We start from the raw sequence: 477,587 nt of genomic DNA, 5'->3' as shown, positions 1-477,587 counted from the left end.
AGGTAGAAACGCGTTGTGGTTTAAAACTATTATCACCTTGTGGTGTGCATGTGCCGCCTAGGGTGATTGGTTGTACTGGACTGGCTGGGCCCTGCAGAGGCCAGTGTAGACCAATGATACTAGTGATCTAACAAATATCATTTATACATCACTAAACACTACTATATCTTTTTTTAGTATTTTGATAAATTAAAAGCTAAGTTTTATATATGCACATCCCTGGCACATAGTATCTGCCCTATATATGTGCTTAAAGAGTACCTGTCATCAACAAAAACTTTTAATATGTTGTTCATAATCATTAATGAAGACATATTATAATATATCTTCATTAAAAAATATTAATATTTATACCAGTTTTTTCATTTTATACTTTTGGCCACTAGGGGTCTCTCTTCTATGCCTGGTCTGCAGGCAGCTTCCTATACTTTTCATAGTAAATGTACAGCTTTTAGGACTAATGGTGAAAGGGCTCTGGTCCTTCCACAGTTCAGTACTCTCAGCTCAGGACTCGCTGCCAGCCTGGAGCAGCACTGTGAGCTACAAGCCTGCACATGCCTCTCGTATAACATAGGCCAGTCACCTCCCCCTCCCCCCTGCTCTGTGTTCTCCCTGACCCTCACCACACGTTTAACTTATACATTGTATTATCTCACTGCACTCCCTGCTCTGTGCCCCCCCCCCCTGATATTCATCTTAATTACTGCCTCTGTAATTGCTCCCACCGCCCCTGGTTCTCAGCATTGACTTTTTAGTGCAGAGAGACACAGGAGAGAGAGAGACAGAGGCTGCCTTCCCTCCCCTGTACTTAGTCTGTATGCACACTGCAGAGCAGTGTTTCCCAACCAGGGTGTCTCCAGCTGTTGCAAAACTACAACTCCCAGCATGCCCGGACAGCTATTGGCTGTCTGGGCATGCTTGGAGTTGTAGTTTTGCAACAGCTGGAGGTACCCTGGTTGGGAAACACTGCTGCAGAGGGAGAGCAGCATACAGGAAGACTGGCAGAAGCAGATTCCCGGCCAGGCTTCATGTGACATCATGCCTGCCAGGACACGCCTCCTTCCACCCCTCAGAAAGACAGTGCTCCTGAGCTAATGAAGAGGGATAAAAAAAGGTATTTCCACAGCGTTTGAAACCTCAATAAACACAGGGATAGGCATAGTTAGAGTAAGGGACAGATGGGGTGGGGGATCAGGGAAAATTTAGTTGATGATAGGTACTCTTTAAAAAAAAATTTAACCAAACTTTAACCAAATTAGTATGTTTAAAATCCTTCTATTTTGACGACCTATAACTTTTGCATTTTTCCAGATAAGCGGCAGTATGAGGGCTCATTTGTTGTGCCATGATTTGTACTTTTTATTGATACCACATTTAAGTATATAAAATGTCATTTCTTTATAATTTTTTTTATATAAAATGTGTCAAAAAAGCAGAAATTTAGCTTTTTTTTACGTTCACGCTGTTTACCGTATGTGATCAATAACATCAGATTTTAATATTTTCGACATTTACGCAAGCGACAATACCAAATATGTGTATTAATTATTTATAGCAATCCTTTGATTGCTAATACTGTTTAGTGCTATGCATAGGGCATAGCACTGATCAGTTTTAGCAGTCATCTTCTGCTCTGGTCTGCTTGATCTCAGACCTGAGCAGAAGACCCGTGGAAGGCAGCCGAGGCAGGTGAGGGGACCTCTGTGCGCTGTTATGGATAATCGGATCGCCGCGGCAGTGCTGCGGGTAATCTGATCATCCATATTTCTGACCGCACTCCCGCAGGTGCTGTGATCTGTATTGATCACGGCATCTGAGGGGTTAATGGCAGACATCCGCACTATCGTGGATGTTGGCCATTACCGCAGGGTCCCTGGCTGCGATCAGCAGCTGGGACCAGCAGCACATGATAAGGGCATCGCTCCGATGCTCGCGGTCATGTATGGGACATAAATATATGTCCTGGTGCACTAAGTATTGCAGCACCAGGATGTAAATTTACATCCTTGGTTGTGACAGGGTTAAAGATGGATAAAAGCCCAACATAATTTTGATGGTATGGTAGATGTAGACAGAGGTAAAAGAGGCCTTATGATTGAAAAAAGATTGATATGATATGATAAAAGAGAACCCAGTCTAGACCACAGGGCCCTTGTGGTAGGCTAAGAAATACATTAAATAATATTGTATTTAAATATGGTAATAAAATAGTAATGAAATCACATAAAGTAAAAAACTGTCAGCAGATTGCTGCATGATCTATTGATATCAGAGTGCAAAAGATCTTGACTCAATCAATTCATATGGAAACAATTGAAGACCGGGTAGGAAGACGGGAAAGGCCAGGTGGGTGCACTAGTATCCACGACTGAGGAAATTTCCAAATAGACTATTAAGGCTTTTTTTTTTGTACACCTAAAAAAACGCCAGCAAAAACGCCAGAAAAACTGCCACAGGTTTTTCCTGAATTTTGGCAGTTTTTCTGGCGTTTTCCCTGGTGTGTGGAAACAGCCAAGTTTGTCCACTGTTGCAGTTTTTTCACTGCCTTCTGGGTACCACTCTGTGGGTCGGATGCTGAGCGCCCGGTCCACAGAGTGTAAGGAGATGAGGAGTGATGTATAGCATCACTACTCGCCTCCCTTACCGTATAGTATACAGGGGTGAATAGTGTACCTGTGTAAACTATACAGGTGCCGGGAATCCTGTCACCAGACTGACAAGACTCCCTGCTCCTATAGCCCCTTTGGGCGGTATACAGAATATACAGCTATCTATAGATAGCTGTATATAGTGTATACAGAACAGGAGGTCCACTTACCTCCCTCGTTTCTGTCACCGCCGGTTTGTTTAGCTCCGCCACCTAGTGATGATGTCATTAGGGGTGGAGCTACAGACGTATTCAGGCTAGTCTGAAGCTCTGTTCACATTGTCCGTTTGGATAATGTGAACAAACCCTTCTGCCAGTGTCTACCCAGACATGGAGACTCCAGCTGTTGCTAAACTACAACTCCCAGCATGCCCAGACAGCCAAAGGCTGTCTGGGCATGCTGGGAGTTGTAGTTTTGCACCAATTGGAGGCTCACTGTTTAGGTAGACATTGCATTATGGGCGCTCTCCCCTGCAGAGAGTGCAAAAAATGTCCTAACCTATTTTTTTTTGTGTTTTTTTTTCTTCTCGTTTTCAGATCCGCGTATGCAGAGGATTCCGACAGATTCGATGGATTATGACAGATGAACTTCATTTTTTTTTATTTTAATAAAATGGTTAACGAGGGCTGTGGGGGAGTGTTTTTTAAAATAAAATAATTTTTCCAATGTGTTGTGTCTTTTTTTAATTGAATATTCAGGCTTAGTTATGGAGGCTGTCTAATAGACGGCATCCATTACTAAGCCGGGGCTTAGCGTTATCCCCAAAAACAACTGGTGCTAACCCCCAATTATTACCCTGGTACCCACCGCCACAGGGGTGCCGGGAAGAGCCGGTACCAACAGGCTCAGAGCATCAAAAATGCCGCTCCTGGGCCTAGGTGATAACAGGCTGGCATTATTTAGGCTGGGGAGGGCCAGTACAATGGTCCTCGCCCACCCTGGTAACGTCATGCTGTTGCTGCTTTGTTGGTATCAAGCTAATACTGAATATACAGGGAACCCTATGCGTTTTTTTTCATAAATAAAAAAAAAAACGCATAGGGTTCCCCCTATTTTCAGTATCAGCCTGATACCAACAAAGCAGCAACAGCCTGATGTTACCAGGGTGGGCAAGGATCATTGTTACTGGCCCTCCCCAGCCGAAATAACGCCAGCCTGTTACCGCCAAGGCCCAGGAGCGCCACTTTTGACGCTCCGGGCCTGTTGGTACCGGCTCTTCCCGGCACCCCTGTGGCGGTGGGTACCAGGCTAATAATTGGGGATTAGCACTAGCTGTTTTTGGGGCTAATGCTAAGCCCTGACTTAGTAATGGATTCTGTCTATTAGACAGCCTCCATAACTAAGCCTGAACATTCAATAAAAAAGAAAACACAACACATTGGAAAAATTATTTTATTTAAAAAAAAACACTCCCCCACAGCCCTCGTTAACCCTGTCAAAAGCAGTTCAAACCTGCATTTTACCTCCACAAATTTTGCAACAAGTGGCCCAGATTGTTGAAGTATCACCCTGCAATCACTGCAGCTACTTACCTGTCAAAATCATTGCTCCAGAACTGAGGTCAGGGTCAAGGGAGCAGGGTCAGAGGTACGGCACCATATCTCACCTCCTCCTCCTACACCATGTGGCCTGCCACCACCACCTGTCGCTAGCCTGAGAAAATACTTGTAGGCTCCACGGTAATCCGAGGATCCCCATCAGCACGTTCCCCACCGAACTGTTCTGTCACTCTGGCGGTTCCTAGAGCAGGCAGCACACTTCTCTGAAACAAGCAGCATAGATTTTCTTGGAGAAGATGTGCTGTGACACAGCAGCCATCTCTGCCGTGTGCCTATCTGTATAGGGAACTTCTGCTCTTCTACAGAGCTACAAAATCGAAGAAAAAACGCCATTTTGTAACTTTTGGGGGCTTCCGTTTCTATGCAGTGCATATTTCGGTAAAAGTTACACCTTATAATTATTCTGTAGGTCCATACGGTTAAAATGATACCCTACTTATATAGATTTGATTTTGTCGCACTTCTGGAAAAAATCATAACTACATGCAGGAAAATTTATACGTTTAAAAATGTCATCTTCTGACCCCTATAACTTTTTTATTTTTCCACGTAAAGGGCGATATGAGGACTCATTTTTTGCGCAGTGATCTGAAATTTTTATCGGTATGATTTTTTTTTGATCGGACTTTTTGATCACTTTTTATTCATTTTTTAATGGTATAAAAAGTGACCAAAATACGCTTTTTTGGACTTTGGAATTTTTTTGCGCGTACGCCATTAACCGTGTGGTTTAATTAATTATATATTTTTATAGTTCGGACATTTACGCACGCGGTGATACCACATATGTTTATTTTTTTTTTTTTACACTGTTTTATTATTTTTCTGGGAAAAGGGGGGTGATTCAAACTTTTATTAGGGAAGGGGTTAAATTACCTTTATTAACACTTTAAAAAAAAAAATTTTTTGCAGTGTTATCGGTCCCATAGGGACCGATAACACTGCACACACTGATCTCTCATCCTGATCACAGGCGTGTATTAACACGCCTGTGATCAGTGTTATCGGCGCTTGACTGCTCCTGCCTGGATCTCAGGCACGGAGCAGTCATTCGCCGATCGGACACCGAGGAGGCAGGTAAGGGCCCTCCCGGTGTCCGGTCAGCTGTTCAGGACGCCACGATTTCACCGCGGCGGTCCCGAACAGCCCGACTGAGCAGCCGGGTCACTTTCACTTTCGCTTTAGAAGCTGTGGTCAGCTTTGACCGCCGCTTCTAAAGGGTTAATACCGCACATCGCCGCGATCGGCGATGTGTGGTATTAGCCGCGGGTCCCGGCCGTTGATGAGCGCCGGGACCGACCTGATATGATGAGGGATCGTGGCGCGATCCCGCTTCATATCGCGGGAGCCGGCGCAGGACGTAAATATACGTCCTGCGCTGTTAAGGGGTTAAAGGAGCTGTTTTGCTTTCAAAAATTTTTAACAACCTAGCTAAAAAAGATTTGTCTATTACTAAAATCTTCCGCCATAGGCATCTGCTTACTGTGCAATATTGTTTTTCTTTCACTAGATGGCGCTGTTGCTTTATGGGAAAAAATGGTTTCATTGGGGGGTATTTATCAAAGGATTTGGCGCAATACTTTGGCGCAGTGTCTTTTCAGTGGCGTTTGGTGTATCTTCTCCTCTGTCATTTTTACAACTTTCTCAAAATCACACGGTCCTGTGTGTGATTTTAACTTTAGTCAGTAATTCATCATTTGCGCCAATTGATCTGGCGCAATTTTGGCGCAAATCCCCGCCAAGAAATTTTGCACATGAAAAACACGCTTAGCAATGTCAGAAAATTTAAAGGCGTCAAATTACATTAAAAAAAATGTTTTTGTGAAAGCAGCGACGCCTCCAGGGCTGCTCAATAATATCCTGCAACATAGTTGTCTCTGAGGAACCTTCACCCTCCGTTGAGCCTGCATTGGACATGACCACACAGGTTCAGGAAAGGTAAGCACTAAAGCAGTGGTCTAGAACCTGCGGACCTCCAGATGTTGCAAAACTACAACTCCCAGCATGCTCGGAAAGCCAACGGTTGTCTGGGCATGCTGGGAATTGTAGTTTTGCACCATCTGGAGGTCCGCAGGTTGAAGACCACTGCACTAAAGTAACAAAAAAATAAACACCCAAGTTGAAAATAAAATCCATTTCACATGGTGGCTATAAACCCCACAAAAGAAAATAACTCATGTCGCTTGCTGATATACTGCAGGAGGGTCTCCGAAATGGCTGCTCTACAGGGTAAAATATGCTGTCCATTATGGTGGTAAGTTCTGTGTAAAAGGTGCTGTGAACAGCTGATTTCAACATTTGAGCCAAAATTACTAACAACTTGCACCACATAGTAAATTTGGTGCATGTCCACGAAAACCAAATAGAAAAAAAAAGGGTAAAAAGAAACTGTCAACAAGCAAAATTGATAAATACCCCCCATTGTTACTATTAGAGATGAGCGAACTTTTCAAAAATTCGATTCGGCCGATTCGCCGAATTTTCCGATAAAGTTTGTTTCGATCCGAATTTTTTTGCGGCAAATCTATATTAAAAAAGGCAATTTCTAGCCTACATACAGCCTCTATAGTGGTATAGAACACTTTGCTGTGTTCTAAAACGCATATGGAGTGTGCTAGGTTAGTGAAATAATACTGTCATTCAGAATAACATGCAGATTACCATCATCGCTTTTAGAATCCCTGCCGCACAGCAGCACAATGACAGAGCCTGGTGGTGGTATGAGTGTCAGGAGACCATATAGTGACTGAATGACACAGCATGGAGGTGTTGGCAGCATGAGGAGACCATATAGTGGCTGAATGGCACAGCGTGGAGGTGTTGGCAGCATGACACAGCTTGGATGAGGCTGAAGCATGAGGACACCATTTAGTGGCTGAATGACACAGCGTGGAGGTGTTGGCAGCATGAGGAGACCATATAGTGGCTGAATGGCACAGCCTGGATGTGTTGGCAGCATGAGGAGACCATATAGTGGCTGAATGGCACAGCGTGGATGTGTTGGCAGCATGAGGACACAATATAGTGGCTGAATGACACAGCTTGAATGAAGCTGAAGCATGAGGACACCATATAGTGGCTCAATGACGCAGCGTGGAGGTGTTGGCAGCATGAGGAGACCATATAGTGGCTGAATGGCACAGTGTGGAGGTGTTGGCAGCATGAGGACACCATATAGTGGCTGAATGACACAGCATGGACATGTCGTCAGCATGAGGAGATCATATAGTGGCTGAATGACACAGCATGGAGGTGTTGGCAGCATGAGGAGACCATATAGTGGATGAATGGCACAGCCCGGAGTTGCCAGCAGCATGAGTAGGCACTAGGCCTTCACAATCCCTAAGATTAAAAGATGAATTAAGAAATTTAAACCAAAGATTTTGGATAGCGGGTGCTATCTATGAGAAAATTTGAAATTCCCAGACCCAGGCCCAACAGCGGCATCAGTAACCCATATATTGCCTAAATGACACAGCCTGGAGTTGGCTGATGCACGAGTACACACCAGGGCTTCACAGTTCCCCCCCCCCCCCCCCAAAAAAAAAAAAACACCACAATTTTAGAAATTCTTGGAAAAGATTTTGGATAGCGGGTGCTGCCTATGAATTTCCAGACCCAGGCCCCACAGCGGCATCATTAACCCATATATTGCCTGAATGACACAGCCTGGAGTTGGCTGATGCAAGAGTACACACCAGGGCTTCACAATCCCCCCAAAAAAACACCACAATTTTTGAAATTTTTGAAAAAGATTTTGGATAGCGGGTGCTACCCATGAGAAAATTTGAAATTACAAGACCCAGGCCCCACAGCGGCATCAGTAACCCATAAATTGCCTGAATGACACAGCCTGGAGTTGGCTGATGCACGAGTACACACCAGAACTTCACAATCCCCCCAACAAAACACCACAATTTTAGAAATTTTTGAAAAAGATTTTGGATAGCGGGTGCTACCTATGAGAAAATTTGAAATTACCAGACCCAGGCCCCACAGCGGCATCAGTAACCCATATATTGCCTGAATGACACAGCCTGATGTTCGCTGATGCACGACTACACACCAGGGCTTCACAATCCCCCCCCCAAAAAAACACCACAATTTTTGAAATTTTTGAAAAAGATTTTGGATAGCGGGTGCTACCTATGAGAAAATTTGAAATTACCAGACCAAGGCCCCACAGCTGCACCAGTAACCCATATATTGCCTGAATGACACAGCCTGGAGTTGGCTGATGCACGAGTACACACCAGAACTTCACAATCCCCCCCAAAAAACACCACAATTTTAGAAATTTTTGGAAAAGATTTTCAATAGCGGGTGCTACCTATGAGAAAATTAGAAATGATCAGACCCAGGCCCCACAGCGGCATCAGTAACCCATATATTGCCTGAATGACACAGCCTGGAGTTGGCTGATGCAAGAGTACACACCAGGGCTTCACAATCCCCCCCAAAAAACACCACAATTTTTGAAATTTTTGAAAAAGATTTTGGATAGCGGGTGCTACCTATGAGAAATTTTGAAATTACCAGACCCAGGCCCCACAGCGGCATCAGTAACCCATATATTGCCTGAATGACACAGCCTGGAGTTGGCTGATGCACGAGTACACACCAGAACTTCATAATCCCCCCAACAAAACACCACAATTTTAGAAATTTTTGAAAAAGATTTTGGATAGCGGGTGCTACCTATGAGAAAATTTGAAATTACCAGATCCAGGCCCCACAGTGGCATCAGTAACCCATATATTGCCTGAATGACACAGCCTGAAGTTGGCTGATGCACGACTGCACACCAGGGCTTCACAATCCCCCCCCCCCCCCCAAAAAAAAAAACACCACAATTTTTGAAATTTTTGAAAAAGATTTTGGATAGAGGGTGCTACCTATGAGAAAATTTTAAATTACCAGACCAAGGCCCCACAGCGGCATCAGTAACCCATATATTGCCTGAATTACACAGCCTGTAGTTGGCTGATGCACGAGTACACACCAGAACTTCACAACCCCCCCAAAAAAACACCACAATTTTAGAAATTTTTGGAAAAGATTTTCAATAGCGGGTGCTACCTATGAGAAAATTAGAAATGATCAGACCCAGGCCCCACAGCGGCATCAGTAACCCATATATTGCCTGAATGACACAGCCTGGAGTTGGCTGATGCATGAGTACGCACCAAAGCTACACAATCCCTAATAAAAAAGACAAACATTTTTGACGAAAAATGTTAACAAAAATTTAGGACAGCGAGTGCTCTCTATATATTACCAGAATGACGCAGCCTAGAGTTGGCTGCAGCATGAGGAGACCATTGAAATGTGTGATTTTTTTATTTGAAATTTAAATCAAAATTTGTGTCCCGGACCTCGTCGTGTGGGTACAAAGGACCTAATCTCATAAGCACCCACAGGGCTCATGTGGCCGTAAGATGTAGGCGCAACGTCTCCATAGCCCTGACCGGCCATTTTTGGTTTTTGTACCTTTGTTTAAGAACAAGCGCATATCCAAGTGTCCAGAAGACTCTATAATGCAGGACAGTGGACCACCAAAAGACATTCTTCTATAAAATATTTTTTTATGAAATAAAGAAGCAGAGTTCACCCCTCTGCGGATTTGTTTTTGAAAATTTTACTTAAAAAATCACACGCAACAATCGTTCAATGGTGTAATGGTTATTATTGTGGAAAATTCAAGTTTATTACTGTGACAATTATCAGAAAATTTGAAAAAAACACTACCCAAGAGTTTAATAACCCCATACATTTCACCATAAATGTTGAAATTTAAATTAAGAATGTGTGTATGTATTTCAAAAATCCTAAAATTAAATGCCCAAGCCAAGAAGCATCATGAAATCAAGTAGTTCCTGAAAGACACAGGAGCAGTCAGGAGTAGGCATCAGCAGTACCCAAAAGGCTTTAATAACCCTTTACATTGCACGATCACTCGCAAGATCGAGCAATAACAGGTGTGTCATGCCCTCAGATGTCCGGGGCGGCACGCGCGCTACACTGAACGGACCAGCGTGTGTCTATCTTTCACAGGTGCGGGCAACCCACTGAACCCCGTTCGCGATAGGGACAGGGATTGCAATTATTTGCCAGGAAAGAAGAATCATAACTAAGTGCGGGTCATAAGCTCAGGTTCATTAAGTCCCTGCCCTTTTTACACACCGAATGTCTCTACTACCGATTGGATGGTTTACTGAGGTCCTCGGATCGGCCCCGGCGGGATAGGAGAAGGCCCTAGCAGAGCGCCGAGAATTTAAAGATCATTGTTGAAATTTGCATTAAGCATGTATTAGCTACTGCTAAACTTCCAAAAATTGAAGGCCCAAGGCCTGAGGCATCAGGGAGGCAAGTAGTTCCCGAAAGACACAGAATGAGTCAGGAGCAGTCATTCGCAGTACCCAAGAGGGTTTCATAACCATCCCCTTACATTTAAAGATCAATGTTGAAATTTGCATTAAGCATGTATTTAGCTACTGCTAAACATCCAAAAATTGAAGGCCCAAGGCCTGAGGGCAGGGAGGCAAGTAGTTCCTGAAAGACACAGAATGAGTATGGAGCAGGCATTCACAGTACCCAAGAGGGTTTCATAACCCCTTACATTTAAAGATCAATGTTGACATTTGCATAAAGCATGTATTTAGCTACTGCTAAACATCCAAAAATTGAAGGCCCAAGGCCTGAGGGCAGGGAGGCCAGTAGTTCCTGAAAGACACAGAATGAGTATGGAGCAGGCATTCACAGTACCCAAGAGGGTTTCATAACCCCTTACATTTAAAGATCAATGTTGACATTTGCATAGAGCATATATATAGCTACTGCTAAACATCCAACCTCCTACGTGAACCTAATCCGGATGCCTTATGAAAAACTTCCACACCGCTGAGTAGCTTATTTTCCCACCCGCAGTCCGCACTAATTGACTGCTACTGGCACCGTCTCCAGGAACCCCTGTTCCACTACCTACCGGAAAGGTAGGCTGCCGCGAAGCAGGTGGTCTCCCCCGGGCACGTTTGGCTCCTGAATTTCCACTCCTGCCACCATGCTGACTGCCAACCGTGCTACCGCCTTGCTGCCTCAAGGGCAACCTGCAACTCTCTTCTCCTGATGATGATGAAGCCCCTTCTGCACCCGGCTCCCAATTGCGATCGGCTTCATCATCATCAACAGTTGTGTGCACGTCACTGATGTCCTCCTCAGGTTCCTCAACAGTGTCTGCTTCAGGACGCTGAACATTTGCAACACCGCCTCCCACGTCACTCTCCACATCACTACTTGGCCACCTAGCGGAGCAAGCGGCGCATGTCTCCTCCCCTTCTTGGCTGTCCAGTAGCTGTTGACTGTCCTCTATTAGATAGTCCTCAGTAAATAGTGGAGCTGAACCCACAGCATAAGATACTTCTTTAGGAGAGGGAACAGCATAGGACAAAGGCAATGGGAGGACAGGGACTGCTCCCAGGCCATGCCAACCGAGGGTTGTGTCTGAGGAACCCACCGACTGTTGACTGGGGGTGTCAGATGTCACTTGTGATGATGTGGATGAGCATGTTAACCAATCGACGACGGCAGATGGGTTGCTGGTGGAGACACGACCGCTGGCTGATAACGGGAGCTCAGGCCTCTCGCTGCGACTCCTGCTGCCACTCGCCCCAAGTCTGCTGCCAACTCTGCCTGAAGTATTTAGGCCTCTGCCACTCCTCTGTGCACGTCCTGGCACTTCTCTGCCTGACATACTTAGTGCGTTTATGAGGGTATTACAATACGCTACACTACTCTTTAAACAGTATTTGTCTAGAACAGCAGCAGGTGATTACTTACGGCTGTCCTTTCACAGTGTCTAGGCCCTTGACAGATTAACAGGTACTAGATGGTACAATACTTAGATGTACCTATGCGGTATGCACTGATGAGGGCATTAATATGCGTAACTATACGCAGAAAAAACTCTGTATTTTTGTAAAACACCAGCCGGTGGATACTATTGTTTGGACTTTGACGGTATGGAGCACCTTGACAGCTTTACAGGTACTAAATGGTTCAATACTTGGATGTACGTATGTCGTATGCACTGATGAGGGCAGTAATATGCCTAACTATACGCAGAAAAAACTCTGTATTTTTGTAAAACACCAGCCAGTGGATACTATTGTTTGAACTTTAACGGTATGGAACACCTTGACAGCTTAACAGGTACTAAATGGTACAATACTTGGATGTACCTATGCGGTATGCACTGATGAGGGCAGTAATATGCCTAACTATATGCAGAAAAAACTCTGTATTTTTGTAAAACATCAGCCGGTGGATACTATTGTTTGGACTTTGACGGTATGGAGCACCTTGACAGCTTAACAGGTACTAAATGGTTCAATACTTGGATGTACGTATGTCGTATGCACTGATGAGGGCAGTAATATGCCTAACTATACGCAGAAAAAACTCTGTATTTTTGTAAAACACCAGTCGGTGGATACTATTGTTTGAACTGTAACGGTATGGAGCACCTTGACAGCTTAACAGGTACTAAATGGTAGAGTACTTGGATGTACCTATGCGGTATACACTGATGAGGGCAGTAATATGCCTAACTATTAGCAGAAAAAATCTGTATTTTTGTAAAGCACCAGCCGGTGGATACTATTGTTTGGACTTTGACGGTATGGAGCACCTTGACAACTTAACAGGTACTAAATGGTACAATACTTGGATGTACCTATGCAGTCTGCACTGATGAGGGCAGTAATATGCGTAACTATACGCAGAAAAAACTCTGTATTTTTGTAAAACACCAGCCGGTGAATACTTTTCTTTGGACTTTGACGGTTTGGAGCACCTTGACAGCTTAACAGGTACTAAATGGTACAATACTTGGATGTACCTATGCGGTATGCACTAATGAGGGCAGTAATATGCTTAACTATACGCAGAAAAAAATCTGTATTTTTGTAAAACACCAGCCGGTGGATACTATTGTTTGGACTTTGACGGTTTGGAACACCATGACAGATTAACAGGTACTAAATGGTACAATACTCGGATGTACGTATACGGTATGCATTGATGAGGGCAGTTATATGCCTAACTATTAGCAGAAAAAAATTTGTATTTTTGTAAAACACCAGCCGGTGGATACTATTGTTTGGACTTTAAAGATATGGAGCACCTTGACAGCTTAACAGGTACTAAATGGTACAATACTTGGATGTACCTATGCGGTATGCACCGATGAGGCAGTAATATGCCTAACAATGCACAGAACAAAATCTGTATTTTTGTAAAACACCAGCCGGTGGATACTATTGTTTGGACTTTGACGGTATGGAGCACCTTGACAACTTAACAGGTACTAAATGGTACAATACTTGGATGTACCTATGCTATATGCACTGATGAGGGCATTTATATATGCGTAACTATACGCAGAAAAAACTATAAAAAAAAAAAAAAAACTGCCGGTGAATGATATTGTTTGGACTTGTACAGTATGTAGCCCCTTGACAGATTAACAGGTACAAAATGGTACAAATGCACTACAGTCCACTGAACAATCACGTATTTCTGAACAGCAGCAGGACCCAACAGTGCAGCACCACGAAAAAAAAAAAAAAAAAAAAAATCCAGGGATTAAACCCTAAATTGCACTCTGTCACACAATTCTGAGCAGCAGAAGATTTGTGTAGCAAAAAAAATAAATTCAATTGGGCTTAAAAATGAGGAGATAAGATGCTTCAGAAAGTTCAGGCAGCTTGGAGATCTGTATGAGGAAGCTGACAGCTATCTGCCCCTCTCTGCTGCAATGCTCAATAACGTGAATAGGAGGTTTAGCTATCAATGATCCTTCTCAGTGTGAACAGCAAGGCACTCTGCACTCCTGTCTTTCCCTAATGCTGATGTGACTAGCAGTTGCAGTGCAACACTGTGGTATGAGCTATTCACACACACACAGTCCCGTCCTCTCCATCTGAGTGCATAGATGAAATGAAGTGAGGCAAGATGGCCGCCGATTATATAGGGCCTGTGACATCACAGGGGTCAGTGAACACTGATAGGCTGCATCTCACATGTGGTTCTGGGTCAGCCCGCCTACCTTCATTCCTTGCTGTTTCCTGCCCTCCCATAATCCCCTGCCCCATGTACTCACATGTGGATCCGTCATCTTAGGTCTCCAATAGCCTGGAACGCTGTAAAATGAAGTTTAATGGATAGAATCGCGACGATATTCCTATTCGTTGCGAATCAAATTTTTCATGAAATTCGTAACTAATTCGGGTTCGTCAACTTTAATTCGCTCATCTCTAGTTACTATTTGTTAATTCTCTATAATGTTCACCTGACTCATCACCACACACTAAAAAACACAGCTCTCGGAGTATGCACATCTTCAATTATCCCTGGAAGGCGAGCAAACAAAACAGCACCTCGTCAGCATTCCAAATTCTACTGTCCTAAAGACAAAGAATCTACTTCATCTACAACGGTAAAAACAAATTCCATTTCAACAACAACTAACACTAATAATGAGTGTGCCAAATCTCACACAGAGACTGTTCTCTGTGTAAAGTATGCATTCTAAATCAACTGACGAATACACAACTGCATTTTCACCACTAAATATGTCCCACAATCCAAAAGATTCACCAATTCCATGGAAGCCACTTTGTATTCTCTCTTTCAAGGATTCAGAAAATCGCTACATCAAGACTTCGGGGGAGATTTATCAAGACCTGTCCAGAGGAAAAGTTGCCCAGTTGCCCATAGCAACCAATCAGATCGCTTCTTTCATTTTTAACAAGGCCTCTGCAAAATGAAAGAAATTATCTGATTGGTTGCTATGGGCAACTGGGCAACTTTTCCTTTGCACGGGTTTTGATAAATCTCCCCCTTCATGTCTTTTTTGAGTTCCTCGTCTAAAGAACTTTCTGAACTTGTGACATAATATCATATCTTGAAGAGAAAATAAGTGAATGTACTGGAGCTCATAATGCTTTAGTAGATAACCAAAACAAATTGGATGACGACATGTTTGCTGTCCAAATATACTTTGCAAGACATTAAAAACAGTTCACGTCACAACAATATAAAGTTCCGAGGCATACCAGAATCTATCCAAGCAGCTAAACTCATAGAATTTCTTATTAACTAATTCACAATTCTTATCCCTCATACTGACCACAGGGATATGATCATCGATAGGATGCACAGTATCCCTAAGCCTGCTTATTTATCAAAAGCAGTCCCAAGAGATGTCTTAGAAAGATTTTTTTACTTTAAAGAAGACATCCTTTAAAGCTGAGAAAAACTCATTTTTTTCCTGAATGTTTCACAAGAATAACAATTTAAGCAGACCTTTCTGCAGCTACTTTAAAAAGAAAAGGAATATCTGTATAAGTTATCGGCTATCGGGCGGGGACCGGGCCGGGGTGACTGCTGATATCGATCAGCAGGCACCCCGTGCAAATGCCCAGGGGGGTCATCAGACCCCCCCATGTCGGCGATCGGCGCAAATCGCTAGTGAATTCACACTTGCGATTTGCGCCGATTCCGGGTCATTCGGGTCTATAGTGACCCTGCGACCCGGAATAGAAGGGGGATCGCGGGTGTCTAAGACACCCATGATCCCCCTGTAGCCATATGAGTGAGGTGGCAGAGGTGCCACCCCTCCTATCTCTGCTATTGGTGGTCTAGACGCGACCACCAATAGCAGATTAGGGGCGGGGGGGTTTACTTTCATTTTCCCCGTCCTGCCCTCCCACAATAGGGACGGGGAAATGACGGGGATCGAACGCCGAAGATCCACTTACCCGTCAGTGGAAGCTGCGGGACCGGATCGGCGGCGGTGATCGGCGCAGGCGGTGATGTCGTGTGGCAGAAGAGGACGGCTCCCTGGATCCGACGGAAGCCGGTAAGTTGCCTAGCAACATCTAGAGGGCTACAGTCTGAGACTGTAGCCCTCCAGATGTTGCAAAACTACAACTCCCAGCATGCCCAGACAGCTGCTGGGCATGGTGGGAGATGCAGTTTTGCAAAAGCTGGAGGTCTACAATTTAGAGACCACTGCACAGTGATCTCTATACTGTAACACTCTAGATCTTGCAAAACTACAACTCCCAGCATGCCCACATAGCTGTTTGCTGTCTGTGCATGCTGGAATTTGTAGTTTTGCAACATCTGGAGGTCCACAGTTTGGAGATCACAGTGCAGTGGTCTTTATCTGTAGCCCTCCAGATGTTGCAAAACTGCAAATCCCAGCATGCCGAAACAGCTGTCTCGGCATGCTGGGAGTTGTAGTTGCGATCCCTCCAGCTGTTGCATAATTAGATCTCCCAGCATGCCCTTCGGTGATCAGTACATGCTGGGAGTTGAAGTTTTGCAACAGCTATAGGCACACTGGTTGGAAAATACTGAGTTAGGTAACAGAACCTAACAAAGGTTTTCCAACCAGTGAGCCTCCAGCTGTTGCAAAACTACAACTCCCAGCATGCACGGTCTGTCAGTACATGCTGGGAGTTGTAGTTTTGAAACAGCTGGAGGTTTGCCCCCCCATGTGAACGTACAGGGTACATTCACACGGGCGGGTTTACAGTAAGTTTCCTGCTTCAAGTATGAGCTGCGGCAAACTTTTCGCAGCAGCGCAAATTTCTAGCGGGAAGCTCACTGTAACCCGCCAGTGTGACTGTACCCTAAAAACACTACACTACACTAACACATAATAAAGGGTAAAACACTACACATACACCCCCTTACACTGTCCCCCCAATAAAAATAAAAAACTTATTGTACGGCAGTGTTTCCAAAACGGAGCCTCCAGCTGTTGCAAAACAACAACTCCCAGCATTTCCGGACAGCCACTGACTGTCCAGGCATGTTGGGAGTTTAGCAACAGCTGGAGACACCCTGTTTGGGAATCACTGGCGTAGAATACCTCTATGTCCACCCCTATGCAATCCCTAATTTAGTCCTCAAATGCGCATGGCGCTCTCACTTCAGAGCCCTGTCGTATTTCAAGGAAACAGTTTAGGGCCACATATGGGGTATCTCCGTAATCGGGAGAAATTGCGTTACAAATTTTGGGGGGCTTTTTCTCCTTTAACCCCTTATGAAAAGGAAAAGTTGGGGGCTACACCAGCCTGTCAGTGTAAAAAAAATTAAAATTTTACACTAACATGCTGGTGTTGTCCTTTACTTTTTATTTTCACAAGTGTTAAAAGGAAAAAAAGACCCCCAAAATTTGTAACGCAATTTCTTCTGAGTACAGAAATACCCCATATGTGGGCGTAAAATGCTCTGCGGGCGCATAACAAGGCTCAAGAGTGAGAGCGCACTATGTACATTTGAGGCCTACATTGGTGATGTGCACAGGGGTGGCTGATTTTACAGCGGTTCTGACATAAACGCAAAAAAATAAATACCCACATGTGATCCCATTTTGGAAACCTCACGGAAAGTAACCAGGGGTATAGTGAGCCTTTACACTCCACAGGTGTTTGACGAATTTGGATGGAAAAATAAAAAAAAAATAAAATAAATTCACAAAAATGCTGGTGTTACCCAAAATTTTTCATTTTCACAAGGAAACAGGAAAAAACCTCAAAATTTGTAACCCCATTTTTTCTGAGTAAGAGCATACCCCATATGTGGATGTAAAGTGCTTGGCGGGCGAACTACAATGCTCAGAAGAGAAGGAACACCATTGGGATTTTGAAGATAAATTTGGCCGGAATTGAAGGCTACGTGTGTTTACAAAGCCCCCATAGAGCGAGAACAATGGAACCCCCCACATATGACCCAATTTTGGAAACTACACCCCTCACGTAATGTAATAAGGGGTGCAGTGAGCATTTACGCCCCACAGGTGTCTGACAGATTTTTGGAACAGTGGTCCGTGAAAATGAAAAATTAAATTTTTCATTTGCACAGCCCACTGTTCCAAAGATCTGTCAAACGCCAGTGGGGTGTAAATACTCACTGCGCCCCTTATTAAATTCTGTGGGTGGTGTAGTTTCCAAAATGGGGTCACGTGGGGGGGTCCACTGTTCTGGCACCATGGGGGGGCTTTGTAAACTCACATGGCCCCCGACTTCTATTCCAACCAAATTCTGTCTTCAAAAGCTCAATGGCGCTCCTTCTCTTCTGAGCATTGTAGTGCGCCAGCAGATCACTTGATGTCCACACATGGGGTATTTCCATACTCAGAAGAAATGAGGTTACAAATTTTGGGGGTCATTTTCTCCTATTACCCCTTGTAAAAATGTGGGGGGAACCAGCAATTTAGTGAAAAAAATGTTTTTTTTCATTTACACATCCGACTTTAGCAAAAAGTCGTCAAACACCTGTGAGGTTTTAAGGCTCACTGTACCCCTTAATGTGTTCCTTGCGGGGTGTAGTTTCTAAAATGGTATGCCATGTGTTTTTTTTTTTTTTTTGCTGTTCTGGCACCATAGGGGCTTCCTAAATGCGACATGCCCCACAAAAACCATTTCAGAAAAACTCACTTTCCAAAATCCCATTGTCGCTCCTTCCCTTCTGAGCCCTCTACTGCGCCCGCCGTACACTTGACATAAACATATGAGGTATTTCCTTACTCGAGAGAAATTGGGCTACACATTTTAGGAAGATTTCTCTCCTTTTACCCCTTGTAAAAATTCAAAAACTGGGTCTACAAGAACATGCCAGTGTAAAAAATGAAGATTTTGAATTTTCTCCTTCAATTTGCTGCTATCCTGTGAAACACCTAAAGGGTTAACAAACCTTTTGAATGTCATTTTGAATACTTTGGGGGGTGCAGTTTTATAATGGGGTCATTTTTGGGGTATTTCTAATAAGAAGGCCCTTCAAATCCACTTCAAAACGGAACTGGTCCCTGAAAAATTTTGATTTTGAAAATTTTGTGAAAAATTAGAAAATTGCTGCTGAACTTTGAAGCCCTCTGGTGTCTTCCAAAAGTAAAAACATGTCAACATTATGATGCAAACATAAAGTAGACATGTTATATATGTGAATCAATATATAATTTATTTGGAATATTAATTTTCCTTATAAGCAGAGAGCTTCAAAGATAAAAAAAATGCAAAATGTTCAATTTTTTCATCAAATTTTGGATTTTTTCACCAAGAAACGATGCAAGGATTGACAAAATTTTACCACTAACGTAAAGTAGAATATGTCACGAAAAAACAATCTCGGAATCAGAATGAAAGGTAAAAGCATTCCAGAGTTATTAATGCTTAAAGTGACAGTGGTCAGATGTGCAAAAAATGGCCGGGTCCTACAGTGAAAATTGGCTGGGTCCTTAAAGGGTTAATGCATAAAATGACAGGTGTCAGAATTGCAAAAAAGGGCTCAGTCCTTAACCCCTTAAGGACCTAGGGCGTATGAATACGCCCTGGCTTTCTGGTACTTAAGGACCCAGGACGTATCCATACGCCCGTGGGAATTTCTGTCCCCGCCGCGCGCCGGGCGGGGACTGGACCGGTGTGCCTGCTGATATCGATCAGCAGGCACCCCGTGCAAATGCCCAGGGGGGTCATCAGACCTCCCCATGTCGGTGATCGGCACAAATCGCAAGTGAATTCACACATGCAATTTGCGCCGATTCGGGTCTATGGTGACCCGATGACCCGGAATAGAAGGGAGATCGCAGGTGTCCAAGACACCCACGATCCCCCTGAAGCGATAGGAGTGAGGTGGCAGGGGTGCCACCCCTCCTATCCCTGCTATTGGTCATCAAGACTTGATGACCAATAGCAGATCGGGAGCGGGGGGCTTTACTTTCGGTCTCCCCATCCTGCCCACCCACAATAGGCGGGGCAGAACGGGGAAATGACATAGGACCGGTGCCGAAGTCCACTCACCCATCGGCGACGGCAGCGGGCGACGATCGACGGCGGCAGCGGGCGACGATCGATGGAAGAAGAGGACGGCGACGCAGCTCCGTGGATCCTACGGAAGCCGGTGAGTTGCTTAGCAACATCTGGAGGGCTACAGTCTGAGACCACTATAGAGTGGTCTCTAAACTGTAGCCCTCCAGATGTTGCAAAACTACAACTCCCAGCATGCCCAGAGAGCTATTTAGGCATGCTGGGATTTGTAGTTTTGCAACAGCTGGAGAGCTACAGTTTGAGACCACTGCACAATGATCTCTATACTGTCGCTCTCCAGATCTTGCAAAACTACAACTCCCAGCATGCCCACATAGCAGTTTGCTGTCTGCGCATGCTGGGATTTGTAGTTGTGTACCTCCAGCTGTTGCATAACGACATCTCCCAGCATGCCCTTTGGCGATCACTACATGCTGGGAGTTGTAGTTTTGCAAAAGCTGGAGGCACACTGGTTGGAAAATACTGAGTTAGGTAACTGAAGGTTTTCCAACCAGTGTGCCTCCAAGCTGTTGCAAAAGTACAACTCCCATCATGCACGGTCTGTCAGTACATGCTGGGAGTTGTAGTTTTGAAACAGCTGGAGGTTTGTCCCCCCCCCCCCCCATGTGAATGTACAGGGTACATTCACACAGGCAGGTTTATAGTTAGTTTTCTGCTTCAAGTTTGGGCTGCGGCAAATTTGTCGCCGCAGCACAAACTCCTAGCGGTAAACTCACTGTAAACGCCCGCCAGTGTGAACGTTACCCTAAAAACACTACACTACACTAACATATAATAAAGGGTAAAACACTACATATACACCCCCTTACACTGCCCCCCCCCAATAAAAATGAAAAACTTAATCATACGGCAGTGTTTCCAAAACGGAGCCTCCAGCTGTTGCAAATCACCAACTCCCAGCATTTCTGGACAGCCACTGACTGTCCAGGCATGCTGGGAGTTTAGCAACAGCTGGAGGCACCCTGTTTGGGAATCACTGGCGTAGAATACTCCTATGTCCACCCCTATGCAATCCCTATGAAGTCCTCAAATGCGCATGGCGCTCTCTCACTTCAAAGCCCTGTCGTATTTTAAGGAAACAGTTTAGGGTCACATATGTGGTATTTCCGTACTCGGAAGAAATTGCCATACAAATTTGGAGGGCTTTTTTTTCCTTTTACCCCTTATGAAAAGGAAAAGTTGGGGTCTACACCAGCCTGTTAGTGTAAAATTATTTTTTTTTAAACTAACATGCTGGTGTTGCCCCATACTTTTTATTTTCACAAGCGGTAAAAGCAAAAAAAGACCCCCAAAATTTGTAACGCAATTTCTCCTGAGTACGGAAATACCCCATATGTGGGCGTAAAATGTTCTGTGGACGCACAACAAGGCTCAGGAGTGAGAGCGCACTATGTACATTTGAGGCCTAAATTGGTGATTTGCACAGGGGTGGCTGATTTTACAGCGGTTCAGCCATAAACACAAAAAAAAAAATACCCACATGTGACCCCATTTTGGAAACTACACCTCTCACGGAACGTAACAAGGGGTATAGTGCGCCTTAACACCCCACAGGTGTTTGACAAAATAGTTGGAAGGGAAATTGAGAAAAAAAAAATGTTCGCAAAAATGCTGGTGTTACCCTAAATTTTTCATTTTCACAAGGGATAATAGGAAAAAAGTCCCCCAAAATTTGTAACCCCATTTCTTCTGAGTAAGAACATACCCCATATGTGGATGTAAAGTGTTCTACTGGCGAACTACAATGCTCAGAAGAGAAGGAGCGCCATTGGGATTTTGAAGAGAAAATTTGTCCGGAATTGAAGGACACGTGTGTTTACAAAGCCCCCATAGTGCCAGAACAATGGACCCCCCCACATGTGACCCCATTTTGGAAAATACACCCCTCAGGTAATGTAATAAGGGGTACAGTGAGCATTTACGCCCCACAGGTGTCTGACAGATTTTTGGAACAGTGATCCGTGAAAATTAAAAATTTTATTTTTTATTTGCACAGCCCACTGTTCCAAAGATCTGTCAAACGCCAGTGGGGTGTAAATACTCACTGCACCACTTATTAAATTCTGTGAGGGGTGTAGTTTCCAAAATGGGGTCACATGTGGGGGAGGGGGGTCGACTGTTCTGGCACCACGGGGGGCTTTGTAAACGCACATGGCCCCTGACTTCCATTCCAAACAAATTCTCTTTCAAAAAGCTCAATGGCACTCCTTCACTTCTGAGCACTGTAGTGTGCCAGCAGAGCCCTTGACGTCCACACATGGGGTATTTCCTCAGAAGAAATGGGGTTACAAATTTTGGTGGTCATTTTCTCCTAGTACCCCTTGTAAAAATGTAACATTTGGGGAAAACACAGCATTTTTGTGAAAAAAAATTTTTTTTCATTTACACATCCAACTTTCACAAAAAGTCGTGAAATACCTGTGAGGTGTTAAGGCTCACCGTACCCCTTGTTACGTTCCTTGAGGGGTGTAGTTTCCAAATGCGACATGCCCCCCAAACACCATTTCAGCAAAATTTGCTTTCCAAAAGCTAAATGTGACTCCTTCTCTTCTGAGCATTGTAGTTTGCTCGCAGAGCATTTTACGTCCAAACATGGGGTATTTATATACTCAGAAGAGATGGGGTTACACATTTTGGGGGGCATTTCATCCCATTACCCTTTGTAAAAATGATAGATTTTGGGAAAAAACTGTACTTTAGTGAAAATTTTTTTTTTCATTTACACATTCGACTTTAACGAAAAGTCGTCAAACACCTGTGGGGTGTTAAGGCTCACTGGGCCCCTTGTTACGTGCCCTGAGGGCTGTAGTTTCCAAAATGGTATGCCATGTGGTTTTTTTTTTGCTGTTCTGGCACCATAGGGGCTTCCTAAATGTGACATGCCCCCCAAAAACCATTTCAGCAAAATTCCCTCTCCAAAATCCCAATGTCGCTCCTTCCCTTCTGAGCCCTCTAGTGCACCCGCCGAACACTTGACATACACATGTGAGGTATTTCCTTACTCGAGAGAAATTGGGTTACAAATTTTGGGTGGATTTTTTATCTATTACCCCTTGTAAAAATTCAAAAACTGGCTCTACAAGAGCATGCAAGTGTAAAAAATTAAGATTTAGAATTTTCTCCTTCACTTTGCTGCTATTACTGTGAAACACCTAAAGGGTTAACAAACTTTCTGAATGTCATTTTGAATACTTTTAGGGGTGCAGTTTTTATAATGGGGTCATTTATGTGGTATTTTGATAAGAAAGCCCTTCAAATCCACTTCGAAACTGAAGTGGTCCCTGAAAAATTCTGATGTTGAAAATTTTGTGAAAAATTTGGAAAATTGCTGCTATACTTTGAAGCCCTCTGGTGTCTTCCAAAAGTAAAAACATGTCAACTTTATGATGCAAACATAAAGTAGACATATTGTATATGTGAATCATTATAACATTTATTTGGAATATCCATTTTCCTTATAAGCAAAGAGCTTCAAAGTTAAAAAAATGCAACATTTTCAATTTTTTCATCAAATTTTTAAATTTTTCACCAAGAAATGATGCAAGTATCGACAAAATTTTACCACTAACATAAACTAGAATATGTCACGAAAAAACAATCTCGGAATCAGAATGAAAGGTAAAAGCAGCCTAGAGTTAATAATGCTTAAAGTGACAGTGGTCAGATGTTCAAAAAAATGGCCGGGTCCTTAAGGTATATTTGGGCTGGGTCCTTAAGGGGTTAAAGAGGTATTCCAGGAAAAAAACTTTTTTTATATATATCAACTGGCTCCAGAAAGTTAAAGAGATTTGTAAACTACTTCTATTAAAAAATCTTAATCCTTTCAGTACTTATGAGCTTCTGAAGTTAAGGTTGTTCTTTTCTGTCTAAGTGCTAGCTGATGACACTTGCCTCGGGAAACACCCAGTTTAGAAGAGGTTTGCTGTGGGGATTTGCTTCTAAACTTGGTGTTTCCCGAGACAGGTGTCATCAGAGAGCACTTAGACAGAAAAGAACAACCTTAACTTCAGAAGATAATAAGTACTGAAAGGATTAAGATTTTTTAATAGAAGTAACTTACAAATCTGTTTAACTTTCTGGAGCCAGTTGATATATATATAAAAAAGTTTTTTCCTGGAATACCCCTTTAAGGTTAAAAAGGGCTCAGTCCTTAAGGGGTTAAAGCAAACACAGTTCACTTTTAAAAATCCTAACCTAAGTATTCTTCACTACCTCTGTATAGCTATTATGTCAAACTCATATACACTTCATATTTAAAAAGAGTCAACCTGCGGAGGTGTTGTAAATAAGTAGAACTTTTGTTAAAATGTATTTTGTACATCTTAACCAAACTTGCTTTCTAGCAGCAGCTATGAGTTATATTAAACATAAATTGCTGACAAATCCAAAATCCTTTTGTGACTTGTCTGTTTGATTTACTCACCTTGGTCTGTCATAGTCACATCTTTAAACTGATATCGATACTTGCTGACTTTGTACAAAATATATATATATATAATTTTTTTATGAAATTGTTCAAATACTTTTATTACTTCATAATTATTAACAACTTGTAATAGTTTGTTACATAAAAAAATGATTTCCTTGCAAAGTGTTTGAGTTGCTTAAATTCACCTTAATACAATAAAATAATTGGGAATCAAGCAATAGTGCATGCACCTTGTAGAATGTCTAATCAGGCTAAGTGAACATTTATACAGAATAATGGTTGATTCCATTCATGGAGTACAGAATAAAGCAATGCAATGACTCTCAATTTTATTTCATTCACTTCCCATTATATTTATTTTTATAACATAATTAAACATATAAATACAAGTTCGGAAAACATGAGTTACTTTACTTTCTGGCATGTGGAGAGATTAGATAGATAGGATCTTGTTGTTAATATAAAATATATTTGTTATTTTTTGCAAAGTATAATATATGAAATACATAACTCACCATTTCATTCTCCTCTCCTTCATTTATTAGTGCCTGGTGGTCAGGAGGTACTTTAGACTTCATGGTTTAAAACCAATTCATACACTTTGCAAAGCAAAGAATATTTAGTGTTGATGATGGAGATTGCTATTTATACCATGATGTCCTTCCTACCGATTCAGCATACATATCTTTTTCAGTATTTCAGCACACCTCCTCATTATCTCAAGTGGAGTAATTATTGCTTTGTCATAACTGCAGAAAAATTACTTCCGCAATAAAGGTGTTTATTTTTTAGTTGATGCCAAATCTGCAGCTATTTAAGTCTCACATTATACATGCACATAAATACATATAAGTAAAGTTACTTTTATCACTGTCTTATGTGATAAAATATTCTGTATACTGTACTATTCTAAAATAACATTATATCCTCCTCTTCTACTTGCAAAATATTCCATTTCTACCTAAAGGGGTCCAGTGGGGAAAAAAAAATCCATTACAACTGGCCCCAGAAAGTTAAACAAATTTGTAAAATACTTCTATTAAAAAAAAAACGTAATCCTTCAAGGAGTTGTCAGCAGCTGTATGCTGCAGAGGACATTGAGTTGCTCTTTTCTATCTGACCACAGTGCTCTCTGCTGACACTTCTGTCCATGTCAGGTACTGTCCAGAGTAGGAGCAAATCCCCATAGCAAACCTTTCCTGCTCTGGACAGTTCCTGACATGGACAGAGGCGTCAGCAGAGAGCACTGTCGTCATACCGGAAAGAACTATACAACTTCCACTGTAATATAAATCTCAAACACATATAGGGTTATAATTTAAGAGAGAAAACACAAATATATCAATTCTCTTACTTCAATATTGAGGATATTTATCAGTGCGACCCAAAAATCCATTGGTAATCCTCAGATTTCATGATGCCTTGCACACATTCAAAGCACCCAGTGCCAGAGGCAGCAAAACAACCCCAAAACATCATTGAACCTCCACCATATTTCACTGTAGGTACTGTGTTCTTTTCTTTGTAGACCTCATTCCATTTTCGGTAAACAGTAGAATGATGTGCTTTACCAAAAAGCTCTATCTTGGTCTCATCTGTCCACAAGACATTTTCCCAGAAATATTTTGGCTTACTGAAGTTCATTTTGGCAAAATGTAGTCTTGCTTTTTTATGTCTCTGTGTCAGCAGTGGGGTCCTCCTGGGTTTGCTGCCATAGCGTTTCCTTTCATTTAAATGTCGATGGATAGTTCATGCTGACACTGATGCTCCCTGAGCCTGCAGGACAGCTTGAATATCTTTGGAACTTGTTTGGGGCTGCTTACCCACCATCCTATTCCTTCATCAATTTGTCTCTTCCGTCCATGCCCAGGGAGATTATGTTGCACACTGTGGACAATCTAGATCTCAGGAGATGGAATTTTGATTCTCAAGTCCTCATACAGTTCTCTTCTCCTCTTTTTGTTGTCCATGCTTAGTGTGGCACACACAGACACACAATGCAAAGACTTAGTGAACTTCTCTCCTTTTTTCTGCTTTCAGGTGTGATTTTTATATTGCCCACACCTGTTACTTCCCCAGGTGAGTTTAAAGGAGCATCACATGCTTGAAATAATCTTATTTATTTACAATTTAAAGGGTGCCAATAATTTTATCCAGCCCATTTTTGGAGTTTGGTGTGACATTATGTCCAATTTGTTTTTTTCCTCCCTTTTTTGGTTTAATTCCAATACACACAAAGGGAATAAACATGTGTATAGCAAAACATATGAACCTGCAATCCTTTTCTGTGAGAAATACTTCATTTTATTGAAAAATTTCAGGGGTGCCAATATTTACGGCCATGACTGTATCAGTGACCAAGAGTGATCTATGGGCTCCCTACTAGTCTCCCCCATACAACCCCTGAGTGGAGTTGGCTTCTCTCTCTTGGTGATTAGAGCTGTTGCTTCCTTCTGACGTCCAGTGCAGTCGTGCCTAGTATGTGTGTCCAAAGTGTTGGAGGCCTCAAAGTCAAGTCCTCCAGCCACTATCAATTCAAGTAAGCTAAAATCACAGCTTTATGAGTCAATTAAAGTCAGTCCCTGTCATCTGCCAAGTCAGCGTGGTCTGCATTCAATTGTTCAGTCCTACTAAAAGTCCCAGCAAGCCCTTAATGTCTCTGCGTCACAGATCACCTCCTTGGGCCCTGGATGAACTGTATAGACTTTACCAACTGTCTACCATCAGTAAAGCTACCATTGTCTGTAACATGGCGTTGGAGTCTTTATTTCCCCCGTGCCTAGCCCAGGATCCAGCGGTATACCTTTGGGTAGTTTTAGGCTAAACCACGCCCTGGCATCACAAATACAAGGGGTTGATGCCATCTGCCCATAGGGTAACAACATCTGCCCTCATCACACCCCGCTACCACAACTTAATATGTGAGAATTTATGCAGTGACAGGTTTTACATATGTTATTTCCCCCCCCCCCTCCCCTATAGTGTGATGCATGTAATTTTGATGTATGTAATTTTAACCCCTTAAGGACCAAGGACGTACTGGTACGTCCTTGGTCCTGCTCCCCTGATATAACGCGGGGTTACACGGTAACCCCGCATCATATCACGGCGGGCCCGGCGTCATAGTGAAGCCGGGACCCGCCGCTAATAGCTCGCAGCGCCGACCGCGGCGCTGCGCGCTATTAACCCTTTAGCCGCGCGCTCAGAGCTGAGCCGCGCTGCTAAAACCGAATGTGAAAGCTGACAGTTAACTCAGTGGGCTGTTTGGGATAGCCGCGGCATCCCGAACAGCTTACAGGACAGCGGGAGGGCCCCTACCTGCCTCCTTGCTGTCCGATCGCCGAATGACTGCTCAGTGCCTGAGATCCAGGCATGAGCAGCCATGCGGCAGAATCGTCGATCACTGGTTTCCTATGAGGTCCCTATGGGACCTTTAACACTGCAAAAAAAAAGTGGAAAAAAAAAAGTGAATGAATATCATTTAACCCCTCCCCTATTAAAAGTTTGAATCACCCCCCTTTTCCCATAAAAAAAAACACAGTGTAAATAAAAATAAAAATAAACATATGTGGTATCACCGCGTGCGGAAATGTCCGAATTATAAAAATATATCATTAATTAAACCGCTCGGTCAATGGCGTACGCGCAAAAAAATTCCAAAGTCCAAAATAGTGCATTTTTGGTCACTTTTTATATCATTTAAAAATGAATAAAAAGATCAATAAGTCCTATCAATGCAAAAATGGTACCGTTAAAAACTTCAGATCACGGCGCAAAAAATGAGCCCTCATACCGCCCCATACACAGAAAAATAAAAAAGTTATAGGGGTCAGAAGATGACAATTTTAAACGTATTAATTTTCCTGCACGTAGTTATGATTTTTTCCAGAAGTACGACAAAATCAAACCTATATAAGTAGGGTATCATTTTAATCGTATGGACCTACAGAATAAAGCTAAGGTGTCATTTTTACCGAAAAATTTACTACGTAGAAACGGAAGCCCCCAAAAGTTACAAAACTGCATTTTTTTTTTCAATTTTGTCGCACAATGATTTTTTTTTCCATTTCACCGTAGATTTTTGGGCAAAATGACTGACGTCATTACAAAGTAGAATTGGTGGCGCAAAAAAGAAGCCATCATATGGATTTTAGGTGCAAAATTGAAAGAGTTATGATTTTTTTTAAAGGCAAGGAGCAAATAACGAAAATGCAAAAACGGAAAAACCCCGGTCCTTAAGGGGTTAATTTAATAGATATTAGCTATTATTATTCTATGCACAAAGGTAGGATACAGCAATATATGGTAATTACCATCCTATGTATAATATCATGATCTATACATTTAGAACTTTCCTCTTATTACTCAGGCATGTTATTGGGCGATGAACTCCCTCTTGTGGATCTATTTTCTACTGCAGTCTAGTTTATACATTTTCTACTACTCTCTGTGAAAATGCTCCGTTTGGCCAACGCCGATAGAGATTTCGACCAGCTGTCAGTGGGGCAGAAGCATATTACTGGATATGACGTGTAGAAGCTTATGATGCCTCCCGGAAGCCTGACGTTGTGCGGGAACACAGCATGTGTCGCCATTATGGAGTATCATATTTAAGGTGGCACCTTGCACTAACCCACACCTCCTGATGAAGGATCGAAACATGTGTCGAGGTGTTGGTAGGGAACACTGGTAACCCTCATCATTTCCCACTTAGGTGAGATATGATTATATTATGTGTATAGCACAATAACATGCTTCTTTTGTTACACTTGACAGATCCTTAGGTTGACATGTGGTATAAGGATTTAAGTGTTTGCTGGTGCTCCCCACTGATTTCATTTTGCTTTGTGGTTTGTGTATTTGAAGGGTGGGTTATTTTAATGGGGGGAGGGGGCTGTTTTCTATTCTATTTTTGTATGTATTTCTTCAATAAATGTTATTACTTTGGAAATGTTACTTTTGTGAGTTGTGTATGTGATTTTGGTTGCCTCTTTTTGTAGTAGCTGGTTTGTAGGTTAGATATCATTTATAAATCTGTTTAACTTACTGGCACCAGTTGATTTGAAAAATATAGTTTTTCACTGGAGTACCCCGTTAAGGGGTGCAACAGTTTGGCACCTCTCCCAGTAGGTGACATGCAAGTTTACTGATGATGGAATGGGCTATAGAGTGTGCTCTGCTGTTGCTGAGTCTTAGCTGAGGTAGGTAGTGTTGGACACAAGGCTTGCAAATCTTAAGTGAGACAATAGAAAGTAATATCTGCCTGTGTTGTGCGGCAAGAGATACTACTGGGAAAATACTCTAGAAGATGTTCCTGTTAGCACCAGTGGTCTGCACTGTGAGTGAGTGGAGCATTAGTGGTAAAGATGACTGTAAGAAACATGCCTTTGGGGCTTATGTTCCTTAGTGGCCATTCTACCTCCCCCTTTCATTCTGCTGCAGATGAAGTGTCCAGTAGTCTGGAAGGGGTCATGGTACAAAGCATGGGCTCCCCTTGAGCCTTAGGCAGCTTCCTAAATCACTTTTGAGAAAATATGTATTGTAAAAAAAAATACCTGAGATAGTTTGGCTATGCAGTGCCCTCTTCCAGCTGGTCTGGTTGCCTTACCCTTAGTCACAACGCTTTAACCACATCCCACAATTATTGGTGCATTGCACACCAGTGAGGGACTTTTTAGATAGCTATGAATAAAGTCTTTTTTTTTGTCCAGTAACCCACTGTGATCAACTTAGCAGTTGAAAAATAGGGCTTCTATGTACTGTTCTTTCATTATCAGTGTCCACCACTAAGGAGAGATGATTGCACCTAAAAATGGGCAATGATATGGCCCATGCACACAATGTAAAGAACACAATTAAACCACCATATTTACTGTATATATATATATATATATATATATATATATATATATATATATATACATACATACATACAACAGCTTGTATGTATGGCAGTATATTGCAATTTACCTATGTCATTGGCTTTAAACAATATGACATATCCATATAATTTAAATATGAGAGGAGAAGGCTGAGCAATCATTTAATTATTAGTGAGACCACACCTTCTGCTTATTAAATGTAAATAAAAAAAATAGAATCAATAAATTATCACCTGTGTTCTGTTGGTAGCTTATCATTTTTTCCTGCACACATTGTACTTCTACATTGTGTCCTAACTGCTAAAAGATTAGAATAGCAAACCCTTCAGACACTATGAACCAGGGCCAGGTCTACTCTGGACCCCACTAAGTCCATTGGACTCAGACGACACCTTAAAAAGGGGCAAAAATGTAAATGTTTTTTTTCAATTAGGTTCCACCTAATTGAAATGCTAGTGAGGAATCAAGGACATTTGCCCCAGATGAGCAAGCACTGCTTTCAGCTGTATCTGTACACATGCATACAGTTGAAGCGAGCCATGACCTCTACCCTAACACATGTGCTAGCTGGGGGGCGGGGGGGGGGGGAGGGGGACATAACAACCTACTTAGCTGGGAACGGAGAAGAGAGGATACCTATCTTCTTACCTATCTGCCTAGCTATTGCGGAGAGAGTATACTTGCCTACCTAACTGCCTGGCTGCCCATGTACTTTGTTATCTATCTACTTATCTGCCTGCCTGCCTACCTAGTTACCTAGCTATCTGCCTACCTGCCTGCCTACCTGTTTACCTACCTGCCTAGCTACTTACCGAATTACATAGCTACCTGCCTGGCTACTGTAAAAACCATAATGGTTAAGCTGCACTGAGGTCTTTTGTTATTCTGGTTACTGTGGAAACTCCCTGTTCTCTGGATGGTCAGCTGACCTCGTTGGCTTTTCACATGCTTAGCACTTTATTTAAACCCTCAGTATTCATCCAGGCATCACCTGCGAAACTGCTCATACTCCTAGCTAGTGTATGTATTGTATCTGGTATTTCTGGCATATCTGACCCATTGGCTCCACTCTCTGACTCTTTTCCTCTTTCTGCGATTTGGCATTTCTATATTCTCTTGGTACTTACTCGGCTTGTGGACTGTGACCTATTGTGTATATTTGTTTAGTTATTATTTATGTTAGTGTGTGTGTTTCCATCCAGTGTCCCAACCTCCATCTGTATTATAGTTTATATTGTTGATGTTTGACTCCTTGCATTTATTCAGAGAGGGACTGTCACCGTGGTTGTGGTCCCATCGCCTAGGGAAGGTAGGCAAGTAGGCAAGGCAAGTGGGAGCTGGGGAGTTAAGGGCTTTATTCTTTCCTGCCTATTCGTGACAGCTACCTACCTTCCTGGCTGCCTACCTTGCATTCTACCTACATGGCTATTTACTAAGCTAATAACCTACCTATCTACCTACCTAGCTAAAAATTTACCTAGCTAGCTACCTGCTCAGCTATCTGCCTACCTACCTACCCACCCACCTAACTCCATTATTACCTACCTGCCTGTGTACTTACCTAGTTACCTAACTACCTGCCTACCTACCTGTCTGCCTGCCTGTTTACTTGGCAGTCTACCTTCTTGTTATTTACCTAGCTAATAACCTACATATCTAGCTACCTAACTACCTTGCTACCTACCTAGCTACATGGCTAGCTGGCTACCTACCTAGCTATCCACCTACCTAGCTTAGAACCTATCTAGCTAGCTACCTGGCTATAAATGGATGTATGGCCGCACACCAAAATGAGTGAAAAATCAAGTGCTTTTATTCCAAGGAAAAATGACAACGTTTCAGCGATCTCACACCGCCATTTTCACCGCCATTGGTGTGAGATCGCTGAAACGTTGTCATTTTTCCTTGGAATAAAAGCACTTGATTTTTCACTCATTTTGGTGTGCTGCCTACATCCATTTATATCCAAAGAGGACCGGAGCACCGAGGTTCAAGGGCGTGCACCCAACCACCTGGATATTAGGAGGTGCTGCTTTACATCATAATTTTAGCTACCTGGCTACCTACTTTCTGGCTATCTATCTAGTTGGCTTACACCCTACCTAGCTATCTACCTACATACACTACCTAGCTAACTAGCAATTTACTTGGTATACCTAACAGTCTACCTAATTACCTACCTACATGGCTACCTAGCCATCTATCTGGCTGGCTACCTAGCTGGATACCTTGTTATCTACCTACCTACCTACCTTGCTATCTGCCTAGCTAGCTAAAAATATACCTAGCTAGCTGCTGCCTACCTACCTGGATACCTACCAACTTAGCTAACAACCTATCTAGCTAGCTAACAACCTAACTAGCTACCTAACTGGATACCTGCCTAGTTAGTTATGTACTTGCTTACCTACCTACCTACCTGACTGGCTACCTACTTACTTAGCTAACAACCTATCTAGCTAGCTAACAATCTTTAAAAAAAAAACTCAAATAAAAACAGCACATCTAGAATTGTTGTCTTTCAGCAATGGGTGCAGGCAGGCATAGGAAGGTTGTTACCAGAAGAAAGAAGAGACAGAGGGGATATGATAGAAACTTTTAAATACATAAAGGGAATCAACACGGTAAAGGAGGAGAGCATATTAAAAAGAAGAAAAACTACAACATGAGGACATAGTTTTAAATTAGAGGGGCACATGTTTATGCATTAATATCAGGAAGTATTACTTTACTGCTGAGAGTAGTGGATGCATGGACTAGCCTTCCTGCAGAAGTGGTCACTGAAGGAGTGAAGGAGTTTAAACATGCATGGGATAAGCATAAGGCTATCCTTCATATACGATACGGCCAGGGACTATTGATAGGATTCAGATTATTGGGCAGACTAGATGGGCCAAATGATTCTTATCTGCCGACACATTCTATGTTTCTATGTCCAGAGCAACAGCCAAAGTATATCTGCAGCACACTAAATGTCTCCAATCAGATATGTTAGTTTATTCCATAGTGCAGGAAAAAACAATGTTCTCAAGTGCTAACGTGTGATCAGTGCAGTGTTTTTATACAAATCCCTAGACATTTGTGACATCTCTTAGATTTACATAATTAATCGTGTTTACATACAAATTTATCAAAAGCATAAAAGTCATACAGTGTAAGAATACATAGTGCACATCAATGCATAAAGTAGTGCTAACAAAATCACAAGTGTACAGGAGACATACAGTCATCTTGGATGTCATATTCATGTATGTGTTATTGTAAAAGTGCTCATGTGTAGAGTAATTACATTACTATAACCCAGTACCTCTAGTCAGTCAGAGACAGCTTCAGACTCCATTTACAGCAAAGACATGGAACACTGAGGTCTCCACAATGAGAATCATTTTAGCTAACTACCTAGCAAGCTATCTACCTGCCTACCTGGTTACCTACCTAGCTAACTATTGTCATGATACACCCCATTTACCCCATCAGGCCCTTCACCCGTCTGTTAGCTTCACATTTATACAAAGGAAAGACACACACCTTATTCTACTTCATTGTAGCAGCCCAGCCCAGTACTTCACTGCACTCAGGCCTTCTATTTATGTCCACAGTAGAATATCAACCAATGGGACAATGGTGCAATGACATGATGTGTTTCAAATTACATATAGCTTCATAGGCAGTTTAGACAAAACCATCTATGGGTCTCCCCCATATAAGCCGTAGGTGGATTTAGCTTCTTTTTCTTGGAGATTAGAGCTCTTACTTCCTGCTAAGGTCCAGTGCAGTCGTGCCTAGTGTGTGTGTCCAGAGTGTTGGAGACCTCAAAGTCAAGTCCTGCAGCCACCATCAATTCAAGTAAGCCCCTGTCATCTGTCAAGTCAGCGTGGTCTGCATTCAATTGTCCTGTCCTACTACAAGTCCCAGCAAGCCCTTAAGGTCTCTGCATCACTGGTCACCTCTTTTGTTGGGCCCTTGCTGAACCGTAGGAATGACACCCATAATGTGGTGGTGCACCATCTTGCTGGAAAAACTCAGGGAATGTGCCAGGTCCGAGCATTCCTAGATGAAGAGTTTCCTGGAAAGTGGATTGGTCGTCGTGGGCCAGTTGAATGGCCCCCAAGGTCTCCCGATCTGACCCCCTTAGACTTTTATCTTTGGGGTCATCTGAAGGCAATTGTCTATGCTGTGAAGATACGAGATCTGCAGCACCTGAAACTACGGATACTGGAAACCTGTGCTAGCATTTCTCCTGCGGTGTTGCTATCAGTGTGTGAAGAGTGGGAGAAGAGGGTTGCATTGACAATCCAACACAATGGGCAGCACATTGAATACATTTTATAAGTGGTCAGAAACTTGTAAATAACTCATGAAAGAATAAAGTTATGTTAAAACCAAGCACATCATTGTTTTTCTTGTGAAATTCCCAATAAGTTTGATGTGTCACATGACCCTCTTCCTATTGAAAAAACAAATGTTGGATTCAAAATGGCCGACTTCAAAATGGCCACCATGGTCACCACCCATGTTGAAAAGTTTCCCCCCTCACATATACTAATATGCCACAAACAGGAAGTTAATATCACCAACCATTCCCATTTTATTAAGGTGGATCCATATAAATGGCCCACCCTGTAGACTTTACCAACTTTCTACCCTCAGTAAAGCTACCGTTGTCTATAACTTGTAGTCTTTATTTCCCCTGTGCATAGCCCAGGTGCCAGTGATATACCTTCGGGTGGTTTTAGGCTAAACCACGCACTGGCGTCACGAATACAAGGGGTGAATGCCATCTGCCCCTAGGGTAACAACTTCTGCCCTCATCACAACCCGCTACCACAACTTAATATGTGAGAATTTATGCAGTGACAGGTTTTATATGGATAAAAAAATGTATATACCATATGTCATTTGTCCCCCCCCCCCCCTCCCCCTATAGTGTGATGCATGTAATTCTGATGTATGGTATGCAATTTTAATTTAATGGATACTAGCTATTATTTTTCTATGCAAAAAAGTAGGATACAGCAATATATGGTAGTCACCATCCTATGTATAATATCATGATCTATAAATTTCGAATACTATGATAGGGGTCGATGCAATGCTATAATGTACTTATATTTATGTATTTCTCCTCTTATTACTCAGGCATGTTATTGGGCTATGAATTCCCTCTTGTGGTTCTATTTTCTACTGCAGTCTAATTTACCAACTTTCTACTACTCTATGTGCACATGCTCTGTTTGGCCAGCGCCGGTAGAGATTTTGGCCAACTGTCAGTGGGGCTAAAGCACATCACTGGATATGACGTGCGGAAGCTTATGATGCCTCTCAGAAATCTGACGGCGTGGGGTAAAACAGCATGTGCCGCCATTATGGAGTATCATATTTAAAGGGGTACTCCGGCGCTTAGACATCTTATCCACTATCCAAAGGATAACATGCCTGATCGCGGGGGACCCGCTGCTGGGGACCCCCCTGATCTTGCACGCAGCCCCCCAGTTAAAATCAGTCCCCGAAGCATGTTCGCTCCGGGTCTTATTACCGGCGACCACGGGGCCGGCTGCGTCTGACGTCACGTCTCCACCTCCGTGTGACGTCACGCTCCGCCCCTCAATGCAAGCCTATGGGGCGTGACCGCTAGGGGATAAGATGTCTAAGTGCCGGAGTACCCCTTAAAGGCGGCACCTTGCACTAACCCACACCTCCTGATGAAGGATCAAAACATATGTTGAGGTGTTGGTAGGGAACACTGGTAACCTTCATCATGTCCCAGTTAGGTGAGATATGATTATATTATGTGTATAGCACAATAACATGCTTTTTTTTTTGTTACATGTGATAGATGCTTTTGTTGACATGTGGTGTAAGGGTTTAATGTTTGCTGGTTCTCTCCACTGATTTCATTTTGCTTTGAGGTTTGTGTATTTTAAGGGTGGGTTATTTTAATGGGGGGGTGATTTCTATTTTTGTATGTATTACTTAAATAAAGTTTATTACTATGGAAGTATTACTTTTGCGGCATGTGTATGGGATTTTGGTTGCCTCTTTTTGTAGTAGCTGGTTTGTAGGTTAGATATAATTTATAAATCTGTTTAACTTACTGGCACCAGTTGATTTGAAAAAAAATAGTTTTTCACTTTAAAGGTAGGAGCACACGTTGCAGATTTTCTGAAGCCGAAAATGTGCCAATGACAAAAGTGGATCCAGTGAAAACCACTGTACATTGTGTTCACACAATATAGAGTGGTTTCCACTGCGAATGGAACTCTGGATGTATATACAACTAGTGTCCTATACACACGTGTGGAGAATTTATTTCCATGCATTGCTGTTGCTCAAACTTGCACCCTGGGGGCTTGGAAGTCATGGTACCTGGGATGTGGGATTGGATCCTGTGGGGTGACCAATTGCCTCGGAGCCTGCAACAGTTTGGCACCTCTCCCAGTAGGTGACATGCAAGTTTACTGATGATGGAATGGGCTATAGAGTATGCTCTACTGTTGCTGAGTCTTAGCTGAGGTAGGTAGTGTTGGACACAAGGCTTGCAAATCTTAAGTGAGACAATAGAAAGTAATATCTGCCTGTGTTGTGCGGCAAGAGATACTACTGGGAAAATACTCTAGAAGATGTTCCTGTTAGCACCAGAGGTCTGCACTGTGAGTGAGTGGAGCATTAGTGGTAAAGATGACTGTAAGAAACATGCCTTTGGGTCTTATGTTCTTTAGTGGCCATTCTGCCTCCCCCTTTCATTCTGCTGCAGATGAAGTATCCAATAGTCTGGAAGGGGTCATGGTACAAAGCATGGGCTCCCCGTGAACCTTAGGCAGCTTCCTAAATCACTTTTGAGAAAATGTATATTGTAAAGAAAATACCTGAGATAGTTTGGCTATGCAGTGCCCCCTTCCAGCTGGTCTGGTTGCCTTACCCTTAGTCACAACGACAACCACATCTCACAATTATTGGTGGATTGCACACCAGTGAGGGACTTTTTAGATAGCTATGAATAAAGTGTTTTTTGTCCAGTAACCCACTGTGATCAACTTAGCAGGTGAAAAATGGGGCTTCTTGAATTATCAGTGTCCACCACTAAGGAGAGATGATTGCCCCTAAAAATGGCCAATGAAATGGCCATGCACACATTGTAAAGAACACAACTAAACCACCATATTTACTGTCTATATTTTTTTTTTGTTGTTGCCAAAAATAGCATTTAATTTCAAAAGTGGAACAAAGAGCGGCTACACAGAGAATAATCCCAGAACATCAGTAAGTTATAATAAAATTGCAACAGCTTGTACGTATGTCAGTATATTGCAATTTACCACGTCATTGGCTTTTAACAATATGAAATATCCATATAATTTAAGTATGAGAGGAGAATGCTGAGCAATCATTAAATTATTAGTGAGACCACACCTTCTGCTTATTAAATGTAAACAAAATAATAGAATCAATAAATTATCACTGTTCTGTTGGTAAGTTATCAGTTTTTTCCTGCACACTTTGTACTTCTACATTGTATCCTAACTGCTAAAAGATTAGAATAGCAAATCCTCCAGACACTATGAACCAGGGCCAGGTCTACCATGGACCCCACTAAGTCCATTGGACTCCGACGACACCTTAACAAGGAGCAAAAAAAAAATGTTTTTCAATTATGTTCCACCACCTGCCCCTCTACTAATCAGTAATCCAGGACATTTGCCCCAGATCCCCAGATGAGCAAGCACTGCTTTCAGCTGTATGTGTATACATGCATTCAGTTGAAAGCAAGCCATGACCTCTGTCCTGACACATGTGCTAGCTTTGGGGGGGGAGAAGAGAGGATACCTGTCTGCTTACCTATCTGCCAAGCTATTCGGGAGAGAGTATAACTGCCTACCTGACTGACTATATACTTTGTTATCTATCTACTTACCTGCCTGCCCACCTAGTTACCTAGCTATCTGCCTACCTACCTGTTTACCTACCTGCATAGCTACCTACCTAATTACATAGCTACCTGCCTGGCTACTGTAAGAACTCTAAGGGTTAATCTGCACTGAGGTCTTTTGTTATTCTGGTTACTGTGGAAATGCCCTGTTCTCTGGATGGTCAGCTGACCTCGTTGGCTTTTCACCTGCTTAGCTCCCTTTTTAAACCCTCAGTATTCATCCAGGCATCGCCTGCGGAACAGCTCATACTCCTGGCTAGCGTCTGTATTGTATCTGGTATTTCTGGCATATTTGACCCATTGGCTCCACTCTCTGACTCTTCTCCTGTTTCTGCGATTAGTCATTTCTGAATTCTCTTGGTACTTACTTGGATTGTGGACTGTGACCTATTGTGTATGTTTGTTTAGTTATTCTTTCTGTTAGTGTGTGTGTTTCCATACAGTGTCCCCACCTCCATCTGTATAATAGTTTATTTTGTTGATGTTTGACTCCCTGCACTTATTCACCTAGCAGCATACCTAGCTAGCAGCCTACCTACCTGGCTACCCATCTACTTAGACAGCAACCTACCTAGTTAGCGATCTACCTACCTACCTATTTTCCTTGCTAGTTACCTACTTGTCTATCTACTTAACTACCTAGCAACAGACCTAGTGAGCTGCTTACATATATAGTTACATAACTAACAACATAGCTAGCTAGTTGCCTACATGGCTACCTACCTACTTAGCTATCAATCTACCTAACTGCATGGCTACCTAGCTATCTATTTATCTATCTGTCTGGCTACCTAGCTAGCTACCTTGATATCTACCTATCTACCTACCTGGCTATCTGCCTAGCTAGCTAAAAATAAACCTAGCTAGCTGCCTGCCTACCTTGGTACCTTCTAACTTATGTAACAGCCTATCTAGCTAGCTAACAACCTAACTGCTGCTGTATTTTCCTGTTGCTGTATATTTAGCCCAGCAGCTTGCACCTGCAGGCCAAGTTTTTACAATAGTTTGGATAAATGGTGCTGGCCAATTTATCCTTTGGTTGTATTACACATACGGGGGAGTGGCTACCTCCATGTTGGCTCCTGCACCCCACCCACCTCTATTAGGTGTATATAAGGTGCCTTGGATGTTTCAGACCTTGCAATGCCTGTTGTACTGTTCACACAGAGGCATATACACAGTGTAGGGTCCGTCCCATAATGAGGTCACCTTACCGTGGTGGGACGGTCCACGCTATTTGGTGCCAAATTTGCAAGTTAAGTACCTCATATTTTCATAGTTTCATATCTTCATTTATTGCATTACAGCTGTATAGCTTTTCATGTTCTATCTATATACTCATGTTTTATCTATATACTCATGTTTCATCTATATCTTTGTGCTAGCAGTGTGCTGCTGTATTTTCCTGTTGCTGTATATTTAGCCCAGCAGCTTGCACCTGCAGGCCAGGTTTTTAAAATAGTTTGGATCAATGGTGCTGGCCAATTTATCCTTTGGTTGTAACAACCTAACTAGCTACCTAACTGGATACCTACCGCGGCGGTCCCGAACAGCATGACTGAGCAGCCGGGTTACTTTCACTTCAGACGCGGCGGTCAGCTTTGATCGCCGCGTCTGAAGGGTTAAAACAGGGCATCACCACGATCGATGTCCTGTATTAGCCGCCGTTGATAGCCGCCGGGACCGACCCGATATGACGCGGGGACACCGCCATATCGCGGGAGCCGTAAATATACGTCCTTCGTCGTTAAGGGGTTAAAGTTGGACGTAAAAATAAAAATTTTTATTTTCTTCGCTAAAATACTGGTGTTATCCCAAATTTTTCATTTTCACAAGGGGTCATAGGAAAAAAGCCCCCCAAAATATGTAAACCCATTTTTTCAGAGTATACAAATACCCCATGTGTGGATGTAAAGTGCTCTGCGGGCGAACTACAATGCTCAGAAAAGAAGGAGCGCCATTGGGCTTTTGGAGAGAGAATGTGTCTGGAATTAAAGGCCATGTACATTTACAAAGCCCCCATGGTGCCAGAACAGTGGGAACCCCCCCCCCCCCACGTGACCCCATTTTGGAAACTACACCGCTCAAGTAATGTAATAAGGGTTACAGTGAGCATTTACGCCCTACAGGTGTCTGACAGATTTTTTGAACAGTGGTCCGTGAAAATGAAAAATGTAATTTTTCCTTTGCACAGCCCACTGTTCCAAAGATCTGTCAAACGCCAGTGGGGTGTAAATGCTTAATGCACCCCGTATTACATTCTGTGAGGGGTGTCTTTTCCAAAATGGGGTCACGTGTGGGGGGTTTCTGCTGTTCTGTCATCATGGGAGGTTTGTAAATGTACATGGCCCCCGACTTCAATTCCAGCAAAATTCTATCTAGAAAAATTCAATGGCGCTCCTTCTGTTGTGCGCCAGCAGAGCACTTAACATCCAAATATGGGGTGTTTTCTTAACTGGGAGAAATTGGGCTTCAAAGTTAGGGGTCCATTTTCTCCTATTATCCCTTGTAAAAAAAGAAAAATTTGAGGTAACACCATCATTTTAGTGTTAAAAATCTAATTTTCCATTTTCATGTCCAACATCAACGTAAAATCGTCAAACACCTGTGAGGTGTTAAGGTTCACTATACCCCTTGTTATGTTCCTTGAGGGGTGTAGTTTCCAAAATATTATGCCATGTGGGGAGATTTTTGCTGTTTTGGCACCCTGGGGACTTTCTAAATGCAACATGGCCCCCCAAAAACCATTTCAGCAAAATTCAATTTCAAAAAGCCAAATTTAGCTTTGTCTCTTCCGAGCACTGTAGTGCGCCAGCAGAGCACTTAACGTCCACATATGGGGCATTTTCTTAATCAGGAGAAATTGGGCTTCAAATTTCGGGGTCCATTTTCTCCTATTTTCCCTTGTGAAAAAGAAAAAATTGGGGTAACACTATCATTTTAGTGTTAAAAATCAAATTTTCCATTTTCACGTCCAACTTCAATGCAAAGTCGTCAAACACCTGTGGGGTGTTAAGGCTCAATATACCCCTTGTACATTCCATGAGGGGTGTAGTTTCCAAAATACTATGCCATGTGTTTTTTTTTTTTTTTTTTTTTTGCTGTTCTGGCACCATGGGGGCTTCCTAAATGCAACATGGCCCCCAAAAACCATGACAGCAACATTTTTTTCAAAAATCCTACAGTTGCTCTCTTGAGCCATGTTGTGAGCCCACAGAGCCCTTTATGTCAACATATGAGGTATTTACGTACTCAAGAGAAATTGGGCTACACATTTTTTTTACCACTTTTAAAAATGAAAAAAATGGGGCTACAAGAACATGTTAGTGTAAAAACTGCTGATTTAGATTTGTCTCCTCCACTTTGCTGCAATTCTTGTGAAACACCTAAAGGGTTAACACACTTTTTGAATGTCATTTTGAAAACTTTGAGGGGTGTAGTTTCTATAATGGGGTCATTTATGGGGTATTTCTCACATAAAGGCCCGTCAAATTCAGTTCAAACTTAACTGGTCCCTAAATGAAAATTTTTAAAATTGCTGCTATACTTTTACAAGCAGAGAGTTTCAAATTTAGAAAAATGCTAAATTTTCTAAATTTTCCTGAAACTTTGTGATTTTTTACCAAGAAAGGATGCAAGTAACGACAAAAATTTTCCGCTATGTTAAAGTTGAATATGTCACGAAAAAACATTCTCGGAATCAGAATAATTGATAAAAGCATCTCAGAGTTATTAATGCATAAAGTGACAGTGGTCAGAATTGCAAAAAAGGGCTCAGTCCTTAAGGTGAAAAAGGGCTCAATCCTTAAGGGGTTAAATGTATAGTTATGGTAAACCCAGGTAGAAATACTATATGTTTGATTAAACCCACAAAAAATATGTAACTTAACAGAAAATGGCTATTTCACATTTACTCTGTGTTATCAAATGCATAGTTACGTTAAAGGGAAACTGTTCACCCACAATAAACCCAATACACTGGGTTATAGTGTGGGTGAACAAGGTATAACTTACAGAATTTGGTCCAGTGGTTGAGAAGTTATGGCTCTCTGTTGCTGAATTGCTACAGCTTTTCTGTGTTGTTGTGCCAGTCAGGGGTGTTGCTGGGGGGGGTGCTAAAGGGGCTACAGCCACAGGTATCGGGCCAATACCCCTGGGTCTCAAGCCAGAGCTTTTTTTTTTTATAATTATTACCACCACTGCTTTAAGACAGCGGTGGCTTCTGGGATGGGGCATGACGTGACGTGCCGTGTAGGAGCCTACCTCTGGGCCATTACACCAGCCCCCAAGTTCCATGAGATCGGGCAGCTGCAGAGGCTTTTGGGAGCATACATCTATCATACATGCAAACATTTATTATACATGCAAACATCTATCATACATACATCTATAATATATACACACATCACATATCTATCATGTCATCACGTCTGCTCCGAATCTGCAACTGTCGGACTAAAAATCACACACCGTCGCCAAGTGGGGGGCAAGGAGTAATGGCCGGCATAATCAGCGCTGGCTCTGACTGGGGTTAGGGGTGATGACATGATAGATATGTGATGTGTACATATATTATAGATGTATGTTTGATAGATGTTTGTATGTATAATAAATGTTTGCATGTATGATAGATGTATGATAGATAGATCTGGGGATAGGTCTGGGGGGAGGAGTCTGGACTGACTAAGGGTTCTGGAGTGGGGGGGGGGATGAGTAGCCTGAGGGACGTTATGGTCGGGGGGCTGTGTGACAGAGGAGCCTGGAGGAGGACAGAGTAATCTGGAGGAGGAGGACAGAGGAATCTGTAAAAGGAGGACCCGGGAGAAAGACTAAGGGGTCTGGATGAGGCGGACAGAGGAGTCTGGAGGAGGTGGAGCAGAAGAGTCTGGAGGAGGACGACAGAGAGGTCTGGAGGAGAACTAAGAGGACTTGAGGAGGAAGAGGACAGTGGGGTCTGGAAGAGGAGAAGGGCAAAGGGTTCTGGTGTGCAGGGGGGAAGAGGAATCTGGAGGAGGCAAAGGACAGAGGAGGTCTGGTGGAGGAGGACAGTGCAGGGGTGGGATTCATCCAAACTAAAGAAACAGTGTGTGGCAGTATTATTATTATTATTAATATGGGTACAGTGTGTGGCAGGGGGCACAGTTTCTGGCAGGGTGTTGATCTGCTTTCAATGTGAGGAACCAATGATGTCCAGGTGTCAGACTCTGCAGAGAAGATGTAGCTGAAAGAAAACCTGGTGCCTGGACCAACAGAGAAGACGTCATTCAGGTCACTGATATTATTGTGTGTTTTCCTGACTGTCCCATCAGAGTCATTTGTGAGTTCTGTAGTTATGATGGGTCACAATGTACTCCAGTCTGTGGCTCCCCAGCTGTTAGAAAACTACAACTCCTATAATGCCTGAGGCTCTCCAAGCATGATGGGAGTTGTAGCTTTACAACAGTGGAGAGCCACTTAAACTAAGGTGATTACTTGCGGTATCTGCAATCGGACCCCACCAAAAAATGATATGCTTATTCTAAAATGCCTATTTTAATGTTCCCAGTTCGGTCCTGCCTGATAAGTCCCTTCCTTTCCCTGTGTGGCGCCCACTTAGGAGGGGCGGAACGTGCCACAAACCTAACACAGGGACCCACGGGCATCAACAGAGTGCTCATACTCACCAGTCGCAACAGGCACAATATGGCTGTCATATTATTACGGTTATCACCCACATCATGCTATACAAATAGTAGTATGACTGATACATATAGCGCTGGTAAAGCATGATAGAGATAATAGTAGTAATAGTATGACTGACACATATTGCACTAGTATAGTTTAATGGGGGTAGTCTACTAATGTCAACCCCATTATACTATTGTAGTTGTCAGGATTCGGCAGGCTGGTGGTGGATCCTCTGTGTCAGTGAGGGATTGGCGTGAACCGTACCGGTGGACCGGTTCTAAGTTGCTACTGGTATTCACCAGAGCCTGCCGCAAAGCGGGATGGTCTTGCTGCGGCAGTAGCAACCAGGTCGTGTCCACCGGTAGCGGCTCAACCTCACTGACTGCTGAGACTGGCGTGGTACAGAAGGACAAGGCAAGAGCAAGGTCGGACGTAGCAGAAGGTCAGGGCAGGCAGAAAGGGTTTTAGTCAGGGGCAACAGCAGAAGGTCTGGAACACAGGCTTGGGACATACACAAAACGCTTTCACTGGCACAAGGCAACAAGATCTGGCCAGGACAGGAAGGGGAAGTGGGTTTTTATAGGCATGGAGCAGGGAAGCTAATTACACTGATTGGGCCAGGCACCAATTAGTGGTGCACTGGCCCTTTAAATCATAGAGAGCAGGCGCGTGCACGCCCTAGAGAGCTGAGCCGCGCGCGCCAGGACGTGACAGCCGGGGAATGGGACAGGTGAATAGATTGGGATGCGACCCGCGAGCGGGTGCGTCCCGCTATGCGGATCGCATCCCCGCCGGCAGTGTCAGTGCAGCGCTCCCGGTCAGCGGGTCTGACCGGGGCGCTGCAGAGAGGAGAACGCCGCGAGCGCTCCGGGGAGGAGCAGGGACCCAGAGCGCTCAGCGTAACAGTACCCCCCCCCCCCTTAGGTCTCCCCCTCTTTTTATCTGCTTGTCCCTTCATACTAGACGAGGCCATTGGGAGCGACTCTTGAGTCTCCTTCCAGATAACGGAGAAGTCCTGGGTTACTTCATCTAGGGCAGGAACTCCAGAAGAAGTGGGAATGGGGAGGGGGGGCAGAGGGTGAAGCTTGCCACGGGGCAGAGTGTTACCAGGAAGGGGTCTATGAGGAGGCAAGATCTCTGCTTGCTTTTTGCCAAAAAAAATCTAAAAAATCCTGGTAAGCCTTGGGAGGGACCGGTAAGGGTGGAACCTCAGGAGTTAGACAAATGGGAGCAGATGTGAGGCATCGTTTGTGACAAGAAGGACCCCAATTTTTTATCTCGCCAGTGGTCCAGTCAAGGGTAGGAGAATGACGTTGGAGCCATTGGAGACCGAGGAGGACTTCAGAGGTGCAGTTGGGCAGACCAAAAAATTCTATTTTTTCGTGATGCAGTCCAATGCTCATAAGCAGGGGTTCTGTGCGGTAACGCACAGTGCAGTCCAATTTTTCTCTGTTGACAGAAGAAATGTAGAGCGGCTTGACGAGACGGGTTACTGGGATGCTGGAACTATTCACAAAAGAGGCCAAAATAAAATTTCCTGCAGAACCAGAGTCCAAGAAGGCCACAGCTGAGAAGGAGGAGTTAGCAGAAGGAGAAATCCGCACAGGCACAGTGAGACATGGAGAAGCAGAATTCACACCAAGGGACGCCACTCCCACGTGAACAGGGTGCATGCGTGCGTTTCCCAGACGCGGGGGACGAATAGGGCAGTCCACTAGGAAATGTTCGGTACTAGCGCAGTACAGGCATACATTTTTATCTCTGCGACAAGACCTCTCTTCATGGGTCAGGTGAGACCGATCCACTTGCATAGCCTCCTCGGCGGGAGGCACAGGGGTAGATTGCAAAGGATTCTGGGAGAGAGGTGCCCAGAGATCAAGGTCCTTTTCCTGGCGGAGATCCTGGTGTCTTTCAGAAAAACGCATGTCTATGCGGGTGGCCAAATGGATAAGTTCAGACAGGTTAGCAGGAATTTCTCGTGCAGCCAGTACATCTTTGATGTTGCTGGATAAGCCTTTCTTGAAGGTCGCGCAGAGGGCCTCATTGTTCCAGGCTAGCTCTGAGGCGAGGGTACAAAACTGGATGGTGTATTCGCCTACGGAAGAACTTCCTTGGACTAGGTTCAGCAAAGCAGTCTCGGCAGAGGAGGCCCGGGCTGGCTCCTCGAAGACACTATGGACTTCAGCGAAGAAGGACTGGACAGTGGCTGTGACAGGATCATTGCGGTCCCAGAGCGGTGTGGCCCATGACAAGGCCTTTCCAGACAGAAGACTAACTACGAAAGCCACCTTAGACCGTTCTGTGGGAAATTGGTCCGACAACATCTCCAAGTGTAGGGAACATTGAGACAGGAAACCACGGCAGAGTTTAGAGTCCCCATCAAATTTGTCTGGCAGGGACAAGCGGAGGCTAGGAGCGGCCACTCGCTGCGGAGGAGGTGCAGGAGCTGGCAGAGGAGATGGTTGATGTATCTGTGGCAGAAGTTGCTGTAGCATGGCGGTCAACTGCGACAGCTGCTGTCCTTGTTGGGCGATCTGTTGGGATTGCTGGACGACCACCGTGGATAGGTCAGCGAGACTTGGCAGCGGCACCTCAGCGGGATCCATGGCTGGATCTACTGTCAGGATTCGGCAGGCTGGTGGTGGATCCTCTGTGTCAGTGAGGGATTAGCGTGGACCGTACCGGTGGACCGGTTCTAAGTTGCTACTGGTATTCAGAGCCCGCCGCAAAGCGGGATGGTCTTGCTGTGGTGGTAGCAACCAGGTTGTGTCCACCGGTAGCGGCTCAACCTCACTTACTGCTGAGACTGGCGTGGTACAGAAGGACAAGGCAAGAGCAAGGTCGGACGTAGCAGAAGGTCAGGGCAGGTAGCAAGGGTCGTAGTCAGGGGCAACAGCAGAAGGTCTGGAACACAGGCTTGGGACATACACAAAATGCTTTCACTGGCACAAGGCAACAAGATCCAGCCAGGACAGGAAGGGGAAATGGGTTTTATAGGCATGGAGCAGGGAAGCTAATTACACTGATTGGGCCAGGCACCAATTAGTGGTGCACTGGCCCTTTAAATCTTAGAGAGCTGGAGCGCGCGCCCTAGAGAGCGGAGCCGCACGCCAGGGCATGACAGCCGGGGAACGGGACAGGTGAGTAGATTGGGATGCGACCCGCGAGCGGGCGCGTCCCGCTATGTGGATCGCATCCCCGCCGGCAGTGTTAGTGCAGCGCTCCCGGTCAGCGGGTCTGACCGGGGCACTGCAGAGAGGAGAACGGCGCGAGCGCTCCGGGGAGGAGCAGGGACCCGGAGCACTCGGCGTAACAGTAGTGCTAGCTGGGTGTATGCTAGTTGGCTTGGTGTGTGTATGTGTGTGTATATATATATATATATATATATATATATATATATATATATATACGGTCTGTGGTGGCAATAATGGTGGTTTTTGTCAGTATGTCAGTATAGTAGGACTGCCTAAGCTAAGGTGACAGGCTGATAATGTACGTGTTGGTCACGTACGTGTAGTGTACAGTAGTGGGAGAGTATTAAAGAAGGAGATTGGGTGTGGTTAGGGGCGTGTTTGAGGGTGTGTTTAGGGTGTGTGGCTGAGGGTGTAGTTATGGGCGTGGGTGGGCTGTGGGCTCTAGCCCTGGGTCTTTTGGAGACCTAGCAACACCCCTGGTGCCAGTGCTTACGTTATTGCAGGCTCTCAAATCACTAGGACGTGAAAGTCAAGAAAATGTAATATTCATATGATGCTCAGGCATTGCGCTGCATAGAACAGAGGCAGGGAAGTTTGGCAAGCCAGCTACCTGCCTCCATTGTGCACAAAAGAGCTGTAGCAATACAGCAACAGAGGGCCATAGCTTCTCAACCACCGGACCAATTTCTATAAGTTATACCTTGTTTTACTCTTGTTTGCCCACACCACAAACAGTGTATTGAGTTTAGTGTGGGTGAAAAGCTTGTCAGTTTCTCTTTAAACCCAGGTAGAAATACTATGTTTGATTTAAAGGAGAACTGCGGCGCAACACTTTTAATTTCCCCTGTGCCCAGGCTGCAAAAACTAAAATAACAAACTTTAACTCACCTTCCTACATTCCCCCGTTGTGCCGATATTGGCATCCCGTTCCTCCGGTGATGCTTTGCTTCCTACTTCTTAGGCTCGGAAAGTCACACTGCAGTCAGCATATTGCTGGCCGCAGTGATGTCCCGCCTCGGCCGGTGATAACCTGAGTACACTGTCATGTAAGGAGCCTGGGCAGCAGGGAGAAGGTGGTGGTCAGGCGCTGGTCAGTGGCTGATATGTGGAGACAATAGAAATCCTTCTGCAGCACTCCAGCATTATAATGTGTTTCATTTCCATAAAACAACTGTTTTTACAAGACTGTGCCTGCTGACCACATCTAGGCACTAGCTATGATGGTTAAGCAGTGGTTAAAAAATTAGCACTTGCAAGATGCCAGCAAAAAAATCATTGCAAAACCACCATGAGACAACCGCAAGTCATTAAAGTCGGCAGAACATCAGTAGAACTATGGGGGAGATTTATCAAAACCTGTGCAGAGGAAGAGTGGTGCAGTTGCCCATAGCAACCAATCAGATTGCTTCTTTCATTTTCCACAGGCCTCTAAAGAGGCCTGTGGAAAATGAAAGAAGCAATCTGATTGGTTGCTATGGGCAACTGCACCACTCTTCCTCTGCACAGGTTTTGATAAATCTCCCCCTATATGTTTAAATCCCTGCATATTTGTGAGATGTAACCTGTGCATTTTCATCCTAAGTGCTCAGAAATGCTTTTGACAAGATAAAGGGAACATTCCCAAAAGCTACAAAATATTGGTAGCCTAATAACAAAGGTATCACAAGATTCTACAACATTCTGTGATTTTGCATCAATTTCACTGGATGAATACGGCTACTCCGAACTACTGTGGCATACATATTAAATATGAGAATGTTGCCTAACATAATATATCCATCAGGAAGGTTAGTGATAGCTCTAATAATTCGGAGGACTTTCCTTTAGTTACAAGGGGCAACTTTGTAAATCACAATGGAATGATGCAGAGTAAATACAAGCTGGACTACTTTTAGCCCAGTGCTATAAACAATCTAGTTTTCTGTATTGAACTACTACATATACTGTATAATTGGGCTCTTAAGAGAGTGGAAAAGAGGAAAGGAATGGCTAAGCTGGTACCTTTTTCGTGACTTATTGTTTACACTGTCTGTTGATTTGAAGCAAAGAAAATTTTTATAATTATAGATTATGATAATAATATAACCAAGTCCTCAACTCATAATGCAACACCCTATGTAATGAAATAACAACATGTAAATTGTTCCAACTCCCTTAGTTTGACCATGTGCTTTTATTACCTATGGAAAATTACAGGTATAAATTTGGCAAAAACTCATGCATAGTGTTTGGCCTTATGAAGTAATGAAGAAAGATGAGGCTGGAAACACACAGGGCTTTTTATTAAGAAAAACCGCCCCCAAAACACTTTGGCCAAATATTAGCTGGTAAATATGACATGCCTTTCCCACTTTTTTGTGTGTTTTTTTAACCCTTCAGTGGTGTTTTCAGGCTTAGTGGCAGCTTTTCAACATTGTATCTTTTGCCATACTTAAAAAAAACACACCAAACTAAAGTTAGGGTGGGTTCACACTACGTTTTCTCCCATACGGGAGCGCATACGGCAGGGGGGAGCTTAAACCTCGCGCTCCCGTATGTAACCGTATGCGCTCCCGTATGTCATTCATTTCAATGAGCCGGCCAGAGTGAAAAGTTCGGTCCGGTCGGCTCATTTTTGCGCCGTATGCGCTTCTACAACCGGACCTAAAACCGTGGTTGACCACAGTTTTAGGTCCGGTTGTAAAAGCGCATACGGCGCAAAAATGAGCCGACCGGACCGAACGTTTCACTCCGGCCGGCTCATTGAAATGAATGACATACGGGAGCGCATACGGTGACATACGGGAGCGCGAGGTTTTAGCTCCCCCCTGCCGTATGCGCTCCCGTATGGGAGAAAACGTAGTGTGAACCCAGCCTTATACATGTTCATAGCCGAATGTCTGTGAACCAATTTGTCATTTTATTACCATTTGTCAGATGTTTCATAATAATAATAATGACATTTATTTCATATAGGGCCAACTGATTCAGCAGCATTTTACAATTTTGGGGGAACAAATAGAGACAAGTATCAGACATTAGATTATTGCCCAGATTTATCAAACTATGTGAGGGGAAAAATAGAGTGATTTTCTCACAGAGACCAATCACAGCTCAGCTAACGAGCTCTGGTAAAGTGAAAGCTGAGCAGCGATTGGTTGTTGTGGGAAAATTATTCTATTTTTTTCTCTCACACAATTTGATAAATCTGGGCCTTAATGTTCAAACAGGAGTAGTGAGGGCCCTGCTTGCAAGAGCTTACAGAAGAATGGGGTAATTCATGGAGGAGTGATCTTCTTCACTGAAGCAACACTTTAATGAAATTGATATTGTTTGGTTTTTTCCAAGAAAAACACCATACAAATTAAAATAAAATAGTGTGTATTAGTATAGGCATAGTCATGTGATTGTGATGTGACTCAGCATTGAGGAGGTTAACATAGGGAAGTGGTGGGGAAAAATTATGTGAAGTACGCTAAAGTGTGAAACTATATAATCAGTGCTGAGGTAATCTGGGTCCACACTCTGTAGCAAATTAGTAAATTACATGCAGATTTTCTGTGAATGCACCATGTCTAATGATTTTGCACTACTATGTTGACATTTCATTACAATGTGTGATGTAAATCCATAGTATGCTTATATTTCCACTCAGAAAAAGTCCACATCATCTTTTTGTCTGACACTTTAATCCACAGTCAATTTTGTTTTTTTGCTATAAAAATCACCAGTAAAATCAACAGCATTTCTGCCATGTGCAAATGTGTACCTTGGGGGACATGTATCATTTCCAGTGTATAATAGAAGTTTTTTACCCCTCTGCCTGTTGTCTAAATTTGGCGCAGCTGCGTTAAATTTATCATTCTTGTGCAGCTACTTTCTTGAATTGCGTTTAGATTTAGAATTCTCCTCAGAGCATAAATTTACTCCGCAGCTCTATTTAGTAGGAGCTTTGTCTGCAGCGTATCTGCACCTAAACAGTAAGGTATCTGCACCTAAACAGTAAGTGTGTCCTCGTTATTAGTTTTAGAATTTTTTTTCTTCATTATGTAGAGTTTTAATCTCACAATAATACCACTTTTTGCACCCAATTATAACACATCAATTATACCAATGTCCTTATTCTTCATTTAACATCTGTGACACCCCTGTGCAAATCACCTCAAATGTACATGGTGCACTCTACCTTATGGGCCTTGTTGTGCGCCCGCAGAGCACTTTGCGCCCACATATGTGGTATCTCCGTACTCTGGCTAAATTGTGTCCCAAAATTTTTTTTTTCCCATTTACCTCTTGTGAAAATGTAAAGTATGCGGTAACACCAGCATGTCAGTGTAAATAATTTTTATACACTAACATACTGGTGTAGACTTCAACTGTTCCTTTTCATAATGGGTAAAAGGAGAAAAAGCCCCCCAAAATCTGTAAGGCAATTTCTCCCGAGTACGGTGATACCCCATATGTGACCCTAAAATGTTGCCTTGAAATACGACAGGGCTCCAAAGTGAGAGCGCCATGCGCATTTGAGGCCTAAATTAGGGTTTTGCATAGGGGTGAACATAGGGGTATTCTATGCCAGTGTTTCCCAAACAGGGTGCCTCCAGCTGTTGCAAAACTCCCAACATGCCTGGACAATGGCTGTTCGGCAATACTGGGAGTTGTTGTTTTGCAACAGCTGGAGGCTCCATTTTGGAAACAGTGTCGTACCAGATGTTGTTCATATTTATTGGGGAGGGGAGGGGGGCTGTGTAGCGGTATGTGTATATATAGTGTTTTTTACTTATTTTATTTAAGTGTAGTGTAGTGTTTTTAGGGTACAGTCACACTGGCGGGGGTTCACAGCGAGTTTGCTGCATCTCAATCTTGCAGCACTCCCTGTAAACCTCTGCCCATGTGAGTGTACCCTGTCCATTCACATTGGAGGGAGGGGGGGGGGGGGAACATCCAGCTGTTGCAAAACTACAACTCCGAGCATGCCCTTTGGCTGTCCGTGCATGCTGGGAGTTGTAGTTTTGCAACAGCTGGAGGCACACTGGTTGCGAAACACGGAAACAGACTCAGTGTTTCACAACCAGTGTGCCTTCAGCTGTTGCAAAAACTTCAAATCTCAGCATGCAGTGACAGCAGAAGGACATGCTGGAACTTGTAGTTATGCAACAGCTGGAGGCATACTGCTACAACTCTCAGCATGCCCTTTGGCAGTCCGTGCATGCTGAGGGTTGTAGTTATGCAACAGCTGAAGGCACACTGGTTGCAAAACACTTGAAAGTTTTTTACTTAACTTAGTGTTTCCAAACCAGTGTGCCTCCAGCTGTTGCACAACTTCAATTCCCAGCATGCATGGTCTGTCAGTGCATGCTGGGCGTTATAGTTTGGAGGCACAGCTGGAGGCACACGGGTTGGGAAAAAGAGTTAGGAAACCAACAATGTTTCCCAACTAGTGTGCCTCCAGATGTTGCAAAACTACAACTCCCAGCATGCCCAGATGGTCACATGGTAAGATGGCTGGCCACCATCTTACCGGGCGCTGGGGAAAAGTATAACGGAAAAATTGTAAAAATAAAAGGAGAATGATCTACAGTGTTAAGTGGATTACAAAGCTATTTTAATGTGACGGAGCTTGTTCAATGATAAGTAAGCTATCAAACATTTCCTAAGTAAATTTATTAAATTGTTGGATCATAAAATAACAATATACAAGTGATCTAATGAATAACTGAACTGTAAACAAATATTCTATATGCAAATTATTTTAAAAGTGCTTTGGAATAACCAAGGAGTAAAAAGATAAAGCAAACCAAAGGAGGAATTGAGATAGGAAAGTAAAAACATTCTGGTGGTTCCTTAGTAGAACTTTCCTTCAGAAATAGAAAGGATTGCTACGTGCAGTTAAAGTTGGCTTATATTTACGGGGAAAAAGACGCACTTGCGTCAAAATTTTTGGTGCAAAGGAAAAGAACGCAGGTAATAAATCCATGTGTACTATAGATGTCACTCCAAGGTACCCTGATTCAGCCACATCTGGACGACATGCTCTACCAAAACGTGCGCAAAAAAATGGGGGAAAAAAAGCGCTTGCGCAAAATTTTGCGCAAAAAATACACACAAAACAGGGGTAAAATCTTTGATACATGTCCCCCCTTGTGTCTATTATAAAGTAAATACAAAGAAGAAACAGTATCACGACAGCACCACAGCGGACAGTAATTCACAATGTCTTGGGACTCAGTATATGGGGTGCAGCAAACAGCAGGGTTCAAACAGACATCAGATTGAAAGGAAAGGACCAATGAGTGCGGCTTTCCTTTCTATCTGATGTCTTATTATAAAGTAACAAAGGAGAAAAAGTAGAAATCTTCAGCTCACCTCCCACTGGTCTTGCACGGATCCTCAGCCTAGCCTGGCTTGATACACATAGCAAAAAAAGAGGAAATTCGATCCAGCAATTCCACTAAACCATGGTGATCAAGAGCGCGCATGTTCTCGAAACGTGTCCATATTGTTGTGAATCACTGGCTAGGTGGTGTGCGGTGAATGCTATCCATGTGGGATATTTTATGCTGCTGAATAACCAATAAATCGATGTTTTAGTGGAATTGCTGGATCGACTTTCCTCTTCCTTATTATAAAGTAACCTAACTATGGCAGGAAACTTGTGCTGCTATTGGGACTAAGGGAAAACAAATTAACATTAGTTTAAATTTACTCTTTTCTAGGGTCTAACAGAAGCAAAATGATGCCGGTTTAACAAGTAGTAACAGGGCTGATGCAAGGGTTTTTGACTTCACAGGCGAAGGTGCATTTCAGTGCCTACCCTCTCTCACTGACAATGGCTGGGGATTTGGATTTGTCCTCATCCCACCACCGATGCCAGAAAGGCAGCTGCCTTATGGTAGCACCGGCCCCCATAGCAATAGTTCTCTTCACTATTGCAACTCAAAATCAACAACTTGAGAACTGTCTGCTCTGAGAACCTTCATTTCAAGCTATAATGGTTGGTTAACCTAATGCGAGCTAAAAATTGCTTGACAAATTTGATTCAACAGAATCAAAATGTATCCATTGCAAGAGGTATACACTGTGTACACTGTCCATTACAAGAGTCACACAAGTGTGTGTCTTAATATACTCAGAGTAGAAGTACTCATTGATTATCCCAGAAAAAACATAATTGGTTAATTCTCAACTTCCCAAAGTCTTTACTTAACAAATCTCAAGACCATTGGACAGATCTATAGAATGGAAATGTCATTCCTGTGAGAGGAAGGCTTAGGACAGAACCCTGAAAAGGTATGAACTCATTACAGTTTACCCAAGAATGACCTTCAGAGTAACACAACAAGGCTTGGAGTTCTTTTATACTTTTAGTATATATTACAGCCAGAAAGAACATAGATATTTATGTAGGGCTTTTCTCCAGGATCCTCTAAAGCTAAGTCCCATTTTCTCACAGGTCAGAGGTGTTAGACCATTTCAATAACCTGATAATCAAGGCCTTTGCATCATTTAATGATCCTCAGACAGAAGAACTTGGTCAACAAGGGGACTTAACCCACAAGTTTGGTATACTTAACACCTTGCTATGTAACAGTGTAGATCTTATGACCCTATAAATGAAAACCTTTAAGTTTTCATGCTGATTATCAACAGGTTTCAGCAGAGTTCTGTGCCTTAACCCCTTAAGGACGCAGCCCTTTTTCACCTTAAGGACTGAGCCCATTTTCACAATTCTGACCACCGTCGCTTTACGAATTAATAACACAAAAACGCTTTTACCGAATATTCTGATTCTGAGATTGTTTTTTCGGAACATATTCTACTTTATTTTGGTGATAAATTTCGGCGTTACTTCCATCCTTTTTTGGTGAAAAATCCCAAAATTTCATGAAAATTTTTAAAATTTTGCATTTTTCTAACTTTGAAGCTTTCTACTTGTAAGGAAAATGGATATTCACAATAAATGTTATTTTTATTCACAAATACAATATGTCCACTTTATGTTGGCATCATAAAATGGACATATTATTGCTTTTTGAAAAAATCAGAGGGCTTCAAAGTAGAGCAGCAATTTTCTAAATCTGAAGGGACAGATGTTACAGAACTACAACTCCCAGCATGCCTGGGCAGTCCAGGCATTCTGAGAGTTGTAGTTTGGCAACATCTGGAGGGCAACCGTTTGGGCACCACTGTAACAGTAGTCTCCAAACTGTGACCCTCCAGATGTTGCAAAACTACAACTCCCAGGATGCCCAGACAACCTTTGGCTGTCTGGGCATGCTGGGAGTTGCAGTTTGGCCTTCCTAGTGGTTGCCACAGTAAAGATCACTTTACTTTCACTTTCAATACCTGTCCCCCCCCCCCCCCCCCCCCCCACTGTAGTTTCTCTACCTGACCCAGGATCCAGCAGTCTCCAGCGACGATCGGGGATCTCCAGGCATCTTCTCCTGCAGGTACCAGCCTCCATCTTCTTCCCACGATCCCCTCGACATCCAGTGGTGTCCTGCTCTGCCATTGGTCAGAATCAGTTCTGACCAATGGCAGGGGATAGGAGGAGATCGCAGCTCTGCGACCTCACTCCTAGCCCTCAAGATGATCGGGGCTGTCCCTGACAGCTCTGATCATCGCTATTTTACGGGTGATCCAGTCACCAGAGACCCGATCACCCCGTAATAGCAGAAAATCGTATGTCTGAATTGACATGCCATTTTCTGCGATCACCGACATGGGGGTGTCTAAGGACCCCCCTGGGCGATGTGTCGGGGTTCCTGCTGAATTATTTCAGCAGGCATTCCGGTCCGGTCCCCAACCGGCTATCGGCGGGGACCAGAATTCCCACGGGCGTATGCATACGCCCCACGTCCTTAAGGACTCGGGATGCAGGGCGTATGCATACACCCGGCGTCCTGAACAGGTTAAAGGGGTATTCCAGGATTTTTTTTTTATTTGACTATGCTACAGGGGTTGTAAAGTTAGTGTAGTTCATAATATAGTGTCTTTACCTGTGTGTGACGGTTTTCTCACAATTCTTATGTGATTTTCACCCCAATATTTATTTTTAACAGCATACAAAATGACTGCTTGCAATGCGGTCTAGACCTGACTCACTAGTCAGCTGATGACAGGGAGCCTGTCTGCTTCAATGGATGGAGAGATCAATCTGCAACTAATGCAACAGCTGTAGGCATCCTGATTGAAGACCACAGGTCTGCAGCTCATTTAGCTTCAATGGGTGGGGTAGCTGATGTGTGGGAAGGAGGAAAATGGAATCATGGGATTTGTAGGCAAACAAGAAAATTGAAAACAGGAAATACAAGTTCTCAGAAAGCTAGCCACAGTGTTATGGTAATCTCACAGCATAGCCATTTAGCCCAAGATAAGCGCAGATCCTTCCTAAGCATGTCCATTACTGTCTGCCAGGTATGTACTAAAATCCCCTTATGCTGGATAACCCCTTTAACACACAAAGTTCTGCACTGGGGGGGGGGGATGGGGATCCTTCACTAACAACCTCATCTTAATTAATTGGGAACACCCATGATCTCTTGTAACAGCATGATATGATGGACATTATTGTAATCTGGCATTTGCTTGAAAATCTCTTACTCAGAGATCATTCTATTAGAATTAAAAGACTCAATGGCAGGTAGATGTGTACCAGTGCACAAAACACTGAAAGACTTCCTAATGCAGCAGATGATTTTTGGAGCCAGTGTTACTTTCATCAGAGACATCTGTCAAGTGATCAGGCCTTTCGAAGAGGCAACAAGTTTTGTCAGCAAGGGGCGGAGCCTGATCGTGGAGCATCCTTTCTTGGTGAAAAATCCCAAAATGTCATGAAAATTTTGTAAGGAAAATGGATATTCCAAATAAATTATATATTCATTCACAACACCGATGAGATTTGAGGCCTAAGGTGGTGCCTTGCACTGCAACGATTGTGGTTCTGACATAAAATCTAAAAAAAAATAAAAAAAAACAAGTGACCACAATTTTGAAACTACACCCCTAAAGGAAGGTAACAAGGGGTACAGTGAGTACTTACACCTCACAGGTTTTTTTGAACAGTGGGCTGTAATTTGTAATTTTTTTTTTTTTTACACTGAAATGCTGGGGTTACCCAATTTTTAACATTTTCGCAAGGGGTAATGGGAAAATTGGGTTACAAATTTTGGACGGCTTTTTCTCCTGACTGTGGAAATACATCCACATATGGGGTAACATGCTGGGCAGGCGCATAACAAGGCTTAGAAGTCATAGAGGTCTGTTTGCATTTGAGCCTATGGCATATCAGTAGCTGCCGGTTACATACATTCAGAGGAAAATACAAGAATGAAACACCCACATGTGACACCATTACAGAAAGTACCCACCCTGAGGAATGGGTATAGGGCTAAAGAGGACATTTTGAACGCACGGGTGTTTCATATTTTTTTTTCCAGGAATGGAAATGGAATGGTAGCTTTGGAACATTGTAATTTTCAACCTATGCTCTGCTTCATCATTCTGTGAACAACTAACATGTGACTCCGAATTGTCGCCTGGAAATACGACAGAGCTCATGAGCGAGAACTCTACGCATTTGAGGCCGATGTTTCTTATGGACCTAACAGTTACATACAGAAGAAAATACAAGAAAGGAACACCCACATGTGAGCCTATTACAAACAGAACACCCCCTAGGAAAGGTGTATAGGGGTAAAGTGGAGATTTAGAACAGACGGGTGTTCCCTAAATTTATTTTCCAGGAAGTGTAGTTTGGGGAAGATGAAAATTGCTATTTTAGTACTGACATGCCAACTATATTCCCAGAATGATGACCCAGAGTATAGCAAAAAGTAAAAATGATGCCCGCCTCAAACCCAATGCTCTAAATCATCATTCTGGGAATGTGATGTGTGTAGCTGTCCCTATTCCGCAACTGCAATCACCCAATGCTGTCCCATGACCCATTTTTTTTTAATTTTTTTATTTTTTTTGGGGGGGGGGGAGATATTATCAGGGAAATTTTGAAGATAATGTACTCTGGATTGGTACATTGGAGTCGAATTCTGGGGAATTAAAATCAGGGAAAAGGATAAAAATGTAGTGCTCTATTGAAGTGTGTCATACTCCCTGAAGCAATCCTTAAAGGGGTACTCCGTCCCAGGACATCTTATCCCCTATCCAAAGTATAGGGGATAAGATGTCAGATCGCTGGGGACCCCCATGATCTCGGCTGCAGCACAACGCTTTCATTACTGCACAGAGCAAACTCGCTCTGTGCGTAATGAAGGGCAATACAGGGGCCGGAGCATCATGACGTCACGACTCCGCCCCCTCGTGCAGTCACAGCCCGCCCCCTCAATACAAGTCTATGGGAGGGGGCGTGTTGGCCGTCATGCCCCCTCCCATAGACTTGAATTAAGGTTGCGGACCATGACATCACGAGGAGTGGAGCCATGATGTCACAATGCTCTGGCCCCTGTATCGCCCATCATTACGCACAGAGCGAGTTTGATCTGTGCAGTAATGAAATCTGGGGGCTGCAACCGAGATCCTGGGGGTCCCCGGCAGCGGGACCCCCGCGATCTGACATCTTATCCCCCATCCTTTGGATAGGGAATAAGATGTCCTGGGACGGAGTACCCCTTTAATGCAGAGGCCCGGATGATCAGGGCAAATATCGCATTGAGTGGTGGTGTCCTTCCGAATCCCCTTCTTGCGACACACTCTGCATTTGTTCTGGGATTGTCCCTTGTTTGCAGTGTGGGGGACCTGCCCTGGAAAGTGTTGGCCGGGGATGATCTGGGGAACTGAAGTTCCAGAGGTGCTTCCAAAAACATCCTCTTGGAACTCCAGGAATGTCTCTGTGTTGCCAGTGTGCTGGGACAGTACAAAAGAGTTATACGTGGCAACCTGTACCATGTAGACCACAACTTTTTTATACCATGCCCGTGTGTTGTGCATGGCATCATATGGCTTGAGGACTTGATCAGAAAGATCCACTCCCCCCATATACCGATTGTAGTCCAGAATACAATCGGGCTTAAGGACAGGTCCCACGGTACCTCGCATAGAGACAGGGGTGCTGCCGTTCTCATGAATTCTGGACAGCATAAGGACATCCCTCTTGTCCTTATATCGGACCAGCAACAGGTTTTCGTGGGAAAAGGCACGGGACTCACCTGGGGGATAGGAGTCTGCAGGGGATAGGAAGGAAAGCCTCTTTGATTCTTCCGGACTGTCCCACAAGTGACCATGGATCTGGCAGCGAGGGATGTGAAGAGAGGGATACTAGTGTAAAAGTTATCCACGTAAAGATGGTAACCTTTATCTAGCAATGGGTGCAAAAGGCCCCAAACGATTTTCCCGCTAACACCCAGAGTGGGGGGATATTCAGGGGGTTCAAAATGGGAATATTGTCCCTCATACACCATAAACTTGCAAGTGTACCCTGAGGTACTTTGGCAAAGTGTATGCATCTTCACGCCATACCACGCTCGCTTGGTTGGGGTGTATTGCTGGAAGCTGAGTCTCCCCTAAAGCTCATGAGAGACTCATCATTAGGACTCAGCCCTTTTTCACTTCAAGGACTCAGCCCTTTTTTGCAATCCTGACCACTGTCATTTTATGCATTAATAACTCTGAGATGCTTTTACCTTATATTCTGATTCCGAGATTGTTTTTCTGTGACATATTCTAATTTAATATAGTGGTAAATTTTTGTTGTTACTTGCATCCTTTCTTGGTTAAAAATCCCAACATTTCATGAAAATTTTGAAAAAAGCAAAATGGATATTCCAAATTTATATATCGATTCACAAATACAATATGTCTACTTTATGTTGGCATCATAAAGTTGACATGTTTTTATTTTTTGAAGACATTAGAGGGCTTCAAAGTATAGCAACAATTTTCAAAATTTTCATGAAAATTTCAAAATCGGAATTTTTCAGGGACCAGTTAATTTTGAAGAGGATTTGAGGGGCCTTTCTATGAGAAATTCCCCATAAATGACCCCATTATAGAAACTGCACCCCTCAAAGTATTTAGGTGTTTCACATGAATAGCAGTAAAGTGGAGGAGAAAAATCAATATCTTTTTAAAAGTAGTATAAGGAGAAAATGCTCCCCAAAATTTGAAACCCAATTTCTCCTGATTAAGAAAATGCCCCATATGTGGTCTGCTGGCGCACTACAATGCTCAGAAGAAAAGGAGCAAAATTTGGCTTTTTGAAAGAGAATTTTGCTGAAATGTTTTTTTTGGGGGGCATGTTGCATTTAGCAAGTCCCCAGGGTTCCTGAACATCAAAAAGACCCCCACATGGCACACTATTTGGGAAAGTACACCCCTCAAAGAATGTAACAAGGGGTATAGTGAGCCTTAACACCTCACAGGTGTTTGACGACTTTGCGTTGAAGTTGGACGTGAAAATGGAAAATTTGATTTTTAACACTAAAATTATGGCGTTACCCCAACTTTTTCTTTTTCACAAGCGGTAATAGGAGAAAATGGACCCCAAAATTTGAAGTCCTTAAGAAAATGCCCCATATGTGGACATTAAGTGCTCTGCTGGCGCACTACAGGTCTCAGAACAGAAGGAGCGCCATTGGACTTTTAGAGAGAGAATTTGGCTGGAATTGAAGTTGAGGGCCATGTGCATTTTCAAATCTCCCATGGTGCCAGAACAACAGAAACCCCCCACATGTGACACCATTTTGGAAACTACACCCTTCCAGGAACGTAAAAAGGGTTACAGTGAGTACTTACACCTCACAGGTTTCTTGAACAGTGGGCCGTAAAAGTGAAAAATGAGATTTTTCACACTATATTGATAGTGTTACCCCAAATGTTTCATTTTTACATGGGGCAATAGGGGAAAAGGCCCACAAAATTTGTAGTGCAATTTCATCTGAGAAAGAAAATATCCCATATATGGATGTAATGTGCTCTGTGGGCGCACTGCAATGCTCATAATAGAAGGAGCACCATTGGGCTTTTTGAGTGAAAAGTTTGTTGGAATTGAAGTCGGGGCCATGTGCGTTTACAAAGCCCCCATTGTGCAAGAACAGCAAAAACGCCACACATGACACCATTTTTGAAACTAAACCACTCAAGGAACGTAACAAGGGTAATAGTGCGTACTAACACCTCACATGTTATTTGAACAGTGGGCCGTAAAAGTGAAACATTTGATTTTTAATATTAAATTACTGGTATTAACCAAATTTTAGTTTTACAAGTAGTAAGACAAGAAAATCTCCACAAAATGTGTAGCCCAATTTCTCCAGAATAAGGATGTACCCGATATATGGCAGTAAAGCACTATGCAGGTGCAAAACAGGGCTTAGGAATGAGACAGCACCGATGAGATTTGAGGCCTAAAGTGGTGCTTTTCACTGCAATGGCTGAGGTTCTGACATAAAATCTAAAAAAAAAAAAAAAAACAAGTGACCACAATTTTTAAACTACACCCCTCAAGGAAGGTAACAAGGGGTACAGTGAGTACTTACACCTCACAGGTTTTTTGAACAGTGGACAGTTAATTGAAAAATGTTATTTTTATACACTAAAATGATGGGGTTACCCAATTTTTTACATGTTTCCAAAGGGGTAATAGAAGAAATTGGGTTAAAAATTTTGGAGGGCTTTTTCTCCTGATTATGGAAATACACTTATGGGGTAACGTGCTGGGCAGGCGCACAACAAGGCTCAGAAGTCATAGAGGTCAGTTTGTATTTGAGGCGTATGGCATATCAGTAGCTGACGGTTACATATATTCAGAGGAAAATACAAAAATTTAACACCCACATTTGACACCATTACAGAAAGTACCCCCCCTGAGGAATGGATATAGGGGTAAAGAGGACATTTTGAACGCACGGGTGTTTCCTAAATTTATTTTCCAGGAAATACGCATGGAAATACGACAGAGCTCATGAGCGAGAACTCCGCATTTTAGGCCGATGTTTCTTACGGACCTAACAGTTGCATACACTCAGAGGAAAATACAAGAAAGGAAAACCCACATGTGAGCTTATTACAAACAGTACACCCCCTAGGGAAGGTGTATAGGGGTGAAGTGGAGATTTGGAACAGATGGGTGTTCCCTATATTTACTTTCCAGGAATGGATGAAGTGTACTATGGGGGGGGGGGGGGGAGGAATGAAAATTGCAATTTTAATACTGATATGCCAATTATTTTCCCAGAATGATGACCCAGCCTATAGCCGAAAGTAAAAATGATGCCTGCCCCAAACCCTATGCTCTGAATCATCGTTCTGGGAATGTGATGTGTGTGGCCATCCCTAACCTGTTAACTCAAATGCGCATTACGCTCAGGTGGGGAGAGAGCACTGCACATTTGAGGAAACTGCCAATCCCCAATGCTGTTGACTCTGTGTCCCATTCTTTTTTTAATTTTTTTTTTTTTTTTTTTGGGGGGGGGGGGGGGGATATTATCAGGGTTATTGGGAAATAGTTTTTTTTTTTTTTTTTTGGGGGGGGGGTGTTTGGTTTAAAATTTGGAAGACGATGTACTCTAGACTGGTACATTGGAGCATAATGCTGGAGAATTAAAATTAGGGAAAAGGATTTAAAATGTAGTGCTCCATGGAAGTGTGATACTCCCTGAAGCAGTTTTAAATGCAGAGGCCCAGATGATCGGGGCAAGTGTCATATTGAGTGGTGGTGTCCTTCCGAATCCCCCTCCTGTGACACACACTGCATTTTTTCTGGGATCGTCCCTTCTTTCCAGTGTGGGAGACGATCTGGGGAACTGAAGCTTCAGAGGTGCTCTGACCCGCTCCTTGGCGGTCACCAAAGATGAGGGCCTTTAGAACTTCCTCTTGAAACTGCAGGAATGTCCTTGTGTTGCCAGCGTACTAAGACAGTACAAAAGAGTTATACATGGCAACCTGTACCAAGTAGACCGTAACTTTTTTGTACCATGTCCATATTTTCCTCATGGCATCATATGGCTTGAGGACTTGATCAGAGAGATCAACTCCCCCCATATACTGATTGTAGTCCAGAATACAATCGAGCTTGAGAACCGGTCCCACGGTACCTCACACAGGGACAGGGGTGCTGCAGTTCCCATGAATTGTGGTGAGCATAAGGACATCCCTCTTGTCCTTATACCTGACCATCAACAGGTTTTTGTGGGAAAAGGCACGGGACTCACCTGGGGAATAGGAGTGTGTAGGGGATGGGGAGGAAGACCTTTTTTATTCTTCCGGACTGTCTCAAAAGTGACCATGGATCTGGCAGTGAGGGATGTGAAGAGAGGGATACTAGTGTAAAAGTTATCCAAGTAAAGGTGGTAACCTTTATCTAGCAATGGGTGCAAAAGGCTCCAAACGATTTTCCTGCTAACACCCAGAATGGGGGGACAATGGGGGGGAATCTCGTCCCTCATACACCATAAACTTGCAAGTGTACCCTGAGGTACTCCTGCAAAGTTTATACATCTTCACGCCATACCGCGCTCGCTTGGTTGGAATGTATTGCCGGAAGCTGAGTCTCCCCTTAACCTCCTTAGCGGTTATCCCGAGCATGACTCGGGGTTAACTTTCCCTGCCAGGAGCGGTAACCCCAAGTCATGCTCGGGGTAGAATTGCAGAGTTGCCGGCCGGGCTGCACGATATATTGCAAAAGCAATCGAATCGCAATTTTTGCTTTTTGTGATATAGCGATACGGCCCCCGGGAAAACATGCAATTATCTGCTCGGGTCGGCTCCCGTGGCGGGACCAGCCAGAGCAGGTAAAGACAAATACTAAAAGTCAGTGTTTCTCAACTCAACCAGGGGGCCTCCAGATGTTGCAAAACTACAACTCTCAGCATGCCCGAACAGCCAAAGGTTGTCCGGGCATGCTGGGAGTAGTAGTTTCACAACACCTGGAGGCACCCTGGTAGAAAAACACTGAGCTAAGTGTAAAAGGCCACCTGGAGGAAAATAAAAAAAACTTCTGCTCACCTAGTCCTGGTCCCTGCAGAAGCCGTTCCCCTCCGTGCGCTCCGGTCCCTGCTCTCTTCTTTATTCATCTTGTAGGACCTTTCCCATTTCAGCCAATCACCATCCGGCAGTGGTGTCAAGCCAGTGATTGGCTGAAGGGGAAAGGACTTGTTCTGCAGCAAATACACTAGGTTTGAAATCTGCCCATCAAACCTAGTGTGTGTTGCTGCAGGACAAGGTGACAAGGGGGGATGAATGTGACAAAGGGGGGGATAATGTGACAAAGGGGGGAGGGGAATGTGATAAGGGGGGGAATGTGACATGGAGGGAGGAAGAATGTGACAGAGGGGGGATGTGACAAGGGGGGAGGTGACAGAGGGGGGAATGTGACAAGGGGGAAGAATGTGACACGGGGGGGATGTGACAGAGGGGGGAATGTGACAAGGGGGAAGAATGTGACAAGGGGGATGTGACAGGGGGGAGGGGAATGTGACATGGAGGGGGGATGTGACAATGGGGAGGAGAATGTGATAAGGGGGGGAAATGTGACAAGGGAGGGCGAATGTGACGGGGGAGATGTGAAATGGGCGGGGGGAGATGTGAAATTTCAATGCAAAAAATTGTACTGCTTTTGGTACAAATTTCCACACATAATCATACTGCCAGGGAGGTTAAAGCTGATGAGAGCCTCATCAATAGCGACCTCCCACCAGAGACATAGGCCTCCCAAAAGTGGTCGATGACCGGCCAGATTTTATACAGGCGGTCATACGTGAGATCAGTTCAGGGGAGAGATGCCGCATTATCAACATATTGCAAACGTTTCCAAATGGCTTTGAACCGGGGACATGTCATGGCCATACTGTAGAGCAGGTCTGGTAGAGGATGTCCCCGTTCCAGTACTGCCTGACAATGTTTTTTTTTTTTTAAATAGGCCCATATGCAGCACGAGGCCCCAAAAGGTCCTCATTTCCGCTGCATTGATTGCGTAAACTTGGCTGGGGGGCTTGACTAGTATGAGCGCCAGGGGGACTCATACTAGCATGGGGCACAGGGTCAGGAGACGAGGAGGTTTGTGGCCTCGCATGGCGGCATCTCCACCGCCTTTGTGGCTCATCATCAGAACTAGATGATGAGGAGGACGAGGAAATAAGGAAGGTGGGGTCTTCCTTGTCCTCTGTGGTGCTTTCAGAGTCGGAGGAAAGTATGGCATATGCCTCCTCCACTGAAAACACCCTGCGGACCATTTCCCTACTCTAATGGGGGGTGAAGTATATGTGGAGGGAAAACTTTATTTTTGTGTGTATTGCGTGTGGTGTGGTGCGAGACTTCCTACCCAAACCCGCCCTGAACTACTAACTAACCCGCCCTGAGAACAAAAATATAAAATAAAACTAAACAAAAAAAAAAAGAAAAATAAACTAAAAAAAAAAGACTTCAAGCGCAAAAAACCCTGCGGCAAAAAAAGCGTTTACCTAATCATTGGTGTGCACACTGATTAGCGCAGTGGGGGCAGGGGGGCGAAGAAGTAAGTGGGGGATCTGGCCACTCAGCCCAGCACAATGGCTGGTTGCACGTACACCGACCCCGACACAAAAAAAAACAAAAATGTAATTAGAAAAACGATTTAAACACGATAAAAAGCACCCACCTGAACCCCAAAAAAACACTGATCAGTGATAAATCACTGACAGCGATTGGGCAGGCCGCACACAGAGGTACGTTCCGTCCACACAGCTCAGGCCAGCTACTGGTGGCACGGACCGCCTATAGGTGCAAAAAATAAAATAACAAAGACGCTTTAATCCCCAGAAAGGCGCCTTCACCACAGAAAAATGCTCATCAGTACTACGGGACTGATCAGCAGCAGGGGGGCTTTAGCTAACGGTGGCGGACTGGTGGCCTGGCCACATGTTTAGCAAAAAAGTCTGCGCCCCCCCAAAAAATGCTGGGGGCAGACCGAAGCGACCCTGTAGGGCCAGGGTAATGCAGCTAAAGGTGCTACGGACCCGTGGACACCTACAGATGGTACGCAAAAAAAATATTATTTCTATTTTTTTTACCACTTAAAAACTCTCCTTGCCTAACCTAAAGCTGTCCCTAATTTATAAAAGTGCTGGATTGCACTGAAATAGTGCTGAGAAGCACTTTTTTTCTTCTGAGGGGGGAAGATGGCAGCAAGGGGCTCCTTCCTGGACACCAGCTCACAGATGTGTGGTGGGCAGAACGGTGCAAAATGCTCCTTCACCCACCTCCCCCCTCCCCATACTGCCATGATTGGTGCGATCACTATGGCCACCCAATCACAGCTGTACTGGTGGTGGCAACACTGCCACCTCCCAGTAGAACACAGAGAGTGATTGGTGGTGTATATTACACCACTGGTCACTCTTTTTTTCTGAGTCATTGGGTCACACATGACCCAGATGACCCGGAACCGCCACAGATCACCGGTTTGTATTTACCAGCGAAGTGCGGCGATATGCCGGGATGCCTGCTGAACGATCTGAAGAAGGCACTGCGTTGCTTGAGCCATGCACGGAGGGTGAAATGCATTAAGTGTTACTTTCATTTACAGTGGGGAAAAGCCCAGGCCCTTTAAATGGCCCTCAAGAAGTATCACCTACCTAGGTATCTCTTTACCCTCTTCTCTGGACAAACTCTTTGAACTGAACTATACCCCACTACTGGCCAAGCTCAAAAAAACAGATTGAAGATTACAAATTGCCCTTCTTGTCTTGGCTGGGTAGATGGGTAGCACTAATGACCAGACATCTTTAACTCCTTTTTGGGGGTTACTAGGAAGCCACAATTGCCATATGGCTTGCTTATTCGAAGGTGGGCACAAGGGGGCATAGGGGTACCAGACATAGAACAGCTCTATAAAGCTGTTCACCTACAAAGATGGGCAGAAATAGTAGCTGGCTCAAGCCTTCTGCAGGGTCCTGAAGCCGAGAATCAACAGTTGGAAGCCCCTGGGATTACAAGGGAAAGAGCTCTGTGGCTCCCATCTAAATGGACTATTGCACATATAACTAATCCCCTCTTGCATGGTACTTTCATGGTTAAAAAGGCATTCAATAGGACCTCAGCAGTGAAAATGCATGGCATCCCAAACCTTTCACCAGCACTACCTGGTTCCCTGATGCCATGCCTACTTGATCCCCAAGTGAAATTGATCATGCTATTGGGAATAGTGTCATGCTAAAAGACTTATGCCCCTTGGGTTAACCGCCAGCGCAAGTGACTTTGCAAGCGTTAATTCCCCTTACTAGGGTTAATTTCATTCAGGCTTACTTAGTCAGGTGTTCTTGTGTTTCTCTTCTTAGGGTGTATGGCATTGGTTCCGATCTAAACTGGTTAGAATGGTTTGCGCTGACCTCTCCACAAACAAAACTCAAACTTTCCATGATCCATAAATTGTTAACTAGTTCCGGGGAACACATCCCTTTATATTATCCTGGGAGAAGGAACTTTGTATACAGTTAACGGATGTGGACAGGTTGAAGATAGTTAAAAACTCTCATGGATTTTCCAGGTGCGTGAAATTGCCGGAGGGCCACTACAAATTGCTGTCCAGATGGTACCGCACACCAGAGCTCCTTTATCATTGGGGCCTATCCGATAGATTCCTGCTGGATTTGCCATGGTGCCAGAGGCTCTCTCTTGCATATCTGGTGGACCTGCCCTGAAATTCTTAAGTATTGGGAGGATGCTGGATCTCACATCAACAAAATTTTGGGCCGTAAGGTCACTCTTACTACCACTTTGGTGTTGCTCTGACTTTCAACGACGCGATGCCCTATGCATAAAAGGTTGCTTCTGGCACATCTCTTGTTGGCAGCTAAAGCTCTGAATCCAATGTTATGGTTACAATCGTCTCCTCCCACTGCCCGGCAATGGTTACAAAAGGTGGCTCAGATGTGTCAAAATGGAGGAGGTATTGAGCTGGAGTGATCACTCATACCCCTCCTTCCGATGCCTTTGGTTACCATGGCTCCTCTATAGAGATGCAAACAAAGGTCTCTTAGATGCCAATGCGTCGACAGTTGCTACACGTACTGGTTCACCTTAGTTTCATGTTCATTCATCTCCTGTATTTGAGCATGCTCCTTCCACATTACACATCCTCCCCCCCCCCCCCCCCCAGGCTGACTTCTCCTTGTACCCCATTCTCATCAAGTCTAACCCACACTGATTCAGAAATCCCTTCCTTTTGATACAGGGAATTCTATGTTTTATGTAAATTATGCTCTCATACTATACATTTAGTTGATTGCTATTTGTTTACAGCAGAGAAAACTGCACAGCTTGAATATGTCTGAAAATGGCTCTGTTGAAAGATGTTTGTGATGTTTGTATTGTTTATTTATTAAAATGAAAATAAAGATTTGTCAGCAACCACAAAAGTGGAATTAGTGATGTAGCTGATATTCTTTCTAAAGCAAAGGCTAACGGTGATGAATAAGGAAGGAGAGATAGAGAAGGGTGTACATCTGACTGACAGCAGTATGGATGTTCTTGTTGAGAAGAAGTTGGATGAGGAGAATAAGAAAGTGAAACCAGAGGAGGAGGATTTAGAGATGGAATCTGTTGAAGGTATAGGTGACAAGGAGCCTACACAGGGCGACAGTGGTGATGATTATGATGACCACGAAGAGGGCCATGACTAACCTTGGCAGTATAGGGCAGAGGTGGAACAAACTGGGCCTCAGCAAAGCTGGCAAGAATGGCTAGCTATATGCTTTCTTGCTTGCTCAGTGACATATTGCGTGATTATTAATTACCTAGAATAAAAAAATCACACACTATTTTCCCTCCCTTTACAATGCTAATTACCGTATTTTTCGCCATATAAGACGCTCCGGCATATAAGACGCACCCAATTTTAAAGGAGGAAAATCTAGAAAAAAAAAGATTCTGAACCAAATACTGTAGTAAAATATTTTATATCAGTTTAGTTCCCCCACAATAGTTGGCAGTATAGTTCCCCTTCAATAGTTGGCAGTATAGTTCCCCCACAATGGTAGGCAGCTCCTCCCCCCCTCCCCCCACAATAGTTGGCAGTATAGTTCCCCCACAACAGTAGGCATCTCCTTCCCCCTCCCCCCCACAATGATTGGCAGTATAGTTCCCCCACAATAGTTGGCAGTATAGTTCCCCCACAATGGTAGGCAGCTCCTCCCCCCCACAATGGTTGGCAGTATAGTTCCCCCACAATAGTTGGCTGTATAGTTCCCCCACAATGGTTGGCAGTATAGTTTCCCCACAATAGTTGGCAGTATAGTTCCCCCACAATGGTAGGCACTGGCAGCTCCCCCCCACAATAGTTGGCAGTATAGTTCCCCCACAATGGTAGGCAGCTCCCCCCCCCTCCAAAATGGTAGGCAGCTCCCCACCCTCCACAATGGTTGGCAGTATAGTTCCCCCACAATGTTGGCAGTATAGTTCCCCCACAATGGTTGGCAGTATAGTTCCCCCACAATGGTTGGCAGTATAGTTCCCCCACAATGGTTGGCAGTATAGTTCCCCCACAATGGTTGGCAGTATAGTTCCCCCACAATGGTTGGCAGTATAGTTCCCCCACAATGGTTGGCAGTATAGTTACCCCACAATGGTTGGCAGTATAGTTCCCCCACAATGGTTGGCAGTATAGTTCCCCCACAATGGTTGGCAGCATAGTTCCCCCACAATGGTTGGCAGTATAGTTCCCCCACAATGGTTGGCAGTATAGTTCCCCCACAATGGTTGGCAGTATAGTTCCCCCACAATGGTTGGCAGTATAGTTCCCCCACAATGGCTGGCAGTATAGTTCCCCCACAATGGCTGGCAGTATAGTTCCCCCGCAATAGTAGGCAGCTCCCCCCCACAGACATACAGCTTCCAGCCATATACAGTGTATGGCTGGAGGCTGTATCTCTGTGTCCTGCCCCCACAGTGATCCGGTCACTGCTCCTCTGGCCCAGTGTCACATCTACTGCTATGGCCTATGGACCATAGCAGTAGGTGCCGGGACCGGAGGAGCGGTGACCGGAACGCTGAAGATTACACACCGCCGGTCACTCACCAGGCCCCGGTCGGCGTGCGTCTTCCTCCGGTCCTCCGGCGCCTCTATGGTTGTACGCACGAGACGTCACTGAGGTCCCGTGCGTACAACCATAGAGAGGCAGAGGATCGCAGGAAGACCACAGGAGGACCGGAGGAGGACGCGCATCGGCCGGGGAATGGTGAGTGACCCACAGACATCCTTATGTCCCGAAAAGATTTTTCGGGACATAGGGATGTCCGGCATAGGAAAACCTATGATTTTATCTGCCCGGGCCGGCTCCTGTGTGCGGCTGCAGGCGGGAGCCGGCCAGAGCAGGTAAAAACTAATACTGTATATTAAAAACCAGGGGGCCTCCAGCTGTTGTGAAACTACAACTACCAGCATGCCCAGACAGCCTTTGCCGGTCCGGGCATGCTGGTAGTTGTAGTTTCAGAACAGCTGGAGGCCCCCTGGTTTTTAGTATACAGTTATTAGTAATTCACTTGCCCGGCACCCGGAACTGTATGTTCCAGGCATAGGGCAATAAACATAGCCGGTGTGAGGTGAAAAATTCACCGGCGGTCATGAGGCTGCTGCGGGTGGGGAGCGGGTAGTCAGCGCTGTACCGCACCGCCGCAGCCTCTGTACTTACAGCTGACTTCTTGCTCTCGCCCTCAGCAGCCTCGGGCGTATATTCGCCGTATAAGACGCACCAACTTTTCCCCCCACGTTTTGGGGAAGAAAAAGTGCGTCTTATACGGCGAAAAATACGGTATATTGCCAAATCGTTTAAAGGCGATCTAGACAGATTGGGAAGATGTGAAATTTTCTGGGTGGACAGGATATTGTCTTTTAAAATGTTAGTCCTTCCCAAGATGTTATACCTATTTAGAACACTATCCCTATCCAACAACTTCCTTCCTCTTTCCACCAACTTAAAAATGCCTTATCAAACTATGTCTTGAAAAATACTAAACATAGTTTCTTAAGACCTATTGACAAGACATAAGGCTAATGGCAGCCTCAGCCCCCCTGACCTCTATAAGCATTATTTAGTGACTCAAGTTGCCCAACTCAGAGCTTATTGGTCAAGCAGATCAACCATCCTTATTATTTTTTATGAACACAGAAGATGGAGCATCTGAGGACTCTGTCTCCTTTGACAATAGCAGGACTTACATGTTGGTCCAGATTGCACTCTTTCTGGGGATCTTTCCACCTAGAAGAAATTAGAAGTAGCAGATATTAGGCAACTATTATGATGGTACACAATGCTCCTGTGAATATTTATGTTCCAAATTCTCCATACTCTCTCATGACTTATAGAAATACTTTTAACTCTAATTGGTCAAATACAGGGTGGTTTTACTGTCCAATGATTTGTCAGCTCTTTCAAGCTAATTTTAAAGGGCTACAACCAATATATAACTTGTTTGAAACTACTAAACCATATCAATACACACCAATGTCAGCCTGGCCTAAAGAGCTTATGTGTAATATCTCTGGATAGAATACATACAGTATGGGCCCAAAAAGTTTTACCATGTGTCTTTCAGTTAGAATCATTCAATGCAAAGAAGATTCACTTACGACTTCGTAGCTTCAAAGCATGTTTCTTTATTGATTGCAAGTTTTTTCCTCTCACTTCGCACGGCTTCGATGTTACAAGCTGACCGGCTGGCAGAGATCTTACACACCACTGATCGGATCCAGAGGTCTGACGCTACGTTTCGGGGTACGCCCCCTTAGTCATGCGTACTGAGCCTCTGTACCTGTTCGTATTAATGAGGTAGACACACCTGAGTCAATCAACCCACCTCCAGTGCGTAGTTCACACCAGAATTAAAAGACAGGTATAGTATATACCTCAACAATATGAAACCGGTATTACAGATATTATAAATATGCACTAAAACTTAACAATTCATTCATACCGTTCGGGAAGATTGTGTCAAGCTCGCTAATCCAAAAGGATTTGCGTTGTAACAACCGCTTTCTATTCAAGGCTTCATTCATACCTTGCGGTATTTTTTCGATAATTTGCCACCGTAAATCACTGACTTTATGTTTATTTTCAAAGAAATGTCTCGCCACTGTACTCTCACCATATTTCAATTCCTTAAGTTCTTTTGCTTGCAAAATTTTCCTTATATTAGATTTATGTTCATTTCATCGTATTTTCATTTTCCTGCTTGTCTGACCAATGTATGAATCTCCACATGGAAATTTAAGTAAATATATTATATTTTCAGAATTACATGTATAGTAATCTTTTACTGCAATTTTGTTACCTTTTTTCGGATGATGAACATATTCACCTTTAATAATTCCACTACAGTGGGAACAGGACAAGCAGCGAAATGTACCTTTTTTTTTATACATTTTTTATCTAGTTTGTTCATTTTTACTTTTTTAGAAATATCCCCTCTTATTAGTATATTACTGGGTGTTTTTCCTTTACTGTAAACAAATACGGGAGGCTCTCTGAACAGGCTCCCATACTTGGGGTCTGCTCCCAGTAATCCCCAATACTTGTTCACTGTTTTTTTCACAAGTTTAGCAGTTTAGCATGTCATATGTACCAATATACATGATGTGTTTATTCAGATTCTCTTTTTTTCTTTAATAGATCCTCTCTATTTATATGGGGAGTCCCTTAAACACTGCTGGATTATGATAATTTTCTCTATGTAACATATTGTTCTTATCAGTTTTTTTAACAAACAATGTAGTCTCAAATGTATTATCTTTTTTGGTTACTTCCACATCTAGATATTGTATAGTGGATTTGTTATAATTTAACGTAAATTTAATCGATGGATGTTTCTTATTAAGTTTATCTACAAATTCCAGCAGTGCTTCTTCTGATTTGTCCAACAGCATGAACACGTCGTCCACATAGCGCATCCATGTTTTCGGCGTGTCCATGCTGTGGGAATCGGTGTCTGAAACAAAAAAAATTTTCTTCAAAAACTGACATAAATATATTTGCTAGGCTGGGAGCCACTGGGGACCCCATCGATGTACCATCGTTATGTAAGAAGAACTCTGTGTCAAATCTAAAGTAGTTCTCGCCCAAAACAAAATCCAAAAGCCCCATTAAGAAAGATAACATGCGATTACTTAATTATGTGTTCCTACTCAACATTTCGTAAATACATTGTTTTCCTTCTTGTTGCGGTATATTTGTATACAGACTCTGTACATCCAGCATGCATAAAAATGTCATGCTGGATGCATCCAAGTCCCTTAATTCACGTAAAAAATGACTTGTATCTTGTAAGCATCTATCTAATTTTTTTACCTCTGGTTGGAGGTAGCTATCCACAAGGATTGCGAGAGGCTCCAGGAGTGACCCCATCGCCGACACTATGGGGCGCCCTGGGGGCCTATTGCGATCCTTGTGGATTTTTGGCAGTAAGTACAGAATGGGAATTCTAGGAAATTCTACATTTAATGTAATAGCAATTTTTTGAGAAATAATCCCCTCCTCTTTTGCTTCATTTATAAAGCTATCAATTTTCTTTTTTAATTCAAATGTTGGATCTTTTTTTAGCAATTTATAGGTTTTCTGATCAGATAATAGTTTTTTTTGCTTCTTCAATATAGCTGTCTCTATTCATCAGAACGATGACCCCCCCCCCCCCTTGTCAGCCCTCTTGATGACAAGGGAGGGGTATTCGCCAAGGGAAGAGACAGCCATACGTTCTTCTTTAGAGACATTTCTTAATGGGACTTTTGGATTTTGTTTTGGGCGAGAACTACTTTAGATTTGACACAAAGTTCTTCTTACAGAGCGATGGTACATCGATGGGGTCCCCAGTGGCCCCCAGCCTAGCAAATATATTTATGCCATTTTTTGAAGAATAAAATATTTTTTCAGACACCGATTCCCACAGCATGGAAACGCCGAAAGCATGGATGCGCTATGTGGATGACGTGTTCATGCTGTGGGACAAATCAGAAGAAGCACTGCTGGAATTTGTAGATAAACTTAATAAGAAACATCCATCGATTAAATTTACGTTAAATTATAACAAATCCACTATACAATATCTAGATGTGGAAGTAACCAAAAAAGATAATACTTTTGAGACTACATTGTTTGTTAAAAAAAAATGATAAGAACAATATGTTACATAGAGAAAGTTATCATAATCCAGCAGTGTTTAAAGGACTCCCCAAAAGTCAATTTATTCGTACTAGAAGAATTACAAGTAACGACAGAGAGTATGAAAAAAACGCAGAAAGTTTAACAAAAAAATTCGTAGAAAGAGGTTATAAAAGAAAGGAGATTTAGAGAGTCAATCAAGAGGTTGCGGCAATGAATAGAGAGGATCTATTAAAGAAAAAGGTAAAAAAGAGAATCTGAATAAACGCATCATGTATATTGGTACATATGCCAAACATGCTAAACTTGTGAAAAAAACTGTGAACAAGTATTGGGGATTACTGGGAGCAGACCCCAAGTATGGGAGCCTATTCAGAGAGACACCCCCCCCCCCCGTATTTGTTTACAGTAAAGGAAAAACACTCAGTAATATACTAATAAGAGGGGATATTTAAAAGCGAGCTTGACACAATCTTCCCGAACGGTATGAATGAATTGTTAAGTTTTAGTGCATATTTATAATATCTGTAATACCGGTTTCATATTGTTGAGGTATATACTATACCTGTCTTTTAATTCTGGTGTGAACTACGCACTGGAGGTGGGTTGATTGACTCAGGTGTGTCTTCCTCATTAATACGAACAGGTACAGAGGCTCAGTACGCATGACTAAGGGGGCGTACCCCGAAACGTAGCGTCAGACCTCTGGATCCGATCAGTGGTGTGTAAGATCTCTGTCAGCCGGTCAGCTTATAACATCGAAGCCGTGCGAAGTGAGAGAAAAAAACTTGCAATCAATAAAGAAACATGCTTTGAAGCTACGAAGTAGTAAGTGAATCTTCTTTGCATTGAATAAAGTAAAGCTGTGCATAAACCATACCCATATTACTGAAAAAATTGTCTATTATAAAGAAGAAAGGTGGAGTCTCCGAAAATGGGTGGAATTATTCACACATACTGCTTTGAACTGAGTTTCAGTTAGAATCAGCATTCAGCACGGCAGGCAGCAGCGTTATCCCTAAGTGAAAAGATTGTCTGCCAGCAACGTGGAAAATCTCATGGCCTATGATGGATCAATAAGGAATTTAAACCTCCAGTCCCAGATGCCACTGATTAGACAGTACTACCACCACCCCTGTTGTATGCTGCTGCCTTCTGCTGTATGCTGGATACTACTGAAGACACTGGTCTGCCACCTTTCGCTGAATGCTGGCTACTATAATCCAGCCACCCTCTGCTGTACACTGGCTATTAGTAATTACACCAGTCTGCTATCTTATGTTTTGGACTAGCTACTGCAAGTCCACCACCTCCTGCTGTACGCTAGTTACTAATAGTCATGAAATCTGAACAAGAGGAAGCAAATAGCACATACAGGCGCACACCAATGAATAAATAATAATGTATACTTTATTCAAATCACATAGTAAACACGTAATCACACATTTAAAAACAATTAAAATGTGGGAGCCAGATCACACATGGTCTCCCAAAGCCATGGAGGGGAACCCCCAAAGATCCAGAAGGTCCCCTCAAGGGACACCTGCTAATCCAAATTACAAATTACATATTACAATCCTCCCTTGTCACCATGCACCTCTATGCCTATATGAATATATTGCACAATTCCTAGCTGCCAGAAAGGTAAACTAACACACACAGTAAACAATTCCTATGTAGCACACGTATTAATGTAAATGTACAATATATCGTAGTCCTACTAGTTACAGCCACAAACTGCACAAAAAGATGTTCTACCCAACATGCTGCAAAGGAAAGGAAAGTAGTTAGCAATACATCACATGGTAGGTACAGGAGCAGGTGTCCCCCCAAAAACAGGTCCCCACATGTTCCGTCACCAAGAGTGAATTCCTAGTCAGTCACCTTCTGCTGTACGCTGAATACTAAAAGTATGCTCCCTCCTGCTGTACCCTGGATTCTACAAGTCAGGCACCTTCTGCTTTACTCTGGATACTACTAGAACCACCAGTTCACCACCTCCAGCTGTACGCTGGATACAATAAGTCTGACACCTTCTGTCCCAATCTTCAGAATGCCACTTGGGACGCTAATTTAGATTGCCCAGAGGGGAGGAGAAAAAGGTTAGATGCATTACTGCAAATAAGCTAAAACATAATTGTAGACAGCCTAACAGATTGAGAACCTAGCAAAGGATTAACTACCCCTTGTACCCCTCCATCAGCATAATCTAAGACATTCAGTGAAATACATTTGAAAAGAAATAGAAACAATAAACAAAAACATTCTCCAAGTTCAGAGAACAGAAAAAAAAACAAAGTGGGAGGGGCTAGAAATGCTCTTATTGGGTGGGGCTCTAGTTAATTAGTGTTAATTTTATTAAAAATTCCATCTGTTTTACTAGTATGCCAAATTATCTATCATTGTGCTGCTGTTGGACTCACAACAGTGAAGAGCTTTTAGTATATTTAGAAGGTGTACATACTATCAAATAATTTTGGCTTGTTACTGATTCTTTCTCAAATAATTGTATATGTCTGTTTAAGAGACTCAGTAGCGAGACAAAACATATCAAAAGTTGATGGCATGTATGCTTTCTTTGTGCAATAAGTTAAGCGCTTTTGCATTACACATGTCAGTCCGATTTGTCAACAGTCACCAGGGCTGTATTTACAGTTTGTGCTGTACTAGCCACTTTGACTAAATATACCCCATTTGGGTGATTCTACAGACGTCAGAATGACAGGCAGATCTATCAGAAACATATTGCATGCATCACATATGTTTTTTGTTGCAGATTCACAGTGGACCTCATCTCTATGATTTCACCACTTACTATAATCACAAGTTCACAACATAATGAGTATGCTGCGTCTGAAAATCTGCAGGTAAAATTTGTGGCTGTTTTGACACGTAAAATTTAATTGAAAGGGGGGATTTTGTTTTTTCTCTTCAGACCACAGCACATGGTTAATAGAAAATACAACTCTGCATGTCACTTTTAAAGGGGTACTCCCCTGGAAAACATTTTTTTTTTAAATCAACTGGTGCCAGAAAGTTAAACAGATTTGTAAATTACTTCTATTTAAAAATAGTAATCCTTCCTGTACTTTTCAGCTTCTGTATGCTCCACATGAAGTCCTTTTCTTTTTGAATTTCCTTTCTGTCTGACCGCAGTGCTCTTTGCTGACACCTCTGTCCATCCTAGGAACTCTCCAGAGCATGATAGGTTTGCTATGGGGATTTGCTCCTACTCTTGACAGTTCCTAAAATGGACAGAGGTGTCAGCAGAGAGCACTGTGGTCAGACAGAAAGGAAATTCAAAAAGAAAAGAACTTCCCCCGGAACATACAGGTACTGAAAGGGTTACGATTTGTAAATAGAAGTAATTTACAAATCTGTTTGACGTCCTGGCACCAGTTGATTTAAAAAAAAAAAAAAAAACCTCAGTGGAGTACCCCTTTAATGGTCATTCTGCATACAAGAGACTGTTCAGTAAATATTTATGTTCTGACTCTAAACATTTAGTTACTTATTTATGTTGCTAAATTGCAAAGTATATATGTTCTGTTTTTCACAGGCTCTACAGTGTCCAATGGCAGCACCATTCGATTGTACTGGCTGGCAACAGGGATGAAAGACTTCCCAGCTGTAAACTACAGGAAAATATATAGTTGTAAGCAGGGGGACTAGTATTTGTACAGAAACGTGTGTGATGATGTCAGTGTGCTGGCCAATCCACATGAGAGGGAAAAGCCTTGAGAAGTGTAAAAAAAACAGGGGATGTGAGATGCACGTATGCAGTGTGATTGTATAGCTGGTGTATCTGAAGAAATAGGCATGGACTTGGACATTAGAGCACTTTGCCCCTTTGTAGAAGAGGCAGGGAGACATGAGGCTGAGAAAGTGCTAAGGTACTGGAGTTGGTCAGGCGATTCACTTGTGCTAGGATGGTAATTCTATACAAGAGAAGTAACAGCACTGCTTTTACAAGTTTTCAGCAACAAAATGTAATTTAGATTTTGGTGTGGGGTAACAATATGATAAACTCAAAGGCCCAATATGGATGTATTATCATCCATGCCATTTATCATTGTGTTTACACTTTTTTTCTGTCTATATTTGGTGCAATTTTGGCGCAAGTGTCCTTTTTTTGCGACCTTTTTTGCGCCTTTTTTTGCACCTTTTAATTTACACTTTTCTGCTGATTTTGAGTTGCAATCCACTGATTTAGCAAATACGCATGATATGGGTTTCATGAACTGCGCTTTTTTGTGAAAAGACGCAAAACTGCCAAAAACCTACACCAGCCCAGACTTAGCTTAGCTTTTTGGAGTATGTGAAGAGTGAAATTTCAGAAAATCTGTACCTGCACAAAATGTATTAAATGCTCTGCAACCATTTACTAAATTTGGTGCTCCTACACATTGCCAGCACACAAAAAAAGGTAGCACACAATGATGAATGCTGCCAGCCATCATTTTGTATTAGACACATGGAAAAAAAAATTATAAAACTGGACCACCATATCCAGCTTTACAATTAAATACAAAGACAATGTATGGATGGTAGTTACAAAGCAGTTGGGTATCAGCATATGAATGAGTTACATAGCATTACAAATTGGAGCTTAATAATAGAAATGGGCAAATTTTTTTAAAAATTGATTCAGCCGATTCGCTGAATTTTCCCAAAAAATTTGGTTTGATGCGAACATATTTGTGGCGAATCGCTATTAAAAATGGCTATTTCCGGGCTACAGAGAGCCTCAATAGGGGTGTAGAACACTTGGCCTTGCCATAACACGCATGGTGAGTGGGCTGGGGTAGTAAAATAATACGGTTATTCAGAATGACATGCAGATTACAGGTGTCGGTATTAGAGTCTGGATGTGGCAGCAGGGTCGGGAGACGATATGGCATCACAATGGTTTCTTGCAGTCTTTGAATGGGGAGTGCCTCCTGTGATGATCTCAATTGGCAGACTATGAAACAACTTCTCAACTCTCCCTGCCCTCTGCCTGCAGTGATGCGGGCTTGAGGTGAATGGATTTCCCCTGTGCTGATCTGTATTGTCAGTTGTGCTGATTAGTGACCACACATTGTCTGCTCTCTTTATAGCTGGAACAAATGCAGGCTTGAGGTGAATGGATTCACGGCTGTAAAGATCTGTATTGTCAGTAACGGTGATTAGTGCACACACACAGTCTCTGCTCTCTCAGCAAAATGGGAAATTCCTGTCTTCAGCAATGGCTGCCGAATATATAAGGCTGTGAGATCACAGGGCTGGCTGTTAATAGGCTGCATGCTGCCATGTGATTCAGGGTGATCCCGCCTACCCGCCTTTCCAGACTTCCGTGCCCATGTCCTCACACGTGTAGCCACCATTTTAGCCCCCGACCCACACAAAATGTAGGGAATGGAGCAATTCATTACCAAAAAGTGTGAGGAAATTCAGATTAGTTCAGAATCTAATTTTCATGAAATTTGGAACAAGTTCGACTTCATCAGCTTCGATTCGCCCATCTCTACTTACTAAGTGCCACTGTAACACCATTAGCTGTCTTCTACCTATATTAGCTAATAAGTGACTTATTTTTAAAAACTCAGCCCCCCAAAGGCTAATGACTGTAAACACCTGTGTGTTTGGTCTTTCTTAAACTCTGAACGTGACTGAAGGATTGTGACAAATGCCCATAACTTCAATCACAGCCAGTAGAATAATCCATAGAGTTAATAACCACTGATGGCGATCACAACGTCACATACATGCACAAAAAAAACCTCTGTGATTGGTCTAAGATACTAGCATCCAGCCAATGAATAGTCTAAATGGCAGGCAGTTCCCAAAGTTAAACTCATTCTTACTCCCTTTGGATTCAGTTTAAGGAATGTAGCCCCTCTATAAACTCAGGGAGCCTGTCCAGAGTATTATGAGGACAGAGCATTTGACTGTATAGACTTTGCTAAAACAAAGACAGACAAATCAAGTTGGACTGCTAACTTCTCTTATTAGCACATGTCCTGGCAGTGGAATAGGAGAAAATAGGCTTTCTTTTGGTGGTAAATATGTGTATGTAATCATAGTTGACCATGATGTAATTTTTTATCTTCCAAATAACTGACCTACATTGCAATGGAAGAGCAATATTTTTATTGAGGGTGTGGTCTGAGAAGATAATTTTAATTCATTATCTTGCCATCTATCCTTGGCACCAAATCAAGAGAGATGAACAGGTGATCATTCCTAAACCAAGTGCCATGTGCTGTAGATAAACAGGAATATTCTCCTATTCGATTACCTAATCTCTGTGAATATTAAAGGACATCTGTACTGTATGAATTTTACATATTCCTGTGCCCGGGCTGCAAAAATAAAAAAAAACTAAACTTTAACTCACCTTCCTACGTTCCCCCATTGCTCCGGTATTGACCTCACGGTCCTCTGCTGCGATCCTCATGCCGCTTTCTGGGGACGGGAACATCACAGAGCCGTCAGCTTATCACCGGCCGCAGCGATGTCCCGCCTTGGCCGGTTATAGGCTGAGTGCACCGTCATGTAGGGAGCTCTGGCCGGTGAGTAAAAGTTTAGTTTGTTTATTTTTGCAGCCCGGGCACAGGAATATGTAAAATTCATGCAGTACAGATGTCCTTTAACCCCTTCAGGACCAAGCCCATTTTGGCCTTAAGGACCAGAGCGTTTTTTGCACATCTGACCACTGTCACTTTAAACATTAATAACTCTGGAATGCTTTTAGTTATCATTCTGATTCCGAGATTATTTTTTCGTGACATATTCTACTTTAACATGGTGGTAAATTTTTGTGGTAACTTGCATCCTTTCCTTGTGAAAAATCCTAAAATTTGATGAAAAATTTGAAAATTTTGCATTTTTCTAACTTTGAAGCTCTCTGCTTGTAAGGAAAATGTATATTACAAATAAAAAAAAATTTTATTCACATATACAATGTGTCTACTTTATGTCTGCATCATAAAAGTGACGAGTTTTTACTTTTGGAAGACACCAGAGGGCTTCAAAGTTCAGCAGCAATTTTCCAATTTTTCACAAAATTTTCAAACTCACTATTTTTCAGGGACCAGTTCAGGTTTGAAGTGGATTTGAAGGGTCTTCTTATTAGAAATACCCCACAAAAGACCCCATTATAAAAACTGCACCCCCCAAAGTATTCAAAATGACATTCAGTCATCATTTTAACCCTTTAGGTGTTTCACAGGAATAGAAGCACAGTGAAGGAGAAAATTCACAATCTTCATTTTTTACACTCGCATGTTCTTGTAGACCCAATTTTTAAATTTTTACAAGGGGTAAAAGGAGAAAATGTATACTTATATTTGTAGCCCAATTTCTCTCGAGTAAGCACATACCTCATATGTCTATGTAAAGTGTTCGGCGGGCGCAGTAGAGGGCTCAGAAGGGAAAGAGCGATAAGGGGATTTTGGAGAGTACGTTTTTCTGAAATGGTTTTTGAGGGCATGTTGCATTTAGGAAGCCCTTATGGTGCCAGAACAGCAAAAAACCCTCACATGGCATACCATTTTGGAAACTAGACCCCTTGAGGTACGTAACAAGGAATAAAGTGAACCTTAATACCCCACAGGTGTTTCACGACTTTTGCATATGTAAAAAAAAATTATTTTTTTTCACTAAAATGTGTGTTTCCCCCCAAATTTCACACTTTTCCAAGGGTTAATAGCAGAAAATACCCCCCAATATTTGTAACCCCTTCTCTTCTGAGTATGGAGGTACCCCATAAGTTGACCTGAAGTGCACTATGGGTGAACTACAATGCTCAGAAGAGAAGGAGTCATATTTGGCTTTTTGAGAGCAAATTTTGCTCGGGGGGCATGTCGCATTTAGGAAGCCCCTATGGTGCCAGAACAGCAAAAAATACCCACATGGCATACCATTTTGGAAACTAGACCCCTTGAGGAATGTAATAAGGAATAAAGTGAGCCTTATTACCCCACAGGTGTTTCATGACTTTTGCATATGTAAAAAAAAAAAAAATAAATTCCACTAAAATGTGTGTTTCCCCCCTAATTTCACCTTTTTGCAAGGGTTAATAGCAGAAAATACTCCCCAAAATTTGTAACCCCATCTCTTCTGAGTATGGAGGTACCCCATAAGTTGACCTGAAGTGCACTATGGGCGAACTACAATGCTCAGAAGAGAAGGAGTCATATTTGGCTTTTTGAGAGCAAATTTTGCTCGGGGAGCATGTCGCATTTAGGAAGCCCCTAAGGTGCCAGAACAGCAAAAAAAACACACATGGCATAACATTTTGGAAACTAGACCCCTTGAGGAACGTAACAAGGGGTACAGTGAGAATTTGCCCCCCACTGGTGTCTGACAGATCTTTGGAACAGTGGGCTGTACAAGTTTTCATTTTCATGGACCACTGTTCCAAAGATCCGTCAGACACCTGTGGGGGGTAAATTCTCACTGCACCCCTCATTACATTCCGTGAGGGGTGTCGTTTCCGAAATGGGGTCACATGTGGGTTTTTTTTTTTTTTGCGTTTGTCAAAACCGCTGTAACAATCAGCCACCCCTGTGCAAATCACCTCAAATGTACATGGTGCGCTCTCCCTTCTGGGCCTTGTTGTGCGCCCCCAGAGCACTTTGCGCTCACATATGGGGTATCTCTGTAGTCGGGAGAAATTGCGTTACAAATTTTGGGGGGCTTTTTTCCCTTTTACCTCTTGTGAAAATGTAAAGTATAGGGCAACATCAGCATGTTAGTGTAAAAAATAAAAAAATTTTACACTAACATTCTGGTGTAGACCCCAACATTTCCTTTTCATGAAGGGTTAAAGAAGAAAAAGCCCCCCAAACCTTGTAACGCAATTTCTCCCGAGTACAGCGATACCCCATGTGTCGCCCTAAACTGTTGCCCTGAAATACGACAGGGCTCCAAAGTGAGAGCGCTGTGTGCATTTGAGGCCTAAATTAGGGATTTGCATAGGGGTGGACATAGGGGTATTCTACGCCAGTGATTCCCAAACTGGGTGCCTCCAGCTGTTGCAAAACTCCCAGCATGCCTGGACAGTCAACGGCTGTCCGACAATACTGGGAGTTGTTGTTTTTCAACAGCTGGAGGCTCTGATTTGGAAACAGTGGTGTACCGGACGTTCTTATTGGGGGAGGGGGGCTGTGTAAGGGTATGTGTATATGTAGTGTTTTTAACTTTTTATTTTATTTTGTGTTAGTGTAGTGTAGTGTTTTTAGGGTACAGTCACATGGGCGGGGGATTACAGCGAGTTTCCCAGCGCAAAATTTGCTGCATCTCAAGATGTGAGAAACCCACTGTAAAAGCCTCGCCCATGTGAATGTACCCTGTACATTCACGGGGGTGGCGGGGCGGGGGGGGGGGGGGGGGGGCTTGCATCAGCTGTTGCAAAACCACAACTCCCAGCATGCATGGTCTGTTAGTGCATGCTGGGAGTCATAGTTTTGCAACAGCTGGAGGCACACAGGTTAGGAAACACTGAGTTAGAAACAGACAATGTTTCCCAACCAGTGTGTCTCCAGTTGTTGCAAAACTACAACTCCCAGCATGCCCAGACAGCTGAAGGGCATGCTGGGAGTTGTAGTACGGCAACATCTGAAGGGCCAGATGTTGCTGAACTAAAACTCCCAGCATGCCTGGACAGTCAGTGCATACTGGGAGTTCTAGTTTTGCAACAGCTGGAAGAGTACAGATTGGAGACCATTATACAATGGTCTCCAAACTGGGGCCCTCCAGATGTTGCAAAACTACGACTCCCAGCATGCATGGTCTTTTAGTGCATGCTGGGAGTTATAGTTTTGCAACAGCTGGAGGCACACAGGTTAGGAAACACTGAGTTAGAAACAATGTTTCCCAACCAGTGTGTCTCCAGCTGTTGCAAAACTACAACTCCCAGCATGCCCAGACAGCTGAAGGGCATGCTGGGAGTTGTAGTTCGGCAACATCTGAAGGGCCAGATGTTACTTAACTAAAACTCCCAGCATGCCTGGACAGTCAGTGCATGCTGGGAGTTGTAGTTTTGCAACAGCTGGAAGAGCACAGATTGGAGACCATTATACAATGGTCTCCAAACTGAGGCCCTCCAGATGTTGCAAAACTACAACTCCCAGCATGCCCAGACAGCCAAAGGCTGTCTAGGCATGCTGGGAGTTGTAGTTTTCAGACTCCTAGAAGCAGCAGTGAAGATCTTCACTGCTGCCTCTGAGGACCACATACTTACCCGTCGCTGCTCGTCCACGTGGCCGGTCCCGCGCTGCTCCTCGGTCCCGCCGCTGGATCAGGTAAGTCTGCCGGTCCCCACGTGTTCCCCCCGAATGCCGCAGGTCCCTGCGAGCCCCTGCAGCCTTCGTCCCTCGTTCTGCCCGACTTCCAGGGGCGGGCAGTGCGGGGGATCTGAACTTTCACCCCAGATCACTGTGATTGGTCCACAGGGACCAATCACAGTGATCGCTGACCAGGACCATCAATTGATGGTCCTGGGGGTGAAGCAGAAGTTGTCCCCTGCTGGAAACAGCGGGACTTCTGCCAGTTAACCCGTGCGATGCTGCGCATCGCCGGGTTAACTGCATGTCATTTATAAACGCCGGGATGCGCGAACGCACTGCACAACCCGGCGTTTATATATGACATTCTGCGGGAAGGGGTTAAAACCTTCTTGCATTTCAAAGCCTAGAACTGTCAATTTCTACATTACATGGTTGACCACACTAGTATAATCACCTCCTGATATTTTGCTTTGTGTTCTGTCTACATTCACAATGCATTTAAACATTCTTCAGACCCTTTAATTTTTTTCACATTTTATGTTGGTGCTTTGTGCTAAAATAAAAAATATGCTTTTGCACTCAGTACAATATAATGACAAATGGGAAAACAGATTGTTAGAAGTGGTTCCTAATTTATAAAAATTGTTTATTTATCAAGTTTCATTAAAGGTGCCTCTTGGCTTTTTCCATTCAGCTTTCCCTCAACTCTGCCCAGTCTCACAGCTGCTGAAAAACAGTGCCACAGCATGATGCTGGCATCATCATACTCCAATGCAGGGATGGTATTGGGCAATGCCTGTTTACTTACAGACATGACGCTTTGAATTTTTGAATTGAAGCCAGAAAGTTCAGTTTTGGTTTCATCAAACCAGATAATCTTGTTTCTCACAGTCTGAGAATACTTTAAATGCTTTTTTTTTTTTTTTTTTTGCAAACTGGTGGTCTTTTGTGTGTCTTTTTCTGAGAAAAGGCTTCTTTCTGGCCCCTCTGCTATAAAGTCCATACTGGTGAAGTGCTGCATGTGATTTTGGCTTACTGGAGCCCTTCTCCCCATTACTTAGTTTGGTGAGGCTGCCAGCTCGAGGAAAAGTCCTGGTTTTCCAAACTTCTTCCATTTAAACAATGGAGGCCACTGTGTACTTGGAATCTTTAAGTGCAGAAAAAAAATTATTTTTCCGTGTCTTTCCACCTCATGGGTTGGTTTCTGCTCTGCTATGCATTGTCAGCTGTGAGACCTTATATAGACATATAGAGGTGTGTCTTTCCATATCCTGTCCAATCAACTAAATTTACCACAGGTGACTCCAATCAAGACATAGAAAAATCTTAACCTATTCCTGCACTATGATGTATTAATGTCATGGGCAAAAGTATGTTAATGCGAAATTACGTTTATTTAGGTCATGTTTATTTTATTCACTCGTTTCAAAAGCAACAAAAAATAGCTGTGAACAGCAGCCAGGACTCCGAGGAGCTCCAGTGTTTCTTCTTTCCTCCCCACTTTGTATGCATTATGTGGATTTTAAAATGAAGCATTCCTTTATTTCCATTTGACCTGGGTGATTTCCATACTTCCAATTTCTCTTCAAAATGATGTTGGATATCTACATGTGTTCAAGTAACAGCACCCCCGAGACAACACACATCCACATCTCTCCTCATTTCATCACTCTACAAGCTGCTGCAGTTACGAGCAGTGCCGCGGCTGTAACTCTCTTTTTACCCCTTAGTTTCTAATGCTGTTTCCCTGCAGCGCTGTGGTCTCAGCTTAAAATCCCACCTAGGACAGCATCTGTAAGGAGCCCATCAGTAACATAGAAACATAGAATGTGTTGGCAGATAAGAACCATTTGGCCCATTTAGTCTGCCCAATAATCTGAATCCAGATTCAGTAGTACCTGTCCCTATTTTATATGAAGGATAGCTTTATGCTTATCCCATGCATGTTTAAACTCCTTCACTGTATTTGCAGCTACCACTTCTGCAGAAAGGCTATTCCATGTATCCACTATTCTCTCAGTAAAGTAATACTTCCTCATTTAACTTTTAAACCTTTCCCCCTCTAATTTAAACAAAATATTCACAAAAAATCCGAAAAAAATATAAAGGATCACCCGATTCAAATATAGGCAGCAAAAGAGAAGCCTTCATTTAAGCCAACAGGACTAAAACTATGTAGTCTATACATCCATTCAGCCTCTTCTTTTAACAACAGGGACTCCAGGTTACCTTTCATAGTTACATACTTTATAAGGTGGAAAAAAGACCAGAGTCCATCAAGTTTAACCTATATTCCTATTGAGTCACAGCTGAGTTGATCCAGAGGAAGGCAAAAAAAACTCATACTAGAGGTAAAAATTCCTTCCGGCTCCAAATTTGGCAATCAGAATAAATCCCTGGATCAACATTCTGTCCCTATAAATCTATTTTCCATAACCTGTAATGTTATTATGCTCCAGAAATGCATCCAGGCCTTTTGAACTCTCTTACTGAGTTCACCATGAACACCTCCTCCGGAAGAGAATTCCAGTCTCACTGTTCTCACAGTAAAGAAACCCTGTCTGTGCTGGTGTAGAAACCTTCTTTCCTCTAAACGTAGAGGATGCCCCCTTGTTATAGACACAGTCCTGGGTATAAATAGGTCATGGGAGAGATCTCTGTACTGCCCCTTGATATATTTATACATAGTTATTAGGTCTCCCCTAAGCATTCTTTTTTCTAAACTAAATAACCTTAATTCTGATAATCTTTCTCGGCACTGTAGTCCTCCCATTTCCCTTATTACTCTGGTTGCCCGCCTTTGAACCCTCTTCAGCTCCACTATATCTTTCCTGTACACTGGTGCCCAGTACTGTACACAGTATTCCATGTTTGGCCTGACTAGTGATTTATAGAGTGGTAGAATTATTTTGATGGACCCAATTAAGGTTGGCAAATGCCCCAAAACTCAAGAGATCCCGAAGTCCGTCTGTGGAAGAGGCTCACATAGCATGATATTAGGGTTTCTTCTTTATGACTGATGGTATCATGTTTTTTTTTTTTTTTTTTCTTAAGCCTCGTGTATTTTTTTGACTTAGTAGCGGAAGTACAAAGCCAGAGCTTAAAATTAGCCATGTATCCACCCGCCACACGCCCACCCCAGTTATTACCATGGTACCCTCTGGTACCAAGAAAAGCCAGAAACGATCACCTCTGAGTTAAAAAAACAAAACAAAAACAAACAGTATGGGACTGAGGTGGTAGCAGGCTGGCATTAATTCAGCTGGCAACGGCCAAAAGAAATAGCCCTTGCCACCCTGGTAACAATAGGCTGCTACTGCTTGTTTTTGTACCTGTCTGATAAAGACACTTTTCACTGCCTCTGGTGCAAGTGAGTAGGGATGAGCAAATCGAATCTGACGAATCTGAATTCCTTACAAATTTCAGGAAAAATTTGCTTTGCAATGAATGGGAATATCGCCACGATTCAATCGCACAAATTGCTTCATTAAACTCCATTTAGTGCCGTCCAGGCTCCAGGGCATCTAAGCTGGCGGCTCCACATGTCAGGAACTGGGGCAAGGAATGCTGGGAAGGCGGGAGAAAAGAGTAGGCAGGATGACCCTGAATCACATGCAGCATGCAGCCTATCAGCAGCCAGCCACCCCTGTGATGTCACAGTTATAATCAGCAGCCATCTTGCGGCCACTCACATCAGTGTTCCATTGCAGAAAGAGAGGGACAGAGAGCAGTGTGTGTTGCACAGAAAAGCATTTTTACAGCAGTGATTCACCTCAAGCCCAATTCAAGCCTAGAAGCACTGATAGGGAAGGGAGAGAGATTGAGAGAGAGAGTGCAATTTTGGGTGTAGCACTGAACCCCAACTGAAAAGCTAATAGTAGCCAGCCAGTTAGGGTGAGCAGAGCACTAAATGCCACAATCACCTGCTATTAGTGCCTAATACTGGTTGAGTAGCGGAAGGTATTGCCCTCTATTAAGTGTAACCTGTGCGTACATAGGATGCATACCATTTTGTTCCTGTTAAAGTTTTAAGGGCCTAGCTACTGTGAAAGGCCAGCCAAAAGTACACACCTGCTGCTGTTCTAGACAAATACTGTTTTAAGCATAGTGGAGCGCATTGTACTACCCTCATAAGTGCATACCATGTCTGTACATCTAAGTGGTGTACCATCGTGTTCCTGTTATAGTCCTATGGGCCTAGTTACTGTAAATGGACAGCCAAAAGTACATACCTACTTGTGTTGTAGACAAATACTGTTTTAAGTGTAGTGGAGCGTATTGTCCTCCCCCCATATACGCACTAAGTATGTCAGGCAGAGAAGTGCCAGGACGTGCACAGAGGAGTGGCAGAGGCCTAAATTCATCAGGTAGAGGTTGTAGCAGGTTAGTGGCAAGTGGCAGCAGGAGTTGCAGGGAGAGGCCTGAGCTCCCGGTATCAGCTAGCGATCATGTCTCAACCAGCAACCCATCTGCCGCCATTGATTGCTTAACAAGGTCATCTAATTCATCACAAGTGACATCTGTCATCCCCAGTCAACAGTTGGTGGGTTCCTCAGACACAACCCTCAGTTGGCATGGCCCAGGAGCAGTCCCTGTCCTCCCATTGCCTCTGTCCTATGTTGTTCCCTCCCCACAGAGGTATCTTATGTTGTGGGTTAAGCTCCACTATTTAGTGAGGACAATAAACTAGAGGACAGTCAGCAACTACTGCCCAGCCAAGAAGTGGAGGAGACATCCGCCACTTCCTCCGCTAGGCGTGCAGATGAGGAGAGTGGCGTGGGAGGTGGAGTTGCCAGTGTTCAGGCTCCTGAAGCAGACACTGTTGAGGAACCTGAGGAAGACATCAGTGAGACACAACTCGATGATGATGAAGATGATCGCACTCGCGAGCCGGGTGCAGAAGGGGCTTCATCATCATCACCAGAAGAGGGTTGCAGGTTGCCATTGAGGCAGCAGGTGAGTCAGCAAGGTGGTAGCATGGTTGTCAGTCAGCATGGTCGCAGAAGTGGAAAGTCTAGAGCCAAACGTGTCGGGGGTAGACCACCATCTTCGCAGCAGCCAAACTTCCCGGGAGGTAGTGTAACGGGTTCCTGGAATCTGCAGCAGTAGAAGTCAATCAGTGCGGACTGTTGGTGGGAAAATCAGCTACTCGGCAGTGTGGAACTTTTTAATCAAGCATCCGGAGGAGGTTAACATGGCCCCATGCAAGATGTGCCGGCAGAAGATGAAGCCTGGCCAGGGTCCCAAAGTTGGCACTATGGCCTTGCGTCAACATATGCACCGTCAACATGAAGTGGCCTGGAAACCTTGGCTCCGATGTTGTGGTCCAGCCTGCTGCATCACCCAATGGCACGCCGCTCCCTGTTTCAGGCAGCCAAGGCTCCACCACCTCTGCCGAAGGGAGCTGTGTGCCATACCCGTTTTATGTCGCTCCAGATGCTCCAGCTCTTCCTACTTCGAGTCACTCATTATGCCAGCAATCCATCGGCAAAGCCATGTCCAGGAGACAACAGTATGCACCCATGCATCCAACGGCACAGAAGCTACATGTGCTCCTGTCCATGTAGCTGGTGCTGCAGTCCCTCCCTTTTCAAGTGGTGGACTCTGCACCTTTCAGAGAACTGATGGCTTGTGCTGAGCCGAGGTGGAGATTCCCAAGTCATAATTTCTTTATGAAAAAGGCAGTACCAGCCCTGTACAATTTTGTGTAACAAAAGGTTGGCCAGTCCTTGAGCCTGTTGGTGTGTACCAAAGTGCACGACAGCGCTGACGTCTGGAGCTGTAACTATGGTCAGGGACAATACACGTCCTTTACGGCCCACTGGGTAAATATGGTTCCTGCACAGCCACAAAAGCAACTTGGACAGGTCACGCCGCTTCCGCCTCCACACTCTCAGGCCGTTGGTCCTGTGACAGTGTGCAACTCTGCCTCCTCATCCTCCACCGTTTCCTCCACTGCACAGACAAGTTTCAGTGCCCCTCCAGCATACCACGTGTGCAGGGCAAGGCGGTTACTCCACAAAAACTGGAAATGGGAACCATGGTGGCTGACAACGGTAAGAACATCTTGTCTGTACTGCAAAAAGGAAGCCTGAGACATGCGCCCTGCATGGCACACATGTTCAATCTGGTTGTCAAGTGGTTCCTGATGTGTTCCCCCATTTGCAAGACATCCTAACAATGGAAAGGAAACTTTGCATGCACTTCAGCCACTCTTACACCGCAAAACACACTCTTCTTGAGCTGCAGCGTCAGAACAGTTGGAATTCTACCCTCCATGTGTTGGACCGACTATACGAACAGAGAAAAGCAATCACTGATTTCTTGATGATCCAAGTGGATAGGGGGACTTCCCTGTGTAACTTAATTGTCAACCATTGTCAGCTCATACATGACACCTGCCGTTTGCTCAGGCCCTTTGAGGAAGCCACAGTCACCAGGATTACGGGATGTCAGTCAGTCACCAGGATTACGGGATGAATGACGTAATTTACATCATTCCACTGCTTCATTTCCTACACGTGTTGGAAACAATAGATTGTCAGGGCTCTGGAAACATGGCACCTACATCTCATGGCCATATAAGCCCTGTGTCCATGTGGGCTGAACTGAGGCACAGAGGAGCACAGTTTAGATTTTGGGAAATAGGTGGTTTTTCTAGTCATCTGACAGGAGAGGAGGAGCAGGAGCAGCCAGAGGAGCTAGAGGGTTATGAGGAAAATGAGACAGAGGACCCAGACACACCGTGGCAGTATGCAGTGGAGATGGAGGCAGGGAGTCCCTCCGAGTCACTTGCACAAATGGCATGATGCATGCTCAATTTTTTGCGTAGTGACCGCCGAATTGTCACCATTCAGCAGCGGGATGACTTCTGGCTCTTATTATTAATTCCCTTCTTGGCAAGTGTTACTCGGCCTAAAAAGGGCAGCCCCACACAGGAACCTCTCCCTATTTCCACCTACAAACACTGCCATTCTCCAGGGTTTTTAGGTGGAAATAGGGAGAGTTTCCTGTGTGGGGCCACCATTTTTAGGGCGAGTAACACTTGCCAAGAAGGGGATTAATAATAAGAGCCAGAAGTCATCCCGCTGCCGAATGGTGACGATTCGGCAGTCACTACGCATGCAATTGAAGCATGCATCATGCCATTTGTGTAAGTGATCCGGAGGGACTTCATGTTGTTCCCTTCCACCTTTTCGAGGAAAGTTTTATTCGTTCTAAAAAGGGCAGCCACACACAGGAACCTCTCCATATTTCCACCTAAAAACCCTGGGAAATGGCAGTGTTTGTAGGTGGAAATAGGGAGAGGTTCCTGTGTGGGGCCACCCTTTTTAGGGTGAGTAACTCTTGCCAAGAAGGGAATTAATAATGTGAGAGTAGGGCATTACAGGGGAAGTTACCCCCACCGGTTACAATGAACCATATGTTGCTCTCTTCCACCTTTTAGAGGTCTATGTATCACATTAATACTTGGTGGTTTAGGTGGCACATGGTGTTTTTTGCAACCTTTCCTTTTGTTTGATTTAAAAAAAAATGTGGGTATATATATTTTATCCTAAGAATATTATTAAAAGTTAAGGTTTACCTAATGCATTTCCTCAATACTTACTTGTGCACACTAACACTTTTGCAAAAGAGACCATATTCTTCTGCCTAACTGCCTCAGCTACTATTCTCCTCCTGCCACCCGCCTGATGCCACACATCTGAGTCTAAGTTCTCCTTTTTTCACCCACCTTCATCACTGGGTACTGGTATTGCCACCCACTATGTCACCGGGACACTGTCTCTCATACTGCCAACATAAGTTCTCCTCATGCTAATGCCAGCTTCAGGCTGTCTCGTACTGCCACCATATGTTTTCCTTATGCTGCTGCTACCTGCAGGCTGTCTCATTTTGCCACCATATGTTCTCCTTATGCTGCTGCCACCTCCAGGCTGTCTCATTCTGCCACTATATGGTCTCCTCATGCTTCCACCACCTACAGACTGTGTCATTCAGCCACTATATGGTCTCCTTATGCCGCCGCCAACTCCAAGCTGTGTCATTCAGCCACTATATGGTCTCCTCTTGCTGCCGCAGCTGGTACATTGAATAAGACTTTTTAGGTTCATCTATTTGAAATCTTCAATTTAAATGTTAAAAAATATCTTTAGGGGGCATGGTCGGAAGCTCATGGGGTAAGACGTGCCTTAGCAGAGCTCCGTCTACCCACTGCTCTCATAGCGGTTAATATCCCTGTAAACTTCTTTAAATTAGCACCAATAACATATTAACAGGATCCTTTAATGTTCCTGCTGCTCTTTGTTTGGGTGAACCTGTACACCTGTTTTTCCTTTCACACGGAACGACTTCGAACTGGCAGTACTGCTGCGTGTATCAGTACACTGCTCTCGCCACCCATGCCTGAATACCTGTAATGGGGAGAGCTTGCGCCGGGTTCCGGAGGACTACAGCTCATCCTTGTGAGCACCTAGGATCTTCAGCCTACCTCGGAGACTCTCTGGAAGGCTCTTCGGTCCATCCGGTCCATCAGTAGGCTCCCTTCACACATGGGTGAGTCAGCTAATGGCGGCCAGCGCCATCACGGCCTCACGTGGCGCACCTGTCACACTCCTACAGCGCAGCCCGCTGTACTTCATATACCCTGCAACACGGAAGACATTGTCTTTACCTGACAAAGAAATATATTGGTGTGCAGGCCTCCTCCGTATCCTGATATCCAGGACTGTATTGTTTGAGCCTTTCCCAGAAGTTCCACACAGACGGACCAGAAGATCTGTTAACCTCTTCAGGCCACAGTTTATATAAACCTCACATTCTCCCTTGCATTTAGGAGGTTATCCTAATTCTTGACTCACTTGTATTCACAATCTGTAGTGTTATTTTTGTGATTGAGACACCTATATCCAGCTTTGTTCACAACTGCTTTTCTGGCTTCCTAATATTCTGCATTTATTAGGAACTGTAATTGAAGGACCTAGTGTTCAAATATGTTCCAGTCTCTGAATATCTGATTACCTGTTCAATCCTCTGCTGCCATCTACTGTTCAGCTGTGAAACTGCATTTAATTCTACTGCATTAGCTTAGTGTGTATATTTTTGCTTATCCACATTCTCCATATACACTGAAGTTTTAATGGGGAATAAGAAAAGACAGAAACAACATCAATCTGCTAGGTCATCTAGATCACAATCAGTTACTACTATCCACCTACAACATGATTCGTCATTGCTTCTAGAAGATCTTCTGTCACACACTCAAAGTGTACCACCATCTCTGAATAGAAAATCTCTATTCAACTCTGCCCTCAGTCTTCCATCAATTGAAGGTCTCTCTGTGTCCCAAGCTAAAATGACTGACTCTTAACATGATGCTACAATCCCTATAGATTGTCGTTCTAGAGACTCACTGGCTGAAACCAGCCCAAAAGAACAATGATCATCGAGATCCCTGAATCAACAAGCTAAAAAAACGCTCTCAACTGCTCCTAATTGGGATCTTGTCCCTGCTGACTGTGTGTCCTTTCCTCTGAGGAAGAAACATGACTGGTCCTCCTGGTCTTTGAGATCCTTCAGCTATGAAAAAGGGAATCCTCATGGAGATGGAAATGATGCCTGGAGGAATTGCCTTTCTCCCCTCCCAACTAAAGATGGCTTCAGAGATTTCATGAGAGAGATGAAAGATACCTTCTCTCAGCGGTGAGGCATGATATTCTCACGGTCATGCAAAGAGTAGATCCCTTGGAGAATGATCACGGTGAGACCCGCCTGTATATCACTTCCCTTCAATCCACAGTAGCGGCACAACATGAACACATCTGTGAATTCCAGAGACATTTAGAAGATCTTGGTAAGAGGAGTTGCCGCCATAATATAAGTGTACAGGGTCTACCGGAAGCAACTCACGACAAGGATCTGAAAATTACCCTCAAAGCTATCTTTAATATCATCCTGGAAATGCCACCATCCCATAAAATTTGACAGAGAACACAGAGCACTGCGCCAAAAAGGTGCAACTTCATCTCCCCTTGATGTCATATGTTGTAACACAAATTATTCCTTCAAAGAAGATATTATGGCTAAAGCCCACAGGCTGAGAGAAAATTACTTTGATGGAGCCATCCTCCAAATAATACCTGACTTATCGTGTGTCACTTTACAAAAAAGAAGGTTGCTCAGACCTTTGCTGCAATCCTTTAGGGAACATGATATTAACTAGAGATGGGGTTTTCCATTTCAGTCTTACTGCAAGAAGCAATGGACAATTTGCTATGTTGAAAATGGCACAGGACATACACTACTTTTGTGAAATACTGAACATTCCTGTTCCAAAACTGGGAACTTCTTCCACCCCCTATCTGGAAGAAAATGTCCCCACAAGAAAAGAAACCACCGCACTCATCCATCTCAGCCTCCCCAAGAACACCACGTCGAGAGACTGCTAATGATTAGTGTTGCTCGCGAATATTCGCAATTCGAATATTATTCGCGAATATCGCATATTCGCAAATTCGCGAATTTCGCGAATATAGCGCTATATATTCGTAATTACGAATATTCGTTTTTTTTTTTTTTTTTTTTTTTTTTTTCTTCACAGTAAACATCACAGTGATCACCCCTCTCTGCTTCCAGCTTGTGTGGTGTAAAGAAGGCTGTAATACTACTGTGTGAGACTGGCGTGCGAAAATTCGCATATGCGAAAATTCGCATATGCGAAAATTCGCATATGCTATTTTTCGCATATACGAATTTTCACGCGTGTTAATCTTGCATATGCTAGTATTCACATATGTTAATTTTCGCATATGCGAATATTCGCATATGCGAAAATAAAACGAGAATATAACGAATGTGCGAATATTCGCGAATATAAGACGAATATTCGTCCACATATTCGCGAATATTCGCGAATTCGAATATGGCCTATGCCGCTCAACACTACTAATGATAATAATGGTTAACTTGTTTCTTACCCATTATGTCTTTCATTGGTAGTTAACTTGGTGCTAATTACTGATCTGTAACCAACTTTAGCTTGCAGGACTTAACATATGTTTAGTTAATTTTTTTGTGTTTTTTTAGTTCTTTTTGTTCATTTGAGACTGCTCCATTTTATTGTCTGAAGTTTATTACATACTAGCGTACATACTAGAGTACCCGGCGTTGCCCGGTTTTTCCTTCCTAATCCTTTTTGGGAGGAAAATAAAAAAAGGAGGAAGCTTTTGACTTCATATCCCGCCCTCATATATTGTTGTCATATCCCAACCCCATATCCCGTCCTCATATCCCGACCTCCTATTCCATCCTCCTATCCCATCCTCCTATCCCGACCTCCTATCCCGACCTCCTATCCCATCCTCATATCTCGACCTCCTATCTTGACCCTCCTATCTCGACCTCCTATCCCATCCTCCTATCCCGACCTCCTATCTCCACCTCCTATCCCGACCTCCTGTTCCGTCCTCCTATCTTGACCTTCTATCCTGACCTCTAGAGATGAGTGAACTTTGAGTTCATGAGTGAATCTTAGCTGATTCGCCGAATTTTCCGAAAAAGTTTGTTTCAATCCGAATTTTTTCACTGCAAATCTATATTAAAAAGGCAATTTCTAGCCTACAGACAGCCTCAATAGGCGTATAGAACACTTTGCTGTGTTCTAAAATGCATATGGAGTGTGCTGGGGTAGTAAAATAATACTGTTATTCAGAATAACATGCAGATTACTGGCATCACTTTTAGAATCACTACCGCAGAGCGGCACAATGACAGGGCCTGGTTGTGGTGTGGAGGTGATGGCAGCATGAGGAGACCATATAGTGGCTGAATGACACAGTGTGGAGGTGTTGGCAGCATGAGGAGACCATATAGTGGCTGAATGACAAAGCGAGGATGTGTTGGCAGCATGAGGAGACCATATAGTGGCTGAATGGCACAGCGTGGAGGTGTTGGCAGCATGAGGAGACCATATAGTGGCTGAATGACACAGCTTGGATGAGGCTGAAGCATGAGGACACCCTATAGTGGCTGAATGACAAAGCGTGGAGGTGTTGGCATTATGAGGACACCATATAGTGGCTGAATGGCACAGCGTGGAGGTGTTGGCAGCATTAGGAGACCATATAGTGGCTGAATGACACAGCATGGAGGTGTTGTCAGCATGAGGAGACCATATAGTGGCTGAATGACACAGCGTGGAGGTGTTGGCAGCATGAGGAGACCATATAGTGGCTGAATGGCACAGCGTGGAGGTGTTGGCAGCATTAGGCCTTCACATCCCCTAAGATTGAAAGATTAATTTAGAAATTTAAACCGAAGATTTGGGATAGCGGGTGCTACCTATGATAAAATTTTAATTTCCCAGACCCAGGCCCAGCTGCGGCATCAGTAAACCATATATTGCCTGAATGACACAGCCTGGAGTTGGCTGATGCATGAATACACACCAGGGCTTCACAATTCCAAAAAAACAAAACACAACAATTTTTGAAATTTTTGAAGAAGATTTTGGATAGCGGGTGCTACCTATGATAACATTTGAATTCCCGGACCCAGGACCAGCAGTGGCATCAGTAAACCATATATTGCCTGAATGACACAGCCTGGAGTTGGCTGAAGCATGAGGAGACCATTGAAATGTCTGATTTTTTTATTTGAAATTTAAATCAAAGTTTGAGTGTCCCGGAGCCCAGCGTGTGGGTACAAAGGACCAACTTTAACAAGCCCCCACAGGGCTCATGTGGCTGTGAGATGTAGGCGCAACGTCTCCATTGTCCTGACTGCCCATTGCTTCCAAGACTTTTGGCCAAGGCACACCATGTGAAGAACAGCATGACACCGCCGTGCTCTGCACACATGGTATGCTGAAGGGCCACTGAGACTTGTCCGGGCAGTGGAGGCTTAGGACACAGGGAAGGATGTGGAGGCGGAGTCGTGCACTGTCACAGGACCAACGGGCTGACAGAGTGGAGCAGGAAGCAGCATGAGTACACAAGAGGGGTTCACAACCCCTAAAATTAAAAGGTGAACTTTGAAATCTCTATTGAAGATGCATGTTAGGTAGTGCTACCAACCAAAAATTTAAGGCCCAAGCCCAGAAGCATCAGTAAGCCAATTAATTCCTGAAAGACACAGGCGCAGGCATCAGCAGTATACCCGAGGGTTTCATAACCCCTTTACATTGCAATATCAATGTTGAAATTTGCATTAACCTCTTAAGGACGTGGAGCGTATGCATATGCCCTGCATCCCGAGTCCTTAAGGACGTAGGGCGTATGCATACGCCCGTGGGAATTCCGGTCCCCGCCACTAGCCGGTTGGGGACCGGACCGGGATGCCTGCTGGAATCATTCAGCAGGCATCCCGGCACATCGCCGAGGGGGGTCCTTAGACACCCCCATGTCGGCGATCGCAGAAAATTGCATGTCAATTCAGACATGCGATTTTCTGCTATTCCAGGCTGATCGGGTCTCTGGTTACCCGATCACCCGGAAAATAGGGATGATCGGAGGTGTCAGTGACAGCCCCGATCATCCTGAGGGATAGGAGCTAGGTCGCAGTGCTGCGATCTCCTCCTATCCCCTGCCATTGGTCAGAACTGATTCTGACCAATGGCAGCGCAGGACAGTGGGTTGCCATGGCAACCTCCTGTTCTGCCTAACCCTGGATGTCAGGCAGAACGGGGGGAGAAGATGGAGGCCGGTACCTGCAAAGAAGATGCGTGGGGACTGCCAATCGTCGCTGGAGACAGCAGAGATCACGGCGCAGGTAGGGAAGTGACGGTGGGGGGGGGGGGGGGAGGAAGGGGGCAGTAAACAATATTTACTGCTGCCCTTCCTAGTGGGTGCCAAACTGCAACTCCCAGCATGCCCAGACAGCCAAAGTCTGTCTGGGCATGCTGGGAGTTGTACTTTTGCAACATCTGGAGGGTCACAGTTTGGAGACCACTGTTACAGTGGTGCCCAAACGGTAGCCCTTCAGATGTTGCCAAACTACAACTCTCAGCATGCCTAAACTGCCCAGGCATGCTGGGAGTTGTAGTTCTGTAACATCTGTCCCTTCAGATTTAGCAATTTTCTTGAAATTTTGTAAAATTGCTGCTCTACTTTGAAGACCTCAAATTTTTTCAAAAAGTTAAAATATGTCCATTTTATGATGCCAACATAAAGTGGACATATTGTATTTGTGATTAAAAATAAAATGTATTTGGAATATTTCATTTCCAAAATTTTCAGGAAATTTGGGGATTTTTCACCAAAAAAAGGATGCAAGTAATGACGAAAATTTACCACCAGAATCAGAATTTTTGGTAAAAGCGTTTTAGAGTTATTAATGCGTAACGCGACGGTGGTCAGAATTGCACAAAAAGGGCTGCGTCCTTAAGGGGTTAAGCATGTATTTAGCTACTGCTAAATATCCAAAAATTAAAGGCCCAAGGCCCGAAGCATCAGTGAGTCAAGTAGTTCCTGAAAGAGACAGGATGAGTCAGGAGCAGGCATTCGCAGTACCCAAGAGGGATTCATAACCCTAATTGATAACTAGTGTTGCTCGCGAATATTCGCAATTCGAATATTATTCGCGAATATCGCATATTCACGAATTCGCGAATTTCGCGAATATAGCGCTATATATTCGTAATTACGAATATTCGTTTTTTTTTTTTTTTTTTTTTCTTCACAGTACACATCACAGTGATCATCCCTCTCTGCTTCCAGCTTGTGTGGTGTAAAGAAGGCTCTAATACTACTGTGCGAGACTGACGTGCGGAAATTCGCATATGCGAAAATTAGCATATGCTAATTTTCGCATATGCGAAGTTTCGCATGTGTTAATTTTGTATATGCAAATTTTCACATATGTTAATTTTCGCATACGCGAATATTCGCATGTGCGAAAATAAAACGAGGGTTTAACGAATATGCGAATATTCGCGAATATATGACGAATATTCGTCCATATATTCGCGAATATTCGCGAATTCGAATATGGCCTATGCCGCTCAACACTATTGATAACCCAAGAGGGTTTCATAACCATAATTGTGAAGTGTTGGTGTAGCAGCATGGTCAATCTACTCTAAGGAATCTGGCATTGGTGGCTGGTAATCCTGGCTGATACATCCCTGATTCATCCTCACAAAGGTCAGTCTCTCCACATTTTTCGTGGACAGACGAGTTCGCCTTGGGGTGACTATGGTCCCGGCCGCACTAAACACCCGCTCTGATGGCACACTACTGGCCGGGCAGGACAGCTTTTCCAGGGCAAACTCTGCTAGTTGCGGCAATAAATCAAGCTTGGCTGCCCAGAAGTCCAGCGGATCTTCAATGTTTGTTGACATGGCCATGTCACGGAATGCCACCACCTGCTGGTTCAGGTCCTGCTCCATGTCTACCTGCTGCTGATGAATTGATTCACTATGCGGGTGAATGAATCTACTCATCAGCGACTGTAGACTCAGGCTGCTGCTGATGGAGCTGGTACTGCTCCTGCCACCCCTCCCTTCCCAAGCAGCCATGGCAGTGGAAGGTGAACGCAGAGGGCCCCCCGAGTCAGACCTGCGAGTGGATGGACCATGTCGCCGATAAGCATTGGCCAACTGACTACTTAGGATCTCTCTGTAGTAGGTCAGTTTGTCCTCCCTCTCAGTGGGTGTAAAAAAGGCCCCCATTCTGGGACGATAGCGAGGGTCCAATAAGGTGTAAGCCAGAAGTCATCCCGCTGACGAATTTTAACAATTCGGGGGTCACTACGCAAGCAACTGAGCATACATCATGCCATTTGCGCCAGTGACTCGGAGGGACAACCTGTCTCCATCTCCACTGCATACTGCCACGGTGTGTCTGGGTCCTCTGTCTCGCCTTTCTCATAACCCTCTAGCTCCTCTGGCTGCTTCTGCTTCTCCTCTCCTGCCTGATAACTAGAAACACCGGCCATCTCATCCAACCTAAACTGTGCTCCACTCTGCCCCTCATCCTCCTCCTCCAGTTCAGCCCCCACAGGGCTCATATAGCCTTGAGATGTAGGTGCAACATCTCCATTGCCGTGACCAGCCATGGTTTCAATCATTTGTTGTAGGAAATGTGGGAGTGGAATTACGTCGTTCATGCCGTAATCCAGGCGACTTACAAATAATGTGGCTTCCTCAAAGGGCCTCAGCAAACGGCAAGTGTCACGTATGAGCTGCCACTGGTTCCCAATGAAGTTACACAGGGGAGTACTCCTATCTGCTTGGATCATCAAGAAATCAGTGATGGCTTTTCTTTGTTCGTATAGTCTGTCCAACATATGGAGGGTGGAATTCCAACGTGTGGCAACGTCACAAATGAGACTATGTTGTGGGATACCGTTCTGACACTGCAGCTCAAGGAGGGTGTGCTTTGTGGTGTACGAGTGGCTGAAGTGCATGCACAGTTTCTTTGCCATGATGTTTTGCAAATGGGTTGAAGACTTCAGGAAGTGCTTGACAACCAGATTCAACACGTGTGCCATGCAGGGCGCATGTTTCACTATGTTCTTCCCATTGTCGGTCACCATGGTTCCCATTTCCAGATTTCGTGGAGTAAGCCATACTCGGATTTCTTGACGAACAAATTTTAGCAGTTCCACCCCTGTGTGACTCCGTTGGGCAATGCAAACCACGTGAAGAACAGTGTGACACCGCCGTGCCCTACACACATGGTACGATGAAGGGCCACCGAGATTTGTATGTGCAGTGGAGGCCGAGGACATGGTGGAGGATGAGAAGGCGGCGTTGCACACTGTCACAGGACCAACTGCCTGAGAGAGAGAGCGTGGAGGAGGAAGCGGTGTGACCTGTCCAAGTTGCTGTTGTGGCTGTGCAGAAACCACATTTACCCAGTGGGCCGTAAAAGACAAGTATTGTCCCTGCCCGTAGTTACAGCTCCACAAGTCGGCGCTGCTATGCACTTCTGAACACACATACAAGCTCAAGGACAGACCCACCTTCTCTTGTACAAACTTATGCAGGGCTGGTACTGCCTTATTCGCAAAGAAAGGACGGCTTGGGACTCTCCACCTCGGCTCGGCACAAGCCATCAATTCTCTGAAAGGTGCAGAGTCCACCACTTGAAAAGGGAGGGACTGCAGCACCAGCAACTTAGACAGGAGCACATTCAACTTCTGCATCGTTGGATGAGTGGGCGCATACTGTTGTCTCTTGGACATGGCTTCGCCGATGGATTGTTGGCTGAATAGCTGAATAAAAGCGGGAGAAGCAGGAGCATCTGGAGCGACAGAAGGAGGGTTTCACACACAGCTCCCTTCGATTGAGGTGGTGGAGCCTTGGCTGGATGAAGGAGGGAGCAGATGGCCACTCGGTGATGCAGCAGGCTGGACCACTACATCGGAGCCACGGTTCTCCCATGCCGCTTTATGGTGGCGATGCATGTGTTGACGTAGGGCCATGGTGCCGACATTGGGACCCTGGCTACGCTTCACCTTCTGCCGACATATCTTGCATGTGGCTACGTGAACCTCCTCCGGATGCCAGATGAAAAACTGCCACACCACCGAGTAGCTGATTTTCCCACCTACAGTCCGTACTAAATGACTGCTACTGTCGCCATCTCCAGGAACCTCACAGAAAAGTCGGCTGCCACGTAGCAGTTCCCCCCACATTAGGTTGGCAATGTGTTCCCCCACATTAGGTAGGCAGTATGTTCCCCCACATTAGGTAGGCAGTATGTTCCCCCACGTTAGGTTGCAGTTCCCCCCATTAGCTTGGCAGTATGTTCCCCCACATTAGGTTGGCAGTATAGTTTCCCCACATTAGGTGCAGTATGTTCCCCCACATTAGGTAGGCAGTATGTTCCCCCACATTAGGTTGCAGCCCCCCCCCCATTAGGTTGGCAGTATGTTCCCCCACATTAGGTTGCAGTTCCCCCCCCATTAGGTTGGCAGTATGTTCCCCCACTTTAGGTAGGCAATATAGTTCCCCCACATTAGGTAGGCAATATGTTCCCCCACATTAGGTTGCAGTTCCCCCCATTAGGTTGGCAGTATGTTCCTGCACATTAGGTTGCAGTCCCCCCCCCATTAGGTTGGCAGTATGTTCCCCCACATTAGGTTGCAGTTCCCCCCATTAGCTTGGCAGTATGTTCCCCCACTTTAGGTAGGCAGTATAGTTCCCCCACATTAGGTGCAGTATGTATCCCCCCATTAGGTTGGCAGTATGTTCCCGCACATTAAGTTGCAGCCCCCCCCCCCCATTAGGTTGGCAGTATGTTCCCCCACATTAGGTAGGTAGTATAATTTCCCCACATTAGGTGCAGTATGTTCCCCCACTTTAGGTAGGCAGTATAGCTCCCCCACATTAGGTTGGCAGAATGTTCCCCCACATTAGGTTGCAGTTCCCCCCATTAGGTTGGCAGTATGTTCCCCACAGTAGGTTGCAGCCCCCCCCATTAGGTTGGCAGTATGTTCCCTCACATTAGGTTGCAGTCCCCCCCCCCATTAGGTTGGCAGTATAGTTCCCCCACATTAGGTTGGCAGTATGTTCCCCCACATTAGGTTGCAGTTGCCCCACATTAGGTTTGCAGTATAGTTCCCCCCCATTAGGTTGGCAGTATGTTCCCCCCCATTAGGTTGGCAGTATGTTCCCCCACATTAGGTTGCAGAGTCCCCCCCAATTAGGTTGGCAGTATGTTCCCCCGCATTAGGTTGGCAGTATAGTTCCCCCACATTAGGTTGGCAGTATGTTCCCCCCATTAGGTTGGCAGTATAGTTCCCCCACATTAGTTAGGCAGTATAGTTCCCCCACATTAGGTTGTAGTTCCCCCACATTAGGTTGGCAGTATGTTCCCCCCCCCCATTAGGTTGGCAGTAGGTTCCCCCACATTAGGTTGCAATCCCCCCCCCCATTAGGTTGGCAGTATGTTCCCCCACATTAGGTAGCAGTCCCCCCCATTAGGTTGCAGTTCCCCCACATTAGGTTGACAGTATGTCCCCCCACATTAGGTTGGTAGTTTAGTTCCCCTCTCTCCCCCCCCCCCCCCCTACTTTTTCTATTTTTCATATTTCCTTACCTGGCCGTGCTCGGCAGGCTCAGGTAATGCGGCAGGTCTTGTTGGCTGTGGGGATAATATGACGAGTGACGTCTCCTGCCGGGTCCTCTATGCGGCGTCAGGGACGTCACTCCTCATTTCCTGCAGCCGCGGACACAAAACGCTTTAAGACACAGTTTTTTTCACTACACCGGCGCTGCAGGAAATGAGGAGTGACGTCCCTGATGCAGCATAGAGGACCCGGCAGGACATGTCACTGGCCATATTATCCACACAGCCCACAAAACCCGCTGCATTACCTGAGCCTGCGGAGCGTGGCAAGGTAAGGAAATGTGAAAAATAGTGAAAGCAGAAGTGTCCGGGTCTGCCGCTGGTCATGGTTTTAAAGTGGCCGCGGCCGGGTTGCTAAACTTTAACAAGCAGTCGGCACTGCGGACACTTTAAAACAGTTGCCCCCCCCCCCTACTGAGCAGCCGGCAGGGGGCCCCCTCGGTGACAGGGGCCCTAGGCAAATGCCTGGGTTGCCCCCCCCCTAACGCCGGCCCTGCTGCTGCTGGGGAAAGGAGACTGGGCTCTCTATTCCCTGCTGGATACTCTGCCGCTGGGGAATGGAGACTGGGCTCCCAATTCCCTGCTGTATCTCCCGCAGGGGAATGGAGACTGGGCTCCCAATTCCCAACAAATAATACTGCCGGTGGAGAATGGAGATTGGGCTCCCAATTCCCGGCACATCACACTGCCGCTGGGGAATGGAGACTGGGCTCCCAATTCCAGAAAAATCACGCTGCCGCTGGGGAGGGAGGATGCTGCTATCCTCTCCCTGCACTTCACACTGCCTTCCTGGCATATCACTCTGCTGCTGAGGGGCAGGAACAACTACCTCTGCCCCCTGTAACTCAGCCTGCCGCTGGGGAGGGAGGACACTGCTCTCCTCTCCCTGGGGAATAGAGATTGGGCTCCAAATTCCCTGCAGGACCGGTGGAGAGACCTCGGTCCCATCTTCATCGGCCACCTGGGGTTCTTCCCAGTAAAACTTTACCATCTCGTCCCCTCTGAATGGGTCTGGCTCTGGGTCTGTCCTGCTGCTCTCCTGCTCAGCCTTCTCACTATTTTGGAACAGCTGCTGGTAGCCCTGTTCTAGCTCCATCTCCCGGGTCACCAGGTGGACCAGATATTGCTCAATTTCGTGAGTGTCTTCCCAGTCATACCTGCTCTCCCTCCACTCCAAGAAATCACAGAACCGGGCTTGTGTAGGGCTCCCAAATTCGAGCTCTGAAAAAGACTCCCATAACAAGCCAGGACCATCAAACTCCTCTCCTTTGGCTTGTCAAGCTCGGCTGTCCAGGGCAGGTACTGTGCCCCATATCACCAGAGTGCCTGGTAGGCATCTTCCAGCCACATCTCCTGCCATACCCGGAGCTCCAATTCCTCAATTCCTTTACCCATTCCTCCAGGGGCTGCTCTCCTAGGAAGGGCATCTGCAGGGCTAGTCGCTTCTGCAATCGCTGGTCTTCCTTGGGGAGTCTCTCACCTGCTAGTACTCCACAATACTCAGTGCCTGGTACCAGATGCCTTTGCAGACTGCATCTCGGTCATCCATGACACCCTCCTCATGCTCCACTGCTGGTTCTCTCCTGGTGCTGTCAGGGTCGCTGTACTCAGACATGCGTTGCCCTCAAATTGTAAAATCCAAAGCAATGGTGTCTCCTGTAGCTGTCCTTCTGGCTGTAGGAACGATCCCGCCGCTTGCCACCAATTGGAACGGACCGTTTCAGCAGACAAGGGGTAAAAATCAGTTTAAGCGATACTCCCCTTTTCACAGTCAGGCACAGCTACTGTAAAACTCACGAATAGGATATAAGTGAATGCACCAAACTCCTGAACTGGAACCTCATGAATAGCTGCTAGCAGATGAACAGGAAAAGCTCCCAAGTGGCTTACACTCTTGGCAGTCAGTCCCTATCAGCATACAATAACCCCCCCCCCCCCCCAAGAACGAGACAAGGCTCCGTGTTGAGGGTCAAGCAGTGGTCTGACTTTAATGGGGCTACCTGCCCGGTATTTATGCAGGTCTCCACCAGGTGGACACTCCCCTAGGGGACCTGATGGAAGACTGTAGAACATAGTGGATGTCACGATGCCGGCTGGCAGGTAGTGGATCCTCTGTGCCAGAGAGGGATTGGCGTGGACCGTGCTAGAGGATCGGTTCTAAGTCACTACTGGTTTTCACCAGAGCCCGCCGCAAAGCGGGATGGTCTTGCTGCGGCGGTAGTGACCAGGTCGTATCCCCTAGCAACGGCTCAACCTCTCTGGCTGCTGAAGATAGGCGCGGTACAAGGGAGTAGACAGAAGCAAGGTCGGACGTAGCAGAAGGTCGGGGCAGGCAGCAAGGATCGTAGTCAGGGGCAACGGCAGAAGGTCTGGAATCACAGGCAAGGAACACACAAGGAACGCTTTCACTGGCACTAGGGCAACAAGATCCGGCGAGGGAGTGAAGGGGAAGTGAGGTGATATAGGGAAGTGCACAGGTGTAAACACTAATTGGAACCACTGCACCAATCAGCGGTGCAGTGGCCCTTTAAATCGCAAAGACCCGGCGCGCGCGCGCCCTAGGGAGCGGGGCCGCGCGCGCCGGGACAGAACTGACGGGGAGCGAGTAAGGTACGGGAGCCGGGGTGCGCATCGCGAGCGGGCGCTACCCGCATCGCGAATCGCATCCCGGCCGGAGGTGGTAACGCAGCGCCCCGGGTCCGTGGAACCGACCGGGGCGCTGCAGTGAGGGAAGTGTAGCGAGCGCTCCGGGGAGGAGCGGGGACCCGGAGCGCTCGGCGTAACAGTACCCCCCCCCTTGGGTCTCCCCCTCTTCTTGGGGCCTGAGAACCTGAGGATCAGACTTTTGTCCAGGATATTGTCCTCAGGTTCCCAGGACCTCTCTTCTGGACCACAACCCTCCCAATCCACTAAAAAAAAAGTTCTTCCCCTGACCTTTTTAGAGGCCAAAATCTCTTTGACAGAGAAGATGTCCGAGGAGCCGGAAACAGGAGTGGGAGGAACAGATTTAGGAGAAAAACGGTTGAGGATGAGAGGTTTAAGAAGAGAGACGTGAAAGGCATTAGGGATACGAAGAGAAGGAGGAAGAAGAAGTTTGTAAGAGACAGGATTAATTTGACACAAAACTTTAAAAGGACCAAGATAGCGTGGTCCCAACTTATAGCTCGGGACACGGAAACGGACATATTTAGCGGAGAGCCATACCTTGTCTCCAGGGGAAAAAATGGGAGGAGCTCTTCTTTTCTTATCTGCGAATCTCTTCATGCGAGAAGAAGCCTGTAAGAGAGAATTTTGGGTCTCTTTCCATATGGTGGAAAGATCACGAGAAATTTCATCCACAGCGGGCAGACCAGAGGGCAAGGGGGTAGGGAGGGGGGGAAGAGGGTGACGGCCGTACACCACGAAAAACGGAGATTTGGAGGAAGATTCAGAGATTCTGAAATTATACGAGAATTCGGCCCAAGGTAGAAGATCTGCCCAGTCATCCTGGCGGGAGGAAACAAAATGTCGTAAATAGTCACCCAAGATCTGGTTAATTCTCTCTACTTGTCCATTGGATTGAGGATGGTATGCAGAAGAAAAATTTAATTTAATCTTGAGTTGTTTACAGAGAGCCCTCCAGAATTTAGACACAAATTGGACGCCTCTATCCGAGACGATCTGTGTAGGCAACCCGTGAAGACGAAAAATGTGTACAAAAAATTGTTTAGCCAACTGAGGCGCTGAAGGAAGGCCAGGAAGAGGGATGAAATGTGCCATTTTGGAGAATCGATCAACGACCACCCAAATAACAGTGTTGCCATGGGATGGGGGTAAGTCAGTAATAAAATCCATACCAATCAGAGACCAAGGTTGTTCGGGGACAGGTAGAGGATGAAGAAAACCAGCGGGCTTCTGGCGAGGAGTCTTATCCCGGGCACAGATAGTGCAGGCTCGCACAAAGTCCACCACATCAGTCTCTAGAGTCGGCCACCAATAGAAGCGAGAGATGAGTTGCACAGATTTCTTGATGCCCGCATGACCTGCGAGATGGGAGGAGTGACCCCATTTGAGGATCCCAAGGCGTTGGCGTGGAGAAACAAAGGTCTTTCCTGGAGGAGTTTGCCTGATGGAGGCTGGAGAAGTGGAAATCAGGCAGTCAGGAGGAATGATGTGTTGAGGAGAGAGTTCAATTTCAGAGGCATCTGAGGAACGAGAGAGAGCATCGGCCCTAATGTTTTTATCAGCAGGCCGAAAGTGAATTTCAAAATTAAATCGGGCAAAGAACAGAGACCACCTGGCCTGACGAGGATTCAGCCGTTGGGCAGACTGGAGGTAGGAGAGGTTCTTGTGATCGGTGTAAATAATAACTGGAAATCTTGATCCCTCCAGCAGATGCCTCCATTCCTCAAGTGCTAATTTAATGGCTAGAAGCTCTCGATCCCCGATGGAGTAGTTCCTCTCCGCCGGAGAGAAGGTCCTGGAAAAAAAACCACAAGTAACAGCATGCCCGGAAGAGTTTTTTTGTAGAAGGACAGCTCCAGCTCCCACTGAGGAGGCATCAACCTCCAATAGGAAGGGTTTAGATGGGTCAGGTCTGGAGAGCACGGGAGCCGAAGAAAAGGCAGACTTGAGTCGTTTAAAGGCGTCTTCCGCTTGAGGAGGCCAAGACTTGGGATCGGCATTTTTTTTTGTTAAAGCCACAATAGGAGCCACAATGGTAGAAAAATGTGGAATAAATTGCCTGTAATAATTGGCGAACCCCAAAAAACGTTGGATGGCACGGAGTCCGGAGGGGCGTGGCCAATCTAAGACGGCAGAGAGTTTATCTGGGTCCATTTGTAGTCCCTGGCCAGAGACCAAGTATCCTAGAAAAGGAAGAGATTGGCATTCAAACAGACATTTCTCTATTTTGGCATAGAGTTGATTATCACGAAGTCTCTGAAGAACCATACGGACATGCTGGCGGTGTTCTTCAAGATTGGCAGAAAAAATCAGGATATCGTCCAGATATACAACAACACAGGAGTATAGTAGATCACGAAAAATTTCATTAACAAAGTCTTGGAAGACGGCAGGGGCGTTGCATAGACCAAAGGGCATGACCAGATACTCAAAGTGTCCATCTCTGGTGTTAAATGCCGTTTTCCATTCATCCCCCTCTCTGATGCGGATGAGATTATAAGCACCTCTTAAGTCCAGTTTGGTAAAAATATGGGCACCTTGGAGACGATCAAAGAGTTCAGAGATGAGGGGTAGGGGGTAGCGGTTCTTAACCGTGATTTTATTAAGACCGCGGTAGTCAATGCAAGGACGTAGAGAGCCATCTTTTTTGGACACAAAGAAAAATCCGGCTCCGGCAGGAGAGGAGGATTTACGGATAAAGCCCTTTTTTAAATTTTCTTGGACGTATTCAGACATGGCAAGAGTCTCTGGGACGGACAGAGGATAGATTCTGCCCCGGGGTGGAGTAGTGCCCGGGAGGAGGTCAATGGGACAATCATAAGGCCTGTGAGGAGGTAGAGTCTCAGCTTGTTTTTTGCAAAAAACGTCCGCAAAGTCCATATAGGCCTTAGGGAGACCGGTTACATGAGGAAGCACAGGGACACGGCAAGGTTTACTGGGAACCGGTTTTAAGCAGTCCTTGGAACAAGAGGGCCCCCAACTCTTGATCTCCCCAGTGGACCAATCCAGGATTGGGGAATGGAGTTGAAGCCAGGGAAGTCCAAGAAGGATTTCAGAAGTGCAATTGGGGAGGACCAACAGTTCAATCCTCTCGTGATGAGATCCGATGCACATTAGAAGGGGCTCCGTGCGGAAACGTATAGTACAGTCCAATCTTTCATTGTTTACACAATTGATGTAGAGGGGTCTGGCGAGACTGGTCACCGGGATGTTGAACCTGTTGACGAGAGAGGCTAAGATGAAATTTCCTGCAGATCCAGAGTCCAAGAAGGCCACAGCAGAGAAGGAGAAGGCAGAGGCAGACATCCGCACAGGCACAGTAAGACGTGGAGAAGCAGAGTAGACATCAAGGACTGTCTCACCTTTGTGCGGAGTCAGCGGACGTCTTTCCAGGCGGGGAGGACGGATAGGACAATCCTTCAGGAAGTGTTCGGTACTAGCACAGTACAGGCAGAGATTCTCCATGCGGCGTCGTGTCCTCTCTTGGGGTGTCAGGCGAGACCGGTCGACCTGCATAGCCTCCACGGCGGGAGGCACAGGAACAGATTGCAGGGGACCAGAGGAGAGAGGAGCCGGGGAGAAGAAACGCCTCGTGCGAACAGAGTCCATATCCTGGCGGAGCTCCTGACGCCGTTCGGAAAAACGCATGTCAATGCGAGTGGCAAGATGGATGAGTTCATGTAGGTTAGCAGGGATTTCTCGTGCGGCCAGAACATCTTTAATGTTGCTGGATAGGCCTTTTTTAAAGGTCGCGCAGAGTGCCTCATTATTCCAGGATAATTCTGAAGCAAGGGTACGGAACTGTACGGCATACTCGCCAACGGAAGAATTACCCTGGACCAGGTTCAACAGGGCAGTCTCAGCAGAAGAGGCTCGGGCAGGTTCCTCAAAGACACTTCGAATTTCCGAGAAGAAGGAGTGTACAGAGGCAGTGACGGGGTCATTGCGGTCCCAGAGCGGTGTGGCCCAAGCCAGGGCTTTTCCAGACAGCAGGCTGACTACGAAAGCCACCTTAGACCTTTCAGTGGGGAACTGGTCCGACATCATCTCCAAGAGTAATGAACATTGGGAAAGAAAGCCACGGCAAAACTTAGAGTCCCCATCAAATTTATCCGGCAAGGATAGTCGTATTCCAGAAGCGGCCACTCGCTGCGGAGGAGGTACAGGAGCTGGCGGAGGAGATGATTGCTGGAGCTGTGGTAGTAACTGTTGTAGCATAACAGTCAGTTGAGACAGCTGTTGGCCTTGTTGCGCAATCTGTTGTGACTGCTGGGCGACCACCGTGGTGAGGTCAGCGACAACTGGCAGAGGAACTTCAGCGGGATCCATGGCCGGATCTACTGTCACGATGCCGGCTGGCAGGTAGTGGATCCTCTGTGCCAGAGAGGGATTGGCGTGGACCGTGCTAGAGGATCGGTTCTAAGTCACTACTGGTTTTCACCAGAGCCCGCCGCAAAGCGGGATGGTCTTGCTGCGGCGGTAGTGACCAGGTCGTATCCCCTAGCAACGGCTCAACCTCTCTGGCTGCTGAAGATAGGCGCGGTACAAGGGAGTAGACAGAAGCAAGGTCGGACGTAGCAGAAGGTCGGGGCAGGCAGCAAGGATCGTAGTCAGGGGCAACGGCAGAAGGTCTGGAATCACAGGCAAGGAACACACAAGGAACGCTTTCACTGGCACTAGGGCAACAAGATCCGGCGAGGGAGTGAAGGGGAAGTGAGGTGATATAGGGAAGTGCACAGGTGTAAACACTAATTGGAACCACTGCACCAATCAGCGGTGCAGTGGCCCTTTAAATCGCAAAGACCCGGCGCGCGCGCGCCCTAGGGAGCGGGGCCGCGCGCGCCGGGACAGAACTGACGGGGAGCGAGTAAGGTACGGGAGCCGGGGTGCGCATCGCGAGCGGGCGCTACCCGCATCGCGAATCGCATCCCGGCCGGAGGTGGTAACGCAGCGCCCCGGGTCCGTGGAACCGACCGGGGCGCTGCAGTGAGGGAAGTGTAGCGAGCGCTCCGGGGAGGAGCGGGGACCCGGAGCGCTCGGCGTAACAGTGGACAGTAAACAATCGCAATGGCTTCTACATAAGCCCGTCACACTTTACCCATACCTCCCTCCTCTCTATCCCCCAGACAACTGGGAAGAAATACAATTATCTTCCAGGACGAAGAAATCCATTTATCTCCCAGGCCGAAGAAATCCAATTATCTCCCAGGGATAGATGCAGACTCCATTGAGCACATGGTTGCAAAAAGACATAAAACTACACAATGCCACAATTACTACATAAAACATATAAATGCAGCATATCCCCAGATAGCTTAGATCTGAGCGCACGTTATCAAATGGTCCTCAGACCACACACTTAAAGTTCAATTGCCATGAAGCTAAAGTCTTTCCCATAGTCTTTCATTATATGAATGGGCTCCATGGCATAGCTATCTGGGGTAGCACCACTCACACAGGGCAAGTACCGAATGACCCCACTGTATTTAAAGGGCCAGAATGAGTGACATACACTCTGGTATGGCTGAATACTGTTTTTAAAGGGCCCAATCTCCCAGGGCCATAGTCTAAAGGCAGCAGGCGGGCAACCAGGCTTCTCCAATGCAATGTGGCGAGATTGGTCTCGTCACAGCGTTTTTTTTTATCCTTTTGGCGTTTTTCAGCAATTTTGGGCTCAGAGGCTGGTTTTTCAAAACACCCAACAAAACCTAGTTTGGCGTTTTCCTCCCATAGAAGTCTATGGGAGAGCAAAAAACACCAAGAAAAACGCCATATGGGTTTTAACTTTGGCATTTTTGCCAGCGGTTTTAATTATTTTTTGGGACTTTACCGAAACAAAAAAGTGATGCCATACCTTTTTTAATAAAATTTAGTAGGGTAACATTAAAAAATAATAAAAAGGTGGTGCGTGTGTGTTTTTAATTTTTTAGGTAGCACTACTACTCACAGAATGGAATACACTGTTCCATGATGGGAGTAGTAGTAGCTGTATTAATTGACAGATTGCCCCTTTGTAATTCTCCTGTATAATTTATAGATGCGGCCGGCCGCTCTTCTATGTTCCCCTGCACTGCTGTATATATACACCTATGCATATTTCCAGCAGACAGATGTGATTGGCCAGATGGTTCCAGCCAATCACAACTCTCTGTGGGAAATATGAATAGGTGTGTATATATACGTCAGTGCAGGGGACCATAGAAGAGCGGCCGGCCACATCTATACATTATTCAGAAGGATCACAGCGGGTGTCAGAAGTGACACTTGCTGCAATCCATCTATTAATGCAGGTACTAAAACTCCCAGCATGGAGCAGAGTGTGCTCCATGTTGGAAGTAGTAGTACCTGCAGTAAGAAACAGATCAAAGCAAGTGTCATTCCTGACACCCTCTGCGATCCTCCTGATGTTAATTTCGGGACTCAGCTGTTCTCAAAGCTACAGAGCCAGGAGAACAGCTGATGCTGAGCAGTAGATATACATCGTATATCTACTGCCCAGCAAGAACTTGGTGAGCTTGAAATGTGTATAAAGTATGCAGTATACACATTGCTGGCTCACTTAACCCCTTGCTGATCTGTGTGCTATGCACAAGCCTGGCAAGGAGAGAGTTAACTTACACTACTGGACAGTGTAGGTTAACCCTTTGGGTGGTATACAATATATACAGCTATCTACAGATAGCTGTATATAATGTATACAGAAGAAATACCCTTTCTCCCTCCAGTCCCGGCTGGGTCCATGTAGCTCTGCCCCCTAGTGAAGACGTCATTAGGGGCTGAGCTTCAGAAGAGAGCCAGGCTGGTAAGTCTAAGGCTCTGTTCACATTGTCCATTTTGTATAATGTGAACAGTCCCTTCTGGCAGTGTCCTCCAGGACAGGGAGACTCCAGTTGTTGCTAAACTACAACTCCCAGCATACCCAGACACCCAAAGGCTGTCTGGGCATGCTGGACGTTGTAGTTTTGCCCCAATTGGAGGCTACCTGTTTGGGAAGACATTGCATTATGGGCGCTTTCCCCAGTGGAAAATGTCCTAACCAACTTTTTTGTGTTTTTTTTTCCTTCTCGTTTCAGATCAAAGTATGCAGAGGATTACGGCGGATGAACTGTTTTTGGTTTTTCATTTAATAAAATGATTAACGAGGGCTGTGGGGGAGCGTTTTTAAAAAAAATTCCCAATGTGTTGTGTTTTTTTTTTTTTTTAGAGAATTTTCAGGCTTAATAGTGGAAGCCGTCTTATTGACGGAATCAATTACTAAGCAAGGATTTAGCGTTAGCCCCAAAAACAGCTAGCGCTAACCCCCAATTATTTCCCCGGTACACACCGCCACAGGAGTGGCCGATACCAACAGGCCCGGAGCATCAAAAAATGGCGTTCCTGGCCTAGGCGGTTACAGGCTGGGGAGGGCCAGTAACAAGGGTCCTCGCCCACCCTGGTAACGACATGCTGTTGCTGCTTAGTTGGTATCTGGCTGTTAATAAAAATACGGGGAACCCTATGCGTTTTTTTTTTTTTTCATTTCATAAAAAAAAAAAAAAAAACATAAGGTTCCCCCTATTTTCATTCTCCACACAATATTAACCAAGGAGCCACAGCCTGACATTACCAGGGTGGGCTCTTCCTGGCACCCCTGTGGTGGTGGGTATGGGGGTAATAATTGAGGGTTAGCGCTAGCTGGTTTTTGGAGCTAACGCTAAGCCCTGCTTAGTAATGGATTCCGTCAATAAGACCAACTTCCACTACTAAGCCTGAAAATTCAATTAAAAAAAGCAACACATTGGAAAAAAATTTATTTAAAAAAACACTCCCCCACAGCCCTTGTTAACCATTTTATTAAAAGAAAAAAATCCAGTTCATGCACCGTAATCCATCGAATCCGCCATAATCCTCTGCATACACGGATCTGAAACGAGAAGAAGAAAAAAAAAGCACCAAAAATTAGTTAGTACATTTTTGGAACTCTCTGCTGGGGAGAGTGCCCATAATGCAATGTCTACCCAAACAGGGAGCCTCCAATTGGTGCAAAACTACAACTCCCTGTCTGGGAAGACACTGCCAGAAAGGTCTGTTCACATTATACAAAACGGACAATGCGAACAAAGCTTCAGACTTTGCTCCGTCTGTAGCTCCGCCCTAATGATGTCAGCACTAGGGAGCGGAGCTACATGAACCCGACAGGGACAGGGAGCGAGGAAGGAAAGTAGACCTCGTCTTCTGTGTACACTATATACCGCTATCTATAGATTGCGGTATATAGTGTATACCACCCAAAGGAGCTATAGGAGCAGAGAATCCTATCAGTCTGATGACAGGATTCCCTGCTCCTGTATAGTATATACAGGCACCCCTGTATACTATACTGCAGGGGAAGGTGAGTAGTGATGCTGTACATCCCTCCTCACCTCCTTACACTCTGTGGACTGGGCGCTCAGCATCCGACCCACAGAGTGGTACATGAAGGCTGTGAGAAAACTGCCACAAGGGACAAAACTGGCTGTTTCCACACACCAGGAAAAACGCCAGAAAAATGTAAAAAAAAAACTGCCAAAATGCTGGGAAAATCCGTGGCAGTTTTCTTGGCAGTTTATCCTGGCATTTTTGCTGGTGGGAAAAAACCTCAGTGGAATTCTAGCCTTAAAGACAACAGCAGACGACTTGCACTACAGCACTTCCAGGTGTAGGCCCCTTGCTTAAAAACGGGATACAGCGGCACATGGAGGCAATAGAGGCACATTACACAGTATTATAACTTGGCATCATGGGCTCAAAAGCTGAGAAAAAGTATTGACATAATTAGGTGTATAGTACTATGAAGGGTTTTAACAAATCAACCAATAATTTCATGTATTTTATGTAGCGCTTTGTTTTATCTTAGTTAAATGGGCACTGCCAGACTAAGGACAAGGTTTACTTGAACCATGTTTGGTCCGATAAAACCAAGATAGATTTATTTAGCACAGATTTTGTCAAGCATTTATGGTGGCCACCAGATGAGGACAAGCTTGTCTACAGTCAAGCATGGTGTTGGGAGTGTCATGGCCTGGGCCTGCATGAGTGCTGCCTACACGGGGAGCTACAGTTTATCATGGGAACCATGAATTCCAAAATGTACTGTGACATACTGAAGGAAAGCATGACCTTCTCCCTTCGAAGACTAAGCTGCAGGGCAGTATTGACACCAAACACTCCTCCAAGATCACCACTGTCATGCTTAGGCTAAGTTTCTACTAGTTTTTTTGTCCTGCATTTTTTTGGTTTGAAAAAAATGCAAGAAAAAACGCCTGAAAAAACAACAGTGCAATTTCCTGTGTCTGGCATTTTTTCTGGCATTTTTTCATTTGTGTGGAAACTGCCCCTTGGCAGTTTTTTTTTTGGTACCCAAAATTTGTTGGGTATCAAAAAATAAATAAAAAGAAAGGATGCGGTAGTGATGGAAAAATTCTTATGTAACGAAATTTATATATTTTATAAATGTATTATTTTTTAATAAAGTGTGTGTGTTTCACTTTTTTTCTCTATTTTTTAGGTAGTACTACTACTCCTAGCATGGAGCACACTGTTCCATGATGGGAGTAGTAGTACCTGTACTAGTAGACATATTGCCCTGGGTGTCAGTCCTGACACCCGATGCAATTGTCCATAATATAGTAGAGATGCGGAGGGGCTCTATAGAGCGCTCGGATCTCTGCACTATACTCTGGCCAGTGATGTGAATAGAACACACTCACAATTATATTTTTCCCCCAGAGTGGGGATTGGCCGGATGGTTGTAGTCAATCACAGCTGTCAGCGAGAAATATGAATGAGTGAGTGGCCGGCCGGCATATAGTGCAGAGATGCGAGCGCAGGAGAAAGCTGCTCCATCTCTGCAATAGATATGATGATCGCATCGGGTGTCAGTAGTGATACCCGCTGTGATATGTTCTTACCTGCAAGTACTACTACTCCCATCATGGAGCACACTCTGCTCCATGCTGGGAGCTGTAGTACCTGCATTAATAGACAGATTTATGCGAGTAACTTCTGACACCTGTTGCATCTATTCATTATACAGGAGGATCGCAACGGGCAATTTGTCAATTAGTACAGGTACTACTACTCCCATCATGGAACAGTGTGTTCCATGCTGGAAGTGGTAGTACTACCAAAAAATGTAAAAAATTAAGAAAAAAAATTGAAAAACAAACACACACACACACACACTTCATTTTTATTATTGTCGGCTACATTTTTAGGTCCCTGCCCACCCACACAAATTGATCCCTGTTTTAAAAATGAATTACAATTTTGTTATTAAAAAAAAAAAGACACATTTCGTTAGATACTATTTTTTCCTTCACTACTGTATCTTTTTTTTTTTCCCTTAATGGTACCCTACAAAATTTTATTAAAAAAAGGTATCTCCATCACTTTTCGGTAAAAAAGAAGTCAAAAAAGAATAAAAACCGCCTGCAAAAACGCCAAAGTTAAGACCCACATATTTTTCTTGTCGTTTTTTCTCTCCCATAGATTATGGGAGAAAAACGCCACAATTTTGACTAAAAAAAATTGCCAGGTGCTCAACATGCTGTGATTTTGGAAAACCGCCAAGGAGCAGAAAAACGCCAAAAAGGAGTGAAGAAATTCCAAAAAGGATTAAAAAAACGCCAAAGTGAAAAATGCCAAGTGGAATAAGAATTTAGCGATTTCTCGTTGATTTACAGCTAACATCTTGCTGCAGCGTTTTTTGGCCGAAAAAGCCATGCGGCAGAATTGGCGTTTTTCTTGCCATTTAAAAAAATATATAAAAAACAAGAAGAAACTTAGCCTAAAGAAGCTGAGGTATAAGGTGATTGACTAGCCAAACAAGTCTTCAGACCTAAACCCTGTTGAGCATCCAAAAATGGAACGTAGATGTGATGGTGTCATGGAGGACTAGAAAAGAACTCCAGAGGCAACCTGTGAAGCTCTGGTGAACTCCATGGCTTAAAGGAGAACTCCGGAATATAAAAATTGTCCACAATACTGCCGGCAGTAAAAAAAAAATAAAGATGTACATACCTTCCTCCGCTCCCCCGAGGCCTCCGGTAACCGGAGGACGGTCTCCGCCACGATCCACTTCCTGGTTGCCGGTGGTCGGATGAATCATACTGCGCTCAGCCAATCACCAGCCGCAGCGAAGTCAGACTCGGCCGGCGATAGGCTGAGCGGCAGTGTGAAAACGCTTCAGGACACAAAATTCTTCACTACACCGGCACCTGCGGCCGGGGCCAAAATGTCACACTGCCGCTCAGCCTATCGCCGGCCGAGTCAGACTTCACTGCGGCCGATGATTGGCTGTGCGCAGTATGATTCATCCAACCACCGGCAACCAGGAAGTGGATCGCGGTGGAGACCGGAGCCGGTTACTGGAGGCCCCGGGGGAGCGGAGGAAGGTATATACATCTTTATTTTTTTTACTGCCGGCAGTATGGGGGACAATTTTTATATTCCAGAGTTCTCCTTTAAGGCAGTGCTGGATAATAATGGTGGCCACACAAAATATTGACACTTTGGGCCCAATTTTGACACTTCCACTTAGGGGTGTACTCACTCTTGTCGCTAAGGTTTAGACATTAATGGCTGTGTGTTTTTTTGAGGGGACACAACATTAAGCACTGTTATACAGTCTACACACTCACTACTTTACAATGTAGCAGAGTGTCATTTCTTCTGTGTTGTCACATGAAAGGATATAATAAAAAATTTACAAAAATGGGAGGGGTGGACTCACTTATGTGAGATACTGTACATGTAAGGGAGTCACCCACATATTTCCGACCTTAGAAGTGTGTGTTTCCCTTTAAAAGTTTGTTGCTGCCCTGTCTGTTATGTCCCCATGCAATTGCTAACTTTGTAACTAGTGGCTAGTGGGCCTCTGTACAGAGTGACAACCACCAGACACGGCCAGTGGCAATGGGCACCAGCTCACAGGAGCAATGGATGCCAGGCTTCAGCATTTGACTTTACATAGCCCAGTGTTAAAACATCATTGTGAAATTCAGCAGGAGAGGTTACAAAAAAAGTAGGTAGACAAACATTAACAGAACTTGGATCCAGTTACTAGATGAACTGATGTGCCTCCAGCTGTCAAACACTAGAGCAGCTGGACAAAAAAGGGAAAGCAAAGTCAGTCTGGCTCAGGCTAAACACTGGATCTGGGGAGCCAGAGTGGTGGTTGCAGCAGCTGAGCTGCTAAACTGGTAAAAAGACTGGGAGCTATTACTAAGTTGCTGTGAAGGAGCAACCAGTGGTTAGTAAAAGATTGGTTACCCCCTCGCAACTTGCCTGCAGTCCAGTGTTGTCTCCGCTCTTTCTGCTGCAGTGGTAGGCACAATCACCTCTTTTACACTGCATTCCAGTGCATGATCATGGTACATGTGCTGGAGCACAGAGGAATAAATGTTCAGCCTCGTGACTGCCGGGGCATGCAGCTGGTGGGCACAAAAATGAATGACAGGTTGGTGAGCCAAATGTTTCACTGAGCACAACATTTAAAGGGGTATCCAAAGGATAGGGGATACGATGTCTGATTGTGGGGGTCCCGCCGCTGGGGACCCCTGCGGTCTAGCATACAGCACCAACCTGTAAGTATTGCAGGAAGCGCTGGAGGCTCTCAGCGTCATGCCTCCCGACCACGGGGTGTTGTGACGACCGTCACGCCCCCTCCCATAGACTTGCATTGAGGGGGTGGGGCGTGATGTCACACGGGGGGGCGGAGTCGTGATGCCACAACACTCCGTCCCCGTGGTGGGGAGGCATAACACTGAGAGCCTCCTGCACTTCCTGCAGGGCTTACAGGTTGGTGCTGCATGCTAGATTGTGGGGGTCCCCAGCCGCGAGACCCCCGCGATCAGACATCTTATCCCCTATCCTTTGGATAGAGGATAAGATGTCTTGGTGCCGGAGTACCGCTTTAACTGTAACACGTCTTTAGCAGGATATTTTGTGGCCATCCCAGGATGTCAGAACATGCATCCAAAAACAGGAATATCCTGCCCAATCTGGGATCGTTAGGAGTTATGCTGTAGGTTTTCCCATGTTATCAGGAGTTGGACTATATTTTTTTGCCTCTAATAAATAACAGAATATACACAAAAATAAAGTTCGTAGAGCGGTTCGTACTAGCACGTTTTTGTATTAGAACAGTGCACACTCTTGTTTATTGCTGCTGTTAAACATGCATCTGGTGCACATGGGGTGCATACCCTGTAATCTGTTGCATTTTTTTTTATATAAAAAAAAAATGTTTAATATTCACAAATTATAGCTTTATTAATAGACTGCTATCTTGGGATGACATAACTTGATTTATTAACAAACAGCTTATTTACATTTACAGATATGATACATATATACTGATAGATATTTATATTATTAAATTGTCTTTTTTTTATCAATAAAAAGTATCTTGTCACATAGGTTTCTAAAATGACAATTATTGTGTATTAGTTAAATGCATATAGAAAATCATACCCATATAATAAAAGGTTAGGCATGAAATAAAGATTATATGCTGTTGTCTTTAGAAGTCCAATCTGTTACAGGTTCACCTTTATTGTCCAGGATCAGAAAGTACAGTTAATTAATTGAATAGTCAAGGTGTCGTAAAAATACAGACCTTGATGACTGCACGACCGAAACAGATCTGTGGAGACGTAATAACCCTCTTTATCATTTTTTTTTTGTCAAATATGTTTTTATTGTTTTCCAAAAGCAAACAGCAAATGAGCAGACATATAGCAGTCGCAGCTGCTGATCCATGTACAACTCAACATGCGCTTAAAACGTCCACACAAGTATGTTGGGTAATATTAACAAATATTTAAACAGCTGACAATGTGCATCAGCAAAACAATATCACAGTAAAAAATTGTCGGAAAGAAGAAGTAGAGATGTAGAAAGAAGGCAGGGAGAGAAAGCAAGACACGAGAGAACAGGAAGGCAATAGGTGGGGGGTGGGGAGGGATGGAAAGGAGAAAGGGGGGTGGGGGGGTTAGACGGGTTGGGGAGATGAGGGGGGGGGGAGATGGGAACATAGACCTCAAGTATAGATCTCCATCCGGTTGCTTAGCTGTAGGGATAACTGCACCACCTTGTGGGGATATGTGACCCAGGGTGACCATGTCCTGAGATATAGGTCATATTTCCTCATGGCTCTATGGGATATTTCCTCGAATCTACACACCTGGTGGACCTTGGCGAACCATTTCCCTAATGTAGGGGGTTCCCTCTGGAGCCATCTGAGAGGAATTAAAGATTTTGCTGTAGCCACTAGGTGACTGATTAGCGAGTTTTTTCCTGGAGTATAGCCCAGGGAGGGGAGACCTAGCAAAACAGCCTCCGGTGTTAGTAGAATTGTTTTTTTCACGATAGAATGAATAACTCGTTCAACATCTTTCCAAAAGGGAACAAGGCCCGTGACATGATCAACAGATGTGCAAATGTGTACCCAACTCTGCCTGACATCGCCAGTACCGGTTTGTGGAAGAAAGGCCATGGTTGAATAGAAATTCTGGCGTTTTGTGCCATCTAGAAACTATTTTGTAGTGGGATTCCTGCATTCTGATACATCTAGAGAAACCATGCGAGTTCCGCAGAATCATCTCAGTTTCAGAGGCGGTGAAAGATCTACCCAATTCCTTGGCCCAAGATTCAACATAATGCGGGGGAGATGCAAGTGTGTTAGGAGAGATATAGGTAAGACAGGAAGAAGGATTGCATTTCTTTGAATGAGTTGACGTCAACACTTCCTCAAAGAGGGTCAGCTTGCGTTGTGCCGAGAGCTGACCAGCAATCAGTGAACAACACACTGTGAAATGATTAGTGTGAAGAAAAGAAAACCTCTGATGAGGAGCCAGAGTGTGTAATGTCTCTCGCGTTGGCGTCTCTCCACCCCTGAATAGCTGGCTCACCGTTAGGTGCCATAATTTGTCCCACATGGGTTGGTAGGTTGGCGAGTACTTGTCCATGACTGCAGGTATTAAGTGTGCAGGAAGCAATGGGGAGAGAGTAGGTGAGAGGGAAGGGCACATCTCAAGCCATGTGTTAACAACTCCTTGGTACAAGAGGGACGGTGATCCCTGTCTGTATTGTTGTTGAGTCGGTAGCCACAGTTCCCTGATAACGTTTGCAGGGGTCGCAGTCATTGGTGCATTTGGGGCAGGCCCCTCGGGGGGCAGGGGGTGGGTAAGGATCCATCTCTGCAATTAAATGGCTTTATAGATATTCTTGACGTCAGGCAATCCTATGCCTCCCTGCAGTCGATGTCTCGCTAGTAAGCTATGAGCTAGTCTGGGTCTACTAGTTCTCCACACATACCTTGAGAATAGGGATTTCAGGCTGCGGAAAAAAGATGAGGGGAGTGCTATGGCCAACATCCGCATTCTATATAGCACCTTCGGGAGGACAGAACATTTAATAACCCTCTTTATCATTGGCACAACCGAACGGTTCTTAAAAACAGATTTGGCAAAGGGCTTATTTCAGATTCAAGATCCTGTTATGTTGGCCTAATAATAAGGAAGCTTATTAGGACTACTGGGTTTTAAAACCATATCTAATATGCACAATCTATTTAATTTCTTTAGCGGAAAAAGTTTTCAAAATCAACTGTGCCAGAAACTTATACAGGTGTGTAAATTTCTTCAATTGAAAAAATCTGCTGTATGCTGCAGAGGAAGTTGCGTAGTTTTGCCAGTCTGACCACTCTCTGCTGCCACATTTGTCCGTGTTAGGAACTGTCCAGAACAGGAGAGGTTCACTACGGGGACTTGTTTCTACTCTGGACAGTTCCCAACACAGACAGAGGAGGAAACATAGAGCACTGTGGTCAGACAGAAAAGAACTACACAACTTCTCTGTCATATACAGCAGCTGATAAGTACTGGAAGGCTTAAGATTTTTAAATAGACATAAATTTACAAATCTGTATAGTTTTATGGCACCAGTTGATTTGATGTTTTTTTTTTTTCTCCGATTTGATTCTGGATTTAGAATTCTTTAAAAGGGGTACTCCGCTGCTCAATGTTTGGAACACACTGTTCCGAACGCTGGAGCCAACGCCAGAAGCTTGTGGCGTCATAGCCACACCCCCTCATGATGTCACTCCCTGCCCCCTCAATGCTGTCACGCCCCCTCCCATAGACTTGCATTGAGGGGCCGGGGTGTGATTTCATGAGGGAGCGTGGCTATGACATCACAAGCTCCCGTCGCAAGCATTCGGAACCCCTTTAAGAATAATCTGGTTATGACCACTGGCTGAAAACAAATAGCCTTATTTGCAGACATTTCTTTGGCTTTAAGCCCAATATGTCATGTGTAGGCAAAGTAGAAAGCTAAGCCAGAGTACAGATTATAGAATGGTCTATGATCGCCTGAAGTAGGAGTGGTACAGGGGTAGACATTTCCCTAGGAATGAAGAAGATTCAGGGGGTTCTCGCATGGTATTAAGGCTGGTTATCAGTGCTTTTATGCAGCCGTAAATCAAGTACATGAAAGGATAGGCACACAATACAGGTCATTTTTAGGAAACATATGTGAAGATATACTCCGGTAATATTTAGGGCTATTTTGTTTTCATATTTTTTTTTACTCTTACCTTTAATTAACTTTAATAAAATTGCAATTTTCAAATTACAATAATAAAAAAAATTACTTATAGTGGTCACTATTAAAAAAAAAACACATATATAAACTCTTTAAAAGAAAGTACATAAAGGAACTACTGTCATGTTAAATCAAGATGATGCATCCTAAGGCCACTTACACACTATATTATTTTGATCAATATATTGCATCAGTACTTGCGAGCCAAAAATTAGGACTGGAACATAAAGAAAATTCTATAATGGAAAGATTTGCGTCTCTATCATTTTGGAGCCACTCCTAGTTTTGGCTAAAAAAACATTGATGCAATATACTGCAAAAAGCTAAATTCTGCCATCTAAAATATAACCTAAAGGTTGTATTGACATTAGTGCAGTTGTGCCACATTTTTTGTTTTGAGAGCAACAGTTTTGTGAAAATAGTGCATTCAATTCAAATCAAAGATTCAATACAGTCGTAATATTTAAACAGCCAAAAAGCTCAGTTATGGAAAACTACTGTAAACTTTAAAATAATCACTTGGTTTTGTAGGGAAAACAAATCCATAAAGGAAAGGGCACCAGCACTCCAGAGTGATTAATATAAAACAAATACTTTGTTATAAATCCATAGAGATAAAATGGCACATAGGCAGTAGTAGACAAAAACACTGACGCGTTTCGTCTATCCTTTGTCAAGACATGCTTTGACAAAGGATAGATGAAATGCGTTGGTGTTTTTATCTACGACTGCCTATGTGCCATTTTATCTCTATGGATTTATAACAAAGTGTTTGTTTTATATTAATCACTCCGGAGTGCTGGTGCCCTTTCCTTTATGGATTTGTTTTCCCTACAAAGCCAAGTGAGTATTCCTTCTACCACAACAAGGCTGCTTGCCTTTTCCGTGCACTTGGAGTTAGAGTCTGTGACTACACACAGATTTAGGATACGGTGAGCTGTATCTTATTCATTTCTTTTTTAATAATTAAAATGCTAATGTTTGATGAAAGGGGTTATCTGCTTTAGACATGTCCTACATGCTAGAGGGGTCCCTTATTACGAAGATGGCAGGAAGAGCCTGTCCACAATACGGACATTCTGTATGTATGTAAAAATTGGTTTCCCAAACTGCACAGCCCCTTTAGTAGACTGTTTGGCTAGTATTTTATAAAACTTGAGCATTTTTAAAAACTTACACCTATGTTTACAAAAGTAAAGCCAATAAACCGCTTGCCACTATTGTCATACATTCTCATCTATTTCAAAACCTGGGTTCACATATTCTCCCTGTTCACTTGTTAGTGTTATGTCTGTAGGAATTGAAACTTCTTTATGGTTAAGTGGAGGCCACTCAGCGTCTCTTGACAATAAGTGCTGTAGCTTCTTATACAGACTTTTTGATCTATAGTTAGTCAGACGTTTTAGCAAGTTCCAAATTGTTATGTTCTCAATCAGGGTTTCCTGCAAAATTGTAAAATAAATAAAATGTGTTTAACAATTCAATGTACTATTAAATGAATAAAAAATATATATACAGTGTTTTTGAGATCCCTTCTCCATAGATGAGAGCAGGTTAATGGACCATTAAAACTTAACACTATTAGCTTTCCCAGCATTACTGTTTTAATAAATACTTGTATTCATGACATAATGCTGGAGTGTCTTTCTTTGGGATCTTGGGAGTGTCCTGTTAGTGCTACCACAATACATTTGTCACCTTATTCATTAACCCCTTAAAGGGAACTCCGGTGGAAAGAAGTAAAAAACAAATGTTTTCAAATCAACTGGTGCCTGAAAGTTAAACAGATTTATTAATTACTTCTATTAAAAAAAAATCTTAATCCTTCCAGTACTTATTAGCTGCTGTATTAAACAGAGAAATGTGTGAATTTATTTCCAGTCTGACAACAGTGCTCTCTGCTGACACCTCTGACCGTGTCAGAACTGTCCAGATTAGAATCATATACCCATAGAAAACCTTTCCTACTGGGCAGTTCCTGACACGGACAGAGGTGTCAGTAGAGAGCACTGTTATCAGGCTGGAAAGAACTTCACAAATTTCTCTGTAGTATATCGAAGCTGATAAGTACTAGAAGGGTTAAGATTTTTTAATAAAAGTGATCGACAAACCTGTTTAACTTTCTTGCACCAGTTGATTTGAGAAAACTTTTTTTCCACCGGAGTTCCCCTTTAAGGACTCAGGGTTTTTCAGTTTTTGCACTTTCATTTTTTCCTCCTTACCTTTTAAAAATCATAACCCTTTCAATTTTCCACCTAAAAATCCATATTATGGCTTACATTTTTGCGCCACCAATTCTACTTTGCAGTGACATCAGTCATTTTACCCAAAAAATCACGACGAAACGGGAAAAAAATCATTGTGCGACAAAATCGAAGAAAAAATGCCATTTTGTAACTTTTGGGGGCTTTCGTTTCTACGCAGTGCATATTTCGGTAAAAATGACACCGTATTATTCTGTAGGTCCATACGGTTAAAATGATACCCTACGTATATAGGTTTGATTTTGTCATACTTATGGAAAAAATCATAACTACATGCAGGAAAATTTATACGTTTAAAAATGTCATCTTCTGACCCCTATAACTTTTTTATTTTTCCACGTATGGGCCGGAATGAGGACTCATTTTTTGCGCCGTGATCTGAAGTTTTTATTGGTCCAATTTTTGTTTTGATCCGACTTTTTGATCACTTTTTATTCATTTTTTAATGGTATAAAAAGTTACCAAAAATACGCTTTTTTGGACTTTGGAATTTTTTTGCACGTACGCCATTGACCGTGCGGTTTAATTAATGATATATTTTTATAGTTCCGACATTTACGCACGCGACGATACCACATATGTTTATTTTTTTTTTATTTACACTTTTATTTTTTTTATGGGAAAAGGGGGGTGATTCAAACTTTTATTAGGGAAGGGGTTAAATGACCTTTATTAACACTTTTTTTAAACTTTTTTTTGCAGTGTTATAGCTCCCATAGGGACCTATAACACTGCACACACTGATCTTTTACACAGATCACTGGCGTGTATTAACACACCTGTGATCAGTGTTATCGGTGCTTGACTGCTCCTGTCCTGTAAGCTGTTCGGGATGCCGCGATTAGCCACGGCTATCCCGAACAGCCCGACTGAGCTAGCCGGCAACTTTCACTTTTAGCCGCGTGGCTCAGCTCTGAGCGCGCGGCTAAAGGGTTAATAGCACGCGGCGCTGCGCGCTATTAGAGGCGGGTCCCGGCTTCACTATGACGCCGGGCCCGCCGTGATATGATGCGGGGTTACTGTGTAACCCCGCGTTATATCAGGAGAGCAGGACCAAGGACGTACCGGTACGTCCTTGGTCCTTAAGGGGTTAAGGGGTTAAAGGAGTACTCCGGTGGAATTTTTTTTTTTTTATCAAATGGTGCCAGGAAATTAAACAGATTTGTAAATTACTTCTATTAAAAAATCTTAATCCTTCCAGTACTTATCAGTTGCTGTATGCTCCACAGGAAGTTGTTTTTGAATTTCTTTTCTGTCTGACCACAGTGCTCTCTGCTGACACTTCGAGGAGGAGCAAACCCCCATAGCATAACCTTTACCGCTCTTGACAGTTCCTGACATGGACAGAGGTGTCAGCATAGAGCACTGTGGTCAGACAGAAAATACATTTAAAAATAAAAGAACTTCCTGTGGCGCATACAGCAGCTGATAAGTATTGGAAGGATTAAGAATTTTTTTATAGAAGTAATTTACAAATCTGTTAAACTTTCTGGCACCAATTGATTAAAAGAAGAAAAAAAAGCTTTTCCACCAGGAGTACCCCTTTAATGTCCAGGTAAGAGTAAAAGAGAAATGACAGGAATAATAAAATAAAACACAATGCAGTATTGGTATTTTATACAGGATGGGTGCACACATTGTAAAATGGAAAAAAAAAACGAAAAAAACAGTAACATAAGTGTAAAAAAGTGTCTCATTTTATCTAATAACGTGCTCTATGAAAAGTTTTAGGGAAAATCAGTGCATACATTGGGGGAGATTTATCAAAACCTGTGTTCATTTCCAAAGAGGACTGTTAAAAATGTAAAAAAAAGCTATCTGATTGGTTGCTATGGGCAATTGCGCCATTTCCTCTACACAGGTTTTGATAAATCTCCCCCATTGTTTAAAAAAAAAACAAAAAAACACATGGGTAATTCCAGTGTTGGAATAATTCCAGTGTTTTTTATTTTTTATTTTTTTATTGGGGGAGATTTAGCAAAACATGTCCAGAGGAAAAATTGCTGAGAGGCCTTCTTTTCTTTTTCAAAGGCCTCTGAAAAATAAAAGAAGCAATCTGGTTGCTATGGGCAACTCAGCAACTTTTCCTCTGGACAGGTTTTTATAAATCTCCCCCAATTTGTGCACTAACTGATGTTTTTCTATAGGCTTTAATGTAACACATCATTAGATGCTAAATACTGCCACTTTTTATACCTATTTTACTGCCATTTTATGGTTTTGATTTTGCAATATGTGAGCTCAGCCTATAAATGATAAATATTGTATAGACTCCTTAAAGTACACATAAAACTTTCAAATTATGATCTTTTACATGTTGCACGTGGCTAAGCCTGTCACTTACCTCACAAACATATGAAACTCCTAATATAATTAGCAGCATAATTACTATAGAACCTCTCCACAGGAGGGGTGTACATACAAGCTAAAAAGAAAAAATGGGGAAAAAAAAGAGAATAAGATTAAATCAAGTAATTAATTACCTGTTATAGGCTTTGGACACCTGTGCATATTTGTTTTATATACTATGATCCTACTTATCAAAAGGGACATCTTTTTGTTTTTAAATCAAAACTAGACTTCCTCACTGACGAAACTTGTGACTGCACATTTACTTAGGTCACAGCTTTCACACTCACTAAAATTGTGACACTCTTTGTACATCTGCATGAAGTAAAGGTTAAAGGGGTACTCCGCCCCTCGATATCTTATTCCCTATCCAAAGGATAGTGAATAAGATGTCTGATCGCGGGGGTCCTGCCGCTGGCTGCGGCACCCCAGACTACTGGTGCACGGAGTGAATTTTGCTCCTTGCCAGATGACTGGTGATGCGGGAAGAAGGATCGTGAAGTCACGGTTACGCCCACTCGTGACACTACGGATATGCCCCCTCAATGCAAGTCTATGGGAGGGGGCATGATGGCATTGAGCGGACATGATGGCATTGAGGGGGCGTGAAAGTGACATCACGAGCCTCTGGCACTCCGGCGCTGCACTCTATGCTCTAAACGAATGCTGGGTGCAGCAGGGAGATCACGGGGGACCCCAGCGATCAGTCATCTTATCCCCTATCCTTTGGCTAGGGGATAAGATGGCTAGGGGTGGAGTACCCCTTTAAATACTCTTTAGGATTAGTGAAACATTTTTATTTTTTTAGAACATTTCTGCAATTGTTTTTTTATTTTTTTACTGTTTTTCTTCTGCAGCTTGAATGCTTTACAATACAGTTCAAACAGCTTGATTCCATTCAGTCTAGACAGCCAGCTTAGTGTCCAGCCCCTTCTCTCTCTCCTCATGCAAGCACATCTGAGCTCAAATCGGATTTGATCTGAACTTAGATTGACATTCACCAAAACAACAAGAGGGGTTGCAGCAGATAGTAAAACAAGCAAAGAAAAATGTTAAACAAATACTTTCGCAAAAAAATTTTTAACCCACATAATGCATACAGTGCACTTAAAATATGGAAAAGTGTCCATAGCCTTTAAATCAAAACTTATTTTTTTTTTTTAAATGATGTTTTTTAAAGAAATATTTCAGTACTTACTTCCAAAGCCTGATATAAATTAGATATATTTGCAAATAGAAAAAAAATGCATACTGCAAACTGGACTAGAAGTACAATTACAAATATATCTGAAAAAGAAAGAAAGAAAATAAAAGTAAAATTACATTTACCAATATTTCCTGTACAATGAAAAAAATCATTTCACATTTTATTAAATACCATTCCCATAGTTTGGTTATTTACATTTCTACAATATTGCATCTTCACTAAGAAATTTACTTACAATTGGTATAGATAGGTTGTCTGAATGGCTTCCCTTTTGAGAATACAAAAGCGATTATTAAACAGTTTAAAGTTCCCAAATACCAAATAGTGGAGTTTTCATAACTCTGGTATTCAGTCCTCACAGCCGGGTCCTGTGGCTGCAGAATATATTCACTTCTATCTGTGGTATTGGAGTAACTCCCATTAGCTGGTCTACAGGCACTGTGGTAGAGAAAAAAATATATATATATTCGAAGCCACAAAATAGAGTGATCTATTGAAGAAGTCTATACTATACCATTTAGTAAAAATATAAAAGAAGTTTATAGCCATTAAAAACTTATGAAAGGATATAACCATTAGTAAACATATGAAAGTATACCGTATATACTCAAGTATAAGCCGACCCGAATATAAGCTGAGGCCCCTAATTTCACCCCAAAAACCCAGGAAAAGTTATTGTCTTGACTATAAGCCTAGGGTGGGAAATACATCATCCCCCCCCCCCCTGTCATCATCCAGACCCCCCCATCATTAACACCCCCGTCGTCATCACCCCATCATCATCCAGATCCCCGTCATTATCACTCCGCTTCATCATCCCCCCCTTCATTATCACTGCCTGTCAATCCCTTCATCAGTGGTCTTCAACCTGCGGACCTCCAGATGTTTCAAAACTACAACTTCCAGCATGCCCGGACAGCCGATGGCCACTGTGGCCTTAGTCATCATCCAGACCCCCCCTTTAGTTTTTTACTCACCTCCCCTCAGTGGGAGGGAAGGGTGAGCTGGTCCGGGCCATCTATGCTACAGGGACTGTCCGGTGGGGAGAGTTAGTCATTCCGGGCTGTCCATTTTCACCGGGATGCCCTCTTCTCCACTTCGGGCCGGCCCCAGCCTAGTGACGTTGCCTTGACGACGACACACGGGGACGTTCATGCGAAGGCACGTCTGCTGCGCACGGACATCCCTGCGCGTTATTGTCAAGGCAACGTCACTAGGCCGGGCCGGCCCAGAGCGGAGAAGAGAGCCTCCCGGTCAAGATGGACAGCCCAGAACGACTAACCCTCCCCCCCGGACGGTCCCTGCAGCATAGATGGCCCGGTCCAGCTCAACCTTCCTTCCCACCGAGGGGAGGTGAGTAGAAAACTAAAGGGGGGGGGGGGGGTCTGGATGATGATGAAGGCCCGACAGTGGTCTTCAACCTGCAGATCTCCAGATGCTGGGAGTTGTAGTTTTGCAACATCTGGAGGTCCGCAGGTTGAAGACCACTGAGAAGGGATTGACAGGTGGAGAGTTCACCCGAGTATAAGCCGAGGGGGGTGTTTTCATCACGAAAAATCATGCTGAAAAACTTGGCTTATACTCGAGTATATACGGTATAAGTATATAAAGTAAACAAAATATTTTTTTCAGACAGACATACCAAATACTTCTGAAATACACTTGTGTTCCAGCAGAACAAAGGATCTGATCCCCTGAAATCTGCTATTCGTGCCTTGTCAGTAGATTTTGTGCTTTATCAGGATCTGCTGACATTTTTATTGTGTGTATGGGCCGCTTTAGGTAATTCTGATAAGCCAAAAGTACTTTTTAAATATAAATTATATATATATATATATATATATATATATATATATATATATATATATATACACACACACACACACACACACACATATGCACATCTTAAGGAACCACTTTGGTGGGGGTATAGTTTTTATATGCTATAACACATTCCCATAAATTCTTACCTATAGATGTCACTTGAACTGTACCATATCTGGTTTTGTACTATCAGAAAGCCACATATTTGCAAAATGAGACTGAGGATAATGTTAAGTATTACGGACAGGAGAAGAGGAGGAGAGGCCAATTGTGCCGGTGGTCTATAGGGGGAAAGCTTTGGATAGGCATGATTCAAGCTCACTGAAAAAAAGAAAACAATACAACAATATTAAGTAGGGATGCACCGATATATCGGCGGCCGATACATATCGGCCGAAAATAGCTATTTCGGCAAAATGCCGAAACAACAAAAAATGTGCCAATAATGACCCACCTCCCCTGCCCGCCTACAGCACAAGTTACAAACACTGCCAGTGGCAGAGGCACTCGTGGGGGGTGCAGGGGGGGGCGACCGCACCGGGCACAACATCTGGGGGGGGGGGGGCGCGCTCTCCGGGATAGGAATACTTATTTTTATGTGCCCGGGCCGGCTCCCGTGTGTGGCTGCAGGCGGGGGCCGGCCAGCGCATATAAAACCTAATACTGTATACTAAAAACCAGGGGGCCTCTAGCTGTAGTGAAACTACAACTCCCAGCATGCCCGGACCGGCAAAGTCTGTCCGGGCATGCTGGGAGTTGTAGTTTCACAACAGCTGGAGGCCCCCTGGTTTTTAGTATACAGTATTAGTTTTTATATGCTCTGGCCAGCCCCCACCTGCAGCCACACATGGGAGCCGGCCCGGGCACATAAAAAGAAGTATTCCTATCCCGGACATCCCTGTGTCCCGAAAAATCTTTTCGGGACATAAGGATGTCCGCCGGTCACTCACCATTCCCCGGCGTCCTCCTGCGATCCTCCTTCGGTCCCTCGCTTCTCCGCCTCTACGGTCGTACGCACGGGACGTCACTGACGTCCCGTGCGTACAACCATAGAGACGCAGGAGGACCGCAGGATCGTCGCAGGAGAACGCGCGCTGACCGGGGCCTGATAAGTGACCGCGTCATCTTCTTGAGTGTTCCGGTCACCGCTCCTCCGGTCCCGGCACCTACTGCTATGGTCCATAGGCCATAGCAGTAGATGTGACCCCGGGCCGGAGGAGCGGTGACCGGATCACTGTGGGGGCAGCAGTACAGACTGTTATACAGCCTCCAGCCATACACTGTATATGGCTGGAAGCTGTATGTCTGTGGGGTGGGGGGGGAAGCTGCCTACTATTGTGGGGGAACTGCTGACCTAATGTGGGGGGGAGCTGCCTAATATTGTTGGGGTGGAGCTGCCTAATATTGTTGGGGGGAGCTGCCTGATATTGTGGGGGGAAGCTGCCTAATTTTGTGGGGGGGAGCTGCCAAATATTGTTGGGGGGAGCTGCCTAATATTGTTGGGGGGAGCTGCCTAATATTTTGGGGGGGCAGCTGCCTAATATTGTGGGGGGGGAGCTGCCTAATATTGTGGGGGGGGAGCTGCCTAATATTGTGGGGGAACTGCCTACTATTGTGGGGGAACTGCCTACTATTGTGGGGGAACTGCTGACCTAATGTGGGGGGGAGCTGCCTACAAATGTGGGGGGAGCTGCCTACAAATGTGGGGGGAGCTGCCTAATATTGTTGGGGGGAGCTGCCTAATATTGTGTGGGAACTGCCTACTATTGTTGGGGGGAGCTGCCTACTATTGTGGGGAACCTGCCTACTATTGCAAGGGAAATGCTGACCTAATGTGGGGGAGCTGCCTACTATTGTGGGGAACCTGCCTACTATTGTGGGGGAACTGCTGACCTAATGTGGGGGGGAGCTGCCTAAAAATGTGGGGGGAGCTGCCTAATATTGTTGGGGGGAGCTGCCTAATATTGTGTGGGAACTGCCTACTATTGTTGGGGGGAGCTGTCTACTATTGTGGGGAACCTGCCTACTATTGTGGGGGAAATGCTGACCTAATGTGGGGGAGCTGCCTACTATTGCGGGGGAGCTGCCTACTATTGTGGTGGAGCTGCCTACTATTGTGGGGGAGCTGCCTACTAATGTGGGGGAACTCCCGACCTAATGTTGTGGAGCTGGCAATCTAATGTGGGGGAATCTAATCTAATCTAATGAGCGGAGCGCTGCATTTTATCAGAAGACGGGGAGAAGTCATTTTCGTTATCGGTTTCGGCCGGACATTTTTTTTATTTCGGTTTCGTTTCGGTTCTGAAATTTACATTTCGGTGCACCTCTAATATTAAGTATAAGTGTTAGGTTCGCTCCGTTCCGAATCCTCACTTATTAGCCAAATGGATAGTATATACAAAGAGCATGTGTCACCTTGGTACTTTCATGATTTCAATGCAAATTGCCAGGTTCCTAATCCCTCACAGATTACAGGTGATCACTGGGTATCTCAGAAGTGGAATATCATGTGATCAGCTAGGAAACAATGAGACCCTTCTAAGGCTAGATTTACAGAATTTTTTTAGCTGTTTTTTCCAGCATTTTTTCTTCAAAAATCACTGCACAGAGATGCCACTTTAATTCCTTAATACCCCATGACATGTACATCATGGCGGCATAAAGGAAGTATGGAAAAGAAGCTGTTAGCAGCATGTAGATGCTACACTAAATGCTGGTATTGTGATAGAATGAGTGTCGTGGTATTGAAGGGATTAGAATGGCATGACAGCCCAAAGCTAAATAGAAAGCAATCCCATCTCAAAAAAGGGCCAATCTAGAAATACAAATTCCAAAAAGGTCCCATCTAGACCACAATGGTAAAATAATAAGTACAAAAAAACTGTGGCAAAAAAAGAAAAAGTTAAGGTTCATAGAAGGGGAGGAAGAGAAAAAATATTAAAATTGGCCTGGTCCTTAATTCTAGTAAATGAAGATGATTGGGGGAGGGTTCAGTGTATTTTTTTTTTTTTTTTTGAAAATGTATAAAAAGGCACCCAAAAAAAAAAAGGGAAAATTACGGTATCAAAATGCATGTAAAAATGCCTTTAATAATGCATGCTGAAAAAATTTTGCCTGATGGAGGACTAAAAAAATAAATAAATAAATAAAAAATTTAAATATATAAGCAGGTTACCTGCTGCGAGTTATGCTACCATTCACTTCAGTGGGTCTGCTGGCAATTCTACCTTCCACTATTGAGGACTTTGGACTGAAGTGAATGATAGTATAGCTTGCAGGGGATTTCCTACAGTGGGTAGCCCACTGTGAGTTGTGGACATGCCTTAAAGGAGTTTTCCACTGATAGCCTATCTACAGGATAGCTGATTGACAGGACACCAATACTCAGCACCCCCATCGATCAGCTACCTTCCCAGAAGTAAACAGTGTATGGAGTCAGAAGCCTCAGCTCCATACACTGTGTAGTGGTGATTCTGGATGACATTGGAGTGAAAGGGAGCTGCATTGCAGTATTCTGGCACCACCTCCATACTTCCAAATCCATCCTTCCTTATATCACCCCGGCTGTGCAGAACAGCTGGTTGGAAGGGTGCCGACACACAGAACCTCTACCAATCACCTATTTATGGCTTATCCTGTGTATAGGCCAATTGGTTTTCCCTGAAAACTCCCTTAAAGGGAACTCCAGTGGAGAACAATTTATTTTAAATCAACTGGTGCCAGAAAGTTAAACAGTATTGTAAATTACTTAAAAACTCTTAATCCTTCCAGTACTTATCAGGTGCTGTTTACTACAGAGAAAGTTATTTTTTTTTTTTTTTTTTTCTGTCTGTCCACAGTGCTCTCTGGTGACACTTCTGTCCATATCAGGAACTGTCAAATCCCCATAGCTAACCTATCCTGCTCTGGGCATTTCCTGATACAAACAGAGGTGTCAGCAGAGAGCACTGTGATAAGACAGAAAAGATATTCAAAAAGAAAAGAACTTCCTCTGTAGCATACAGCAGCTGATAAATACAGGAAGGATTAAGATTTTTAAACAGAAGTAATTTACAAATCTGGTTAACTTTCTGGCACCAGTTGATTTAAAATAAATAGTTTTCCACCAGAGTACCCTTTTAAGTTCTTAATAACATAAATTATATTTACAGGATAAAAGCATGGTTAGTGTAATAATTTAGTGTAATAATTAGTGTTGCTCGCGAATATTCGCAATGCGAATTTTATTCACGAATATCGCATATTCGCGAATTCGCGAATATAGCACTATATATTCGTAATTACGAATATTGTTTTTTTTTTCACAGTACACATCACAGTGATCATCCCTCTCTGCTTCCAGCTTGTGTGGTGTAAAGAAGGCTCTAATACTACTGTGTGAGACTGGTGTGCGAATTTTCGCTTATGCTAATTTTCGCATACGCGAATTTTTCACATGTGCGAAAATAAAACGAGAATATTATGAATATGCGAATATTCGCGAATATATGACGAATATTCATCCATATATTCGCGAATATTCGCGAATTCGAATATGGCCTATGCCGCTCAACACTAGTAATAATGACTATTTTATAAATATAGCATATTGAGTATGATAAGAAAATACCGCAGCATGGATATACAAACATTCACTTACTTGTCACACTAATGATTGTAGTTATAGCCAAGTCTTGGAAAAGGAATTGATAGTTTGCATAAGAATTTTTTTCCTGTTTGTGAAATAAAACAAAATAAAAAAAATCATTTTGTTAACTGTCTTTAAAGTGGATCTGTCCGCTGAATAGACTGTCTTGTTAGTGCAATTGGTTAATATTGGTGAAGACAACAGCCACTATGAGTCTACTGTATTATTTTAGCACTCCTCTTAAGTTTTATTGCTCTGTATGGCTTCTTGGCTTATGATCCTGTAGCTGTGATATGCTGCTCTTACATGTTCAACCTCCAGATACACTTAAAGACAATAATATGTTGAGATGCAGTATAATAAACTGAATTTTATAGCAAACATAATAAACCTAATAAACTTTAATACAATTTATAGTTATTTATTAAAAAGTTAAAGAGGTTTTACCAACATAGGACACTTAACCGCTATCAACAAGATAGAAAATAAATGTCTGATCCCAGGGGGTCTGACTACTAGGACCCCAAAGAAATGGTTTTCTGTATTGGGCTTTGAATGGAGCAGCGGCAAACAGACTCTAATGCTGCTGCTCCATTAATATTTTAGGAGGGTGCTGACCACAGACAAGTATAGATTTGGCTCCCTGACTTTCCAATAGACAGTGAATGGAGTGACAGTCACACTGCCGGAATGAAGGGAGTCTCATGAATGGAGTATTCACAGGACCCCCTGGAATCAGCCACTTATCTGCTATCCACAGGGTAGAGGATAAGGTTGGATTCACAAGGCAAAATTGAAAATTCTGCATGAATTTATAGCCCATTCACTTCAATGGAATTCCTGCAGCAGAAATTCTGCTGTGTATATGGGACAGCGGAATCCCATTTAAGTGTATTGGCTATAAATTCATGCTGAATTTTCATGCAGAATTCAGTGCAGAAATTCTGCCATGTGAATCCGGCCTAAGTGTCTATGTTCGCAAACCATCAGTCGAATTAATGCTAATATTTTAGCCATAACTATTAATACTATCCTAGGTGCTCCATAGCTAAATGATTGCTAAATGTCACTTTTTAGCAAGGTAGCTATACAAGTGTACCCAAAAATATGTATATGCTCAATATCAATGGTGTCGCCAAATGCGTTTTAATCAATATACACAACTCCACACAAGTACGTGTTTGTACCATAAGTAAAGAGAATCTCAATATTGGCATCATACCCAGTAAAGTAGCAGCACGCCAATGTACTGGATCATGCTGTACAGTGCCATGTACTTGAAAACACAAAAGGAGGTAACCAAAGCAGCTCTTCCTTCCCTGCAAGAAAAGAAAAGATTGGATCAGTGGATAATAAGGAAACATTTACATTTGCCATTGACAATAAAAGAAAAAGGATTTTGTCTTTTATCCAGGTCAGGACAATGTGTAAGCTGTGCACGCACCTCTCCTAACTTGGGTTAAATGTCGGAAGGGAACTGATAATGGTGGAATCTTCAGAAAGTTATTCTGTGCGACTTACATTTTTATAGATGTAGAATAAAGAAGGAAAATATGATGTCAATCAATGTTGATAATTTTAATACTGATGGTACTATAAGGGCTTTATATGGTTATTTTTTAAGGTTTTGTTTTGGAAGGTTTTGTTTTCACGCCGTACAATCTATGGTAAAAATTACATGTGTTCTTTATTCTTTGGGTCAATGCAATTAAAATGATACTCATGATAACATACTTTTCTATTACTGTTGCGCCTAAAAAAAACCACAAACTTTTTAACCAAATTAGTACATTTAAAATCCCCCTATTTTGAAGACCTATAACTTTTTCATTTTTCCGTATAAGCGGCGGTATGAGGGCTCAGTTTTTGCACAGTGATCTGTACTTTTTGTTGATACCATTCTTGCTTATATAGAACTTTGAATACATTTTTTACACAATTTTTGGGGCGGAATAAAATGTAAAAAAAAGCATCTATTTTGGACTTTTTTTTTTTTTAACGTTCACTGTACAGTATCATTAACATTTTATTTTAATAGTTCAGATATTTACCCACGCGGCGATTCCAATTATGTATATAAAATATATATTTTAACACTTTTTGGGGGTGAAATAGGGAAAATGGGACAATTTACATTTTTATTGGGGGAGGGAGTCTTTCACATTTTTTTAACTTAATTTTTTTACTTTTATTTTTATACTTTAATAGTCCCCATAGGGGACTATTTATAGCAATCACTCAATTGATAATACTGTTCAGTGCTATGTATAGGACACAGCACTGATCAGCATTATCGGTCATCTTCTGCTCTGGTCTGCGGGAAGGCAGATCAGAGCAGAAGACGCCGGGAAGGCAGCGGAGCCAGGTGAGGGGACCTCCGTCTGCCATGCTGGATGATCGAATCGCCGCGGCAGCGCTGCGGGCGATCCGATCATCCATTTTAGTGACCACGATGCTGCAGATGCTGTGATCTGTATTGATCACGGCATCTGAGGGGTTAATGGCGGACATCCGCGGGATCGCGGGTGTCCGCCATTACCGGCGGGTCCCTGGCTGCGATTAGCAGCCGGGACCTGCCGCGCATGATCCAGGCATCACTCCGATGCTCGCGGTTATACTTAGGATGTAAACGTACGTCCTGGTTTGTTAAGTACCACATCACCAGGGCATACATTTACGGCACTTGTTGTTAAGGGGTTAAAGCGCAGGTTGGGCATTGCACTAGTATAGTATTTTATATATATATATATATATATATATATATATATATATATATATATATATATATGAAATACCACTAAAAGAAGAGCCTAGGAAGCACTCACTTTAAAAGTCGTGGGACGCACTCAATATTTGGAGTGTGTGAAGTGAACGGGGAAGCCACCGATGCTTCTTGTTCAGACAAAGAAATTCCAACATGAGCCATTTTCAGGGCCTGAGAAGAAAAAAAAAAGTGTTTATTAAGTAATCATAGGTGTGACTATAAATAAGGCAGAAGGATTTCTGAAAGAAAAATAAGGAAGGCAAAACACTTACACCACAGTCATTTGCACCATCACCACACATACCAACGTAATACCTAAAAACAAAATAAAAGGAGAAGAATTCACTTTAGCAATCTTAACCACATTCTCCAATATGAATTCCAATAATAAAGAAATACAAAAAACAAGCAACACCATCCTCAATTTCAACATAGCAAGTGGTTTAGCAGCCTATTCAATGTTGCATCATAAGATAATTCTTTTTGACCAAATGTTCTTTAGTACCGGCTTAATCCATTATATGAACTTTAATTGTATAGTTTTCCTCCATTTGCAATATTTAGTATTAGGACAATGTTTTGATTAAGTAACTACAATAAATTATTCTGGACTTTTTTCAGGTTCGGTCCCTTAGACTAAACATCCAAGCTCTTTGCCGCCTTCTGTCTCCTCAAACTAAAAATCCTTTTACCAAGTCTCTTTTTTTCATAAGGAAAGCAAAATGCTTGAAACTCAGTCAGTCCTTAAAGGGGTACTCCGCCCCTAGACATCTTATCCCCTCTCCTGCAGCACCCCAGTTCACCAGATGCACGGAGCGAAGATCGCTTTGTGTCTGATGATTCACCATACGGAGTATCATTATGTTCGTCTCTGCCCCCTCGAGTTGTCATGTCCCGCCCCCTCAATGCAAGCCTATGGGAGGGGGCGAGATGGCCGCTGCAGGAGAGATCACGGCGGTCCCCAGCAGTGGGACCGGTCTGATTGCAGAGCACAGCGCTATTATATACCCCCCGCAGTGCATGTGTACACATATATATATATATATACCCCCCGCACAGCGCTATATATATATATATATATATATATATATATATATACCCCCCGCACAGCGCTGCGCGGGGCATATATAATATATATCTACATGCGCTGCAGGGGGGTATATAATAGCGCTGTGTGGGGGTATATATATATGCACACACACATGAGCTGCAGGGGGTATATGATAGCGCTGTTCGGGGGTCATATATAACATGCGCTGTGCGGGGGACATATATACAATTTACCCTGCGACACAATTTTTTTTCCCGTGCGACACATTAGTAAATCAGGGAGAAAATTACACGGAGTAAATGAGGAAACACTCAGAGATAAACCCGACACTCTTCGTAAATGAGGGCCATGTTCTTCAATCAAACATCACTGGAGAGAACTAAAAAGAAAAAAAAAATGGCTTCCACAGATTGTCTTCATCCAGCCTGACAGAGCTCGAGAGGATTTGCAGAGAAGATTTGGAGAAAATCCTCAACTCAAGGGCCCTCATTTACTATTGCAAACCCAACATGTTTTGTCGGGTTGTGCGCCAGATTGTCGCATTGCGTCAGAAATTCTGTCTGCGCCAGAATTTGCGCCAGAATTGAAAAAACCCGACTAACTCTCCATTTAGCTTAGAAAACCTGAAAAGGGGGCGTGACCATCTGGAAAAGGGGGCGCGGTCTCAGAAAAGGGGAGTGTTCCCCACATTTTCACAAGAACCCAACATATTTGCTAAGGTTTCCACATAAAATGTGGTGGATTTGAGCTGAGGAAAACCAGACAGATCAGAGCATGTGTAAAAAAAAGCAAAATGTAGGGAAAGTGGAAAATGTAGGGAAACCTTAGTAAATATCGTGGAAAATAAATTGTAGGGAATTAAAACCCACAAAGAAACCTACATTCCACTCTTAGTAAATAAGGGCCAAGGTGTGCCTACCCAAGAAGGCTGGAGGCTGTAATCGCTACCAAAGTTGCTCCAACAAAATACTGAGTAAGAGGTCTGAATATTTAAGTCAATGAAATCTTTTAGTTTTTCCTTTTTTTTTTTTTTTTTACTTTTTGTGACTTTTATAAAGTGCTCCCAAAAGGCAGTTTTGCATGCCAGCTGAGACCTGGAGTTGTCTTGCAAAATTTTCCAGGGGTTTGACCCTTTTTTTGCCTATGCGATGGCCGTCACGCCTCCTCCCATAGACATGAATGGAGGGGGCATGACATCACGTCCCCAGTCCCAGAAACCTGGAGGTTTCCAAAACTGGAGATTCAGCACCTGCATAGAATGCTGGTGCTGCAGGGAGATCGCGGGGGGGTCTCAGCAGCGGGCCCCCCGCGATCAGATATCTTATCCCCTATTCTTTGCATAGGGGATAAAATGTTTTTGCCCGGAATACCCCTTTAAACTTGCGACCACTATAAAGAAGAAACTGAAAGTTGCTTAGGAAATACTGTTTGCAACTTTATGTGTACCGACAAAAGTCACCAAAGGTGCTCATGTGACTTTTTGCGTGCCCGGAATAAGCAAAAAATAATAATCTATAAATACCATGATAAATGCCCCCCTTAGTGATTAACTCAAGAGTTTTCGGATAATCTTTACTAAGTACAAGAAGTAATTTTGAATCAAACATATAAACATTTGGTTTGTTACCCTAATTTTTGGAATTCCTCAACAAGGCTTGATTTTTGCCCTGGAGACATCCGGGCAAAAATTGTTCCATTTATGAGTATCTGAAAACATAAAACAAGTTTAGCATGTTGTGACACATAGAATATAGTCACAAATTTCATACATTTCTTACCCACCAGCTATAAATGCCCTCAAGTACACCATAAACCTTTACACAAGGTTTTTTACCTGTCTATTTTAAAGTGATCTAAGATAGAGATCTTTGGTCTGTGATGACGGAAGCAACATACAGTGTGGAAAACTTTACAACAAAAACAGGTTCAGTGGGTCTGAATAATAGTTGGGCACGGGTGCTCATGTCATTTGTATGATACAACTGTGCTGACAGTGTGCATGTAGTGAAACAATTAAAAACAGTAACATGAGAACGTGAGAAACATTAACTCTAAAGTAAAAATCAACACAAGTCAAACAATATCTGTATATTTTATTAACAATGACCCATATACACATATGATACTGTATTTGTTTGCATAAAGCTGCATAAATGCAAAACTAAATGTTGTTGATATTCCATAAGATACATTGGTTTTACTTAAAGGGGTACTCTGGTGAAAACCTTTTTTTTATTTTAAATCAACTGGTGGCAGAAAGTTAAACATATTTGTAAATTACTTCTATTAAAAAATCTTAATCCTTCCAGTACTTATTAGCTGCCGAATGCTACAAAGGAAATTCCTTTCTTTTTGGAACACTGATGACATCACGAGCACAGTGCTCTCTGCTGACATCTCTGTTCATTTTAGCAATCATGCATAGCAGATGTATGCTAAGGGCAGCATGGTGGCTCAGTGGTTAGCACTGCTGCCTTGCAGTGCTGGGGACTTGGCTTCAAATCCCACTAAGGACAACAATAAATAAAGCATTATTATAATAATAACTGGCCGCACTCGGAATCTCCGGGCGAAAATTTTCTGCCCGGAGATTCCGTTGTCTGAACCTAGCCTAACTCTAATGGTGTGCAGTAAAATGTGCACGTTGGGTCAGTTCTCCTCAACCAGTTATTTGGTCCCCCTGCAAGTAGCCCCACAAAGGATTAGCCATGACTTCATACACTTTCCATGCCTGGAACTTAAAGGGGTACTCCGGTGAAAAACATTTGTTTCTTAAATCAACTGGTGCCAGAAAGTTAAACAGATTTGTAAATTACTTCTATAAAAAAAAAATCTTATTCCTTCCAGTACTTATCAGCTGATGTATAATACAGAGGAAGATCTTTTTTTATTTTTATTTCTTTTCTATCGTTCCACGGTGCTCTCTCTGCTGACACCTCTGTCCATGTTGAGAACTGTCCAGCGCAGGATAGGTTTGATATGGCGAATTGTTTCAGCTCTGGACAGTTCCTGACATGGACCGAGGTGTCAGCAGAGCGCACTGTGGATGGACAGAAAATACATTTAAAAATAATTAATTATACAGCAGCTGATAAGTACTGGAAGGATTAGGATTTTTTAATAGAAGTAATTTAGAAATCTGTTTAACTCTCCAGAACCAATTGATATGAACTTTTCTCACCAGAGTACCCCTTTAAATGCATTTCTAGATGACCCTAGCAGTGTTAGAGCTCCTAGGCAGTGTTATGCACATTTTGTGGCTTTATTCATTGCCAGTTCGAGGTGAACCTCTTTGCCACGAACAAAACTTTTTGGGAAAGTTTAGTGAGCCTGGAAAATTGAACTTTTAAATGGTTTGTTTGACTTCTAATAAAAATAGCTGAAGTGAGATAGGTTAAACTGTATCCTTTAAAGAGTACCTATCATCAACTAAACTTTCCCTGATCCCCCTCCCCATCTGTCCCTTACTCTAACTATGCCTATCCCTGTGTTTATTGAGGTTTAAAACGCTGTGGAAATACCTTTTTTTATCCCTCTTCATTAGCTCAGGAGCACTGTCTTTCTGAGGGGTGGAAGGCGGCGGTTCCCGGCAGGCATGATGTCACATGAAGCCTGGCCGGGACTCTGCTTCTGCCAGTCTTCCTGTATGCTGCTCTCCCTCTGCAGCAGTGTTTCCCAACCAGGGTACCTCCAGCTGTTGCAAAACTACAACTCCCAGCATACCCAGACAGCCAACAGCTGTCCGGGCATGCTGGGAGTTGTAGTTTTGCAACAGCTGGATGCACCCTGGTTGGGAAACACTGCTCTGCAGTGTGCATACAGACTAAGTACAGGGGAGGGACGGCAGCCTCTGTCTCTCTCTCTCCTGTGCCCCTCTGCACTAAAAAGTCAATGCTGAGAACCAGGGGCGGTGGGAGCAATTACAGAGGCAGTAATTAAGATGAATGTCGGAGGGGGGGGGGCACAGAGCAGGGAGTGCAGTGAGATAATACAATGTATAAGATAACATGTGGTGAGGGGCAGGGGGAACACAAAGCAGGGGGAGGTGACTGGCCTCTGTTATACGAGAGGCATGTGCAGGCTTGTAGCTCACAGGCTGGAAGTGAGTGCTGAGAGCACTGAACTTCCTGTGGAAGGACCAGAGCCCTTTCAGCATTAGTCCTAAAAGCTGTACACTTACTATGAAAAGTATAGGAAGCTGCCCGCAGACCAGACATAGAAGAGAGACCCCTAGTGGCCAAAAGTATAAAATGAAAAAACTGGTATAAATATTAATATTTTTTAATTAAGATATATTACAATATGTCTTCATTAATGATTATGAACAACATATTAAAAGTTTTTGTTGATGACAGGTACTCTTCATGCACTATTTATATTGTCTGTCTGAAGGGGCTTGGATAAAGAATTTCAGAAAAAAATGCCACTACAACTGTATCCCTTAAAGGAGTACTCCGGTGGAAATTTTTTTTTTAAATCAACTGGTGCCTGAAAGTTAAACAGATTAGTAAATTACTTAGATTAGAATTGTGCTATTAGTAAATGACTATGGTTTACAAGTTAATATCTTGATTATAGTTGCATTTTGATGCAAGATTACTTAAACAGTATATGTAATGTTGACTTGCAGAGATTTTTAGTTGGTTTAATTGGTGATTTACTTACCTTTTGTAGCAAATGATTAAAATGATTCAAAATAATTTCATAAGTGTTTCCAGTCATTGCAAAATAATAAGGCTGCTTTTCTTTATCCTGTTTAGATTTATCAGGAAGCTCTATATAAATGTCCTGGAACAACATATAATGTCAGTTTCTTAAAGTTAAAACTTCAAATGAGAATTTTAAAATATCTAGACTAAGGGCTCAGTTAAGTGTCCAAAAAGATGTGCATGTGCAAACTGGCACAGCATCATTACTTTAACCTCTTAAAGACCACAGGTTTTTCTGTTTGTTTTTTTGCACAGTTTATTTTTTTCATATTTTCCACCTCACCTTCTAAAAATCATAACTCTTTCAATTTTTCACCTAAAGACCCATATGATGGCTTATTTTTTGTGCCACCAATTGTACTTTATAATGACCTCAATCATTTCACCACAAAATTTACAGCGGAACCATAAAAAAATATTTGTGGGTCAAAATTTGAAAAATAAATAAATAAATAAAACACCATTTTGTAATTTTGGGGGCTTCCGATTCTATGCAGTGCACTTTTCGGTAAAAACTGCACCATATCTTTATTCTGTAGGTCCATATGGTTACAAGGATGCCTAATTTATATAGGTTCATTTATTTTATTACATGCACCAAAATTTGTATGTGTAAAATTGTCATCTTCTGACCCCTAAATCTTTTATTTTTCCATATACAGGGATGTATGAGGGCTCATTTTTTGCGCCGTGATCTGAAGTTTTTATTGGTACCATTTTTGTTTATAAATGATAAATTTTTTTATGGTATACAAATTTTTTTTTATGGTATATATGTTTTATGGTATACAATTTTTTTATGGCATACAAAGTGACCAAAAATACCCAATTGACTGAATTACGCCATTGACCGCGCGGTTTAATTAACATTATAGCTTACACTCGTGCCAATACCACATATGTTTAGATTTATTTTTGTTTACATTTTTTTAGAGGGGTGATTTAAAAAATGTTATTAGGGAAAGGGTTAAATCACATTTATTAACTTTTTTCGCTTTTTTTTTTATATAGCCCCCTTAGCATTTTTTTTTACCATTTTAGACACAGCGATCAACTTTGATCGATGCATCTAAAGAGTTAATGCCGGACATCGGCCACCATTTCTACTTTGTAATGACATCAGTCATTTTACCCAAAAATCTATGGTGAAACAAAAAAAATCATAAGAATATATATTATATATATATTATCTCATTGTGCGACAAAATTGAAAGAAAAACAACTCCATTATGTAATTTTGGGGGCTTCCGTTTCTACGTAGTAAATTTTTCAGTAAAAAATGACACCTTATCTTTATTCTGTAGGTCCATATGATTAAAATGATATCCTACTTATATAGGTTTGATTTTGTTGTACTTCTGGAAAAAATCATAACTACATGCAGGAAAAATGAACACCTTTAAAAATGTCATCTTCTGACCCCTATACCTTTTTTTTCCCCCGCAAATGGGGATGTATGAGGGATCATCTTTTGCGCCGTGATCTGAAGCTTTTATCAGTATTTGTTTTGATCCGACTTTTTGATCACTTTTTATTCTTTTATTTTCATGATATAAAAAGTGACCAAAAATACACTATTTTGGAATTTAGAATTTTTTGCGTGTACGCCATTGACCGTGCGGTTTAATTAACTATATATTGTTATAGTTCAGACATTTATGCACGTGGCAATACTACACATGTTTATATTTATTTTTATTTATATAGCTTTTTTTATGGGGAAAAGTAAGGAGATTCAGACTTTTATTAAGGAAGGGGTTAAATCACATTTATTAACATAAGGGACTATAACACTGCACACACTGATTTCCTACACTGATCACTGCAATGCATTAACATGGCATTGATCAGTGTTATCGCAGGCACGGAGCAGTCATTCAGCAATCAAACAACAAAGAGGAAAGTAGGGACCCACCTTGTGTCCGTACAGCTGATCGGGACAGCGCGGTTTCACCACGGTGGTCCCAATCAGCCCCGACTGAGCAGCCGAGAAGGTTTCACTTTCATTTCAGACGTGGCAATCAACTTTGATCGCCGCGTCTGAAGGGTTAATATCAGGCATCACCACAATCGGTGATGTCCATTACATGGCCGCTGGGACATATCCGAGATGACGAGGGGTCACTGTGTGACCCCGCATTATATCGTGGGAGTCGGCGCAGGACGTAAATATACATTCTGTGTCGTTAAGGGGTTAAATTGAATAAGGCCTTGCCATTACATGTTTCCATCAGCATCCCTTTTTGACATATTTCTATATGTATTTGTGTTGCGTAAGAGCAAATCGAAATGTGAGGCCACCCTAACAACAAATACAGAATTGTAAAAAAAATTTTTAAAACTATATTTTAACTGATTATGATTCTTTATTTTAAAGTGCATTCAGTAAATCTATCTATCTATCTATCTATATATATATATATATATATAAAACTCAACGTGTGTGTATGTATGCATGTATGTATGTGTGTATTTTCCAACATCACGTCCAAACGGCTAAAGATATTAACATGAAACTTGGCACACATGTTACTTATATGTCAACAACAAAGATAAAAGATAGGATAGGTGATTTAACCCTTACTCATCCCTGTTTGCCAGGGGCGGGGTTTATGTTTAAAGTCCCATACAAGTCTATGGGAAGTATATGTTACTGCATAACTTCCAAACGGCTTGAGATATTTCGATAATACTTGGTCACATGTTACTTATATATCCACTTAATATATAGGATAGTTAATTTAACCCTTAACTACCCCCATTTTTGAGGGTCAGGGTTTTTGTTCCATGCAAATCAAAGGAAAATGTATGTTGCCACATAACTTCCGTACGGCTGGAGATATTTCAATAACTGGTACACATATTACGGGTCGGGATAGGAGTTCGGGATAGGAGGACCGGGATAGGAGGACCGGGATAGGAGGACCGGGATAGGAGGACCGGGATAGGAGGACCGGGATAGGAGGACCGGAAAGGAGGACGGGAAAGGAGGTCGAGATAGGAGGACGGGATAGGAGGACGGGATAGGAGGACCGGGATAGGAGGACCGGGATAGGAGGACCGGGATAGGAGGACCGGGATAGGAGGACCGGGATAGGAGGACCGGGATAGGAGGACGGGATAGGAGGACGGGAAAGGAGGTCGAGATAGGAGGACGGGATAGGAGGACGGGAAAGGAGGACGGGATAGGAGGACGGGATAGGAGGACGGGATAGGAGGACGGGATAGGAGGACGGGATAGGAGGACGGGATAGGAGGACGGGATAGGAGGACGGGAAAGGAGGTCGAGATAGGAGGACGGGAAAGGAGGATGGGATAGGAGGACGTGATTGGAGGACGGGATAGGAGGTAGGGATAGGAGGTCGGGATATGATGACGGGATAGGAGGTCGGGATATGAAGTCAAAAGCTTCCTCCTTTGTTTATTTTCCTCCCCAACAAGGATTAGGAAGGAAAAACCGGGCAACGCCGGGTACTCAGCTAGTATATATATATATATATATATATATATATATATATATATATATAAAACTCAACGTGTGTGTGTGTATGTATGTGTGTATGTTCCAGCATCACGTCCAAACGGCTAAAGATGTTAACATGAAACTTGGCACACATGTTACTTGTATGTCAACAACAAACATAGGATAGGTGATTTAACCCTTACTCACCCCAATTTGCCAGGGGCGGAGTTTATGTTTAAAGTCCCATACAAGTCAATGGGAAATAAACGTTACTGCATAACTTCCAAACGGCTTGAGATATTTCAATAATACTTGGTCACATGCTACTTATATGTCCACTTAAAATATAGGATAGTTAATTTAACCCTTAACTAGCCCCATTTGTTAGGGTCAGGGTTTTTGTGTAAACTCCCATGCAAATCAATGGGAAATGTATGTTCCCACATAACTTCCGTACGGCTGGAGATATTTCAATACCTGGTACACATATCGGGATAGGAGGTCGGGATAGGAGGACAGGATAGGAGGACTGGATAGGAGTATGGAATAGGAGGACTGGATAGGAGTATGGAATAGGAGGACTGGATAGGAGTATGGGAGAGGAGTATGGGAGAGGAGTATGGGAGAGGAGTATGGGAGAGGAGTATGGGATAGGAGTATGGGAGAGGAGTATGGGAGAGGAGTATGGGAGAGGAGTATGGGAGAGGAGTATGGGAGAGGAGGTCAGGAGAGGAGGTCAGGAGAGGAGGTCAGGATAGGAGGTCAGGATAGGAGGTCAGGATAGGAGGTCAGGATAGGAGGTCGAGATAGGAGATTGGGATAGATGGACTGGATAGGAGGTTGAGATAGATGGACTGGATAGGAGGACGGGATAGGAGGACGGGATAGAAGGATGGGATAGGAGGACAGGATAGATGGATTGGATAGGACAGGATAGGAGGTCGGGATAGGAGGACAGGATAGGAGGTCGGGATAGGAGGTCGGGATAGGAGGTCGGGATAGGAGGACGGGATAAGAGGACGGGATAGGAGGACGGGATAGGAGGTCGGGATATGAGGATGGGATATAAGGTTGAGATATGATGACGGGATAGGAGGTCGGGATGTGAGGACAGGATATGGGGTTGGGATATGACAACAATATATGAGGATGGGATATGAAGTCAAAAGCTTCCTCCTTTGTTTATTTTCCTCCGCAACAAGGATTAGGAAGAAAAAAACGGGCAACGCTGGGTATTCAGCTAGTTCCTAATAAAATAAAGTATGGGTTTTACAATGAAATATCAAGAGAGGCTCCAACAGCTAAATATTGACTGCAGGGGCCAGACAAGGTGAAGAATAGATGGAATGAGATTCAAACATTTAAAGGGGTACTCCACTGCCCCAGCGTTCAGAACATTTTGTTCTGAATGCTGGGTGCAGGCTTCGGGGACCATGACATCACACCACACCCCTCATGAAGTCACGTCACGCCCCCACAATGCAAGTCTATAGGAGGGGGTGTGGCAGCCATCACGCCCTCTCGCATAGACTTGCATTGAGGGGACGTGATGTGATGTCACAAGGGGCTTGATGTGACGTCACGACCCTCGCAGCCGGACCCAGCATTAAGAACAAAATGTTCTGAACGCTGGGGCAGTGGAGTACCCCTTTAAAGAAGCACTGCAGGTTTTTTGCCTAAATCATGCACATTGACAATCACTAGTCATACAGTGACATTTGTTTTATTTCAGGGCAGCTGCATGCATGTGTAGTATTACTCTAATTTGGTCACGTGATCACCAGTATGACCAATAGAAAGTGACCATACCTAATGTGTCATAAAATAGTACAGTGCTGCTGCTTCTCTATGGGATTACGATACATAGTAGTTACACATCTTTATGGAGGCCGTGTTAACACATTCCATTTCTTGCAGATTTTTTTCTATTTTTGCTGTGATTTTCCCAAAATTACAGCAAAAAAGGTGCCATTTTATCACAAGTGTGAATACAAAAATCATAGGACGTTGCAGAATCGAATATTGGACTAACAGTATTTTGTAGAGATCAGCTCTCGGGAGTCCTTTATCAAGTCAATGCTCCTAAGCAGAAAACACAGTTAACAATGAGCTCAGAAATGCTTTTGACTTGAAAAAGGGGAGGACACGTGATTTTCCAAAATTTCTGGAAAGCATGTGAAAAATGTTGTAATATTTCAAACATGTAAACACATCCTAAAGACTTCAAATCTTCATAAAACACCTCAGTTGTGATTATAGGTTAAATCACCAATATTTCTCTATAAAACACACTTTGACGCATCAAAGTGACTGACCTTAACCCATTTATGAGCATAATGTGTTCACCTGGCTAAACTTCAGATGAGCAGGTGCAGTGATCAAACACCACAACCAATCTATGCAATGCCAGAGGATTTATGGGAAATGTAGGAAGCATTATCAAGTGACTTCAGTGATTGTTTTACATCCAATATGAAACCTTATTCATGCCTGTGCACCAGCTAAAATAGGTAAGCGCAAGGCATACATAAAAAACTCTTCATTATTATCTAATAATAGCCTACGCTGCTCTATATAGGAGTGCTTCTTTAAAGGGGTACTCCGCTGCTCAGCGTTTGGAACAAACTGTTCCGAACACTGGAGCCGGCGTCGGGAGCTCATGACGTCATAGCCCTGCCCCCTCAATGCTAGTCTATGCGAGGGGGCGTGACAGCCGTCACGCCCCCTCCCATAGACTTGCATTGAGGGGTGGGGTATGATGGGGCGGTGCTATGACATCACAAGCTCCCGGCGTCTGCTCCAGCGTTCGGAACAGTTTGTTCCAAATGCCGAGCAGCAGAGTACCCCTTTAAGTACAATGAAAATGTTTAAAGTATTGTAAAAGTAGTGTAAAGCAAATTGATAGAAAAAAAAAGTCTCCCTTCTGTGCTCACACCTGTACCTTTGCTACACAAATTGACATGATGCAAATATTAAAATCTGTAAATCAGATCCATTTTTCAGGTATAAAAGCTCTACAGCATGTGATTAAGAGTAATCTGTATTGTAATCTATAACAGGTTTTCAGTTGTTAACTTATCCTAAAGATACAAAGTATTTTCATAACCAAACCACTTACCACTTCTTCGAAATTTTTTTGTTTTACAGCTTGTACAACAGTCCATGTAATAGAGGCCAAGCTAGATTCAGTGGGCTTCTTGGCATCTACCAAGATCACTTTGCTGTTTCCACTTATCATGCCAGAGTTTTTAGCAACAGTTACAGCTGTCTGCAGATTGTCACCTGAAACGGGAACATTACAATGTTGTACACACATATATTATAGAATCAGAAAATCCAACTAAAATCCTAGTATGAAAACATTATAAATTAGCCAAACACAATTTATTTCAAGCCCTAAATACATTACTGTCTCCATCTCTATAGTACAGTTCCTCAGTGTATGACGTCCACGTGCCATAAGTGGAAAAACATGGTTGTCTATATGATACACCCACTTTAAGTTAAAGGGGTACTCCGCCCCTAGACATCTTATCCCCTATCAAAAGGATAGGGGATAAGATGTCTGATCACGGGGGTCCTGCCGCTGTGTATCCCCACAATCTTGGCTGCGGCACCCCAGACATTCGGTGCACGGAGCGAACTTCGCTCCTTGCCGGATGACTGGCGATGTGGGGTGGAGGCGTGACGGCCTCCCATAGACTTGCATTGAGGGGGCATGGTCATGATGTCACGAGCCTCCGTCACTGTACCCGATGCTCTAAACAAATGGGTTCAGCAGGGAGATCGCGGGGTAGTAGTTCTTCATTAGTAAATATTTTAGATACTTTTTCATTAAATCATTGTGTAACCAGTGTGCTTGCTGAAGAGCACCCAGAAAAGTTGAGGAAGTTTTCTTCCCACGGGCACTGCTGTCAGCATGTGGCAATGTCAGATCTCAGTCCCCTTTGAGATCTAGGAGTGTCACTCACCACAGAACTGAAGGATCAATGGTGCATATGGATAACCACCACCAGCAAATATGTCCATTGTATTTCAACGGGAATTGACAGCTGGAGTGGATTATTACTTTTTTTTTCTAAATATTAAATGCACTGTTTGAAAAAGGAGGAGGGCAACTCTTCAATGGAGATTTGTATATTCCATATCATATAACTTCTCATATCTTTGTTTGTTGATCAGTATATTACTGGTCACAGATGAACAAAAATTACATTTAAAGTAACTGTATGTGAATGGAGCAGTACATGACAGCCCATGGACAACAGTGGTGGTGTTTCAGAGGTTGGGGGGCCCAGACTATTTTTCTAATCATTTCTTGTTGCAGTTTCATTTAACAATATGTTTATCTGAGACTATAACTTGGCTCCCTTCCTTAAAGGGGTACTCCGGTGGAAAACTTTTTTTTTTTTTTTTTTTTATGAACTGGTGCCAGAAAGTTAAACAGATTTGTAAATCACTTCTATTAAAAAAGCTTTACCCTTCCTGTACTTTATAGCAGCTGTATGCTACAGAGGAAATTCAGTACTTTTTTCATTTCTTTTTTGTCTTCTCCACAGTGCTCTCTGCTGACCCCTGATGCCAGTATCAGGAACTGTCCAGAGCAGGAGACTATCTCCATAGCAAACCTATTTTGCTCTGGACAGTTCTTGACATGGACAGAGGTTTCAGTAGAGAGCACTGTGGACAAGACAAAAAAATTAAAAATAAAATGGAGCAGAATTTCTTCTGTAGCATACAGCTATTTTTTAATAGAAGTAATTTACAAATCTGTTTAACTTTCTGGCACCAGTTGCCTTATAAAGACCTAAAAAAAAAAAAAAAAAATGTTTTCCACCGGAGTACCCCTTTAAGTTTCCTGACCTCATAAGGTTAATATGATATTGTATTCATGACAGTTGTTTAGCGTTAGACTTCCTGATTGATGCTTGAAACATAAAACCCCTATCTCAACCCTTGGTTGTAGGTTTAGATATGAGACTATAGGGGGCACATTGTAATTTTGTAGTTTTGCACGTTATGGAAGCAAATCTTGGAAACAGACATTTGGGATCCAACATTTTTTAGAATCATAGAACCTCACCTGTAATCATGACGGTTCTCACATTGGCATTAGACAGCTCCTTTAATACTGGTCTGGTTTCCAATTTGAGACGATTTTCCATTACCAGAAGGCCAAGGAAAGATAGGTCACATTCCACTTCATCCCTTGATACAAAAAGGAGAATTATTAAATGATCTACATAAGGAACATAAGGAACATGACTTACCAAAGTGCTACATGGTACAACAACTGTATTATTTGAAAACAACTTCATTAAATGGCCATAACAAGACATGTTCCATTATTCTCCTGCATTACAACACACACATACATAAGTGTACTGTTTTACTAACTGCCTGGGACAACTGGTACAATGTGGACATGAAAAAATATATGAATCTGAATATTGCTTGAGAACCATAGACAAGGATAAAAAGGTTCATTCACAATTACTTAATTTTTTAATTTTTTAGTAAAAATTCCTGTATTTTCCTTTGGTCACTTTACCATTGTATGGCAATAACCTGCAGCAAATATAAGAGCTGATAATAAAATAGTGATTTTAACACATCTTAAAAGAATCACAAAATGCTTTAAGAAACAATGAAAACAAACAAACAAACAAACAAAAAATTAGAAAAGGTTATCCAATTTTGCTACTTGTCTGTATTTATGCAATATTTAGATAACTGCTAATGGAATATGTTTTTGCATCCAGTCCCTATTTAACAATATTATTCAGCCTCCCCAAATATCAATCCAATAAACTGTTTCATATGCCACATAGTGACCTTACCGCTTTAAGGCTTTAATGTTAATATTTTCACTTCTGTCCAATATTTTGTATGCTAACCCAATAACGCGAAATCCTTGCTTTGTGTAAAGCTCCAGTTCATCTGTGAAGTTAAGAGGAACTGTATGGAAAAACAAAATATCATTATTTTACTAATATTTAAATATGAAAATTCATTTTTATTTTTTATGTAAAAAGCATGTGGCTGTTGTCAAGTATAAACACTTTATAGTCATCTTGTAGATGCCTTTGTTGAAGGAGTTAGTGGATTCTGAGAATGTTCAGCCATTCCAGTATTCTAGTGTTGTTTAACCCCTTAAGGACGCAGGTTTTTTACGTTTTTGCACTTTGGTTTTTTCCTCCTTACCTTTTAAAAATCATAACCCTTTAAATTTTGCTCCTAAAAATCAATATGATGGCTTATTTTTTGCGCCACCAATTCTACTTTGCAGTGACATCAGTCATTTTACCCAAAAATCTACGGAAAAATGGAAAAAAAATCATTGTGCGACGAAATTGAAGAAAAAACGCCATTTTGTAACTTTTGGGGGCTTCTGTTTCTATGCAGTACATTTTTCGGTAAAAATGACACCAGGTCTTTATTCTGTAGGTCCATACGTTTAAAATGATACCCTACTATATATCGGTTTGATTTTGTCGTACTTCTGGAAAAAATCATAACTACATGCATGGAAATTTATACATTTAAAATTGTCATCTTCTGACCCCTAGAACTTTTTTATTTTTCCGCATATGGGGTGGTATGAGGGCTCAATTTTTGCACCGTGATCTGACGTTTTTAGTGGTATAATTTTTGTATTGATCGGAATTTTTGATCGCTTTTTATTCATTTTTTCATGATCTAAAAAGCGACCAAAACTACGTTATTTTGGACTTTGGAATTTTTTTGCACGTACGTCATTGACCGTGCGGCTTAATTAATGATATATTTTTATAGTTCGGACATTTACGCACGCAGCGCTACCACATATGTTTATATTTATTTTTATTTATATGGTGTTTTTTTTTTTTTATGGGAAAAGGGGGGTGATTTGAACTTTTATTAAGGAAAGGGTTAAATCACATTTATTAACTTTTTTTTTTTACAGCTACCATAGGAACGTATAACACTGCACACACCGATTGCCAGCACTGTTCACTGCAAAGCCATAGCTTTGCAATGATCAGCGTTATCGGCGGTCGATTGCTCAAGCCTGCATCTCAGGCTTCAAGCAATCAATCGCCGAGGGGACACGCCGGAGGCAGGTAAGAGGACCTCCGCTCGTATCCCAGCTGATCGGGACACCACATTTTCACTGCAGCCGGGAAGGTTTTACTTTCATTTTAGACGTGGCGTTCAACTTTGAATGCCACGTCTAAAGGGTTAATAGCGTGCGGCACCGCGATCGCTGCCGCACGCTATTAGCCACGTAAATATACATCCTTGGTCATTAAGGGGTTAAAATAAAAGGTGAAAAAAGCCTTTTTTTCCTAATTCCTTCCTCTTATGGGTTTCCTTTCCTCATCCACCTTTTTAATAGTTTTGCAGGGCTGCTGCTCCTTAAGGCACTTTGTGCAGAACCTTAAAAAGTACCTGTCCCCAAATAAACTTTTCTAAACTAACTCTGGCTATGTTCCCTAACACCACCTAACACCACTCCCACCCTTAAAAAAAATATCTGAGCTTTAACATTTGACTTTTTTTTTATCAACTGGTGCCAGAAAGTTAAACAGATTTGTAAATTACTTCTATTAAATAATCTTAATCCTTCCGGTACTTATCAGCTGCTGTATGATCCACAAGAAGTTCTTTTATTTTTGAATTTCCTTTCTGCCTGACCACAGTGCTCTCTGCTGACACCTTTGTCCATGTCAGCAACTTTCCAGAGTAGGAGCAAATCCCCATATAAAACTTGTCCTGCTCTGGACAGTTCCTGACATGGACATATGTGTCAGCAGAGAGCACTGTGGTCAGGCAGAAAAGAAATTCAAAAAGAAAAGAACTTCCTGTGGATCATAACAGCAGTTGATAAGTACTGGAAGGATTAAGATTTTTTTAATAGAAGTAATTCACAAATCTGTTTAACTTTCTGGCACCCGTTGATTTAAAAAAAAAAAAAAAAAAGTTTTCCAGTGGAGTTCCCCTTTAAAAAGCTCCGTATCATACCTTTTTTTTTTTCTCAAAATCTCCCAGCAGGCATGATATCACTGAATAATAAGCCCACAGATATAGTAAACAAAAATGTAGTAACTCACTAAGTGAGATCTTGAGAGGTAAGCACACAATTGTACAAATTGACCTCCCTGAATATAGAAGAACATAGAAATCTTTAGACCTTTACATCACTGAAGCTCGCTGGGGGACCACTTCCACCCTAACATCTTTGCAGTGCTTTCAGGGAGGCTCTGTGCAGCTGTCAATCAAGCTAAGTGCAGAGAAGCACTTCCTGAGTTTGGTCTCCTGCCAGGCCCGGAGGAGACCAAACTGTATTAATTGTGGCAGGGAACAGAACAGAGCCACCTAGGCCTTTTCTATTACATTTTAAACATATTTATGTTGATAATTTTAAAAGCAAGTGAAAGGGAAAGTATCTGCTAATTACACAAGGAACACTATATTAAAAGCTTTATTTGGTGACAGGTACTCTTCAAATATATGTGTAGTTCCCTAAAATAATACAGTCAAGATGGCCCATAGGGTTCATAGTAATCATCAAAATGTGTGCTCCCATAGCACAACTGCACATCACTTTTGAGAGAGGAAGGACATGGCTAGTTTCTGTCTCTGTTGCTTTAAGTTTATATTATTTACAGACATGTGTCTCATAGTGGGTAAGAAATAAACCTCCCTTTCTCAGTTAACTTTATCTGTTTGACTTACCTTCTTATCTAAATATTATTCGAGACATAAAACTAACCTGTGTCTGGTTTGCAAAATGAGGCCACCATCTCTGGAGCTCCTTTCATGTAGACAGCATATTCATCCCCATTAAGAATTTGGGTGATCACTGACATACGTTGCAGGCCCGAGGAGAATGGGAATTGTTGCAGGATGACAATACCTTCAATAGTGACCTAACAGCGATAAATGTTGCAGCTATTAAGAGACATAACATAAAGCCTCTTAAAGGGGTACTCCGGCGCTAAGACATCTTATCCCCTATCCAAATTATAGGGGATAAGATGCCTGATCGCGGGGGTCCTGCCGCTTGGGGCCCCCGTGATCTTGCACGCAGCGCCCCGTTATAATCAGTCCCCGGAGCATGTTTGCTCCAGGACTGCTTACTGGCGATCACGGGGGCCGGAGCATTGTGACGTCACAGCTCCGCCCCCTCAATGCAAGCCTATGGGAGGGGGCATGACAGCTGTGTGCAAGATCACTGGGGTCCTCAGGGGCAGGACCCCCGCGATCAGGCATCTTATCCCTAATCCTTTGAATAGGGGATAAGATGGCTTAGCACCGGAGTACCCCTTTAAGGTCTTTCTATTACATGTAAGAACTTACGTCCTTATATCAAGTACATACATAGCATAAATATACAAAATAACAAGATAAGCAGGCAACCACTCTGCAAATGCTATGGCTAGGATTATGTGGGCTTACTAAGGCTATGAGCATGTTGCTAACAATAGCATAAATAACCACTAGTCATATGGATCTATAAACATTTTACCTTAGTTGCCTCAGGACCTGGTTTCACAGTCATGGATTGCATAGATTCTTCATAGTTACATTCTGTGGCTTCTTCAATGTTCTTGAGAAAAAAAAAAGAAATAGCATATATAAGCACATTATTAGCAAAGATGTAGCACAAAGTAAAAAAAAAATGTCTATTACCTTAGGTTGTAAGTCTATTGAGAAGTACAAAAATCTGTGTCTCTAAAGAATCTACATTATGATGATCTGATAATTTTTAGTAATGTATATTAGTAGTTTTTAACTAGTTTCACTATAGCAACATACACTTCCACATTTTACTTCTGATCATGTAACAAGAGACAAAAGAATTTACCCAGCATGTGAACTCAAACATTATCAGGTCCAGCGGATCTCCTTGTACGCTCCCATCTAACAAAATCAATGAATGGCAAGAAGCCATAGCTCCCAATAACGGCCCCCAGGAAAGCGATGAGCCGCTTGTGATTGGAATGATATCTTGAAATCTGCAGTTAGGCAAAGGAATAAAGCGTAAACATAAAAAGTATCAAAAAGGTTATCCAGAATTAGAAAAACATAGCCACACCTGTCCTTAGGTTGTGTGTGGTGTTATAACTCTGCTACTTAGTTACTCTGCTGCGTAGAAGGTACGGAGGTGCAGACACCAATAGCTAGAGATGGAATAGGAGTATCTTACTTTGTCCATGGTTTGTGAGCCTATATCCAAGCTGTTTGGTAATTCCACTGAACAGTCCGAGAAGCTGGTTAAGTCACAGGAGGGATATTACTGCAACTCAGCCTGCCTAATACAAACCGCAGACAAAGTAAGTAAAAGTTTATTTTATTACATCTCATTATGCCCCATCTACTGGTGTCTGCCCCTCTGTACCTTGTATGTGTCACAATTCGGCAGGCTGGAGGTGGATCCTCTGTGCCAGAGAGGGATTGGCGTGGACCGTGTCGGTGGACCGGTTCTAAGTTGCTACTGGTTTTCACCAGAGCCCGCCACAAAGCGGGATGGTCTTGCAACGGCGGTAGCAACCAGGTCGTATCCACCGGCAACGGCTCAACCTCTCTGACTGCTGAGATAAGCGCGGTACAAGGGAGTAGACAAGAGCAGGGTCGGACATAGCAGAAGGTCAGGGCAGGCAGCAAGGATCGTAGTCAGGGGCAACGGCAGGAGGTCTGGAACACAGGCTAGGAACACACAAGGAAACGCTTTAACTGGCACAATGGCAACAAGATCCGGCAAGGAAGTGCAGGGGAAGTGAGGTAATATAGGGAAGTGCACAGGTGAAGGTACTGATTAAAACCCATGCGCCAATCAGTGGCGCACCGGCCCTTTAAATCGCAAAGACCCAGCGCGCGCGCGCGCCGAGACAGCACAGACGGGGAACGAGTCTGGTAAGCGGGTCGGGATGCGCATCGCGAGCAGGCGCATCCCGCATCGCGAATCGCATCCTGGCTGGGTACATTATCGCAGCGCACCCGGTCAGCAGGTCTGACCGGGACGCTGCGAACAGGAGAACGCTGTGAGCGCTCCGGGGAGGAGCGGGGACCCAGAGCGCTCGGCGTAACAGTATGGAGGGAGAGTTGCACTTTCATTTCAAGGAACCGAGCAGCAAAACCACACACAGAGCACGAGTGGTGCCTTTCTGGAAGAAAGCAGCAAATGCTTTTCTAATCCTTAATTACAGTTATTATTTCAGACCAATGAGAATGTATCGCAATGCACACAATTTTATACAGAATCAGATTACATCAGGCTTAGGGCACACATATGCAACTGTATGCCCATACACATACACACCTGCCATTGTAAAAAAAAAAAAAGTATACCTTGTGATATATTACTACAGAGTACATTATATATTCATTCCAACTTCTATACAGATATTTCTAGGCTTTGTTCATGTGCGGCATTGATATAGTGGTAACAGCACAATTTTACAGATTTTTCCTAAATTGCTGTAAAATTAGTGCAAGGTTATGCAAATCTAGCTATCATTTTGTTATTTTTACTGCGATTTTGAATAATAGGGGTTAAAATTGTCATATAGTCAACGCTGCAAGTGAACACAGCCTAGGTGCATACAAACTGAAAATAAAGGAGAACTGCGGCACAACATTTTTACAGCCCCTGTACTCGGGCTGCAAAAAAAAAAAAAAAGAAACACTTTATATAACCTTCCTACGTTCCCCTGTTGCACAGATATCGGCGTCCCGGTCCTCCAGTGCTGGTCTTCTTCCTGGTTCCTGGGCTCGGTGATTTATTCTGCACTCAGCGTATCGCCGGCCGCAGCGATGTCCCGTCTTGGCCAGTGATAGGCTGAGCGCACTGTCATGTAAAGGAGCCCGGGCAGCAGGGAGAAGGAGGGGCCAAGACTCCTTACATGACAGTGCGCTCAGCCTATCACCGGCCAAGGCAGGACCTCGCTGTGGCTGATGATAAGCTGAGCACAGTATGAAGAAGACCAGCACTAGAGGCCCGGGACACAGATATTGGCACACCGGGGTAAACGTAGGAAGGAAAGTTAACCCCTTAAAGGACTCAGCCCATTTTCACCTTAAGGACGCAGCCAATTTTATTTTTGTGTTTTTTTTTCCTCCTCTCCTTCTAAAATTCATAACTCCTTTATATTTCCATTTCCAGACCCATATGATGGCTTGTTTTTTGTGTGACCAGTTGTACATTGTAAGGACATAACTCATTTTACCCTTAAATGTATGGTAATTTAAACGCAAATTATAATTTTTCTAATTTGGGGGGGCTTCATTTTCGCGCTGTACACTTTACGGTTAAAAAAAATACATGTTTTCTTTATTCTCTGGGTCAATATGATTAAAATGATACCCATGGTTAAATGCTTTTCTATTGTTGTACTGCTTTTAAAAATCTCAAACTTTTTTTTACAAAATCAGTATGCTTAACCCCTTAAGGACCGAGCCCTTTTTCACCTTAAGGACCGGAGCGTTTTTTGCAATTCTGACCACTGTCACTTTAAACATTAATAACCCTGGAATGCTTTTAGTTATCATTCTGATTCCTAGATTGTTTTTTCGTGACATATTGTACTTTAACTTAGTGGTAAAATTTTATGGTAACTTGCATCCTTTCTTGGTGAAAAATCACCAAATTTTGCATTTTTCTAACTTTGAAGCTCTCTGCTTGTAAGGAAAATGGATATTCAAAATATATTTTTGTTTGGGTTCACATATACAATATGTCTACTTTATGTTTGCATCATAAAATTTATGAGTTTTTACTTTTGGAAGACACCAGAGGGCTTAAAAGTTCAGCAGCAATTTTGAAATTTTTCACAAAATTTTCAAACTCGCTATTTTTCATGGACCAGTTCACGTTTGAAGTGGATTTGAAGGGCCTTCATATTAGAAATGCCCCATAAAAGACCCCATTATAAAAACTACAACCCCCAAAGTATTCAAAATGACATTCATAAAGTGTATTAACCCTTTAGGTGTTTCACAGGAATAGCAGCAAAGGGAAGGAGAAAATTCAAAATCTTCATTTTTTACACTCGCATTTTCTTGTAGACCCAATTTTTGAATTTTGAAAGGGGTAAAAAGGAGAAAATTTTTACTTGTATTTGAAACCCAATTTCTCTCGAGTAAGCACATACCTCATATGTCTATGTTAATTGTTCAGCGGGCGCAGTAGAGGGCTCAGAACGGAAGAAGCGTCAAATGGTTTTTGGGGGGCATGTCACCTTTAGGAAGCCCCTATGGTGCCAGAACAGCAAAAAAACACACATGGCATACCATTTTGGAAACTAGACTCCTCAGGGAACGTAACAAGGGGTAAAGTGAACCATAATACCCCACAGGTGTTTCACGACTTTAGCATATGTAAAAAAAATTATTTTTTTTTTAACTAAAATGCTTGGTTTCCCAAAAATTTAACATTTTTAAAAAGTGTAATAGCAGAAAATACCCCCCAAAATTTGAAACCCAATTTCTCCCGATTCAGAAAACACCCCATATGGGGGTGAAAATTGCTCTGCTGGCGCACTACAGGTCTCAGAAGAGAAGGAGTCACATTTGGCTTTTTGAAAGCAAATTTTGCTCTGGGGGCATGTCACATTTAGGAAGCCCCTATGGTGCCAGAACAGCAAAAAAAAAACACATGGCATACCATTTTGGAAACTAGACCCCTCGGGGAACGTAACAAGGGGTAATGTGAACCTTAATACCCTTACAGGTGTTTCACGACTTTTGCATATGTAAAAAAAATTTTTTCTTTTTTACCTAATATGCTTGGTTTCCCAAAATGTTAACATTTTTAAAAAGGGTAATAGCAGGAAATACCCCCCAAAATTTAAAGCCCAATTTCTCCCGATTCAGAAAACACCCCATATGGGGGTGAAAAGTGCTCTGCTGGCGCACTACAGGTCTCAGAAGAGAAGGAGTCACATTTGGCTTTTTGAAAGCAAATTTTGCTCTGGGGGCATGCCGCATTTAGGAAGCCCCTATGGTGCCAGAACAGCAAAAAAAAAACACATGGCATAGCATTTTGGAAACTAGACCCCTCGGGGAACGTAACAAGGGATAATGTGAACCTTAATACCCTACAGGTGTTTCACGACTTTTGCATATGTGAACATTTTTTATATTTTTTTTACCTAAAATGCTTGGTTTCCCAAAATTTTTACATTTTTAAAAAGGGTAATAGCAGAAAACACCCCCCAAAATTTGAAGCCCAATTTCTCCCGATTCAGAAAACACCCCATATGGGGGTGAAAAGTGCTCTGCTGGCGCACTACAGGTCTCAGAAGAGAAGGAGTCACATTTGGCTTTTTGAAAGCAAATTTTGCTCTGGGGGCATGTCGCATTTAGGAAGCCCCTATGGTGCCAGAACAGCAAAAAAAAAACACATGGCATACCATTTTGGAAACTAGACCCCTCGGGGAACGTAACAAGGGGTAATGTGAACCTTAATACCTGTCACGATGCCGGCTGGCAGGTAGTGGATCCTCTGTGCCAGAGAGGGATTGGCGTGGACCGTGCTAGTGGATCGGTTCTAAGTCACTACTGGTTTTCACCAGAGCCCGCCGCAAAGCGGGATGGTCTTGCTGCGGCGGTAGTGACCAGGTCGTATCCACTAGCAACGGCTCACCTCTCTGGCTGCTGAAGATAGGCGCGGTACAAGGGAGTAGACAGAAGCAAGGTCGGACGTAGCAGAAGGTCGGGGCAGGCAGCAAGGATCGTAGTCAGGGGCAACGGCAGGAGGTCTGGAACACAGGCTAGGAACACACAAGGAAACGCTTTCACTGGCACAATGGCAACAAGATCCGGCGAGGAAGTGCAGGGGAAGTGAGGTGATATAGGGAAGTGCACAGGTGAAGACACTAATTGGAATCACTGCGCCAATCAGCGGCGCAGTGGCCCTTTAAATCGCAAAGACCCGGCGCGCGCGCGCCCTAGGGAGCGGGGCCGCGCGCGCCGGGACAGGACCGAGGGAGAGCGAGTCAGGTACGGGAGCCGGGGTGCGCATCGCGAGCGGGCGCTACCCGCATCGCGAATCGCATCCCGGCTGGAAGCGGAATCGCAGCGCCCCGGGTCAGTGGATCTGACCGGAGCGCTGCAGCGGGGAGAGTGTAGCGAGCGCTCCGGGGAGGAGCGGGGACCCGGAGCGCTCGGCGTAACAGTACCCCCCCCCTTGGGTCTCCCCCTCTTCTTAGAGCCTGAGAACCTGAGGAGCAGACTTTTGTCTAGGATGTTGTCCTCAGGTTCCCAGGATCTCTCTTCAGGACCACAACCCTCCCAGTCCACTAAAAAAAAAGTTTTCCCTCTGACCTTTTTAGAAGCTAAGATCTCTTTGACAGAGAAGATGTCCGAGGAGCCGGAAACAGGAGTGGGAGGAACAGATTTGGGAGAAAAACGGTTGAGGATGAGTGGTTTAAGAAGAGAGACGTGAAAGGCATTAGGGATACGAAGAGAAGGAGGAAGAAGAAGTTTGTAAGAGACAGGATTAATTTGACACAAAATTTTGAAAGGACCAAGATAGCGTGGTCCCAACTTGTAGCTAGGGACACGGAAGCGGACATATTTAGCGGAGAGCCATACCTTGTCTCCAGGGGAAAAAACGGGAGGAGCTCTTCTTTTCTTATCCGCGAACTTCTTCATGCGTGATGAAGCCTGTAAGAGAGAATTTTGGGTCTCTCTCCATATGATGGAAAGGTCACGAGAAATTTCATCCACAGCGGGCAGACCAGAGGGCAAGGGGGTAGGGAGGGAGGGAAGAGGGTGACGGCCGTACACCACGAAAAATGGGGATTTGGAGGAAGATTCAGAGACTCTGAAGTTATACGAGAATTCGGCCCATGGAAGGAGATCTGCCCAGTCATCCTGGCGGGAGGAAACAAAATGTCGCAAATAATCACCCAAGACCTGGTTAATTCTTTCTACTTGTCCATTGGACTGGGGATGATATGCAGAAGAAAAATTTAATTTAATCTTGAGTTGTTTACAGAGAGCCCTCCAGAATTTAGACACGAATTGGACGCCTCTATCCGAGACGATCTGCGTAGGCAACCCGTGAAGACGAAAAATGTGTACAAAAAATTGTTTAGCCAACTGAGGCGCTGAAGGAAGACCAGGAAGAGGGATGAAATGTGCCATTTTGGAGAATCGATCAACGACCACCCAAATAACAGTGTTGCCACGGGAAGGGGTAAATCAGTAATAAAATCCATACCAATCAGAGACCAAGGCTGTTCGGGGACAGGCAGGGGATGAAGAAAACCAGCGGGCTTCTGGCGAGGAGTCTTATCCCGGGCACAGATAGTGCAGGCTCGCACAAAGTCCACAACATCCGTCTCCAGAGTCGGCCACCAATAGAAGCGGGAGATGAGTTGCACAGATTTCTTGATGCCCACATGACCTGCGAGATGGGAGGAGTGACCCCATTTGAGGATTCCGAGGCGTTGGCGTGGAGAAACAAAGGTCTTTCCTGGAGGAGTTTGCCTGATGGAGGCAGGAGAAGTGGAGATCAGGCAGTCAGGTGGAATGATGTGTTGCGGAGAGAGTTCAACTTCTGAGGCATCCGAGGAACGAGAGAGAGCATCGGCCCTAATGTTCTTATCGGCAGGACGAAAGTGAATCTCAAAATTAAATCGGGCAAAGAACAGAGACCACCGGGCCTGGCGAGGATTCAGCCGTTGGGCAGACTGGAGGTAGGAGAGGTTCTTGTGGTCGGTGTAAATAATAACTGGAAATCTTGATCCCTCCAGCAGATGCCTCCATTCCTCAAGTGCTAATTTAATGGCTAGAAGCTCTCGATCCCCGATGGAGTAGTTCCTCTCCGCCGGAGAGAAGGTCCTAGAAAAAAAACCACAAGTGACAGCATGCCCGGAAGAATTTTTTTGTAGAAGAACAGCTCCAGCTCCCACTGAGGAGGCATCAACCTCCAATAGGAAGGGTTTGGAAGGGTCAGGTCTGGAGAGCACGGGAGCCGAAGAAAAGGCAGACTTGAGTCGTTTAAAGGCGTCTTCCGCTTGAGGAGGCCAAGACTTGGGATCGGCATTTTTTTTGGTTAAAGCCACGATAGGAGCCACAACGGTAGAAAAATGTGGAATAAATTGCCTGTAATAATTGGCGAACCCCAAAAAGCGTTGGATAGCACGGAGTCCGGAGGGGCGTGGCCAATCTAAGACGGCAGAGAGTTTGTCTGGATCCATTTGTAGTCCCTGGCCAGAGACCAAATATCCTAGAAAAGGAAGAGATTGGCATTCAAACAGACATTTCTCAATTTTGGCATAGAGTTGATTGTCACGAAGTCTCTGAAGAACCATACGGACATGCTGGCGGTGTTCTTCTAGATTGGCAGAAAAAATTAGGATATCGTCCAGATATACAACAACACAGGAGTATAACAGATCACGAAAAATTTCATTAACAAAGTCTTGGAAGACAGCAGGGGCGTTGCACAGGCCAAAGGGCATGACCAGATACTCAAAGTGTCCATCTCTGGTGTTAAATGCCGTTTTCCACTCATCCCCCTCTCTGATGCGGATGAGGTTATAGGCGCCTCTTAAGTCCAATTTAGTAAAGATGTGGGCACCTTGGAGGCGATCAAAGAGTTCAGAGATGAGGGGTAGGGGGTAGCGGTTCTTAACCGTGATTTTATTAAGACCGCGGTAGTCAATGCAAGGACGTAGGGAGCCATCTTTTTTGGACACAAAGAAAAATCCGGCTCCGGCAGGAGAGGAGGATTTACGGATAAAGCCCTTTTTTAAATTTTCCTGGACGTATTCAGACATGGCAAGAGTCTCTGGGGCAGAGAGAGGATAAATTCTGCCCCGGGGTGGAGTAGTGCCCGGGAGGAGGTCGATAGGACAATCATAAGGCCTGTGAGGAGGTAGAGTCTCAGCTTGTTTTTTGCAGAAAACATTCGCGAAGTCCATATAGGCCTTAGGGAGACCGGTTACTGGAGGAACCACAGAGTCACGGCAAGGGTTACTGGGAACCGGTTTTAGACAGTCCTTGGAACAAGAGGGCCCCCAACTCTTGATCTCCCCAGTGGACCAATCCAGGGTTGGGGAATGAAGTTGAAGCCAGGGAAGTCCAAGGAGAATTTCCGAGGTGCAATTGGGGAGGACCAAAAGTTCAATCCTCTCGTGATGAGATCCGATGCTCATTAGAAGGGGCTCCGTGCGGAAACGTATGGTACAGTCCAATCTTTCATTGTTTACACAATTGATGTAAAGGGGTCTGGCGAGACTGGTCACTGGGATGTTGAACCTGTTGACGAGAGAGGCCAAAATAAAATTTCCTGCAGATCCAGAGTCCAAGAAGGCCACAGTAGAGAAGGAGAAGGCAGAGGCAGACATCCGCACAGGCACAGTAAGACGTGGAGAAGCAGAGTAGACATCAAGGACTGTCTCACCTTTGTGCGGAGTCAGCGTACGTCTTTCCAGGCGGGGAGGACGGATAGGACAATCCCTCAGGAAGTGTTCGGTACTAGCACAGTACAGGCAGAGGTTCTCCATGCGGCGTCGTGTCCTCTCTTGAGGTGTCAGGCGAGACCGGTCGACCTGCATAGCCTCCACGGCGGGAGGCACAGGAACAGATTGCAGGGGACCAGAGGAGAGAGGAGCCGAGGAGAAGAAACGCCTCGTGCGAACAGAGTCCATATCTTGGCGGAGCTCCTGACGCCTTTCGGAAAAACGCATGTCAATGCGAGTGGCTAGGTGAATAAGTTCATGTAGATTAGCAGGAATTTCTCGTGCGGCCAGAACATCTTTAATGTTGCTGGATAGGCCTTTTTTAAAGGTCGCGCAGAGGGCCTCATTATTCCAGGATAATTCTGAAGCAAGAGTACGGAATTGTACGGCATACTCGCCAACGGAAGAATTACCCTGGACCAGGTTCAACAGGGCAGTCTCAGCAGAAGAGGCTCGGGCAGGTTCCTCAAAGACACTTCGGATCTCCGAGAAGAAGGAGTGTACAGAGGCAGTGACGGGGTCATTGCGGTCCCAGAGCGGTGTGGCCCAAGACAGGGCTTTTCCAGACAGAAGGCTGACTACGAAAGCCACCTTAGACCTTTCAGTGGGAAACAGGTCCGACATCATCTCCAGATGCAGGGAACATTGGGAAAGAAAGCCACGGCAAAACTTAGAGTCCCCATCAAATTTATCCGGCAAGGATAGGCGTAGACCAGGAGCGGCCACTAGCTGCGGAGGAGGTGCAGGAGCTGGCGGAGGAGATGACTGCTGAAGCTGTGGTAGTAACTGCTGTAGCATAACGGTCAGTTGAGACAGCTGTTGGCCTTGTTGCGCTATCTGTTGTGACTGCTGGGCGACCACCGTGGTAAGGTCAGCGACAACTGGCAGAGGAACTTCAGCGGGATCCATGGCCGGATCTACTGTCACGATGCCAGCTGGCAGGTAGTGGATCCTCTGTGCCAGAGAGGGATTGGCGTGGACCGTGCTAGTGGATCGGTTCTAAGTCACTACTGGTTTTCACCAGAGCCTGCCGCAAAGCGGGATGGTCTTGCTGCGGTGGTAGTGACCAGGTCGTATCCACTAGCAACGGCTCACCTCTCTGGCTGCTGAAGATAGGCGCGGTACAAGGGAGTAGACAGAAGCAAGGTCGGACGTAGCAGAAGGTCGGGGCAGGCAGCAAGGATCGTAGTCAGGGGCAACGGCAGGAGGTCTGGAACACAGGCTAGGAACACACAAGGAAACGCTTTCACTGGCACAATGGCAACAAGATCCGGCGAGGAAGTGCAGGGGAAGTGAGGTGATATAGGGAAGTGCACAGGTGAAGACACTAATTGGAATCACTGCGCCAATCAGCGGCGCAGTGGCCCTTTAAATCGCAAAGACCCGGCGCGCGCGCGCCCTAGGGAGCGGGGCCGCGCGCGCCGGGACAGGACCGAGGGAGAGCGAGTCAGGTACGGGAGCCGGGGTGCGCATCGCGAGCGGGCGCTACCCGCATCGCGAATCGCATCCCGGCTGGAAGCGGAATCGCAGCGCCCCGGGTCAGTGGATCTGACCGGAGCGCTGCAGCGGGGAGAGTGTAGCGAGCGCTCCGGGGAGGAGCGGGGACCCGGAGCGCTCGGCGTAACAATACCCTTACAGGTGTTTCACGACTTTTGCATATGTAAAAAAAAATTTTTATTTTTTACCTAATATGCTTGGTTTCCCAAAATGTTAACATTTTTAAAAAGGGTAATAGCAGGAAATACCCCCCAAAATTTGAAGCCCAATTTCTCCCGATTCAGAAAACACCCCATATGGGGGTGAAAAGTGCTCTGCTGGCGCACTACAGGTCTCAGAAGAGAAGGAGTCACGTTTGGCTTTTTGAAAGCAAATTTTGCTCTGGGGGCATGCCGCATTTAGGAAGCCCCTATGGTGCCAGGACAGCAAAAACAAAAACACATGGCATACCATTTTGGAAACTAGACCCCTCGGGGAACGTAACAAGGGGTTAAGTGAACCTTTATACCCCACAGGTGTTTCATGACTTTTGTATATGTAAAAAAAAAAAATTTTTTTTTTACCTAAAATGCTTGTTTTTCCAAAAATTTTACATTTTTAAAAAGGGTAATAGCAAAAAATACCCCACAAAATTTGAAGCCCAATTTCTCCCGAGTACGGCGATACCCCATATGTGGCCCTAAACTGTTGCCTTGAAATACGAAATATAGGGAAGTGCACAGGTGAAGGTACTGATTAAAACCCATGCGCCAATCAGTGGCGCACCGGCCCTTTAAATCGCAAAGACCCAGCGCGCGCGCGCCGGGACAGCACAGACGGGGAACGAGTCTGGTAAGCGGGTCGGGATGCGCATCGCGAGCAGGCGCATCCCGCATCGCGAATCGCATCCTGGCTGGGTACATTATCGCAGCGCACCCGGTCAGCAGGTCTGACCGGGACGCTGCGAACAGGAGAACGCTGTGAGCGCTCCGGGGAGGAGCGGGGACCCAGAGCGCTCGGCGTAACAGTATGGAGGGAGAGTTGCACTTTCATTTCAAGGAACCGAGCAGCAAAACCACACACAGAGCACGAGTGGTGCCTTTCTGGAAGAAAGCAGCAAATGCTTTTCTAATCCTTAATTACAGTTATTATTTCAGACCAATGAGAATGTATCGCAATGCACACAATTTTATACAGAATCAGATTACATCAGGCTTAGGGCACACATATGCAACTGTATGCCCATACACATACACACCTGCCATTGTAAAAAAAAAAAGTATACCTTGTGATATATTACTACAGAGTACATTATATATTCATTCCAACTTCTATACAGATATTTCTAGGCTTTGTTCATGTGCGGCATTGATATAGTGGTAACAGCACAATTTTACAGATTTTTCCTAAATTGCTGTAAAATTAGTGCAAGGTTATGCAAATCTAGCTATCATTTTGTTATTTTTACTGCGATTTTGAATAATAGGGTTTAAAATTGTCATATAGTCAACGCTGCAAGTGAACACAGCCTAGGTGCATACAAACTGAAAATAAAGGAGAACTGCGGCACAACATTTTTACAGCCCCTGTACTCGGGCTGCAAAAAAAAAAAAAAAGAAACACTTTATATAACCTTCCTACGTTCCCCTGTTGCACAGATATCGGCGTCCCGGTCCTCCAGTGCTGGTCTTCTTCCTGGTTCCTGGGCTCGGTGATTTATTCTGCACTCAGCGTATCGCCGGCCGCAGCGATGTCCCGTCTTGGCCAGTGATAGGCTGAGCGCACTGTCATGTAAAGGAGCCCGGGCAGCAGGGAGAAGGAGGGGCCAAGACTCCTTACATGACAGTGCGCTCAGCCTATCACCGGCCAAGGCAGGACATCGCTGTGGCTGGTGATAAGCTGAGCACAGTATGAAGAAGACCAGCACTAGAGGACCGGGACACAGATATTGGCACACCGGGGTAAACGTAGGAAGGAAAGTTAACCCCTTAAAGGACTCAGCCCATTTTCACCTTAAGGACGCAGCCAATTTTATTTTTGCGTTTTTTTTTCCTCCTCTCCTTCTAAAATTCATAACTCCTTTATATTTCCATTTCCAGACCCATATGATGGCTTGTTTTTTGTGTGACCAGTTGTACATTGTAAGGACATAACTCATTTTATCCTTAAATTTATGGTAATTTAAACGCAAATTATAATTTTTCTAATTTGGGGGGGCTTCATTTTCGCGCTGTACACTTTACGGTTAAAAAAAATACATGTTTTCTTTATTCTCTGGGTCAATATGATTAAAATGATACCCATGGTTAAATGCTTTTCTATTGTTGTACTGCTTTTAAAAATCTCAAACTTTTTTTTACAAAATCAGTATGCTTAACCCCTTAAGGACCGAGCCCTTTTTCACCTTAAGGACCGGAGCGTTTTTTGCAATTCTGACCACTGTCACTTTAAACATTAATAACCCTGGAATGCTTTTAGTTATCATTCTGATTCCTAGATTGTTTTTTCGTGACATATTGTACTTTAACTTAGTGGTAAAATTTTATGGTAACTTGCATCCTTTCTTGGTGAAAAATCACCAAATTTTGCATTTTTCTAACTTTGAAGCTCTCTGCTTGTAAGGAAAATGGATATTCAAAATATATTTTTGTTTGGGTTCACATATACAATATGTCTACTTTATGTTTGCATCATAAAATTTATGAGTTTTTACTTTTGGAAGACACCAGAGGGCTTAAAAGTTCAGCAGCAATTTTGAAATTTTTCACAAAATTTTCAAACTCGCTATTTTTCATGGACCAGTTCACGTTTGAAGTGGATTTGAAGGGCCTTCATATTAGAAATGCCCCATAAAAGACCCCATTATAAAAACTACACCCCCCAAAGTATTCAAAATGACATTCAGTAAGTGTATTAACCCTTTAGGTGTTTCACAGGAATAGCAGCAAAGTGAAGGAGAAAATTCAAAATCTTCATTTTTTACACTCGCATTTTCTTGTAGACCCAATTTTTGAATTTTGAAAGGGGTAAAAAGGGAGAAAATTTTTACTTGTATTTGAAACCCAATTTCTCTCGAGTAAGCACATACCTCATATGTCTATGTTAATTGTTCAGCGGGCGCAGTAGAGGGCTCAGAACGGAAGAAGCGTCAAATGGTTTTTGGGGGGCATGTCACCTTTAGGAAGCCCCTATGGTGCCAGAACAGCAAAAAAACACACATGGCATACCATTTTGGAAACTAGACTCCTCAGGGAACGTAACAAGGGGTAAAGTGAACCATAATACCCCACAGGTGTTTCACGACTTTAGCATATGTAAAAAAAATTATTTTTTTTTTAACTAAAATGCTTGGTTTCCCAAAAATTTAACATTTTTAAAAAGTGTAATAGCAGAAAATACCCCCCAAAATTTGAAACCCAATTTCTCCCGATTCAGAAAACACCCCATATGGGGGTGAAAATTGCTCTGCTGGCGCACTACAGGTCTCAGAAGAGAAGGAGTCACATTTGGCTTTTTGAAAGCAAATTTTGCTCTGGGGGCATGTCGCATTTAGGAAGCCCCTATGGTGCCAGAACAGCAAAAAAAAAACACATGGCATACCATTTTGGAAACTAGACCCCTCGGGGTACGTAACAAGGGGTAATGTGAACCTTAATACCCTTACAGGTGTTTCACGACTTTTGCATATGTAAAAAAATTTTTTTATTTTTTACCTAATATGCTTGGTTTCCCAAAATGTTAACATTTTTAAAAAGGGTAATAGCAGGAAATACCCCCCAAAATTTAAAGCCCAATTTCTTCCGATTCAGAAAACACCCCATATGGGGGTGAAAAGTGCTCTGCTGGCGCACTACAGGTCTCAGAAGAGAAGGAGTCACATTTGGCTTTTTGAAAGCAAATTTTGCTCTGGGGGCATGCCGCATTTAGGAAGCCCCTATGGTGCCAGAACAGCAAAAAAAAAAAACACATGGCATAGCATTTTGGAAACTAGACCCCTCGGGGAACGTAACAAGGGGTAATGTGAACCTTAATACCCTACAGGTGTTTCACGACTTTTGCATATGTGAACATTTTTTATTTTTTTTTACCTAAAATGCTTGGTTTCCCAAAATTTTTACATTTTTAAAAAGGGTAATAGCAGAAAACACCCCCCCAAAATTTGAAGCCCAATTTCTCCCGATTCAGAAAACACCCCATATGGGGGTGAAAAGTGCTCTGCTGGCGCACTACAGGTCTCAGAAGAGAAGGAGTCACATTTGGCTTTTTGAAAGCAAATTTTGCTCTGGGGGCATGTCGCATTTAGGAAGCCCCTATGGTGCCAGAACAGCAAAAAAAAAAAACACATGGCATACCATTTTGGAAACTAGACCCCTCGGGGAACGTAACAAGGGGTAATGTGAACCTTAATACCCTTACAGGTGTTTCACGACTTTTGCATATGTAAAAAAAAATTTTTATTTTTTACCTAATATGCTTGGTTTCCCAAAATGTTAACATTTTTAAAAAGGGTAATAGCAGGAAATACCCCCCAAAATTTGAAGCCCAATTTCTCCCGATTCAGAAAACACCCCATATGGGGGTGAAAAGTGCTCTGCTGGCGCACTACAGGTCTCAGAAGAGAAGGAGTCACGTTTGGCTTTTTGAAAGCAAATTTTGCTCTGGGGGCATGCCGCATTTAGGAAGCCCCTATGGTGCCAGGACAGCAAAAACAAAAACACATGGCATACCATTTTGGAAACTAGACCCCTCGGGGAACGTAACAAGGGGTTAAGTGAACCTTTATACCCCACAGGTGTTTCATGACTTTTGTATATGTAAAAAAAAAAATTTTTTTTTTTACCTAAAATGCTTGTTTTTCCAAAAATTTTACATTTTTAAAAAGGGTAATAGCAAAAAATACCCCACAAAATTTGAAGCCCAATTTCTCCCGAGTACGGCGATACCCCATATGTGGCCCTAAACTGTTGCCTTGAAATACGACAGGGCTCCAAAGTGAGAGTGCCATGCGCATTTGAGGCCTAAATTAGGGATTGCATAGGGGTGGACATAGGGGTATTCTACGCCAGTGATTCCCAAACAGGGGGCCTCCAGCTGTTGTAAAACTCCCAGCATGCCTGGACAGTCAGTGGCTATCTGGCAATACTGGGAGTAGTTGTTTTGCAACAGCTGGAGGCTCCGTTCTGGAAACAGTGGCGTACCAGACGTTTTTCATTTTTATTGGGGAGGGGAGGGGAGGGGGGCTGTGTAGGGGTATGTGTATATGTAGTGTTTTTTACTTTTTATTTTATTTTGTGTTAGTGTAGTGTAGTGTTTTTAGGGTACAGTCGCACGGGCGGGGGGTTCACAGTAGTTTCTCGCTGGCAGTTTGAGCTGCGACAGAAAATTTGCCGCAGCTCAAACTTGCAGCCGGATACTTACTGTAATCCTCCGCCCATGTGAGTGTACCCTGTACGTTCACATTGGGGGGGGGGGGGGGAGAAACATCCAGCTGTTGCAAAACTACAACTCCCAGCATGTACGGTCTATCAGTGCATGCTGGGAGTTGTAGTTTTGCAACAGCTGGAGACACACAGGTTGTGAAACACCGAGTTTGGTAACAAACTCAGTGTTTTGCAACCAGTGTGCCTTCAGCTTTTGCAAAAGCTACAACCCCCAGCATGTATGGACAGCGGAAGGGCATGCTGGGTCTTGTAGTTATGCAACAGCCGGAGGCATACTACATTGGCTGGGGATGCTGGGGATTGTAGTTATGCAACAGCTGGAGACACACTGGTTTACTACTTAACTCAGTGTGCCTTCAGCTGTTGCAAAACTACAACTTTCAGCAGTCACCGACAGCCAACGGGCATGCTGGGAGTTGTAGTTATGCAACCACCAGATGCACCACTACAACTCCCAGCATGCACTTTAGCTGATTGTGCAAGCTGGGAGTTGTAGTTATACAACAGCTGAAGGTACACTTTTACATAGAAAGAATGTGCCTTCAGCTGTTGCAAAACTACAAGTCCCAGCATGCCCATAAGGGCATGCTGGGAGTTGTGGTGGTCTGCCTCCTGCTGTTGCATAACTACAGCTCCCAGCATGCCCTTGTTGCATGCTGGGAGCTGTTGCTAAGCAACAGCAGGAGGCTGTCACTCACCTCCTGCTGCTGCTCCACGATGCCGCCGCACAGGTCAGTCCCTCGTCGTCTCCACCGCTGCTCCTGGGGCCCCGATCCCAACAGGGACGCCGGGGATCGGGGTCCCCAGCACCGGGGGTCGTCTTCCCGCACCTGCTCACGTCCTCCGGAAGAGGGGCGGGGCGGGTTGCGGGAGTGACACCCGCAGCAGGCGCCCTGATTGGTCGGTGGGTAATCCGGCCGACGAATCAGGGCGATCGTGAGGTGGCACCAGTGCCACCTCACCCCTGCTGGCAATGGCTGTTCTCACTGGAGACCCGATTGACCCGGAATCTGCCGCAGATCGCTGGACTGAATTGTCCAGCGATCTGCGGCAATCGCCGACATGGGGGGACATAATGACCCCCCTGGGCGATATGCCGGGATGCCTGCTGAACGATTTCAGCAGGCATCCGGCTCCGGCTCCCCTCCGGCTAGCGGTGGGGGCCGGAAATGCTCAGGGCGTATGGATACGCCCTCGGTCCTTAAGGACTTGGAAACGTGGGCGTATGGATACGCCCTATGTCCTTAAGGGGTTAAAATTGCCCTATTTGACCACCTCTAACTTTCTTATTTTACTGTATTCAGGAATTTGTGAGGGCTGATTTTTTTTGCACCATGATCTGTAGTTTGTTTTGGTACTAGACTTGCGTATATGTGACTTTTTGATGGCTTTTTATGGAAAAAAAAATAGCAGTTTGATGTGACAAAAGAGCAGAAATTGTTGCCTTTTTTATTTATTTATTTTTTTTATTTTTACGCCGCTCGCCGTAGGGGATCATTAACATAAGATTTTTATAGTTTGGACATTTACGCAAATATGTTTATTATTTATAGTTTTTGACGCTATTATGTATTAATATGGGGGGGATAAGGGTGATTAAAAACTTTATTGGGGTAGGGTATTATTCACATTTTTTTTTAACTTTTTTTAAAAAACTTTTTTTCACATTTATTGTACACTTTTTTTAGTCCACATAGGGGACTATTTATAGCAATCATTAGATTGCTATGTCCTATGTATAGCACTGAACAGTATTAGCAAAGATCAGTATTATCTGCGTTCTTCTGCTCTGGTCTGCTGGAAGGCAGATCAGTGCAGAAGACCCCAGGAGACAGATGCAGGCAAGTGAGGGGACCTCTGTCCGCCATCTTGGCTGATCTGATCCCCGCGGGCGATCAGATCAGCCATTATAAGTGCCGCAGATGCCGTGATCTGTATTGGTCACGGCACCTGAGGGGTTAATGATGTCCGCCATTACCAGCGGGTCCGCGGCTGTCAGAACAGTACCCGCCGGGAATGAAGCGAGCGCATCTCCTGCGCTCGTATCACGTGCGCTAAGAGGTGCTATGCAGTGCTGTACATGCTGTGCAAGTTTGATTTTTTTTGTTTTACAGCCCGGGCACAGGGGAAATGAAAAAACGCTTTTGCCGCAGTTCTCCTTTAAAGCTTTGGAACTCATCTATTTCCATTACTGAATGGGTCAGCCACAGACATAAACATTTATCATCTGACCAAAGGATAAGTGATAATTGTTTATTGTGAATAAATCCCTTTAAAAGAAACACACAGTATCTTTGGAAGTTGTCTAGAGCAGTGGTTGCCCAAATCAGTCCTCGGGCCCACCAACACACCAACTTTTTTCCGGTTACTCTATTGGACTAGAAAAGGGAAATATTAAAATCCTGGACTGTTGGTAGGCCTTGTGGGCTGGGGTGGGAACCTCTGGCCTAGAGTGTCCATGGATTACATAGTAAGCTTATCGATTTCAATGAGCACCACATACATACAACTTCATTTTGTTACAGGTACATAAAGAACTTAGCATAAAGATTCCCCTAGTGATGTTAGCTGATCATTGAGGGTGTGTTCACATGTTCATGTTTTTAACCCCTTAAGGACGCAGGACGTAAATGTACGTCCTGGTGAGGTGGTACTTAACGCACCAGGACGTACATTTACGTCCTAAGCATAACCGCGGGCATCGGAGCAATGCCCGTGTCATGCGCGGCTGATCCCGGCTGCTGATCGCAGCCAGGGACCCGCCGGCAATGGCCGACGCCCGCGATCTCGCGGGCGTCCGCCATTAACCCCTCAGGTGCCGGGATCAATACAGATCCCGGCATCTGCGGCAGTTCGTGATTTAAATGAACGTTCGGATCGCCCGCAGTGCTGCTGCGGGGATCCAATCATTCATAACGCCGCACGGAGGTCCCCTCACCTTCCTCCGTGCGGCTCCCGGCGTCTCTTGCTCTGGTCTGTGATCGAGCAGACCAGAGCAGAAGATGACCGATAATACTGATCTGTTCTATGTCCTATACATAGAACAGATCAGTATTAGCAATCATGGTATTGCTATGAATAGTCCCCTATGGGGACTATTCAAGTGTAAAAAAAAATTTAAAAAAATTTAAAAGTAAAAGTAAAAAAAAAAGTGAAAAATCCCCTCCCCCAATAAAAAAGTAAAACGTCCGTTTTTTCCTATTTTACCCCCAAAAAGCGTAAAAAACATTTTTTATAGACATATTTGGTATCGCCGCGTGCGTAAATGTCCGAACTATTAAAATAAAATGTTAATGATCCCGTACGGTGAACGGCGTGAACGAAAAAAAAAAAGTCCAAAATTCCTACTTTTTTAATACATTTTATTTAAAAAAAAATTATAAAAAATGTATTAAAAGTTTTTTATATGCAAATGTGGTATAAAAAAAAAGTACAGATCATGGCGCAAAAAATGAGCCCCCATACCGCCACTTATATGGAAAAATAAAAAAGTTAGAGGTCATCAAAATAAAGGGATTATAAACGTACTAAGTTGGTTAAAAAGTTTGTGATTTTTTTTAAGCGCAACAATAATATAAAAGTATATAATAATGGGTATCATTTTAATCGTATTGACCCTCAGAATAAAGAACACATGTCATTTTTACCATAAATTGTACGGCGTGAAAACGAAACCTTCCAAAATTAGCAAAATTGCGTTTTTTATTTTAATTTCCCCACAAAAATAGTGTTTTCTGGTTGCGCCATACATTTTATGATATAATGAGTGATGTCATTACAAAGGACAACTGGTCGCGCAAAAAACAAGCCCTCATACTAGTCTGTGGATGAAAATATAAAAGAGTTATGATTTTTAGAAGGCGAGGAGGAAAAAATGAAAACGTAAAAATTTAATTGTCTGAGTCCTTAAGGCCAAAATGGGCTGAGTCCTTAAGGGGTTAATTGCAATTATTGAATTCAAAGCCAATTCCCAGCTTTGTATTAAATGATTAAAATTAAAAAACCTGTATGTGTGAACATAACCTAAAGGTCCTAGAAGTGAGGAACACCTACCTATCCCCACACCTGCTTTAATTTATCAGAGACACTTCTAACAAAATCAAGACTTCCAAACATTTATAAATTGGAGCACTTTTTACTTGTTTTTATTTTTCCTACGTTGCAAATCAAATTCTGTCCCTAGAATCTGTTAATATTCTTGACACATGATAACTGAGTGAATTTTAACCTAACTACAATACAGCATACATAAAACTCAAAGCAGCAAATATCTTCTTAGCTGTAAATCCCTACAAGTCTTTACATGTCCTAGAGGTTTTCAAAAGAATTAAACATATATAACATATAAAGGATTAAAAAGGTAAAAGCATTCCACATCATGCCTTCAGAATTTTCAAACTTTGTCAAATTGTAATATACTGTAGCATACATAACATACAGTCCTGTAACATAATGCAATACATATAGATGTGAGGTCTTATAGCATAGATTTGAAAAAGCTGCAAAGTTGTTGTTTTTTTTTAAAACTATTGTACAGAAATGTATGTTACTTTTTTCAAGTGACTTTCATAACTTTTTCCATCCACAGAGCCATGTGAGGGCTTGTTGGTTTCATGACCAATTTTACTTTGTAATGGCTCCTTTAACTTTACCATAAAATGTATGGTGCAACCCATAAAATATTTTTTGGCAGGAAATTTTAAATTTTTGTTGCAATTTTGCAACTTTTGAAGGGTTATTGTTGTTACGCACAGCCCTTTACGGTAAAACTGGTACATAGGTTCAAACGATTAAAATGATACCCATCTGTACATAGTTTTTTTTTTTTTTTTTTTTTAATTATCGTACTTCATACAAAATAGGTATGCAGAGTAAAATGACCCTTTTCCTACCCCTATAACTTTTTTTTATTATTCCGTTGTGATCTGTAGCTTTCATTGGTACCATTTTTGCTTTGATGGGACTTTTTGATCACTTTTTATTTTATTTTTTATTATTTTTTATATATGAGGTGACCAAAAATCAGCATTTTTTGCATTTGTTTTGTGTGTCATTTATCTTGTATCAAACATTATATTTTGGTAGTTCGGACAATTCTGAATATGGCAAAGTCAAATGGCAAAAGGGGGTGATTTTGATTTTTATTAGGGGAGGGGCTTTTATATCATTTTAATGATTTTTTATTTTACACTTTCTAAGTCCTGATAGGAACTATTATATGCAATCATTGGATTGCATTCTCTGCATAGCATTGTACAGTGAGATCAATGCCCTAGTGAAACACCCTCTCTCTGTGGGCAGGTTGGGAGGGTAAAGAAGACTGTGGCAGGGATGACAAAAAGGTAGAAAAGTAGACCCAAGTAAATGCATTAGCAATGTAAACTTATGAATTTAAGTATTAGGCTAATTTGATCTTTGTTTGCTAATGGTGTAGAACCAAGTCTTAGGGGTATTCCCATCATAACATTTATGGCATATCCACAGGATGTACCATAAATGTCTAATAGATGGGGGTCTAGCATATATCTTCAGAATGAGGATCCCTGGCCCTGTCCAGCCTGTTTGCTGCTGCCAGATGTCTTTGGGAAGCCATAAACAGCCAAACAGGCTTTTTTTTTAATATCATCAAGTAATGTTCATGGTCACAGTATACATTTTTTTTATACCTACCGATATCCATTTGAAGGAACAATTCCCCAAAGGTCCAAGCCATCCTCTGTTAATGTTCCAGTCTAGCAAAAATAATATGGACAAGAAAGGAGTTTCAAGTAAAAGAATAATAAAAATATGTACATATGTATTGGTGGACAAAATTGTACACTTGGTTTAAAGGGGTATTCCCGTCAAAAGCATCTTATCCCCTATACAAAGGATAGGGGAAAAGAGGTCTGATCCTGGGGGGCCCACTGCTGGGACCCCTGCTATCTCCCCCAGCACCCACATTCTATGCGGGGCTGCTTCTCCAGTTTCGGAAACTTCTGTGTTTCCCGGACTGTAGACGTGACGTCATGCCACGCCCCCTCATGACGTCACACCACGCCCCTCCATTCTTCATGTCTATGGGAGGAGGCCCTCCGCAAACAGACATCTTATCCCCTATCCTTTACATAGGGGATAAGATGCATTTGGCTAGAATACACCTTTAATGTGATTATTCATAGCTCTTGAAAAATGTAGTGAAGAAATACTACAGTATAATACACATCAATGTTTAAATACATATAATCCATCCTGACAAAATACTTAGCAACTTTATTTTTTTTTTATGTTATGAGGGCAGCCATATTACTTTTGTACTGACCTGTTAACATCATTTAGATGTAGGTTTTACAACAGAACATAACAGTCAGAAGCTGACTCATTGACTCGGATTGAAAATTGCAAATGTGTCAAGATTTGCAATTGCACCAAAAAAAAAAATCTTATAGGACTCCCACCACATTTACTTTACTATATTTTCGGAGGGGTTTGTAAAGGGGCAAATTCTGGTGCACATTTAAGCTAACTTATAGTTTGTCATAACTTTAGATGCACCAGATGTATCAGTCAACCCGATAATTAGACATGAGCGAATCGGCCGATTCGGCAAATTTTCTGAAATAATACTGTTATTCAGTATGACATGCAGATTACAGGCATTGCTATTAGAATCACTTCCGCAGAGCGTCTGGATGTGGCAGCAGTGTTGGGAGACCATATGGAGTCCCAGCTGAAGAGATTAGAGAGATTGTTTTATGTCATTTTAATTTAATTAAATTAGAATTTATTAAAAAAATCTTTTTTTGAGGACCCATTCTGGTGAGCATCGAGCTGGTGGTCCACTGTGAGGCGAGCTACCACCTGTTCCAGTCCCTGCACCCCCCCCCCCGACTGTCTTACTCTGTGTGGAGCTGCGAATGTTTCATTTAATCAGTAATGGTTCATTGTTATAGCTTCAGCCTGTTTAATTGGATTCTTGTGGTAATTCTAGAGGTTATATCTGATGACGACTAGAGGAGTGAATTTGAAAAAAAAATGTGATTTGATTTGCTCATCTCTAGTGAGGACCCATTGAAGGGAAAGTATGGTGCAAGCAGCCGCAATAGTTCCAGCTCAAGTAGTGTATAATTGCTGCAGTGTAAACTATTGAAAAGCTCTTAATTGTATCTTAGAATTGAGCTGGCAGTCTGCCGTGAGGCCAGTTACCGCCTGTTCCAGCCCCTGTCTCTCAGCGCACCCCCATGCTCTGAGTGTCCACTTGAAAAGGGAGGGACTGCAGTACCAGCAACTTGGATAGGAGCACAATCAGCTTCTGTGCCATTTGATAAGTGGGCGCATAAAGCTAGAAGTGGCTGCAGTGAAAAAGCTCGTACTTGTATATTAAAATCGAGCTGGTGGTCCTCCTTGAGGCGAGCTACCACCTGTTCCAGCCCCTGCCTCTCAGCAACACCACCCCTCCAACTGTGAAAAAGTGTGAGTGTTTCATTCAATCATTTATGGTTCATTGTTAACGCTCCAACCTGGTAATTCCACAGGTAATATATGACGACAACCATAGGGCCTCACAATTCAAAAAGATTGAAGATATTTTTTTAAATTGAAGATTTTGATTCGATTCACAAGTGTAATGTCCCGGGTGCCCGAAGAGTTTACTTTGAACTAATACTGTATGACCACAAAACCCATTCTAACAAGAAGTCACATGGCGGCACAATGAAAGAGCCTAGTGGTGGCAACAGCCCGACGAGACTATAGGGCCTCACAATTGAAAAGATTAAAGATATTTTGTAAGATTTTAATTGAAGATTTAAAATAGATTAAGATAAAGTTTAATTTAATGTGTTAGCAGAATGAGGAGACCACATGGCCATGGTGTGTCTGGGTCCTTTGACTCATCTTCCTCATCACCCTGTAGCTCCACAGACTGCTCCTGCTCCCTGTCAGATGACTTTAAAAACCACCAATTTTGAAAAACCTGGCCTGTGCTCCACTGTCATCCTCCCCCTCCAGTTCAGCTCCCACAGGGCTCATGTTGCCTCAAGATGTAGACAACACGTCTCCAGTTCCCTGACCAGCCATTGTTTCCAACACGTGTTGTAGGTAATGAAGCAGTGGAATGACATTGTTCATCCCGTAATCCTGGCAACTGACTGACTAATAATGTGGCTTCCTCAAAGGGCCTGAGCAAATGCCAGGTGTCAAGTTTGAGCTGCCACTGGTTGACATTGAAGTTACACAGTGGAGTCCCCCTATCCATTTGGATCATCAAGAAATCTGTGATGGCTTTTCCAACGTGCGGAAACATTGCAAATCAGACAATGTTGGGGGGGGGGGATACCGTTCTGACGTTGCAGCTCAAGGAGGGTGTTCTTTGTTTCCTTCTCATTGTTAGGATGTCTTGCAGATGAACCGCTTGACAACCAGATTGAACACTTGTGCCATGCAGGGCGCATGGCTCAGGCTTCCTTGACACAGCGCAGACAAGATGTTCTTCCCGTTGTCAGTCACCATGGTTTCCATTTCCAGTTTTCTTGGAGTACTGCATGATTTGATTTCTTGATGAATGACACAGCCTGAAGGAGGACAATGCACTCCAGTACACTTAAAACAGTATTTGTCTACAACACCAGCAGGTGTGTACTTTTGGGGCGCCTTTTACAGTAATTAGGCCCTTCAGACTAATAGGAACAAAATCATACACCACATTTGTACGCACAGGATACACTTAATAGAGGACAATACGCTCTACCACTCAACCTGTATTAGGCACTAATAGCAGGGGATCATGGCTTTTAGTGCTCTGCTCACCCTAACTGGCTAGATACTATTAGCTTTTCAGTTGTTGTACACACCAGTGCTGCAGCACACAGTCGCTTTGTACTACACCCAAAATTGCACACTTTCTCTCAATCTCACTCCCTTCCCTATCAGAGCTTCTAGGCTGGATTTGGGCTTGAGGTGAATTGCTGCTGTAAAAATGGAACTATGGAATTTGTAGTTGAAGGAAACTCCAACAGGAAATAGTTCACAAAAGGCTAGCCACAGCATTATGGTAATCTCAAAACATAGCCATTTAGCCCCAAGACAAGCACAGATCCTTCCTTAATCATGTCCATTAGTGTCTGGCAGGTACGTACTAAAATCTCCTTATGGTGGATAATCCCTTTAAATATGCTTAATATAAAAACCATGATGTAAATAATGGGCATATTTGATGAAAGCATAATTGTTATACAGGTTAAATTATTTTACTATGTACAGTTTAATAGTGTGTGACCATGGTTTCAAATAAGCTCAAAGCAAAACAAAAAAGGGGGAGATTTATTATTGTCGTAAGAGGTTTTTTTTTTGTTTTTTTTTCCTTATATTTGGCGCATGAAAGTTCTTATTTGTGACTTTTGGCTGTAAGCCATTTTTGGATCTTGCCACTGAAAAGTGAAAATTTAATTTTTGTAACAGATTTTCAAGTGTAAAATCCACACAAAAATTCTCAAACCCCTCAAAAACACCAATATACACCAGCCAAGACCTGGCTTACAAAACTGCCTCTGGGACGGGATGTGACCAAAAAACATCAATTTTGGGGTTTAGTATGTATATGTATATATATATATATTTTTTTTTTTTGTATTTAATTTTTTTTTTTTTTTTGTGTACGCCAATTGCTGTGCAGGATCAGGAACATCATTTAATAATTTGGCCAATTATGCATGCAGGGATACCAAATATGTTTTTGTGTTTTTTTTTTTTTTTAAACAGTGTTTTATTTGAAAATAGGGTGATTAAAATTTTTATTAGGGGGACATTTTTTTATTTTTATTTTTAAACTTTTTTTAAACATTTTTTGCTCCCCTAGGGGCTTATCATAAGCCATCAGTAGATGGCTTACATAGATCAATGCAATGCTATTGCATTACAGTGATCTATGTTGTCTGTGCTCGATTGCTAAGGGCTGCCTAGGGCAACCTTAAGCAATCGCCAATCCACTGAGCATCGAGAGGGATAGAAAAGTCCCAGTTCTTCCACAGGAACCAATCAGCTGCACGCAATTACATCGCAGAGCTGAAGATGGGTGCCCAAAAAATGTAGTCAGTGATTGCTATTGAGCATGGCTGTTAACCATTATTAATGACAGACATTGGAGCCAGCTACTGGAAAAGGTCAGCTGCTGATAGCAGCGGGTATCTGCCAGTTATGATGTGGACCTGTGCCATATTCCTCTCATCCGACCCATGTCATACTAGTACGCAATAAGTTGGGAAGGGGTTAAACAAGCTGTTAGTTGCCTGGGTTATTGCATGTTCATAAAACCACTTTAAAACTATTTAAAAGGGGTACTCCAATGGAAATTAATATTTTAAATCAACTGGTGTCCGAAAGTTAAACAGATTTGTAAATGACTTTATTAAAAAATCCTAATCCTCCCAGTACTTCTCAGCTGCTGTATACTACAGAGGAAGTTGAGTTGTTCTTTTCTGTCTGTCTACAGTGCTCTCTGCTGACACCTCTGTCTATGTCAGGAACTGTCCAGAGCAGGAGAGGTTTGCTATGGGGATTTGCTTCTACTCTGGACAGTTCCTGACACTCCGGACAGTTTCTGACACTGAAAGAGAGCACTGTGGTCAGATAGAAAACAACAACTAAACTTCTTCTGTAGTATACAGCAGCTGATAAGTACTGGAAGGATTAGGATTTTTTAATAGAAGTAATATACAAATCTGTTTAACTCTCCGGAGCCAGTTGATATTAATTAATTTATTTTTTTCCCCCCACCGGAGTAACCCTTTAAATGCATTTCTATGTGACCCTAGCAGTGTTAGAGCTCCTAGGCAGTGTTATACACATTTTGAGGCTTTATTCATTGCCGATTTGCGGAGAACCTGTTTGCCATGAACAAAACTTTGTTGGAAAGTTTGGAAAACTAAAAGGCTTTTAAAAGGTTTGTTTGACTTCTAATAAAAATATCTGCAGTGAGATAGGTTAAACTGTAGTCTTTACTATAATCAAGATATTAACTTGTAATCCATAGTCATTTACTAATAGCACAATTCTAATCTCAAGCTATATCTATTCATTGTCACTACACGCAGGTCCATAACAGTACCTTATCAAAGCAGAACAGGTTCACAGTTCCACAAAGGTTAATACGTTGAGGACTAATACAGAAGATGCCGGATTTCTCAAGTCTCTTCTGAGCATAGATTACTCCTGCTGTAAGAGCTGCTGGAAGAGCAGGAGGAACTGCAATAGTGATGACATCTAGAGCTTTCTTCACAATTTCTCCAGCTTCAGCCTAGTCCACAGAAGAGAAATAAAATAGGATTTAAAAAGGTTTCCAATTGGGGAAATATTGGATACATTCAGAATATTGGATCAACAGAATAGTTTCCTTGTACCATCATATTTGGTCACATGATATTAACCCCTGAAGGACCAGACCAATTTTATTTTTGCGTTTTTTTCCTCCTCCTAAAAATCAGAACTCTTTTATATTTCCATCCACAGACCCATATGAGGGCTTGTTTTTTGCATCACCATTTGTGCTTTGTAATAACATTACTTATTTTACCATAAAATGGACGGCGCAAGCAAACAAATATTATTTATGTGGGAAAATTGAAAAGAAAACCGCAATTTAGCAAATTTTCGAAGGTTTTGTTTTCACGCTGTACACTTTACCGTAAAAATTACATGTTTTCTTTATTCTGTGGGTAAATACGATTAAAATGATACCCATGTTATATGCTTTTCTATAATTGTACAGCTTAAAAAAAAAATCTCAAACCATTTTAACAAAATCGGTATGTTTGAAATTGCCCTATTTTGACCACCTATAACTTTCTCATTTTTCCGTATATGGGACGAAATGAGGGCTAATTTTTTGTGCCATGATCTTAAGTTTTTATCAGTACCACTTTTGCCTAGGTTTTACTTTTTATACATTTTTTATAAACATTTTTGGGAATAAAATGTGACAAAAAAGGAGCAATTTTTTATTTTTTTTATTTTTTTACATTTACGCCGTTTACCTTACTGGATAATTAACTATATATTTTAATAGTTCAGACTTTTATGCACGTGGCAATACCAAATATGTGTATTTTTTTTTAATAGCTTTTTTGGGGGTAAAATGGGGAAAAACTGACGTTTTACCTTTTTATTGGGGGAGGGGATTTTTCACATTTACTTTTTTTTTTACTTTTTTTTACACTTTAACCCCTTAAGGACCACGGGTTTTCCCATTTTTGCACTTTAATTTTTTCCTCCTCACCTTTTAAAAATTATAACCCTTTCAATTTTGCACCTAAAAATCCATATGATGGCTTATTTTTTGTGCCACCAATTCTACTTTGCAGTAACATCAGTCATTTTACCCAAAAATCTATGGCGAAACGAAAAAAAAAATCATTGTGCGATGAAATTCAAGAAAAAAAGCCATATTTTAGTTTTGGGGGCTTCCGTTTCTACGCAGTACATTTTTCGGTAAAAATTACACCTTATCTTTATTCTGTAGGTCCATATGATTAAAATGATACCCTACTTATATAGGTTTGATTTTGTCTTACTTCTGGAAAAAATCATAACTACAATATACGTATAATTTATACGTTTAAAATTGTCATCTTCTGACCCCTATAACTTTTTTATTTTTCCGCATATGGGGCGGTATGAGGACTTATTTTTTGCGCCGTGATCTGAAGTTTTTAGAGGTACCATTTTTGTATTGATCGGCCTTTTGATCGCTTTCTAGTCATTTTTTCATTATATAAAAAGCGACCAAAAATACGTTATTTTGGACTTTGGAATTTTTTTGCGCATACGGTTTAATTAATGATATAGTTTTATATTTCGGACATTTACGCATGCGGCGATACCACATATGTTTATATTTATTTTTATTTACATGATGTTTTTTTTATGGGAAAAGGGGGGTGATTTGAACTTTTATTAAGCAAAAGGTTAAATCACATTTATTAACTTTTTTTTACACTTTTTTTGCAGTGCTATAGCTCCCATAGGGACCTATAACACTGCACACACTGATTGCCAGCACTGTTCACTGCAAAGCCATAGCTTTGCAATGATCAGCATTATCGGTGGTCGAATGCTCAAGCCTGAGGCAGGTAAGAGGACCTCCGCTCGTGTCCCAGCTGATCGGGCCATTGTCGTTAAGGGGTTAAAATGACCACCTGGTAAAAATGTTGTTTTCTTGAAATACATGTCCACAGAAGCTGCCAGGAGTAGAACAACAGCAGTCAATATATTAGTAAATATATGTAAGGGGTTGGAGCAGCCCCTTAAAATAGTTTTAGTGATTTATTCTATATTTTCCTCAAATGGAAAAAATATAAAAAAAGGGGTTTAAAGTCTTATCTACTTAACTACAGAAAACAGCAACAATTCACCGCTCAGCTTTCCTATTCCAATGAGTACTGGTAAAGTAAAAGGTGAGCTGTTTTTGGTTGCTGTGGGCAAAGGCTCTTCAATTTTTCTCTTACACATTTTGATAAATCAGGGCCACTAAGCAAGTTTTACCACATGAAAAATAGTGTAAACATTCCATTTTAAAATCAATGATGAAGCTAAAAAGTATAAAAACAAAAACAAGCCTTTATAGGGCTGTGTATATGGAAAAATATAAAAACTTCAGGGCTTGGTTGTAAAGAAGTTAAACTAAGTTTTAAACACTTTATGACACAGCAAATTTTGATTTCTGGCCCCTATCATAGGCCATCATTAACTGGGTAACATAGATCAATGTAATGCTATTGCATAACATTGATCTATGCTATCTGGGCTCAATTGCTGAGGGCTGCCTAAGGCAATCTTCAACAATCACTTAGCTAGGAAAGCCCAAAGAGCAGAGGTAAGGCCCTGGGCTTCCCTAGCAACCCATCATCACCCTGTGAATACATAGCATGGGGGGGGGGGAAGGACCACTAGACACCAGGGAATAGTCATATTCAATGTTTAAATGCCGTGATCGGTCATCTGCCAATGTCTGTCACTACCAAACAGATGTCAAATGCTGATAGCAGCTGGCATCTGTCGGTTATGACGCGGACTTGACCTGTGGGCCCACGTCATGTCCGATCACCCAACCCATGACATACATGTATGTCATGGTCAGGAAGGGGTTAAAGGGGGTTGTCCAGTATTAGAAAAACACTTTTTAAGCAATAACATCACTACTCCTGTCCACAAGTTGTGTGTAGTTCTGCAGCTCAGTCCCATTCACTTCAGTGAAGCTGAGCTGCAATACTTCATACAACCTGTGGACAGGAGTGGTGCTATTTTTGAAAAAAAAAAAAAAAAGAAAAAAGAAGCAGCAGCAGCAGTCTTTTTCTTATACTAGACAATTCCTTTACCATCGTCTATGGTGTGGTGATGTTTATCAATTTTTTAAAAGGGTTTGTATACTGACAATATGTACTTTAACTGCATTTTCTTCATCAAGGTCTATATGACATTCATTCTGCATAATCTAGACGTTTACTCTGCTATGAACTTTTCTATTTTCTCTACCCAACCATCCAGATCTTATTGTTATACAGTATCACACCATAGATAGATTTTTAGAGTTGCTGACTAAGTAAAGTGAACATGTCATATATATTAAATCTGTTTTCTTTGTATTTAGTGAAAAACTCAAAAAATAAAATTGTACCGGTTTGTACCTTATTTGTAAAATTGTATTAATAAATAACCCCTTGAGCTGTTTGTGCCTGTCAAGTTGCCAAAAAGTACATTCTGTTCTGTGTTGTAAATTCTTTACAAACCTGTAATTATAGTAGTCAGTCAGACTTTCCAGAGCCATGAATGGCAAACCTGCATCCATTATACCCATATTGTAGGCAAGTTTGTCTTTTTCATGAACTATTCATTTTAAACATTCTGCAACTATATTTAGGGCTGCAGGGATTTCAACTACACCTAGTTCCTTTGATATGAGGACTCCATTGGTCAATGTGTGTATACCATGTACAGTGACCTCACTGTTTACTACCCCTGCAGTGTGAGATAACTCTGCATATTATATTTTTTGCTATATAGTCATGTTTTATACTATTTACCTTCATTATTTATTTATTTTTTTATTCCTTTGTACAGAATTGTTAGATTGGTGCTCTACTAGTACAGCCTGCACGAGGCAGGTTGTACTAGTAGAATTGTTCAAGTGTCAAGCACTTCAGTAAGAAGATTAAAACTTTCAACTTTATTAAACCCACATTAAAACCTTTACATGTCTCTTTCTTCAATTGTCCTTTCTAGTTTGTCCCTCTCTATGGTGTTGTCTTTTGTACTCTCCTTTTTTTTAAGTGACATGATCGTGGTCATTGTCCCCTTTTCCTGACTTGCTCTATTTTATAGTCTAGCCTATAGCGGTAGGTACCCTGTGTACCTGGCTCATTTACCTTGCATTTTACTGGATGATCCTGCTGCTTGCTCTCTTTATTCCTCTATGTACTATCCATTTTTTACTTGTTACACTCTTTACTTACAATAAATCAGTTGTTGTACTTGTTGTCCCTTTAGGCCTCCCCTGTTATATGTCTTTGCTACCTTTGATTTGTTTGGTATGCTGTTATTGAACTACTTTCAATAAAACGATTGTTGAATTGGAAAAAAAAAAAAAAAACTTTACATGTCGAGCATAATGGAAAAAACCTGTTTCGAGTCGCGCAATGCTCTTAAGTCATGACAACGAGCTTATGGGCTGAAACTAAATCTAAACATTAACACAGTTTGATTGTTGAACATTAAAGTAAGAATTTTAAAAATAAAAAGTTCACTTTTGTGTCACTGAACTTAATAACAGATTTTCTACATTGAAAAAATATCATACCCCATCCAAAGCAAATACGCAAATGGCATAGACCATCCCGATCAAAGACAAACCAATAAGGCTGCAAAGAAATATCAGTGCATCCCTGTATAGCTTGTAGTTAACTGGTTTAGGATATAAAATGGACCGTACCAGGTCTCCTTTTGCTGTATTGAAACCTAAAAGTAAAAAAGGGAAAGAAATAAGTAAGGAGGAAACCATAATGATGATACCTTATTTTGTTCTATTAGTATCACTATAAAAAGGTCATAACATGATTTGTTTGGGATAGGGTTCATAAACCCCACATTTCATTGTGTGTTTGAGGCTCCACTCTGATCCTGTTTTGACAGAGGATGCAGAACTAATATATATATATATATATATATATATATATATATATATATATATATATATATCTATAGTTATATATGTCAGAGACCACAACGGTACCCTGATAGGACCCCAGTTTTGAAATAATGAATCTGTTGAATGTTGTCATTGTTCAAGATTTTTATATACTCATAACATGGAGTTCGGGGACTACTCCGTGCAGAATCTGTCGCTTATGTAAACATGTAATAAGGACAGGGAGTGAAATGATAAGCTTGCCAAAATTCCTGAGTGCTCCAATGACAGTGGTACCTCTACTGCTCTATTTATAGTGAGTGCCTGGCATGCTACCCATGTATTCCAGTTGTGGTCCATGCTAGGGGTTGATGTTTAAAGTGTCCCTGTCATTTAACAAAACATTATACATATCACAGAGTCATGTCAGAAGTTTTGATTGGTTGGGGTCTGAGTTTTCAGACCCCCACTGATCATTAGAATGAGTGGGGAGAAGCGTGCAGCTGTGCACTTCACTCGCCAGCTTGCTGCAATCTTCCTCCAGTTGCACTAGACAGGCTCTATTAAAAGTCTATGGAGCTTGTCTAGTGCAACGGGAAAGTGAATATAGCAGACCATGACCAATCAAAATGAACACTCAGGCCCCAACTGATCAAAACTTTTCACATGGACACTTTAAACCTCAACACCTGGCATGAAATCCATGGGTATCCATGGATCCATGGATACCCAACACTAATGTTAAAATAGAGCATTGGAGGAGCTATTGCTTGTTTGCCATAATTCTATACCTGGAAGCAGTATAGCTAGTTCACCACAGCACTCAGGAGTTGACCACACACATTACTCAGATGTTTCTATGTTTTTCTACAGCTGATTCAATAGCATTTCCCTTTTGGTTAGCATGGGATGCATCATGAAATAAAAAGTCAGAGGATGTACTTAGATAGTCTAATGGTAAGAAAAAAAAATTTTAAGCAGTTGGCAGCACATTTTACTCCCTATTTCAATAGATCAAATATCTAAAAGGTCATAATTAAAAATTATAATATTACCTGTTCTCAATACAACAGCTTTCACATAGTCTGAAGACTTAGTTTGAATGACTTGAGTCCCACAGAATAGTATATGCCTCTTATAGTCATGTACACTGTGAACCTTCCATGGCTCAGTGTTGTCTGTATTTGCCAGAGGAGTCTTTGTTACTGGTATACTTTCACCTTAAACAGTAAAAGGAACAGGTCTAAAGTAAACAATGGTAATTTCACATATACATGTGTTCTAACTGTGGGTTTTGAAGAACAAATCCATTATCTGTAACAAAATAATAGATTAACATAGTGGACACGTGAGAACATAGACCTCAAAAAGGGTAAATAAATATATAATCTGGCATCCAACTCCCAGCACTCCCACTAACCAGCTGTTTAAAAGGCCATACCACTCATACCTCTTCATTGTTTCATGGTTGTTCATCCTTGTAATTGTCATACTATTAGTAGTGATGGTGCAAGTAATTGCAGCTTTGCTCCATTCAAGTGAATGAGGAAATGAAGCAATTCCTTGCGTTGTCTATAGTAATAATAATGTGACTGCAGGGAGCAGCACAAGTGAACTTTGAAGAGGCTGTGGTGCTCGCACATTCTATCCATGTTGATTTAATATTGATGGTTTGTTTTCTTTTGCCATGATTAGGTGGACATAATGTGTGACCAACCATGGACACTCTTGTACACTTAAAGTTGTCCCTAACCTCTAAGGAGTGGACCTCAGTTCATCCAGAGGACCTGCATCCCACAGTGTGCATTGCAGTGTAAGTCTAGGAGTTTTCACCCTTTAGGCAAGAGACTTTACTGCTTAAAGATAACACTAGCTCAGAGAGTTGCTGGGGCCACATTCTTCAATTCCATACATCCCAAGGGTTCTCCATTTCTCCAGGCATCAACAGCCAGTTATAACATTTTTGTATTTTAAGGACTGTACCTCCATTTTGACGAGAGAGGTTATCATCTAGTCAAGAAACTTTATACCATTTCTCGAATTGTGTCTGGCTTATTTTCATCTCCTCTACCATCAAGGGCAACCCACACAACATCTAGTCAGACACTAGACAAAGGTGTGCCCCAGGGAAACCCTTTCCTACACTACCATCTCTGCAGCCCTTTAAGACTGCACTGATCATGCTGTAAAGACAATGACAGTGGCTGCAAATCTATGGCAGGTTTTGGAACTGTAGAATATGTGTTTTCGCAACTGGTGCCACCCATGGCCATTACAATTGAATACCATAAACAAAACCCATTGTCTTGAAGATATGCTTACAATAGATGTGTATTAAAGGGGGATATGAGGCATTTAAAGGCTTACTCTGGTGGAAAACTGGTGCCAGAAAGTTAAGATTTGTAAATTACTTCTAATAAAAAAAAGCTTAATCCTTCCAGAACTTATTAGCGGCTGTATACTACAGAGGAAATTCTTTTCTTTTTGGATTTCTTTTCTGTCATGACCACAGTACTCTCTGCTGATACCTCTTTCCATGTCAGGAACTGTACAGAGCAGGAGAAAATCCACATAGCAAACATATGCTGCTCCGGACAGTTCCTAAAATGGACAGAGGTGTCAGCAGAGAGCACTTGGGTCATGACAGAAAAGAAATCCCTAAAGAAAAAGAATTTCCTCTGTAGTATACAGCTGCTAATAAGTACTGGAAGGATTACGATTTTTAACAGAAGTAATTTACAAATCTGTTTAACTTTCGCATCAGTTGATTAAAAAAAAAAAAAAAAAAAGTTTTCAACCGGAGTACTCCTTTAAATGTCTATGGTATGCAGTCTTCAGAAACACTAGATACATGTACAGAAAAAGAGGAATTATCCATCAAGCCAGAGACATGAAAAACCCCCAATATAAACTGACTGTATCGAACTGGATGTACACAGCTCAATTTTATTACAAAAAATATTACCTGTAAGCATGCTTTCATTGACTATACATGTCCCACTGATAAGCACTGCATCACAAGGGAGAAGTGAATTTCTTTCAACCACGATTACATCACCAGGAGCCAAGTTTGAGGATTCTTCATAGAAGACACCTGTAAGGATTTTAAAGTCAATATATTAGAAATACACAACCAGAGGCAAAACATATAACATATATACTCCCACTTTCATGAAAATCTTAAAAGCAGACAAAACCTTGCATAGTTGGCAGTGCCTGCAGATCTAATGCAGTGGGGCAAACAAGTATTTAGTCAGCCACCAATTGTGCAAGTTCTCCCACTTGAGAAGATGAGAGAGGCCTGTCATTTTCATCATAGGTATACCTATATTATGAGAGACAATGAGAAAAAAAAATCCATGAAGTTCCATTGTCTGGTTTTTAAAGAATTTTTTTTGCAAATTATTGTGGAAAATAAGTATTTGGTCACCTACAAACAAGCAAGATTTCTGGTTCTCACAGACCTGTAACAACTTCTTTAAGAGTCTCATCTGTCCTCCACTCGTTACCTGTATCAATGGAACCTGTTTGAACTAGTTATCAGTATAAAAGACACTTGTCCACAACCTCAAATAGTCACACTCCAAACTCCACTATGGCCATGACCAAAGAGCTGTTGAAGGACACCAGAAACAATATTGTAGACCTGCACCAGGTTGGGAAGACTGAATCTGCAATAGGCAAGCAGCTTGGTGTGAAGAAATCAACTGTGGGAGTAATTATTAAGACATACAAGACCACTGATAATCTCCCTCCACCTGGGGCTCCACGCAAGATCTCACACCGTTGTGTCAAAATGATCACAAGAACGGGGAGCAAAAATCCCAGAACCACACGGGTGGGCCTAGTGAATGACCTGCAGAGAGCTGGGACCAAAGTAACAAAGTCTACATCAGTAACACACTACGCCGCCAGGGACTCAAATCATGCAGTGTCAGACGTGTCCCCCTGCTTTAGCCAGTACATGTTCGGGCCCATCTGAAGTTTGCTAGAGAGCATTTGGATGATCCAGAAGAGGATTGGGAGAAAGTCATATGGTCAGATGAAATCAAAGTAGAACTTTTTGGTAAAAACTCAACTCGTCATGTTTGGAGGAGAAAGAATGCTGAGTTGCATCCAAAGAACACCATACCTACTGTGAAGCATGAGGGGGGTGGAAATATCATGCTTTCTGGCATTTTTTTCTGCTAAGGGACCAGGACGACTGATCCGTGTAAAGGAAAGAATGATTGGGGCCAAGTATTGTGAGATTTAGAGTGAAAACTTCCTTCCATCAATAAGGGCATTGAAGATGAAACGTGGCTGGGACTTTCAGAATGACAATGATCCCAAAAACACCGTCTGGGCAATGAAGGAGTGGCTTTGCAAGAAGCATTTCAAGGTCCTGGAGTGGCATAGCCAGTCTCCAGATCTCAATCCCATATAAAAACTTTGGAGGGAGTTGAAAGTCCCTGTTGCCCAGTGACAGCCCCAAAACATCACTGCTCTAGAGGAGATCTGCATGGAGGAATGGGCCAAAATAGCAGCAAGTGTGTTAAAACTTTGTGAAGACTTACAGAAAATGTTTGACCTCTGTCATTGCCAACAAAGGGTATATATAAAAACCTTCTGTTATTGACCAAATACTTATTTTCCACCATAATTTGCAAATAAATTATTAAAAAATTAGTGAATGTGATTTTATGGATTTTTTTTCTCATTATGTTATGAGGTATACCTATGATGTAACTTACAAACCTCATCTTTTTAAGTGGGAGAACTTGCACAACTGGTGGCTGACTAAATACTTTTTTGCCCAACTGTATGTATGATAATTTTACAATTGTCCACCGCCATCTAAACAGGTGTCAGGCACTTAAGACTGCAACATGCTGTGCCATCGAAGTGCCTAGGTTCACTCTCTTAACTGGAATATAATACACTCTTGGTTAATGTTCACATCTATGGTGAAGATAGCTTTGCAAAATCTTCAGAAAACTCCCTCCTATGAGTCCAGAAGGAATTTGGAAAGACTTTAATGGATAGATAATGTTAAAGATGTTTGTTCTACCAGCAAAGATTTTTTTTTTCTATAACTTAATTTTATCATCTAAAACTGGGGCAAATGAATGTCAGATCATCCTCTGTATTTTTGAGACATTTATCATGAGTCTTATTTACAATTTCAGCACTTATTTGGAAATCTGGTTAATTGCCTTAAATGGGTTATCCAGGAGGAGTAAAAGCAATACCTTGCTCCACTTCTAGCGCTCCACTTCTGTAACATTGTGCAGCCTTTGGTCTTCACATGCAGGTGCGTTTTTACCAACATTAAATCACAATTACCCAATATGCTCAAAAGAGCCCGGGGAACAAAAACCCCTCTTTATATCTCAGCTCCCCTAAAACTCAACTTTTATTGAGATAAATGTAAAATTAAACCATGGTTTGTCCACACTACTGACAACAAAATGAAGGCCTTGTAGGGCTCACCACATGAACGTGGAAAACTCTCCTCCTATAATGTAAATTTTTGGAGACCAATACACATTGAAAAACACTAAACTAGCCCCCCCTTTACACGTTTTGGTGATTCATCACCGTGATCGGAAGGTATTGAGGCAAGCAAGCCTCAAAATGTGTCACATGCTGCATGTGACACAATTTGTGACAGTCTGTGCCCAAAAAAATCTGAAGCTTCTCAGAATCCTCCAATCTTCCCAGAAAACCCAGAAAAAGTGGTGTGACCGCCGGGAAAAAAAAATACCAGTCAGGGAAAAAAATATATATACATTTTATGAATGTATACATATCCTATACAAGACTTAAACGTGGTAGACCACATTTTATCATGTTTGAAACTTTAAAGTATATTTCTACAAACCAAAATACAAAATACAGGGTTTAGAAGGACTATCCTGTCCATTATAATCTGGATTAAACAAAAAAAAAATAATAACTTGGAACTGTTCAAGTCTGTGATGTTTCTGGCACCACTAAAAATCAAACAGATCAACTAGTTACTGTCCACACTTTGAACACAAAAAGATCTTCTCAAGTTTACATCCATTAATTTAAAGGGGAAAAAATGTAATCTATAAATAAACTTCCTGTTCCATAATCACTGAGGCCTCTCCAAATGCTCTATATATGTTGTTTATTCAGAATCAGGCAGTTTCCAAATCATTACCCAGAGGGGTTATATCTAGTTATTATTTAATCCAGCAATTGTTGATGAGAGACCCCAATGATTTTGACACACAGGTAAGGGTGGGTTCATATTGAGTTTTTGTCTCCATTTTACTGTTTTTGGTACAGTGCCTTTAATTTTGTTGTATATGTGTAGTTAACTATGCTACTGAGCTGAAGTCCATTCTTACATGTAAGTCAGTGGGAAACACCTTCTGCTGTGTGGCATACAGGTTTCTAGAACTACGCTCTTACACAACTTGAATCCTGTTTCGTGTTACAAAAGACATTATTCAATTTTAAAATTCAAAAATTCAATTTTTGTAAAAGTGGGTTAGTGGTGAAGAAAAGCAAAAAAAAAAAAAAACACAGCTTGTGCAGAACTTTGTGGTGATCTGTCTTTTTTGAGGGTAAAAAGATGGGACCAAAAATGTGAGAAGATAAAAAGGGAATCTGACATTAGCGTCACCCACACTAACCTGTTAGTACAGGCGACAATGAAAACACCCTTCTTTATCTTTCTTTATTCTGTTCTCCATTCCTGAGACATGCCCAAAAATTTAATTGTTTAAATTAAATGATTTGATGCGCTCAGGCCATTCCCTAGCCCGAGGTGCACTAGTATGGCCTTCCCGTTTCTTCCTAGTAAACACCTTCATAAATATTTATTTCCCTACCTCTGGGAGAACAGAAGACATGTCCACAGCACAGGTCAGGTGAAGAACCAGCTACAGTCTTCCCTGTAAACGTCACTGATGTGCTGACTCCCAATTGGTGCTAACAATCCAATTTCCCTATATCAGACACACACATTACCAGAAAGCCAAAGAACCAGTATGTTATGGAGTATGAAGAGAAACTAGAGTGCCTGAAGAAAATCCATACAACCAAAAAGGGAGAACATACACACTCTATGGGAGAGATTTATCAAAACCTGTCCAGAGGAAAAGTTTCTGAGCTGCCCATAGCAACCAATCAGATCGCTTCTTTCATTTTTGAAAAGGCCTCTGAAAAATAAAAGAAGAGATCTGATTGGTTGCTATGGGCAACTCAGCAACTTTTCCTCCCGACAGGTTTTGTTGAATCTCCCGCAAAGTATTGTAGGAAGTCACAGAAATTTTCATTGTGGACTTATTAACCTATATTTACATGAACCTAAAAATGGCATTTAAATGTATGTTTTTCACAGTAGTGAACTGCATGACATTTGTCATCTGTGCGTAATGCAAACAAATGTTGGTTTACCCACAGAATCACCCTATGGAACACAGCTAATGTGATGTTTGCTTAGAATAATATTGTTGTTCATCCCACATTCAGATGGTTATTTAAATCTTCATACAAAACTCTACCAATGGTGACAATGCTCCTCTGCTTCACCACAGCACCTTGTAATATTGGTCAATGCAAAACAGACAGATGGCTTGCTTTCCTGACATGTATAGGATGTACCGGTACATTGGGCAGTATTATAACAGCAGGGCATTCAGGTGACTTCTTTATTATTTTTAATGTACTTCTAGTTATCAAGTATTTACAGATGCTGCATTGACCACTTCTGCTTACCTTAGTCTTGTTTCACATTTTTTTTCTATGCGTAGATATACACTATTATACATCAGTACAAAGACTAAGATCGTCCTGACACAAAAAGTACCGGCACAATTACACAAGTCAGGACACCATTTTAGTTCAACGTGATCGTCCTGCTTTTCTAAAGTGGTGAGCTGGGGTGTTGCAATAGTGTAGCAGGGTCTGGTGGTATTACCCTCTGGGTTAAGGTGTTATTAACCCCTGATTATTCGTGACGCCAGGATGGGTTATTCCGGTATGGTAACCGCCGTCAACCAACCCAATAACGGTCTTCAATAAAGGAATGTCCACAGTAGGAATTATGCAAGAACTGGAACTTTTACTTGTAATTCTTAAGAAACAGTCTTTACAGTTATGCAGTTTCTCTAGAGGCAACCGGGATGCAGGATACCTCACAGGCTTGCTGGGACTTGTAGTATTGAGAATATCTATGCAGGCCACTGTGCTACTAACATTATTCTTGAGTTGAGTAATAGTCACTAGAATTGTAGATAGAGCTTGATAACTCACATTTTGAAGTGGCTGCAGGTTCTTTAGGCTTTTGGCCTAGATGAGATAAATTTAGATAGTACAGGTATTGTGCTTGGCTGAAATCCAGGAGATTAGAGAGAGAGAGAGTTTAGAGACTACAGCCCCTTATATACTAAGGAGGCTGGACTAAAGCCCATTGGTTGCAAAGCCTGTGGGTCCTGTACCCAAGGAACTCTGGGTATGTCACATGACAGTGCTTCACATGACTTACTTCTGTACACATTTGTACAAACTTTATACATATTGGCAATGCATACAAAATATATACAATGTATTTATATGAGACAATAGAAGGTGAGCAAAAGGGTGAGCCCTGCAGGAGAGCCACATGGACTGCAGGGACTCTTCCTGAGGGGACTTAGGGAGGGTACAGGACCATGTCCTGTACCGGGACACCTCACTAACATCTGGCATTCAGTAAGCTATGTGTATGGCCAGACAAAGGCAGGTGTATTTTGGTGCAGAATAAATGTATATTCTGTTTCAAAATACACATGTAATATGCAGTGTATGCACTGACCCCAAACACAGCAAGTGCTGTGCAATGGGACTGGCTTTAAAAGCACGGCAATAGTAGGGAAGATAAGTACAGTATATTGTATTTTTATGTTTCTGTCATAGGCTGAGAACATCAACTATAACTATAATAAAATAACAGGTTAAAAGGGTACTCTGAATTGGTTAAGGACCCAGAACATACCGGTATGTCCTGAATCCGCTCCTGTTCTATAACGCGGGGCCACAGGGTGGTCCCGCATCATAGTGGGTTGGGCCCAGCCTCTAACAATGGCCGAGACCCGTGGCTAATAGCGCGTAGCACAGATCGCGGTGCCGCGCGCTATTAACCCTTGAGACGTGGCTTTCAAAGTTGAACGCCGCGTCTAAAGTGAAAGTAAATCGTTGCCGGTTAGCTCAGAGGGCTGTTCACAGCTGTAAGACACGAGGAGGGTCTCCTACCTTGCCTCCTGGTGTCCGATCGCCGAATGACTGCTCAGTGCCTGAGATCCAGGCATGAGCAATCAAGCGGCAGAATCATTGATCAATGGTTTCCTATGAGAAACCATTGAACAATGTAAAAGATCAGTGTGTGCAGTGTTATAGCCCCCTATGGGAGCTAGAACATTGCAAAAAAAAATATATATATATAAAATAGTGTATTTTTGGTCACTTTTTATATCATGAATAAAAAGCGATTAAAAAGTCTGAGCCCTCATACCGCCCCATAGGCGGAAAAATAAAAAAGTTATAGGGGTCAGAAGATGACAATTTTAAACGTATAAATATTCCTGCATGTAGTTGTGATTTTTTTCCCACACGTACGATAATCAAACCTACATAGGTAGGGTATCATTTTAATCGCATGGACCTAGAGAATATAGATAAGGTGTAATTTCTACCAAAAAATGTACTGTGTAGAAACGGAAGCCCCCAAAAGTTACAAAATGGCGTTTTTTAAAAATTTTGTCTCACAATGATTTTTTTTTCCCGTTTCGCCATAGATTTTTGGGTAAAATGACTGATGTCATTACAAAGTAGAATTGGTGGCGCAAAAAATAAGCCATCATATGGCTTTTTAGGTGCAAAATTGAAAGAGTTAGGATTTTTTAAAAGGTAAGGAGGAAAAAACGAAAATGCAAAAACGGAAAAACCCCGTGTCCTTAAGGGGTTAAAGGGAAGCCATTATCAGTTGTTTGCTGACTAGTTACAGAGACCCAGATTACAGGCATGCAGGCCTTTATATGATATTGCTTTTTTCTACAGGACACTAAGCACCGTACATAAGCCCTGTTTATACTTTATGTGCGCTGAGTAGTCCTAGATATTTCGGAGTTGTTGCTCCTTCCACCTTTTGCCCTCAGATTTCTGTCTATACTGTATATATAAATGGAGAGCTGTCTATCAACAGTGGAGAGCGGCTCTGCACTTTTTATAATTTATATTAAGTAAGAACGTCCGCATCAAAATAAAAAAAGAATAAAAATTAGTAATCAGCATTTCTGTGACCTATTTGAGGGCAGCAAAAACCTAATAACACAGTCACTTTAATGGGAAACTATTGTTTATTTTTCACATAGACCAATCGTATATGCAAACATCAGAAACTTTGTTTTAAATGTTATTTTTTAGAAACCTTTGTAATATGACATTGGAGCTTTATGTGGGTGAAGGGGATGTGGAAAAGATGTGAAAGGTTGGATCCACATTAGCATAATAGACGCGTTTTGGATTCTGTATTATAGTAACAAATTCTGGCCTAACTGCAAGTCTAATGACCCGTTCTGACCGTATAATTTAATAGAATGAGTGCAACACTGACACTTGAAACAACACTGTTACGGGGTTCTCTACTATGCACTCCTTGGTTCTCCCATGCATATATTTTGTCTTACAAAAGAACATATTGGATTCACATGTACAGCATCTTGTGCTTATTTTAAAGTGCAGGGTTTAAAGTTGCAGATTTTAATGAAAACTAAATGACTGAATGCGGCTTTAAAATGTGCGCATCAAGTATGAACAGGAGACTGTATGTGTAAATAGACCCTTAGGGTTTATTCACATGTACAGTATCCTGCGCAGGATTTGATGCACAGGATTTGAAGCCGGAATCAGTCACTTAGTTTCCATTGAAATCTGTAGCATAAAATCCTGCACATCAAATCTGATATTGCACGTGGGAATACACCATTAAAATGTATTTAGTACATACAGTATATACATCAAATAGAAAACCCCAACACCTGAGGACATGTATCCCGTCTACTGAAAACTCACCTTTGTCTTTTCCATATACAGAAACCTTGATGTTATTATGAGATTCAACTAGTCTGTGCAGTTTAACTGATTGCTGTAAATTGGGGGAAGCAGATGTGTGTAAAGTGTTAGAACAGCAAAGTAAGGTTGATCAAGCATTACATTGTATTATTAGGGAATGGTAACGAAAATATATATTCATTATTATGTGGTCTATTAAGGAACCTTGGGACCTTGACAAATGAGCCATACAAACAAAATAAATAAGTTGTTTCTGCATCCACTGTTCTGCTTACATATAAAATTCATTCATTAGCACACATCAGCACAAATGGAGATTATACTATGGGAAGCAGTCATCTTGCTTCACAACAGGCACTGAGTCATTGTGAAGATAAAATCATATAAAAGATTAGGGTTAGTCTGCACAAAAACCTTGTTGGCCTCGATTGCTTTGCCATTTCCGCTGTCATCAGTGGCGTGGCTATATGGGGCACAGAAACTAAAGTCACACCTTAACACTGGCGCCAACTAAATCCCAAAGACACCTATACCACATACAAGCACAGCAGAGCTACTTATTGTAAGTGAAGGATGGGGTGTGGGAAAATATAGGAGTGTGTCCCAGGAGCCATAACCAAACAGATTATGTTCAATTCCTTGCAAAACTTGAAATGAAATGTTCGTGATGGCAACTGAAAGTCACAAAATACACAATGTTTCACTTTCTGTAGTAATATCCCAGCAAATAAAAACATACCTGTCTTAATGTGTACACAGACAGGCCTATGCAAATCACAGACATGATTATTATGGCCACAGAATATTCAATGTATTCCTCAGCAAACCATAGGCAAACACTGAACAGCTGGAACACATAGAAAGGACTCAGCACCTAAGAAAAGAAAAGCAAAATAAATATACAAATACTACAAAATATCTTTTGTACAATGAGACTTAAAAGGGGTTGTCCAAGCAGGGAGTTGTGGCCCTGGCTACATTTATACCAAAAAATAAATAAATTGTATACTTACCTATCCACTGCCGCCAGTTTCCCAAGTGCTCAGTTTCTGCCTTGATCCTCTTCTTCACTACTTTTAGTAACTTTCCATGCAGACAGAAAATGGTTGCTTAGAAGTCGATCTCTATGCTGTCCCTGCTAAACTGGCAATTCCTGTCCACACAGCACATCAACATAAGAAGTAAAAGCAAGGACCAAGGCAGAGACTGAGCACTCTGGAAACCAGCAGCAGTAGGGGAGTGGGCTGGGGAAATATACCGCTTTGCTATTTTCAATGTAGCCCGGACCACACAGAAAATAACAACCCTTTTAGAGTCTGGCACTATCTACTGTGACACCAAATTGGTTATCCTATATAGAAAATACAGCAGGATCCTGCAGAAAAATTGGCATTCAAGGAAAATACCGTATTTAATAAAAAATAATGCTACAAATGAGATATGCAGATAATTTACGTGGCCTTGGCCGATTCTAATAGGCTATCAGTATCCATCAAAATCAGATTGGTGGTGTTTCAGCTCCTAACATTCCCACTGAACAGTTGACTTAAGGGCCTATGGACATGCTCTATGCTTTGGTAACCACACACAGCACCATACATTTTATAGTGACTGCACACTTACAATTAATCTACAATGCTGGCCTCCCATTGGCTTCAGGTGTTATGAAGAGAGAGCAGGAGGCTCCGTCTCCACATTCATAGTTATGAGTAGCCAGTAGAGAGGACAATGGATGCTTGGTATACCTATTTACAAACTGAATTGAGATCTCGACTATAAATCGCTTTCCAATAAAATTTACAGGTACTATAATTCAAAAGATACCAACCAGTATGACTGCTATCTATGTAAGCAGAACAAATATTACATCCAGACTAGCTTCTGATCTACGTATATGTACCAGTTGTTAAATTTGGGTGGAAATGAGTCAGTAAGACAAATGTCAGCTTCTGAATCCAGAAACTATAAATCTATAAATCTAGTCATAACCATGCCCATCATTTGATGAGAAAACGAAACTACTGACTCCTGTAATTGTAGAGGGTGTTGGTGTGAGATGAGTCTAGCAACTGTATTTTTTTATGGTCATTTCTGCTTATGTTTCAGAAGAAAATCAGAATGTTAGCTACCTTAAGGTAATCTCCACCTTTTACTACCATGTCATTTTAGGTGAAAAATGTTGTACCAATTTTGTAATTTGTTGCTGCTACAAGAACGTCATGTAGATCATCAGAGCTAGGCAACAGGTTACAGATTACGACAGTCAAACCCCAGTTAATTTATACTCTCCCCCATTTTATTTAATGAGAGTCTTGTTGAAGAGAATAAAACCAGTTTTTCATACCTGGACCCAATTGCTTATTTTCCCAAGTTCTACAGACTTGGGTGGGGAACAATGCTCCTTAAAGGAATACTGTCGTGGAATATAACTTATCCCCTATCCGAAGGATAGGGAATAAGTTATTGATCATGGGGAGTCTGACCACTAGGACAACTACACCCCCCACCCCCCGCAATCTCCTGGAACGCAGGAGTCCGCAGGAAGTGCTGTGCCATCCCCAGCAGGAAGCCACGCCAGACACGCCCCTCCATGTATCTCTATGGGATACATGGAAGGGGGCGTTTCGGCCACCGAATCATGCAAGGACAGAACGCCCCCATCAAGTAGAATGCCACGGCTCAATACAGGAGATTGCGGGGGGTCCCTGCGGTCGGACCCCTGCAATCTATAACTTATCCATATCCTTTGGATAGGGGATAAGATATTCGACTACAATATTCCTTTAATTGGGGAGATTTATCAAAACCTGTGCAGAGGAAAAGTTGCCCAGTTGCCCATAGCAACCAATCAGATCGCTTCTTTCATTTTTAACAAGGCCTCTGCAAAATGAAAGTAGTGATCTGATTGGTTGCTATGGGCAACTGGTCCACTTTTCCTCTGCACAAATGTGATTACTCCCTCCAACATCCCTTTTCTCCTTCCTCATTTACTCCTGTCTGTTAGTCCCAAATGTAACTTGACTTCAATCATGTGTTCACATGGCAAATTTTGCTCATTGAAATTTCCCCTACTTCTTAATGCAAAAGCCACGACACAAAAGTAATTTGAAGCAGATTTCAAGCAGAATTTCAATGGGGCTGTGATTCCAGGCAGAATTTTAACATGAAAATTCTACTAGGAATCTGCTTCAAATGACACGTGTGCCATGGCTTTTCAGGAAACTCAGCCGCGTGGACATAGGCTATATAGCATACAGTACTAACTTGATGTTCTATTATAAGACCCTGTCAACTTAGGGCTAAATGCGTCACTAATATTTCTTTGTCATTGCATATTTGGTTTAAGAATAGCGTTTTTCCATATTTGCTACTATTCGGAAGAGGATTTTTTTTTATTACGGCATCTTTGCATTTTTGTAACCAGAGCATTTTACTTGTCATGCTTTATACTAACAAATAATTCAACCTAAATAGAACATAACAGTGAATAATGTAACCACAGAACATACAACAATATTAACCTATAATAATAATCTCAAAGTAGAACATTTCTTGAACATAAAAGGTTCATACTGTACACGTGTGATACTGTAGTTTATAACTGGTTTATAATGTAAGTTTAATACTTGAGCCAATAACACCTGATCCATCTAAATCTTCTAGGTCTGACATAACCCTTGATGTAATATATTCAGTAACACAAGTACAAGAATTCATCTGAAGCTGAAGCTTTTTCACTACGGAACATCGTGCAGGAAACACCCACCATAATTTAGGGTTTAGGCCTGACAAGTGTCTGCTCTTCATAATAATTATTACAGATTATCTTACCTCTTTAAATAGCAATTTCCATATTGGAACAATTCCAACATCTATTATGTTGGGCCCACAGATAAGCCTCCTGCAAAAACAGCATATTTTAGTGCGTGTTTCACTGTCAAATGCTGCTATAAAAAATTATGAACTCAAGTCTGTATTCTAATTTAATACATTTTTATCAAAAGGAAAGGAATTTTTCAAAATATTATCTGCATTCCTTTAATGTATCTCCTTGTACACCCTGTTGAGATACAATAGGCAAAAAAAAAAAAAGTCAATACTGTATATTAGACCCATTGCATTGTTCACGCTATCATTCCTTTTTTTTTTATTTATTTAATTTTTTATTTATTTATTTTTACACACAAGGTTTTTATAAACAGAAGAATCAAGACCATTGGGACATTTGTTTACTGATGGATTTAAATAAAATCTAAAAAATAAAGTTACAAACATAATGATAATGGGTTGTTCTACTCTTGTTGTAAAAAAAAAAATATTAAAAATCTGGAAAAGTTTATGGAAACCCCAGTGGAGCCCCTGACCATGTACTTTCTTCCAGAACAACCGGACTTAACCTCTTCTTTACCTGACATCCTGCTCCTCTTTTGGAAAACCATCCCCAAAATTATTGTGCATAGCTACACATGTGTAATCTTCTTCCAAGATTCTGAAATATAAAAAAATAAATTAATAAAAAAAAAGTGTGATACTGAAAAAGGTAAGATATGAATATAACATGCTTTCCATGCATAAAATGCTTTCCACATACCCAGACTTGGTAAACTGTTTCCTATAGTCATCCCATATGTAACGGATTTTCTGAACTTGAATGTATCGGACCTATAAAAATAAAAATAAATTCTTATCCCACCCACACTTCCTGTATTGTGTCCTAGCCATAAAACAGAGGCAATAGCTGTAGGGAAAATAGTGTTGTGGACAGGAGAGGAAACACAAATGGTAAGACGTATAGTGTATTATTCACTCAAAAAAATAAAAAAAAATTAACTAATGAATAGTACAAATATACATTTAATGTTATCTACATCATATAAAATAAATATGCAAATGATGGTGCCCATTTAAAGGGGTACTCCGGTGGGAAACTTTTTTTTTTTTTTTTAAATCAGCTGGTGCCAGAAAGTTAAAGGGTACCTCTCATCAAAAAAACTTTGATATATTATAGATTAATGTATGCAGAATAACTTTACAATTGCATGTTATTAAAAAAATATGCTTCTTTCTATTTAATTTTCCACTTTGAAGAAATGACCACTAGGGGTCTCCCTACCAGTCCTGGCAGCAAGCATTTCAGACTCATGCTGTAGTCCTAAACACTACGAGCTGCCAGTCTGCTTTGTTCACAAAGGAGAACACTCAGAGCTGCCAGCCTGTTTGGCTGTGAACAAAGCAGGCTGGCAGCTCTGAGTGTTTAGGAGTGTTTTAGCTGCTGAATACTACAGAGGAAATTCTTTTCTTTTTGGAACACAGAGCTCTCTGCTGACATCTCTGTCCATTTTAGGAACTGTCCAGAGCAGCATATGTTTGCTATGGGGATTTTCTCCAACTCTGGACAGTTCTTAAAATGGACAGAGGTGTCAGCAGAGAGCACTGTGTTCCAAAAAGAAAATTTCCTCTGTAATATCCAGCAACTAATAAGTACTGGAAGGATTAAGATTTTTTAATAGAAGTAATTTACAAATGTATAGTCTGCTAATAGATTTATGACTCCAGACTAGTATTGGCTAGTGCTGCAGATGAAGGTAGAATTGGTGCAGTAGATTTGATAAGTTTTAGAAGCTGTGATCCTGTTCAGAGACATTTGTTGAAAAGTAATGTCCTTATCTTCTTCACTATCCCAGCAGCAGGACAAATGTTGTCAGTGATAATCAGATTATCGTTTGCACAATTTATGAGCTGGTATAGTGGTATACCAAAAATGGGCATCAAAATTTGGTGCACATAAGCCATGCATATGAGCCCACTTCACTGCATAATAAGCCGTGCCCCTTTGTCAAAAGTTTCTAAAACTCAATGACAATGACAAGTCTATGCCAAAAACTGTCTGTGCCAAAAACCTGGCTTATATCCCCCAGAGAACTGAACTGTCTAAAAGGTTGTCAGTTACTAATCTCTTAGGCAGAAAAATGTGACCAGTTCCTGGCGTAGATCCCAATAAGTCAGTCAGTCATAATAACCATTACCGTATATACTCGAGTATAAGCCGAGTTTTTCAGCACGATTTTTCGTGCTGAAAACGCCCCCCCTCGGCTTATACTCGAGTGAACTCTCCGCCTGTCAATCCCTTCTCAGTGGTCTTCAACCTGCGGACCTCCAGATATTGCAAAACTACAACTCCCAGCATGCCCAGGCATGCTGGGTGTTGTAGTTTTGAAACCTCTGGAGGTCCGCAGGTTGAAGACCACTGCGGCCTTCATCATCATCCACCCCCCCTCCCCCTTTTGATTTGTACTCGCCTCCCCTCGGCAGGAAGTTAGGGTGAGCTGGTCCTGGCCATCTATGCTACAGGGACCGTCCGGTGGGGAGGATTAGTTGTTGCGGGCTGTCCATTTTCACCGGGGGGACCTCTTCTCCTAGCTTCAGGCCCGGCCCCGGACTTGTGATGTTGCCTTGGCGACGACGCACAGGGACGTTCATGTACAACGTCCCTGTGCGTTGTCGTCAAGGCAACGTCACTAGTCCGGGGCCAGGCCTGAAGCATGGAGAAGAGGTGAAAATGGACAGTGAAAATGGACAGCCCGCAACAACTAATCATCCCCACCGGACGGTCCCTGCAGCATAGATGGCCCGGACCAGCTCACCCTAACTTCCTGCCGAGGGGAGGGGAGTACAAATCAAAAGGGGGGGGGGGCTGGAGGATGACGAAGGCCGCAGTGGTCTTCAACCTGCGGACCTCCAGAGGTTTCAAAACTACAACACCCAGCATGCTGGGAGTTGTAGTTTTGCAACATCTGGAGGGCCACAGGTTGAAGACAACTGATGAAGGGATTTACAGGCGGTGATGATTAAGGGGGGGGGGTCTGGATGATGATGGGGGTCTGGATGATTACATGGGGGGGATGATGTATTTCCCATCCTAGGCTTATAGTAGAGTCAATAACTTTTCCTGGGTTTTGGGGTAAAATTAGGGGCCTTGGCTTATATTCGGGTCGGCTTATACTCGAGTATATACGAGATCTTATTTAGACAATTATCTGGTCTTTGTTCAAGGTTCAGTAGGTCAGAACTGATGTGTTCACTGTGTTCAAGCAATATTTCCATTGCCTTTAATTGGTGTTTATTATCTCCTTAATAAGCTGTTGAAAGACTGTAAAGCGTAAATGGCCCTAAATTTAAATATTCACACAATGAGCCCAGTTTGATGGGCAGCCAATTGTTATTGTAGAAAAATAAATCATTAATATAACACTTCAACAAGATTCTGCTCCAGAAATACAAAAATAAAATGAAACATTAATATTCTATAAACTTGATAATCCTGAGGCATTATATAAAGACTGTGTTTAAAAAGGAAACCTGTCAGGTTTTACCCTATACACAACAGGCTATATAGGAGAAAACAAGGTTTCTCACCAGGTCACGGTCGGCGTCAACGCTCTTCTCTGAAATCTTGCGCAGGCCCCAAAGCAACCATATGCCTGGGCATAAAGTGGCTTCTGGGCTAGTGTGGGGGCAAGTTTACATGGCGGAATTTCTGGAGTTCCACAAAAATTATGTTCAACAAAAACTTGCTGAAATTCAAGCCGCATTGACTTTTAGGCTGGGTTCACGCGGCAGAATGTCTGTATGGAATTTTGCATGAATCTTCCACATTCTGCAGCAGCAGAGTCCCATTGATTTCAACGGGATTCTGCTGTTCTGTTCACACGGCAGAATTTCCACAGCAGATTCCGCAAGAAAATGCATTGCCGTCTATGAGACGGCGCATTTCCGATCACTCCTAGTGCTGGCATGTTCGTCCCATCAGTGGAATGTCCCACGAAAATTTTTCATGCAGGTATTCCACCATGTGAAAATAGCCTAATGGGATTCAGCCATGGAATTCCGCAAAATATAAAAGACTGATATTTATGCGGAATTCGGAAAGCAGAAATTTTGCTGTGTGAATGGGACAAAGAAATGTACAGTAAATTATGGCTGAATTCTTCTGCAGAATTCCATAAGGAAATTCTGTCGCGTGAACATGTGAACATAGGCTGAGACTTCAGGGAGAAGAGTAGAGATGTCAGCTGTTCCCGTGAAGCATATTTTTACATTTTCAAAATATCCCAAAGGCTGTCCGGGCATGCTGGGTGTTGTAGTTTTGCAACAGCAAAATCTGGTTGTAGGAATCTGAAAATAATATGGCTAGAAAATGTTCTTAGTTTTGTTTTTTTCCCTCACACTTTTCCCTCTAAAATAAAAATAAATAAAATAAATAAATAAAGTTAAATAAAAAAAATGTATTGCTTCTCTTCCCTGATGAATCATTATTGCTCAACATTTTTATCAGTAATAACAAGTAATTATTCATTTATAAACAACAAGAAATTTATCTTTTTAAGTCATAATACAATGTATCTGCGGCTACCGTAGATAATAACATGAGCTGCACAGGGTAACATTTCTTTACATACCGGCTAAAACATTTTGCCTGTGGCATTATAGTATTTACAAGTGGTTTAATGCAAATTATTAGCTAAATAAGGAAGATCCTTTTTACAATTCCACACATTTGGTTACGCCCAATTCCTCATGAATAATAGGGTTAACCCACAACTAATCTAGGTCACCTAATTGTCAAAAACACTGCAACCTGCTTAGATCAAAACACAAGTTTATTCTGGCAACACAGTCCTAAAGGGGTTAACAGGGATGTGCACAGATTCACTAGAAAGGGGCTTGAGCCTCTGCCCTTTTGATCTTTCTCCTACAAGTTTCTCCTCATATATAAATAATTAGGAGATGTGCCCTTTTTTCAGTTCAGCCCCCGAAAAGGTCTGTGCAAGTCCCTGTTATCGAAGTTAAGAAAAACAATATATCTGCTTATTTCTTAGAAACAGCACCACTCTAGCCTTCAAGGGGTACTCCACCCCTAGGCATCTTGTATCTGTATCTGCTTCCGGCAGCGCTGGAGGTTCTGGCGCCCGACCACAGGAACAGAAGAGCATGACGTCACGACTCTGCCCCCGTGTGACGTCACGCCTTGCCCCCTCAATGCAAGTCTATGGGATGGGGCGTGACAGCCGTCATGCCCCATCCCATAGACTTGCATTGAGGGGGCGGGGCGTGACATCACACGGGGGCGGAGTCGTAATATCACGATCTTCCGTTCCCGTGGTCGGGAGCCAGAACCTCCAGCGCTGGCGGAAGCAGATACAGGTGGGTGCTGCATGCTATATTGCGGGGGTCCTTGGTGGCAGGACCCCCGCGATCAGACATCTTATCCCCTATACTTTGGATAGGGGATAAGATGTCTAGGGGTGGAGTACCCCTTTAAGTTTGTGTGTGCTATTGCAGCTCAGTTCCTATGAAGTGAAAGAGGTTGAGGTGTAATACCACACACAGCCTGAGGACAGGTGGGGCTTTTTATTTATTTATTTCTTTATTTATTTTATTTCTTTATTTTTAATCTTGGATAACCCTTTTTAGCAGGGATTCTGTATCAGTGGTCTCTGACTGCTGAGGGCTTATGCATTTCTGTTTTTCTTGTATGGATCCACAAATTTACATCGCAAACACTAAGATCAGTCCACAAGACAGCCAATGAGCAAACTGAATGTTTAAAAGTTAAAATGAGGACATAGATAAGGAATTTATGCACCATTTCTGTCTGACAACGCAGACCACAGCTGCGAAGGAACCTTTGGTAAGATTTGTGTATGGGCTGAAAGGCAAGTTGGAAGTGGGGTCTTTCATTCCTTTTCTGGATGGTCAAGGTTTTCAGTGGAACCCAAAATCAGCACAGATGCTACAGACAGATGGTTAATGGGCTTTAAAACAAGGCTGGGGAGGAACCTAAATCTCTGATGGGAGTTGGAATCCTGAGTTTGCAGATTCAAAGGACCTGCCATGTCTTCTGCTGCCAGTAGAGTGTTGGTGGCAGTACCAGCACCAATACCCACTGATTACATGCAACAGTTTTTTCAAGTATTTTCATAGTGGGAATGGAATGCAACCAATACTCACTGTATTCCTTAATACTAGCACTAAAAAATAAAATAAAATAAAAAAAAAAAAAAAAATAAAAACACTTTTTGTAGATTTTTGTTTTCTTAAATAAAAATGCTATGCTCAGCAGATGGGGGGAGGGGATAAATAAAGAAGAAGAAAAAAGGAACAAAAGCTATTTGTTTTAGTTCTGTTGAGTCACTTTTTGCTTTTGGTTCCTTTTGCTCTTAAGGGTGGGGTGACACATGCCGGATTTTGCTGCTGCATATTTTCCTAATCATTGGGTCAATGGGTAGCAAAATGAGTTGCAGAAAATATGCAGCAAAATACGGCAGGTGTGACCCTACTTACGGCTCGTTCACACGAGCTGATCTGATGCTTTTTATTTTCAGCTGCTTAATTTTCTCATTGACTTATCAGCAAAAAATAAGCAGTAGAAAGAAAAAAAAAACTGTAGAAAATAAGCAGCTGAAAATCCGTAGCAAAATCTGCACTAAAATATGCAGCAAAGTCCGCTCGTATTAACGAGCCCAGGGGTACTCCAGTGGAAAACTGGTGCCAGAAAGTTAAACAGATTTTTAAATTACTCCTATTAAAAACTATTTACCCTTCCAGTACTTATTAGCAGCTGTAAGCTACAGGAGGAGATTCATTTTTTTTTTTTTGTGTTTTTTTTGTCTTGACCACAGTGCTCTCTGCTGACGCTTGATACCCTCAGGAACTGTTCAGCGCAGGAGAAAATCTCCACTGCAAACCTATGCTGCTCTGGACATTTCCTGATACGGGCTGGCATCAGGTGTCAGCAGAGAGCACTGTGGACAAGTCAGAAAAAAGAAACTCAAAAAGAAAAGAATCACCTCTGTAGCATACAGCTGCTAATAAGCGCTGCTTATGGCTGTATACTGTGATCAGAAGTCCACTTACCCACCTCTAGTGTTTACATGACAGAGGAAGATGACAGAGCTGGAATGAAGGTGGTAAGTCAGGCTCTGTTCACATATTGCATTTTTTTTTAGCTCACCTTCAGTTGAATGGGACAGCGGAATCCCATTTAAGTTAATAGGCTATAAACACATGCAGAATTTCCATGCAGATTTTAATGCAAAATCCGTGTGGAAATTCTGCTGTGTGAACATAGCCTATATGTGTGCTGCATTAAAAAAAAAAAAAAATGTCTTTGAAATACTTTGGAAAATAGCTATGGGAAATATACTACAGAAAAAAGCCAGCAAACACACAGGTGTGTGTGTATTTTGAAAACCAAAAGTAATTTTTAAAAAGAGTACCTGTCAGTAAACAAACTTTTCTAAACTAACAGGCTATATTCCCTAACTACTCCCATCCCCCCCTTCCCTCCCCCTGCCCTTAAAGAAGCTCTGTATCTTACCTGTCTTCTTACTCACATAGTGTGAGCTGCCGGCAGAATCATATGGGCGTGCCCCAGCAGGAGCTACGTCACTGAAGCCTGCTGGGGGGACTGCTTCCACCCTCACTTCGCCTAGGAGAGCAGCGGGGGCGGAGCCGGAAGGGTGCGAGTGATTTCAGTCTGGCGTGAGTTTGAAATCAATGCAGAAGCTTGCGGCCAGGGACTCCTAGGGAGACCACTAGTGGCCACATACATACAAGGAAGCATTTTTTTTTAAAATAAAATCCTATTAGAAAGTTGTTTAATATGCAATGATCTATAACATATAAAAAATAATTTTGATGACAGGTACTCTAAGAAGGAAAGAAGATTTAAAAGAAGAATTTATTGCAAAACAAAATACCAGGAACGATGCCAAACTTACCTGCAGTTCAGGTTTAATCACTGCTTTATAAATGACTGAATCCACATCATGTGTTAGTGCATTAAACGACTTGTATTCATAGTCAGATAGTTGAAGTGAGAGTACTTTCTTCCATGTATGTTCTTTAAACGCATCCTACATTAAAACAGCAAAAAAAAAATTTAATGAAAAAGGACATGTCACCCAATGAATATGCAATATAGGACTTCCTTGCTTAAGGGTGCGTTCACACGCTATTACTAGCAGTGGGTTGCCCGCTGCAGGAATCCTGCTGAGAGTTACGCTACCATTGATTTAAATGAGTCCACAGACAGTCCGCAATAGTGTCAGATTTGCGGACTGTCCGCGGACCCATTCAAATGAATGGTAGCGTAACTCGCAGCAGGTTTCCCGCAAGAGGAACCCGCTGCTAGTTACTAGCATGTGAACGCACCCTAAAGGGGTAATCCGGTGGGAATTATTATTTTTTTTTTTAAATCAACTGGTCCCAGAAAGTTAAAACAGATTTGTAAATTACTTCTATTTAAAAATCGTAATCCTTCCAGTACTTATCAGCTGCTGTACAATGCAGAGAAAGTTATTTTCTTTTTGAATTTCTCTTCTGTCTGTCCACAGTGCTCTCTGCTGACATCTCTGTTCATGTAAGGAACTGTCCAGAGCAGGATAGGTTTGCTATGGGGAATTGTTTCTGTTCTGGACAGTTCCTGACATGGACAGAGGTGTCAGCAGAGAGCAATGTGTCAACAGGTTGTGTGTGGTATGACAACTTGGCTCCATACACTTTAACTCCTTAACCACATTGGACATCATGGTGCAGTGGTACCTAACACACCATGATGTACACTTAAGTCATGAACATTACCGTGAGCATGGGACCGGTGCTCGCATCATGCACGGTAGGTCCTGGCTGCTGTCAGCAGCCAGGGACCCACCGGTAATGGCGGTCATCAGTGATCGTGCCGATGTCCGCCATTAACCCCTCAGATGCTGTGATCAATACAGATCACGGAATCTGTGGCACTTAAAATGGATAAACAGATCGCCCACGGTGCTGCCGCAGGGTTCCGATCATCTGTAAAGGCAAACGGAGATCCCCTCACCTGCCTTCGTTCATCTCCAGGGGGTCTTCTGCTCTGAGATTGAGCAGACCAGAGCAGAAGATCACTGATAACACTGATCAATTCTATGCCCTATGCATAGCACTGAACAGTATTAGCAATAAAATAATTGCTATAAAATAGTCCCCTAGTAGTCCCCTATGGGGACATAAAGAGTGGAGAGGAAAAAAAAAAAAAAGGGGAAAAATCCCCTCCCCCAATAAAAATGTTAAACGTCCCTTCTTCCCCATCTTCCCCCCAAAAAGCTTACAAATATATATATTCTAAGTCAAATTGCAGCTTTTTTGTCACAAATTCTAAAAATAAATAATACATTTATTAAAAGTTTTATATACGCAAATTTAAAAGTTATAGGTCGTCAAAATAAAGATATTTAAATGCACTAATTTGGTTAAAAGGTTTGAGATGTTTTTTTTAAAGCAGTACAATAATAAAGTAATCATGGGTATAATTTTAATCGTATACCCACAGAATAAAGAAAACTTATAATTTTTACAGCGTGAAAACGAAACCTTCCAAAATTGTGGTTTTCTTTTCAAATTTGTCACACAGTATTTTTTTTTTTGTTGTGTCATACATTTTATGGTAAAATGTCAATACAAAGGACAACTGGCTGCGCAGAAAACAAGCCCTCATACTCGTCTGTGGATTTAAATATAAAAAAGAGTTATGATTTTTAGAAGAAAGCAAAATGCAAAAAAAATTGGCCTGGTCCTTAAAGGGGTGCTTCAGATCAAAAGGATAGGGAATAAGATGTCTGATCGCAGGGGTCCTGCCGCTGGGGACCCCTGCAATCTGTCATGCAGCAACCCACCTGTGTGAACTCCACGCAGCGCTGGAGGCTCCAAGTCTGAAGGCTCAAGACCACGGGGCAGGAGTATCGTGACGTCACGACTCCGCCTCCGTTTGACGTCACGCCCAGCACCCTCAATGCAAGTCTATGGGAGGGGGCGTGACAGCCCCCCCTAGACTTGCATTGAGGGGGCGGGATGTGACATCACACACTTGGAGCCTCCAGTGCTGCATGGAGCTCACAGTGGCAGGACCCCTGCTATCAGACATCTTGATGTATTAGGACCAGAGTACCCCTTTGAGGCCAAAATGGGCTTATTCCTTAAGGGGTTAATGGAACTAAACTGCAGAACCACATCCAACCTGAAGACAAATGTGGCGTATTTAGCTTGTTTTTCTTATGCTGGATAACCCCTTTAAGTAAAGCATCCATGTCATTGCTTAGGCTGGGTTTTCAGCACATTCAGGCTGTACATTAGAGGTATTGGTAGAAATACCTGCAAAATGGGTATGCCTATATATATATATATATCACCCCATTACTGTGAGACCAAGCAATTGCCTTCACAAGTCACATTTGCACAGCACCATAAAGATCAAGGAGCTCAAACAGGTCAGGAATAAAGTTGTGGAAAAGTACAAAGCAGGGTTAGGTTATAAAAAAATTAAAAATAAATCACAGAAATAAAAAGGTTGAGGGGACCTTGTAACTAGTCTTACCAGGCAGTGAAATGTGTACAAAAATAAACAAAATCAAATCAAAATATGAATAAATGTAAGTTGTGTAATAAACATCAACTACTAATTTCAAAAAGATATTGGCCCAAATTTGTCAATCTGCCTACCAGATAGGATTAAGTTTTTTTTTTTTTTTTTTTATAGAAGTGATTTATAAAATCTGTTTAACTTTGTAGAGCCATTTGATATGAAAAAAAAGAAAAATAGTTTTTCACTGGAGTACCCCTTTACTAATGGGCCTCCTTCTGTATAATAGGTTTACCAATGAACTTGTATGTGACTGTTTAAGCAAAGGGCTATTTTTGACTAGAACAAAAGGGGTCACAGCACTAGTCCCAGAAGAAAAAGAAGAATGAGAATAAAGAGAAAGAGGTCAAAAGAAAGACAGAAATAAACCATTGAAAAGTATTAATTGTATTAGCCTATGCCCAGATATTAAAGGAAGTCACAGATCATATATATATATATATATATATATAAATTTCTGACATGTTAACAATGAACATGAACAGACAAGAGAGCTTGTAAAGCACAATATTGAAGAATAAACCTAAATTTCCCTATGTACTTACATATAATTATACCAAAGCCTACACTCATTTTTATTACATATATTAATAAAAATTACTTACTGTGGATCGAAGTAACACAACATCAGCCTCTCTCAAGGAACATGGGATGCAGTTGGCCCATACATGCCATTCTGGCTTCCAGTAGAATATAAGCCATAGAAATCCAAGAGAAAATATATACCCACATATGCACAAAGTTTTTCGACAAGTGCTAGTCCTGTATCCGAATATGTCCTAAAAAAGAAAATATTTTTTTTTTTTGTTTTTTTTTAAAGCATCAATAGTCTATCCTTCAACAGTCCTATAATGACTTATGGTATTACATGATGACATCCATATAAAATGGTGATCTACCGTATATAAAACTGTGAAATTTATTTAGAATAGTGTAGGTGTTAAAAACTACAAAATATTAGAAGGCACACAGTTATTACAATGATTATTCTGACCTCTGCAATCTCTCGTATATACAAGAAACAAAGCTGTCAGACTTATATTGAAAAAAAAAAATAAAAAAAAAAAATAAACCTAATAGTTAATAGTGACTATAAGCAGTCCGTAGGGCTTAGAACTTTTTTGTGAGACTTTAAAAAGGAAGTCCGTCACCAGTGTACTAACCTGTCGGTACCAACAGAGTGCTGGTGAAACTGATTACAACGGTACTCAAGTTGTCCCTTTCCGTTAGCTCCGCTCCGGGCACCAGGCTTGGGGCACGGGCGGAGCTTACTAACATCACCGATGCTGCGAGACCCAGCAGAGAGTAGCAGCAGTTTGGGGCATGGACTGAGTTAAGTGATGTCACTGCTGCTGCTCCCTGCTGGGTCCCACTGTGAGAACAGCAGCGGTGATGTCCATAAGCTCCGCCTATGCCCCAAGCAGGGAGCCCGAAGCAGAGCTAACAGAGGAGGAGATTACTGAAGATCCCCGCCACGGAACGGGACAAGGAAGGCACCGTTGTAATCAGTGTCACCTGCACTGTCTGCCTGTACCAACAGGTTAGTGCAGATGACACTGGTGACAGATTTCCTTTAACCCCTTAAAGGACAGGACATGTAGAGCAAATTTTGTCATTCTGGACAAAGGCTGTTTTTTACATTTTTGATGTATTCTGGTTTAGTTGTCACTTTCTTTTTTCTCGTGTAATATACTGTGCACAAATTATATTTTTATCATGACATGTTGTACCTTATATTACTGGTAAATTTGTGTTGATACATGCAGCATTTTTTGTGAAAAACTCCAAAATATTGTGATTTTTAATTATTTTTTATGGTGTTTGCTATGCGGAAAAAATGAGTTTATATCTTTATTCTGTGGATCGGTGCATTTATGGGGATACCCAATTTGTATAGCTTTTTAGCTTTTTTTCCTTTTCACAACAAAATCTCTTCCCCCCCCCCACTCACTTTTGTGTTGCCATGTTTTGAGAGCCATAACTTTATTTCTTGTCCGATCACATTGTGTGAGGGCTTATTTTTTGCCAGCCAAGCTTAAATTTTTATTTGTACTATTTTTGCAATACATGATAATTTGATAATTATTATTCCTTTTTTTTTTTTTTTTTAACCAAAATTAACAATTTTTATTTAATTTATTTTTTTCATGGCGTTGACCGTTTGGGATAATTATCATAATGGTTATGTATAGTTTTTAATTAGTTTTGTTGTTATTTTATTTATTATTTAATAATACATGGCTTTATTGGGAGAGGGACGGTTATTTTTTATTTTTACCCTTTATTTATTGGAATACAATCTGTACTGAAGCACAGTATAACTGTCAGTATAGACTGATAGTTTGCCTGTGAGGTCCAGCTTATGGCTGGACCTCACAGGCCTGGCAGACAGGAAGCCACCAGCTGGCCCCCCCCTGCCATGGCAACGCGGGGTCCTCTTTAGGGAACAGGGGAAGTCCCCTTTCCCTGTCAATCCCATAGAAGCCGGGATTGTACTGATCACGGCATCTTTGGGATTAATGCTGCCGGGACCGGTGTGATCTCGGCAGCTGCGGCGGGATCCCGGCTGTGATTGACAGCCAGGTCCCACCCCTGAAAGCGATCAGGTCTGCAGGAATGCTAAATGTAAGTTCCCCTTTATATTTTATTTCTAACAAAAGAAAACAAAAAAAAATTAAAATAAATAATAATATGAATGAAAAACTACAACTTAAAAAGTAAACACTGTATGTAAAATCCCCCTTAGGCTATGTTCACATGCCCATTTCTTTGATTCAGCATTGTGGCACTAGGACTGCTCGGAAATGCATGCATGCTCAGAGATGGCAGTGCATTCCTGAGAGGAATCCACAGAAACTTAGAACCAGTTCGATGTTTGTACTAACGTCGGAGTCAATATTTCTGTTGCAGAAACATCTGCCACGAAAATTCCACCATGTGCACAGTGCAGGAGAATCCTATTGAAATCAATGGGACTCTGCTGCAGGGGAATTTCCAAGCGGAATATGCGCTCTAATATTCCGCTGTAAAATGCACTTTATACCAAATGTTTTTTTTAACTTGACCCATTTTTTGTATTGTCTTTTTTAGGCATTTTTCTATAGGCTTCTCTATGGAAACGCAAAATTTCAGAATAAAAAAAACTTTATCTTTTAACAAGCACCACCCAAAAATAAATAAATAAACACCACACACATACACACACACGCACACACACACACTACAAAACAAGCATGTGTGTAAGACCAGGCACAATGGGGGAGATTCTCAAAAACTACTGTTTTAAGTTCCAGCGAAGGCCGCATTGCAGGAGGATATTTGGGAGGGAAACTATATGTGGAGTCATTATGGGTAGAAATATATGGAGATAAAAATAAAAAATTCTGATAGGGGTTTGTTATAAGCCAACAAATATAATGGAAGAGGCAGAAGATCAACTACTGAAGCAAATAAACAAAACAGCAAATCAGAAGGAGGTGATAATAATGGGGGACTTTAACTATCCTGATATAAACTGGGAGACTGAGACCTGTGAATCCCATTGAAAAATGGAAAATATGTAAAAAACTGATGAAAGCTGCAAAAATAGAGACAGAAAGACTCATTGCCAAAGAGAGTAAAACTAACCCCAAAATGTTCTTTAAAGGGGTATTCCAGGCAAAAACATTTTTTTTTTATATATCAACTGACTCCGGAAAGTTAAACAGATTTGTAAATAAGGTGCAAATTAGAAAAATGTGTGCAGCTCACAACCAGGTATTCAAGGTTATTGTGGTTAAAGGATTGATCCCCCACCAATCCAAAAGGGTAAAAACTAAAACAAAGATTAACCACACCTCAAGAATACTACCCTAGGGTACACAGTGAATAATTGTTTGAGACAAAGTTTTGAAAAAAATGCTGATTTTATTAAAACAATAAAAACGTAAATGGTTACAAATATCAGAGAAATGTCAATGTTATCTTAAACTGTCATTGGGCCCTAATGGCAGATTTAGAAAATATGAATAAATATATATAGCAACCACCTAATATAGAATAATCTATAGATGTTAAAAACAAATGCAATTTTTCAACAGCATATAATGATCCGGAGTCGACTATTAGTCCGGCACCTATGATGAATAAAAAAGGGCTGATAGTCCGGCACTTGTAATGGAAAAGGCAAAGTCACTTGATGGACTGATATACAGGTGTATAAAAAGCTGCCCACAGATGTTAAACAAAAGCAAAGTTCAACCTCACCCTGGCTGCTGGTCCCGTACTGCGACGGGCCGATAGTTGAAATTCTTGTGTTGGCTGCAGCAATCCCGGCGCGAGAGCCTGGATGGATATGGGCTCCGGCAGGAGACTCTCTCGGGAACGGTCCGTGGTATCGGTAAATACCTGGATGTGTATCGGACCTTCGCTGGAGAGATCGTGGCTGGGTTCTGGTATTGCAGGCAGCAGGTTGGTAATGCGCTCAGTGGGAGAGGATGTTTGATGAATGCAGCAAGTGGTGCACAAAGTTCTTGGCCGGCTTCTGTCTAGGTGGAGCGTGCGAATTGTGCTCTGTTCAGATTAGATATCAGCCTAGACGCGTTTCAGGGTGCTAAAAACGACCCCTTCCTACTGAGGAAGGGGTCGTTTTTAGCACCCTGAAATGCGTCTAGGCTGATATCTAATCTGAACAGAGCACAATTCGAGAGAGTCTCCTGCCGAAGCCCATATCCATCCAGGCTCTCACGCCGGGATTGCTGCAGCCAACACAAGAATTTCAACTATCGGCCCGTCGCAGTACGGGACCAGCAGCCAGGGTGAGGTTGAACTTTGCTTTTGTTTAACATCTGTGGGCAGCTTTTTATACACCTGTACATCAGTCCATCAAGTGACTTTGCCTTTTTCATTACAAGTGCCGGACTATCAGCCCTTTTTTATTCATCATAGGTGCCGGACTAATAGTCAACTCCGGATCATTATATGCCGTTGAAAAATTGCATTTGTTTTTAACATCTATAGATTATTCTATATTAGGTGGTTGCTATATATATTCATATTTTCTAAATCTGCCATTAGGGCCCAATGACAGTTTAAGATAACATTGACATTGCTCTGATATTTTTAACCATTTAGGTTTTTATTGTTTTAATAAAATCTGCATTTTTTTCAAAACTTTATGTCTCAAACAATTATTCACTGTGTACCCTAGGGTAGTATTCTTGAGGTGTGGTTAATCTTTGTTTTAGATTTGTAAATTACTTCTATTAAAAAATCTTAATCCTTCCAATAGTTATTAGCTTCTGAAGTTTTCTGTCTAACTGCTCAATGATGATGTGACGCCCCGGGAGCTGTGCATGATGGGAGAATATCCCCATAGGAGCTGGACAGCTCCCGGGACGTGAGTCATCAGAAATCAGATAGACAGAAAACAGCAACTCAACTTCAGAAGATAATAACTATTGGAAGGATTAAGATTTTTTTATAGAAGTAATTTACAAATCTGTTTAACTTTCCGGAGCCAGTTGATATATAAAAAAAAGTTTTGGCTTGGAATACTCCTTTAACTATATAAATAGCAAAAAGGTCAAAAATGAAAGTGTAGGCCCTTTAAAAAAAATGATGAGGAAGAAATTATAAATGGGGATCAGTAAGTGTTACGCCGAGCGCTCCGGGTCCCCGCTCCTCCCCGGAGCGCTCGCAACATTCTCGCAATTGCAGCGCCCCGGTCAGACCTGCTGACCGGGTGCGCTGCGATACCTCTCCCAGCCGGGATGCGATTCGCTATGCGGCAGGCGCCCGCTCGCGATGCGCATCCCGGCTCCCGTACCTGACTCGCTCTCCGTCGGTCTTGTCCCGGCGCGCGGCCCCGCTCCCTAGGGCGCGCGCGCGCCGGGTCTCTGCGATTTAAAGGGCCAGTGTGCCGCTGATTGGCGCCTGGTTCTAATTAGTGAATTCACCTGTGCACTTCCCTATATAACCTCACTTCCCCTTCCCTTCCTTGCCGGATCTTGTTGCCATCGTGCCAGTGAAAGCGTTTCCCAGTGTGTTCCTAGCCTGTGTTCCAGACCTCCTGCCGTTGCCCCTGACTACGATCCTTGCTGCCTGCCCCGACCTTCTGCTACGTCCGACCTTGCTCTTGTCTACTCCCTTGTACCGCGCCTATCTTCAGCAGTCAGAGAGGTTGAGCCGTTGCTAGTGGATACGACCTGGTTGCTACCGCCGCTGCAAGACCATCCCGCTTTGCGGCGGGCTCTGGTGAAAACTAGTAGCAGCTTAGAACCGGTCCACTAGCACGGTCCACGCCAATCCCTCTCTGGCACAGAGGATCCACCTCCTGCCAGCCGAATCGTGACAGTAGATCCGGCCATGGATCCCGCTGAAGTTCCACTGCCAGTTGTCGCCGACCTCACCACTGTGGTCGCCCAGCAGTCGCAACAGATAGCGCAACAAGGCCACCAGCTGTCTCAACTGACCGTGATGCTACAGCAGCTACTACCACAGCTTCAGCAATCATCTCCTCCGCCAGCTCCTGCACCTCCTCCGCAGCGAGTGGCCGCTTCCGGCCAACGACTTTCCTTGCCGGATAAATTTGATGGGGACTCTAACTTTTGCCCTGGCTTTCTTTCACAATGTTGCCTGCACTTGGAGATGATGTCGGACCAGTTTCCTACTGAAAGGTCTAAGGTGGCTTTCGTAGTCAGCCTTCTGTCTGGGAAAGCTCTGTCATGGGCCACACCGCTCTGGGACCGCAATGACCCCGTCACTGCCTCTGTACACTCCTTCTTCTCGGAAATTCGAAGTGTCTTTGAGGAACCTGCCCGAGCCTCTTCTGCTGAGACTGCCCTGCTGAACCTGGTCCAGGGTAATTCTTCCGTTGGCGAGTACGCCATACAATTCCGTACTCTTGCTTCCGAATTATCCTGGAATAATGAGGCCCTCTGCGCGACCTTTAAAAAAGGCCTATCCAGCAACATTAAAGATGTTCTGGCCGCACGAGAAATTCCTGCTAAACTGCATGAACTCATTCATCTTGCCACTCGCATTGACATGCGTTTTTCCGAAAGGCGTCAGGAGCTTCGCCAGGATATGGACTTTGTTCGCACGAGGCGTTTTTTCTCCCCGGCTCCTCTCCCCTCTGGTCCTCTGCAATCCGTTCCTGTGCCTCCCGCCGTGGAGGCTATGCAAGTTGACCGGTCTCGCTTGACACCTCAAGAGAGGACACGACGCCGCATGGAGAATCTCTGCCTGTACTGTGCCGGTACCGAACACTTCCTGAAGGATTGTCCTATCCGTCCTCCCCGCCTGGAAAGACGTACGCTGACTCCGCACAAAGGTGAGACAGTTCTTGATGTCAACTCTGCTTCTCCACGCCTTACTGTGCCTGTGCGGATATCTGCCTCTACCTTCTCCTTCTCTACTAAGGCCTTCTTGGATTCCGGATCTGCAGGAAATTTTATTTTGGCCTCTCTCATCAACAGGTTCAACATCCCAGTGACCAGTCTCGCCAGACCCCTCTACATCAATTGTGTTAACAATGAAAGATTGGACTGTGCCGTGCGTTACCGCACGGAACCCCTCCTAATGTGCATCGGACCTCATCACGAAAAAATTGAGTTTTTGGTCCTCTCCAATTGCACTTCCGAAATTCTCCTTGGACTACCGTGGCTTCAACGCCATTCCCCAACCCTTGATTGGTCCACAGGAGAGATCAAGAGCTGGGGTACTTCTTGTTTCAAGGACTGTCTTAAACCGGTTCCCAGTACTCCCTGCCGTGACCCTGTGGTTCCCCCTGTAACCGGTCTCCCTAAGGCTTATATGGACTATGCTGACGTATTTTGCAAAAAGCAAGCTGAGACTTTACCCCCTCACAGGCCTTTTGACTGTCCTATTGACCTCCTCCCGGGCACTACTCCACCCCGGGGCAGAATTTATCCTCTGTCCGCCCCAGAGACTCTTGCTATGTCTGAATACATCCAGGAGAATTTAAAAAAGGGGTTTATCCGCAAATCCTCCTCTCCTGCCGGAGCTGGATTTTTCTTTGTGTCCAAAAAGGATGGCTCCCTACGTCCTTGCATTGATTACCGCGGACTTAATAAAATCACGGTAAAGAACCGCTACCCCCTACCTCTTATCTCTGAACTCTTTGATCGCCTTCAAGGTGCCCACATCTTTACCAAACTGGACTTAAGAGGTGCATATAATCTCATCCGCATCAGGGAGGGGGACGAATGGAAAACTGCATTTAACACCAGAGATGGACACTTTGAGTATCTGGTCATGCCCTTTGGCCTGTGCAACGCCCCTGCCGTCTTCCAAGACTTTGTTAATGAAATTTTTCGTGATCTCTTATATTCCTGTGTTGTTGTGTATCTGGACGATATTCTGATTTTTTCTGCCAACTTAGAAGAACATCGCCAGCATGTCCGCATGGTTCTTCAGAGACTTCGAGACAATCAACTTTATGCCAAAATGGAGAAATGTCTGTTTGAATGTCAATCTCTTCCTTTCCTAGGATACTTGGTCTCTGGCCAGGGACTACAAATGGACCCATCTAAACCCTTCCTATTGGAGGTTGATGCCTCCTCAGTGGGAGCTGGAGCGGTCCTTCTACAAAAAAATTCTTCTGGGCATGCTGTTACTTGTGGGTTTTTTTCTAGGACCTTCTCTCCGGCGGAGAGGAACTACTCCATCGGGGATCGAGAACTACTGGCCATTAAATTGGCACTTGAGGAATGGAGGCATCTGCTGGAGGGATCAAAATTTCCAGTTATCATTTACACCGATCACAAGAATCTCTCCTATCTCCAGTCTGCCCAACGGCTGAATCCTCGCCAGGCCAGGTGGTCGTTGTTCTTTGCCCGTTTTAACTTTGAAATTCATTTTCGCCCTGCCGACAAGAACATTAGGGCCGATGCTCTCACTCGTTCCTCGGATGCCTCGGAAGTAGAGGTCTCTCCGCAACACATCATTCCTCCTGACTGTCTGATCTCCACTTCTCCAGTCTCCATCAGGCAAACTCCTCCAGGGAAGACCTTCGTTTCTCCACGCCAACATCTCGGGATTCTCAAATGGGGTCACTCCTCCCACCTCGCAGGCCATGCGGGCATCAAAAAGTCCTTGCAACTCATCTCTCGTTTCTATTGGTGGCCGACTCTGGAGACGGATGTTGTTGATTTTGTGCGGGCCTGTACTGTCTGTGCCCGGGATAAGACTCCTCGCCAGAAGCCTGCTGGTCTCCTTCATCCTCTGCCTGTCCCCGAACAGCCTTGGTCTCTGATTGGTATGGACTTTATTACAGACTTACCCCCATCCCGTGGCAACACTGTTGTTTGGGTGGTCGTTGATCGATTTTCCAAGATGGCACATTTTATTCCTCTTCCTGGTCTCCCTTCAGCGCCTCAGTTGGCAAAACAATTTTTTGTACACATTTTTCGTCTTCACGGTTTGCCCACACAGATCGTCTCGGATAGAGGCATCCAATTCGTGTCTAAATTCTGGAGGGCCCTCTGTAAACAGCTCAAGATTAAATTAAACTTCTCTTCTTCTTATCATCCCCAATCCAATGGGCAAGTAGAAAGAATTAACCAGGTCCTGGGTGACTATTTACGGCATTTTGTTTCCTCCCGCCAGGATGACTGGGCAGATCTTCTACCATGGGCCGAATTTTCATACAACTTCAGAGTCTCAGAATCTTCTGCTAAGTCCCCATTTGTCGTGGTGTACGGCCGTCACCCTCTTCCCCCCCTCCCTACTCCCTTGCCCTCTGGTTTGCCCGCTGTGGATGAAGTGACTCGTGATCTTTCCACCATATGGAAAGAGACCCAAAATTCTCTTTTACAGGCTTCATCCCGCATGAAAAGGTTTGCTGATAAGAAAAGAAGAACTCCCCCCATTTTTGCGCCCGGAGACAAGGTATGGCTCTCCGCTAAATTTGTCCGCTTTCGTGTCCCCAGTTACAAACTGGGACCACGCTATCTTGGTCCTTTCAAAGTCTTGTGCCAGATTAATCCTGTCTCTTACAAACTCCTTCTTCCTCCTTCTCTCCATATTCCCAATGCCTTCCATGTCTCTCTCCTTAAACCACTCATCATTAATCGCTTCTCTCCCAAATTTGTTTCTCCCACTCCTGTTTCCGGCTCTTCTGACGTCTTCTCCGTGAAGGAGATTCTGGCCTCCAAGACGGTCAGAGGAAAAAAAATTTTCCTGGTGGATTGGGAGGGCTGTGGTCCTGAAGAGAGATTCTGGGAACCTGAGGACAACATCCTAGACAAAAGTCTTATCCTCAGGTTCTCAGGCTCCAAGAGGAGGGGGAGACCCAAGGGGGGGGGTACTGTTACGCCGAGCGCTCCGGGTCCCCGCTCCTCCCCGGAGCGCTCGCAACATTCTCGCAATTGCAGCGCCCCGGTCAGACCTGCTGACCGGGTGCGCTGCGATACCTCTCCCAGCCGGGATGCGATTCGCTATGCGGCAGGCGCCCGCTCGCGATGCGCATCCCGGCTCCCGTACCTGACTCGCTCTCCGTCGGTCTTGTCCCGGCGCGCGCGGCCCCGCTCCCTAGGGCGCACGCGCGCCGGGTCTCTGCGATTTAAAGGGCCAGTGTGCCGCTGATTGGCGCCTGGTTCTAATTAGTGAATTCACCTGTGCACTTCCCTATATAACCTCACTTCCCCTTCCCTTCCTTGCCGGATCTTGTTGCCATCGTGCCAGTGAAAGCGTTTCCCAGTGTGTTCCTAGCCTGTGTTCCAGACCTCCTGCCGTTGCCCCTGACTACGATCCTTGCTGCCTGCCCCGACCTTCTGCTACGTCCGACCTTGCTCTTGTCTACTCCCTTGTACCGCGCCTATCTTCAGCAGTCAGAGAGGTTGAGCCGTTGCTAGTGGATACGACCTGGTTGCTACCGCCGCTGCAAGACCATCCCGCTTTGCGGCGGGCTCTGGTGAAAACCAGTAGCAGCTTAGAACCGGTCCACTAGCACGGTCCACGCCAATCCCTCTCTGGCACAGAGGATCAACCTCCTGCCAGCCGAATCGTGACAGTAAGAAGCAAATATATTAAACAAATTCTTCTCCACTTTATTTACCGAAGAATATGAAATGCCAGGTGAAATACAGTGAGATAAGGTAAAATCCCCATTACAGATCTAACCCAGGAAGAAGTACAGTCCCACCTACAAAAAATCAAAACAGACAAATCACTAGGTTCTAGTGGCATTCACCCCCGTGTTCTAAAGGAATTAAGTAATGTAATAGACAGACCCCTATTTTTTATATTCAGGGACTCTGTTCCCCAGGACTGGTAGATGGCAAATGTGGTGCCAATATTTAAAAAGGAGACAAAAGGTGACCCCGGGAATTATAGACCTGTTAGTTTAACCTCCGTTTTATGTAAATTGTTTGAGGGTTTTCTTAGAGATGCTATTTTGGAGTATCTTGATAAAAATAAAATGTATGAACCCATATCAGCATGGCTTTATGAGGGATCGGTCCTGTCAAACTAACCTGATCAGCTTTTATGAGGAGGTCAGCTCCTGACTGGACCAGGGCAATCGCTGGATGTCGTATATCTGGATTTTTCCAAAGAATTTGATACGGTTCCACGTAAAAGATTGGTGCATAAAGTGAGAAGGATTGGGCCGGGGGAGAATGTGTGTAAGTGGGTAAGTAACTGGCTCAGTGATAGGAAACAGAGGGTGGTTATTAATGGTACTTATTCTGATTGGGTGACCGTTACTAGTGGGGTACCACAGGGGTCAGTCTTGTGTCCTGCTCTATTTAATATATATTCATTAATGACCTTGTAGAGGGGTTGAATAGTAAAGTAGCAATCTTTGCAGATGATACTAAACTCTGTAAAGCGGTAAAAACAATAGAGGACAGTGCACTGTTACAAATGGATCTGGATAGGTTGGGGCTTGGGCTGGGAAGTGGCAGATGAGGTTCAACACTGATAAATGTAAGGTAATGCACATGGGGAAGAAAAATCCGGGCTGGGATTATGTATTAAATGGGAGAACACTTGGGACGTCTGATGTGGAAAAGGACTTGGGAGTCTTAGTTAATAGTAAATTTAGCTGTAGTGACAAGAGTCGGGTAGCTGCTGCCAAGGCAAATAAAATCATGGGGTGCATCAATAGGGGCATAGATGCCCACGACAAGACAATAATTCTACCGCTGTACAAATCACTAGTCAGACCACACATAGAATACTGTGTACAGTACTGGGCACCAGTGTACAAGAAAGATATAGTGGAACTGGAGAGGGTTCAAAGACTGGCAACCAGGGTAATACGGGGAATGGGAGGACTACAGTACCCTGAAAGATTATCAGAATTAAGGGTTATTTAGTTTAGAAAAAAGTAGGCTTAGGGGCGACCTAATAACTATGTAGAAATATATCAGGGGGCAGTACAGAGATCTCTCCAATGATCTATTTATACCAAGGACTGTGTGGTGTGCCGGTACAGGACCTGGTCCTGTCCCTGTCTAAAGTCCCCTCAGCTAGAGTCCCTCCATTCCACAGGGCTCTCCTGTAGGGCTTGTCCCTTGGTCGCCTCATATAAATATATTTTTGTATAGTGTATAAATGTATAGGACCTACCCTGGTCACGTGGTATATGATAATGGTTGTATGGATGTTTAGGACCTTCCAGGGTCATGTGATGTACCCAGAGTTCTCTGGGTTCAGGACTTACAGGGTTTGCAACCAATGGGATTAGTCCAGCCCCCCTGGTATATGAAGGGCAATAGTCACTAAATTCGCTCTCTTGTTCCTGCACTCTTAGTTCAGGACTACCAAGCAAGCACAATGGTGTCACGACAATTAAGGGTTAATACCACCAGACCCTGTAATAGCATTGCAACACCCCAGACTCCACAACTGTATCTATAACAAGGGAGCAACAAAGGTTTCTACACCAGCACAGATGGGGGTTCTTTACTGTAAGAGCAGTGAGACTATGGAACTCTCTGCCAGAGAGGTGGTCATGGGGGAACTCTGTAAAAGAGTTAAAAAAGGGTCTGGATACATTTTTTCAGAGTAATAACATTGCTGGTTATGTATACTAGATTTATAGGGACAGAAAGTTGATCCAGGGATTTATTCTGATGGGAAGGGAAGGAATTTTTACCTCTGGGAGGAGAGTTTTTTGCCTTCCTCTGGATCAACTCAGTAGGGACTCAATAGGGTTATAGGTTGAATTTGATGGACTCTGGTCTTTTTTCAACCTTATGAACTATGTTACTATGACATTATTCACACCTTTTTCTCTTCTGACATTTTCAAAGGTCTTTTGTGCTGCTTTGAAAATATGTGAAAATTCATTTTCGTGCCACTTTTGTTTTTTTCTGTGCCAAATTTGCCAAGTTTGGCGCCAAAATCAACAATTTTAGCACCAAAATTGCTGATTTTTGCACCAAATTTTACATCCTAGAAAATTCTGGTGGAAACACCTCACAAAATATTCCATGGTTACTAGTGCCCAGACAAGTGATAACTGCATAAATAAAACATTTCCTCCCCTCGTGACATCACACCACTCGCTCTTAATGTAAGTCTATTGGACTTGCATTGAGGGGGTGTGGTGTGACATCACAACCCCCCCCCCCCCCCCCCCGTCGCCCGCACCCAGCAGTCAAAACAAACATCGTTTGCTTCACAGAGTTTGCGGGGGTCCCAGTGGCGGAAACTCCGCGATCAGACATCTTATCCCCTATCTTTTGGATGGGGGATAAGATGTCTAGGGGCAGAGTACCCCTTTAATTCGAGGTGTGATTTATTCACCCAAGTCGGGAGATGCAACGATTCAGCCTCCAGTCGCAGTTTTTTCAAGTATTATAGAATATTGTTTTCTCTTCATAATGCAGGTATATAGCTTCACTGTACAATGGAAAAAGCTATCTTCTTACTGAAACTCTGAGTCATGTGCTGGAAGGCATTAACATATGATAGGCCCTGTCTCCCTAGACCAATACTCTTTAAACTGAAACTGGTAAAACCTGGATTTCCATTGTAATTAATCACTTGGAGTCTTTGTGCTAAACACTTTTGGGCCCTGCAGTCTATTGTGGTGTATTGCCGCTCATATAAAATAGGTGTAGGAATAACACTAACCCATGTACATGACAAATACTTTGTCACATTTGTTCTAAACATCAGGTACACCTTTTTTGGCACAAGCAATAGCCTTGCATTCTATTGGTTTTGGTAACCAGTGAGTTTGCGCAGAATCCTCAGACATAAAAGATGGTTTACTTTAGAGGTTTTTAGTTTTTTTGACTAATTTTCAGCCACATTGGTTCAATAGCTGTTTTTTTTTTTTTTTTTTAGGGGACGGCTGTATCAAAGCTATTTTCTGATTGTTATACATAATTAATATATTTGGGCCACTTATGGCCAAAAATATGTCCCAAAATACATACCAGAATATGACAGTGTTTTGCCACATAAACACATTAAATAATGGGCACAGTAGTGGAAGCACCAAATATCTTTTTCATTTTTATCTTGTGTATTTTTCTTTATTACATTATTTAACATATATATTTTTAATGAATAAACGTTTGTAAATAAATGACCTATATACATGGTGAAGAGAGAAATATGCATCCTCTTACATACGCTCTAGACAAATGTGGTGCACAAGGTATGTAAACCATAATTGCTTCGCTAAGGAGTCTGTGGACACATATTTGTTTCACAAAAACAATAGTAAGTGTAACACGAGTGACGTTTGATGGCTCAGGAGTCAGGATTTACGGAAGACAAACAGGAACTAAAGTAACTTGAGGTCATAGTGTGCACAAAGCCTAATGGCAAACATACAAATATATAAAGGATAAATATATACAAGACAACTGTCCGTAGTTTTGTGAGTGATCTGTCTGGCAGATTTAATAAAAAGAATAAATAGTTAAATTCTATTTTAATTATCTATTTATTCAATTTATTTGATCTATTTCACTAAATAAATACATATATTTCTAGATGTGTTGGGATGCCCAGCATTACTCATAGGTTAAATTTACAGGTGTAAAAAAAAATATTGCTAGTTTTACACTAGGTCATATTTTGAATGTTGTGAACTTGTAGGGAACTTATCATTGATTTTTACTCTGTTTGTGTGGTGTTCATTTGTCACATGATTTGTGGCAGTTCCTGTTAAAGGGGTTATCCAGTAAAAAAAACTTTGTTTTTCATATCAACTGGCTCCAGATTTGTAAATTACTTTTATTAGAAAAATCGTAATCCTATCAGTACTTATCAGCTGCTGAAGTTGAGTTGTTATTTTCTGTCTGACAACAGTGCTCTCTGCTGACAACTCTCTCTGTTTCAGGAACTGTCCAGAGTAGGAGCAAATCCCCATAGCAAACCTCTCCTGCACTGGACAGTTCCTGAGACAGACAGAGGTGTCAGCAGAGAGTACTGTTGGCAGACAGAAAAGAACAACTCGACAAGCAGCTGATAAGAACTGGAAGGATTAAGATTTTTTTAATAGAAGTAATTTACAAATCTGTTTTTCACTGGAATACCCCTTTAAGAGACTTTAGACTGCGTACAGTTATGCCACAGTCTGGTGAATATCATTTGTAAAAACAAAATCTTAAATTTTGTGCAATGGGTTTAGAAATCGCAGAGGAAGAACCATACTAAGTGGTGCACTGAAAGTGAATTAGTGCCATATTTTTCACAAGCAGACTTGTACCGTGTTCTGTGGCTGCATGTGTACCTGTCCTAAGGCCTTAGGGTATGTTTACATGACAGAATGTCCACACGACGGAATGTCCGCACAGAGAATCTTAGTGTGGACATTCCACAAACTGCGGGGCGCCAGCACAATGTACCGTTGCTAGGACTGCACAGGAATGCGCCGTCTCATAGACGGCTACGCATTATGTGTGGTCTCTGCAAAAAGAATGAACGTGTTCATTCTTTCTCCGGACATGGAAAATGGAATTTACATGCTGGAAACATCTGGTACAGAAATTCCGTCATGTGCACAGCGCAGAAGAATCCTGGTGAATTCAACGAGACTCTGCTGCAGCGGAATCTCCGTGCCAAATTCCAATTAGACATGTGAACATGGCCTTATTTTCCTAGAGTTTTTGGGGGGTATTCTTTTCAATGGAAATATGCGCCATAGTTTTAAACCACGTAATGTGGTGCATGTTTCAAATTTGTGTAAATAAACAACAGGTCACTTATTCAAGCACATCCCGTGCTAAAAACGCTTTTGGGAAGCCAGGACATCAATTAGTCCCAATGAATGTAGATAAATGGTGGTTTGGCATCCAGAACTGTGAGAAAATAAATAATAATTTATTTATTTATTACTAATATGCAGAAACCCAATCCATGGTTTCCTTCAGATTTCTGACACATTCTATGGTGTTTTTTTTTGTTTTTTTTTTAAACATGCAGTGTGAACCTAGCCTTATGACTGGTGGGCATTCTGATTATGTAGTTCCATCCATTTCCAATTCTAGGTGTTATGAAGAGTGTTAGCACCCTCTAGCAGAATTAGAGAGATGGATTCACCTTACTGGTTTAGCCAGTTTCAACAGAAGAAATTTAACTAAGACAGTAAAAATAAATAAATCAATCCTAACCAGCTATTTTTATTAAAGTACAAAGTCTACTCCAAAAATGCAGTTTCTATAGCAATGCCTAATAGGTTTAAATGCTTAATAAAAGTCTGCGTTCATGCCAATGGCAAACATTACTCTCTAGGTCAAGCATGAAAGATTTGAATGGCATCACATTTATTTACCTTCCGACATCCTCAAGCTGACTTGGATCATGCCAGGCTGACTTGGATCATGCCAGGCTGACTTGGATCATGCCAGGCTGACTTGGATCATGCCAGGCTGACTTGGATCATGCCAGGCTGACTTGGATCATGCCAGGCTGACTTGGATCATGCCAGGCTGACTTGGATCATGCCAGGCTGGCATCCTCAGCATGTCGTGAGTAAATATACTTGTGTGTCTCAAATGTTTTAAAATGTGCAACTGATCTCTAGATTTCTATTTCTGCTGACATAGACTACGCTTACATTAAGGCCTTGTTCACACGATGGGATTGGATTCTGTGGCACTGTGCACACTGCAGAATTTACTTGGCAGAGGTTTCTGCATGAAGAATAGACCGATCTATTCTTTCTGCGGACTCTGCACGGAAATGCTTTGCTGCTGTTGAGGGAATGTCCACATGGAAACAGAGCCTTAGAGGACAGACTCATATGGGGACATTCATCAAAACCTGTGCAAAAGATAAGTGGAGCAGTTACCCATTGCAACCAGAGTGCTTCTTCTTTAATCTTAAGAAAAATTAAAAAAGCAATATGATTGGTTGCTACAGGCAACTGGTCAACTTTAGCTCTGAACAGGTTTAAAAAACAAACAAAAAAAGCAACTCACCCATAGCCCTTTACAACAAAGAAAGAAAATAAACAAACAATACTAATCTATTTCCAGTCAGATGCAACCCATTACCTGTACTATGCTATTCCAAGTTTGCCAATATATGTTTTATGCAGTTATGTGAATTACAGATGCAAGGAGTAGCAGATGTGGTATAGTTTATCCTGTTTTATTTGTGCCCCATGCAAACTGTGCGAACGTTGTCTTAAGAAGATAAAGAATGAGATGAAGGTAGTGTAATGAGTAAGGTTTGTCATTTGCTTCATGTATAATATGACTAAAGCGATTCAGATATGTAATACGAGGTAACGTATGGATGCCAAGCCAACATTCTTTTCATTCTAAACGCTGCTGTGCAAATGGATTAAGCCCGAAAACTTACCATTTCATTTTCCTCCCCCTGATTAAGTACAGCATGGGGATTTTTCATTAGCGTTTCCCCCATCAATCCCAGGGAAGTGTTCCTGCTGTAAACTCCAAAGTAGTGAAATCCCTGCACACCTTGCTGGACAGTCACATACAGATAAGCTGTTCCTTTGGAGGAACTAAAATTTAGCTCCACCTTCAGGATCAGCCAGGTGATGTAACCCTTTAAATACAGGTAACTTTGTGTTACTAGGAATTGTTACCAAGATAAACTGGAAATACCAATATAACTGCAAGTCAGCAAAACCAGCAATCTACTAAAAAGTGCATTGTACATATTTTGCTCCTTAAGTGTACGTCCACTTATGAAATCTGCAGCATTTACAGTTAATAGCAATGAATGAGATTCTGAAAATCCACACACTGGGGGAGATTTAGCAAAGGATTTAGACAGTTTTTTCCTGTCTTAATTTGTCGCACAGAAAGTCGCAGTCTAAATATGTGAGGCTTTTCTGCGACTTTTGCTTTAGAGGATTTTTAGAACATGATGCATTCTAGTCTATTTTAGACAGAAAAATGCATTGGTGCTGAATTTATCAAAAGCGACTTTTCAGCGACAAGTCGCATCGGCTGAAAGTACGTCGAAATGTCAGACCATGCTGGAGCAGGTTTAAATACAGTCTAAAGCTTAAATCCCAAAGTCTGTGCACAGAATTTATCAAGAGCCGTGCGACTTTTGATAAATTAGGTGCACAATAGACAGGCCTAACGCTGTAGTTTGGTCTATATTGATGCGAGACATAGACAGCTTTGATAAATCTCCCCCAATGTATAAAAATTCAGCATATCACGTTCACACAGCGTATAATTTACTAGTGTAATTTATTTTACATTTTCACATTTTCGTGAAAAGATTGCGGTCACCGTTTTGCCAGTTCTGGATGAAAATGTGTTCATGAAATAAATAAGGCTGCCGACAGGTGCAAATTGTTTGTTTGTTGCTAAACACAGCAGCATGTACAAAAAACTCCTTTATGGTCTATTCACACGTACAGTATTCTGTGCAGATTTGATGCACAGGATTTTCTGCTGCAGATTTCAATGTAAACTGAACACAGCTGGAAAATCTGTGCAGAATACTGTACGTGTGAATAGACCCTTAGGGAGGGGGGGGGGACATAGGGCTATCTCTTGCTATATACCCATCATATGTTAAATATAATATATAACCATATATTGAAATAGTATAGCGCATAGTATTTGCCATATAAAAAATCCTGGATGGATGAGTAACTGAAAAAGCCCCCTAGTACAGGAATGGGACTCCCTACTCCTCATTACTGTCAATTGTCATCTGTATTGCTGTCACAGCTCTATGTATTTACCCTGTGTAAGGTACATGGAATTTTCTGTACATAGAATTTTCTAGACTCTGCACTTTAATATTGTACTGTATACTGGCTAGTTAGTCATCAGTAACTCTGCATATGGCTCATAGTCATTATGCCTAGATTTGGCTACTGTACATGCACTTTATGCAGTCTTATAATGCCCAGTACACTTACCAGTGACTCTGCATATTACTTACTTTCTCTTTATGCATTTTAGTCATCAGACCCATTATTGTATTTGCACTTTTCATCATTCTTTGTTGAACAGTACATCATAGTCCAGGGTATGCTGCCTTTTTCTGATGTCCACTTTCCTCCTTTTTAATGAATTTTATATGTATTTTGTAATCTGATAAAGACATTGTCATTTATCATATTCTTTGAGTAGCTCCATCCTTTCTTTTGGTATATATTGTTTGTTTGCTGGCCTGAAAAAACTCCACAAAAATTTCCCTTTTCTTCTCTTTAAGGATAAGTTTCCACTTGTTTTTTTCTCTGGCAGTTTTTGGACAGCTGCCACTGCAGTTTTTGAGCCAAAGCCAGAAGTGCATTCAAAAGGAATAGAACATAGAAAGGAAGGACTTATACTTCCCCTCCCTTATGTATCCACTTCTGACTTTGGCTCAAAAACTACAATGGCAGTATTCCAAAAACTGCCAGGAAAAAAACCCAAGTGTCAACTTAGCCTATTGATGCAGTTTTTAGCTCTCTCCTGTCTGATAGTACTCCTCTGTGCTCTCTCCTGTCTGATAGTACTCCTCTGTGTTCTCTCCTGTCCGGTAGTGCTCCTCTGTACTCTCTCCTGTCTGATAGTACTCCTCTGTGTTCTCCCCTGTCTGATAGTACTCCTCTGTGCTCTCTCCTCTGTCTGATATTACTCCTCTGTATTCTCTCCTGTCTGATAGTACTCCTCTGTGTTCTCCCCCATGTCTGATAGCACTCCTCTGTGCTCTCTCCTGTCTGATAGCACTCCTCTGTGCTCTCTCCTGTCTGATAGTACTCCTCTGTGCTCTCTTCTGTATGATAGTACTACTCAGTGCTCTCTCCTGTCTGATAGGACTCCTCTGTGCTCTCTCCTGTATGATAGTACTCATCTGTGCTCTCTCCTGTCTGATAGGACTCCTCTGTGGTCTCTCCTGTATGATAGCACTCCTCCGTACTCTCTCCTGTCTGATATGAAGGATACGCAGGAAAATACAGAACATATGACCCTATCCTAAATGGTGCTGTGAAGAAAACAATCTAATCAACTGATGCCAGAAAGTTTTACAGATTTGTAAATTACTTCTATCTTAATCCTTCCAGTACTTATCAGCTGCTGTATGCTCCAGTGTAAGTTGTGTAGTATTTTCCAGTCTGACCACAGTGCTCTCTGCTGACTCCTCTGTTTGTGTCAGGAACTGTCCAGAGCAGGAGAGGTTTGCTATAGGGTTTTCTCCTGCTCTGGACAGTTCCTGTAACAGACAGAGGTAGCAGCAGAGAGAACTGTGGTCAGACTGGAAAGAATTACACAACTTTCTCTGGTGCATACAGCAGCTGATAAGTACTGGATTTCTAAACAGACATAATTGACATATCTGTATTATTTTCTGGCACCAGTTGATTTGAAAACATTTTGTTTCCTCCAGAGTAACTCTTTAACACGCATTTAAGGGCCTCCCATTTTACCAGCAGTGATGTAGGATTGGAGGCTAAAAGTGTCTAATAATGGCTGGATATATAGGTTCCATCCCTACATGAAAAGATGCTTCCTCATGCAAAATAGGCTAATTCATCTAGACTAAAAAGTAAAGTGTTCCAGCTCCCCTAAAAAATAACCTTTAATCTATCTATTAAAATACATGTGCACAAAACAACCCTACTAAAAGCTAAATGAAACGCTGATGCGTTTCGGTTTATAGCAAAGCCTTAATCATGGTGACTAAAGTTATGCTATAAACCGAAACGCATCAGCGTTTCATTTAGCTTTTAGTAGGGTTGTTTTGTGCACATGTATTTTAATAGATAGATTAAAGGTTATTTTTTAGGGGAGCTGGAAAACTTTACTTCTTTTGTTTGGATATTCCTCCTCGAGAATCGGCTCGACTGCACAGCTTTGTGCTTCCCCGCACAGATTCCCGTTGTGTCTGCATTGAACTATACAAGTGATGAGCTGACTCTACATATACTTTTCCTTCATATAATTCATCTAGAACCATTGAAAGAAAATGTATTTGTTTATGGTTTGGGGTGTAAATGATCGCTTTGGTCATGTTTTGCCTACATAGCAGGCCACTGACTTTGTGTTGGAGTGATTTATGGAAAGAGATAGATACTCTTTTTGTTTTTATGTCTGGATTGGTGTTGTGGAGTCATGTTGGATAATATGGGTGAATCTTTAAAATGAACCAGGCTATTTGAAGAGAAAAGCCCTGGTGATTTTATTGCATATAATGAGGAGGATTAAGGGTTAGTGAAATACAAGACCTGGCGATGCGCTAGGATTTTAGCAGATTGAGAAGGCAGGGCAGAGGCTCATGAATCTTCCTATAAGGAATAGTCAGGGAGAGTCCTAGAGGTTGCATTCATTCAGAGACAGGGGAACACGGCCAACTGGCTCCCCGCCTCCAACACAGCACCTAACAAACAGATTTCAGTGACCCTCATTTTACAGTTCTTCACCCACACTATAACTCAGTATACTGGGTTAAATGCAGGTGAACTAGCTGTCATATTATCTTTAAAGCGTACCTGTCAGATCCAACCAAAAATAAAAATGTTAAAGGTTACTCAGAACCTAATCCTGACCATATACATGCCTCTATCACTTATATATATTATAAAATCTCTCTTTTCATTAGCTCACAGTGTTAGAAATCCTCTCAGGGGAAGGGGACGGGTCCTTCCTTGTGGTGGTGGGAGGTGATTGGTGTGTCTGTGTCACGATTCGGCTGGCAGGAGGTGGATCCTCTGTGCCAGAGAGGGATTGGCGTGGACCGTGCTAGTGGACCGGTTCTAAGTTACTACTGGTATTCACCAGAGCCCGCCACAAAGCGGGATGGTCTTGCAGCGGCGGTAGTAACCAGGTCGTATCCACTAGCAACGGCTCAACCTCTCTGACTGCTGAAGATAGGCGCGGTACAAGGGAGTAGACAAGAGCAAGGTCGGATGTAGCAGAAGGTCGGGGCAGGCAGCAAGGATCGTAGTCAGGGGCAACGGCAGGAGGTCTGGAACACAGGCTAGGAACACACAAGGAAACGCTTTCACTGGCACAATGGCAACAAGATCCGGCGAGGGAGTGCAGGGGAAGTGAGGTATACATAGGGAGTGCACAGGTGAACACACTAATTAGAACAACTGCGCCAATCAGTGGCGCAGTGGCCCTTTAAATCGCAGAGACCGGACGCGCGCGCGCCCTAGGGAGCGGGGCCGCGCGCGCCGGGACAGGACCGACGGAGAGCGAGTCAGGTACGGGAGCCGGGGTGCGCATCGCGAGCGGGCGCCACCCGCATCGCGAATCGCATCCCGGCTGGAGGCGGTATCGCAGCGCACCCGGTCAGTGGATCTGACCGGGGCGCTGCAGTAGCGAGGATGTGGCGAGCGCTCCGGGGAGGAGCGGGGACCCGGAGCGCTCGGCGTAACAGTACCCCCCCCTTGGGTCTCCCCCTCTTCTTGGAGCCTGAGAACCTGAGGACCAGACTTTTGTCTAGGATGTTGTCCTCAGGTTCCCAGGATCTCTCTTCAGGACCACAGCCCTCCCAATCGACCCAAAAAAATTTTTTCCCTCTGACCGTCTTGGAGGCCAGTATCTCCTTTACGGAGAAGATGTCAGAGGAACCGGAAACAGGAGTGGGAGAAACAAGTTTGGGAGAGAAACGGTTGATGATGAGTGGTTTAAGAAGAGAGACATGAAAGGCATTAGGAATACGAAGAGAAGGAGGAAGAAGAAGTTTGTAAGAGACAGGATTAATTTGGCACAAGATTTTGAAAGGACCAAGATAGCGTGGTCCCAGTTTGTAGCTGGGGACACGGAAGCGGACATATTTAGCGGAGAGCCATACCTTGTCTCCGGGAGAAAAAATGGGGGGAGCTCTTCTTTTCCTATCGGCAAACTTTTTCATGCGAGATGAAGCCTGTAAAAGAGAATTTTGGGTCTCTTTCCATATGGTGGAAAGATCACGAGTCACTTCATCCACAGCGGGCAAACCAGAGGGCAAGGGAGTAGGGAGGGGGGGAAGAGGGTGACGGCCGTACACCACGACAAATGGGGATTTAGAAGAAGATTCAGAGACTCTGAAGTTGTACGAGAATTCGGCCCATGGTAGAAGATCTGCCCAGTCATCCTGGCGGGAGGAAACAAAATGCCGTAAATAGTCACCCAGGACCTGGTTAATTCTTTCTACTTGCCCATTGGATTGAGGATGATAAGCAGAAGAGAAGTTTAATTTAATCTTGAGTTGTTTACAGAGAGCCCTCCAGAATTTTGACACGAATTGGACGCCTCTATCCGAGACGATCTGCGTGGGCAAACCGTGAAGACGAAAAATGTGTACAAAAAATTGTTTTGCCAACTGAGGCGCTGAAGGAAGACCAGGAAGAGGAATAAAATGTGCCATCTTGGAAAATCGATCAACGACCACCCAAACAACAGTGTTGCCACGGGATGGGGGTAAGTCTGTAATAAAGTCCATACCAATCAGAGACCAAGGCTGTTCGGGGACAGGCAGAGGATGAAGGAGACCAGCAGGCTTCTGGCGAGGAGTCTTATCCCGGGCACAGACAGTACAGGCCCGCACAAAATCAACAACATCCGTCTCCAGAGTCGGCCACCAATAGAAGCGAGAGATGAGTTGCAAAGACTTTTTGATGCCCGCATGGCCAGCGAGGTGGGAGGAGTGACCCCATTTGAGAATCCCGAGACGTTGGTGTGGAGAAACGAAGGTCTTCCCTGGAGGAGTTTGCCTGATGGAGGCTGGAGAAGTGGAGATCAGACAGTCAGGAGGAATGATGTGTTGCGGAGAGACCTCTACTACGAAGCATCCGAGGAACGAGAGAGAGCATCGGCCCTAATGTTCTTGTCGGCAGGGCGAAAATGAATTTCAAAGTTAAAACGGGCAAAGAACAAAGACCACCTGGCCTGGCGAGGATTCAGCCGTTGGGCAGACTGGAGATAGGAGAGATTCTTGTGGTCGGTGTAAATGATAACTGGAAATTTTGATCCCTCCAGCAGATGCCTCCATTCCTCAAGTGCCAATTTAATGGCCAGTAGTTCTCGATCCCCGATGGAGTAGTTCCTCTCCGCCGGAGAGAAGGTCCTAGAAAAAAACCCACAAGTAACAGCATGCCCGGAAGAATTTTTTTGTAGAAGGACCGCTCCAGCTCCCACTGAGGAGGCATCAACCTCCAATAGGAAGGGTTTAGATGGGTCAGGTCTGGAGAGCACGGGAGCAGAAGAAAAGGCAGACTTGAGCCGTTTAAATGCGTCTTCCGCTTGAGGAGACCAGGACTTAGGATTGGCATTCTTCTTGGTTAAAGCCACGATAGGAGCCACAATAGTGGAAAAATGAGGAATAAATTGTCTGTAATAATTGGCGAACCCCAAAAAACTTTGGATAGCACGGAGTCCGGAGGGGCGTGGCCAATCTAAGACGGCAGAGAGTTTATCTGGGTCCATTTGTAGTCCCTGGCCAGAAACCAAGTATCCTAGGAAAGGAAGAGATTGACATTCAAACAGACATTTCTCCATTTTGGCATAAAGTTGATTGTCTCGAAGTCTCTGAAGAACCATGCGGACATGCTGGCGGTGTTCCTCTAAGTTGGCAGAAAAAATCAGAATATCGCCCAGATACACAACAACACAGGAATATAAGAGATCACGAAAAATTTCATTAACAAAGTCTTGGAAGACGGCAGGGGCGTTGCACAGGCCAAAGGGCATGACCAGATACTCAAAGTGTCCATCTCTAGTGTTAAATGCAGTTTTCCATTCGTCCCCCTCCCTGATGCGGATGAGATTATAAGCACCTCTTAAGTCCAGTTTGGTAAAGATGTGGGCACCTTGAAGGCGATCAAAGAGTTCTGAGATAAGAGGTAGGGGGTAGCGGTTCTTTACCGTGATTTTCTTAAGTCCGCGGTAATCAATGCAAGGACGTAGGGAGCCATCTTTTTTGGACACAAAGAAAAATCCAGCTCCGGCAGGAGAGGAGGATTTGCGGATAAACCCCTTTTTTAAATTTTCCTGGATGTATTCAGACATAGCAAGAGTCTCTGGGGCGGACAGAGGATAAATTCTGCCCCGGGGTGGAGTAGTGCCCGGGAGGAGGTCAATAGGACAGTCATAAGGCCTGTGAGGAGGTAAAGTCTCAGCTTGTTTTTTGCAAAATACGTCAGCATAGTCCATATAAGCCTTAGGGAGACCGGTTACAGGGGGAACCACAGGGTCACGGCAGAGAGTACTGGGAACCGGTTTAAGACAGTCCTTGAAACAAGAAGTACCCCAGCTCTTGATCTCTCCTGTGGACCAATCAAGGGTTGGGGAATGGCGTTGAAGCCACGGTAGTCCAAGGAGAATTTCGGAAGTGCAATTGGAGAGGATCAAAAACTCAATTTTTTCGTGATGAGGTCCGATGCACATTAGGAGGGGCTCCGTGCGGTAACGTACGGTACAGTCCAATCTTTCATTGTTAACACAATTGATGTAGAGGGGTCTGGCGAGACTGGTCACCGGGATGTTGAACCTGATGATGAGAGAGGCCAAAATAAAATTTCCTGCAGATCCGGAATCCAAGAAGGCCATGGTAGAGAAGGAGAAGGTAGAGGCAGATATCCGCACAGGCACAGTAAGGCGTGGAGAAGCAGAGTTGACATCAAGAACTGTTTCACCTTTGTGCGGAGTCAGCGTACGTCTTTCCAGGCGGGGAGGACGGATAGGACAATCCTTCAGGAAGTGTTCGGTACCGGAACAGTACAGGCAAAGATTCTCCATGCGGCGTCGTGTCCTCTCTTGAGGTGTCAAGCGAGACCGGTCAACTTGCATAGCCTCCACGGCGGAAGGCACAGGAACGGATTGCAGAGGACCAGAGGAGAGAGGAGCCGGGGAAAAAAAACGCCTCGTGCGAACAAAGTCCATATCCTGGCGGAGCTCCTGACGCCTTTCGGAAAAACGCATGTCAATGCGAGTGGCTAGATGAATGAGTTCATGCAGGTTAGCAGGAATTTCTCGTGCGGCCAGAACATCTTTAATGTTGCTGGATAGGCCTTTTTTAAAGGTCGCGCAGAGGGCCTCATTATTCCAGGATAATTCGGAAGCAAGAGTACGGAATTGTATGGCGTACTCGCCAACGGAAGAATTACCCTGGACCAGGTTCAGCAGGGCAGTCTCAGCAGAAGAGGCTCGGGCAGGTTCCTCAAAGACACTTCGAATTTCCGAGAAGAAGGAGTGTACAGAGGCAGTGACGGGGTCATTGCGGTCCCAGAGCGGTGTGGCCCATGACAGAGCTTTCCCAGACAGAAGGCTGACTACGAAAGCCACCTTAGACCTTTCAGTAGGAAACTGGTCCGACATCATCTCCAAGTGCAGGGAACATTGTGAAAGAAAGCCACGGCAAAACTTAGAGTCCCCATCAAATTTATCCGGCAAGGATAGTCGTAGGCCGGAAGCGGCCACTCGCTGCGGAGGAGGTGCAGGAGCAGGCGGAGGAGATGATTGTTGAAGCTGTGGTAGTAGCTGCTGTAGCATCACGGTCAGTTGAGACAGCTGGTGGCCTTGTTGCGCTATCTGTTGCGACTGCTGGGCGACCACCGTGGTGAGGTCGGCGACAACTGGCAGTGGAACTTCAGCGGGATCCATGGCCATATCTACTGTCACGATTCGGCTGGCAGGAGGTGGATCCTCTGTGCCAGAGAGGGATTGGCGTGGACCGTGCTAGTGGACCGGTTCTAAGTTACTACTGGTATTCACCAGAGCCCGCCGCAAAGCGGGATGGTCTTGCAGCGGCGGTAGTAACCAGGTCGTATCTACTAGCAACGGCTCAACCTCTCTGACTGCTGAAGATAGGCGCGGTACAAGGGAGTAGACAAGAGCAAGGTCGGACGTAGCAGAAGGTCGGGGCAGGCAGCAAGGATCGTAGTCAGGGGCAACGGCAGGAGGTCTGGAACACAGGCTAGGAACACACAAGGAAACGCTTTCACTGGCACAATGGCAACAAGATCCGGCGAGGGAGTGCAGGGGAAGTGAGGTATACATAGGGAGTGCACAGGTGAACACACTAATTAGAACAACTGCGCCAATCAGTGGCGCAGTGGCCCTTTAAATCGCAGAGACCCGGCGCGCGCGCGCCCTAGGGAGCGGGGCCGCGCGCGCCGGGACAGGACCGACGGAGAGCGAGTCAGGTACGGGAGCCGGGGTGCGCATCGCGAGTGGGCGCCACCCGCATCGCGAATCGCATCCCGGCTGGAGGCGGTATCGCAGCGCACCCGGTCAGTGGATCTGACCGGGGCGCTGCAGTAGCGAGGATGTGGCGAGCGCTACGGGGAGGAGCGGGGACCCGGAGCGCTCGGCGTAACAGTCTGCTCATGAGTCATCTCTTGTCCATGACTTACGGACAAGCTGATGCTGCTGCAGGACTGGTTAGTGTCTCAGTAGGTTTGGGGACCACAAGTTGTGGGATTTTCAGGAGCTGTTTTCTTTAGTAAATATTCAAAACATTTTAAACAACCATATTAAAAATGGTGTTTAATTTTTGTCAGTAACAACATATAAAACATTTTTGGATCTGAAATTGCCCATTTAAGCCTAAACTAATAATTGGTCTAAACTTAAGCTAGACAGTCCTTAGATGCGCTACATTTACCAATCAGCCTGACACATTGTGGTAAATCTAGTACATTTGAAGTCTAAATCTACTAAATCTATGCCTATGCATATATGTCCGTCAAGTTAAAACCTTTCACAAATTCCTCTGTTTAGCAATCTAATTTTTGCAGTAGATATAAAGTTATGGTCCCATTTGCATTGTACCTTTTGTTCATAACAAAGGCTTCAACACTCTCTTAGATGAACAATCGATACCACAGACAAACAATGGATCACATTGGCTTATAATGGTGTCTTTTGGGTTTAACAGGAAAAATAGCAATGTTTGCAGAGCTACTTTTCTTACAAATATGACTGTGAAAAACTGCCATATACCGTATTTTTCGCCCTATAGGACGCACCGGCATATAAGACGCACCCAATTTTAAAGGTGCAAAATCTAGAAAAAAAAAAGATTCTGAACCCAACAGTGATCTTCAACCTGCCGTCCTCCAGATGTTGCAAAACTACAACTCCCAGCATGCCCAGACAGCCGTTGGCTGTCCAGGCATGCTGGGAGTTGTAGTTTTGCAACATCTGGAGGTCCGCAGGTTGAAGACCACTGGTATAGGAGGTAATACTCACGTGTCCCCACCTCTCCGGACCCGTCACTGCTCGTCACCGCTGCCCTGGATGTCGCTCCATCGCTGTCGCCGCGTCCCCGACGCTCTGGACGTCTTCTTCCCTGGGATCCACGCTCTCCGTTGCCGTCATCACGTCGTTATGCACGCCACTCCTATTGGATGACGGGACGGCGTGCGCAACGACGTGATGACGACGAAGGAAAGCGCAAGCCATGCAGAGGATCCCGGCACGGAGCAGACACCAAGGAGGCAGGTAAGGTCCCTCCCGATGCAGCCGATTTAGTGTCACTTTCCCTTCAGACGCGGCGGTCAGCTTTGATCGCCGCATCTGAAGGGTTAATACAGGGCATCACCGCGATCGGTGATGTCCTGTATTAGCCGCGGGTCCCGGCCGTTGATGGCCGCAGGGACCGCCGCGATAGGTGTGTGTATTCGCCATATAAGACGCACCAACTTTCCCCCCCCCAGTTTTGGGGAAGAAAAAGTGCGTCTTATACGGTGAAAAATACGGTAATAGCTCACAATTTGTCCACACACGGTATTTGTGGCTGCAATGTTTACAGCTGAAATATTAGGTGTCAGACCATTTTCTGGCTGTATTTAAGCAAGAAACAGGCAAAAGTACATCCAGAATGAAAATAACAATATTTTTAGATATATTTTTACCCCAAATTAAAATACACCGGGGGGAGATTTATCAAAAACTGTGCAGAGGAAGATTGGTGATGTTGCCAATGGCAACCAATCAGATTGCTTCTTTCATTTTGAAAGAGAACAATAAAAAATGAAATAGGCAATCTGATCGGCAACTGCACCACTCTTCCTTTACACCGGTTTTGATAAATCTCCCCCACCCTATTTTTCAGCAGTTTTTTGTTTATTAAAAAACAAAACCTGCTAAAATGACAGGTGTATTTTAATTTCAGGCAAAAATATAGCGCCAAAAAACTGCAGTTTTTGACCATTATAATGAAGGCTTAAAAACTGTGTGTAAATATAGCCTAAATCTGCAGCAAAGGCTTAAACATAGATGTAAAAAGACATATGACTAAATCCCTGCTATGCACATATTCCACATGGACTCTATACTGAGCCTCAGCTCAGAACATAACAAGTGTGTGCTTGCAAAACATGCTCAGAATGAGAGAGAATTACAAGTCTAATGATTTATGACTTTTCTGTGTGTCAAATAAGAATGCATTTCTTGAAGAAAAGTGAAAACTATAGACATAAAAGCAAAAACTATTTAATAAATAAAACATTTAGAAATATATACCAATGAACCAGTGCTTCCAATTATATCTTTCCTCGGTGTATTGTGAACAAGCAGCAAGCAGAGAGTCTTACAATGCAAAGTATTATATAAACCAGTGGTCTCCAACCTGCGGACCTCCAGATGTTGCAAAACTACAAATATCAGCCTCTGGCTGTCCGGGCATGCTGGGAGTTGTAGTTTTGCAACATCTGGAGGTCCGCAGGTTGAAGACCACTGATATAAACCATTGAACACTGCTGCATTAAAGAAGTACTCCGGTGAAAAAAACGTTTTTATTTTTTTGTAGAGTGTCTCTATCAACTGTATGAATGTCATTAAGACATACCTCTTCAGGAGGGGCATGCCTACTTAATAGGGGGGACCAATACACCTAATGGAGAGACATATATGCCTACTTGCAGGAACTACTTACTTACTGGTGGGGGAAATACCTACCTACTGGGGGATTATCAGGGGCTCTAACTAATGGGGGGGGCATACCTACTTAATGAGGAAGAACTACTTAACCCCTTAAGGAGCAGGCGTTTTTTGCTTTTTGCACTTTAGTTTTTTCCTCCTTACCTTACCTTACCAAAAAATCATAACTCTTTCAATTTTGCACCAAAAAATCTGTATTATGGCGTATTTTTTGCGTCACCAATTCTACTTTGTAATGACGTCAGTCATTGTACCCAAAAATCTACGGCGAAAAAAAATCATTGTGCGACAAAATTGAAAAAAAAATGCCATTTTGTAAATTTTGGGGGCTTCCGTTTCTACGTAGTACATTTTTCATTACAAATTACACCTTTTCTTTATTCTCTAGGTCCATACGGTTAAAATGATACCCTACTTTAGGTTTGATTTTGAATTATTACTGAAAAAAAATCGAAAATACATGCAGGAAAATGTATACGTTTAAACTCATATTGTGTGCCGTGATCTGAAGTTTTTGTCGGTACAATTTTTGCATTGATCGGACTTTTTGATCGCTTTTTATTCATCTTTTCATGATATAAAAAGTGACCAAAAATGAGCTATTTTGCACTTTGAAATTTTTTTGCGCGTACGCCATTGAACGTGTGGTTTAAAAAGCGGTATATTTTTATAATTTGCCACAAGATAAATCCCCTAGGGGTCTCTGGGCCAATTTAAGTAACACAAAACCTACTTTGGGAATAAATCCCCTCAGAATTAACCCTGACTAAAGATCCCCCATAAAATATAACTTTTAATTATGCTCATTAAAATAATTTTCAAATTGGTGTGTTGCACATTTATTGCCACTAGATGGCAGTGGTGTTTAAAATTATCAACACTGTATCCAGTTAATTCCTCTCCAATAGGATCATGAAAGGTCTGTCATGCAGACTACAATTTTGTCATTACTATCTAGTGTACTCCAGTGCCCTGCTGTAGCTCGGACACTCAGTGTACTAACTAGAAAGGTATGTGGTACAGTGTGCTATTAAAACATTAATCCTCTCTTCTAAAAGTTTTCGCCATTCTGAATGGCTTTCTCAAAGAAATTTCTTTTGGAAATGTCGGGTGATTCAAACTTTTATTAGGGGAAGGGATAATTGAAAGGGTTAATGATTTTTTTTACACTTTTCTTATGCAATATTACAGCTCCTATAGGGTCTATAACATTGCATTCACTGATCTTTTCGGTGATTGAATGCTCAAGCCTGGATCTCCTCCTGTGCTACAGCTGTTTGGGATGCCGCGATTATACCGTGGCGATCCCGAACAGCTCCCTGAGCTAGCCGGGCACTATTACTTTCGTTTTTAGCTGTGCGGCTCAGCTTTGAGCGCGCGGCTAAAGGGTTAATAGCGCACGGCACAGCGATCAGTGCCGCGAGCTATTAGAGGCGGGTCCTGGCTTCACTATGACGCCGGGCCCGCCGCGATATGATGTGGGGTTACTGTGTAACCCCGCGTTATATCACGGGAGCGGTATTAGGGGCGTAAGTTTACGCCCTTGGTCCTCCACAGGTTAATTAACCCCTTAAAAGGACCAAGCCCATTTTCACCTTAAAGGGGTACTCCACCCCTAGACATCTTATCCCCTATACAAAGGATAGGGGATAAGATGTCTGATCGCGGGGGTCCCGCTGCTGGGGACCCCCACAATATAGCACGCAGCACCCACCTGTTACTGCCCCGGAAGCGCTGGAGGGTCTGGCTCCTGACCACGGGGAGGGAAGATCGTGACGTCATGACCCCACCCCCGTGTGACGTCACGCCCCACCCCCTCAATGCAAGTCTATGGGAGGGGGCGTGACGGCTGACCACTGTTACTTTAAGCATTAATAACTCTGGGATGCTTTTACTTATGAATTTGATTCCGAGATAGTTTTTTTTTTTTTTTTTTTGTGACATATTCTAATTTAACATAGTGGTAAATTTTCATTGATACTTGCATAATTTCTTGGTGAAAAATGAAAAATTTTCTGGAAAAATTAGAAAATTTTGCATTTTTCTAACTTTGAAACTCTCTGCTTGTAAAGAAAATGAATATTCCAAATAAATTATATATTGATTCACATATACAATATGTCTTCTTTATGTTGGCATCATAAAGTTGACATGTTTTTACTTTTGGAAGACATCAGAGGGCTTCAAAGTTCAGCAGCAATTTTCCAATTTTTCACAACATTTTTAAAATCAGAATTTTTCAGGGACCAGTTCAGTTTTGAATGGATTTGAAGGGCTTTCTTATTAGAAATATACCATAAATTAACCCATTATAAAAAATACACCCCTCAAAGTATTCAAAATGAAATTCAGACAGTGATTTAAAGGGGTATTACGGGCAAAAACATCTTACCCCCTATTGAAAGGATAGGGGATAAGATGTCTGATCGCGGGTGGCCCGCCGCTGGGACCCCCCGCAATCTCCCTGCAGCAGCCCGCATTCTATGCGTAGCTGCGTCTGCAGCTTTGGAAACCGCCGGGCTTCCGAGACGGGGACGTCACGTCACGCCCCCTCCATTCATGTCTATGGGAGGGGGCGTTGTTGCCGTTACACCCCCTCCCATAGAAATGAATGGAGGGGGCGTGGCGTAACATCACGTCCCCATCTCGGAAGCCCGGCGGTTTCTGAAACTGTAGACGCAGCTGCGGGCTGCTGCAGGGAGATTGCGGGGGTCCCAGCGGCGGGCCCCCCGCGATCAGACATCTTATCCCCTATCCTTTCGATAGAGGGTAAAATGTTTTTGCCGGGAATACCCTGAATTCACTTTGTGAATTTCATTTTGAATACTTTGAGGGGTGCAGTTTCTATAATGGAGTAATTTATGGGGTATTTCTAATAAGAAAGTCTTCAAATCCACTTCAAAACTGAACTGGTCCCTGAAAAATTGCAATTTTAGAAAATTTTTGGAAAATTGCTGCTGAACTTTGAAGCCCTCTGATGTCTTCCAAAAGTAAAAACATGTCAACTTTATGATGCCAACATAAAGTAGACATATTGTATATGTGAATCAATATATAATTTATTTGGAATATTCATTTTCTTTACAAGCAGAGAGTTTCAAAGTTAGAAAAAAGCAAAATTTTCACATTTTTCATGAAATTTTTTATTTTTCACCAAGAAATTATGCAAGTATCGATGAAAATTTACCACTATGTTAAATTAGAATATGTCACAAAAAAACTACCTCGGAATCAAATCAAAACCCAGCGGCGGGCCCCCCGTGATCAGACATCTTATCCCCTATCCCTTCGATAGGGGATAAGATCTTTTTCCCTGGAATACCCCTTTAACCCTTATAGACCCAGTTTTTTTATTTTTACAAGGGGTAAAAGGTGAGAAATCTCACCAAACTTTGTAACCCAATTTCTCTCAAGTAAGGAAATACCTCATATGTGGATGTAAAGTGTTCTGCGGGCGCAGTAGAGGGCTCAGAAGGGAAGGAGTGACAATGGGATTTTGGAGAGTGAATTTTGCTGAAAAGGGTTTTTTTTTTTGGGGGGGGGGGGGGGCATGTCACATTTAAGAAGCCCCTATGGTGCCAGAACAGCAAAAAAAAAAACATCACATGGCATAATATTTTGGAAACCACACCACTCAAGGAATGTAACAAGGGGTCCAGTGTGTTTGACGACTTTTCGTTAAAGTTGGATGTGTAAATGGAAAAAAAAAAAAAATTTTTTTAACTAAAATGCTGGTTTTTCCCCAAATTTAATATTTTTGCAAGGGGTAATAGGAGAAAATGCCCCCCAAAATTTGTAACCACATCACTTCTGGGAATGGAAATACCCCATGTGTGGACATCAAGTGCACTGCGGGCGCACTACAATGCTCAGAAGAGAAGGAGTCACATTTGGCTGTTGGAAAGATAATTTTGCTGAAATGGTTTTTTGGAGGCATGTCGCATTTAGGAAGCCCCTATGATGCCAGAAAAGCAAACAAACCCCCACATGGCACACTATTTGGGAAACAACACCCCTCAAGGAATGTAACAAGGGGTATAGTGAGCCTTTAAACCCCACAGGGGTTTGACAAATTTCCGCAAATAATGAATGTGAAAAGGAAAAAAAAATTTCAACAAAATTATGGTGTTACCCCAAATTTTTCATTTTTACATGGTGTAATAGGAGAAAAAGCCTCCCCACATTTGTAACCCCATTTCTTCTGAGTATGGAGATACCCCATTTGTGGATTTAAAAAGCTCTGCGGGTGAACTACAATGCTCAGAAGAGAAGGAGCGCCATTGAGCTTTTGGCGAGAGAATTTGTTTGGAATGGAATTCGGGGGCCATGTGCATTTACAAAGCCCCCCGTGGTGCCAGAACAGTGGACCCCCACATGTGACTCCATTTTGGAAACTACACCCCTCACAGAATCTAATAAGGGGTGCACTGCACATTTACACCAAAATGGCATTTGACAGATCTTTGGAACAATGGGCTGTGCAAATGAAAAATTTTATTTTTGATTTTCACGGACCACTGTTCCAAAAATCTGTCAGACAACAGTGGGGTGTAAATGCTCACTGCACCCCTTATTACATTTCGTCAGTGGTGTCGTTTCCAAAATGGGGTCACATGTGGGGGGTCCACTGTTCTGGCACCATGGGGGCTTTGTAAACACACGTGGCCTTCATGTCCGGACACATTCTCCCTCCAAAAGGCCAATGGTGCTCCTTCTCTTCTGAGCATTGTAGTGCGCCTGCAGAGAAGTTTACTTCCACATATGGGGTATTTCCATACTCAGAAGAAATGGGGTTACAAATTTTGGGAGGCTGTTTTCCTATTTTCCCTTGTGAAAATTTAAAATGTAGGGTAACACCAGCAGGGTAACACCATGTAGGGTAACACCAAATTTACGAAAATTTGTCAGTCACCTGTGGGGTGTTAAGGCTCACTATACCCCTTGTTACGTTCTGTGATGGGTCTAGTTTCCAAAATGGGGTCACACCTGGGTATTTATTTTTTGCGTTTATGTCAGAACCACCCCTGTGTAAATCACCAAATGTACATAGTGCGCTCTCACTCCTAAGCACTGTAGTGCATCCGCAGAGTATTTTACATCCACATATGGCGTTTTTTTGTACTCTGGAGAAATTGCGTTACAAATTTTGGGGGTCTTTTTTCCTTTTACCTCTTGTGAAAATGAAAAGTATGGGGCAACACCAACATGTTAGTGTAAAAAAACTGTGTGGGGGTATGTGTATATGTAGTGTTTAACTATTCATTTAGTGTAGTGTAGTGTTTTCAGGGTACATTCACACGGGCGGGGGTTTACAGTGAGTTTCCCACTGGGAGTTTGAGCTGCAGCGGAAAATTTGCTGCATTTCAAACTTACATCGAGAAACTCACTATAAACCCCCCTTTCGTGTGAATGTACCCTATGCATTCACATGGGGGGGCAAACCTGCAGCTGTTGCTAAACTACAACTCCCAGCATTTACGGTCTATCAGTGCATGTTAGGAGTTGTAGTTTGCAACAGCTGGAGGCACAGTGGAACACTAAGTTAGGTAACAAACAGAGTTTTGCAACCAGTGTGTCTTCAGCTGTGGTAAAACTACAACTCTCAGCATGCACTTAGAGCCGAAGGACATGCAGGGACTTGTAGTTATGCAACAGCTGGAGGCTCACTACTGCAACTACCAGCATGCCCTTTGGCTGTCTGTACATGCTGGAGGTTGTAGTTATGCAACAATTAGAGGCACACTTTTTCATAGAAAAAATATGCCTCCAGCTGTTGCATAACTTCAACCCCCAGCATGCACAAACTACCAAATGGCATGCTGGGAGTTGTAGTTGTGCCTTCTGCCGTTGAATAACAACAACTCCCAGCATGCCCTTTTGTGCATGCTGGGAGTTGGTGCTAAGCCACAACAGGAGGCACGGCCTTACCACCTGCTGCTGCGCTCGTCCTCCTGCCTGCTTGCTGCCGCCGCTGACTCTGCTCCTGGGGCCCCGATCCCATCGCCGATGCCGGGGATCCTTGGTCCAGGTAATCACTCTGGGCACCCGCTTTTGCCCTCTGGAACAGGAGTGGAGCAAGTGCCGTTAAGGACACCCCAACAGCAGGAGTCCTGATTCGTCTGCCGTAATGGCCGAGGAATGAGGACGATCGTGAGATGGCAACAGTGCTACCTCACTCCTGCTGCTAAAGGATGATTGGTGCCATCTCGGACGGCACCTATCACTCTTTTTTTCCGGGTCACCAGAATCACCGCAAATCACCCATCTGAATTGAATGGCGATTTGCGGCGATCGCCGACATGGGGGGGGGGGGTCTCAGGAACCCCCAGGGCTTTGCACGGGGTGCCTGCTGAATGATTTCAGCAGGCATCCCATTCCGGTCCCCGCCCGGCGAGCGGCAGGGACCGGAAATCCCACGGGCGTACAGGTACGCCCTGGATCCTTAAGTACCAGGACATCAGGGCGTACCTGTACCCCCTTGGTCCTTAAGGAGGTTAAAGGAATTGTCCAGGTATAAAAAAAAAATAGGGTGGCATTAAAATAATAAAATAAAAAAATTCACCTCTCTCAATCCCCTACAGCTGCCGTGCGGACGTTCCTCTTATCCTCCTCTTATCACCCCTACTTCCTGGTTCCTAGTGATGAGGGATCTACATAGGATCTGCATATCTCAGCCAATCACTGGCCACAGCTGTGTCCTACCTCAGTCAGTAGGTGAAAACTTCACCAGAAAGTAGTAGTGATTGCTTAACTTGATTTTCATGCCTTCCAAACTAAGATCCAATGCATCGGGCTGTTACTTTACATTCGAGGATATCTATCGGACCAGAAAAGTGCCAGGACTTGCTTGACAGAGTATTCAGTGTTCACATGTTCAAGTTTTAAAGGGGTACTCCGGTGGAAAACTATTTTTTTTTATCAACTGGCTCCAAAAAGTTAAACAGATTTGTAAATTACTTCTATTAAAAAATCCTAATCCTTCCAGTACTTATCAGCTGCTGTATACTACAGAGGAAGTTGAGTTGTTCTTTTCAGTCTGACCACAGTGCTCTCTGCTGACACCTCTGGCCATGTCAGGAACTATCTGGAGCCGGATAGGTTTTCTATAGGGATTTGCTCCTGCCTGCTCTGGACAGTTCCTGACATAGACAGAGGTGTCAGCAGAGAGCACTGCGGTCAGCCTAAAAAGAACAACTCAACTTCCTCTGTAGTATACAGCAGCTGATAAGTACTGGAAGGATTAAGATTTTGAAATGGAAGTCATTTACAAATCTATTTAAAGGGGTACTCCACTGGCCAGTGTTCCAGCTGTGTTCGGAACATTTTCTTCTGAACACTGTGCGAGCACTGCGGGGTGCAGCCCACCACTTTGTGATGTAAGGCCACACCCCCTCAATATACTTGCATTGAGGAGGCATGGCCTAACTACACGTGGGGGCGTGGACAACCCCTGCAGGGCGTGCACAGCGTTCGGAACAAAATGTTCCAAACACAGCTGGAACACTGGCCAGTGGAGTACCCCTTTAACTTTCTGGAGCCAGTTGATTTGAAAATATTTTTGCCACCAGAGTACAGGGCCGGACTGGCCTCCTGGGATATGGGGAAAATTCCTGGTAGGCCGCCCACCCTGTGGACCGGCAGCAGCCGGCCCGTGCTTCATTGCCCAATGCGGAAAGTAGCACGGGTCATCGGCTTGTCCTGGATCCCTAGGTAGACGGCCTCCTATCTGTGTGAGCCACATCTGCGGCCTACACAGAGATGTCACTCATCGGCACCTGTACTGTGGAGGATGGAAAATGCGGCACCCTGCTGTAAAGGAGATTACCGTGTGGGACATCAGGTGAGCAAATATTTTTCCATCCTGGGGAGAGGAGGGGAGGGAAAGGAATGGGGGTGTTGGGGTTGGAGAGGGGGGAGGAATTCTGCTGCCTACACCTACTGTGGGGAGACTGCTGCCTGTACCGAATGTGGAGGAACTCTGCTGCCTACACCAAATAAGGAGGAACTCTGCTGCCTACACCAAATGTGGGGGAACTCTGCTGCCTACAGCTATACAGCTAATATGTGGGACTTCTGCTGCCTGCACCTACTGTTGAGGACTTCTGTTGCCTAGCTAATGTGAGGGACTATGTTCCTGCCTACTAATATGAGGACAAACTACCAAACTAATGGGTAGTTTGGTATACTGGTAAGATATATACATATATATATATATAGACACATTAATAAAAGGCGTGTGTGTGTGTATGTATGTATATATATATATATATATATATAAATAAATATATATATATATATATATATATATATATATATATATCTCCATGTAAAATAATTTCCAGTGCTGATTTTTATCCCTAGTACGGCCCTGCCGGAGTACCCTTTTAAATTGCAATTATTGAATACAAAACCAGCAATGGACCTGATAGCAGGAGAAGTCTCAGCCTTTTATTTACATATGGCCGCCATTTATGATCTGTTCCTGGCTTTTTATTCAATAATTGCAAATAAACCCTGAATGTGTGAACATGCCTGCTTGGCTGGTGTATAAAGAACCTGCAACAGTGACATCTGGTGGCAAGCATTAGGTAGTGGAACTGCAAGTAAAAAGCTTCTGATCCTTGAATGCAACTTTTATTCTACTACTTGCAGAGCACCCGGCGTTGCCTTCTCTTCCTACCTAAACCTTGTGGGAGAGGCAAAGTAACAATGACACTCTCAACCTCAAAAATATGTGAAAAGACACTTTGCTGGCACTGGAATCCCCCGGTCCAAGTATGCCTGTGTGAACAGTGTTTGGTAGAAAACACATTCAATAATTATTGGTGGTGCTCTACTATCCAGGTAATATAAGTATATACAAAAAAAAAATAATAAAAAAAATAGTGGCACTTAACATGTCGTCTCGTCTGTAAAAACACTCCTTTATCTCAGAAATCCATAACAAAATCAACCTCATATCCCAACCTCATAACCCGACCTCCTATCCTGACCTCTCCACTGCCTCCCTTTTTCTATTTTTTGTATAAAATAATGTTAACAAAAATAAACATAAACATATGTAATGTTAAGATAAACAACATGTTAATTAAATTGCATATTTTTGGTCACTTCATATACCATAAACAAAATAACTCATTAAAAGTCATTGCAACAAAAATCAATGGAAACTACAGATCACTGTGCAAAAAATCAGTCACACGTCCCCGTAGAAGGGAAAAGAAAAAATTATAGGGGTCAGAAGAGGACAATTTGAAACATATTCATTTTCGTACAAAAAGTTATAATATTTTTAATGTAGTAAAACTAAATTAAACCTATATTTGGGGATAATTTGGGTATTGTTGTAATCGTATTGACCTACAGAATAAAATAAGGTATCATTTTTCCTGAAAAGTGCACTACGTAGAAACAGAAGCCCCCAAAAGTTAAAAATATGTTTGTTTGTTTTTTTTTATTATTATATCTCTCTACAAAAATGTTTTATTTGGTTTTGCTGTAGATTTTGTGGTGAAATGATTGATGTCATTATGACATATAATTGGTGGCAAATCGCAAATTTGTCGCACGTGGCCTCTTCAACACACAAACTCTGGTTAACTTCCACTAACCCCACAAAAGCATCTAAAATAAAATGTATCCCATTATATTATAAACCCCCTCCCATTATATTATAAACCCTCTCCCATTTTAGCTAGTCTCCTTCCAGCCTGACTGACCATAGCTAAAAAGTAGAAGACACGTGACGGTGCACCGTTTACTTCCGTCGCTGTAAGCTGGAACGGTTATACCCCGGAACCTTATGTGCGTTTCATGTATTCTGTCCGGAGCCCTATACTGCTGCGCTTCACTCGATGCCGGAAGTGAAGCCAGTGACAGCTTCAGGTGCCCTTGTTTGGCCGCTTGGCTGGATGTTAGGGCGCTGGTGCTGCCCTTCCCGACACACAGGATGCTGCGGGCCGCCTGGTGAGTCTCAAGCGTCCCCGTCGGACATCCCCCGCCCAGTGCCCCGGCTTCTTATCGCCCGGCTCGGGTGTCACCTCCTCACATGTGCGCTGAGCCCCGAAGACCCTTCTGACAGCTGGCTATTCTGAAGGCTGAGGTCACATGACATGAGGGGTAATCAGAGCAGGGACCGCCAGGTGTGACCAGTGTCATCTACCTCCATGACCACAGTGAGAACAGATTCCTGCAGAGCAGATAGATCCCGGGTGTGTGGATGATGATGTCTCTACAGGTGATCCTGTAGGTATGGATGATGATGTCTCTATAGATGGTCCTGTAGGTATGGATGATGATGTCTCTACAGATGATCCCGTGTGTGTGTGGATGATGATGTCTCTATAGATGATCCTGTAGGTATGGATGATGATGTCTCTATAGATGATCCTGTAGGTATGGATGATGATGTCTCTATAGATGGTCCTGTAGGTATGGATGATGATGTCTCTATAGATGATCCTGTGTGTGTGGATGATGATGTCTCTACAGATGATCCCGTGTGTGTGGATGATGATGTCTCTATAGATGATCCTGTAGGTATGGATGATGATGTCTCTACAGATGATCCCGTGTGTGTGGATGATGATGTCTCTATAGATGGTCCTGTAGGTATGGATGATCATGTCTCTACAGATGATCCCGTGTGTGTGGATGATGATGTCTCTATAGATGGTCCTGTAGGTATGGATGATGATGTCTCTACAGATGATCCCGTGTGTGTGTGGATGATGATGTCTCTATAGATGATCCTGTAGGTATGGATGATGATGTCTCTATAGATGATCCTGTAGGTATGGATGATGATGTCTCTATAGATGGTCCTGTAGGTATGGATGATGATGTCTCTATAGATGATCCTGTGTGTGTGGATGATGATGTCTCTACAGATGATCCCGTGTGTGTGGATGATGATGTCTCTATAGATGATCCTGTAGGTATGGATGATGATGTCTCTATAGATGGTCCTGTAGGTATGGATGATGATGTCTCTATAGATGATCCTGTGTGTGTGGATGATGATGTCTCTACAGATGATCCCGTGTGTGTGGATGATGATGTCTCTACAGATGATCCCGTGTGTGTGGATGATGATGTCTCTATAGATGATCCTGTAGGTATGGATGATGATGTCTCTACAGATGATCCCGTGTGTGTGGATGATGATGTCTCTATAGATGATCCTGTAGGTATGGATGATGATGTCTCTATAGATGATCCCGGGTGTGTGGATGATGATGTCTCTATAGATGATCCTGTGGGTATGGATGATGATGTCTCTACAGATGATCCCGTGTGTGTGGATGATGATGTCTCTATAGATGATCCTGTAGATATGGATGATGATGTCTCTATAGATGATCCCGTGTGTATGGATGATGATGTCTCTATAGATGATCCCGTGTGTATGGATGATGATGTCTCTATAGATGATCCCGTGTGTGTGGATGATGATGTCTCTATAGATGATCCCGTGTGTATGGATGATGATGTCTCTATAGATGATCCTGTAGGTATGGATGATCATGTCTCTACAGATGATCCCGTGTGTGTGGATGATGATGTCTCTATAGATGATCCCGTGTGTGTGGATGATGATGTCTCTATAGATGATCCTGTAGGTATGGATGATGATGTCTCTACAGATGATCCCGTGTGTGTGTGGATGATGATGTCTCTATAGATGATCCTGTAGGTATGGATGATGATGATGTCTCTACAGATGATCCCGTGTGTGTGGATGATAATGTCTCTATAGATGATCATGTGTCTACAGATGATCCCGTGTGTGTGGATGATGATGTCTCTATAGATGATCCTGTAGGTATGGATGATGATGTCTCTACAGATGATCCCGTGTGTGTGTGTGGATGATGATGTCTCTATAGATGATCCTGTAGGTATGGATGATGATGTCTCTACAGATGATCCCGTGTGTGTGGATGATGATGTCTCTATAGATGATCCTGTAGGTATGGATGATGATGTCTCTACAGATGATCCCGTGTGTGTGGATGATGATGTCTCTATAGATGATCCTGTAGGTATGGATGATGATGTCTCTACAGATGATCCCGTGTGTGTGGATGATGATGTCTCTACAGATGATCCCGTGTGTGTGGATGATGATGTCTCTATAGATGATCCCGTGTGTATGGATGATGATGTCTCTATAGATGATCCTGTAGGTATGGATGATGATGTCTCTATAGATGATCCCGTGTGTATGGATGATGATGTCTCTATAGATGATCCTGTAGGTATGGATGATGATGTCTCTACAGATGATCCCGTGTGTGTGTGGATGATGATGTCTCTACAGATGATCCCGTGTGTGTGGATGATGATGTCTCTATAGATGATCCCGTGTGTATGGATGATGATGTCTCTATAGATGATCCTGTAGGTATGGATGATGATGTCTCTACAGATGATCCCGTGTGTGTGGATGATGATGTCTCTATAGATGATCCTGTAGGTATGGATGATGATGTCTCTACAGATGATCCTGTGTGTGTGGATGCTGATGTCTCTATAGATGATCCTGTAGGTATGGATGATGATGTCTCTACAGATGATCCCATGTGTGTGGATGATGATGTCTCTATAGATGATCCTGTAGATATGGATGATCATGTCTCTACAGATGATCCCGTGTGTGTGGATGATGATGTCTCTATAGATGATCCTGTAGGTATGGATGATGATGTCTCTACAGATGATCCTGTGTGTGTGTGGATGATGATGTCTCTATAGATGATCCTGTAGGTATGGATGATGATGTCTCTACAGATGATCCCGTGTGTGTGGAGGATGATGTCTCTATAGATGATCCTGTAGGTATGGATGATGATGTCTCTATAGATGATCCTGTGTGTGTGGATGATGTCTCTACAGATGATCCTGTAGGTATGGATGATGATGTCTCTACAGATGATCCCGTGTGTGTGGATGATGATGTCTCTATAGATGATCCTGTAGGTATGGATGATGATGTCTCTACAGATGATCCCGTGTGTGTGGATGATGATGTCTCTATAGATGATCCTGTAGGTATGGATGATGATGTCTCTACAGATGATCCCGTGTGTGTGGATGATGATGTCTCTATAGATGATCCTGTAGGTATGGATGATGATGTCTCTACAGATGATCCTGTGTGTGTGGATGCTGATGTCTCTATAGATGATCCTGTAGGTATGGATGATGATGTCTCTACAGATGATCCCATGTGTGTGGATGATGATGTCTCTATAGATGATCCTGTAGGTATGGATGATGATGTCTCTACAGATGATCCCGTGTGTGTGGATGATGATGTCTCTATAGATGATCCTGTAGGTATGGATGATGATGTCTCTACAGATGATCCCGTGTGTGTGTGGATGATGATGTCTCTATAGATGATCCTGTAGGTATGGATGATGATGTCTCTACAGATGATCCCGTGTGTGTGGAGGATGATGTCTCTATAGATGATCCTGTAGGTATGGATGATGATGTCTCTATAGATGATCCTGTGTGTGTGGATGATGTCTCTACAGATGATCCTGTAGGTATGGATGATGATGTCTCTACAGATGATCCCGTGTGTGTGGATGATGATGTCTCTATAGATGATCCTGTAGGTATGGATGATGATGTCTCTATAGATGATCCTGTGTGTGTGGATGATGTCTCTACAGATGATCCTGTGGGTATGGATTATGTGTCTACAGATGATTCTGTGGGTATGGATGATGATGTCTCTACAAATGATCCTGTGGGTATGGATGATGTCTCTACAAAAGATCCCGTGTGTATTAATGATAATGTCTGTACAGGTGAAACTGTGTGTGGATGATATTGTCTGTACAGATGATCCTATGTCATAGGATGATTATGATGATGTCTGTACAGATGATCTTATGCCTATGGATGATGATGACGTCTGTACAGATGATCCTATGTCTATGGATGATGATAATTAGAGATGAGCGAACTTACAGTAAATTCGATTCATCACAAACTTCTCGGCTCGGCAGTTGATGACTTATCCTGTATAAATTAGTTCAGCTTTCAGGTGCTCCGGTGGGCTGGAAAAGGTGGATACATTCCTAGGAAAGAGTCTCCCCCCCCCCCCCCCCCCCTCTCTATAGATAACACATGTACACATGGCGGAGTAAAATGTGTATGGGGGATTGGGCTAGCTGTTGGCTGAAGCAGTCTAATGTGTATAGTCAGCCCTATCCCTGTCTCCCCGGCTGCTTCATGTACATGTATGTTGTTCACAGTGGTGTGTAAGTACTGCAGTGTATGCTGCGGATTTCAATGTAAACTAAAGGACTTAACACAGCTTCAATTCTGCAGCATCAAATCTGCCCAGGATACTGTATGTGTGAATACACCCTTATGGTCTATTCACACATACAGTACAGACCAAAAGTTTGGACACACCTTCTCAATCAAAGAGTTTTCTTTATTTTCATGACTATGAATATTGTAGATTCACACCGAAGGCATCAAAACTATGAATTAACACCTGTGGGATTTTATACATAACAAAAAAGTGTGAAACAACTGAAAATATGTCATATTCTAGGTTCTAGCCACCTTTTTGCTTTGATTACTGCTTTGCACACTCTTGGCATTCTCTTGTTGAGATTCAAGAGGTAGTCACCTGAAATGGTCTTACAACAGTCTAGAAGGAGTTCCCAGAGATGCTTAGCACTTGTTGGCCCTTTTGCCTTCATTGGGTTCAGGTCCGGTGACTGTGGAGGCCAGGTCATCTGGCGCAGCACCCCATCACTCTCCTTCTTGGTCAAATAGCCCTTACACAGCCTGGAGGTTTGGGGTCATTGTCCTGTTGAAAAATAAATGATGGTCCAACTAAACGCAAACCGGATGGAATAGCATGCCGCTGCAAGATGCTGTGGTAGCCATGCTGGTTCAGTATGCCTTCAATTTTGAATAAATCCCCCAACAGTGTCACTAGTTAAGCCCCCCCCCACACCATCACACCTCCTCCTCCATGCTTCACGGTGGGAACCAGGCATGTAGAGTCCATCCGTTCACCTTTTCTGCGTTGCACAAAGACACGGTGGTTGGAACCAAAGATCTCAAATTTGGACTCATCAGACCAAAGCACAGATTTCCACTGGTCTAATGTCCATTCCTTGTGTTCTTTAGCCCAAACAAGTCTCTTCTGCTTGTTGCCTGTCCTTAGCAGTGGTTTCCTAGCAGATATTCTACCATGAAGGCCTCACACAGTCTCCTCTTAACAGTTGTTCTAGAGATGTCTCTGCTGCTAGAACTCTGTGTGGCATTGACCTGGTCTCTAATCTGAGCTGCTGTTAACCTGCGATTTCTGAGGCTGGTGACTTGGATGAACTTATCCTCAGCAGCAGAGGTGACTCTTGGTCTTCCTTTCCTGGGGCGGTCCGCATATGGGGCAGTTTCTTTGTAGCTCTTGATGGTTTTTGTGACTGCACTTGGGGACACTTTCCACATAGAATATGACATATTTTCAGTTGTTTCACACTTTTTTGCTATGTATATAATTCCACATGTGTTAATTCATAGTTTTGATGCCTTCAGTGTGAATCTACAATTTTCATAGTCATGAAAATAAAGAAAACTCTTTGAATGAGAAGGTGTGTCCAAACTTTTGGTCTGTACTGTCCTGTATTCTGCACAGATTTGATGCGCAGATTTCAAGCTGTTTTCACTCATTCAATTTACATTGAAATCTGCAGCAGAAAATCCTGCGCATCAAATCTGCACAGAATACTGTATGTGTGAATAGACCATTAAGCTCTTTTCAACGCCTGACCATGTTTGCTGGCCGCAGGTGAAAATGTCTATTTTCTGATTTGTGGGAAAACCCCATTAACTAGTGACTGCGTTCGAGTCATTTCCTAAATGTATTCGTATATTGACTCTCATTCAAAAGTGTCATCTGCTGCGCTTTTCATTACAATGTAAATACATTCAGGAAAATGGTCAACTAAAGTCAATGGGACCCATACCTGTCTGCTAGGGGTGCAGGATTTATTACATAACTAATCAAATTGCGATATTATCCATTTGGATTACTGCAATTACGTGCCCGCAAAATCCTTCAATTATTACCTTGCATTTGAATTTTAGCGGTGGCCCTGCCCCAGACTCAACCCCCCTATGTATGTATGTATGTGTGTAATATGGTGCCAGGGCACTGGGGAAACTTTAAAACAAAAAACAATGGTTACCTAGCCACGGTCCCCTGTTGGTCTGCCGCAGATCCCGTTCTCCTCTATGTGATCCCGGTGTCTTCAGAGACATAGAGCTGGTTGCAGGACCTTTCCGCTCTGCCAATCACTGGCCGCAGCGGTATCCTGTCTCAGTGATTGGCTGGGCGTGAAGGTCCTGCAAGTACAACCAGCTGCTTGTCTCTGGAGAAGGACGTAAAAGGAGAACAGGATCTGCAGCAGACCTCCGACACCATATTAAGGTGGATGGACATGGAATGGAGGATTGGACATAAAATTAGGGGATTTCACCATTTATTATATCACAATTGCATAATCACAATGATATTTTCCCAAATTGTGCAGCCCTACTGTCCATGTATTACTAACTAATACAAGCTAGAGGGCACTGCTGTGGAGAAAGACCAAATATGCCAGCATATACTGTGGAGGCTAGCGTTCTGTCACTGTGGCAACGCGGAGTCCTGATGCCTGGGGGTCCAGAGGTGCTGAGAACCAAGAAACCCAAAGTCACTCAATAGCATACATAGAAAGACAAACAGGTACCCGCACTCACTGCGAAGAAACAGCAGACCAACTTCTATGGCATCTCGGACAGATCCGACTTCAGGCTGACAGCAGGGCGCTCAGAGTGGAGGCGACTGACGGCAAAGTTTTGCGCAGATCGTGCTTCTTCCGGCCTCGTTACGAGGCCGGAAGAAGCACGATCTGCGCGAAACTTTGCCGTCAGTCGCCTCCACTCTGAGCGCCCTGCTGTCAGCCTGAAGTCAGATCTGTCCGAGATGCCTTAGAAGTCGGTCTGCTGTTTCCTTGCGGTGAGTGCGGGTACCTTTTTGTCTTTCTATGTATGCTACTGTCCATTAATGTATACATGAGCAACCGATTAGGATTTCCAAGCACTCGGGCCCCCTCTTGCTATCTATTTTGAGATAACCCCTTTTAAATGAGAACTCCAGGATAGGGAGGTTTTTGAACACATTTCCCATTTTGTCAGGCATAACAAATAAACATTTACTTCCCGCTGTTCCCCCCCCCCCCCCCCCCCCCCCCCCCAGTGCCCCTGTTGTCCCTCTGGTAGCCCAGCAATCACTGAGTGAGGCGAGATATCGCTGCAGCCATCGATTACTAAGCCAGTGACTGCAGTGGGACAATAGAGGCATCGGGGGAATGGCAGGAGGTAAGTAAATGTTTATTTTTTTTTAATGTTTGACAGAAAGGGAAATGTGTTTAAAAACCTTCCTATTTGGGAGTTCTCCTTTACTGGTACTGTTTACTGTAAGCAGATGATGAAGTACATTTTCATGTTTTTGTTATGTTTTATTTTCCAGCGTTGTGTGCAGAGGGGTGATCAATAAACCTTCTGTAAAAGAAGCCAAATCCCCATTACAGAACCTTTATGCTCATAGAAATCATAATCATCACTTCTCAAGAGTGAACATTCGGCAGCCTTTACCCGGTTCTTCGCTACGATGCTACTCTTCATTGTCTCATCTCCCACTACGGAGGAGCAGGTTGTTGCCTGTAAATCTTTCTTATCAAACTCAGCGCAATTTTTGGGTTGCCAGGTTGGCATCTAGGCTGTTAAAGCTCCGTTACCTTGTGTTAGGATCAGCTGTTGGTGGAGGATATACTGCTAAAAAGGTATGGACTCTGAATTATGTCTCTTGCCTCACGTGGATAAATTTAATTTTCTAATATTCTCTAAAATAATGAATGAAAGTTCAGTGGGGCTCAAAGTTAGTCATTAGAGTTGAGCAAACTTCCAGTAAATTGGCTCGTAGCGAACCTCGCAGCTCGGCTGTTGATTACTTTAGTCTGCGTAAATTAGTTCAGCTTTCCAAGGGCTCTGGTTGCCTGGAACAGTCCGGGATGACAGTCTTAGGTCTCCTTGGTCTGTATCCACCTTTTCCAGGCAACTGGAACCCTTGGAAAGCTTAACTAATTTATGCAGACTAAAGTAATCAAAGCCGAGCTGTGAGGTTCACTACGAGCCAATTTACTGTAAGTTCCCTCAACTCTATTAGTCATCATCTGGTCAGATGAATCTTGGGGGGAATTTTAAAGGGGTACTCTACTGCTCAGTGTTTGGAACAAACTGTTCCCAACGCTGGAGCCGGCGCCAGGAGCTTGTGACGTCATAACCCCGCCCCCTCATGATGTCACGCTCCGCCCCCTCAATGCAAGTCCATGGGAGGGGGGTGTAACGGCTGTCACGCCCCATCCCATAGACTTGCATTGAGGGGTCGGGAGGGGTGTGACTTCGCGAGGGGGCGAGGCTATGACGTCACAAGCTCCTGGCACCGGCTCCAGCGTTGGGAACAGTTTGTTCCAAACACTGAGCAGCGGGGTACTCCGGTGGAAAAAAAATATATATTAAAAAATCTTAATCCTTCCAGTACTTATTAGCTGCTGAATACTACAGAGGAAATTCTTTTCTTTTTGGATTCCTTTACTGTCACGACCACAGTGCTCTCTGCTGACCTCTGCTGTCCATTTTAGAAACTGTCCAGAGCAGGAGAAAATCCCCATAGCAAACATATGCTGCTCTGGACAGTTCCTTAAATGGACAGTGGAGGTCAGCAAAGAGCACTGTGGTCATGACAGTAAAGGAATCCTAAAGGAAATTCTAAAAGAATAGAATTTCCTCTGTAGTACACAGTCACTAAAAAGTACTGGAAGGATTAAGATTTTTTAATAGAAGTAATTTACAAATCTTTTTAACTTTCTGGCACCAGTTGATTTAAAAAAAAAAAAAAAAAAATAGTTTTCCACCAGTACGAGTAGTAAATGCAGAAGGAATGAAACTTGTAAGTCCATTCTTTAAAATGCTGACCAAAATACTATGTGTAAACCAGTCTAAGCAATGGGAAGAGTTCTTTCTAAAAAATATTTTGCCGTCTGAATGGGCCCTTACTGCTAAAGTTTCAAAAGGACTGTGAAATTTTGGTGATGGCATTATATGGGCTGAATAAATTACACAACACAATAATGAAGACTATTTCTAATTCCATTTATCTGTATGTCAGGGAAGCCTATAATGGACATCACACAATACTTGTTTCTAGCCTACTTATTTTTTTAATGTTATTTAAAATTGCATTAACTTACATTCCAAACCCAGTAAATAACACTATATATAGCATAACGCATAGCATATCATAAGTGTAAAGGCTAGGTGGCATTTTTTTACATTGTGCCAGGTGTACGTTTTTAGAGGATATTTAGGTATGGTTGTATATGAGTGATCCTCCCGACATTCAGTTTGGGAGGTTTCACGTGAATCGAACTGTTGAATTTGTTTCGAAATTAACACAGTTCTGGTTTCGGTCCTATGCTCGTTGTGCCTGGGTCATAGAGCCTGGCCCATGAAGTGTAAGGGGTTAAAGGAAAACTGTCAGATATTTTCTCCTGCACTATCCACAGGTACTTATGGATAGTGCGGGAGACGCTGATTCCAATGAGCCCTACCTTGCCCGGATCCGCCCGGCCTTTTGCCCGCAATTGTACTTTTATTCTATGTGTATATCTTGCTGTAACTGGCACGGGCGGGTTAACTGGCACTGACGTCAACGCCGCTTATGAATATTCATCCCCCCTCCCTCCAGTTCTCTCTCTCTTCGCCGCTCCTAACTGGAGGGAGGGGGGAGGAATATTCATAAGCGGCGTTGATGTCAGTGCCAGTTAGCAGCAGAAGCCCTGCCCGTGCCAGTTACAGCAAGATATACACATAGAATAAAACTATAATTGCGGGCGAATAGCCGGGCGGATCCAGGCAAGGTAGGGCTCATTGGAATCAGCGTCTCCCGCACTATCCATCAGTACCTGTGGATAGTGCGGGAGAAAATATCTGACAGTTTTCCTTTAAGGGGTTGATACAGTTTTGCCACTTACCACCATGGGCCATACAGTAAGCAACGATGCATAGCGTATAACTGTATAATGTAGAGGAGCAGGAACTGTGGAAATAACAGGAGTCCCTGCATTCTTCTTAGTTTCCATAACACCCTACACTGCGGCGCCATGGGAGCTTCTTACTGAGCAGGAGGCATACACTGTATATGTATACTCGCTGGGCCAGGTGCCAAGTTCATGCCCTGACAAATAAGCAATTAAGTGACGCATAAGAACAGTAAGCGGTGTTGCATAGGGCATTGCTGCTTACTGTAGAGGAGAAGAGACTACTGCCATATGTATAATCCTGCCTTTGTCAGCAGCGCCAGATTTATTAAAAGGGATGGCCTCTCAATAAATTTGACACTTCTGTGGCTGCCCATGCAGCAGCCTTAGGAATTTACGTCCGCTCCAAGCTTGTGTAAATTTCCACTGTAACTTATGCCAGTTACGCCCCCTTTTCACAAAGTCCTGCTCACTTTTTAAAAGTTGACATCGACAGCACAAAAACCCCAAAAAGTTGCAAAGATTTGCAAAAACCACGGTTTGTGACTTTTTTACACTTAAATTCAGGCATAAATGATCAACTTCCCTCTATATTTCTCTATTGTTATGTCTATAAAGTTGTTGTGTTTATTTGTGTCTCTTAATTTAATCTTTCAGACATACGACGAATGGAAGGACATGTTTCCAGATCTCAGTGAATACAAATGGGTTGTGCCAGATTTTGTATGGGAGTTGGATGAATATATTAATTTTGGTAAGAATTTTGTATGGAGAGATGCTTTGTATTTTTTATTTGGAGTAATGGTAGCATCTAGCTGTGATTTCATTTTCTATTACTAAACGCAAAGTGGTTACTTAGTCCTTCATCTGTTTCAGTCAAGTCCAAGGTTTTTATGGTTTTAGTAGCCACAGCTACTTTGAAATGAAACATTTAAGAAACCACTAAGTACATATTACCAAAAAAAGGCATGGACAAAGTCCAGTAAGTGAGGGTGGGCTAGTAATCCTCTGTGCTCTCTCCTGTCTGATATGACCCCTCTGTACTCTCTCCTGTCTGATAGTACTCCTCTGTGCTCTCTCCTGTCTGATAGTACTCCTCTGTGCTCTCTCCTGTATGATAGTACTCCTCTGTGCTCTCTCCTGTATGATAGTACTCCTCTGTGCTCTCTCCTGTCTGATAGCACTCCTCTGTGCTCTCTCCTGTCTGATAGGACTCCTCTGTGCTCTCTCCTGTCTGATAGCACTCCTCTGGGCTCTCTCCTGTCTGATAGCACTCCTCTGGGCTCTCTCCTGTATAATAGGACTCCTCTGTGCTCTCTCCTGTCTGATAGCACTCCTCTGTGCTCTCTCCTGTATGATAGGACTCCTCTGTGTTCTCTCCTGTCTGATAGCGCTCCTCTGTGCTCTCTCCTGTCTGATAGCGCTCCTCTGTGCTCTCTCCTGTCTGATAGCGCTCCTCTGTGCTCTCTCCTGTCTGATAGCGCTCCTCTGTGCTCTCTCCTGTCTGATAGCGCTCCACTGTGCTCTCTCCTGTCTGATAGCGCTCCACTGTGCTCTCTCCTGTCTGATAGCGCTCCTCTGGGCTCTCTCCTGTCTGATAGCGCTCCTCTGGGCTCTCTCCTGTCTGATAGCACTCCTCTGTCCTGCTGTGGTCAGTGATTGGCTAGGTGGTGCTGTGATATCAGCCGGGAAGCAGACTGTGAGCAGAGACTGGCCAGAGAATGGCACACTGAAACCGTAGGCTATGAGAGAGCGGAGGAAGGGGAGTTAAAGGTTTTAATATTTTAATAGCCTTCCTGGGCACATTCCCAGAAAACATTTTTCACCAGATATCACCTTTAACTTTTAATAAGGGTAAAAATTGCGTGAACGCCACAACACAAAGAAATCAATGCCCAATACTAATCTATATTGAACTAAACTGAGTAGGATATCAAAATATCAGCAAAATAGCACACATATACCACAAGTCCTACAAACTAGTGGTCTAGTCACAAATAATTTGTATACTTTCAGCATGAACCAGAGTGAGCAAGTGAATATACTGTGGTGCCTTAATATCCTACCTATACTCGCCCTTTTAGGATATGTGTCATGTTCTTTATTGCTCTCTCCCTGGCACAAGGTATCATCCTGACTGTTGGCATTTAGCTGGGGCACTCACCCTAAAAGGGGAAACCCCCGTGCCTCTGGTACATATTCACTTGCTAAAATAAAAATGGGAATTCAGTCCTCAGCAAAACCCCTATAAAAATATAGTATCTGGGTGGATGTCTGTTTACCCAAAGAAAAGACAGTTCAATAGATATATGTTTATTCCACAATATAGGATATATTAGATTTATAAAAAACTGAGTGTTTCCCGTAGGGCCCTACGGTAGCGCAATATAGTAATAAAATTAAAATATAAAAGAACAATTCAGCATATCACTACAGAGCGATAATTCTCATGAGCATAGCAGCTAATATAGCTTGTAATCTAATGGTTGTTGCATAAATTGGCACACTTATTGATAATGTGTCTAAAGATAACGAAAAGAGGTTTTGATACGTATCTCTATATATCACCTGTAAAAGAAATGACCCTATACAAACAATACATGTCCTGTAACAAAGAAAAAAATGGAGAGAAAAAAATGGAAAATGTCCTGTATATACTGACAGTCTGATAAATGGTTCAAATCCTGTGAGGTTGATCCTGATAAACAAATCTTGCAAATGTCCTTAAAAAATAGTGCAAATGTCCTAGAAGAATAAATGAAAAATCCTAGGTACAGGTGTCATATTATCCAGTTTAAATAGGCAGTTTGTCTAGGCAACACCGGTTGGTTCACTCCACACTGTGAATGCCTGAAAATAAAAATACCATATCTGGCACTGCTGTGCCACTCACCGCACCGCTGACGAGACAGGTGGATGGTAGTCGGATACGCTCCAGCGGGGGCGGCGTGGTGTTTGCACAATGTGCAGCCGTTCTTTGCCGGCGAGCTCGGACTTGGATTGTATACCGGTTTAGCTGATAAGTAGCAATACAGGTCCATGGAATAAGAGATATAGTCTCTCAAATGCAACAATCCAATAAATGCTTTGAAGCCGCAACTGTAGTGTGAACTGACACTGATGTTCAAAGTCTCAAATTCAGTCACCAGACGCATTTCGGGGTGTCAGAGCACAATTAAAAATTGTGCTCTGACACCCCGAAATTTTTTTATTTTATCTAGTGTTATCTTGTTCTCATAGGGTGAGAACATTCAGTTAACCTCGCACTCCCAACACCGTGAGCTGCACATTATCTTTATACATACCTTATTACATATTCACTTGCCTCGGTTGCCCCTATAATTTAAAGTGCCAACAGTTGTAAGTGGTAAATTCAATGAGCAATGCATATAGGGGATAAAGTGCATGACAAATGTGTTATTTTGCCAATTATTTTGATAGCACAGATACTTTGGCACGATTTGCTAGGCATATTGGACACTGTTCTGTTTCTAATGACCATATATCAATGTTTAGACTTTCATTTGATGTTCACATTTGAGACAAAGAGCCAAATCCGTTACACAACGGGTATTAATGGTGAACATAGAGGCAATAGACGATGGCACTCTCCCATGAAGGTAACTTGATTTATTAGTAAAAATTAATCTGGTAAGGAATTTAACAAAGCCAACGGGCCATTTCACGCCACGCAGTGTGCTTAATCGTGGGTCTGTTTCTAGCCCATCAATTGAGGTGCGTTTAGTGGTATCTGGATTGCTGCTCCTAGGTGTTCTTGCATTGGTTGGGGGCTTTGCTGTTTTGCCAGCTCGCGCGCACATTGTGTGTCTAGATTTTTAAACAGTAGGGTGTTGAATTGACCCTTTTATGCAGTATCTGGCGACCTTATACTTGATACTTGGTCCCTGGGTCTTGCTGGGAGGAATTTTCTATTTTGGGCTAGTAGATACCCCTAAGTACATTTGTCTACATGAATATTCTTGGAATTGAAGGTCTGCTCGGAACAAGGGAAGTTTCGAGCGATTCTCCATCTGAGAAAGTAAGTTGTCTGAGTAGTATTTTATATAGATTTTTATACGCAGTATATATTTTTTTCTTTTAAAAACTTTGATTTGATTGGTCAGGGATCCATAGATTTACAGCATTCAGATGGGGAGAGCAGCACTCAGCTCTTCTAGTAATTGGTGGAGGTTTGACCAACCAAGTCAAACCATATGACATGTCAAAGTTTTTTTAAAGTGACCGTAATGTTTTAAGTAATTTAGCACATTTTGGTGTGTGCTTCCAGTACTACTTGAGGCAACAGTTGTTTTGGGTCATTTAAACCATTGCTGTCTTTTTTGCAGATAAAATCAGTAAAGCTCTTCCGGATTCTGAGCAGTTGGCTAAGCTTATGCCGGACTTTGAGAAGCTAGGAGAAAGCTTTAGCTCAATAAAAGGATGGCTGTCATCAGGTGGGCAAGATGTGTGAGCATAACCATAACTTATTCTGTGAGAATTTTGTATGTTTCATTGAAAACACATTTTGGGGATATATGTCCGAGATGTAATTATAATTCCAAAATATATAAAAATTTATTGTATAAAGCTTAAACAGATCTTGTACAACAGATCTAGGCTTTTACACATGCTTCAGTAAGTATCACTGTAGTAAACACAACATCTGCATTACCACCCATTCACCGAAGATACCCCTCTGTAGAATATGGCTTCTCTACCCCCATTGATCTAGTGTTATCACTGGTGGGAGCTACATTTCCCCTGAGACCTCCTCCTCCCTTAGCCTCTAACATATTACATTGGAGTATGTATATGTGTAAAATATATATATATAATATATATGCACTGTATAAACCATATTTCCTAACAGTGTTCTCTTATTTTCTTTTGTTTTTGTTTTGTAATTCACAAATTTTTAAAATTTGACATCTGTACTGTTTATAAAAATGCATTGTGTTTTAGGATGAACCACATTTGTATAATATGTATGGCCAGCAGTGTTTTGAGTTACCATCAATGTTATTCCCATGTTTTTGTCATTTATATTCACTTTAGTGATGTTCCTTGCTGTTTGGAGTTTTTCAGGAAGCAATAATGATAGAGGTTATTGCGCAAAAACATTTATCACCTGTCAACAGCTGGAACCCCCTACTGATCATTAGAATTGGGTTCTGAGTTTCCCACTCCGTTTTACTCCCCATCTTGGATCCTTAGCCTTAGGGGGGTCCTTAGCCTTAGGGATGGGATAGGTAATAAATATTTCTTACTGGATAAATAAAATGACATGCCGTATAATAAAGATAAATATATTATGGCAATTTTATTCTTATATCATCATAGCTTTATTTATAAAAAATGTTTTAAAGTTTTTACTTACATTATGAGTAGAGATGAGCGAACTTACAGTAAATTCGATTCGTCACGAACTTCTCGGCTCGGCAGATGACTTATCCTGCATAAATTAGTTCAGCTTTCAGGTGCTTCCGTGGGCTGGAAAAGGTGGATACAGTCCTAGGAAAGAGTCTGAGAAGTTTGTGGCTAATCGAAATGACTGTAAGTTCGCTCATCTCTAATTATGAGCCAACTGATGGTAGTAGTCAACTGCAACCAATGCCAGAAAAGGCTGCAGAAATAAATACATTATCCACCATGATCCCTTCCAATCTTACTACCATACCTATTATCATCAGTCCCACTAGTTCTATGCTCGACCACTGCTTCCAGCTCCACCACTTCTCCAACACACTCCAAAGGCTGACCGTGACACAACTCCTCCTTGTGGCTAATGCTATCCGTCTGCTTAGCACTGGCGGGGAAGGGGGGGGGGGGCAGACCATTTAGGACAGACATTTACACCATGCCATGTAACTGTAGACTATAAGCAAACCACTGATGCATGTCTCAATGTCATATCGCCAGATACATCGAATCAGTCAACCTGTCCACCACTATCCCTCAAAATCACACAACCCCTGGGAGACATTGAGAACTTTGCTTGCTGGCTGAGCTGCTCTACTAAAAGCAGGCACCTGGCTGCTGCGGCTACCTGTACTGGTACTGAACTGCCACCAGCATTTTTACTTGCAGAGGTTATTTTAATGTTTTTGGGCTAATTACTTACTATTGAACTTTCACTCTCAACACTTTTAACTGCATAGTTATGTTCAATCCAGGTACAAATACTTTGATTAAACCCTGAAAATACATGTAACTGAGCCTAAGATGGCTATTCCACGTTCACAAGGCTTTTAATACATATCTATGCTGAAATACAGGTAAGCCCACTGCTTTGTTTAGTTTGCTAGGTATTTGTTATGTGACAGCGTTTATGGGCTTGTTCACTTCTGACTGGGATTTGCAGTGCACCAACTGGACACAGCACTGCAAGTAACAGGAGGTCACTGTCTAACATCAGCCCATTGTTTAATGCTTTACTCGGCTTGCTTTGGAATTCTATAGGAATTGTGAAGGGTTCCTGGGATCAGTAGTCATTGTGCGCTCTCTCTAAGCTTTCTCTTTCAAAAATGGCATTCCTATTGCAGTGCATGGGGCTTTATAAGTCTTTTCAAACCACCTTTATGATGTGTCCTATTGGCCTGGGAGCTGTATGACACATAAATGCAAGCACTGATTGGATTACCTGGGGTTATGTGATATTTATGATGGTTTCAAGGTATGCTGGGCTACCTTTATGTCGTTTTGCTGTCCCAGTACTTCCTCCTTTCCTTTAGGTGGCAAAAATCCTTGTGTTCCTGCGTCCTTTCTTCTATTATTATTGCCAGCAGAACCTGGCAATGTTTGAAAGTGCGGCGAGCTGCTGTCACCCTAAAGTTTGGACCAGGTTCCCCGGGCTTCGCTCGCTCTTCTCTAATATAATTTTAAAGAATTTTTAGCTTATTTTGCTGTGTGCTTCCAGTACTACTAGAAGCAGCAGTTGTTTTTGGATTATTTTAACCTTTGTCTTCTTATTTGCAGATAAACTCATTAAAGCTCTTCCGGATTCTGAGGCACTGGCTAAGCTTTTGCCAGACTTTAAGAAGATGGGTGAGAGCTTTAGCTTTTAAAACAAATTACTGTCATCAGGTGGGCAACATTTTGTGATAAGTTTGGGAGCAATAGCTCAAAATGGAGGCTGTATTTTACCCGGTGGGCATTTTCCATAATGCCTTGCCATCAGTCCTTCTTAATTGGCAGCTAGTCATGAGAAACTGTTGTAGTGGTGAGTGATAGTCTGACAGTGATGACTCGTGGATCAGTCATAGCCATTATACAAAAAGGAAATCCAGCATATTTGTTGGGTTAGAGATAGCAGAAAGAGCATATTAGACCGAGTTAGTATAAGAGCATACAGATAGATAGAAACAGAGATTAGAGTCATTGTGGTACCTGGGAAAGAGATGATGGTGAAGGCAGTTTGGTGTTCTAGTCATCACAATTATTCGGATGACACGTGCCACCTACCTAAGCATTGTGGCATACCAAGTACACTCCTTTTGTGGCAATAGTATTCCACAATATTAACATATTCTAATGGCAGTGGCCTCTTTCAGCAGACAAATGTATGCTGTGTTGAGGAATGGTTTGAGGAATGTGACAGAGTTCATGAATATGTGGCCTCCAAAATACCAGATCTGTCTGATCAAGCATCTGTGGCATTTGCTGGAAACAAAAACTTGGATCAATGAGAGCCCCTACCTCACAACTTACAGGATCTGCTGCGAACATCTCAGTTCCAGATACCCCTGGACATTTTCGCAGGTCTTGCAGTGTCCTTGCTTCGCAGGGTTGGAGCTGTTTTGGTGGCATGACCAACATGTGTCGTGGCTTATCAATGTATAGTAGTGAGTTGTATATAATCCTAAATAATTTCTTTCATTGGCGGTTTTGAATTGTTTTTGTGTAGAGATTTATTTAAGAAATGTTCCATTATTTTGGCTTATGCTTCCCATACTACTAATTGCAGCAAGTTTGGGTCATTTTAACCATTGTTGTCTCATTTGCAGATGAACTCATTAAAGCTCTTCCGGATTCTGAGGCACTTGCTAAGCTTTTGCCAGACTTTAAGAAGATGGGTGAGAGCTTTAGCTTTTAAAACAAATTACTGTCATCAGGTGGGCAACATCTTGTGATAAGTTTGGGAGCAATAGCTCAAAATGGAGGCTGTATTTTACCCGGTGGGCATTTTCCATAATGCCTTGCCATCAGTCCTTCTTAATTGGCAGCTAGTCATGAGAAACTGTTGTAGGGGTGAGTGATAGTCTGACAATGATGACTCGTGGATCAGTCATAGCCATTATACAAAAAGGAAATCCAGCATATTTGTTAGGTTAGAGATAGCAGAAAGAGCATATTAGACTGAGTTAGTATAAGAGCATACAGATAGATAAAAACAGATTACAGTAATTGTGGTACCTAGGAAAGAGATGATACCAAAGAGATGATGGTGAAGGCAGTTTGGTGTTCTAGTCATCACAATTATTCGGATGACACGTTCCACCTACCTAAGCATTGTGGCATACCAAGTACACTCCTTTTGTGGCAATAGTATTCAACAATATTAACATATTCTAATGGCAGTGGCCTCTTTCAGCAGACAAATGTATGCTGTGTTCAGTAATGGTTTGAGGAATGTGACAGAGTTCATGAATATGTGGCCTCCAAAATACCAGATCTGTCTGATCAAGCATCTGTGGCATTTGCAGGAATCAAAAACTTGGATCAATGAGAGCCCCTACCTCACAACTTACAGGTTCTGCTGCGAACACCTCAGTGCCAGATATACTAGACATCTTCGCAGGTCTTGCAGTGTCCTTGCTTCTCAGGGTTGGAGCTGTTTTGGTGGCATGACCAACATGTGTCATGGCTTATCAATGTATAGTAGTGAGTTGTATAAAATCCTAAATAATTTCTTTCATTGGCGGTTTTGAATTGTTTTTGTGTAGAGATTAATTTAAGAAATTTTCCATTATTTTGGCTTATGCTTCCCGTACTACTAATTGCAGCAATTTTGGGTCATTTTAACCATTGTTGTCTCATTTGCAGATGAACTCAGTAAAGCTCTTCTGAATTCCGAGGAGCTGACTAAGCTTACGCCGGACTTTCAAAAGCTAGGAGAAAGCTTTAGCTCATTAATAGGATGGCTGTCATCAGGTGGGCAAGATGTGTAAGCATATCTAGGACTTGGCCTGCAAAAATTCTATTTCGCAATGAATGTGTGTCTTATTGAAAACACATTTGGGGACATATGTCAATATATTTGAGATGTCATTTGTATGACACTTTACATTAATTAACAAAAAAAATTCAATTGCTAAGGAATGCATATGTAGTTTCCAGTGGGCATAAACATGCCCTTCCTTCCTAATCCTTGTTGGGGAGGAAAATAAACAAAGGAGGAAGCTTTTGACTTCTTATCCCGTCCTCATATATTGTTGTCATGACCTCCTATCCCGACCTCCTATCCCGACCTCCTATCCCGACCTCCTATCTCCACCTCCTATCCCGTCCTCCTATCTCCACCTCATATCCGGTCCTCATATCCCGACGTCCTAACTCGACCTCCTATCCCGACCATCCCGTCCTCCTATCTTGACCTTCTATCTCGACCTCCCATCTTGACCTCCCATCCTGTCCTTATATCCCGACCTGTAATATGTGTACCAGGTATTGAAATATCTCCAGCCGTACGGAAGTTATGTGGGAACATACATTTCCCATTGATTTGCATGGGACTTTAAACAAAACCCTAACCCTCACAAATGGGGGTAGTTAAGGGTTAAATTAACTATCCTATATTTTAAGTGGACATATAAGTAACATGTGACCAAGTATTATCGAAATATCTCCAGCCGTTTGTAAGTTATGCAGTAACATATATTTCCCATAGACTTGTATAGGACTTTAAACATAAACTCTGCCCCTGGCAAATGGGGGTGAGTAAGGGTTAAATCACCTAGCCTATGTTTATTGTTGACATATAAGTAACATGTGTGCCAAGTTTCAAGTTAATATCTTTAGCCGTTTGGAAGTTTCTGTGGAACATACACATACATACATACACACACACGTTGTTTTATATATATAGATACACACAAATTGTTCATACCTGTAATTTTGATTTCCTTGAGTCCTAAGGCAGCACACACACACATGGGATATTTCATCCCCCAGACTCCACCCTGGGACTGTCCACCTAGCAAGATAATCAAGAAATTAGCATAGTTAATTGCTGACCTGATAAGAACCATCTCCTACAGATCACACGTGTATTAAAATAGAGACGTATTACAGAAAAAAACTAGTATTGGGAGGGTATTTGTGTGCTGCCTTAGGACTCACAGAAATCAAAATTACAGGTAAGAAATATTTTGTTTTTCCTATTCGTCTTAAGGCAGCGCACACAGTTGGGATCTAAAATAAGAAACCATAGGGAGGGTAAATCTTAAAAAGGACAATAGCATTAAAGGCTGAATTCTAAGCCTATACTCAAGACATAGAGTTTCACAGGATAACAGTGTGGACCAGGAGGCTGCATTACAGACTCAAAAATTGGACCCTCTTTGCCAGTCAGGAGGAAGTTGAACTTGCAGAACAATCTGAAGAATCTGGAAAAAGAAAAATTCCCTTTTCGCTCAAATTTAAGAGATGGAAGAACACTAACTCCATCTATGAACTTCAACCTCTTCTGGTCAGGGAGGACAAAAAGTTTGCTGATCTCAGCTACTCAACGCTTTGTTTAGGACTAGACAAGAGCCTCCTAACATCCAATGTTCAGTACAGGGTCAAGTCCTAGAACTTCACCCTCTGGCAGCAGCCTGGGATATATGAAGGAAGGCGACCATTTCTTCTATCCTTCTGGTAGATCCTTTTCAGAACAAGAGGAATTCTAAGGAGAAATCAAATACAATTTTCTCATCACTTTATGGAATCTTCCAAACATGGTGACTTCACATTCTGTAGTCATTGTATGACAGATGGTTCTTCAAGAGCGAAATATACTTCTTAATGGAGGCTTACAGACTCAAAGTGTAGCTGAATTTCCTAAGCAAGGGATCAACCATGAAGGGATTTTTGGGGTATTAAATTTAATCAAATGAAGTATGTTGCAAAGACAATAGGAATCTTGTCTACAGCAAATCTTGGTGCAGAGGAAGCTTACAGAAATTCTCTCTCAAATACACAATGGTTTGAAAAACCAGACTCTGAAAGCCAGACAGGATGATCATCACAATGGATTCAGTGGAGATCTTCTGAATGGAGATCTTCTGAAGAACATTGATGGAAAACAATTTCACTAACAGAGAACACCTCGCCCTGGTTGATCGGCATCCTGCGGAGGTGCAACCTCTCCAATACTGTTAAACTCAGAGGCACCATACTATTTCCGGATTTTCTAGATTCTAAAAATCTACTAGACATAAGAGGTATAAGTCACACTTTGATGGTATTGTCTCAAAAGATCTTCCAATATGTAGCTTTAAAGGGGTATTCCAGGATTTTCTTTTATTTGACTATGCTACAGGGGCTGTAAAGTTAGTGTAGTTCATAATATAGTGTCTGTACCTGTGTGTGACGGTTTTCTCACAATTCTTCTGTGATTGTCACCCCACTATTTATTTTTAACAGCATACAAAATGACTGTTGTCTCGGATTTTTCCCAGCTTGCAATGCGGCCGAAACCTGACTCACTAGTCAGCTGATGACAGGGAGCCTGTCTGCTTCAATGGGTGGAGGGATCAATCTGCAACTAATGCAACAGCTGTAGGCACCCTGATTTGAAAACCACAGGTCTTTTGTTTCAATGGGTGGGGTGGCTGATGTGTGGGAGGGAGGAAAATGGAATTGTGGGATTTGTAGTAAAAAAAAAAAAAAGTCAGTCAGGAAATACAAGTTCACAAACAGCTAGCCACAGTGTTATGGTGATCTCACAACATAGCCATTTAGCCACAATACAAGCACAGATCCTTCCTAAGCATGTCCATTACGGTCTGCCAGATACATACTAAAATCACCTTATGGTGGATAACCCCTTTAAGATTCTAGGATAAACTTTGCTGAATCATAATATACTTGTAGCATGGACTGTTTTTTTGTTTCTTGTATGGATTAGGACTTAATTTCTTTGATCCGGTCAAACTGCTACAAAGTCTGCCACATCTTCAGTGATGAAAGTATACCATTTTAGGGATGAAGATAGCCTGCTGAATATTACCACCTTTCTACATGCCAGAAGGAAAACTGACAACTGGACCTGAGGACCCCTTGCTGGAGATCTCTGAAGTGGCTCTTTGTCTAAAACACAATCTATGTAGCTGAAGGGAGATGGTGAAAGTCTCTTTAATAGAATAGATACTCAATCCGCAATCTTCAAATGATAGACCTGGAAGCCGATGGTTGGGATTATTCTGGTGGTAACCCCCTTTGGATAGATCATAAGATGTCTCAGGGCCGGAGTACGCCTTTAATACAGTCTATATGACTAACTACAGTGAGCAATATGTTGTATTCACAAGCAATATGGACTATGCAGACTATGGCTGACAACATGGAGCAAAGCTAGTATACACGAGCACTACAGGCTCTATGCAATCTGACTGACAACAGGGAGCAATAGCTTGTATTACTAAGCACAACAGACTTCATGCATATATTGCTACCGAAGAGCAATAGCTTATATACAGGCATTACATGCTTTATGTACAAGTACTAATTGATATATCCAGACTAAATGTCTGACAGAGTAATGCTTATATTTACAAGCACTAAAGGGCTTTATACAGACTATATGGCTGACAACAAAGAGCAACAGCTTGTATCCACAAGCATAACAGACTTTATACAGACTATATCAGTGTCTCTCAACCAGGGCGCCCCCAGATGCCGCAAAACCACAACTCCCAGGAGAGAAAGGCCGTCCCGACACGCCGGGAGCCACAGTCCAGCAACACCTGGAGGCCCCCGGACTATATGGCTTACAACAGAGAGCAACAGCTTGTATCCACAAGCATTACATACTATATACAGACTATATGGCTACCAACAGAGAACAATAGCTTAAATTCACAAGAACTGCATGCTAATGCAGACTATGGCTATTACTAAGAGTAGAGGGGAGTTTTCTTTGTGGGTTTTAATTCCCTACAGTAGTTTTTTTTCCCATGGTATTTACTAAGGTTTCCCTACATTTTGCACTTTTCCCTACATTTTGCTTTTTTTTTTTCAAATTTTTTTTTTATTTTTTACCCCTGCTCTGATCTGATTTTCCTCAGCTCAAATCCACTACATTTTCCGTGGAAACCTTAGTAAATATGTTGGGTTTTTGTGAAAATGTGGTGGACACGCCCACTTTTCCAAGCGACCACGCCCCTTTTTTGGGTTTTCTCATAAAAATGGAGTTAGTCAGGTTTTTTTTTTTTTTTTCAATTCTGGCGCAGACAGAAATTCTGGTGCAATGCACCCGAATCTGTCGCCCAACCCGACAATACATGTCGGGTTTACAATAGTAAATCAGGGACTATATGGCTGACAACAGAGAGCAATAGCTTGTATCCACAAGCATTACAGGCTATATGCAGACTTAATGATGGACAATAGAGAACAATAGCTTGTATCCACAAGCATTACAGGCCTTATGCAGTCTAAATGGTTGACAACAGAGAGCAATAGCTTGTATCCACAAGCATTACAGGCCTTATGCAGTCTAAATGGCTGACAACAGAGAGCAATAGCTTGTATCCACAAGCATTACAGGCCTTATGCAGTCTAAATGGCTGACAACAGAGAGCAATAGCTTGTATCCACAAGCATTACAGGCTATATACAGCCTATATGGCTGACAACAGAGAGCAATAGCTTGTATCCACAAGCATTACAGGCTATATACAGCCTATATGGCTGACAACAGAGAGCAATAGCTTGTATCCACAAGCATTCCAGGCTATATACAGCCTATATGGCTGACAACAGAGAGCAATAGCTTGTATCCACAAGCATTACAGGCCTTTTTCAGACTATATGATGGACAATAGGGAGTTATAGCTTGCATTCACAAGTGTTACAGGCCTTATGCAGTCTAAATGGCTGACAACAGAGAGCAATAGCTTGTATCCACAAGCATTACAGGCCTTATGCAGTCTATATTGATGACAACAGAGAGCAATAGCATGTACCTACAAGCATTACAGGCTATATGCAGACTTTATGATGGACAATAGAGAACAATAGCTTGTATCCACAAGCATTACAGGCCTTATGCAGTCTAAATGGCTGACAACAGAGAGCAATAGCTTGTATCCACAAGCATTACAGGCCTTATGCAGTCTATATGATGACAACAGAGAACAATAGCATGTACCTACAAGCATTACAGGCTATATGCAGACTATATGATGGACAATAGAGAGCAATAGCTTGAATTCACAAGCATTACAGGCTATATACAGCCTATATGGCTGACAACAGAGAGCAATAGCTTGTATCCACAAGCGTTACAGGCCTTATGCAGTCTAAATGGCTGACAACAGTATAGATAATACAGGATCCTTATCTGTATTTCTGAAGCAACGTCACTGCGTATGTTTTACCTACCCAGAATGCAGTGCAAAAAATGGTCGCCAGGATTCTAATGCTGGATTTGAGCAACAGCAAGATAGACAGTATATATAACATATGGTATAGACACAATGTATAACATATTGTACATGTCAGGTAAAGTAATACAGCGGCTATAGTCAGAATTCTAGTCAGAGAAGTCTGCCAAGGGTTAAAAACCTCTCTGCTGTCAGGACCGCACGGCATGTGATGTACTTGATAATGCAATTTTATTTACATATCATTAGTATATATAATGCCAGGGAACCCCCCCTCCTCCCCTCAAAGCACAAACCATAACCATAAGTGTGTGACATATTTGGAGATGGATATCATGGCGATTTCCAGTCTTCACCAGGCCCCGCACTATACTGTAATAACAGGCATGAGGTGCACTCACTCTTCACCAGGCCCCGCACTGGATATACTGTAATAACAGGCATGAGGTGCACTCACTCTTCACCAGGCCCCGCACTGGATATACTGTAATAACAGGCATGAGGTGCACTCACTCTTCACCAGGCCCCGCACTGGATATACTGTAATAACAGGCATCAGGTGCACTCACTCTTCACCAGGCCCCGCACTGGATATACTGTAATAACAGGCATGAGGTGCACTCACTCTTCACCAGGCCCCGCACTGGATATACTGTAATAACAGGCATCAGGTGCACTCACTCTTCACCAGGCCCCGCACTGGATATACTGTAATAACAGGCATCAGGTGCACTCACTCTTCACCAGGCCCCGCACTGGATATACTGTAATAACAGGCATCAGGTGCACTCACTCTTCACCAGGCCCCGCACTGGATATACTGTAATAACAGGCATCAGGTGCACTCACTCTTCACCAGGCCCCGCACTGGATATACTGTAATAACAGGCATCAGGTGCACTCACTCTTCACCAGGCCCCGCACTGGATATACTGTAATAACAGGCATCAGGTGCACTCACTCTTCACCAGGCCCCGCACTGGATATACTGTAATAACAGGCATCAGGTGCACTCACTCTTCACCAGGCCCCGCACTGGATATACTGTAATAACAGGCATCAGGTGCACTCACTCTTCACCAGGCCCCGCACTGGATATACTGTAATAACAGGCATCAGGTGCACTCACTCTTCACCAGGCCCCGCACTGGATATACTGTAATAACAGGCATCAGGTGCACTCACTCTTCACCAGGCCCCGCACTGGATATACTGTAATAACAGGCATCAGGTGCACTCACTCTTCACCAGGCCCCGCACTGGATATACTGTAATAACAGGCATCAGGTGCACTCACTCTTCACCAGGCCCCGCACTGGATATACTGTAATAACAGGCATCAGGTGCACTCACTCTTCACCAGGCCCCTCACTGGATATACTGTAATAATAGGCTTCAGGTGCACTCACTCTTCACCAGGCCCCACACTGGATATACTGTAATAACAGGAATGAGGTGCACTCACTCTTCACCAGGCTCCTCACTGGATATACTGTAATAACAGGAATGAGGTGCACTCACTCTTCACCAGGCTCCGCACTGGATATACTGTAATAACAGGCTTCAGGTGCACTCACTCTTCACCAGGCCCCGCACTGGATATACTGTAATAACAGGCATGAGGTGCACTCACTCTTCACCAGGCCCCACACTGGATATATACTGTAATAACAGGCATCAGGTGCACTCACTCTTCACCAGGCTCCTCACTGGATATACTGTAATAACAGGAATGAGGTGCACTCACTCTTCACCAGGCTCCTCACTGGATATACTGTAATAACAGGAATGAGGTGCACTCACTCTTCACCAGGCCCCTCACTGGATATACTGTAACAACAGGAATGAGGTGCACTCACTCTTCACCAGGCTCCGCACTGGATATACTGTAATAATAGGCTTCAGGTGCACTCACTCTTCACCAGGCCCCGCACTGGATATACTGTAATAACAGGAATGAGGTGCACTCACTCTTCACCAGGCCCCTCACTGGATATACTGTAATAACAGGAATGAGGTGCACTTACTCTTCACCAGGCCCCTCACTGGATATACTGTAATAACAGGAATGAGGTGCACTCACTCTTCACCAGGCTCCTCACTGGATATACTGTAATAACAGGAATGAGGTGCACTCACTCTTCACCAGGCCCCGCACTGGATATACTGTAATAACAGGAATGAGGTGCACTCACTCTTCACCAGGCTCCGCACTGGATATACTGTAATAACAGGCTTCAGGTGCACTCACTCTTCACCAGGCCCCGCACTGGATATACTGTAATAACAGGCATGAGGTGCACTCACTCTTCACCAGGCCCCACACTGGATATACTGTAATAACAGGAATGAGGTGCACTCACTCTTCACCAGGCCCCGCACTGGATATACTGTAATAACAGGAATGAGGTGCACTCTCTCTTCACCAGGCCCCTCACTGGATATACTGTAACAACAGGAATGAGGTGCACTCACTCTTCACCAGGCTCCGCACTGGATATACTGTAATAATAGGCTTCAGGTGCACTCACTCTTCACCAGGCTCCGCACTGGATATACTGTAATAATAGGCTTCAGGTGCACTCACTCTTCACCAGGCCCCACACTGGATATACTGTAATAACAGGCATAAGGTGCACTCACTCTTCACCAGGCCCCGCACTGATAATACTGTAATAACAGGCACTGCACTGGATATACTGTATACAGGTGCCATATACTGGTTATTCTTACGGAACCAGTATGAGTCGGCCAGGACCCCGCGCTGGCTTATAACTCATAAGAGGACACTGGCACAGGTATTACCAGGACCCCGCACTGGTAAGGCATGAAGCTCAGAACATACTCTGAAACCAGGTCACGGACAGGAACCCCGCACTGGCACTTGTAATATTGCCGCCAGGACCCCGCAAGGCCGATCAAAAGATCCGTAAGTCTAAAAACATCCAAAACAAAAGGAAAAGCAAAGGGAGACAGGAGCAGGTGGAACATCTCCTACTGGTGGAATGAGGACAAAATTAAATACGTGTGATAAGAGATGGTTCTTATCAGATCAGCAATTAACTATGCTAATTTCTTGATTATTTTGCTTGGTGGACGGTCCTAGGGTGGAGTTTGGGGGATGAAATATCCCATCTGTGTGTGCTGCCTTAGGACGAATAGGATATATATGTGTGTGTATGTTGTTAGTGTTTGGCTAAGTTTCTACACAGGTTTTTTATTTTTCTGGTGCCTTTCTTCTTTTTTTTTTTTTTTTTAAACTGCCACTGCAGTTTTTGAGCCAAAGCCAGAAGAGTATACAAAATGAATGGGAAATATAAATGAAGGACTTATACTTCTTTTTCCTACTGGATCCACTTCTGACTTTGGCTCAAAAACTGCAGTGGCCGTTTTCTTAAACTCCAGAAAAAAAACTTTAGAAACCTGGCCTTTTTGAGAAATGTCCATGTGTCTGTAAAGTGTAACTATGATTTAAAAAAAAAAACAAACTAAAAAACTTGATCCGTGGGAGTCTGGGTGTTAGGACCCCCATGGATCACTAGAATGACTCGGGAGAAGTGTGGGCTAAATGCTTATTTTCCTCGGTTTGCTCCTCCCTGGCTCCCTGACTGTGTCTCCTGCAGTGAGTCAGAAGGACAAGGTGGTTGTTGTTTTTTATTTATTTTTTTTATCCTAGTTAAGCTTTAAGTCCTGTTGCAGCAAGGAAGTAGCCCAGTTGTGCTCTGCTATTGTATACGTTCCCCTGACAGCCCATGTCATGTGGTAAACATTGGTGTGTGAGTGGTAATGTGAATGTTGACTCAAGACAACCCCTCTGAAAGTAAAACTGGCTGCTGTTGATCTAATGTTATCACGGGGGGGTCATACATATTCCTTGAAGCCTCCTCCCTAAATCTGTAACATGTTGCATGGGTAAGATGTGGATAAATATCCTGTATAACCCATATTCCTGATTAGAGATGAGTGAATCAATTCAGCACAGTAAGGCTTCTGTGGTTGGTGGAATAAAGTAAAAAATACCCCTCAAAAAATATCTCTCATCCTAAAAAATACTAATGAATTTTAATCCAAATGATATTAAAGCATATATTACGTAAACAATCACATGATCGGCAATTTTAATATATTAAATGTAATAGGTAAAACCAAGGAAGGAAACTCGAGTAGATATGTATAACAGGGTACCTGTGTCAGACCCTCTCGCCTTCACTACACATGTGACCCTGGATTGTTATTGCAAAATAGCACTTCACTTTCACACTTACTAACACTCGGCTTTTGTAATGGGCATTAAGGGAGCACCTCACAAACCAGTCCACAAATCCCACTGTTGGCACCAAGCATACATGGGTGCAAATTCAAGTTGCTCTATCTCTCCTTACTTAGTTTTGCTCTCATCTTCAATGCAGGTTGCCAAGACCCCCAATTTCTAAACTGCCATTGTTATGCATTGTCAATACACAGTTGCTGTATATCAGCAGTATTCTAGCTGCCTGCACTTTCCGCTCCCTGTTTCTGGTTCTCTCTGAGTTACTGATGACATACCCGGTGCAAAAGACAAAGAGCATATGGCATTGGGTAAACCTATTTAGGAAGAGAAAGCAGCAGGAGCCTGCTACTACCTGTACTCAACAGAATGGCACATCTACGCCTAAAATGTGTTCTCGGCTGTGGGGGGGGGGGGGGGGGGGGAGGAGAGTAATAGGGGTGAAATATGGTGATGCAAGGATATTTTTTTTTAACCCCTTAAGGACGCAGGACGTACTCAAACGGCCCCTTTTCCAAATCCTTAAGGACTCAGGACGTTTGAGTACGTCCTGTCAAATCCCGGCCCACCGCCGCTAGCTGGAGGGGAGCCGGTGCCCGATGCCTGCTGAAATCGTTCAGCAGGCATCGGAGCATATCGCCCAGGGGGGTCATGATGACCCTCCACGTCGGCGATGGCCGCAGATCGCTGGACAATTCAGTCCAGCGATCTGCGGCAGATTCCGGGTCAATCGGGTCTCCAGTGACCCGGCGACCCGGAATTACAGGCTGTTCGGGGCCGTCTCCGACGGCCCCGAACAGCCAGAGCCTGCAGGGGTGAGGTGGCACTGGTGCCACCTCACGATCGCCCTGATTCGTCGGCCGGTTTCCCGGCTGACCAATCAGGGCGCCTGCTGCGGGTGTCACTCCTGCAACCCGCTCCGCACCTCTTCCGGAGGACGTGAGCGGGTGCGGGACGTGCACCCCGGGAGCTGGGGACCCCGATCCCCGGCGTCAATGTTGGGATCGGGGCCCAGGAGCAGCGGCGGCGGCGACGACGAGGGACTGATGTCATGCGGCTGGATCGTTGGAGGTGAGTGACAGCCTCCTGCTGTTGCTTAGCAACAGCTCCCAGCATGCAAAAAGGGCATGCTGGGAGCTGTAGATTTGCAACAGCAGGTGGCAGACCACCACAACTCCCAGCATGCCCTTATGGGCATGCTGGGACTTATAGTTTTGCAACAGCTGGAGGCACATTTTTGCTATGGAAAAGTGTACCTTCAGCTGTTGTGTAACTACAACTCCCAGCTTGCACAAACAGCTAAAGTGCATGCTGTGAGTTGTAGTAGTGCATCTGCTGGTTGCATAACTACAACTCCCAGCATGCCCGTTGGCTGTCGGTGACTGCTGGGAGTTGTAGTTTTGCAACAGCTGAAGGCACACTGAGTTATGTAGCAAACCAGTGTGTCTCCAGCTGTTGCATAACTACAATCCCCAGCATCCCCAGCCAAAGTAGTATGCCTCCAGCTGTTGCATAACTACAAGACCCAGCATGCCCTTTCGCTGTCCGTACATGCTGGGGGTTGTAGCTTTTGCAACAGCTGAAGGCACACTGGTTGCAAAACACTGAGTTTGTTACCAAACTCGGTGTTTCACAACCAGTGTGCCTCCAGCTGTTGCAAAACTACAACTCCCAGCATGCACTGATAGACCGTACATGCTGGGAGTTGTAGTTTTGCAACAGCTGGATGTTTCACCCCCCCCCAATGTGAATGTACAGGGTACACTCACATGGGCGGAGGATTACAGTAAGTATCCGGCTGCAAGTTTGAGCTGCGGCAAATTTTCTGCCGCAGCTCAAATTGCCAGCGAGAAACTACTGTGAACCCCCCGCCCATGCGACTGTACCCTAAAAACACTACACTACACTATCACAAAATAAAAAGTAAAAAATACTAGATATACACATTCCCCTACACAGCCCCCCTCCCCAATAAAAATGAAAAACGTCTGGTACGCCACTGTTTCCAAAACGGAGCCTCCAGCGGTTGCAAAACTACAACTCTCAGCATGCACTGATAGACCGTACATGCTGGGAGTTGTAGTTTTGCAACAGCTGGATGTCCCCCCCCCCCCCCCAATGTGAACGTACAGGGTACACTCACATGGGCGGAGGATTACAGTAAGTATCCGGCTGCAAGTTTGAGCAGCGGCTAATTTTCTGCCGCAGCTCAAACTGCCAGCGAGAAACTACTGTGAACCCGTGCGACTGTACCCTAAAAACACTACACTAACACACAATAAAATAAAAAGTAAAAACACTACATATACACATACCCCTACACAGCCCCCCTCCCCAATAAAAATGAAAGCGTCTGGTACGCCACTGTTTCCAAAACGGAGCCTCCAGCTGTTGCAAAACAACTACTCCCAGTATTGCCAGATAGCCACTGACTGTCCAGGCATGCTGGGAGTTTTACAACAGCTGGAGGCACCCTGTTTGGGAATCACTGGCGTAGAATACCCCTATGTCCACCCCTATGCAAGTCCCTAATTTAGGCCTGAAATGCGCATGGTGCTCTCACTTTGGAGCCCTGTCATATTTCAAGGCAACAGTTTAGGGCCACATATGGGGTATCGCCGTACTCGGGAGAAATTGTGTTACAAATTTTGGGGGGTATTTTCTGCTTTTACCCTTTTTAAAAATGTAACATTTTTGGGAAAAGAGGCATTTTAGGTAAAAAAAAAATTTTTTTTTTACATATGCAAAAGTCGTGAAACACCTGTGGGGTATAAAGGTTCACTTAACCCCTTGTTACGTTCCCCGAGGGGTCTAGTTTCCAAAATGGTATGCCATGTGTTTTTTTTGTTTTTTTTTGCGGTTCTGGCACCATAGGGGCTTCCTAAATGCGGCATGCCCCCAGAGCAAAATTTGCTTTCAAAAAGCCAAATGTGACTCCTTCTCTTCTGAGACCTGTAGTGCGCCAGCAGAGCACTTTTCACCCCCATATGGAGTGTTTTCTGAATCGGGAGAAATTGGGATTGAAATTTTAGGGGGGATTTTCTGCTTTAACCCTTTGTAAAAATGTAAATTTTTGGGGAAACCAAGCATTTTAGGTACATTTTTTATTTTTTATTATAATTTTTTTTTTTTACATATGCAAAAGTTGTGAAACCCCTGTGGGGTATTAAGGTTCACTTTACCCCTTGTTACGTTCCCCAAGGGGTCTATTTTCCAAAATGGTATGCCATGTGTTTTTTTTTTTTTTTGCTATCCTGGCACCATAGGGGCTTCCTAAATGCGGCATGCCCCCAGAGCAAAATTTCCTTCAAAAAAGCCAAATGTGACTCCTCCTCTTCTGAGACCTGTAGTGTGCCAGCAGAGCACTTTTCACCCCAATATGGGGTGTTTTCTGAATCGAGAGAAATTGGGCTTCAAATTTTGGGGGGGATTTTCTGCTTTAACCCTTTGTAAAAATGGAAATTTTTTGGGAAACCAAGCATTTTAGGTAAATTTTTTTTTTTTAATTATTATTATTTTTTTTTACATATGCAAAAGTTGTGAAACCCCTGTGGGGTATTAAGGTTTACTTTACCCCTTGTTTTGTTCCCTGAGGGGTCTAGTTTCCAAAATGGTATGCCATGTGGGGTTTTTTGCTGTTCTGTCACCATAGGGGCTTCCTAAATGTGACATGCCCCCCAAAAACCATTTGTCGCTCCTTCCCTTCTGAGCCCTCTACTGCGCCCGCCGAACAATTAACATAGACATATGAGGTATGTGCTTACTCGAGAGAAATTGGGTTTCAAATACAAGTAAAAATTTTCTCCTTTTTACCCCTTGTAAAAATTCAAAAATTGGGTCTACAAAAACATGCGAGTGTAAAAAATGAAGATTGTGAATTTTCTCCTTCACTTTGCTGCTATTCCTGTGAAACACCTAAAGGGTTAAAACGCTGACATTGTCATTTTGAATACTTTGGGGGGTGCAGTTTTTATAATGGGGTCTTTTATGGGGTATTTCTAATATGAAGACCCTTCAAATCCACTTCAAACCTGAACTGGTCCCTGAAAAAAAGAGAGTTTCAAAATTTTGTGAAAAATTGGAAAATTGCTGCTGAACTTTGAAGCCCTCTGGTGTCTTCCAAAAGTAAAAACACGTCAATTTTATGATGCAAACCAAAAGTAGACATATTGTATATGTGAATTAAAAAAAAAAATTATTTGGAATATCCATTTTCCTTACAAGCAGAGAGCTTCAAAGTTAGAAAAATGCAAAATTTTCAAATTTTTCATCAAATTTTGGGATTTTTCACCAAGAAAGGATGCAAGTTACCACAAAATTTTACCACTATGTTAAAGTAGAATATGTCACGAAAAAACAATCTCGGAATCAGAATGATAACTAAAAGCATCCCAGAGTTATTAATGTTTAAAGTGACAGTGGTCAGAATTGCAAAAAATGGCTGTCCTTAAGGTGAAAAAGGGCTCAGTCCTTAAGGGGTTAAGCATTCAAGGAGAACTGTTCTGCAATATAACTCTGTACAGGGCCGCGTCAGTCATCGGGGAGTGTCCTGTCGCGCCCCCCCAGCAAAAAGCTGCGGCAGACACGTGCCTTCCATGTATCTCTATGGGATACATGGAAGGGAGTGTGTCAGGCACCGCGTCATGCAGGGACGGAATGCCCCCTTCCAGCAGACTTCCGTGGCCCCTTGCAGAAGATCACAGGGGCCCCAGTGGTCGGACCCCCCCCCCCCCCCCGTGATCTATAACTTATCTTCTATCCTTCTGATAGGGGATAAGTTATTGCACTACAGTTGTCCTTTAAGACATCAACTTAATACATTTGGAATTGTTGTAATTGTACTGACCCACAAAATAAAGTTGATGACTGTTTTACTAGAGAGCAAACGGTTTATTGAGGGGGGGGGAAATAAAAAATAAAAAAAAAAACAGCAGGATTGCAGTTTTGTCCCACAATTTTTTTAGAATCTTTTTGATGCATTAGAAAATGAAGGATAACTTTTTCAAAGGACAATTGGTCCCACAAAAAGAAATACTCTCATATGGCTATGTAGATGGTAAAATAAAATAAAAAACTATGGCTCTTAGAGGGCAAGCTGGAAAAAAAACAAAAGGAGATTTTTTAAAGATCCTTAAAGGAGTACTCAGGTAGAAAACTGATGCAAGATAAACAGATTTGTAAATTACTTCTATTAAAAAATCTTAATCCTTTCAGTACTTATTAGCGGCTATATACTACAGAGGAAATTCTTTTATTTTGGGATTTCTTTTCTGCCATGACCATGGTGCTCTCTGCTGACACAGGAACTGTCCAAAGCAGGAGAAAATCCCCATAGCAAACATATGCTGCTCTGGACAGTTCTTAAAATGGATAGATGGCACTGTGGTTGTGAAAGAAAAGAAATCCCAAAAGAAAAAGTATTTATTCTGTAGTATACAGCTGCTAATAAGTACTGGAAAGATTAAGATTTTTTTTAATAGACTCAAATAGCTACCTGAATGTCTGTCTTTTTGTCGAGCTTCAAGCCACCATCTTGTGGAATCCCTCATTCAGGAAGTATACAAAAGAACATGCTCCTTTTTAATCTCTGCTTTTCTACAAAAAATAAGGATGATAGCCCCCTCAAACATCGTGTGGGTTGTTGCACCAGCTATTTCATTTGTATATTAGAATGCACATGGCATGAAAGAGTGGCCCTCACCAACATAGTGTACAAATCTTCTTTATTAAGCCTTTGTACAGATACAAATAAGAGGTGGATGATAGCATAATCTCATGGGCGACAGCTGTTTCACGCTTAGGAGCGCTTTTCTGGAGGGAGCTCCTCAGTACTGAGCTTACCTCCCTGCAAATGATGCTTTGTCTGTGATAGGATTATATCATAGAATGCTCCTGTTGTCTTCAATGTATGGGCAGTACTGTCAAGCCGCCTCATTGCGGGCTCAGCTATAGCCCTGATATAACAAAAGAGCTACATGCAACGTAGCCTATCACAACGCTATTATCAAAGTCGAGAGGATGAGAAGAGTCCGATCACCATTTCGCCCATTGACTAAGTAGTCCCCTCTTGCAGTAATTGATTTGAGACTCTCAAAAGAAGATGGATGTTGCCTCAACAAGTTACTGAAACGACTGTATGATATGTAAGGGGTCTCTTGAGATATTATACAGTAATTTCTTCCATTCTTATTTTTATTGTTGTTAGTGCCTTAGTCTAACAATTTGAGTTAAATGCTTCATTGTGAGCGCACTGCTGTGTTCTATACATTTTTTTATTTTTTTATTACTATAGTCGCTGTATTGTTTTTTTTTTTTTTTTTTGTAATTCGCCAGGTTTGAATTGGCCATACATATTTATAAATCTGGTTGATCCTGTCAGCAGCTTTAACCCTCTCCCTAGGTCTGTGGTGTTATTTTATGCACTGTCCGGTGGTGGTTATACTTGTTTTATTCATGTGTATGTTGCTCTTCCTTGACATTCGCTATTGTGTTTACACAACTATTTTATGCTGTTGGTGTTTTTCTTTTTTCTCATATCTAACTTTCAATTCCTTCTGTAGCTCCTACTGTACTGTGCCTGATGTAGCTGGTTCTTATATGTATGCTTGTCATCAATAGGGAGAATGCCAGAAAGTGGGATTCCTTTCCAGGTTTTGCTAACATGCTTTCATGCCTTACAATATTTTTCATTTTTTTGCTGATTTTTCACAGGTCACAATTTGGTTAGTGAAGTCATAGGACCTTCTGATCTCCTTCTGTTGTTAGGTGTGTAACACCCTCACTGTCACCAATGCAAACATGTATTCAGTGCTATATTACTGCATATCACTATGCAGAATACCAGCTGAAAGGTGTGAGAAGCTGTAGAGTTTTTTTTTTGTTTTTTTTTTTGTTAATCTTTCAGCACAGGGCTATTGTAGCTGAACGTTCATTTAATGAATAGGGTGATGTTTAAGACCTTTTTTAGTTCAAAGTGTAAAGTGTTGAAACTGTTAGTCACCCTAAAGCAGAGATCTGTGTACGGAATTTTACGTTTCACGGACATTGATACAGACATTCTGTGACTTAATTTAAAAGGAATCAAACAGCAGAATCACCTTCCCTAACCTTATTACACAGGATAACAGTGCCAGTGACTCTGATTCTGGTATTTTTCACCATTTTCAGATTGGTGGCCCCATTCACGAGTCATACACAAAAGCCTAATTGCACAACAGACGCAAACACCGCCTAGTGGATCCATTGACTTATTGGGTTGATCCAAGGTCTGTCATGTTCACAAGAAAAATAACACTGCATACAGATAGGATAAAATGTGGTACATAGGCTTCAAAATTGACCTTTAACACACAGCATCGGAACCAACCAAAATTGCATTCATTTAAAAATGGTCTTCTAGAAAGGCATTTTATCTAAGAAGATGGACAGTGTACATAGGATAAGACTGAAGCCTTTTTACAAGAGGTCAACATTTTTTTTATTTTTTATTTTTTTACTGTGTACAGTAGAAGTTAGTAAGAAATAAAGTTCTCTCAGCTCACCTCCTCCACGGTCTGCAAGGACTCGAGCCCGGCCAGGCTTGGTACTTGTGAGTAAATGAAGAAAGGTAGTCCAGCAGTCCCTTAAAAACGTAGATCCTTTATTGACTTTGTTCTTTAAAAATACAGAGCACACACCATATACCTTCACCTGGTCAGCAAACTACTCCTATGGACGCGTTTCGAACGCATGCGCGTTCTTGATCACCACCTGGTGATCAAGAACGCGTCCATAAGAGTAGTTTGCTGACCAGCTGAAGGTGGATGGTGTGTGCTCTGTATTTTTAAAGAACAAGTTCAATAAAGGATCTACGTTTTTAAGGTACAGTAGAAGTTACATGTGGTCTTACATCCAAGGATCTTTCAGTTTCACCTCTGAATATCCTAAGTTTTAGCACTTTACATTCCTGAACTAAAAATATTTTTCTCAAGTCCTGGATATCACCTTTTTATAGTGTGTGTGTTTTTTTTTACCTATTGCAGTTTAGAAAACCAAGAAATTAACAACATCTTATTTGTTGCCAAGGATAAATGTGCGGGTTGTCTTTGCACTTTGTCCCCTTTTTTTTTACTGTTTAGATGGAAGTCTCTTGGCTATTCCTGGAAAGGAAGCCTGGGTCAGTAGCCTGGTTGATGTGACATTGTAATCATCTCATTATATGTTAAAGAGCATCTGTCACCATTTTCTAAGTTACCATCAATGTTGCCATATTTTGCTATAGATATATTCAATTAGGTTTCTATTTTTTATTTATTTATTTTTTTGGGAACAGTAAAAGCAGTTGTTACATATAACATTTTTGATCACTGGACTGGGTCTCCTCAGCTCCCTGAGGGTGAGTTTGAGTAGAGCAGTTGTAACACACTTGCTCTGATCCTTTATTAAGTGTCTATGAGGCAGACAGATGGAACTGAGCACTGTACTCACCTATTTTCAGTCACCCCACAGAAACTGAATGGCGCATCAGGATGCATGTGTTACCACTGCTGTGTACAAGCTCCTCTACATTGCGTTGGTGCTGTGAGGACGAGCAGTGGACTTAGGACCCCGATTTTAGTGATCAGTTGGGTGCCAGTAACTATACATTTATCACCTGTTCTTTGTGTGATAAATTTAGGTTTTGAAATACAGAGGTGATTTCTTCAAAAATAGCACCACACCTGTCCTCAGATTGTGTGTAGTATTGCTTCTCAATTCCAGTGAAGTGAATGAAGCTTAGCTGTAATACCACACCCAACCTAAGGACAGGTGTGGTGATGGTTTAGGAACAAATTAGCTCTGTTTTTCTAATCCTGGACAACACATGGTTTTTACAGTTAAATATATTAGTTATTCCTGTCGCACCTCCTACTTATATTGTAATAAGCCATAGTTGGTGATTACAAAATACGTTAGTTTGGCAACCATAATCTGCTCCAGGAAAGATACAATTTGCTATTATACCCTAATAGTAATCCAATGGCAAATAGAGCTGACAAGTTCCGGATCTGCTGCATATTTTTGCATGGTTTTGTAACTCATTGAAGTTAATGGATGGCAAAATCAGCTGCACAAAATATACAGCAAAAATATACAGCAGATCCTCAGGGTGTATTCACATGTACAGTATCCCATTAAGACTTGATGTGCAGGATTTTCTGCTGTAGATTTCAATGTAAACAAAATTACTAAAGTCAGCTTCAAATTCTGCACATCAAATGTATTCGCTATCCTGGTCAAAAATGATCTCTTCATTAGCATACTGTATATATAAGGCAGGGCAGAATTTGAGAAGTTGGTTGAGAGAAATGGGCTCCAAGAGCTGCCAGGAGGGATTGGATATATGCTGATGTAATCTTGTAGTTACCTGGAAGATCTTCATACAGAAGAGACTGACATCCTGTGTACAGAGGGTAGCAACTTCTGGACTGGTAGTCAGACCGGAGATCACATGACAAAGCTGGGTTGGGATGACACATTACACTGCAGGAATACCGCTGGTATTGAAAAAAAACGCCAAACTGCTTCTTAATAGGGGTTGTCCAGCCCCTAAAATTTTTGCATAAGGGCTCAAGCTGGCATAAAAGAGTGTGCTCTCCGGTCCCAAAACCCTCATCGCATCTGTCTTACAGATGCCCTGTGCTAGCTGGACAATCCCTCTTAACTGGATGGACTTACATTAACCAGTGTTTCTTAAAGTTTCTAAGATAAGTACCATCTACTCAAACATGTAGTGTACCCCCAAAATATGCCTGTTAAAAACCTAGTGCAAGTAGAAGCATGACATGTCCCTTCTGGAGACATGACGTGTACCTCTTGGGTTACAGATATGCCAGGTTGAGAACCAAGGCCTTAAACCTAAATCTAAAGCAGCGCTGGGCAGATCTTAGCCAGGATGTAGCAACCACACTCTGAAGAGTAGGTTCCACATACCTTGGTTGCAAATTAATACATGTAGGAAATAAAATGCTCAGCAACTATACTGCAGCGGAGCATGTGCAAACTAATGTGAGCCTTACGCATCCCCTGTGGTTTTCTTTGTAGCACCCATTGCTGTTACAGTATTTTACTACCCTGCACCCCTTTAGCAGGCAGAGTCATCATAGGGTCACCCTTTCCTCCACAGCAGTCAGTCTCAGCACTGGTCCCTACTGGTCATTGTTTATTTTGATTTTATCAGGGTTGTTCTTTGACTATAGATACGAAGTCAAGCACACTGAACCGATCCTAACTCATGTCACTTTGCAGTAATTGGGCACGGATTTGGAGCATTTTGGTGACAGATGCTCTGTAATAAGTAACTCTATTACCTCATCCTAGGCATAGAAGGGTTATGCCACATGTTGTGCCACCATGTGGTTGTACTGCAAATTAGAGAGATTTTCTAACGCATATCCACATTTTTTTTTTTTTTATTCTTTTTGGCGGGACAGGTGATATCATCCATTTAAAAACAGTTGTTTTGCAGTAACACCATGTTCCAGTGCAGTATGTAGTGCCTACATGTGGCTTTACCCTTCTGATAATGTCAGCGAGTGAATTTGTAGCAGCACACCTAATTTAGCGTTATTTAATTTTTTTCCCTGAAATTGTGTTTGTATATACTTGAAAACATAATGACCCTTGTGGTGGTTTCTTTGTACCAGGCCCTGGAGGGGAGACTGCTTTCAAAGCTACTGATGGCCAGAGTTTTGAAAGCTCTGACAAGCAATACAAGAAGGTGAGGAGCAATGTTGCATGTACAAATGCCTGTGTTTGCACAATGCCTTGTATGTTCTAAAATGTTTTCCTGGTTTCATTCTATATTTTTGGGAGGGACACTGCCACTGTGTCTCCCAAAAAACACAATAGGACAAAATCTGTAAGGACATGTTAAGACAACTAAAATCTGTGCTGAATTCTGCATCCAGGTTAGGGCAGTTTTGCACGCAAAACCATCTCCCATTGACTTCAGTGGGAAATTCCACACCATTCCAGTATAAAGTCCCCAGCCACTCCCTTTGCTTCGACTCTACCCAGTGCTCCGCTGCTTGTCTCTTCTTACGTTCAAAATAAGATGTCCGAGCAGGATCGGTCTGCTCAGCCAGTCAATGGCAAAGATGGGACACTATTGTAGCCAGTGATTAACTGCGCTGCATGTCCTGCACCGACACAGGGAGAAGAGGCAAACAGCGGAGGCCTAGAGCACTGAGGGTTTATTAACACTGTTAATATTTCTTTACCACTGGCCCAACAACATATACAAATGAAATGACCTTTAGTGGGTTCTCCTCTATTAATGCATGTATGTGTATCTATATCTACACGTAAATCTTTTCCTGAAGTCCATCACAAATTTTTGTATGTTGTGCTTATGAAATGTCCCTCTTGACACCGGATTTGCAATGACAACTGCTGTGATTTGCATCTTGCTAATCTCAATCTATCCATCAGATTATTTGCCTGCACTCTGGGAGAGGATTTTCTGCTACATTTCCTACACAAAATGGGACAGTCTTTATGCATTTTGCCTATGCTTCGAGCTCTTCCATCCTGCGCTCCTTCTGTGTTGATAGATTTGCATGCCTGTGACAAACTAAAACTGAACGGAAACCAAAAACCCTTTTATAACATTTCAGGAAAAATAAAGAGTTTTAAAGTATGCACCCTGCCTGCCGTCCTTGCAATAACTGTGAAACCGTTTAGGAACTGACATTTTATGGTGACTTTTTTCTGTTTAATACTGAAAGGTGTTCCTGAGATTTGATATGAGCGGGTCCCTGACCACGTCTCATCTAGTGAGGCCGCCCCATGCTGACAAGGGTAGAGTGGAGAGGTGGCACTCATGCATGGCTGATAATAGAGAAGGAAGCATGCATGTGTCTGAGATGCCATCCTATAAGATGGATTTTGCTCTGCAGTTATTTCATGTCACTAGTATGTGTTCTGACCCTTATGGATCCCCACTGATCCCTAGAACCAAGAGGTCATAGGGCTAGGTAAATATAGTGACCATTTTGTATATTTTTACTACATTACACTGCAACAAAAAAATGGCCACTGTAGGCATCAATGGGCTTTAAAGGGGAACTCTGCTGCTCAGCATTTGGAACAAACTGTTCCGAACGCTGGAGCTGGCGCCGGGAGCTTGTGACTTCATAGCCCCGCCCCCTCATGAAGTCACGACCCCCCCCCCCTCAATGCAAGTCTATGGGAGGGGGCGTGACGGCCGTCACGCCCCCTCCCATAGACTTGCATTGAGGGGGCAGGGAATGAGGTCATGAGGGGGCGGGGCTATGACATCGTTTGCTCCAAACGCTGAGCAGTGGAGTACCCCTTTTTAAGGTTCCCACCAATCAGATAATGATGACTCATATAAACTTAGAGGGGGAAACCCCCTTTAACAGCACAAACACAAATGCAAGACAGTATAACTTGCTGTTCCATACCAAAATGGTGTAAAACTGTTCTGATATAAACAGATAATACCAGCACTGTAATAACCTCAATTTCATATTGTAGATTGTCCTCCACCTCCACCTGTTTTCCTACCTCATATTTAAAATTGTAAACCCCAAAGTTGTTTTATACTTTAAGACCATTTCTCTTTTACTGTACACTTGTAAATTGGCCCTCTTTATGATTGAACCCCTGCTGAGGCTGTAGAAAAAATATCTTACTTGTACGAGTACACCGGGTGAAAATGATGCTTACTCTGCAATGCATCTACTATCCCGAGTGTTCGTTAAAAGGGGTACTCTGAAGGAAAAATTATATATTTTTAAATCAACTAGTGCCAGGACGTTATACAGATTTGTTAATTACTTCTGTTGAAGAATCTTAAACCTTCCAGTACTTATCAGCTGCTGTATACTACAGAGGAAAATGTGTAGTGTTTCCAGTCTGCACACAGGGCTGTCTGCTGACACCTCTGTCCGTATCATGAACTTTCCAAAGTAGGACCAAATGCCCATAGCAAACCTATCCTGCTTCGGACAGGTTCTGACATGGACAGAGGTGGCAGTAGAAGGCACTGTGGTCAGACTGGAAAGAACTACACAACTTCCTCTGGAGCATACAGCAACAGACAAGTACTGGAAGGATTGCAATTTTTAAATAGAAGTGAACAAATTTGTATTAATATGAAAAAAATTCTCACCAGGGCACCCCTTTAAATATAGATATATAAAGATTAAAAATTTATTTTATTTAAAGTTAGATAGTTGATAAAAGAATGAAAAAAGGCAAATATCCATAAAGTTCAACCAATTACCCTACAGTGTTGATCCAGATAATGCCAACTCCCTCCTTTGGTGTGTCACATTTGTATTTTACAATTTACCAGTATTTTAAAGTTCCCCCTCAAATAAAGTCCCTGAATTTCCCCTTTGTGTCACAATGTTAAAAATTTTATGTGGAGTTTTGTAAAAAAGTTAGATGCTTATATGGCCACCACTGAGTTGTAAGACAGATTTTTTTGTTGTTGTTGTTATTAGTTATTACTTATTTAGACTCCTCCTAATTTATACATTGATATAGGATGTATAAAATTATCATTAGGCTTATTGGCCATTCTGGAGTTCTAAGAAAGCCATTGTGAGAGCTGTAATGGCTGCCACATTTTTTGTCTTTTATTTGCAGCACTCTCTTCCTTACGTTATCTTTTTATAGCAGTAGTTTGTGCTATACGTTATGCATGGTGCCTCTGTGTCCATTTTGCTCCTCTACATTTGTCTGTCATTTTTACCTTTTTTGTTTATACTCTTTATTTGGCACCCATCACAGTTTTTGTCCCTCACTTTCACCCCGTCTCTATCTCTCTCTGTAAACTCATGGCAGGGTTTGCTTGGTGAACTCATTCTTTTACAAGAGCAGCTCAAGCAGCATGAAGAGGACGCACGCAGGGCAGCTGGCAACATTAACACGGGCAACTCACAGCAGAAGCGCAAGGTGATGGGTCTTAGGACATGAGATACAATCAGAAGAGTGATATACAAGTCTTAGAATAGTGTGCACTGAGACTTGTCACACAATTTCATGGAAAAGTCAGATGCTCAAAAAAAGTTATGTTCGAAAAGAATTGTCTGTCCTGTAACTTTTCCATTAACCATATTTGCCTTTTTTCCTCTAGCAAGTGACATATCTGTTTTATGGCAAATCACATTAAAAATACATGTGCACTTTACTATTACTGTATGGGATAGTAAACATTTTTAAACTATTTCAGATCATGGAGTGTAGATGCATCTAGGGAAAAAGAAATATAGCCTAGGTCACACAGCTTATAGCCTCTTTTACAAAGTTGATTGACATGTAGTAAAATGGCCACTTATAACAACCAGGACAACCCCCTTAATGATTAAGATTGATGAATAGATGGTAGTAGGTTATGATCACCTTAAGTGCTGGTGGTATTATTCAGGGAGGGAGAGATATTCACTATTCATTCTTGATGGCAGTGTTTCCCAACCTAGGTGCCTCCAGCTGTTGTATAACCACAACTCCCAGCATGCCCGGACAACCAAGGGCATGCTGGAAGTTGTAGCTTTGCAAAAGTTGGAGGCACCCTGGTTGGGAAACAGCAGATTGAAGGACTTGTCTTAAAGGAGTAGTCTAGTATCAAAAAAGTTTCCCCTATCCACAGGACCACTGGGACCCCCGTGATCTTCCGCCCGGCACGGTGGCTCTTTGCATTAATGGAGTGTGTCGACCACTGCACAAAGCTGTGCTCCATGCATCTCTGTCAGAGCCGGAGATACCCGAACGCTGTATCTCCGGCTCTCCCATAGAGATACATGGAGGGGCATGTCAGTGGTCGACACACACTCCATTAATGAGGAGATGTGGTTTTAGATACTGGATAAACTCTTTAAGGTTATCCTAGAACTGTAGATAACTTCAGTCTACAGTATGGGGGATTTATCAAAGCTGTCTATTTCCCACATCAATATAGACCAAACTACAGAGGGTTAGGCCGGTCTATTGTGTGCCTAATTTATCAAAAGGCGCACGGCTCTTCATAAATTCTTTGGGATCTACGGTTTAGACTGTATTTAAACCTGCTTCAGCATGGTCTGACATTTCAGAGTATTTTGGCCCGATGCTAATTTTTGCCAAAAAGTCGCAATTGATGAATTCAGCACCAATGCATTTTTCTAAAATAGCTTTAATGCAACATGTACTAAAAATCCTCTAAAGAAAAAGTCAAGAAAAATTTGTACGTATTTAGACTGCGACTTTCTGTGCGACAATTTCAGATGGCAAAAAAACGGCTAAATCCTTTGATAAATCCCCCCTATGTGTATATTATCCATGTTGCTGTGGTGAAGGAGCAAGCTAAAGTTTATTACTCGAAGATATTGCAACAAAAGGGCCTTCATAGCATGAATTGGTAATCAGATCTTGTTTTTCGGCTGTGTGAACATAGTGTTATGCGGGAAACGCAAGTGCTGCAATAGTTCAAGATTACTATTGGTTTAAGAAACTTAAGCATTACTGGGTTGGTAACTAAAGCACTTCTATGTCCTAAGAATTGGAGAAAAGTGTTGACTTGATTTGACACTGCTATTTTACGGACCATATTTTCTTTTAAGGCCTTGAGCCTCTTATAGATCTGGAAGTATTTGGGGGTCTTTATATCATTGTCTGCTTATTTCTAAAAATGACACTTAATGTTTTTTTTCCACAATCTTGCTGTTAAAGGCTACAGACAAGGAGAAGGTAGATCAACTACAAGACGAACTTTTGCAAACCCAGGTGGGTATTCTACATTTATCATTGGACATTAGTAGGCCTTTTGTATTGTAGGTGGTTGGCATGTACAATCGTGTCATTGAGCTATGAACACCTTAGTACTGAATTTGTTTTTATTGTTTAAATGCAAGCATCTTTGTAGTCTTCATTAGAAATGTTAAACAGTTTTGACACTGTAGAGTCTGTGCAACTCCTATACATAGCTGGCTGTGGTGCTGCTTGTACATAGAGCTAACAGCAAACTGCTCCTCTCAAGTATATCTTCTGACCTACTCATACACATGAATTGTGTTCAGCACAATCAAACGTTAATGTGTTCTCTATGGGAAGGGGAAGTGTATGCCACAGCCAGACAGCTCTGGTGCAAGCTTATCCCTCCTAGAACAATACAGTTGGACAGTAAAAATTGTAGAGTCGGGAGGCTGCTATCCACCTTAGACAGGTGGCTAAACCCACCAAAGATGGCTGGGTTATCCAACTTTAGTATAAGGTGCATGTGCACCTTTTGGGGAGCGATCACCAGTTCTATCTTTTCCTAAGAGATCCCAGCAGGGAGATGGAGAAGAGCCTGTAAAGGCATAGGGAACCACACAGGCCATATCTGTGTAGATAGGGAGAAGAGAATCCAGGGGAGAAAGTGGGTGATCACACAGGTGGCATAACTGAAAGAGAGAGGTAAGACTCTGCAGGTTAAGGGGTAGAGAGATCACAAACATACAGAAAACATCAGTCTGTGTCCACACAGGAAAAGCCTTGTTTACACACTTATGAGTAATATCTAAATAATTTTTCAAACAATTTGTTACATTTTTGGATCAAATTCCATTTTGTATCCAATTTTGTTATGTAATTTTGTCCGTTGTGTTTTTTTTTTTTTTTTTTTGTTTTTGTCAAAGAATTATTTTATTTTTTTGGAAATTGCTGAAGAAGGTAGATATGTAATCCTGAAGTGTAATCTTAATAATAAACCCTACGTAGTAATTGCTATATATATGCACCTAACACTAAAGTGAAATTCTCGGGTGGAGAATGATTGGTCATGAACGCCCACTATGGCCATCGGTAGATTCAACTTCTAAACATATTGTTACAGAACCTACAGTTATTTCACAGGCGATTGCTTGATATTCATTGTACGATGTCTGGAGAATTCACCACCCTACAGAGTCTGACTACACCTTTTTTTTTCTAATCCCCATAAAATATACACCCGAATAGATTTTTATCTAGTTTCCCAACCTATCTTAGACTTCGCAATTTCTTCAGAGATCAAAACAATTTTGGATCACACTCCAATAATATTAACAATAAAAGACTCAATAGTTATCCCTGGACAAAAATTATGGAGGGCAAATCCACATATATTACTCAAACAGGATTTAAAAGATAGGCTATCTTCTCATATCATCTCATTTTGACATTAATGAAAACTCTGTTAGCTCAACAACAACCCTGTGTTGTGCCTTTAAAGGGGTTATCCAGGAAAAAAACTTATATCAACTGGCTCCAAAAAGTTAAGCAGATATGTAAATTACTTCTATTCAAAAATCTTAATCCTTTCAGTACTTATGAGCTTCTGAAGTTGAGTTGTTCTTTTCTGTCTAAGTGCTAGCTGATGACACGTGTCTCGGGAACCGCCCAGTTTAGAAGCAAGTCCCCATAGCAAACCTCTTCTAAACTGGGCGGTTCCCTAGACACGTATCATCAGAGAGCACTTAGAAAGAAAAGAACAACTCAACATAAGTACTGAAAGGATTAAGATTTTTTTAATAGAAGTAAATTACAAACCTGTTTAACTTTCTGGAGCCAGTTGATATATATGAATAAGTTTTTTCTTGGATAACCCCTTTAAAGGGGTACTCTGCCCCTAGACATCTTATCCCCTATCCAAAGGATAGGGGATAAGATGTCAGATCGCCGGGGTCCCACTGCTGGGGACCCTGGGGATCGCTGCCGCAGCACCCCGCTATCATTACTGCACAGAGCGAGATCGCTCTGCACGTAATGACGGGCGATACAGGGGCCGGAGCATCGTTACATCACGGCTCCACCCCTCGTGACGTCACAGCCCGCCCCCGTCAATACAAGTCTATGGGAGGGGGCGTGGCTCCGGCCCCTGTATCGCCCGTCATTACGTGCAGAGCGATCTCGCTCTGTGCAGTAATGATGGCGGGGTGCCACAGCGGCGATCCCGGGTGCCCAACAGCGGGACCCCGGCGATCTGACATCTTATCCCCTATCCAGGGGCGGAGTACCCCTTTAAGGCCATCATTCGAGGTCAGATCATTAGTCAGGCAGCTTTTCATAATAAAGAGACCATAAATAAAAGGGATAGAATTATGGCTGAGCTTGCTCAACTACACAGGGAGAATAAGAGAAACTATGATCCTCAGATTTCAGCCCGCATCAGTTTCAGTACAGCGGAATTACACTCATTAGATTTGTATAAATTTGATTTAGCTCTTAAAAAAGAAAATTAGATTATTATTGGTTTACCAATAAACCAGGTGGTTTTTTGGCGAATCAACTTAAAAAGATTAAGCAAACATTTCTTATTTAGATCTGCCCTCAGGAGTGAAAGAACTTGTATAATTTAAAAAAGGATGACTTGACTGCCCAACCGTCGATTACATCCATAGTGGCATTTCTTGATAAAACTAAATTACCATCTCTCACAGATACTCAATAGAAACTCTGTTTAGGCCCTTGGGAGATATTTTGCAGATATGTGTAGTAGACATAACCTCTCCAGTAGACGTTTTTAACTATCTCCAAGTACGACCTATAACTACATCTATTAAATGGGAAAGAAGTTACCCCCTTAAAAACTATAAACATCACATCCTGAACAATAGTGGGGGCAAGGGAAGCATATATAAAGCATTACAACAAGCAACTCGCCCACTGAGATTAAAATTTCAGGATCATTGGGCAAAGGAGTCGGGAAGGGATATCTCGCTGGAGAGTTGGGCTCAAGTATATTCCCTTATTTCTAATTTATCTCATTGTGTAACTCATCTTGAAACTTCCCATAAATTGTTATATAAAGCATATTTAACACCATCTTGACTAGCAGGATATTATCCTGACAGATTGTCCTTATGCTGGAGATGTGGTAAAAAAAAAAAAAGAGGGCACCCTTTTTATATATGTGGTGGCACTGCTCTATCGTTCAGCCCCTTTGGCAGAGAATTCACGAGCTACTGAGTAAGTAATATATTGCCGCTGGAGTGGGGTACAGAGGTTGCCTTACTCTCATTGGGGTTAGACAGCTTATTACCTTTATAAGGTTATGCTTACACTGCGGAATTCCCGCAGAATCCCGTGAGTAGAATTCCGCGCTGTGAACATTATCATCAGTGTGAGCGGGTCTTCCGCGAGACACGTTCACACTGCGGAAATTGTTCCGCGCAAAGAACATGTTCATTCTTTGTGTGGAATTCCGCGAGTACTGCTTAGCCGTCAATGGTGACAGCACAGTGCCCAGCGGTCCTATCTTTGGCAGAGGCCGCCTGACGGAATCTCCACTCCCGCAATGTGAACATTCCCTAAGCCAGACAATAGCCTTTCATACCTTATCAGTCACCCGCACTAATATAGCAAGAAAATGGAAATCTTGCTATACCGGAAGAAGCGGCATTAAGAGAAATAATTACCGCTCTTAAGTATGTATAATGGAAACACTGAGACTGGAAGGGATAGGAAATATCAGAATAGAAGCTATATATATGGGAATATCTTAACAATAAATTTGTAGAACTGAATCTAATATAAGAATGGGTGAAACATTTAGAGTTAGTTAAGTTATAAGGAGGCCTTACGGAATAGAGTACTTATTTTTGTATCTTTGTAAACGCGGCACAAATGCATGTATTATACTATAATGGATTTGTTTCATCTGTTTTATTTTGGAAAAAGAATAATAAAAAGATTTTAGAGTCAGTGGGAGCCTTTCTTTGCTTCAATGGGTGGAGCGACCGCTGGGTGGGAGGGAGGGAGATCATTCTGCAAGTAATTATATTTTTGCAACAGCTGTAGGCACCCTGGTTAGAAAACACTGGTTTTCTGAATGGAATGTAGCTCATTTGTGCATCAATAGGTGGGGTGGCTAGTGTGGGAGGGAAAAGGGACCTCAGAGTGAGATGAGAGAACTCAAACAGAAAATAGCCAGTTCACAAAAAGATAGCCTCAGCGTTTTGGGAATCTTACAACATATCCATTTAGCCCCTAGACAAGCACAGATCCTTCCTAAGCATGTCCATTACTCTCTCGCAAGTACCTACTAAAATCACCTTATGCTGATTTACACAGGATGATTTTTACACAGAATGATTATTCTGTAAAATGCTTATTTTTAGTAAAAGATCTCAATCTTTGGCTTGCGTAAACATAAAGTTGTGCAAATTTCTTGTTCAACACTAGTGTTTCCCAACCAGCGTGTCGCCAGCTTTTGCAGAACAACAACTTCCAGCCAAAGGCTGGCAAGGCAATTTCCAGGTGGACTAAACATCTTTTTTTGCCTCTGTGAATATATCCTTGTGAACTGGAACCTAGTACTAAAATTAGTTGTGTGGAGACTTTAAGTAAAGGGGTACTCCAGAGAAGTAAAAAAATGTTTTTTTCAGATTAACTGGTGCCAGAAAGTTATACAGAAGTGACATCCGACACACCCCTCTATTGTATCTCTACGGGAGAGCTGGAGATACCCAATACTGTATCTCCGGCTCTCAAATAGAAACACTTTTTTCTTTTTTTTTATGTTCTTTTTCATCCAACCCTGAGATCTTGAAATGAAATGTAAAATGCATTTTCCAGGAACCCCTTTAAAAATATTACATTGAAGTTTTGATATTTTAGTTCCGTGCATCTACCTGCATTCTCATAGATATTACAGTATGCAGAGTGCTGTAAATAACCAAATAAAAAGTGTAACAGTCTTTACTCATTTTATAGTGTATGGGTCATGTCAGAACATAGACTCTTCTGATTTGTTGCTTATATGTCTTAGTTGAAGTACCAGAGGATTCTTGAACGTCTTGAGAAAGAAAATAAAGATCTACGGAAACTGGTGCTTCAAAAGGATGATAAAGGGATTCATCACAGGAAAGTTAAGGTAATGGAAAGTAGAAAAAACTACAGTATATATGGAACGGTGAATAGCAGATAAGCAACTTTATTGTACCAACTTTTTCTGACAAAGCACAGTACTAAGTAAAGGCTTGTTGTTCTGACTTCATAATTGACATGATGTATGTCAATGAAAATAGGGTCCTGGATATATGGTAATTAAGTTTCTGGCTTAAAGGGGTACTCCGCTGCTCAGCGTTTGGAACAAACTGGAGCCGGCCCCGGGAGCTCGTGACGTCATAGACCCACCCCCTCCTGACGTCACGTCCCGTTCCCTCAATGCAAGTCTATGGGAGGGGGCGTGACAGCTGCGTCTCCCATAGACTTGCATTGAGGGGGCGGGGCGTGATGTCATTAGGGTCGGGGCTATGATGTCACGAGCTGCCGGCTTCAGCGTTTGGAACAGTTTGTTCCAAACACTGAGCAGCGGAGTACCCCTTTAAAATCAAGCCATTTGAAGCCCCATGCACCACTTTTTTCTGATATCTATTAATGTGCCAGGGAAAGTGTTTAAAGCTACTTTGTTCTATTAAACATTATTGGTAACATTTCCGGGCACTTATTTTTAATTTAAGAAAAGTGTCAGAAACAACATTCAGTCCATTCTGTCATTGTTGCAGCCTACTTCAGATTTATTCTGGTCCATACTGTACAGGTGAGAGATTCATCTTAACCAACCAACCAACCAAGCATTTTGTATGGCTAAAATGAAAAATTATAGCAATTGTACAGGTAGAACATTTTTAATTAAGACTAAGATTATATTTATATTAATCTCCTTCTATGCAATTCTTTACATCTTCATGTTAAACAAAACTTTTGTAGCCAGATCCTGCACTTACATTCATTTCTGCCTACAAATCTCGCTTCCCTAATAAATAAATATTAAGTCAGACAGAAGTGAGTATGACTGCAGGATCATTGCTTCATTGTTCATTGGCGCAATAAAATAAAGTGTGGTTTGGAAGATGTACATAGCCTTACATTTTGAGCAGCATGGTAGCTTAGTGGCTGGCACTGTTACCTTGCAGCGCTGGGGTCCTAGGTTCAAATCCTACCAAGGACAATGGGCCTCATTTACTAAGCTGAATCCGACCAGTTTTTGTCTGGTTATTTTGGCGCTGAGTGTCTGAAACGTGTCTGCGACAGTGTGCGCCTGGAAAATCCGACAAACCTGATATTGCACTGTGAAAAGCCGATAAAGGGGCGTGGTCTGTCACAAAGGGGCGTGGTTTCAAAACCCGACCGATTTACTATTGAAAAAAATGGGGTATGTGCAGCTCACAATATAAATTAATCGAGGCTAAATGGAAAGTATTTACACCAAAAAAATACTAGTACAAAATAATATATAAGGAAAGAAGGGGGGGTACCAAATGCCTCTAGACTAATACCATAAAATGGTACATGATGATGAAATTACAGAAAAAATAATAATAAATAATAAATCGGACTGTGCTTCACTTTAAATGATGTACAAATTTAATATAAAAAATACAAATAGGACATAAAATAAATAATACAAATCTAATACATAAATGCCTCCTACCACAGGGCCCTTGTGGGGAGGTGAGATATTTGAATACAAAGCATATATTAAAATAATTTTTTTTAAAAATTATAGCATGTGAATTACGTTCTACCGCTATCTCAATATATTGTGAACCGACATAGTATACTTTTGTGCGGTATACTCCGTTCTCATGTGATTTAGAACAGTTCACAAAGTGATATAATTACCAACTCCTCAGGGTGGTTTTGGCTGGACGTCCGAGAGATGAATATATGAGGACTGTGTCCAGCGCTAGCGTGCGCTTACGGTGACGGGCCCGGATGCCACAGGCCAAAAAGGTCACCGGTCACGGATAATTGCAGGCTCGATGGCAGATGTAATGGAGGCTTTATCCAGCGCTGGCATGCGCTTGCGGTGACGGGCCCGGTTGCCGCAGGCCTAAGAGAAGTCACCGATCACGGAGTGGCTCCGGAGATGTAGATATACTCGGAGATATATGGATCTTGCTCCGGAAACAGGGAAAGGAAAGCCTCGTGGGAGATCTCTCGGCGTCTGATGGAATGGCGGATAAATTACAGCCAGGTGTAAAATCAGCAGGTGATGGAGTTGTGTCGGAGGTAAATGATGGCGGTTTGTGGATTGCGGTAGTCATGCGATAAATATTTCTTTCTCTAGACGCGTTTCAGGGTACTTTATATATGACCCTTTCCTCAGTAGAGATGATCTCTACTGAGGAAAGGGTCATATATAAAGTACCCTGAAACGCGTCTAGAGAAAGAAATATTTATCGCATGACTACCGCAATCCACAAACCGCCATCATTTACCTCCGACACAACTCCATCACCTGCTGATTTTACACCTGGCTGTAATTTATCCGCCATTCCATCAGACGCCGAGAGATCTCCCACGAGGCTTTCCTTTCCCTGTTTCCGGAGCAAGATCCATATATCTCCGAGTATATCTACATCTCCGGAGCCACTCCGTGATCGGTGACTTCTCTTCGGCCTGCGGCAACCGGGCCCGTCACCGCAAGCGCATGCCAGCGCTGGATAAAGCCTCCATTACATCTGCCATCGAGCCTGCAATTATCCGTGACCGGTGACCTTTTTGGCCTGTGGCATCCGGGCCCGTCACCGTAAGCGCACGCTAGCGCTGGACACAGTCCTCATATATTCATCTCTCGGACGTCCAGCCAAAACCACCCTGAGGAGTTGGTAATTATATCACTTTGTGAACTGTTCTAAATCACATGAGAACGGAGTATACCGCACAAAAGTATACTATGTCGGTTTACAATATATTGAGATAGCGGTAGAACGTAATTCACATGCTATAATTTTTAAAAAAAATTATTTTAATATATGCTTTGTATTCAAATATCTCACCTCCCCACAAGGGCCCTGTGGTAGGAGGCATTTATGTATTAGATTTGTATTATTTATTTTATGTCCTATTTGTATTTTTTATATTAAATTTGTACATCATTTAAAGTGAAGCACAGTCCGATTTATTATTTATTATTATTTTTTCTGTAATTTCATCATCATGTACCATTTTATGGTATTAGTCTAGAGGCATTTGGTACCCCCCCTTCTTTCCCGATTTACTATTGAATTCAAAGAAAATCCTGTGGATAAATGGCTGGAAATATCCACCTAGAAAATGTTCCCGACTTTTCCCAATAGTAAGTAGAGAGGAATCCTGCAAGTCTGAAACAACTTTTCCCACTAGTAAAAACCCGACTCTCTTAGTAAATGATGCCCAATATGTTCAACATGTTTGTATGTTCTGCCCATGTTTGCGTGGGTTTTCTCTGGGTACTCTGGTTTCCTGCCACACTCCGAAAACATACTAGGGGTAGGATCACACGTAACAGATTTTACAATGCAGATCCGCCGATGACTGACCCTAGAGTGAGCCCCCTGCCTGTGCCCGCTCATATCAGCAATCTTCTGCTATGAGCGCACACACAGGGATCTGCGCGACTCTAGTAGACTGTGCACGCCTGTGAGCTAGGCAAAGAGAGGCCGCGATGTCCAAGAGTAAACCGCGCATGCGTGCCCAGTCAACTACAGTGGGCACAGGCAGGGAGCACAATCTAGGGTCAGTCATAGTCGGATCCACAACATAAAAAACGCTGCAGATCTGTGACGTGTAACCCTAACATTACATTTACACACATTTTCTGATGCAGATTTTGCTGCCCATTTACTTCAATGGATAACAAAATCTGCTACAGCAGATCTGCGGGAAAAAATGTGTAAACATACCCTAATGGAGAATTAAGATTGAGCAGCAATTTGAGTGCACAACCCTACAGAACCTGTGTGCACTATATAAATAAAGAATTGTTAGGATTTCTTTTATTTAGAATGTTTCCCCATTTGTAGAGTTGCAAAAGTCACATACATTATATGTTGTGTATTGGCAAGAATAAACATTGACCAATGATTTGGTCGGTTTTATTTGCTTGCTTTACCAGGGTTATGAATTAATGGTAAGTGTTTTCTTTGTAAAACAAAAATTTTTCCTATTTACATTTTAGAAATCTCTGATTGATATGTATTCTGAGGTACTAGACATTCTTTCCGACTACGATTCCAACTACAACACACAAGACCATTTGCCAAGGGTATGTTTTTTAGTGTGTCGAATTCACAGAACTTCATACAAGACTGTTCAAGACCACTTTTTGTCTTTCATGCTGTGTATTTTTGCTGGTGTTTTTTTTTTGCTAATTTTTGTGAACCTCCATTATGCCGGTAAAATAATTACAGTCATGGCCGTAAATGTTGGCACCCCTGAAATTTTATAAGAAAATGAAGTATTTCTCACAGAAAAGGATTGCAGTAACACATGTTTTTGCTATGCACATGTTTATTCCCTTTGTGTGTATTGGAACTAAACCAAAAAAGGAGGGAAAAAAAGCAAATTGGACATAATGTCACACCAAACTCCCAAAAATAGGCTGGACAAAATTATTGGCACCCTTTCAAAATTGTGGATAAATAAGATTGTTTCAAGCATGTGATGCTCCTTTAAACTCACCTGGGGCTAGTAACAGGTGTGGGCAGTATAAAAATCACACCTGAAAGCAGATAAAAAGGAGAGAAGTTCACTTAGCCTTTGCATTTGTGTCTGTGTGTGCCATACTAAGCATGGACAACAGAAAGAGGAGAATAAAACTGTCTGAGGACTTGAGAACCAAAATTGTGGAAAAATATCAACAATCTCAAGGTTACAAGTCCATCTCCAGAGATCTAGATTAGCCTTTGTCTACAGTGCGCAACATTATCAAGAAGTTTGCAACCCATTGCACTATAGCTAATCTCCCTGAGCATGGACGGAAGAGAAAAATTGATGAAAGGTGTCAACGCAGGATAGTCCGGATGGTGGATAAGCAGCCCCAAACAAGTTCCAAAGATATTCAAGCTGTCCTGCAGGCTCAGGGAGCATCAGTGTCAGCACGAACTATCCGTCGACATTTAGATGAAATGAAACACTATGGCAGGAGATCCAGGAGGACCCCACTGCTGACATAGAGACATAAAAATGCAAGACTACATTTTGCCAAAATGAACTTGAGTTAGGCTGGGTCCACACTACGTTTTGTCCCATACGGGAGCGCATACGGCAGGAGGGAGCTAAAAGCTCGCACTCCCGTATGTGACCGTATGCGCTCCCGTATGTCATTCATTTCAATGAGCCGACCGGAGTGAAACGTTCGGTCCGGTCGGCTCATTTTTGCGCCGTATGCGCTTTTACAACCGGACCTAAAACCGTGGTTGACCACAGTTTTAGGTCCGGTTGTAAAAGCGCATACGGCGCAAAAATGAGCCGACCGGACCGAACGTTTCACTCCAGTCGGCTCATTGAAATGAATGACATACGGGAGCGCATACGGTCACATACGGGAGCGCGAGCTTTTAGCTCCCTCCTGCCGTATGCGCTCCCGTATGGGACAAAACGTAGTGTGAACCCACCCTTAGCCAAAATCCTTCTGGGAAAACTTCTTGTGGACAGATGAGACCAAGATAGAATTTTTTGGTAAAGCACATCATTCTACTGTTTACCGAAAACGGGATGAGGCCTACAAAGAAAACACAGTACTTATAGTGAAATATGGTGGAGGTTCAATGATGTTTTGGGATTGTTTTGCTGCCTCTGGCACTGGGTGCCTTGAATGTGTGCAAGGCATCATGAAATCTGACGATTACCAATGGATTTTGGGTCGCACTGTACAGCCCAGTGTCAGAAAGCTGGGTTTGCGTCCCGAGATCTTGGGTCTTCCAGCAGGACAATGACCTCAAACATATGTCAAAAGCACCCAGAAATGGATGGAAACAAAGCACTGGAGTCCAGATCTTAATCCCATTGAACACCTGTGGAGAGATCTTAAAATTGCTGTTGGGAAAAGGCACCCTTCCAATAAGAGACCTGGAGCAGTTTGCAAAGGAAGAGTGGTCCAACATCAGGCTGAGAGGTGTAAGAAGCTTATTGATGGTTATAGGAAGCAACAGATTTCAGTAATTTTTTTCCAAAGGGTGTGCAACCAAATATTAAGTTAAGGGTGCCAATAATTTTGTCCAGCCCATTTTTGTACTTTGGTGTGACCAAGTCCAAGTTGGTTTTTTTCCTCCCTTTTTTGGTTTAGTTCCAATACACACAAAGGGAATAAACGTGTGTATAGCAAAACATGTGTTACTGCAATCTTTCTGTGAGAAATACTTCACTTTCTTGAAAAATTTCAGGAGTGCCAACATTTATGGCCATGACTATGTCTGTAAGGCTGCCTTCACACTGCCATAGTGACCTTAGACCTTTTTTTTTTTGCCTTTTAATGGCCATTATTGGGATAAGTCACAACTAGCACCGCCGTATCCCACTGATTATAATAGAGTATGTTGCTTTACAGGAGTACAGCGGGAGAAAAAGACAATGCATGCACTGATTTTCTCCCGCTATACTCCCTTCATTTTGCAATGGCCGGTGTACTGACGGTGAAAATAGCCTCAGGCAGTTTCCTCCATGAGAAAATTACTAAATATAACAAAATAAAATAAATTATTTTTCAAGCTTGGTCTTGTTACCTTTGTGGTCAACAATGTTTTCAAGTAATATAAAATGAGATAACATATTTGTTATTTTGCAGGTAATTGTGGTTGGTGACCAAAGTGCAGGGAAGACCAGTGTTCTCGAAATGATAGCACAAGCCAGAATCTTTCCTCGAGGATCTGGTGAGATGATGACTCGTTCTCCAGTCAAGGTATTTATCAGGACAAATAAATTACATTTATTTTGTGAGACTATTATCGACCAGACAAGTCCAGAATGTTGTAGTAGACAGAACACAGTATCAAAGGAGATTTATCAACAACTGTCCAGAGGAAAAGTTGTCCAGTTGCCCATAGCAACCAATCAGATCGCTTCTTTCATTTTACACAAGGCCTCTGTAAAATGAAAGAACTGATCTGATTGGTTTCTATTGGCAACTTAGCAACTTTTCCTTTGCACAGGTTTTGATAAATCTCCCCCTAAGTGCTTTTACTAGTGGGATCTGTCTGTAATCCAGCAGTCAGGCTCCCTTCCCTTCCATCTGTCTCCTATTCTTACTGACATTCTGTAGAGAACGGATTGAAGAAAGTATGGTTGCAAAATATATATATATATATATATATATATATATATCACAAATTACATGGGAATGATCCAGTATAAAGCATAATCCTCATGTTGGTTTTCTTCTGTTGTTAAAGTAGTTGTCAAGGAAAAAAAATATATATATATACATATATTCTGCTGGTATTGGGTCTGGTAGGCTCCAATGAAGTCTATGAATACTACATACAGCCTAAGGATTGGTGTGGCACTGTTTTTGGAAGAAAGCAGAGAGGTGTTTGGTTTATTTTTTTTTAGTTTATTTTTTTATAACCCTGGACACTTTACATTTGAAAATTAATGTTTTCTAGACCTTGAGTTTAATGGGTTAGTTGATACAATATACCAATATACAGAACTGATCACAAACCATAGTGAAAACCCTTTATCTGCTAACAAGAAAATCATTTGGAAATGTAAACTTGTCCTAGTTTCCCTGCTGTAATATGGTAGTGGTCTTGTAGATAAATTTTTGTGCTTAATTCTTCTTCTGTTCATGTCCTTGCAGGTTACCTTAAGTGAAGGTCCCCACCATGTTGCTGTATTTAAAGATAGCTCTCGGGAATTTGATCTCAGCAAAGAATCTGATGTATGCAATCCTACATAAAACCACATTTCCTAAATTCCATGTTTAAGGGCTGCTAATATTTTTACTCGGAGACAGTCTGTAGTAAATATAGTAAGGTCTTAGTTTTCATTTAGGCTGAGAACATGTCTGTCAAGCAAAACCTGTTTGGTTGTAAGTTAGTTTTTCAGTAAAAATTAATCCTGTGCATAGGCATCAATAGATGAGTGGTGGGGTGCCACACTTGGCGTCTCCCTGATAAGCTGTTCTGCACACCCATGGTGCCCCTGATGTAAGCAATGTATGGAGTTGTAAGGCCTCAGCTCTGTACATTTAGTGGTGCCGCCAGGTCACGGCACCTCAGCCCCCCTTACCTCTATGAATACTGCAGTGCACGAACTCAGTGTGTCCATTACACAAAGTACACAGCCAAGGCTTTATATAAAGGTGGCTATAAACATTAGACAAAAGAAGGTTAATAGTTAAACAGCTGTTGAATTGACGGTTGTCTAATGAACAATTGTTTTGCAGATTAGATTAGAAAACACATTTAATTCGTATTGTCCATTAGTTATTCAAACCAGCCATACATGATCAATGATGAAGAATATATGATCTTGGTAATGTTCTGAGAATAGTATTTCCTGAAAGACTGTTCATAGACAAAAGACATCCATAGACAAAGGATGTTTTTGTTTTTTTCAAACCATTGCCCCAAAAACTTCAAGCACAGTTAACATCTTTCCACAATATGACAATCTTCCATCATTTGGCTGAAATTCTCAATGTATGCTAAATTTAATTTAAAGAACAATTGTTTTGGTTAAAATCGTATAGACACCCTCAGAAACAAGCAATAAAAATCTAATGGTATACACAGACCGGTGACCATCAGTTTTGGTTGTCTTTGTGAGACAACCAATTTTAAGTTCATCATGTCATTCTGCCCTATGTATGACCACACATGGAAAGGTGGCAATTACTGAGTAAGACTTCTCTCTCTATTTGCATACAAGTTATATGCAGACAATGTAATAGAGCAGCAGGACATGCTAGCAGAATGCTTGGATGTATAGGGAGAGGTATAAGCAGTAGAAAGAGAGAAGTGCTCATGCCGCTGTACAGAACACTGGTGAGACCTCACTTGGAGTATTGTGCGCAGTTCTGGAAGCCGTATCTCCAAAAGGATATAGATACTCTAGAGAGAGTTCAGAGAAGAGCTACTAAACTAGTACATGGATTGCAGGATAAAACGTACCAAGAAAGGTTAAACAACCTTAACCTGTATAGCTTGGAAGAAAGAAGAGACAGAGGGGATATGATAGAGACTTTTAAATACATAAAAGAAATCAACACAGTAAAGGAGGAGAATATGTTTAAAAGAAAAAAAAAACTACCATAAGAGGACATTTTTTTTTTATATTAGAGGGGCAAAGGTTTATGTAGTAATATCAGGAAGTATTATTTTACTGAGAGAGTAGTGGATGCATGGAATAGCCTTCCTGCAGAAGTGGTCTCTGCAAATACAGTGAAGGACTTTAAGCAGGCCGAATGTACCTTATGTGCCGACACATTCTATGTTTCTGAAACTTTCCCACATTACTATAGGTCATTGTGTTCAAGTGTGTAAAAAAAATAAAAATAAAAATGCAGATAGTAAAGCATGCTCAATGTGACAGATCTTGATCTTCTATTCTTTTTACTTTATATTAATGTAAACTTGCTTGTATTTATTGACAGCTTGCAGCACTGAGAGATGAAATAGAAGTGCGAATGAGGAAGAGTGTCAAGAATGGACAAACAGTTAGTCCAGAGGTAACTATTCTAATATACATCTTTCATGTATGATGATGATTGTTATAATACATATTTTTTGTTATGTAGATCTTTTAATAAATCAACATGGTCTATTTTGCAGACCATCTCACTCAGTGTAAAGGGCCCAGGAATACAGAGGATGGTTCTTGTTGACCTACCGGGAGTAATCAGTGTAAGTATACCAAATATTTTACATTTCTGTTGTAATAAACATTGTTGCTAACATTACTCCATTTGCTTACAGACGGTGACATCAGGCATGGCCCCAGATACCAAGGAAACGATCTTCAGCATAAGTAAAGCTTATATGCAGAACCCGAATGCCATCATTCTTTGTATACAAGGTAGGTACTTGGTCGCAACGGGGCCCCTAACAGACATTTAAACCCATGGCAACATAAACCTTATAACAAAGTTCCAACATAGATCTGAACAAAGCCAGACATGCTCTGTAAAACCACTCACAAAATTTTGATTCCTTGGTTAAAAGTAGTTGTTTAAACTTCCCTTGTATATCCCAGTATCTAGAATTATGACATAGCCAAGAAAAAGTCTTCCATAATTATACATTTGTTTTTAAGGGGTCCTCCGCTACTAGACATCTTATCCCTTATCCAAAGGATAGGGGATAAGATGTGTGATCTTCAGCACGGCACCCCAGTCATCCAGTGCATGGAGCAAATTCGACTGCGTGCCGGATGATGGGTGACCACAGCCGACACGCCCCCTCCATTCATGTCTATGGGAGAAGGCATGAAGGCCATGTACTAGCAGTCACACCCCCTCCCCTAGACATGAGTTGAGGGGGCGTGACATGAGGTCACAAACATTGAACACTAACGTTTTGAGCTTCCGAACGTTGCTGCGCGAGCCCTGAGATCCCAGGGGTCCCAGTGTCCGGACCCCCCTTGGGATAGGGTATAGGATGTCTTGGGGAGGAGTACCCCTTTTAACCCCTTAAGGACGCAGGACGTAAATGTACGTCCTGGTGAGGTGGTACTTAACGCACCAGGACGTACATTTACGTCCTACGCATAACCGCGGGCATCGGAGCGATGCCCGTGTCATGCGCGGCTGATCCCGGCTGCTGATCGCAGCCAGGGACCCGCCGGCAATGGCCGACGCCCGCGATCTCGCGGGTGTCCGCCATTAACCCCTCAGGTGCCGGGATCAATACAGATCCCGGCATCTGCGGGAGTTCGCGATTTAAATGAACGATCGGATCGCCCGCAGCGCTGCTGCGGGGATCCGATCATTCATAACGCCGCACGGAGGTCCCCTCTCCTTCCTCCGTGCGGCTCCCGGCGTCTCCTGCTCTGGTCTGTGATCGAGCAGACCAGAGCAGAAGATGACCGATAATACTGATCTGTTCTATGTCCTATACATAGAACAGATCAGTATTAGCAATCATGGTATTGCTATGAATAGTCCCCTATGGGGACTATTCAAGTGTAAAAAAAAAATGTAAAAAAATTTAAAAGTAAAAGTAAAAAAAAAGTGAAAAATCCCCTCCCCCAATAAAAAAGTAAAACGTCCGTTTTTTCCTATTTTACCCCCAAAAAGCGTAAAAAACATTTTTTATAGGCATATTTGGTATCGCCGCGTGCGTAAATGTCCGAACTATTAAAATAAAATGTTAATGATCCCGTACGGTGAACGGCGTGAACGAAAAAAAATAAAAAAAAGTCCAAAATTCCTACTTTTTTAATACATTTTATTAAAAAAAAATTATAAAAAGTGTATGAAAAGTTTTTTATATGCAAATGTGGTATCAAATAAAAGTACAGATCATGGCGCAAAAAATGAGCCCCCATACCGCCACTTATACGGAAAAATAAAAAAGTTAGAGGTCATCAAAATAAAGGGATTATAAACGTACTAATTTGGTTAAAAAGTTTGTGATTTTTTTTTTAAGCGCAACAATAATATAAAAGTATATAATAATGGGTATCATTTTAATCGTATTGACCCTAAGAATAAAGAACACACGTCATTTTTACCATAAATTGTACGGCGTGAAAACAAAACCTTCCAAAATTAGCAAAATTGCGTTTTTCATTTTAATTTCCCCACAAAAATAGTGTTTTTTTGTTGCGCCATACATTTTATGATATAATGAGTGATGTCTTTACAAAGGACAACTGGTCACGCAAAAAATAAGCCCTCATACTAGTCTGTGGATGAAAATATAAAAGAGTTATGATTTTTAGAAGGCGAGGAGGAAAAAATGAAAACGTAAAAATTAAATTGTCTGAGTCCTTAAGGCCAAAATGGGCTGAGTCCTTAAGGGGTTAAAGGGGTACTCCCGTGGAAATTTTTTATTTTTTTTTAATAAACTGGTGCCAGAAAGTTAAACAGATTTGTGAATTACTTCTATTAAAAAATCTTAATCCTTCCACTACTTTTTAGGGGCTATATACTACAGAGGAAATGCTTATCTTTTTAGATTTCTCTGATGTCATGACCACAGAGCTCTCTGCTGACCTCTGCTGTCCATTTTAGGTACTGTCCAGAGTAGGAGAAAATCCCCATAGCAAACATATGCTGCTCTAGACAGTTCCAAAAATGGACAGCAGAGGTCAGCAGAGAGCACTGTGGTCATGACATCAGAGAAATCTAAAAAAATAAGCATTTCCTCTGTAGTATATAGCCCCTAAAAAGTACTGGAAGGATTAAGATTTTTTAATAGAAGTAATTTACAAATCTGTTTAAAGGGGTACTACCATGCTGGGGACCCCCCGCGATCTCGCACGCAGCACCCCGCTCTCATCAGGCCTCGGAGCGAACATCCGCTCCGGGTCCGATGACTGGGCCTGTAATCGTGACGTCACAGCTCCGCCCCCGTGTGACTTCGCGCTCCGCCCCCTCAATGCAAGTCTATGGCAGGGGCGAGACAGCTTTCCATAGACTTACATTGAGGGGGCGGAGCGTGACGTCACATGGGGGCGGAGCTGTGACGTCACTATACTCCGACCTCGTGATCGGCAGTCATCAGACCCGGAGCGATGTACGCTCCAGGGCCTGATGAGAGCAGGGTGCTGCGTGTGAGATCGCGGGAGTCCCCAGCGGCGGGACCCCGCGTGGTCAGGCAACTTATCCCTTATCCTTTAGATAAGGGGATAAGTTGTCAGCACGGTAGTACCCCTTTAACTTTCTGGCACCAGTTGATTTAAAAAAAAAAAAAAAAAAAGTTTTCCACGGGAGTACCCGTTAAACATTTTTTTTTTCTTTTATATATATATAATGTATTGTATATGCTCTGCTTCCTTGCCAAGGGGTAGCTATTGTTTTTTTTTATTAGTCTCATCGTAACTATTATTTTATACACATAATGTAGACACTGATATTTCTCGGTCGGTACCATTGGGGGACACAGAAACCATGGGTATATGCTCTTGCCACTAGGAGGTGCTGACACTAGGCATACAAAGAGAGGCCTGCCCTTTCTGGTAGGATATACCCCGCCTACTGACCCTGAGCTAATCAATTTTTAGCTTAGTGTCAGTAGGAGGCAGACACAGGTTTGGAGTTCTCCAGACCTGGTCTTCTTTTTTTATTTTATAGTTAGGACCTGTTTAGGTTCTTTTCTCTCTTTATATTTTTTTGTTTTTATGTGGGGGCTCAGGAGCATGGTGCTACCTTTTCCCCCATATGCAGCTAAGGGGCGCGTGGCATAGTGTATCCCCCGTCATCCCCTTCCTGCCAACAGCCAGCACCCGGGGTTGTTCCTTGGGTCCAGGTCCCCTTATCTTCACTGCTCATCCCGCTGTCTCAGCCTGATGTGATGCAGGTGACTATAGCTGGCTGAAGATTCCTTAGGTAAGTATGGCGGTGTACAGGGTGAGTATATCCCTCCCCCCTTCCTCTCCCTCTCCACTCTTCCATTTTATCCCTGTTCTTTATTGGAGTCTGGGGTCTCCCATTGGGGGGGGGGGGGATTTTTATCTTTATTAGAGTGTATGTGAGGTATTTTATTGCAGTGCTGGGGATTGCAGGGCAGTTCCCTCCCCCTCTCCTTCTCCATCCCCGACACTGCGTCGTGCGGCTGGCATCTTATTTTACTTTCACTTTCGCCTGCACTCAGCGGATGACTGGTCGGAATCCGGCTCGGATCATGAGGACCACTCTGCAGTGTCTGAAATGGTGGACGTGTTGGTGTCAGCCATCAGGGACACTTTTCATCTAGAGGACCAAAGAACTTTGGATCCTGATCCGGAAGTTTCTTTTCGCCGCTCTTGGCGTTCTCCCAAGGCCTTCAGTTCTCATGCGGAATTTGATGCCTTGTTGGACGCGGCTTGGAAGCATCCGGACAAACAATTTCAGGGAACCAAGAAGATTCAAGCTCTGTTTCACTTTTCTCTGGATCTGGTTTCTGGACAGTGCCACCGACAGTTGATTCTCCAGTCTCTTGCCTGTCCAAATCTACTATTCTGCCTCTAGCTGAGGCAGCATCATCAAGGCATCATCATCTTGCAGACAAAAGATTGAGAACTTGGCAAAATTTGCCTTTGAAGTGGCAGGTTTGTCCCTGCTTCCCACCTTTGCATCCGCTTGGGTAGCCAAGGCTGTTTTGGTTTGGGCTTCTCAACTACGCCAAGGCATCCTGTCGGGGGCTTCCCAGGAGGACTTGGCGGATATTGCTTGCCAACTCGGCGGGTGACTTTCTCTGGTCAGCAGTCTTGGAGTCCGCGCATTGCACAGCCATTGCTTCAGGTAATTTGGTTGCCATTCACCGCTCCATGTGGCTGAAGGCGTGGGATGTAGATGCTGCTTTGAAGAAATCTCTAACAGAGTAACCCTTCTTCGATTCCCGGCTCTTTCGGAAGCGTCTAGATAAAATAATAGTTTCTTCTGATCCTGTCCTCGAGCCCCTTCTTTGGCAGCGGCTTTTCAGGTCTCTTCACAGGGAGTGATAGAGCCAGTCCTGCCAGGGGAGCGTTTTTCAGGGTTCTACTAGAACCTCTTCTTCGTTCCCAAGAAGGAGCGCTCTGTCCGTCCCATTCTGGACCTCAAGTTACTCAACCGCCATTTGCGACTCCTTTCACTTTCGCATGGAGTCCCTTCGTTCCAGGGTGGCATTCATTGACCAAGGGACATGTTTCTTTCGTCGGTGGACATCCAACATCTCCACATCCCTATTTTCCCTGCTCATCAGTATTTCCTCCGTTTCGCTGTCCCTGCGGGTCACTTCCAATCATGGCCCTTCCTTTCGGCTTAGCTACGGCTCCCAGGGTTTTCACCAAGGTCATGGCGGCGGTGATTGCCATTCTTCGGAGACTGGGGATCTTGGTTCTCCCCTACCTAGACGAACTTTTGATCAAAGCCCCGTCCCGGTCCTAAAATCTAGAGAGCCTTCATCTCACATTACAGACTATGTCCGCCTTCAGTTGGGTGATCAACCGAGAGAAGTTTCACCTGTCCCCCTCCCAGTCTCTGATATTTCTGGGTCTCCTTTTCGACACGGCAGCCGCACGTGTTAGTCTCCCGTTGGACAAACGGCGCTCCCTGCAACAGGGCGTCCATAGACTGCGGCACTCCTCTCTGATTCCAATTCGTGTCTGCATGGAGGTACTGGGCCGGATGGTGGCTACCATGGAGGCGGTTCCCTTCGCCCAGTTTCATTATCGCCCCCTCCAGTTGACCATACTGGCCAGGTGGGACAAGTCACTGTTATCTCTGGATCGACGGATTATTTTGCCCCCTGCTGTTCTGCAGTCTCTTCTGTGGTGGCTCCATTCTCCCCTCTTTTTCCAGGGGTGGTCCTTCCTTCCCCTCCACTGGCAGGTCATTGCAATCGATGCAAGTCTCCAGGGTTAGGGGGGGGGGGGGGTTCGGGATCTGATGGTCCAGGGTCGCTGGTCTCCTCTCGAGGCTTGCCTTCCCATCAATCTTCCAGAGCTCCGGGCCATCTTTCTTTGCCTCCTTCACTGGGAGATCCTCCTTCAGGATCGGCCGGTCAGTGTTCAGTCGGACAACGCCACGGACATCAGTCGCCAGGGCGAAACGCACAATCGCTCGGCGATGGAGGAGGTCTCCAAGATTCTTATCTGGGCCGAGAATAGTTTCCGCTCTCACCGCGATCCACATCCCGGGTGGGGAGAATTGGGAAACGGACTTTCTCAGACGCTCTTTGGCAGATCCAGGGGAGTGGTCCCTCCATCCGGAGGTGTTTGCACAGGTCTACAATCTCTTGGGGACACAGGAAGTGGATCTCTTCGCGTCTCGCCACAACAGGCAGGGTCCCCACTTTGTTGCAAAGTTGCGAGACCTTCTGGCTCTGGCGGTGGACGCTCTGGTCATTCCGTGGTCATCCTTACGTCTCCCTTACCTCTTTCTGCCTCTCTCTCCTGCCCAGGGTTCTGCGGAAACTCAAGGCGGAGGGTGTTCCCGCCATTATGGTGGCTCCAGAATGGCCCAGGCGCTCGTGGTACACTGAAGTACCGCTGCATCTTCCACTTCGTCCCAATCTGCTCTCCCAGGGTCCTCTCTGCTACCATAGATTACTGTCGCTGCATTTGACGGCGTGGCGGTTAAAACCACGGTTTTGAGAGCTCGGGGGTTTTCGTGTGGGGTGATTTGCACCGTGCTTCGAGCACGGAAGTCTTCGTCCACTAGGATTTACCACCGCACTTGGAAGGCTTATTTCAGGTGGTGAGAGGCTCAGTCAGTTTTCCCCAGTCGTGTTTTCCTTTCCGCGCCTTCTTGCTTTTCTACAATCTGGTTTAGATCAAAAGTTGTCCCTTAGCTCTCTTAAGGGTAAAGTTTTGGCACTTTCTATTCTGTTTTAACGGTAGTTAGCTTCCAATTCTCATGTCCGTACCTTTCTGCAGAGGGTGGCCCATAAAGCACCGCCTTTCAGGTCTCCCACTCCTCCTTGGGACCTCAACCTGGTGCTTGGGGTCTTGAGGGAGGCTCTGTTTGAACCTCTTTGGGACGACTCTCTTCACTTCATTTCGTGGAAGGTCGCCTTTCTTATAGCAATCACTTCCATTAGGAGGGTCTCTGAGTTGACGTCTCTTTCCTGTCGCTCCCCTCTTTTGGTCCTCTATCAGGACAAGGTTGTTTTTCGGCCACCACTTTCCTTCTTGCCCAAGTTGGTTTCCCCCTTTCACGTGAACAAAGAGATTGTTCTTCCTTCCAATGATAAGGAGCGTTCCTTACATAGTCTGGACGTTGTTCGGGCTGTCTTGATATATCTTTCGGTCACCTTTTTTCGGCAGGGTGACTCCTTCTTCGTGATTCCAGAGGGTAGTTGCCAAAGTCTTCCGGCTTCCAAGGCGACCATTTCGTGGTGGATTCATTCTGCCATATCGGAATCATACCGTCACGAAGGAAAGGTCTCACCTTTTCTATTGACTGTGCATTCCACACATTCCATTGGGGCTTCTTGGGCTCTCCGCAATAGGGCTTTGGCCTAGCAAATCTGTAAGGCAGCCACTTAGTTATCCTTGAACGCTTTCACTAAATTTTACCAAGTACACACATTCGCGTCAGCGGACGCCGGTTTGGGTCGCAAGGTGTTGCAGGCGGCAGTGGCTCAGTCCTCTGCCTGAATCTGTGTTGGGTATTTTTTCCCACCCCGGGGACTGCTTTGGTACACCCCACGGTTTCTGTGTCCCCCAATGGTACCGACCGAGAAAAGTAGATTTTTTTTATGATTACCGTAAAATCCCATTCTCGGAGAATCCATTGGGGGACACAGCACCCACCCATTGTTATGACTTAGGTTCGGTTTGTTTTGTCCGAGGGGTGTTTTTTGGTTCCTTTTTTGTCTGGTACCCTTGGACACCTGCTGGTTTCTTCTGTCAGTCCTCTTCTACTGCTTTGGGACTAAATTGATTAGCTCAGGGTCAGTAAGTGGGGTATATCTTGCCAGGAGGGTCCGACTTTTTTTTGTATGCCTAGTTGCAAGAGCATATACCCACGGTTTCTGTATCCCTCAATGGACCCTCCGAGAAAGAGATTTTACGGTAAGCATAAAAATATTTATAACTGTTTTAATCTTTTTCATTTAGCTACAGTATTAATAAATTAATCAGAATCTGAAAATGTTATGTTTGTTTTCGTTAGATGGATCTGTTGATGCAGAGAGGAGTATTGTCACTGACCTGGTTAGTCAAATGGATCCACAGGGCAGACGGACTATCTTTGTTCTAACAAAAGTAGATCTTGCTGAGAAAAATGTAGCCAGCCCTAATCGAGTAAGTAAAGCATTGTGTCCCCCAGTGTTTTATTATATAATGCTGCTTCTCCTAAAGTATACTCCATCTTATTTTTATCCTTAAAGATCCAGCAAATAATTGAAGGCAAATTGTTCCCAATGAAAGCCCTTGGATATTTTGCTGTTGTAACTGGCAAAGGTAAGACTACTCCAATATTTGATTCCTTTGACTCTTCTTTGATTCACACGTACAATATCCTGCACATTTTTAAAGCTGCAGATTTGAAGCGGTGTTCAATTATTTAGTTTACATTGAAATCTAATTTGCAGAATTATATATGCGAAGGATACTGTATGTGTGAAGTTGCTTATATTCCTACCCATTGAAGTCAATGGGTAGCAAAATCACCTGCAGAAAATACGCAGCAAAATTAGGCATGTGTGACCTAAGTAAACAATGCATGCACAACTGAAATCCTTTAGAAAATGTAATGTTACAATGGCCGGTGTGCCATCTGCAGCTAAATGGCTTTTATTTGCTACCCCTATAGAAATGTAGAAATTTGAGAGGGTGGTGGATTGGCATGCAGCACAAAACTTTTCTTAACTAGCACAATTACAAATATCAAGTATATTCATTTATTAGACTAATAATAATCTCACAATTTACCCTCTTTTAGTGTATATTGATTTAATAGCTATAGCTCTTTATGTCTTAATGTTTATCCTATAATGACAATAAGTGTGTTTTGGGGGCCCACTGCCCCTGTTTGTATGAAGGGGCAGTCAATCATGCACTCTTCAAAGTTTATGGGACTGCCAAAGATAGCCGTGTGCAGTACTCAGCTGTTTCCTGCAGATTGAATAGAGCAGCAATGAGCAGACTAAACTGCCCCTTTATTTTAAACGGGCTTTTACGACTCTCGTTCCCTTGATCAGTATATATCACAGTCAGACCCCGCCGATCAGACATTTATTATTAGGGATTACCCTTATAAGGTTATTTGATATGTTTGTGTGTGATACCTCTTTTTGTGATATTGTATAGTGTAGGAAGTCAGATAAAACAATCTAGAATTGTTTGCTACACATATAGAGGGACATTTATTATTGGCTTTACACAATTTCAATGTTCTAAATGTCCCTGCAAATTTTGGTCAATTTTTTTGCACAATTTTCGGTAGATCATCCTTCAAAGAAGTCTATTGTTTGGTGCACTATACCCCACTTTTTGCAGTGGAGCTGTATTTATTATTTGCGCAAAATTTTTTAATTGTTTCTTTTTTTTTTTCCGCAAACCTACACCACCTGATAAGACACGTATAAAAGTGTCAGATGCCAGAGCACAAAGCTTAAACCAGTCTCTGCAGCTCACTGGTTTCTATAATTGAGCAAAATTGATCAAGCCCTGTCCACCTTTTTGGTAAATTTTGAGCAACTATGCAAAGAATACACTAAACAAACAGGGGTAAAATCTTTAATACCAATATTGATAAATGTCCCCCACAGAGTGTATACACCAGCACTGAAGCATGGCTGATTCCAGAGGGTTAAAAGAGCACATAAAATAGCAACACTTAAAATCCAGGTGGTGCTCTGCACAAAGATAAGTCCACAGTATTTTACAGTATATAAGATAAAGATCAGTGGCACTTACCAATATAATTTTATTCCAGGGGTCTCAAACTGGCGGCCCTCCAGATGTTGCAAAACTTCAACTCCCAGCATGCCTGGACATGCCCAGACAGCCATTTGCTGCAGCTAATGGCTGTCGGGAATACTGGAAGTTGAAGTTTTGCAACATCTGGAGGCCCCCCAGTTTGAGACCCCTGGTTTATTCAGTAATTCAGCAAGCCATTAAACATCATTGTGGACTTGCTGCTTTTCTGCATCCTCCATGACGTTTTGTGGCCTTCTATATTATGGGAATAAGTCTTTTTTTTTTTTTTTTTTTACAGTGGCATTTGTGAGAAGGATTGTTAATTATCTACAAACTCATTGCTATGTTTTATTTTTCATAGGCAACTCTAATGAAAGTATTGACTCCATCAAAGACTATGAAGAGGAATTCTTTCAAGGGTCAAGTCTCTTGAAGTGAGTTTAATTTTTTAACTACAACCATCTTACCTACTATGTTCAGCTTCTGACGGACTTCATAGAATGTAGTGTGCCTGGCAAAAGTTTTCATTGGTCTCAGGATACAAAGAGATCCCCATGATAAAGAGAATGAGTGGGGAGAAGCACCAGTAATGCGCTTTACTCCTTGTCTCGCATTGATCGCTGTCCAGCTTCTAATGATAGTGGGGGTCTCAGCATGATGCGGATCCTTTACCTGTGACCCCACCCTAAAGAGGACCTATTACCAGGGGATGGTGATGAACCCTGTTTTTTTTTTTTTTTTTTTTTTTTTTTAACAGTATAAACTAGTTGGCATAAAAATAAGGAATCCTCTAAATATAACTTAAGAAAGTAAAATAATTACTAAATAAAGTCTGTTGAGTGAAAAGGCTTATTGACATCCATTCTCAAAGCAATGTGCAAATGGTCATGGATTTTCTATTGGGACACAGATTTCCTGCAGACCTCAATGAGTAATCCACATGGAATCTAATGGAAAAATATTAATTGTGCTCAAGACATAACACTATGGGGTGCTCCTCTGCTCAGCGCTTAGAACGAACTGTTCCGAATGCTGGAGCCGGGAGCTTGTGACATCATAGCCCTGCCCCCTCATGATGTCACTCCCCACCCCATCAATGCAAGTCTATGGGAGGGGGCGTGACGGCTGTCACGCCCCCTCCCATAGACTTGCATTGAGAGGGCGGGGCATGGTGTCATGAGGGGGGCAGGACTATTACGTCACGAGCTCCCAGCTCCAGCATTCGGAACAGTTCATTCTAAACGCTGAGCAGAGGAGTACCCCTTTAAGGACGGAGCGAATGATTTTATGATCTGCACAAGTTGTTGCATTAACTATTACATTTCTGTGGTTAACCTTCCAGGAAAGGGATGCTCAAGGCTCACCAGGTGACTACTAAGAATTTAAGTCTTGCCGTTTCTGATTGTTTTTGGAAAATGGTCAGCGCTTCAGTTGAACAGCAAGCTGATGCTTTTAAAGGTAACATTCATGGGGGGCAAGTGGCAGCTAAAAAATCCTAATAGTTGGTTAGCAAATATGGCACCCAAAATATAGATTTATCTTTCTTACAATTAGCCTATTTTATTTATTTTTTAAAACATGTTGTCATGTTTTACTTAGAATATATAATCATGCTGATCTGTTAGCTTGTTATACTCCACAACAAATTGCCTTTCAGTTCTGATTTTAAAGTGTTGGTTACATCTCACTTTATTATATTTTACTTGTCTTGTAGCAACTCGCTTTAACCTTGAGACGGAGTGGAAAAATAACTATCCCCGATTACGGGAACTTGACAGGGTAAGATCTATTGTGTTCATTGAGTGGTATGTTTATTACAGCCTTGCATTTAGTCTTAATGAGATTTTTTATCTTATTTTGTATAATTCATAACTACTGGAAATCGCTTCAGTAAAACTTACTGTTTTAGACCAGACCTAGGCAACCTTGGGCACTGCAAATGTTTTACACTACATCTACCATGATACTCTTCCAGCCAAAATACTGCCAGAACATCATGGGCGATGTAGTCCATCTGCAGTGTCAAAGGTTGCCTATACGTGTTTTAGACAGAGGCTTCTCTTTATTCCAATTTCTAATCACAGGACTCCAGGAAGGGGAGATGTAAGTTACTGTATGCAGGATCCTTACACTGCAGCTTTGAAATGTATCAGAAAATGGCATTATTTAAAGGGGTACTCTGGGGAGCCTAACTATCCACAGGATAGGCAATAAGTGTCTGATCGCAGGGGGCTGACGGCCCCCACCCCGTCCTCCATTCTACTGTACCATTTTACTGCTGACAGCTTAGATATGTTAGATTTGTTAACATTTTATTTATTTTCCCATAGAGTGAACTTTTTGAAAAAGCCAAAAATGAAATCCTTGATGAAGTTATAAGCCTTACCCAAGTTACTCCAAAACACTGGTACATCCATATTATTTAAATATTCCTGTTCTTTGTGATACCTTTGATCATCTTTTGGTGTTTGGATGTATCTAAGCAGTGGGGAATACCATGCATATCCAAGGATGGACCCAATAGGAATGCTTCTGTTCCATCAGTGAAGGGTGGGCCGTCAGGTTGTGTGGAAATATTTCAGCCTCAGTCCAATATCTTTTGCACTAACTCATAGCCACATTTACAGAGGGAGTTCTAAAATATATATTATGTTACTTTGAGCTTTATATAGCATCTCATCTTGTGGTGCAAATCTCAATGTATGTCACCCTAAATATTTGCATACATTACCATTGTCTGGTTACCCTTTTATTCTGACCTGATATAAGAGAAGTTTATCAAGTTACATTCAGACTCGTCCAATAGAAAGTTAGCTTGTATACTAAGTTGTGGGGACAAATGCTCAAATATGGTTGGCGAGGTAGAATTTAACTTTTCTATACTAATATTTTATTTCCAATAGGGAAGAGATTCTTCAGAAGACACTATGGGAAAGAGTGTCCACTCACGTGATAGAGAACATCTATCTTCCAGCAGCACAGACCATGAACTCAGGGACTTTTAATACTACTGAAGCAATGGACTGACAAGCAGCTGCCTAATAAAGCAGTGGAGGTTAATATATTTGTTCTCTTTTATCATACATTTCTACATATAGCAGTATGTTGCAATACTGCTGTTCTTAATGGAATGGATGTACAGAAAACTGAATAATGAGCATGCATTTGACCTTCATTACCATTATTTTTACATTCTTAGGTGGCGTGGGAAACCCTTCAGCAAGAATTTTCCCGCTTTATGACTGAACAGAAAGGCAAAGAACATGATGACATATTTGACAAGCTGAAAGAGGCAGTAAAAGAAGAGAGCATCAAGAGACATAAATGGAACGAGCAAGCAGAGGATAGCTTGGTATTTTATCATTTCATTTCTTTACATTAATAGCCACCATCTCACTTTAGCACTCGCACGTTTTTGGGAGCTATCATTGCTATGCTTACTGTTACAGTAAAGATCTGATTTATAGACTGACTATAGTTAAGTTTTCCATATATATTAAGAAGTTTTTCAGTTTTTTTTTTTTTATTGATGATGGACTTTCCTGGGGATAGACCATCTCTTTAACCCAGCTAAATTAGGGGTTAATGCGCCTGTGCAAGTGCTGCAACCTCTTCACTGCCTACTAGGCATAGCTCCATACATTCAGTAGTGCCTTTGCTTGTATTGCAGCTCTTCCCATTGAAGTAAATGGGATGAGCTACAATAACAGGTACAGCTGCTACTGACTGTAAAGAGCTGTGTTTGATAGGAAGTAAAGAGCCTGCAGCTCTCACATGAGTCTCAGCTTATCATGGATTTGCTGGGAATCTGATTCCCACCGATCACTTATTGATGACTTATCATGATGAGGCTATCAAAAAATCTCCCCAAAAACCCCCTTCAGGGTATGTTCACATGTGTCAGGGTCTGTTCCTGTGAACATACCCCAATTCAGAAATAGTGGGATACATTTCCTTTGAACTGTCTCCATTGTTTTTTGTTTTAGAGAGTTATCCAGCACAATGCGTTAGAAGACCGTTCTATCTCTGACAAACAGCAGTGGGATGCAGCAATCCATTTTATGGAGGAAACCCTGCAAAGTCGTCTGAAAGATAGTATGTTGTTAAACCTGTATTTCTATAGAAATAACTTTAAGGGGCTGTTTGGTATTTTTGTTTATGTCAAAGGCTAGCTTAAAAGTAGAACATATACTCACCTGCCCCAGTTCCCTACCGCTGCCATCTGGATGGTCTCAGGACACCCTGGTCCCCATTGGCTTAAGTGGGCTTGTACATTGTGCTGAAAGAGAAAACAAGAAGTGCTAAGCAGTTAGGACCTTCTGCATGGTCGTGGCAGTGGGCTGGGGCAGGTGAGTATAATTCTTTAGTTTTTAGTTTTTTTGTTTAGTTTTTTTTAAAACCAACCTGAATAAAAAATGCTATTTTAGACAACCCCTGTAACATAAAGTCTTTCCTTTGCAGCTGAATCGGTCATTCATGATATGGTGGGTCCAGACTGGAAAGAGAGATGGGTCTCTTGGATTTCACGTAGTCCAGAACAGGTAAAGGTCTTTTAAAATATAAATGTTTTAAAACTATCCCTAGGTCTGCACTTTCTCTGAAATCTTTATTTTCACTTAAAGAATATACGAAATGAAACTAAAAATGAGCTTGAAAAGATGATGAAAATAAATGAAGACCATCCTGCATACCTTGCCAGTGATGAAGTCACTACCGTTAGAAAGAATCTGGAGGCCCGGGGAATAGAAGTGGATCCAGTTTTGGTAAGCACTATATGAGGATATAAGTGAATGTTACAATTTTTATTCTTTACCAACATAAGTGTTAAAGAGTAGCTCTCATGATCTTGTTACATTTTATAGTCCTCCCAGTTCACTGCCCCCATCATGATAAACCACCCCCTGCCTTTATTTTTATTATTTTTTAGTTTTCTACCTTGATATTGCTCTGTATTTTCTGCTCAGTCTCAGTCAGATTCACAGACTGGGAAGGGTCTTTAACCAGCAGGTCAAAGAGGTCAAACTAGGTACTGCTAAAAATGTTTTGTAATAATTATCTGGTGACTTAGAATTTCTTTATCCATCATGGGTTTGCTGTCTGTTATATTCTAGATCAAAGACACATGGCACCAGGTTTACAGGAGACATTTCCTGAAAACTGCTCTTGGTCACTGTAATCTGTGTAGGAGAGGATTTTATTACTATCAAAGGCACTTTGTAGATTCTGAGGTAAGTGAGCTTTTGCTTTTAAAATTTTATTCAACTGTGAGATGTATATGAAGTGTTTTTGCTTTCTTAATAAGTTTTTGTACTTTATTGGATCAGTGGCATATGTCTTGGGATGACTGGAGATCACAGGAACCAGGGATCGACCGATATCGTTTTTTTAGGGCCGATACCTAAAATCGGTGGAGGTTAGGGCCAATAGCCGATAACTTATGCCGATATTCCGGTATAAGTTATTGGCTATTTATCCCCCCGCGACACCGCTGCAGATCATTGATTTAAAGCGGGCGCTTTAAATCAATGCACTGCAGTGGCTTTTGCGGTGCCATAGGCCGCCGCCGCCACCACCCGCTTCTCTCCCCCTACCTGTCAGGGTGGTCCGGGCCATCTATCCTTCCTGTAGTGTCCGGCGGCATTCCTGGTGGAGGGTGAACCGGTCCGGGCTGTCCTTCTTCACCGGTGGTCATCTTTTCCACTCCGGGCAGGCTCCGGCCCAGTAACGCAGCATAGACGCCGCTGCGCAATGACGCCCGTGCGCAGCGACGCACCTGACGTCACGGCGTAGCGGCGTCTATGCAGCGTAGTAGGCCTGAGCCTGCCCAGAGTGGAGATGACCCCCTGAGAAGGACAGCCCGGACCGGTTCACCCTCCACACGGAATGCCGCCGGACTCTACAGGAAGGATGGATGTCCCGGACCACCCCCATTACGGGTAAGTAATTTTTTTTTTAATTGACTCGGAGGGTGGGGGAGGGGCCCGACCGGTATAGCGGTATGGGCAAAAATCCATACCGTGGGAGAAAAAAAAACGGTATCCGGTTCATACCGGTATACCGCCTAGCACTACGGTGGGGGGTGCGACGCGGTGCGGTGGGTCGGGGGGCGGTCGCGGTGCGGCGGGTCGGGGAGGGGGGGCAGCAGCGGTGTGGTGCGGGCTGTGCGGGGGGCGGGGCATTATCGGCTTATCGGCAAGGTAATTGCCGATACCTATAATGCCCAAAATCGTGATTATCGGCCGATAATATCGGCCATACCGATAATCGGTCGATCCCTAGCAGGAACGTTTACTGCGACTCACTCTTGAGCCCTGTGTCTGAATAGTAGTGGAGAGGCCACTCCAGTCTATAGGGTACCCAGCAGTCAGACCCACAAAGATCACCCATTAATGGTGTTGTCTAGAATTGTAGGCTCTCTCTGTCCTTAAAAGAGCTAACATTCTAGCCTAAATAACAAAAACATAAAATTGTTCCTTGTCTTTTGTATAGATGTGAGGTGTGTAAACTAAGACAGTAATTGCATCTGTTTTATCATTTCACAGCTTTATATTGGCAGCCTGGGGCCTAACAAAGACTACTAGGGCTGTATGATATGAATGCCTCTTGAGCTATACAATACATTTGCTGAAAGGTCCTTGTGCATTTAACATGCTCTGATAGAAAATAAGATGAAGACAATGATGATTTCCATAAAAAGTATTTATCATAAAAAGCCTGCGTTGCTTTACAGTTTGCACTACTCTCACTACTTGCACTACTGCTTACCGGCCACCTTGGGTTTCCAAAACAGCCCGGAAGAGGCCTCTTTAATCGGATTTGGATAGACATCTAGATATTGGTCCCACATGGGGGGGACCTTATCTTCTGAAAATATGGCAATTATGGCTTAGGGTTATGCCATAAATGTAGAGTTCTAAATTCTTCTTTAAAGCTATAAAAATGTTATAGAAAAAAGATATCCTTTGCCGTTACCTTAAACGTTAGACTGTCAAAGTTCCATTACACAATAGGGATGTGTGTGTATTGTGTGTGTGTATATTGTGTGTATATTGTGTGTATGTATATTATAATTATTGGGCTTGTGGTGGAAACTTCTCAACATTTTTCTTAGTGATTTCTATTAATATTCTAGTTGGAGTGCAATGACGTGGTCCTATTCTGGAGAATACAACGGATGTTGGGAATTACAGCAAACACTTTAAGGCAACAGCTAACAAATTCAGAAGGTATGACTTGAAAAATCGTCTACAAAATGGCTACAGAGTTATTTTCTTGAAAGTTGAATGTAAAAGTAATGATATAGCAGCAGAGCCGCAACAGGTTTGATTCATGTTAAATGATGGTAGATATATACAAATACAATAATGAGATGTATATACAATTAATGGCCGCCAACAGTGAGGATGTATATGTGGATGTAAATTGGGACTCCTAATCTCTGTAGGAAGGCTGAAAAAAAGATGGTGAAATGACACTGGGTGTCATAAGAACTGAAGCAAAGATCCAAACTCACCCTCATTAGACTGTACATTATGTATTATTGAGGATACCATTGGCCATTCAAAAGGTTGTCCACTTAGTAGTAACCCCTGGGTAAATGCCACAGTGTATTGTATGGTCACCAACTAACTTACTATTTTATTCCTATTATTACTCAGATGTTTCTTATCTCTTTCAAACAGTAAGACGTTTAGAGAAGAATGTAAAAGAGGTCTTGGAAGATTTTGCTGAAGATGGTGATAAAAAGCTTAACCTGCTTACAGGAAAGAGGGTCCAACTAGCAGAAGATCTTAGTAAGTTTAATATTGCTGTATCTTTTCACCTCTCACAATGCACTGTTGTCTGACATATGTAGACACTTTACTTTGGGGAAATGGCTTATAATTATAGGGGTATTCCGAATTTCTACATCTTATCCAAAGGATAGGGGATAAGATGTAGAAAGTCGGAATACCCCTTTAAGAGAGTATACATGGCTATTTTAGTGAATGTTCTACAAACAAGTATTTCATACTTGTGCTTCTCTTAGCACAGTCATGTCTTATAAAGATAGTTGGCTATTTAAACCAAATTGTAAACCTAAAAAATTATTGAGAACTAATATGATGACTCTGATTTTGGATTGTAGATATAGAAAAGTTTATGCATTGTGTTGTCATATAGTTATATAAAGAGTGCATTAACTGTAAATATCATTGTAAAACACTCAATACAACAGCTTTTTAGAAATGTGGGAAACTTTACTATATGCCTTGACGTCTTTTGCTATGTTGTGTTCCTAATCTGTTCTGTCATTTATTTTTCATTCTACTTTCTATGGACAACATACCAAAATATATGTGCTGTACTTTCAGGAGCCTTGGTTTAAAAAAGTTTTCTCATCTGATAGAGTGATGATATACAGTCATTGCCGTAAATATTGGCATCCCTGAAATTTTTCAAGAAAATGAAGTATTTCTCACAGAAAAGGATTGCAGTAACACATGTTTTACTATACACATGTTTATTCCCTTTGTGTGTATTGGAACTAAACCCAAAAAAAAGGAGAGCAAAAAGCAAATTGGACTTAATGTCACACCAAACTCCAAAGATGGTCTGGACAAAATTATTGGCACCCTTTCAAAATTGTGGGTAAATAAGATTGTTTCAAGCATGTGATGCTCCTTTAAACTCACCTGAGGCAAGTAACAGGTGTGGGCAATATAAAAATCCCACCTGAAAGCATATAAAGAGGAGAGAAGTTCACTTAGTCTTTGCATGTGTGTCTTTGTATGCCACACTTAGCATGGACAACAGAAAGAGGAGAAGAGAACTGTCTGAGGACTTGAGAACCAAAATTGTGGAAAAATGTTAACAATCTCAAGGTTACAAGTCCATCTCCAGAGATCTAGATTTGCCTTTGTCCACAGTGCACAACATTATCAAGAAGTTTGCAACCCATGGCACTGTAGCTAATCTCCCTGGACCTGGACAGAAGAGAAAAATTGATGAAAGGTGTCGACGCAGGATAGTCCGGATGGTGGATAAGCAGCCCCAAACAAGTTCCAAAGATGTTCAATCTGTCCTACAGGCTCAGGGAGCATCAGTGTCATCGAGAACTATCCGTCGACATTTAAATGAAATGAAACACTATGGAGGAGACCCAGGAGGACCCCACTATGGAGGAGACCCAGAAGGACCCCACTGCTGACACAGAGACATAAAAAAGCAAGACTACATTTTGCCAAAATGAACTTGAGTAAGCCAAAATCCTTCTGGGAAAACATCTTGTGGACAGATGAGACCAAGATAGAGCTTTTTGGTAAAGCACATCATTCCACTGTTTACCAAAAGTGGAATGAGGCCTACAAAGTAAAGAACACAGTACCTAAAGTGAAATATGGTGGAGGTTCAATGATGTTTTGGGGTTGTTTTGCTGCCTCTGGCACTGGGTGCCTTGAACGTGTGCAAGGCATCATGAAATCTGAGGATTACCAATGGATGTTGGGTCTCATTGTACAGCCCAGTGTCAGAAAGCTGGGTTTGTATCCGAGATCTTGGGTCTTCCAGCAGGATAATGACCCCAAACATACGTCAAAAAGCACCCAGGAATGGATGGCAACAAAGCGCTGGAGAGTTCTGAAGTGGTCAGCAACGAGTCCAGATCTAAATCCCATTGAACACCTGTGGAGAGATCTTAAAATTGTTGTTAGGAAAAGGCGCCCTTCCAATAAGAGAGACCTGGAGCAGTTTGCAAAGGAAGAGTGGTCCAACATTCCGTCTGAGAGGTGTAAGAAGCTTATTGATGATTATAGAAAGCGACTGATTTCAGTTATTTTTTTCCAAAGGGTGATCAACCAAATATTAGGTTAAGGGTACCATTAATTTTTATCCAGCCCGTTTTTTGAGTTGGGTGTGACATTATGTCCAATTTGCTGTTTTTCCTCCCTTTTTTGGTTTAGTTCCAATACACACAAACACAAAGGGAATAAACATGTGTATAGCAACACATGTGTTACTGCAATCCTTTTCTGTGAGAAATACTTTTTCTTGAAAAATTTCAGGAGTGACAACATTTACGGCCATGACTGTATCTCTAGGGTGCGCTGTTATCACATTTTAATCAGTGGGGGTCCTTCTCCGGTACCACCACTAATTGTGCAACACCTTTCTGAGTTTTTCTCTGCACAGTGGTGCTCCGATTAAATTCTTGCAACAGTTATTCCCATCTCATGAAATGATGGCATATCTCTAGGATGTGCCATCGCTTTATTTTTGGTGGAGGCTCTGACTTCTGGGATCTCTACTAATTCGAAAAAGTGCTGGGCACCCTTCTTGAGGAACTACAGGATTTAGTTAGGTAATGTCTGGCATCTCAAAAGTTTCTGTATGGGGTCTGGCTGGCATAAAAAAAAAAAAGTTATACTCCCCTTCCCAAATCCCCCTCCCCATGTGTCTCACTGGATTCTGGTTTTGTTCGTCAGTGCTTTTTGCACTAAAAATGTACCCATGTATCCAGTCACTGCCCATAGTGGTAACCCACCTAAACCAGAGATTTACTGAATGGGCAATTCCAGTTTGTCCAGCTGAAATTAGGAAGCCCTGCATGGGGGACTTGGCACAATCAGGATATACCGTATTCCTCAGTACTGTACAGAGACTGTGGCGATTCACATCAGTCCTTGTCCTCAGTGGGGGCTCACAGTCACATTTTTTTTTGTGTCAGTAATGTGATGACTTAGGGAGGCTACTTCAGTTTTCCAGCTGAATATTGACTTAATATCTTATTGTGTTCCATTGACTATACTGTGGTCACTCTGTGTCAGCCAATAAAATGACCCCTTTCCTTTTTCTCTTTATCGTTCTTATCATTAATTCATCCTCTTCACTAATATGTTGTGTGTAGCATTGTCGTGCGCACTTGTCTAGACATGTCTGCCTCGTGTGGAGCTAATGATAATTACTAGTGTTGCTATGTGACATCCCTGACTCTTTTTAATGTGTTTTATGATGTGTATTGCTAAGTGATGTTATCAGATGCTGTGTTGTGTTTCCAGTACTTAACAGACTGTTGTTTGTCCTTCAGAAGAAATAATTTGTTGTAGTATTATGTAGTATGGGGCCCTTAACTAAAGGAATACCAAACCCTGGAGCCGTAGCCTCCAGCTGTTGCAAAACTACAACTCTCATCATGCCCAGGCAGCCGAAGGCTGCCTGGGCATGTTGGGAGTTGTAGTTTTGAAACAGTTGGAGGCGTAAAGATTGGGTAACATTGCTCTAGATATTTGTTACAGACCTGTACGGTGTGGAAATACTAGGGATGTGTAGTGGTACACATGCTGTGTATGGTGCAGTGATAGATGTAGTACTTACTTTGTGTCTGTGAGTTGTGTTATGCTGTATAGCATGTTCAGGACACCTGTATATTGTGTGCATGGTATATGTAGTACTGTGCAGTAGGATCCGGAAAGCGATCTCTTGTTTCTGCGTGGTGTATGTTGTGCTGAGGAGAACGTTTAGGTTACCCTGTGTATGCAGTGTCCATGGAAGGTTGGTGGGTGATGAGAAGCTGCAGAAAATGCTATAATGTCTGAAGATTAGAGAAAAATATCTCCAAAATAAAAAGTAAACAGTCATTGGTGTCACCCACACTAACCTGTTGGTACAGGCTGATAGTGCGGATAACACTGATGATAACGATACTTGCCTGTCCCCGATCCATGTTCTTGTTCGCCATTATGTTATTCTATGTTAGGCTTGGTGCGCGGACGGAGTTCCAGGAGCACGCTGACGTAACTCACTGCTGCTTCTTCAAGCCAGCGTGCAGCCAGGCCGACGTCGGCATGCTCCTGGAGCTCCGCCCGTGCACCAAGCCTGCTGCCCGAATAAGGAAGGCATGGGGACAAAAAAATAAAAATGCAAAAATGAAACCCAGGGTTTTTGCATTTTTATTTGATAAACTGATCAACAGACCACAACAAACACTGCCGGGTGCCATTGACTTTGAATAGGGTCCATTGTGTTTCTGTCTGGTGTCAGTTGTTTTAGCGGAGAAAAAAAATAATTACTGCTTGCCGTATTGTTTTCTCTGCTTATTTCTTGTAATTCAGACAGACCCAGAAACGAAAAGCGAGCCAACACTTTCAGCGGAGTCTGCTTGCCTCCAGCATTGCTCAGTCATATGTTTTATTTGATGCCTGGCGATCCATCTTCTCAAGTTTAGTATAGGGTTATCAAGAGACAAGAATACCATTTTGTATCTGCATTGGAAAGTGTAATGGTGATAGCAGGCTTTGGAGCTCTTGTAGGGGTGTACAGATAGGAATGGCTGCTTGGAGGCTTCAGCTTTGAAGCTGTAGAGGTGTGAGCTTCGTGTTGTGCACAGACGTCGGCCCTAATCGGCTCCAGGATCTCTTTTACTACTATATAAAGAAAGTGGCAGCGCTTTGGCCAGAGGCATTCCCCAGCTTGAAAAGAAGAAATGTTTGTGGTTTTGTTTGGACTGTTTAATATCATACAGGCAGGAAATTCATATCTCTGCTTGGGCTACTATAGAAAGCTGCAGGGGAGAAACCTGAAGAATGACTTTTTAATAAACCTGGTCTTTGATTATCTACAGACCTAGGGATACAGTCTGCTGGTGTTAAATGGGTTAATATCCTAAAGAGCAAGCTTTGTCATGTGGCTCTTTTATGCTCCGTGCAGGAAGGTTATTAATCCTTTTACTCAGAGAAATGTATATGCAATGTACAAGTCCTGGTTGGAACATAATGGAGACATTTGTTAATCACAAATAGACAAAGAGCGTTCATCAAGAAGACTGAAATAACAAACTTCAACACAAATAATAACAAAGAGAAAAACATATCCTATATCAGCGGCTGGTTAAGGAGGTGACCTATTTATATATGGCAGGAGTGTTAGCGTCAGAAAAAGAGTGCGGCACATACTGGTAGAAGCTCAGCCATTCATTCTACTTTTTCCTCTTCTTCTATCAGTAGTTTCATGTTTGCGCTATACTGGATAGCAAGTACAATGTCTATCAGATATGGGAGACTGGTGCTTTTCCACAATTTTGCTGTATGTGCTCTTACTGTTGTGAGAATATGAATCAATCACTAAGGGTCTGTTGGAGGCAGGCAACATTCTATGCCAAGGGAGAGGAGAGCTTGAGCTTGGGGACCATTCAGTCGAGTAAGGCTGGTTCACACCATGTTTTTAGGTTTTGGGAACCGTATCCAGCCCGTACCTCGTTCATTTCAATGAGTCGACTGGAGTCAAACGCTGACTCCAGTCGGCTGATTTTGGCCCTATATACGGTTCTCTAACCAGACCTAAAACTGTGGTATACCACAGTTTTAGGTCTGGTCAGAAAACCGGTTACGGGGCAAAAATCAGCCGACCGAAGTCAGCGTTTGACTCCATTCGACTCTTTGAAATGAATGAGGTACGGGCCGGGTCCGGCTGGTATATGGGAGCGCCCGGTTTTCGCTCCCCCCAGCCGTATCCGGTTCCCGTATTGCTAAATCGTAGTGTGAACCTGCCCTAACCCAAAAATTTTCCCAAAATGGTTATTAAATGTTGATGTCTAGGGGAAGGTCGGGAGAGGGGGCAGTCTGCCATACAAAGGTTCAGCTGACAGGTATTGTATGGCCACCTTTAGGAGAGATGCCTCCAAATGGTTTAAACAACTGAGGGATTTATGGGAAAATGAGAATTCAATTGGCCAATGATGACCAGGAAACCTAGAACCCAGTTATCCTTTCCATCATTGTTCAAAGAGACCCTGACCTACTGGTTATGGGGCGGTTTGTCACTATAACATTTGTAAATACTCTTAGTTGGGTATGTAGAGGGATGTTTGCTTAAGGAGAATAGGAGATAACTCTTAAATGGTTTAACGGGTCTATTACTGCTGCTAGAGAAGTCTCAGGGGAAGATGGGAGGGTGACCTCTTCAAATAAGCTGGGTTTATGTTCCTTGTCGCCAACAGGAATGCCTATAAATGAACTCCAGCCAAAAGTCTTAGCCAACCAGTGTAAATCAAGGTTAGAGTAAATAGTTGCCCTGTTCCCCCCCTCTTACCAGACACTCTTTTTTTTTTTTTTTTTTTTTTTTTTTTTTATTCCCCTGATAGAACATCATTTCCAGTCCCTCTGCTTCCCAGCATGACCAGCCAGTATGGGTAGACCGAGATCACTTAAAGGGGAACTCCAGTGGAAACAAGTGGAAAAGAAATGTTTTCAAATCAACTTTTGCCAGAAAGTTAAACAGATTTGTAAATGACTTCCATTTCAAAATCTTAATACTTCCAGTACTTATCAGCTGCTGTATACTACAGAGAAAATTGTGTAGTTATTTTTTATCTGACCGCAGTGCTCTCTGCTGACACCTCTGTCTGTGTTAGGAACTGTCCAGTTTAGAAGCATATCCCCATAGCAAACCTCTCCTGCTCCGCACAGCTCCTGACTTGGATAGAGGTGTCAGCAGAGAGCACTGTGGTCAGACTGGAAAGAACTTCACACATTTCTCTGTAGTATACAGCAGCTGATAAGTACTGGAAGGGTTAAGATCTTTAAATAGAAGTAATTTACAAATCTAAGATAAATGGAAATATGTGTGCAGCTCACAACCTTGTATCCGAGGTTAAATTGTGGTTGACAAATCTGTCCCCACCGACTGACCAAAACAAATTTAGAAACAAAATTTCAACCACCCCTCAAGGATACCACCCTACTTGGTGCACAGTGAAAAAATGGTTTGAAGACAGTTTGTTTGAACAATGCAAAAAATATTTATTAAAATACAATTAAAATTATTCAATTAAAAAACATTTGAACAGAGCAATATTGAATATATTGGATTACCATAGGGCCCAAATGGTATATATTCATAGTAATATATGAGGCACTGCGGTTGTAAATAATGGCCGACTGTCCAGATTGTACTGTTAAACCGGCAATTTGTATATCTGGTTGTAACATCCTTTGTGTATATTGGACTAAAAATGCATGTAGTCTCTATGGAGATGAATAATGCTCACAGTGTCCGCTGGTCCCGTACTGCGACGGGCCGAAAATGATGGGAGTAGCAGTTCTACTTCACAAGCAGAGCGTTGATTTCGGCTTAGTTTGGGAGCGGTGCCGGTTTAACAATCCGGACAGTCTGCCATTATTTACAACCGCAGTGCCTCATATATTACTATGAATATATACCATTTGGGCTCTATGGTAATCCAATATATTCAATATTGCTCTGTTCAAATGTTTTTTAATTGAATAATTTTAATTGTATTTTAATATTTTTTGTATTTTTCTAACAAACTGTCTTCAAACCACTTTTTCACTGTGCACCCAGTAGGGTGATATCCTTGAGGGATGGTTGAAATTTTGTTTCTAATTTACAAATCTTTTTAATGTTCTGGCACCAGTTGATTTGAAATTTTGGGGTGCATCTCATAGAGTTAAATTAAGTAAGATGGCTTCTGTCCTCTCAGCAAGCACCGTGTGAATCGTCAGGGCAGATTGAGTACAGCGGGGGCAACAGCCAATATCTTATAAGGTGAAAAGAAACACCTGGTAGGAGGGCGGTAGGGCAGCCATTTACCTTTGCCGTGTCTAGGGTGAAAAAGAAAGTTTGAATGGAGTGTCACTCTTATGAAGTGGGCCTGGGGTTCCATCATCAGAGATCAGTAATGACAGGGGGGCGACCCTGTCTAGTCTTTTTAGTAATAAAAATAGGTTTCTGTAGATTGCCAGACATGTATGCTTGAGCTAATGGGCACAAATAAAACATAAGTATAACTTATAAGACTCTTCCTGAAAAACCTTGATTTTTCGGCGCTAGAATACACGTTCACATTTATAAAGTTGGGTGGAAAAGAATTTTAATGTCTTCCAAACAGCCATGGATCTGGCTAAAAAACTGACTTGTGTCTGTGGTTTTGATATAAATGCAGTGACACATCCCTAGTATTCCCACGCCGTACAGGTCTGTAACAAATGTCTAGAGCAATGTTTCCCAATCTGTATACCTCCGGCTGTTTCAAAACTACATCTCCCTTCGGCTGCCTGGGCATGTTGGGAGTTGTTGTTTTGCAACAGCTGGTGGCATACAGGTTGGGAAACACTGATCCAGATGCTTTTAGTTTAACGTTTTTCTAGACTTTGTATGTCTTTTCCAGCCTCGGTACACTAGATGGCAGCATTGATCTGGGCACTGCGCCTGACGCGAGGGATTAGGAAGCTGTGGGAGAGCAGCGTGGCTAACCTCCTGCCTCTGTTTATCATTCCTCACTAGCGGAAGCCTTGACATCACCCAGGCAGCAGCCGTTGTGTCTTGAAAGATCAGCTCTCCATTCAGAGCGCGCAGCACACTTGTTCAGACACGTTCATTCTATTCCTTCTTTCTTTCTCTCCCGTCCTTACTTTAAAGGCAGTTTTTCTCTAAGGCAGCCATTCAGCAAGTATCAGCTGTTGCTGAGCGATGTCCCACACAACATCTTCCTGTTGGCAATGAATGATTTTAGCATTGGCGCAGGTTTCCTTATTTTATTCTTTCCGTTAACCCCTGTAAATGAAGATAAAAATGGCTGCACTCTTTACCTCACATAATACCAGCATATATTGTGTGCTATCTGCATCTTGGGCAGAATATAGAACATGTGATACAGTCCTAACCTTAGTATCTGAGGAAAGGGATTAAGGGGTCATTATTTCAGGAGACATAAAGGTAGGCAGACATGTCATAAAGCAGCACGAAATGCAAGCAGAATGCTTGGATGTGTAGGGAGAGGTATAAGCTGTAGAAAGAGGGAAGTGCTCATGGGTGTATAGGAAGAGGTATTGACAGTGTAAAGAGGTAAGTGCTCATGGTTGTATAGGGAGAGGTATTAGCAGTAGAAAGAGGAAGTGCTCGTGGGTGTATAGGGAGAGGTATTAACAGTAGCGTGGAAAGTGCTCATGGGTTTATAGGGAGAGGTATTGACAGTGTAAAGAAGGAAGTGCTCATGGGTGTATAGGGAGAGGTATTAGCAGTAGAAAGAGGAAGTGCTCATGGGTGTATAGGGAGAGGTATTAACAGTAGCGTGGAAAGTGCTCATGGGTGTATAGGGAGAGAGGTATTAGGCAGTAGAAAGAAAGAAGTGTTCGTGCTGCTGTGAAGAAAACACTGGTAAGACCTCACTTGGAGTATTGTGCGCAGTACTGGAGGCCGTATCTCCAAAAGGATATAGATAGTCTAGAGAGAGTTCAGAGAAGATACTAAACTAGTACATGGATTGCAGGATAAAACTTACCAGGAAAGGTTAAACAACCTTAACATGTATAGCTTGGAAGAAAGAAGAGAAAGAGGGGATATGATAGAGACTTTTATATACATAAAGGGAATTAACACAGTAAGGGAGGAGAGCATATTTAACCCCTTAAGGACACCGGGTGTTTCCGTTTTTGCACTTTCGTTTTTTCCTCATCACCTTCTAAAAATCACAACGCTTTAAATTTTGCACATACAGACCCATATGAGGGCTTTTTTTGCACCACCAATTGTACTATATAATGACATCAATCATTTCACCACAAAATTTACAGTGAAACCAGAAAAAAAATATTTGTGGGGCAAAATTTGAAAAAAAAAACACACCATTTTGTAACTTTTGGGGGCTTCCGATTCTATGCAGTGCACTTTTTGGTAAAAAAACACCATATTTTTATTCTGTAGGGCCATACGGTTACAAGGATACCTAATTTATATATGTTTTCTTTTATTTTACTACTTAAAAAAATAACTACATGCACCAAAATTAGTATGTGTAAAATTGTCATCTTCTGACCCCTATAGCTTTTTATATTTCCATATACAGGGATGTATGAGGGCTCATTTTTTGCGCCGTGATCTGAAGTTTTTATCGGTACCATTTTTCTTTTGATGGGATTTTTTGATTGCTTTTTATACATTTTTTTTTAGGGTATACAAAGTGACCAAAAATACGCAATTTTAGACTTTAAGAATTTTTTTTACATGTACGCCATTGAACGTGCGGTTTAATTAACATTATATTTTTATAGTGCGGATATTTACGCATGCGGCGATACCACAATTGTTTGGTGGCTGTTTTTTTTAAACTGTTAAACTTCTTTTTTTTTTTTTTACACTTTTAGTGTCCTTCGGGGACTTTTGGGTGGAATCATTAGATTCCTCGTACAGATCAATGTGATTCCATAGAACCACATTGATCTGTGTGATCTGCGCTCCATTGATAAAGCCTGGTTCAGCCAGACTCCATCAATCACAGAGCCGGAACAGCCGCAACAGGAGAGGTAAGCCCCCTGGCTACCTCCACAGTGCATCGCCCCCATGCGCCAACCAAAACCCCCGCCCCGCACCAAAATTTTTTTTAAATGAACTGGTGCCAGAAAGTTAAACAGATTTGTAAATTACTTCTATTTGAAAATCTTAATCCTTTCAGTACTTATTAGCAGCTGTATGCTACAGAGGAAATTCTATTCTTTTTGAATTTCTTTTTTGTCTTGTCCACAGTGCTCTCTGCTGACACCTCTGTCAGTGTCAGGAACTGTCCAGTGAAGCATTTGTTTGCTATGGGGATTTTCTCCTGCTCTGGACAGTTCCTGATACGGGCAGCAGGTGTCAGCAGAGAGCACTGTGGACAAGACAAAAAATTAATTAAAAAGAAAATAATTTCCTCTGTAGCATACAGCTGCTAATAAGTACTGGAAGGGTAAAGATTTTTTAATAGAAGTAATTTACTAATCTGTTTAACTTTCTGGCACCAGTTGATTTAAAAAAAAAAATGTTTTCCACCGGAGTACCCCTATAAGGATAAAATTGAACTTGACCGATGCAAAAATCGTGATGTAAATGCAACCTAAGCTACAGCAATTCCCTAGTATGTGCAGTGCCCAGTATCCAGATACCACACTACACTGGCTGACATGATGCATACTCCTCAGGGTGTGTCCTGGTGTCTGGTCACCAGTGTAATAAGGCTGGGTCCACACTACGTTTTGTCCCATACGGGAGCGCATACGGCAGGAGGGAGCTAAAACCTCGCGCTCCCGTATGTGACCGTATGCGCTCCCGTATGCCATTCACTTCAATGAGCCGACCGGAGTGAAACGTTCGGTCCGGTCGGCTCATTTTTGCGCCGTATGCGCTTTTACAACCGGACCTAAAACCGTGGTTGACCACGGTTTTAGGTCCGGTTGTAAAAGCGCATACGGCGCAAAAATGAGCCGACCGGACCGAACGTTTCACTCCGGTCGGCTCATTGAAGTGAATGGCATACGGGAGCGCATACGGTCACATACGGGAGCGCAAGGTTTTAGCTCCCTCCTGCCGTATGCGCTCCCGTATGGGACAAAACGTAGTGTGGACCCAGCCTTACATGGGTTCTCTGCTAGTGGTTTGTACAGTGCTCATTGCCTGGAGGTACTTTTATAGCAGGCTGTTTATGTCAATGTAGAACTGACAAATGTCTGTCTAGATCAGGGTTTCCCAACCAGGGTGCCTCCAGCTGTTGCAAAACTGTTGTAGTTTTGAAACAGCTGTAGGAATGCTAGTCTAGATGAATGCCACAATGTCTGTCAGCATTCTATTGACCCTACAGAAGCTAAAAACCTCGCCTGTATTGTGCCATCAGCTTTTTCAAAGTGACCGCAGAAAGCGCAAATACCATCTCAATCAGCCAGGGATATTTTGGGGGTTTCTGTCATTTCAATCAATGAAATAAAAATCCCAGAGATTCTGCAGCAGCAAATCCACTCCAAATTGTGCAGACCATGTTGTGAATTTACTGCGACAGATTTGGCATTGGCAAAAGGAGGCATTATTTAAGATGCCAAAAATGTGCCAGAATTAATGTACAATTTAAAGTGTTGCTGTCATTTTAAATAACATTTAACATATTGTACAGACATGTCAAAAGTTTTGATGAGTTGGGGTCCAGGTGCTTAGACCCTCACAAATCGCAATAATGAATGGGGAGAGTCCCTCAGCTCAGTGCTTGTCCTTCCTGCTATCTCCTTGCTACAGGAGATGGATTCTACTGAAAGTCTTTGGAATCTGTCTCCTGCAGCAAGAAGAGAAGATGGGGAGAAGTTCTTATCTGAGTGCTTCTCCCCGTTCATTCCAGTAACAGGGACAGTTCTGCCTATAGACAAACTAGGCAGCCGCTTAGAGCGTGTTCTTGATGGGGACGCAGCCCTGCACGCTGCAAGAAAGTTAGTAGCCAGCTACCATCCGAAGCCCCCGCTCACCCAAAGCACCCAGCCAGCACCACCTTGTCACCCCAGAAGTAAGGTAATTATTACATGATGAGGAGGTTTGTTACAGTGTGTCACCCCAGAAGTAAGGTAATTACATGATGAGGAGGTTTGTTACAGTGAGTCACCCCAGTAGTAAGGAGATTGCATGAGAAGGAGATTTGTTACAGTGTGTCACCCCAGTAGTAAGGAGATTACATGAGGAGGTTTGTTACAGTGAGTCACCCAAGTAGTAAGGAGATTACATGAGAAGGAGATTTGTTATAGTGTGTCACCCCAGTAGTAAGGAGATTACATGAGGAGGTTTGTTACAGTGAGTCACCCAAGTAGTAAGGAGATTGCATGAGAAGGAGATTTGTTACAGTGTGTCACCCCAGTAGTAAAGTGGGGCATGTCAAAGGGCGGAGCCAATGGCAGGGTCAAGGGGTGGCAAAATTAGCTTTTGCCTGGGATGGCAAAAATCCTAGCACCAGTCCTGTCTAGCAATCAGTGGGGGTCTCAGCACCCTGACCCCAACTGATTAGAACTTTTGACATGACATTTTTTTTTCTTTTTTTTTTTTTAAATAAATAACAGTAACACTTGAAGTCAACTAGTTGGTCGAAGCATTCCAGCAACCCAGCAGACCTTAAAATGTATCCTTTTATTGCAGAGAAGTTAAAGCAGACAATGCAACAACATAGTATATCCTTCGGTAGCAGCTTACACATTTCTAGTGCAGACACACTCTTATTTATGGGTACTGGTAATAACAGATTTGTGGTGCCTTAGACTGTCTAAGAACACACTTATATTTTATTATTCATGACAACATCTGTATCACCTGCAGACTTATTTTGGATTACCCTCTGAAGTCAATGGGGCAAAGTTGCAGTAGACCGGCAGCGTATCCAACACCACAATTGGCATGCTTTCTGCACAAGTTCTATCTGGATTTTATCCACAGCTTATGGATGAGATTTTGGATATCTCAACCTCTCTGCTGCTATTGTAATTGCTCCAGATTTTCCACATGGAAATTCTGCATGGAAAATAAGCCTCTTTGGCTGTACCCTAAAGTAGAGCTTTACTTTTAATGTAGGAAATTTCTGCCCATTCTTTGCTGACTCATTAGGTTGCCCCATGGGAGCCTATGGAATCACATTATTAATGAGCAGGGTCAGATCCTGGTCACAGTTCATGCCGCTGGTGGTATAGAACCGCTAATTATGACATGTGACCAGTGACAGCCAGCTTGTGACTCCTTTTTCTGGCTGGATATTAAGAAACCTATTGTAAGTTCCTTGGCTAGGGATTGTAAGCACAAGGTGTCAGCTGCCTGCAGACCCTCAGACTCATTAACCATGTAAACTTAGACAGATGAGATGTTTGTTAGTGGAACATGCGTGTAATAACATGTACTCTATCTGCTATCACACCATCTCAGTCATTAAAGGTCATTGTAGACTTGATGCCCTGCTGGCTGCACAACATGGAAAGGAGAAACCATGGCTAAGATTTATGGCAAGTCATTATTACAGGGGGATACGAGCAGTTATGGCACATGACATTTTAAAATGTTATAGAAGTGGGCATAATGTTTTGTTTGAGGTCTTAGTAGGAATCTCTTGGAAGCATGGAGAGTATGTTCCCTTAAAATTTGTATACAATACTCTATTGTCAACCACTCTATTTTCTATACAAGAGAGCTACTGCTTACTGTGTGGCAACAACCAGTCGCTGGGGACATTTAGAGCTGCATAAATGGGCAAAAAGCAGAATTTTTGAGTTTACTTGTTAGGCCCCTTTCACACTACCGTTATGACACGATAGTGTGATGGCCGTCGGGACCGCCGGGGAGAATATCTGGAGAAAAAATACTGCTTACACCTTTTCTTCTCCCGCTATTCTCGCAGAAAAACATCACCACCCGACAGAACCCATTGAATATAATGGAGTACATCAGGACCCATTGTTGCCCGTTGCGCCCTGTCAGAATGACTGCCATCAAACTCCCCCGCCCCCCCCCCCCCCCAAAAAAAAAAAGTTTGACGGACGCTCTTGACAGGGCGCAACTGTAGTGTTAATGTAGCCTTATTCAAGTATTATTGTTCAAATGTATAACTATGTATTATAGGCCCTTTCTTATAATACTCTATGAACAGAACCATATTTCATCTAGTGTTTTCTTCTCGAAGACATAAAAAACATTACTTGGAAGCTACAGACAGATGGCATATAATTTAGATGCTTCTGTTGTTTCTTAAAGGGGTACTCCACTGGCCAGCATTCGTAAGTAAACGATCCGAACACTGTTTTTGCGCTGTGGGGGTCGGCCACGCCCCTCGTGACATCACGGCCACGCCCCCCCCCCCAATGCAAGTCTATGGGAGGGGGCGTGAATGCCGTCACGCCCCCTCCCATAGACTTGCATTGTGGGGGCTGGCCGTGATGTCACGAGGGGCGTGGCTGACCCCCGCGCAAAAACAGTGTTAGGAACATTTACTTCCCAATGCTGGCCAGTGGAGTACCCCTTTAATGTTGGGGATGAGTAGATGGACTGTGAATAGTTGAGGCTTCGTTCACATCTGCGTTGGAAGCTCTGTTCACAGATTCTGTGTAAATAACAGGGCAAAAATGCTGAATGCTATATTTTTCAGTTTTTTTTTTTTTTGTTTGTTTTTTTTTGGGGGGGGGGCCCCATTAGAATCCTACAAAATGACAGACACCAGATGGAAACCCAACATACCCCATTAAAGTCAATGGGGTCTATCGGTTACTTTTTATGCCCATTATGCAGCAGACTATCCGACTTAGTTTACTCCTCCGTAACAGAATCTGCGTCAGAGGCCCCAAATGGAACCCTGGAACAGATGGGAACCTAGCCTAGTTCTTGCCTCCTCTAGTACAGTTTTAACCGAATATATATGCCTTTTTATATCCGCTGGGGAAGTCTGTGCTTGCATTTGTAAACCTGATTGCATATGTGTGAACATCCACTGGGCATGGAGAGTGAGTTGCGGAAGGCACATCCTCACATCTTTTCCACCAACTGTATATACTGCATAGTGAGTTATAAATGGTGGTCTGGAATAAGGTTTGGACGAAAATGAATGTGAATTGTGGACAAGGGTTAAAAAAAAAGGCCTCTGAAAAATGGAGGAAGCAATCTGATTGGTTGCTACAAGAACTGCACCACTCAGTTAAGCTTTCCTCAACCCTGACCAGTCCCCCTGTCCCAGCTGATGAAAAACATCACCACAGAATGATGCTGCCACCACCACCCTTCATTGTAGGAATGTTATTGGACACGTGATGAACAGTGCCTGGTTTCCTTCAGACATGATGCTTAGAATCTTGTTTCTCACAGTCCTTTAGATTCTTTTTGCATACTTCAGGGCCATTCTGTGTCTTTTACTTAGAAGAGGCTTCTTTCTAACCACTCTCCGATAAAGCCCAGATTAGTGGATTGCTGCAGTGATGGTTGATCTTCTGAAAGTTTCTCCTATCTTGACATAGAATCTTTGGAGCTTAATCCTTTTTTTTTTTTTTTCCTGTACCCAAAACCGTAGCCTACCACTCTTGTTGGTCCGGGTAAAAAATGTATTAAACCATATAGGTTTTTTTTTTTTTTTAACATGGGAGTCAATGGGAACGATACAGAACCGTATGTGTGTACGGTTCCGTACGGTTTTCACAATACGGTTTTAGACTTTGCACTGTCATTTTTTCTTGGAATTTCAATCAAACTGGTGAAACCTTATTCATAATGGAGGGAAAAGTTAAAAACGTATAAGTTTTGTTCTTAAAAAAACGATGCAAACGGACATCATTTTTCAGACCATATACGGGTTAAAATTTGTACACCTGTTTTGATACAGTTTAGGCTGCTTTCACATTATGAAATTGTTCCGTTTAGGAACTTCCATCACCAGTTCCGTCACTATATCGGCGAAACCCGGCCGTTACAAAACCCCTGACGGCCGTGACTAAATCGCATTGCAGCCTATAGGGTTTTGTAACTGCCCGTTTGCACCCGTATATGCCCGTAATTCATTACGGGCGTTATACAGTGCCGGGACATCGTGGCGGAAAAATTACTGCATGCAGTCCAACCCCCCATCCTCTGGCTAGAGACTGCCGCCGCCCGCTTCTCTCCCCTTGCCTGTCCTTAGTCCAACCACCGCCGCTGCCGCATTGCCTCCCCCATCCTCGGTTTTATAATTACCTGTTCCTGGGGTCTGTGCTACTTCTGGCTCCGGCGGCGTCCTGAGCTTTCACTGTGCGCACTGACAATAACATCGCCTTGAGGACGTCACTCGTCATTGCGCAGCGCACAGCGTAACGCATGGCGCCGCAGGAGCCAGAAGTAGCGCGGGCCCCAGGAACAGGTAATTTTGAAACCGGGGATGGGGGAGGCAATGGGGCAGCGGTGGGGGGGGGGTGCTTTGCGCGGGGGGCATTATCGGATAATCGTGGATATCGGCCTATAATATCGGCCAAATCGATAATCGGTCAATCCCTAATAGCAAGTTTGGAGTTGGGCGTATTGGAAATGTGTCAAAGGATTGTTTTATCTGTAGTGTCTGTGGCCAGACAATATAAACTGCCCTTAATTTGACCATAGTTGATGTTTCCCTGGAGTAGGCACTAAAGACAGAGGAGAACACATTTATAGCCATTTCTCTGCAGTGTTGAGAGGTGGTGGTTTCCTGCTGTAAAGCTGTAAGAAAGCTTCCCTCCAGCACCTAGCCATGTTCTGACAATCTTGAGCAGGCATATTCCAGACAAGAGACTGCTCCGCTGTGTTTTCTTGACCTGCTCTCTGTCCATTCACTCCCCATCTGTTATACTTTACTTAGAGAACAGTAGACGCCCTCCCCTTTATAAATCTTTCCTTCCAGGTGATAAATAATGCTCTTTTTTTCATTGAGGGCATCCTGGGTGGTTTCCTTTTCTTTTAGCACTTAGTTTGCGAACTCTGTGCACAGACAGCACTGCGATATGATAGTGGATAAGATCTCATTGGTAACTAAGCACAATATAATATTACATTTTTTGTGGGTGGTCTATGTGGGTGGGTTTTAGAGGTCTTGAAACTTTCTTTTGCAAAGTCAATGACCGTTTTTTATTATCGCTGTATGTTGATGGAAGTTCTAATAGAGTTGTTTCCTCATTGACCATGCCGGCTGATTTTGCCAGCAGGCAGAAAGGCGCAAATAAATGCCTGGCATTTGATCTATGGTCCTTTATAAGTTCTGAAGGCTTCAGAGCTGCAGTTCTTTCAGTGTTACTTTTTGGCTGTTTTAGCACATATAGCCGGACTTGCACTCATGGAAGTGTCACAGTTATAGCCGGAACTATACAGTAGAGGAGTAAAGTCAAAGTGACCTTCTAATATAAAGTATTATCTTATGAAGCCTTTCTGAAGAGTGGTTAAAGTGTAGTACTGGTGGCACACACCCTTACGGTCCTATATATCATGCGGGGGTTTCAGAACGATTCTCCTTCATCATGCCGCCAGCACTAGATAAGCACAGGATGCTACCCATACCAGCCAGCTGCTGTTTGCTATCCTGTGGGTGGCAGCTATCTTCCTCTTTTAGTAATAAGACCTGGAGTTTATTCATGTAGAGCACATTTGCTCACTTGCCCGATGTGTCATCGTTCTTTCATCCACATCCTCATATGTGCTATTTTCTACTCTATCTTTTCAATTTCTCCTATCTAAATAGCAGAAGTAATAAATAGTTTTGTAGGAACTTAGGCGGTATTTTTTTTTCTTCTTTTTTTTTTTTTTTTCCCTAACGTGTATTTAGGTGCAGGTATATTAAACAATAGGTAAGCAAATAACTTTTTTTTGCAATTCATATAGGAAGCGAACAAGGTGGGGATAAGATGTCTGATCGCCGCCGTCCGGCCACTGGCAGCTCCCGCAATCTCCGGGGGGGGGGGGGGTTCGCCTCTGCGTCCTAAACGTTTTTGTTCGAACTCAGCCTTCTGATCAAAAATGTTCAGAACCTCCTTTGGATAGCAGATAAGATGTCCAGTGGCGGAGTACTCCTTTTAAATTGTTTCTTTTTTTTTTTGTTGAAGAACAATGTATTATGAGAGCTTTTGACTTTTGAGCTAAGACTAGGTTCACACTGCGGGATCTCAGGCCGGAAAAACTTCATCCGGAGATTCCGTGTGTGGCCAGCGCCGGCAGGATCGGTTGACACTAGGGCCAGACATGCATTGTTGTCCACTTAGACAGCAATGTATTCCAAGGGAATTCATCAGGAAGAATGAGAGCGATCATCCTTTGGTGGTGGAATTTCAGCAGCGGGCAGCAAAATCCTATTCACAGCAATTGGATTCTGCAGCACCAGAATTTCTAAGCAGAATTACACTCGGAAATTCCATAGTGTGAACCTAGCCCTTAAACTAGGTTTCCATATGTCTCACAATGTGGCATTGTTGCCATCTGGCGTGGTTGTACTACCTCCTTATAGGACAACTCTGCTGAATCAGTTGAATGTAATGGATCCGTAACTTAGCATACAGTATTCCAGAATGTTGGACAAATGGCAACCCAGCCTAAGTGGTTTGCAGAAAATTTCCACTTAGAATATAAAAACGCCCATATAAAAGTGAATGAGGAGTTGTAGTGGGTGCAGGGGGTTAACAGATTCAGAAAAGGAACAAGTAGAGGTTTGACTTCTAGTGTGAGTGAAAATATGAATATGTCAGAAGAACTTGTAAATTCCAGTAGACCCTTAAAGGGGTTCTCCGGTGCTTAAACATCTTATCCCCTATCCAAAGGATAGGGGATAAGATGCCTGATCACGGGAGTCCCGCTGCTGGGGACCCCCGGGATCATGCACGCGGCACCCCGTTTGTAATCAGTCCCTGGAGCGTGTTCGCTCCGGGACTGATTACCGGCGACTACAGGGCGGGCGGCGTGTGACGTCACGCTTGCCCCCCGTGTGACATCACGCTCCGCCCCGCAATGCAAGCCTACGGGAGGGGGCGTGATAGCTATCATGCCCCCTCCCGTAGGCTTGCATTGAGGGGCAGAGCGTGACGTTACACGCCGGCGCAGGCGTGACGTCACACGCCGCCCGCCCTGTAGTCGCCGGTAATCAGTCCCGGAGCGAACACGCTCTGGGGACTGATTACAAACGGGGTGCCGCGTGCATGATCCCGGGGGTCCCCAGCGGCGGGACTCCCGCGATCAGGCATCTTATCCCCTATCCTTTGGATAGGGGATAAGATGTTTAAGCACCGGAGAACCCCTTTAAAGAGGTTGTCCAGTATTAGAAGAATGCAGCTTCTTTTTTATTTTTATTTATTTCAAAAACTGCACCACTCCTGTCCACAGGTTGCGTGTGGTATTGCAGCTTAGCTCCATGTAAGTGAATAGAATTAAGCTGCAGTACTACACACAGCCTGTGGACAGGAGTGGGCTGTTTTTGGGGTGTTTTTTCTAGGCAACCCCTTTAAGTGTTTTAAAAGTTTTTCATGGTTGTGATATATCTGTTTTTTAACTGAAATAAATGTTTATGGTGATCAGTACATTTTACTCATACTCATGACTTAAAAGACAAGCTTGGAATTCTATTTGGGCTTGGGACTATTTATTGTTTAAAATGAAGAGGTTTAGATCTTTGATTCTCTATCTAAACCTTTAAAGGGGTACTCCGCTGCTCAGCGTTTGGAAAAAACTGTTCTGAACACTGGAGCCCTCACCGGGAGCTTGTGACATCATAGCTACACCCCCTGATGAAGTCACGCCCCCTCCCCCTCACTGCAAGTCTATGGAAGGGGGCGTGACAGCCATCACGCCCCATCCCATAGACTTGCATTGAGGGGGTGGGGCGTGACATCAGGAGGTGGGCTATGACGTCACAAGCTCCCGGCTCCAGCATTCGGATCAGTTTGTTCCAAACGCTGCGCAGCGGAGTACCTCGTTAAGGTTACTCTGTTTAAATTGACTGACTGGTATAAATTTCCACCACTAATGTGGAGAATAAGGATATTATGTTAAAAGAGAAGTCAAGGATTAGTGATTGTTCATAGTCATCTATTCTGTAATGTAGAGGAACAGGTGCTGGACAGACATGTCATTATAGGGAAACGCAACCCTTGTTCTTTGCACGTGTTTAAGCCCCAAGGACTTTAATTGTGTTATAATATATCCACTTCAAAAAGTGTTTTTTTTTTTTTTCCCAGAACTGTCCAATATTTTGTATTTCATGTGATGAAATTTGACAACGAACAATTCTAACCGTCCCTGCCCTGTGAGCAGGAGAGACCTTTTGTGCTAGACCTCAAGCACAAGTTATAGAATATTATGGCAATATATTTCTTCAAAAAGTTTGGAAATCTTTTTTTAATGTATTCTTATTTCTCTTTAGAAAAAGTACGAGAAATTCAGGAAAAACTTGATGCCTTTATCGAAGCCCTTCATCAAGAAAAGTAGCCTAAATAGGTAACGGACCCTCACTGTTGCTTCTTTTTATTTTTTACATTCTTTTATTATTTTCTTTTGGTTAAAATGTTTTAACATTTTATTATCTTTCCCTTTAGATAATGAATTTGCAAAAAAAAGACGCCTAAATCTTGGTGTTGAATGAATTTCCGGCATAAAGCAAGCTTCTGATGCAATGTCTCCTGTACGAGACGTTGCTCTAGGGTGAGGAAGTAAGCCCATGTCTCGAGTTTCTTTTAATGACTGGCTACTTGAAGACGTGTCATGTGTTTAGAGAAGTCTCCAATGAAGAGATAGGTCTACCTGTTGCTGCTGTCCTGTGTTTGTGCTGTACCTTGATCACATTTTTACTTGGTCAAGAAATCTGGGGCCTAACTCACATTTTATCATTTGTATATACATCTTTAGCACTATTTACATTTGTTCCTTTCCGTCAATCAGACTGCATGTCAATGGTAACGTAACTCTGCTTTCCTATGAAATACCCTCAGCAGCCAAAGTAATAAACTGAAAGCTTCAGCTATACTGAGAGATTGTATGTTCACAATAACTTATTGGGTACTGAGTTGTACTCCCCTCAACATGTTTTATAGCCAGGACACATTAAATAAGTTAAGGGCAACATTTGCCGAAAAACGTAAAAAGTGGATGTCTGTATTCTTTTCTATTCTTCCCTAAAGCACTTATGTCCTCTGTTACCAACAGCAAATCAACCATTTTATTTTGGGTTGGTCCTCTTAGGTAAAGGGGAATGTATGAAATATATGATTTCAATCATGTCCCAGAACTTTAAAAAAAAAAAAAAAAAGTCTAAAAGGGTAAAAAATAACCGCTATCTTTATAATGTTGCACTATAAGATGCATTGCAGATACCCTTAAAATAAAGGAAAAATGAAGTAACCCTTTTTCTAATTTGTACGTATCTTGGATCCGAAGGTATGGAAGAATGTGGTGTCTGGAGAGTGGAGACAGTTCTCTCACCCTCAGATTCTATAACCATTTTTTTTGTTATTAGTACAGAACAATTTATGTTTATGCACTTATTATTTACATAGTATTTTACAGCTTCATTTGACACACCACATTTGAATGACATTTTAACAGTACCCTAACACCTTTTTAAACCCCTGCTATTTAATTTTTAATGGAATGGTTCTTATATGCGGGGTTCCCTACGTTTTCAGAAGCTTAATGGGGTACTCCACCGCCCAGCGTTTGGAACAAACGGTTCCGAACGCTGGAGCCAGCGCCGGGAGCTCGTGACCTCATAGTCCCGCCCCTTCATGTCACACCCCGCCACCTCGATGCAAGTCTATGGGAGGGGGCGTGACTGTTGTCACGCCCCCTCCCATAGACTTGCATTGAGGGGGCAGGGATTGACATGAGGGGGCGGGGCTATGACATCACAAGCTCCCGGCTCCAGTGTTTGGAACAGTTTGTTTCAAACGCTGAGCAGCGGAGTACCCCTTTAAGCATCCAAAATGGCATCGTTTTCTTTCCTATTGGTTACAGCACTTACACAGCCTATTTAAAAGGCATATTAACAAACATATCTGTGCAGATTAAAGATTGGTCTTTTGCCCATTAATTGTCACCTTAGTCCACCTTAGTTTTCTTGTTCTATGGCAGCTTGGCTGCTGTGCCTCAGTGCTTCTTCTCTACCTTACTGTGCCAATTTGGCCTTGAACTGAAGGTCTTAATAATGTCAGACAGACGGGTTTCTTGTGACTTTCTTCCTAATCACCCCTGTGAAGCTGTAGTTGTCGGGCAGTATACTGCATAGCAACCATCTTGTTTCACACAACTCAACAGCTGAACTGAAAGCTGACATTTTCTGTGAGCACACATCAATGGAAAAGCAGCTTGGCTGTAATTCCTTCAGGCTTCTCCCTTTCTCCTAGGTGCCCTTTTCTTTCTTAAAACGGTGCAATATTGTAATAGACACCCAAGCCCAATTCTTTAGCCCCCAAACCAGTTGCATGGTGCGAGAAGGAATTGGCTGTTTTTAAATGATCACATCCTGGACTAATCCATGACGTTCTCTATGTGAAGAATTCAACAAGCCCGATAAATCAACTAGATCCGTATTTAACTCTACAACCAAAATCCCATGCCCAAAAATATGACAGCAGCGTCGCAATCGGTTCTACGAAGATGACACCGAGCTCTGTATTTATATTTGAATATTGGGATACATTATTAGTTAAATCCTTCTTTAAAAAATAAAAAGGATGAATGATTTTGCACATTTACCTCAAATGATACAATGAGTGCAGAAATTCCAAGTTTTCCAGATGAAATAAATGTTGTAATAAATTTTGAAAAGACATGACAGTTGTATACAGCATGATGTATTAGAAGAATCCCCAGATATTTATTCAATGCCATTGTAATTTGTTGGAAAGCAATTAAAAAAAACGAAACTTTTTGACAGTCATTTATTTCTTATTATGAAAGCGCTGGGTAAGTGTCTTTTTATTCTAATTATATTTAATCTAATAGACCAGTATTGTATAGATTAAGATTTGGTAGGATGCTTAAAGAGTACCTGTCATTTGGAAAAAGTTTTGATCGTGAGGGTCTAAGTGTTCAGATCTCTGCTGATTAGGAGAACAATTTGGGAGAAGTCGCTGCTGCTGAGACACGCTCATAGACTTATATTGTGTTTCTCTCGATCACGTGACACGGAGCCTGGATAGAATGCGCTGAGCACAAACTTCTCCCTACTCGTTCTCGAGATCGGTGGAGTCCTGAACACTCACCTGACTCCCACTGATCAAAACTTTTGACGTGTCACACATCTTATTATTAATTCATGCAGAGATGTGAATTGTACATGGCTTTTTCTATTCTTTGGTGCTAGCATAGTGTCACCAGCGATGACTTGAGCAGCTGTCTTACAGTTGTTAGACATGTGGTCTATCGTATCCAGTCATGGGTGCTACTCTGTACAGACTGCGAAATCTAAGACAAGTTAATAATTCATTAAACAGAATTTGTTTCCCTTTTACAGTGATCGAGTGCCCTAAACTCCTATGTGGCCTACTGAACCAAACATAGGTTTTCAGTCTCATATGGAGAGACAAATGAGTACCATCTCAGGGGTGTGAAAATGTAATAAAAAATAACTACTTGTCCACCGGGCTAAAACGGAGCAAAATCTACTTGTCCATCATGACAATTCACTTGTCCGGACCAAATTTCGCTTTTACATTCAAATTTTTTCCTCCTCACCCTATAATAGCCATTAATAACTACTATAATAACACCTTTTAATTTTTCAATAACATATTCCCTGAACCAAAAAATATATAATTGGTGAAGTGAAATTGAAATAGTAAAAGATAATTTAGCAAATTTGGTGGTTTTCTTTTCTGCGCCATTTACCTTGTGGTTGAGCTAACATGTTAGTTTGATACTTTAATTTGGCCTGATTACAGCAATACCAGATTTGTATAGTTTCCATCATGTTTTACAAATTTTAAAAAAATTCAGAACTTTGCCATTTTTGACCCCTGTACCTTTTTTACAAAAAAATGTTTTCGCATACCAGGCTGTATGAGGGCTCATATTTTTTTTGCACCACAATATTTTTTTTTTTTTGTATTGGTACGATTTTGGTATTGATCTGACTTTTTTAAATCGATTTTTAACTTTTTTTTCTGGGATATAAAAAATGCAATACTGTGGTTTTGGTATTTTTTTTAAACATTTACGTCATTTACCATATGGGATACATAATGTTATATTATAATAGTTCGTACAATTACGCACACAGTGATACTAAATATGTTTACTTTTATTATGTTTTACATGTTTTAATATAGGAAAAGGGGGTGATTTGAACTTTTAACATGGAAGGGGTTAATGTGTGTCTTTTAAACTTTTTTTTAATACACTTTATTAGACGTTAAGGAGGAATTATTAGATTCCTCATACATGTCAATATTCTATTGAACTCTATTGATCTGTGTGCTCTGCAATCCATTGATAGAGCCTAGTCCAGACAGGCTCTATCAATGACAGAGCCATCGGACAGCAGGGAACAGAGATAAGCCCTCCGGATCCACCCCACTAGCCCACCAGGGAGCATTCATATGTCCCTTTAGACGCCGCTGTCAAAGCGTTCTAAAGGGTGAATAGCCAGCTGCACCGATCACTGCATGCTGGCTATTAGCGGCGGCCCCAGGCTACTGAGAACAGCGGATGGCTGCAGAGTATGGAGCCGGCAGGAGTCGGGAGCCCGCTCCATACAGACTGCTGAGTGCTGCCGCGCTTGTCCGATTCGGCCCTGCTTCCCCGAAACCGGGCTAAGGGCTGGAAAAATTCACCTGCCCATTGCCCGAAACTGCATGTCCCGGGCGTCTGGCGATAGGAACGCCACATCCCTGCATCTATTATCAGACACCATATTAAAGGAGCATGCTCACATTGTGGTACATCAACTCCTTTATACATAACCGCATAGGACTCCATGTGCCACCGTACAGCCTTCTGAAAATATGTAAATATATACTACGGCAAATAATCTCTTTAATAGTTGAAAAAAAATCCATGTGTTTTTTAAATACTTTTATAAAAGGGCCTTTGTAATGAGAATTACCTTACATTGAATGGACTCTTTTTTAGCAGGTAGGCAACTACTTTATTTTCCTTAAAAAAAAAAAAAAGCTGAAATCTCTATATAAAAATCTTAATCATACATCAAAGACAATGTAAATTCTTGTTGTTTCTATGGTGAACAACATTTCTTATTCATTCTGAGAGGTTAATGTGCGTTTAATCCCCAAACTCTCTCTCTCCCTGGCATGGTCTGAAGAATTTAACATGTGCAAAATATTATTGGTCATGTACATATCTAGAAAATCAATTGACATGGTGGCAATTACGAATATGCATTTTACAATACAACAGGTGCATAAGAACTTAATAGGGAACTAAGAGCCACCTTTCAGGACGTGTGTATAAAGATCACAGGACAATGAAGCCGAATGCTGATTAATTATCCGCTGTTCCGCCGTGGTCTCCTACTTTCTGATCTTAGACTGGACAGGTGCTGGAAAAGCTTATCCTGTGTTTCAAGCTGTTGACAAAAAACTTCTGGACCGTATTTATTACCTAGCTCTATTACATTTCCTTTTAATGTTTGTGATGTGAATGTAAATTAAAGAAACTAGTATAACTAAAACACTTGCATTGCAAAGGTGCCTTGTAGTAAATAACAAAATGTGATATTCTGAATATTGTATAGAAACATAATTAACTTATTAATGTGCATAATGGCACTACTTTACAAGTAATAGGAAATTATAAAATGGAAGGTTTCCATCTTTCTGGGGCACCCAGAGGGGGATATGACACCACAATTAACCCAGTGTTCCCCAATCTAGTACTCTCCAACTATAGTTAAAGTACAGCTACGAGTTGTCGATGCATGAAGAGTTGTTGTAATTTCACTGCAACTAAAGTGCAACTGGATGGGTAAGCCATTGGACTTGATTATTAGTCAATGTGGTTCACAATGGACCCATTATAACTGGAAGCCATGACTCAACTGCAAACAAATTCTGAGGGCCACATTTTAAAGGTATTTTAAAGGGGTTATCCAAAATTTGAAAAATAGAACTTAATTCTCCCAAAAACAGCACCACATTTGTCCTCAGGTTGTGTGTGGTATTGCAGCTCAGTTTCATTAAAGTGAATGGATAACACGCACAACCTGAGACAGGAGTGGTGATGTTATTAAAAGAAATTAACCCCATCAAGGCACTTCTATATAGTCATTTTATTTACACAGAACTTAGATGCCAAAGTGCAATTCCATTGTGATCTGTTTAATATACTGTATGGATATAGTCAGTGAGCAAATAATCTGAAACAGAATAAAATGACCATATTCCCAAAATCCGAAAATGTTTTTTGTAATTGATATTTTGACAAGATGACCCTGAAAATCCTGAATAGGTCTGGCAAATCTATATGCTGGTGTCACATCATAGATGTTCTTCTTGGAATTCTTCTCATTTCTTTCCTAAAAAACATAAACTCGAGTTGTAGAATGTTTGGAATCTGTAGTGAGGTCTGCAGTCAACTTTCAGCATCTAATTTTTCAAAAGATTCTGGCCTTCTGACCCGACTGAGCATGTTGGAATCAGTCTGTGGATTAGTTCCTTGAGACCTGCTTGTGATGATAAACACGTCAATAAGGTTAAAGAATGTTTCCACAGACATTCCAGAACACATACATACCCTTACACAACTATCACTCAGGACGGGAGATTGATAAGCGTACCCAAGTACATGGATTTTAGCTATACTTATTACAGCCCCTCCTGATCTTTATTCTATATCCCATCACTTTATCTTCTACTAGATATAGGTTGTAGAGTTGACCCTTAATGTTGGTTCTGGTCTCTGCTGTCCTCCAGTTACTAGCTGATTCACACAGTATTTGCCATATGTACCAGAAGACACTTTCTGAACACAAGTCTGAGACTGAGACTTACACCAAGCGTCTCTTAGTTATATTGAGAAAGTAAGATCCAGTCCAGTAAGATCCAGCAAATGCGTGAATTGGCTATCCACTTGGAAACCGGTGGGGAGCAGGATGGCAGTTTACCTTCACAATGCCAATGCTAGAAGCGGGCAAAACTTTTTTTTTTTTCCTGAAGTGCTTCTTTAAAGCGATTTTATCTGTAGCTACAAAGTATACGTTTTATCGCCCATGTGCACATCTTGAAATTCCTTGTACTTTCGACTTGCCTTAGCCTTTAAGATATATTGCTACAGCTGCCCTGTTGTTCCATTAAAGGGGTACTCCGCCCTTAGACATCTTATCCCTTTTCCCTCAGACATCCAGTGCATTGAGTGAACTTCGCTCCGTGCCGGATGGCTGGCAATGCGGGGCGGAGTCTCGGTCGGTCCCCTCAATGCAAGTCTATGAGGGGGCTTGGCTGTGACATCACAAGCCTCCAGCGCTGTACCCGGCGCTCTAAACGAATGCTGGGTGCAGCAGGAAGTTCGCAGGGGTCTTGTCAAACATCTTATCCCCTATCCTTTAATAGTCAGTATGGGTATTGCCTATACTGATAAAATATTCTAGTTGCTGTTTACTTCATATTCAATATTTCCCTACTTGTGCATAGTTTTAATTTTTTTGTGGGAAATGTGCCATTGCAAACCATAATTTTCCTAATTTACAGCACTTAAATCAGATCCTATAGATAAGCATATGTTGGAGTCCTAGTTTATCAGATTGGAAAGGTTCATGTACTTGGTTGCACCGGACACTTAATGAAATCCTGATGCTACTTCTGTTTGGAATGTACAAAGGTATGTAAGTATAATATCCTACCTGACCCGAGAAGAGAAGACTTTGCTCTGAGTATCACTTTCTCTACGTATTCATAAGATCACTACAATACTATTAGCATTTCCATAGGGTCTTTGGTGTGTCATACTGAAACAGAACATCCCAAGGTTGCTCAGTTTGTGTTGTCCTATTATATTTTGGACACAAAGAAGCTGAAGACTGGTAAAGCCCTGTCACATCTTGTGTCCGACCCCAAAGCTTCATTCTGCTTTATAACATCCCTTGTTCATTTTCCCTGAATGTGCTCTGAGGTAGGTAAATGAATTCAGTGAACTGGTGGGCATACGATTCCTTTCTGACCTCATTCCTGTACCATTTGTTTCCCAGCTTGTACCGAGCCAAAGGCGACAGTTCTCTGAGTTTTGTTTCAAATAATTTTCTCTGGTCAATTGGCAGCGCTTGTTCTTGAACTAAGCCATCTGGAATCTTATAATGTCTATTGCACAGATTTCTTCTTCAGCTAGTGCTGTGAGTACCATAGAAAAAATATGCCAAATTACAACTTGTATCACTTTGTCCTAAAAAATCATTCATTATTTTTCTTAATCTCACCCTGAAGCAACTGGTTGTGTTATCTGAAAGCCAAAATACCCCGTGTGATAAAACATGAGCCACTGGCAAACCTTTGAAGAAAGAGTCTTTATACTACAAAGAGGGTAAAAAGATTAACGCTTGTCTTTTCTGGACATCATTTCTCACCCTTGCAACAGACAATGACATTTGACAGTAGAAAAGAAAAGAAATTCAGCTTGAAAACAGAAGCCGATGTTCATGTGCTGTCCAGGGATCAGATAAGATGCCAAGGACCAGAGCATCCCTTGAAAGGAGCGACACGTCAGATGAAAAGGTTTCTAGGGTAGTGAAGAGAGGGATTAGGGGAATATTCATGACTCATGAGGATCAGCAGGTGACACCTAAGGCATAGCACTTTATCCGTTTGGCAAACAGTAAATAAAGGCCATTGGTTGCCAGGATAAAATGTAACAACAAAAAGCCAAAGTCTTTCTGAGTACAAAGGAACTCTGGTGTTGCCACTTGTTGAAGAGTGAAAGCATGTTCCATCTCTTTAATTTCTAGACTTCAACTAAACCTTGTGCCATCTCGTGAGACAATGTTGAAATGGTTAATTTGGACCATGTAGAAATCTGTAGAAAAAAGTGAACATCTACTTGACAGAACTATAATCTATGTATTGAGGGATAAAACTTCTAGCATACTATTATATGATCTTCATTTTATATTCACATTGATAGTGTTTGCAAACACAACCTAAGTGAACATAGCGAATCTATAAATTTACTAATTCAACAATACTCAAACATGCCTAGAAAACAGAAGTGTGACTTGTAGCCTCTGGGCCCAAATGCAAAATCTTTAACAGGGTGTCGTGTCTACCATGTGTCATTTATAATACTGGTGTCTTCTTATGGGTGCCTTGGGGCTCCTTCATTTACCAGGGCTACCTTTGCACCAGCTATAGTAAAAGGGCTACTCCGCCCATAGACATCTTATCCCCTATCCAAAGGATAGGGAGATAAGATGTCTGATCACAGGGGTCCTACTGCTGGGGACCCCCACTATCTCGGCTGCGGCACCCCAGACATCCAGTGCACGGATCAAACTTTGCTCCGTGACAGATGACTGGCGATGTGGGGTGGAGGCTCATAATGTCACGGCCATGTCCCCTCAATGCAAGTCTATGGCAGGGGGTGTGACGTCACACCCCCTCCCAATGACTTGAATTGAGGGCGTGGATGTGACGTCATGAGTCTCTGGTGCTGCACCCGATGCTCTAAATGAACACAGCAGTGGGACCCCCACAATCAGACATCTTATCCTATCCCCTATCCTTTGGGATAAGGTGTCTACGTTCGCGTTAGACACCTCTACTCAAATACCTGTCACCTCTCGTGTCCAATACTTTTTGTAACTTGCATAGTATAATGGTATAGTAGCCCCCTGCAGTGAACATGGCCCAAGCCCCCACCCTGGCAAAATGTACAATTCAGTGTTTGGTTCTATGGGATTCAGTGCAGTTGTTTAGTTTCTATTTTTGTAAAGGGGTTTTCCAGGGAGCAGACAAGTATTACCTCTTCTGCTCCACTTTCACCCTTAAAAGTATACTTTCAGAGACCAGAGGGGAAGGGTGCCAAGTCACAATCATTGCATGTGGGTGAAACCATATCCACATGTAATATTCAACAGCGGCACAATGTTGCATCGACATCATGCAACTATTGGACATCATATGCAGGGGTGGTTTCACCCACACTCGATGTTCACAACTTGGCACCTGCCCACTTGTACAGAAGGTAGACTTCTAAGACATTTCAGGGTGGAATTTGAGTTCCAGGTACTGAAGAGATGATGGGGGAGATTTATCAAAACCTGTCCAGAGGAAAAGTTGCTGAGTTACCCATAGCAACCAATCAGATCGCTTATTACATTTCTAACAAATGAATGCAAAATAAAAGAAGCAATCTGATTGGTTGCTATGGGCAACTCAGCAACTTTTCCTCTGGACAGGCTTTGATAAATCTCTTACAATATCTTTATTGCTCTCTGGATCACCCCCCGACCCCCCCCCCCCCCCCCCCCCGCGCTTTTTAATCTTCATCTTCATTTTTTTTTTTTTGGAACAGCTCAGAAGAAAAGACAACTAGTATAATCTAAAATCTGAATTTGATCAGCTATAATACAAAAGAATTAAATACACAAAATACTGCCATATAGTGCCAAAAAGTACCCAATACCCAGTACCCAATCTGTGCTGCGGGCTTGAATTCTATGTTTATTAATGCTACATGGACTCATGGACTTGTAGTCGGTAAGCCTCTGTGTGCTATCTGGGCTTTTATCCCTTTGTTTTTTCCAGTCCAATTCAATAATTTAATAATCAAGAAAAATTGTGCACAGCTTAGATTTGGTTACACTTCTGGAACGTTCCTTTATGATGCTTGACCATACATGTGTTATGTTATTGCTTTATTTATTATTTTGGAGTCTTTTTTTTTTTTTTTGCTTTGGTTTTGCTTATGTGATATATTTGTCACACATAAGCAAAAAGTCTCAGCTGTGACCTTTTGTGAGACTTTTTAAAAGTGCCCTCCAAAGGCAGTTTTGTAGGCCAGGTCTGACCTGGCTTAGCTTTGCGACTTTTTGGAGGGGTTTGAAACTTTTTAATGCCTATGGGCTACATTCGCACTTTATAAATTTGTGACCAATGCAAAGTGAAAACTGAAAGTTGCCTAGGTAAGGCTGTTTGTAACATTCTGTGTACCCAGAAAAGTCGCAAAAAAAAGTGCTTAGGCGCACCTGCGACATTTTGTGAGCCCGACGTAAGCAAAAAAAAAAAAGAGTTCTAAATGCAATCTTCATAAGGGTATAGCAATGCAGTTTTTTTTTTTTTTTTTATCAAAACCATGGGTATGGAGTAGAGGGTTTAGTTTAAGAGGCTTGTTTTGGCTAAAGTAGAGACAATCTTCTTCTACAACTGCAATCGACCTTGTGTGATCCTGACTTTAATGTGTTTGCCGGGATTTACCACACCTTGTAGACTGCAAGAATTAGCACGATGTGGGTTATCAACCATAGCAAAGCTATTGGCGTGTCTAGAAAAACAGCGAGGACCTATTAGTACATAACTAACAGCAAGTTCTTCCTCTGACCTTCGGGGATGTAACGGCTCATGTCAACAAACAAAAAAGCCGTGCACTACTGGTGACTCCACAAATATTGAACAAAAGTCTTCAGCACTGTAACACTGTTGACAAGCGGAAGATAATGCAATTGTCTGTTTTGTTATCGTGAAGTACGACGTGTGGTTTCAGCCATTACACTTTCAGCAAACAGAGTGGATGGTCTGGATGTGAGTATGGAATGTTTGCTCTGCCAATATAAACCTGAAACCTACACACTCGTCTTAAGGATCATCCTTTCAACCATGGCAACTGCAAGTTTCTGCTGAAAGAAGCTTTCCTACTGCTCTGGAGAAGATTTCATCTGCTTGTTTTCTATGAACCGTCTGGACACATTTTAAGATGGTCGCCTGATGTTATTCAGCGGATGAAATAAGTATTAAACGCGTTACAATTTTTCTTACTAAATACTGTTACTTTAAGACAACAGTAACTGCTTATTCTAGGTATTTTGTAGCTCTCCACAAGTGGTCATTGGCTCTTTTTTCTTTTTACTACTTTTTCTCTTAAGTACCTGGCCGGGGCAAATTTACATGAAAGGATTGTCTTTCCACCGTAATTTCAAATTGTGTACTAGCTTGATATTTGTCACATACCATGTGATCACTTAAAGGGGTACTCTGCTGATTTTTTTTTTAATCAACTGATGCCAGAAAGTTAAACAGATTTGTAAATTACTTCTATTAAAAAATCTTAATCCTTCCAGTACTTATCAGCTGCTGTATAATAGGAAGTTCATTTAAAAAAAAATGTCCTTTCTGTCTGACCACAGTGCTCTCTGCTGTAGGAGCAAATCCCAATAGCAAACCTCTCCTGCTCTGGATAGTTCCTGACATGGACAGAGGTGTCAGCAGAGAGCGCTGTGGTCAGACAGAAAAGAAATTTAAAAAGAAATGAACTTCTTCCAGAGCATACAACAGCTGATAAGTACTGAAAGGATAACGATTTTTAAATAGAAGTAATTCACAAATCTGTTTAACTTTCTGGCACCAGTTGATTAAAAAAACTAATGTGAGTACCCCTTTAATAAATATGGTGCACATACTGTACACATTGCCACAACACAAAGGCATAGGAAAGATGTTAAACTATACCACCCAAGATAAATTCCCCCAATTATTTTTACGTCTGTAACTTGATACTCTAATGCAGTGGCCTCCAAACTGTTGCCCTCCAGATGTTGCAAAGCTACAACTCCCAGCATGCACGTTCAGGCAACGGCTGTCCGTGCATGCTGAGAGTTGTAGTTTTGCAACATCTGGATGGCCACAGTTTGGAGGCCACAGTTTGGAGGCCACTGCCTAATGCAACATTTTCAATGAATGGATTTCTTTTTGGTTCAATTAGAAATTACTTTAACTTAGAAGTTGAGTTGTTAGATAAGAAAAGGCTCAAAAAAACATGAAAACTTTTGGCTCGAAAAGAATCATTCTTCATCACTCAGAATAAAAAAAATAAAAACACCATTGGGAAAACTCCAAGGACCCAAGAGGGGAATTTCTAAATCTATTTCTGCCACCATTTTTAGTATTGCAAATGTGTCCGAATTTTGGCGTATATTTGTGCCACACAACTATTTTACATGCCAAAAGAAAATTATATATTTCTAGATAATCCAAGTTTGTCTCTAATAATTAAGATAAACACCATTTACATAGAGCTGTAGCTCTGATGATAATGCAGATACAGTATATACTCAAGTATAAGCCGAGTTTTTCAGCACGATTTTTCGTGCTGAAAACGCCCCCTTCGGCTTATACTCGAGTGAACTCTCCGCCTGTCAATCCCTTCTCAGTGGTCTTCAACCTGTGGACCTCCAGATGTTGCAAAACTACAACTCTCAGCATGCCGGCATGCTGGGAGTTGTAGTTTTGAAGCTTCTGGAGGTCCGCAGGTTGAAGACCACTGCAGTCTTCGTCATCATCCAGACCCCCCCTTTAGTTTTCTACTCCCCTCCTCTCAGTGGTAAGGAAGGGTGAGCTGGTTCGGGCCATCTATGCTGCAGGGACCGTCCGGTGGGGAGGGTTAGTCGTTCTGGGCTGTCCATTTTCCCCGAGGGGGGGCCCTCTTCTCCGGGCCTGCCCCGGACAAGTGACGCTGCCTTGACGACGCACAGGGACGCGCATTAACGTCCCTGTGCGTCGTTGTCAAAGCAACGTCACTAGTCCGGGGCAGGCCCGGAGTGCGGAGAAGAGGGCCCCCCTGGTGAAAATGGACAGCCCGAAACAGCAAACCTTCCCCACCAGACGGTCCCTGCAGCATAGATGGCCCGGACCAGCTCACCCTTCCTTCCCACCGAGGGGAGGTGAGTAGAAAACTAAAGGGGGGGTCTGGATGATGACGGGGGTCTGGATGATGACATGGGGGATGATGTATTTCCCACCCTAGGCTTATAGTCGAGTCAATAACTTTTCCTGGGTTTTTGGGGTGAAATTAGGGGCCTCGGCTTATATTCGGGTCGGCTTATACTCGAGTGGATATTCTTATAAATTCTTACAAAGTAATACAATAATAATTAGTTACATTAGTTGCAAATTAATACAATAATAATTAATTCATATTACATAGTACTAATCTACTAAAATGGGTCCCATTCTGCCATCCTCATTGTAGATATAGGATCTGCCCCTCAGACTACCTTAGTTTTATCCTTGAAAAGCCTTAGTGGACCATGTATAAAAACTGGTGCCAAGAAAAAGAAAAAGAAGATTCCCCTGATAACCGATCAGATTCCATCTCTTATTTATCAAATGCCCTTTGGCAAATGAAAGCAGTTCAAGCATCTAATATAGCTTGCATGGTCTCTAGATCTTTTTACGAATACGTGATCTGCATAAATTTGGTAAAAAGGTATAACACAGAAGATGGAAGCCCTCGTTTAGTCTCACTTTTAATCATGGCTTAAAATGCCCCCGAAAATGTCCCCACTACCCTGGATCTGAATTTAAATGGAAAGACCCATGGGGAGATTTATCAAAACCTGTGCAAAGGAAAAGTTGCTGATTTACACATAGCAACCAATCAGATCGCTTCTTCCATTTTTAACAAGGCCTCTGCAAAATGAAAGAAGCAATCTGATTGGTTGCTATGGGCAACTGGGCAACTTTTCCTCTGGAAAGGTTTTGATAAATCTCCCCCCAGAGTTTTGGCATCACTTAAAGGGGTACTCCAGAGGAAAACCTCTTTTTTTTAAATCAATTGGTGCCAGAAAGTTAAACAGATTTGTATATTACTTCTATTTAAAAATCTTAATCCTTCCAGTAGTTATCAGCTGTTTTATACTACAGAGGAAGTTCTTTTCTTTTTTAATTTATTTTCTGTCTTACCACAGTGCTCTCTGCTGACACTTCCGTCCATGTCAGGAACTGTCCAGAATAGGAGCAAACGCACATAGTAAACCTCTCCTGCTCTGGGCAGTTCCTGACATGGACAGAGGTGTCAGCAGAGAGAACTGTGGTCAGACAGAAAATAAATTTAAAAAAAAAGAAAACTTCCTGTGAAGCATACAGCAGCTGATAAGTACTGGAAGGATTAAGATCTTTTAATAGAAGTAATTTACAAATCTTTTTAACTTTCTGGCACCACTTGATTTAAAAAAAAAATAGTTTTCCACCGGGGTACCCCTTTAAGCCACAAGCTTTAAAGAAATATTTGTATCAGTCCTATATTTCAGACTCATAATCCTCATTCATCTTTGCCTATGTCTATATGCACACTATTGATTAATCCTAAAATAATTTGGCCTTCGTGCCCATAATTGTTGCAATGCAATCAATCATGAACGACCATCAAAGATGAACGACCATTGTTTGCATTAAAGTTTAGCGTAGGTCGGATTCTTAAGACCCAAACCCTACCCACATATAGATTTGAAATGTTAAAAACGAGGTGTCCTTCTGGTATCCAACCAAGTGCGGCATTTTACCCTGACAGACCTTTTAAAACCTTTGTCAAGTTTTCCATAGTGTCTGAATGGAGTATCATGTTTGACGCCCTCAACCTAGCGTAGGTCCCTAATTGCCCCCACTAGAAGACAATGCCCCTGTCCCTGCTTCAGCACCTGGAAGACCTCTACTACTAGGTAATCTAATTTATCTAATTGGGGAAAGAACCCACTCACCCCGCACATAGCTGGACAACCCTTTCAATGCTGGTATCTACTCCCTACAGACATCCATTGATCATGTGGGAAACTGACATTGTAGCAGATGTCAAATTAACACTTTTTGCATGATTGGTCTATTGTCTTTAATGTTTCTCTCAGCACAAAAGCGGCTGGTGATGCCTGTGTTTCCCCACAACACAATGTCCACAGCTCTGAAAGAGAAACAAGGGTCTCACTGTGAGGCTACATCTACCAGAATTTTAGAAATGAGGGAGGATGGCCTGGTTGCTTAGCAGGTTGTGTTAGAAAATGAATGGCCTGCCTTTTCAGGCTTATGATTTCCTAGTATATCAAAAGATTTCCACAAAGGGGAAACAAGACAAAAATCCACACATAGATCTACAGCAAAATAAATGTCCCCAGAATATATCTGGGGATTTGGCCTGTGTTGGTGAAATGAATAGATTGTGAGCTTACATTTGGCTTTCAGTCTTCTTTATTAGTGTATTGTTGGCCCTGTCCTTTATTGCAGGATTGACACTATTATCCATTATCCATTGCTCTCTACAGCCAATTTGCCAAATCCCTTTTGCTGGAGATGTGATCAGTAATCTGCACAAGAATCTAATCTATATTATGTTCTAACCACTCTTTAAAGTGTCCCTGTCATTTAGAAAAAAAATAAAAATAAACAATAAAAAAATGAGATCACCGAACATTAGAACAAGTGTTGAGAAGCACATGCTCATAAGTTTTCTCCTGACTCCCCAACTTTACAGAGATAGAGCTGGATGAAGATGCAGGCACTGTCATAATCAAATACTTCATGGTTTATAAAAAACAAAACAAAAAACACTAGGGGCCCATATATCATCCAAAACATAATCCAGGAAGTGAAGGCGGGACAAGCACTCCTCTGTGCTCTCTCCTGTCCTGTCCGTGACCGTCAGACTTCATTCTGAAAACAGAGAAGAGCGGGTGGGCTGCATTTCCATCTCGTTTTCAGCCTATGGTTGCCGGATCTGTCTGGGGGAGGGGAAAACCGGGCGCGTCCGTACCCCAGCCGGACCTGCGCTGAAATCCATTTACTTTAATGAGCTGACTGGAGTCAAACGGTGACTCCGGTTTTTTGACCCGTATGCGAGTTCCTGACCGGACCTAAAACCGTACTATACTACAGTTTTAGGTCCGGTCACAAAACTGTATACGGGTCAAAAATGAGCCGACCGGAGTCACCGTTTGACTCCGGTCAACTCATTAAAGTAAATGGATTTCAGCACTGGTCCGGCTGGGGTATGGGAGTGCCCGGTTTTCCCCTCCCCCAGCCAGATCCGGCAACCGTAGGCTGAAAACGAGGTGTGAATGCAGCCTTAAACAGAATCCTGCAGTGATTGGATAAAGAGACCCAGCACAGCAGACTCAGAGCATGAGTGAATACATGGTAAGTGAAGGCGGGCTCAGTGCTTGCCTCGGGCACGCCTCTTCCTGAGCAGTGGCTGTCTGAAATAGTGAGCAGCACTACAGAGGGTTTTGTCAGCTAAATACAGGAGCTAGTCATGACCTAGTGGGTAACCTATATAAGCATTATTGTTTTCTGTGAAATGACAGGTATGCTTTAAGATTTCCAGTTACCATACCAATTTTTATATTCATGACTTTGCTTGTGGATTTTCTTCACAAATTCAATTTTACAGGACTTAAAGGGACAATGTGTGTTCATTGTGTGTACCTATTGTAGAACAGGATACATTAAAGAGGTACTCCGCTGCTTAACGTTTGGAACAAACTGTTCCAGACGCTGGAGTCGGCGCTGGGAGGTTGTGACATGATAGCCCCGCCCCCTCATGATGTCACACCCCACCCCCTCAATGCAAGTCTATGGGAGGGGGCGTCACGGCTGTCACGCCCCCTCCCATAGACTTGCATTGAGGGGGTGGGGTGTGACATCATGAGGGGGCGGGGCTATCACGTCACAACCTCCCAGCGCCGACTCCAGCGTCTGGAACAGTTTGTTCCAAACGTTGAGCAGCGGAGTACCTCTTTAATGTATCCTGTTCTACAATAGGTACACACAATGAACACACATTCTTTCCCAGTATAGTGAAACATGGGCATCACATGCACCTATTGACTTCATGACTGAAGCAAAACATGGCTGTCAGGGTAGCATAATGTACCAAACAAGACAGCCGAGTGGGCACCCAGTATAATACTATATAAAGAACAACTTCAGAAAAACATGAAAAACATCATTCCCTTTGCTCCTGTATATATCTACATTAGTTATCGCTACTACATTTAGGATGTTAAGTTATACAGATTTGTCATTCAGAAAATGTACACATAAAATGAGCTTAAAAAAAATCATGTTTCTTGGTGGGTTGGCCTTCATATTCTACGTCATCCCATTGCAAGCCATTCCTATAACATATAGGTTCATCTTTCACTTGTATCGGAGCCATGTTGCAGATCTATTGGGTCAGAGGTTAATCCCATACACCCCATGTCCAGATCTCCTGCAGTCACCTTTATTAGGCCCTGCTGTAGGACATGTCACTATGGAGATGTCATCTGTCATGTTGATGACTTCATTTCCAGGTGTCTTTTGTACTTTTCTAGTAGGTACCCCAGGAATAAAGAATCAATTATTCTATGACCACATGGCACTTTAGAAATAAAGGAGTGTTTTCCAGCAGATACTTTTTCAATCACAAGCTGTGACCTTGTTCAAGGGGCAGACGTCTAACAATGTAAGACATTGCTATACAGAGATATTACTAAGGGACATTATGTAACACAGTTAAAGGGGTACTCCGGTGCTTAGACATCTTGTCCCCTATCCAAAGGATAGGGGATAAGATGCCTGATCGTGGGGGTCCCGCTGCTGGGGACCTCCGTGATCTTGCACGCAGCACCCCAGTTAAAGGGGTATTCCAGGCAAAACCTTTTTTTATATATATATATATATCAACTGGCTCCGGAAAGTTAAACAGATTTGTAAATTACTTCTATTTAAAAATCTTACTCCTTCCAATAGTTATTAGCTTCTGAAGTTTTCTGTCTAACTGCTCAATGATGATGTCAGGTCCCAGGAACTGTGTATGATGGCAGAATATCCCCATAGGAACTGCACAGCTCCCGGGATGTGAGTCATCAGAGAGCAGTTAGACAGAAAACAACAACTCAACTTCAGACGCTAATAACTATTGGAAGGATTAAGATTTTTTAATAGAAGTAATTAACAAATCTGTTTAACTTTCCGGAGCCAGTTGATATATAAAAAAAAGTTTTGGCATGGAATGCCCCTTTAATATCAGTCTCCGGAGCATGTTCGCTCCGGGTCTGATTACCGGCGGCAACGGGGCCGGCGGCGTGTGACGTCACGACCTCAGCCCCCGTGTGAAGTCACGCTCCGCCCCTCAATGCAAGCCTATGGGAGGGGGAGTGGCACGCCGCCGGCCCCGTGGTCACCGGTAATCAGACCCAGAGCGAATATGCTCCGGGGACTGATTTTAACTGGGGTGCTGCGTGCAAGATCACGGAGGTTCCCAGCGGTGGGACCCCCGTGATAAAGGCATCTATATATATATATATAACTCAATGGCCCTTATTTACTAAGAGTGGAGTGTAGGTTTCTTTGTTGGTTTAATTCCCTACAATTTATTTTCCATGGTATTTACTAAGGTTTCCCTACATTTTCCACTTTCCCTACACATGCTCTGATCTGTAGGGTTTTCCTGGTGCAAAATCTGGCGCAGACAGAATTTCGGGCTCAATGCAACAGAATCTGGCGCACAACCCGACAAAACATGTCGGGTTTACAATAGTAAATGAGGGCCAATGTGTGTGTGTGTGTGTATGTTCCAGCTTCACGTCCAAACCACTAAAGATATTAACATGAAACTTGGCACACATGTTACTTATATGTCAACAACAAACATAGGATAGGTAATTTAACCCTTACTCACCCCCATTTGCCAGGGTCAGGGTTTTTGTTTAAAGTGAAGATAGGGAAATCTACAAGACTAGGCAGAAAGAGGCCAAGCAAGTTATAAGAACTTCTAAAGCACAGGCGAAGAAAAACTATCTCAGTCTGTGAAAAAAGGGGATAAGACATTCTTCAGATATATAAATGAAAAAAGGAAATTAAAACAAGGAATAACTAAATTAAAAACAAAGGAAGGAAGGTATGTTGAAGAGAATAAAGGGCTAGCCGACTGCCTTAATGAATACTTCTGTTCAGTTTTTACAGAAGAAAAAGAAGGAAAAGGACCTCCATTAGAGAGGAAAACTAAGGAATCATTTGATGCATGTGTCTTTACAGAGGAAGAGGTTCTACGTTTGCTGTCTAAAGTGAAGACAAATAAATCACAAGGGCCTGATGGGATACACCCAAAATTATTACGAGAGCTTAGTGGTGAGCTAGCAAAAGCGTTCACAGATTTATTTAACCAATCACTGGTAACAGGAGTCGTCCCGGAAGACTGGAAATTAGCAAATGTCGTGCCTATGCACAAGAAAGGTAGTAGGGAGGAATCAAGCAACTATAGGCCAGTAAGTCTGACATCAATAGTGGCGAAATTAATGGAAACCCTACAAAAGGATAGGATTGTGGAACATCTAAAATCCCATGGATTGCAAGATGAAAAAAAACATGGGTTTACTTCAGGGAGATCATGTCAAACAAATCTTTTTGATTTTTTTGATTGGGTGACTAAAATTATAGATGGCAGAGAGGCAGTAGACATTGCATATCTAGATTTTAGTAAGGCTTTTGACACTGTGCCACATAGAAGACTTATCAATAAACTGCAGTCATTGAGCTTGGACTCCCATATTGTTGAGTGGATTAGGCAGTGGCTGAGTGACAGACAACAGAGGGTTGTAGTCAATGGAGAATATTCAGAGCAAGATCTTGTTACCAGTGGGGTACCTCAGGGATCTGTACTTGGACCAATATTGTTTAATATCTTCATTAGTGATATTGCAAAAGGTCTCGATGGTAAGGTATGTCTTTTTGCTGATGACACAAAGATATGTAACAGGGTTGATGTTCCTGGAGGGAATGGAAAAGGATTTAGGAAAACTAGAAGAATGGTCAGAACTCTGGCAACTGAAATTTAATGTGGATAAGTGCAAGATAATGCACCTGGGGCGTAAAAACCCTCAGGCAGAATATAGAATATTTGACACAGTCCTGACCTCAGTATCTGAGGAAAGGGATTTAGGAGTAATTATTTCAGAAGACTTAAAGGTAGGAAGACAATGTAATAGAGCAGCAGGAAACGCTAGCAGAATGCTTGGATGTATAGGGAGAGGTATAAGCAGTAGAAAGAGAGAAGTGCTCATGCCGCTGTACGGAACACTGGTGAGACCTCACTTGGAGTATTTGGAGTATTGTGTGCAGTACTGGAGACCATATCTCCAGAAGGATATAGATAGTCTAGAGAGAGTTCAGATAAGAGCTACTAAACTAGTACATGGATTGCAGAATAAAACTTACCAGGAAAGGTTAAAGGACCTTAACATGTATAGCTTGGAAGAAAGAAGAGACAGAGGGAATATGATAGAGACTTTTAAATACATAAAGGGAATCAACACGGTAAAGGAGGAGGGCATATTTAAAAGAAAGAAAACTATCACAAGAGGACATAGTTTTAAATTAGAGGGGCAAAGATTTAAAAGTAATATCAGGAAGTACTACTTTACTGAGAGAGTAGTGGATGCATGGAATAGCCTTCCTGCAGAAGTGGTCGCTGCAAATACAGTGAAGGAGTTTAAACATGCATGGGATAAGCATAAGGCTATCCTTCTTATAAGATAGGGCCAGGGACTATTGATAGGTTAGGATATTGGGCAAACTAGATGGGCCAAATGGTTCTTATCTGCCGACACATTCTATGTTTCTAAGTCCCACACAAGTCAATGGGAAATATATATTACTGCATAACTTCCAAACAGCTGGAGATATTTCGATAATACTTGGTCACATGTTACTTATATGTCCACCTAAAATATAGGATAGTTAATTTAACCCTTAACTACCCCCCATTTTTGAGGGTCAGGGTTTTTGTTTAAAGTCCCATGCAAATCAAAGGAAAATGTATGTTCCCACATAACTTCCGTACGGCTGGAGATATTTGAATAATACCTGGTACACATATTACTTATATGTTAAATGAAAAGATTAGATAGTTAAATTAACCCTTACACCCTTATATAAAAGATGGGTTTTTGTTTCAAGTCCCATGCAAGTATATGGGATTTCCAGTACCTTACTCCACAAGCTCTGTTCTGCATCTCCTGTTGAATGTGTCAATCAAGGAAGGGAAATGAGGTCGAGATAGGAGGTGGGGATATGAGGCAGGATATGAGGATGGGATAGGAGGTCAGGATAGGAGGTCGAGATATGAGGATGGGATATGAGGTCTGGATATGAGGACGGGATAGGAGGTCAGGATATGAGGACAGAGTAGGAGGTCAGGATAGGAGGTTGAGATATGAGGTCAGGATATGAGGATGGGATATGAGGTCTAAATAGGAGGATGGGATAGGAGGTCGGGATATAAGGACGGGATATGAGGTTGAGATAGAAGGTCGGGATATGAGGACGGGATAGGAGGATGGGATTTGAGGTCGAGATATGAGGATGGGATAGGAGGTCAGGATATGAGGTTGAGATATGATGATGGGATATGAGGTTGAGATATGAGGACGTGATATGAAGACGGGATATGGGGTTGGGATATGACAACAATATATGAGGACGGGATATGAAGTCAAAAGCTTCCTCCTTTGTTGATTTTCCTCCCCAACAAGGATTAGGAAGGAAAAACTGGACAAGCCGGGTACTCAGCTAGTCTCTTATAAAAAAGGAAAAAAATAGGAGTCACATGAAATTCTTTGTATATGTGATTTATTATTTGTTTCTGTACCATGCTTTCTTATTATTGCGCTGTTCATTGTATCATCGTGCATGCGCCTGTTATAATAACATTTATTTACAAAAGAAACAATGGTAGCTGAGTTTGCACAATAAAAAATACTCCACCAGCACACAGGTTCGCTGGATTCATGTAGAGGAGGACGCGAGCCTGTGCACCCATGGTGAAATTTCTCGTAGCTCTGAGCTAGTGGAGATTTCAACAGCAGTTTACACTGGATTGCCAGTGTAAACTGCCATAAATCTGGCAAATGGTGCGGCACACCCCTTGCTTTATACCATGCCCTCTCTACTAAGCCACACCCATTTGGAGAGAGGTCGTTAAACAGCAAATATTAGCATAATATCTAGTTTGTGTAAAAATGTTTTTCCATTTTCACTAGTTAAAAAAAGAAAAAAAAAGGCAATGATAAATACCTCCATTAGAATGTCACCAGTTAAGGAACTGCATACATAGTTTCTGCCAGCAGGTTGTAGACTACTGTTTATGGTGGTTAGAAGTCTGATGCACGGAACAAACTCAGCTCCGTGCCAGATGACGGTCAACCGCAGCCGTCACACACCCACTATTCATGTCTATGGGAGGAGGCGTGACTGCTATGTACCAGCCTTCTCCCATAGACATAAATGGAAGGGACATGGTGTGACGTCCAAGCTTCCATGTTCAGATAACCACGGTGCCGGCTAGAAATCCTTTGGATAGTAGATAAGATGTCTAGGGGCGAAGTATCCCTTTAAGATGTATTTTCAGGATATGAAGATAGTAGGAAGGTTGAAGATGAATAACCACATGGTTCACAGATGAGAAGTTCTGCCTAAAAAACATGGATCCAGAACTGCTAATGTAAAGCACAGATCATAACCCATGAGAAAGAAGCAATACAATCCTCCGTCACTCGATAAAACTTTACATTTCTATTGAGTCATTTAAAATTCCATGATACAGGACAATGCACACCACCTAACTGTGACCACACCACTGAAGTCGGACGTGTTTCAGGCGCATACGCACACTTGATCTCCCTTGTGGGAAGGATCAGTGGAGCAGTCCATAGCAACCAATCAGATTTGAACGTCTATTCTTCAGAGGCATTTTTAACAATGAAAGCTGGAATCTCGTTGGTTGCTATGGGCAATTGCTCCACTGTTTCTTTGCACAAAGTTTAATAAAACTCCCCCTAGCCTGTAGGGCCAGACACTAATGTGGAAAAGCCAATAAAACTTATTTTAGAATAATTGCGAAGTAAATAAATTGTCAAATAACTATATACAATGCATTCAGAAAGTCTTCAGACACTTTTTTTTAATTCTTTTTTATTTCAAATTTGTTATGTTGTGGTCATGGGTGGAAATCCAGAAAATTCAAGTTTCAAGTTTCATATTACTCTACAGTAAGAATGCAAAAACTGAATTTAAGAATTTTATTTTTGCAAATTTATAAAAAAAGAAGGAAAACCTAAAACTTGACATGGACATAAGTATTCAGACCCTTTGCTATGACAATCTGGGGGTCTCCCATTTCTCTTAATCATCATGGAGTCAGAAGATTTGGAAACACACAGCCCTGATGTCAGCTGTGAGACCTTATATAGACAGGGGTGTGTCTTTCCAAATCACGTCTATTTTCTCAAAAGCACAGTGGCTTCTCTAATTCTTAAAGGTGTATTCCGGTCCGGCTTTATACATCTTATCCCCTATCCAAGGATGTATGATCTCAGGGGACCCCCATTATCTCAGTGCAGCCCCCGGCATTCTGTGTCGGGCACTGCCTCCGAGTCTGGAACGTGACGACATGGCCACGCTCTTTAGTGATGTCACGCCACGCCCCTCCATTCATGCATGGAGGGGCGTGGCCATGACGTCACGTCCCCGTCTCGGAGGCAGCGCCTTGGTAAGAGAGGTTATCAAGTACCCAATGGTAACTCTGGCTGAGCACTATAGATCGTGTGTCCAGATGGGAGGAACTTCCAGAAGATCAACCATCACTGCAGCCTCCACCAATCTGGATTTTGTAGCAAAGTTTCCAGAAAGAAGCTTCTCCTCAGTAAAAGGCACCTGAAGTTTGCAAAAAAGCACCTAAAGAACCATCCCTACAATGAAGCATGGTAGTGGCCCTAATATGCTGTAGAGTAGTTTTTTTTAGCAACTATAACAGGGAGACTTGTCAGGGTTGAGGTAAAGCTGAATAGAGCAAAGTACATAGGTATTCTTAACGAAAACCTGATCAAGAGTGCTATGGACCTCAGACATGGGTGAAGGGTGACCTTTCAACAATAGAATGGGGGAGATGTATCAAAACCTATACAGAAAACAAGCTGCATAGTTGCCCCTAGCAACCATTTAGATTGCTACTTTTTTTCAGAGGCCTTGTTAAAAATAAATGAAGCAATCTGATTGGTTGCTATGGGAAACTAGTCAACTTGTCCGCTGCATAGGATTTGTTAAATCTACCTCAATGACCCTAAGCACACAGGCAAGACAACATAAGTGGGGATCAGTGACAACACTGTGAATGTCCCTAAGCCCTGACTTGAACCCACTTTAACCACTCTGTAGAGACATGAACATGGCTTCCACTGACGGTCCCCATCCAACTTGACAGAGCTTGAGAGGATATGCAGAGAAAAATAGCAGAAAATCCCCAAATCCAGGTGTGACAACCTTGTGGCATCACATCCAAGAAGACTGGAGGCTTAAATCTCTGCCAAAGGTTCTGAATACTCTGCCAAACCAAAGGGTCTGAATACTTAAGTCACTGCACATTCAGTTCTTACTTTGTCATTATGGTGTACTAAGTTCGGAATGATGAGGAAAGACTTGATTTTATTTTATTTTAGCACAATTCTGCAACAGGACAAATGAGGGGCAATGAAGACACCAACGCCAAGTTATGGACAATGGTAGCTTTACTGAAGGTAGACAGCTGACACAGTCTTTGCAGTACAACTAATATCCCAAGGAGGTAACCAGTGACACAGGGGGACCTCACAGGCTTGCTGGAACATGCAGTATGAACAGACATGTTAGTGCAGGCCACGGAGACTATAGAAGACTTGACTTGACTGACTTGACAATTGACATGAAGATGACTTTGAGCTTACTTGAGCTGACTTGTGGCTGCAGACTTTAGGCTTGAGGCCTCCAATGCTCCGGACACTAAGATGACTGCACTGGACCTCAGCAGGAATAGCAATGAGCTAAGAGAGAGAGATTGCAGCTCCTCCCCTGGTTTTATAGGGGTGCTGTGCAAGGAGCCCATAGGTCACTTGGGGGGGGGGGGGGTCACCTGGTCACTAGTGCTTCCTGGGTAAGAATCACATGGTAACATCTATTAAAGAAACAGTACATTTTATCATACAACTTATGTACATAGGGGATAACACAGTAAGGGGGCCCTGGGGACATGGAAGACTCTGCCTGACAGGGCAGGCGAAGTACGGGGACACACCATCCCGTACTGGGCCACCACAAACTCCCCCTCTTTAATGGAGTCGTCCTCGACGCCCAGTCCTAGAGGGCAGAGGACCGGAATGGCCGCAGGGGCCACAGACAGTTCCTGGGGCATTTCAAACAGCGTCCATTTCCAAGTCTGATGTAGATGAACAGAGGAACACAAGAGTCCATGTAGCATCAAATGTACTTACACGCTCCATACATGTGAGGGTTATTAGACCTAGTAACTGCTTTAGGAATACGACTATAGGACAACAATATACATTGGGCTGCCAAAGGCTTTTTACCCAATGCCTTGGCTACTGGGGTCCCTCGGTTGGACACACTTCCCCTCAGAACTCCATATACATCACTAGACAACATTAGACATTAGTGTTACCTTTTTATTGTATGTGTGCTTTAGTTAACAGGAATACCTTCTGGCCAGTAAAGTATCCTGAGCACGTGGGCACAAGAAAATATTAGACATTAGAAATTATAGACATTTGTGGACTGGAAAAAATCATAACTTAATGCAGGAAAATGAATACGTTTAAAATTGTCATCTTCTGACCCCTATTACTTTTTTATTTTTCCGCGTATGGGGCGGTATGAGGGCTCATTACCGGTAACGGTACCGTTTTTGCATTGATAGGACTTATTGAGCTTTGGAATTTTTTTGTGCGTACGCCATTGACCGTGCGGTTTAATTAACAATATATTTTTATAATTCGGACATTTCCGTACGCGGTGATACCATATATGTTTATTTTTATTTACACTGTGTTTTTTTTTTATGGGAAAAGGGGGGTGATTCAAACTTTTAATGGGGGAGGGATTAAATGATCTTTATTCACTTTTTTTTTCACTCTTTTTTTTGCAGTGTTATAGCTCCCATGGGGACCTATAACACTGCACACACTGATCTATTACATTGATCACTGGTTTCTCATAGGCAACCAGTGATCGATGATTCTGCCGCTTGACTGCTCATGCCTGGATCTCTGGCACTGAGCAGTCATTCGGCGATCGGACAGCGAGGAGGCAGGTAGGGACCCACCTGCTGTCCTGTAAGCTGTTCGGGATGCCGTGATTTCGCCGCGGCTATCCCGAACAGCCCACTGAGCTAACCGGCATGGTTTCACTTTCACTTTAGATGCAGCGTTCAACTTTGAACGCCGCATCTAAAGGGTTAATAGCGCACGGCACCGCGATCAATGCCGCGCGCTATTAGCCACGGGTCCCGGCCATTGTTAGAGGCTGAGCCCGACCCGCTATGACGCGGGGCCACGCCGTGGCCCCGCGTTATAGATCGGGAGCGGACACATGACGTTCCAGTACGTCATGTGTCCTTAAGGGGTTAACCCATGCAGGTACAAGCAATGCTGGATAACGTAACATGACTTCTGTTCTAGTTTTGCTCATAGTTTTTGCGACTTTAGTTTTCCAAATAACAAGCAGAAAACTTTTCTTCACCTCCCTCCCCCCCCCCCCCCCCCCCTATTTCACAAGCGCCACGGTTAAAACACATTTCAATGACAAAGTCCTGTACAGTTTCTGGAGCAAACTTCTGTCGCATCGGCATGCGATTTTTGCAAATAGTAGTGGACACAGTTCAGACTAGGGGGAGGAATTGGCAATTGGCTCACACCCTATACTGTTCGTGAGGCCAAAAGTTGAGGTGTCAGCAGGGTGCAATGCAGGGTAGTTGTTAAAACCCTAGGGGCAGATGTTATCAACCCCTTCTTCTTGTGATGCCAGGGTGTGGTTTAGCCTTAACCACCGGAACATAATATCGCTAGTCCTGGGCTAGGCACGGGAGCAATGAAGACACCAACGCCAAGTTATGGACAACGGTAGCTTTACTGAGGGTAGACAGATGACACAGTCTATGCAGTACAGCCAATATCCCAAGGAGGTGACCAGTGACACAGGGAGACCACGCAGACTTGCTGGGACTTGCAGTATGTAGAGTCACTTTAGTGCAGGCCACGGAGACTATATAGAAAACTTGACTTGACAGTTGACATGAAGATGACTTTGAGCTTACTTGAGCTGACTTGTGGCTGCAGACTTAAAGGGGTATTCCAGGCAAAACCTTTTTTTATATATATCAACTGGCTCCGGAAAGTTAAACAGATTTGTAAATTACTTCTATTAAAAAATCTTAATCCTTCCAATAGTTATTAGCTTCTGAAGTTTTCTGTCGAACTGCTCAATGATGATGTCACGTCCCGGGAGCTGTGCATGATGGGAGAATATCCCCATAGGAACTGCACAGCTCCTGGGACGTGAGTCATCAGAGAGCAGTTAGACAGAAAACAACAACTCAACTTCAGAAGCTAATAACTATTGGAAGGATTAAACATTTTTAATAGAAGTAATTTACAAATCTGTTTAACTTTCCGGAGCCAGTTGATATATATATATATATATATATATATATATATATATATATATATACATATATATATATATATATATATATATATATATATATATATATATATATATATAAAAGTTTTGGCCTGGAATACCCCTTTAAGGCTTGAGGCCTCCAATGCTCTGGACACACACACTGAGATGACTGCACTGGACCTCAGCAGGAATAGCAATGAGCTAAGAGAGATATTGCAGCCCTTCCCTGGTTTTATAGGGGCTGTACAAGGAGCCCATAGGTCACTTGGGGGGTCACCTGGTCACTATTGCCTCCTTCGTAAGAATCACATGGTAACAGCTATTAAAGAAACAGTAAATTTTATTATACAACTTATGTACATATGTAAATAGAGGATAACACATAAAGGGGGGCCCTGGGGACATAGAGTGACTCTGCCTGACAAGGATGGAGAAGTACGGGGACACACCATCCCGCACTGGGTCACCACACAACTACATTGTATACTGCAGTTAACAAAGTGTACAAAGCAGTATGCAAAGTGCTTACCGCTTCACAATATGGATCTGCAGCTTCAATGGCTCCATACAGCTTCTGTGAACATTAGACCCCATGGCCCAAAGACCATGAAGTTATTTTCATAATATTTCAAGAATTCTCTACAACGTCCATTGAAATGAGCAAAACTTATCAGCTCCTCATGAAAAGAAGCAGAAATCTCCAGCAGAGGGTTATATAGATCCTAATCTGTCTAACTCCGGAGATTCCAATTAATATGCAAGAAAACTTGTTGACTCCTCAAATTCAAGAACAAGAATTCTCGATATTACTACAATATGAATGTAATGAATGTTTATAAAGAAGCTTCCTGCCCAGAGAATAAAAGGCGACCCATTGCGCTCTGAACTCAAACATAGAAACAGTGCAAATGAAGACAATGGGTGGGAAATTTCATTCTTTAAACTCTCGTGTCTTGCTGCAAACGCGGAGGGGTCTTTGCCGGTGCCCTGCATTGTGCTGAGGTCATACAATCAGCTTACCACAATCCTGCCCCCTAATGCTGTCCACTACACGTAATAGATCAAAGCAGTCACTCAGTGCTGTCAAGTGGAAAAGCAATCATGTATGTTATATCTTTGTCTCCACAATACTGATGCATTGACTATGATCTCCCTTCTGTCGGCCAATATAATATTATTGATTCATTGTATTAATTACCATTTGCTGTCTGTAAGGAATACGGACAACAATATAAAAAATTAATTGGAACACGCTTACTTTATTGACCAGTTGTTATTTTATACTATTTTACATGCTGCCAACAAGAAGTGATTGTTATGCCTGTGTAAGAAATACGATTAAGAACAAACACAGGTTTTATTAGGCTGGGTTCATATATATCAGTTGTCCGTCATAGTTTCCCTCCAGCGTGCACCGGAGGGAAACTGATGCTAGAACTGATCCCATTAATTTGAATGGGACCATTCACAATGATCCAGCATCTCAATTTTGACACCGGATGGTTGGACACACCAGACAGTACCGGACAGGGGAACGCAGCTTGTTGCATTCCCCTCTCCGGTGCCAGAAACAATGGATGCCAGATGCCATACAACTGATGACAATTTGTCATCAATGGTGGCATCAGTTGCATCGAGATCTAGGCTGATCTATGTCGAATGCCGGACATATATGAACCCAGCCTTATATGACATTTGATCACTGGGCATGTTCACACCAGGCAATGATCAGAAAGAACAAATGTTCACAATAGGTTGGTTGATCATCATCTTATATAAAAGACCCTAGGCATTAGAGCAGGGGTCTCAAACTGGTGGCCCTCCAGATGTTGCAAAACTTCAACTCCCAGCATTCCCGACAGCGTTTAGCTGCAGCAAGTGCCTGTCTGGGCATGCTGGGAGTTTATGTTTTGCAACATCTGGAGGGCCGCCAGTTTGAGACCCCTGCATTAGAGCATATGAATCTCTTAAAGGTTGGGTGCCCCCAGCTTTGTGGGATATGGCATGACCATGTATTGCATGAGCAAACATTCATTTTAATAGCAACCACATAACCCCTATGCTTGATAGGAAATAAGCAGCACTTGTGTACAGTCTGGAAATAGAGCATGCTGCAAAATGGCATCGCTAGACTTTTGGAACACATACTCAAAACACAGCAATGTAGCACATCAGCCCAGGAGAGAATAAAAGATTTAATGGGATAGCTGAGCAGGAAATCTCCTCCATGATAAATCTCCTCCGTAATGAAATGTCTTCTCCAAATCACATGTTCAGTTTCTTCAGTTCTAAAGCCCAGATATCCAATGTACCCTTTTCCAGTAGCTTTATAATTTTCTGAAAAAACAATGTAAGTCAAATACAAAATAATCATAAAGTTATTCCAGAAAAAGAGGGGAAAAGGTGGGATGACACTGGTATTAAGAAAAAATGCACCCAAATGTGAATAGGGAGCAGAGTCGAAAAACAGGTGTCCCCAATAGCTTATCCAGCAACTACCTGAACGGACTAGAGGGAACCAACCTGATTGTCTTGTGGTGCTCTTGTATGCATAAGTGTATGTTCAATATAGCAACAAGAAGAAACAAAAAGTATTATTATAATACACAGCCTGATGAAGCGCCATTGGGCGTGATACGGTCCGTGGCCGGCGTCTGATACTCCTCCCGTACCATCCACCGCCTCCCCGCTATGGAAGACCAGGATTGAAACCGACTCTCCTGCCTCGGGACACAGGTCCATTATGTGAGTGCTCCGTTACTTTAAATCATAAAGTTATTTGTAACCATTCAAGGGAATCTGTCAGCTGTATTTGGTCCTATGAGCTGCAGACCCATTGTGGTATAAAAGTAAACTATACCTTTCCTTGAGATGATGGTGGTTGCCAAAGTCAAGTATCAAGGAGGTGGAGCAGAGCCGCTCAAGTGCCATGCCTCCTGATTTGCTCTTTCCTCACAGCACCTTGTTGTCTGACATACAGAGACCTGCACGCCAGTCGAGGAGGGGCTAGGAGTTGAGAGTCAACGAGGAGGTGTTCTAGATTGTGGCACTTAAACAGCTCCGCCTTACCCCCTGGCACTTGGCTGAGAAAAAAAAGGCAATGGTATAAGTTTGGCAAGTATTATCAGCTGTAGGAAAGATGTCATTTGTCTTCATACCCTAACAGCTATCCAATGGTATAAGCAAATAAAAAGAATCCCAGTCCTCAAGTACCTCAACCAAAATGGTGTACAATGGATAATTGGTAACAATGTATTTTATTGTAAACTTAATTCATATATAAAATTTGTATAAAATTAATCACAGGACCCATGTGATGTACTAATAACCAATTCAAAACATAAAAAAGGAAAGGGGGGGCTGAATACAACCTGCAGAGGAAAAAGACCTATAATGTCCCAACTATAAAGTCCTGTAATGCATGCAGGAGATACTATGGTAGCATAGTAGTCTTAAATTACTGTAAAGTGACCGTGCTATAGAATCCAGACACAGTTTAATGATCCATAATAGTATATGACCTGCAACAGTGTCACTGCATATAATACATGATGATTGGTACCAAGTACCGCTCACCACTCAATGTGTGAATGCCGGCCGCCAGCTCCGCTGATAGTATAGTTGTCGATGCTGGATAAGAGGTGCTGTTGATATAGTTGCCGATGCTGGATAAGAAGCGTTTTAATATGGACGATGTCCGGTCATAGCAATTGGTCCTCAGCCCGGAGTAAAGAAGGCAAGTCTCAGCACAAACGGTCGTCAGCCCGGAGTAGGTTTCGGCAAAGATGACGTCTGACGTCACTGGTCAGCTGGTCAATCTCCGGATGGTAGTTGTAAAGCGCTGGAAATTGGTTATTTGTACATGGGCCCTGTGATGAATTTTATACTAATTTTATATGTGACTTAAGTTTACAATAAAATACATTTTTACCAATTATCCATTGTACATCCATTTTGGTTGAGGTACTTGAGGACTGGGATTCTTTTTATATCCTTATTCTATTTTTTATCTGACCTGCGGGTACAGGTGTGCCCAGTTAACTTTGTACAATTTTTGTTGTAGAGCTGTCCTTTCCATTTTTATTTAGCAATCCAATGGTGTCTGCAGCTCTTAGCAGCAAATTCAGCTGACAGATTCCATTTAACATATGCCCTTTCAGAGCTGTGATATTGTTTACAGTCTAATTCCCATGGAAAAAGAGTTAAAAATTGAACTCAAATGAGCAGATATGTAAAACAAGATAATGCCTTTCTCTGGCCTCTAATCAGATGTTAGGAGGTTTTGTAAAGTTTAGTCAAACAGCCTCAATGATTTTTAACTTGAAGGCCCAGCACAGAGAAGAGGCCCCAGTGGTCTGTGACCTTGCTTTCATCAACACGCTGTTGCCCCCATTCTTCAAAGTGCAGCTTAAGGGATCTGAAGCTTCTGTGTGGGCCGGGGGAAGCATGCCGGCTCATATCTGGATCCCTAGTGAAGTTTTTCATTAACTGTCCTTTCTCAAAGCTCCTAGCATTGTAAACCTTACTCTGCAGGGCGACAACTACTTCACTGCTTGTCTGATTCAGGAAATCAAAGTTAAATAAATGAAGTCTTTATGTGTTGCTCAAAGTGCTTTCAAAAAGGAGAAAAAAATGAAGCTTAAAATAGGGTAAACCATGTAAAGAGGATCCATTTATTTCTGCCTGATGTGTTGTGCCTGCTCATGTACAGAACAATAGCCAGCGTAGTTAACATTCACCATATCATAGTTTCATATTGGATCCCATTTAATTTGATATGTAACTATTCATATGTATGATTGTCAGGCTAGCGCATTTCAGTTTGCGGCATTGTGAACATCAGAACGAAAAAGTAAAACCTTTCAAAATACTTACCATAGCCATTCTAGTGCCACCCCCAGCTGTTCTATACAATGTATTGTCTATACCGATACCTCACCTGAAAGTTGTGGCCTGATTTTGTTTATTCATTTGCCTGTCACATATCTTTCTGGAATTGCCATCAAAATTAAAAAAAAAAAAGGGTTTGCTTTCTTTAATAAAAAAAAAAAAAAAAAAAAAAAAAGCTGCTTCTGGAAAGCAATGCTGGGGCTATCCTGGATGACCCATGTGCAAAAAATTTGGTTTACCCATTCTATGTTTGGTTGTGTCTTTTTCTCTACTTTCACAGAGTTGTTCATCCATGGAAAATGTAACGGCTCAACTAGGACTCTGTTGTCACACAACTTACTAAATAGCTTAGTTCTATGCATATCCATAATGCATTGCATTTAATAGGAAATTGTCAAAATGTTATTTTGTGTCATTTTATGGCTTTTTTATTTATTTATTTATGCCCCAAAACATTGCAGTCAGACTTTAGCCTATAGAGTCTATAGATAAATATTAAAGCATTGTTCTGGATTGTTTCTTCTAAGGCTTTACTTGCATTATAATCTTTTACATATGGCAATGGTCAGTTTGTTTGTTCCCATATTTGCTCTGCTTAAAAGGCCCTTATTTTATTCTGTCATACTCTTAGGGGGGTTTCACACACAGGCTGTTTTGCCATTTATTATTTAGTTTTTGAGCCAAAGTCAGAAATGTATCCAGCAGGAAGGAGATTTACACGTCGTTCCTTTATATTTCTCATTCCTCTTCAATCCTAACCTGGCTTTGGGATAAAAATGGAATCATAAACTGATTTAAAAAAATAGGGGAGAATATCTGCATACATAGAGTACTATAATGGCCTTTCTAGCAGTACATACAGGCTGTATGGCTCCTTACAAAAGGATCTATACATACTATGTGAACAGGGCTTTGCTGTCTGCATGAGCCCTTATAAAGAATACCAATGAGTAGCACATCTACACATGTTTAGGACTTCAGTTCACGTCGGTATACTTTTTTAGGCTAGGCCTACACGGCACATTAGAATGCACTGTTGTGCTGCTGACATTGCAACTAATGATACTGAATGTGGTCAGGCAAAAATCCAGCTGGTTTAGATTCCTGCCGATTGTCATGCCACAGTAACTTGAGCTTGTCAATGTGACCACATTTGCTTTCATTAGTTGACAAGTCACCATATAGCCCTGTGATTATGACTAGATACCTTACTGATAACATTAACCACCGGCAGGTGATTCTAGGAATCTTACATTTTTCACCATCCGGCTGCCTTACAATAAACATATAGAACTATATTCGCAACCTAGAAAGCCTTAGCACAATTCCCTGTATATATATATCGGAGTATTTTTATCAATACCAACCTGCAGTAATTTTTCAGTATTTGTCAATGTCTTTAATTGAAACAGTGTGAATTGTTCTCCAGAGATTCCCCACAGTCCCACATTACCATCTACGAGTTGGCAGTTGTATGGGCGCATGCTAGGCTATGTATCATTTTTCTTCAAATAACCAGTTAATTACTGAATAAAACAAGCCGACTTTCAAGTTGATTGCCCCAGATTAATGACTAGCAGCATGTTTCACTCTCTTCTACAATTTATCATGGAAAAAGACCATGTCTAATGATTTAGGTACCTGGCCTGTGGAGGCTTATCCCTGTGTCTGCAGCCACCAATTTGATGTAATTGCTCTTCCAAGCTCCTGACCTGGAAAAGCCCAAGTGACAGCTTCTATTAGTGAGTCCAGATTGTAACTGGCTTGCTCTCTTACAAAAGGATCACATGGTGTCTTTCTATGCCGACTTCATTAAGGAGATATATAGAGGTTAAGTGTTACTTTGGCACTTTGAAATCCCTATGCAGTTTGTCATCTAATGCAGGTTTTTTTTTTCGTTTCAGGTATAGTCTATGAATTTGGTGACCTGGAATTCATTTAGTAGCTTGAAAAATTGCATTTCCATTTGGATGGGTTAGTAAAGAGTTTTTATGCCAAAGTAAAAGCAAAGATAAGAGTGCGTCCGATAAAAGTCTGGAATCACTTATGGAGGTGCAAATTTAATTATGTTGCCTTATGGTTAGTCCTGAAAATAATAGAATTGTTCTATAAAGAAATGAATATATATATATATATATATAGATATATATATATATATATACAAGATGTGTATACAAGGGCTAAATAACAGGTACCACTTTTATTTCATATTATTTCAATTATAACATTGTGGCTGCTTCATGAAAGAAATTGGCATTTCAGAAATTCTGATATTCCAACTTCCAGCTCAGACATACATGACTGAAAGAAAAGAGTTGAGATACAATGGGGATAACTAATAATTAAAGAGATTGCAAAATACTAGAAAAATGTGGCCATTCCTTCCAAACACAGTGAATCGTCTGTCCAAGGGCTGGGTGATATTGTAGCTTAGTCCCATTCACTTCAAAGGAGCTGAGCTGCACAACCAGCCGGGCTGTGACACTGTTTCTGGATGAAAGCAGACATGTCTTGTTAATTCTGTACAATCCCTTTATCACCATTCATGGCTGCTCCTGGGTAGATACTGGAATCTGATTCTGGGTAAAAAAAAATACAATTTTGTGAAGCAGTACCCCCTAAAGGCCAGGGTAGTAGTTGCTACAGATTGTAGCAGTCTTTGAAAAATGAGAGCAAGCCTAGGAACACTGCATATCTGGTCAAACTTACGTTGTAACTCTTAGAATCTGATGTGGATTGGCCAAAGATATGAGTTTATGGAGACAGGTAACTTGTGACCAGCCAACTCATCTTTAACTCATGCTTCTTAACCTTTTCAGAATGTAGCTACAAGTGCCTTGTTATTCCGGTTGAGCTCAGAAGCCACAGTGAAAAACTGTACAGGATACTGTCTCACCGAAAACAATCGCTAGAGTAACCAGAGCGTGGAGAAAGCTGTGGAAGAAGCTCGACCTTGTTTTGCAAAAAAAAAAAAAGGCTTATGCTGCTGGCAATAAGTTGTGGAGGCATAAACCGGACCAACGAAGGAGAAAAGTACTGGGACAGCTGGAGGGGTCAAGTTTCAATGTGAGCTGAAATGTAATAAATTGCCAGAGAGGCCAAATATTATTTAAATGTCTGCAGTTGCTGTGTATTACCAAAAATTTGAAACACAGGAGAATAAAAGTTTCTATGATGCATTTAGCCTTAAAGGGGTACTCCGCTGAAAACATCTTATCCCCTATCCAAAGGGGACCCCACGCAATCTCCGCTGTGGCACCCCTGTCATTCGGATCACGGATCGAACTCCGCTCTGTGCCTGATGACTGGCGATGCCAGCTGCCACGCCCCCTCCATTCACATCTATGGGAGGAGGGTCGTGAAGGCTACTAGCCGTCACTCCCCCTCCCATAGACATGAATGGAAAGGGCGTGATGATGTCACAAACGCAGAAGCTGCAAGCTTCCGTGTTCTGGACGCCGCCGCTACCGGCCCGGAGATAGGGGATAACATGTTTTTAATGGAGTACCCATTTAAACAGAATAGACATAAGACAGGAACCTGCAGTGTACAAGCTTAGATGCATGTAAAGTTAAACGGGTTATCCAGTATAGGAAAAACAGAGCTTATTTCTTCCTAAAACAGCACCCCTACTGACCATGGGTTGTGTGTGGTATTACAACTTGGCGCCATTCACTTCAATGGAACTGAGCTGCAATACCACATCCAACATGTAGACAAATGTGGTACAGTTTTTTTTTTTTTTTTTTAAAGAAATAATTTCTCTTTTCCTAGTGCCGGATAATTCCTTTAATGTTGACTCCATCTTCAGATGTCCAGTTGTGTGAAATCATGTAATGAGTATCATGTGTGACAAACATTGCAGAATCTGTCAAGTTTTTTTTTTTTTATGGCTGTATTAGACGGGACATTAGCGGGAAAATTGGCCAATAATTGTCCCAGTTAAATGACCCAACAACTAACAGTCATATGCTGGCCGACTGCCGGGATTTTGTTTTCTTAAAAAACCCTTATTCGTCAGCACATCTCCCCATGTAGACACAACAATGAAAGTGAATGGCTGTCCAAATAATCCTCCAATTGCTCAGATGGCTCTTCTCCATCAATTATGATCTCAAGGGATCTTTAAACAAGCACGGATTGACTTGTAAATTGTTTATCAACTCTCATACCGGACAACCATCTGCCCATCTGATCAGCCTTTACACTCTGTAGCAATTTTACAAAATACTTGGATTGCCAAAAATTCTCTAATGCTACCTCAGTGGTGGGAGCGGAGAAGAAATATATTTATCTGTCTAATGTACTGTATCTGAAGCGCAAAAACAATGGCAGAAACACAAGAATTCCTGTAATTATGTAACTGATTCTTTCTTTGCTTACACTGGTGCCTTCCGTATGAAATATCACCTTGTCTGTAGAAAAGACATTGGGGGAGATCTAACAAAACCTGTGCAGAGGTAAAGTTGCCCAGTTGCCCATAGCAACCAATCAGATCACTTCTATAATTTTTCAGAGACCTTGCTAAAAATGAAAGAAGTGATCTGAATGGTTGCTATGGGCAACTGGGCAACTTTTCCTCTGCACAGGTTTTGATAACTCTCCCCCATTATCCCATGTAGCCCATTTCATTTAAAATGTATGCAAAACCAGCAATGGTAATAGAAAAAATGGGGACTCACCCTGTTAAAACGTAGCTTTTATTTCTTCATATAAAAAATCTCTCATGACAAGGGAAGAAATCAGACCCGACGACCGCTAGTGTCTTCTAGGAGACGGACTGTTTCTCAGTCAAACCCGCTTCCTCTGGTCTTCATCCAAGGAAGCAGGTTTGACCGCGAGACAGTCTGTCGTATAGAGGATGCCAGTGGCCGCCAGCTCTGTATTCTTCCCTTGCCATGAGATTTTGTACATGAATAAATAAAAGCTACATTTTTAACAGGGTGAGTGCCCACTTTTTCTATTACCACTGTTGTTTTTTCCATTACTGGACTGTACTTAATGTGAGCACTACCCTTTTGTCTTCGTTGCCACACTGATATGGGAATACATTTTTACTACTCCTTGTAACCCCTAGTATTTTTAACAGTAGTACCACCTACCTATTTCTTTGTGCCTAGTGCTTTTAAAATGTATGTACTTTGTTCTCTTGCCCTAAAACGATCTTTTTTTTATATAAAGTTTTTACTGTAAGTATCTGTTCAACAATAGTGGGAAAGATTCTTTTTCGCCATCTCCAGGCAATGAGCAAACGATATGTGTGTAAGATGTGGTACATTGGCGAACGGATTTCAATGGGACACTCATCTATTCGCAATGCCATCTCAATATGCAGTTACTTAAATGTGGGGACAAGCATCTTTATTAAATCCGCAAAGTCCTTCTTAAATTTTTCCAAACTTGATAAAATCAAGGAGCCCATCATGCCAAAGCCTCTCCAGCATTCTGAAATATCAGAACCAATTCAATGAGATGGAGCTCGTACTTCAGGCCTCTTGTATTACTCAATGCTTATAGGTGACAAAGAAAAAAAACACAAACACTTAAAATAAACAAGCAGCAAACTCTTAAGACTGAGAGTTTGTAGATGTAGTCATGTTAACAGGCGCGGAGAGTTTTAATACCATCAGGTTAGTGATTGTGTTAATTCTTTGTGTAAACCCTTGAGTGTGGAGTAGCTAAAAGTTTGCTCTCTTCTGCCGTCTTCCAATTAGTTCTGCTCCCCACATCTTCAGGGATTGTTAGACCCGGAGCCGTATCTCACAAGAACAAACATGGCCTTTATTTTTCTCCTTTCCTAGAAGCCATCACTTTTCTACTGATTTGTTCCCATAGTAACACTGTCCAATCTATCTCTATTGACACTGGCTTGGAAAGTCCCCCTGAATAGACACTGAGGTAGGTAAATGTATGCAGTCACTGCAAGCGGATGATTCTATTCTATCAGGTTCCTGCAACATTTGTTTTCATGCTTGTCTTTGGGATGGGACACAGTGTTGCCTTTTTTGTTCCACGCGCTTCCATCATGGATTGGGAGTTAATGGAAGTCTTGTCTGAGACCGGTGATGCAGAAATTTCTCGCTCGGAGAAACAAAGCCCAACTAGACCACCTCAGATTTGTTTTTCGTAAGACAGTCATGTGTTGAGGAAAAAAAGAAAAACACATAAAAAAAAAGGCATCAGAAGACATGGGTTATTTAGCAGGACTCTCGTGTTTCTAAAGGCTGGTCGTCTTACCTCATCCAGAATGATTTGGGTACATCACATCCTCTCAGGCTTGGGTTCAGCTTGTAACATATCCTAATGCGAAGTTCAAGAGATGGCCATGCTAGATCTCATGGACTATAAATCAATGAATGATCTATCATGGTCATGGGATCAAAAATGTTATGGGTAAATATTATTGTTACTCCAAGTAAGGTAGCAGTTTGGTCATGGATTGACCATCACTTGCTTACTCATAATAATAATAAAAACAAGAAAAGTTGGCACTGTTCTAATAGGGAGGATCTCTCACTATTCTTTACATATCCTATAGCAGTTGTCTCCAAACTGGGGCCCTCCAGATTTTGCAAAACTGGGAGTTGTAGTTTTGAAACGTCTGGAGGACAACAGTTTGGAGACCACTGTTCTAAAGTATAGTATATTTGTATCAGCAATTTAATAAGAATACACAATTTTTTTCGTATTATAAATGGAGAAGGACGTGATCATATACAAAGTCACAGAACCCTGCTTCAGATCACATCTTGAGAATAATATATCTACTATGGCCCAGATTTATAAAACTGTGTGAGAGAAAAAGTGGAGAGATTTTTCCACAACAACCAATCACAGCTCAGCTAATGAGCTCTGGTATAGTGAAAGCTGAGCTGTGATTGGTTGTTGTGGGAAAATCACTAAGAAGGAGATCTATGATTCTTTTTCAACGTATGGCTTTTATATGACAATTTTTTTTTATCTTACTTTTGCTTACTTTGCTTACTTTTGCTTATTTATTTATCAAATAGCCGCATGACCTTGATAAATAAATCGCATGTAAGCAAAACCCAGGAAACCCGTTTACAAAAGCATTTTTTAAAGCAGAAAAGTTTTCCCTTATGTTATTAGCCAAAGTTCTTTATTTACCCTTTATTACCAGTAGCGTTGCTAGAGAGTGACGGGGAGGGGGGGCGTACCGCAGCGGGTGACAAGTTGCACGTGCACGAGTACATGCAACTTTTTTACGCAAAAAAAATCTACTATGGAGCTTGATAAATCTCCTTTTTTTCTCTCACACAGTTTGATAAATCTCCCCCTAATAGTTTATTCTGGAAAAGCACCAAGATAAGAAGGCACATATCATCCTGGGATGGCTGCCTGTTTAGGGCATGAACACATGGGGACCTTCTGAATATTTAGGAAAGTCATCACAATTATGTAACATACAACATCATTGTAGGAATTATTCTCTTTAGGGAGAATTTTTCAATGCTTTGACCAGAAAACGAATTAGAAAACGGTATCAGTTTTTTGTGATACACCATTGAAAAGTTCCCAGTGTGATTTTTTGTGGAATCCAAAAATAATCTAAAGGGCTTCTGAAAGAAATGCACTTGCCACAGATACCCTGACGACAGACACACACAACAAATTACAGCTATGTGCAGTGTGTGAATGTGATCCGGACTACAGACTGTCATACATTTTCAGTCGTCTTGCTATGAGCAAGCAGGAAGCCATGTGGACTATAAATATAGTGGGGCAAAAAGTATTTAGTCAGCCACCAATTGTGAAAGTTCCCCCATTAAAAAGATGAGAGAGGCCTGTAATTTTCAGCATAGGTATACCTCAACTAAGAGAAACATGATGAGAAAAAAAATCCATAAAATCACATTACTTATATATTTGTAAATGATGATGGGACATAGGTATTTGGTTACCTACAAACAAGCAAGATTTCTGGCTCTCAGACTTTTAACTTGTTCTTTAAGAGTCTCCTCTGTCCTCCACTCGTTACCTGTATTAATGAAACCTGTTTGAACTTGTTATCAGTATAAAAGACACCTGTCCACAACCTCAAATAGTCACACTCCAAACTCCACTATGGCCAAGACCAAAGAGCTGTCAAAGGACACTAGAAACAAAATTGTAGACCTGCACCAGGCTGGGAAGACTGAATATGCAATAGGCAAGCAGCTTGGTGTGAAGAAATAAACTGTGAGAGCAATTATTAGAAAATGGAAGACATACAAGACCACTGATAATTTCCCTCGATCTGGGGCTCCACACAAGATCTCACCCCGTGGTGTCAAAATGATCACAAGAACGGTGAGCAAAAATCCCAGAACTACATGGAGGGACCTAGTGAATGACCTGCAGAGAGCTGGGACCCAAGTAACAAAGGCTACCACCAGTAACACACTATGCCACCAGGGACTCAAATCATGCAGTTCCAGACGTGTCCCCATGCTTAAGCCAGGCCATGTCTGAAGTTGCTAGAGAGCATTTGGATGATCCAGAAGAGGGTTGGGAAAATGTCATATGGTCAGATGAAACCAAAGTAGAACTTTCTGGTAAAAACTCAACTCGTCGTATTTGGAGGAGAAAGAATGCTGAGTTGCATACAAAGAACACCATACCTACTGTGAAGCATGGGGGTGGAAACATCATGTTTTGGGGCTGTTTTTCTGTTAAGGGACCAGGGCAACTGATCAGTTTAAAGGAAAAAATGGATGGGGACATGTATCGTGAGATTTTGAGTGAAAACCTCTTTCCATCAGCAAGGGCATTGAAGATGAAACGTGGCTGGGTATTTCAGCGTGACAATGATCCCAAACACACTGCCTGGACAACAAAGGAGTGGCTTTGTAAGAAGCATTTCAAGGTCCTGAAGTGGTCTAGCTAGTCTCCAGATCTCAACCCCATAGAAAACCTTTGGAGGGAGTTGAAAGTCCGTGTTTCCCAGTGACAGCTCCAAAACATTACTGCTCTAGAGGAGATCTGCATGGAGTAATGGGCCAAAATACCAGCAACAGTGTGTGAAAACCTTGGGAAGACTTACAGAAAACGTTTGAGCTCTGTCATTGCCAACAAAGGGTATTAAGATAAACGTTTGTTATTGACAAAATACTTATTTTTCACCATAATTTGCAAATCAATTCTTTAAAAATCAGACATTGTGATTTTCTCATTATGTCTCTCATAGTTGAGGTATCCCTATGATGAAAATTACAGGCCTCTCTAATCTTTTTAAGTGGGAGAACTTGCACAGTTGGTGGCTGACTAAATATTTTTTGTCGCACTGTATGCCCTGGCAGGTCTATGTATCATAATTACTTGTCCCTACAATAAAAAAAAAAATCCTGACAATTACATTATACCAAGGAGTATCTATGTAAAGTGCTTCTGTCATGAGAGAGCCCAGTGTAAGGTCGGAATCACATATGCAGGTTTGGTGCAGATTTTAATGCCAGAAAGGGATTAAGAAAGAAGAAATCCTTCCTTCCTGGATATTCTGTGACACAGATACAGTAAAACCTCTTTGATCCCCCTAAATTTCAACAAAAAAGTAAAACAATATGTAGAATGTTGGTTAAGTTATCGAATGAAGTCTGAACACATGTACATCAATCGTGTCTTTTACCATATGTTACACTATCGATCCCCAGCATAGTACACCCTCTCATTACTTATCCCCAGCATTACTCCCCATTGGATTCATAGTACCCAGCTAGGATATATGTCTCATTTCTTGTTCCCATCTCAATCCTGGTCCTAGCATGGCTCCCCATCACATTCCCAATCTTCAATATGGCTCTCTATCGTGTTTCTGGTCCTCAGCATGGCTTCCAACTTCATGCATATCTTCCCATCTTATTAGTGGTCTGAGGCATGACTTCCAATCTTAGTCCTTGTTTCTAGCATGACTCCCCATATCAGTCCTGGCCCCTAGCATGATTCCCCATCTCATTTGTGGTCCCTAGAATATCTCCATAGTGCAGCAAGGTGTGTGTTGCACTCTTCCCATCTCTGAAAGCCCCCTATTAAATTATCCAGTGTTTTCTTGATGTCCCTTACAAGTCTCCTTCTGGCTCCAGTTTGGTGATGCAGCACAGCGTGCATACACATGATTCAGGGGATGCTACTCCAATATGTAGTCTTATCAAAGGGGTTTACACTACAAAAATATATTAAAAAACATGTTTTTTGGTCAGATAAGGAGGTGATTGACTTATAGAGGGGCAATTTCCATAGAATATTATGGGAGAAAAATTTGGTCACAGAAAAAATTGGTCTTCTTGAAAGGTTTCATTGTATAATACGACTGCATTGTCAAGATGGAAACCACCAGATGGAGTTTCAGTGAAGTGATGCTGGCTAGAAAATCATTGGTAAAGAATGCATTCCAAAGCAGTGAGTGATAAGGGTGTATAGACACTGTTACTAAGTTCCTAATGTCCCTGTACTGTGACTGCTTACACGGTTACCAGCAGTTCACTACACAGAAGAGACTAAGGAACTGTTCACATTTTGTTCGGCCATCCTTTTGAAACATCTGTTTTAGTTTTTTTTTTCCAAATAGATCTGTTAATGGTTCTGCATGTTTTCATCCGACCTTCCGTAATGGTTAAAAGTGTCCATTTTACAAGTTTCCTTAGGAACCTTTTTTTTTTTTTTTTTTTTTTTTTTTTACAGAATACACAAATGGAAACTGTCTATTTGTTCTGTCCTGTTAAAATAAAAGGGTCAAAATCTGTTTACAGCAACAATATTCTGTCGCACTATTGTGTTTGGCGTCCATTTTCTTAATAAAACTTGCAATTGAGTTTAATAATAAAAAAAGATTTAAAAAAACAGATCCATTCAGAAATCGTCAGACTCAGAGGGCTACCTGTGGCAGGACTGGGTAACCCTGTATTTCTGCCCATAGGAGAATACGCAGTGTATTTCTCCCTGAGGAAGCCTTTGCGGTGAAACGGCGTTGGGGTCTGTTGTGCTGCATGGGTATGTGTGAGGGCTTGTCACTGCTCCGGAGCTATGCTGTGGATATTGCTCATTTGCTAATTTGCCAACTCTGGGTGGAATGTTATATGTGCTGCAGGTTCTGCATCTTCCCGAATCCACTTCACATCCCGGCATACCACTGCGATCAAGGGGCCCTGTCCCATTTATTGCTATTTTTATGATCTTGCCCTTATTATTAGGATTAATTCCCCGGTATTGAAGTGTTCATTTTGCATTTGTCTATTCTTTGCTGCTTGTTCTTATATAGAGCAGCGGTATAGATTGCACTTGTCCCTTTATACGGATCTATGTTTACTTGATCATTTTCCTTGCCCATTGCAGTGGTTAGCATTTGTCTGATAGTTGTGTCCCTTTTAGGGTGCGTTCACACGCTAGTAACTAGCAGCGGGTTTCCCACTGCGGGAAACCCGCTGTCAGTTACGCTGCCATTCATTTGAATGGGTCCGCGGACAGTCCGCAAATCTGACACTATTGCGGACTGTCTGTGGACACATTTAAATCAATGGTAGCGTAACTCGCAGCGGGATTCCCACAGGGGGCAACCCGCTGCTAGTGATAGCGTGTGAACGCACCCTAAATGTAAATTTTATCCATGTATTTCAATAAAGCTTATTTGTGATTTTGCATCCTATACATTCTCTGGTGTGTTTAATAGGTGATTTGACACAGAGAACAACTTTAAAGGAAAGATTTTTGTTTGTTTTGAATACATTACTGATTTTGCCTATAAATATTAATCAAAGTATTATATGTAAACCCAGCCTCAAATGAATGGGTGACCATGTTATACACCAATATTAGCGTACATAAGACTTGGAGCTGCACAGTGGCTTTCTGACTTGGCTAATGGAAAGGGAGTATCTACAATGGATTCAATGATATCATTATGTGATATCCAGATGTTCTTATAGGGTCCAGAAGAGACATCCCCTTTAAGAAAAATCTGTCAGCCCTCTATAATACTCAAAGTTGCAGACATGGGCAGATAACAGAGAGATGAAACAAATGTGGTGACTGGGTGAGGCAATGATGTTACAGGGTCTGGTGGTATTAACCCTTGGTTTGTCGTGACGCCAGGGTGCGGTTGTTTTGTATAGAAGGCCCTGCCGGCAACCGGCTCAAAAACGGCAGGAAATAAATGGAATGTCCACAGCAGGATTATGAGATAACTGGAACTTTTACTTAAACTTCTCAGGAAACAGTCTTTACAGTTATTCAGTTCTCTTGAGGTAACCGGGATGCAGGATACCTCACAGGCTTTGCTGGGACTAGGAGTCTGGAGATATAAGCAGGCCACTGTGCTACTAATTATATGCTGTGAGTTGAATAGTAGTCACTAGGAATTTGTAGATAGAGCTTGATAACTCACAGTTTTGTAATGGCTGCTGGTTTCTTAGGCTGTGGCCTAGGTGAGATGAATTGAGATATGCTGATTGTGCTTGCTTTAGTGTCCAGCAGCAAGAGAGAGAATTTACAGACTACAGCCCCTTATATATTAAGGAGGCTGGACTACAGCCCATTGGCTGACAAGCCTGGAGGTCCTGTACCCAGGAAACTCTGGGTAGATCCCATGACATTATCACATGACCCCGGAAGGTCCTATACATTTGTACAACTTCTATACACACTGAACAATATGTACAATACATTTATAATGTATTTATATAAGACAATAACTGATGAGAAAGGGGTGAAGCCCTGCAGGAGAGTCCTACGGACTGCAGGGACTCTTCCTGAGGGGACAGGAACAGGACAAGGTCCTGTACTGGGACACCACACAAACGAGAGCTGTCTCTTAGCTGATGGCTGTGTGCATAAAATAATGTCAAAAGGTTCAGAAGCAGGGACCCTGCTCCTCCATATTGTTCCCATGGAGCCCTATACTGATAGCAAAGGGCACCAGAGAAACTAAGTAAAGGAGTCCCTGTTCCTATACACACTGAGAGGGAGATTTATAGTTGCTGAGTTGCCCATAGCAACCAATCAGATGGCTTCTTTCATTTTTGAAAAGGCCTGTGAAAAATGAAAGAAGCCATCTGATTGGTTGCCCATAGCAACCAATCAGATGGCTTCTTTCATTTTTGAAAAGGTCTCTGAAAAATGAAAGAAACGATCTGATTGGTTGCCATGGGCAACTCAGCAACTTTTCCTCTGGACAGGTTTTGATAAATCTGCCCATATATGTATTGCATTTGCTGAATCAGGCATTCTGCAATGAGGTATACAGGAATTCCTGCTTCTGTACCACAGCCCAGAGGTAAGCAGTGATGCTCTATGCCAGTGTTTCCCAACTAGTGTGCCTCCAGCTGTTGCAAAACTACAACTCCCAGCATGACCGGACAGCCAAAGCCAACCTACCAAGCCAGTGAGTGCATGACTGAAACAAATTTTGGGAGAATTGCTCATTACTAGTGCACTAGTAACTAAGTCATTAGATGGAGCACTGGTGACCCTTGAAAGCTCAGCAGTTTCTAATGTACAGCTGAAAGTGAAAACCATCCAAAAGACATTTAACTGATTAGAGGCCAGCGATAAAACCTCTCAGATAAGGAAGACGGTGGAAGAAGACAAAGGCAACTTTGTGCATTAGTCTACGCTTTATAAAATTATAATGAAATGGTATTTAAGACTGAAATAATTCTGGAGGTACATGTTGTAGCTGACACTGTAATTGGGTATGCCGATGGGACTGTCCTGGGAGATTATACGGTAGATGTCTGACTGTTTAAGGCTGCATTCACACCACATTTTTGCAATACAGTTCCCGTATACGTTTTCAATGTGAAAACCGTATGGAACCGTGTTGAAAACCGTATGCATTGACTCTCCATTGAAAACCGGATGCCAAAAGATGCATCCGTTTTGCATCCTGTACGGTTTTTTCCCGTACCCAAAACCGTAGCCTACCGCGGTTTTTGGTCCGGGGGAAAAACCATATTAAACCGTATATGTTTTTTTGTTTTTTTTAACATGGGAGTCAATGGGAACCGTACAGAACTGTATGTGCGTACGGTTCCATATGGTTTTCACCATACGGTTTTTGACTTTGCAGAGTTTTTTTTCTTGGAATTTCAATCAAACAAGTGAAACTTTATTCATAATGGCGTGAAAAGTTAAAAACGTATAAGTTTTTTTCTTAAAAAAACAATGGCACCGGACAGGATTTTTTATACCGCAGATGGCTTTTAACTGCATACGGGTTAAAATTTTTACACACGTTTTGATACAGTTTAGTCAGGTTTTGAGGAATCAGTTTTTCATCATTAACCTGATGCAGGAACTGTATTTCAAAAACGTGGTGTGAATGCACCCTTGGGCTAGGTTCACACTACGGAATCTCCGGGCAGAAAGATTCCGAGTGCGGCCAGCGTCGACTGAATCAGTCGGCGCTAGGACCGCGCGGACACTGCAGTCTCCAATAGACTGCAATGTGTTCCGCGAGTATTTCCGCCTGAAGAATGAGCAACGCCATTCTTCAGGCAGAAATTTTCAAGCGGATTTTCTGTTCACAAATTCTAAAGTGTGAATTTGTGAACGGAAACCCCTTCACTACACTATACATTTTAGTAAGCGGAATTTCAAAGCGGAAATTGCAGGCGGAAAAAAGCGGAATTGCAGGCGGAAATTCCGTAGTGTGAACCTAGCCTTATTGTAAAGTGTTACTGGAACTATCATGGTACATTGGTCCCTCAAGTTACAATATCCATTGGTTCCAGGACGACCATTGTATGTTGAATCCATTGTATGTTGAGACCATAACTCTGTGGAAACTTGGAAATTGGTTCTGAAGCCACCAAAATGTCATCCAAAAATTGGAAAAAAAAAGAGGATTTAAGTGGAAAACTAATACAGATAAAGCAAGTCCTTACAGATAAAAGTAAGAAGGAGCTGCTGGAAGCAGTAAATCACTGTCTATGAAGAGGACAGGAGCTTCTTCAGGGTCCTGTACACACACTGTGTCCCAAAAATTTTAAATGGAGCCGCCCTCACCTGGTGTCCAAAGGAGCAGCCAATAGTGGCACAGGTAAAGAGTAGTATAGAACATGTAGTACCTCCCTGTACTGTAGGGGGCGCTACCAGACAACCAGTCAGTGCATACACTTCAGTAATACAGGGGTTTTACCAGTGAATGCCCATTCCGATTGGTCAGTTCTTCCAGCCATTGACACGTTTCGCAGATCTGGACTGTCTGTAGCATTGTATGTTTAAAATATTGAATGTTAAAAGGGGTACTTCGGTGGAAAACATTTTTTTTTTTAAACAGATTTGTAAATTACTTCTATTAAAAAATCGTAATCCTTCCAGTACTTATCAGCTGCTGTATAATACAGAGGAAGTTCTTTTCATTTTGAATTTCTTTTCTGTCTGTCCACAGTTCTCTCTGCTGACACCTCTGTCCATGTCAGGAACTTTCCAGAGCAGGAGAGGTTTGCTATGGGAAATTGATCCTGCTCTGGACAGTTCCTGACATGAACAGAGGTGTCAGCAGAGAGCACTGTGGTCAGACAGAAAAAAAATTAAATAATAACTTCCTCTGTGTTATACAGCAGTTGATAAGTACTGGAAGGATTACAATTTTTAAATAGAAGTCATTTACAAATCTGTTTAACTTTCTGGCACCAGTTGATTAAAAAAAAAATGTTTTCCACCGGAGTACCCCTTTAAGGCCATTGTAAATTGAGAGGCCACTGTACAATCTTTGTATGGTTATGTGTAGTATAATGCAGGTACTGTTAGGGGTGAATGTGTCATTTGCTGATAGTGTGTGTGCCCATATGTATATGTCTATTCCCATTATTCTAAATTCACCTGTCACTGAGTTTTCTCAGAAATAGGTAAAATGGGTTAAAAATAGGTAAATAGATTAATAGATTACTTAAACAACTTGGTAGAGGACTTCAAATCCAGGACATATATATATATATATATATATATATATATATATATAGTAGTGTGTGCATATACACACATATATATATATATATATATATATATATATATATATATATATATATATAGTAGTGTATTTATTTAGGCGTATAGGATCGTGTTGTTATTTGTTAATAATAATAATTGAAAATAAGATGTTGTTTTTAATTAGAATATCTGGAGTTCTCTGACATGATCAGACTCTTCGTAGGTATTGGAATAGCCATAGATTTGTACAGAAAACAAAGCCATTGTGCGCAGTGGTGAGAAGGTCATTTGCTTTCTTAGGCCATTGTGATTGTATAAATGGCTTTTGTCTCAATATTCCAGGCTAATTATGCCTCTTTCTCTCCTATTCTGAATCTGTCTATCACTTGTCAGAGTTGGGTCTGTGACAGAGATTTATTCATTTTTTATGTTTTCTTTATATCGTTCTGTAATGGTACTTTTTCTTATCCGTTCCTTTAAATGGACTTTTACATACAGCGAAATGTCCTGGAAAAAAACGTAAGAGCTGTATGATACACTATGAACAATCTAATTGTAGACATCCCATACATATATGCTTGTGCTTACTTGTGTCACTCATGGTATATACCATATTTTTCACCGTATAAGACGCACTTTTTCTTCCCCAAAACTGGGGGGGGGGGGAGTTGGTGCGTCTTATACGGCGAATACACACCTATCGCGGCGGTCCCTGCGGCCATCAACGGCCGGGACCCGCGGCTAATACAGGACATCACCGATCGTGGTGATGCCCTGTATTAACCCTTCAGACGCGGCAATCAAAGCTGACCGCCGTGTCTGAAGCGAAAGTGAAACTAAACCGGCTGCAACGGGAGGGACCTTACCTACCTCCTCGGTGTCTGCTCCGTGCCGGGATCCCCTGCATGGCCGGTGCTCTCCTTCGTCATCATCACATCGTCGAGCACGCCGCCCCGTCATCCAATAGGAGCGGCGTGCGTAGTGACGTGATGGCGGCGACGGAGAGTGAGGATACCGGTTAGCAGAGACATTCCGGAGCGACGGGGATACCCCGGGGACGCGGCGACAGCGATGGAGGGCGACATCCAGGGCAGCGGTGACGAGCGGTGACAGGTCTGGAGCGGCGGGGACATGTGAGTATTACCTCCTACCAGTGGTCTTCAACCTGCGGACCTCCAGATGTTGCAAAACTACAACTCCTGGCATGCCTGGACAGCCTGTCATTTAAAATTGGGTCCGTCTTATATGCCGAAGCGTCCTATAGGGCGAAAAATATGGTAGCTCCTGTCCTGGGACCTAATGTTCAGCAACAGCTTCCATTTAAAAGTGGTTTCACGCATTGAGGGAAATAAATAAAACTTTTCCAGATACCTATTGCTGGTTTTGCGCCTATTTTGTGGCGCATGCCACTTGTTATTGACTTTGCGACAAAATTTGTGCCAAAAAAAAACACATTTCCTCAGGAAACCCCCAAAAAATTTACATTCAGGGATTTTTTAACCTCTTCAGGACCCATGACGTATGCATACGTCATCACACCCTGGGTCTTAAGGACCCATGACGTATGCATACGTCATGTCTTTTCCTGGTCTCCGCCGCTCACCCGGCGGAGATCGGAAGCGGATCCCTGCTGAAATCCTTCTGCAGGGATCCAGGGCAAACGCCGAGGGGGGCCATGTATGCCGCAAATCGCCGCAAATCGCAAGGGAAACCTGCCACCTCCTCCTATTCCCTGCGATCTGTCGGTTAGTTAACCGACCAATCGCAGGAGGGGGGGGGGGGGGGGGGCGGTTACTTCCTCCCGTCCTGCCCGGCCCCTTGAAGTCCGGAGAGGACGGGAGGAAGACCGGAGTACGCGGTGGGGGACGGGGGAGTGCTGGGGACCGGCCCCGGTACTTACCTCGTCCCTGAAGACCCGTCCCGGCGAGGAAGATGGCGGCGGCGGCGACAGGTGAGTAGATCTTCAGCCGCGGTCGGGCCCTTTACAGCAATGCACGTCGCCGTAAAGCGACATGCATTGCTGTATTGGGACCCTATATACTACAACTCCCAGCATGCCCAGACAGCCCTTGGCGTCTGGGCATGCTGGGAGTTGCAGTTTTGCAACATCTGGAGGTCCACAGTTTGGAGACCACTGTGCCCTTCCAGATGTTGCAAAACTACACATTATCAGCATGCCCTTACTGTCCAGGCATGCTGGGAGTTGTAGTTCTGTAACATCTGGCCCTTCAGATGTTGCAGAACTACAACATGCTTGGACAGTTTTGGCATACTGGGAGTTGTAGTTTTGCAACATCTGGAAGGGCACAGATTGGGAACCACTGTATTAGTGGTCTGCAAACTGTAGCCCTCCAGATGTTGCAAACTACAACTCCAAGCATGCTGGGAGTTGTAGTTCGGCAGCATCTGGCTCTAAAGATGTTGCCGAACTACTACTCCCAGCATGCCTGAGAATGTTTGGGAGTTGTGGTTTTGCAACAACAGGAGGCACACTGGTTGGGAAACATTGTCTGTTTCCTAACTCAGTGTTTCCCAACCTGTGTGCCTCCAGCTGTTGCAAAACTATAACTACCAGCATGCACTGATAGACTGTGCATGCTGGGAGTTGTAGTTTTGCAACAGCTGGAGGTCCCCCCCTTGTGAATGTACAGGGTACATTCACATGGGCAGGGGGCTTACAGTGAGTATCAGGCTGCAAGTTTGCGATGCAGCAAATTTTGCGCGGCAGCTCAAACTCGCAGCGGGAAAATCGCTGTAACCCCCCCTGCCCGTGTGACTGTACCCTAAAAACACTACACTACACTAACACAAAATAAAATAAAAAGTAAAAAACACTACATATACACATACCCCTACACAGCCCCCTCCCCTCCCCAATAAAAATAAAAAACGTCTGGTACGCCACTGTTTTCAAAATGGAGCCTCCAGCTGTTGCAAAACAACAACTCCCAGTATTGCCGGACAGCCGTTGACTGTCCAAGCATGCTGGGAGTTTTGCAACAGCTGGAGGCACCCTGTTTGGGAATCACTGGCGTAGAATACCCCTATGTCCACCCCAATGCAAATCCCTAATTCAGGCCTCAAATGCACATGGCGCTCTCACTTCGGAGTCCTGTCGTATTTCAAGGCAACAGTTTAGGGTCACATATGGGGTATCGCCGTACTCGGGAGAAATTGCCTTACAAATTTTGGGGGGCTTTTTCTCCTTTCACCCCTTATGAAAAGGTGAAATTGGGGTCTACACCAGCATGTTAGTGTAAAAAAATAAATTTTTTACACTAACATGCTGGTGTTGCCCTATACTTTTCATTTTGACAAGAGGTAAAAGGGAAAAAAGCCCCCCAAAATTTGTAATGCAACTTCTCCCGACTACGGAGATACCCCATATGTGGGCGCAAAGTGCTCTGGGGGCGCACAACAAGGCTCAGAAGGGAGAGTGCACCATGTACATTTGAGGTGATTTGCACAGGGGTGGCTGATTGTTACAGCGGTTTTGACAAACGCAAAAAAAACAAAAAAAAAACACATGTGACCCCATTTCGGAAACTACACCCCTCACGGAATGTAATGAGGGGTGCAGTGAGAATCTACACCCCACTGTTGTCTGACAGATCTTTGGAACAGTGGGCTGCGCAATTAAAAATTTTGTACAGCCCACTGTTCCAAAGATCTGACAGACACCAGTGGGGGGTAAATGCTCACTGTACCCCTTGTTACGTTCCTCAAGGGGTCTAGTTTCCAAAATAGTATGCCATGTGGGGGTTATTTTGCTGTTCTGGCACCATTGGGGCTTCCTAAATGCGACAAGCCCCCCGAGCAAAATTTGCTCTCAAAAAGCCAAATATGACTCCTTCTCTTCTGAGCATTGTAGTTCGCCCGTAGTGCGCTTCAGGTCAACTTATGGGGTACCTCCACACTCGGAAGAGATGGGGTTACAAATTTTGGGGGGTATTTTCTGCTATTAACCCTTGCAAAAATGTGAAATTTGGGGGGGAAACACACATTTTGGTGACATTTTTTTTTTTTACGTATGCAAAAGTCGTGAAACCCCTGTGGGGTATAAAGGCTCACTTTATTCCTTGTTACATTCCTCAAGGGGTCTAGTTTCCAAAATGGTATGGCATGTGGGTATTTTTTGCTGTCCTGGCACCATAGGGGCTTCCTAAATGCGACATGCCCCCGAGCAAAATTTGCTCTCAAAAAGCCAAATATGACTCCTTCTTTTCTGAGCATTGTAGTTCACCCATAGTGCACTTCATGTCAACTTATGGGGTACCTCCATACTCAGAAGAGATGGGGTTACAAATTTTGGGGCTATTTTCTGCTATTAACCCTTGCAAAAATGTGAAATTTGGGGGAAGCACACATTTTATTTAAATTTTTTTTACATTTTTTTACATATGCAAAAGTCGTGAAACACCTGTGGGGTATTAAGGCTCACTTTATTCCTTGTTACGTTCCTCAAGGGGTCTAGTTTCCAAAATGGTATGCCATGTGTTTTTTTTCCTGTTCTGGCACCATAGGGGCTTCCTAAATGCAACATGTCCCCCAAAAACCATTTCAGAAAAACGTACTCTCCAAAATCCCCTTGTCGCTCCTTCCCTTCTGAGCCCTCTACTGCGCCCGCCGAACACTTTACATAGACATATGAGGTATGTGCTTAGTCTAGAGAAATTGGGCTACAAATAGAAGTATACATTTTCTCCTTTTACCCCTTGTAAAAATTCAAAAATTGGGTCTACACGAACATGCGAGTGTAAAAAATGGAAATTGTGAATTTTCTCCTTCACTTTGCTGCTATTCCTGTGAAACACCTAAAGGGTTAAAATGCTGACTGAATGTCATTTTGAATATTTTGGGGGGTGCAGTTTTTATAATGGGGTCATTTGTGGGGTATTTCTAAGATGAAGACCCTTCAAATCCACTTCAAACCTGAACTGGTCCCTGAAAAATTGTGATTTTGGAAATTTTGTGAAAAATTGGAAAATTGCTGCTGAACTTTGAAGCCCTCTGATGTCTTCCAAAAGTAAAAACATGTCAATTTTATGATGCAAATATAAAGTAGACATATTGTATATGTGAATAAAATAAAATAATATTTGGAATATCCATTTTCATTACAAGCAGAGAGCTTCAAAGTTAGAAAAATGCTAAATTTTCTAATTTTTCATCAAATTTTGGGATTTTTCACCAAGAAAGGATGCAAGTTACCAAAAAATTTTACCACTAAGTTAAAGTAGAATATGTCATGAAAAAACAATCTCGGAATCAGAATGATGACTAAAAGCATTCCAGAGTTATTAATGTTTAAAGTGACAGTGGTCAGATGTGCAAAAAATGGCCGGGTCCTAAGGTGTAAAATGGCTGGGTCCTTAAGGGGTTAAAGAGAAACTGGCATTTTTTTGTGCAAGAAAGGCACATTTTTTGGGCACATATGAGCACTTTAAACTGCTGTAAAGAGAGATTTTGCTGTAAAAAGGTTACAATGCCCCAAATAAATGACAGAGCATCCCACTTTAAAAAAATCAAGCTGCCATGACCAGACTTTTAATCTATTCCCTCTATATGTGTATTTTTGTGTTTTTTGACACATTTTTGCTAAGAGTTTTTTACTTAGTCGGTAGGAAAATACTAAATGCATTTTTCGTGGTGTTTTCTTTTTTTAACCTCACTTGGGGTGCATTTTTGAGTTAGTGGCTCTAACCCCCCCCAAGTGCAGCATGCTTTAGATTGTCATTTTTTCAGCCAGCTTGTGTGTTTTTCCCAATAAACTGCCATTGTTTTTCCTGTACTGTTCCATTAAATAAAGCATTGTTGATTGTTAAAGGGGTACTCCAGTGAAAAACATTTATTTTTTTTCCTATGAACTGGCTCCAGAAAGTTAAACAGATTTGTAAATTACTTCTATTAAAAAATCTTAAACCTACCAGTACTTATCAGCTGCTGAAGTTGAGTTGTTCTTTTCTGTCTGACCACAGTGCTCTCTGCTGACACCTCTGTCTGTCTCAGGGACTGTCATGAGTAGGAGCAAATCCCCATAGCAATCCTCACCTGCTCTGGACAATTCCTGAGACACACAGAGGTGTCAGCAGAGAGCACTGTTGTCAGACAGAAAAAACAACTCAACTTCAGCAGCTGATAAGTACTAAAAGGATTAAGATTTTTTAATAGAAGTCATTTACAAATCTGTTAAACAGTTTTTCTGGAGCCAGTTGATTTAAAAAAAATAAATAAATAACGTTTTTCGCTGGAATACCCCTTTAATGCATGGGCACTGTCCCTGTACAGCAGCAGGACCATAGCTGTAACACACAGCTGGGTTTCTGGCACAAATATAAAAATATAAAATAACTTCTAGAGATAATTCTAATTTTGTAGTGCACTGTTTCTGAATATTCCCCTTTGAAGTCAATTGGAAACCTTGTTTTTTTCGAGGCTTCTTTTTACACTGTGTGAAAATACTTAAAATATTTCTATAGTAAAACATATAAAAGAACAAACTTACTGACCCATAGAATAAACCTATAATGTTATCTTTACTGTATGGTGAACTGCATAAATTTAAAGCGCAAAAAAAAAGGGTTAATAAAAATGAACCAATAAGATATTTGTACCCCAAAATAGTGGCATTAAAAAGTACTTGTCCTTTCCGTTGCTCAACAGATTGGACTAGAACTGATATATGCGCTGAATACTCAAAAAATGTGTAAAACCTGCCATCATTCTATACCGCCACTGAGCTGTTATATACTTCTTCTTCATTGAAGTGATTTGTATTGCAGTTATTGGTGCTATTTCCTTTGTGTCTTGTTTTTTTTTTTTTTTTACTTTTTCCTTTATTTGTTATATGTGTTGTAAAAATTTATAAAAATTTCAGTAAAATAAACAATTATTAAAAAAAAAATAAAAAAAAACTTGTCCCAAAAGTCCTCATATGAGAATGTCGATGAAAAAAAAAAAAAGGTACGGCTCTTGAAAGGAAACGATGGAAAAATGAAAAAAAAAAAATAGCTTGGGCAGGTTAAACTTAAATAACAACAACTTTTAAATGTTTACAAACAAATGTACACTGCTGGAAATGCTGAGTTTTAAAATCCTCCTTCCGCCCCAAAAAATGTATCAAAGCTAAACAATAACTTACCGTATTTTTCGCCGTATAAGACGCACTTTTTCTTCCCCAAAACTGGGGGGGAAAAGTCGGTGCGTCTTATACGGCGAATACACCCCTATCGCGGTGGTCCCTGCGGCCATCAACGGCCGGGACCCGCGGCTAATACAGGACATCACCGATCGCGGTGATGCCCTGTATTAACCCTTCAGACGTGGCGATCAAAGCTGACTGCCTTGTCTGAAGGGAAAGTGACACTAACCCGGCTGTTCAATCGGGCTGTTCGGGACTGCTGCGATTTCACCGCGGCGGTCCCGAACAGCTCGACTGAATAGCTGGGTTAGTGCTTACAGGACACCGGGAGGGACCTTACCTGCCTCCTCGGTGTCTTCTCCGTTCAGGGATCCCCTGTATGGCCGGCGGTCTCCTTCCTCGTCATCACGTAGTTGCGTACGTGCGTCGGCGTGCGTAACGACGTGATGACGGCGACGGAGAGCGAGGATACCCGGCCGGCAGCAGAGACGTTCAGCAGCAGGCCGGCAGCAGAGCGATGGGGACACGGCGACAGCGATGGAGCGACATCCAGGGCAGCGGTGACGGGTCCGGAGCGGCGGGGACACGTGAGTATTACCTCCTATGCAATGGTCTCCTATGCAGCCGTTGGCTGTCCGGGCATGCTGGGAGTTGTAGTTTTGCAACATCTGGAGGTCCGCAGGTTGAAGACCACTATTGGGTTCAAAATCTTGAATTTTTTAGATTTTGCACCTAAAAATAGTGTGCGTCTTATACGCCGGTGCGTCCTATAGGGCGAAAAATACGGTATATGTAACCCAAAATGTTGCTACTTGAGCTACTTGATAGTGGAATGTCCGCATTGAAAATTTTCGTGTGGACATTCCACCACCAGCGGAGCATGCTGGCGCTAGGACCACTTGGAAATGTGTCGTCTCATAGACGGCAATGCATTTCCTTGCGGATTCCACAGAAAGAGTAGACGTCTATTCTTTCTGCGGACACCGGAATCAGAATTTCTGTGGCAGAAATGTCTGGCAAAGAAAATTCTGCCGTGTGCACAGTGCAGCAGAATCCCATTGATATCGATAGGACTCTGCTGCGGTGGAATGTCCGTGTGGAATTCTTTTGCGGAAGGATGGTATTTGTTTATTATGGTCAGAATGTGATTTGAATGTCTCGAGGGAATTTGTAGGCCCCACATCTATTAAATGACATAGAAAAGTCCAAGAGTTCACCTCCTGGAATATAACGTGAAGCTACAGATAAGGTCTGAGTAATATGAGGTGTTTGTCTTGCACTTTATGATGCATTTCGTTCTGCATTCTTGATATTTGACCTCCTTTGAAATATGTTCATTTTGCAGGTGATTCCAGCTTTTATAGCGTGACATAAAAGAGATCATAAATCTATATGTGGCAATACTGCTGAAACATCTTGTCAGACAGTTTCTACAAACATTTAGAGCCTGTTCACACAGCTGAAAAACAGATCTATAAAATCTGCAGTTTTTTTCAAGCAATTTTTTTTACTACTTTTTTATGGAAGTTTTTGGTGGTCACAGTCATACCTAACTTTTTTTCGGCCAACTTCTTCCCTAGAAAGAGCACGCTCCTCAAGAGCACAGAGGAAATTCTTTTCTTTTTGAATTTCTTTTTTGTCTTGTCCACAGTGCTCTCTGCTGACACCAGGTGCCCGTATCAGGAACTGTCCAGAGCAGGAGAACATCCTCATTGCAAACCTATGCTGCTCTGGATAGTTCCTGGCACGGACAGAGGTGTCAGCAGAGAGCACTGTGGACAAGAGAAAAAAGAAATTCAAAAAGAAAAGATTTTCCTTTGTAGCATACAGATGCTAATAAGTACTGGAAGGGTAAAGATTATTTTTTTTTTTTTTATAGAAGTCATTTACAAATCTGTTTCACTTTCTGGCACCAGTTGAATAATAAAAAAAAAGAAATGTTTTCCACTGGAGTACCCCTTTAAGCTGCAAGAGACGTCAACGCACAACAGTGATATACAGTGCGCTGGTATTAATACATCTCATCCATTGTACACAAAAAGATGGAACACTATGTAAAGACGGTTATTTGGACAAATCTTTGTGTTATGAAAAGATCTTAGTTTGCTGTCAGTGAATGAAAACCTTCTTGCTCACATCCACAGACTGAACATCTATGCTGAACAGACAGCAAGAAGAGATCTTGCAAATGGTTAGAAGGTGTATTAGAAAGTATATTAGAAAGATACAAAATATATTCTACAATAATCAAACTTCTTCATAGAAAAAAAAAACATTTTTAACTGTAAAGCGGATCATGATTCTTCAGGACATATGTACACATACCCAGACTTCTAGTTGGGTTTATATTCAGTCATATGACAGTTACATAACAATAACATAACAGTGCATGTGGTAACAGCCTTCGGCTGTCTGGGCATACTGGGAGTTGTAGCTTTGCAACAGCTGGAGGCACACTGGTCGGGAAACACTATATTACACTTAGCTGCTAAATAGCTAAAACTGCATCATTTCAGAGGCAGCTACTGCATAAGGCTAACCACAAGGAAACCACAGTGCAATCGGATTGTGTGTTTTCACCCTTGGGGTCTATTCACATGGGAAAGTTTCCGCTTGTGGAATTCCACCTCAATTAAAGCTCATAGACTTCTATGGGATTCCGCACTCCCATTCACATTTCTGAATTTTCGCTTGTGGAATACCGCAAGCGGAAATTCAGAAGTGTGAGTGGGAGTGCGGACTCCAATAGAAGTCTATGGGCTTTAATTTGAGGAGGAATTCCACAAGCGGAAACTCTGCCGTGTGAATAGACCCTTAGGGTAGGTTCACATGGGTGGATCCCCAGCGCGCATTACGCTGTGGATCCGCTGCTGAAGGACCGCTGTATGCTGCCTTATAGGTGCCTGCTCAGAGCGGTAATACGCCGCTACAAGCAGACACACTGAAGAGATTTGCGAGTCGCTGCGCATGCGGGGTGTACACACGCTGGGGATCCACTCGTGTGAATGTACCCTTATATTGTAGAATTTGGTTTGGACAGCATGACAGGGATGACAGGTTCCCTTTAAAGTGGTTACCCAGCATTTAACAAATAAGGCTGCTTTTTTTTCCTTATAACAGCTCCACACACATCCTCAGGTTGTGTGGGGTATAACAACTCTAATCATCATTTAAATGGTACTGAGCTGCAATACCACATACAAACTTAAGATACTTAAGATACATATATGATTTACAGTTATCTAACATACGATTTGAAATAAGAATCACTGCAGCACTCCCATAAAGTGTAGAAAATATGCAGCATTTATTCCATCCTACATCAGCAATGTTTCAGCTGCCCAACTGCAGCCCTTTTTGAGCCATATATTGTTGCGTTCTGGATTGTGTGTGTGTTTACAGGCATTTTGTGTGAGGTTTTATGCATTTTTATACTATTTCCTGAAGTCTATGGACTAAAAAAAAAAAATGCCATAAAAACAGCAAACTTAACAATGAACTATTGACCTCAAAAATTGTAGGAAAAAACAAAACAGAAAAGCATTAGACTGTATATAGCCATGGTCGTATTTCACTATTGACTTTAAATTAACATTTGGCTGCAGCATTTTTATGGGGCAAAAGGTGGAGGTCAGAAAGCCAAAAACAGCAGAGCCGCCTGTTTTATGTAGTTTGTGTAGCGCCCTTTGACGTTCACAGGACTTGCATAAAGAGCGCAGAACTACAAACTAACGTAATAAGGAACAGCGTACTTTTCGGTCTTATGCAATGTCAATTAACTTATATTATAGAGTTACATAAACTGCTATTTGGGGGTGGGAGTGGAGGGGTCCCTATCCCAAAACAGGTGCGGGTCCTAGGGGATAGACTTGCATCTATCCAATATTTATTACATATCCAGTAGGCATGCCATATAAAGCCCAAATGGGAATACCCCTTTAATAAATAAAGCACTGATTGTGATGTAGTAAGAAATTTTACCACTAGAGGTCACTCAAGGATCTAAAAATAAGTCAAAATCAATGGAAACCATGGCTGTTATCCGCCACGCTTTTGGGTTTTCTAACTTTTACTAGTTTTATTTCTGTCATTGTCCTTGTAACTTAATCCATTAATATTATTATATTAATAGATATTTCCATACTTTGTATACAGTATATTAGATTAGACATGAACTCCTATCACAGTGACTGCTGATGATTAGACTGCTCCTGACTGTACACTTATGAGGGGGGGGAGACTTTCTAATGCGTACCTAGACCTTGTTGTAAATGCACCAAAATTCTGTGTAATTCTGGCGCAAAATGTACGTCACTTTCTAGGTGCGTTCACACATGCATATTTATGCTGCAGATCTGTAGCAGATTTGCTGCTACAGATTTTGCTGTCCATTGACAACAATGGGCAGCAAAATTTGCTGAAGCAAATCAGCAGCAGAAAATATGCATGTGTGAACGCACCCTTATGAAGCAAATGCACCGAAAGGAATAATCCACCTATCCTAGCTTGTCTTTTTGCCAAGGGGTCTGGTGTAGGGCAAATAGATTTGACTTGCAATGCGATGTATGCCTAAACTGCACCATACGTTCCGGTGCAATATACTGGTGTACCAACCAATGGGTTGTTGCAAAACTACAACTCCCAGCATGCTGGGAGTTGTAGTTTTGCAATAGCTGAAGGCCCCCTGGTTGGAAAAACACACTGGTACAATGGTCAGCCTCTACAATTCTTCATCTTCCAAAGACTGAAGTCCCCATCTCTATTTGTCATGCATTGGGTTTAGGCAATCCATGTCACATGATTGGGCAGCTACAGGTACGGTTTTGGGGGGCTGTTCAGGGACGTGCCCACTATGGGGGGAGATTTATCAAAATCCGTCCAGAGGAAAAATTGCCCAGTTGCCCATAGCAACCAATCAGCTCGCTTCTTTCATTTTTAACAAGGCCTCTGCAAAATGAAAGAAGCGATCTGATTGGTTGCTATGGGCAACTGGGCAACTTTTCCTTTGCACAGGTTTTGATAAATCTCCCCCATAGACTCAAAAGGGGACTTGAGCCCCTGCCTTTTTAATGCACCTGCCCTATTATGTCCACACTGAGTGGGACCTTCATGGGAGGACACAGATCCCGTTCAGCCGACATGGCTTCCAGATATCCCTTACCTCGGGAATTGTGTTGTGTTAACATGTGTAAGGTTTTTACAAAAAAAAAGTTTTTTAAATGAGAAGTGCCTTTTTTTTTCTACTTGAGCCCCTACCCCCCAAAAATGTCCAGGCACATCCTTGGTGCTGTTCACCCCTTTGAACAAACTACGAAATGAGATGTGAGTCCTCTTATTCCGTCCCCTTCATATTTACCTCATAGAGGATGGAAATGTTTATCCTGGATGCATTCAATTCCATATCCCATACATTTTATATGACCCTGAAATGGTCAGGGATGTTTTTTGCATGCACCATTACCTTTCTGCTGTAAATCCATGCTCGTTTGACTATACTTATAGGGTTGTCCAGGCGCATTAACCAGAGTTGAGAACGGCTACAAACAGAGCTGTTCAAGCCCCAAGTTCCCCTACAATTTACAGCTGATTGTTGTGGTCCATGCAAGTTAATACCTAGGGCGTGATTGACTTAGGCTGGGTTCACACTACATTTTCTCCCATACGGGAGCGCATACGGCAGGGGGGAGCTAAAACCTCGCGCTACCGTATGCCTTCGTATGCGCTCCCGTATGTCATTCATTTCAATGAGCCGGCCGGAGTGAAACGTTCGGTCCGGTCGGCTCATTTTTGCGCCGTATGCGCTTTTACAACCGGACCTAAAACTGTGGTCAACCACGGTTTGAGGTCCGGTCGTAAAAGCGCATACGGCGCAAAAATGAGCCGACCGGACCTCAAACCGTGGTTGACCACAGTTTTAGGTCCGGTTGTAAAAGCGCATACGGCGCAAAAATGAGCCGACCGGACCGAACGTTTCACTCCGGCCGGCTCATTGAAATGAATGACATACGGGAGCGCATACGAAGGCATACGGGAGCGCGAGGTTTTAGCTCCCCCCTGCCGTATGCGCTCCCGTATGGGAGAAAACGTAGTGTGAACCCAGCCTAAGACTGACGTTTCAAACACCAGTCTTTAGTGAAGTTCAGGCGGCCGTAGAATTCCGCCATAACATAATACTTATATATGTTACTTACTAGGTCATGCAGATTCTTTCCATGTATTTTTTTTTTATGTGTCTAGCTTCTGTATTTGCCTCACAAATCCCTCCATTCTGTTGCTCACTCATTCTGGCATCCACTGCTCAGAAAAGGCGTGGCAAAGGAAAGTACTGAGTCCGCCCTTACCCACCATGCATTCACTTCCTCCCTGAGTCTGCTGTGTAGTGCTGGGTCTCATCATCCAATCACTTTGTTTTCAGACAGAAGTCTGATAGACAGGACAGGAGTGAACACAGAGTGTTAGTCCTGCCATCACTTTCTGGACTTTGTCCCAGCTTGTGCTTCATCTGGGACAAAAATGATTCTGAAGCTGGACGGGACCGTTTTCTGGATGGTATGGGAACCTCTAGTGGTCTTTTTTTGTAAGCCATGATTTGGAGATACAATTAATATAATATATAAAATGGAGATACAAATTATGTTATGAACTATATTAGAATGGTTAATGTTTTGTCTAGATATAAAAGTTTTTAATTCTGACAGTGTCCGTTTAACAGGCTATGGAATCTTAAAGGGGTTATCCAGTAGAAATGTTTTTCAAAGAAACGTGCATATTTTGTCTGATAAAAAAATAAAATAAAAAAAAAGCCTTTACTTATCTCCCTTGCTCCCTCTACAACAATCAACTATCAACTGGCTCCAGAAAGTTAAACAGATTTGTAAATTACTTCTATAAAAAAATCTTAATCCTTTCAGTACTTATGAGCTTCTGAAGTTAAGGTTGTTCTTTTCTATCTAAGTGCTCTCTGATGACCCAGTTTAGAAGCAAATCCCCATAGCAAACCTCTTCTAAACTCGGCGGTTCCCGAGACACGTGTCATCAGAGAGCACAGAAAAGAACAACCTTAACTTCAGAAGCTCATAAGTACTGAAAGGATTAAGATTTTTTAATAGAAGTAATTTACAAATCTGTTTAACTTTCTGGAGCCAGTTGATATACAAAAAAAAGTTTTTCCTGAATAACCCCTTTAAGTACATTGGTCCCTCAAGTTATAATATTAATTGGTTCCAGGACGACCATTGTATGTTGAAACCATTGTATGTTGAGACCAGAACTCTATGGAAACCTGGTAATTGGTTCTGAAGCCACCAAAATGTCATACAAAAATAGGTATAAGTGAGGATTAAAGAAAAATAAGTAGATAACTAATACAGATAAAGCAAATCCTTACATATAAAAGTGAGAAAGATCTGCTGGGAGCTGTAAATCACTGTCTATGTCAGTGTTTTTCAACCAGGGTGCCTCCAGCTGTTGCAAAACTACAACTCCCAGCATGCCTGGACAGCCGAAGGCTGTCCGGGCATGCTGGGAGTTGTAGTTTTGCAACAGCGGGAGGCACACTCTTTGGGAAACACTGGTCTATGTAGAGGACGGAAGCTTCTTCAGGGTCCTGTACAGAACATGCAATGTCCTAAAAAAAAAGTTAAATGGAGCTGCCCTCACCTGGTGTCCAAATGAGCAGCTAACCCTGGCACAGGTAAAGAGTACAGAACATGTAATACCTTCCTGTACTGTAGGGGGCGCTACCAGACACCAGTCAGTGCATGTACTTCAATAATACAAGTAAAGAGTACAAAACATGTAGTACCTCCCTGTACTGTAGGGGGCGCTACCAGACACCAGTCAATGCATACACTTCAGTAATACAGGTAAAGAGTAGTACAGAACATGTAATACCTCCCTGTACTGTAGGGAGGCGCTACCAGACAGCCAGTCAGTGCATGCACTTTAGGACTACAGGGGTTTTACCAGTGAAATATCCATTCTGATTGGTCGGTTCTTCCAGCCATTGACATGTTTCACAGATTCCATAGCATTGTATGTTGAGTTTGGTTTCAAGTTACAATAGTCCAGAAAAGACCATTGTATGTTGAAACTATTGTAAGTTGAGGGATCACTGTATACAGAGTGTTTCAGTCCTTAAAGTAGATCTGAAGCCCTAGACACTTATCCCCTGTCCACAGAATAGGGTACAAGTGTCTGATCACCGGGGGTCCGAACACTCGGACCCCCATGATCTCCTGTATGAGGCCCCGGCTCTGCCACAGCTCTTAATGCAGGAGACATGTCGGCATGATGCCGTGGCCTACATGCCCCCTCCATGTATCTCTATGGGAGAGGCGGAGTGTGCATCCCCACCTCTCCTATATAGCTGTATGGAGGGGATGTGTCGTCAACCTCAGTGAGGTCGATGAGATATGCATTTTCTGCGCAGAGCCACGGCAATGCCGGATTCCATGTACAGCACCCTGCGGATAGGGGACTGCAATACTCTTTGAAGCATGGATCTTCCTCAGGCCAAAAATGAGTGACTTCTGACTTCTCTATGCCTAAAAACAGGTTTACCCTCTTGATAAATCCCCCTCCTCAGTGATTACCCTATTATCAAGTGAACCAAAAGTGGACAATGCAGTAAAATATCAATGACTTAAAGCGGTATTCCAAACCAAAACTTTTTTTTATATATCAACTGGCTCCGGAAAGTTAAACAGATTTGTAAATTACTTCTATAAAAAAATCTTAATCCTTCCAATAGTTATTAAATTCTGAAGTTGAGTTGTTGTTTTCTGTCTAACTGCTTTCTGATGATTCACGTCCCGGGAGCTGTCCAGCTCCTATGGGGATATTCTCCCATCATGCACAGCTCCCGGGGCGTGACATCATCATTGAGCAGTTCGACCGAAAACTTCAGAAGCTAATAACTATTGGAAGGATTAAGATTTTTTAATAGAAGTAATTTAAAAATCTGATAAAAATAGGATATTAGTCCTCAGCTCAATATCAAAAAGATTAATGGGGGATGTCTGGTATCAATAATAGAGAAAAAACTAAATTGGTATATAAATGATATTTAATAGATATTAAATAGTGCGTTCCCGCAGGGCCCTACGGTGGCGCACAATTAGTTAAAAAATAATAAATATAAAAAATGCAACAAGTTATTACACTACAGAGCGAATGATACTCTTAATAACAAATGTATCTATTATGGCTAACAGCCGTATAATGATACACTGGGTGATAATGTGACATACAGTGTTACTCTGATCAGAATGGTAATAAATTCAGTGTGCACAAAAATGAATAAAAATAAAAATGTTCCTCCTGGAAAGGAAATGGCTTGATAGAAAAAATAAAAATAGAAATAAAAAATAATAGATAAAATATGCAAAAAAGTGCTGTAAATAATAAAAGTGACAGTCCTATAGATGATGGAGTTGTGTCCTGTAGGGTGGATCCTACAATTGACCTGGAACAATGTCCTGTGATAAAATCGTATGCTGTATATGATTATAATATATAAATCAATTTGTATAGTGGGTATTAGAATTGGATCGCTGTTGCCGATTTCTCCACTCCACAGCCAAATGGCCTGCAAATAAAAATATAATCGCTGGCACGATTGTGCCACTCACCGCACCGCTGGTGGACAGATGGACGATGGTCAAATGCGCTCTAGCCGGGGCGGCGTGATGGTCGCAGGATATACGGCCGTTCTCACCGGCGAGCTGTCCCTTGGCGTCAGGTGTACTCTAGCCGGGGCGGAGTGTTGGTCGCGGAATATCCAGCCGCTCTCACCGGCGAGTTAACTCTTGGCGTCTGACGTAGCAGGTCAGCTGATGGCAAGTCAGCTGACCTTGTGCGGGAGGTTAGTTGATACTAGATGACGTTGAATATCAATGATGCATGCAGATAGAAATATTAATCCAATGATGGAGGGCTCTGCACCGGTTCAGCAGATGGATTTGAATACAGGACCATGTAATAAATGGAGAGTAAGTGAGATCTCTCCGGAGAGGAACTGTCCGATCAGTGCTTGTATAACCGCAGCTGTAGTGTGAACTGGACCAATATAAAAAGGCTCAATCACAGTCACCAAACGCGTTTCGGGGTTCAAAGCAGATTAGTAGTGCCCCTTCCTCAGTGGTGTATGACCATATGCGGTCTCTGTTCGTTTTTATAAGCCTCCAAACAATTAGAATTATATCTAAGACCAGGTAAGGAATAGTGGCATGAACTCTGACTATCGGGTAAAAGAAAAAATCCGACATGGGTGATATATCTAAGTGAGAGAATATGCCAACACAGGTTTTTATAATGTATCAAGAAAATGATCATTAGTATTTATATATAACATTACATGATATATATAGAATATCAGATAAAGTAAAATTAAAATGAAGATGAAATTGAAATAAAAATTGAAATAAATATGGGTAATAAAGATACAGATAAAGTGGATATTAAAAATTAATGATGAAATAAATAAAAATAAAATTAAAAAATAAAAAATAATAAAAATTAAAAAATAAGAATGAACATAAAAATAAAAATAGATGAAAAATAAAACTAGAAATAAAAATAAAATAATAACTAAAAATAATAAATAATAACTAAAAATAAAAATAAGAATAAAAATGGAAAATAAATGTAAATAAATAAGAAATAAAGAAAAAATAATAAAAATAAATATAAAATAAAAAATAATAATAAAAAATTGATGGAAAAAACAAATGAATGGTGTATAAAAAATTATGAAAAATAAAATAAAAATAAAAATAAAAGATAAAAAATAAAATAAAATAAAATAAATAAAAATATAAATAATCAAAGGAATGAAAAAGATAATAATGATGATAACCAAGGAGGGATCATTGGTGGACAGGGTACAATACAGGAGACCAGGGGATAGCATATAGTGTTATCTAGAACATCAAATGAGATATTACTAGAGAAAACCAAATAGTTCTAGATTGGAATTAAGGCCTTTGGGTTCAAGACTTTCAAAATCAAAGATTTTTTGGGCTTCAGCTCTAGACATACGAGTTAAATAACTCCCTCCCCTCCAATCCTTAGAAATGACTTGAATCCCAACAAATATGAGTCCAGTAGGGTCTCTATTGTTAACTTGGGTGGATGATTTTTGGGAAATTGGTTTTTTAACAGATGGAGCTATAGTGATACCTAAATTGGGAGCCTTGGTGTAGACTATCTGCGGTCGGGGTTTCCAATTTAGGTATCACTATAGCTCCATCTGTTAAAAAAACAATTTTCCAAAAATCATCCACGTGGCTGACCACCAAAGGGTTCTTCCGTTTTGGTACATGTCCAATTTGCCTTCAATTAGGAGGCCCAAAAAAAACATTGGAGGGGACATCTACCACCAATGGTTTCAAATGGCAAATACCGAGTTTGATCACTTGTACTACTAAGGGTGTCCTATATATGTTACAATGTAATTGTAACAAACAATACATTGGTAGAACAAAAAGACCCCTTAGAGTTAGGATCTCTGAACATGTATACAACATTAGAAAAGGCTGTATGAAACATCCTCTATCGTGTCATTTTGCCCAAGTTCACAATAGAGACCCTACTGGACTCATATTTGTTGGGATTCAAGTCATTTCTAAGGATTGGAGGGGAGGGAGTTGTTTAACTCGTATGTCTAGAGCTGAAGCCCAAAAAATCTTTGATTTTGAAAGTCTTGAACCCAAAGGCCTTAATTCCAATCTAGAACTATTTGGTTTTCTCTAGTAATATCTCATTTGATGTTCTAGATAACAATATATGCTATCCCCTGGTCTCCTGTATTGTACCCTGTCCACCAATGATCCCTCCTTGGTTATCATCATTATTATCTTTTTCATTCCTTTGATTATTTATATTTTTATTTATTTTATTTTATTTTTTATCTTTTATTTTATTTTATTTTTCATCATTTTTTATACACCATTCATTTGTTTTTTCCATCTATTTATTTTTATTATTATTTTTTATTTTATATTTATTTTTATTTTTATTATTTTTTCTTTATTTCTTATTTATTTACATTTATTTTCCATTTTTATTCTTATTTTTATTTTTAGTTATTATTTATTATTTTTAGTTATTATTTTATTTTTATTTCTATTTTTATTTTTCATCTATTTTTATTTTTATGTTCATTCTTATTTTTTTATTTTTATTATTTTTTATTTTTTATTTTATTTTTATTTATTTCATCATTAATTTTTAATATCCACTTTATCTGTATCTTTATTACCCATATTTATTTCAATTTTTATTTCAATTTCATCTTCATTTTAATTTTACTTTATCTGATATTCTATATATATCATGTAATGTTATATATAAATACTAATGATCATTTTCTTGATACATTATAAAAACCTGTGTTTGCATATTCTCTCACTTAGATATATCACCCATGTCGGATTTTTTCTTTTACCCGATAGTCAGAGTTCATGCCACTATTCCTTACCTGGTCTTAGATATAATTCTAATTGTTTGGAGGCTTATAAAAACGAACAGAGACCGCATATGGTCATACACCACTGAGGAAGGGGCACTACTAATCTGCTTTGAACCCCGAAACGCGTTTGGTGACTGTGATTGAGCCTTTTTATATTGGTCCAGTTCACACTACAGCTGCGGTTATACAAGCACTGATCGGACAGTTCCTCTCTGGAGAGATCTCACTTACTATCCATTTATTACATGGTCCTGTATTCAAATCCATCTGCTGAACCGGTGCAGAGCCCTCCATCATTGGATTAATATTTCTATCTGCATGCATCATTGATATTCAACGTCATCTAGTATCAACTAACCTCCCGCACAAGGTCAGCTGACTTGCCATCAGCTGACCTGCTACGTCAGACGCCAAGAGTTAACTCGCCGGTGAGAGCGGCTGGATATTCCGCGACCAACACTCCGCCCCGGCTAGAGTACACCTGACGCCAAGGGACAGCTCGCCGGTGAGAACGGCTGTATATCCTGTGACCATCACGCCGCCCCGGCTAGAGCGCATTTGACCATTGTCCATCTGTCCACCAGCGGTGCGGTGAGTGGCACAATCGTGCCAGCGATTATATTTTTATTTGCAGGCCATTTGGCTGTGAAGTGGAGAAACCGGCAACAGCGATCCAATTCTAATACCCACTATACAAATTGATTTATATATTATAATCATATACAGCATACGATTTTATCACAGGACATTGTTCCAGGTCAATTGTAGGATCCACACTACAGGACACAACTCCATCATCTATAGGACTGTCACTTGTATTATGTACAGGACTTTTTTGCATATTTTATCTATTATTTTTTATTTCTATATTTTATATTTTATTTTTTCTATCAAGCTATTTTCTCTCCAGGAGGAACGTTTTTATTTTCATTCATTTTTGTGCACACTGAATTTATTACCATTCTGATCAGAGTAACACTGTATGTCACATTATCACCCAGTGTATCATTATACGGCTGTTAGCCATAATAGATACATTTTTTATTAAGAGTATCATTTGCTCTGTAGTGTAATAACTTGTTGCATTTTTTATATTTATTACTTTTTAACTAATTGTGCGCCACCGTAGGGCCCTGCGGGAACGCACTATTTAATATCTATTAAATAGCATTTATATACCAATTTAGTTTTTTCTCTATTATTGATACCAGACATCCCCCATTCATTTTTTTTGATATTGAGCTGAGGACTAATATCCTATTTTTATCATTTTTCTATATCTCTCTGTGGGGGAGAGCTTTTAGTTAACCTCGCTCATTTTTTGTGGTTGAGCTACACATATCTGCAATTCCTAATTTACAAATCTGTTTAACTTTCCGGAGCCAGTTGATATATAATGAAAGTTTTTACCTGGAATACCCCTTTAATATAATGTTATTTTATTCCTACTCCACTTAGCTGCAGGATCATATTGATTGGAAGGAAGACCTTGTCCTACTCAAAACGTGATATTTTGCTCTAAATGTCGTATTGTATATATGTATTGTACTTGTATTTTGGCTGTCATTACTGAATGTACACAGCATGCATACAGCTGAACCTGCAATTATATGAGCGCTGTCTGGCTATTATACATCCATTACTGGAACCATTCCAATAAGGAGCATTCCAGGAAAAGAACAGAGCAGTGTCATAACTCTACTGTCTGCTATTTACTATACTACTGTGGGATTAACCCCTTAAGGACCGAGCCCTTTTTCACCTTAAGGACCAGAGCATTTTTCGAACATCTCACCACTGTCACTTTAAACATTAATAACTCTGGGATACTTTTACTTATCATTCTGATTCTGAGACTGTTTTTTCGTTACATATTCTACTTTAACAGAGTGATAAAATTTTGTGGTAACTTGCATCCTTTCTTGAGGAAAAATCCCAAAATTTGATGAAAAAATTTAAAATTTGTCATTTTTCAAATTTTGTAGCTCTCTGCTTGTAAAGAAAATGGATATTCAAATTAAATTTCTTTTTGGTTCACATATACAATATGTCCACTTTGTGTTTGCATCATAAAATTGACATGTTTTTACTTTTGGAAGACACCAGAGGGCTTCAAAGTTCAGCAGCAATTTTCCAATTGTTCACAAAACTTTCAAATTCAATATTTTTCAGGGACCAGTTCAGGTTTGAAGTGGATTTGAAGGGTCGTCATATTAGAAATACCCCATAAATGACCCCATTATAAAAACTACACCCCCCAAAGTATTCAAAATGACATTCAGTCAGTGTTTTAACCCTTTAGGTGTTTCACAGGAATAGCAGCAAAGTGAAGGAGAAAATTCCAAATCTTAATTTTTTATACTCGCATGTTCTTTTAGACCCAATTTTTTAATTTTTGCAAGGGGTAAAAGGAGAAAATTTTTACTTGTATTTGTAACCCAATTTCTCTAGAGTAAGCATATACCTCATATGTCTATGTAAAGTGTTCGACGGGCGCAGTAGAGGGCTCAGAAGGGAAGGAGCGATAAGGGTATTTTGGAGAAAACATTTTTCTGAAATGGTTTTTGGGGGGCATGTCACCTTTAGGAAGCCCCTAGGGTGCCAAAACAGCAAAAATAAAAACATGCCATACTATTTTGGAAACTAGACCCCTTGAGGAACGTAACAAGGAATTAAGTGAGCCTTATTATCCCACAGGTGTTTCATGACTTTTGCAAATGTAAAAAAAAAAATGTTTTACCTAAATGCTTCCCCCAAATTTTACATTTTTAAAAAGGGTAATAGCAGAAAATACCCCCCAAAATTTGAAACCCAATTTCTCCTGATTCAGAAAACACCCGATATGGGGGTGAAAAGTGCTCTGCTGGCGCACTACAGGTCTCAGAAGAGAAGGAGTCACATTTGGCTTTTTTGAAGGAAATTTTGCTCTGGGGCATGCCGCATTTAGGAAGCCCCTATGGTGCCAGGACAGCAAAAAAAAAAACCACATGGCATACCATTTTGGAAACTAGACCCCTTGGGGAATGTAACAAGGGGTAAAGTGAACCTTAATACCCCACAGGGGTTTCACAACTTTTGCATATGTAAAAATAAAAAAAAAATTTTACCTAAAATGCTTGGTTTCCCAAAAAAATTTACATTTTTACAAAGGGTTAAAGCAGAAAATACCCCCCAAAATTTGAAGCCCAATTTCTCCCGATTCAGAAAACACCCCATATGGGGGTGCAAAGTGCTGTGCTGGCACACTACAGGTCTCAGAAGCGGAGTAGTCACATTTGGCTTTTTGAAAGCAAATTTTGCTCTGGGGGCATGCCGCATTTAGGAAGCCCCTATGGTGCCAGAACAGCAAAAAAAAAAAAACACATGGCATACCATTTTGGAAACTAGACCTCTCGGGGAATGTAACAAGGGGTAATATGAACCTTAATACCCCACAGGTGATTCACTACTTTTGCACATGTAAAAAAAAAAAAAAAAAAAAAATTACCTAAAATGCTTGGATTCCAAAACATTTTACATATTTAAAAAGGGTAATAGCAGAAAATACCCCCCAAAATTTGTAACACAATTACTCCCGAGTACGGCGATACCCCATATGTGACCCTAAACTGTTGCCTTGAAATACGACAGGGCTCCAAAGTGAGAGCGCCATGCGCATTTGAGGCCTAAATTAGGGATTTGCATAGGGGTGGATATAGGGGTATTCTACGCCAGTGATTCCCAAACAGGGTGCCTCCAGCTGTTGTAAAACTCCCAGCATGCCTGGACAGTCAGTAGCTATCTGACAATACTGGGAGTAGTTGTTTTGCAACAGCTGGAGGCTCCGTTTTGGAAACAGTGGCGTACCAGACGTTTTTGATTTTTATTGGGGAGGGGGCTGTGTAGGGGTATGTGTATATGTAGTGTTTTTTACTTTTTATTTTATTGTGTGTTAGTGTAGTGTAGTGTTTTTAGGGTACAGTTGCACGGGCGGGGGTTCACAGTAGTTTCTCGCTGGCAGTTTGAGCTGCGGCAGAAAATTTGCCGTAGCTCAAACTTGCAGCTGGATACTTACTGTAAACCTCCGCCCATGTGAGTGTACCCTGTACGTTCACATTGGGGGGGGGGGGGGGGGAATACCTCCAGCTGTTGCAAAACTACAACTCCCAGCATGTACGGTCTATCAGTGCATGCTGGGAGTTGTAGTTTTGCAACAGCTGGAGGCACACTGGTTGTGAAACACAGAGTTTGGTAACAAACTCAGTGTTTTGCAACCAGTGTGCCTTCAGCTTTTGCAAAAGCTACAACCTCCAGCATGTACGGACAGCAGAAGGGCATGCTGGACTTGTAGTTATGCAACAGCTGGAGGCATACTACTTTGGCTGGGGATTGTATTTATGCAGCAGCTGTAGACACACTGGTTTGCTACTTAACTCAGTGTTTCACAACCAGTGTGCCTCCAGCTGTTGCAAAACTACAACTCTCAGCAGTCACCGACAGCCAACGGGCATGTTGGGAGTTGTAGTTATGCAACCAGCAGATGCACCACTACAACTCCCAGCATGCACTTTAGCTGTTTGTGCAAGCTGGGAGTTGTAGTTATACAACAGCTGAAGGTACACTTTTCCATAGAAAAAATGTGCCTCCAGCTGTTGCAAAGCTATAATTCCCAGCATGCCCATAAGGGAATGCTGGGAGTTGTGGTGGTCTGCCTCCTGCTGTTGCATAACTACAGCTCCCAGCATGCCCTTTTTGCATGCTGGGAGCTGTTGCTAAGCAACAGCAGGAGGCTGTCACTCACCTCCAACTGCTGCTCCACGCCGCCGCCGCGCAGGTCAGTCACTCGCCGCCGTCGCTCCTGGGGCTTCCTATCCCAACTGGGACGCCGGGGATCGGGGTCCCCAGCTCCGGGGGTCTTCTTCCCGCACCCGCTCACGTCCTCCGGAAGAGGAGCGGAGAGGGTTGCGGGAGTGACGCCCGCAGCAGGCTCCCTGATTGGTCGGCCGGGAAACCGGCCGACGAATCAGGGCGATCGTGAGGTGGCACCAGTGCCACCTCACCCCTGCTGGCTATGGCTGTTCTGGGCCGTCAGAGACGGCCCCGATCAGCCAGTAATTCCGGGTCACTAGAGACCCGCTTGACCAGGAATCCGCCGCAGGACATAATGACCCCCCTGAACGATTTCAGCAGGCATCCGGCACCAGCTCCCCTCCAGCTAGTGGCTGGGGCCGGAAATGCGCAGGGCATATCCATACGCCCTGTGTCCTTAAAGGACAAGTCTCACAGTAAACAATTGTTCAGCTTTTAGTGCAGAAGGTAAAGTTATATAGGTTTGTAAATCACTTCCATTACCAGTGCTGCTTAGAAACAAGCTTTATCTGCATTCTTCTGTCTGACAGGAAATTCAGCTGTTCCAGGTTTTCATGACTTTCGACCCCCTATTCAGGCTGTTATCAGCAGCATCCAGGGGCCGTGACGTGACAATTACCCAGAAAACCCCTGTGCTGCAGAGATCTCCCTGAGCTCGGCCTTAGCCCCTCCCATCTGATGAATATTCACACTGTCCTCCCTCTGTTCTGCAGTGATTGGCTGAGCAGCACTGCCTATATGCCGGCTGATTCACATCATAGTTCTCTCCCCTCTCCTTGCTAATGTTTTTACACTGATAACAGAGGAGAGGGGGGAGGGGAGGGAGCTGCCAGCGTAGGGCTGTCACACTGAGAATGGAGGGGAGGGAGAGTAGAATTGTCACACTGAGCACTGGGGAGAGAGGAGTGCAGGGCAGAGAAGGGGGGGAGGTGATTGTGCCACTGTAAAGCTATTTCACTGAGAGGAGGAGGGGGAGGGAGTGATTTTACAGTGTAAAACTGCAGCTTCAACTCCAGGGTCCCTCTCTCTGAGCACTGAGATAACATTTTGTTTCCTCGTGGCCACCCTGCTGTATAGGGCTATGATTGGAGCTCAGTGTTATGTGGGAGTGGCTAACATAAGTTAGGGGAGGTAAAAAGCTCTCTGCTCAGGCAGCTGAGAGCAGGAAATGTGAGCAGTGCATGCAGGGAAATGTAGTCTCTGACATCACAGGCATAGCCACCATAACCAGGAAGTAACTGGAATTTATGAGCTGAATAGCCGGTGAATGGGGGGGCGGAAAAAAAATCACAAACATGTCAGAGAGGTGATAGGTGAATATACTATGGAATGGCTAGGTATTTTTTTTTCTTTGCTGCATGGGATATCTTCTTTAAGGACTTGGAAACGGGGGCGTATGGATACGCCCTGTGTCCTAAAGGGGTTAAGGATTATGTATAGATACAAGATCTTATATATTATACAAGAAATATTGCATCATTTGTATACAGATGTTAAAATAGGTCCAGATATTGTTTATTCTAGACAAAACCACCAGTATCACAAGTAAGGGTGCATTCACACCACGTTTTGTACATATGGGTGCCGGATCCGGCAGGGGGAGGGGCAAACTGGGCGCTCCCGTACCCCAGCCGGATCAGCCCGTGACTCCATTTACTTTAATGATTCGACCGGAGTCAAACGGTGACTCCGGTCGTCTCAGTTTTCACCCGTATGCGGTTTTGGACCGGACCGTCCAGTCAGGAAACCGTATACGGGTCAAAACTGGGCCGACCGGAGTCACCGTTTGACTCTGGTTGGATCATTAAGGAGGTTGTGCGCTGCCCTAATTTTCGGAGCTCAGCTCACAGCGTCCAGAAGTTCATTACTCCGAACGCTGTGTGCGGGCTTCCGTGTTCGCGGCCGCCGGGCGTGACGTCACGCCCGGCCCCTCGCCCGCCCCCTCGCGACATCTCGTCCGCCCCCTCGTGACGTCGTGCCCCCTTCCCATAGACTTTTGTTGAGGGGGCGGGCATGACGTCACGAGGGGGCAGGCGAGACGTCACGAGGGGGCGGGCGAGTAATGAACTTCCAGACGCTGTGAGCGGAGCTCCGAAAGTCAGGGCAGCGCACAACCCCTTTAAAGTAAATGGAGTCACGGGCTGATCCGGCTGGGAAACGGGAGCGCCCGGTTTGCCCCTCCCCATGCCGGATCCGGCATCCGTATGTACAAAACGTGATGTGAATGCAGCCTAAGCTTAGTTTTCACACAGGTTTTTTTCTGGATAATTTTTTTTTTAAACTACCACTGCATGTTTTAAGCCAAAGTCATTCCTTACTTTATATTTCCTATCCTATTCCTTTTAAATACACTTCTGGATTTGGCTCAACAATGGCAGGGGCAGTTTTCCAAAAAAACCAAAAAATAAATAACTAAATTAATGTATATAACAAAAGATTACATACAGAATATTTAACCCTTTAAGGACCCGGGGTTTTTATGTTTTTGCATTTCCTTATTTTCCTCCTTACCTTTAAAAAATCATAACTCTTTCAATTTTGCACCTAAAAATCCATGTGATGGGTTATTTTTTTGCGCCTCCAATTCTGCTTTGTAATGACGTCAGTCATTTTACCCGAAAATCTACGGCGAAACAGAGACAAAATTGAAAAAAAACGCCATTTTTAAATTTGGGGGGCCTCCGTTTCTACACAGTACATTTTTCGGTAAAAATGACACCTTATCATTATTCTGTAGGTCCATACGGTTAAAATGATACCCTACTTGTATAGCTTTGATTTTGTCATACTTCTGGAAAAAATCATAACTACATGCAGGAAAATTTATACATTTAAAATTGTCATCTTCTGACCCCTATAACTTTTTTATTCTTCGCGTATGGGGCGGTATGAGAGCTCATTTTTTGCACCGTGATCTGAAGTTTTTAGCACTACCATTTTGCATTTTTGCATTATTAATCGCTTTTTATAAATGTTTTCATGATATAAAAAGTGACCAAAAATGCACTATTTTGGACTTTGGAATTTGTTTGCGCGTACGCCATTGACCGTGCGGTTTAATTAATGATATATTTTTATAAATCGGACATTTCTGCACGCGGTGATACCACATATGTTTATTTTTGTTTTTATTTACACAGTTTTTTTTTTTAAATGGGAAAAGGGGGGTGATTCAAACTTTGTTAGGGGAGGGGTTAAATGACCTTTATTCACTTTTTTTCCACTTTTTTTTTTGCAAAGTTATGGCTCCCATAGATTTTGCCGCGGCGATCCCGAACAGCTCCCTGAGCTAACAGGCATGGTTTTACTTTCTAAAGGGTTAATAGCGTGCGGCACCGCGATCAGTGCTGCGCGCTATTGGCCACGGGTCCCGCCCGTTGTTAGAGGCTGGGCCCGACCCGCCCCCGTTATAGAACGAGAGCGGACTCATGACGTACCGGTCCTTAAGAGGTTAAAGGGGTACTCCGTTGGAAAAATGTTTTTTCAAATCAACTGGTGCCAAAAAGTGAAATAAACAGATTTACAAATTACTTCTAATTAACAGTCTTAATCCTTCCAGTACTTATCAGTTGCTTTATACTACAGAGTAAGATGTGTAGTTATTTCCAGTCTGACCACAGTGCTCTCTGCTGACACCTCTGTCCATGTCAGGAACTGTCCAGAGCAGGAGAGGTTTGCTATGTAGATTTGCCCCTACTCTGGACAGTTCCTGACATGCACAGAGATGTCAGTAGAGAGCACTGTGGTTGGACAGAAAGGAACTATACAACTTCCTCTGTAGTATACAGCAGCTGATAAGTACTGGAAGGATTAAGATTTTTAAATAGAAGTAATTTACAAATCTATTTAACTTCCTGGCACCAGTTCATTTAAAAAAAAATTGTTTACTACCAGAGTATCCATTTAATGTCAACATATGTATGACGAGTGATTACAACACACGGATAACATCTTTTCTGACTTCTCCAGCCCTGACTCGTCTCCACAGAATCTGCCGGACAAACATATTAGGCTCATCCCTCCTGAACCCTATGGTAGCCAGGCCTAGTCTGTATCTCCATATAGAAATTAGGCCCCTCTGTGCCCAATATAGTTGTTAGGCCCCACACTTTCCCCATATAGTAGTTATTGCCTCCACACTGTCCATTTATATTATAAGAACCCCTCTGGTCTGTGCTCCATATAGTAATTAGGCCCCTCTTTACATCTACATAGCAGTATAGGCCCCCTCTATGTCCTTCATATGGTAGTTAGGCCTCCTTTGTGCCCCCATATATGTTAGGCCCCCTTTGTGCCCCCATATAGTAGTTAGGCCCCTCTGTGCTCCCATATAGTAGATAGGCTCCTCTATGCCCCCATATTGTATTTGGGGCCCTCTTACTGTCCATATGTGGCAACATGAAGAAAAAAAAAATACTCATCTGTCACATTGTTCCCCCGCAGCTCCTTTGTATGCTCCACTCCTCTGCCAGTCAGAGAGGCTGCCTGCACTGGATGTCCCTGCAGCATTCATTAGAATATAAAACCGTGGAGGCAGCAGGCCAGTATAATTTGAGTTGCTAATTTGTAAAATCTATGGCGAAACAAAAAAAAATATTTGTGGGGAGAAAGTGAAATAAACTTTTTTACAATGATACCTTATATATAAATCTTTTGTTTTATTTCACTACTTTAAAAAAATTATAAATTCTTGTAAAAAAATTGAGTATACTCATCTTCTGACCCCCATAACTTAAAAAAAAAAAATGTTTGTTTACAGGGAAGAATGAGTTCTCACTTCTTGTGCCCTGATAAATTGTATTATTATTTTTTTACAATTTTTGCTTTGTTTGGACTTTTGATGGCTTTTTATTTATTTTTTAATATGAAGTAACCAAAAATATGCAATTCTGGATTTTGTTATTTTACTTTATTTTTTTACATTTAGGCCATTGACTGCGTGGTTTGATTAATGTTATATTTTAATACTTTGGGCTTTTATGCACACAGCGATACCACATATGTTTATGTTTATTTTTGTTTACATTATTTTACTTACAAAATGGGAAAAAGGGGGGGGGGGTGACTCAAACTTTTATCAGGAAAGGGGCTTATTCCCTTTTTTTTTTTTTATCTTTTTTTTTTTACAATTTTTTTAGTCTCCATAAGGAACTATTACATGTATGGCTTCCTGCAGAATTATAGCGCCGATTGAACTGCAAGAAGGCAGGTAAAGGCCCTCCTTCCATCCTCTTAGTTAAGTGGGACCCCGCAATTTTGCTGCAGGTGTTTCGACCAGCTTCACTTAGCTACCGGCAGTTGAATTTTGGGATTTTAGAGGCCACAATCAACTTTGATTGCTTGTCTAAAAGGTTAATGCCGGAAATCTGCCTAATTGACGATGGCAATAGCAGCAGGGACCAAAAGAATATGAATGCAAGATCAGCTCCTGAGCTCGCTTCATAGACCTGCCACATGGCTGCACGGTATATTTATGGTGGCAGTCGTTAAGGGGTCTCCTTGCCCTTACAACTATCTAACAATGTCAGCAGTTTGGAACATGAATTGCATGTAATGATCACACCTAGCCAAGCTTCACATGCTGTGCTTTGGCCACTCAGGAGTTACTGGTGCCAGGCCAATCAGCAGCAGAATACGGGATATTCATATGCCTGCTCTGTGTCCCAGCCTTGCTTTTGATTACAGCTCATCGTATTTCTAATGATTTCTCATACATTCTCTAACCTCCTGCCTGTTTACTGACTATTCTTCCCTGCCATTCTGTGCTGTGAACTCATGACCAACGTACTATGTTTGTTTATTTGTTTTGGACACTTCTGATGTCCCTTCACTTAGTCTAGTGCAGGGACTGTCACCTAGTTAAGAGTCCTCTGCTCAAGGCAGGGACAGAGGTTGCGATATCATGGCTGCACTCTTCACTGCCCATCACGACATTGCAGCTGGCAGATTCCCTTTAAATTGTCCAGGATTTGAATACCATAGGTACTGTGGAAAGGTGTGACACTACTTTTGAAAGAACGCAGACATGTTTTCACTAATTCTAGACAGTCTCTTATACATTAGGATGGATCTAGGTCAATTAGCTCATGCTGTGTGAATCAAGTGGAGCATAAAGAATTATACAAACCCACTTGATAAGTTCAGACCACCTTGTGGTCCATACAGTTATAATTGATTACACGTTGATTACAATTGCTGAGATTTTATACAATTGCTGAGATATTGTGCAGTAAAAAGTAGATTCCAATCTTTACCTTTTTATTTATTTTTGAATTTAGTTCTAAGGTGTTTTAAAACTAGAAATCACAAAGGTTTATTTTTTATTTATTTTTTTTACTACAAAATAAGTAGAGCTAACAGGAGACAAAATAGCAAGATAGCAAGAATTAGGCAAGGCTCACACATAGTTTTTTGTATTTTCTGTATTTTTTTAATATTCAGTCAATATTTTGGTCAGTGTTTTAAGCTAAAACAGGAACTGACATAGACAAAAACTGAGCTGCAAAATTAGGTTGAGGAAAACCCAGTGTTTTTCTCAAATGCTGTTCTTTCCTTAATTTGAGTGCTAAAGTTAGAATTGGAGGTGATCAGTTCCTCCTTAGGACACCCACTCCCTAAATTCCATATGTAAAAGACCCTGTCTGGTCTACAGAAATCATTGTGGCTGTTACCTCTGCACCTTATATAGCTATGTCCCTGACCAACAATAGTACTTTCTAGTGTCTCAATTTTTTATTTTACTTTAATAGTCTTTTCACTGTTGACAGTAACTTTGTGAAATTAAATTATAAGTATACAACATGGGCAGCTACATATATATATATATATATATATATATATATATATATATATATATTCTATTTGCTAAATACATTATAAATCCTTTCATAGCTCCATAATATTGCACAGAATGTTTCTATTCACATTGGTCCTTATGGCAGACAGGGCTCACAATAAAACTTTTAATAAGGTTACTATGGTTTAGGCAGCCATTAAGTCTAAGAATATTTTAGAAGAAAATGCCATTGAACCTATACATACTGGAGCATATAAACTCAATATTTATGATGCCCTGTTCATCGTCAAAGCTTTGACCTCATTGCTCTGTTTCAGTAGTTCAGCACTGATATATATATATATATATATATATATATATATATATATATATAGTAGTCACTATGGAAACCCCAGCACAGGATTGCTCAGGTGTGGTGCAGTGTAACCCCCAGTGTGCCACACCGGATCCACATAAATCTTCCTCCACAAGGAAACGGCACCCAACACAAGGTCCAGGTAAAGTGCAAGCTACAGGGTCTTTATTGCACCAAGAGAAACAATGCGACTTTTCAGCTAACAAGCCTTTTTCAAGCATTACTTGCTTGAAAAAGGCTTGTTAGCTGAAACGTTGCATTGTTTCTCTTGATGCAATAAAGACCCTGTAGCTTGCATTTTACCTGGACCTTGTGTTGGGTGCTGTTTCCTTGTGGAGGAAGATTTATACATACATATATATATATATATATATATATATATATATATATATATATATATATCACAGTGTTATAAAGTGCTGATCCGAGTCTCGGCTATAATAGATGTAACTGCTAGGAACTTTCTAGTGCATAATATGCACACGCTGTGATACTGTCAGCTCTCATGGACATCATAACACTTTCCTCAAGCTCCGACGAGTCCCAGGTAAGAGCAGAAATTCTATAGGGATCTCTTAGAATTCCAGGACAGCTGGAGACTTGCCTTTTCCTGCAGAGATCATTTAGTGAATTATTATCCATGTGTGAGTTCAGGAGAAGAGTAATTCTTTACTGGAAAGAAAGAGAAATATTAAGTTACGTTTGAAGTAGAGAGCATAGTCAGTCACTGTGTGTATTGGTCCCTTAGCGATTCTTAAAGGAAGAGGAAACTAAGGGGGGATACAGCATGTGAGTACTTGTTAATATAGAATAATCTTATTACTCGCAGAAAAACATGCAATTGCAAATCTTATCAGGAGCATTGCCAATGCATGTATAAACTAACTCTGGATTCCATTGTATGATACAATATAATCTCATTTATAATACTGAATTATAACATAAGTTATTAATGTAGTTATTAGGATTGCAATTTAGTCTACTTTTTCCAATTGTAACTTGAGATTTCTCAAAACCTGTGCTGAGGAAAAGTTGACCAGTTGCCCATAGCAACCTCTCAAAGGGCCTCTCAAAAATGAAAGAAGCACTCTGCACAGGTTATAGAGATACATGGAGGGGTGTGCTGGCCGTGGCTTCCTGCTGTGTACAGACGTCAGCTTCCAGCAAACTGCCGGAGCCCCGTGCAGGAGATCATGGGGGGTCCCAGTGCTTGGAACCCCCTGCGATCTATAACTTATCCTTGGATAGGGGATAAGTTATTTTTCACCAGACTACTCCTTTAACAGAGGGGCCTACCCAAACTGTATAGGGGGCTCCATTTATTTTGGGTAGGCCTCTCTGTTAATAGTTGCCCCCATAGCTGTCGTAGGCCCCTCTGTTAATAGTTGTGGTGAGCCTGGGCCCCTCTCAGAGAGGTCTATAACTATATGGGGGGGAAAACTGTTAGCAAAGATGGCCTACAACAACTATATCGGCCGGGGCACAACTTGCCACTATGTAGTTGGGTGTAGCTAGAAACCACAGTGCCCTGATGCAAAAAATTACCTTGGGATTCCCATAACCCCCCGCCAAACCTCTCCTCATCACTACTATAACCCCTCCCACACACCTCTCCTCATCACTACTATAACACCCCGCATCTCTCCTCATCACCCCCATAACTCCCTGCACCTCTAATCATCCCCATAACCCCACCTGCACCTCTCATCACCTCCATAACCCCCCTCCACCTCTCATTACCATTGTATTCTTCCAATCACCCCCCCTGCACCCCATGACCCCCCTTGCACCTCTCATCACCTCCATAACCCCCCTGCACCTCTCATCACCCCCATAACACCCCCCCCCCCGCACCTCTCATCACCATTGTAGTCTCCTAACCACCAAACATCCCACAACATAGACGTGCGTGCCTGCCCGGTCATAGTCCTGGCGGGCACCCAGCGGCCAGTGAGTGACAGTTGCAGTCATTCACTGACAAGCCAAAAAAAAGGTCCGGGGACGTCCGTGCCCCCTGAAGCTTCAGGCCTCATACAGGTGTATGGGTTGTACCGCCCTGATGGCGGCCCTGAATGTGAAGTGTGGGGTTGGTGCTACTTCAACCTGGAGAAACTCCAAACTGTTTGGACCACAGCTTTTGTAAGAGTCTGAAAGTTTGCAGGACTTCTTTGTGAACAGAAACAAACTCATGTTTTAACCATAGATTCCCTTTTTTAACCTCCTATCTATGAGATTTATCTTAACTGCTGAGAATCACAGATACATCCTAGCATTGTTATTGCTTAACCACAAAATTAGGCCAGAAATTGGACATTTTCACCAAAGTTTTATTATAAGATACTCAGGGTCATCTCTTCACAATGCTGTATATAATACAATAATTTCCCCTGCCTGCAGCTCTGGGAAAAAGTCATTATGAATGTATTGGAAATGAATTGGGATTTTCCAACTTGCATCATGAGTGCTTTTGTTAGAATGAGAAAAGGAGAAGGGAAAATAAGAAGAAAAATAGAGCATTATGGTTAAAATTAATCTGGTATTTGCAAGTGCAAAGACAGGACTCATAGCAAGCGTTATGTAATCCTAGTTTGTAAAATTGGCTTTTTATTTAAGCTACACTATGTCTTACAATGACACTCAAGTCCCGCTAACATTGACTTTAGGGCTAATGCACATTACCTAACAGGAAGCATGGAGCCTATATAATGGCACACACTACACTACACTGCATTTGCCCAGGGCAGGGTCACTATAGTTATAGGTGTTTAAGATGCACCCGTACTGGGTCCAATGATTGCAGATAGAGATGAGCGAATCAAAGCTGACAAACCCCAATTAGTTACGAATTTCATGAAAAATTTGATTTGCTATGAATGCGAATATCGCCGTGATTCTATTGCGCAAATCGCTTCATTAAACTCCAAATCCAGGCCCCAGGGCATCTAAAATGGCAGATCCACATGTCAGTTCATGGGGCAAAGAACTCTGGAAGGTGGGAAAGCAGGTAGGTGGGATGACCCTGATCAAATGCAGGATGCAGCCTATCACCCCTGTGATGTCACAGCCCTATATATTCAGATTTTTTTTTTAGGGCAAATCTGTGTCTTTGTTCCACAACAACTGGTCTGCTGGTTATACTAGTCTGTAGACTAGTTTACTAGTCTGTATAATCCATACCCAGAAGTCCATTCCTAATAGTATTTAAGAGAGAGCCTTTTTGCAATTTTGGGTTTAGTACACAGTGACTGTGCTGCAACATTGTTGTGTACTGCTGGTGTTGTGGTCAATTTTTTTTTTAGTGTACTATAGCGCATTTTTCTGCCCTCAGAAGTGCATACCACATATCTACATCTAAGTGGTGTACTATTTTGTACCTGTTAATCTGTCAAGGGCCTACATACTGTGAAAGGACAGACAAAAATAATCACTGGCTGGTGTTTTACTCAAATAATTTTTGAATCGTACTGTAGCGCATTTTTCTGCCCTCATAAGTGCGTACCACATACCTACATCTAAGTGGTGTAATATTTTGTGCCTGTTAATCTGCCAAGGGCCTACATACTGTCAAAAGACAGACAAAAGTAATCAACTGCTGGTGTTTTACTCAAATAATATTTGAAGCGTACAGTAGCGAATTTTTCTGCCATTTTTGCACTTTCGTTTTTTCCTCCTTACCTTTAAAAAATCATTACTCTATCAATTTTGCACCTTAAAATACATATGATGGCTTATTTTTTGCACCACCAATTCTACTTTGTAATGACATCAGTCATTTTACCCAAAAATCGACAATGAAACGGAAAAAAACAACAACTTTGTGCTACAAAATTGAAGAAAAAACATCATTTTGTAATTTTGGGGACTTCCATTTCTACGCAGTACATTTTTTGGCAAACTTATCTTTATTCTATAGGTCCATAAGATTTAAATGATACTAAAAAATCATAACTACATGCAGGAAAATTTATACGTTTAAAATTGTCATCTTCTGACCCCTATGACTTTTTTATTATTTCATGTACGGGGCAATGTGAGGGCTCATTTTGTGCGCCATGATCTTTAGCATTACCAATTTTGTATTGATCGGACTTTTTGATTGCTTTTTATAATTTTTTTCATGATATAAAAAGTGACCAAAAATACACTATTTTGGACTTATAATTTGGACATTTCCACATTCCACATTGCGCAGTTTTTTTTTTTTTTAATTGGAAAAGGGGGGTGATTCAAACTTTTATTAGGGAAGGGGTTAAATGATCTTTATTCACTTTTTTCCACTTTTTTTTTTTTTGCAATATTATAGCTCCCATAGGGGGCTATAACACTGCACACACTGATCTTTTACATTGATCAATGGCTTCTAATAGGAAACCAGTGATCAATGATTCTGCCGCTTGACTGCTCATGCCTGGATCTCAGGCACTGAGCAATCATTCAGCGATCGGACAACAGGAGGCAGGAAAGGGGACCCTCCTGCTGTCCTACAGCTGTTGGGGGTGCTGCGATTTCACCTCGGCGATCCCGAACAGCTCCCTGAGCTAACCGGCATTGGTTTACTTTCACTTTAGACGCGGTGCTCAACTTTGAACGCCGCGTCTAAAGGGTTAATAGCCCGGCTGGGACCCGTGGCTAATAGCACATGGCCCTGATCTCAGTGCTGCGCACTATTAGCTACGGGTCCCGGCCGGGCCCGACCCGCTATGACAGCGTGGCCCCACGTTATAGAAAGGGAAAGGACCCAGGACGTACCGGTACGTCCTTGGTCCTTAAGGGGTTAATATGTCAAGGGCCTAGATACTGTGAATGTCCAGACAAAAGTACTCACCAGCTGGTGTTGTACGCAGATACTTTTTAAGTGTACTGTAGTGCATTTTTCTGCCCTCATACTTGCATACCACATACCTACATCTAAGTAATGTATTATTTTATACCTGTTAATCTGTAAAGGGCCTAGATACTGTGAAAGTCCAGGCAAAAGTACTCACCGGCTGGTGTTGTATTCAGATACTTTTTTAAGTGTAGTGTAGCACATTTTTCTGCCCTCATAAGTGCATACCACTTTTCTACATCTAAGTAGTATACTCATTGTGCTGCTCTATGATCTCCTCATGCTAATGCTACCACCTCCAGGCTCTGTAGTAGTGTAGAGAAAAAAAGAGACCGCATAGGTGGTGCCTCGTGTATTACTCCAAGCAAGTAGAACAGGGCTAGATGTCGGGGCTACCGACACATCTAGTGGATGGACGCTCACCTTAAGGCAAAGGAATATGCGCCTATCACCCTAGTGTATAGGGTACCATGTGATGAGATCTGCTGCTGAAACCGGGAGGTCACAGGAGGCAGGAAGGTTCCAGTCCTGACAAAGTTGTAATGAGGAGGGGAGGAAGGAGACCTATAAATGCGGATGCTGGTCCCAAGAATTGGATGGAAACAGGAGTGTGCAATCACAGATCCCTCGGCAGGGACCACTTGATAAAATAAAATAGATAAAAAATTCCAAAATATAGGATTATGCATTGCGAGGGAACACCCTCTTCATCTCAGATCTGATGAAGAGGGTGTTTCCACCAAGGTCGCTACCCCTGGCACTGCTCGACCACACAGGCCACTGAGGAAATTTGAGGCACAGGTAGGAAATGGCAACTCGTGGTCTGTAGGCAGGCAGCAGGTGGTCAGTAGGCAGGCAGCAAAGGAGCAAGGTCAGGTCACAGAACAAAGGGTATGATACACGGCAAAGCAATACTCATAAATGCCTTCTCCCAGGCACTAGTTAAGCACTAGTCTCAGGCACCTTTAAATCTCAGAGCTCCGGCGAGCGCGCACCCTAGGGGTTGGGGACATGCGCGCCGGAGCAGAGAAGCAGAGGAGGAGGCAGGTGAAGCACTAGGTAAGTGGGCTGGGATTCGCATGTAGGCGCGTGCTGCGATGCGAATCCCAGCCCCTCCAGCATCAGGAGGTGACAGGGCCATGGGCTCACAGCCAGCATGTGCAGCCAGAGCGTTGAACATAACACCTTTAAGTTTCCTGATAGAAGTATATATACAGTAATAATATAAACTCCTTATCCCATTGTTTTTAATTGGTATGAAGTGCTTTATGACTTGCATTGTCAGTAATAATAGCCCAGTTGTTTTGTATACATTATTCTTTCTTGTCTGTGTTTATGGTGACAGACACCACACAGTTATATGTCGAACTCTGATGATCAGGTGTCAATTTAAGGCTTAAGATTTTGCAACATTCCAGATGGAAGGGGTTGGAGTTTTTCCTGTAGGCTTGTTAGGCCTTGAGGCCTTTGTTTACTTAGATAAGGTCTAAACAAGGGGTTGGGTTGAGGCCTACTGTGAGCTCTTTCATATGAACCTTGTGGCTACTGGATTATGCAAACGCACAATTCCAAAACATCTTGACAGGACATGATGGATTAGACTTTTGTGATAGTTGTAAACTTGCAGGATTGGAGTTGTAACATGAACATTTGCCTTTCTGTCATGGATCCAGAATCCCCCTTGTAAATGCTGATAATCTTATTTTGCTTCCTGTTCATGGTGTCTCCCATAACAACTATGGAAGATATGGGACGCTGCACTTCTCACATTGGGACATCTCAATGATTTTCATGTTAGTAGCTTTTGCACAACTTATTACTAAAGTATTGTTTTAACAAAATAAATAATACAGATACAGTATGTAAATCAGTCCATAGATATTATAGTAATGCCAGCTAAACCCACTGTTTCTGACTTGAGCTTCTGATTATCTTTAAAGGGGTACTCCGCCCCTATACATCTTTTCCCATATCCAAAGGATAGGGGATAAGATGCCTGATCGTGGGGGTCCCGCAGCTGGGGACCCCCAAGAACTCGGCTTTGGCACCCCAGACATCCAGTGCACAGAGCGGACTTCGACATCGAACTTTGAGTTCGACCTTTGACATCATGGTCACGCCCCCCTCATGACGTCACAGCCATGCCCCTTCAATGTAAGTCTGGGGGAGGGGGCGTGATGTCCGTCACGCCCCCTCCTATAGACTTGCATTGAGGGGGCGTGACCATGACATCACAAACGAGGCGTGACCGTGACTTCACGAACCTCCGGCGCTGCACCCGACGCTCTAAACGAATGCCAGGTGCAACAGGGAGATCAGGGGGATCCCCAGTGGTGGGACCCCTGTGATCAGACATCTTATCCCCTATCCTTAGGATAGGGGATAAGATGTCTAGGGGTGGAGTACCCCTTTAAATAATGAGGACAGACAAAAACTTATTTGATGTCTACCCTCAAAGGCAGGAGGTTACATAAATTTCCCACAAATAGATACCATACCAGTGTATGGTATGCCCATGCATTTCTTCATAGAAACATAAATACGTGGGTTCACATCACTTCTGTTAGATGGATAGGTTGGGGGTATTTTCTAATTTCACCTGCATTACAAATAGTATGTCATCTGCAAATCTAAACCAGCTTACAATGTCAACATTGAAAAGGTTGCAGTGTGCACCATCTATTTAATAACCTATCTATTGATTAAGTACCGTATTTATCGGGGTATACCACGCACCGGCCTATAACACGCACCCTCATTTTACCAAGGATATATGGGTAAAAAAAGTTTTTTACCCAAATATTCATGGTAAAATGAGGGTGCGTGTGTGCGCGTGTATACCCTGATACACCCCCAGGAAAGTCAGGGAGAGAGAGGCCGTCGCTGCCGGCTTCTCTCCCCCTGCCTTTACTGGGGTCTAGAGCCCTGCTGCCGGCCCTTCTCTCCCCCTGGCTATCGGCGCCTCTGCCCGTTCTGTCCCCCTGACTATCAGTGCTGGCGCCCCATTGCCGGCGCCGATAGCCAGGGGGACAGAACGGGCAGCGGCGCCGATAGCCAGGGGGAGAGAAGGGCCGGCAGCAGGGCTCTAGACCCCAGGAAAGGCAGGGGGAGAGAAGCGGGCAGGGACGGCCTCTCTCCGCCTGCCTTTCCTGGGGGTGTATCGGCGTATAACACGCACATAGACTTTAGGCTAAAAATTTTAGCCTACAAAGTGCGTGTTATACGCCGATAAATACGGTAATAAGAAAGGTGCGGCCTAAGAAAAAAGACATTAGAATGCAGTAGTCCAAGGGGTGAAATTTTGCTCTGGACATGAAGATTCAATACCCCCTCGTTATGTATGAGTGAATGATTGTAGGGAAACAGTGTGAGGCTGTTCACGTGCTAGAATTTCCATGCGGAATTCCGCAGCAGCATTGATTTCAATAGGATTCTGCTGCACTGTTCACATAGCAGAGTTTCCATGCCGGACATTCTAATTCGGTGTCCGCAGAAAGAATGGACATGTCTATTCTTTCTGCGGACTCTGCATGGAAATGTATTGTCGTCTACATTCCCGGTACATTCCCGCTCCCATGCTAGCGCCTGCTATTCTGACATGTGAAAATAGCCTAACAATGTCTATATAACTGAGAAGGAATATAGGATGGCACTCACGTACTGCGTTGAAAAAACTTTGTATTCTTTATTGATGGGGGTCACAAAGCCATAAAAACGGAGCGGTAGTTTGGGACGATGACCGTTTTGAAGGTGCTATCTGCTTCAACTGGCCCCTTAGGGGTCGTCCCAAGCTACCGCTCCAGTTTAATGGCTTTGTAACCCCATCAATAAAGAATACAACGTTTTTTCAACACAGTACGTGAGTGCCATTCGATATTCCTTCTATATCTGTGAGGATTGAGCACCACTACACACTGCAAACCTGGCGTGGTGGACCTTGCAGCTGAGTGACCCGGTGAGAATTGAGCACCACTACACACTGTGGACATGACGTGGTGGACCTTGTGGCTGTGTGATTAAGAGGGTTAAGAGGGTGTGTGAATAGTGCCGACTGTCTATTTCTCTTCTCTATTAGCTGTTTGCCAGTGTCTAGATAAGTCTCTGAATTTGCACTGGATGGTCCGTTCTGAGCTTAATCACAAATTCATTATTTTTAATAAGAATAATGGCGCAGCGACAGAACTATTCTTCATATCAAAATGATGGTTCAACATGGTCCCTCAGGCTTCAGTAGTATTCATTGTGTAACTGAGCCAGCATTTTGGACATTTTTGTTTTTCTGCTTTTATGAGGAAATAAAACATTTGAAAAGACAAAGCAGATGTGAACCTAGCCTAAGATGTAATGGAAGCCAACTTTCCTTGAAAGAGGTGTCAACGAGATGGAACTCAATGGCTGAATAGATTATATAGATATATATATAGATTATATATGCAATGTGCTATTATAGACAATGCATTAACTGTTACATATAGAAGTCAAAATTTTTGACTTGTGCTGTCTAGTCCTCTGTATTTTATATGTTCACCTGATCCATACATCTGGTATCATTTACAGCAAGAAAAATCTATCAAAACAGAATAGAGATATGCGCCGATGAACAGATTGGTCATTTGATCTGTAGGTTGTTATATAGCAATTGTACAGTAGAATCCACATGCAGGACATTGTGCCTGCATAGACTGAGGCATGTTAGGAAGTATTTACTGGGCATGTTGCTTCTTTGAAACAAAGGGCAGCCTGGGACTTAATGAAATTAGTGTTTGTCATTTGTCTTTGGGGGCTATTGGCTCTGTCATTCAGATTTTCTTTTGAAAGCATCCTAATACCCGTCCACCCACTTCCCAACCTAAAGTCCACCCACACACCTCAGCATGACTGCCTAAGCCCATCTGTAGCAGGCCCCTCATTCATTCCACAGTAGGTCCAGGCTGGAGTGTAGTGCTGAGCTGTCAGTCAACTAGAGGTAGCAGATGATTCTTCACCCATCCATCTTTCAATTGACAGAAAGTGTCTGGTGCAGTAAAGATGCAGATGTTTGTCTGTGATGCTGCATATTCAAGGGCCCTTAATAAATCCTTGTCACCAAATCACCTTTACTTCTTCCTGCTGAAACGTCCAAAACTTTATCAAATATATCATGTTATTGTGTCTGTTGTTTGTACAAGAAATTATGTTTAGTCAATGGCCCATGGCATTTATCAGTAGTTTGTGTGTGTGTTTTTTTTTTCCATTTCCATATTAAATTTCTGTTTCCTCTCTCTAGAGTCTTATTCTTAAAGGGGCACTCCGCCCCTAGTCATCTTATCCCCTATCCAAATGGGATCTCGGCTGCAGCAGCCACCTCAACGGCTTCCGGCAATGCTGGAGGCTTCGGATCCCCACCACGCGAGCGAAAGAGCGTGATGAGATGACTCTGCCCCGTGTGACGTCACGCCCCGCCCCTCAATGCAAGTCTATGGGAGGGGGCGTGACGGCCATCACGCCCCCTCCCATAGGCTTGCATTGAGGGGGCGGAGCGTGATGTCACACGGGGGCGGAGCCGTGACGTCACAACACTCCGGCCCCGTGATCGACAATAATCAGACCCAGAGCGAACACGCTACGGGGGCTGATAAGACAAACGGGGTGCGGCGTGCAAGATCACGGGGGTCTCCAGCGGTGGGACCCCTGCGATCAGACATCTTATCCCCTATCCTTTGGATAGGGGATAAGATGTCTAAGTGCTGGAGTACCCCTTTAAACAAGATTTTTGGATGTTAGGAAATTTTTGTGCTTTGGATGTGCGCCATAGTGCTCCCAAATGGCCAAACTAAGAGGTTTTATTTAACATCTCTCTTGTAAGTAACATAGTTACATAGGGGAGATTTATCAAAACTTGTCCAGAGGAAAAGTTGCCCATAGCAACCAATCAGATCACTTCTTTCAATTTGCAGAGGTCTTGTTAAAAATGAAAGAAGAAATCTGATGGGCAACTCAGCAAATTTTCCTCTGGACAGGTTTTGATAAATCTCCCCCATAGTTCATAAGGATTAAGAAAGAGTCCATCAAGTTAAACCTATATCTCTATTGTGTCCCTACTGTGTTGATCCACATGAAGGCAAAAAACTTTTATGAGGCTGATGCCAATTACCCCATACCCGGGGATTCCTTCCCAATGCCATTATGACAATAAGAATATATACACGAATCAACATTTTTCCCTATAAATCTAATATCTATAACTCATAATGTTATTACTCTCTAGAAATGTATCCAGACCCCTTTTGAACGGTATTGTATTCATCATGGCCACTTCCTCTGGCAAAGAATTCCATAGTTCCAAGTGAAAGATCATATTGAAAAAAGGTGCAAAAACAGGGCAGACAATTTAATAACTGACTCAGATTGTGAACAAGTAGAAATAACTTTCTCAGAAAAAAAGGAAAGTTTCCTAGACCTGTGTCTGTGAAAACGACATAAGAAGCTTATAGTTCTTTCAATTACATTTTCCTTATTAAATATAAAATACAGTATATGGGGTATGCTGCAGATTAACATGACCTCAGCAGCCCCCCAAATAACATGTGATTATTTTACTGATATGTTGTTTAATTTATTTATCAATGATATAGAGGATGGTATTAACAGCTCTGTTTCTATCTTTGCAGATGACACCAAGCTTTGTAGCACGGTACAGTCTATAGAGGATGTGCATAAGTTACAAGATGACTTGGATAGACTAAGTGTCTGGGCATCCACTTGGCAAATGAGGTTCAATGTGGATAAATGTAAAGTTATGCATCTGGGTACCAATAACATGCATGCGTCGTATGTCTTAGGGGGGATTAAACTGGCAGAGTCACTGGTAGAGAAGGATCTGGGTGTACTTGTAGATCACAGACTACAGAATAGCATGCAATGTCAGGCTGCTGCTTCCAAAGCCGGCAGGATATTGTCATGTATAAAAAGAGGCATGGACTTGAGGGACAGGGACATAATACTCCCCCTTTATAAAGCATTGGTACAGCCTCACCTGGAATATGCTGTTCAGTTTTGGGCACCTGTCCATAAAAGGGACACTGCGGAGTTGGAAAGGGTGCAGAGACGCGTGACTAAACTAATATGGGGCATGGAACATCTTAGCTATGAGGAGCGATTAAACGAGTTACAATTGTTTAGTCTTGAGAAGAGACGTTTAAGGGGGGATATGATAAACGTATATAAGTATATTAATGGCCCATACAAAAAATATGGAGCAAAACTGTTCCAGGTTAAACCCCCCCAAAGGACGAGGGGGCACTCCCTCCATCTGGAGAAGAAAAAGTTTAGTCTCAAGGGGCGACACGCCTTCTTTACCATGAGAACTGTGAATTTATGGAACGGTCTACCTCAGGAACTGGTCACAGCTGGAACAATTTACAGCTTTAAAACAGGATTAGATACATTCCTGGAACAAAATAACATTAATGCTTATGAAGAAATATAAAATCTCATCCCTTCCCAATATCGCGCCACACCCCTACCCCTTAATTCCCTGGTTGAACTTGATGGACATATGTCTTTTTTGGACCGTACTAACTATGTAACTATGTAACTATGTCAAGACAATTCTCTTTTACTATATTACAATTAGATATCTCAAAAACCAGAGAACATAATACAAGGAACTGGCATAGTTAGGTTTGTTGACATAAAGAGCATGTTCAATCAACAGATTATTTACAATATTTGCATTTTATATGCTGCGGATTCAACTACACTCAGTAGAGATGAGCGAACTTACAGTAAATTCGATTCGTCACAAACTTCTCGGCTCGGCAGTTGATGACTTTTCCTGCGTAAATTAGTTCAGCCTTCAGGTGCACCGGTGGGCTGGAAAAGGTGGATACATTCCTAGGAAAGAGTCTCCTAGGACTGTATCCACCTTTTCCAGCCCACGGGAGCACCTGAAAGCCGACTGCCGAACCGAGAAGTTCGTGACGAATCGAATTTACTGTAAGTTCGCTCATCTCTAATACTCAGACAAGTGACATGTCACCCTTTTAAATGTCTTTGCATCGTGAATTTTAAATTTGTGCTGTCATAGATTTACGACAAGGAAATCAATTAAAACAATTGAAGGTGTATTCCATGTGGTTTTCACAGGGGAAAAAAATGATCCAAGTTTTTTAAATGAAAAATTTTTATTGTTGCCCATAGCAACCAATCACAGCTCAGCTTTCATTTCTTAAACTTCTCTGTTAAAATAAGAGTTCTTATTGCTCTTGGCAATAAAGATGATTTGGACAATTTATAAATGGTTTTTGTGCTGCCTTTTCAGGTTAACCGAATTATAATTACTTATAGGTGGTGTAGTGTACCACTGCCATCTAGTAGCAGAAGTTTTTAGCAGCTTTAACTCTGGTTATTTAAATTTCTCTCTGTTCTAGGAAGTTCTTCAGCCATTTTAGATTGCTATTCTCTGTGAAAGCAGCATGTCTATATCTCTCCCATGAGGTTTGGGACATCACCTGTAAGTGCCTTCCTGTTGTGTCATTTGTCATTTATGCTAGACTAATGATTTCATGTGTACTGATATGTTGTTATTGTATTGTATTGCAGTTTCACAAACTAAAATAAAGTTGGATTCCTTTGGTTGACAAGCATACAAGCATGGGCTGCTGTTTACTGGAGTCTCTAACAAGTGTTTAGCTGTCTGTTTAGAATCACACAAAGTCAGTGTTTTGAGAGCAGAACAGTGAAAAGGTGATAGCTCAACAACCCTGGAGATAGGAGTCGCTGCACAGCCAGAATGGGGGAGATTTATCAAAGGATTTAGACTGGTTTTTCTTGTCTAAATTTGTCGCACAGAAAGTCGCAGTCTAAATCTGTGCGACTTTTCTGCGACTTTTGCTCTAGAGGATTTTTAGAACATGATGCATGCAAGTCTATTTTAGACTGAAATGCATTGAAAAATGCATTGGTGCTGAATTTATCAAAAGCGACTTTTCAGCGACAAGTCGCATAGGCTGAAAGTACACCGAAATGTCAGACCATGTTGGAGCAGGTTTAAATATAGACTGAAGCATAGATCATGCAGTCTGTGCACAGAATTTATCAAGAGCTGTGCGCCATTTGATAAATTAGGTGCACAATAGACCAGACTAACCCTCTGTAGTTTGGTCTATATTGATGCGGGACATAGACAACTTTGATAAATATCCCCCAATGAGTCTAAAATCAGTAACTCAGTATAATGCTGAATATCAGCTACCCGGGACACATCAAGGCAGGGAGAGTATGCCAAGTGTCCAGCAGGATGATACACGCTCACACTTGTCTAAATCATCAAGGTCCAGTCAGATTTAATCAGCAAGTGCCCTTTTAGTCAGGGCTCGTGCCAAAGTAGAGGCCACTCGTGCTCAACTAGAATTTGCTGAGAAAGAGACCATCATTATGAAAGAAAAATCAGAACAGGAAGCAAAGTTGCATATTCTTCAGCGTCAGTGTGCAGCCGCCGCCGTTGCAGCAGCAGAAGCCGCAGCTTATGCGGATATTGAGCGGTCTGGAAGGGAGTCTATCTATGAAGGCCCAGATGTGCCTGAGAAACCCTTTTCCTCAGCAGAACACATGAGGGAGTATGTCCAAGAACTTTCAATCATCAGTCCAACAATACAGTTTCCCAATCATGAGTGAACTGAATTTAAACCAAAACCAGCAGAACTCCTAAGTGTACGAAAACAAACCCATGAGGCCGGCAGTACAAGAGTGATAAAAGATGAATCCTTACTGCAGCAATCCAAACACCAGAGCATGCAAGACATCACTAAATATCTTATCCGTAAAGAAATGGTTAATGCAGTTTTCCTTAAAGGGGTATTCCAGGAAAAAACTTTTTAATATATATATATCAACTGGCTCCAGAAAGTTAAACAGATTTGTAAATTATTTCTATTAAAAAATCTTAATCCTTTCAGTACTTATGAGCTTCTGAAGTTAAGGTTGTTCTTTTCTGTCTAAGTGCTCTCTGATGACACCTGTCTCAGGAAATGCCCAATTTAGAAGAGGTATGCTATGGGGATTTGCTTCTAAACTGGGCGTTTCCCGTGACAGGTGTCATCAGAGAGGACTTAGACAGAAAAGAACAACCTTAACTTCAGAAGCTCATAAGTACTGAAAGGATTAAGATTTTTTAATAGAAGTAATTTACAAATCTGTAAAACTAAAAACAAGGTGCAGCTCACAACACAAGGGGGGAGATGTATCAATGTTGTTGTTGGTAGACGTTTTTTGTAGATCACTTTGGTTGGTCTAAATTTCTCCAAATTTATCAAACTTGTGCAAGCCCCATGATAAATTTCGTGCAATGGTCTAAATCTCCACAAAGTTCTATTTGTAGACCTGTTCTACACCTCACAGGAATAGTGGTGTATCCTGGATGCTGGGCTTTTGTTCTATTGTTTTTCAGGATTCCACTGAGGTTTTTTTTTGTCCACCAGCAAAAACGCCTGAAAAACGGTCCCAGCTTTTCCTGCATTTTGGTAATTTTTCTTGGGGGAGATTTATCAAAAACTGTACAGAGGAAGAGTAGTGCAGTTGCCCATGGCAACCAATCAGATTGCTTCTTTACAAAAATGAAAGGAGCAATCTGATTGGTTGCTATGGGCAACTGCACCGCTCTTCCTCTACATAGGTTTTGATTAATCTCTCCCCTTGTGTTTTTTCCTGCATTTTTGCTGGTGTGCGGAAACAAACATTTTTGTACCCTGTGTGCATTTTTTCACTGCAGGTACTACTCCATGGGTCGGATGTAGAGCGCCTGCTCCACGGAGTGTAAGGAGTGATGTATAGTATATACATATACAGGGTGCAGAGCGCCCGCCCTACGGAGTGTAAGGAGGTAAGGAGTGATGTATAGCATATACATATACAGGATGCAGAGCGCCCGCCCCACGGAGTGTAAGGAGGTAAGGAGTGATGTATAGCATATACATATACAGGGTGCAGAGCGCCCGCCCCACGGAGTGTAAGGAGGTAAGGAGTGATGTATAGCATATACATATACAGGGTGCAGAGCGCCCGCCCCACGGAGTGTAAGGAGTGATGTATAGCATATACATATACAGGGTGCAGAGCATCACTACTTTCCTCCGCCCGCTGTATAGTATACAGGGGGCATAGTGTATCCATGTATACTATACAGGAGCCCAGCAAGGAAAGAGTTAACCCACACTGCAGCTCTGAGTTAAATCTTTGTGCGCTCTCCTGTATATACAGCCATCTATAGATGACTGTATATACAGGATACAGTAGGCAGACAAGAACAGTTGGAGGCCCCCTGTTACATACTGCAGTATGGGCGCACTCACCAGGTGAGATCGCAAATGATGTCCTAACTTTTTTTTCTCTCATTTCAGATACGTGAATGGGGAGGACTACGACAGATTCAGTGTATTGCGATGATGACCAGCTTTTTTTTAATGTCAATAAAAGGTTTAATGAGGGCTGTGTGGGGAGTGTTTTTTTTTTTTTTAAAATACATTTTTTTTTTCAATGCCGGGCTTAGCGTTAGCCACAAAAACAGCTAGCGCTAACCCCCAATTATTACCCCGTTACCCACCACCACAGGGTTGCCGGGAAGAGCCAGTACCAACAGGCCTGGAGTTTCAAAAATAGCGCTCCTGGCTGGGGTTATTTAGGTTGGGGAGAGCCAGTAACAATGGTCCTCGCCCACCCTGGTAACGTCAGGCTGTTGCTGATTGGTTGGTATCTGACTGACACTGAAAATATGGGGAACCACACACTTTTTTTTATTACAACAAAAAACAACACATAGGCTTCCCCATATTTTCAGTGTCAATCAGACACCAACCAATCAGCAACAGCCTGACATTACCAGGATGGGCGAGGACCATTGTTACTGGCCCTCCCCAGCCTAAATAACCCCAGCCTGTTACCGCCTAGGCCAAGGAGCGCTATTTTTGATGCTCCGGGCCTGTTGGTAACGGCTCTTCCCGGCACCCCTGTGGCGGTGAGTACCGGGGTAATAATTGGGGGTTAGCGCTAGCCCAGCTTAGTAAAAGATTCCGTCTACAAGACGGCTTCCACTACTAAGCCTGAAATTTCAATTATAAAAAACACAACACATGAAATAAAAAATGGATTTAAAAAAACACTCCCCCCACAGCCCTCGTTAACCCTTTTATTGAAATTAAAAAAATGCTAGTCATCGTCACACTCCACCGAATCTCAGGTAGTCCTCTGCATTCACTTATCTGAAATGACAAGAAAATAAAAACACGAAAAATGGGTCAGTACATTTTTGGCGCTTTCCCCTGGGTAGAGCGCACATAATGCAGTGTGTTCCTAAAGAGGGAGCCTCCAATTGTTGCTAAACTACAACTCCCATCATGGGGGCTGTAGGTAAACAACAGCTGGAGTCTCCCTGTTTGGGAACACACTGCCAAAAAGGCTCTGTTCCCATTATGCAAAACGCATAATGAGAACAGAGCCATACTTACCACCCTGGCTTCAGCCCTGGACTGTGAAGCTCCGCCCCCTAATGATGTCATCACTAGGGGGCAGGGGCGGAGAAGTTGCAAGGGGTCTCAAGAGTGAGACCCCTGAGATCCGTCAGTCTGCCCTTGGACTACTACTCCCATCATGGGAAATTTTGTGTCCCATGATGGGAGTAGTTGTAGGACTGCAGTGCTGAGGGATGGCTCTTACACATCCCCCAGCTGTGAAACTGTATTGTGACTGTTAGGACTACTACTCCCATCATGGACAGACTCTGTCCATGATGGGAGTTGTAGTCCTCGGGCTGAAGGACAGATCGCAGCAGGTCATTCTTCAGAGACCCGCTGCGATCTGCATTTATTAACTTAAAAAGCCTGCGGCAACGCTGCACCCCCCCCTCCTCCTGTATACAGATGTCACGATTCATAATCCCCGCCGCCGGGAGAGGGGAGCTCTGATTGGTGGAAAGCTATTCACCACTATACACCAATCAGAGCTCCTGTCTTCTGGCGGGGATTATGAATTGTGACAGGTCTATACAGGGGAGCGAGTGGAGCCGCTTCTACAGTACAGCATATAATTGTTATGTGTACTGTACCCCCCCCCCCCAGACTAATACTGACCCCTTCTATAGTGAGCGCTGGGACCACTGTGTGATTGACAGGTCCCCAGCCCAATTGTCCGGCCCCACTGACCTTTATATGTTATAAATCTTTATGATACACACTGCCCGTCCTCCTCTTCATTCTTCTGATACCGGAGACGAGCGGCTTCTGTATCATAGTCTATAGACAGAGCGCCCCCTCCCGGCCTCCACACTGCACGGGGCTGGGGCCAGACAACGGCAGGGGGCGCTCTGACTATAGTGAAAGCAGAAGCCGCGCGTCTCCGGTATGAGAAGAATGAAGAGGAGGACGGGCAGTGTGTATCATAAAGATTTATAACATATAAAGGTCAGTGGGGCCGGACACTAGCGCTGGGGACCTGTCAATCACACAGCGGTCCCAGCGCTCACTATAGAAGGGGTCAGTATTAGTCTGGGGGGGGGGGGGGTACAGTACACATAACAATTATATACTGTAGAAGGGGTCAGTATTAGTCTGGGGGGGGGTACAGTACACATAACAATTATATACTGTACTGTAGAAGCGGCTCCACTCGCTCCCCTGAATAGACCTGTCACAATTCATAATCCCCGCCAGAAGACAGGAGCTCTGATTGGCTAATAGTGGTGAATAGCTTTCCACCAATCAGAGCTCCCCTCTCCTGGAGGCGGGGATTATGAATCGTGACATCTGTATACAGGAGCCGGCGGTAGCGCAGTGGAGCCGCATGTACCGCCGGCTTTTTAAGTTAATAAATGCAGATCGCAGCGGGTCTCTGGAGAATGACCTGCTGCGATCTGTCCTTCAGCCCCAGGACTACAACTCCCATCATGGACAGAGTCTGTCCATGATGGGAGTAGTAGACCTAACAGTCACAATAGAGTCCCGCAGACAGGGGATGTGCGTCTCTCAGCGCTCCGGTACTACAACTACTCCCATTATGGGACAGATTCTGTCCCATGATGGGAGTAGTTGTAGTACTGCAGTGCTGAGAGACGGCTCCTGCATCCCCCACCTGCATCTTCCACCGTCTGCCATTTTCCTTGCTAGCACTCTTAGGTTTAGACTACTTTACTTGCAAAAAAGCGCAATTGCGCAAAAAAAACCATCTACTTTTTTTTTGCGCAATTGATAAATACCAGTCCACTGGATTAGGTGGTGTACTGTAGACCAAACTGGTGACAACTTTAGAAAACTGTCCACCAAGAAAAACGCAGCTCTATGCAAAAAAAGCGCAATTGCGCAAAATTTGTAGACGTGAAAAATGGTCTAAATGCAATGATACATGTCCCCCAAGGACCGAGGTAATTAAAGCTATAGCCGGACCCCACCGGCAGTAAAATATAAATATAGACAAGATAATAGTTTATACCTCTAGGGCCTCACCACCCTTGGTGCATAATGATAGAAGTGGAAAATAAAAGTGAATATAACAGCGTTACTCATATATATAATTTGAATAATAAATATAATATGAGCAAAATTTACACATTTGACTGGCACTGTTAAATGTTAATCCCACTGGGCCCTAGTGGGAAAAAATGGGTAATTAAAATAGATTCAGTAAAATGTCCAATAGTCTGGTACTCCGGTATAAAAATCCAGAAACAAAGAATGCAAGTCCTGTTTTCTAAAAATTAAGTGCACTTGAAATGATACAAAGTCAATCTCCCAATTTAAGATATAAATGGTGTTAAGATGATAGTTCTCACCATTAGTGGCTCAATGGTCCTCTGTTGATGCGAAAGTCCCACTCTATTCTCGTGTCCCGATGGCAAGGGGGCACGGCAGTCTCACTTTCCTCTCGCAGCCCTGATAGCAGGGGGGCGCGATGTGATGCTCAATTCGGTTCAGTGCTGCAGGCTATGCTCGCTCACCGGCTGCCTCTGGATGGTATAGTACTGACGCTCCGGCAAGAGTGTCAGTAGGCACGGGAGCGATGGTGAGTCTAGCAGCAATGGTGCATCCGGGAGCGGGAGTGAGTCTGGGGATGGCATCCCACGTGGAGGCTTGAGCTACGGGAGGTAGTTGGAGGAGAGGTGCCGCCGGGCAGGGCGGAATAAAACTAGATTTAACTCCTCTGTTGCCGGGACTTGCAAGTTTGCAAGCGGACACTGATAGCAGTAATGTGAATTCAGGTAGAAAACAGACATGGTGCACATCTACAATCTTGCACAATGATCTAATTGCTTCTCAGCAAAATTTCAAAAACTAACAGGTTGTTAGTATATACGTTTTGATCAAAAAGTACAAAGCCCACTCGCCACGTCAAGGCCACCTATTTAGAGTGGGTCCCTAACGTCCCTAGCATAAAATGGCGTAGCTTGGGGCGGCGACCACCACCGCCGCGACACCAGTGCCCACAGGGGGAACGACCCACTGGCAGAGCGGCCCCAATGCCACTCAAACCAGTCCATGAGTCGCACCTCCCCGCAGACACGGCGCCATGGCAGCAACGGATGCCGCACAGCACCACACCAGTGTGAACAGGATGTTACAGCTCACTTACCATGCTCTCCCAGTCAAACTGGGAGGCTGCCAGGAAAGAAAAGGCCCATGTGTAGCTAACTACTACTTATATAGGGTTGGGCTGAGGAGGTGGGGAAGAGTGCAGACAACATGTTAAAAAAAAAAAAAAAAGAGGGGATAGAAAACACAATGTGAATTCAGGTAGAAAACAGACATGGTGCATTTCTACAATCTTGCACAATGAGCTAATTGCTTCTCAGCATAATTTCAAAAACTAACAGGTTGTTAGTATATACGTTTTGATCAAAAAGTACAAAGCCCACTCGCCATGTCAAGGCCACCTATTTAGAGTGGGTCCCTAACGTCCCTAGCATAAAATGGCGTAGCACTGGGCGGTGACCACCACCGCCGCGACACCAGTGCCCACAGGGGGAATGACCCACTGGCAGAGCGGCCCCAATGCCACTCAAACCAGTCCATGGGTCGCACCTCCCCGCAGACACGGCGCCACGGCAGCAACGGATGCCGCACAGCACCACACCAGTATGAACAGGATGTTACAGCTCACTTACCATGCTCTCCCAGTCAAACTGGGAGGCTACCAGGAAAGAAAAGGCCCATGTGTAGCTAACTACTACTTATATAGGGTTGGGCTGAGGGGGTGGGGAAGAGTGCAGACAACATGTTCAAAAAAAAAAAAGAGGGGATAGAAAACACAATGTGAATTCAGGTAGAAAACAGACATGGTGCATATCTACAATCTTGCACAATGAGCTAATTGCTTCTCAGCATAATTTCAAAAACGAACAGGTTATTAGTATATACGTTTTGATCACTCTAAATAGGTGGCCTTGACGTGGCGAGTGGGCTTTCTACTTTTTGATCAAAACGTATATACTAACAACCTGTTCGTTTTTGAAATTATGCTGAGAAGCAATTGGATCATTGTGCAAGATTGTGGATGTGCACCATGTCTGTTTTCTACCTGAGTACACTGATAGCAGTAATGTGAACAGTGCCAGACACCTAAACGCGTTTCGGGGTGCTGGGAATTATAGTCCTCTGACCCCTTCCTTAGTATAAATGTGTATAAAGTAAAACTTAATAGTAACGCTGTTTTTATAATAGAGTCACACCTAGTTGGTGATTACTAAAACTAAAGAAAAAACACGGTTTTTGGATCATGATGGATGTCTCCTAGATCTAACAAATATATGGAGCGGAGCAACTCTTCCAAATCATTCAGGGAAATCGAATGGAACCTTGTTCACTCCCTGAATGACCGGGTCAACCATATCGTTCGCAATGCAACAAATTGGCAACAATGTCTGAGTATATTGGTGGCAGGTAATGTGTCCATAATGTTACATTCATACATTAGGTAACTTATTGGGTAGATTCAGGAACTTAGAATTATTATAACCTAATAGATGGAATAAAATAATTAATAGAAGTTAAATAGAGAATAAAAAAAAAATTAAAAAAAAAAAAAAAAAAAAATATATATATATATATATATATATATAAACCAGATTAGTGTTGCTCGCGAATATTCGCAATTCGAATATTATTCGCGAATATCGCATATTCGCGAATTCGCGAATTTCGCGAATATAGCGCTATATATTCGTAATTACGAATATTCGTTTTTTTGTTTTTTTTTATTTGTTTCTTCACAGTACACATCACAGTGATCATCCCTCTCTGCTTCCAGCTTGTGTGGTGTAAAGAAGGCTGTAATACTACTGTGTGAGACTGCCGTGCGAAAATTCGCATATGCGAAAATTAGCACATGCGAATTTTCGCATATGTGAATTTTCGCGTATGCTAATTTTGTATATGCAAATTTTCACATATGTTAATTTTCGCATACGCGAATTTACGCATATGCGAAAATAAAACGAGGAGATAACGAATATGCGAATATTCGCGAATATATGACGAATATTCGTCCATATATTCGCGAATATTCGCGAATTCGAATATGGCCTATGCCGCTCAACACTAAACCAGATACAGGCGCAGCACTCCAACAAAATAAGTGATTTAATATCTCATGTCAGCATTACAACGCTTCAGCTCCTCCTGGAGCCTTTTTCAAGCATAGTGATACACACTGCGCCTGTATCTGGTTTTTATCTTGGATGGCCTCTGATCAAGTCCTTTGGGACGCTGGCACCAATTTTTTGGTTGGACTGGATAAGTAGTGCTGCTTTATATTGGGATTATATATATATATATATATATATATATATATATATGCATATATAAACATGCATATATATTAATGTCAATGAAAGTATATGTTAGTTTATATCAAAAGTGATGATGAACAGCTGATGTAAAAATGGAAAAATAAATGAAAAAAATAATACTATAATTATTTCAATAAAAGAAAATGAAAATAAATGTAAAAATAAAATAAAATGAATCGTAATGTGTGCAAGAGACAGTAACAGTAGATTTAATACAATAAATTACAAAAAACGGAACATCTGGAGCAGAGGATGTGTAGGATGGGGTTACCATCAAACCACGGGCCGCCGACAGGGATAAAAACATGGCGGCGGGCGGTGGTCGGAGGGGAACCCCATCATAGAAATCCAAACAGCTCGAAACTAAAGTTCAAGCCCTTTGGTTCCATTGATCCAAATTCATATATCATTTTGCTCTCGGCCCTGGACATTTTAATCATATGACTACCCCCCCTCCAATCTGATTTGATTACTTGAAGTCCCACAAATTTTAAGTTTGATGGATCTCTATTATGCATTATTGAAAAGTGTGTTGATGTTTTAAGTCTCCTTTTTTGATATTATTAATGTGTTCTGCTATTCTTAATTTCAATGTTCTTTTTGTTCCCCCCACATACTGTTTTTTACAGTTGCATTCCAAAATGTATATAACTCCTTCTGTATTACACGCAATGCATTCATCTATTTTCCAAATGAAGTTGTTAGTCCGAGATTTTACTTCCACAGTTTTTTTTGGGTCTGAAGTGGTGTTACAATTGTTGCATACTCCACAACGAAAAAAGCCTTTAGTGGAAAGCCAAGTTTTACTATCTTTACTGGTTGTGGGTGGTTTTATAGAGGGGGCAAATGTTATCCCCAAATTTGGCGCCTTCGTATATATAATAGGGGGGTGGTGTGGTAGTGATTCTCCTATGATTTTGTCTTGTCTTACAATATCCCAATGCTTCTGAATGACTTTCTCTACTTTTCTCTAACAGTGTAGACTGTTAAATGGCAAAATGATCTTAAATTCCGGTGTTTCTTTTTGTATATTTTTATTATCTACGCTAAAAAATGTTGTTCTGTCTAATGATTTTACTTTGTCTAAGGATTGTTTTAGGGTCTCATCTGGATATACCTTATCTATGAATTGTTTAGTAAGTACCTCAGCTTCCTCCAAAAAGGTATCATTATTGGTGCAATTGCGCTTTAAGCGGCGATACTGTCCAGTTGGCACATTAAGTAACCAACGTGGTAAGTGACAACTATTGTATGTAATGTAACAGTTTTTTGTTTTAGGTTTGGTAAATGTGTTGCAAATTAGATGACTTAATCTGTTAATCCAAAAAATTTATGTGTGAAGTGCTAATAGTGGAAGTGAAATTGAGATAGTGTTCATTGACATTTAACTGGTGTTCTAAGTGTTCTAAATCAAATAAGGACCCGCTCCAAATCAAAAAAATATCATCTACATACCGTCGCCAGAGCACCAGACTCGCGCCAAGTCTGGGGGTGATGACTTCTTCCTCCCATAATGCCATGAATAGATTGGCATAACTTGGCGCGAATTTGGTGCCCATTGCAGTACCGGTTTGATGTAAAGAAAAATCACCTTAAAAAAAGAAATAGTTGTAAGTGAGAATAAAGTGGATTGCCTGTGTTATAAAGTCTACCTGTTCTAGTTGTATTTCACCCTCCTCCAGGAATTTTCTGACAGCTTTAAGTCCCAAATCATGGCGGATTGTGGTATAGAGAGAAGACACATCAAGAGTGGCCATTATGTGGTGCTCCTCCCACTGGAAGGACTCCACCATGGCCACTACCATGGTGTCTCTTAAATAGGATTTAGTTTTTTGAACAAACGGTTGTAGAAATTTATCAACGTATTTGGATAGGTTAGATGTTATAGAACCTATCCCAGATACGATGGGTCTACCTGGAGGTGTTTTGATGTTTTTATGGGTTTTAGGTAGACAATAGAACACAGGCAATCTCCCCGGGGTGCTTAAAATTAATTTAGATTCATTAGTGGTGATAATACCCTTTTCCAGTGCAATGTGACAGAGTTCGTGCAGTTGTGTGGTGAAATCATCAGTGGGATCTTTAGATAATTTTTTGTATGTATCCTGATCTTGAAGTTGTCTCCAACATTCATTATTATAGTCTATGGTGTTCAACAGTACCACACCACCCCCCCTTGTCTGCTGGATGTATAGTTAAATCTTTATTGGATTGGAGTTCTTTAATAGCTTTCCTTTCTTGTGATGTAATGTTTCCCTTAATGTATTTTGGTGGATTAATTTTACGTAAATCTTGTTCTACCAATTTCTTAAATGTAGTGATTTCTGGCCCCATCTCTACTTTAGGAAAAAAAACAGGACTTCGGTTTACAATCTGTGTGTATATATGTTGATTGAGATAATTGTTTCTCTCCAGGATGTTTTTGGAAAAATGTATTTAGGTATAAATTGCGTACAAATTTTTCTATTCCCACATATGCGTCAAATTTCTTAAGAGGATATGTGGGAGCAAATTTTAAACCTTTTTCTAAAAGTGTTATTTGTGGAGGAGTTAATTGATGATCACTGATATTTATAATTGATGTTTGTACTGGAATTATTGTAATTTGCCTATTTTTGTTGGTGGTTGTGGTAAAATTTCTATGCCTGGTTCTTCTTCGTGTATTCTTTTTTTGGGGGTGAGATTGTGATTTAGGAATTGATGTACTTCTGCCTGAATTACCTGTGTTTTGGGTTTTATATTGTATACTGGGTCTTGTACTGTATGTGTGTTCTGTTGTGGGGTGAAATGGTTGAACGTATGAGATCTCTGGTTGTTGTAGTTCATTGAATTGTAGCATCTGTATTGAGGTTGCTGGTGGAGGTGAGGTTTGTAGTATGGTTTGTTGTATGGTCTGTATGGGGAGTGTCTTGGTTGCCATGGGAAATGGTTTGATTGTGTGGGTGTTCTTTTGATGGTGCCTTGTGCTAAAAAATCATCTGAAAGTGGTGCATAGCTGTTTTGTGTGGGGATTGTATATGTCAATTTATGTGCTTGGTCACCGATCTGTTCTGGGCCGCTTGGTTTCTGCCATAATGATTTTTTTGTCTTTCTGTTGATAATCTCTAGTTCCAATTTGTCTAATTTCCTACATAAAAATTCCTGCTGCTTCAGATATTCCGTGTTCTGTGCAAACTGTTCCAACTCTAAGCTGAGTGAATTAATGTCCTGGTCGGATTCCTGCAACAGTTGCTCCCTCCTTTCTATAACCATTTTCACCAGACTCCTGTAGTGATTCCTGAGAGTGTCATTCCATTTTTTGTTAAAATCTGGGCTTTCTAAATCACCCGCTGGGGGTCTTAGATAAATTCAGTCCCCTGGGGATAATATCATTATCCAAGAGGTGGGACAGACTTTTTATTTTCCACTGATTTTTTAGTCTTCTACTCATAGCTGTCTCAAGCTTCTTAAAATTCTGAATTAATGTCACGCTCAGTTGGTCTCCCCCAGAAGTCTGCTGAGACAAGACATTGTTACCAAACTTGTAATTCTCTATCAATTTTTTCTTATTTTTTAGATGTTGCCACACATTTATTATGGTGTTGGAGCACGTACACTCTAGTGTACGTAATGTAAAACTAAAAACAAGGTGCAGCTCACAACACAAGGACTGAGGTAATTAAAGCTATAGCCGGACCCCACCGGCAGTAAAATATAAATATAGGCAAGATAATAGTTTATACCTCTAGGGCCTCACCACCCTTGGTGTAACATTTCAAGTGCACTTAATTTTTATAAAATTGGGACTTGCATTCTTTGTTTCCGGATTTTTATACCGGAGTACCAGACTATTGGACATTTTACTGAATCTATTTTAATTACCTATTTTTTCCCACTAGGGCCCAGTGGGATTAACATTTAACAGTGCCAGTCAAATGTGTAAATTTTGCTCATATTATATTTACTAGAAAAATTTTATATATTAGTAACGCTGTTATATTCACTTTTATTTTCCACTTCTATCATTATGCACCAAGGGTGGTGAGGCCCTAGAGGTATAAACTATTATCTTGTCTAATTTGCAAATCTGTTTAACTTTCTGGGGCCAGTTGATATATAAAAAAAAGTTTTTTCCTGGATAACCCCTTTAAAGGGGTTCTCCCTTGCTTATACTGTTTTTTGTTATTATGTTTGTGTGTTATGTGTGTATAAGTATGCGTTTTTTTATGTGTGTTGTGATTATGTATATATGTATTTTCTTACCTTTTGTGAAGATCCGGAAGCTGGCCCCTTTTTCTTCCAGTGGCTTGCTGTGCACCTTGGCCTCCGCCATGTTGTGTTCGGTAAGTGGGATGTCGGGGGGTGTGTTCTTGCTTCTGTCCTTCCCATCTTCTGATGTCCGAGGCAAATTTTTTCTTCCTGTTTCTTCCGTGGCTCAGCGACGAATCTGCGGCCTCTTCCAGTGCATGCGCAGGTAGTTTGTTTTGTTTTTTTACCAATAAAGTTTTTTTTGTCTAATTGACAAACTGTCTGTGCATGCGCGAGTACACAAGTGCTACGCTAACAGCATAGCGTACGTTAGGCCTACGCTAATAGCGTAGCTTCGCGCAAGCGCAGACAGTTTGTCAATTAGACAAAAAAAACTTTATTGGAAAAGAGAAATAAATAACTACCTGCGCATGCGCCGGAAGAGGCCGCAGATTCGTTGCTGAGCCACGGAAGAAACAGGAAGAAAAAATTTGCCTCGGACGTCAGAAGATGGGAAGGACAGAAGCAAGAACACAACCCCCGACATCCCACTTACCGAACACAACATGGCGGAGGCCGAGGTGCACAGCAAGCCACTGGTAGAAAAAGGGGCCAGCTTCCGGATCTTCACAAAAGGTAAGAAAATACATATATACATAATCACAACAAACATAAAAAAACACATACTTAAACACACATAACACACAAACATAATAACAAAAACAAGTATAAACAAGGGAGAACCCCTTTAAGTTTGATGACTGCCCTGAAAATTACTGGGCATGGAAGGCTTCTTTTCTGAATGCAGTCAAAGACTTGGACTTAACAGCAGCTGAGACTCTAGATCTGATGGTAAAGTGGCTTGGGTCTGAGTCCCCAGAGCATACAAGAAGGATGCGCAGGATACACCTATTCAATCCTTCAGCAGGACTTGATATGGCCTGGCAAAGGCTAGAGGAAAGAAATGGATTACCAGAGGCAATTGAAGGTGCTCTAATGAAAAGACTGGAGTCCTTCCCCAAGCTAAACAGCAAAGACAATTTGAAACTGCAAGAGCTGGGTGATATTCTTTGGGAAGTCCAGTGTGCCAAGGAAGAAGGCTATTTAAGGGGACTTGCACATTTAGATACTGCCAATGGTACTAAGCCTATAGTGGAGAAACTACCTCACCACCTGCAAGAGAAATGGGTGAGTGTTGGAGCTAAATACAAAGAAGAACATGACGTCCCCTTCCCCCCTTTCTTTGTGTTTTCTAGGTTTGTACAGCAGCAAGCTAAGATGAGGTGTGATCCCAGTTTTTCCTTCATCACCAGCAGCCAACTGCCAAAGGCAGAAAAGCCACCTAGATCCTACTATAGGACTTCAGTGACCGCCACAAGGCAATGGTACCCTCTGAGGACCCAGGAGGTCCAAGCAGCTACAAGGTAAACACCTTTAAAGGCCCTGAGAGACTTTGCCCATTTCATAAAAAGCCCCATCCTCTAGACAAGTGCAAAGGGTTCAAAATCATGGAAAGGTTAGCCTTTCTTAGACAAAATGGCATCTGCTTCAAGTGTTGTGAATCCACCAAGCATATAGCCAAAGGCTGCAAAATACAAACAAATTGCTCAGAATGTGGCAGTGACATATACAGCACAGCTTTACACCCCAATACTTTACATCAACCTCTGGAGGTCACTGAAACCCAGAAAGACTAGGGCAGGGAGCAAAAGGATAAATCAGCTACCCCAGTAATGTTCAAATTCACTGAAATCTGTGGTGACAGTACAAATCCATGCTCATGTTCCAAGATCTGCCCAGCAACAGTGTACCCCAGAGGGAAAAAATGAGAAGGCAGTTAAGATGTCTGTGGTTCTGGATGAACAGAGTAACAGGTCACTGGCAAGTTCAGACTTTTTCAATGCCTTCAACATTACATCGAGTGCACCCTAAGTTATAATAGAGACATTAGTAGTGGCATGAAGTGTTCCAGAGGACAAAAGCAATGTCTATAGATGGTCAAGCCTTTCTCCATATCATGGATAAAGAGACTTTCCAAGATAAAAACAACAAATGGGTAGCCCCTTTACCATTTCGCACACCCAGGTATTATTATCAAGTAACAGAGAGCAAGCCATAAAGCGCTTGAACACACTACGTAAAACTTTGCAAAGAAAACCTGGAGTGAAAAAAGAAAACCTGGAGTTAAAGAAGAAAGACCATCTCTGGATAAAGGTAAAGAACACTGGTATCTGCCAATGTTTGGCGTTTACCATCCACACAAGCTGGATCAAATAAGAGTTGTGTTCCATTCCAGTGCCCAACATGAAAGCGTTTCATTAAATGATGTACTGCTGAGTGGCCAAGATCTAAACAACACACTTCTGGGTGTCCCCTTACGCTTCAGGAAAGAGCCTGTTGCCTTCACAGGTGATGTGCAACAGATGTTCTATTGTTTTCTAGTGAGAGAGAACCATCGTGGCTACCTGTGGTACAAGGATAACGACAAAGATAAAGAGGTAACAGAGTACAGAATGAGAGTACATGTTTTTGGTAACAGCTCTTCTCCTGCTGTTGCCATATACTGTATGCGCAAGGCTGCCCAAAAAGGTGCAGAACATTATTTCAGAGATGAGCGAATTTTAGAAAAATTCAATTTGGCCGATTCACCGGCTATTTCTGGCCTACAGAGAGCCTCAGTAGGGGTGTAGAACACATTGCCTTGTCCTAACAAGCATAGGGAGTGTACTGTTTTAATGAAATAATACTGTTATTCAGTATGACATGCAGATTACTGGCATCACTATTAGAATCACTGCCGCAGTGCATCTGGATGTGGCAGCAGGGAGAGCATATGGCATCAAAATTGAAGAGAATAAATAGATTTTTAATGTAATTTTTATTTAAATTCATTTGAATTTATTGCAATTTTTTGAGTACCCATTCTGGTGAGTATCAAGCTGGCGGTCCGCCGTGAGGCGAGCTACCACCTGTTCCAGTCCATGCCTCTCAGCCAGTATTAGCCAGTATATCCTTATATGTATCAGCCAACCTAGGTGGGGCTTATAGCCTGTCTCCCTCCTCGAATTGTATATGTGCTTAGCCACACTGGACATAACCTGGGAGCAGCCTGTAAGTCAGACCTAATGCTGTTGTAATTGCCCACTGGCTCCTGGTTGTGCTTATCATGCACAGGTAGGTTTAGTGTTAGATCCCGTGCCACTTGAGAAACCTTGGCGTTGGTGTGCGGGCTCCGGTGCGTCCTCCATATAAGGATATACTGGCTAATGTCTCAATTTTACATCAGTTTTGAGGGTTAGTCGAAACATCTACCACAGTAGTGCACCTATTTTTGTACTTTTTTGTATTTCACTTTAAGCATTAATAACTCTGGGATGCTTTTACTTATGAAATTGACGCCAAGACAGTTTTTTCGTTACATATTTAACTTTATGTTAGTGATCATTTTTTGTCACTCCTTGCATCATTTCTTGGTGAAATATTCCTAAATTTCATGAAAATTTTTAAATTTTGCTTTTTTTTTTTTAACTTTGAAGCTCTCTGCTTGTAAGGAAAATAGACATAACAAATAAATTATATATTGATTCATATATACAATATGTCTACTTTATGTTGGCATCATAAAATTGACATGTTTTTACTTTTTGAAGACATCAGAGGGCTTCAAAGTATAGCAGCAATTTTCCAATTTTCCAAGTAAATTTCAAAACCTGAATTTTTCAGGGGCCAGTTTTGAAGTGAATTTGAGGGTCTTTATATTAGAAATATCCCATTATGGACCCCATTTTGAAAACTGAACCACTCAATGTATTCAAAATGACATTCAGAAAGTTTGTTAACCCTTTAGGTGTTTCACAGGAATAGCAGCAAAGTGGAGGCTCAAATTCAAAATCTAAATTTTTGACACTAACATGTTCTCGTAGACCCATATTTTTTTTATTCTTGCAAGGGGAAAAAGGAGAAAAAGCCCCCAAAATTTGTAAACAATTTCTCTCGAGTAAGAAAATACTTCATATGTGGATGTAACGTGCTCTTTGGGTGCACTAGAGGGCTCAGAAGAGAAGGAGACACAATAGGATTTTGGAGAGGGAAGCTTGCTGAAATGGTTTTTGCAGGGCATGTCGCATTTAGGAAGCCCCTATGGGGCCAGAACAGCGAAAAACAGTGACAGTGAAAATGTCCTCCGAAATTTGAAACCCCATTACTCTTGAGTAAGGAAATCCCTCATAAAATTATCTGCGGGTGCACTAGAGGGCTCAAATGGTTTTTTGGGGGCATGTCTCATTTAGGAAGTCCCCGGGTGCCAGAACAGCGAAAAACACCCCACATGGCATACTATTTGGGAAACAACACCCCTCAAGGAACGTAACAAGGGGTACAGTGAGCCTAAACACCCCACAGGTGTTTGACAACTTTACGTTGAACTTGGATGTGAAAATGAAAAATTTATGTTACCTCAAATTTTTCATTTTTACAAGGGGTAATAGGTGAAAATGTCCCCCAAAATTTGTTATCCCATTTTTCTTAAGTAAGGAAATATCGAATATGTGGATGTAAAGTGCTTTTTGGGTGCACTACAATGCTCGGAAGGGAAGGAGCAACAATGGAATTTTGGAGAGAGTATTTGGTTGGAATAGAAATCTGGGGCCATGTGCGTTTACAAAGCCCCCATGGTGCCAGAACAGTGGACCCAATTTCGGAAAATACACCCCTCATGGAACGTAACAAGGGGTATAGTGAGCATTTACACCCCACTGATGTTTGACAGATCTTTGTAACAGTGGGCTGTGCAAATGAAAAATTTAATTTTTCATTTTCATGGACCACTGTTACAAAAATCTGTAAGACACCTGTGGGGTGTAAAGGCTCACTATACCCCTTGTTACGTTCCGTGAGGGGTATAGTTTCCGAAATGGGGTCACATGTGGGTATTTATTTTTTTGCGTTTATGTCAGAACTGCTGTAAATCGTCAGCCGCAGAACAGGTTTATTCTTTTGAGAAATGTGGTTTTGGGGATTGGTATCCTATTGGTGACAGCATATGGTGGCTTTAGTGTGTCTATCTGATACCTAAAGTTATATTTCATATAGGTGGTAACTTTGTTTTTATCATCTGAGGCTATTTAATCTGTGAAAACTGGGAGTGTTTTGCACTAGTTTACGTCATTTGCATTAGTGCTGTTCTGCATTAGTGCTGTTCTTTTGTTTACTGGGGGAAATTGGCTATATCAGGCTACCTAGTCTACAGAAGGATCCTATTCATTTTATCTTTTTGAGGGGATTCATCTATCAGTAAATCACTGTTTTTGGCAGCAAGTTATGGTATACTATTGTCCTGAGGACTGACAATGTCTAAGATGCTACAAGCAATTCGCTCAGCCTATCGTCTGTTTCCACATAATCTATTGAAGGCTTAATGCTATATGTTTATCTGTGCCATTCTAAGTCTGTATCGCTACCTGCATACTTTGAATGTATGTGGTTATGTCATCTTTATGTGCATTAATTATGCCCCCATTCTGTCACATTATTCCCCTATTTTTATGTGCATTTCCATATTTATATGTATTTATCTATCTGTTTACTGTATTTTGGGATCCCCTGATGAACCGCTGTATATCATAGGATGCATGGGGAAACACGTTGGGATGTACAGGTGTTCATCATAGGAGTACCTTTATATTTATATTTTGTTTATATTCTTTATTTCTTTATACTTAATTTGTGATCATTGTGGGATTTTTTAAGGAATTTAATAAATGGTTGTTTTAGCTCTATGAGATTTTTGTAACTTTTTGATCAACTACCTAATTGACACGTGAGTGTCTAATTGTCAGTGATAGTAGTGTGTGAAGAACCGCTGTAACCTGCAGCCACCCCTGTGCAAATCATCAGTTTAGGCCTCAAATGTACATAGTGTGCTCTCACTCCTGAGCCCTGTTGTAAGCCCGCAGAGCATTTAACGCCCACATATGGGGTATTTCCGTACTCAGGAGAAATTATGTTACGAATTTTGGGGGTCTCTTTTTCCTTTTACCTCTTGAAAAGGGCAACACCAGCATGTTAGTGTAAAAAATGCTGGGAGTTGTTGTTTTTCACAGCTGGAGGCTCTGTTTTGGAAACACTTCCATACGATACATTTTCATTTTTATTGGGGGAGACAGTGTAAGGGGGTGTATATGTAGTGTTTTACCCTTTATTATGTTTTAGTATAGTTTAGTGTTTTTAGGGTACATTCACACGGGCGGATTTACAGTGAGTTTCCCGCTAGGAGTTTGTGCTGCGGTGGAAAATTTGCCGCAGCTCAAACTTTAAGCAGGAAACTCACTGTAAACCCACCCGTGTGAATATACCCTGTACATTCACATGGGGCGGGGCAAACCTCCAGCTGTTGCAAAACTACAACTCCCAGCATGCACTGACAGACCATGCATGCTGGGAGTTGTACTTTTGCAACAGCTGGAGGTACACTGGTTGGAAAACCTTCAGTTTGTTTCTGTTACCTTATTCAGGATTTTCCAACCAGTGTGCCTCCAGCTGTTGCAAAACTACAACTCCCAGCATGTACTGATCGCTGAAGGGCATGCTGGGAGATGTAGTTTTGCAACAGCTGGAGGTACGCAACTACAACTCCCAGAATGCCTAGACAGTCGTTTTCTGTACGTGCAGCTGGGAGTTGTTGTTTTTGCAAGATCTGAAGGGCCACAGTTTAGAGACCACTGCACAGTGATCTCCAAACTGTAGCCCTCCAGCTGTTGCAAAACTACAAATCCCAGCATGCCCAAACAGCATATGTCTGGGCATGCTGGGAGTTGTAGTTTTGCAACATCTGGAGGGCTACAGTTTAGAGACCACTGTATAGTGGTCTCAAACTGTAACCCTCCAGATGTTGCTAGGCAACTCACCGGCTTCCATAGTCTGCACCAGGGAGCCAAACTTCATCACCACACCAGGGAGCCGCATGTCATCGCTGCCTGCTGTCGCTGATCGCCGCCCACTGCTGGCGCCACCGATGGTAAGTGACCTCCGGCACCGGTCACCGACGGTTCCCCTGCTCTGACTGGACAACAGTGGGTGGGAAGAGTGGGGGAACTGAACTTTAACCCCCCCCCCCCCCGCCCCAAATGTGCTATGGGTCGGTTGCTTCTGAGCGACCAATAGCAGGGATGGGAGGGGTGGCACCTCTGCCACCTAACTCCTATCCCTTCAGGGGTCCAAGACACCCCCAATCCCCCTTATTTTCCGGAATACTTTGAATAAATAGTGTGGCAAAAGACCAAATCTAACAAGGAGTCACATGTCACATGGCGGCACAATGACAGAGCCTGGAGGTGGCATCAGTATGAGGAGAAATATAGTGGCTGAATGACACAGCCTGGAGTTTGGGGCAGCATGAGGATAACATATAGTGGCTGAATGACACAGTTTGGAGTTGGTGGCAGCATGAGGAGACCATATAGTGGCTGAATGACACAGCCTGGAGTTTGCAGCAGCATGAGGAGAACATATAGTGGCTGAATGAAACCGCCTGGAGTTGGCTGCAGCATGAGGAGACCATATAGTGGCTGAATGACACAGTGTGGAGATGGTGGCAACATGAAGAGAACATGTAGTGGCTGAATGACACAGCGTGGAGGTGGTGGCAGCATAAGGAGACAATATAGTGGCTAAATGACACAGCGTGGTTGTTGCGGCAGCATGAGGAGACCATATAGTGGCTGAATGACACAGCGTGGAGGTGGCATCAGCATGAGGAGAACATATAGTGGCTGAATGACACAGCCTGGAGGTGGCAGCAGCATGAGGAGAACATATGGTGGCAGTATAAGAAAGCTTGGAGCTGGCATCAGCATGAGGAGAACATATGGTGGAAGAATGAGACAGCCTGGAGGTGGCGGCAGCAGCATCAGGAGTCCTGAAAGTGACCCGGTGAGTGGTGCGGTGGGTGGCAATACCAGTACCCAATGATGAAGGTTGGTGAAAAAAGGAGAACTTGGCATCAGATGTGTGGCATCAGTCAGGTGGCAGGATCAGAATAGTAGCTGAGGCCGAAGAAAACGGTCTCTTTTGTAAAAGTGGTAGTGTGCACAAGTAAGTATTGAGAATATGCATTTTGGAAAACGTAACTTTTAATTATATGCTTAGGATAAAATATATGGCTTCGAAATTTTTTTTAAATCGAACCAAAGGAAAGGTGTGCAAACAACACCATGTGCCACCGACACCACCAAGTATAGATGTGATGCAAGGACCTCTAAAAGGTGGAAAGGAACAACATTATCACCGATGGGGGTAAAAACTTCCCCTGTATGGCCCTACTCTCGCATTATCAATTCCCTTCTTGGCAAGTGTTACTTGCCCTAAAAAGGGCCGCCCCACACAGGAAACTCTCTCTATTTCCACCTAAAAACCCTGGGAAATGGCAGTGTTTGTAGGGGGAAATAGGGAGAGGTTCCTGTGTGGGGCCGCCCTTTTAAGGGTGACTAACACTTGCAAAGAAGGGAATTAATAATGCGAGAGTAGGGCCTTACAGGGGAAGTTTTTACCCCCATCGGTTACAATGGACCATACGTTGTTCCATTCCACCTTTTAGAGGTCTTTGCATTACATCAATACTTGGTGGTGTAGGTGGCACATGGTGTTTTTTTGCACACCTTTCCTTTTGTTTGATTTAAAAAAAAAATTTTAGTATGTATATTTTATCCTAAGAAAAGTTACGTTTTAGCTAATGCATATCCTCAATACTTACTTGTGGTCTGATGGCAAGGAATGTCTGTAACTGGGGAGCAGCACCTTAAACATGTTTTGCACTATCCATATTTGTGAAGTGTTGGTGTGGCACCATGGTCAATCTACTCTGATGCATCAGGCATTGGCGGGTGGAAATCCTGGCTGATCCATGCCTGATTCATCTTCACAAAGGTCAGTCTCTCCACATTTTTTGTTGACAGACGAGTTCTCCTTAGGGGTACTATGACCCCGCCACACTAAACACCTGCTCTGATGGCACACTACTGGTCAGGCAGGACAGCTTTTCCAGGGCAAACTGCTAGTTGTGGCCACAAATCAAGTTTGACTGCCCAGAATCCAGCAGATCTTCAAGGTGTGTTGGCATGGTCATATCAAGGTATTCCATCACCTGCTGGTTCAGATCTTGCTCCAGGTCTACCTGCTGCTGATGAGTTGCTTCACTAAGCGGGTGAAGAAGCTACTCATCAGCGACTATAGACTCAGGCTGCTGCTGATGGAGCAGGTACTGCTCCTGCCACCCCACCCCTCCCCAACAGCCATGGCAGTGGAAGGTGAGCGCAGAGGGCCCCTTGAGTTAGACCTGTGAGAGGATGGACGATGGCGCAGATAGGCATCGGCCAATTAACTACGTAGGATGTCTCTGTAGTAGGTCAGTTTGTCCTCCCTCTCAGTGGGTATAAAAAACGGACATTTTGTGGCGGTAGTGAGGGTCCAATAAGGTGGAGAGCCAGAAGTCATCCCGCTGCTGAATGGTGACAATTCGGCGGTCACAAGTGAGTATGCATCATTTGTGCAAGTGACACGGAGGGACTCCCTGCCTCCATCTCCACTGCATACTGCCATGGTGTGTCTGGATCCTCTGTCTCACCTTCCTCATAACCCTCTAGCTCCTCTAACTGCTCCTGCTCCTCCTCTCCTGTCAGATGACTAGAAAAACTGCCCATCTCGCGAAACCTAAACTGTGCTCCACTGTGCCCCTCCCCCTCCTCCTCCTCCAGTTCAGCTCTCACAGGGAGCCATGAGATGTAGGTGCCACATCTCCAGTGCCCTGACCAGCCATTGTTTCCAACACGTGTTGTAGTAGATGAAGCAGTGGAATGATGTTGCTCATTCCGTTATCCTGGCGACTGACTAATAATGTGGCTTCCTCAAAGGGCCTGAGCAAAGGGCAGGTGTAACGTATGAGCTGCCACTGGTTGACATTGAAGTTACACAGGGGAGTCCGCATATCCGCTTGGATCATCAAGAAATCGGTGATGGCTTTTCTCTGTTGGTATAGTCGGTCCAACATATGGAGGGTGGAATTCCAACGTGTGGAAGCGTCGCAAATCAGACTATGTTGGGGGATGCCATTCTGATGCTGCAGCTCAAGGAGGGTGTGTTTTGCAGTGTACGAGTGGCTGAAGTGCATGCAAAGTTTTCATCCAATTGTAAGGATGTCTTGCAGATGGGGGGGGGGACAGTTCAGGAACCACTTGACAACCAGATTGAACACGTGTGCCATGCAGAGTGCATGTTTCAGGTTTCCTTGTCGCAGCGCAGACAAGATGTTCTTCCTGTTGTCGGTCACCATGGTTCACATTTCCAGTTTTCATGGAGTACGCCATGATTTGATTTCTTGATGAATTACTTTTAGCAGTTCCTCCCCTGTGTGACTCCGTTCGCCAAGGCAAACCATGTGAAGAACAACGTGACATCACTGTGCCCTGCACACATGGTATGCTGGAAGGGCACTGAGACGGAGTCGCACACTATCACAGGACCAGCGGCCTGAGAGTGTTGGGGCAGAAGCGGCGTGACTTGTCCAAGTTGCTGTTGTTGTGGCTGTGCAAGAACCATATTCACCCAGTGGGCTGTAAAGGACATGTATTGTCCTTGACCGTAGTTACAACTTCACACGTTGGTGCTTCCGTGCACTTTGGTACACATCGACAGGCTCAAGGACTGGCCCACAAAATTGTGTAGGGCTGGTACTGACTTTTTAGCAAAGAAATTACTGCTTTGCACTCTTCACCTCGGCTCGGCACAAGCCATCAGTTCTCTGAAAGGTGCAGAGTCCACCACTTGAAAAGGGAGGGACTGCAGCACCAGCAACTTGGACAGGAGCACATTCAGCTTCTGCGCTGTTGGATGAGTGGGCGCATACTGTTGTCTCTTGGACATGGCTTTGCCGATGGATTGCTGGCGGAATGACTGACTCGAAGTAGGAGGAGCAGGAGCATCTGGAAAGACAGAAGATGGGTATGACACACTTTGGCTGAGGTGGTGGAGCCTCGGCTGGCTGAAACAGGGAGCGGTGTGCCACTGAGTGATGCAGCAGGCTGGGCCACCACATTGGAGCCACGGTTCTCCCAGGCCGCTTCATGGTGACGCTGCATATATTAATGCAGGGCCTTGGTGCCAACGTTGGGAACCTGGCCAAGCTTCACCTTCTGCCGACTCATCTTGCATGTGGCCAGGTTAACCTCCTCCGGATGCTTGATGAAAAACTGCCACACCACCGTATAGCTGATTTTTCCACCAACAGTCCGCACTGATTGACTGCTACTGCCACTGACTCCAGGAACCCCTGTTTCACTACCTCCTGGGAAGGTAGGCTGTTGGGCTACAGACTTTCTATTTCTGCTATGCTGCACGTCACTGATGTCCTCCTCAGGTTCCTCAACAGTGTTTGCTTCAGGAGCCTGAATGCTCGCAACACCACCTCCCACGCCACTCTCCTCATCACTACTTGCCCGCCTAGCTTAGGAAGCAGTGGATTGGCAGTAGCTGCTGACTGTCCTCTAGATCGTCCTCATTAATTGGGGAGCTGAACCCACAGCATAAGATACTTCTGTGGGGGAGGGAACAGCAAAAGACAGAGGCAATAGGAGGATAGGGACTGCTCACAGGCCATGCCAACTGAGGGTTGTGTCTGCGGAACCAACCGACTGTTGACTGGGGGTGTCAGATGTCACTTGTGATGAAGTGGATGACCGTGTTAACCAATCTATGACAAATTGGCAAATGGGTTGCTGGTCGAGACACGACCGCTAGCTGATACAGGGGGCTCAGGTCTCTCACTGCGACTCCTGTTGCCACTCACCGCTAGTCTGCTGCAACCTCTGCCTGATGAATTAAGGCATCTGACACTCCTCTGTGCACATCCTGGCACTTCTTTGCCTGACATATTTAGTGCATATATGAGGGGAGTATAATACATTCCACTACGCTTATAAAAAGTATTTGTGTACAACACCAGCCATTGAGTACTTTTGCCTGGCCTTTCACAGTATCTAGGCCCTTGACACTTTAACAGGTACAAAATAGTATTACACTTAAAGGTACATATGTGGTATGCACTTATGAGGGGAGTACAATGCGCTCCAGTACGCCTAAAAAAGTATTTGTGTACAACACCAGCAGTATACACCAGTGCTGCAGCACACAGTCGCTGTGTACTACACCCAAAATTGCACTTTCTCTCTCAATCTCACTCCCTTCCCTGTCCCTCTCTGTAATAGAACACTGTAGACAGCGACTGGGAGGTGAATTGCTGCAGTAAGATTGCTTTTCTGTGCAAAACACACTGCTCTCTGTCCCTCTCTCTGTGTAACAGAACACTGACTTGACTAGGAGGTGAATCGCTGCTGGAAGAAAGATTTTCTGTGCAACACACAGCGCTGTCTGTCCCTATCTATCTCTCTGCAGTGAAAGGCTGAAGTGACTGGCTGCAATATGGCTGCTGATTATATAGGGCTGTGACATCACAGGGGTGACTGGCTGCTGATAGGCTGCATCCTGCATGTGATTCAGGGTCATCCTGCCTACCCTTATTCCCACCTTCCCAGGATTCCTTGCCCCATGTCCTCACATGTGGATCCGCCATTTTAGATGCCCTGGAGCCTGGACTGCACTAAATGGAGTTTAATTAAGCAATTTGCGCGATAGAATCACGGTGATATTCGCATTCGTTGCAAATCAAATTTTTCCTGAAATTCATAACAAATTTGGATTTGTCAGGTTTGATTTGCTCATCCCTAAATGTTTCGATCAAGATGCCAAGCACTTTGTGCTTAGACATTTCTATGTAGATGACGGACTTGCTTCAGCTAACACACTTGAAGGAGCAATCAACATTCTCAGCAAAGCAAAAGAAATGCTGTCAGAGTCTAATCTGTGACTACATAAGATTGCCTCTAACAGCAAACAAGTCATGGAAGCTTTCACCGCAGAAGACAAAGCTAAAGAACTTAAAGACCTGTGCCTGGAAACAGACACCCTTCCTTTGCAGAAGAGTCTAGGCCTAAGCTAGGATCTAGATAAACACTGTTTTGTGTTTCAGGTTTCTTCAGCAGAAAAGCCATTCACAAGAAGATGGATCCTATCCACTGTTTACAGTCTCTATGATCCTCTCGGTTTGTGGCACCAGTCACCATGAAAGCTAAGGCCTTAGTTTGTGAACTGTCAAGTGGAAAAAGTGAGTGGGGTGCCTTACTTCCACAAGAAAGACTCCATGAGTGTGTCCAATGGACAGAGTCTTTACAAGTCTTACAATGTTTACAAATATCCAGGTGTTATGTTCCTGTTTTATTGTCACAAGCCTGCAAAAAAGAACTATACATCTTTTTAGATGCATCTGTTATAGCAATAGGTGCAGTTGCTTACTTGAAGGTAAGCGATGCAGGAAATGTCTACCATGTTAGATTTGTTATGGTAAAATCCAAGCTAAGCCCTAATCCGGCACATACAATTCCATGTCTAGAGTTATGTGCAGCTGTATGAGCTAGTAAGAGACGAGATAGACCTAGACCTAGATGCTGTGAAATTCTTTACAGACAGTGAAATAGTCCTAGGCTATATCTGCAACACTACAAAGAGATTCTTCTTATATGTTTCCAATGGGGGGGAATAGGATCAGACAAACAGCACGTCCAGAGCAATGGTTCTATGTGCCCTCAGAACAAAATCCTGCAGATTATGCTGCCAGGCCCACACAAATAGCTTGCCTTTAGAACTCTATATGGTTCTCAGGTCTACCTTTTCTGTATCAGACAGCTGTAGATAATCCCGATGACACCAATGTTTACCCTTTAGTGAAGCCTGAAATTAGGTCAAAAGTAGTAAGCTTCAGTACTAAAGCCTTTGATGCCAGACTACTACAGACAAAAACAAATAAATGGACATTACAGGAGGTTAGACCTCATCCTTACATCATTAGAAAACATCTTTTTCATTTAGCGTAAAAATACTTGTTTCTCTGATCAAACACAAGAGAAATGTCCTTGTTTACATTTTAATTCTATTAATTTAAAGCTAGAGACTCTTTAGAACAGAATCTGAATGTTGAAAGAAGTCTATCCATAAAGTCCCAAGTACCATCTGGTGGTTATCTTGTAATTCATCTCCTAAATTTTAGTATTACTCGAGGAGACAGATTTTATTACCTCTAGATACTCTTTGTTGTTAAGCAGATCACTTAAAGGGGTATTCCAAAGGATAGAGGATAAGAGACCCCCCGCGATCTCCGTGCAGCACCCGCATTCTATGCGGAGCTGCTGCTCCAGTCTTGAAAACCTCTGTGTTTCCGTGACTGGAGACGTGATGTCATACCCCGTCCCCTCATAACATCCTGAATGGAGGGGTTGTCGCAAGTCACCATAGAATGCGAGTGCTGCACAGAAATTGCGGGGAGTCCCAGTGGCGGGCCCCCCACAATCAGACATCTTAGCCCCTATCCTTTGCATAAGGGATAAGATGTCTTTGGCTGAAATACTCTTTTAACTCTTCTTCCCTGCATGGTAGTATAACAGTTCAGTTTTCCTTACTAGGTTCAAAAAAAATTTTATAGAATTTTTCAAGAATTTTTTTTCACAAAACAGAATTGGCCAATAGATAACAAACACGGCCAAAAGAACAATACAGAAATAAATAGAACAGAATCATACAAATTCTTTAGAAATGATCACTCAGTATGATTACTCAAATGATCACACACTTCTTAAAAAAAAAAAAATTAATCAGATCCATTGGATATTGTATAAGCATATCCGGAATGTGTTTGAAAAATCTATAAGATTTACCAATAATTAAATGAACAGATAACTAATAACTATACCTGAAGTAGTCCATCAGCAAGTAAATTTATGCAGGATCCCGCAGTCCTCCCCTCTCTCGCCACAGGCAGCCATATAAAGTATGTGGAGAATATACAGTTTTCCTTACTAGGTGGGTACATGTGGTTTTCTTTTCTGCTGGTGGTTCTGTGATGTGATAGCCTGGGGGGTGTAAGGTATGGAGAGTGTAGCTGTGCAACAATTAAAGGGTGCTTGTTAACCGTTGCTATTCGGGACGCCAGGGTGAGGGTTCATCAATAACGCTTTTCCTACCGCCACCCTTCCAAAGAGCGATAGGGAGGTAGAGAAGAAGAATAGATTTCCACAACCGGTGAGTTTCTGAAACAGCATTAACGTTTACTGAAGATTTTCTGCAAGCTTCAATAATACAACAGTCTCTGAGTATAACAACAGCTTTTCCTTGGAGATTGACAAATGTTGGGACTTTTGCATTAAGAGTCTTTCTAGTATATTGCGTTGCTCCACTGGATTTAGGGGTTAATTGCGGTCCAGTAGTCACGCTAACATTTGCGGGGATTTAGATTTGAACTCACGGTTTTGGTTCCGCTGAGGCCGGAGGTTTTGAGGCCTAGCGTGTCTTTGAAAGTTGCGTAGCACCGTCCTGTTATTCCGGTATCCACGAGAGCAGCAACCCAAGAAGGCGATAATTGGATGCAGCTCCCTTATATGGGCAGAGGCTGGACTTACGCTAATTGGTCCATACTGATGGCAATGACCATTACAGAGATGGGTAACACGTGACCCAAGGACCTCCTAAGGTCCTACAATATACCATAGAGGTTACTAGCATGGTCACATGACTGAAGGTCCTGCGATGCTGAACAAGGTAAGTACTATACATTAATATGGAATATATAACTATTAAATATTTACATTTATTATCACTAAAGATAGACTTTAGGAGAGGTGACTAGGGGCTGTCCCACCTGAGGAACCCTACCTGAACGTAGTTACTGTGACTTTGGGGACCTCTACACTAGGTACGGTATGCAATACAGTACCGGGACACCACAAACCCCCTTACTTAAGATAAGTCGGCCTTGACATCAGTCCCCTAAGACAGAGGGACGAAGTGAAGGTCGGGTATAGAACTATAAAGCTACTTAACATTTTCTTTGATGTACATGCATTAGTTTGGGTAAACTCACGCACAGGTTTGGTTCATGAATTTAGTAACAGGATGGTATTATGCAACTGAGATACATCCTTCTTAACATTTTTTAAGCTCACTATACATTTTTGAGTCTCACTATACATTTTTGAGTTTCACGGTACATTTTTGAGTCTCACTATACATCATTGTCATGTTAGCTACCTGTTTAGAACACTGAGGGTATATTGGCTTGCCCGAGGCTTTCTACCAATAAGACTGGCTATTAGGGTCCCTTGGCTATACACTCTTATCCCTAGAACACAACAGATAAACCTTACCTAGGTTACCTTTAATTACGTGTATTACTTTTAGCTAGCAAGAGTATCTACTGGCCAGGCAGAACATCTCGCACACGTATAAGAACAGAGACTTGTGTACATAACAATGGCAGAAATTGGAACATGACATTGGCTACAATTCCCAAAGGATTTACTTTAGTGTGAGACAGTTTTGTTTGCTTGTTTATTTTTAGGTGTACTAGGTTTAAGTGAGGTAAGTACACTTAAGTGATTGTTTTGAGGTACTATGTATGTAGTACTATATGCAAAGTCAGTCTTGATACCTTAGGGGTAGTTTCCCTTGAGTGGACCTTTGAGAAGGTGTTAGTGATGGCTGGCAAAATTGTTATTCCTCAGAGGAGCCAAGGAAGCCACTTACTAGCAACTATTGCAACACCTATTATTTACATTTTTTTATGTACATGTGGACAATAACCATTTACATCTAGTTATTCTAGCATGAAGATTTATTAAACACTCCAACAGGGTTCAAGTGCATTCACCTGATAAGTGCAACTTTCATGAAGAATGTCACGTTACTTTTGAGGTATATACACTTAAACAGGCGTGCAAGGATCAGCAGTCCACCTGCTCTAAGAGTCTAAACTTCAGGGCTACCAGCTCTAGCCGGGCACACTTACGAATCTCCTACCTCTAGGAGTCTCTTGGTCTAAGGACCAGGCACAAAAGCTTGACAGTTACGTTACAACTTGAACAGTCTTAGCATAGACCTGCTAGGCACACTTCTTGAACTGTTGCAGAAAAGTCTGTGAAGACAACAACATAAAAAACTTTAAAGCAGTATGAGTGTCACAGTTCAGATGCAACTCCGGCGATGTCGTCCTGCTCCTCGCCTAGTGCCTCTTCCCCTCCCAGGATCACGAGCAGGCAAAGAGTCAATGTGGCTCTCCCACATCACATTAGTAAGGGTCGGGTGTGACATTAAAGGATTGAGGTTAACAGTTGGTGCTGGTTGATTTGGCCCCACCTCCTCCTCAGGCGTGTTCCGTAGCACCTTTGTTGGTACCTGGGGGGCAGACCAAAGCTCCTTGTCAGGAGAAGGCCCAGGTACTTCCGTTGGCACCTGCGGTCAAGGCCAAACCTCCTGGACAGGAGTAGGCCAGGGTGCTTTGTGGTAGACAGAAGGAAGTGGTTGCTGCTGTAGAGACTCCTCCTTGGGTACATTGGTGGAGGCATCAGGAGCAGGCCATTTCGGCCTCAGTTGGAAGGGGTCCACTTCCAAATCACCAGAAGGGAAATACATAAAGGGCAACTGGGTTGGAGCAGCTGGCCTGATGACTGCGGCCGCCCACTCTCCTCACAGGCCCCGGACGGGGGTGTATTCCACTATCTCACCCACCTCCAGGGAATGGAACTTCTTATGAAGATATGACCTCTGTACAGCTCGCCTGTTTACGAGGATGGTATAGCCGGTGTGGCAATCAATGAGGGTACCATAATCTCTGACCTTGTCGAACTTGGCCAGTGTTGCTCTGCGACGTTCCAAGGGCTTCTCCCCTTCTCGGGGATGATCCCACTTGCGAATAAAGAGTGCCTCCATCTCCTTGGTGTTCTCCTGGTAGTGGATCCTCTCTTCAAGAGGCAGATGTACATGTT

At 42.6% G+C, this 477,587-nt stretch overlaps 2 protein-coding genes and 1 long non-coding RNA gene across 3 annotated transcripts; 2 read left to right on the top strand and 1 right to left on the bottom strand.

The window, feature by feature from the left end:
* Positions 1 to 123,757: 123,757 nt before the first annotated feature.
* Positions 123,758 to 254,327, bottom strand: ATP13A4 (ATPase 13A4). Its single transcript, XM_056565395.1, has 30 exons — positions 254,189 to 254,327; positions 214,812 to 214,985; positions 211,532 to 211,666; positions 204,340 to 204,410; positions 204,157 to 204,237; positions 203,580 to 203,649; positions 200,488 to 200,622; positions 199,749 to 199,821; positions 191,647 to 191,775; positions 189,737 to 189,901; positions 188,355 to 188,512; positions 183,612 to 183,800; positions 178,199 to 178,260; positions 157,004 to 157,154; positions 156,665 to 156,745; positions 155,909 to 156,065; positions 152,994 to 153,111; positions 152,237 to 152,361; positions 150,272 to 150,435; positions 143,647 to 143,769; positions 140,609 to 140,688; positions 138,203 to 138,245; positions 137,992 to 138,101; positions 136,389 to 136,485; positions 135,179 to 135,251; positions 130,686 to 130,860; positions 128,951 to 129,153; positions 128,707 to 128,795; positions 127,504 to 127,584; positions 123,758 to 124,337 (listed from the first exon to the last, which is right to left on the bottom strand). Exons 1-30 carry the CDS (start codon positions 254,189 to 254,191, stop codon positions 124,119 to 124,121), a joined length of 3,534 nt encoding a protein of 1,177 aa, XP_056421370.1. The 5' UTR covers positions 254,192 to 254,327; the 3' UTR covers positions 123,758 to 124,118.
* On the top strand, positions 254,234 to 353,696 carry OPA1 (OPA1 mitochondrial dynamin like GTPase). Its single transcript, XM_056565396.1, is given in 35 exon segments — positions 254,234 to 254,435; positions 262,027 to 262,339; positions 265,253 to 265,349; positions 268,942 to 269,049; positions 271,571 to 271,639; positions 272,599 to 272,667; positions 273,638 to 273,745; positions 290,162 to 290,215; positions 294,115 to 294,188; positions 297,287 to 297,397; positions 299,150 to 299,203; positions 304,209 to 304,313; positions 308,388 to 308,474; positions 310,995 to 311,108; positions 312,009 to 312,089; positions 313,806 to 313,880; positions 313,984 to 314,055; positions 314,128 to 314,227; positions 321,954 to 322,084; positions 322,171 to 322,243; positions 324,066 to 324,138; positions 325,047 to 325,162; positions 325,419 to 325,483; positions 326,035 to 326,111; positions 326,608 to 326,715; positions 326,717 to 326,759; positions 326,904 to 327,056; positions 327,691 to 327,799; positions 328,166 to 328,245; positions 328,327 to 328,467; positions 328,816 to 328,932; positions 330,837 to 330,930; positions 331,387 to 331,497; positions 352,341 to 352,414; positions 352,513 to 353,696. Coding segments are annotated over 34 exon segments (3,411 nt in total). The 5' UTR covers positions 254,234 to 254,271; the 3' UTR covers positions 352,406 to 352,414; positions 352,513 to 353,696.
* A 33,146-nt stretch (positions 353,697 to 386,842) lies between these two features.
* Positions 386,843 to 388,293, top strand: LOC130360664 (uncharacterized). The gene is made up of 3 exons (XR_008890751.1): positions 386,843 to 387,014; positions 387,177 to 387,324; positions 388,092 to 388,293. It is a non-coding gene; the product is annotated as an uncharacterized LOC130360664 (long non-coding RNA).
* Positions 388,294 to 477,587: the final 89,294 nt, after the last annotated feature.

The sequence above is a fragment of the Hyla sarda genome, chromosome 3, assembly GCF_029499605.1.
Source record: "Hyla sarda isolate aHylSar1 chromosome 3, aHylSar1.hap1, whole genome shotgun sequence".
Lineage (NCBI taxonomy): Eukaryota > Metazoa > Chordata > Amphibia > Anura > Hylidae > Hyla > Hyla sarda.
The sequence above is the reverse complement of the archived record's forward strand: the minus strand, read 5'-3'. Positions and strand labels throughout refer to the sequence as shown.

Bases quoted from the DNA above. Each gene is read 5' to 3' on its own strand.
- ATP13A4 (XM_056565395.1), bottom strand. The intron at 204,411-211,531 runs GTAAGTTTGGCA...TTATTTTTATAG, and splicing joins TGATTAAACCTGAACTGCAG to GTCCGATACATTCAAGTTCA. The intron at 135,252-136,388 runs GTATGATGCCAA...TTTCACAAACAG, and splicing joins GCGTGCTGCTACTTTACTGG to GAAAAAAATTCTTATGCAAA.